The following is a 533756-nucleotide window of genomic DNA, read 5'->3' on the forward strand; positions in this document are numbered from 1 at the left end:
TCCATCCCTTGAACATTGTGTTGCTTCCACTTTTAGGCTATTATGAATAATACTGCTATGGATATTGGTGCACAGGTATCTCCTCAAGACTGCTTTTCATTATTTTGGATGTATACCCAGAAGTGTTACTGCTAAATCACATTGTGATTCTATTTTTAATTTTTCAAGGAACTACCATAATGTTTTCCATAGTGGCTCCACTATTTTACGTTCCCACCAACAGTGCAAGAGGATTTCAATTTTTCCACATCTTCACCAACACTTGTTATTGCTGTATTATTTAAGTTTTTTTCTAAGAGAGAGAGGGTGAGCCCTGGGGGGAAGGGGGGCAGAAGGAGAGAATCCCAAGCAGACTCCCCGCTGAGCCCAGAGCCCAATGGGGCTCCATCTCATGAGCCTCAGATCATGACCTGAGCCAAAATCAAGAGTCTGATGCTTAACTGATTGAAATGCCACCCAGGTGCTCCACTGTTTCTTTTTTTTATTTTTGTTTTTTCATAGTAGTCATCCTAATGGATATGAAATGATATATCTTTGAATTTTTATTTTCATTTCCCCAATGCTGCTATTTGGCTTTTAACACTCAAAATTCACATTATATATATTTTTTCAGCCAGTTTAATATTGGAAAAAATATGTCCCCCCAAACTCGATGTAATGTTTAACAACATGATGTATAGAAAAGTCTTATGACATTCCAAATGCATAGACCATTTAGAATCACATTTTTAGAAGTGCCCCAGGTGTCAAAATAGGATAGGTATCTCGATATCACAGCTAATACTCAATGTGAACCTTTCTCAACTATTGCATGTTTGTCCTAAAGGCTTCTTTTTTTCACATCTATCTTTCATGTGTAGCCCTTAGTTTGTCTAGTACATGTTATGAGTACCATCCCAGATGAGAGCACATTGAAGAAAACTGCAGATAAGAAGATAACTATTATATATAAAGCTACTGTTTACTAAAACCATATTGTTTGGTGATCAGAAATCTATGTTTAAAGCATTTTACACGGAAACATGATAGCCTGTTATTTGTACATGAATAATTTATCATGTTTTTGTTACATTTTAGGAAATTGGAAATTTGGGGTTGACATGTGCATTATAATTTTTCCCATTTAAAAAATTGGAAAATGGGCTCCTATTGATGCAGAATGACCTTGTTTCCAGGTAAGGGTTACTGATTTTACCTCTATTTGGATCTGAACAACAACAACAAAAAAGTGTTTTAAACAGTCACAAACTGGGGCACCTGGGTGGCTCAGTCGTTAAGCGTCTGCCTTCGGCTCAGGTCATGATCCCAGGGTCCTGGGATCGAGCCCTGCATCGGGCTCCCTGCTCCGCGGGAAGCCTGCTTCTCTCTCTTCCGCTCCCCCTGCTTGTGTTTCCTCTCTTGCTGTGTCTCTCCCTGTCAAATAAATAAATAAAATCTTAAAAAAAAATAAAAAATAAACAGTCACAAACTTACAGAAAAGTTGGAAAAACTTTTACTCTTGAACCGTTTAAGGGTAAGTTAGTGAGTTGATGCCTCACCACTCCTGAACACTTCAGTGTGTGTTTCCTACAAAGAAGGAACTTCTCCTACGTAATAGGACAATCATCAAAATCAGGAAATTAACACCAATGTCTTACTACCATCTAATCCTTAGACTCCATGTAATCGTCACCATTTGTCCCACGAGTGGGCCTTATAGCAAAAGGAACCAGATTAGAACCACATGCTGTGGGGCGCCTGGGTGGCTCGGTTGTTAAGCGTCTGCCTTCGGCTCAGGTCATGATCCCGGGGTCCTGGGATCGAGCCCCGCATCGGGCTCCCTGCTCCGCGGGAAGCCTTCTTCTCCCTCTCCCACTCCTGCTTGTGTTCCCTCTCTCGCTGTCTCTCGATGTCAAATAAATAAAAATCTTAAAAAATAAAAAAATGGGGTCAGGGGCTCTTTATTTGGCTTTAAGTTTTACAATTTAAAAGTCCGTTATTCCTTTGCTTTTTATATGAGTTTCTGATAATATTGGTTTCAATAATTACATATTTTTATGAAAACTGGTTAGAATTGTGATGTTTTATAATTGAATTATTTGAAAATGATTTCAAACATTAACAATATAGGGCGCCTGGGTGGCTCAGTCATTAAGCATCTGCCTTGGCTCAGGTCATGATTCCAGGGTCCTGGGATCGAGCCCCGCATCGGGCTCCCTGCTCCGCGGGAAGCCTGCTTCTCCCTCTCCCACTCCCCCTGCTTGTGTTCCCTCTCTCGCTGTGTCTCTCTCTGTCAAATAAATGAATAAAATCTTAAAAAAAAACAAAAACAAAAACACACGTTGTATTTCATGGCCAGCTCTCTTTAGTCTAAAATGTCTCATCAGTCTTTCCTTGATTTTAATACTTTGACACATTTGAAACTTATAAATTAATTTATACAATATCCTTCAGTTTGAGTTTGTGTGGTGTTTCCTCATGATTACATCTTCGTCTGGACCCCTGCTTTTCATAGTGAACAAACCTATACTTAGAGTTAATAAACTAAAATGTAGCCTGAAGAATAGGAAATGATTTAAGACCCAAAAATCACAGAAAGGAAAATAAAATGGACTTGACAGCAACAACAGTTTCTATTCAAAGAACTCCACAGAGAGATGACAGACTGAGAAAAGTTACTTGACGCAAAACTAGGGATTGACATACAGAACTTACTGCTGGAAATCAAACAAAAGAATATTGAGCCTCCTGTGATTTGAATAGGCAAATCCCAGAAGAGGATGCCCACATGGCCAACAAATGTATAATGAGATGTTCAAACTAACTAGTAGAGGAGAAATGCAAATTATAATGAAATACCACTTCATACTCCTCAGAATTAAAAAAAAAAATCATAAAGGTAGATAATATCATTAGGGAAATAGATAAACTATAGTGGATTCATATAGTGGAATACCATACATTAAAAGTTAGAAGCTAAATACTTAATACAATAACAGCCACCATTTAGTCAAGATGGAAATAAATGCATAGCACAATACAAATATATTTATATGCATTTGAGGCATAATACTATATATTTTACATGGTTAATTTAAAGATATATGTCAAATACATTAAAGGATACTTTTCAAGGAGAGAAATGAGATTCTGTATCCAGGATGAAAGAGGAAAGCAAGGATTTTGCACAGACTTGTTGACCATATGCCATTAAATAAGAGGATTAAGTATACCTGTGCATCTGAGAACCAAAAGAAAGTGGGGAGTTAATTTCCATAGCAAAATATGAAAGGATATAAATTATTTCCATGAACTTAAAAAATTATGTAACTATGGCAACTTTATTTCTTAAAGTGTTAAGATGACAATAAGCTAAATATAGTTGTAACCAAGACTGTAAATGTCATAAGTTCACCTGTCAAAAGATGTATTAAGATAAAAACTTAATGTGTTGCACTGTTCTGTCACTAATTCCATGACACTAAATGGGTGTTTTGCAATTCATTTCAGTTCTGACACCACATGGTGTTAGCACAGACCCCTCAAGTGAAGTGCAGAGTCCTTCACAAGACTGTCCCCACTTCAGGCTTTTTTTTGGTTATTTGTACCCAGTACTCTGGTTTTTGATTACTTGAGGCACCTCCAGTTTCCAATTTCCAATCATTCATAGCTTTCAGATCTTGACTCAGAGTTTATCTCAACACTAATTTTTAAATAATTTTATTATTTTTAAAAAAATAACCCATCCAATTCTTTTTTTTAAGACTTTATTTATTTGAGAGAGAGAAACTGAGAGTGAGCACGAGCAGGGAAGAGAGAGAGAATTGGGTTCCCTGTCAAACAGGGAGCCTGACACGGGGCTGGATCCCAGGACCCTGGGATCATGACCTGAGCTGAAGGCAGATGCTTAACCAACTGAGCCACCCAGGTGCACCTAAGCCATCCAACTCGACATTTACTCCCTACCTTGCCTGTCAGCATCAGCACTAATAAATGTACCAGCATGTTTCTTAATTACTCACTGGATTTTTGCATCTTAATTGCTTGAAGGCTCATGTGAGAAAACATGCATAAGTGAAATTTGGGTAGATATACCCTCTGTGTTTGTGACAGACTGTTCTTTGCCTACTCAACAGTCAACTGTTCTTTGCCTACTCAACAGTCATTCTTAGTTAGAAATGCATTTCTTTGTTGTTAATGAAACCCTAATTTTGTTCAGATACTGCATGGAGAGCCCTTGAAATAGGCAGAAGATACATCCCGGCTCCAGACCTAGGGAATTACTCATAATTATGCCAGTCATAGTAACCTAGTTTGGGAGAAAAATGAAAAAAGGACAAATGCAAATTAAAAACACATCGAGATACCATTTCTCACCTATCATACTGGCACAATTTTAGAAGCTTGACCGTGTACTCTGTTGGAGAAGCTCTGTGGAAACAGGCACTCTCATACACTGTGGGAGTGTTAGGTTGCAGAGCAGAAGTCAATATCTCATGAGACTACATACTTTACTCTCTAACCCAGTAGCCCTACTTTCAAGAATTTAAATCCCCCAAGGGGCACCTGGGTGGCTCAGTCGTAAAGCATCTGCCTTCGGCTCAGGTCATGATCCCAGGGTCCTGGGATCGCATCGGGCTCCCTACTCAGTGAGGAGCCTGCTTCTCCCTCTCCCACTCCCCCTGCTTGTGTTCCCTCTCTCGCTGTGTCTCTCTCTCTGTCAAATAAATAAATAAAATCTTAAAAAAAAATCAAGAATGCCTCAATGAACAGAAGACAATTATGGGGACAAGATAAGAGACTCAGATGATAGATTCAGGAAGCAACGTGGAAAATGAATGCCTGCACAGGCTGGGTATTTATTATCAAGGTATAGCAATAGTATTGTAGTTATGGTATGGGTGAGATCAATACTGGCATTCTTAGGAGTGGAATGATAAAATGTCAAGGACTTGCTTTACAATTCCCAAACAACAACAACAACAACAAAACAAAAAAACCATAAACAAGCCCAAGCAGAATGAGAAAAAGTGCCATGAGATGAAATAAGAATGATAATATGTTGATAATTGTTGAAACTGGATAACGGTGCAAGGGAGTTCTTTATAGTGTTTTAAAAGGAGTTAAGTTCAAACAAAGTGACAGAGAAGGGTAGAAAGTTGGGGGGAGCAGCAGAATGGTAGATCAGTCGCTCTGAAGCTCTCACACCCACTGAAATGTAACTAGTTTCTTAATCACTTAAAACAAACAAAAACCATAATGATAATGTATGTAGGACATACTAGAAAGTGAAGGAAACGTTCAAGACCCCAAAAGAAAAGAAAAACAAAAGCAGAGTCCTAAATCTTGAGTTGGGAACACAAGCCATACACGGGTAAGTAGGAAGATTAATAATATATGACAATCCAATGAAGAAGGGGCAATCTTTTGAACAGATAGTTCCAGAACAATTGGACTTTCATATGTAAAAATGTAAATAGATACCTAAGCCTGACCCTTCCCTCACACCATGTACAAAATGAAACTTAAAATGAATCACAGACCATCTTGACATTTTTAAAGGGATCAGGATTGGACTTGATACTCTCTTTTTACCTGGTCTCAGGTTCTTTCTGTCACCACCCCAAATGAATTCCTGATGCCGAACCTAAGTGGAAGCCAACACAATGACTTGAAGCCTTCTTATGCCTAATTATCCCCACTAACCACCAACTGTTCCTCACGACAAAAATCATGTTTATAGAGGCGCCTGGGTGGCTCAGTCGTTAAGCGTCTGCCTTGGCTCAGGTCATGATCCCAGGATCCTGGTATCGGGCTCCCTGCTCAGCAGGAAGCCTGCTTCTCCCTCTCCCACTCCCCTTGCTTGTGTTCCCTCTCTCACTATCTCTCTCTCTCAAATAAATGAATAAAATATTTTTTAAAAATCTTTAAAAAAATAAAAAAAACAGAATTTAAATCCCCCAAAATATAAAATGTAAATATATTATTTGTAATTGCAAAATCTTTGCAATTACCTCAATGCCCAAACATTTAGGCATAGTTGAACAAATTATGTTACATACACCAGTAGAGGACTATGCCGTTATAAACAGAATGAGGACAATCTATATGAACCAACAAAGAGTCTTTTCTATGAAATATTACATTGAAAAAAGGGTACAAGAGAGTATCTATATTACCTTTCACATAAGAAAGAAGGGGAAATATACATGCATATTTTTGCATAGAAAAACACTGGAAAAAGCAGAAAACAACGAAGCTGGTTACTACACAGAGAACTGGGTGAAAGGGATAAGGGAAAGAAGAGCACTTTTCTGAATTCACCTTTTTGGATAAATGTTACTTTTGAAAGTTTATATTATGTTCTACATATGAAAAAGAAAATTAAATCAATAAGGATAGAAGTAACTTAAACTATATGCAAGCAGAAATAAAATTGTTAAATGAATACAATAATCACACTGAAATGAAGAGTGGGGAGAGACCAAACCAAAATAACTTGAACACAGCACTTTGGCTATAAACCCTCATTCTAAAAGGGATTTGACTGATCTAAGATGTCACTGATAGTAAGATGGGACTCAATTTCAGAGATGTTACACTATGGAAAAAAACAACCATAACAACAAGGGGCACCTGGATGGGTCAGGTGGTTAGGTGTCTGCCTTCAGCTCAGGTCATGGTCCCCGGGTCCTGGGATCTAGCCCTGCATCAGGGTCCTTGCTCAGCAGGGAGCCTATTTCTCCCTCTCCTTCTGCCAACTCCCCCTGCTTATGCTTTCTCTCTCTCAAATAAATAATCTTTACAAACACACACACACATAGTATCTTAGAATCAAAGGAAATTAGAGTTAAGTCAATAATCCAGATAACTCAAGAGTATTAGAATAAGCACCAAAGGTTCCTAGGCTGTCAGGAGAAGGGCTCTCCTGAAGCTTATGATAAATAATACATAAAGGTATATGTAGGGGCGCCTGGATGTCTTAGTCTGTTAAGCCGCAGACTCTTGGTTTCGGCTCAGGTCCTGATCTCAGGGTTGTGAGACTGGGGGAAGTCTGCTTCCCCTCTCCCTCTCTCTCTCTCCCTCTGCCCCTCCCCTGCTTGCACACACACTCTCTCTCTAAAATAAATAACTGAATTTTTTTTTTAAAAAAAAGGTATATGTATATTAGGGGGAATGAGATTATTGTTTAATTGGTACAGGGTTTCTGTTTGGGGTGATGAAAAAGCTCTGGAGATGATAGTGGTGAGAGTTGCTTAACGTTGTGAATGTACTTAATGCCATGGGATTGTACGCCTAAAAATGGTTATAATGAGGGTGCCTGGCTGGCTCAGTCAGTGGAGCATGTGACTCTGGGCCTCGGGGTTGTCAGTTCAAGGCCCATGTTGAGTGTAGAGATTACTTTAAATTTTTTTTTAATTAAAATAAATAAATAAAAGGGGCACGTGGGTGCTGCAGTCGGTTTAGTATCCAACTCTTGGTTTCCACTCAGGTCATGACCTCAGGGTTGTGGGATTGAGCCCCGTGTGGGGCTCCGTGCTCAGCTTAGTCTGCTTAAGACTCTCTCTCCCTTTCCCTCCCCCCACCCTGCTGTACTCTCTCTCTCTCTCAAATAAATAAATAAATCTTTCAAAAATAAAATCTTAAAAATAAAATACTTTTTTCTTAAAAATAAAATTAAATGCTTTTGTATCCAAATAACACAATGTGTAAAATATTTGAAACGTGTATATCAGGCAGCCTATAAATCAGTACTAAGGAAGTGACCCCCCCCAAAAAAGGAAGTGAAAAACCCAATAAATAATGAGCACTCAATTCACATACATGATCTAAATGTCAAAAAATATGAAAAATTGCTCAAGCTCACTAATCATCAAAAAAATCATACAATTTTCTACCTATCATTTAGTCAAAGCATAAAATGAATAGTATCTGGATGTATCAGACAGATTTGCGTTTAGAAGTAACAAAACCCCCAAATGAAGCTTAAACAGATATGAGAGGTTTTTTCCCCTGATAATAAGTTTGGAGGTAGGCAGTCCAGACTGGTATTCTGGTTTCACATTGCCATAAGGAACCCAAGTTCTTTTTCTCTTTCTTCTTAGCTCTCCCTAACATGTGGTCTTTAACCTCTTGCTTTTTTCTGGTGGCTTCAAAATGACTGTTCCACCTCCTTCAATGAGTTCCAGGCAAGAGCATTTTAAGTTTACTCCCTTTAATAAGCTTTCTGGTACAGCTCCTCTCAGCTACTTCTATTTACATCTCTTTTGCCAGAATTACACCACATGACCACTCCTATGTAATTTTTTAAGCAGGGCATTTTTTTTTTTTTTTTACTCCAAGCAGAATTGTACAGTGGATATTAGCTAGACTACTAGCAATCTCTGCTATACCAGTATTGACTAGAATGAAAACTATGGTATCAAAATCATAATGATAAGAACTATGATCTTTTTATTAGTAGCTTATTTGTAGTGATTTGTTTTTAAATTCAAATAAAGTGTTTCCAATTTGACTTTCTCTCTCACTCTCTTTCTTCCTCTTCTTTCTTTCCTTTCTTTCTCTCTTTCTCTCTTTCTCTCCATGCCCAGTGTGGAGCCCAACACAGGGCCGGAACTCACAACCCTGGGTTCAAGACTTAAGCTGAGATCAAGAGTCCAATGCTTAACCAACTGAAACACCCAGGCTCCCCTGACTTTGTCTTTTTAATTTCATCATTACTGATGGAGATTCTGACACAGAATTCCCTTTGTCAATTTCTTTTTTTTTTTTTTTTAAAGATTTTATTTATTTATTTGAGAGAGAGAGACACAGCGAGAGAGGGAACACAAGCAGGGGGAGTGGGAGAGGGAGAAGCAGGCTTCCCGCCGAGCAGGGAGCCCGATGCGGGGCTCGATCCCAGGACCCTGGGATCATGACCTGAGCCGAAGGCAGACGCTTAACGACTGAGCCACCCAGGCGCCCCCCCTTTGTCAATTTCAATAGTACTATCTTCAGTTTCCAATTACTAGAAAGTTTTTTAACTAGAAGTAAAGGTATTTATTTAATCTTTTGAGAAGTATGGTGGTATACAAGAATCTTTTTAGAACAATACAATGTATGATTTTAAATGTAGCATATAACTTTCTGGATACATTACAAAATTTAAATGATTCATATTTCATATTATTAAATGGCATAAAACCATTTAAATCAAGAAAAATTATCAATATTTATGTATTTTAAAAGAATCTAGTCAGTTGTGTAAGAACAAAATCCAACATGTAATTTTAAGGCAAAGGATCTGCTGAAGTCAGTGATTTTAAAATTCTTTGACCAGGGTCACCTGGGTGGCTCAGATGGTTAAGCGTCTGCTTTTGGCTCAGGTCATGATCCTAGGGTCCTGGAATCAAGCCCCGCATCCTAGGATCGAGCCCCGCATCTGGCTCCCTGCTCGGCGGGGAGCCTGCTTCTCCCTCTCCCTCTAGTCTTCCCCCCTGCTTGTGCTCTCTCGCTCTGTCAAATAAATAAAATCTTTTAAAAAAAAATTCTTTGACCAAAAGGAAAGAGGTAAACAAATACAAATGAGAACACTTCTGGTAAACAAAGAAATTTAGAACTGGCTTGCATACCTAAGATTAAATGCAGTTTTATATGACAAGTGATGAGCAAGGATTAGAGGTTGATGGTTATGTTCCACAAGATGAAACACAACATGCACATACATACACGCATGACAGAAGCAAAGAGAAAAGAAGGATGTTTAAGAATTATAGGTTTTATTTTTAAGTAAGATGCCTTTACAACCAAAATACCAAAAACCGATACTGTAATCACCAAGTCCCTTGACTGCTCGACCAACCTCAGCTTTCCCGACTTCCATCAGACTGCAGAGGTCATAGAACATAAAGCATAGAACATAAAGCATGGGACAGACTTGGGTGTGCATTCCTACTCCACAGTTACTATCTGTGTGACTTGGGTGTGTTTTAAAACCCCTCTACGTCTGTTTCTTCATCTGTCAAATAGAGGATAATAGTAGTACCTGTGTCATAGGATTACTGAAGGATTAAACAGGAAGATACAAGTAGAACATGTAGCATCTAGGAAGGACTCAAAAAAGCATTCGTTTTTGACAGCATAACTCGACTAAACTTTTCAGAAGCACTATTTTCACAAACTTGTTTCCCTACCTCCAACTCTAAGAATATTGTCACATGAATTCCAGATACATTTGCTTCTAACTCAAGGACCTCCCTCCCCAAACACTATCCACAGTTCCCATTTCTCCAGGCATTTTTTACTGTTCTCAATCCATTTTCTCTAGGAACTTTGAAAATACCATCCTCATTTGCAAATTGAAAATACCATCCTCATTTGCATTCGGAGCTTTCCAGGTTTGGCTGAAATTCAGCCTCCTTTAAACCTTCGCAGACTAACAGCCTCCATGACCGCAACATCTACTGAAATGATATAGGTGCTCCTTCTCTTCAGCACCTTTTCATGGTTTGTCCTTCACTTGGTTTGGTACTATTTACAAGTCACTTGATATCAGGATGTCTTCCAGCCTCATTTCCCGCCACATGACCTATTTCTATTGATAGAAGTAGCTTTCCAGACCATAATATTTCACACATGTGTTCTTTACAAAAAAAAAAAAAAAAAAAAAATCCTTGCAACTTTTTTTCCTGTTCAGGCAGCTTCAAGGTTTTGTCTGGGAAGAAGGTTCAAAATTCAGTTCAAATGCCACCTTCCTAAAGCTTTCTGTAACCGTTGCCCAGAGGCATAAGGCATTTAACTATGTTGTTCTCATACTGTCCTATTGGATAGGCACTTGTAAAATGTTTCTTCATAACCTGAAAAGGTAGGCCTTACTGAGCCCTTTTAATAGATGAGGAATCTGAGGTTGGGGGAGATTTGGTGATTGCCCAAGGACACAGCTATGAAGTCGGCAAAGCCAAGATCAGACGACTTGCCTTCTGACAGAGGATGCTGCCTCTCACCTGTGTCAAGCGGCAGTAGTATGTGCCTTCTACAGAGTCAGTATGGCTGCTTAGCATCTGCTCTACAAGGGACGTGGCAGTTAGCAGTTGCTCAATAAATATTTGTTGAGTGTACAAATCATTAGAACTCAGTAAACACCGGGGAACCCTCCTACACTGTTGGTGGGAATGCAAGCTGGTGCAGCCACTCTGGAAAACAGTATGGAGGTTCCTCAAAAAGTTGAAAATAGAGCTACCATATGATCCAGCAATCGCACTACTGGGTATTTACCCCAAAGATACGAATGTAGGGATCCGAAGGGGTATGTGCACCCTGATGTTTATAGCAGCGATGTCCCCAATAGTGAAACTGTGGAAAGAGCCAAGATGTCCATGGACAGATGAATGGATAAAGAAGAGGTGGTATATATATACAATGGAATATTATGCAGCCATCAAAAGGAAGGAGATCTTGCCATTTGCAACGACGTGGATGGAACTGGAGGGTATTATGCTGAGCGAAATAAGTCAAACAGAGAAAGACATGTATCATATGACCTCACTGATATGAGGAATTCTTAATCTCAGGAAACAAACTGGGGGTTGCTGGAGGGGGGGGGGGGGGGGGGGGGATGGGGTGACTGGGTGATAGACACTGGGGAGGGTATGTGCTCTGGTAAGCTCTGTGAATTGTGCAAGACTGTTGAATCTCAGATCTGTACTTCTGAAACAAATAATGCAATATATGTTAAGAAAAAAAAAAAAAGAAGAAGATAGCAGGAGGGGAAGAATGAAGGAGGGGGGGAATTGGAGGGGGAGACGAACCATGAGAGAGGATGGACTCTGAAAAACAAACAGGGTTCTAGAGGGGAGGGGGGTGGGAGGATGGGTTAGCCTGGTGATGGGTATTGAGGAGGGCACGTTCTGCATGGAGCACTGGGTGTTATGCACAAACAATGAATCATGGAACACTACATCTAAAACTAATGATGTAATGTATGGTGATTAACATAACAATAAAAAATAAATAAATAAATAAATAAAAAAGAACTCAGTAAACACCGCAGAAAATGCAGCAAAGAATGCTGCAGCTGGAAGGGACACAGATTGTTATCATACAGAAAAATCATGAAAGAGGGGCGCCTGGGAGGGCTCAGTCGGCTAAGGGACTTCGGCTGGGGTCATGATCTCTGGGTCCTGGGATCCAGCCGGCTTCAGGCTCCCCCCTGGCGCGGGGTCTGTTTGTCCTTCTCCCTCTGCCCCTCCCCCCACTCGCGCGCGCTCTGTCTCAAATAAATAAAATCTTTTAAAAAAAAAAAGAAAGGGAGGCTTCAAGATGTTAGGGTCCACAGCTAGTTAGTGGCAGAGATAAGCCTAGAAACACTTCATACACCAAATAAACAATACTATTGAAGGCTTGCTACGGAGGAGTGAGTGCTAGACTCTGGGGAGACAACGTTGCCAATTCCTCCCCAGAGCGCTGAAATAGCACTGCAGGAGACCAAGGTGGGTCTAAGTTCCCAGAGAAAAGGATGTGAAGGAAGGACCAGGAGATATTAGTCCGGACCCCAAGTTGGGAAGAAGGATAGAGAAGGGAGGAGGGGGAAAAACGGAGCCACCCCCGGCGCCCTCCCCCGGGGCCGTTTATCCGCCGAGCCACACGGGGACGCTGCATCCTTCCTCGCGTCCGAGCCCCGGCGGCGCCGCCTGCTCGCCTGTTCCCGGCGGAAATGCCCGGGCGATGACGGAAACCCAGAGGGAGGGGAGAGAAAGAGCGAGAGAAGGGGCGAGAGAGCCGGGAGAGGCCGGCGGGCGGGAGGCGGCGGCGGTGGGTGGCTAGCGTCCGGCAGGTGCTGCGCCGAAGACCCGCGCCGCACCGCCGCCAACCTCTCCGCGCCCTTCACCGACTCCCGGGGCGCGCAGCCGGGCGGGCGAGGGTCTCCTCGAGGCCGCGCGCCGGGAGCCGCCCGCTGGCCTTGGGCGGGGCGAGGGGCCCGCAGCCGCGCTCCCGCGCTCCCTCCTCTCCCGCTGGGAGCTGGCGGCCGCGGCGGCGGCGGGAGAGGGCAGCGGCGCCCGGGGCGGGGGTGGGAAGGGGCGGGGAGGGGGGAGGGAGGCGGCGGGCAAGGGGATCGGGCCGCCATGGACGACAAGGCGTTCACCAAGGAGCTGGACCAGTGGGTCGAGCAGCTGAACGAGTGTAAACAGCTTAACGAGAACCAAGTGCGGACGCTGTGCGAAAAGGTAAGAGAAAAGAGGAGAAATGCGGGAGCGCTGGGCCGGGTGGGGGCGTCCGCGGCCGTCCCTCCCCGGCCTGTTCGCGCTGTGCTCGGCGTAGCCGGTCCGGGGCCCCGCGGGGCTGTGTCTCCTTGCTGGGACGCCCACCTGGGCGGCGGGAAGGGCCATTCCAGGACCGGGCTTGAGCTGGCCTCCCCGGGCTCCTCTGCCTCCCCTGGGGACCCACCCTGCGGCTCCCTCCGGAAGCTCACTTCACTGGCGTAAGGGGCCCGTGTAGATGGGAGGGGAAACGTGGCACGGGAATCCACGCCCTAGATTTTATTGGGGTCACCGACGGTCTTCTGGGGATTACTGACCCTAACGTTTCACATGAGGACTGGCGATCTCGGCGCTTTAGAATGCCGGCAAATTAACATAATGCAATCTCTTATACGAAAATGCACCGAAAGTTAACCTGGATGATGTTAGTGTTAATGAACTTGTTAAGAGATGTAGGGTTTTTCTCAAGTGAATCGGGCCCTCAAAAATCACTAACTTGGAATGTGTCAAGCGTTTGTTTTTAGGGAGGTGGGTGTAATGGCAGACTGGTTTTTAAATAGAGGTTGACTTTGGTTTAAATAGACGGTGACTAGTCTTCGCACTGACTCTTGGAAGCGTATGTTGATTGTCAAAAACGAGACAGTGTGTCTTAAGTTTGACAACAGTGATACTGTTTTTGGTGCAGGGTAGCCCGTTTCAGAAAGTTATTTCTATTTCTATTGTATGTAAAGTGTTTGGGGGTTTTGGTGATGGTTGTTTTCCTATACCAAAGAGTAATAAAATATGCAGGTGGTTAACTGCTTACAGTCGTTCTTGATCGGGTGATCTTGGGCCACTTTCTGAATTCTGTATCCATTGTTTTCTTAACCGCTGGAATTATTTCACACTCTTCATCTTTAAAGTCTAGAATTTTTCTCATTCGGTTTTTATAATCTGGACTAAATAATTTTCACACATTTTTATGTGGAAAGGTGCTAAATGAAAGAGTAACAAAGTTATTTATTCTTTTTTTTTTAAAGAATTTTTTTATTTATTTATTCATTTGAGACAGAGAGATACAGAGAGAGAGAGAGTAGGAGCAGTGGGGAGAGGCAGAGGGAGAGGGAGACGCAGACTCCCCGCTGAGCAGGGAGCCTGATGCGGGGCTCGATTCCAGGACCCTGAGATCATGACTTGAGCTGAAGGCAGACGCTTAACGACTGAGCCACCCAGGCGCCCCCAAAGTTATTTATTCTTAATGTTGTTGGGTTTGTTTGTATTTTTAAGGCATAATCTTTAAGATTTTTTTGATAGTTTGTGTTTGGAAATCAGAATGCCTCAGAAATGCATTGGAGAAGGAAATAATAGGGCACTCTTAAAATTATGCAATTTAGGGATGGAGGAGTAATAGCTAATATTAAGTTAGAATAGTGTTGTTAGCAAGTATAATGTTACCTAAGACCTTTATATATTAAATAACTTTTTGTTAACACAGAAGAATTTCTGTAAATAGAACTGCCAAGCTAGTAGTATTTTTTTTATTTCTGGAACAAACATTACTTATAGCTTCAAGTCGACATTCAGTTTTCTTGTTTGATAACCTATAATTTCATGAGTCTTAAAATTTACATTTTAAATTGCTCTCTCAAGGTCTAGTGTCAGCATTAAATTTTGAAATACCTAGTTTTGAAATTGAGTCTGTTAACCTGCTATGAACGTTAGATATAGACTTGAAGTAATGGACAAAGTTCGTGTTGAATCAATTTTTCCCTTTGACTCTCTAATAATTTTAAGATATATTCCTAGAGAAGAATATTGTACTGCTACTCAATCACACTTAAGTCTTTTTGTTTGTTTGTTTTTTGTGTGTTTTTTTTTTTTTAAGTTTTATTCATTTAACTAGTCTCTACCCCTAACGTGGGGCTCGAACTCACAAGCCTGAGATCTAGAGTGAGATGTTCCTCTAGCTGAGCCAGGCAGGCGCCCCTCAGTCACACTTAAATCTTGAGGAAGCTTTCTGTATTTGTCAAGAGAGATTATTTGTACTTCAGCTCTTAAATAAATTGGACTACCAATCCCTAGGATCTTATAGCTCTATATTTAAGCTTATATGTTCCTCACTTAAAAAAAAAATTGTACTTATCCACTAAACATGAACTTTTATTTTTTTAAAGATTTATTTATTTATTTGAGAGAGAGCGAGCCCGCGCAGAGGGAGAGGGACTCAGTGTAGGGCTCCATCCCACCACCCCAAGATCACGAGATCACGACCTGAGCCATAACCAGGAGTCGGACGCTTAACCAGATGACCACCCAGGCACTCCTAAACATGAATTTATAAGTGAAAATCCCCAATCATTTAGCTTTGGCCTCCACCCCTTGTTGCCAGTGGAATGCAGAAGTGTAGTATTCCTTGCTCTGTACCCTTTTGAGCAGACCTTAGTTTTACAACCGTCTTTTAGCCACGGTGGCATTCCTTGGTGGCGTATGTATTCTATCTTCTAACCTTAGTCTTTGGTTCCATTTTATGTCCCTATTCCTAACATTCTTTTTCCTGACAAGTGTAATGTTTACTTACTGTAAACTCTGGTATTCTTTGTATCTGAGTTCAAACCCTGGCTCCACCCAGTCTCTTTCACCTCTGATTCCTTTTTTGTAAGACAAGTGTAATATTATTTGCCTATCTCCTAGGATGCTTGTGAATATTAAAATACTATCTGTGTAAAGTACCATTAAGCAATAGCTATTTTAGGAAAAGCCACATAAAGATAGCTGTTTTATCTTGTTTTAAATCTGTCATCTCATTTTCTTCTGGGAAAAGATGCAAAATAAATAGATGTGTTGACATGACTTCTCTATGGAGAATGTACTTCAAAAGGGGTTTTATATATAGTGGTTGTAGAAACCTGAAAAATACAGTTGCAGTATTTCATGTGGTCCCTGTTATATGAAGCACAAAGTACTAGGACTAGTAGCAATTTTGTCAAGTAACTTTAAACTCCTTGCCTTCTCTCCGTAATGCTTCCTCTACCTTTCCAGGTCAAGAATGGCAGGCTTAAAGAAAAATAAAATGTTAAACCTAGTTACACAAATCCTCTTTTTGTTTAATTCTTTGTGACCGGATTGGTTTTTGTTTTTTTTTTTTTTAAATAACATGAATTTTGTGGAGTCTATTGAAAATATTACTCTATAGGAAGTTGCATTATATGGTGGTGATTTTTCCCCTCAAAATTAAATTCGTGTTCGGGGCGCCTGGGTGGCTCAGTTGTTAAGCGTCTGCCTTCGGCTCAGGTCATGATCCCAGGGTCCTGGGATCGAGCCCCGAGTCAGGCTCCCTGCTCAGCGGGAAGCCTGCTTCTCCCTCTCCCACTCCCCCTGCTTGTGTTCCTTCTCTCTCTTTGTCTCTCTCTGTCAAATAAATAAACAAAATCTTTTTTTTAAAAATTAAATTCCTGTTCTAAATCAGATTGCTTAAAAACCGAAGGAGTCAGCTGAAATTGAGACCAAAGTAGTACTGATAAAAGCCCTATTTTGAGGTAGTGGTAAAAATAAGATCCATCCTAATGCCAAATGGGGAAGAACTACAAAAATATGGGTATGGATGTCCTGTCCTTCGAGGTTAATTTCTGTGCAGAAAAAAATTGTTTACATAAAATAGTAAGGCACATCTTCTGAGAGGACTAGCTCTTAAATTAGCAGTCCAGTTTTTGAAGTTAACTGCAAATTTGATTTATGTATATAGAGAAACTGTTTCTGTGATTCATTTCTGCAACAGCAGTGTGTACAGTAATTTTAACAGATAGTGTGCCTCGAGAGCCAGTCTGGCACTGTTCAGGACACTGTGTGACTAGAACTATATTTAACTCTTGGTAGCATTGCAGAAGAGAAACTTTTTAGGCTCTTTACGTAATAAACTTTATTTTATACTAAAGAACCTCAGTAATGATACTCTAAGTAGATAGGGAAATTTAGCCTGTTTGTGTGCTCGAAGATCTTACTTCTGATGATTATAAAGTGCCTACTTAGAAAAATGTTGAGGCTTTTGTAGTAATATAAATACATAAATATTATATAAGACTAATAGATAGGTTTCTGGGTTGTGGCTTCAGCCTTAAAATAGAAATAACATTAGGATATTACTTACCTCATTAATGTGAAATAGGATGCTTAAATTCCTGAATGCCTGAAACCATCTTAATGAAAACTAGATTCTAGTAAAAATGATTTTTGTGCATAGAGAAAAATCTCTTGGATTACTTTTTTTTTTTTTTTTTTGACAGATTGTAGCTAAAAATTAGTGGTCTTAACACCCAGAAAGCCTAACTGGTACTTCATTTTAATTTCCCTTGAGCTTCGGTGGTTCATTTGACAGAGTCTAAAATGCAGTGATGTAGAAAGTAGCTCTTTCTTTTCTTACTATAACACAGAATGACCTGATTACAGTGGAATATGAGGTTAAAACCCAATTCAGGTGACTGAACCAATTGTCGTTTTCCACACTTACCTAAGCTAGCCTCTCAACAGACAGGTTAAAGAAACAAGCAAACTAGACTAACATGAACTGCTAATGACTATAGCAGACTTAAAAATCAGTTCATTTCTCGACTTTATATATGATGTGTGAAACAATATCTGTAGATAAATGAGTCTACATTATATATACTTTTTCTACATAGAATAGTTTTTTTGTAGCATATGCCTTCTATTCTAATTTGAAGACCTGCAGAAATTTTTTCTTTGCCATCTTTTCTTCAGGATAAATACTGTGAGGGACTTAGTGAATGAAGTCCTTCTTTGGTAAAAGGAAACCAAATACCAGACTTTGAAGATAAAATTAATGCCAAAACAATCACTGTGTTTTAGACTATATAAACTATATTTATTTTCTGAACTTAGTCTTTCTAAGAAGAATGGCATTAAAATCATAAACGTAATCTATTGTGTATGAGAATTTGAGTTTACTTTAGATTAAATAGGAATTTTGAACTGATTTCCTTATAATTCTCCTTCATGTAAATGTAAGTTAAATGTAAACCTGATGTTGGTTCTTTAAAGTAACTTGCATAAAGAAATATTTTCTTTCAGGGGCTCCTGGGTGGCTCAGTCATTAAGCATCTGCCTTCGGCTCAGGTCGTGATCCCAGGGTCCTGGGATCGAGCCCCTCATTGGGCTCCCTGCTCCGTGGGAAGCCTGCTTCTCCCTCTCCCACTCCCCCTGCTTGTGTTCCTGCTCTCGCTGTCTCTTTGTCAAATAAATATCTTTAAAATATATTTTTTTTTTCTTTCACACTATTCCTTTACTAATGATTAAATCTTGTCTATACTTCCTATAACATTACTTTTCAAGTCTAAATTTCTTTAATAATCATATTAAGCTAGGGAATGAGGTCAGCTTATTACAGATTTGGTTACTTTTCTAGGGAATGGGGAAGCTGAAGCTTAGAGTTGGTTTGCTGTCTCTTGTAGTCTGGGACAGTTTATTGTGACTTGCAAACTGCCCTCTGACTGAAATAACTTGCGCAAAAGAATTAAATGATAATCTTGCGGTGCAATCTGAGATAACTGACTTGCACTACATAGCACTATGATATAGTACAATGAAAGTGTGCAAATTCCATTGAAGATCTGCTAAATAATGTTTTATTTTATTTTATTTTTTTTAAGATTTTATTTTATTTGACAGAGATAGCGACAGCAGGAACACAAGTAGGGGGAGTGGGAGAGGGAGAAGCAGGCTTCCTGCTGAGCAGGGAGCCCGATGCGGGGCCTGATACCAGGACCCCGGGATCATGACCTGAGCCGAAGGCAGACGCTTTAACTGACTGAGCCACCCAGGCGCCCCTAATCTTTTATACAAAGACAGTCATTTTATTTTGAGAATGGTTTGGGAAGGTGAGATTGTGTCCTCACCAATTCAGGGTTGTTGTTTTTTAAGATTTTATTTCTTTATTCTTAGCACGAGCAGTGGAAGGGGGTACACGGGGAGAGAGAATCTCAAGCAGACTCCTCACTCGTTGCAGAGCCCCCCATGGGACTTGATCTCACCACCCTAAGATCATGACCCTGAGATCATGACCTGAGCAGAAACCGAGAGTCGGACACTCAACCAGCTGAGCCACCCAGGTGCCCCTCGCCCCTGTAGTCTTCTATGAAACTTTGTTTGAAGTGACTTTTTAGCATGCAGTTTTTTTAATGTGCCAAGGTGGTGTGTAGGCTCTCCTTTAATTTTACTCTTTCCATTTCATAGAGAGGAAAGAAGTTACAAAGTTTCTTCTACCTTTGAAAGATTTCGCATGGAGGTATAAGGAGAATTGGCTCAGAATTGGCTCGGTGCAGTCTTGTCTTTGCTTTAGTAGCAGGAGAGGTACTTGTTCTGTGGAAATGAGAAAGAAAAGAAAAGAGTGGCGAATAAATGCTGTCATTGTGTTTTTACACCATAGATTCAACAAATTTTAGTTGTACTCCTATGTGCCACATGCTGTTCAAAGTGCCGGAAATTCAGCTGTGAACAGAAGAGGGGCAGATGATAAACAGATTTAGTAGAATGCCAGACAGTGATTCTTGGTAGGAAGAAAAAGCAGAGGATAGGGGAGTAATGGGCTTGAGTTTGGGAGGCTCTTTTAATAGAGTGGTCAGAGAAAGCCTTGCATATTATTCATAAGGTGATTTACTTTTGTGATCTGAAAGGGTATTGCAGGAATTAGAGGGCACAGTTCCCAAGACTGCTCTCATGTGTGACTGCATGTTCAGTGGGTTCCAAAACTGCTCTCCCAGGTTCAATAATGCACAGGAAGGGCTCGCAGAACTCACTGAAAGCTGTTATATTCGTGATTACAGGGGAAGAATACAGATTAAAATCAGCCAAGGGGAGAGACATGTAGGGCAGAGTTCAGGAGGGCCTGATATCTTCAATCTCTAGTTCTTTCAGAGGCAGAACAGACACTGGGTCACCAAAAGCCCTCATCATAAATCAACTTGTTAGACTGTCCAGTGGTCAGAGCCCCCAGGCAAAGACACTCACATGAAGCAGGACATTCTGGGGCCTGGCAGTCACCTTCCAGTAGGCAAGAGCAGATGCCAGACCTCTCTGTGGGTAAGGTTCTTAGCTACACAGATTTTTACTCCATAACAAATTTTAGGTGACAAGAACTTTAAAAAAAAAAAAAAAAAATTTTTTTTAAGATTTATTTATTTGAAAGAGAGAGAATGAGAGAGAGAGAGCACATGAGAGGGGGGAGGGTCAGAGGGAGAAGCAGACTCTCTGCTGAGCAAGGAGCCTTATGCGGGACTCGATCCCAGGACTCCAGGATCATGACCTGAGCCGAAGACAGTCGCTTAACCAACTGAGCCACCCAGGCGCCCCTTAGGTGACAAGAACTTTAATAAATAAGTGAAAAATAATGCCAAAATACATGAAGAAAACATGGATAGATTTATCAGAATCATAGTGTGTAGGATATGAGGTTATTTTCCTTCTGAATTGGTATATTCTTTGTTGTAATTTCATAACATTTTCTTGATTCTGTAAACTCTTTGAAAATGCAGAAAGTTAGCCATTTAATGTTTAAAATATTCTTTCCCTTTTTAAAAAATTTCTACTGGACATTTTAGCATTTTTGTATAGTCCAAATGGTCCAGCTTTTCCTTAAGCTTTGGAAAGGAAATAAAAAGTTCAGTTACCTTAATTCCATCCCAGAGACTGATTATGGCTTGGCAGGTCCAAAAATCTGCATTTTTAAAGACATCACAAATCTTGTTATCTAGAAATTCCAGATTGCATTTTGAGAAATGCTAGTTTGAAGAATATGCTAAGATTCTGATTTACCTTTTTCCTTAAGTTTGGATCAGCTTCCAACATTTTCTCCTTTGTGCTTTCAGTGTTGCAAGATGTCTCTGTGAGCTTCTTTACTGAGATTTTTGCCAGCATCACTTCCTCTGGGATATCTGCATTCTTTTCGCCACAACCACTTTCCTCATATATGTCAATAAGTTTCCTTATTTATGTCACTAAGTCTATTTCCTGGCTACATATCTAGAGTCTCTCCAAGGGCAGCAGTATCCACATCCCGCAGTCAGCCATTTCTTCTATATATTTCTTTTTCTTTTCTTTTTTTTAGATTTTATTTATTTATTTATTTATTTATTTGCCAGACACACACACACACACACACACAATGAGAGAGGGAACACAAGCAGGGGGAGTGGGAGAGGGAGAAGCAGGCTTCCCGCTGAGCAGGGAGCCCGATGCGGGGCTCGATCCCAGGACCCCGGGATCATGACCTGAGCTGAAGGCAGACGCTTAATGACTGAGCTACCCAGGTGCCCCTATATATTTATTTGAATTTCATTTCCAGTTTTACCACTTTTCATTTCTTTGCTGTAGTTCATCATTGTTGACCAAATCCTCCTTTTGAGTATCCATTTTTGTAAAATGTCACATGAGTTTATTGCTAAAAGGTAAGGAGGCAACACAACTATACACTTTGTTGTCTGGGTGTAAACCTAGTAACGAATATGCTATGACCCATCCCTACAAGACTTTGAAAGAAGTAATGTGATTGGTTTTTGATTATGATGCTGCACCTTTTGTTTATGTAGTGACTTGTATACTTGTAATTTTTAATTACAGTAAATATACTGTGGTAACTTAAATTTGAACCACGTTGTTGGGGGCCCAATTTAACTAAACCTTGGTGACGAAATTCGTGCATATAGGAACTAATACAAAGTGAGAGCTGTCTATATTAAAGAGAAATGATTGGGAGGATTCAAGTCCACTAAATAATTTTGTTCTAACTGCACTGGGCTACAACAGTATTTCACACATTTCCCTCATCCTGGGAAAGAAACTGCCATTAGCAGTCGCTCCCCATTCTCCCCTCCCCCGTCCTTGGCAACCACTAATCTGCTTTCTTAGACATTTTATATAAATGAAATCATGCAATATGTAGTCCTTTATGTCTGGCTTCTTTCACTTGGCATAAAATTTTCAAGATTCTTCCATGTTGTAGCATATATCAGTACTTCATTCCTTTTTATGGCTGAATAAAAATTCCATTATATGGTTATAGCTCTGTGACTGTTTTTATAATTAAGTTATTGCCATCTGGAATTTTTTTTGAAGTTTAAAATTATTTTTTCAGATTTAAAAAGTAATAAATACTTTAAAAATTTTTTAAACATCTTAGAACTGTAGGGGAAAGAACACCCACCTTCCCTATCCACTGCCCTCCTACCTCAGAGACAAATATGGTTTTCCACACCTTGTTCTTGATGTGCAAAAAACATGTGTTGGGGAGAGGGGTATTTTTGGTATATTGTTTTTGTTAAAATGGGATCATTGGTATAACATCCTAAAACTCTTCCCTGAGCAATATATCTTGACTTATGTACATGGACATACCTCATTATTTTTTTTATTTCAACAGAGTATGTGATTTATTGTTATGTATGTTTCCAGGCTTGAAATTGCTTGGCATACAGACACTTTTAACTGTTGCTAAACTGAAAGGAAAGGTTCACTTCCTTGCATTGAAAAAAAAAAAAAAAAGGTCAGCCTCTCATTTATCATTTGTGGAAGAACCTTGTAACTATATGGCTGAAGTCAAAAACACAAGAAATAGCAAGTGTTGCCAAGGAGGTGGAGAAAAAAGGAACCTTTGTGCACTGTTGGTGGGAATGTAAATTGATGCAACCACTGTGGAAAACTGTGGAGTTTCCTCAAAAAATTAAGAATAGAATCATCATATGATCCAGTAATTCCACTACTGAGTATTTACCCAAAGAAAACAGAAACACTAATTAAACAAGATCTGTGCACCCTTATGTTTATTGCAGCAGTATTAAAATGGAAGTAGCTGCAGTGTCCAGTGATAGATGAATGGTTAAAGAAGATGTGGTATATGTGCACTGGAATATTACTCAGCCATAAAAAAGAATGAAATCTTGCCATTTGCAACAACATGAATGGACCTAGAGGGTATAATGCTAAGTGAAATAAGTCAGAGAAAAATACTGTGTGATTTCACTTACAGGTGGAATTTCAAAAACAAAACAAATGAACAAAGAAGAAATGAGACAAAAAAACAGACTCTTCAATACAGAGAACAAATTGGTGGTTACCAGAGCACTGGGGTGGGGGCATGGGTGAAATAGATAAAAGGAGATTACGAGTACCTTGAACACTGAGATATATAGAATTGCTGAATCATTCTGTTTGTACACGCAAAACTAATACAGTACTGTGTGTTAATTGTACTTGAATTAAAAAAATAGATCAAATGTCATTTATGGAAGAACCTTGTAACTATAGGAGGAAAGGCACCCTACTTATATTAACTTAGCTCTGTAGGATTTTTAACTTCATTTAATCTCACCTGTTTCACAGATCAGTCTGTTCTGTGGCTTTCTTCAGGTGACTTTACCTATAATATTTTAGAGCAGATTATTTGTGTGTAAATAGAAGGGAAAGAAAATTTGCATACTGACTCTGCCAAAACCAAATTCAGTAGCTTTTCATTAATATGGCTCTGGTGATAGGCACCAGCACAAAAATAGAATGTCACCTGTTGGACAGAGGAAATTTAGTTTACATTCTGCATTCCTAAAACATGGGTAGAGGGGGAAATAGTTTGTTCATCCTATTTTATGTGAATGTCATTCCCAAATAAACGTTTGTTTTCTCAGTTCTCGTCCTAAGATAGATTTGGTTCATAGCAGCAAGAAAGAATATGTCTTAAATGGGTGAGAAAGGAAACGAGATTGAATGGATAGGTATACCGCATTGCGTGCAACAGTAACAGCTTCCTGCCACGTGGCATTTACCATCCCCACAGTCGTTCACTTTACATGTTTAAACTTGGTCTTATATCCTAGAGATAAAGTTTGGATGCTAAGTAACATTAAAAATCACTCATGACTGTTCCATATAGAATCACAAGGTGTACAGAAAAGAGTTGACATAGCAGTCCTGAGACAACTATCTGTAGAACAGCCTCATTTCAAGGTCACCCTTGGACAGTGTCTGGGAACTTGAATTTGGGGAGGGTTCCCACCATCCCCTCTTAAGAATGACTCACTGTGCCTAAACTGTTATGCAAATAGTATGATTTATGCTGAGCACATGCTTTCCTCACTTTGGTAAATGCTAGGCAGAGGGTACTTAGGTTACCAGCTCCCAATTACAAATCCTGGGCACTAAGTCTCTAATGAGTTTCCATGGTAGACAGCATTTCATACTTCTTGTCACAACTCATTGCTACAGGCATTCAGTGCACTGTGAGGCTCCCCGGGGAGAGGATTCTTGGAAGCTTGCACCTGATTTACTCAGGACTTTGCTTTCCTGTGCCTTTTCCCTTTTCTGATTTTACTTTGTATCCTTATGTTGAAATAAATCATAACCATGAGTATGACTCTGTATTGAGTTCTGTTGGTCTTATTTGCAAATCACCACCAAACCTGGGGATGTTTTGGGGGGCCCCTGACACACAAAGATTTTTACATTAAGAATTTTAAATATTAGGTGAAGTGTATACTTCTGCCAGTCTGACACATCATTTCCCTGAAGGCAATCCAAAGTGATTTTTTTTTTTTTTAAGATTTTATTTATTTATTTGACAGAGAGAGAGAGAGAGACAGCACAAGCAGGCAGAGTGGCAGGCAGATGGAGAGGGAGAAACAGGCTCTCCGCTGAGCAGGGAGCCGGATGCGGGGCTCGATCCCAAGACCCCAGGATCATGACCTGAGCCAAAGGCAGCCGCTTAACAGACTGAGCCACCCAGGTGCCCCAATCCAAAGTGATCTTAAAATAATATGATCGCTTGGTGAGCCAGGAATCTGAAGAAAGGGTGTGAGTTAAAAACTAAATGTTTAGTACCTCTCCTGCTACTAAAATTACATTTTAAGTCAATTAGTATAAAAATAATTACAAGCCCTCTTCATTTAACAATGGAAACAAAGATGGCTAAATCAGAGCTTTATAATCCCAAATACTCATATAGTTTCTCAAAAATGTGACCTCTTGGGCGCCTGGGTGGCTCAATTGTTAAGCGTCTGCCTTCGGCTCAGGTCATGATGCCGGGGTCCTGGGATTGAGCCCCGCATCAGGCTCCCTGCTCAGGCTTCCTGCTCGGCGGGAAGCCTGCTTCTCCCTCTCCCACTCCCCCTGTTTGTGTTCCCTCTCTCTGCTGTGTCGCTCTGTCAAATAAATAAAATCTTTAAAAAAAAAAAAAAAAAGTGACCTCTTAACACTGCCAATGATTTTTTTAGACATATTATACTTTATTCTACAAATATCTTTAGATGCTAGATGTCAGTATGTTTCTCTTATCTTGTGTGGTATAAATATTTTCCCAGGCTTCTCCTTTATCTCTTTTTGTATACAGAATTTTTTTTTTCTTTAAAGATTTTATTTATTTGAGAGACAGAGATAGTGAGAGAGAGCACTAGCAGGGAGGAGAGGGAGAAGCAGGCTCCCTGCTGAGCAGGGAGCCCAACGTGGGGCTCAAACCCAGGACCCCAGGATCATGACCTGAGCTGAAGGCAGACAGCTTAACCAACTGAGCCAGCCAGGCTCAGAAATTTTTATTTTGTTTGGTTGAGCCCGTCTAAGCCAGCCTACTGATGCTACAGAGTTTACCTGTTCCTCTCTTTATCTCTGGTGCCTGGCCTACAACAGACACTTTACAAATGTTTGTTACATGTACACATGAACATTACATTCAGGAATATTTTGATGTGTCAGGTGATTGCTGTGTATGTATGATGTACATCAAAGTGAGCGGTTTATCAGCCTGATGAATGTTGTCCCATACAGGATACTATATGTTAAATAGTTTTTCCTTTGTTTTTGGTAATGTTTCCTTTAGTGGATTTTTACATGTGATTAGCTTGTTAAATTCTTTTTTTTTTTTTTTTTTAAAGATTTTATTTATTTATTTGACAGAGAGAGACACAGCGAGAGAGGGAACACAAGCAGGGGGAGTGGGAGAGGGAGAAGCAGGCTTCCCGCAGAGCGGGGAGCCCGACATGGGGCTCGATCTCAGGACCCTGGGATCATGACCTGAGCCGAAGGCAGACGCTTAACGACTGAGCCACCCAGGCGCCCCTAGCTTGTTAAATTCTTAATGTTCTATGACTTGAGGATTCTCCTTAACTCTTTCTGCAAAATTTTGGTTACTCCTGTTTAACTTGAAAAACAAATTACTTGTTGCTTGCTCTAAGTAAATGACAATGATTTTCTCATTTTAAGCTTGTTGCCATTGACTTTTTTTCCAGTTGGTAGTTCCATTGCAGGAGGTTATGTTGCTTTTGAAAGACTTCTGCTGATTGTTTTCTCAGTCTTCAGCTATTTTACTAGGATCCTGTTGACTTTGGGATTTGGCTTTTGTAAACTCCTTAAGGACTTTGTTCTTTACCACCCCGATGCGTTAGTGGTTTCACTGGACTTGACTGACTGTGCTATAAGTATTTTGCCCCTGTGATCTAAACCAGCTATTTGGAGAACCTAACATATTTAAAAATTAGTAGAGTAGCTTCTTAGAGTGGAACTCCTAGACAGTTTTCCTTACTTAACAGGTGATCATATAGTAGTTTTAGACTTGCCTTTTTCATTTATATATCAAATGCCCTTTATATCAGATATCAGCATTAGGTTTCATATGTGTAACAGAAAACCCAAAATAAGGGCTTAACCAAAGTAGCAGTTTTTATATTTTTCTTAGGTATAGGCAGATCTGGAGCTAAGCACTCCAGGGGTGATATGGGAGCTCTACAGAGTTGCTAGGAAACCAGACACTTGCTGTGTTATTTTTCTGTGGTTGCTGCAACAAATTACTACAAACTGGCTGGCTTAAAACCACGGATGTATATTGTCTCACAGCTCTGGAGGCCAGAAGTCCAAGATCAAGGTGTCAGCAGGGCCACATACCCTCTGGAAGCTTGGGGACAGTCTGTCCTTTGCTTCTTAGAGCGTCTGGTGACTGCTGGCATTCCTTGGCCGCATCACTTTATTCTGTCTTGTGTGTGTGTGTGTGTGTCCCCCAAAACACCCTCGGCCTCATTTAGGGCCTGTCAGGATAATCTAGATAATCTAGGATAAGCTGCTCCTGTCAAAATCCTTAATCGCATCTTTTTCGTGTGAGGTCACAGTCACAGGTTTTGGTGATTAGGAAGTGAATATATCTTTGTGGGTGTTTTTTCAGCCTGCCACATCTTCCAGCGCTCTGCTCTGGTCCTTGTGGTCCGACGTGGCTTCTGGAGTTCCAGCCGTCGTCACATAAACATTCCAGGAAACAGAATGGAGAGTGTTGAAGGGCATGTCCCCTCCTCAAGGAAACTTTCTGGTTCCCACATAACACTCTTTACGTCTCACTGACCAGAACTTAGTCTCGTGGCCGTTGGTAGCTGCATGAGAGGCTGGTGCCACGGACTGAATATTTGTGTCCTCCCAAAATTTATATATGAAGCCTGATTACCAATGTGGTGGTATTTGGAGGTGGGGCCTTTGAGAGGTAGTTTGTGGTCAGGAGGGTCAAGCTCCCACGAATGGGATTAGTGCCCTTATCAGAAGAGACACTAAAGAGATGATGTCTGTCTCTCACACACTCCCAAGTGAGGTGCAGAAGGCGTGCCTCTGCAGAACAGGGTGAGGGTCCGCACCCGGAATCGAGTCAGCTGGCACCTTGATGTTGGACTTTCCAACCTTCAGAACTGTGAGGAAGCACTTTCTGTTGTTGAAAGCCACCTAGGCTGTGGTATTTGTTATGGCTGCCTTGAGTACAATTAGATTAATTGTGGAGAAGGAAGAGGAGAGTAGATATGGAGGTTCGGCAGTCTTCGCCTCAGATCACTTTACATTTTGTTAGCTGCTGTCAGTTGTTTTCCAAAGAAGATGTATAAATGTGCGTTCTCACCGGTAGGGTATGAGAATAGCCTTGCTTAAAAAAAAATAGAGAATAGCCTTGCTAACAGTGGGTAAATGTCATTTTTGCCAACCTCATGAATGGAAAAGAAGCATATTTTTGTAGTCCCTGCCCCTCTTTATTCACCACCTAATGCATCAGGTTACTCCAGATGTGGTCTGGCCAACACCGAGGAAAATGGGTAATTACCTGTTGTTTTTTCTGTTAATGTTGTTAATGATATGAACAACAAACAGGAAAAAGTTAAAGGACAGGAAATAATCAATAACTGAAAAGAGGCACAGCCCAAGGCTGGGATCACTGAGTGACACAATGAGGTACCACTCCTCACTATACCCTGCCACTCCAAGCCACGTGGGTGAGCCAGCAAAACCCAGAGGGGTTTTTTTTTGATATCCCAGTATCTCTGAAAGGAGACAGCTAAATGGGATCTTGAGCTCATTCCTCTTTTGTTTGAGAAATAGTGGAAATGGCTGTCCAACAGGGACAGAATTAAATGCATCAAGGCTGCCCAAACTAAGACAACACATTGATTGGGGAACATGTCCAAGGTCTGAGAGTATTCCCCTCTAAGAATGGAGTGAGCCTTAAAAATCTTCAGAAGTGAATACAGTTTATAGGTATTCTAGACCCCACACTCTCCCTTGTGAGCCCTCTCACCCCATCTCTTGGCTAAAAAAAGAATTGAAATTAACTACCTTGACTTTAAACCTGTGGTTCTTTGGGGGAAAACAAACCAGTCTCACATGTGGTAGAGTGGGAGTTAATAAATGCCGCACAATATGTTGGCGTAAATAGAAGGTTTCAGCTGATAGCAACAGAGTGAGAACAGCATGGAAAGCAAATAACAGCAAGCAAGGAAGAAACACTGCTTGGGAAATATACAAAGAACACAGAATTTAAAAAGCAAACCTTATCCTAAGGAACAGAAAGAAATTATCCAGATGTGCCCAAGTTATAAAACAGTTCACTATGATGTGGATTAAATAAGATTGAAAACAAAAGCATAGCACGAGCTGAATATGTAGGAAACAAATTGAGGGCAAAACTGGTAGTAGTAACAAGAAAAGCAGACTAGATGTAGCAGAAAAAAAATCTAACTGCCTCCAGAAAGTTAAGACTTAAGATAATTACAAGGAGTGCAGGTGACAACAAAAAAGAAAGGGCACCTGGGTGGCTCAGCCGGTTAGGCATCTGATTTTGGCTCAGGTCATGAGCTCAGGGTTTTAAGATTGCACCCCACATTGGGCGTCATGCTGGGTGTGGAGCCTGCTTAAGATTCTCTTTCCCTCTTCCTCTGCCCCACCTCCCTCCCTCTCAAAAAATTTTTTAAATTTTTTTAAATTTTAAGTTCCAGTTTAATATACAGTGTTATATTAGTTTCAGGTGTACAATATAGTGATTCAACACTTCATACATCACCTGGTGCTCATCACAAGTGTACTCCTTAATCCCCATCACCTTAAAATTTCCCCTACCTTAAGAAATTATGACTTAATAATAGATCGAAGGAGTTTGATCTTACTAAGTTTCAGGAAATCTTGATCTTAGACTTCCAGAATTGTGAGGAATAAATTTCTGTTGTTCCTGAGCTACCCAATCTATGGCATTTTTGTTAGAGCAGGCCAAACAGACTATGACATTAGTAATTGTTAAGATTTATAAAGGGAAAAAAACAGAATTGTCATTATGTAGTATATATGAAAAATCCAAGGACTCTATAGTTTTAAGTATTCCTAAAAATCTGGCGTAAGAGATATTTTTAAAATCCCAGAATAGTATCAAACATAAATTACTTTGGATTACATCTGATAGCAGCAATGAGTAGACATTATTAGACAATTAAGAAATTGAAGAATAAAGGAAATCTAAATGTGTAATACCATATTCATCATTGGAAAGACAGTATTCTAAAGATGACTACAAATACATATAAATTCAATGCAATTTGAGTCAAAAATCTCAACAAAGTTTTAATAGGCTTTGACAAAATTAGTTTTAAAATTCATATGGCAGGCTTAATGAAGGGATCAAAAATAGATAATTTTGAATAAAAGGAATAAAGAAGGGAGCCTCACTTCCCTGTTACCCTGATTTCTCATAGTAATTAACTCACACTTTTATTGACACGGGCAGTAGAGCAGTGAGAAGGGGATCTGAGGCAAGGATTAAGATGCTGACACTTCATTCAGGGACTGTGCAAGCCCAGCTAGATAAGGGGGAGGCAAAAAAATCGGGCGAGAAAGCTGTGAAGCAGGGTGATACATGATGGATTACCTTGGGAGGTGGGGCTTCTGCCGAATCCAGACAAATACCTCGGAGAGGTCATGAAAGGAAGAACCAGGCTGGCGGTTTTTCCCTGTTGCCTTCATTCTCTCTCTGCCACTAGTCAAGGTGCACTCCATGAGGTGACTCCCACCTATTTCCAGATTGCACATCCCTCCTTCAGCCCCTGCTCAAGAAGCCAGACCCCCCCATCCCACCATGTGGCATTCCATCCGCGTCTGGAAATAGAGGAGCAGCAAAGGCATAGTTAGGGCTCAGAGGGAGGGCCAGGCAGGTCCACAAGTTCAGCTTAGATTCTGGCCAGCTCAGGGCACCATCCGTGATGACAGCAGTACAGATCAAAAGACAGGCAGCGTCTTCAGGAAAAGAATTATAAGGGAATCTGAGAGGGTGTACAGGGTTGTTTCCAGTGCAGGTAAGAAAGCAGAAAACAGAATGTGGGTCTTTACAAAAGGATGGCACTATTCTAAATAAATAAATAATGCTAGGCCAGCTACTAGCCATTAGGAAAAATAAAGTAAAAATGAATCACAGGGCACCTGCCTGGCTCAGTCAGAGCGCATGGGACTCTTGATCTCGGACTTGTAAATTCGAGCCCCCATTGGGTGTAGAGATTACTTAAAAATAAAATCTTTTAAAAAAAATGAAACCCTACATTGTATCATATAACAAATTCCAGCTGAATTAAAGACATGTTAAGTGTGAAAAACAAAACTGGAATAAAAATGCAGGAATGCCTTTTTTGACCTCTGTGTGAACAATTTTTTTTTTTTTTTAAGATTTTATTTCTTTATTTGAGACAGAGACAGAGAGAGTGCACACACGGGTGGGGGGAGGGACAGGGAGCAGGAGAAGCAGACTCCCAGCGAAGCAGGGTGCCCCACGCAGGGCTCCTTCCCAGAACCCAGAGATCATGTCCTGAGCCGAAGGCAGACACTTAACGCCTGAGCCACCCAGGCGCCCCAGGAGAACAATTTCTAAAACAAGACCCAAGCAGCACAGACCATAAAGAGCAAAAATCGGTACAATCTATAGGGAAAGTATAAACAACCAAATAGAAAGCCTAATTTTGTGAGTTAGGCATCACACACACACACACACCCACACACCCACCCACCCAAAACTGCAAATTAAAAGATACTGTTTCACACCCATTAGCAAGAATGTTAAAGTCTGTTGACAGAGATGCAAGCAATAGGAACTTATGTATAGAAACTCAAAATTCATGTTTTTAAATGCTCTTTAGATGATCCCATCTGGCAAGGCAGAGAAATGTCCCTAAAATTCTACTCTCCTACCAGTCTCAGCTCTCCTCTACCGGGTCCTACTCTAAGTTTCATCCTTAGTGTTTGACTTCTGTTGCCATGTCATTTTCTCTACCATCACCCTCACTCTCAGGCTGTTTCTTACTCTTGGTCCCAGTTCCTACCTCTTGTTCTTTTGGTTTTCTGTTCCTAATCTGCCATGGATCTGGAAACTATAAGTAGCTTATTAGAATTTTGCACATAACAATAGGGCCAGAAGAAGACCTAAGAGACTTCTGGCAGATTGGTGGGGAGGTACATATATTTTTATCATAATCTGTTTTATTACTCCAGAGGCCTTTTTTAATTTTCTCTGATTCTGGGCTCTTTCTATTAGGCAAAGTTGCTGGGTAGGTGAGGTGTAATGAACTTGAATTTAGTCCATTTGTTTAATTTGCCATTGTTTATATATAAATTCTGTCCTTCAGGGCCTCCAATGGTATATGTTAATTTGACTAATATATAAAATAGTTGGAATAAGGAAATTGAAGGTTAGCCTATGAATTGGTAGGAAGGTGTCTGTTTACCAAAAAATTTGAATAACTGATTTGTAACTTTTATTAACCTTTTTAAAAATGCAAATAAGATTATTTGTTGGGGAAAAACAAGTTTTGTTTTTAAGTAGGCTCCATGCCCAACGTGGAGCCCAGCACAGGGCTTGAACGCACAACCCGGAAATCAGAACCTGAGCTGAGATGAAGTTGGATGCTTAACTGACTGAACCACCCAACTGCCCCCAAAAAACAGCTTTTGAGATAGAATTTCTATTGATATATTGCTAATGAATGCAATGCATTCATGTAGAGTATACGGCTCCCTGGCTTTTAGTATAGTCAGATAATGTACATCCATCACCACAATATTAGAACATTTTCATTACCCACAGAAGGAACCCCTGTACCTCTTAGCTTTTTTTTTTTTTTTAAAGATTTTATTTATTTATTTGAGAGAGAGAATGAGACAGAGAGTTAGGCATGAGAGGGGGGAGGATCAGAGGGAGAAGCAGATCCTTTAGCAAAAGATAAAAGATATCTTTTATCACTTCACATGCGGGACTCGATCCCGGGACTCCAGGATCATGACCTGAGCCGAAGGCAGTCGCTTAACCAACTGAGCCACCGAGGCACCCTGTACCTCTTAGCTTTTATCCCCCAGTCCTCTCAGCCCTAGGCAACCACTAAGCTTTCTGTCTCTGTATATTTGTCTCTCTGGACACTTCACGTAAATGGAGTCATATATGGCCATTTGTGACGGTCTTCTTGCACTTAACAGTGTGTTCAGAGTTGTGGCATGTATCAGTACTTTTTATTGCTGAATAATACTCCGTTGAACGAGTAACACCACATTTTATTTATCCCCTCATCACTTAATTGGACATTTGGGTAGTTTCCACTTTTTAGCTATTATGAATAAAGCTGCCATGAACATGTGTAAACTTGAGTTTTCATTTCTCTTAAACATATATCTAGGAACAGAATTGCTGGATCACATGGTAATTCTATGTTTAATGTTTTGAGGAACTGCCAGACTGTTTTCCACGGCAGCTGTACCACTTTACATTCCCACCAACAGTGTGTGAGAGTTCCAATTTCTTCACATCCTCAGAAACATTTGTTACCTTTTAAATTTAGCTGTCCTAGTAGATGTAAATTGGTATCTCTTGTCGTTTTAGTTTTATGATTTTCTAAGGTTCATTTCGTCTTTTTTTCCCCAATATTTTCTTTTAATATGCAAGAAATGATGCTTTTAATTTCATTTCTTTTTTTAACAGGCTAAGGAAATTTTAACAAAAGAATCAAATGTGCAAGAGGTTCGTTGTCCTGTTACCGTGTGTGGAGATGTGCATGGTCAATTCCATGATCTTATGGAACTCTTTAGAATTGGTGGAAAATCACCAGATACAAACTACCTATTCATGGGCGACTATGTAGACAGAGGCTATTACTCAGTGGAGACTGTGACTCTTCTTGTGGCATTAAAGGTATGATGGATGAAATTCAATTTTTTTTTTTTCAACCTTTAAACCTGCAAAAGGGGAAGATGGCAATATTGCATATCTTCTGTTATATTTTATCCATTCAGTTTATAGCCCCTTAAAATATAATAGTTGGTTTTACATCTTGTAAAAGAGAGAGAAATGAAAATTAAACATTTAGTGTGTCCTGCCTACTTCTGGTAAATCACTCCCTTAGGTAGTCCACAGCTGAAGTCTTGGAACCATTTTTTACTTAAGCAGGTATCCCTCATAAACAGTCAATTTAATTCTTGCCTTCAGAAGTCTGTTATTCCTGTGTCTTTTTTTCTATCACACAATTCATATCTTTTATCACTTCACATGTATTACATTTATGTGGACCTGGCACCTAGCTTTAAACAGTGAGCTTAATTTGGGGCACATAATGGATAGTTAATAAATATGTATAAATTGAAGTATGCATTTGCAGCTTTTAGGTTAGTTTGGTTAACAGAATCTGCTGCTTTTTCATACTTCCTATCAGACACATCCCTAACTAAATAGTATGCTGTAAGGTATGTCTCTGTGTTTTGTTATGAAAAGGAAACTCTAAATACATTTGAAATCTTGCCCAGATTTGGCAAGGGCCTGTTTTTGTTAGCAAATACAGTCTTTCTGTGGGAAATAAAAGTTGAAGGGGGAGAGAGAAGTTAGTATAAAAAGGAGTTTGTCTCTGGTCCAAATCTTTGACCATCAGTATCCATTCAGCAGTAAGACATAGTGTTCTGGAAAGACCTGGAAGACTGGTGATTGAGGATGAAGAGGATATTAAAGACCAAGAATCAGATACAATTTTATTATAATAACATAGATACCAGTTAGTAAGGGTTCCAATAAGGGTGGTATAAATAGTAATGAAGACAAAGGAATATAAATATTTCAAAGGTCAGTCAGCACTGAATGAGAAAATTTTTAATTCTGAATAAGAATTAACATTTAATGTAACAGCACACAAAAGAACCATTTAAAGAAGTGGGTCAGAAGTTAATGTGCTTAACATAACACTAGTAAAAATATGCTTTGTACCATGAATTTCTTTTGCTTTTCCTGCAGGTGCGTTATCCAGAACGCATTACAATATTGAGAGGAAATCACGAAAGCCGACAAATTACCCAAGTATATGGCTTTTATGATGAATGTCTTCGAAAGTATGGAAATGCCAATGTTTGGAAATATTTTACAGATCTATTTGATTATCTTCCACTTACAGCTTTAGTAGATGGACAGGTGTGTATGTGCTTCTATGGTGGGCGGGGGAGGAATAAAAGTAAGAAAAGATTTTCTATTAGCAAGTTAGGGTTTAGATTTACATGACATGATTTCCACATCTCCTTGGCCTTTTCTGCCTCTTTTCCTTATAATTAAAATTTCAGAATAGAGAATTAGGTTAAGTTTTATGCACATTGTGACCAGCAGATTTCCCTGTTGTTCTCAGATATGTGTGTAAATATTTTTGCCAAAGAATTTGCCAATACGCTTTTTCTGTTATAGACAAATATCATAAATAAATGCTTAAGACCCTGAAGTACAATACTAGTAAAGCAAAGCTGTTTTTTTAAAACTAGCTCCATACATATACACAGTGTTTGCTGGTTACCATTAATAACTTTTTATTCCTATTTTCATGGTAGTTACAAGCAGCAATATTGTGTATTACATCTTCATTAAGAAGTGCATGCTTTATTTCCACCTGTAATGAGTATTATAGACACACTGTAAAACATTCAAAATATAAGAAAAATGTGCAAGTTTCTATTATCCTAGTTTCTAAGAGATAATCACTGTGAACATGAACTGATTTAACTTTAAATATGAAACATACAGTACCAAAAAATAAATAGTATGTGGTACAAGTCTACAGTTCCTAAACTGTATAAAAGCCTAGAATTGTCATGGGCATAATAGACCCACTCATAATTTGGTTATAGCCTTTTTTTTGTGGTCCTGACAGTCCACATTTTTCCCAGCCGTGATATTGGACACTGCAGTAATTAATTTCAAAGGACAATATTTTGCCTAGACTTGGCTAAAATGAAAGAAAACAATGTGGACTTAAAGAGTTCACAAATTATTTCTAAATGACAGTGAAAGTATGATGTAAACCAAAATTTTTGGATGTAAACAGGGATAAAATACAAGGAAATTCATAGTCTCACATTCATTTTGTAGAAAAATTAAAGGAAATGTGAAATAAACATTTAACTCAAAGAAACCAGAGTAAAATAAACTTAAAGGATTAAAGATAAAAGCAGACACGGAGGGGTGCCTGGGTGGCTCAGTCGTTTAAGCATCCAATTCTTGATTTTGGCTCAGGTCATGATCTCAGGGTCCTGGGATCAAGTCCCCGAGTTAGGCTCCCAGCTCAGCGGGGAATCTGCTTTAGGATTCTCTCTTTCCCTCTGCACCTCCCCCGCCCCCAAATAAATAAATCTTAAAAAAAAAAACACACACACACACACAAATGGATACCAAAAAATCACTAGGAATGAGAAATACGGCATGACTATCAATATGGACGTGCTTGTGTATCACAATAACATAGGGTACAGCTTTATTCTGGTGCACTTGAAAAGATGAAATTTACTACAGCAAAATAGTTTTTGAAGAAATTAGGCCAATGTAAATAGACTACCAAACTTAGAAGAAATTGGAGAAGTAACCAGGTCTGGATAGTTTTCTAGGCAAATTCTACCAAACCTTTAAGGAAAATACATATAATTTCTGTGTTCTAGAGCTTAGGAAAAGATGAAGAGCTTCAAAATTTATTCTGTGAAGTTAGTATAACCTCGATACCAAACCAGACATGGCAAGCACCAAAAAATAAAACTCAGTTTTTAAGTAGTAAAATAAAATAACATTAATTGAATAAAGAAACTTATACTGGCTATACTTAATCAGCAAAACATCAGAAATCTCTTCAAAATTGGGAGAAAAATGCCCGCTAAAACTTGTATTGCTATTCTCTCTGATACAAAATCCCTAGAGGATGGGTCTGGGAATAGATATTTTACCAAAAACAAACTGAAAAATTTTATTTTCAAGGATTTTTTGGAAATCCTAGCCAGTGCACTGAGTATTAAAAAGAATTAAAGGGTATAAACATGGAGAAGAAATTAAATATTTTTGCTAACAACATGATTCTGTACTCTGAGAACTCTTATGAAAGCTGAAAAACTATTGGAGCCAATAACAGGAATTGGTACTGTCCTCGCTATAAGAGAAACAAAAAAATTGTATATGTTAGCAGAAAATGTAATGGTGAGTCACAAGAATGGAGGTCCCATTTGCTAGAGAAGGGGAAAAAATACTATACAAAATACTTAGGATTGATTATAAGGAAAAAAGAAGAAATATTTTAAAGTATCAGTAGCTCTCTAATTGATTTTTGTTTCCTTTTCCATTGTATTTTATAAATTTTCCACAGTGAATATTATTAAATTTTATTTTGAAAAGAAGAGCTATTAGGATTTACATTTTGTAACCATTATTTATTTACTCTCCATTAACTTTCAGCATTTAATAAAACTTTTTTTTTCTTTCTTTCTTTTTTTTTAATTCACAAACAGATATTCTGCCTCCACGGTGGCCTCTCTCCATCCATAGATACACTGGATCATATAAGAGCTTTGGATCGTTTACAAGAAGTTCCACACGAGGTAAACTTGGTTTTAATTTTAAAAACAAAGAAATATAACCACATTGTGGTAAAGCTAAATTAAATAACATGTACTTAATTTTCTTGGCCAGGGCCCAATGTGTGATCTGTTGTGGTCAGATCCAGATGATCGTGGTGGGTGGGGTATCTCACCACGTGGTGCTGGCTACACATTTGGACAGGACATTTCTGAAACATTTAACCATGCCAATGGTCTCACACTGGTTTCTCGAGCTCACCAACTTGTAATGGAGGTACGTCTTTTTCCCACAGGATGATGTTTTGTTTTGTTTTTTTAATGGAAGAAGTGTTTTCTTTATTGATGATCTTTATTTCTAATAAATATATATCTCTGTAATAAGGCTTCATGAAACATTTCCTCCCTATTACCTAAATGAAAGGAGAAAAAATTGAGCTGGTTTTAGCAAATAGGGGAAAGTACTAGTTGGCCAGAGCAAAATTATAACTCACTTTGGAAATTAATTTAGACATAGAGAAAAGTTTCAAAAATATTATCAAGAAGTTCTCTTGTATCCTACACTGATGCCTCAAATATATTTTCGTATTTTAGTATTCCATCTCTATCTTCCAGCTTCCCTTCCTCCATACACATTTCTTTTAAAATATTTGAATGTCAGTTGCAGACATGGTGCTCCTTTACCTCCAAATTTCCATGTATAGTTTGCAAAAACAAAGATGTTCTCTTACGTTACTACAGTGTAATTACCACAGTCCAGAATTTGCATTGATAGAGTACTATGATCTAAACACTTCATCTGAATTTTTTAGTAACTCACTAATGTTCTGGATAGGAAAATTCAGTCGTGTATGTCCATGTATAATCTCATCCAGGATCATGCTGTATTCAGTCTCCTTTGGTGTGGAAATAATTCCTCAGATTTTGTTCTGCATAATCTTTACATTTTTAAAGACTACATCTTGTAGAAGTATATCCTTCACCTGTGGTGTGATTGATGTTGCCTTAGGACTCGGGGTGTGCATACTTGGCAGGCGTGCCACAGCGCAATGGGACGTGCTTTCCAGTGCGTCATGTTAGGGTCATGGAATCTCTGCTTGAATCACTTAGTTAAGCTGCCGGCTGCCAGATTTCTCTACCATGATGTTACTATTTTATAAATACTAAAGGACTATAAATAGAATTTTATTCTTTTAAATCAGGGAGTGGCTTCAAGATGTTAGAGAAAACTTCAACCCCATTGAGGCAGGAGGAGTGAGAACATGGTTAACAAGGAATATAAATTCATATGGTAAAGATAACCTAATTATATCAGTAATCATAACAAATGTGAATGGATGAAAATTTTTACGTCCCTAAAATCCTGAGACTCTGAATTAGACAATCAAAATTCAGCTGCTACCTGAGAGGAATCTAAAACATAATGAAAAAAATAAAAATTAAAAATAAAACATAATGACACTACAGACTAGAAGTAGAGGGAAAATGGTATATTGGTATATCAATTAGAGAATTACCCAAAATACAGTTAATAATGTGCATCATAATAGCCTTTGAGTTAAAAAGTATATATAGAAATAAAAGGTCATTATTGATGAAAACTGGCCCAGTTCTCTAGGGGAGAAATAATTGAGCTTGTGTTTACCTAGTAATAGATTCAAAATATATAAGGCAATAACTGATAGAAGGAAAAACTAAGAAATCTTCCATCGTTGTGGGAGAAATTTTAATACATATCTGAGCCAAGAGCCAAAGCATAGATGTAAATAGAACGATGCCGTTCTTGAGCTCTGTGGCACAGTACCCTGGGCCCAGCAGTGGAGTATTCTGTGCAGGTGCCCAGAGTTAAGGATGGATACCATATAAGAGAGCAGAGAAAACGACATTTCCACCAAGAATATCTGTAATTTTTGAATGTAGTTTTCTAAACGGACCCATGTCGAGATTATAATTTTATAGTGAAGTGTTATTTTTGGGGTTTTTTTTTTAATGCTGCAGGGATACAATTGGTGTCATGATCGGAATGTGGTTACCATTTTCAGTGCACCCAATTACTGTTACCGTTGTGGAAACCAGGCTGCTATCATGGAATTAGATGACACTTTAAAATACTCCTTGTAAGTAACTGAAAATTTTTTAAATTGTATATAATTGCTTTTAGAAAGAAAATTTTAAATGTAGTTTATTAAAATTAGAGGATTTCTGCTTCTGGAATACTAGAATGAGGAACGTGGCAAACCCTCTTCCCTATAGAAACAGTCATTTAACTGGAAGGTTATTTTAAACAGTTATTGTAGGTTTTTGAATATTGTCCAAAATGCATACAGCCCATGGAGAAACACATTCTAGAAAATGTACTAAATTTCAGTAATAGCCAGAATCTGTGGAATTTGAGCCATAACCTCTTCCCTCCCCATCTTTCCACATCCCTTGTTCAGAAACTACTCCACAGTCATTCTACCTTGGGCCCTGCTCAGATATTTTCCTGGGTTTAATCGTTAAGCTCTTGTTAACCAAACAACAGAGTTATTTAGAGGTTCCCTCTGGGTGGGCACAAGCCACTTATTGGTCAGAGGTTGTGCTCAAGCCTCCTTGGTCATTGAAATTTTAGGGCTCACCCTAATCCAGTAAGATCACTGGGAATGTCTGTGGCTAAGAAGTTGCTATCAAGAGTTGAAAGAATGTATATTTTGGCTCACAGTTCAACCAAGCACACTAGTACCTTGGATTTTCCTTGTTTGATTAGTCCTGAGAGAGTGCAACCTTAAGGATGCACATAGTGTCATTTCCCAGACTGTCAGAGATGTATGTGATTGGGGTTTTAAGCCTGGCTTCCTAGGAGTTGCTCCTGGGTCAAAGAGTAACTTGACCAGCCAGTATTTGATTAGAGATTGTGTTTAAAGCCCTGGTATCATTGAGGGTTATATACGCTTTTGTTGATTAATCCGTGTATTAGTTTCCTAGGGCTGCTGTAACAGATTACCACAAAGTGGGTGCCTTAACGGAATTTATTCTCACGTTTGTGGAGGCTAGAAATTTGAAATCAGGGTGTTGGCAGGATGATGTTTCTTGTAAAAGCTCTAGAGGAGGATCCTTTCTTGCCTCTCCCGAGCTTCTGGTGGCTCCTACAATCCTTGATTTATAGATGCATCACCCCAGTCTCTGTCTTCACATGGCACTCTCCCCTGTGTGTCTGTTTCTTTAATAAAGATACCATCAGATTGATGGGCCACCTGGGTGGCTCGGTTGAGCCTCTGACTCTTGATTTTGGCTCAGGTCATGATCTCAGGGTCGTAAGGTAGAGCCCCCATGTTGGGCTCCATGCTGAGCCTGGAGCCTGCTTGAGATTCTCTCTCTTCTTCTCCCTCTGCCCCTCCCTGCTCATTCTCTCTCTCTCTCAGAAAAAAAAAAAAAAGGAAAGAAAGAAAAGAATACCACCAGATTGAATTTAGGGCTCAGCCTAATCCAGTATGACCTCACCTTAACTAATAACATCTGCAAAGACCAAATAGTGTCACATTCTGAGGTTCTGAACGGACATGAATTTTGGAGGTAAACTATTTGACCCAGCATAGTCTGTGTGTGGCTTGGGAATGTTTTCAAGAATGCCCCAACTGCTACTCTAATTGTTCCTGTGTGGGTATAGCTATGTGCACAGTCGTCTTGTCTCCCCGTGTTGACTGTGATCCCAGGAAGGCTTTTCTTGGCTCTTCTTTTGTCTGTTACATTTCTTAAAAATTCAGCTGTACTACAAATACATCCATATTGTTTTTGCACTGGTTTTTAAATCAGTTAAGAAGATGCAATTATACTGTCATTTACGATTACTGTCGTGTATGTGTGTTTCTTAACTAATAACTTGAATCCAAAAGAAGAATATGAAGAAAATAAAAATGAGAAGGTTAATATAACAAAATCTATACACACTTGCTCTCCTTTCTCAGCTTTAAGGGCATGACATCGTATGAAATAGTAATTATAACAATGCATTTTGGGGATTTTAACATAACATCAGTAGCAAAAAAAGGAAATGGAAAGGCGCTTACTATATAGGAATTAATTTCTCTTAATTGACTAGAATTTATAAATCTGCAGTAGAATTCTGTAAGTTGTGTATTGTAAGTTTTCAGGCAATCAATAATAAAATAATTTAGGGAAAATAACTGAAGTTATTAAAGGAATTAAAAGGCACACTAGAAAATATGCTTTTAATAAAAAACCAGTTAAAGTGGGAACCAAGAAACAAAACAAGTAAATGGCAGGTATAAAGCCAGTCATATCAATATTAAATGTGAGTGGTTTAAGTAATGCAATCAGAAGGCAAAAATTGTCAGATTTTTTGTTTTTAAAGATCCAGCTTTATGGTATCTACAGAAAGCATAATTTAGACTAAAAACCAAAGGGTTGAAAGTAAATTAGGTGAAAAAGATAACCATGCTAACAGCAACCACATGACTTGAACTGGTTATACTAATAGACAAAATAGATTTCAAAATAAAAATTGTTTATTAGACATAAAGACATTTCACAATGATGAAAGAGTCAAAGCATTAGGAGAATATACCAGTTATAAACATAACACACTTAACTGTGGAGCAAAAATGAACAGAATTGAAGGGAGAAATAGACAGTTGAACAGTAGTTGGAGACTTTATTATGCTACTTTCAATAATAGAACTAGGTAGAATATCACCAATGACATAGAAGACTTGAGAAGTACTATAACTTAACATTTATGGAACATTCCACCCAATAGTAGCAGAGTAGTTTTGTCAAATGCACATGGAACATTCTCTAAGATTGACTATATGCTGGGCTATAAACCCAAGCCTCAGTAAACTTAAAACTATTGAGGGGTGTCTGGGTGGCTCAGTCAGTTAAGTGTCCAACTCTTGATTTCAGCTCAGATCATGATCCTCAGGGTCATGAGATCAAGCCCCATGTCAGGCTCTGCATTGGGCATGGAGCCTGCTTAAGATTCTCTATCTCCTTCTGCTCCTCCTTTAAAAAAAAGAATATTGAAGTTATACAAAATATGTTCTCCAAACACAATGAAATGAAATTAGAAATCAAAATAGAAGGAAAACTGGAAAATGTGTAAATATGTGGAAATTAACATAGTCCTAAATGACCTGAATCAAAGAATAAATCATAAGGGAAATTAGAAAATACTTTGAGATGAATAAAAATGAAAACAGAATGTGCCAAAACTTATGTGATACAATGAAAGCAGTGTTTGCAGAGAAATATATAACTGTAAGTGCCTGTATTAAAAATCAGATTTTTAGAAAGATCTCAAGTCAGTAACCTAACATTTTAAGGACGCTAGAAAAAGAAGAGCAACCTAAACCCCAGTGCAAACATACGGAAGGAAATAAAAAGGAAATAAATGAAATAGAAAAATAATCAAAACCAGAAGTTGGTTCTTTTCAACAAAATTGAAAAGTCTTAACTAGACTGGCCCAACAAAAATGAGTGAAGATTCACATTACCAAAATCACTATAGACCTTATTGAAATAAAAAGAATTACAAGGGAATATAATGAATAAGTGTACGGCAACAAACTAGGTAACTTGGATAAAATGGACAAATTCCTAGGAAGACAAACTGCCAAAATTGACTCAGAAAATGTGAATAGACCTGTAACAAGTGAAAAAGTTGAATTAATATTTTAAAACTTCCTACAAAGAAAAGCCCCCAAGCCCGGTGGGCTTCACTGATGAAATGACTAAAAGTTTAAAAAGGAATTAACACCAGTTTTTCACAGAAACTAAGAATAGAATAGGAGGGATCATTTCCCAATGTATTCTTTGAAGTCTATATTACCCTAATACCAAAATCAAAGATAATTTAAGAAAACTACAGAGCAATACTCTTTATGCTTATAGTTGCAAAAATCTGCAACAAAATATTAGCAAACTGAATCTAGTAATATACAAACAGGATTATACACAATGACCAACTGTGATTTATCCCAGGAAGGCAAAGTTGGTTCAAAATATGAAAAATCAAAGCAATAATCCATTGAACAAAAAAGCACTTGATCATCTCAGTTAAGCCAGGAAAAACATTTGTCAAAATCCAGCACACTTTCATAATAAAAATACTCAGCAAACTAGTCAAGAAAACTTCCTCTTCCTGATAAAGGTCATCTGCAGAAACTCCACAGCTAACACCCATTTTTTTTTTTTTTTTTAAGATTTTATTTATTTAAGGGGCGCCTGGGTGGCTCAGTCGGTTGAGCGTCTGCCTTTGGCTCGGGTCATGATCTCAGGGTCCTGGGATCGAGCCCCGCATCGGGCTCCCTGTTCTGTGGGAAGCCTGCTTGTCCCTCTCCCACTCCCCCTGCCTGTGTTCCCTCTTTCGCTGTGTCTCTCTCTGTCAAATAAATAAATAAAATCTTAAAAAAAAAAAAAAAGTTTATTTAAGAGAGAGCATGAGCAGGAGGGGCAGAGGAAGAGGAACAAGAAGATTCCATGCCAAGTGGGGAGCTCGACATGGGCTCCATCCCAGGACCCTGGGATCATGACCTGAGCCAAAGGCACTTTACCGACTGAGCCACCCAGGTGCCCCTAATGTCATTCTTAATCATGAAAGACTAAATGCTTTCCCCTAAAATCTAGAGCAAAACAAACGTCCATTCTTACAACTTTCATTCAGCTGATAATTATATTGCAAATCTTTTATGCCAGGCACCGAACCAGACATTTTGTCTGCTTCAATTTTCACCGTAGCTCTGTGAGATAGTTTTATGGAAGAACACACCTGCAGTGACTTGCCATGAATTATTCCAGTCCTAAACATAGTAAAAGTGGGAAATCAATACTGCTCCTTCTACTACAATGTCTTATTTATTCATTTGCTTGCAAATTCAAATCATTTAACTATTTGCTTTCTTTTTCGCCATTTATAGCCTTCAGTTTGACCCAGCACCTCGTCGTGGAGAGCCTCATGTTACCCGGCGCACCCCAGACTACTTCCTGTAAATTCCTCCTGGGAAAACCCTGCCTTTGTATGTGGAAGTATACCTGGCTTTTTAAAATATATATATTTAAAAACAAAACAAAAAAAGCAACAGTAATGTATGTGTTTCTGTAACAAATTGGGATCTGTCTTGGCATTAAACCATATCATGGACCAAAATGTGCCATATTAATGATGAGCATTTAGCACAATTTGAGACTGAAATTTAGTACAACACTATGTTCTAGATCGGTCAGTCTTAACAGTTTGCCTGCTGTATTTGTAGTAACCATTTTCCTCTGGACTGTTCAAGCAAAAAAGGTAACTAACTCCTTCATCTCCTTTTGCACTTATTTGGAAATTTTAGTTATAGTGTTTAACTGGCATGGATTGATAGAGTTGGGGTTTTATTTTTAAGAAAAATTCACAAGCTAACTTCCACTTAATCCATTACCCTTTATTTTATTGAAATGTATAGTTAAATTAACTGAAGAAAAGATTCTTGGGAGTATGTTGTCATAACATTTAAAAAGGTTTCCCTTCATTTAAACTAAATTACTGTTTTATGTTGATCTGCATATTTCTGTATATTTGTCATGACAGTGCTTGCATCCTATTTGGTGTACTGAGCAAATAAACTTTCCATTTTAAACAAAAATTGATTTACTGCGGTATGCTTTAAATGAAAAGTTCTGCTATTTTGTCACTTGATATAAAACCTCTTAAAAAAATAAAAGCTCTTGGGGCGCCTGGGTGGCTCAGTTGGTTAAGCGACTGCCTTCGGCTCAGGTCATGGTCCTGGAGTCCCGGGATCGAGTCCCGCATCGGGCTCCCTGCTCGGCGGGAAGTCTGCTTCTCCCTCTCCCGCTCCCCCGTCTTGTGCTCTCTCTCTCAAATAAATAAAGAAAATCTTTAAAAAAATTAAAAAAAAAAATAAAAGCTCTTGACCTGTGATAAACAGTTGTGTTGAGATAATTTAAGTGTAATGTTCTTTGTGTAAGGCTTATATTCAGAAGAAAACCTCAGACAGTAGGCTGGTAACATTTAGACCATAAAACCATTTTTATTTCTAAACAACATTTTACTAGGTAGTTCGTATTAATGTATTCAAGTATGGAGTGTATGCTAAAACTGTAGGACATTCTATAGCTAGGAAGAATCTTTTAAAAGCCAAAATATATTTTATCTTTATCCATTGCTCTAGAAATAAGAATCCCCAAAAGAGAGTTTAGTAGAAATAGTATAGTAATAGCACCATTACTAATATGTAACATAAATTCCAAGTAGAGGAGGGAAATACAGAGTCAGTGTTAAGGGTGAGTGTGGGAGGGTGGAAGACACGAGAAAATTAAATTTTTTAAGTCTTTGTAGAAGAAAACAAGATGGTAGAATATCTCAGTAACAACAGACAGAGTTCTCTAGTAAAAGAGGGTCAAATTTGATTTTTTTTTAAATCCAGCTATATCCTGATTACAAGGCACATACCAAAAGCAAAGTCAGATATGTTGAAAATAAGATGGAATAGACCAAGAAGATACTAATCAAAGGAAACCTGAAATAGCTATATCTATATTAATATTAAAATAGACTTTGAGGGGCACCTGGGTGGCTCAGTCAGTTAAGTGTGCCTTTGGCTCAGGTCATGATCCCGGGGTCCTGGGATCGAGCCCTGCATCGGGCTCCCTGCTCAGTGGGAAGCCTGTTTCTCCCTCTCCCACTCCCCCTGCTTGTGTTCCCTCTCTCGCTGTCTCTCTGTTAAAAAAATAAATCTTAAAAAAAAAAAAGATAAAATGGACTTTGAGACAAAATTTAAGAATAGAAGATGAATTCAAATAGTTAACTTACAATTCTAAACTTGTCTGCACATACCAAAATAGCCTATGTTAAAAGCAAAAATCCTGAGAAATCAGGTTGACAAGTTTTCATCTCAATGGCAGAATTCAACTCATTTATTTATTATTAAGTGAAAGATGTATTTAATAACACATTTTAATAAGATTGATACAATAGAGGGGCACCTGGGTGGCTCAGTGAGATCGAGCCCCATGTCAGGCTCCATGCTCTCTCCCTCTCCCTCTGCCGCTCCCCATTCTCATGCACTCAAAAAAAAAAAAAAAGATATAATAGACATAGGTAGATCTCTGTGCCCTAACAGAATACACACACATTCTTGCCCAGTATTTATATGGGACATTTATAAAAATTGGCAATTATTAGGCCCTAAGGCAAGTTTCAAAAATTGATAGGACATCAAATTCTGACTACAATGCAATTTAGAAGACGCCACCAAGAAATTGCTAGAACTGATGCATGAATTCAGTAAAGTTGCAGGATACAAAATCAATGTGCAGAAATCTGTTGCATTTCTATACACCAATAATGAAGCAGCAGAAAGAAATCAATACCATTTTCAATTGCACCAAAAACCATAAGATACGAATAAACCTAACCAAAGAGGTAAAAGATCTGTACTCTGAAAACTAGAACACTTTTGAAAGAAATTGAAGAGGACACAAAGAAATGGAAAAATAATACATGTTCATGGATTGGAAGAAAAATACTGTTAAAATGTCTATACTACCCAAAGCAATCTACACATGTAATTTCATGCAATCCCTATCAAAATACCACCAGCATTTTTCACAGAGCTAGAACAAACAATTCTAAAATATGTATAGAACCACAGAAGACCCTGAATAGCCAAAGGAATGTTGAAAAGGAAAACCAAAGCTGGTGGCATCACAATTCCAGACTTTAAGTTGTATTACAAAGTTGTAGTGATCAAGACAGTATGGTAGTGGCACAAACACACATAGATCAATGAAACAGACTAAAAAACCCAGAAATGGACACACAACTATATGGTCGACTAATCTTTGACAAAGCAGGAAAGAATATCCAATGAGAAAAAGACAGTCTCCAGGAAATGGTGTTGGGAAAACTGGACAACAACATGTAAAAGAATGAAACTGGACCACTTAATACCATATACAAAAATAAATTCAAAATGGATGAAAGACCTAAATGTGAAACCAGAAACCATCAAAATCCTAGAGAACACAGGCAACAACCTCTTTGACATCAGCTGTAGCAACTTACTAGATATATCTCCGGGGGCAAGGGGGGCAAGGGAAACAAAATTAACTATTGGGACTTCATCAAAATAAAAAGCTTCTGCACAGAGAAGGAAACAACAAAATTAAAAGGCAGCATTTGGAAGGGGAGAAGATATTTACAAATGATATATCTGATAAAGGGTTGGTATCCAAAATTTATAAAGAACTTACACAATTTGGGTGCCTGGGTGGCTCAGTCGTTAAGCGTCTGCCTTCGGCTCAGGTCATGATCCCAGGCTCCTGGGATTGAGCCCCGCATCAGGCTCCCTGCTCAGCGGGAAGCCTGCTTCTCCCTCTCCCACTCCCCCTGCTTGTGTTCCCTCTGTCGGTGTCTCTCTCTCTGTCAAATAAATAAAAATCTTAAAAAAAAAACTTACACAACTCAACACCCCAAAAAATAATCCAGTTAAGAAATGGGCAGAAGACATGAACAGACATTTTCCCAAAGAAGATGTACACATGGCCAACAGACACATGAAAAGATGCTCAAAATCAGGGAAATATAAATCAAAACTACAATGAGATATCACCTCACACCAATCAGAATGGCTAATATTAATAACATAGGAAACAACAGATGTTGGCAAGGATGTGGAGAAAGGGAAACCTTACACTGTTGGTGAGAATGCAAAATGATACAGCCACTCTGGAAAACAGTATGGAGGTTCCTCAAAAAGTTAAAACTAGAACTACCCTATGATCCAGCAATTGCACTACTAGATTTTTACCCAAAGGATACGAAAATACTGATCCAAAGGGACCATGCACCCCAATGTTTATAGCAGCACTATCAACAATAGCCAAATTATGGAAAGAGCCCAAGTGTCCACTGACTGATGAATGGATAAAGAAGAGGCAGTATATGGGGCACCTGGATGGCTAAGTTGGTTAAGTATGCAACTCATGATCTCAGCTCAGTTCTTGATCTCAAACCCAGCATGGAGACTTCCTTAAAAAAAAAAAAAAAAAAATGTATATATAAAATCATATCCATGATGTGGAATATACATATATGGAATATATATCATGGAATATTATTCAGCCATAAAAAAGAATGAAATCTTGCCATTTGCAATGACATGGATGGAGTATATGCTAAGCAAAATAAATCAGAGAAAGACAAATACCACGTGATTTCAGTCATGTAATTTAACACACAAAACAGATGAACATGGGGAAAAAAGAGATGCAAACCATAAAACATATTCTTAACTCTAGAGAACAAGCCAAGGGTTACTGGGGAGGTGAGTGGTGGGATGTGGTAAATGGGTGATGGGTATTAAGGAGGGCACTCATGGTGATGAGCGCTGAGTGCTATATGTAGGTGATGAATCTCTCTACTGAAACTAATATTACACTATATGTTAACTAGAATTTAAATAAAAACTTGAAACTATAAAAAAAGGCAAAAATTTTCAGAAGTACCTATTCTTTTTGAAATTTAAAGAATTAAGGTCAAAGATAAAGGAACTTTTAAATTCCATAAAATAGAATTTAGAAAACCGGTTATGAAAAATAAAATTTTAAATGCGTGGACAAAATATCTGCAATAGCCAAAACAATTTGGAAAAACAAGAACAAGTACATTCACTTTCCTATGTCAGAACTTACTATAAAAGTATAATTTTCAAGACAGCGTAGTATAGGTATATGCAGATACATAGATCAGTGAACAAAATTAAGAGTCCAGAAATAAATCCTTTCATTTATAGTTAATTATCTTTTGAAAAAGTGGTAAGGCAATTCATTGACGGAAGGATTGTTCAATAAATGGTGTTAGGACAACTCTATATCCACATGCTACAAAAGGACAAATGTAGATGCATACCTCATACTGTAAACAAAAATTCACTAACAACAGATCAGACCTAAACATAAGAGCTGAAACAAAGTTAAGAAAACACAGAACCCTGGGGTGCCTGGCTGGCTCAAGCAGAAGAGCATGTGACTCTTGATCTCGGGGTCAGGAATTTGAGCCCCATGTTGGGTGCAGAGATTACTTAAAAATAAAATCTTAAGAAAAAAGGAAACACAGAACCCCTTTGAGACCTTGGGTTAGGCAATGATTTCTTAGGTGTGATATCAAAAGAAAGGTTCATAAAATTTTTTAACTGATAAACTAGACCTAGGAAATAAACATTTGTGCTTAAATAGACAGAACTGAATGAAAAGACAATAGACTGCAAGAAAATATTTTCAAAACACATATCTAATAAAGGATTTGTATCTAGAATTCCAAAGAACTGATAAACTCATTAATAATAAGACAACCCAATCAGAACATGGGCAGAAAATATGAATAGACATTTCACCAAAGAAGACATACTATACTATGGCTAATAAATACATAATACATAATACATAATAAATACATAAATGAAAGATCAACATCATTAGTCATTAAGGAAATGTTAACTAAAAGCACAATTGAGGTATTTCACACCCATTAGAAAGGCTGTAACAAATACGCCCTTATTTATGAATAACAAATGTTGCCAAGAAAGCCGGGGAAGATGGCAGAGTAGGAGAATCCTAAGTTCACCTCGTCCCACAGATACACCTAGATAACAGCCACATCAGTGCAACTAACCCAAAAAACAATCCAAAGACTGGCAGAACAGACTCTCCGTAGTTAATCATAGAGAGGAGACCCCCATGGAAAAAAAATGGTAGGAAAGGTGGAGTCCCAGATGGGAATCAAACTAACCAGCAGGGAGGGAAAAAACTAACCAGTGAGATCAACCACAAATGGGAGGGACATCATAAGCACGAAAAAGGGAGAGGAAGGTCCACACCATACACCCCAGACACAGGGCACCTGCGCTGGGAAGATGACTCCCCGTAATATTTGGCTTTGAAAACCAGAGGGGATTAACTTTGTTAGTTCTTACAATTAGTGGGTCTTAACACTGGGAACTTTAAAAATCAGCAGGTTTGGCTCTGGGAAAGCTGGAGGGAATAGGAAACTGAGTGCCTGCCCTTAAAGAGACAGTAAAACAAACAATCCTGCTGAGATATAGCATAGAAGCAGGAGTTTGAAAAATACCTGGAGTAAATGGGAAGACAATTTATTTACTAATCTCAGAATGTGTATTGGAGGGGAAAAGATCTTTAGGAGACTTCTCCAAGAACAAAAGAGCTGATGGGCACCGTTTCCCTCCCCCACACCCAGCCTAGACATACACCTGTAGGAACCAGCATGACCACTCGCCACCTAACTTGCTAACAATGTGCACCCTGTCCCCAAGTTCTCCAGCCCCTGCCCCAACCAACCTACCCCATTTGGCAGGAGTCTCTCCAGAGTAGCTGACATGTCTCTTTCTGCAAACGACCCCCATAGTAGCCAACACAATTCCCAAGTGAGTCTTGCCCTGGAGAGTGGGGAAGATAACCACACATACCAGCTCCAGTGCAGCACCAGCAGTGGATTGGGGACAGACATCTGGCCTGATTGCAGGTCCCACACATCAACGATAACCTCTCAGGGAACAATGCAGGGAGCCCCCCCCCCCCACTTAGGTGCAACTGCAGTCCCAGCAAACAGGCTGAGGGCAGGCATCTGGTCTGTCTGCTGACACCACCCGACTGCAAACCCAAGGTGGTCCCATACTGGCCCCTTAACAATACAGGAAACAAACTCTGCCCACAACAGGCAAGGAGCGCTATTGCAACCATTTGGACTGAAGGCAAATGTGGCTCAACCACAATAGGGTGGGTGCAATACACACAGGAGACACCCATGAAGCACCAGGTTCTGGTGAATGGGACACTGCACTGCAGGGTACTACAAGGCCACTTCTTCATAAGGCCATAACTTTCAAAAGCAGGAGACATAGCTGACTCTCCTAACGCACAGAAACAGACACAGAGTTAGAAAAAATGAAGAGAAAAAGTATATGACCCAAATTTAAAAAACAACAACAACAGGAAAAAAATCACTGCAAAAGAGCTAAATGAAATGGAGATAAGCAATAATGCCTGATAGAGAACTCAAAGTAATGGTCATAAAGATACTTACTGGACTTGAGAAAAGAGTGGAGAATCTCAGTGAGACCCTTAACAAAGAGATAGAAAACATAAAAGAGAACTAATCACAGACAAAGAACTTAATAAATGAAATTAAAAATACACTGGATGTAATAAATAGTAGACTAGAAGTGGAAGAATGGATCAGTGATCTGGAAGGTTGGTTGTTGGAAAGCAGCAGACAACAACTGGGAAAATTAAAAAGGATAATAAGAAATGAGAATAGGTTAAGAGAACTCAGTGATATCCTCAAGTGTAATGACATTCACATTATCGAGATCCCAGAAGAAGATAGAAAAAGGGGGTAGAAAATTTATTTGAAGAAACAATAGCTGAAAATTTCCCTAATTTGAGGAAGGAAACAGATATTCAGATCTAGGATGCACAGAGAGCCCCCAACAAAATCAATCCCAAGAAGGTCCTCACCAAGACACACAATAACTAAAATGACAAAGAGCAGTGATCAAGAGAGATTTTTTAAAGCAACAAGAGGAAACAGTTACATACAAGGGAAACCCCATAAGGCTATCAGCTGATTTTTCAGCAGAAACTTTGCAAACTGGAAGGGAGTGGCATAATATATTCAAAGTGTTGAAAGGAAAAAAACCTGCAAACAGGGACGCCTGGGTGACTCAGTCAGTTAACCGTCTGCCTTCGGCTCAGGTCATGATCTCAGGGTCCTGGGATTGAGTCCCACATCGGGCTCCTTGCTTGGTGGGGAGCCTGCTTTTCCCTCTGCCTGCCGCTCCCCCTGCTGTGCGTTCTCTCTCTCTGACAAATAAATAAAATCTTAAAAAAACAAAAACAAACCTGCAAACAGAAATACTCTATTTGTTAAGGCTATCATTCAGAATAGAAGGGGAGATAAAGTTTCCCAGACAAAAGATAAAGGAATTCATTACCACTAAACCAGACTTACAAGAAATGTTAAAGGGAATTCTTTGAGTTGAAAGAAAAGGCCTTAATCAGGAGTAAGAAAATTAGGAAGGAAAAACATTTCACAAGTAAATACAAACATAATAAAAGTAGTAGATTAATCACTTACAAAACCAGTACAGAGGTTAAAGCACAAAAGCAGTAAAATCAATTATGTCTATAAAAATCAGTCAAGAGACTCAGGAAATAAAAGTATGACATCATATACATAAAACTTTGGGAAAGGGTAAAAATTTAGTCCATTTTTTTTTAAGATTTTATTTATTTATTTGACAGAGAGAGACACAGCAAGAGAGGGAAGACAAGCAAGGGGAGTGGGAGAGGGAGAAGCAGGCTTCCCGTGGAGCACGGAGCCCAACGTGGGACTCAATCCCAGGATGCCGGGATCATGACCCGAGCCGAAGGCAGACGCTTAACAACTGAGCCACCCAGGCGCCCCAAAATTTAGTCCATTTAAAATGGATTCAAACTTAAGCGACCATCAACTTTATATAGACTGCTATATGCATAGGATGTTATGTATAAACCTAATGGTAACCACAAATCAAAAATCTATAATAGATATGCAAAAAACAACAAGAAAGGAATCCAAGCATATCACTAAAGAAAGCCATCAAACCACAAGGGAAGAGAGCAAAAAGGAGAAAGGAACAACCTTAAAACAAGTAACGTTGTGAAAACACAATGGTCCAAAATCTTTGGGATGCAGCAAAGGCAGTTATAAGAGGGAAGTTTATAGTAATATGGGCCTACCTCAAGAAGCAAAAAAAATCTTAAGTAAACAAACTAACCTTAACACCTAAAGCAGCTAGAAAAAGAACAAAGCCTAAAGCCAGTAGAAGGAAAAAAATAATAAAGACTAGAGCAGAAATAAATGAAATAGAGACTAAAAACACAACAAAACAGATCAATGAAATTGGGAGCTGGTTCTTTGAAAAGATCAACAATTTGATAACCTTTAATGAGACCCATAAAAAAATGTGAGCAAACTCAAATAAATCAAATCAGAAATGAAAGAAGAGAAATAGCAATCGACACCACAGAGATACAAAGAATTATAAGAGAAAATTATGAAAAGTTTGTGCCAACAAATTGGACAATCTAGAGGAAATGAATAAATTCCTAGAAAAATAAAACCTTCCAAAACTGAATCAGGAAGAAATAGAAAATTTGGACAGACTGATTACTAGCTATGAAATTGACTCAGTAATCAAAAAACTCCCAACAAACAAAAGTCCAGGACCAGATGGCTTCACAGGTGAATTCTACCAACACTTAAGACTTAATACCTCTTCTCAAACTATTCCAAAAAATACTAGAGGAAAGAAAGCTTCCAAATTCTGAGGCCAGCATTACCCAGATACCAAAAGCAGATAAAGACCTAACCAAAAAAAAAAAAGAGAGAGAGAGAGAACTACGGGCCAATATCTCTCATGAACATAGATGCAAAAATCCTCAAAAAAATGTTAGCAAACTGAATCCAACAATACATTAAAAAAAATCATCCACCACAATCAAGTGGAATTTATTAATATAGGGATGCAAGGGTGGCTCAATATTCACAAATCAATCAACATGATACATTATCAACAAGAGAAAGGATAAAAACCATAGGAGCATTACAATAAATGCAGAAAAAGCATTCAACAAAATACAACATCCATTTATGATAAAAACTCTCAACAAAATAGGTTTAAAGGAAATATACCTTAACATAAAAAGGCCATATATGAAAATCCCACAGCTAACATCATACTCAAGAGGGAAAAACAAGATCCTCTAAGATCAAAAACAAGACAAGGATGTCCACTCTCACCACTTTTATCAACATAGTACTGGAAGTCCTAGTCACAGCAATCAAATAAAAGGCATCCAAATTGGCAAGGAAGAAGTAAAACTTTCACTATATGCAGATGACAGGACACTGTATATAGAAAACCCTAGAGACTCCACCAAAAAACCACAAGGACTGATAAATAAATTCAGTAAGGTCACAGGATACAGCGTTAATATACAGAAATGCACTGCAGGGGCACCTGGGTGGTTCAGTTGGTTAAGCATCTGACTCTTGATCTCACCTCAGGTCTTGAGCTCAGGATTGTGAGTTCAAGCCCTGTGCCAGGCTCTGTGCTGGGTACGGAGCCTACTTAAAAAAAAAAAAAAGAAAGAAAGAAAGAAAAATCTATTGCCTTTCTATACACTAATAATGAAGTAGCAGAAAGAGAAATTAAGAAAATAATCCCATTTACAACTGCATCAAAAGGAACAAAATATACTGACCTCTACCTCTGAAACTAATACTACACTATATGTTAATTAATTGAATTTAAATTTAAAAAAAAATTTTAAATACTTAATAAACTTAACCAAGGAGGTTAAAGGCCTGTATTCCAAAAACTGTGAAACACTGATGAAAGAAATTGAACATGACACAAATGGAAAATTATCTATGCTCATGGATTAGGAGAACCAATATTGTTAAAATGTCCCTACTAACCCAAAGCAATCTACAAATTTAACGTAATCCCTATCAAACTACCAACAGCATTTTTCACAGAACTCAAACAAACTACCATAAAATTTGTATGAAACCACAAAAGACCCACATAGGCAAATCAATCTTTAAAAAGCAGCAAGAGGGCATGTATTGAATGGAGCACTGGGTGCTACACGCAAACAATGAATCATGGAACACTGCATCAAAAACTAATGATGTAGGGCGCCTGGGTGGCTCAGTTGGTTAAGTGACTGCCTTCGGCTCAGGTCATGATCCTGGAGTCCCTGGATCGAGTCCCACATCGGGCTCCCTGCTCGGCAGGGAGTCTGCTTCTCCCTCTGACCCTCCCCCCTCTCATGTGTTCTCTCTCATTCTCTCTCTCTCAAATAAATAAATAAAATCTTAAAAAAAAAAAAACTAATGATGTAATGTATGGTGATTAACATAAAATTTTTTTAGAAAGCAGCACAAAACTGCAAGTATCATAATCCAAGATTTCAAAGATATACTAATCAAAATAGGACGGTACTGGCACAAAAACAGACACACAGATCAATAGAATAGAACAGAGAGCCCAGAAATAAACCCCTGCTTCTATTAACCTATGACAAAAGAGGCAAGAATATACAACAGGAAAAAGGCAGTCTCTTCAACAAATGGTACTGGGAAACCTGGACAGCTACATACAAAAGAATGAAATTGGACCACTTTCTTACAGCGTACACGAAAATAAATTCAAAATGGATTGAAGACCTAATGTGAGACCTGAAACCATAAAATTCCTAGAAGAAAACATAGGCAGTAATAACTTCGACATCAGCCAAAGAAACATTTTTCTAGAAATGTTTTCCTTTGGCAAGGGAAACAAAACCAAAAAAACTATTGGGACTACACCAAAATAAAAATCTTTTGCACAGTGAAGGAAACCATCAACAAAGCAAAAAAGACAACCTACTGAATGGCAGAAGATATTTGCTAATGATATATCTGACAAGGGGTTAATATCCAAAATACATAAAGAACTTAAACAACTCATTACAAAAAAAAAATCAAATTAAAAATAAGCAGAGAATATGAATGGACATTTTTCCAAGAAAGATACACAGATGGCCAACAGACACATGAAAAGATATTCAGTCATCACTTACCATCACAGAAATGCAAATCAAAACTACAATGAGGTACCTGTCTTAAACCTTAAACCTGTCAGAATGGCTAAATTAAAAACACAATAAGTAACAAGTGTTGGCAAGGACGTGAACAGAAAGGAACTGATGGGAATGCAAGCTGGTGCAGTCATTATGGAAAACAGTATGGCAGTTCCTCAAAAAACTAAAAACAGAATTACCATTTGATCTAATAATTCCACGACTGGGTATTTACCCAAAGAAAGTGAAAACACTAATTTGAAAAGATATGTGCACCCCTATATTTACTGCAGCATTATTTATAAAAGCCAAGACATGGAAGCAAACCAAATACCCATTGGTAGATGAATGGATAAAGAAGATGTGGTAATATGCAATGGAATATTACTTGGCCATCAAAAAGAAGGAAATCTTGCCATTTGCAACAATGTGGATGCATCAGAGGGTATAATGCTAAGTGAAATAAGTGGGTCAGAGAAAGACAAATACCATATGATTTCACTCATATGTGGATTTTAAGAAACAAATGAATAAACAAAAAAAAAGAAACAAACAAAAAACCAGACTCTTATTTACAGAGAACAGACTAGTGGTTGCCAGAAGGGAGGTGGAGGGGGGATGGGTGAAACAGGTGTAGGGGATTAAGAGCACACTTATCTTGATGAGCACTGAGTAATGTATGGAACTGTTGAATCACTCTATTGTACACCTGAAATATAACACTGTACATTAATTATACTTGAACAAAAAATAACAAATGTTGGTGAGAATGTAGAGAAACTGGAGCCCTCTTATGTAGCTATAAAAAATTGTAAGCTGATGCAGCCCCTTTAGGAAACTTGGCAGCTTAAGCGTAAAATTACCTTATGACCCAACAATTCCACGCCTACATATGTACCCAAGAGAAACTAAAACACATGTTCACACAAAGACAACTATGCAAATATTTATAGCAACATTAACTGTAATGGACAAAAACTGGAGACAATCTAAATGTCCATCCACTGCTGAACGGATAGACAGAAAAGTTGTATTCATACAATGGTAAAGTACCATTAGTAGGAAACGTATTACAACATTGATGAACTTCACAACATGCTGGTGACATGAGAAACTACATGATTCCATTTATAGGAAATGTCCAGAAAAGATAAATTCAGGGACAGAAGTAGATTAGTCGTTGCCTTGGGCTGGCCAGTGGGGATGTGAAGTAACTACCTAGGCATGAGGGATCTTATCGGAACAATGAAAATGTTCTAAACCTGATTTATGGTCACGGTCGTTTCATTTGGTAAACTTACTAAAAATCTTTTAATTTTTAATTTAATTTTTTACTTTTTCTTAATTTAAATTCAATTAATTAACATAGTGTATGAGTTTCAGAGGTAGAGGTCAGTGATTCAGTCTTTAAAAAAAAAAGTATAATATCTACAACTTTTTTTTTTTTTAAAGATTTTATTTATTTATTTGACAGACAGAGATAGCGAGAGCAGAAACACAAGCAGGGGGAGTGGGAGAGGGAGAAGCAGGCTTCCCACGGAGCAGGGAGCCCGATGTGGGGCTCGATCCCAAGACCCTGGGATCATGACCCAAGCCGAAGGCAGACACCCAACGATTGAGCCACCCAGGCGCCCCCAGTGATTCAGTCTTATATAACACCCAGTGCTCACTACATCACATCACAGTTACCCCTTCCCCACTCCCCTACAGCAACCCTCAGTTTATTTCCTATGATAAGTCTCTGAGTGCCTGGGTGGCTCTGTCAGTTAAGCATCTGCCTTCAGCTGAGGTCATGATCTCAGAGTCCTGGGATCGAGCCCCACATCAGGCTCTCTGCTCAGCAGGAAGCCTGCTTCTCCCTCTCCTCTCCCTCTCAATCTCTCTCAAATAAATAAATAAAATCTTTAAAAAAATGTCTCTTGTGGTTTGTCTCCCTCTCTGATTTCGTCTTGTTTTATTTTCCCCTCCCTTCCCCTATGATCCTGTTTTGTTTCTTAAATTCCACATATGAGTAGGATCATATAATTGTCTTTCTCTGATTGACTTATTTCACTTAGCATAATACCCTCTAGTTCTATCCATGTCGTTGCAAATGGCAAGATTTCAATTTTTGATGGCTGCATAATATTCCTGTGTGTGTGTGTGTGTGTGTGTGTGTGTGTGTGTACCACATCTTCTTTATCCATTCATCTGTGGATGGACATCTTGGCTCTTTCCATAGTTAGGCTATTGTGGACATTGCTGCTATAAACACTGGGGTGCACGTGCCCCTTTGGATCATTATGTTTGTATCTTTGGGGTAAATACCCAGTAGTGCAATTGCTGGGTTGTAGGGTAGCTCTATTTTCACCTTTTTTTTTTTTTAAGATTTTTTATTTATTTCAGAGACTGAGTGAGTGAGAGAGAGAGAGAGAGAGCACAGGAGCTGGGGCAGGGAGAGAGGGAGAAGCAGGATCCCCTGGGATCATGACCTGAGCCAAAGGCAGGCACTTAACCTACTGAACCACCCAGGTGCCCTATTTTCAACTTTTTGAGGAACCTCCATACTATTTTCCAGAATGGCTGCATTCCCTAAAAATCTTTTTTTTTTTTTTAAGATTTCAAGTAATTTCTTACTTAACATGGGGCTCAAACCCAGAACCCTCGAGATCAAGAGTCACATGCTCTACTGACTAAGCCAGCCAAAAATCTTTTATTGTACCCTTGAAATGGGAAAATTTTATATATAAACTATACCTTAGTAAAACTGTTTACAGAACAAAATAAAACTTGTGCAATGCAACCAAACTAGTCTTTATAGGGAAATTTATAACTGAATGCTTGTATTGTAATAAAGGAAAAGCTGGAAATTATGAGCCAAGTGTTTACTACTCCATAAAAGGTAAAAAAAAAAAAAAAAAATTACAGCAATTATCAAAAGAAATAAAAGTTTCCAAAGAAAAGAACAAAAGTTGGTCCCTGAAGACCAATAAAACATAAAGGAGAGGAAGGCACAAATAAAAGCATGGATTTGTAGAATAAAAGATACAGAAGGAGAAAAAAGATACAGAAGGGGAAAAAATTAAGAGGGTCTATGAATAATATTTGCCAATAAATTGAAAACAGAAGCAATGAGCAAATTATTAGAGCATCTTGACCTTATTGAACTGATTCAAAAATAAATGCAGTCTACTTATCTCACATTAAAGTAGTTGAATCACTCATTTAAATGTTATAAAGAATACACTAAGTGCCAATGTTCATAGCAGCATTATTCACAATAGCCAAAAGGTGGAAACAACCAAAATGTCCATCAACAGATGAATGGATAAACAAAATGTGGTATATACATCCAGGGCAGTATTATTCAGCCATAAAAAGGAAATTGATTCATTTTACAACATGGATGAACCTTAAAAACATGCTAAGTGCAATAAACCAGACACAGAAGGACAAATATAACTCCACTTACATGAGATACCTAAAATACGCAAATTCATACAGACACAAAATAGAACAGAGATTACCAGGCCTGGGGGGAAAGGAGGAAGTGGCAATGGGGAATCATTATTTAATGGGTACAGAGTTTTGAGATGATGAAAAAGTTCTGGAAATAGTGGTGATGGTTGCAGAATATTGTGAATATACTTTATGCCACTGAAATGAATACTTTCAAAAGGTTAAAATGGTAAATTTTGTTATATTTTACAATAAGCCAATTTAGAATCATCTTGCTATATTCACACATGGAGAAAAAAACAAAAACAAAAACAAAAACCTAGTGGGATTTTCACCAGGATCGTATTGACTCTCTATTACTTTGGGGAGAAGAGATATTTTTCACATTGTGTCTACCAGTCTATGAAGATGACATACACCTCCTTTAAGTCCTTAATTTCTCTCAACAATGTACTAATATTTGGTGAATTCTTACCATATATTTGGGGTGGTTTTTTTTTTTTTTTTTGAGATTTTTATTTATTGACTTGAGAGAGAGAGAGAGAGAGAGGGCATGAACTGGGTTCCCAGGCAGAGGGACAAGCAGGCTCCCCGCTGAGCAGGGAGCCCAACTCAGGGCTTAGGCCTCGAGGACCCTGAGTTAGGACCCTGAGATCACGACCTGAGCTGAAGGGCAGACACTTAACTGACTGAGCCACACAGGCGCCCCTGCCATATATTTGATTTTAAAATGTTGTTGTCAATGACCGCTTTCTTTCCATTTCACTTTCCAATTGTTTGATAATAAATAGAAATAAGTGATTTTTTAAAAAATATTGTGCCTGTATCCAGTAGACATACCAGCGGCACTTAATTCTTATACTTATCAAAAATTATTTTGGGGGCACCTGGGTGGCTCAGGACTCTTGATTTTGGCTCAGGTCATGATCTCAGGGTCATGGGGCTCTGTGCTCAGTGGGGAGTCGGCTTGAGATTCTCCCTCTGCCTCTGCCCCGCCCCTTCACCTGTTCTCTCTCTCCCTTTCCCCCCTCTCTAAAAAATTACTTTGGGTTTTTTGTTGTTGTTACAAAATCATGTTTCTGTGAATACAAAGCTTTTTATTTCCTTCCTGATCTTTATGACTTTTTAAAAATTAAATTTAATTTTTTTAAGTAAACTCTACCCCCAACAGGGGGCTCAAACCCACAACCCCAAGATCAAGAGTCACACCCTCTAGGGGCGGAGCCAGCCAGGCGCCCCGATGACTTTTCTTATGTGTTTCATATTGCATTAGGTAAGACAACCAGGATTTCATGTTAGCTGTAGGTTTGGGGGGAGGTGGTATTTATCTATCACCGCTATTTCTTTTAGACAGCATCTAGTGGGACATTATTTTTTAATCCAATCAAACACTCTGTCTTTAACTGAGGTATTTAAACCATTTAAATTTAATGAGATTATTGGTATGGTTAGGTTTAAATCTGTCATCTTCCTATTTGTTTTCTATTTGTCCCATACATTCCTTTTCTTTCATAATTCTTTTGGATTAAATATATTTTATTCCACGTATCTCCTTAGTGTCTTACTAGTGATAATTCTTGGGTTTGTTGCTTTAGGACTGGTGGCTTCAAGATTGGTGGTATCCATCTTTAACTTACGTCTCCCTTCAAGTGATGTCACACCACTATAGTATAGAGTAAGAACCTTTTCTAGAATACTTCCCTTTGTCCCCTTGCACTTTGTGCTATTATTGTCATACATCTTTCTTTTACAAGTATTAAAAATCCCATCTAACTTTATTACTTTTGTTTAAACAATAGATATCATTTAAAGGGATTTATACAAGGAAAACCTTTGCTGTATTCACTCATGTAAATGGATACTATTTCCAATGCTCTTTATTCCTTTGTGTAAATTCATGCTTCCATGTGGTATAATTTTTCTTCTGCCTTAAAGACTTACTTGAATATTTCTCTCTCTCTTTTTTTAAGATTTTATTTATTTATTTGGGAAAGAGAGCACAAGTGGGGTGAGGGACAGAGGAGGAAGCAGGCTTCCCGCTGAGCAGGGAGCCCGATGCGGGGCTCGATGCCAGGACCCCGGGATCATGACCGAGCTGAAGGCAGACGCTTAACCGACTGAGCCACCCAGGTGTCCCTGAGTATTTCTTACGGGGCAAGTCTGCTGGTGATGAATTCCTTCAGCGTTTGTATGTCTTACATGTTCCGTTTTGAAACATATTTCCGGTAGGTATAGAATTCTATCACTCCTCAGACTCAGAGCCCATAGCCCCCAGTTCCACTAACGGCGGGGGGGCTGCTATCCCCTTGAGCTCAGGGTCGGGCTTGGAGCGCTAGGGTTTTCTGTGTGCCTGCCGCCCCCTCAGCTTCCCGTTGTCCCCGCATACCTGTGTCAGGGAGGGGGTCTTCCTCCATGCTCTCTCCCTGTGTGTCTAGCTGCAGCCTGCCGTTGCCGGGGGTCGGGGCCAAGCTCACGGCAGGAGCGGAAGAGACGCCCTATTGTCCCAAATCAGCCTCCATCTCAGGCAGGCCCTTTGGGCTTCGGCTGCGGCTGCGGAGGTGAGGTTTTCTTAGTATTCCCGCTCGTCCCACCTGCGGCTGCCAAACTCTGCCTTCTCCCTGGGGTCGGTCCAGGGTGCTTGTTTCCTGCGCCACCCCCGGCAATGGCAAACACCTGTTACCTATCTGCCCCTCCTCCAGGAACAGAACGTTTTTGCTTCTCCTCTTCCCCCAGTAGCAATAAATCTTTCCCTGTGTCTCGAGAGCGGCCGATGGATTTCACTTTTACTGCTCCTCCCCAAACAGTCAATCTTTGCCAGTGTCCTGTGGTCACTGGGCGAACCGCCTGTGGATTAAGACTGGGGAGAAGGCTCCCGGCAACTAGCAGAGCTCTGAGCTTGGTCCTCCGCAGCCCACCAGGCACCTCGTCTGCAGCCGGGTTGGCTTCCCCTGGTCTCCTGCGTCGCTCCTGCTCCTGCCCATGAACACCTGGTGAAGGCTGGTGGGGAAGAGCTTTCGGCTGAGTGCAAACCCCCTTTGTGTCCGAGGCCCCGGGGCAGGACTGGCTTCATGGCGTGTGTCCTGCGCAATCAGCCACAGACCCACACTGAGAAGGTCTTTAGGCTCGGTTTAATGCTCTGCTGTCACCATCTTGAATTCTTCTTTTTTCTGCAAGGTTTCCCACGCTTTCCTTTGGCACTAAGGCCCACAAATTAAATAGCCAGTCCCACTCCAAAATGATAACAGTGGCCCACGCCTGGCCTTTAAAAATGTTTAAAATCTTAGCTGGGTTTTTATCTGTTTGTGGAACACGCACAATGCTGCCATGTTCTGCCAGAGGTAAACGGTCCGTGTGTCCTGGCTCTCCTCGTAGTGGATTACCCCTCTTTGGAATTCAGGTTCCGTGAATTCTTTGCGGCCTCAGCGATCGGAGGCTCAAAAAATGTTACGATTTTGTGTATCATCCAGCTGTTTCTTGTTAGAGTGAGAGAAGCATTCTTTGCAGCTTTCTTTATCCTGAGAAGTCCAAAACTGCTGGATGGTTTAGAACTTATTTTTAGGATCTGTTTCAGCTGGCCGAACAATTAACTGATTAAGACTAGTTCCCCCGCCTCCCCGCCTTTAAAGGAGAATGTCACATTAAAAAAAAAATTTTTCCTTTGGAAAAAAAAATTTTTTCCCTTTAGAAAGGTTTTTTTTTTCCCTTTAGAAAAAGATGGCATTATGTTTTTTTATTTTCTCCCATGACAAAATAGCCCTTAGTATCACAGGCATAATAGTTGGGCAACCTAAAGTGACATTTATGTTGTTTTTTGATAACAGGTAACTATTGTATTATTAAACTCAAATGAGTTATGTGCTGCATGGGTCCATTACAAAGTGAAGCATGGGACACCTGCATGGCTCAGTTGGCTGAGCGTCTGACTTGGTTTCTGCTCCGGGCGTGATCTCAGGGTCAGGAGCTTGAGCCCCCAGTCGGGCTCCACACTCAGGAGGCAGTCTGCTTGAGATTCTCTCCCTCAGCACCCCCCTCCCCACTCTCCCTATCTCTCTCAAATAAATAAATCTTAGAGACGCCTGGGTGGCTCAGTCAGTTAAGCATCTGCCTTTGGCTCAGGTCATGATCGCAGGGTCCGGGGATCGAGTCCCCCATTGGGCTCCCTGCTTGCTGGAGAGCCTGCTTCTCCCTCTGCCTGCAGTTCCCCCTGCTTGTGCGCTCTGCTCTCTCTGACAAAATATTTTTTAAAATTATAAATCTTTAAAAGAGAAAAAAAGTGAAGCATGAACAGATGAAGAATAACAAAATTAGAGGAAATTCTCTAAATAAAGATATGTGGCTTGTGTGCTAGAGAGAAATAGGTTATATAGTGCACTCCTGGTCATTTTGACTGCCTGCTATGTTTAAATAGAATATTCTTTAGTGTATGTAAGATGTAGGTCTTTTAAGTTTTTCAATTTCAGTCCTCCACTGAAGTATATTATTAAAAACAATAATAAGCAGGCCAAGTCGAAATAGGATTCAAGTTAGTTTTCCCTCAGGCTGTTCTTTTTTTTAATCTAAAGCTATTTTAGTCACAGCTTTCTCATATATCACCTGACAAACTTACAGGTCTGTCCTTTTTAAAGATCTGAAGCCTGTTGATATAATGGAAAATTATACAAAATTAGAAAGAAGAGTATAAGGTAACCCAATGTATCTTTTACTTACGTTTAATATTTATTCAGCTATATCCCCACCTACTGTCCTCTCCCCATTTTGAAGCAAAATTTTACCATAAGTCCCATCTATTGTAGCATGTATCTTTAGAGATATTTTTTCTTTCTCACCTAACCGCAATGCCAATATCATACCTAAAAATAATAATTCCTTAATTATGTCTATAGTTTTCCAACTCATTGCAAGAGACTATGGTATAAAAGAATAATATTAACCAAGAATCTAAAGATTTAAGGCATCTGTAATTCCTTTCCCTACACCCAGAAGAATTAGCTTTTGTAACCAAGGAAACAATTAAGCATCTATCATTAGCCCTTTAGCTATCCATGCAACATAGTGTTTTTTCTTTGTTTAAAGAAAAGAAAAATGTATCACCACATAAAGAAATGGCCCTAATGATTTTTGTGTTAGAAATTGGGGGGACACAGGGCGCCTGGGTGGCTCAGTTGGTTAAGCGACTGCCTTCGGCTCGGGTCGTGATCCCGGAGTCCTGGGATCGAGTCCTGCATCGGGCTCCCTGCTTGGCAGGGAGTCTGCTTCTCCCTCTCACCCTACCCCCTCTTGTGTTCTCTCTGTCTCAAATTAAAAAAAAAAAGAAAGAAAGAAATTGGGGGGACAGGAAGAAACTATTCCACAAATTTTAAGGACCATTTGTTAATTACTAAAATTTTGGCTTTTTAAACAAGAACAAAGATTTTTTAAAAGATTTATTTTAGGGGTGCCTTGGGATCGAGCCCCAAGTCGGGTTCCTTGCTCGGCAAGGAGTCTGCTTCTCCCTCTCCCTCTGCCTCTCCCCCTGCTTGTGCTCTCTCACTCTGTCAAAATCTTTAAAAAAAAAATACTTATAAAAGATTTTATTTATTTTAGGGGAGGAGGGGCAGAGGGAGAGGGAGAGAGAATCTAAGCAGATTCCCTGCTGAGCGTGGAGCCCAATGCAGGGCTCAATCTCACAACCCTGAGATCATGACCCAAGCTGAAATCAAGAGCTGGAGGCTTAACTGAGCCACCCAGATGCCCCATATTTTTCTTTAATGATAATCATTTTCCAGTCTGTATCCTTGGACATGGATGTGAACAGACAACTGAAAATAGAGCCTATGAAAGTTTGTGATCAGAACAGGTAAATATGGAAGCATGTGTTCATCTTTTGTATTTCTATCTGCATTTGAGTCTATTTCAAAGAATACTGGACACACACACAAAAATATATATACTGGACGCTTACTGACTCTTCAAAAAGAAGACAAGTTACCAGCCACAGAAACCAAAGAATCTACCCAGAACAGTAAAAGTCATTCATCCTAAGGACATCTTCATACTGTTGGGGAAAATGTACTGTATGTTTCTTGTACTAGTTTCTCTTGCCACGTAACAAATTTCCCTCCCTTGGGGCCAGCTACCACAGTTCCTAAGGAGCAAAATTTCTTGGTAGCTTTCACAATAATCAGTTTTTCCAAGGGGTCTAAAAATTTGGGGTCCTTTTTTTGTTTTTTTAATCAGTTATACATAAGCATAGAAAGTCCAGCAGGACATACAGAAAACTATAATTTTAGTCACACATTTCTGGATATTGAGATTATGGGTGATTTTAGTTTTTATAACTTTGTAAAGTTTTGGGGCACCTGGGTGACTCAGTCGGTTGAGCAGCTGTCTTCAGCTCAGGTCATGATCTCAGAGTCCCGGGATCCAGCCCCGCATTGGGCTCCTTGCTCAGCAGGGAGCCTGCTTCTCCCTCTCCCACTCCCCCTGCTTGTGTTCCCTCTCTCGCTGTCAAATAAATAAAAATCTTAAAAAAAAAAAAAAATCTTTGTAACTTTGTAGTTTTGAAACCCTTTAAAATTTTATTTTATTATGTATGTTATGTTAATCACCATACATTACATCATTAGTTTTTGATGTAGTGTTCCATGATTCATTGTTTGCGTGTAACACCCAGTGCTCCATTCAATACGTGCCCTCTTTAATACCCATCACCAGGCTAACACATCCCCCTACCCCCTCCCCTCTAGAACCTTCCTGTACCTCTGAAACAAATAATACATTATATGTTTAAAAAAAGAAGAAGGTAGTAGGAAGGGAAAAATTGAAACCCTTTTATGATTAATTTAAAATATGAGTCTTTTTCATTTTTTTCAACGTGGGATATTCCAGACCCAATAAACAAAGTTAGACGTTGAGACGACTTATTATTTTCAAACATGTATTAAGCATCTACTATATACTAAGTACTTCTGGAGGGAAAAAAAAAAGATACAATCCTTGCTTTTAAGGAATTATGTATTTGGGAAAACAAAAACACAGCGATAATACAGTGTAATAAATTCTACACAAGAGGTAAAAGGAGCATTAAAGAGAGGCCAATACACAGAGGAGTCAACTTAACTGACAACACACATAGGAAAAGAAAAAGGGAGTGACCACAACAAAGATCTTTTTATATCCCACTTGTGAGTTGAACTTGGTATTAAAGTACATGACTATAACACTGCAGGAAAATGAAATGACCAGAGATATATATATATTTTAAAAATTCACCTATATTTTAATGTTTTCATTGTTTTATTTTTAAAATACTGATCCCAGAACTTGTAAATGTTCCAATTTAATGCAAGGTGAAATCAAATAAATCTTGACATTAATTCAGTAAACAATACATACCTTTCAAAAAGATCTTTATTAAAAAAACTTTATTTTTTTAAGTTTTTATTTTAATCACCTGGTGCTCATGACAAGTGCCCTCCTTAATCCCCATCACCTATTTCAACCATCCCCCACCCACCTCCCCTCTGACAACCATCAGTTTGTTCTCTATAGTTAAGAGTCTGTTTCTTGGTTTGTCTTTTTCCCTGTTTTGTTTCTTAAATTCCACATGAATGAAATCATATGGTATTTGTCTTTCTTTGATTTCGCTTAGCATTATACTCTCTTGCTCCATCCATGTCACTGCAAATGGCAAATTGCGTTCTTTTTATGGCTGAATAATATTCCATTGTGTGTGTGTGTGTGTGTGTGTGTGTGTGTGTACCATCTCTTCTTTATCCATTCATCAACTGATGGGACACTTCAGCTGCTTCCATATCTTGGCTATTGTAAATAATGCTGCTATAAACACAGGGGTGCATGTATCCCTTTGAATTAGTGTTCTTGTATTCTTTGGGTAAATACCTAGTAGTGCAATTACTGAATCATAGGGTGGTTCTATTTTTAACGTTTTGAGGAAACTCCATAGTGGCTTCCATAGTGGCTGTAGCAGTTTGCATTCCCACCAACAGTGCAAGAGAGTTCCTTTTTCTCCACCTTCTTGCCAACACCTGTTGTTTCTTGTGTTGTTGATTCTAGCCATTCTGATAGGTATGAGGTAACAGCTCATTGTAGTTTTGATTTGCACTTCCCTGATGATCAGTGATGTTGAGCATCTTTTCACATGTCTGTTGGCCATCTGTGTCTTCTTTGGAGAAATGTCTGTTCATGTCTTCTGCCCATTTTAAATTGGATTATTTGTTTTTTGGGTGTTGAGTTTTATAAGTTCTTTACACATTTTGGATACTAACCCTTTATCAGATATCAAAAAGAAGTTTAAAGCATTAAAGACCTTTGAAATGTCTTTAAAGTTTAATTTCTAGAAATAGAGCAGAACAAACATTCCTACTTAAAAGATTTTAGAGAGTTTGAACTGTGAAATGTTCAGTGTGGCAAGGTGGACTGCAGAGGCAGAAAATAGAGTTGTATGACTTTGTTTTTCAACATAGTGATAAATGATGTCAGCCAGAAAAATACAAACAATTGAGTGCCTTACTGTATACATTTTTATCTAGTTTTCATTTGGGACATTATAAGACAGCACATTCCAAAAACTATTATATGCAGAGAGCAATCCTTTTCTAATCCTTTATGTCCATATGTTCCCAAGGATATCAACATTCAAGTGTTTACCTCCTTGAGCTCAGTCAAGGAATGGCGTAATTTTCATATGAATCCTTTATTGTCCTGTAAGGTCCTGGCATCACTGATTTTATGGAGAACAGGTAGTTCTCATTTCTTAATTAGTTGCTCTGCTCTTTCTCTTCCACAATGAGTACAGTATCCACAGTTATTCCCGTGTCTTGCAGTGACCAGCCCCCCTCCACTTCCAGAGGCCGTCTGGGAAAGGAAGTAGAAAGGCTGTATCGGGATGTGTGGTACCCGATTTTCATCATCCAGTCAAGTAAGACCTAACAGATAAAAAGTTTAGCTATCAGATACTGGGCACAGTTGTATCCCTCTAGGTCACCATGATATTTTACAATTCTTTCACTGTTAAATCATGCCCCTATGAGTAATGACACAGAACCTTCTAGAGTTTCAAGGAAAACACCATACCAAGAATTGGTGAGATGCAAATAACCTTTAATACCTTTCTGAAATTTCAAAGAAGGCCTAGGGACTGAAGGCACCTACAGACAACAGGGGCATTTAACAAACAGCAAAGCCCCAATCCTAGGAAATGGAAAGGTTATTCAATTAAAAAGTTATGAACAAAAGGTTAGCATATGGGAAAAAAATTATTTAGATCAAAATCGAAGCCACTAGTCAAAATCACTCAGGAACTCTGTCACCAGAGACATGTCCAGGCCCCAGTGACTCTGCCTTATGACAGCCCAATTTCCAATGGGCTACTCCTATAAATTGAGAACATTTCCTGTTATGAAAATTTCCACAGTAATTGTCAAAACTTCCATTTCCTACTGCCTAAAAATGCCTGCCAAAGGACTGTTTGCTGCTTTAGGAAGAAAGCTGGGTACTGGAATGTTCTTGGGGGAAGCTGGAGTATCAATTACAGATAATCTCTGACTTCTCCTGCTAACTACCATCCAAGAACCTACTAATACTCCATGTAATAAACATACATCCAGGTCATAAAGCTTCAGAATTTTCCAATATTTGGATACACCTTAATTCAAGCAATCCCCACATAAACACTTACATCTTTGATCATTTGTCTTATTGCCATAGAATTCTCATCAATGAAATTAATTACCAAAAGATATATTTTATTATTTTATTATGTTCAGTTAGCCACTGTATAGTACATCATTAGTTTTTGATGTCGTGTTCAGTGATTCATTAGTTGAGTAGAACACCCAGTGCTCATCATACATGTGCCCTCCTTAATATCCATCACCCTGTTACCCCGCCCCCCCACCCCCTCACCTCTGAAACCCTCAGTTTGTTTCCCGGGGTCCACAGTCTCTCATGGTTCATCTCCCTCTCTGATTTCTCCCCCTTCAGATTTCCCTCCCTTCCCCTATGGTCCTCCCTGCTATTGCTTATGTTAAAGATTATACGAGGGGCGCCTGGGTGGCTCAGCTGGTTAAGCGTCGGCCTTCGGCTCAGGTCGTGATTCCAGGGTCCTGGGATCGAGCCCCACATGGGGCTCCCTGCTCAGCGGGGAGCCCGCTTCTGCCTCTCCCTCTGCGCTCCCTCCCCCCTCTTTCTCTCTCAAATAAAGTCTTAAAAAAAAGATAATATGAGTAAATTATCCCATAGGAACAGTGGCCCAATTTATATTCACAGGAACAATTAATGAGAATCACTGTTTTCTCCACACACTGATCAAAACTGCGTATTCTTCTTTTTAATCTTTGACAACCTGAGAGGTAGAAAATTCTGTCCCATTTTAATTTGCACTTCTTTGATTCTAGTAAGGCCAAACATCTTTTTTTAAAGATTTTATTTATTTGGGCACCTGGGTGGCTCAGTCGTTAAGCGTCTGCCTTCAGTTCAGGTCATGATCCCAGGGTCCTGGGATCAAGTCCCACATCGGGCTCCCTGCTCGGCAAGAAGCCTGCTTCTCCCTCTCCCACTCCCCCTGCTTGTGTTCCCTCTCTCGCTGTGTGTCTCTCTCTCTGTCAAATAAATAAATAAAATCTTAAAAAAAAAAAAAGATTTTATTTATTTATTTGTGAGAGAGAGAATGAGAGAGAGCAGGAGAGGGGGGGAAGTCAGAGGGAGAAGCAGACTCCCTGCTGAGCAGGGACCCCCCCCCCCCCCGCCCCCAAAGCAGGACTCGATCCTGGGACTCCAGGATTATGACCTGAGCTGAAGGCAGTCAGTTGCTTAACCAACTGAGCCACCCAGGCATCCCTATGTTAGTTTTACTTTCAAACAATTGCAGGACTAGGTCTCTCAATCCCATCCTTTATATAAGAAGCAGGTAAGGTTTTTTGATCTGTGTGAAAAATTTTCTGCAGATTGCTCATCAGCTTTTTGGGACTTTATAAAGAGGGACCACCTAGAGAACACACTGTCTACTTAACCATAAATTGGTAGGTATATATGCTGGTTTCATACTATCACTGTTTCAAGAGGACTGTGCAGATGAAGTCTTAGGATCTGAAACAATGTAAAACAGAACTGTTTTATTGCCTGTTTCCATTCATGCTCATTTCCATTTCCTTGAACAATATGAAACACTTTAGTAAACTGCCTGCATGTCTTCCAAGTACAAATCAAAGAAGTCAAATATCCTCATCTTTGCTGATGATACCATTATTCATTAAACTAAAATACTTGAACTGTTGAAAATGGTCACTCGTATTTTCTGAAACAACTCAATGAACCATACCAAAACTAAATAAAAACCATCAGTAGTTCAATTTGGTCAACTATGTAAGAATACATTTTACAGTTAATGCATCCCGGCCATCAGAATCTGATGCTTTACAGTTATATGGAAGCTTGACTTTCACTGAGTGGTGACCTGCCCTGAAATCTTTTCCTTATAATCTCATGCAGGCTTCTGGGGTCTCTAATAAGATCATCTTTAAAGGCTTAAGAGAGGGCACCTGGGTGGCTCAGTCGTTAAGCGTCTGCCTTCAGCTCAGGTAATGATCCCAGGGTCTTGGGATCGAGCCCCACATTGGGCTCCCTGTTCAGCAGGAAGCCTGCTTCTCCCTCTCCCACTCCCCCTGCTTGTGTTCCCTGTCTCGCTGTCTCTCTCTCTGTTGAAAAATAAATTAAAAAAAAAAAAAAAGATTAAAAAAAGGCTTAAGAGAGTTAGTTTACTTTTTTAGAGAGAGCATGGGCAAGGGGGTGGGAGAGGGAGAGGGTGAGAGAGAATCCCAAGCAGGCTGCATACTCAGTGAGGAGCCCGACTCGGGGCTCGATCTCATGACCCTGAGATCGCATCTTATGACCTGAGCTGCAATCAAGAGTCGGATGCTTAGCCAACTGAGCCACCCACGTGCCCCTCTGTATTTTTATTTTTTTTAAGATTATTTATTTATTTATTTGTCATAGAAAGTGTGTGCACAAGCAGGGGGAGCAGCAGGCAGAGGGACAAGCAGACTCCCCGCTGAGCAGGGAGCCCGATGCGGGACTCGATCTGAAGGACTCTGGGATCATGACCTGAGCCGAAGGCAGACGCTTAACCATCTGAGCCACCCAGGCGCCCTTTTTTTTCTTTTTTTAATAAGATTTTATTTATTTACTTGAGAGAGAAAGAGAGATCACAAGAGGTGGGGAGGGGCGGAGGGAGAGGGAGAAGCAGGCTTCCCGTGGAGCAGGGAGCCCGATGCGGGGCTCGATCCCAGGACCCTGAGATCATGACATGAGCCGAAGGCAGATGCTTAACAGACTGAGTCACCCAGGTGCCCCTGAACTTTTTTATAGAATTTTACATTTCTATGTAGTCAAATCCATCAGTATTTTCCATTATAGTTCATAGCATGCTAGCCATAGAAGGTTAAATGCAAGAAACAGGACAGAAAACTATTTAGATGTATTTCTAGGGGCACCTGGGTGGCTCAGTCGTTAAGCGTCCACCTTCCGCTCAGGTCATGATCCCAGGGTCCTGGGATCGAGCCCCGCATTGGGCTCCCCGCTCTGCGAGGAGCCTGCTTCTCCCTCTCCCTCTCCCTGCTGCTCCCCACTACTTGTGCTTGCTCTCTCTCTGTCAAATAAATAAAATCTTAAAAAAATAGATATATTTCTAATACAATGCATAATTAAGTGTGCTTAAAAGTAGAAATACACCAAAATATTAGCAGTTGGCCTTGGTGTCACACTGCAGATCAAGTCTTTTTTCTTTCTACTTTTCTGTTTTCCAAATTATTGCTAATGAACACAGGACTGTTTTTAAGAGGAAAAAAAAAATCTATTAGAACAAAAGGAAATAAACCCTAAAGAATGATCTGAAAATTACATATAAGCAATAGGGCTTAAGTTAATAACCCATCAAGGATAATGGGAACAAAGTTAATACTGACTGATTCCTAGGGATTTGAGAGCATCGTATCTACCAAGCTGTGAAAATGTAATTAATAAAAAAACAACAAATAAAAAATAGGAAAAAAAGTGGAAAAAAAAAAAAAGCAGAAATCACAGTTTAAAAAGATCCAGCATGCCTAATTATCCAAATTTCTGCAACACCGAGTACATATAAATGCCCTTTCCTACCTCTGAAGGGGGACCCAGACAAGAAAGTGGTAATACCTCTCCCACGGCATGGGAGTAAATTATTGTCAAATTCAACAAAAATTATTTCTCAGAACAGGAATTTCCTCACCCGTGAACTGCAAGACTTAAGAAATCTTCTCCTCAGGACACTCCCACTTGGACATCGGAGAGCAACAGTAACTATCTGAGGAATAAAAATGTTCAAGTAAGAATTCCAATCCGCTGCTCTTCGCAATTCCAAAATTGCTACTCCTGTGAAACTTCTGTAATTCTATACAGCTAGTGTGGGGTTTTGTAGGCGTTTAGCTCTGAGAGTAGTAGGCCGACATAAAGGTCTAGATAAAAGTCACTCTAAATATAAAAATGCCTTCTGAAACGGAAGAACATCTTCCTATTGATCGAGGAGATCAATGACCGAGCCTTCCGGAGAGGACACCAGAAACTCGATGCTTCTGTCTTTCCAAATAATATCAAGGTTGCATGTGGGCTTCAAAATTCATCTACCAAACCAAGAAGATCCAGTGCCACCTCAGAGTCTACGGAGGAGAAAAACACTGGATTGGAAGGAAACAAAGTTTCCCAACTTACTCTGTCCTTGTAGGCTGTGCCCAGAGGAGTTGGTCCTAGCTGCTGGGATAGAGCTCCTGCTCCATCTGCTTTATGTATTGGGTTTCCCCATCATTTCTCCCTGATTAAAGTTACATAGCTCTTTCTAAGCTCTTTCCAAGAGCTTGGAAACTGCTAGTTAACATTAAAAGACATTCAAAAAACAAAGAAGAGGAAGTAATTTTTTTCTGATGTTTATTAAATAATAACTGTCAGGAAACCCTTTTCAAAAATATTTTATTTATTTATTTTTGCGAGAGGGCGAGAGAAAACGAGTACGAGCAGGGGGGAGCGAAGGAAGGAGAAGCAGACTCCCCGCTGAGCAGGGAGCCCAAACTGGTGCTGGATCCCGGACCCTGGGATCATGACCTGAGCCGAAGGCAGACGCTTAACCGACTGAACCACCCAGGCGCCCCTCCTCTCATTTTTAAATTCTTACCGTGTTATTTAGAACTCTATGGATGGTTGTAATACTAAATACATAACAGGCACTAGAAGAATCAAAGTGTACTGCTTAAGTAAGAATTGCATTAATTATGCATGGAGTCCCTCCCTCTCCTATCAGAAATGCACGGAGTCATTAGTTGGCTCATCTATTCGTCCGCTCCGACAGGCAAGCAGGCTTCGGCTGGAACGGGAATTTTCTCATGGCTCCTTATCATAATCACAGCTACCACATACACATACATACAGAGTGAAAGCTCCACCCAGTCTGTCCTGTAGCAATGAGGTCATGTGTTTTGAAGCCAGAGTAAATTCATAAAAGGTGTTCCCTGTCAAACCGGAGCTATATTTAATTACTTCTGTATGATAAACGGTTGTCGTGGATACCAACCCAGCGCTTGATGAGAAGTGAGAATGTGGGGTGTGGGGGTCAGGATGGACATTATCACAGACTTGAATTTGTTGGGTATAACAGAAAGGAATTAGAAGTTGTTTTTCTTTTTTTTGTGTTTCGCCTGGAGGTTCTGTGTCAGGATTGCACCCTTCATTGTCTCTGTGACTTTTGGATTTTCCTCAGACGTCCTACGTCCTCAACTGAAATGTTTGCGAATGTGTTGATACAAATGAGACCCTGCCAGGGGCTATCCTGGCGGCCTCAAAACCGGTTTTCAAGGAGTCTAACAGTTGTTGAGCCCTAGACGGGGAAAAGCATCAGGGCTTTCCTTTGCCTGAAGGACTTCAGGCAAAGGACACGCAGCCGGGCAGAGGGCAGCTCAGCACGGAGTGGAGGTTCTGTCAGACCCCGCACCCCAAAACCCCAAACCATCTTTCAACTCAAACATCTACACAGTAGCTGCATTCTTCAGCTCCTCTATTTTAGGAGGAAAACTACAATTTGAAGTCATCTGCCTATACTGATTCTGTTTTCATAAGTAGTTCCTGGGGCGCCTGGGTGGCTCAGTCGGTTAAGCATCTGCCTTCGGCTCAGGTTGTGATCTCGGGGTGCTGGGATCAAGCCCCACATCGGGCTCCTTGGTCAGCGGGAAGCCTGCTTCTCCCTCTCCCTCTGCCTGCCTACTGTGCTCATGCGCTCTCACTCTCTCTCTCTGTCAAATAAATAAATAAAATCTTTAAAAAAAAAACTAACTCCTTTGCTGACCTCAAGTTTGGAAAAGCCCACGTAATCGTTTCTCTGTCTGATGAAGTGGGAAGGCTCTAGACATCCCCCCCCCCACCTCAGCGGACAGAGAGCCGGCTCCAAAACAGGACTAGAGCTAAGGGGTTTGAGATTACACCACATTCAAAACAGACCTAATTACAGTGCTCTCTTCTCTTTCTAAACCCAAACCAAGAGAAGATGTACTCACTTGATGTTAAAGAAAACAGAAAATACATCTAATTTCCAAAGGAAAAAAATAAGCTTACTTCTTCAGCTGTTTCAGGAGGTTCTTCAGGGAGACTAAGAACCTAAAGATAAATGAGGATTTGTAAGAGGAATGTAAACATTTTGAAGAAGAAAAAAAATAACAATCTCAGCAAGAAGGGTTCCTTTTAATATAGAGTTTAGGCATATCTAAGCTTAATAAAATCTTTTAATAGACATTTATAAAAAATTTATAATATGAAAGAGCTCAATTAATAAACATTTTTGGGGAAGCAACTTTGTGCTAAACAGATGATAATAACAGGAGGTGAGGTGACAGCTACCCATCTATGCTCATGTAAGAATCTTATTTTTATGATATTCCAAGATACTATATAAAATATATTATTTAAAGAAACCGAGGATAAATATTAAGTTCAATAGACCCCAAAATTATTTAGGTTCATATATATATGTATGTACACACACACACACATTTTAAGTGCATATTTTCCTTCATTGGCACTTCTAGGGGACTAGATAACCACCATTCACTTTGGTTGTCTTCATGATTTACTCTGGTTTCCCTATTTCGATTTATCCATTACAAAACCAGGTGTTCAGACCATTTTCTCTCATTAAACACTGTTGCCAACAATTTCACCTTCAGGGATGCTTTTTGTTTTGTAACACCACAGACTCATGTTTTATAGCATTTTATCTAACCAACATTAATTGCATCTTATCAAATAAACCATTTGTTTTCCTTTGGTATCAAAAGCATAGGCGACGGTCAACCAAAATTTACCATCAACTTGAGATGACTCTTGTTATTAACAAAAGGTAAAGAATCCTGAATTTTAAATTAGTCCATATAGTTCATCAGATCTTTTTAAAATGCTAGAAATAGTTCAGTGACCTGATTGCCACCTTCAAGCCCCATTAAGGGACCAAGAAACTTCAGACAGAGAAGCAACACATTAGAAACTATTTTCAGGGAAAATACAGCCTCTCAGCTTTCCCTCAGAGTTAGTACAAAGAGACCTATTTCCAACCTTTGCCACCTCCAAATGAGAGTCAACTTGGGGATTGAAGATTTGAAAGAACAGAAGGAATAATAAATCTGAGCACTGTTCCAAAGTGAATGGTTGCTAACCCATTTCCTAGCAAGGCCACTGAGAAAAACTGACACTCACTAAATATGGGTTATTCATATCTTAGCTACCTGTAGGAATGTTTCCATTAATAAACATTATATTTTTCATTTCTACATAATTGAATTCCTTCCTCAAAAAGAACCGAGTATTTTCAAAACCTATTAGCATTTTTTTCATAGCTTCCTTCTATGTGGCGTTCAGAACATTAATACCAAATACGAGAAGTGATTCTCAATGAAGCTGACCCCTTCGTAAGGCAGTGGGAAGATACCATCTGGATTAAAAGCCAGTCCTAATCTTCACTCAGTATACCACCTGGCCCAGAGAGCAATATTCCTACCGCAAACTGATACAATTACATGAGTAGGCATTTAGAAATGAACCTCCTTCTGCGTGGGCTGCTCAGCAGATGGTGAAATTTTGCTTAAAGGCTTAGGCAAGTTTCGTCTCTTTGCTGCTTCTCTGTTTGATGTTTTAAAAGATGTCTGACTCTCATTTTCAAGCGCCAAATCTTCGTCACCCTGGTCAAAAACAACAGACGATTTCTAAATGCTATTACCAACTTTATTCTATCACAGTGGTTATTTCTTTTACCCTGATGGCATTTCAATAAAAAATAGAATTTAGTTGGGGTGCCTGGCTGGCTCAGTCAGTAGAACATGTGACTCAGTCTCAGGGTCGTGAGTTCAAGCCCCACGTTGGGCGTGGAGCCTACTAAAAAATAAAAAAAATAAAAAATAATAATAATTTAGTCATTATTAGGCCCAGAAATTTAAAGTATTATCTCCTTAGACAAGAAAACACGGAGCTAACATCTTGTAGAAACTACCCTTTATCCAGCTCTGGGGCTCCCTCTGATAGATACAAGGCTGAGAGGGATCGTTCCATTTTAACTAATCCCCAGGATCAGTTAGGATGGAAGAAAGAAGAAAACCTGAATGATATCCTTTTCTCCTTTCTTTAAAGGAAGCAAGACAGGGGCACCTGGGTGGCTCAGTCATTTAGCATCTGCCTTCGGCTCAGGTCATGATCCCAGGGTCCTGGGATCGAGCCCCGCATCGGGCTCCCTGCTCTGCGGGAAGCCTGCTTCTCCCTCTCCCACTCCTCCCTGCTTGTGTTCCCTCTCTCGCTATGCCTCTCTCTGTCAAATACATAAATAAAATCTTTAAAAAAAATAAAGGAAGCAAGACAGTGCAAGGGATTATGCCTCAAAAGGCCATGGAAATAGAAGATGTACGTACAAACATGTCTGTATATGTGACCATGTGATACTTTCATAGCTGAATGCGGCCCTAGAATCCTTTTATATATGAACATGTTTAAGTTCTCAAATTCAAATTCTCACCTTTCTTTGAGTTAATCACTTTAGAAGGCAAAGGATTTTATTCCAGAAATCATAAAGATTACTTTTTATTAATATTACCCATTAAAACCTTTTCCTGTGCAAAATAATTAAGTGTCAGATTCTCAGATACATGCTTATTTAGTTCAATAATGCCTTTTTTCCACATCTACTGACTTGTAAATGTTCTCATCAGATGAAAATGGCCACCATTTTCGTAGGCTGTCTTCCCCCTTCCTTTGTCCTAAGAAAACTTGGAAGGAGCAAGGGCAATGGGAGTCAGGAGACCTTCATGCTCACCAATTAACTGGCCAAACTTAGGCTGTCTGACTGCAAAGTACTGGGCTCCATCAGCTGATGCCTACACTTTCTCTCACCAATTAACATCCCGATTCTCACATTCTTGATAGTCCTATGGGCCTTAAATCATAACAACGCCAACAGTCTGCTCTGTCCCTGACTTATTGTTGTCCCCACCAACTAGGTTAAAATATAAACTAGTATTGCCATGAAGACACAGCCTAAAAGCAAGGGGCAGAATGACTAATTCACATTGTGACCATTTCGGAAAAAGATGTGGCTGGCTAAAACCAGGCTGTCAATGTCCAACACCACCAAACCGAACAGAAGACAAACTCATCTCAGAAGTGAAATGACTCCCCAGAGCAGGTGCATTTCACATTGCACATCTTTCACAGTAATTTCATTACCCAACCTTGATTGCTTTATGGCATATTTACCATTATGAAATGAATAAAAACTGATTCTGCTTCACTATAAGAATCCTATTAATCTTTACGGGATTATTTTCTTTACAAGATGGTATTTTCTTTACAATATAAACAGAAAGCAAAAAAAACAACCCCAAAAATGTTTGAGACAGAAATGATCTTATACATAAAATCTGTGGCCAATTACTCTAAAACTTAATTCCTTTATGAATATCCTTTTTCCTCTGTAACAAAACTTGGAATTGTGAACTTCCAGTAGCAAATGATGAAGTTCAGATTCAATGCCAAAGGAAAAAAGAGCCAAAGGTTAATTTGGCTTTACAGAAACAGAGTCAAACATAATGAGTATAATGTGAGCTTATAGTACCGGAGAGATCTTACTTAAGAAAAGATCTGAATTTCCTCATATAAAATATGGTGATTAGTCAACAGTTTTCTCAAAGACTACCGTATGTTAGAGCTTCTCAATCATCTAAGTTATATGCTCTTTAGGCACCAAAAGCATTTAGCCCTTCAACACACATACATGCTCTACGTACAATCATGATCAGTAAAGACTCCTAAAAAACTGACTGTACTAATGGCTTAACATCATTTGAAAATTTAAAAAATCAATATATGTGATATACTTATACATTATACGTCCTTATCCAATGCGTGTAATATACATCTATTGCATATATGTAATAGCAGAATTCAAAATATAAAGTGAGAATATTTTCTAACCCCAAGTTTATGACCATTGCTCAACTTCCAGGTTTCACCCATCATCTGATAAAAGCGTTCTTCCAGTTTTCTCAACTTCATTTCCTGGTGAGGTTTTAGAACGTTCTCTATGTATCTGCTGGCCTGTTCAAAAAAATAAATGAGGTGGTGTTACTATAACATTCCTAAGATTTTATGTTGTCTATAAAGTTGTTAAATAGGAACCAGGTGAAGAAATTGTGTTTTCACACTCACTCAATTTTGCCAAAAAAGCAGCATCCTCCACTTTAATAGCACTCTCTAAAAATCTTCATTTATACATAATGCCGATAAAAACAAATGTTCTGTATTTATGCTTATCTGGCAGTCTGCCTCTATCACTTTTAGTGTGTTTTCATTTCTTTTTTTTTTTTTTTAAATATGATTTTATTTAAGTAATCTCTACACCCAACGGAGGGCTCAAACTCATGACCCTGAGATCAAGAGTTGTGCGCTCCACCAACTGAGCCAGGCAGGCGCCCCTTTACTGCGTTTTCAGTGCGATGAAAACTTACTAGGAGCTAGGGATGTCAAGATGCCTAGGATGTGATCCTTGACTTCTAGGAGCTTCAAGTCAGAGCCGTTTGTTGAAGGCATGATGCCCAACACATGAAGTCACTTGGAAGAGAGTTCACTGAATAGCTTAATCATAGTAAAGCTGAACATATTTTTGGACTTAAAAGAAATGGAGATTCTGGTTTTAAGATGACAGAGTGAAATTTCTGCCTCCCTCTCCTCTTGAGACTCATCTCTAAATGACCAAGGGAACAAGAAAGAGAAAGCTAAATTCCATTGCTGGTGAAACGGAGAAATACTATAAGCACCAAACCCACTGTATGTAAGGACCTACGGAGAAGGGTGCAACTGATTCAACACAGTGAGAAACCTGCAGCCAAAGTGCGTGCAGAGGAGGAGAGCAGTACAAAGCAAGCCAGGGCGCTCCAGAGACCCGGGAGGGCCAAGGAAGACGACACACATATACCACAGCAGGAACACGGGGTAAGGTGCAGTGTGGAAAATGGGGAGTGGCGGGGGACGCCGAGCCTCAACCAGAGTGTGAACCAGAGAGGCTACAGAGTCCCAGATCCCAGCCTTAGTGACAGCAGGAGTGCACACTCAAACAACTGAGTACATGAAGATGTACACACTGACAAGTGAGACTCCCCAGCCGCCTTCCCCACTTGACTCAGACTGCCGGCAGCCCGGCTTTAACCCCCAAGGCGAGAGAATGGAGGTGCCCTCGCTGGAGAAGGTGAATTGCAAAAGAACAAAAGAACAAAGAGACAGTGACAAAGCTAAACTACTCCTCCATCACATCACCCTACACCAGCAGACAACCCGTCAAACCCTGCCCACATACACAGAAATTCCAAGTAGCTTTATTTTCCTTTTCTGTTTTAAGTAGAACTTATGACCAGTAAAGAACCCAAAGCTTGATGCAATTTTACAAATGCATATTCCATCAATTAACTTTTCAGTGTATCTCTTTTTCTTTTTAAAGATTTCATTTATTTATTTGAAAGACAGTGAGCGAGAGAGAGCACGAGCAAGGGGAGAGGAAAGGGGAGAAGCAGACTGCCCTGCTGAGCAGGGAGCCGGACTCAGGGCTCGATCCCAGGACTCTGGGATGCTGCCTGAGCTGAAGGCAGTTGCTTAACCAACTGAGCCATACAGGCGCCCCTTAGTGCATCTCTCTTAAAGCTGAAAGGACAGAGCCAAGGATTACCACATGATTAAAGTTTCCAACATGAAAAATGGAGACTATAATTAACAGAGAAAAAGGAATTTGAAAAACCACACTGGAATTTTGAGGTTAATGGTGCAATATTTCAAAATTCTAGGGATTTTCAATCTGCAATTCTATGCCAAATCAAACTATCAATCAAGTGTCGGAAGAGAAAAATCACCTTTTTACAATGCCAAGCCTCAAAAATTTTATTTATCAGCAGGTACATATCTGCACAAGTTGGGCACTTCACCATGCACATACATAGACTATACTGAGACACTGATTAGTTTTCTTTTGTCCAAAGAGAGAACTTTAATGGGTTAAAGACTTTTGCCAAACAAAAGAATCCTAACTTTACACACCCTTAGGAATTATAGATGCCAGTTAGCAGATAGTTGGCATCTAGATGTAATTATAATTTACTAATTATCATGCAAAGCTTTACAATTAACAGTTACTTCCACAAGAAATAACTTTAAACTTCAGGAAGTTCAAATATTTACAAGAGAGTTTCTTACAAAAGATCTTGCAAGGACACTTTTATTGTTCTAAATTCGGATCAGGGGGGCGCCTGGGTGGCTCAGTCGTTGGGCATTTGCCTTCGGCTTGGGTCATGATCCTGGGGTCCTGGGATCGAGCCCCGCATTGGGCTCCCTGCTTGGTGGGAGGCCTCTTCTCCCTCTCCCACTCCCCCTGCTTGTGTCCCCTCTCTCAGGTTCTCTCTCTCTGTCAAATAAATAAAATAAAAATCTTTATAAATAAATAAATAAATAAATAAATAAATAAATAAATAAATTCAGATCAGGGTAGTTACAAATGTAGTAATCTCCCATCTCCCAACAAATACACAGGCTTTTACTCTTGTGATTTGTTTTCAGCCTTTGCTTGTTTACTTAAAAAGGAATAATTTGTTCACCAGAAGAACAAGTTGTTTAGATGTTGAAACACGTTGATAGCAAGTTGAAAACAAGTTGATAGCTTTCAAAATATTAATGCCCTTGTATCAAGGCCTTTGTAAAAGGTTTATGTTTTTAATATTGAGGCGAAAGTCCACAGGGGTCTCCTCTTTCACAAAGGTTAATCATCAATCTGGCAACTGCCTGAGTGCTGACAGTTCAAGGTCAAGACGTAAGTGTTGGATAATCATCCACAGGAAATGTAATTCCTAGCTATCAAACAAAATCTTGAATAGGATACAGCAAAAGCAATGCTCAGAGGGAAAGTTAGAGCTGTAAACATCTAATTAAAGAAGAACGATCTTAAATCAATAAGTTAACTTTACAACTTAAAAAACTGTAAAAAGCACAAACTAAACAGAAAATAGAACAGGAAAACAACCAGAACCAAAATTGGTTCTTTGAAAAGATCAACAAAACTGACAAACCTTTAACTTGACGAAGAAAAAGAGAAGACAAATAACTAAAATCAGAAATGTGAGGATATTACCACCAGCCTTACAGAAATAAAAAGGATTAGAAAAAGAATTTTAGAACGATTGTAGACCATCAAATCAGAAAACCAAGATGAAGTAGACAAATTCCTAGAAACACACAAATTGCCTAAACTGATTCAAGAAGAAATAGGAAATCTCAACAGACCTAACAAAATATTGCATCAGTAATTAAAAACCTCCCAATAAAGAAGAGTAGGACCAGATGGGTTCATAGGTGAATTCTATCAAACCTTTAAAGAAGAGTTAACACTGATCCTGTTGAAATTCCAAAAAAATAAAAGAGGCGAGAACAATTCCTAATTAATTCTGCGAGGTCATCATTATCCTGACACCAAAGACAGACAAAGACACTACAAGAAAATATAAATCCCTTATAAATGCAAATATCCTCAACAAATTTTAGCAAACTGAATCCAATAACATTTTAAAAGGATTATATGCCAGCGAAGTGTGATTTACCCCAAGAATGCAAGATGTTTCAACATAAGAAAATCAATCAATATAATACGTATTAATAAAACAAAGGGGGGAAAACCACATGATCATCTCAATTGATAAAGAAAAAGCATCTGACAAAATTCAACACTCTTTATGATAAAAATACTCAGAAACTAGGAATAGGAAGGAACTTGCTCAACATGACGAGTGTCTAGAAAAAAATCCATAGCTAACATTACATTCAATGGTGGAAGACTAAAAGCTTTCTACCAGGAACAAGACAAAGATGCCTGCTTTCACCACTGCTACTCAACACTGTTTAGAAATTTTAGCTAGAGCAACAGGCAAGAAAAGAAGAAATAAACAATACCAATTTTAGAAAGAAATAAGTAAAACTATCCCTGTTCTCAGATGACATGATCTTATGTAGGCATACATCGGAGATATCGCAGGTTCAGTTTGCAATAAAGTAAATAATAAAGCAAGTCAAATTAATTTTCTGGTTTCCCACTGCATTTAAAAGTTATATTTATACTATACTGTACTCTACCAAATGTGCAATAGCATTACATCTACAAAAAAGTACATACTTTAATCTAAAAGTACTTTATTGTTGGGGTGCCTGGGTGGCTCGGTCGGTTAAGCGTCTGCCTTGGGCTCAGGTCATGATCCTAGGGTCCTGGGATCCAGCCCCCCATTGCATTGGGCTCCCTGCTCAGTGGGGAGTCTGCTTCTCCCTCTGTCCCTTTCCCCTGCTTGTGCTCTCTCTCAAATAAATAAATAAAATCTTTAAAAAAAATACTTTATTGTTAAAAAATGCTAACCATTATCTGAGCTTTCAGTGAGTTATAATTACGGATCACAGATTATCACAACAAATATAATAATGAAAAAGTCTGAGGGCGCCTGGGTGGCTCAGTTGGTTAAGCGACTGCCTTCGGCTCAGGCCATGATCCTGGAGTCCCAGGATCCAGTCCCACATCAGGCTCCCTGCTCGGCGGGGAGTCTGCTTCTCCCTCTGACCCTCCCCCCCTCATGCTCTCTCTCTCTCTCTCTCAAATAAATAAATAAAATCTTTAAAAAAAAAAGAAAAAAGAAAAAGTTTGAAATATTGCAAGAATTAGCGAAATGTGACAGAGACACAAACTTAGCAAATGCTGTTGGAAAAAATGGAATCAAGAGACTTGCTCGGGGCGGAACAAGATGGCGGAGGAGTAGGAGACCTGGATTTCGTCTCCTCTCAGGAATTCAGCTGGATAGGGATCAAACCATTCTGAACACCTACAAACGCAACAGGAGATCGAAGAAAAGAATAGCAACAACTCTGAACAGAAAAGCGACCACTTTCTGGAAGGTAGGACGTGCGGAGAAGTGAATCCGAGGCATTATTCGGGAGGATAGACGGCGGGGGAGGGGCCTCCGTCGGCCGCTTCTGGCAAGTGATAGAGCCACGGAGCACAAAATCGGAACTTTTAGAAGTCTACTCCGCTGAGGGACGTCACTCTGGTGGCTAAGCGGGGGGAGGAACCCTCGCGGGACAGTGTGGTCTCAGGACCCTCGGGGTCACAGAAAGACCGGGGGTGCCTGAGTGCAGCAGAGCTCCCAGGTATCGGAGCAGGGAAGCCGGCTGCAGAGACGGAGCCCAGGCGCGGGCTCTCAGCTCGGGGTTGCTATAGACCGTGATCCGCGGCACAGTCGGGCCACTGCTCCTCCAGCAGGGACCCAACAAGCGGCAGATCCGGGGAGACTCACCTTCTTCCCCCGGGAGGAGAGGTGCGGGAGCGCACCGCGGGGATCTGCTGGGTTTGGAGACTCCACCCGGGGTCGGGTGCCAGATAGAAAGGCGCGGTCACAGGCCAGGTGAGCACGGAGTGTGGCCGGAGACCGGGGAGACGGGAGTGACTGACTGCTTTTCTCTGGGGGCTCACTGAGGAGCGGAACCCCGAGTTCTCGGCTCCGCCGGGGCGGAGACTGGGAGGCCGCCATTTTCACTCTCCGCCTCCAAAGCTGGACGGAAAGCTTGCAGGGAACAAAAGCTCCCGAGAGCAAACCCGAGCAGATTACTTAGCCCGGACCGGCAAGGGCGGGGCAAAGACATTTGGGAACCACGGCAACAGGCCCCTCCCCCAGAAGATCAGCGAGAACAGCCAGCCAAGACCAAGTTTACCGATCAATGAGAACGGCAGAACTCCAGCGCTAGGGGAATACTGCACATAGAATTCATGGCTTTTTTACCATGATTCTTTAGTCTTTCAAAGTTAATTATTTTTTTTAACTGTCTTTTTTTCTTTTTTCCTTTTTTCTTTTTTTTTGAATTTTTCTTTTTCCCTTTTTCAACCAACATCTTATCAATCCCTTTTTTAAAAAAAGAAAACATTTTTATTTTTCATTTTTAAAGTCATATTCTATCCCTTCATAGTAGTTACCCGTATTTTTGGCATATATATATAAGTTGTTCTCTCTTTAAAATCTTGAGATAGTTTCTTCTAACAGATCAAAATATACTCTAAATCTCTAGTGTAGGGTTTTTTTCTACTCCCCTGCCTGATCACATTCTCTCCCTTTTTTCTTTCTTTTTTTTTTTTAATCCTCTTCTTTCTTTTTTCAAACAACTTATCAAATCCTTTTTTAAAATTTTTTATAATTTCCATCTTTACAGTCATATTCCATCCCTTCATCATATCAACCCTTATTTTTGTACATATATAAGTTTTTCTTTCTTTAAAATTTTGGGAGGGACTTTCTTTTAACAGACCAAAATACACCCAAAATCTAGTGTGTGGCACTGATCTATAATCCAGCCTGATCATATTTGATCACATTCTGTTTTTGTTTTGTTTTGTTTTGTTCTGCTTTTGTTTGTTTTTATCTTTATCTTTTTCTTTTTTCTTTTTTTCTTTCCTTTTCTTTTTTCTCTCTTTCCCTTTCTTTTCCCACTGCTTCAGGTCTTTTCTGATTTGTTTAGAGTATATTTTCTGGGGACGTTGTTACCCTGCTAGCATTTTGTTCTCTCATTAATCTATTCTCCTCTGCACAAAATGACAAGACGGAAAAAATCACCTCAACAAAAAGAACAAGAGGTAGTACCGACTGCCAGGGACCTACTCAATACGGACATTAGTACGATGTCAGATCTAGAGTTCAGAATCATCACTTTAAAGATACTAGCTGGGCTTGAAAAAAACATGGAAGTTATTAGAGAAACCCTTTCTGGAGAAGTAAAAGAACTAAAATCTAACCAAGTAGAAATCAAAAAGGCTATCAATGAGGTGCAATCAAATATGGGGGCGCTAACTGCTAGGATAAATGAGGCAGAAGAAAGAATCAGTGAGATAGAAGACCAAATGATGGAAAATAAAGAAGCTGAGAAAAAGAGAGATAAACAACTACTGGATCACGAGGGCAGAATTCGAGAGATAAACGATACCATAAGACGAAACAACATTAGAATAATTGGGATCCCAGAAGAAGAAGAAAGAGAGAGAGGGGCAGAAGGTATAATGGAGCAAATTATAGCAGAGAACTTCCCTAATTTGGGGAAGGAAACAGGCATCAAAATCCAGGAAGCACAGAGAACCCCTCTCAAAATCAATAAAAATAGGTCAACACCCCGACATCTAATAGTAAAACTTACGAGTCTCAGAGACAAAAAGAAAATCCTGAAAGCAGCTCGGGAGAAGAGATATGTAACCTACAATGGTAGAAACATTAGATTGGCAACAGACTTATCCACAGAGACCTGGCAGGCCAGAAAGGACTGGCAGGACATATTCAGAGCACTAAATGAGAAAAATATGCAGCCAAGAATACTATATCCAGCTAGGCTGTCATTGAAAATTGAAGGAGAGATAAAAAGCTTCCAGGACAAACAAAAACTAAAGGAATTTGCAAACACGAAATCAGCCCTACAACAAATATTGAAAGGGGTCCTCTAAGCAAAGAGAGAGCCTAAAAGCAACATAGACCAGAAAGGAACACAAACAATATACAGTAACAGTCACTTTACAGGCAATACAATGGCACTGAATTCCTATCTTTCAATAGTTACCCTGAATGTAAATGGGCTAAATGCCCCAATCAAAAGACACAGGCTATCAGATTGGATTAAAAAACAAGACCCATCGATATGCTGTCTGCAAGAGACTCATTTTAGACCCAAAGATACCCCCAGATTGAAGGTGAGGGGGTGGAAAACCATTTACCATGCTAATGGACACCAAAAGAAAGCTGGGGTGGCAATCCTTATATCAGACAAATTAGATTTTAAACCAAAGACTGTAATAAGAGATGAGGAAGGACACTATATCATACTTAAAGGGTCTATCCAACAAGAAGATCTAACAATTGTAAATATCTATGCCCCTAACATGGGAGCAGCCAATTATATAAGGCAATTAATAACAAAAGCAAAGAAACACATTGACAACAATACAATAATAGTGGGGGACTTTAACACCCCCCTCACTGAAATGGACAGATCGTCTAAGCAAAAGATCAACAAGGAAATAAAGACTTTAAATGACACACTGGACCAAATGGACTTCACAGACATATTCAGAACATTCCATCCCAAAGCAACGGAATACACATTCTTCTCTAGTGCCCATGGAACATTCTCCAGAATAGATCACATCCTTGGTCATAAATCAGGTCTCAACCAGTACCAGAAGATTGGGATCATCCCCTGCCTATTTTCAGACCACAATGCTTTGAAACTAGAACTCAATCACAAGAGGAAAGTCAGAAAGAACTCAAATACATGGAGGCTAAAGAGCATCCTACTGAAGAATGAATGGGTCAACCAGGAAATTAAAGAAGAATTAAAAAAATTCATGGAAACCAATGAAAATGAAAACACAACTATTCAAAATCTTTGGGATACAGCAAAGGCAGTCCTAAGAGGAAAGTATATAGGAATACAAGCCTTTCTCAAGAAACAAGAAAGGTCTCAAGTACACAACCTAACCCTACACCTAAAGGAGCTGGAGAAAGAACAGCAAATAAAGCCTAAACCCAGCAGGAGAAGAGAAATCATAAAGATCAGAGCAGAAATCAATGAAATAGAAACCAAAAGAACAGTAGAACAGATCAACGAAACTAGGAGCTGGTTCTTTGAAAGAATTAACAAGATTGATAAGCCCCTGGCCAGACTTATCAAAAAGAAAAGAGAAATGACCCAAATCAACAAAATCATGAATGAAAGAGGAGAAATCACAACCAACACCAAAGAAATACAAACAATTATAAGAACATATTATGAGCAACTCTATGCCAGCAAATTAGATAACCTGGAAGTAATGGATGCATTCCTAGAGATGTATCAACTACCAAAACTGAACCAGGAAGAAATAGAAAACCTGAACAGACCTATAACCACTAAGGAAATAGACGCAGTCATCAAAAATCTCCCAAAACACAAAAGCCCAGGGCCAGATGGCTTCCCAGGGGAATTCTACCAAACATTTCAAGAAGAATTAATACCTATCCTTCTGAAACTGTTCCAAAAAATAGAAATGGAAGGAAAACTTCCAAACTCATTTTATGAGGCCAGCATTACCTTGATCCCCAAACCAGACAAAGACCCCATCAAAAAGGAGAATTACAGACCCATATCCCTGATGAACATGGATGCAAAAATTCTCACCAAAATACTAGCCAATAGGATCCAACAGTACATTAAAAGGATCATTCACCACGACCAAGTCGGATTTATCCCTGGGCTGCAAGGTTGGTTCAACATCCGCAAATCAATCAACGTGATACAATACATTAACAAAAGAAAGAACAAGAATCATATGATCCTCTCAATAGATGCAGAAAAAGCATTTGACAAAGTACAGCATCCTTTCTTGATCAAAACTCTTCAGAGTATAGGGATAGAGGGTACATACCTCAATATCATAAAAGCCATCTATGAAAAACCTACAGCGAATATCATTCTCAATGGGGAAAAACTGAGAGCTTTCCCCCTAAGGTCAGGAACGCGGCAGGGATGTCCACTATCACCACTGCTATTCAACATAGTATTGGAAGTCCTAGCCACAGCAATCAGACAACAAAAAGAAATCAAAGGCATCCAAATTGGCAAAGAAGAAGTCAAACTCTCACTCTTTGCAGATGATATGATACTTTATGTGGAAAATCCCAAAGACTCCACCCCAAAACTGCTAGAACTCATACAGGAATTCAGTAAAGTGGCAGGATATAAAATCAATGCACAGAAGTCAGTGGCATTCCTATACACCAACAACAAGTCAGAAGAAAGAGAAATTAAGGAGTCGATCCCATTTACAATTGCACCCAAAACCATAAGATACCTAGGCATAAATCTAACCAAAGAGGCAAAGGATCTGTACTCAGAAAACTATAAAATACTCATGAAAGAAATTGAGGAAGACACAAAGAAATGGAAAAACGTTCCATGCTCATGGATTGGAAGAACAAATATTGTGAAGATGTCAATCCTACCTAGAGCAATCTACACATTCAATGCAATCCCCATCAAAATACCATCCACTTTCTTCAAAGAAATGGAACAAATAATCCTCAAATTTGTATGGAACCAGAAAAGACCCCGCATAGCCAGAGGAATGTTGAAAAAGAAAAGCAAAGCTGGCGGCATCACAATTCCAGACTTCCAGCTCTACTACAAAGCTGTCATCATCAAGACAGTATGGTACTGGCACAAAAACAGACACATAGATCAATGGAACAGAATAGAGAGCCCAGAAATGGACCCTCAACTATATGGTCAACTAATCTTTGACAAAGCAGGAAAGAATGTCCAATGGAAAAAAGGCAGTCTCTTCAACAAATGGTGTTGGGAAAATTGGACAGCCACATGCAGAAGAATGAAACTGGACCATTTCCTTACACCACACACAAAAATAGACTCCAAATGGTTGAAAGACCTCAATGTGAGACAGGAGTCCATCAAAATCCTAAAGGAGAACACAGGCAGCAACCTCTTCGACCTCAGCCGCAGCAACTTCTTCCTAGAAACATCGCCAAAGGCAAGGGAAGCAAGGGCAAAAATGAACTATTGGGACTTCATCAAGATAAAAAGCTTTTGCAAAGCAAAGGAAACAGTCAACAAAACCAAAAGACAACTGACAGAATGGGAGAAGATATTTGCAAATGACATATCAGATAAAGGGCTAGTATCCAAAATCTATAAAGAACTCATCAAACTCAACACCAAAAGAACAAAGAATCCAATCAAGAAATGGGCAGAAGACATGAACAGACATTTTTCCAAAGAAGACATCCAAATGGCCAACAGACACATGAAAAAGTGTTCAATATCGCTCGGCATCAGGGAAATCCAAATCAAAACCTCAGTGAGATACCACCTCACACCAGTCAGAATGGCTAAAATTAACAAGTCAGGAAATGACAGATGTTGGCGGGGATGCGGAGAAAGGGGAACCCTCCTACACTGTTGGTGGGAATGCAAGCTGGTGCAGCCACTCTGGAAAACAGTATGGAGGTTCCTCAAAAAGTTGAAAATAGAGCTACCATATGATCCAGCAATTGCACTCCTGGGTATTTACCCCAAAGATACAAAAGTAGGGACCCGAAAGGCTACGTGCACCCTGATGTTTATAGCAGCAATGTCCACAATAGCCAAACTGTGGAAAGAGCCAAGATGTCCATCGACAGATGAATGGCTAAAGAAGATGTGGTATATATATACAATGGAATATTATGCAGCCATCAAAAGGAATAAGATCTTGCCATTTGCAACGACGTGGATGGAACTGGAGGGTATTATGCTGAGCGAAATAAGTCAAACAGAGAAAGACATGTATCATATGACCTCACTGATATGAGGAATTCTTAATCTCAGGAAACAAACTGAGGGTTGCTGGAGTGGGGGGTGGGGTGGGAGGGATGGGGTGACTGGGTGATGGACACTGGGGAGGGTATGTGTTCTGGTAAGCGCTGTGAATTGTGCAAGACTGTTGAATCTCAGATCTGTACCTCTGAAACAAATAATGCAATATATGTTAAGAAAGAAAAAAAGAAGAAGAAGAATGTAGCAGCAGGGGAAGAATGAAGGGGGGGAAATCGGAGGGGGAGAAGAACCATGAGAGACAATGGACTCTGAAAAACAAACTGAGGGTTCTAGAGGGGAGGGGGTTGGGAGGATGGGTTAGCCTGGTGATGGGTATTGAGGAGGGCACGTTCTGCATGGAGCACTGGGTGTTATGCACAAACAATAAATCATGGAACACTATATCTAAAACTAATGATGTAATGTATGGGGATTAACATAACAATAAAAAATTAAAAAAAAAAAAGAGACTTGCTCAATGTAGAGTTGTCATAAACCTTCAATTTGTTAAAAAAAAAAAAAAAGTATCCACGAAGCACAATTAAGTACAATAAAACAAGATTTGCCTGTATATAGGAAATCCGAAGAATCCACACACAGCAACCACTAGGGCTAATAAACAATGAACAAAGGACAGGGTACAAGATCAACACACAAAAATCATTTGTATTTGTGTACACTGAGCAATGAAAAATCAAAAAAGGAAATTAAGAAAACAACAATTATATTTAAAACAGCATCCAAAATAAAATATGCAGAAATAAACTTAGCCAAAGGGGTGAAAACGATATGCACTGAAAACTATAAAATACTGCTGGAAGAAATTAAAGATATAAATAAATGGAAAGACATTATAGGTTTATGGATTGAAAGACAATATCATTAAGATGTCAATACTAGGCAAAGCAAGGAAGACTTAATATTATAAACTGTCAATACTACCCAAAGCAATCTATGGATTTCAATGTAATCATTCCCAAAATCCCACAGGCTTTTTTTACAGAAATGGAAAAGCCAACTCAAATTCATATGAAATTGCAAAAAGCCCCAAATAGCCAAAACAATATTGAAAAAAAAGAAACTGAACCCCCACCTCACACCATATACAAAACTTAACTCAAAGTGGGTTAATAACCTAAATATAAAAGCTAAAACTCTACAACTCTTGGAAGAAAATATATAGTAGTAAATCTTCATGACTTTCTATTTGGCAATGGATTCTTAAATAGGACATCGAAAGCAGGAGCAACACAAGAAGTAAATAATTGGATTTCATCAAAACTTTTGTGCATCAAAGGATACTATCAAAAGAGTGAAAAGGCAACCTGCACAATGGGAGAAAATACTTGGAAATTATGTATCTGATAAGAGTCTAGTTTTCAGAATCCATAAAGAACTCCTATAAAAAACAAAAAGACTGGGCGCCTGGGTGGCTCAGTTGGTTAAGCGACTGCCTTCGGCTCGGGTCATGATCCTGGAGTACCGGGATCGAGTCCCGCATCCGGCTCCCTGCTCAGCGGGGAGTCTGCTTCTCCCTCTGACCCTCCCCCCTCTCATGTGCTCTCTCTCTCTCAAATAAATAAATAAAATCTTTAAGAAAAAACAAAAAAAAACCAAAAAGACAAACAACCCAATCCAAAAATGGGCAAAGAACTTGAACAGACATTTCTGCAGAGAAGATGTAAGGGTAGACATTTCTCCAACAAGCATATGAAAAGATTCTCAACATCATTAGTCATTAGGGAAATGCAGATCAAACCACAAGGTGATACCATTTCATATTCATTACAATGGGTATTTAAAAGGATGGGGGGTGGGAATAATAAATATCAGTGAGGATATGGAGAAACTGGGCTGCTCAGATATTGCTGGTGAGAATATAAAATGGTATAGCTGGTGTAGAAAACAGTCTGGTGGTTCCTCAAAAAGTTAAACATAGAATTACTATATGACCCAGCAATTCCACTCCTATGTATATACCCAAAAGAACTGAAAAAAGGTACTCAAAGACTTGTGCCCAAATAGTCATAGTGGCACTATTCATAATAGCTAAAAGGTGGACACTTAAATGTCAATCAGCAAATGAATGGATAAACGAATTTTGATATATCCATATAATGAAATATTATTCCCCCACAAAAAGGAATGAATCAATACATGTATTGATACATGTATATGAATGAACCCCAAGAACATTATGCTAAGTGAAAGAAGCCAAACAGAAAGGTCACATGTTATATGATTCCATTCATATGAAATATCCAGAAGAAATTCATACAAACAGAAAGTAGGGATGCCTGGGTGGCTCAGTTGGTTGGGTGGCTGACTCTTGATTTTGGCTTGGGTCACAGTCTCGGGGTCCTGGGACTGAGCCCTGCATTGGGCTCTGCACTCAGAGGGGAGTCTGCTGAAGGATTTTTTTTTCCTCCCTCTCCCTCCGCCCCTCCCCCTGCTCACTCTCTCTCTCTCAAATAAATAAATCTTTTTTTTTTTAATTTTATTTATTTATTGGAGAGAGAGATCACAAGCAGGGGGGAAAGGCAGAGAGAGAAGCAGACTACCCGCTGAGCAGGGAGCCCAATGCAGGTCTCGATCCCAGGACCCCGGGATCACGGCCTGAGCCAAAGGCAGACACTTAATGACTGAGCCACCCAGGCGCCCTTTGTTTTGTTTTTTCTAAGATTTATTTACTTGATGGGGCGCCCCTTGTTTTGTTTTTTTAAGATTTATTTATTTGATGGGGCGCCTGGGTGGCTCAGTCGTTAAGTGTCTGCCTTTGGCTCAGGTCGTGATCCCGGGGTCCTGGGATCGAGCCCTGCATTGGGCTCCCTGCTCCACAGGAAGCCTGCTTCTCCCTCTCTCACTCCCCCGCTTGTGTTCCCTCTCTCGCTGTCTCTCTCTGTCAAATAAATAAATAAAATCTTAAAAAAACAAACAAACCAGAAAGCAGACTGGTGGTTACCAGAGGACAGAAGGAGCAGGGAATGGGGAAGTGACTATTTAATCGGTATGGGGTTTTCTTTTGGGGTAAAGAAAATGTTTTGGAACCACAGATAGTAGTTGCACAACACTATAAATGTTCTAAATGCCACTGAACTGTACATTTTAAATTGGTTTATTTTTTTTATTTGGTAATCTTATGTCATGTGAATTTGACCTCAATAATTAAAAAATCTGAGCACAAACACAGAAAGCAATAGACCTCAATTTTAGATGCTCCAGATATTCTGTATTCTCTCTATATATACATATACTCTCTAAAAATTATACTTTACCTTTTCACTCTGTGCCTCTTGTTGTTTTTTTCTGACAAGTTTTTGCCTTTTCTCATTCTTCTCTTCTTCTTCTAAGACAGCAAAACATAAAAGTGCTTTTTAATTCCCAACTATGATAAACTGAATGCTCTTTTCTCTGAAAATACTCTGTAGATAAAACATTTTGGGAGAGACAAGCCTTCAAAAAACAGACTATAATTTTTGAAATAATGAAAATGAGATATATGCAGATAGTTCAAACAAAGAAATCTACAAGTAAAATCTATAAAAAAAAGGCCTATCCTGAAACAAAAGTTCTCTGACATGTACTAATATTGTATGTTATAGTTTTGGAGAGGAGGCTTCAAGAATGATTATGGGGGGCAGCTGGGTGGCTCAGTCAGTTAAGCGTCTGCTTTTGGCTCAGGTCATGATTTCAGGGTCCTGGGATCGAGTCCCACATCAGGCTACCCGCTCAGCAGTGAGTCTGCTCCTCCCCCCCCGCCCCTCCCCGCCTTGTGCTCTCTCACTCTGTCAAATAAATAAATGGAATCCTAAAAAAAAAAAGAATGATTATGTTGGGGAGTGCCTGGGAGGCTCAGTTGGTTAAGCATCTGACTCCTGATCTCAGCTCAGGTCTTGATGTCAGGGCTGTGAGTTCAAGCCCTGCACTGGGTTCCACACCTTACTTTAAAAAAAAAAGTTGGGGGGCACCTGGGTAGCTCAGTCGTTAAGCGTCTGCCTTCGGCTCAGGTCATGATCCCAGGGTCCTGGGATCGAGCCCCACATCGGGCTCCCTGCTCTGCGGGAAGCCTGCTTCTCCCTCTCCCACTCCCCCTGCTTGTGTTCCCTCTCTTGCTGTGTCTCTCTCTGTCAAATAAATAAATAAATAAATCTTAAAAAAAAAAAAAGTTGGATAGAGGCCTGGGTAGCTCAGATGGTTGGGCGTCTGCCTCGGCTCGGGTCCTGATCCCAGGGTCCTGGAATCGAGTCCCATGTTCGGCTCCTGGCTCAGCGGGGAGCCTGCTTCTCCCTCTGCCTCTCCCCCTGCTCGTGCTTTCTCTCTCTCTCTCTGTATCTCTGTGTCTCGAATGAATGGATAAAATCTTTAAAAAAAAAAAAGTTAAAAAAATTAAATTTAATTTAATTTAAAAAAAGTTGGATTTTAAGTGTTTTAAGTGTAGGCCCTTGATAGGGCTTCAGCAGCTCCAAGACATGGCATGGAAGCTCATTACTGCACCTGAGTGTGGAACGCTGCACTGCAGACATGAGTAACATTTGGTCACCCTTGGACATGACCATAAATAAAAGCAACATGCCTGGGCGCACCTGGCTGTCTCAGTCAGTGGAGCATGTGACTCTTGATCTCCGGATTGTGAGTTCGAGCCCCATGTTGGATGTAGAGATTGCGTAAAAATAAAAACATAAAATCATAAAATCATTTATTTTATTTTTTTTTAAGATTTTATTTATTTATTTGACAGAGAGAGCACAAGTATGCAGAGAGGGAGAAGCAGGCTTCCCGCTGAGCAGGGAGCCCGACATGGGGCTCGATCCCAGGACCCTGGGATCATGACCTGAGCCAAAGGCAGATGCTTAACTGACTGAGCCACCCAGGTGCCCCCCATAAAATTATTTAAACAAAAAATAAATGCAACCACGCCTAGACCCCAAAGCTGGGGTGTGTTTGGCAACTCCCATGATTGAACCAATATTAGGTTATTAGCCACTGAATGGCAAGAAAAAGGATTTTTGCTGTTGTATGACCTTTTTCATTCCGGATATGCTAAATTAGTTAGTTATTTTAAGTAGGCTCCACACTGGGGGAGCCCAACACGGGCTTGAATTCACAACCCTGAGATTAAGACCTGAGCTGATATCAAGAGTCGACGCTTAACCGACTGAGCCACCCAGGCGCTCCCACTAAGTTTCATTTAAATTAATTTCATTTAACCGTATTCCCTTAAGGAATTATCCATCTTTTTGGAAAATATATCCCTTAACCTGCCTGGCTCCTTAAATAGGAACATTCCTTTCTGTCAACTACTTTCTCTCCTGGCAATAAATATTTCCTCAAATTATATTAAGGAAAGATTAGGGCAGCAGCAAAGCACATAGGAAATCAGAAGGCCCAGTATGGCCACTAATTTGCTATGTGATGACTCAGACTTAGTGATCTTAAGACTCCCTCCTGACTCTGAATCAAAGAGTATAGCTTCTAAATAAATCAATAACAGGTGATTAAGGGGCTTTAATCCTTTTTTTTTTTTTTAAGTAGGCTCCACGCCCAACGTGGGGCTTGAACTCATGACCCTAATATCAAGATTCACATGCTCTACTGACTGAGCCAGTCAGGAGCCCCAGGGGACTTTAATCCTTAGTCACTGAGAACTGACTACTTCTGAGCTTTTGATACATTTGATCATGCAAATCTTTACCAAACATGGAGGATTCAAATTTTAGATGAATCTGAAGTCTTGTATCTCAATATCTGATGACACTAGGGAAGACAAAGTGTATAAACAAGCTGATTTTTTACTCATTTGAAGAAAATCTAACAAGTACTTTATACAGTCTTAATTACTTATTTCTTTAAGATTTTATTTATTTATTTGAGAGAGATAGCAAGAGAGAGAGCACAAGCAGGGGGGAGAGGGAGAAGCTGGCTCCCCACTAAGCAGGGAGCCCACTGGCATGGGACTCGATCCCAGGACCCCGAGATCATGACCTGAGCCGAAGGCAGACACTTAACTGACTGAGCCACCCAGGGGGCCTGGCTTCTAACACTTTTTACATTGTTAAGGGCTTTTAACAATTAAAAGTAAAACTTTTTACTTATCAAAAGTAAGAACAAGCATGGTTTCCTAAAGTTAAGAGTAAGCAGTGTGTAAAGAAAAACTGCCAAGGGCGCCTGGGTGGCTCAGTGGTTAAGCAACTGCCTTCGGCTCAGGTCATGATCCCGGAGTCCCGGGATCGAGTCCCACATTGGGCTCCCTGCTTGGCAGGGAGTCTGCTTCTCCCTCTGACCCTCTCCCCTCTCATGCTTTCTCTCTCTCTCAAATAAATAAATAAAATCTTTAAAAAAAAAAAAAAAACTGCCAAAATGAAATGAAAGATAAATTAGGTTGAAAAGCCTTTACAAAGTAATGGTAGAGACGATTACCATTTGTTGAATAGTTTATAAACTGAAAACACCAAAGAACAATTAATCTGCACGATATAGGGGCGCCTGGCTGGCTCAGTCAGTTAAACATCTGCCTTTGGCTCAGGTCATGACCCCAGCCAGGGTCCTGGAATTGAGCCTCCAGTCTGGACTCCCTGTCTGGTTCTCCCTCTCCTTCTGCCCCTCCCCGCCGACTTGTGCTCTCTCTCTCTCAAATACATAAATAAAAACTTTAAAAAAATAAACTGTGGGACGCCTTGGTGGCTCAGCTGGTTGAGCGTCTGCCTTCGGCTCAGGGTCCTGGGATTGAGTCCGGCATTGGGCTCCTTGCTCAGTGGGGAGCCTGCTTCTCCCTCTGCCTGCCGCTCCCCTTGCTTGTGCTCTCTGTCTCTCTCACAAATAAATAAAATCTTTAAAAAAATAAATAAAAATAAAATAAAAATTAAAAAATAAACTGCACAATTTAAAATTAGATAATTTGCAATGTATCAACATAGAAATGGTATCATTTCACATGCATATATAAGGATAATGTACAATTTCACATAAAAATGTTGGGTTTAGGGGTGCTTGGGTGGTGTGGTGGGTTGAGTGTCAGACTCTTGGTTTCAGTTCAGGTAGTGATCTCGGGGTCGTGGGATCCAGCCCAGTGTAGAGCTCCACGCTCAGGGAGGAGTCTGCTTGAGATTCTCTTTTTCCCTCTGCCCCTCCCACTCATGTGCGCGCATGTGCACATGGGCACGTGCTTTCTCTCTCTCTCTCTAAAAATAAATCAATCTTTAAAAAAAATTGGGGGATTTATAGTCCATTCAAAATCAAGTTAAAAGTTCTAATGATTACCTTGAAATTGCACATCACCAATAACAGGAAATGGTTCTTATTATGCAAAGTTCTAGAATCAATAAAGGAAAGGAATTTGAGTAGAAATTATAAAAGGGTAGCATAAATAATAAACTTACCTTTCAGATACACTTGGGACGATTTAAATGAATTAAGCCATGAGGTAGTCACAGAAATAATTAAAGTAAGAAGAGCAAGCAGTAAGAGAATCCGACCACACAGCAGAATTAGATCTTTAACTCCTTATAAAGGTTAAAAAAAAAAATTACAATTAAAATTCAAAACACTTTTCTTGATACTAATAATAAATAGTAAGGCATTAAGATTATTTAGAGTGGTATAGTAAAAGTTAATTTATGCAACTGTCTTATCATTTTTTTTCATACAGTCTCCTCTGTGAGCTAAAACCATCATGGCTGTCATTACCAGAACAAGTTTTCAGAAAACAATTTTAGAATAGCTTCTGTCTCAGAAATATAGGTATAATTCAAGTGACTGGCTACATTATAAACATTATGACTATCAAAAATGAATAAATTCTGGTTTCCCTCTACCCAGAGAAGGAAATAAAATTATCCCACCGGCAATTAAATTGTGACAGTCTCATCTTGTCAAATTCTCATTCTATTTAAAAACAGTCATTCTGAAACATGAAATTCATATTTCTCATAGTTAAATTAAGGAACTGTGTACTTCTCTATTTCTGAATATTTATTCCGTCATTTGCAAATAAAATTACTATATACATACATATTTAACCTAGAAAAAAGTAAAAATTCAGTATTTCGTCTTATTTTAGGAATAAAGATGAAAATTAAATGAGCAAAAATGTAACAAGTACCTATACTTTGTGTAATACAATTTGCTAAATGGTGAGGGAGCAAATACAAAGTTGGGTTAAAAATGCTTTCTGGGCGCCTGGGTGGCTCAGTTGGTTAAGCGACTGCCTTCAGCTCAGGTCATGATCCTGGAGTCCCGGGATGGAGTCCCGCATCAGGCTCCCTGCTCAGCAGGGAGTCTGCTTCTCCCTCTGACCCTCCCCCCTCTCATGCTCTCTCTATCTCATTCTCTCTCTCAAATAAATAAATAACATCTTTGGAAAAAAAAAAAAAATGCTTTCTACCCTACAGGAGTTTTTAGTTTTGTAGTTCTCAAAAGTTACCAGGCAGAGGTACAGAGGAATCATCACGTTCAGGGCTGGTAATTAGTCAATTAAAAATTAAAGAAAGAGGGCGCCTGGGTGGCTCAGTTGGTTAAGCGACTGCCTTCGGCTCAGGTCATGATCCTGGAGTCCCTGGATCGAGTCCCACATCGGGCTCCCTGCTCGGCAGGGAGTCTGCTTCTCCCTCTGACCCTCCCCCCTCTCATGTGCTCTCTCTCATTCTCTCTCTCTCAAATAAATAAATAAAATCTTTAAAAAAAAAAAAATTAAAGAAAGAATTATAATATATATATATAAATATATAAATATATATAAATATATATACTTAAATCTTTCTTTCTTGAAGTATAGTTGACTATACTTGTGATAAATATTGTATTTATTTTAATTATCTATTTTTTTTTTAATTTTATTTAAGTAATCTCTATACTCAATGTGGGCCTCAAACTCACAACCCCAAGATCAAGAGCCACACGTTCTTCTGACTGAGCCAGCCAGATGCCCCATAAATATTTCATTTTTAACTGAAAACCGATATATATGTTATCCTTTTAAAAAATAGCAATTTAAAGTTGTTTAAAGAAATACTTGTTTTGGGGCACCTGGGTAGCTCAGTCGGTTAAGCATCTGCCTTTGGCTCAGGTCATGATCTCAGGGTCCTAGGACTGAGTCTTGCATCAGGCTCCTTCCTCAGTGGAGAGTCTGCTTCTCCCTCTCCCTCTGCCCCTCCCCTCTGTTGGTGCGCTCTCCACTCTCTCTCAGATAAATAAAATCTTTAAAAAAAAAAAAAGAAAGAAATACTTGTTTTGTTTTGCCTCACAGTCCTCCAACTTTTGCCAGCATTAGCTGTTGATTCTTCAAAACAACACCTAACTAAATCTAGGGTATTACAAAAGTAATTTAATACCTACAGTATTAGTATTTAGAGAAACCAGTGAGTTATGGGATTTATGTTCCATTATACTGCTTTTTGTTCTAACAAGCAAGCAATTTGCAAATGTCATATGGGAATATAAAAGAACTAGATTTGTGTGTACAATCTTTCAAGTAAAAATTTTTTTTATTAAATTGATTTTTTTGGTACTTATTCTCAAGAGCCCATGTGCAAGGCACTTCAAAGAATAATAAATGTGAGGAAGCTGCATTAATATATTTAGCTGTAAGTACAAGTAAAAATGGCAATGAAGGCTTTTACACAGTAGAAAAAGATAGGAATCATTTTTCAGTGTTTGTCCAAAAATACAACCCAGGGGAATGAAAAGGTCTGGGATTTCTAATTTTCCAGCTAGGAATTCAATTAGCAGCTCTGGCTAAGAGTATTAGTATCTGTAAGTACTGTTCCACATGTAACTAGCCCTGCAGCCATTGCACTGGGACATATGATTTGTAAAATAGACTTAACTACTATTACTGGATATTTGGAGAATGAATATCAAGAAAACAAAGTAGGGGCACCTGGCTGGCTCAGTCGGCAGAGCATGAGACTCTGGTAGTTTGAGCAGGACATTGGGTGTAGAGATTAGTTAAAGAAAAAGGAAAAGAAACCAAAGTAAACAACCATCAGTTCACAACTGACAGAGGTTTCTAGGAGAAAGGAGTTAACTAAGTGAAAAAATTCAGCAACTAGGGGCGCCTGGGTGGCTCAGATGGTTGAGCGTCTGCTTTCGGCTCAGGTCATGATCCCGGGGTCCTGGGATCAAGCCCCACATCGGGCTCCTGGCTCGGTGGGGAGTCTGCTTCTCCCTCTCCCTCTGCCTCTTTTCCTGGTCATGCTTTCTCTCTCTCTCTCTCTCTGTATCTCAAATGAATAAACAAAATCTTTAAAAAAATTTAAAAAAAAAAAAAAAAAAAATTCAGCAACTAGACGGGAGATGCTACCAGAAGCCCAGCTGCATTTTCTAGAATTTTTGGCCTGCTTTATTAAATGAGGCACTCTGGGGGCGCCTGGCTGGCTTAGTCAGTAGAGCATTTGACTCTTGATCTCAGGGCCATGAGTTCAAGCCCCATACCGGGCGTGGAGCCTACTTAAAAAAACAATTAAAATAAATGAGTAAATAAATTAGACATTGTGATAAGTGATAGGAACACAAAAACAAAATAGATGTAGGCTCTGCCTTCAAGAACTGTATGTTCCTGATAGAGCTTATTATGTGAGCAGAATTCCCTCTGCAACCCTCTGCAACCACTTTCTCATTCACTAGTGACTCAAACATTAGTGCAAAGTAGAAGAGAATCTAAATTACAGTGGATACTGTAAAGGCAAGGGAACAGGTAAATTCTGGAATAGGTAAGTGTGAATTTAACATTTCCTTATGTCATCTGGATAAAGGTCTTGTTAGATTCCAATACAGCCTGAGTGAGTAGGAGGTTTCTAGAGGCACTTTGCAGATATTTTTTAAAAAGCATTTTATTTTAAGTTCTTATTTCCAGCAACATTTCTGGGTACCTGACTTCTTGGGGGTGGGGAGAGAGAGAGGAAATATACAAAGCTAGGTTTCATCATGGTCTCTAACTTTAAAAGTGAACATAAAGAGGGAGACATGCATGTAAACCCATGACTAACATATCCAAAAATGGACTGATTCTCCGCAAGTCCACCATTTTCCTCTCAGTTTTCCCTTTATCACTGGCACTATCAACTACTTAGGGTTGTTCAACTTCACATGTAGGAGTGATTCTTGAATCCCTCCTTTCCATTAATCCATCCACAAATCCTGTTGATTCTACTTTGTAAATATTCCAAATCTGTGCACATTTCATGTTATCATCCTAGTCCAGGCCATCAACACTAATTGCCTACTTCAAGAGCCTCACTTGCTTCACTGCTTCCACTACAGCCTCCTTCCAAAACATTCTCCACGGAACCCAGTGACTATCTCTCTATCTATCTATCTAGTAATCCCTCCCACCTGAGATCAAGAGTCGCATGCTCCACCGACTGAGCTAGCCAGGCGCTCCTCCGGTGACTCTTAAAACCTTAGGGACGCGCTTAACCTCCGTGTCAGTTTCCTCAAGTGTAAGATAGGGATTATAATAGTACTCACCCCCACAGTTATAATACAGAGTGGATGAGATAACAGCACTTAGAGTTAGGCTTATAACTGGTGCTCCGTGAATGTTATCTCGAGCCACTCTCCCCTTAAGTCACCCTGATCCAGCAACAGTGGTCTTCATCCTCTTCCTCTAACATGTCACAATTCCTTTTGTCTGGAAATGTTTTTGACTCTGGCTCCGTATCATTTCCTTAAGTTCCTCAGAAGGCCTACATCACACCACCCTATTTCCTTGTGAGCGTTCAAAACCATCTGGAAGTAGTGTCTATGTTTATTCCTGTGCTCTCCGCCAGCCTCTCGCCTTGCACGCAAAACTGGAGGGACACCTTCTCCGCCAAAAGCGGTCGGCCTCCCCAAAGCGGCGGGAGACCCGGCGGGGGACCCGACGCCGGAAGAGAGAGGCGGGCGCGATACAGCCTGGGAATTGTAGTCCAAGCCGCCCAGAGGGGAGGCGGCCGCGAGACAGGAATTCGACGCAATATTCATGGGAGAGTTACGCGGATGTGAGTGCCAGAAGGAAAAAGCCAACACTTACCTAGATCGGGGATCCCACGCCGGAGCTCCAGACACAAGAAGGGGAGAGAAGAGAGGAGGAAAAGGCCAACGATCCCACGGGAAGCCATGGTGGCGGAAGCTCCGCGTCCGGGTGGATCCCCGCCCCTTCCGGTTGCGCCTTGCTTTGCAGGGTGGTGTTGAGCCCTTCCTAAGGGAGGGATTTTCGGGGACAGCTAGGCCCAGAAGCCGGGTCGTTGGTTCGACTGATATAGCCCCTGTTTTTGAACTCATAATCTGTAGGTTTATATCAGAAGAAATGCAGGTCACCTCCCCACGTCACGTGATGTCCAGGAGAGATGGCCTGTCTGGCAGCCCGCCTCGCCAAATCCTGTGAAAGCAAAGCTTGGGCGCTAGTGGCAGCTCCCTGGAGGCAAGGCCTGCAGCGCTCGTCCCTTCGGCCGTTGGACTCTGGGAGCTGTGAAAAAGAACTCTCGAGAGTAAAATGTACTGGACGAGAAAGTGTAGGGGCAGTTGACGCTGTCAGCAGGCAGTCTCGTGCCTCGTGATCAGCCTTGTGTCCGTAGTGGGTGATTGTGGGCTTTTGGGTCGGAGCTACTAAGCACTAGTCTGAAACACCTTCCTTATCTCCCTAACGGTTCTTGGCCCCTTCTGCAGCCTCTTGTTATTGCGGGCGGGTTGATGCTTGAAAAGTGGGGCCTGGACCAAATTCCAGGTCCTGGAGACCCTGGAGTCCTGCTACTCCTTGCTCTGCGCCTCAGTTTTGCCAGCAGATGTTAAATGTTAATGACTTACCTTGGCCTCACAGTTCTATGACCTCATTGCCATCCCATGACTCACCCCTATGGCGCTTCTGCCCACCTGCAACGCAGTTAAGCTATGGTGGTCCCCACAATTTACGAAGTTTAATGCTTTGAAATTTTGTTTTCTGACCCATCCATCAATCCTCCCACCTCACCCTTCCATGGATTCCAACACATTTATTGAGACCTCCAGTTTGCCTGGTACTGTAGAACTACGGGAGATTCAAATACTGTAAATTACTAAATCTGTCCTCAAGAAACTCCGTTTACTAGCCCCGTAAACCAGCAACTGAGTGCTGTGATAGGGATACACACAGGGTGCTGGCGAGCCCTACCCTAAGGGCTTGGGGGAAAGCCTTCAAATTGTGTTGTAAATGTCAGGAATTGAGGGGGGCAGTGAGGACCAAAGGAAGAGTGGGATTTCAAATTTAGGAAACTGAATGCAGAGGAACTACCAGTTTAAATATGCAACGGTTTAAATAGTTTAAATATTAAATATTTAATAATTTAAAAGATTGCAATTTAAAGTTTGAATGGAGGTGTGTAGGTAGGTTGGAGCTAGGCCCACAGGAGACTGCTTTTTATATAGGCTAAGAACTTCGTCCTGAAAGTGAAAGTGCAAAATAGGAGGGCACAATCTCAAAATCAATCCAGATGAAGTAATATAAATTATAACATGGCATACCAATTAAATAATTAAATATATTGACTCATTCAGAGATTCTCATTGGTTGTCTGCATGAAGACAGGAAAGAAAGTTCTACAGCTCTTACCATCTTCATTTTGGTATGATTTCCTCCTTTAGGTTTTTTGTTTTTTGGGTTTTTTTTATTCCCTGGCTTTCTATATTCCTAATTTCATCTGTTGATGGCGCCAGTGAATTCCTGTCAAGACAAAGTGGAGGCTTGCAAGTACTCCAGATTTGCTTGGGGTCATACATGTTTCCCAAACTTTGTCAATTGTGAAGTCTCTTCACTGTGATTGTCTACTGCTAACTCCTCGAAAAAAGACCACCAAAATAACCTGTTTGAGTAAAACCAAATTTCTCACTTACTGCATTATGGGAGATTACTATTTTGACAAAAATCTTGTTAGTGTCTCAGAGAGAAGGTCAAGGGTGATTTTTATAGGGTTTTGGAGTTTAGGTTGTAGAGGTTTAAGGTGGCTTTTTCAATTCCTTTGTGGATACCTCCCTGGGAATGGACATAGTGCATGGTATAATTAAGGACTGGTGGGCTGAGCAAAATGAGGGACTTGATAACAGATTATTTTCCTTTTTAGGTAAGGAAGGGGATTTGCCAGTTGAGTGATCAGTTCAACTTCTCAGTACCTGAGAGAGAAGCTTTTTACCCAGATGAGCAACCTATTCTTCAAATAAATGGATTTTCAGGAAAATTTAAAGCTAACAATTAAGCTATGTACTAATTGACAGCCTACCTGTGGGCAAGAATTTCCTGAAACAAACAGTAGAGTCATTATGGTGATTGAGGGCTGCAGATGTCTCAGTTCCCACAATACAATCTTATGAACATACTTTAGTATAGTATAAGAGAAAGGGATTTTAAAATCTAGATAGTTCGGGGGTGCCTGGGTGGCTCAGTCGTTAAGTGTCTGCCTTCGGCTCAGGTCATGATCCCAGGGTCCTGGGATCAAGCCCCACATCAGGCTTCCTGCACAGCCAGGAGCCTGCTTCTCCCTCTCTCACTGTCTCTGTAAAATAAAAAAATAAATTCTAAAAAAAAAAAAAAAAAAAAAAAAATCTAGATAGTTCGTATTAAACCCTTAACATTTTTTTTAATGATTTTATTTATTTGTGAGAGAGACAAAGTGGGAGAGAACACTAGGAGGGGGAGAGGGAGAGGGAGAAGCAGACTCCCCACTGAGCAGGGAGCCCGATGTGGGGCTTGATCCCTGACTCCAGGATCATGACTTGAGCCAAAGGCAGACACTTAACCGACTGAGCCACCCAGGTGCCCCTAAACCATTAACATTCTTAAAACACAAAATTCACATTTCTCTTAACAAGTGATGCAACCTGTTCATGTATAAAAAAGTAGAACTGTCAACATTTAAAAATTATATATAATCATATTTGGTAAGGAGACTAATGTTTATTATAATGTAGCCTGAATTATATACATTAAGTGTATCCAAACTGCTTTTGTGACTTAATGTTGGAAATTTTGCATTTAAAATAATCAACTAGTTGGGGTGCCTGGCTGGCTCAGTTGGTGGAGCATGCAACTCTTGATCTTGGGGTTGTGAGTTTGAGCCCCACATGGGGTATAGAGATTATTAAAAAAAAAAAAACTATAAAAAAATCAACTGGTTAATTTTTTCAATATTTTATTAAGAAATTTTTCAGACAAGGGGTGCCTGGCTGGTTCAGTCAGAAGAGCATGTGACTCGACCCTGGGGTCATAAGTTCGAGCCCCACGTAGGGTGTAGAGATTACTTAATAAAACTTTTTAAAAAAAAGAAATTTTTCAGAAAAAAAGTTGAAAAAAATTTAGTGAGTATAGCTATCAACCTGTCTTTTTTTTTTTAACCTGTCTTTTTTGGTGCTTTTCAAAGTTGCAGACATTAAGGGCTCCTGGTGGCTCAGTCGGTTAAATCTCTGACCATTGATCTCAGCTCAGGTTGATCTCAGGATCGTGAGTTCAAGCCGCACATTGGGCTCCATGCTGGGTGTGGAATCTACTTAAACATTAAAACATAAACAATGGGCACCTGGGTGGCTCGGTTGGTTAAGCGTCCGTCTTTGGCTCATGTCATGATCCTGGGGTCCTGGGTTCGAGCCCTGAGTAGGGCTCCCTACTCAGCGGGGAGTCTGCATCTCCCTCTCCTTCTGCCCTTCCCCCATCTTGTGCTCTCTCTCTCTCTCTCTCTCTAAAATAATAAAATCTAAAAAACAAAAAAAGTTGCAGACATTAGTACACCTCCCCCAAAATACTTCAGTGTGCATATCATTATATCATATGAATATGTATACTTCATGTAGTATGCATACTTTGGCATGCCTATCATTAACTACAAAGAAACGTAAATATCTAAACTGTATCATTCCTTGAGTTCCAATATAAACATTGTTAAAAGATAAACTGAGGCATATTGAAAATTTTAAGTGTTTGAGCAAAAATCTATTTGAATTGGGCAGCATCCAATCCAGCAGATACAAAGGAGCTCTGAGTTGCTATATAAAATGAAAGACTTTTATAGCCAGAGGGAGAGGGAACAAGGAAGTTATTCTAGGCAAAAAAAAAAAAAAAAAATGGGTTGGTTATTGTCAGGTTACTTTCTTTTAGGGGATGACAAAAGTCTATCCAGCAGATTACCTAAGTAGTGCTGAACAGGCAATTCCATTTCTGGGAAAGCCAAACTCAGTTTGGTGATGTGGGGCTTAGCACAAGTGATTCCATATGGTTGGGGCCTGTTGTCTTCTTTATAATAGTATACACCAGTGCCACCAATATCTCTATCAAGACAACTTTGCCCAGAAAATAACCATTGTTTTGCTATTTTTTTCTATCTTGGATTAATTTTGCTTCTTCTAGGACTTCCATAAATGGAATTGTACAAAATGTAGCCTTTAGATTAGGCTTTGTTCACACAGCATAATTGTTTTTAACTTTTTATTTTAAGATAATTATAAGTTCTCATAGAATTATAGGAAATAATACAGAGAGATCACATATATCCTTTACCCAGTTTCCCCCAGTGATAAATTCATGCATAACCATAGTACAATATCATAAACAGGAAATCAATATTGACACAACCCACCAATCTTACTCAGATCTTACTGGTTTTACATACAATCATGTGTGTATTTGGTTCTATGCAATATTATCACTGGTGTTGATTCATGTGACCACCACCAGTCAAGATACAGATCAGTTCCATCACAAGGATCTCTTGTCCTACCCTTTTATAGTCACAGTCACCTCACTTTCTATCCTTCACCACCACCAAACCCCAGGCAATCATTAAAGGATCTCTATCTCTTTAATTTTGTCATTTCAAGAGTATTATGTAAGTGGAATCATACAGCATGTAACCCTTAGAGATTGGCTCTTTTCATCCATTATAATCTTGAGATACAAACAAATCGTTGTGTGTATAGATATTCCTTTTTATTGCTGGATTCTATTCCTTTTTTTTTCTTTTCTCTCCCTTTTAAAAAAGATTTTAGGGGCGCCTGGGTGGCTCAGTTGGTTGAGCGACTGCCTTCGGCTCAGGTCATGATCCTGGAGTCCCTGGATCGAGTCCCGCATCGGGCTCCCTGCTCGGCAGGGAGTCTGCTTCTCCCTCTGACCCTCCCCCTTCTCATGTGCTCTCTCTCATTCTCTCTCTCTCAAATAAATAAATCAAATCTTTAAAAAAAAAAAAGATTTTATTCCATAATGGGGGAGCAGGGGGAGGAACAGAGGGAGAGGGAGAGATAGACTCTGTGCTGAGCACAGAGCCCGACATGGGGCTCAATCCCATGACCATGAGATCATGACCTGAGCCAAAACCAAAACTAACCAACTGAGCCACCCAGGTGCCCCCTTTTTTTTCTTTTTAAGTAAGCTCTATGCCAAATGTGGGGCTCCACCTCATGACCCTGAGATTGAGGGTCACAGAAGGAAGAAAGGGAGGAGGATGTGACTAGAATAGCTATATAGAGCTATCAGTATGGTGGGACTTCATTTCTTCAGCTGAGAGGTATGGATGTTCACTGCATTATTCTTTATATTTTGTTTATTTTAAATATTACAAATACATTTTGAAAGTAAAGTTACAGAAAAAATAACATATTTAGATTCAGAATAGATGTAAAGATTCTAAAGCTTTTTATGATCTCCCCCATCTTCTTTCAAAATACATTGGTAACACAATTAAGTAGAGGTCCAAAGGGTGAAAGAGCTTTGAGTGCATGTGTGATTTCCCCCTAGATATGTCTTCTGAGATAGTGTCCAACTTCCCAACAAAGCTGACTTGCTGTTCTTGTCAGAAAAATTCCTTTTGTGTATCGTAAAATTTGCTTTTTGTTAATCTCACATTCAGTTCTGTCTCTTCAATGTTTATCCTTTCCTCAATATTAAACACTGAAATTGCATAACTGAATAATATTTGTTTTATTCCTTTCCTATTATTTTACACTCATAAATGACTACAATTATCTTTACATATGCATCATGAGAAATACATTTCATTGAGCAACGTGTTTATGCAGGTTCTTTGTATACAACTATTTCTGGTACAGACTTCTCAGATTGTTTATAGAAGTACTATTACCACCTTCCTTCTAGTATAATAGCTCTTGATCTGTAACCTCAACTAACACAAAGTTGTGATATAAATTAGTCTCTGATGAGTCATGAATACAATTCCTACAAATTACACTATAGAAAGAATGCAGAGGGAGAAAGAGGCTACATTTTTTTTTTAAAAGGGTATAATGCTAAATGAAATAAGCCATTCAGAGAAAGAAAAATGCCATATGATTTGTGGAATTTAAGAAACAGAACGAACAAACAAAGGAAAAAAGAGAAAAACAAAAAAACTAGACTCTTAACTATAGAGAACAAACATGGTTAAAAGAGGGGAGGTAGGTGGAGGGATGGGTGAAATAGGTGATGGGTATTAAGATCATGATGAGGGGCGCCTGGGTGGCTCAGTCGTTAAGTGTCTGCCTTCGGCTTAGGTCATGATCCCAGGGTCCTGGGATCGAGCCCCACATCGGGCTCCCTGCTCCGCGGGAAGCCTGCTTCTCCCTCTCCCACTCCCCCTGCTTGTGTTCCCTCTCTCGCTGTCTCTCTCTGTCGAATAAATAAATAAAATCTTAAAAAAAAAAAAAAGATTATGATGAGCATTGAGTAATGTATAGAATTGTTGAATCACTATACATATATATATACCTGAAATATATATATCTGATACATCACTGAAATTAATATAACACTGTATGTTAATCATACTGCAATTAAAATTTAAAAAATCATTCAATTATACATACAGTAGGTAAATTTTATGTATGTAAATTCTCAACAGTTTTTTAAAAATAGATAAATGAAGAGATAAAAAATGATATTTGACATTTTCTCCTACACAAAATATCATTTTAAAAAATCCTGGACTGGGGCGCCTGGGTGGCTCAGTCGGTTGGGCATCTGCCTTCAGCTCAGGTCATGATCCTGGGGTCCTGGGATCGAGCCCCACAGCAGGCTCCCTGCTCAGTGGGGAGCCTGCTTCTCCCTCTCCCTCTGCTGCTCCCCCTACTTGTGCTCTCTCTTTCAAATAAATAAATAAAATCTTTTTTAAAAAGTCTTGGATCTTTTATTTTTACCATAGGACACTATCTATAATGGTTTCTTTCCAGTAATGGTTAAGAGAATAGACTTCAGAGTTAGGACTCTAGGATTTGAATTCCAGCTCTGCCATTCACAGCTGTGTAATCTTGTACAAGTTATTTATCCTCTTTGAACCTCAGTCTTTTCATCTATAAAATGGAGATAATAATGGTATTGATTTCTTGGGTTGGGGCGGGGATAACAAAGTTCTTTTTTTTTTTTTTTTTTAAGATTTTATTTATTTATTTAACAGAGAGAGAGATAGCAAGAGCAGGAACACAAGCAGAGGAGTGGGAGAGGGAGAAGCAGGCTTCCCGCGGAGCAGGGAGCCCGATGCGGGGCTCAGTCCCAGGACCTGGGATCATGACCTGAGCCGAAGGCAGACGCTTAACGACTGAGCCACCCAGGCGCCCCGGGGATAACAAAGTTCTTAGTACTGCACCTAATAAAGCTCTTAAGCACAGTGCTTAGTTCAGTATGTATTAATTATTGGTTTATTATTTTGACAAATATAGTGTCTTTGTAGAAATCACCTAAGTTTGTCTAATGTTCCAAGAAAAATTCAGGGATGCCTGGGTGGCCCAGTTGGTTAAGCGTCTGCCTTCAGCTCAGGTCATGATCCCAGGGTCCTGGGATCGAGTCCTGCATCAGGCTCCTTCCTTAGCAGGGAACCTGCTTCTCCCTCCACCTGCCGCTTCCCCTGCTTGTGTGCTCTCTCTCTCTCTTTCTCTGATAAATAAATAAAAGTCTTTAAAATAAAATTAAAAAAAGAAAAATTCAACAATGAAATTATTAAGAGATGAAATAATGGCTTGGGGCTCTGCTGTTTCACACAAATCATGCTAGTTTATAATGATGTCACAAGACTGTCACACTTGAATAACTCATTGATTTTCATTCTCAGCATTTTTTTAAGTTTATTTATTATATATTATTAGAATTATTTATTATAATCTGTACACCAAACATGGGACTCAAACTCAAGACCTGGAAATCAAGAGTTGCATGCTCTTCTGATTGAGCCAGCGAGTTGCCCCCATTTTCAGCATTTAATACCATCCTGAAACTACCTCTTACTAACTACATTGACTAAATTTTTACTGTAGCCGATAATTTTTTTGCTTGAAGAAAACTTAGAAACAGTCTGAAGTCCTCAAGTGCTTGGGATATGGCTACCTGTTCCCCTTCCCATATATGTCAGAAGCAAAGGTAAAAACACTTATACGAACATAAAATATTTTAGCCCAAACAATACCTTATAAATCTTTAGTTTCAACATACTGCATGGGTTTATGTAATTAGGTGGTAAAAACTTCTTTCCTCCTTTAAAACTAGCAGGGATATATAGATCTATACTTCCTTTCATCTTTATGTTGTTTTATGGCATTTTTCTCCCATATTTCCTGGTTCAAAACTTGTCATCTTTGACTATTGTACCCTCCCTCCATTCTGTCTTCACTTCCTCATGCCTGCACAGACCTTCCCTTCCTATCTGTTCTCCATTCTGCCACCTTTGCCTCCTAATAGAGTCAATTTCACCATCTCTGGTTCATTTCATATAGTTCCAGGGAAAGACACCCCTAAGAAATCTTGAGCAACTCCTCATGGCCTCTGGTGTAATGTCTAATCACCTTAGCCTGGTTACAAGCAAGGCCTTCTAGGACACCACCCATTTCCCATCCCCCCTTTCAAACTGCCTACAGTCCAGCCAATCTGCACTCCTCTATTTACCTATCTACCACCTCATTATCCTACCAACTCATTTCCTCCACTTGAAGATATTCTATTTGACACACCTACCTCCTTTTTGTAAGCCTTCCCATTTCACAGATGAAGAAACTGACAGAGAGGTGAAGTGACCATGACAGTGCCTGTGGTGGGAAATGCATCCAAGTTTCTCAGACTCAGACTCTTTACTCCTCAATATTTCAGTGTGTATCTCTTAAGAACAAAAATATTCTCAGGGCGCCTGGGTGGCTCAGTCAGTTAAGCGTCTGCCTTCGGCTCAGGTCATTATCCCAGAGTCCTGGGATCGAGTCCTGCATCAGGCTCCCAGCTCAGTGGGGAATCTGCTTCTCCCTCTCCTTGTTCTTGCTCTCTCTCAAATAAATAAATAAAAATTAAAAAAAAAAAGAACAAGGATATCCTCTTACATAACCACAGTACAATAATCACGGTCAGGAAATTTTGCATCAATGTAGTAACAACGTATTATATAGGCCACACTTCAAATTTCACCAACTATTCTTTATAGTGAATTTTCCCCAATCCAGAATCCCATCCAGGATCAAGCCTTGTCTTTATTTCTCATATTTCTTCACTATTCTTTAACCTGGAATAGTTCCTTTGCCTGGCTTTAATTTCAAGACATTGATAGCTTTTATTTTACTTTTTTAAACAATTTATTTGTTTGAAAGAGGGCGGGGAGGGGCAGAGGAAGAGAATCTTCAAGCAGACTCCCTGGCTGAGCATGGAGCCAGTGGCCGGGCTCAATCCCATGACCCATGAGAGCATGACCTAAGCAGAAACCAAGAGTTGGACACCCAACCGACTGAGCCACCCAGGCGCCCCAAGACATTGATAGTTTTTAAAAAGTATGGGCTAGTTGTTTGTAAAATTCTCCTCAGAGTGGGTTTTTCTGTGTGTTCCCTCGTGATTAGATTCAGATTACAGATTTCCAGCAGGAATACTACATAAGTGAAATTGTGTACTTCTTACTGCTTCACCTCACAGGGCCCACAGTGACAACTGTCTCATTCCTGGCAATATTCGACTTTGATCACTTGGGGATGGTGGTGTCTGGCCCCCTATAAAGTTACTCTTCTCCCTTTGTAATCAATAGCAATCTGTGGGGACATATTCTAAGACTGTGTAAATAAGCTTTTCCCCATCAAATTTTCACCCATTTCCTGATGTTTAATGACACAACAATTATCACTATGATAGTTGCAAAATGTTGCTTTTCCTAACTCTGTTGTTCCTTCTACGTTTATTACATGGTGTTGTACTGGAAGAACTTTCCCTTCCCCATATTACTTTCTAAATAGGGGGAAAAAAAAGGCTTAAAAAAAAAAAAAAAGAAGTGGAAACCATTTTAACTTGAGTGTAGTTAGTACCAATTCCCCTTCAGTGTGCTGGGTCCAGCTTCTCTGTGACGTGGACCTTCATTCCTTGGGCTACAGTGAGGGCTCTCAGCCTGTGGGTGATGGGCCGGGTCATAGCCCGGCAGAAGGTGGCCTATCACCACACAAATTCAAACCCCACTTACTCCTTTCTTGTGCAGTTGGTAGTTCCAGATATTCTAAAACGACACTCCAGGGACACCTGGGTGGCTCACTCCTAAGCGCCTGCCTTCGGATCAGGTCATGATCCCAGGGTCTTGGTATCCAGCCCCGCACCTGCTCAGTGGGAATCCTGCTTCTCCCTTTCCCACTCCCCCTGCTTGTGTTCTGTCAAATAAATAAAATCTTAAAAATAAAATAAAATAAAAGGACACTCCAGTCTCTATTGCTTGGGAGTAAAATGCTTTCGTTATGCTTAACTTGTGGACCACAGAAATATTTATTCCAATGTTTCCCAGACTAAATGTGCTCTAGATTCACCTGAAACCTAGAGAATTGTTTACAGCATAGATGGCTGGGGTCCGGCCCCCAGAGAATCCGATTTAGTACATCTGGATTAAAGCCCAGGAATCAGCAAATCAGCAATCCAGGCAGTCTGCGGATCAAACTGAGAAACATCACCCTCCAAAATGATGAAGGGCATACCTCCCTTCCTCGAGAAGTTGGCGCCACTGGTAACTCCCAAGGTGCCCGCTCAGGAAAAGGCGGGTGAAACAAAAGAGGGCGCTCATCCCTCCTCGCCCCACGGGCCTTCGGAAAGCTACATCCGGTTGATGCCACCCGGGTGCGGGGTCCCAGGTGCTGGGCTGAAGGCCGAGAGAGCCCTCTAACCCGGTGGGTTTCCGGCTGGCTGGCGCGCTGGGGGGCAGGGCGCCCGCGCGGCCGCGGCCAGGGAGCCCCACCCCTCCTCTGCACCCCCTCCCCCCGCGCCCAGGCCGGGTGCTTAGTCACCGTGAGGCTGCGCTTGCCCGAGGCCCAGACACCCCCCCCCCCCCCTTCCCCGGGACCGCCCGGCCCCCCCCCCTCCCCGCCCTTCGCGCGCACTTCCGCGTGCATGGCCCTGCTGCCCCGGGCACTGAGCGCGAGCGCCGGGCCGAGCTGGCCGCGGGCGGCGCAAGCTTTCCCCAGCTTCCCGCTGCCTCCGCCGCGGCGCATCCGCGCCCTCTCCCGCGCCATGGCGTGTAGGCAGGAGCCGCAGCCGCAGCGCCCGCCGCCCGCCGCCGGCGTCGCGGCCTCTTACGACTACCTGGTGATCGGGGGCGGCTCGGGCGGGCTGGCCAGCGCGCGCAGGGCGGCCGAGCTGGGCGCTAGGGCCGCCGTGGTGGAGAGCCACAAGCTGGGCGGCACATGCGTGAGTACGGGGTCCCCCGCGGCGCGCGTCTCCTGGCGCCTCTGCCTCTGCGGCGCGGCGTCCCGCAGCCCGGCTTTGTCTTCGCTCTGCAGGGGCAGCCTATCCTCTTTCCTAGTGCGGTCGGTCCGTCCGTCCGGGCATGGGTCCCCAGCGCCGCGCTCTCTGCTTTCCCACCCGCGTCTGAAATCAGGGTCCCAGCAGGTTTAGAGGAGACAAGTGTTAAGGGCTTCCCCGCGGCTCCCAAAGCGAAGCCTTCGTCTGTTCCAGCCCAGGGGCAGTGTTAACCGTAGGGGGTTAAACCTAACAGAACTTGACTGCATCCTCCCTCCTCAAGGTGGAAGAGTACTGTATTCCATCCTTGATCTCATTCCCAGATCCGTGAAACAGAACTGCCCGTGGAAAAATTGCAGCTGGCGTGGGGGGTCGGGGAGCCGGATTGGGTACATGCCCTTGAGGAATGCGGATCCTGATCCTCTCCTTTCAGTTCCAGGGGCAGAATGATTTACAGCAGTGGTTCTCACCCCTTGACTGCATATTCGAATCACCTGAGAAGTTGGCAAAATTCTGCTGTGGGTTCCACTCCCATGGCTTCTGATTTCACTGGTCTGAGGTGTAGCCTGGGCTTTGGGAGTTTTTAGAAGCTCAACAGGTGATTCTGATTGCAGCCAAAGTTGACAACCATTGACTGTAGGTTACCTCGATGTAGGATTTACAATTAATTGAATTCTCAGATCTTTTCCTTTTGTTGGTTTTGTCTTTTTTTGGGGGGGGTGGGTTGGATTTTAAAATCGCCTCCAAAAAAGAGGGTCGAAAATCTTACGATTGAGAAGCTTCATTAAAAAAAAAAGTTCCCATGTAATTGCTGTGGCCTTTTCTGTCACAAGACTTGGGTGAGGTACTTGCCATTAATAGTAAAATTCTGTATCCAAGAGTAACCTGGGATTGGAAAGGGTGCTCCACATTCTTTTGGAGACTGAGGTTTAAATTATACCAAATTGGGAACTCCTTAAGGGCAGGGATGGGTTCATGTGTTTTGCACCTCTTAACACCTTTAACAAAAATATCTTGCTCAATAACCATATGTGTAATGAATCAAACTCAAAATTGACGGTTTGTGGAAAGGGCTGACTCCATTGTCCAGTACTCATTTTTCACGTTCAGAATGAAAGTGGGAATGGAGGAAAGGAAAAATCCCTGGTAGTCATCAACTTGCACCTTGACATCTTAGTGCAAACTCCATTAGAAGTCTGTCTCTGCAGAAAACAGAGGGGTGCCACTAGGAGGCCCCCTGGACAGCTGTTGAGAGCACTTGATGATTTCTCATCCTCGTACCTCTTTTCTTTTCTTTCTTTCTTTTTTTTAAGATTTTGTTTTTACGTAATCTCTACACCCAACGTGGGGCTGGAACTCACAACCCGGAGATCAAGAGTCTCACGCTCTACTGACTGAGCCAGCCAGGCACCCTGTACCTCTTTACTTTTCTGTTTTCCTCCTTCCCCGTTATGTCATAATCAGCGTGTGGCATCCATCATTCTTGCCTGGTTCCACTGATATTAATCAAGAAGGGGCATTTTTAGGGGCGCCTGGGTTAAGCATCTGCCTTCAGCTCAGGTCACGATCCCAGGGTCCTGGGATCGAGCCCCGCAACGGGCTCCCTGCTCAGCGGGGAGCCTGCTTCTCCCTCTATCCTTCCCCCTTCTCATGATCTCTCGCTCTCTCACTCTCTCTCTCAAATAAATAAATAAATAAAATCTTTAAAAAAGAAAAAAAGAAGGGGCATTTTTAGGTTCTTGTTAGGAATATGAATACGCTAAGAGGTAAACTACGTCTGGAGCAAGCGAAGAATAGCTCTGTTCAGCCATTTACTGCTTCCTTATAGAATGCCTGGCCTTGCCTGTTATCATTCTGCTACAACAACTTTTCTTTTCCTGTAAGCATTGGTATCTTGGGGAGATCCCCTATTTCATATTTTCATGACATTCCATTTGGGTTCTTCTCAAACTGGCTTTTGGTTGGGTGTAGGTGTGTGTTGAATATCAGAGAATATATAACAATTGATAAGACAAGAGTTTAAGATTCCAGTTATCTAGGCTAGCTATAGTTGCAGTAATAAACTTCTGATGTCCCGTGATTTCCCAGCAGGTGCAGGGAAAAGGGAGGCCCTCTGAAGCACATCATTTCATTTGTTCATGTCTTCATTTCCTGTATTCTAGAATCTTTTTTTTTTTTAAAGATTTAATTTATTTATTTGATACAGAGAGAGAGAGAGAGAGGAATCACAAGTAGGCAGAGTGGCAGGGAACGGCAGAGGGAGAAGCAGGCTCCCCGCTGAGCAAGGAGCCCGATGTGGGACTCGATCCCAGGACCCTGGGATCATGACCTGAGCCGAAGGCAGACGCTTAACGACTGAGCCACCCAGGTGCCCCTTCATTTCCTGTATTCTAAGTACTAAGTACTTGGATTGAGGCTGGCGGAGAGAAAAGGGTAGATACAAATATCTGAAGGGCAAAGGTCCCTTCCCACAGGGAATTTGCAGTATAGTGGGGAAGCAAAATGTCGACAGTCAACTCCAAAGTGAGGTGATCTGTGTTAATTGCTGCCAATAGTAAAAAATTACAGTAGTTGAGAGGAGAGTTGGAATCATCACTTCTGCCTGGGCACCATGGGATGGATGCTTTTGTGAAGGAGAGAGTTTCTTTCTTTCTTTCTTTTTTCTTTCTTTCTTTCTTTCTTTCTTTCTTTCTTTCTTTCTTTCTTTCTTTCTTTCTCTTTCTTTCTTTCTTTCTTTCTTTTCTTTCTTTCTTTCCTTCCTTCCTTCCTTCCTTCCTTCCTTCCTTCCTTCCTTCCTTCCTTCCTTTCCTTCTTATTTTATTATTTGTCAGAGAGAGAGAAAGAGAGCACAAGCAGGGGGAGCGGCAGGCAGAGGGAGAAGCAGACTCCCCGCCGAGCAGGGAGCCCAATGTGAGACTCAATTCCAGGACGGTGGGATCATGACCTGAGCTGAAGGCAGACGCTTAACCGACTGGGCCACCCAGGCGTCCTGGAGAGAGTATCTTTCTGAACTTGAACAGGATGAATACCATTTTTTGATAGGGTAGGATCAGAGGCAAAGGCAGAGAGGCAGGTTAGGTTGTGTAATTGAATTTGGAGCAGAGGGTGTCTCTAATAGAAGTAAGATACGGGAAGCTGATGGGTAGGTTGTGGTAAAAAAAAAAATGAAGTTCCTAGGGGCACGTGGCTGGCTCAGTCCATAGAGCATGTGACTCTCGATGTCGGGGTGGTGAGTTCAAGCCCCACATTGCGTGTAGAGCTTACTTAAAAAGAATGAAGTGAACTGTGTGAAATGGTTTTTGAGTAGGGGAGTGACTCAATAAAAGTGATTTTGTGGTAGTGGTACAATTGAAAGATGTCCCTGGGGACAGTCAAATAGAAGTTTCTTTAATATTGATTTGTTAAGCATTTTTTTCCTAAATAAAATATTTTGATTCTGGAGCATGGTGAATTTTTTAAGTTGCTGCGGATGAATTCACACTGAAGATCCAAATTAAAGTCTTCCTATAGTTAGAGGGATTGTGTTTTTTCTTTTTTAAAGATTTTTTTATTAGAGAGAGAGAAAGAGTGAGCACGAGTGGAGTAGGGCAGAGGGAGAGGGAGAAGCAGACTCCCCTCTGAGCAGGGAGCCTGATGTGGGACTCAATCCCAGGACCTTGGGATCATGACCTGAGCTGAAGTCAGATGTTTAACCGACTGAGCCACCCAGGCACCCCAGTGGGATTGTGTTTGTTTTTTTTCTTAAGATTTTATTTATTTACTTGACAGAGAGAGATACAACGAGAGAGGGAACACAAGCAGGGGGAGTGGGAGAGGGAGACGCAGGCTTCCCGCGGAGCGGGGAGCCTGATGCGGGGCTCGATTCCAGGACCCTGGGATCATGTCCTGAGCCGAAGGCAGACGCCCAATGACTGAGCCACCTAGGCGCCCCGGATTGTGTTTTGTTTTTAATTGTTTTATTTTTGTTTGCTCATTTATTAATTCATATCCCAGGTATACAGGTACTTTTTTAGATGCTGGGGTCATAGCTTCAAACAAAGCAGATAAAAATCCCTGTCCTTGTGGAGCTTACATTGTAGGTGTTATCTGCAGTTTCTAAATTTTCCATGCTATATTTTTGTAATAAATTTTTTTTCAAGATTTTATTTATTGGAGAGAGAGTCAGAGCTAGAGAGAGAGAGCTAAAGAGAGAGAGCACACACAGAGGAAAAGGGCGAGAGAGAAGCATACTCCCCGTTGACCAGGGAGCCCAATGGGGGGTTCAGTCCCAGGACCCCAAGATCATGACCTGAGCCCAAGGCGGAGGCTTCATTGACTGAGCCCCCCAGGTGCCCCAATACTTTTAGCTTTGTGAAACACTACATGGACCTTGTTTTCATTTCATTTAGGATTAGACTCACATAGATCCTTGTAGGAATTTGGGAAGCATTGTTCTGGTTCAGCACCTTTACTTTACTGAGGAGCAGAGTGGTGTCAGCTAAAATATACTAAGCCTTCTAATGGATAAACCAGGTCAAGAGGCATGGGTAGCTCTCATACCATGATTCCACCCTTAAATTGGTCTTTATTTTTCTCCATGGGGAAAAAGTTGTAGGGTATTAGGTTGGACACTAAAAGTGGGAAACTGGAAGAAATCATCTATTTTTCCCTAGAATTCAATTAAAGATAATAAACTCTTGTTGCCTGTTGCAATTAAGTCATTTCTGAGGGCAGAAAAATAAATGAGATGATCTTTGAATTCAGTTTTTGGCATCTCCAAAAAATTAAGCGTAATACTTCCCTCATGATCAACTGTAGACCAAGGAGAAATGCAAAGATTGCCCAGAGCCAAGGTGAATGAGAGCCTTCTGGGAGTTTTGTCTCTGTGGTTTAGTTCTTTTTTTTTTTTTTTTTTTTAAAGATTTTATTTATTTATTTGACAGAGAAAGACACAGCGAGAGAGGGAACACAAGCAGGGGGAGTGGAGGAGGGAGAACCAGGCTTCCCGCGGAGCAGGGAGCCCGACGCGGGGCTCGATCCCAGGACCCTGGGATCATGACCTGAGCCAAAGGCAGACGCTTAACGACTGAGCCACCCAGGCGCCCCGTGGTTTAGTTCTTGGCCTACGCAGACGTGGGAAGAGTCAGCTTGAGGAAAAGTTCTTTCTGATTTACTGCTCCCTTTGCCTCAGGGCCTGTGGGAGCACATGTTCCAGTGTTCTTGCTGAGTGTACGGATTCTGTAACCTGGTTCTTGTGGTATAGGCGTGCAGTTCTTACCAATGGGAGTTCGTACTAAGGGTTGATTACCAGGCCCAAAGCCTTTTCTCTTTTTCTTTGCTTTGCTCTCCTCTTCTCTCCTCTCCTCTCCTCTCCTCTCCTCTCCTCTCCTCTCCTCTCCTCCCCTCCCCTCCCCTCTCCTCTCCCCTCCTCCCCTCTCTTCTCTCCCCTCCTCCCCTCCCCTCTCCCTTTCCTCTCTTCTCTTTTCCTTTCTCTTTTCTTTTTTAATTGAGATGTAATTGACATATAACATTGTATTAGTTTAAGTGTACAGCATAATGATTCCATATTTGTATATCCTGTGGAATGATCACCACAAGAAGTCAAGTTAAGCTTGTTTCCGTACATAGTTAACAAATCTTGTTTTCTTGTGATAAGAATTTTTAAGATCAACTCTCTTAGCAACTTCCAAATATGCAATATAGTATTATTAACCATGCTGTACATCACATCCCCATGACTTACTGATTTTATAGCTGGAAGTTTGTACCTAGTAGAAGTCTTCTTGATTGTTAATGTCACTGTGAACGGTGCTGCACAGCGCCCATTGGAGAGGCCAGCAGGAAAGGTGGGGGTTTTAAAAGATGCCTGAGAAACAGACTGCTCAGTAGACTGTTGTTTGTGTTTATCTAGGCTGAAAACAATGACTTAGCAAAATGTAAATCGACCGACCTTGGAGGTGATATCAGGTACTTTGATATTAAGATGCCTATATCTCCACATAAGGCTGAACATATTTTTTAAAAATTTTAATAGTAAGAACACTTAACATGAAATCTACCCTCTTAACACAGATTTCTAAGCAGTACAGTACTGTTGACTATAGGTACCATGTGGTACAGCAGGATACCTAGAACTTACTCATCCTGCTTAACTGAAATTTTGTGCCTGTTGATTAGTAACTTCCCATTCCTCTCCCACCCCTGTCCAGACCCTGGCGACCACCATTCCATTCTTTGGTTCTATGAATTCGACTATTGTAGATAATCTCATGTAGGTGAAATCCTGCAATATTTGATTTATTTCCCTTATTTTAGTATAACGTCCCAAGGTTGAATATGCATTTTTAAGTGGACATTTACGTAAAGGAGATCATATCTTCGGTATTTTTTAAGACTTTATTTATTTGAGAGAGAGAGAGAGCATGCACAAGCAAGGGGGAGATGCAGAGGGGGAAGCAGACTCCCCGCTGAGCAGGGAGCCCGACCTGGGGCTCAATCCCAGGACCCTGGGATCTGACCTGAGCCGAAGGCAGATGATTAACTGACTGAGCCACTCACGTACCCCAACACACCTTCGGTATTGACAGGTAACCCTCAAAAACAGAAAGTTACCCTAATTTGTTTTGTGGGTTTAGAGTTCTGTAAGGTGTGGCACACTTATATTCATAAGTGCCAAATAAAGGAGTGATCAGAAAGGGTGGGGTTAGTTGAAGTAGGCAAATCCTCATGTTGAAATTGGTCTTTTGATTTACCCTGTTGATTGTTTAATTTTTTTGCACTAGGATTAGTGTAATATTGCTTTGTCATCTTGCCTCAGAACCCATGTAAATCTGCAGGGCCAGAAAAGAAAGGCTGCCTCGGAACCCCTCAGAGGTCCTATTTCTTTGTAAAGCGTACTTTGAACAAGTCGTAACAGAGAGTGTTTCTTGTAGAGTGGGATTGAAGGAATTTTGTGGAAAGACTAATGACCTTATAATTAATAACCATTTATTCACTGGGTGTTACAACATTAGATATGAAATGAGGATATACAGTCCTAGGTCCTTTTGTTTTGGTGAGGGAGCAGGAGATGTAGGGCCAGACATCACTGTTGTGGGCATCAGGGGGTAGAGAACCGACCATCCAGAAGAAGTTCTGTCTTACATAGCTATTTCTGGGTCCTCCTGGATGCCTCAGAGTAACAGTTCTTTTAAATTTGACAGCTGAGGGGCACCTGGGTGGCTCAGTCGGTTAAGAATCCAATTCTTGATTTCGGCTCAGGCCATGATCTCAGGGTTGTGGGATCAAGACCTTTGTTGGGCTCCGTACTCACGGGGGAGTGTGCTTGAGATTTCTCTTTCTTCCTCTCCCTCCACCCCTCCCCCAGCTCGTGCTTTCTCTCTGTCTCTCTCTCAAATAAATCTTAAGAAAATAAAATAAATTTGACACCTGGGACTGAGAGGTCCACATTAATCTCATGTTCTGCTTAGCTAAGTAATGAGCCAAAACGATTTTTTTTTTTTTATTCATGAGAGTCAGAGAGAGAGAGAGAGAGGCAAAGGCAGAGGGAGAAGCAGGCTCCCCACCTAGCAGGGAGCCCGATGCGGGACTCGATCCCAGGACCCTAGGACCATGACCTGAGCCGAAGGCAGATGTTTAACCATCTGAGCCACCCAGGCACCCAAGCCCAAACGATTTTATTAAAAGATTTTATTTATTTATTTGAGAGAGAGCACAGAGGGAGAGTGAGATAGAGAAGCAGGCTCCCCGCTGAGCAGAGATCCCAATGTGGGGCTTGATCTCAGGATTCTGAGATCACGACCTGAGCCGAAGGCAGATGCTTACCCGACTGAGCCACCTAGGTGCCCAGAGCCAAAATGATTTTAATTCCAACCTTTGTTAATATCTCTTGTATCACTTCATTTTCTTGCTTTAGATTCTGTTTTGCAGAGAATACTTTTTTTTCTTTAGCCTCCCAGTACTAATCTTTAATTGAAGTCTGAAATTTGAAGGTAAAGACATGGATATTGGATGTTTAAAATGTGTCAAGGTATAATACTGTGATTTATGATAAAAAATATACCTTTGGTCTTGGTCCCCATCCCTGGCACAGAGCTCCTAAAAACCCTTTGGAATTTTCTAAGTGATAAAAGTAATAAAGGTATCTTGGTATTTATAACAAATGAATATTCCACACCTGAGTTTATGTAATGAGGTGACTTTTGGAAAGAACCTAAGGATGAGATCTGGTTGGCTGGAGAACCAACCTTGTGATTTGAGCGTTGGGATTTCATTCCCATCTCCCTGGCCTCTGGGGAGGAGAGCTGGAGGTTGAATCAATCACCAGTTACTGATGACTTAATCAATCATGCCTATGTAAACAAATCTTTGAAGGGAGAAAAAAACCCAAAAGGTTGGGGTTCAGAGAGCTTCTGGGTTTGGCAAACACATGGAGATTGGAGGAGAGTGGCAGAAGCTCCACACCTTCCCACATACCTTGCCCTATTCTTCCACCTGCCTGTGCTTGGGTTACATCCTTTTATAGTAAACTGGGAATCTAGTAAGTAAAATGTTCCTCTAATTTCCATGAGCCACTCTAGCAATTAATCCAACCCGAGAAGGGCGTTGTTGGAACTTCCGAGAGTTGGTCTGGAGCACAGGTGATAACTGGACTTGTGATTGGCATCTGCAGTAGGGGCGGCCGCAGGCTTGAAGGACCAAACCCCCAATCTGTGGGATCTGATGCTACCTCTAGGTAGATAGTGTCAGAATTGAGCTAATTGCGTGATGGCGTCAGAGTAGAGACACAGGGCCAAGTGGTCTCCTTCAGTCACTGTTGGTGTGAAGCTGATGAAACTTGACAAAGACAGGGATCTTTGTTCTGGTTGCCTACTTACTCCAACCCCTAGGACAGTCAGGCATGCACTAAGTAGGTATTCAGTATAGAGTTGCTGAAAGAATGAGTTGATGAAGTCATAGGGTTTTGCTTAGTGAATGATGACTGGTCCAGCATATTCTAAGTGCTCCTTCCCCATGCCAGTCTTGAACTAGATGGTAGGATGCAAAAAAGGAAAACAGGAAACTGTAGGCAACTCTGTGACGGGAAACAGAAGCAGGGAACCAGAAGAAGTAAGTCTGCTGTTAAGTGCAGGTGGCATTCTTGACAGGTCAGTGGACGAGATCCTCATTTTACCACCGACATGGACAGTGTGAAGTTTTCACCTATCTGGGCAGAACTGAAGGTGAGAGGGGTGCAGCCTGGAAACATGGTGAAGCCCCTGAATTTCGCCGCGTGTATCATCAGACTCTTCACCTGTTCTGTCCCTGTTGGGAGGGGCCCCCGTCTCCACTGTGAGCCAATGCTGGCAGGCCAACTGAACAGGATTCTGAACCCCAGGTCGGGACAGGGAGTTCCCAGAGATGGACTGTCAGATTACAAAGGACGCGAAGCTACAGGAGTGTCTCTGGCGTTGGCCGTACTCAGGAATGCGAGAAACTTGTCTCTAAGGCTTATCATTGGTTAATGCCCCCCTGGGGAATGAGGGCTCTGCAGGGAAATTTGCCAGGTGGAAAGTGTTGTATGTTTCGGGTCTTATCTGCTGTGTGTAACCCTGGGAAGTCAGAGCCCTGAGAACCCATCACCCTGGTGTCCCAGCCTGGGAGGCAAGCTTTCTGCCATCAGTTGATTCATTCCTGAAAGGGAGCCAGCCACCTGGGGAATTGATGTCTTTTTCAAAAAGCCTTTTGTGAGCCTTGGGATCCAGCAGACTGCAGAAATAATTCAGGGGAGTCAATTTCATCATCAGATCTATCATAAATTAGAAAAGAGGTGCTTTATTTGCATTATCTCTCATCTTCTCAAACCCTCTGTATTACCATTCTCATTTTACAGAATAAGAAACTGAGCTCAGAGATTTAGAAACTTACCCACCAACAGCCAGTAAGTAGGAGGGAAGGTTGGGATTCAAACTCCTGTCTGTCTGACTCCGTGCTTGTGTTCTTTCTGACCACCTACTGCGCTTGTCAGCTGCAGAGGAAGAAGGGTGGAGCATGACTATACAGAGCTTTCCACCCTGGCTTCCCCAGCTCTGTTGATAACTAATGGCTGTTTTCTTCCCTTCCCAGTCAGAGAGGCATCTGGTCATCAGTTGTGTTGTGCTGAAGTGTAACTAGGTTTCTAAAACCAGTGGAAAGGCCGGGAGGCCTATTACTAGGAGCTGCCAAAATAGGGCGAGTTGTATTTCTTTTCTTTCTTTCTTTTCTTTTCTTTTCTTTTCTTTTCTTTTCTTTTCTTTTCTTTCATTTATCTATCTGAGAGAGAGACAGAGAGAGCAAGCAGAGGGAGAGGGAGAAAAGCAGACTTCCCGCTGAGCAGGGAGCCCGACGTGGGGCTCCATCCCAGGACCCTGGGATCGAGCCCCACATCGGGCTCTCTGCTCAGCGGGAAGCCTGCTTCTCCCTCTCCCACTCCCCCTGCTTGTGTTCCCTCTCTGGCTGTGTCTCTCTCTGTCAAATAAATAAAATCTTTAAAAAAAAAAAAAAAAAAAATATTTTAGAAGGCAAAAAAGGCGGAAACTTCTAAAAAGCAAACCACAGCTAGTCATAACACTTGGCACGAGTGAAAGGCCATCTTGGCCCTTAGAAGAAGCATGTCCCAAACTTTTTAAAAAATTGCCTTAAATAGCTTTCAGATAGCCTCAAATGTACATGAGGAATAAATTGATGATGTCTGAGAGTGGTTCAGAACATTTAGTGCCTTATGACCATTTAAATTGCTTTTAAAGGTTCCTGGGAAGCTGGAGAAGGTTGACTCTAGGACAAATGGAGTGTATTTATTTAGTGTGTTGAAATCATCTCTACTTTTGGAGAACGTGGTTTTGGATTCTGTCCTCATTGAAGCCTCTTGGTGAACTTAAGCTGCCAACTGCAGGGTATAGAGCTGTGCATAGAAGGGACTTGGAAGCACTCTGCCCTCCAGATGAACCGGGAAGGGCAGGTCTGATGATAAAATCATTGCCACCAAGGGGCTGGGATTCAGCTGCCTTCCTCTCTTCTACCACATAGGAAACACCTGTCTTCCTCCTTCCTTAGAATTGGTTCATTCCATCTATTTCCGTAATTCAAATACTTGGGAATTGAGAAATAGCATATCCTCTGCTTAGACCGATGGCGGGCAGTGTAGGGAGAAAGCCATAAATTATTCTAATTGCTGATATAAAGTACTTTCTTTTTTTTTTTTTTTAAAGATTTTATTTATTTGACAGAGAGAGACACAGCGAGAGAGGGAACACAAGCAGGGGGAGTGGGAGAGGGAGAAGCAGGCTTCCCGCCGAGCAGGGAGCCCGATGCGGGGCTCAATCCCAGGACCCTAGGATCATGACCTGAGCCGAAGGCAGACGCTTAACGACTGAGCCACCCAGGCGCCCCTAAAGTACTTTCTGAATAGCCTGCTTGTAATGCTAGTGTAGGTGTGATTCCTTTATTTTATGAGGCTTGAATTCTGCACCCTTCTCTCAATCCTCTGAGTTCCCAGTTCTGTTGCCTTCTGAATCCTTATTTTAGCAAAATCTCATAAAAGATCCAAGTCCACAACTAAATAGTATATGACCTGTCTCTTTCTAGGAGAAAAACCTCCAAATGACTGATAGCTTGAAACTTATAGAAACATAACTCACTCCTTTATAATTCCTGGGTGCAGAATAATGGGAAATAATAGGATTAAAATGAAACTGCAGAACGTATGCTGCAAGTAGAGCAATATCAGGTGACTGTTCATAAGACCTTCTTTTTCAAATATTTGAGATCTTAATGAGATTTGGGCAGGTTTCTTTTATTCTACCATTTCATATAAAATCCCTTGGCAAGTGCGTACATATGTAGTTCAGATTTCACCGCAGGATGCCCAGAAAATATTCTGTAAGAAGTAGGCTTGTATTCTTTGGGCTTATAGAGAGCCAACCTAGTTCCTTATGGTCATGATCAGCAGAGCTGTAAACACCTGATACAAATTCTTTCCAGAAACCAACAGTATTTAAATATTCAGTCTTTACTCCATGCCAATAGGCATGAGTGAACATACTGATATTTTTGAGGATATACAGTTAAGACCTCATTTAAATCTCATAACTTCGGGGGTGCCTGGACTCTGGATTTCGGCTCAGGTCATGATTTCAAGGTCCTGAGATCAAGCCCCACATCAGGCTCTGTTCTGGGCATGGAGCCTCCTTAAGATTCTCTCTCTCCCTCTGCTCCTTACACCACCACCACCCTGCTCATGCTCTCTCTCTCTCAAAAACATTTTTTAAAAAAATCTCTTAACTTCATTATAATTGCCAAGATGTCACCAACACCTCCCAGTCAGTATTTATAAGATTAAAGGGAGTCAGGAATACACATTACATGACAGGTTTCCAGGGCTGAAGGGGTCTCTAACTTGCCGTTCAAAAGAGTGAGGTCAATGTAGTTTTCCTTCTGCAACCGGCTCCTCTGCTAAGGTACACTGAGTGTTTACCCATTCAGCCAAGTACACATTTCTTCATTTTAATCAGTCTTCCTCTTTTAATTTTCTTACTGAATTCATTTGACATGTAATACTTGTGTAAGTTTAAGGTGTACAGCATGTTACCTTGATACATTCATATAATATGATTGTCCATGTAATGATATTTATCACATACATAATTATAGTACAATATTATGGTCTATATTCTGATTAATCTTACTCTTTTTTTTTTTAAGATTTTATTTATTTATTTGACAGAGAGAGACACAGCCAGAGAGGGAACACAAGCAGGGGGAGTGGGAGAGGGAGAAGCAGGCTTCCCGCTGAGCAGGGAGCCCGATGCGGGGCTCGATCCCAGGACCCTGGGATCATGACCTGAGCCGAAGGCAGACGCTTAACCATCTGAGCCACCCAGGCGCCCCCTGATTAATCTTATTCTTTTTTTTTTTTTTTTTTTAAAGATTTTATTTATTTATTTGACAGAGAGAGACATAGCGAGAGAGGGAACACAAGCAGGAGGAGTAGGAGAGGGAGAAGCAGGCTTCCCCGCGGAGCAGGGAGCCCGATGTGGGGCTCGATCCCAGGGTCCTGGGATCACGACCTGAGCCGAAGGCAGACGCTTAACGACTGAGCCACCCAGGCGCCCCTGATTAATCTTATTCTTAACCCAACTTTTTTTTTTCCATATTACAAATTTTAGCATGTGATCGAAAGGAAATAAACATATGGAAACAAAAATTTGTACGTAAACATATATCACAGCTTGTCGACAGGGACTGTTGGGAAGAATTTCTCTCTAGTCTGAGGGGTATGAATAGTTGCTTTCTTAAACACCTGGTCGGTTTTTATGTGACATCTTACAACCGTTTGTTTTCCTTTGTGTTTTGGCGGCTAGAAGGCTAAGAATCAAATTTGTGGTCTGTCTCTAGCAAGTATATAAGCATGGATATATATAAGCAGGTATGTGTATGTACATATATATGCACTCATACATATATATGTACACATAGAGAATAGTATGGATGAACCTTACTGCTTGATTCTTCATTTTCCTTTGGTCCTGAAAAGTAACATAGATTTCTGCCAGAGAATTTTTCAAAGGGGCATTTTGAGGGTTTTACCCAGCGTATGGCATAATAAGTTTCCCAGAAATCCTCTGGAGCGGCTGCTCAGATGCTTCAACTGCCCTTATTCAGCGGGTGGGTCCTCTTCCCTCCTGCTGCTATCTTCTGCTTCAGACTTCTGGGTTCTGTACAAGTTCAGGCTTGGGCCACCTCCTGACCTATACCACCCCTGCACTGCGTAGCCCTGTGGATATCGAATTATTTTCTGTCTCTTTCTCAGTGACTGTTTTTCTTGAGAAAATGCTGATGAATAAAATTCTCTGCCTCATCGTATAAGAAAAATAACATATCTTTAACAACTCCGTAATAGAAAAAAGGTAGTAACTGTAGAAGGTGACGTAGAACCTAAGGAGGTCTCCTAGGTTGATGCTTGGGGTTCATTTCTTGCAGGTTTGTGGGATGATTTGAGTTTAATATTCTTAAAATCTGTCCTTTTTCCCCCCCTAGGTGAATGTTGGATGTGTACCCAAAAAGGTAGAATTTTTATTTATTCTTCCTTCCACACTCCTTTTACGTATTTGATTAACGAATGCATTGATTTATTAGCTTAGAGTGCATGAGTGAGATTATATCTAGGTCCAGTAATTAGGACTGGGCCATCTGCACAGGATTGCTTTTTCTCAATCTAAATAACTGAATGGAATCTTTTTTTCTTTAAGATTTTATTTATTTATTTGACAGAGAGAGAGATAGCAAGAGCAGGAACACAAGCAGTGGGGGGGAGTGGGAGAGGGAGAAGCAGGCTTCCCGCAGGGCAGGGAGCCCGATGCGGGGCTCGATCCCAGGACCCTGGGATCATGACCTGAGCCGAAGGCAGACGCCCAACGACTGAGCAACCCAGGCGCCCCCTGAATGGAATCTTCTTAAGTATTCCCATTTAATTCTGTAGCCTCATGGATTCTCTTAACAACTGTGGTGGTTTTCGTTCCTAGTGTATGTGGTATCGGGCACACTGAATGAACTTGTCCTTCACCTGTGACGAAAGACGAAGAAATGGCCGCTCTTATTTCCAAAGCTGCCTCTTGGTTTATACCGGCAAATCATTTTACTCCACATTTGAATGTGCTTTCAAAACATATTATACTCCTAAACTTAAAACCTTTTGTTACTGAGATTACCTTCTAAACTGGCATTTTTTTGGTAACAGGTAAGCAAATATGCCTAATCTCTTCAGTGACACATACCTGAGTATAATGCCAGAAGGGTTTTTTATAATCTGTTCCCTGGTATAGGTACGTGGGGTTTGGGTTTTGTTTTTTGGGGGTTTTTTGTGTGTTTGTTTGTTTTTATCATAGGAAGGTTTCTTTTTTACTGTGGGACACTTTTCCTCAATTATTTTCTTTCCTTTTGGTCTTAGATTTTGGACTCTTCTAATTGGAGTCATGCAGTTATGATACATGAATTATGTAAATCAGTTACAAGGTGGTTTATGTAGTTTAAGCCAGTTATGGTAGTAAATCCGTTGATTGGTGCTACCTCATTATTTAAAAATATTATCTGGGCCTAGTAGCCTGAATTTGTAATATTTTGTTCCCATATATTATGTTTCATTTATTCCTTCTATTCTGATCACATGTGCAGGACATTTACCTTATATTTTCATAGGGCTCTACTGACTTCAAAGTGCTTTTGCATTCTTGAAGACCAGTTGGTAATTGCCTCTTGTTTTCTAGAACAGCCTGAAGCCTGGAGTAACTCCTCCAGAAGGGTAGTGGGGCAGCAGTAGAGAAGGAATCAGATGGATGGGCCTGCTACTACCCAAGTTAGGATGAGCCTGGAAGTCCAATGTAGTTCATATAGAGCTTCTCCAGAGGGTGTCTGATGCTATAGCATCATATATAATACGAATCAGAAGTAAATAAATATGGTACCTGATGATGGGAAGATGTATAGTGGTGTTTCTTAAAATAACCTATTTTATTTTGTAGTATTGACAGACCTTTCATATGTATTATTTAGGATAAACAATCTAGCAGATAAAATGGTTAATTCTGTATTATATGAATTTTACCTCAATTTAAAAAAAGCAGAATCCAGCAGGGTCATCAGTTACTCATCTTTAGGCATAAAGGGAGAACAGTACAAAGAAGGAATCTTAAGCCTTGTCAAAAATGGAGTCTCAGGCTTGTCTGACAAAGAAAAATGATAGTTTGTCATCTAGAGTTCTGGATGCCAACTTGAATTTAGTCGTCATGATAATCAGTTGGCATAAAAGGCCTTTATGGATTTTAGGCTGCATTCCACAGAGATGCAACAAATCTCTGAGTTCCAGATGTCTAATTACACACGTCCTTAACAAGGACATGTTCATAGGCACCGACGTTATAAGAGGGATTCATTCTCTTAAGGTTTTCAGTCCTCAACTTGATCTCATAGCTTCTTCTAAATCACGTTACTGTAAGCTACAGATGCAGTTCCATTTCCTAGAACTAATCACAGAAGACAGGGCTTCAACAAATCTGAAACTTAAAACAAGGATGGTAAGCAACAATAAATTTTACCGGAAGGACTGGGAGGCGTATAACATCCTGCTTCTATAGAGTTTATAAAGTAGGGAATTTAATGGAAATAATTTCCTGCAACATTTCAGCAGCTTCCTTACAACATCTGTCTGGTCATATTGCTGAACTTTTAGAATGTTTAGTTTTATTTTTATTTTAAAGTTCATTATTTTTATCTGCTATTATGTAGTTCCCTTTCATGCATGATTTCTTTCTTTCCTCAGGACTCATATACTACTGTTGTGGCTACCTTTTTTTTTTTTTTTTTTTTTTTTTTTACAGGTAATGTGGAACACAGCTGTCCACTCTGAATTCATGCACGATCACGTTGATTACGGCTTTCAAAGTTGTGAGAGTAAATTCAATTGGCGGTAAGTGTTAATGCTCAGAGGGTTCTATTTACAAATATAAGTATTTTTCTTTCATAATTAAATGAGCTGCAAACTTTTTTGGGAGGGTGTTACTGTGGTAAAATATATATAACATAAAGTTTTGGAGGTGATGGATATATCTGTGGCCTTGATTGTGATGCTGGTTTTAAGGTGTATACTTCTCTCTAAACTCATCAGGTTGTATACAGTAAATATGTAAATATGTACAGTTTTTTGTATGTCAGTCTTACCTCAATAAAATGGCTTTCAAAGACACACAAAGTCCATTTTAGGTATTTTTAAGTTGTCAATACAGGGCCATTAAGTATATTCATAGTGCTGTGCAACTGTTACCACCATTCATTTCGAGAACTTTTCTACCATCCAGAACAGAAACAAGGGCTCATTAGACAATAACTCATCTCCCCTCCCCGCCAGCCCCTAGTATCACTATCCTACTTTCTGTCTCTACGAATTTGCCTATTTTAGGTACTTCATATGATATTTGTCCTTTTAAGTCTGGCTTGTTTCACTTAGCATAATGTTTTCAGAATTCATCCATGTCGTGGCATGTCAGAATTTCATTCCTTTTTAAGGCTAAAAAATATTCTCTTGTGTTCATACCACATTTTGTTGATCCATTCAACCTTCATTGGACTTCTAGGTTGTTTCTACCTTTTGTCTGCTGTGAATAATGCTGCTGCGAACATTGATCTACAAGTCCCTGCTTTCAGTTCTTTTGGGTCTATACCTAGAAGTGAAATTGCTGGATCAAATGGCAATTTTATTTATTATTGTTTTTTTAATTTTCCTTTTTTTTTCCCCCTACCCCGCCCCCTCAAATGGCAATTTTATGTTTAATTTTTTAAGGAACTGCCATAAGATTTTAGGGGCCCTCAGATTTTCGGAAATTCATTCATTTATTCAACAACTATTTACTGAATGGCTGCTAAGTACTAGGCACTTGCCAAAGCAGCTCTTCCTGTCTTTTCGGCAGAAAGAAAGTTACGTACCATGGATTCCACCTGAACGTCCTCCCTGGAGTAGAATGAGGGCTCTCCACATATGGCAGAGCAGGTGGACACAGGGGAAGGGACAGCTGCCTTCAGAGATACTCACTCATAGGGATCTTGTTGACGGCTCTCCGTGTGCGTGATTCGCTGCTGATAGGGGTGTTCAGGGACAGATGCCCCAGTCACTAACTGAAAGAAGAGAATCCTGTTTCTCAGTACTGACTCAAGTTTCATTACAGTGTCATAAAGGAAAAGCGTGATGCCTATGTGAGCCGCCTGAATACCATCTATCAAAATAATCTAACCAAGGTGAGTGTGCTGGGTTTGGAGCTTGGAGAGGGAGCTGTTCTCTGCTGGACTGTGCTACCCATCTGGCCAGACAAAAACATAGCCTTTGCACGTATCTCTTGTTGTTTCTTTTATTTCTTTTGCAGTTAATGATTTTGAGGTAGACCTGCCAGAGCGAGTCCCTGACTCAGAAGGCCAGTCTTTTTTTCTACAGAGTGGGCAGCACATGCTACGATTGGTAGACCGGGTCTCTCGTAATGGCCGCCCCTTGAGTAGGTCTGGCCCTCCACTTAGTTCCAGAAATCCAAAACATAAGAGACTGATTTACACAACAATGCTCCAGCTTATTAATTCACATCGGAAGTACTGCCTGGCTGGAGAGCTGCCATTGTTCATTTGCTCACAGGAACCTTGTCCTTGGTGGCTAGATGTACTCAAGAGAGCAAATTATGGTTCAGAAGGTTGTTTTTTGTGAATGAAGTCTGATCAAGAACATTGGGCAAAGGCATGTTTACCTTCAGCAAATATATATTGTCCTTTGCTAGTCTGAGGCTTTTTCTGCCTTGGTGCTTAAATGTTGTACTCCTTCCACTCGGGGCTGCTGGAGACATTGACAAATGGTGCACCATCCATCGGTCCTTTTTCTTTTCTTTTTTTCTCTGAGAGAGAGAGTGAGCAGGGGGAGGGGCAGAGGGAGAAGCAGACTCCCCGCTGAGCAGGGAGCCTGTCTGGCAGCTCCATCCCAGGACCCTGGGATCATGACCTGAGCCAAAGGCAGATACTTAACCGACTGAGCCACCCAGACGTCCCCATCTGTCCTTTTCTTGACAGCATACATCCCACCACCCTTCATTTGCCTTTGTGATTTCACTTTGCAGTTTCTAAGATTTCCGCAGGGCTTAGATTGTATTTAGATCAGTAGATTGTTGGTGATATTTGGGCCAGCATAATCTCATCGGCAGCCTGTTTATAAGCCAACTTTTAGGGTTGAGTTACTTCTATAAATGGCTAACCTCTTATATTTTTATATTGATTCTTATTCATTGGGTTTATTTTTTTGGAAGGTGATATTTTCTGACCTTAATCCCCAATTCAAGAGGGAAGTATTTGGGGGCCTTTTGTCCCCTCTACACTGCTGACAAGAGATTTTAAGACCGTTAGACGTGAGCATAGAGGTACCACTTGCTACACTAAAACACCCACATCAGTTTTTTTTAAAAAATGGAGTGAGCGAAAATACTTCTGCGGAAGAGCTAGAAAATCACTCAGGGAACAGCATTTTTTTTTAAATATTCACAAATCTCGGCGTGTAGTCGAACTTACTGTGTGTGACCTTATGGGAGAGAAATTACTTACAGTCGATCCAGAAATTGTGAATAGGAAGGGAAACTTTCTGTCAAGTATCTTAGGAAATGCAAATAAAAATTATATCGGTTCCTCCCCCACATGATTATTATTGGCAGTTGACCCATACGCCTCTGTGGAAAACCATTCTCTCCTGAGGGAGGTTTTTCTTGTGGCTTCTGGCACTGATCTTGATTCAGCTTGGTTAAGCAGGTCATCTGTAGAGCAGGCCTGGAGAGCTGTTTGGGAAGGAGGAAATAACTTAAATCAGAACCGAACATGTTCCGAAATGTTGAAATACGCTCTTTTGTGATCAAGCTCCCATGATTCCGTTGTCCTGGTAAGTTGCCCACATTTGCTTGCCGATACACGTATCATGGCTTCAGAAGCTTGCTCTGATTCCCCTAAAGGGAGGCCCCGGCATGGAGGGTGCCAGAGTCTGAATTCTCAACATCTCTAGTGCAGAACTTCATTGTCGTGGTATTTGTGGTATTCTTCCGTTCTGTTTGAGAAAACAGAAGCATTGCATTTTCCTCCCTTGGCCAGAGTGTTCCTCTTTCACCTCTACTTCCTTCACCATTATCCTTTTTTCTTTCTGAGCTTTGTGTCCCTCCTGCAGACACACCATTCTTCAGTGTGATTGCATTGCAAGTGAGGAGGACTTTCTCCCTAAACTCCTGGGGACAGGGATGTAGGGTTTCTCCCTGTGGAGGTGACTGGCACATATTTTTTTGGTCTCTGGATTTTGGCCCAAGATAGCATCTTTATTTCTTCTTACGGCCCACCAAATGGCAATCCCCTTACCTGAGTGTCAACAGATGTTTTGCCGAAACTCAGACGTTAGAGAGTTGTCTTGGCATCAGCAAACCTCGAATCCAGATAGCCTCTGTAGAGAAATGGAAAGAGCTGATACATTGCCACTGGTGTTTTTCTTGTATCTTGAGCACAGGCTAATGTCACGGTCCCTTCTCCAGTCCCATATAGAAATCATCCATGGCCACGCAGCGTTCACGTGTGATCCCGAGCCCACAGTAGAGGTCAATGGGAACAAATACACCGCTCCTCACATCCTGATTGCCACAGGTGGTGTGCCCTCCCGTCCTCAGGAGAGCCAGATTCCCGGTGAGTCTTCTCAAGGCAATACCTGTTGTTAATAGTCAGGTGGAGTTTACTGTTGTCTTCAGCCTTGCAAGCCATGCTAGGGGATCTGTTCCAGTTCTTTCTCTTGGACAAGGCCACATGGCCATAGGAGAAAGTCTCTGCAGAGCCTAAATGTAATTGGCTTAACTGGTACCTAGTGATGGGGCAAAGAAAGGTATTTTTTCCAGCTCCAAGCCCATACATCCTACAGGTAACACAGGGAGAAAAATCAGCAAAGAATCTCCTCCTTTCCTTCACAGCATGGCAGAGATGGTCACCTGCCTGGATTTGTCACATGGGTTGTTATTTACAAGACATGTTCTGTAGTTACTGTTTGGTTCAAGGAAGTGAAATCTTGTGTGGATATGACTTAATGACCTATTAAACCTTCTTCGTATGCATAGTTTTCTCTCTCACACAGAGAATTATAAATTTAAAGCAGTAAGGAATCTCAGATAGTCCTATTCGCTCTTGCATTTTATGCACACAGGGATAAGCCATGAACATACTGCCTTATTCTCACACAAGAAACATGGTTCAAATCTTTCTGCTCAACTAGATTATAAGGTCTTTTTGGGCGGTGATCATAGCTTATACAAATTTTGTATTCTCCCTGGATTGACCTCATAAGATCCATGACCAACCTCAATTTATATGGGAAATTTTGAGTGTATATGCATTTATGTATTTTGTTCTCTTTGGGGAGAGGATCCAAAACCTTCACCAGCTTTTAAAGGGGGTTCATGACCCCCAAAAGGTCAAGAGCAACTACCGTAAAAGATAGTAAGATACTGTTCTCAAGTACCTTAAAATTTAGTTGAAAGATTGGACATAAGCATCCTAATATGAAACAGTCTCCAAGATTGAATGTTAAGTGAAAAAAAGCAAGGTGTGCAACAGAGTGTATAGTATGCTACAATTTGTGTCTTTTTCAAAAGGGAGGGGGACTGTCCATATGCACTGGAATATTTCTGGGAAGATACTCAAAGCCCTGTCATGCTGACTTCCTCTAAGGAGAGGACTAAAGGTCAGGGGTGGGAAGACTTCTGCTTTTCACTAGATGCTCTGTTGTGCTTTTTAAGTTTTTAAAATATATACATTTATTAATTTAAAACATAAAAACAAATGCAAAGAAATAAAATAAAAAGTCAATGTTCCAAGGTTATTTCCAGACAGTGAGGCTTGGGGTGCTCACAGGTGGGACAGATTACTATGGGATGGCATCAACCAAAAAGACTTCCCAGGAAAAGGGTTCACAAATTGAGTGATACGTGCTGAGGAAGAGGAAGACCAAAAGAACCAGTGGGTAATAAAGATGTCTTGGAAAGACATTCAGCCAATTTGACCAGTTTTTCCAGCACTGAAGTTCTGGGGGCACATTCATTAAGCGGAGACTAGAAGACGGTTAGGCCCAATTGTGGAGACTTACAAAGTCAAATGAAGGAATCTCTAGAGTTCGCGACAACTGGGTCAAATAACTGTTGGCTTATAAATAGGGTTGTGACAAGATCTAAGTGATAATTTTAGAAAACTAATGCGACAGTGACTCACAGAGGAGGGAGATCAGTATAGAAAGCTGTCACAGTAGAATGTATGGGAGGTGATGATATGGTTCTGAACCCCAGCATCAGCATCTGACCCGTAAAGGAGAAGCTCAGTTCTGCAGACGGTTACTGAGCCACTGCAGCGGGCCAGGCGTTAGAGAGGAGAACAGGCATAACAGCCTCAGAAGGAAGACTCAGCTGCTGGATTTCATGGATTCCAGGACACATTTTTAAAAAAAGTATATTGAGGGCGCCTGGGTGGCTCAGTTGGTTAAGCGACTGCCTTCGGCTCAGGTCATGATCCTGGAGTCCCTGGATCGAGTCCCGCATCGGGCTCCCTGCTCGGCGGGAAGCCTGCTTCTCCCTCTCCCACTCCCCCTGTTTGTGTTCCCTCTCTCGCTGTGTCTTTCTCTGTCAAATAAATAAATAAAAAATCTTAAAAAAAAAAAAAAGTATATTGATCACATCTGGAATCAGGATGTGTCCTTTATTTTTTTTAAAAGATTTATTTATTTATTTTAGAGGGAGAAAGAGAGCGAGCACAAGTGGGAGGGGAAGTGAGAGGGAGAAAGAGAATCTCAAGCAGACGCTGCACTGAGGGTGGAGCCCGAAGTGGGGCTTGATCTCATGACCCTGAGACCATGACCTCAGCCAAAACCAAGAGTCATACGCTTAACCAGCTGCGCCACCCAGGCGTCCCTGGATGTGTCCTTTAATCATGGCACCTCGAATTTGGCAAAGTGCAATGTTTTTATTAATTGATGAAATGTTGTGGGGGGCATTGAGAGAAGGAATCCTCGATTGACAACTCAGGATTTCATTTGGATTATTGGTGGAAGGTGGTCCATTTAACTGAAGTGGCAAACTTGAGAGAGGGATACGGTTGGGACATAAAGTTTAGGTTCAATTCTAAACATACTGAGTTTGAAGCAAAGTAGAATTATATATATAGCAGGGCAGTTAGAAATCTGGGACTGGAACTTGGGGAGGAGGTCAAAACTGGAATATTTGGAAGTCCTCCACAGTGAGGGGAGAGTTGGCTTAAACCTTTGGAGAAAAACACAGAAGAGAGCCAAGGCTGAGCTGAGGGGTTCATGTCTACATTAGGGGGCAGGAGAATGAAGCAGAGCCGGCAGGGTCTCTTCACAAGAGCCAGGAAGGTCTTAGTTCCTTGGAGAAATGTAATAGGTAGTCGTCACTGCTTTTATTTCTAGAGAGAAAACGGAAATGTGCACTCAGGGAAGACTGGGTTGGCAGCTTCCCAAGTGGAGACTTTGACAAAACTTGTCAAAACAGTATGTGATGGCAGAGAAAGCATCTGGGTCCTACACAAAATATTGATACCGTTTTACAAGAGAAAGCTCAGTCTGTGTGATCTGTATGGCATTTTCCTACACAGGTGCCTGCCTAGGAATAACCAGTGATGGATTTTTCCAGCTGGAAGAATTGCCTGGGTAAGCTGGTTTCCTTCCCAACCTCAGTGTTCATTCTTCCTCAGTCTTTCCTGCTAACATTTCTTCTACCTCCCCCTCCCAGCGGTTAAATGCAGGCATTCCTTGAATTTTCTTCACCTGCCTCTCTTTTTATGACCTTGGGTATCTCATCCACTAATATCCTAGGGAACGACATGGATCTTTTTTCTTTTCTTTTCTTTTCTTTCTTTTCTTTCTTTCCCTCTCTCTCTTTCTTTCTTTCTTTCTTTTCTTTCTTCTAGATTTATGTATTTATTTGAAAGAGAGAGAGCGGGGAGGGGCAGAGGGAGAGAAGCAGGCTCCCCGCTAAGCACAAAGCCAACGCGGGGCTCGATCTCAGAACCCGGAGATCACAACCTGAGCTGAAATCAAGAGCCGGATGCTTAGCCAACTGAGCCACCCAGGCGCCCCCGACTCAGATCTTTCATTACAGTTTTTAGGACCAGAATCAAATACATGGTGGTTTTGAAGAATAAATAGTAAAGCCCTAAAACCATCTTCTTTCTTCACCTTAATACAGCATCAGCTGATGATGTGTCTCAGGTAACTGATTCTGGTTTCCAAAGCAGCTAGTGCAGAGAGAATCTCCATAAATGAAGGCTCTGGCACTTTCACAAAAGAGAGCTTTTCTGAATTTGTCCTCTACGTGTGTTTGTCCAAAGGACCTTAGTAAACGTCTGTCACGGATTTAGATATATAGAAAAAGAATCTACTGAGGAAGATCGTTTCTCCAATTTGAAGAAGCTGCCACTTGCGGGCTTTCGAGGTTGCAGGGAGCCTCCTTTCGCTCTTGATAGGCGAGGATACCTAGGAGCTAGAGTAGGGGCCGTTTGGCTCAGGACTGGTCTTTATCTCCCTCTGAGTAGCACTCGCTCTGGAATCAGTATTGCTCAACGCTGCCGCTCCCGTTGGAGGTCTTAATCCTGTGTTTTTATAAAGACCTTCACAGAGGGTGACTAATAATCCATTGTCCGTACCTTTACCTTAATTCACCTGGAGCCACAGACGGTGAAACGGGGGCAAGAGGGCTTCTTTGAGTTTCATAGCTGCGGTGGAAACCTCCCATGAAGATATTCGGAGCAGGCACCCTCCTGATTTCAAGAGAAGCACAGTCTGTTTAGATTTGCTGTCTGCAGGGCACGCAGCCACGTCAGAGAAGCGCTTTTCTTCCCTCATGATCCTCCCTGTCCTGTTTGGTTTTAGGGTTGAATGATGACACATGTGAGAATGTTTCCAGAAATGTGGTCCTTACTTGTCATGTTTGGATGATACAAGTCAATTCTAGACTCACCCTCATAGAAGCTTCTTTATAGATACCTGTATAAAAGTAAAATCATTTATTTTAAAATATTTAAAATGCTAGCAATACAAGTTTAATAAGTGAATTTATGTGTGTTAGGACAAAAGACTCTGGGAACATAGGAAATGAATGAACAATTTTTTTCTTTTTTTAAAAGCTTTTATTTATTTTAGAGAGAGAGTGCATGAGCGTGTGTGAGCGAGGAGGAACAGAAGGGGAGGGAGAGGGAGAAAGAATCTGAAGCAGATGCCTCACTGAGCGGGGCTCGATCTCATGACCTCAAGAAAGGAAAAGAGGTCAAATATAATAGGAAAGAGGGAGGCCGAGATGGAAGAGCTATTTCATACCTTCCAGACTATGTAGACATTTCTCTTTCCAAATCCTGGGTTGTAAGATAAGCTGACTTGCAGCTATTTGGGTTCATACTTCGTCCCCTGTCTAGACCAGACCCCTCTGATGGCAGACTCACCACATGGATACCTTACCTTTGGAAGGTGGTTAAGAAAGGTTTCCTTTGCTCTTTCCAGATTGCTTGCTTCTTATCCTAGCACTGTAGCAATGGTAGAGGACCGTGTTTGAAGCGTTAGAGAACCCCAGCCCTGAACGGGGCAGCTCCAGCTAAGGGGCATTTATGCTCCAGGCTGCAGCATGGAAGTAATCCTCATTTCTCTAGGGCCAGGATCAGCTTCTCCACCACTGACTCAGACCTTCGTCAGCATTCACCTAGTGTTGAAGATGCCTTCTTAGACTGAAGTTTATGCAGGAAGTCTACTTTTAATTAATTCAGATCTATCCTATAACTTAAATGGCTTGCTTTAATTGGCCTATAACCTACTGCAAAGATTGGTAGAATTGAATAGTGATCAAGGAGAAGTTCTGAGCAGGGAAGAATCCTGGTGAGTGTGTTGCCAGTTTTCGTTTTAGGTATGAAGGTCACTCATAAGGAATCCTCTCTGGGGGCAGCCTGGGTGGCTCAGTCGGTTAAGCGTCTGCCTTCGGCTCAGGTCATGATCCCAGGGTCCCGGGATCAAGCCCCGCATTGGGCTCCCTGCTCCGCAGGAAGCCTGCTTCTCCCTCTCCCACTCCCCCTGCTTGTGTTCTCTCTCTCGCTGTCTCTCTCTGTCAAATAAATAAAATCTTCAAAAAAATAAATAAAATTTAAAAATCATCTCTAGTTTCAAAGGTTTTTTTGTTTCCTCTCTAGAGAAATGAGGCTAAAGAACTTTTTTAAGGTTTATTTGAGAGAACGAGTATGAGGGAGAGGGGCAGAAGGAGAAGAAGAGAGAATGTTTTAAGCAGACTCTGTGCTGAGCATGGACCCCAGTGTGGGGCTCGATCTCATGACCCCCAGATCCCCACCCTGACATCACGACCTGAGCCGAAACCAGGCGTCGGACGCTCAACCAACTGCACCACTGAGGCACCCCGAGGCTGAAGAACTTTTAATAACTAAAAGTATATTTCCCTTCTACAAAGGGATAAAATTACAATGTGAGGGGCACCTGGGTAGCTCAGTCGGTTAGGCGTCTGCATTTGGCTCCGGTCATGATCCTAGGGTCCTGGGATCGAGTCCCACACCGGGCTCCCTGCTCAGTGGTGAGTCTGCTTCTCCCTCTCCCTCTGTGGCTTCCCCTACTTGTGCTCTCTCTCTGTGTCAAATAAATAAAAAAAATCTTTAAGAAAATATAAAACAAAATAAAATAAAATAAAATTGCAATCCAGTATCCAAGATTGAATCTTGGAGCAGAAAAAGGAAATGAATGGAAAAACTGGTGAAGTCTGAATAAAGCCTGGAGTTTGGTCAATAGCAATGTACCAACGTCCATTTCTTAGTTTTGACGGGTGTACCGTGGTTAGGCAAGATGTTAACTTGCAGAAAAACTGGGCAGAGTGTATATAGGACACCTCTGTACAATCTTTTCAACTTTTCCATAAATCTAAAATTATTCCCAAAAAAGTTTATTTGAAAATATTAACCCTATCTCTAATTTTAGCCGCAGTGTCATTGTTGGTGCGGGCTACATTGCTGTAGAGATAGCTGGGATTCTTTCCGCTCTGGGCTCAAAGACATCACTAATGATACGGCATGATAAGGTAAATTCTGTCCTTTTTTCCTTTTCCCTTCCCTTTGCTTGACCTTTTAAAAAAATCTACCCTGAGAATATTAAAGACTACGGTGTAAAGCATGTGGAGGTCAGTTGGTTTATTCTGCGTGGAACTGCATAGAAGCTATTTGAATTGGGCCGTATGTCCTTAGAGCTGCCACTGGATAATGATTTTGATTGGATCAGACTGGCTGGTATTTTCATCATGAAGTGGTAGGTATCAAGTGCCTTAAAAGGAAACATGCAGGCTTACATATAAATATTTGTTAAATTAAACAGACTGTCAGGTTAATTTCTTATTCTGGAAATCAATTTCACATGATCAGAAGGTAGTGTTGGATTAATAACACTCAGTCAAAAAAATTTACTACATGGTTTGCATTAAAAGAAAACGTATCAAAGATATTTGCACACCTATGTTCATGGCAGCATTATTCACAAGAGCCCAGGGATGGAAGCAACCCAAGTGTCCGTTGACAGATGAATGAATAAACAACATGTGTATATCTGTACAATGGAATATTATTCAGCCTTAAAAGAAAGGTCATTCTGACCCAGTCTACAACATGGATGAACTTTGAGGACATTATGCCAAATGAAGTAAACCAGTCACAAAAAGACAAATCTTATGATTCCCCTTATATGAGGTATCTAGGGTTGTCAAATTCATAAAAATAGAAAGTAGAATGGTGGTTGCCAGGGGTTGAGGGCAGAAGGAAGTGGGGAGTTGTTTAATGAGTATAGTTTCAGTTTTGCAAGAAGTAAAGTTCTGGAGATGGACGGCACAACAATGTGAAGAGACCTAACACTAAGGAACTGTATCCTTAGAAATGGTTAAGTTGGTAAATTTAATGTTAAGTATTTTTTATCACAAAAAACAATAACAATAATAATAAAGGAAGCTTACAGATCATCTTATTGAATGTCATTTTATAGATGAAGAAATTAAGGCCAAGCAAAGTTTTGTGACTGCAAATTAGCATCATAACTGAGAGTCAGCTAAGGTCTTAGAAAGCCCAGGACAGTACAGTTGACCCTTGAAAACTTGGGGGTTAGGCGTGCTGACCCCCTGCACAGTGGAAAATCCAAGTGCAACTTTTGACTCCCTAAAAGCTACTAATAGCCTACTGTTGACCTTGGCCTGAAGCCTTATCAATAACATAAACAGTGAACATGTATTTCATATATGTGTTATATTTCAAATTCTTAAAGTATGCTGGAGAAAAGAAAATGTTACTAAGAAAATCATAAGAGGGGCGCCTGGGTGGTTCTGTTGGTTAAGCGTCTGACTCTTGATTTCAGCTCAGGTCATGATCTCAGTGTTGCGAGATCAAGCCCTGCATCGGGCTCCATGCTGGGCATGGAGCCTGTTGAAGAGTCTCTCCCTCTCTCAAAAAAAAAAAAAAATCATAAGAGAGGGGCGCCTGGCTGGCTCAGTGAGTAGACCATGCGACTCTTCATCTCAGGGTCATGAGTTCAAGCCCCACATTGGGTGTAGAGCTTACTTAAAGAAAAAGGAAATTATAAGAGAAAACACATTTACTGTATTCTACTGAAAAAAAAAAAAATCTGCGTGTAAGTGGACCCATGCAGTTCAAACGTGTTCAAGGGTCAGCTGTTTCTTTCTGCTCAAATGCAGCCTCCATGTCATTACCTGTTGAAGTGTTACTTTATATGTTTTTTTGATTAGTCATGATAGTACCACTGGGTTTTGGTACAGTATCGGAGCTTTCAGAGACATGGTTCCGGGCAATAATAAGAGTATTGGCCTAAGAATCTGGCTGACCTTAACAAGCGTGTGATTTGGACAAGTCATTCAGTGCTTTAGGGGCAGGATTTATCAGATCCCTAACCATTCAAATGCTATGATTCTAATTCTTGATTATTTGAGCAAATAGAGGGAGACAAGGGAAATTGATAACCCCAGTCAGCATGTACTTGAGGGAACTTTCTCTTTGGCTTTGAGACTTGTCATATAATTCACCTGCAGGAGATTTATATTTTGAGTAATATCTCCTCTAGGTTTAATGTTATGTTATTTTGCATCACAGGAATATATCCAGCAAACTGGAAGGAAGGAGAGAGGCAGAGGGATAGATAGCCTTAATTTAATGTGTAAATAAGTAAATAAACTGCAGCAGTTTATCAACAGAATGGATAATTCCTGCATTTGGAAAATCAGCTCATTTGCACATGTCCTTGGGTTTCCTGCCCTTGCCAACCCCCCTAATTCTCCTCCTCTTTCCTGTCGTGGTGTAAGTCTGTTCTAGAACTTTCTTATGAATAACTCATGACCTCCCATCTTCACCCTGCCTGGGATTTGTTGCATGCAGATTATCACAAAGAACTCTTCAAGGCCATGTCTTGACTTTTTTTGCATAGATAAGGAGATTTTGCTAGCAAGATCTTCCCTTGAATCATACCAGAGTGGAACCTGCCTTGGAAATACTGAAAGGGGAAGGAGAATTTCTGGTCCCAAGACATAATTATGGAGAAAAGCTGCAAGCTTGGGAGGAGAGGGACATGGCAAAGAGAGTAGAAGCCTGAAGGTTGCCTGTCTATTTAACTCTAAAACAGGAGTTGGTGAAATCAGACATAATACAGACATTGGGGGTGATGTAGGAAAATAGATTAAAACTCCACTTACAATATGGCCATGAATGAAAGAGGAGATAGGGAGGATGCTGATATTTGGCTCCCAAGTTTGTAACGTTATCTTTAATCAAGTTTTATTCCTTTCCCACCACCCATCCCTCTGGTGCCTCTGTTTGTATACAGGTACTTAGAAATTTTGATTCAATTATCAGTTCAAACTGCACTGAAGAGCTGGAGAATTCTGGCATAGAGGTCCTGAAGTACTCACAGGTATGGCTGAGCCCCAAGCATGCTTACAGCCCTTCTTCGAAGCTCTGTGTGTCCTGAATCACGTTCTGCTTTTGGTTCCACCCGAGTGTTTAATAAACACAAACTCTATGTCTCCCCCAGTCAATGTATCCTTTCTAGAGTTACCAATTCTTTTCTTTATCCTAAGAAGCTATATTTCTCAATTATGTGAGTAAAGTCAAGGTATAAAGGATTAGAAATCTGGTAGTTGAATTTAGTTAGAACTACAGCTCATTTTTTTTTGTGCCCAAATGCCTTATTGAACATACTTATTTTTGAGGTTTATATTTATTTTTCAGGGAATAATATTATGGAATCTTTTTAAAGTGTACCCTTTTGAGTTCTGCAAATGCACAGAATTACAGAGTACTCTACTTCTTAGGGAATCACTAAATTTCAGTTTTCCTGGAGCATTAGGTTTGCAAAAGCAATTTGGTCCCTAGAGCTGCACCCTCTCAGTGATGGCCCCATCAAGTAAAATAATAAATGTGAAATTGCTTTGTGAATGTCAAAGTGATAACCTGGCAGTGGGGTCAGAACCCCTTGGGATCTGCACTAAACTGTGTGCATCCAGCTCTTCTGACCTGATTCTCACCCCCTCTCTGTTCTGATTAAGAACATCCAGGAGAAACATCGACTATGAGGTGTGAGCAAGGTTCTTAGTGATGCTGCTGCAGCCGGTATCCTCCCCACCCTTCAGTCACCAATCACTGTGCTTAGATTTGTGACTTAAAATTTTATCACGATTTTTAAGAAGCACAGTTTAAAAACCTTGTTTTTAAGCTGAAGCATTAGGGTGTTGACACAAGCAGACATTTCTGGCCGTTGGCTGGATAATTCCGGCCAACCTAGGAAACAGTCTTGGCTCCTAGGAGTTGCGGTGTTGGCGTCATTTGGGCAAAAGTGAATGTGTCAGCATGAAGGATCCACGCGTAGGATTTGGTGGAGATTTTTTAAATGTTAAGAATTCTAATTTCCTTTTTGTTTTCCATTGCCAATAGGTCAAGGAAGTTAAAAAGACTTCCTCAGGCTTGGAAGTGTGCATGATTACTTCAGTTCCTGGTAGGAAACCCACCTTGACCACAATTCCAGATGTTGACTGCCTGCTATGGGCCATTGGGCGGGACCCAAACTCCAGTGGCCTGAATTTAAACAAAGTGGTAAGCTGACTTAGTCTAACCAAAGCATTCTTGAATCTGTTAGCAGTCCTATGTTCCTCACCCCCTGCCCCCCCCAAACTTTGGTGGGTTCTGTTAGATTTTTTTTCCCTTTTTATCCATGCATCCAGTTTGTCATCAAATCCCATTGCTTCTTCGAAATTGAAAAAAAAATTATTTTACCTTTTTAGTGTGATCACCCTAGATCAGGTCTCTGTCCTGAGTAGCCTCTTTCTTACAGATTTCCTTTTTACAGTGATACTTGGCTCCTTAAAGTCCTGTAATTATTTCTTATCATCTGCAAACTAATCTCCATTGCTGGGTGTGTCAATCATCCTGAACATTTTGGGCACTTGGGGTTGGAAGCAGATGTGAAGCCGATCTACCAGTGTTATAATTAACATTCTGAGGTGTTCTTTTAGATTTTGAAGGCAAGTCTACTGTCTACCTAGCTTGGGGTCTAGGTCCCAGAGTTTGACCCGATTTTGAGTCTTAGTTCTGTTACTTACCAGTTGCATGGCCTTAAGCAAGCAGCTTAATTACTCTTTAAGTTTCAATTGCTTCATATTAGTGTAGGAATAAAAATAATCCTTATCTCACTGGGTTATAGAGAAGAGTAGATGATGAGAAAGTGCATGCAAAGTAATTAGTTTATTTATTTAAAGATTTTATTTATTTGAGAGAGAGAAAATGAGAGAGCACAAGCGGTGGGGGAGAGGGAGCAGCATGCTTTGTGGGGTGCCACCCCGGCGCCCCACAAAGTAATTAGTTTAGATGCTGGCTTGTAGTATGAATTCAGTCCATGTTAACCAGCTGCGGTTGTTGATGATTTTGATGATTTTCCTGATACGCTTTACTACTCTACAAGTAATAATAGGATTATTTTATGTTTGTGGTTTATATATTTGATGGAACCTCTTGCGCATCGTGTAACATTTTGATTTATGTTCTAATAGTAATATCCTTTACCATGTGGATTATTTTTTCAGTTCATAAAAGGTATTTTTCAGCATTTTAAAAATAAAATATTGGGGCACCTGGGTGGCTAGTCATTAAGGGTCTGCCTTCGGCTCAGGTCATGATCCCATGGACCTGGGATCGAGCCCCGAGTCGGGCTCCCTGCTCAGCAGGAAGTCTGCTTATCCCTCTCCTCTGCCTTCCCCCTCTACTCATGCTCTCTCTCTCTCAAATAAATAAAAATCTTAAAAATAAAAAAAAAGATGTTTTTCGTCTTGTGGTTGAGTGTTGTGGTTTTTAAAGATTCGGGCTGAAGAGGTGCTTGAAATGAAGATACAGAGATTTGGTTTGCCTTTTTTGGTAGATAGACCAAATAGTGACATGATAGCCTTTCACTTTTTTAGGGGATTCAAACTGATGACAAAGGTCATATCATAGTAGATGAATTCCAGAATACCAGCATAAAAGGCATCTATGCAGTTGGGGACGTGTGTGGAAAAGCTCTTCTTACTCCAGGTACTGTTTTCCTCGTTTCTTGGGTAAGGGAAGCTCTGTGGGTTATATAAAACCATTCAGCTCTTCACAGTCCAATCAGCTTAAGTAAAGTTAAAAGGATGAATGTCTTAATGCTGTCAAAATAATAGTATATTGAAGTAGTTTGGTACCTGATGTTTTCTGAATAATATTCATTTTTCCTTAGAAGACTTTAAAAGGGCTTTAGTGAAGACTAAAATTGTTACAGAGATGATATGGTCACCTTCTGAAGAAGCTGTAAGTTAGAATCTGAGTTGCATGTGGTGACAGTGGAAGGAAGTGGCTTTGGGAAGAAGCAATTTAGAGTGGCATTCTTACATGATTATTTAGTCTTTTTTTTTAAAGGTTTTTTTTATTTGTGTATACGTATTTTTTAAGTTATTTTTTAAGTAGGCTCCATGCCCAACGTGAGGTTTGAACTCATGATCCTGAGACTGAGAGTTGCATGCTCTACCCACTGAGCCAGCCAGGCGCCCTGATTATTTATTATAATGACCAAGATTGACCCAACTCCCATAATCCCATACCTCAACCTACTTTCTGAGTTAACTGGCACCATTTCAAGCTTTTTTCCCCACTTTTTTTTTTTTTTAAAGTATTACTACCTTTTTTTTTTTTTAATATTTTATTTATTTATTTGACAGAGAGACAGCGAGAGAGGGAACACAAGCAGGGGGAGTGGGAGAGGGAGAAGCAGGCTTCCCGCAGAGCAGGGAGCCCGATGTGGGGCTCGATCCCAGGACCCTGAGATCATGACCTGAGCTGAAGGGAGATGCTTAACGACTGAGCCACCCAGGCGCCCCTTTTCCCCACTTTTATTAGCGACATCACTCCATCTGCTTTCACTCTGTGCCCCGGTGGTACCTCACCAGCCTTTCTAGAATGGCGCTGGATCTTTCCTCAGAATGGAAAGTTACTGCAGTCACACACCCAAAGCCTTTTAGCTCCTTCTGCAAGTTCTTTTAACAAAAGCAAAATAACAAGCAAAGTTTCAAAAACTTGATAACTAATCTAATCGTTGAAAATTATATCAAAGAAAATTTCTTATGTATCCTACTGATACCTTATTTTGGGAAAAAGCTGTCAATTTGAAATCAACAAAATTATTAACTGATGCTTTTACTGAATAATAGGCATTTTTTCTAAATAGGAGATAAAAACAGGCTAAGGAGAATAAACTTTAAAAAAAAAAAATAAGAAGTGGGCGCCTGGGTGGCTCAATTGGTTAAGCGACTGCCTTCGGCTCAGGTCATGATCCTGGAGTCCTGGGATCGAGTCCCACATCGGGCTCCCGGCTCAGCAGGGAGCCTGCTTCTCCCTCTGACCCTCCTCCCTCTCATGCTGTTTATCTCTCTCTCAAATAAATAAATAAATAAAATCTTAAAAAATAAAAGAAGTAAAAATCATTTAAAAAATAAAAGGGGCGCCTGGGTGGCTCAGTCGTTAAGCGTCTGCCTTCGGCTCAGGTCATGATCTCAGGGTCCTGGGATCGAGCCCCGCATCGGGCTCCCTGCTCTGCAGGAAGCCTGCTTCTCCCTCTCTCACTCCCCCTGCTTGTGTTCCCTCTCTCACTGTGTCTTTCTCTGTCAAATAAATAAAAATCTTTTAAAAATAAATAAATAAATAAACTTAAAAAATATCTTATGGGGGCACCTGGGTGGCTCAGTTGGTTAAGCGTCTGACTCTTGATCTCAGCTCAGGTCATGATCTCAGGGTTGTGAGTTCAAGCCCTGCGTTGGGCCCTGACTTAAAAAAAAAAACTTACTCTGTCAAGTCAGTAGCAATATGACTAAGTGTGTAACTGGTGATTGTCTGAGACCCTGGTCAGCAGAACCAAATGGGCCCAGAAATCCCCTTGGACAGTAAGGGAGAGTGTGGGGTCATTCACCACCCAGGATCGTGGTCTTTATCCTTGCCAATGAGAGCCCTAATCCTTCAGGACCAGCCAGGGAGGAGGAGCCACAACGTACCTGATAGAGAGGCTGAGGCTGGGGGGCCTTCTAGGGAATCAAAGGAAAAAAAAAAAACCCATACTGTGAAATGCATAATGTTATAAAGTGGAGCTGTAGTTGGTCAAAGCTAATATAGTTTGCTTCATTAATATTGTATCAAAAAGCTAATATCCTAATTAAGTAGGTAACTGCCAGATGATTGGGAACTAGTAAATAAGCCCCCTCACCCTTTCTTTGTCCTAATAGAATGTACAGAATTCATATAAGATGATAGTTTTGAATTGTTAACAAGGCATTGGTATGTCTTCATTATAGTGACCTAGATATTATAATGAGCATTGGCGTAAAACTTTGTCAGAAGTAGTACATTAAGCCAGATGAGGGAATGCTTAGAACAATTCTGCGGTTTTAAAGTGAGCAATAAACTGAGACGCTGATTTACAAATATCTTTGTAGTTGCCATAGCTGCTGGCCGAAAGCTTGCCCATAGACTTTTTGAATGCAAAGAAGATTCCAAATTAGACTATGACAACATCCCCACGGTCGTCTTCAGCCACCCCCCGATTGGGACAGTGGGACTCACGGAAGGTAGGTGTTTAAAAACAAAGGTGATTTATAGTTTCCGTCTTCCCCCTGACTGCAGGGGGAAGGTGCTGACTAAATCTCCCTTCACTCCCTAAATTCCACTCCTTTCTGGTTGGCCTCTTACCACAATCCGTTTCCTCCCTAACTGCCAACACTTGGAGAGTAGAATTCCTTTTCCCCACACCACCCTGTGTGTCTCTTTGCCTTTTTTTAGCTTTTTTTATTTGAACTAATTTCAAATTTAAAGAAAAGTTGCAAAAATATAGTAATTCCCCTTATCTGCGGTTTCGCTTTCTGTGGTTTGTTACCCGCAGCCAACTGTGGTCTGGAAGGATATGATCCTCCTGACTTACTGTGAGGAGGTCGGGAGTATCCTAACACTAGGTCACAGCACCTACATCACTCACCTCACCTCCTCACACAGGCATTTCATCACCTCACATCATCATAAGAAGAAGGGTGAGTGCAGTATGATAAGGCATTTTGAGAGAGACCACTTTCATGGAACTTTTATTATAGTGTATTGTAATTGTTCTGTTTGTAATATCAGTTATTGTTCATCTACTGTGCCCAACTTATAAATTAAGCTTTATCATAGGTATGCATGTGTAGGAAAAAGTAGTATACATAAGCTTTGGTATTATCCACAGTTTCAGGCATCCACTGGGGATCTTAGAATGTTTTCCCTGTGGATAATAGGAGACTACTGGAGTACAAAGGACTATGTATACCCATAACATTTTTGCTTTACCATAATTTTCTCTACACACACGCATAAACACACACACTTCAGTATCTATTTCCTAGGAACGAGTCCATTCCTTTACATAAGCTACGGTTTTCAAAAGACAACATTTAAATTGATAAAATATGGGGTGCAGGGATAGGCAAAAATAGGTAAAGGGGATAAAGAGGTACAGACCTCAAGTTATAAAATAAATAAGTCATGGGAATGAAAAGCACAGCATAGCGAATATAGTTATTAATATTATAATAACTTTGTATACTGACCGATGGTGACTACACTTAATCATGGTGAGCATTTTGCAATGTTTATAATTGTTGAATTGGTATGTTGCACGCCTGAAACTAACATAATGTCAACTATACTTCAGTTTACAAAAAAGGTATTAAAAAAAAAATTCATACAATATTATCAAAACTATTCACATTTTGCTAATTCTCTCAAATAATGTCCTTTTTTTCTTTTTTTTCTTCTTTAGATTTTTTTTTTTTTAAGTAATCTCTATACCCAGTGTGAGGCTCAAACAACCCCCAGATCAAGAGTCACATGCTCCACTGACTGAGCCAGGCAGGTGCCCCTCAAATAATGTCATTTTTAACACTTTTTCCCCCAAGGTCAGGATTCAGTGCAGGATGATGCATTGTATTTAGTTTTCATACCCCTTTGGTCTCCTTTAATCGAGAGACAAAATTCCTTAGCCTTTCCTTTGTCTTTCATGACATTAGCATTTATGTTACAGAGTGTCCCTCATTGTAGTTCTGATATTTTCTCATGATTTGACTCAGGTTATATATTTCTGGCCATCTCTCTCTTTGATAGCTCAGTGGAATTGTTTAGGTTTTTGACAGATGCTTTTTTTCCCTGTGCATTATAGATGAGGCCATTTATAAATACGGAAAAGAAGATGTGAAGACCTATTCAACCACCTTTACCCCGATGTATCACGCCGTTACCAAAAGGAAAACAAAATGTGTGATGAAAATGGTTTGCGCCACCGCAGAGGAAAAGGTATGGGGAAAATGTAGTAAGCCAAAAAATGTTTTCAGACTTGCAGGGATGGGGGTATTTTGGTGGGGTGGGGAGACCAAGGAAAGTTAAGCCTTCTCTGTTTCAACTGGTGCAGTCCCACTTTTATCTGCCTGCGTATACTGGGGTTCTTTGTAATATTTCGTTAAGAAAGAAGGTTCCAGGGCACCTGGGTGGCTCATTCAGTTAAACGTCTGCCTTCGGCTCAGGTCATGATCCTGGGGTCCTGGGATCAAGCCTCACATCGGGCTCCCTGCTCAGTGGGGAGTCTGCTTCTCCCTCCCCCTCTACCTCTCCCCCCCACCCACTCGTGTTCTCTCTCTCACTTCGCTTTCTCTCTCAAATAAATAAAATCTTTTAAAAAAGAAAGAAAGAGGGGCACTTTGGTGGCTCAGATGGTTAAGCGTCTGCCTTTGGCTGGGGTCATGATCTCCAGGTCCTGGGATCAAGCCCCACGTTAGGCTCCCAGCTCAGCAGGGTGTCTGGTTCTCCCTCTCCCTCTTCCTCTCCCCCTACTTGTGCTTTCTCTGTCTCTCTCTCTCAAATGAATAAATAAAAAATCTTTTAAAAAAATAAAAAGAAAGGTTCCATATGTTTGTGCTTTTAAAACATAGGAGGGAGGGGCGCCTGGATGGCTCAGTCGTTAAGCGTCTGCCTTCGGCTCAGGTCATGGTCCCAGGGTCCTGGGATGGAGCCCCACATCGGGCTCCCTGCTCAGCGGGAAGTCTGCTTCTCCCTCTCCCACTCCGCCTGCTTGTGTTCCCTCTCTCCTGTCTCTCTCTCTCTCTGTCAAATAAATAAATAAAATCTTTAAAAAAAAAAAAAAATAGGAGGGAAACGTTGAAAACCACAGAAAAGCTCACTGTCATTGACCCATAGGTTAGCATAGATAGGCCCCTCGGAAATACTGGTAAGTGTAAGACCTTAATGGAAGATAAATTTAGATTTAACATAACCAATCTGAAGAAGAGAGCGCTTATTCAATAAAAAATTTTCTGAGATATCACTTATCTAGTTTTGGTTTAATATTTTGAGGACCTGCCTGGCTGTTTTCCAGAGTAGCTGCATGCTTTTCACGTGCCCCTCAGCACTGCATGAGGGTTCCAGTGCCCCCACCCCCTTGCCAACACTTGTTACTGTCTTTTATTATAATTGTCCCAGTGGATGAGAAGTGGTATCTCATTGTGATTTAAATTTTGGACAGGTTTGAATTTAAACAGGTTTTTAAAAAAATAATTTTTAAATAGGTTTATTTGGGTATTAGGCCAACCTATGGGGCTTTTCTACAAATTGAATTAAATATTACAGTGGGACATAGCAATATGCTCTAGGAACATGGCTCTGGGAAGGGACAGCAGCTTAGTTGAAGATTCAGGTGTAGTTTCCAGTTTCTCTTGTCAAAAAGAGCACAGTCTGTATCTGATTCATGACCCTGTAAACCAAAAGCCACAAGACATGGTCCCTGGATTATAGAAATCAGCGTCACTGAGGATTGACAGAAGCAGAGAATCAGAACAAAGAAAGTAAGTGGGTTGGCAGCAAAACAAGAGTTGCTGTTTTTTGGCCCTGAATGTTCCTGAATAGGATAAGATGTCCAGATATTGAATCAGTGAGGTCTCTACTTCTCTCTTATCAGTTATTTCTTCATGCCCTTTATCATTCATTTGATAAATATTACCTGACAGACTACCAAAGACTAAGAACTGGGATATGGAGAGGAATCCTATAAAGTTCCTGCCATCCCCCAAAACTTAGTAAATTTAGTTTAGATCACAGTATCTAAAAATCTGTATGGTTTGGGACTTTTTTGTTTTAAATTGAGATATACTTTTTTTAATTGTAAAAAAAAAAGAACATAAAATTTACCATCCTAATCATGGTAAGTACAGAGTTCAGTAGTATATTCTTTTTTTTTTTTTAAGATTTTTATTTATTTATTTGACAGAGTGAGAGAGCACAGCAGGGGGAGCACAGAGGGAGAGGGAGAAGCAGGCTTCTTGCCAAGCAGGGAGCCCGATGCGGGGCTCCATCCCAGGACCCTGGGATCATGACCTGAGCCGAAGGCAGACGCCTAACGACTGAGCCACCCAGGTGCCCCTCAGTAGTATATTCTTGCTCTATTTTTAACCAAAGTATTTTTGTGGCTAAATTTTATACTTTCTCACTCTGCTGAGAATATTTGCTGGAGGGCGCCTGGGTGGCTCAGTCGGTTAAGCGTCTGCCTTTAGCTCAGGTCATGATCTCAGGGTCCTGGAATCAAGTCCCGCATCGGGCTCCCTGTTCAGCGGGGAGTCTGCTTCTCCCTCTTCCTCTGCCCTCCCCCCGCCGCTTGTGTGCTCGCTCTTGCTCTCCCGCTCTGTCAAATAAATAAATAAAATACTTAAAAAAAAAAAATTTGCTGGAGGTGGAACATTAATACAGTTTTCAAGTGATTGAGAAACAACTAGAAGATGCGATATGAAACAAATGTCTCTTAATGGTCCTTCGTGCGGTCATCCAGTGTGTATGGACTAAGGGCCTCCTGAGGGCCATCTTTTGCTTGGTCATATGGAGAGAGCAGGAAGCAAATATAGGCAGGTTCCCTCTGTGTAGAGATTAAAATCTGCAGGGAAGATGGGCTGTAATTTTCTAGTCCCCAAATAAATAGAACATTGTAGTTGTAAGAGTCATGAAGGAGAGATACTGGTACCGAGCGATCACGTGATAGACAGTTTCACTTGGGTGGGAAGGCAAGTGTAGCTCTCGGAAGAATGAATGGGCTTTAACTCAAAAGCGGAGGAAAAATTGTCCAGACAGAGGGAACAGCTTGTGCAAAGGAGAGAGCATGGTGAATACTCGGGACAGAAGGAAAGCCAGAGGGGCCTGAGAGGGGAGAGCCTGAGCGGGGAGGGCTGTGTAGGGTGGGCTGGGGAGGGACATGGAGGCAGGACGGCGTAGGACCTTGTAGGCTGTGTTCTGCCATGTCCAGGTGAGAGACTCAGGTGTTTTTGAGGTTTTAAAATACCACGTATCTCACATGACAAATAAAAAACGTATTCGTCTACCTAATAAAAACTTCTACTTTAAGAATTTTTCTTCCCCTCTCCCTAGGTGGTTGGGATCCATATGCAAGGAATCGGGTGTGATGAAATGCTGCAGGGTTTTGCTGTTGCGGTTAAAATGGGAGCAACAAAAGCTGACTTTGACAACACGGTTGCTATTCACCCTACCTCTTCAGAAGAACTGGTCACGCTTCGTTGAAAACCCAGAGACTTTTATGGTGGGCAGCTGGACCAGGAGACCCAAAAAGAACCAAATTACCATGTTTACTTACCACCGTTCCCATTTTATGTATTTCTTTATTGTAATCAGGAAATTCTGATAGTGGAAATTTTCAGTGCGTAGTAGGACTTATGTAATTAGAAAGTTGTTTTGTCATCCAGGGTTAATTTTCATTTGATTGCACCTCACAGTAATCAATATTTTAAAGTTGTTTTTTTTTTTTAATTTTTTATTGGCAGCTCTGTGCTAGCTGGTTTTTTGTTTTGTTCTGTTTTGTTTTTGTTTGAGCCTCCTCCCAGCTAAAAAACTATATGAAGTACAGTTAATTAAGGTGTTTGAATGACTATCGCTTGCTGATTTTTATAGATGAAGATGACAGCAGGTCTGCATATTGCAAAGCTGCTTCAACAATGTGACCTTTCTCCAAAAGCGTGTGACATGAGAGACCGCTTTCCTACTTTATTTCTTTTGCTTTAAATGATTAAAAATCATGTTCCTTTTATGAGGTGAAGTACATCAAACTTGGGAAAGATTTACACGAGTGAGGGACATTTTGGCAGTGATTTCTGCTTTCAGAAGGAGAGGAATTCAAAGTCTCTTCCTCTGCTGAGAGTTCATAGTTCAATGAATGATTTCAAGTTTTTTATGTGCTCTTGTCATTTTTTTTTTCCTGAAAACTATTTCCAAAAATCTGAAAATAAAATCCTAGCCTTGGGGCGCCCGGGTGGCTCAGTCGTTAAGCGTCTGCCTTCGGCTCAGGTCATGATCCCGGGATCCTGGGATCGAGCCCTGCATCGGGCTCCCTGCTCCGTGGGAAGCCTGCTTCTCCCTCTCCCACTCCTCCTGCTTGTGTTCCCTCTCTCGCTGTGTCTCTTTCTGTCAAATAAATAAAATCTTAAAAAAAAATAAAAAATAAAATAAAAAAATAAAATAAAATCCTAGCCTTTTCTTCTTACAGAATTTGTTATTAGGGATTTATAGCTAAGAGGTCATTTTCTAAGATATTTCACATCGGAGATTACATGCTAACAGTGAGCTACCTTAAGTAGGCTTAAGGCCTTATGAGGGGGAAAAAAGAGATTTTTATAGATTAAGAGCAGAGGTATAAAAGAAGCGTTTAGCAAAGTTAATGGTTGAGTTGGAAGAACAGTCTAGAAATCACTTAGGTTTTTAGCATTTTATTTCCATTAGCTTGCACCAAGTAGGTAAATTAGTTAAATTTTTCCATGGTTTTCATTAGTGACATAGTGCTACTGATTTCTTTCTTCAAGCTTTTACTGAATGTCTTTCTGGTTAGCCGTGGCCAGCTTGCTGACTTGGTGAGTAGGTCCAATGTCATCAGAAGAAAAATACATTAGTAACTAGGTTATGTAACTGTTGCAGCAAGAAAATAGGGTCTAAAAACCCAAACATGGACTGACATAACTCCTCCTCCCCATCTCTTTGTCAACCACCTAAAAGGTAGTGGACCACGGTTCTGGGCTCTGCCGGCCTGGTTTTGTCTTACTCTGCGTAGAGCCTAGACTTTGGGTGTGACTTTGTAAGGAACAGGGGAGACGCTTCTAGTTAGATCCACTCTAACACCATGTGTTTTTTATCTTAGGTGTCCTTTGCCCTGCTTTTTTTCTGGGTCCATAGTAAACCAACATGCAAGTAACCTTTTCCAAGTTGCGGTCTTCATTCTCATCAGGTCCCAAATGAGTCTAGCCTGTGAGGTTATCGGGCAGCACGGCTTCTACTACACAAAGCACTGGGCCACGTGAAGATACACAAGGCGGCACGTTGTAGGTCCCCTCATTAGAGTGGATGTTGAAGAAAGGACACAGTACCGTTGACCCTTGAACAACATGGGTTTGAATTGTGTGGGTCTACTTATATGTAGATATTTTGCGGTACTATAAATGTATTTTCCTTCTGATTTTCTTTTTTTAGGATTATTTATTTATTTGAGAGAAAGCACAGGAAGGGGGGGGAGTAGCAGAGGGAGAGGGAGAAGCCGATTTCCCGCTGAGCAGGGAGCCCGACACGGGCTTGATCCCAGGACCCTGAGATCATGATCTGAGCCGAAGGCAAGATGCTTAACCGACTGAGCCACCCAGGCGCCCCCCCTTCTGATTTTCTTAATAACATTTTCTTTTCCCTAGCTTATTTTATTGTTTTTTTTTTTGTTTTTTAGTGAGCTCTGTGCCCAATGTGGGGCTTGAATTCATGACCCCAAGATTCAGAGTCACAGGGTCTCCTGCTCTACCAACTGAGCCAGTCAGGTGCCTCTCTAGCTTATTTTATTGTAATAATGCAGAATATAACACACAAAGTAATGTGTTAATCGACTGTTTATGTTATCGGTAAGGCTTCCAGCCAACATAGGCTATTAGCAGTTAAGTTTTTGGGGAGTCAGAAGTTAATACAGGTGTTTTACTGCATGGGGGGTTGGTGTCCCTAACCCCACATTGTTCAAGGATCAACCATACTTGCTTTCAAGTAATCATGTAGTCTAGAATAAGAGATAAAATTCTACACAAATAACTCACTCAAAGCAGTGTGTTCATCACAGGGTGACCATATGATTTATTGCCTAGAATGGGACACTTGGGAGTGAAAGGGGGCACTATTAATTAATTGGGACAATGGGCACTGATTTGTACTATTGCAGGAAAATGGGACAGTGCCACCCTAAGGAAGCATCATTGAAAGAGGTGGAAGTATGTGAGTTAAGAGAGAGAAAGTGCCATTTTGCTGGGAAAACTGAAGGGCACGAGAAAGGAAGATTATATAAGGTGTGGAATTTGGGATTGTGGAGGAGGTCAGAACATGTGGAAGGTACAGTGAGGCAGAATCGGGCAAAGTACATATGAGAAATGATAGAGTTCAATTTGACTGGAGCATCAGAGAGGACGTTGGTTTTGTGTAGAATATTCTTCCCCACTTGTTTACCTGATGGTCTGGTTATGTGTCGCTGCATTACAAACTTCCTGAAAGCTTAGTGCCTTAAAATGGCAAAAATTTTTTTTTTTTTAATGTATCACGGTTTTGTGGGTCAGGAATTGGAGCAAGACTCAGCTTGCAAGGATGCCTCTTCTACTGATGTTGACAAAGATCATTTTTTGGTATTCAAATGGTAAATGGGCTGGTGTAGAGACTCTGAAACCGTCATTCATATGTCTGGCACTTAGACAAGGATGACTGATTGGAGGGCTGGCCTTCGCTGGGACTCTGAACCCCAGTGCCCCACATGTAGATTTTCCAGCATAGCTGTCTTAGAGTTGATGGACTTACGTGGAAGCTCAGGGCTCTCAGAGATTTTTCCGAGATTCCCAGACAGATGCTGCAAGCTTTATGATCTAACCTCGGAAATTCTAGAACATCGCCTCTGCCAGATGCTATTGGTCAAGCAAATCACTAAGGCCAGCCCAGATTTATGAGGAAGTGAACTGGACTTCACCTCTCCGTGGGAGGAGTGGTAAAGAGTTTGTGTCCATCTTTAATTACACACCTGTCAACCTGGTCAGTTTACAAGGCTTGCCTTAACCCATCTTTGTGAAGACTCCTTTAGTAGTTTTAGGTATTATGTTCCCATAACATCCTGTCTCATAGCAGGTCTGTGGTCACATAGTAGGTCTGCAGTACGTGTTCACCTGGTCATTTTACACTTAACATCAATCAGTTTTATATTCTCTGTATTGAGTTTCACAGTACTGTTCCTGGTAGATCATGTAGCAACTTTCGCTGCAAGAAGACAAAGCCTGTGTTACTGTGTGATTTTTGATGTTAAAGTAGTAGAAAAGGCCAACATTTTAATCCTTTTTTGAAAAATTAGTAGGCAGATTTTTCCCTTTCCATGAATCTGACCTCCTTGATGTAGATGAAGAGCTGTTAGAGGTGGATATGGAAGGTGGTTTCCACTGTGCCTGACTCTGAGAAATACTCTTTTATTGCCATTGCCTTTGGTACAATATTTTAGCATTTTGATTCTTAAATGAAGATCAGAGTCAGTGATTATATCCAGTCATTTCTGTATTCTGTGTAGTATGTTTTAAGAGCTATTTAATGTGTTGGGGCAGTGTCAAAAGGTAAAGTGTTGGATGCTAGGGCTGGGTTATATCTAGACTTTATATATTTTTTAAAGATTTTATTTATTGGGGCGCCTGGGTGGCTCAGTCGTTAAGCGTCTGTCTTCGGCTCAGGTCATGATCCCAGGGTCCTGGGATCGAGCCCCACATCGGGCTCCCTGCTCGGCGGGGAGCCTGCTTCTCCCTCTCCCCTTGCCCCTACCCCTGCTCCTGCTCTCTCTCACTCTTTCTCGTGCGTGCACTCTCTCTCTCTAATAAATAAATAAAAATCTTTAAAAAAAAGATTGTGAAACGAAATGCTATCAAAGTGGGTTTGGAAGATTAAAGTGGAAATAGGAAAAAAATGGAGAGTAGGGTGGGAGATCAGAAGTGAGGCTGAGACTGTGAGGTAACAAAGGGCCTGGATTGGGGTGGTGGCAGTGGGAAAGCGAAAGGACACTTAACAAGAAAATTTGCAACAGAAGAATCAACAGGATTCGTGAACTGACTGAATTTAGGGCTTGAGGGATAGGGAAGAGTCAAAACTAGGCCTGAAGTTTACAGCATGAGGAACTGGGAGAAATATACCATTAATAGATCATTCATAAAATCTCAACAGGTGGAGAAAGTTGTTTAAAGGGGACAGATGCTATGTTTTGGAGAAGTTGAATTTGTGGTCCCAGTATTTATCTGGATATGAAAAAAATGGGAGTTTAGGAGAAAAGTCAGGACTAGGGAGACACATTTGTGAATTACACACCTGGAGGTCATAGTTAAAGCCACCAGTGTGTATGTATAAACCTTAAGGCAAGAAGGTGTGTTAAGAAAGAGAGGAGGCTAGAGTGTCAATAACACCCACACTGAAGGGGATAAGGAGCTAAGACAGAGGAAAGAGATGGAGCAGGAGTAAAGACACGAGGAAAGAGCTCAAAGGGAGAAGGGAATGGTACACAGAAGGCCACTGAGCCCAAGACTTAAGAAAGCTACAGAAATTCACAGGAGTGTCAATGTTCTTCAGCCAAGGACCAAAGGAACCCTTGTTGAACAGGTTGGGTTTGTTACTTGTTGCAGTAACGGTAACATATGGGGATATAGGGTAACATAGTAAGAGTTCTTTCTTTCTTTTTTTTTTTTTTTAAGATTTTATTTGAGAGAGCACATGAGCAAGAGAGCATGAGCGGGGTAAGGGGTAGAGGGACAAGCAGACTCCCCGCTGAGCTGGGAGCCCGATGTGGGGCTCAATCCCAGGACCCTGGGATCATGACCTGAGCCGAAGTCAGATGCTTAACCGACTGAGCCACCCAGGCGCCCTAGTAAGAGTTCTTTCTAACAAAGAACCCATTATAGGATATGGACTTTCACTGGGTAATTTTGGGGAAGGTATAAGGAAGCAGAGGTTGATTCTAGATTGGTATTGTCAGAAAGCAGGAGGCAGCCTTCTGATTTTATATTACAATAAATGTTTGTCTGTGGGGAGGCAGCTCCACACACACACCAATTACTAGTAATTAGCAAAGAATAGCAGTAATTCATTCAGCAAGAGGGGGATGTGTGGTATTCTGTGCCACGTAGTGATCTTGACTAAAGTGAGTATTCTATGAAACTTTATGTCCAACAGGAGAAAGATGATTTAGATTCATTCTCAGACTTCACAGGCTGTTTGTTTCTTTCTTAGGAGGTTATTGGTGACTTTGAGATTCCAAGTTAAGTAGAGATGTAGAATGAAAATAACAACAAAATAAAAACGGCTAAAAGGAGATTCATTCCCTAGTGAGGAAGAAGCAGCAGAGAAACTTTACCTGAGGGGATGGAGCCGGTAAGTAAGGGAAATGGGAGATTGATGATGCTGGCACAAGAGGTAATAATTGAAGAAATGGGTTCTTTCAGAGCAAACAATGAACATTGTTTAATGCTTTTAAAAGTATCTTTTTTGTTTTTCATTTTGCGTGGGCAAAAACATGTTTGCTTCAAGATTAGGGATAATGATATGTTTATCCCCATCAGTGCCAAGCCAATCTCCAAAACAGGTCCATGATGCCTCAGATAAGCAACCCCAAACTTGAACACTGACCTCAACCTACCTTTTCGCCCTTATCTCCCTTCTCAGACTCCACATTCCAGCTAGACTGGAAGGACAACTCTTCCATTCCAGCCAACACCCTCCGTCCAGCCCCATCTCCTCTCACTGCCTCTTCTAGCTCTCTGCCTGTGGCATCCTGCACATCCTATGAATTTGACCTCCCTTTCATAGAGCAGCACTGCTCTCCCCAGTCAAAGCAAGTTCTCTGCCCTCGTCCCACAGCATTCGGTTATATCTCCGAGGACACTTGGCAGAGTCTGACGTGCACTCTGGATCTTTGTTAAATTCTTGAAGACAGGAAGCAGGTATTATCCACTCTAGAATTTGTTTATTCTTCCTCACACTCAGACATAATGATGTTTACTTGTTAAAGTACACTGGGGACAAGTGAGTCAAATTATCCCAAACATTAAACTACTTCTTGTTTGTAAAGTTAACACTTTTTGACAGGTCTACATGTCTGTCTGTCTATCTATCGATCTATCTAGAGATAATCCCAATATAATGGCATTCAGTATAATACATATAATATGTATGTGTATATACAGAGATAGAGATAAACCTACCTAGATACAGATAGACATAGGTAGACATCTCTGTAGATAGATCTCTGTATATATATATCCTATAAATTAACGAGAAACAATTCATTTAAAATTGGCAAAGGATGGGCTGGCTCAGTCAATAGAACATGTGACTCTTGATCTTGGCGTAGTGAGTTAGAGCCCCATGTTGGGAGTAGAGTTTACTTAAAAAATTTTTTTAAATTTAAAAAGGAAATGATGAGGGGTGTCTGGGTGGCTCAGTTAGTTGAGTGTCTGCCTTTGGCTCAGGTCATGATCCCAAGGTCCTGGGATTTAGTCCTGCATTGGGCTCCCTGCTCTGCCGGGAACCTGCTTCTTCCTTTCCCTCTGCCTGCCGCTCCCCCTGCTTGTGCTTGCTCGCTCTCTCTCTCAAATAAATACAATCTTAAAAATAAATAAATAAATAAAAGGAAATGATCAGACCATTCACATAAATGAAAACTTAATGACCAGCATGCGAAAACATTCAACTTCACTAGCAATTAGACAAATAAGAATGGATACAAAGAGATACCCTCTAGATTTAGAATATATAGATATTTGATGATCTATTCTTCTACATACCCGGGGCAGACCATGATGGTTGTTACCCCTCTTCTCCTCCTTTCTGTTTGCGAGGCCTCAATTTTGTTCTGATTTCATTCCATGTGCTCCAAGAAGGCTCCCACCTTTCCACCCACAGAAACGTGAGCCATGGTTGACTGAGGTTATCACAGTGGTTTCTTTCCCTTTAACAGTGATTGATTGGGTTAGGCGATGGCCTGTGGCTTTATCTTGGCCAATAGCTACCTAGGAGGAAGTCTGTGTGTGTAGGGGTGGGGGATTAGAGCTCTGAGAGAGGTTTTCTTTATCCATTAAAAGTGATGCAGAGGACAAGCAACAACATCAAGTATAGACAAATGGGGATACATCAAACTTCAAAACTTCTGTGTGTCAAAGGAAACAAGAGAGTGGAAAGGCAACCTACAGAATGGGAAAAGCTAATTGCAAGTCATATATCTGAGCAGGAGCAAATGTCCAGAATATATAAGAAACTTCTAAAACTCATAATGACAAAAACCAACCTGATTTTAAAATGGGCAAAGGACTTGAATCGACATTTCTCCAAAGAAGATACACAAATGGCCAATAAGCACATGAAAGGATACTCAGCATCACGAATCATCAGGGAAATGCAAATCAAAACCACAATAAGGTATCACCTCATGCCTATCAGGATGACTACTGTCAAAAGAACAGAAAACGTGTTGGTGACAATATGGAGATATGGAACCCTTGTCACTATTGGTAGGAATGTGGCATGCTGCAGCCGCTGTGGAAAACAGCATGGCGGTTCCTCAAAAAATTAAACATAGAATTATATGATCCGTCAATTCCACTTCTCGGTATATATCCAAAATAATTGAATGTAGAACTCAGCTCCTTGTACACCAATGTTCGTGGCAGCATTATTCACAATAGCAAAAGGAGGAGGCAACCTAAGTGTCCATCAGTAGATGAATACAAAAAGAAAATGTGGATCTCCATGGAGTGGAATATTATGCAGCCTTAAAAAAGAAGGACTTCCTGTCACATGCTGTAACAAGGATGAGTCTTGACATGATGCTAAGCCAGTCACAAAAGGACAAATACTGTACGATTCCATTCATATGAAGTATCTAAAGTGGTCAAAATCCTAGAAACAGAAACTAGGACAGTGTTTACCAAGAACAGGAAGGGAAAATTAGTGTTTAGTGGGCATAGAGTTTTAGTATTGAGAGATAAAAAAGTGGTAGAGACCTGTTGCCCAGCAACATATGCCTATAACAATAATATACTTAACACTTTTGAAATGTGAAATTAAAAATGGTTAAGATGGTAAATCTTATGGTTTTTGTTACCAAAAAAAGCGATGAAGGAGAGTTTCCACAACTCAACAATAAAAACAATGGTGAAGTAGGTGAAGTGGTATCTCATAGAGTTCTATACTCACAATGGAATATTGTTCTGCCTCAAAAAAGAAATGTTCTGACATACTGCAACATGGATGAACCTTGAAGACATTATGCTGAGTAAAATAAGTCCATCACAAAAAGGCAAATATTGTATGACTCTACCTACATGAGGTGCCTAGAATAGGCAAATTCATAGACACAAAGTAGAATAGAGATTGTCAGGGGCTAAGGGGTGGAGGCATGGGGAGTTAATGTTTAGTGGGTACTATTTGGGATGATGAAAAAGTTCTGGAAGTGGATAGTGGTGATGGTTGCATAGCATCGTGGATGTACATCATTTCGTGCCACTGAATTATAGACTTGAAGATGGTTACAATGGTACATTTTATGTTATGTATATTTTACCACAATTGAAAAAAATTTTTAAATGATGCCGGTGAGGAAATGCCCTCTCTTCTTGTCTGCCCCTAACAGCTGGAACTGTGGCAGCCATTTTGTGCTGAGGGCAAATCATGCTGAGGTTAGTAGACTAGAAGATGGGTTTGTGATGATGCCATTTTATTGAATTTATGAGACCTAGAAATACCATCTCTGCATTTGTTCTGGGAGGAAAAAAAACAGAAACTACTTATTATTTAAACTGTATTTACCCAGGACTATTCTTTTTGTCAGGCCAGGGAAATCTTCATGCATGGTGCCTCACTGGAACATGTCTTTGAAGAGTGAGTGGGGTTAGGCTAGAGACCAGAGAAAGGGAAATTGAGTTAAGGGAACAATGGGACAGATTTAACATTCTCAAAATATTTGCTATGTTCCTTCTATAAGCCAGGCCCCAAAGCAGGTAGAAGCTTTGTGTCAGGAAAGAAGAAGAGACCTTGTACTCAAAGCCAGAATCTCCAGCTGAGGGGTGGGAAGAAAGGGGAAGGAGGCACAAGGTGCTTTGAAGCTAACAGGTTCTGTGCCTTTGGCCTTTGGTCTCTGGCTCTGTGTCAGGCCATCTGCTGCCAAGGAGGCGCATCTAATATAGGGCAAAGGCCCTACTGTGTTAAGGTAAAGGAGGGTCAGGAAGGGGAAGAGCTTAAAATTTACTCAATGTTAAATTGTGGTTTTTTTTTTTTTAAGATTTTATTTATTTATTTGAGGGAGGGAGAGAGCACAAGTGGGGTGAGGGTCAGAGGGAGAAGCCAACTCCCCACTGAGCAGGGAGCCTAATGCACTGAGCAGGGAGCCCTATGCGGGACTCGATCCTGGGACTCCAGGATCATGACCTGAGATGAAGGCAGATGCCTATTGACTGAGCCATCCAGTCGTCCTCAATTTTAAACTGTTATTTTAAAAGTGCACACATCCTCTTTGTTGTCCTCAGACAAACCTGGGGTTTTCTTCCTAAATGTAGCCGTATCCATTCACCAAATTGCTTTTTATGGGGAGGGAAAGCTGACAAGTGAACAAGTGCAGTGAGAACTGTGTTGGGGACGCACCCAGGAGCTATGGAGCAAACCAGGGACATGAGCAACCCACACTGAGGGGTCCAAGGAGGCTTTGGACTTGAGGACTTTCCTTTTCTCTCTGCATCATAAATTTCTTTTTCTTTATTGGATCAGAACCATTAACATACACAATTCTGTAAGCTCCCATTGAACCCAAATCTTTCCTTGACCTTGTATCCTCTCTTGCTTCATTACTTTGCATCTATTTCTAGCAAAACCCTTAAAAGAATTGTCTAGACATTCTGTCTACTACCTCAATTCTCAGGCATTCATCCCCAACATATTATGCCCTAGTGAAGGTCATTAATGACTACATGATATGAAATGGTTCATTCTCCTAATGGTTAATTCTCAAGCTTTATCTTGCATGACCTCCCACCAGTATTTATCATTTGGTCAACCTTTTCTTTCTTCAAATTTCTTCACCTGCCTTCTGGGATGCTTCCTCCCCTGCCCCACTTGGTCCTTTTGCTCCTTCACTGACACCTTCTTCTCAGTGCCCTCAGTGGTCTTCCTTAAAGGGTCCTAAAGCTCATTCCTTGGCCTTCTTTTCTTCTCTATCTGCATTTGCTTGGTAGATGAGCTGATCCAGTTCTGTGGCTTTAAATACTATCTCTAACTTGACCACCAGCCAGCTGCCTACCCAACAACTCCACCTAGATATCTGATAGGCACTGTGAGCTTAATGTTGCCAAACAGAACAATATCCTCCTCCAAATTTGCTTCTTTCCCAGCACAGCCCGTCTCATTAAATGGATCACCATTCACTGTTACTCAAAGCCAAGATTTGTAGTCATCCTTGACTTCATTCTTTATTTTATTTTTTATTGACTTCACTTTTTAAGTGAAAGTCCTTATAATGGCTTGCAAGACTTTATAAGATTTCCTCTGGGCCACACTGGCCTCTTCTCAGTTCCTCAAAGAAAAAGCATCAGTTCCCTCTACCTAAAAAAGCTCTCCCTACCCCCGCCCTCAGTTCTCTGCTCCGTTCTCACTTTATCAGAGGTACCTTCTCTGATCCTGTCACTCCCTATCCTCTGGTCCTACTATATTCTTCATATTACTATCCAACATTATGTCATGTTTTTCATATATACGAATATATAAAGTAACATAAATATATAGCTTATATATTTATATATATACATTTTATATGTCTACATATAGATACAGGTATATAGATATCTCTGTGTGTGTGTCTATCTTCCCCACTAAAATAGATCCACTAGGATAGGAACTTTGTACTATTCGTCTGTGTGTCCAAACAGCACAAGGGTAGAACCTAGATCATAGCATTTGTTGAGTGGGGAGAACATGGCATGGGGTGATGGGCACTGCATTAAAGGGATTGGAGATGACACTGGAAAGCAGGCCAGGTTGGGATGTAGGCCCTTCAGAGGAGACAGGATTCTATAATAGAGATACATGTCTGGGCAAAGTATGATTTTTGTGTAAGAAAGATACCTGGAGAGAGTGGTGGCTCAACATCCAGCTTTGTGGATGGGTTTCAAGGAGACTAGCCTGAATCTCAGATGAAGAGGAAGGGACTGGATGAAAAGGGGCTGTAAGGGATCTGTGGATGGGACTTATGGGTAGGGCTGAGCCCCCTGGTAGGTCGGAAGCTCCTTCCCAAAGGCAGAGGTAGAAGGGGTTAATCAGGACTCAGAGGTCAGTACCTTAACTCCAAAGGGATTAGATCCAACAGATTGCTCCAGAAGAAGGAGTGAATTCAAAGGATGAGAATGAGTCCAGGAGTCTGCCTTGTCAAAAACAAGGCATTGGATAGATCTGATGGATGCACTATCTGTATATGTTTTTATCAGAAAGACAGTGAGGACACTGTCAGGTAAGGGGTTATTGGCATAGCTGACTTGCATATTAAGAGGCCCTAGGTGAGAAAAGGATGGTGTTGAAAGTAGAGAGAGACTAACTATAGAAGTTGTGTTAGGAGACCAGTTGACCACTTAGGAGGAGTCCTGATGAAGTCAGTAGGACACAGGTTGGTACTTAGCTTTAAAGGAGCAAAAGCTAAAAAGTGTCAGTGCACTCACACTTTATCAGGCTGGGATGAACTCAATGGCTATCAACCACGAAGTTTATTTCTCAATCATGCTACATGGTTATTGTTGATGGGCCACACCTATGCTTCATATCTTCTTCACTCCAGGATCAGGTTGACAAAGTGCCCCAATCTAAAATATGGCAGGGTCTTATGGCAGAGGGAAAAGCAAGACAGTGCTTTTTAAAAAGATAGCTCTTAAGTGAAATCTCCTTGGATGTCACATATGTCATTCTGTTCACATTCCATTAGCCAAAGCAAGTCACGTGCCACTCCTATGTTCAACAGGGTGGGCAGTATAATCCTCGTTCAGGAAGAGGAGGTGAATAACTACGAACAATTATACAATCTACCACAGATGCCATTGGATTTGGCAATTGGGAAAGTACTGACGATCTTTGAAAAGAGTTTAATTGGAGAGTTGGGTAATAATAGTAATAATAATAATAAATAATAATGGCTCTAATTTACTGATTACTTGCAATAGTTTACATACTGTGGTGAGTGCTTTATATTTATTATCTCACTTTAATCCTTGTTAGGGGCTCCTCCGCATATTTGTATGTTGAAATGTAACCCCCAATGGGATGGTATTAGGAGGTGGAGGTTTTGGGAGGTAATTAGGTTAAGAAGGTGGAGCACTTAGGATGGGACTAGTGCTTTAAAGAAAGACAGAAGGGGCGCCTGGGTGGCTCAGCCCAGAGCTTCTGTCAAGACCATATGAGAGAGTGCACATATTCATTTTAACAGAAGTACAACCATAAGGGGCCCCTGGGTGACTAGGATGTTAAGTGTCTGCCTTTTGCTCAGGTCATGATCCCAGGGTCCTGGGATGGAGCGCCACGTCAGGCTCCCTGCTCGGCGGGAAGCCTGCTTCTCCCTCTGCCTGCTGTGCTCTATCTCTCTGTAAATAAATAAATAAAATCTTAAAAAAAAAATTTAGAGAAAGAGACAGAAGGGAGCTTGCTTGCTTGCTTCTTTTCTCTGTCACCCTCTCACCCCCCTCTCTTTGCTCTCTGCCATGTGAGGACGTAGCAAGAAGACAGCCATCAACAAACCAGGAAGCAGGCTCTCACCAGATACCAAATCTGCTGGTACCTTGATCTTGGACTTTCCAGCCTCCAGAACTTTGAGAAATAAATGTTTGTTGCTTAAGCCAAGTCACCCAGTCTATGGTAATTTGTTATAGTGGCCCAAACTGACTAAGACAATCCTTTCCATTACAAATGAGGATTAGAGAGATCAAGTCCTGGCTCAAGGTCATAGGACTAGTAAGTGGTGGAGCAGAGACTCAGGCCAGTTCTTTTTTTTTTTTTTTTTAAAGATTTTATTTATTTATTTGACAGAGAGAGACACAGCGAGAGAAGGAACACAAGCAGGGGAAGTGGGAGAGGGAGAAGCAGGCTTCCCACCTAGCAAGGAGCCCAATGTGGGGCTTGATCCCAGGACCCTGGGATCATGACCTGAGCCGAAGGCAGATGCTTAACGACTGAGCCACCCAGGCGCCCCGATTCAGGCCAGTTCTATCTGGCTCCAAGGCCAGTATTTGAACCCCTGCAGAGTAAAAGTTACTAGATGGAGGCAATAGCAAAAGTTTTCTTTTTGGAGAAAGTTTGTGAGAGCAAGGATTGTAGCGTAGCGGAATATGCCACCACAAAATATGCCACTTTGGCATAAAGATTATTTTGAACTGGAGATAATTGAGAAGCAGATATAAGCAAGCTTTCTGCCCCCCCCCATTTGCCTAAAAGTAGGACATAAATTATAAAGGTGTTCTCCCTACTCTCTCTACCAGGAAGGACAAATTTAGTTATTGGAGACTTATCTATCTATCCATCTAACCTATCTATCTATCTATCTATCTATCTATCTTAAAGATTTTATTTTTAAGTAATCTCTATACCCCATGTGGGGCTCAAACCCTATAACCCCAAGATCAAGGGACATATGCTTTACCGACTGAGCCAGCCAGGCACCCCTTGTTTTTTTATTTTTTGTTTTTGTTAGAATGCTAAATAATGGGGCAACCTGGTTCAGTTCATGGAGCTTGGGACTCTTCATCTCTGGGTTGTGAGTTCAAGGCCCACGTTGGATGTAGCAACTAGTTAAAGTAAAATCTTAAAAAAAAAAAAAAGCTAAATAAGCTCAAGTTCTACCCACCCCTTTGAATTACTCATCTCCAGGTACTCCCCTGTGTATGTGTGATGCTCAATAAACTTCTGTTTGTTTTTCTTTTGTTAACCTCTCTTTTGTTAGTCTAATTACAGGCCCCCTTCCTGAGAACTTAGATGGGTAGAGGGGAAAAAAAAAGACTTTTCCTTCTTTATGGGATTAGTGCTTGAGAAGGAAGCAGGGTCCTGGAAAGATATTTACAGGATTGGGTAGGCTACCCAAGAAGGCTGGGGAAAGGCTCTAAGGGAGCGGAGACTGTCAATGCTAGGGAAATTCAGGGCAGGTGATGAGCAAAATACTTACTTTAACTCTTGATTTGTGTGGATGTAAGCTAATTTGCTTTTTTGAGCTAATTTGCTTATTTGGCTATTTTGAGAATTTAGGTATCTGTTTCATTTGTTGAGATAGATAAACAGGTGAGGGGAGTTGAAAGGCAGTTATTATTCCTAAAAAAAAAAAAAAGGCAGTTATTTGATGGCAGAATGAAGTAAATTAATTTGCCTTACTGTAGTTTTCCTCTTCCAAGCAACTACATAGTATAAAAAAATAAAATGTAAAATTAAACTACTACATAAAAAAGAATGAAGTTCTGATACATGCTACAACATGGATGTGCCTTGAAAACATTGTATCAAGGGGCGCCTAGATGGCTCAGTTGGTGGAGCATCCAGCTCTTGATTTCAGCTCAGGTCATGATCTCAGGGGCTCAGTGGGGAGTCTGCTTGTCTCCCTCTCCCTCTGCCCCCCCATGTGTACTCTCTCCCTCTCTCAAATAAATAAATAAATAAACCTTAAAAAAAAGAAAACATCTTATCAAGTGAAATAGCCAGACACTAAAAGACAAATATTGTATTATTCTACTTAAATAAAATATCTAGAATTAGGGCAAATTCATAGAGATAGAAAGTAGATTAGAAATTACCGAGCTGGGGAGACGAGGATATGGGGAGTTATTGCTTAATGAGTATAGAGTTTCTGTTTGGAGTGATGAAAATTTTTGGAAATAGTGATGATGGTTGTACTATATTGTGAGTGTAATTAATTCTACCAAGTTGTATGCTTTAAAATGGTTGAAATGGCAAATTTTATGTTATATACCACAAATAAAATCATAAAGAAAATTAATCCAATATACCGGAATCCTGTGGTTATATTGAATTGGGGTAGGAGGGTTTGGGTAGGTCAGAACAGAAGAGTGTTTTATAAAATATACAAATTATATTTCCCTGAAGACGTCACCATACTTTCCACCAAAGAGTATGCAGGGTGTTATAATCACTCATGAGATAAGACATACATTGCTATTGTATTAGTGGCTTGGATCATTCTTCATATACTTTGACACTAGCTATACCCTTCTGATCTGGAAGTACTGAGGTTGCCAATATGTAGGTGATTTGAATTATTATAAAGATTTATTTAAGCATCCATTGTGGAGACTTCAAGTATATTACACAAATAGCCATGTCTCTATAAATAGTTGTGTCCTTCATCTCATTATGGGATACTTTTTTTTTTTTAAAGATTTTATTTATTTATCAGAGAGAGAGAGAGAGCACAAGCAGGGGGAGCTGCAGGCAGAGGGAGAAGCAGGATCCCCGCTGAGCAGGGAGCCCAATGCGGGACTTGATCCCAGGACCCTGGGATCATGACCTGAGCTGAAGGCAGACACTTAACCAACTGAGCCACCCAGGTGTCCCTATGGGATACTATTCCTATGTCTTCGCGAAGCCCTGGCTTGAGGCTGCCTCAGAAGCAATCCAGGTGGTGTCTACATTGGGTAATAAGGATGAGAAGGTAGAATAACAATCTATATGTTTATCCCCAAATCTTGAATTCTCTGAACTCAAGCTAATTTGGGTTAGTGCTGTTTGGAAATGGTTAAGTTGGTCGTTATCATAGTCAATATTACCAGCAAGCAAACAGAATCCTTTTTTAGTTCATTTGTAGTGTGGTATCCATATGTAAGTACTTCCAACACAAAAATGGCCTAATTATGGGTCAGATTGGGAGCTGATTTTTGTCTTCACTTGAGGAGTACTATCAGAGTACAGTATATCACAGAAAAGTGCCTTGAATGAATGCAGTCACTGTTTTCCGTGTTATGACCTAGTCACAGGCAATAGGCAGTACAAACAGTGGTAATACCACTGGTTGACCAGATTCAACATTTATATATATTAATCATTTGCTGGGATGTGTATGGGAGGGTTTCAAGTTGGGCAATGATAGTAACAGGTCATATTTGGGTAAAGAAGGGGCAATGAGATTTGAGGGTTTGAATTGTAAATAACATATTCTAATATTGGTGTTAGAAAGCTTACCTGTCCAGTGTCTGTTCCAGTTGGGTGAAATGAGAGAAGACATTGAAATAAAGTAATAGTTGTGGGGATTTTGTTAAAGTAATTAAACAAGGAGGCTGTTAGACTAAGGAGGCTCTAATGCCTTGGTAACCAACATAAGCAAACTGAAACCTAAGCCAAAGTCAATGACCTTGAATCTGAGAAAATGAAACTTAATAACTACTAATCACAAACTAAGTAGGCTTTCCCAAATAGAGTAACTGCTTATACAAATACTTCTTTGGATTTGCTTCTGAACACTCTGAACCATTTTCTGTTTGGGGTCGTCTGACTTGAATCAATGTTTGCTCAAATAAACTCTTCAAAAATTTAATGTACTTCAGTTTATCTTTTAACAGTTCACTGAGTGCTTTCCATGTGGTAAATCTAGTTCTGTAAAAGCATGATTCTCTAATTGTTAAACTCATAATTCTCAAGTGACTAGAAAGTGAGTAGGTGTCAAAGTTTTATTTAACACAAGTGGAAATAAACGAAGGCCACTCCCTTGAGAAAGACTAGAGAGTGTACTATATAGCAAGGGAGTCAGCCATTATCACTTATGTTTGATAGAGATTCAAAGGCAGTTAGGGAGAGGGGAAAACTTTATAATGAAAAAAAGGGGGATGGTTCCGGTAGGCTCTTGTTTTTTAGATTTATTTATTTCTTTGAGAGAGAGCAAGAGAGAGAACGTGCACACATAGGGAGGGCAGAGGGAGAGGGAGAGAGTCTCAAGCAGACTCCCTGCTGAAGGTGGAGCCTGATGTGGGGCTCCATCTCACGATCTCGTGACCCTGAGATCATGACCTGAGCTGAAATCAAGAGTGGGATGCTTAACCAATTGAGCCACCCACGCGCCCCATGGTTCCGATTAAAGGTTGTTGGTAGAGGAAGCTGGAGGTGGAACCACGAGAAGTGGGGCCATCAGTGTGATTGGTTTGGGGAGCATATGTATTTGGTTTTCTCTAGTTGGTCCTGATACGAATGAACAACCATGTGTGAGTATATGTGTGTGTTGGGTGGGGGAAGTTGGCAGCCTTTGAGCAAATCTTGACCATCTTGAGCTAATTGCTGCAGAGGCTGGTTTCTTATGTGGGTCAGAGTTTTATTATTACATATGGTCTAGCCATTGTCCTATTTGTATATTAAATCTCTCACTCATTAATAAAGAGCCAGCAGAATGATGGAACTGGTTCCAAGAGGATATGAGAAACTAGGCTTTATATAATAATTGGGGAATGGAACGATGAAATACAAATTAATAAACTGATACAAAACTGGCTCATGTTTCTCAGGACAAGGTAATTTTAACTTTAGGGATAATTTTTTTCACTTGCTGCCAGCTCCTTCTCTCCATTACACCTCATCGTTTTTTTTTGTTTTGTTTTTTTTTTACCAAACTCTGAGTTTACTGGGTTGTAATATTCCAGCAAAGTTACATTTCCTGAGGGTGTCAGATGAACAAGTGAGTTTATTAGAAAATCCTCTAGAAAGAAAGAAAGAAAAGAAAAGAAAGAAAGAAAGAAAGAAAATCCTCTAGAATGAAACTAATTTCAAAGAGCCACACCTCAACCATCTTTTGGCTTTATTTCCAAGTTTTGGATACAAATTTATGTATTATTTCATTTAGTCTTCACATCAGTCCAATGCAAGTACCCTGTTTTGGTAGTACAATTATTATTCTCATATCTCAGATGCGAAAACTGAGGCACAGGTTAAATAACTTGACTAATCAGTACTAAGTAATTAAACAATAGCTGCAGAATAGCTGAGCACTGGCTTTGCTGCCACCTCAGGTTGTAAGAGTGAGGAAAGGACAGGGAATTGACACACTCCAGTACCTCGAAGGCTGTGGGCAACGCCAGTTATCTTTGTCGTGGCTTTATTGTAGCTCTTTATGTTGCTTCTGAATTCTAAATCCTTGTCCAAGGAAGTTCACAGGTGTGGTGGTTGGGAATTTAAGCCGGGCTCCACGTCCGTATTTGCCTTTGCTAGCCGTGCGGTCTTGAGCCAGTCATTTAGCTTCACCGGGCCTGTTGTTTCCTGACTTGTAAAAGAGAGAGCTGGGACAATGTCCTTTGAAGTTCAGGTGCTGGTGACTAGCATTTGAAGTAAAGTACCAAACACCTGGAGGAGGATCTGGCCGCTTTAAACTTCTGCAAAGTAAAGGTTTTTTCCATTGTAGCAACGGCTACTTTCTTCCTACCTGAGTCTCATTCTCCGCCCTTCCCCCCTCCGCCCCGTTGTCATAGAAATGCGGGACGCCCCAGCTGGCTGATTCCCCTCCTGCTAGACTTTTGGCGGGGCACGTGACGACGCACGCGCGTTCTCGGCGGCGGGGGCGCCGCGGTGCCTGCCGGGACTGAGCTCCTAGTAGCCTGATCAGGAAGTGGCGGGCGGAGCCCCCGGCCGAGTCGCGCCGCCTCAGCCGCCGCCGCCGCCGCCAGTGCCGAGACCCCGACCTGGCGGGGCTGCGCTGGGCGTGCGTGCGGGCAGGCGGGGGCGCTGACGAGGAGCAGGAAGCGGTGGCCACGCGGGCGTGGGCGGCTGGTCGAGGTGGAGGCGCTGGGAGGCGGCGGCCGGTCGCGTGGGGCGGCCCTCCTCGCTCAGGTAGGGGCTGCGGCCGCCGGGTGAGGGGAGCGGAGCCCCGGCCTGTTGTTCCTCGGGACCGCCTCCTCCCGAGGGCCGAGCTCGTCTTCCAGCTCTCGGGAGGCTGGGGCTGCGGTTCCCTGCGCGACACACTGAACACAGTAACAACTTCTTGGGAGCATTGTCTTTTAGGCCGGAGGTCCATTGAGCAAACTTTTGGGTTGGAAAGAGGGGAAATTCGCAGTCAGAGAGCTGATTGTGTCTCTTCCTAGCCCCCGACTTTACATCAGCAGTAGGCGAGCGAAACGTGTGTGCAGTTTAGGGAACCACGGTGTCCAACTAAAGGCTTTGATTTAGATGCACCTTTACGGGCTATTTTTTTAAGCTGTCTTTTGGAGACTGGGTTTGTAATGATCCCTAAACTTTAGTTATTATAGTCGTTTTGGCTGCAAAGTCTAGAGACATGTTCCAGACCCAAACACTACGGTACCTTTTCGTCCACTTCTCCATTCCTGTGATTTAAGAGGTAAGCGGTCTCGTTTCTTACCTTGCTGGTTGTTCTCGGCGGTGTTCTTAGGTGCCAGTGGCAGCTCTGAGGCTTACGCAGGGAAAGAGGCGAAAGAGAGGAAAAGTGGAAAGGTTGAAAAAAGTCGTATGGTAGAGTGGAAAGAACGTGTGCTTTGGAGCCAGGAGATTTTGATTTAATTTTTGGCTTTTCAGTGACCATCCATGGAGGAACACGTTTAACTCCCTGAGTTGTGATGTTTTGTTTTTGTTTTTTTAAGTGGAAAGTGGGCATGGTAATGTATCCTGTCTACTGCATAGGTCAGTATATGTAAAACTCTACGGATTTTTTGAGTAGTCTGAAAAAAAGGAGGAAAAGTTAGGCGGAGCATACGATGGTGGGAGAGAGAGAGACAGACAGACATTAAGCCTTCTGCTCGAGGTGCCGTTGAACGTTACCCAGAGCACACAGGTCGCCTTTGTTTTAGAGGCCTTGACCAGCATTTCAGGTCTGCAGTAAGGAAGCATTTGATTTAGGAGGCAGGGTATTGGTGTCCTGGCCTAGGTACTGACAAATGTGTAACCTTAACTGTACCTCTTCACTTCAGATTTCACATATTAAAATAAGGAATAAAACTAATACCTATTGTCTCATTGAATTGTGAGGCTCAAGTGCTGTAAGCATTTAGGTTTTTGTAAACTAAGGCTTTTGTTTAAGTTTGTGTTAAAATCATGATTAAAGCCTGGTTTAATTACCTCTCTTTACAAGGTGAAATAAACAGCTACACATGTTTCCTGTTTTTGGCTTGTTGCCCCACTTTATCACTTTGATTTCTCCTTTTTCCCCCACACTCCCTCCCCCTCCCCCCAAGACTCTCTCCTATCTTCCTCACCCTAGCATAATCATTCTGTTATTTCTTTTCAGATCCATCTCAAACATACTTGTATAGCTTTATTATTTAAACAAATTGCTTTTCACAAACATTGTCTGATTTTAAAGTTGGGCTAGATATAGACTGCATTGGTAGTACTGTCATTTTGCTTATGATAAAATTGGATTTAGAGAGGTCTAGTGGCTTGCCTAGGGTCATGTTGCAGTTAGAGATTAGTACTGAGGGTTCCAGAAGTCAGATCTTTGATACCAATGCCAGTGACTCTTACTCATTCAAGTAAAGTTTACTCTGATTATTTCTTTTTCTTTTTAAAGATTTTATTTATTTGACAGAGAGAGACACAGCGAGAGAGGGAACACAAGCAGGGGGAGTGGGAGAGGGAGAAGCAGCTTTTCGCTGAGCAGGGAGCCCGATGTGGGGCTCGATCCCAGGACTCTGGGATCATGACCTGAGCCGAAGGCAGATGCTTAACGACTGAGCCACCCAGGCGCCCCTACTCTGATTATTTCTTATCAGTGCTTATATTTTTAACTTTTAGCACTCTAAGTCACATTTTATTCATTGGTTTTTAAGCAGTGCTCAATTCTTTAATATTCTCAAATGTAAGCTGCTTGAAGGAAAGGGTTTATTTTCTAGAACTCTTCAAAGCTCGAAGTACATAAACACAAGACAAGTACACAAAGCTTAGAGTCAGAAACATAAGACATTTAATAAAGGCTTGTGAAACCTGTAACAAGGCTAAAACAATTTAAAGATGTTTTTGTGTTCATTATTCATTTAACAAATATTTATTGAGCTACACTGTGCATGAAGGCTTTCACAGTTAAGATGGGGGCACCTGGGTGGCTTATATGGTTAAGTGTCCAACTCTTGAGCTCAGCTCAGGTCTTGATCTCAGGTTGGTGAGTTCAAGCCCCACGTTGGGCTCCACACTATGCATGGAACCTATTAAAAACAAAGCAAAACAAAATAAAGTAAAAAAAAAAAAGAAAAGTCTTTTTCCTCCCAGACCTTCCTTCCCTACTTGTGAAGAATGCAAAAATCATTTACATGGTCAGCTTGTTGTGCTTCCTAGACTTTCCATGGTATTTAGGAGAGTTCAAACAAGAGAGGAAATTTTCTTTTTTAAAGATTTTACTCATTTGAGAGAGAGGGAGAGAGAGAGCGAGCGAGCGAGTGTGAGCATGAGCAGGGGGGAGAGGCAGAAGGAGAGGGAGAAGCGGACTCCCTGCCAGCCCAACGTGGGGGCTCATAGGGCTTGATCGCAGGACCCGGAGATCATGACCTGAGCCAAAGGCAGATACTTAACCATCTGAACCACCCAGGCACCCCAGGAACTCTTTTTCTTAATTGACACACAGTGTTACTTTAGTTTCAGATATACAAAATAGTGATTTTATTTTATTTATTTATTTTTAAATAGATTTTTTATTTAGTTGTCAGAGAGCAGAGAGACGGGGGGGGGGGGGGGAGAGGAAGGGGGACTCCATCCCAGGACGCTGGGATCATTACTTGAGCCAAAGGCAGCCCTTTAACAACTGAGCCACCCAGGTGCCCCCAAAATAGTGATTTTACAACTCTCTAACTTATGCTATGCTTACCAGAAGTGTAGCTACCATTTGTCACCATACAATGCTATTACAATACCATTGACTATATTCCCTGTGCTAAACCTTTTTTTTTTTTTTTAAAATATTTTATTTATTTATTTGACAGAGAGACACAGTGAGAGAGGGAACACAGGCAGGGGGAGTGGGAGAGGGAGAAGCAGGCTTCCCACCGAGCAAGGAGCCTGATGCAGGGCTTGATCCCAGGACCCTGGGATCTCGACCTGAGCCAAAGGCAGATAGATGCTCAACTGACTGAGCCTCGCAGGTGCCCCAGTGCTAAATCTTTCATCCCCATGACTTATTCATTCCTTAACTGGAGGCCTGTATATCCCACTCCCTTTCACCCATTTCTCCCCTCCCCATATCCCCCTCATCCCCCTCTCCTCTGGCAACCATCAGTTTATTCTGTGCTTATGGGTCTCAAGAGAGGAACTTTTTTTATTTTAAATTTTAATTCCAGTGTAGTTAACATACAGTGCAATATTAGTTTCAGGTGTATAATATAGTGACTTACTAATTCCATATATTACTCATTGCTCATCAAGATAAGTGTACTCTTAACCCCTATCACCTATTTCACCCATCCCTCCCACCCACCTCCCCTCTGGTAACCATCAGTTTGTTCTCTGTAGTTAAGAGTCTATTTTTTGGTTTGTCTTTTTTTTTCTCAGCTTTGTTTTGTTTCTTAAATTCCACATATGAGTGAAATTATATGGCATTTGTTTTTCTCTGACTGGCTTATTTTGCTTAGCATTATACTCTATAGATCCAGCCATGTTACTGCAAATGGTAAGATTTCATTCTTTTTTATGGCTGAATAATATTCCATCATGTGTGTGTGTATGTGTACACATCTTCTTTATCCATTCATCTGTCGATGGACACTTGGGCTGCTTCCGTAATTTGACTATTGTAAATAATGCTGCAATAAACATGGGGGTGAATATATCTTTTTGAATTAAAGTTTTTGTATTCTTTGGGTGAATACCCAGCAGTGTGATTATTAGATTGTAAAAGAAGAGAAGAACATTTTAAAATACTTGTTGAAGGGCACTTGGGTGGCTCAGTAGGTTAAGTGTCTGACTCTTGATCTCAGCTCAGGTCTCAGTGTCATGGTTCTGAGTTTAAGCCCCTACTTAAATAAAATTACTTGTTAAATGATCTGTGGCTTCCCTGGTTGTACTGAAGTTGCTAGAACTGTGGAGTTTTATTTTGTATTTTTTTTTTTTTTAAGATTTTATTTATTGAGAGAGAGAGAATGAGAGAGAGAGCACATGAGAAGGGGTAGGATCAGAGGGAGAAGCAGACTCCCTGCTGAGCAGGGAGCCCGATACGGGACTTGATCCAGGGACTCCAGGATCATGACCTGAGCCGAAGGCAGTTGCTTAACCAACTGAGCCACCCAGGCGCCCTTATTTTGTATTTTTTTTAAAGATTTTATTTATTTGAGAGGGAGAGAGCACAAGTGGGGGGTGGAGCGGCAGAGGAAGAGGGAGAAGCAGACTCGCGGCTGAGCAGGGAGCCCGATGCAGGACTCGATCCCAGGACCCTGGGATCATGACCTGAGCCGAAGGTAGACGCTTAACCAACTGAGCCACCCAGCACCCAGAACTGTGGAGTTTTAGAATTGGGGAAAAAACCAAAAGAGGTCTAGTTCCACCTCCCTCTAAATCAGGAATTTTCTGTAGATACTTTTAACAGTTTTTTTTTTTTTAAAGATTTTATTTATTTATTTGACAGAGAGAGACACAGCGAGAGGGGGCACACAAGCAGGGGGAGTGGGAGAGGGAGAAGCAGGCTTCCTGCTGAGCAGTGAGCCCAATGTGGGGCTCGATCCCGGGGGCCGAAGGCAGACGCTTAACGACTGAACCACCCAGGGGCCCCTATTTCTAAAAATTTTAATCCAGCCTTTTTATCACTTAATGATAGAGTTCACCAGTTTAATTTTTTTTTTAATATTTTATTTATTTGACAGAGATGACAGCAAGAGCAGGAACACAAGCAGGGGAAGTGGGAGAGGGAGAAGCAGGCTTCCCGCCGAGCAGGGATCCCAATGTGGGGCTCAGTTCCAGGAGCTCGGGATCATGACCTGAGCTGAAGGCAGACGCTTAACGACTGAACCACCCAGGCGCCCCTTATTTTTAATTTTTTAAAAAATATTTATTTGAGAGTGAGCAAGAGAACACAAGCAGGGGGAGCGGTAGAGGGAGAGGGAGATCATGACCCAGGCCGAAAGCGGATGCCTTACTGACTGAGCCACCCGGGTGCCCCAAGAGTTCACCAGTTTTAAAACACACCTTTTCATTTATAAGTAATTCTGATGGTTCTCTCTCTCTCTCTCTCTTTTTTTGCAATGAGCCTACATCTGCCTCCTAATTTCTGCCTAGTAGTTCTGATGTTATTTCTAGAGCAGCATTGTCCAATAGAAATACAATGTGAGCTGCAACTGTGAGCCACACATGTAATTCAAAATTTTCTAGTAACCGTATTTTTTTAAAAACTAGAAAAAATTAGGGTGAATTAATTTTTAAAATGTTTTAATTTTTGAAATTGTATTTTTAATTTTTCATTATTGAAATATAATTGACAGGGGTGCCTGGGTGGCTCAGTTGGTTAAGCATCTGACTCTTGATCTCACCTCAGGTCTTGATCTCAGGGCCATGGGTTCCATGCTGGGTGTGGAGCCTACATTGAAAAAAAAGGAGAAAGAGAAAAAAAAAAAAAGGGAGAAAGAGGGCGCCTGGGTGGCTTAGTTGGTTAAGCGACTGCCTTTGGCTCAGGTCATGATCCCGGACTCCCGGGATCGAGTCCCACATCGGGCTCCCTGCTCAGCAGGGAGTCTGCTTCTCCCTCTGACCCTACCCCCTCTTGGGTTCTCTCTCTCACTCTCTCTCAAATAAATAAAAAATAAAAGAAAGAAAAAGTATAATTGACATACAATGTTATATTAGTTTTAGGTGTACAGCATATTGATTCAACGAATATATACATTACTTAGTGCTTCCCATATGTATAGTCCTCATTTGTCACCATGCAACATATAAAAAATAATATAAAATTATTGAGTATATTCTGTAATGCTGTACTTTTCATCTCCATGACTTATGTGTTTTGTAACTGGAAGTTTGTATCTCTTAATCCCCTTTACCTATTTTTCCCATCTCCCCACCAACCTCCCCTTTGGTAACTAACAGTATGTTCTCTATATTTAAGAATCTGTTTGTTCGTTTGTTCTGTTTTTTTAGATTATATATATATAAATCATATCCTATAGTATTTGTCTCTGTCTGCTTATTTCACTTAGCATAATACCCTGTAGGTTTACCAATATTGTCTCAAATGGCAAGATCTCTCTTTTTTTTTTTTTCTATGGCTAATATTCCATTGTGTGTGTGTGTATCACATTTTCTTTATCTGTTGATAGACACTTGGGTTGCTTCCATATCTTGTAAATAATGCTGCAGTAAACGTAGGGCTGCATATATCTCTTTGAGTTAGTGTTTTTGTTTTCTTTGGGTAAATGCCAGTAGTGGAATTATTGGATCATATGGTATTTCTGTTTTAAATTTTTTTGGAACCTGCATACTGTTTTCACAGTGGCTGCACCAGTTTGCATTCCCACCAAGAGTGCATAAGGGTTGCCTTTTCTCCACATCCTTGTCAACACTTGTTATTTCTTGTCTTTTTGACACCAGCCATTCTGACTAATGTGAGGTGATATCTTATTGTGGTTTTGATTTGCATTTCCCTGATGATTAGTAATGTTAAGCATCTTTTCATGTATCTGTTGGCCATTTATATGTCTTTGGAAAAATATCTATTCAGGTCCTCTACCCATTTTTTAATCTGAGTGGTTGTGTTTTTTTGGTGTTAAATTATATAAGTTCTTTATATATTTTGGATATTAACCCCTTATCAGGTATATCATTTACAAATACCTTCTCCCATTCAGTAGGTTATCTTTTTGTTTTGTTGATGGTTTCCTTTGCTGTGCACAAGCTTTTTAGTTTGATGAAGTCCCAATAGTTTATTTTTGCTTTTGTTTCCCTTGCCTAAGGAGACCTATCTAAAAAATGTTTCTAAGGCCAATGTCCAAGAGATTACTGTCTATGTTTTCTTTTAGGAGTTTTAAGGTTTTAGGTCTCATATTTGGTCTTGAATCCATTTTGAGTTTATATTTGTGTGTGGTGTAAGAAAGCGGTCCAGTTTCATTTGTTTTTTGCATGTAGCTGTCCAGTTTTCCCAACACCATTTGTTGAAGAGACTGTCTTTTCCCCCATTGTATGTTCTTGCCTCCTTTGTCGTGGATTCATTGACCAGGTGTGGGTTTATTTCTGGGCTCTGTTCTGTTGATCTGTGTGTCTCTTTTTGTGCCAGAACTATACTGTTTGGTTACTATAGCTTTGTAGTATATCTTGAAATCTGGGATAGTGATACCTCCAGCTTTGTGCTGCTTTTTCAAGATTATTTTGGCTATTCAGGGTCTTTTGTGGTTTCATACAAATTTTAGGATTATTTTTTTAAAGATTTTATTTATTTATTTGACAGAGAGACACAGCCAGAGAGGGAACACAAGCAGGGGGAGTGGGAGAGGGAGAAGCAGGCCTCCCGTGGAGCAGGGAGCCCGATGTGGGGGTCGATCCCAGGACCCTGGGATCATGACCTGAGCCGAAGGCAGACGCTTAATGACTGAGCCACCCAGGTGCCCCACAAATTTTAGGATTATATGTTCTAGTTCTGTGAAAAATGCTATTGTTATTTTGATTGAGATTGCATTGAATCTGAAGATTGCTTCGAGAAGTAAGGACATTTGAATGATATCCTTTTAATCCATGAGCGTGGACTGTCTTTCCATTTGATTGTGTCCTCTTCAATTTCTTTCATCAGTGTCTTACAGTTTTTAGAGTGTAGGTCTTTGACCACCTTGCTTAAATTTATTCCTGGGTATTTTATTCTTTCTGGTGCAGTTGTAAATGGGATTTTTTTTCTTAATTTCTCTTCCTGCTACTTTGTTATTAATGTATAGGAACAGAACAGATTCCTGTATATTAATTTTGTATCCTGCAATTCACTGAATTCATTTATTAATTTTTTTGGTGGAGTCTTTAGGGTTTTCTGTATGTAGTATCATGTCTTCTGCAAATAGTGACAGTTTCACGTGTTCATTACAAGTTTGGATGCTTATTTTTTTTATAATCTTTTTTTTAAAGATTTTAAAAAGATTTTACTTATTTGAGAGAGTGCGTGTGTGCATGAGCGGGGGGGGAGGGGCAGAGAGAGATGGACAAAAAGACTCCCTGCTAACTGGCGAGCCCGATGTGGGGCTCAATCCCATGACCCTGAGATCATGACCTGAGCCAAAGTCAGACACTTAACCACCCAGGCACCCCACAAGTTTGGATGCTTTTTTAATTTTCTTATCTGATTGCTGCATCTAGTACTTCCACTACTGTGTTTAATAAAAGTGGGGAGAGTGGATATCTTTGTCTTATTTCTGATCTTAGAGGAAAAGCTTTCACATTTTAACCATTGGGTATGATGTTAGCTTTGAGTTTTTCATATTTGGTCTTTGTTGTGTTGAGGTATGTTCCCTCTAAACCCACTTTGTTGAGAGTTTTTATTCTGAACGGATTTTTATTTTGTCACATGCTTTTTCTGTATTTATTAAGATGATCATATTGTTGGTGGAAATTAATTTTAATATTTTATTTAACCTAGTATATCTAAAATATTATCAACATGTAATCAATCTAAAATATCTCATCAGTAATTCTAAAAGTTCTTTATACTATGTCTTTTAAATCTGGTGTGTATTTTACACTTCAAGTACATCTCAACTCTAGCCCCATTTCACGTGTTCCATAGGCACATGTGACCAGTGGCTATCATATTGGACAGTGCAGTTCTAGAGCTTTAAAGAATAATTCTGTTTCTCTTTACTAATGCCTAGCACGGTGCCTGGCACACAATAGGTACTAATTAAAGATTTTTAAGTGAATGACTATGTGAATAAATACAAGTGGTGAGAGCTAATGAAGGTAATTTTGTTTGGAAGTAATTCTTGGGACCTAGGGATTTGGCCTATAGGTTTGAATGATTAGAATCTGTATTAAAAATACTTATATCTTTGCAGAATTATGGATCCAAGCCTGTTGAGAGAACGGGAGCTGTTCAAAAAACGAGCTCTCTCCACTCCTGTAGTAGAAAAACGTTCAGTATCTTCTGAATCATCATCATCATCATCAAAGAAGAAGAAAGCAAAGCTAGAACATGGAGGATCATCAGGCTCTAAACAAAATTCTGGTTAGTAAAATTGACTTTAGAACTGTTCAGTTTTATTTTTAAGGAAACCGTTTAGTCATGGCAAGTTCATTTTTTAGTTCAACATTTGTATTTATTGTTAGATACTTTGTTAAGTATAAGGGAACTTAATAAGAATATATCATTCTTAAGATGTTACTAGTCTTGTGTTATAGTTAGAATTTAGGTTATCTTTTCAGAAATAACTTTGTTGAAGTTTAATTTATATACCATATATTTCACTCATTTTAAGTGTACAATTCAAAGATTTTTAGTAAATTTACGAAATTGTGCACCTGTTAATGTAATTGAATTTTAGAACCTTCCCATCATCCCCAAAAGATCTTTTGTGCCCATTTACAGTCACTTCTTGTTCCCACCCCAGCCCCAGATAACCAATAGTCTACTTTCTGTCTCTATTTGCTTTTTCTGGACATTTCATATAAATGGAATTGTACAATATGTAGTCTTTAGTGTGTGGCTTCTTTCACTTAGCATTTATTGAGATGATCTTTTTGTTGTTTATGCTGTTAACATGGTATATTACATTGGTGGATTTTTCAGATGTTAAACCAACCCTTGCAGTCTTGGAATAGATCCTACTTGGTTGTGGTGTATGATTCTTTTTGTTATGGGATTCAGTTTGCTGGTATTTTGTCCAGGATTCATCTGTGTGTAGCATGTGTCAGTACTTCATTCTGCTTTATTGCTGAACAGTAATCCATTGTATGGGTATATTACAACTTGTTTATCCATTCATCAGTTAATGGACCCTGGGATCATGACCTGAGCTGAAAGCAGATGCTTAACCAACTGAGTGACCCAGGTGCCCCAGAAATACGATAGTTTTTGTACGTTGAACTTGTATTCTGCAACCTTGTTGAACTTGTTTATTCTTTCTAGGTTTTTTTTTTTTGGTGTGTGTGTGAATTCCATAGGGTTTTTTTTACATACAAGATTATGTCATATGTGAATAAGGACAGATTTACTTTGTCCTTTCCAATGTGAATGCCCTTTCTTCTTTCCTTCCTTCCCTCCTTTCCGCCCTGGACTGGCTGGCTAATAGAATGTTGAATACAGGTGGTGAGAGTGAACATCTTTGCCTTGTTCCTGATCTTAGGGGAAAGGCATTCAATCTTCCACCTTTATGTATGATCTTAGCTGCATGGATTTTGTTATCAGGGTGAAGTTGCTCTCTACTTCTAGTTTGTTGAGAGTTTTTAATCTTAAATGGCTATTGGATGTTGTCAAATGCTTTTTCTGCATCTTTTGAGAAGATCGTGTTCTTGTTCTTTATTAATATTACATTAATTGATTTTTTTTCAGATGTTAAACCAATATGGCGTTCTTAGAATAAATTCTACTTGGTCATGATGTATAATCTTTTTTTATTTGTTGTGGAATTTCAGATTGCTGGTATTTTGTACAGGAGTTTTGTGTTTGTATTCACGAGGGTATGGTTTGTAGTTTTCTTGTGATGTCTCTCAGGGTATTTCTGGCCTCATAAAATGATTGGTGAAGTGTTCTCTTTTCCACTGTTTTCTGGAAGAGTTTGTGAAGGTTTGATATAATTTTCCCTTTAAATATTTGGTAGAGTTCACTAGTGAAGCCATTTGGGCATGAGCTTTCCTTTGTGGGAAGCACGTGTAGAAATTCTTACAAATCTATTCAGATTATTTGTTATCTTCTTGAGTTAATTTTGGTGCTTTGTATCTTTTTAGGAGTTTGTCCGTTCCATTATCTACACTGTCTAAAGTTTCTCAAAGTATTTCCTTGGAATCCTTTGATTTCTGTAAGGTCCGTAGTGATAACCCTCCCTCTTTCATTTCTGATTTTAGGAATTTGTGTTTTATTTTGTTGATCTTTTCAAAAAATCAACTTTTGGTTTCATTTATTTTTCTCTTGTATTTTTCTTTTATTGATTTCTACTTCACCATTATTTTATTTCTTCTACTTATTTTGGGTTTAGTTTAGTCTTAGACTATTACCTTTTAAACAACAAGGTCAGTCCAGTGTAATTCACAACAAATTATTTACCTACCTAAAAATGTAGCAATAGTAATCTTCATGGACGTCATTTTGTTAGATGTTTTGCAAGCTGTTTTACTAACTGATGTTAAAGCAGAAGTAATGTTTTTATCAAGTAGGCTATCGGTCTTATTAGCACATATATTAAGTTGATTTTGTCTCATTCCAGTGAAAGTTACATTGAATTAATTCATAGTACACTGTTTTAAACATTAGCACAGACCCACTCTTAGACCTAGTCTCTTTGATCTGCTTAAGACTGTCTTTGCTCTTGCTAAATAACAAGGTTCAACCAAGTAATCGAAGATCTGATTGGCTTTATGAAATGATTTATGAATCAGGCAGCATCCCATCTAGCAAGTAGAGAGGCATTCCAAGGAATTGTACAAAATGGAAGATTTTTATAGAAGGAGTGTGGAGGCAGGAAAGTTACTAGCAGAAGAAAAGGACTGTTCTAGGCTAGCCCCTTTCTAGTGGGAAAAGCCAGGGGTCTTATGCAGATGACCTCATTCCTCTTCCTTTGGGGGATGGAGAAGGGTCCATATGGCATACTCATTGGCATTGATTGAAGAATTCCTGACAGACCAGTTAAGACTACATTTCTGAGGGAGTTTGAAACTGTGGTTAGATTATGTATTAAGTGCCGGTTTTGGAACTTGGTCAAAGTGACACTAATTTGGGTCTGTGGGTTTCTTTTCTTTTCTTTTTTTTAAAGATTTTATTTATTTATTTGACAGAGAGAGACACAGTGAGAGAGGGAACACAAGCAGGGGGAGTGGGAGAGGGAGAAGCAGGCTTCCCGCTGGGCAGTGAGACCCGCATGCGGTACTCGATCCCAGGACCCTGGGACCATGACCTGAGCCGAAGGCAGATGCTTAACGACTAAGCCATCCAGGCGCCCCTCTTTTTTTTTTTTTTAAACAGTACAAAATCTCAGTGGCTTAAAAACAACAAAGATTTGTTGTTTCTCTTTCATACCACATGTTTATCATGTGTTGGCAAGGGTCTTAGCTTCTTAGAGTCACTCAAAGGACCCAGGCTGATAGAGTAGCTGATATTTCAGATGTTGTTGGTCTCAGTGCCAGAGGGAGAAAGAACTCTGGAATATCTTGCCTGGCAGTTAAAATCCTCTTGCGTGGCGGTGAGACATCACTTTCTCTCACAACTCATTGTCTAGAGCTAGTCACAGGGCTGTACCCAGACACAAGGGGTTCCAAGCTGGGTGTAAACACTGAAGATAACCATACCCCCCTAGATTGGGTCACTATCAGTGGATTGTCTGATTAAGTGCTTAAAAGGTTTCCTGGCTTAACTTCTTTATGTCTACTCTCTGTATAGCAGTCAGTGATTTTTCTAATGTGTCACTGTTTTTAGGCTGATCATTGTTGCTTTTCAGATGAAGCCCATCTTTTCCTGCTGTCTGCATGCCCTACCTGATCTAGTCTCCATTACCTTTTATACCCATATCTCATTGTTTTTCTTATACTTTGTCCTAGTGATACTGTCCTGTAGCTCGTTTAACATGCTTTACTCCCTTTTGCCTCTTGACCTTTGCCCACATTATGTCCTCTTCCTGGAATGTTCTTTCTTAGCTCCTTCCCTCTTTCCTTTGGCCAACTCCTATTCCTCGTTTAGGTTGCAGCTTAAAAGTCATATTATTTCTACTTTCCTATTTGAATTCAGTGCTTAGCCTTTGATTCCCATAGCACTCATTATTTCTGACAAAGCTATTGTGTGTCATTGTAATTGCATGATTACTTGTTTGCCATTGTAACCTAATCTCTCACACATAGAGGCACCCAATACATGTTTGTTGAATGGTTAAATAAATTACAGCATAAGGTAGGGAAAAGTTAGTTGTGTCCGTTATCAAAAAATTTAGTAATTAAACGATATGTATGCTTCCCATTTATGGCAAGGACTCCAGAGCTTACCGTTTATGAAAATGTGGTTTTAACAGTGCTCAGAATATCTCCTGGTTACCAAAGTATTTTGTATACCAGGTTTCACAAGTCCTTTGAAAGTTGGTTACAAAAAGTGTTTATTTCTAATGTTAGAAAGAAAAAACATTTTCTAATGTTAGAAAGAAAAAACAGTGATTCCAAACTGACAGAGTTCTCTAAATTGAAAATGACAGATATGTATTTTTCTTTTTAAGATTTATTTATCTGAGAGAGAGAGAAAGAGAGGGAGAGCTGGGGGAGGGGCAGAGGGAGAGAATCTTTCAAGCAGACTCCCCACTGAGACCGCGTGGGGTCCATCCCACAACCCATGAGATCATGACCTGGGCAGAAACTGAAGAGTTGGATGCCCCACCGACTGAGCCACCCATGTGCCCCTAGATGTGTATTTTTCATTTCATATATTAAATATTTTCTATTGTGCCTTAATTTTCAGTAGCTTTTTTTTTAAGAGGCAACAAATACATCTTTATTCAAAATACATCTGTCTGTTCTTCAGATAATACCATATTAAACTTTCTGCAATCCATGATTTATTGATAACACAGCTGTGAGTAATGGCAGAGGACCGGTTGAAGCATGGTCTCAGTTTCTCCTCGTATTAAACCAGACAGTGAGAAGACTTTGTACTTGGACTTTTTCTGAACTGTGACTGACATTCCCTCACCTACAGTGAATAAAAAAGAGGCAGAGAGCCATGAGAGACTATGGACTCTGAGGAACAAACTGAGGGTTCTAGAGGGGAAGGGAGTAGGGGGATGGGTTAGCCTGGTGATGGGTATTAAAGAGGGCACGTATTAAGGGGAGCACTGGGTGTTACACGCAAACAATGAATCATGGAACACTACATCAAAAAACTAATGATGTAATGTATGGTGATTAACATAACAAAATAAGACTTAAAAAAAAAGTAGCTTCTTAATAAAGTTGATATATTTAAAGGCTGTTATTTCCATTTTTTGTTGTTATTTTGAGTAATGTTTTTAGAAATCTCTTTGTATCTTGAGTTTTTTTCTTTTGAACTGATTTCTCAGGGTAGATTTCCAGGAATGATATTTCTGGTTAAGGGCAGTTGTGGTGGTTAAGAGCATGCTTAGGTTTGCTCATGGGTGGTAGCAAAATAGCATTAGGGTTATAAAATATAATATCTGTACAACCCTTGTAATTCCAAGAAATAAAACTGCAGTATTTCTTAACAGGTGTTATGTGTTCCTGTCTTCCGCCTTTTTTTTTTTTTTTTTAGGTAGTCTTTTCAGCATTGTGTGTCTTAGCCCTTGACAATATGAATATGAGCAGCAAAATGAAAGAAAAAGCTCAGGAAATACAATTAAGGGGGTATACTAGTAAGTTTTAGTTTGAAAATAGCCTGGCCCTTCTTACACCATGTGTTTCTTATTAAACAGTTTTATGAAAATTTTATGCAAGTATACTTGTGATCTTTCTATTTTGAGACTTTTTTTCCACACTAATCCCTACATAAAACTTAAGTCTTGAAAAAATTTAAGTTGTTCTCAGTAACCTAGAATATACTTCTTTTTAATAAGTAGGGATTTTATGTATGAGTGGAATTATTTACTTTGGATTTAGGTAAGCATTTTAAATAGCATTTTTATTACCAAAACACACGGAGGGTAGTTTATTTGTTAGTCCACATCGTTCGTTTAGGTCAGAGTTATTTGATCTTGCTTATGTTTTCTGGCTTACTTTTTGTTGCTTAATATTGAAATCTAGGAATCTTTTATCCAGTTTTTGAATTGTCATTTTAAGTAGATTGGTAACTTATTCACATTTGTGAAGTTTTACTGTACATTTAATGAAAGGGATACACACACAAAAAGTGCATATTTGACTTGTTTTTCCCTTCTTTTAGAAATCTTTTAATCATTCAGAGTCAATTTTCATAGTAACAGTTGGCCTCAGAAAATTCTCCTTTTTTCTCAGTAGTTGAAGGCTGTTTTCAGAGATTTTGTTCATTTTAGGTAGAGTGCTAGACCACTTCAATTTCACGTTTTCTGATGTTGTCCATCATGCTTCTAAGAGGGTTAGGTTCACTTTTCACGTCTTTCACAGTTTTGTTTTTTACACAGCAGCAACAGTCAAGCACTTCATACAGGAAAGCCAACACCACTAAAGATGCCACTGTAAATATAAATAAAAGCAGAATGACAAAGCAGGCAGTGTTCCAGTTATCATGAAAAGGGTAAATTTTTTGAACTTGAAAACCAAGGTACTGATAAACAGATGTAGTGGTTTCATTCCAGAGGCTGGAGCTCAGGGAGGCCATTCTTAGGGATTCTACTTCTTGTATTGTTCTTTTGAATCTGTAAAAAGGTAAAAAGTGAATATATGTAATCAAATTCTAAAGATTTGTCAATTCAAGTTTTAGTACTAATATTAATAAATTTTTATAGGTAACATGAGTCATCTTATTTTCTGCCAGAATTAATGCCCAAATTATATTTTTGAATTTTTTCTGTATTTTATGGCCGTGTATTCTATAAACTGTACTATATGTTTTTTATGTGTATCATTTCCTAGACAAGTGTATATGTTTAAGATTTCTATACAGAAGTTAACTGCTAGTAGAAGTGGAAAAAGAGAAGCTGAATTGGTTTAAAATTTGACTAAAGCAGTGGTCAGTGATCTGTTAACTACAAAAAATTTTAGTGTTTTAAGATGGTGGTCTTCAGACTGCCTCCCGGAAAGCTTTTCTCATTACCTTTGTGGATCCTTCTCACCTTGTTGGCTCAGTGTATTTCTGTCTATTTCCAGTCCTTTAAACTTCGAGGACAGGTGACCTGAATCAGGAAATAGTGGCTGAGTGAAAAATGTTAAAGAAAATCTAAATAACGACAATTTTCAGAATAAGGATAATAAAATTTTAGGTTCAAGTTGCCTATGAAGATACCTTAATCTTAGGATTTCTTTCTGTTATGTATATGATAGTATTAACTGTTTCATATAGCTGAATGATCTATGGACATGAATATTTTATTTATTTATTTATTTAAAGATTTTATTTATTTGACAGAGAGAGACACAGAGAGAGAAGGAGCACAAGCAGGGGGAGAGGGAGAGGGAGAAGCAGACTTCCTGCGGAGCAGGGAGCCTGATGCGGGGCTTGATCCCAGGACCCTGGGATCATGACCTGAGCCAAAGGCAGACACTTAACGACTGAGCCACCCAGGCGCCCCTGGACATGAATATTTTAAACAATCAGCATCCCAGGTGTATTGATTATTAAATTATTATTCCATTTCACAAAATTAACCAGTGAATTAAAGTTTTAGTATTCTTGCATTAAGTTTTGCTCTTGTTGACCTGATACTTGTTAGACCTTAAATGGGACCATAAGGATTGAAGAATTTATTACCTTGATCTTTCAGAAGTATCCTTTAAACTTATTTTAAGAAATTATAGAATGCTTTTATACTAAGAAAATTTTGGAAATAAGAAAAAATTCTGCTTCATTAATTCAATGACTGTTGTCAGTTTGCTTTATTTTATTCAAGAAATGACTTAGTTTGCATGATTTTTCTTTACTACATAGTTTAAGTAGATTTTCATTCATTCTTGTAAACAAATGTTTATTGATTACCTACTGTGTACCAAATAGTTTTCTAAATGCTGGAGATACTTGTGTGTGTGAGTATGTTTTAATTAAAGGAAACTTCAAGGTAGTTGAAGAGTATGAGTATAATGAGGGGCACCTGAGTGGCTCAGTCAGTTGGGCATCCGACTCTTGGTTTTGAGTGGGGAGACTGAGCCCCATGTGGAGACCCGCACTGGGCGGGGAGTGTGCTTGAGGTTCTTTCCCTCTCTCTCTCCCTCTGATCCTCTGCCTGCTCGCACACGCATACTCTTGCTCTCTCTAGAATAAATCTTTACCAAAAAAAAAAAAAAGTGGGGCGTCTGGGTGGCATAGTTGGTTAAGCGTCTGACTCTTGGTTTTGGCTCAGGCTGTGATCTCAGGGTTGTGAGATCAAGCCCCGCATTGGGCTCGGTGCTCAGCATGCAGAGTCTGCTTAGGATTCTCTCTCCCTCTCCTTCTGCTCCTCTAGCTCGTGCACTCTCCCCCCACCCCCGACTTCTAAAGTAAATAAATAAATCTTTACAGTGTATGTTAATTAAATTCAATTTAAATTAAAAATTAAAAAAACCCCAAAAAACATTGAGATGAGAAGGCCTGAATGGAAGCCAAATCAAACCATTACAAGTAAATAAATAAAAGAAGTAAATACATCTTTTTTTTTTTAAGATTTTATTTATTTATTTGAGAGAGAGCACAAACTGGAGGAGAGGCAGGGGGAGAGAGACAAGCAGGCTCCCCTTGAGCAGGGAGCCCAATGCGGGGCTCGATCCCAGGACCCTGGGACCATGACCCGAGCCAAAGGTAGACGCCTAACTGACTGAGCCACCCAGTCGCCCCGTAAATAAATAAATCTTTAAAAAAGAAGAGTATGATGAACCCCTGTATGCTCACAATATAGCTACAATTATCAATTCGTCTATACCCATTTGCTTCCACCCGTAGATTATTTTGAAGCAAATTGTAGACATCATCACTTCATCTAGACATATTCAGCATATATCTCTTAAAAGGTGAGGATTCTGTTTTTAAACATAACCACATTATCATTTTCACACCAAAAAAGATGAAAAAGTGACTTAAAAAACCCAGAGCCATAACAATATAATTCCTTCAATTTCTTTGTTTTCTTTAGAAATCTAATTTTAAAACTTTGACATTGGGGCGCCTGGGTGGCTCAGTTGGTTAAGTGACTGCCTTCGGCTCAGGTCATGATCCTGGAGTCCCAGGATCAAGTCCCGCATCGGGTTCCCTGCTCAGCAGGGAGTCTCCTTCTCCCTCTGACCCTCCCCCCTCTCATGCTCTCTCTCTATCTCATTCTCTCTCAAATAAATAAATAAAATCTTTAAAAAAAAAAAAAAACTTTGACATTGATAAGTTAATATTTTCTAAGGTTTTTGTTTTCTATGTTTTTATTTATTTTTAAGTAAACTCTATGCCCAACATGGGGCTTGAACTCACAATCCTGAGATCAGCGGTCACATGCTGTACTGACTTAGCCACCCAGGCACTCCAAAGGTTTTTGTTTTCTATCTTAAATCATATTTGCTTGGCAAGTAACTTTACCTCTCTGGATGGACTTGGTTTCTTCTTTTGTGTATTTTGAAGGTTAAATTGATGATCTGAGGCCAGAAGTAAAGGCTTAAATTCATTTGTTCTTTTTGGATTTAAGAATCCTTCAGTTTCATGGTTTGTGGTGATCCTTCATCTTGAAATGAGGGACAAGAGACTAATGGACAGTAATTGAATCAATTGCCTTTATTAGTTCTGGTACTTAACAAAAATATATTGTCTGGAACACTGGTATGTGAGGAACTTCCCAGTGTATTACAGTATTTTCAAACTGTCTGGGGGACCCAGCCTTTTAGTGTTACCGTCTTTTATCCCTTAAGTTTTTTCCTTCTTAGCACATTCTTATAGAAAATGGAGCTGTGGGCGCCCGGGTGGCTCAGTCGTTAAGTGTCTGCCTTCAGGGTCCTGGAATCGAGTCCCACATCGGGCTCCCTGCTCAGCGGGAAGCCTGCTTCTCCCTCTCCCACTCCCCCTGCTTGTGTTCCTGCTCTCGCTATCTCTCTCTCTGTGTCAAATAAATAAGTAAAGTCTTTAAAAAAAAGAAAGAAAATGGAGCTGCTAGGTTGCACACCTCCAGGGAACACCATTCATATTGTATTGTAGGGTGCCATTCACACAGAATACGCTATAAGTGGTGCACCTTGGAGTCTAATGTGAATATCCCGATAGGCCACTCCTCCAACTTCTGCAGTGTCGCTGCTTCTGATTCTAATCACCGTGCACACATATAGTTAAGTAGCCCATAGAAACTGACTCAAATGGGGGCGCCTGGGTGGCTCAGTCGTTAAGCGTCTGCCTTCGGCTCAGGTCATGATCCCAGGGTCCTGGGATCGAGCCCCGCATCGGGCTCCCTCCTCGGCGGGAAGCCTGCTTCTCTCTCTCCCACTTACCCTGCTTGTGTTCTCTCTCTGGCTGTCTCTCCCTGTCAAATAAATAAATAAAATCTTTAAAAAAAAAAAAAAAAAAGAAACTGACTCAAATGGAGAGAACGTTAGTCCTTTTTGACCTAGCCTAGAGTAGTGACAGGTATGTACACACATACAAATGCCTAAAAAATGTTTAGCTTTGGAACTCCTTTAAAATATTTAGTATAACTACAATGTGATATTCCTGGGAGGGGTAGCACACATTGTTAGTTATTTTTACTTCAGTGTGAATGAGTTTCAGGTCCTTTTGAAAAACAGAGCATATAGAAGAGGAGAGGAAGAATAGTTCTTGAGGAAAGAGAGAACAGTACCATTTATTGTATGGGTAGATAAAGAACAGGGGAAGAATCACTGGAGGGTCTACCTAATAATTTTACCTGGGCTAACCTAGGACCTCTCCAGCACTGATGCAAATATTCCTTAGACTTTCTGTTAAGGCCTTTCAGGTTGATTCCTTTGTTTTGTTTTATTAAGTAATCTCTACACCCAATATGGGGCTTGAACTCGCAAGCCTGAGATCAAGAATCACATGCTCTTTTGACTGAGCCAGCCAGGCGCCCCAGGTTGATTCCTTTTTAAAATCTGGGAATTTCTTTACACATTATGTCCCTTAAATTAGTTTAATGTAGCGGTGTCTGGGTGGCTGAGTGGGTTGAGCATCTGACTCTTGGGTTTGGCTCAGGTCATGATTCCTGGTTGTGAGATTGAGCCCTGGGTGGAGCTCTGCGCTCAGTGGGAAGTCTGCTTGGGATTCCCTCTCTCTCTCAAATAAATAAATCTTAAAAAAATTAGTTTAATGTACCTTATTAATTAACTTAATGTTAAGATGTCATTTCATTATTGATTTCAGAAACTTTATAGTAATTTTTTATATTATAATAATTTTTATTTTTATTATTTTTAAAAGATTTTATTTTAATTGACAGAACACGAGAGAGGGAACATAAGCAGGGGGAGTGGGAGAGGGAGAAGCAAGCTTCCCACCAAGCAGGGAGCCCTATGCGGGGCTCGATCCCCAGGACCCTGGGATCATGACCTGAGCCGAAGGCAGACGCTTAATGACTGAGCCACCCAGGTGCCCTAAATTTCTATTTCAAAATGAAATTTTAGAATTACTGGAAAGTTGGTTTAAGGAACTTTATACTCTATTTATTTTTGAGGTACAAGTGAACTGCTTAAAATTTTAACTTTATATTCTATTTCTTTTTTTTTTTAAAGATTTTATTTATTTATTTGAGAGAGAGAGAATGAGAGAGAGCACATGAGAGGGGGGAGGGTCAGAGGGAGAAGCAGACTCCCTGCCGAGCAGGGAGCCCGATGCGGGACTTGATCCAGGGACTCCAGGATCATGACCTGAGCCGAAGGCAGTTGCTTAACCAACTGAGCCACCCAGGCGCCCCTATATTCTATTTCTTAAAGAAGATTTATTTGTGAGAGAGCACGTGCATGCAAGCATCAGATATGGGAGGTAGAGAGGGAGAGGGAGAAAGAATCCCAAGCAGACTCCCCACCGACCACGGAGCCAACTTGGGGCTCGATCCCATGACCCAGAGATCACCACCTGAGCTGAAACCAGGAGTTGATGGTCAACCCACTGAGCCACCTAGGTGTCCCAATATTCTATTTATATTTGAGGTACAAGTGAACTGTTTAAAAGTTTTTCAAGGAGTGCCTGGGTGGCTTGGCAGGGGGGCCTGCTTCTCCCTCTCCCCCTCCCCCTGCTTGTGTTCCCTCTCTGTCTCTCTGTCAAATAAATAAAATCTTTAAAAATAAAAGAAAACAATTTTTTCAAGCCCTCTTGTGCACCACCCCCCCCCCCAAAATGGAGGGAGGGAAGGGAAGGGAGAAGGTGGGGCAGGCAGGCAGACACAAACTAAATTCAGTTATTTGAAGTTAACTTGTACCCATCAATGACCTATTCTTCTGGTTAAAATTAATATATCCATACAATTGATTATTGTGTGTGAATGAGGTAACTGTGGTGATACTGAAGGATTTTTAGGATCTGTTAAGTGAAAAGACCAAGATGCAGGACAGTATGTATAGGAAAGGGGGAAATAATACGCATTTTTATTTGCTTGTATCTGCACAAAAGTTTTGGAAGGAGTTACATAAGAAATTAATAACATGATTACTTGTGTGGTTGGTTGGAGAGTAGAGCTGGGATATAGGGATCTGTGTGAGATTTCTCAAGGTATATATTGTTACATTTTAGTTTTTGAACCATTTGAATATAGTACTTATCTAAAACCCAAACTAATATATTTTATTTATTTTTTTTAAAGATTTTATTTATTTATTTGACAGAGAGAGAGATAGTGGGAGTAGGAACCAGGGGGAGTGGGAGAGGGAGAAGCAGGCCTCCCGCCGGGCAGGGAGCCCGATGCGGGGCTCGATCCCAGGACCCTGAGATCATGACCCGAGCCGAAGGCAGACGCCCAATGACTGAGCCACCCAGGCGCCCCCCAAACTAATATATTTTAAAAGTATTTCTTGCCTTTGGTTTTATATCTATTGTGTTACATTGTGTTATATGTCAATTTGTGTTTTATATCTATTTGATACATTTACTGAGTTTTCTGGGTTACTTCTAAAAAATTAAAACTAGAATCTTTAAACACTGTCATTTTGATTAGAAGTGTCTAAGCAGTTTAAGGAAGAGTACACACATGTCGTAAATGATGACAGTTTATGTTGTAAATGATGACAGTTTGCCTCTTATGTATTGATAACTGATGAGCAACTCAAAACATTCAATCTTTAGTTAGCTGCTGGGCATATCTGAAAAAAGTAAAATATGGAGTCATTTTGTACCTTAAATTTAGTGTGGTTTATTCTTTTTACATACAGCAGAGCTCTAGCAATTTTTTGTGCTAAATTTAGGGTAAAATCTGAAACTTACTTTAATGGAGTAGATATAATTAGACATGCAAAAAGATGGTATTATTAGGATTTTCTCATATTCTAAGACTATTTTTGAAATTAAAATATAAATTTACAAAAAAATATATAAATTTACATCAAATACCTGCTATATACATGCTCTATGAAAAATAAGACTAAATGGTAAAAATCGTTTGTGTACCTTTTTTTTGGATCCCCACCTCTTTAAAATTTCATTACAGAAATGGGGAGCGTTAAAGTAAATACCATATTTTTTTTTAAGTTTATTTTTGGTATATTCTCTTCACCTATTTTTCCTCCCATTTCAGAAGGCCCTAGTGAAATATTTATGGGGATAGGACTTCAAACTGTTCTGGAACCTTGAATTGTCAGATCAGAATAAGATTACGCTTTTGCTCTAATGGTAAAAGCCCTTGAGTTGAATTCTCTAGTGTCTTTAAACATACAACTTTGAAATATGATCAATTAATCATATTGGCTTTTAAACATAGAGCAGCTCACCCAGCCCTGGAACTCTCTGAGATAGGCCATGCGTCTAGTCAGTTTGGTGAAAGAGCAGTAAACCTACATCTGTGTTAACCGTAAATATATCACCAGTAAAATGTAGGCTGATTATAGTGCTAATAATGGGGGTAGTAGGGCTTTTTCTGTTTACAGTTTACCTGAAATTTCAGTTACAAGTTAACTGTTTAATCAGACAAGGTTGTTTTTATTTATCTGAGACTTTTTTTTGGCTCCCATACTTTGTACAGCAAGCAGGAATATTTTCTAGGTAATTAACCCCATTGTTCTGAACCTCGAGAGATCTAATATCTTCTTACAGCAACCTTTAGGCTTTGTAAGAGATGCTTTACTCATGCTGGCTGAATGCTGAATAAGAAAGAGAAGGAATAAAAATTATGAAAATAGTCTTTTAAAATTTAAATAGATTTATTAGCAAAGAAAAGGGCAGAAGTTGGATCTTTAGGTCAGTATGTGTGGATAATATCCTGGAACTCTGGCATCTACTAAATAATGATATTTACATGCTCCACCATTATAAAATTAGAAATTTGGTCAGCAGTTGATACTAATTTTTAGTAGACATGAATAGTTACTCTGAGCCATGAAAGAAATCTTATTACCTACGTTGAAAGGTACCATACCTTCCTCCCTTAACCAGTTCTTCTTAAAACATATTTTTATTTTAAACTGTAGTTTATCACAAAGACTTGCTCTCTGTTTATTTTGAGGCATCAGTTGAAGAATAATTTCAGCATTATATTGAAATATGGTTATGAATATTTTTGTGGCATATAAAAAATGAAAGGGTATTTAAGAAGGTTATCATTTAATAATAGAATGACTTGTGTATTACAGTAATATAGATTTTAAAATTTAACCATAAGGAATTATTTTAGTTAAAATCTTAAGAAAGTTTGAAGCTCTACAAATGATCTCTTTGGCTATAGTATAATGCAGCCTATTTAATGATATCTTTGTGGTCTTCTAATTTTTATGTAAAAATCACATTCGTTACAATTTCTTGGCATTCTCTGCATCTACACTCAAAGTCAAATAAACAGTTTTGAACTATTTTCTCATATTTGTTAAAATATAACAAACTTTCCCGTAAGTAGCTGCTTTTTACCAGCCAATATAATTTGCACATATAATTAGAAAGCTTTAGTCCAGGATTCGCTTTTAGTCTAGATTTTTCTTTAAGAAAAATCCTTTGTTAAGGCAGACCAAACTGCTGAAATGAAATAGCTCAGAAAAAATAAATTAGCAAGTAACCACTTAACATTAAATGCTTATGGTTTACTCTAAGGTCTGGATATAGATCAGGTTCATAGAAAATCTCATGAATTTTCCATAAGGCACAGATGGTAAGGGTGCTTATCAAATAGCACAAGGCAGTCTTCACATTTTCATAATAAAATCCTACCAAGCAGTGAAATGAATACATTGCTTTTTTTGGTCTTTTGTAGGAACAAAGCTTTCTGCTTGGTTTTTATGGTAAAATATTTTTATATTAGATCATAAGGATATGTATTACTAAATGAAAGAGATCATATAAACCTACCTCTTGTCTGAAGGCTGCTGTTGAAGCGATGGTATCGTCTGTTTGTAATGCAGTCCAGTGCACATCCAAGATGGAGCTGTGCTTCTATTGGTTGAACCACAATGCAGCTGACAGTTTCCTCTTCGTTCATTTGCATTAAGTCCTGCCACCCTTAAGTGTAAATCATTCATAAACTTGAATAGAGCTGTTTGGGATATCAACTGTCACCTTTTTCTTGTCTTATTTTTTTGTCCTTAAGCTAAATTTCTGCAAAGGAATTTGAGTTAGTAACAAAGTGATGATTCCTTAGTGTTTAACCATAAAATTTCGGATCCTTCAGTGAGTATTTCACTGCTAGGGCTGAAAGGTAATGTCGAGAGAGGTAGTAACCTAGGAAACAAACAGTCCAGGTTTACCAGCTTGATATTTCCTCCAGGAAGTGGGCATAAAATCTCATAAATGATATTTTCTTTCCATACTTGTGTTATATGTAAATCTTGTCCTCTGGAAGTGATTATTTCCATGTGGTGGTTTGATTTAGGAGAAATTCTAAGGGAAAAGAAAGATTTTCAGCTCTGCTCGTTGGGAGAGGGTTAGTTTCGGTAGTTATACCACCGACATTAAAAAGCAGTCTTTGAAATTTAAATGGTAAAAAAGGAATAAAAGGCACAGCATAGGGAATATAGTTAATGATATTCTGATAGTGTTGTATGGTGACAGCAGCTGTACTTGTGCTGAGCACAGCATAATCTATAGAGAAGTTGAGTGACTATGTTGTACACCTGAAACAATGTAACATTGTCAACTGTACTAAAAATGTTTTTTTAATTTCTTCCAAAATTTATTTATTTATTTTAGAGCACAAGTGGGAGGGACAGAGGGAGAGGGAGAGATGATGTCAGGTAGACTCCACATGGAGCCTGAGGCAGAGCTCGATCCCTGATCCTGAGATCATGACCTGAGCTGAAACCAAGAATCAGCACTCAACCGACTTTGCCACTCAGGCAACCCTCAAAAAAATTGTTAAAAAATGGCAAAAGAATCCTCAACTGAATATTTGAAGATAGAATATTTTTATTTATGGCGTATTATTTAGAGTTGTGTGTGGTCCAAGCATAACAGAATCAAGGTTTTAAATTATGGAGTGGCTATTACAGCAACAGCAGACTGAGTAAATGCTTGCTGTGCAGACTTTATTTTATAGTTTACATTATTTTTTTTTTTTAGATTTTATTTATTAAAGGGAGATAGTGCGGGTGGTGGGGCGGGGGGAAGAATCTGAAACCGACTCCACACTGAGCGCAGAGCCCAGTGCGGGGCTCGATCCCACGACCCCAAGATCATGACTTGAGCCAAAATTAAGAGTCAGACACTCACCTGATTGAGCCATCCAGGTGCCACCACATTATTTTTTAAAATTACAGATAAGTTAGCATATTAGTTTCTAGGACTGTAAAGAGGTACATAGAAATACTCTATCTTCATTCATTCAGCTAATATTTACTATTTACTTTGCCTGGCATTGAGCTAAATGTTCAAGACTACATGATACACAAAACTGCATGTAGTTCATGATTGAGCATTTATCTACATAAATGTGTTATATGTAAATCTTGTCCTCTGGAAGTGATTATTTCCATGTGGTGGTTTGATTTAGGAGAAATTCTAAGGGAAAAGAAAGATTTTCAGCTCTGCTCGTTGGGAGAGGGTTAGTTTCGGTAGTTATACCACCGACATTAAAAAGCAGTCTTTGAAATTTAAATGGTAAAAAAGGAATAAAAGGCACAGCATAGGGAATATAGTTAATGATATTCTGATAGTGTTGTATGGTGACAGCAGCTGTACTTGTGCTGAGCACAGCATAATCTATCCTTAACATAGTGTCGTCTGCTTTTCATAGTGTTCCCAGTTAGTTTATGTAGGATAAACTTAATATTTTACTAAAGTTAAACAAGAAAACATATCTGCATTTATGAATTTTTATACTCTGACAAAATAATAGCCAGTTTCAGATGGAATAGTCTGTATTAAAGACTAGTTAATGATTCTTATACAAGGCAGTATCACAGTGTTTACAACTGAATTTGAATCTGTATTCTTCTGCATAGTGCTCTTACTTTTCTTATGTTTAAAAGGGGACAATGAGGGGCGCCTGGCTCAGTTGGTTAAGCATCTGCCTTGGGCTCGGGTCATGGTCCCAGGATCCTGGGATTGAGTCCCACATGGGGCTCCCTGCTCAGTGGGGAGTCTGCTTCTCCCTCTCCCTCTGTTCCTCTCCCCTGCTTGGGCTCTCTCTCTCTCTGGCAAATAAATAAATCTTAAAAAAAAAAAAATCTCCTTTAAAAAAAAAAAATAAAAGGGGACAATGATACCTCCTAAATAGGATTTTTCGGAGGGATTAAATGAGAAAATCAAATATTTAGCATGGTACGTGGTAAATAATAAGTATTCAGTAAATGTTACTTTTATTGTTAAAGTGTCCTGAACACCTTGGGAAAATGAACCATGTAGGTAGTATTTCATAATTGAAATAATGAATATGAAAGCATACCTGTAAGGCATCCATAATATTACTTTTGGAAACATAGTAGGCTATAATGTGCCAATTAAGTTGTTGTCAAAATTAAAGCAGTGATTTTTAAAGGAAAATTACATATCAAATCTCATTTTAGTCTCAAAAAAGCATATTTAGTAAAGTCTTTTCATAAATTGATCTCAAAGAAGTATTATGTTGCCATCTAAAAGCTATTCTTTTGGATCTCTGACAATTGTTACATTTGACTTGTTCTAATGCATTCTTTTTTTAAAATTATTATTACCAAGCTGGTGCCAGAGATACCCCCCCCTCCCTTTTTATTTAACCTCTTCCTTTGTGGATCAGCAGCCACAAGGGAACTTAATATATCTGAGTTGATGGTTTGTTAATAGAATGTGTACTTACGACTAATGGAATGCACTTGTGATTCCTGGTAGCATTAGGATTTCTGCCTATAAAATGCAACAAAATGATACAAGTTCTGAAACAAATTGTCTTCTATACAGTTTGCTCCTTGTTTCATACTATCATCCTTTTTTAAGCATCCATGTTTATGCAGTTTCAGTGGCTATGAATTTTTTCCTTTTTTTAAATAATTTTTTCCCTAATTAATCTCTAAAGTTTAATTAGTTATGGTATCATTTCTTTTAATTCCCATTAGTTCCCATTTGTTTTAAGTTGAGAGGCCAGAAATTGATGTAATAGGTGATAAATGGAACTTTTTATCCCTTGGAAGTAATTGACTCATTTCTCATGGTTTTGAGTCTGTTAGAAAAGCTCTATGGATCAGTTTGAGATTTGTATTGTCCTCTTGTTTAAAAAGCCATGCTTCTAATCTTGGGGATAAATCTAATCATAATTGAAGGAACAGTGAGACAAAGGTACTTACAGAAGAAATGTATTTCACTTTTTTTTTTTTAAGTGCACTCCAACCTACTCACAACCCTGAGATCGAGTTGGATGCTTCAACGACTGAGACACCCAGGTGCCCCCAGAAGAAATGTATTTTATTTTATTTTATTTTTTTATTTTTATTTTTTTAAAGATTTTATTTATTTGTTTGACAGAGACACAGTGAGAGAGGGAACACAAGCAGGGGGAGTGGGAGAGAGAGAAGCAGGCTTCCCGTGGAGCAGGGAGCCCGATGTGGGGCTCGATCCCAGGACTCTGGGATCATGACCTGAGCCGAAGGCAGACGCTTAACGACTGAGCCACCCAGGCGCCCCAGAAGAAATGTATTTTAATGCTTTTGAATTTATTAATACTTTGTTCCTATCCTTGGTGGGAAAATTGATAAGTTTATTATATACTCAAAGATTTGAATTTTCACCAAAGTTTTACATGGTAGAATTCACTAGATGGAAAAATGCAAAACAACTATTTTACTAGAGTTCAAATTCATCTTAGTTGCTTAAAAGTCGTAATCAAATCTATATGACAATGTTATAGTTGTTTTTTGAACCTCATTTTCAGATCATAGCAATGGATCATTTAACTTGAAAGCTCTATCAGGAAGCTCTGGATACAAGTTTGGTGTTCTTGCCAAGATTGTGAATTACATGAAGGTAAGTACTTTTCTCAAATAACACACATTCTATGTAAGTTTTTGGCAGAGGAAGAGGATTGGGGTTTCAGAAGTAAATTTGTATATATATGTCAAAATTTATCAAATTGTATGTTTCATTATGTGCAATCTGTTGTATCCCTATTACATCTCAATAAAACTAAAAATATATAATGCTTCAGGCCTTTTACATTATATCGAATTAGCACTGCAGTGAGTCACCTAAGTATATTTAATTTACATTAATTCAAGTATACAGTTTAAGCCCACCATTTCACTTAAAATTATGCCCAGGCAATAGGTATATTCACTTCTTAATTACTCAATACTTGCTGGCAAAACCAGTAGAAGGAAGTGAATGATTTGCAGGTTGTTACTTCCACTGATGTGAAAAGTAAAAACTACATAGTTGAGACATATGGTGGTGATGGTTTTTCTGCATCTTTGGAGGAAAAACTAGAGAATTACTGAGGGTCTTAGGAAAATATTGACTCACAAAAGACTTAGAATTTAAGATTTGATGGAAGATTTACTGTTTTTTGAAGTAAGTGTTGAAGTTTTGATTATGGCATTTTGGCTTTACCAAAGACTCTGAATCTTATTAAAGTGAAATTTCATTTATTGCTAAATGGCTAAATGATTTCAGATTTGCCCCCTTCCTCCGCCAAACTCATTCCTGTTTAGTTACTAGTTGTATCTCTTGAAAAAAGAGTGCTGTATTTGTTATTTCAAATTTCAGCTATGGATTGCTTAAAATGTAAATCAAGTTTTTATGTTAGGGCTTTTGTAATTTAAGAGACTTAATGTCTGGCTGTGTCTGAAATCTGTAGTTTGTATTTGATTTGTAGTAGAAATCTGTTAGTTTGTAATTTCCCATTATCAAATAATACATTTTGACACATGTTTCCTATTCATTCATTCCATCCACTCATTCCCCCATGTGGTAAACGATTATTAAAACCTACTGTATGCTATTTATAGCACTATTGGTGGGACTACTCAGAAAAAAAAGTATGCCCTCGTGGCTGTTAGTCTGTTGAGAGAGATTGACATTCAAATGTCATGTTTTTGCTACTCTGCTGGTACAGTCTTCACTAATCTAGATGATCTTTACTTTTACAACTTTCTTTAGGACTATGATCTTCAAGTTTTGTGCTCAGTTATTTCCTGAAACAATTTTGAGAAATTGTGTATCTCTTTGCACGTACTTAAATTGACAATTAGTTTTTCAGCAAAAGTTTAAATAGGATGGAATTTCTGACATATCGTAACATTTCAACAAAATACCTCTTTTACATTTATCTAAGGGGATCTAAATCCCATTATTAATTAAAAATATAAAAACTGCTCCTGGGTGGCACAGTTGGTTGGACAACCAACTCTTGGTTTTGGCTTAGGTCGTGATCTCAGGGGCGTGAGATCGAGCCCCACATTGGGCTTTGTGCTCAGCTCGGAGTCTGCTCAAGACTCTCTCCCTGGGTCACCTGGGTGGCTCATTTGGTTAAGTGTCTGCGTTTGGCTCAGGTTATGATCCCAGGGTCCTGGGATCAAGCCCCATGTCAGGCTCCCTGCTCAGTGGGGAGTCTGCCTCTCGCTCTCCCTCTGCCGCTCCCCCTGCTTGTGTTCTCTCTCTCTCAAATAAATAATCTTAAAAAAAAAAGTCTCTCCCTCTCCCTCTCCCCCCCACGTGTGTGCATTCACTCTCTAGAACAAATAAATATTTTATTTTTATTTTTTAAAGATTTTATTTATTTATTCAACAGAGAGAGCAGGAACACAAGCAGGGGGAGTGGGAGAGGGAGAAGCAGGCTCCCCACTGAGCAGGGAGCCCGATGCGGGGCTCGATCCCAGGACCCTGGGATCGTGACCTGAGCCGAAGGCAGATGCTTAACGACTGAGCCACCCAGGCGCCCCTAAATAAATCTTTAAAAAAATCATAAAAACAAACATATGGTTGGCAATTTTAATTATTTTCCTTTTGAACTTACAAGTCTGTTCTGGTACTCCCACTGCATTTTAGCTTTATGTTATGTAATTTTGTGCTTGAAAATATATATGTTTTTAAAGATTTTATTTATTTGAGAGAGAGAGCATAAGGGGGTGGGAGGGGCAGAGGGAGATCAGGACCCTGAGATCATGACCTAAGCGGAAGGCAGCCACTTAACTGAGCCAGCCAGGCGCCCCTATGCTTGAAAATGTTTTAATCATCATCAAACTTTTTTGCCACACAATATATATATGTTAGAAATGTTTTTCTCGTGACCATAAGGTTCTAAGTACTATCATAATTATTATTTTATTTTTAAAGATTTTTATTTATTTATTTGACAGAGAGAGACATGGTGAGAGAGGGAACACAAGCAGGGGGAGTGGGAGAGGGAGAAGCAGGCTTCCGGCGGAGTAGGGAGCCCGACACAGGGCTCGATCCCAGGACCCTGAGATCATGACCTGAGCCGAAGGCAGAAGCTTAACGACTGAGCCACCCAGGCACCCCTATCACAATTATTATTATTATTAGCACACAGTTCATTAGAATAACTCATGTATATTAAAATTTTGATAAAATTCAGTTTATGTATAATAATTACTCAACAGAGGTCCATTTTTATTCATTTTTTAAAAAAGGTTTATTTATTTTAGAGAAAGAATGCACGAGCCAGGGGGAGGGGCAGAGGTAGAGAATCTTGAAGGAGACTCCCTGCTGAGCACAGAGCCCCACATGGGGCTGATCCCACACCCATGAGATAATGACCTAAGCTGCAACCAGGAGTTGAACACTTAACTGACTGCACCACTGAGGCGCCCCTCTATGATTTTTTTTTTAAAGATTTATTTATTTATTTTAGAGAGAAGAGTGCGTGAGCAGGGGGGAGGGGCAGACAGAGGGAGAGAGAATCTCAAACCAACTCCTGCTGAGTGCAGAGCCTGACGTGGGGCTTGATCTCAACCGGAACTGCAGTCAAGAGTTGGAAGCTTAACTGACTGAGCCACCCAGGCACCTTTCTATGATTTCTTTGTGTCATTTTCCTGTTAGGCTTTTGGGTCATTTTCCTGTTAGGCTTTGGGGGCTGTTAAAATATTAGGAAGATTAGCTCCTTGTGATATGAGGTGAAAATATTTTTTCTCAGTTTATCATTTGATTTTATAGAGCTATGAGTTTGAACCTGGTTCTGATTCTGTAGTCCATTCTCTTCATCACTATAATTGTATTGCCTCAAATAATACATGTTCTACATTCCTGAAAGATTCACTTACTTGTATCTATTATTTAATGCATCTAGCATTTTAAAACTGTCTCTTAATAACAATTTCTTCCCTCAATAGACACGGCATCAGCGGGGAGATACACATCCTCTCACTTTAGAAGAAATTTTGGATGAAACACAACATTTAGATATAGGACTCAAGCAGAAACAATGGCTAATGACTGAGGTAAGAATAGCCTTAAAATGGAGTTAAAAAAAATTAGTTGGTTACCATGAAATATTTGCTATAACTAAGGTTTTTAATATACTGAAATCTGTTATTTTTACTTTTTCTTAAAATAACTGGTATAGGGTCTTTGTTTTTGTTTTTAACATACATATTTTTTGAGGTGGTTTGATTTGTTGGTTTTCTTAACTTACGTATCTATTTAAAATGTTAAAGACTTTTAGCATAAAAATTATAAAGAAATCAGTCATTGTACCAGTTCCATTTAAGTTTTTACAGAATAACTGATACTTTTTTAATTGCTAAATTTAGAATTGTATTGTTTTTACATATGTTTTAGAACATTTAAACCATGAGGTAGTGTAGGGATAGTGAGATATTTGTTATGCTCATATTAGTATTATGACTTGATGGTGATGTTACTGCCTCTGACAGATTACTTGGAAAACGAATCCTTACATTGTGTATGTGTGCACATCATTGTAGGAAAAGAAACCCCACAATAATCACTGACCCTGCTAATTTGGAAATGAACAGCATTTTTTAAAATTCACACATTTCCATCTTTTCTATTTAAGTATGAAATGACAACTAAGAATACTTTCTGGGACCAGTGTTGTAGTCTAAAATCAAATGTAAAATTCCTAAAATGTAATTCAATAATGTATTTTACTGAGCAAAATATTGTTCTTGATTTTTGTAATATAAAATCAACAATTAGTAACATTATAGCTCATCGTATTAGTGATATACAAATAGTTATAATCCACATTTAAATTCTGTTGCTTTACCTAATCTTCAAATTTCATAGACTACCAACATTAATTAAAAATTATTTTTATTACTATTCTGTTCTCCCTCCTTTCTTCTATGTTTCTTCTCTTTCTCCTTTCCAGGGTCAGGCTGGCAGCTGCAGAAGAAAATAAATAGGGTAGCTCTTCCTTGAAGAGCTTTCCTTCTGGTAGTAGCTGTACAGCAGAACTGACTAGGAATATAATTATATTCAGTAATTCCTGCATTCCTACTCAGTTTCATTCTCAAGCTGCCACTATAGGTAAATTTCTTATATGCAGTAGTCTGGTGCTTTTCAGTTCCTTCCACACCTGTAGGTGCCATTTGATACCAGGTGGGGCAGACTGTTGGTATATCATCCCAGGGTTATGTTTCACACATAATGCCAATATATGATAAACTATACTTTGAGGGTGGGATAGGCGATACCTAGTTCACTTTGTCTATTAATGTTAATTGGCATTTATTCTTTTTTATCTTTTATTTTCAAAAGAATATGGGTACAGTTTCTTCAGATCAGTTGTGATAAAATGGTTTTTCTCATCTAAGGAATTAATGTAATAATAAAAAGTTTCTTTTATAAAAAGTGAGCAACATGCTGATCTCTACCTATTGGTTTTTTTTATCCTGGATGTCCAGTATTTTAGATTTGCTAGTTGATATTCACAAGATACTTTTAATTTACAATTGTATTGGGTATCGATATTTTTAAAATAATTACTGTAATTTAAGAATGGGTACATGGGGTTTCCTTTTGTTAATATATCACATTGTGTCACTGTTACAGGCATTAGTCAATAATCCCAAAATTGAAGTAATAGATGGGAAGTATGCCTTCAAGCCCAAATACAACTTGAAAGATAAGAAAGCCCTACTTAGGCTGTTAGATAAGCATGACCAGCGAGGCTTAGGAGGAATTCTTTTAGAAGACATAGAGGAAGGACTCCCCAATTCCCAGAAAGCTGTCAAGGTAACCTCACTTTTCTTTCTATGCCTTAGTATAATTTGAATTAATAATGTCTGGTTTTAAGAAAACAGCAAGTGTTTTTAAATTTTTATTTTTAAAGTTTACATTATATATACTTGGGGTTGCGGTGAGCCAGTTGAAGATTTGAAATTTGGGTCCTGTGCTACAGAGCAGGACAGAGCGCAGCCATTTTTGTGTAACTTTGACAGCTCCCTTTTGTGGTGTTTTTGGGTATGAGTGCGTCTTCAGAATATTTCTGGAAAGTTTTTCTCAAAGACACTTTAGTCTTTTTCTCAGAAGTTACGTTTGTATACAAGAGCTGCTTCAACAATGCTCGTAGACACTGCTAACCTAAGGAACCAGAGGTATTAAACACGAAAGCATTGACTAATAACCTGGCTGTTTTAATTCCTAAAAAGCTATCAGTGAAAGCCATACAGATTACATTTCCAGTTTAAAGTTGGAACTCAGTTGGAAAGGCTGCTAGTCTCTGTTCTTCACAGTTGCTAATGATTGATGCTAATTGTTGATGGTTCATTTGTCTTGCTACCTCTGGAGTAAAACTTGCTCCTTTCTCTCCTGTACTTCTTGGTCATTAAGTGACACGTGTTATCCTATAAGTCATTGAGGCTCTGTTTGTTTTTTTCAGTTTTGTTTTGTCTTGTTTTGATCTATTGTCAAGTTCATGGACTTTTCTTCTTTACCTCTAATTTGTTATAAATTCCCATTGGTGAATTTTTTATTTTAGAGATAGTATTTTTCAGTTCTAGGCTTTTCATTCTTTTTTTATGTTTTCTGTTTCTTTGCTGAGATTTTTTTTTTTTCATCCATTATAAGCCTGTTTTCCAGTACACTCTAGAGTATAATTTCTTGCAACTGCTTTAAAATCCTCTTTTTCTGATTTAACAGTTGGGTCATCTTGGGGCTGGTCTGCACTTTGTTTCTCGATTATGGGTCATGTTTTCCTGTTTCTTTGTATGTCTAATAAATTTCTGTTGAGTCTTAAATTTTGTGAATTATATGTGTAATAAAGACTCAAGATTCTGTTATATTCCTCCAGAGTGTTTTTGTTGGTTTTTGTGTATAAATGGGCAGTTACCTTGGCTAGACTCAGACTCTAAACTTTGTCTTCTTTGCAGCGGGTGGCATATAATACATCTTTTTTATTCTTTGAACTCTTTTGAAAATATCCAGAGTTTATAGTAAGTTTTCTGTAAAAAACAAAACAAAACAAAAAAAACTTACCTTAGGAGGGACGTGTCTATTACCCGAAGCAGAACCCTTTTCAGGTTTGAAATAGGATTTATTTTTAAGGTATGTATTGAATGAGCTACTCCTCAGGGTTGTTTTTTTAGTTAAAAATTTTTTTAAAAATTGTAGTAAAAACTATCACATAAGGTAAAAGTTTGACATACTAAGCATGTCTAAGTACAGTTCATTAGTGTTAAGTATATTCACATTGTTCAAGAGATAATCTGGAACTTTCACATTTTGTAAATCCACTAAACAGCTTTCCTTATCCCACTTCTCCAGTCCCTAGCAAGCAACATTCTACTTCCTGTGATTTTGACTACTCTAAGTAACTCAAATAAGTAGAATTATATACATTCTTGTCTTGTGATTGGCCTATTTCACTTAGCACAGTATCCTCAAGGTTCCTCCATGTTGCAGCATTTATCAGCATTTCCTTCCTTTTTAAGGCTGATAATACTGCATTGACCAGTTTGTTTATTTGTTTGGTTTCTCCCATTTTTTAGCTGTTGGGAATAATGCTGCTATTAACATATTTTTAAAAAAATCTCTCTTCAAGACACTGCTTTCAGTTCTTCTTTTCTTTAATTTTTAAAAAGATTATTTTATTTTATTTAGAGAGAGAGTGCACACAAGTAGGGGAAGGGAGAGGAACAAGTAGAGTTCATGCTGAGTGTGGAGCCTGATGCGGGGCCAGATCTCATGACCCTGAGATCTTGACTGCAGTTGAAATCAAGAGTCAGATGCTTAACTGACTGAGCCACCCAGGTGCCTCTCTGTTTTCCATTCTTTAGGGTATGTAACCAGAAGTAGATTTGCTGGATAATATGGTAATTCTGTTTTTAATATTTTGAGGAACCACCATACTGTTTTCCATAGCAGCTTTACCATATATATATATATATGTGTGTGTGTGTGTGTGTATATGTCTTTTTTTTTTTTAAGATTTTATTTATTTATTTGACAGAGACACAGCCAGAGAGAAGGAACACGGGGAGAGTGGGAAAGGGAGAGGCAGGCCTCCTGCGGAGCAGGGAGCCCAATTGCGGGGCTCGATCCCAGGATCCTGGGATCATGACCTGAGCCGAAGGCAGACGCTTAACGACTGAGCCACCCAGGCGCCCCCCCCTCCTTTTTTTTTTTTTAAGATTTTATTTATTTGACACAGAGGGAACACAAGCAGGGGGCGTGGGAGAGGGAGAAGCAGGCTTCCCGCTGAGCAGGGAGCCCAACATAGGACTCAGTCCAAGGACCCCAGGATCATGATCTGAGCTGAAAGCAGATGCTTAACGACTGAGCCACCCAGGCACCCCTACCATTTTATATTCTTGCCAGTAGTGCACAGATGTTCAGATTTCTTCATGTCCTTGCCAACACTTATTTTCTGGGTTTTTGTTTTCGTTTTTTTTTAATAGTAGCCATTCTAATGGATATGAGGTTTTATCTCATTGTAGTTTTGATTTAATAATTAGTGATATTGAGGCTATTTTTTTCATGTGCTTATTGCCTATTTGTATATATTCTTTGGAGAAATGTCTGTCAGATCTTTTGCCTATTTTTGAATTGAGTTGTTTTACTTGTCCTTGAGTCATAGGAGTTCTCTATGTGTTATGGATATTAATCACTTATTAGATACTTGATTTGCAAGTATTCTCTCCCATTCTGTGAGCTGCCTTTCTACTCTATTGATACTGTCTTTTCATGTACAAAATGCTAATACTTTTGTGTAGTCATATTTGTCTTTTATTTTGTTGCCTTTGGTGGCATTTCCAGGAAATGACTGCTAAATCCAAGATTAGAAGCTTTTTGCCCTAAGTTTTCTTCTAAGAGTTTTGTAGTTTTAGATCTTACATTTAGGTCTCTAATCCATTTCAAGTTAATTTTCACATATGGTGTTCAGTAAGGGTCAAGTTTCATTCTTTTGCATGTGGATATCCAGTTTCCTGGCACTTTTTGTTGAAAAGATTGTCGTTTCTCCATTGAATGTCCTGGCATCCTTGTCAAAAGTCGTTTGACCATACATGTGATGATTTATTTCTGGGCTCTCTCTTTCACAGTCTTTATGCCAGTACTACATTTTCAATTACTGTGGATTTGTAGGAAGTTTTGAAATTAAGAAGTAAATCCTCCAGCTTTGTTCTTCCTTTTCAAGATTGTTTTGGTTATTTGAAGTCCCTTGAGATTCCATATGAATTTTAAGATGGGTTTTTCTATTTCTGCAAAAAACATCATTGGGATTTTGATAGGGATTGCATTGAATCTGTAGATCACTTTGGATAGTTATCTACATATTAATCTGTAAACCTGGGATGTGTTTACATTTATGTTGTCTGGTTTCTTTCAGCAGTATTTTAATTTATTTTTAAAGATTTTATTTACTTGAGAAAGAGCACGAGCAGGGGGAGGGGCAGAGGAAGAGGGAGAAGCAGACTCCCTGCTGAGCAGGGAGCCCAACTTTTGGGGCTCCATCTCAGGACCCCAGCATCATGACCTGAGCTGAAGGGAGGCACTTAACCGACTGAGCCACCCAGGTGCCCCCTCTCAGCAGTGTTTTATAGTTTTCATGGTGCCAGTCCTTCACCTCTTTAAGTTAATTCCTAAGTATTTTATTCTTTTTGATGCTTGTGTGAATGGAATTGTTTTTGTAATTTCCGTTCAGATTGTTCATTGTTAGTATATAGAAATGCAACTGATTTTTGTGTGTTGACTTTGTATCCTGCTATTTTGATGAATTCTTTTATTCTAACAGTTTGTTTTGAAACATATAACATTATATTTTGGGTGTATAACATAATGGTTCAGTATTTGTATATATTGTGAAATGATCACCATAGTAAGTCTGATTAACATCGTCACAATACATAGCACCAAATTTTTTTTAGTGATGAGAACTTTTTAAGATTTATTCTCTCGGGGCACCTGGGTGGCTCAGTTGGTTAAACGACTGCCTTCGGCTCAGGTCATGATCCTGGAATCCCAGGATCGAGTCCCGCATCGGGCTCCCTGCTCGGCAGGGAGTTTGCTTCTCCCTCTGACCCTTCCCCCTCTCGTGTTCTCTCTCTCATTCTCTCTCTCTCTCTCAAATAAATAAATAAAATCTTAAAAAAAAATTTATTCTCTCAACAGCTTTTAAATATGCAATACAGTATTAACTGTAGTTACCATGCTGTACATTACATCCCCATGACTTACTTTATAACTTGATAGTGTGTACCTTTTGACTACTTCATGCATTTTCCCCATCCCACACCTGCTGTGTCTGGCAACCACCAAGGCTTTGTTTTTTCTTTTTCTTAGATTCTGCATAAAGGTGAGATAATACAAATTTGTCTTTCTCTGTCTCACTTATTTCACTTAGCATAATGCCCTCAAGGTCTATCCATTTTATTACACATGGCAAGATTTCTTCTTTTATGGCTAGGTAATATTCCATTTATGTGTGTGTATCATATTTTCTTCACTTGATCTTAGCCAAAAGGCCGAGAAGCGATTCATATTTTCTTTATCCGATTATCCATCAATGGACACTTAGGTTTTTATATCTTGGTTATTGTGAATAATGCTGTGTACAAGGGGGTGCATATATCTTTTTAAGTTAGTGTTTTTTGTTTCTTTGGATAAGTACCAGAACTGGATTACTGGAGCATACAGTTGTTCTATTTTTAATATTTTGAGGAGCCCCTATATTTTCCATTGGTTGCACCAGTTTACATTCCCACCAACAGTACCTGAGATTTCCCTTTTCTCCAACAATTATATCTTATCTTTTTAATAATGGCTATCCTGACACGTGTGAGATGATCCATCATTGTGGTTTTGCATTTCCCCGATCAGGAGGTTGAGCATGTTGGTGGCCATGTGTAGGCCTTCCTCTTTGGAAACATGTCTGTTGAGATCCTCTACCAATTTTTAAATTAGATTGTTTTTTGATATTAAGTTCCATGAGTTCCTTATATATTTGAGATATTAACCCCTAATCAGATATGATTTTTCTTTTTGCTGTTCTGATTGGGTGATTTCTACTACCCTGTCTTATGCATCACTGATCCATTCTTCATCATCTGATCTGCAATTGATTCCCTATACTGTGTTTTTCATTTCAGTTACTATATTCTTTAGTTCTGATTCTTCAGCTCTCTTTTTAAACTTTCTCTTTGTTGAAGTTCTCACTGTATTCCCCTATTTTTCTTCTGAGTTTGGTGAACATCTTTTTGGTCATGACATTGAACTTTTTTTTAAGGTTTTATTTATTTATTTGACAGAGAGCACAAGCAGGGGGAACAGTAGAGGGAGAGGGAGAAGCAGGATGCCTGGGGCTCGATCCCAGGACCCTGGGATCATGACCTGAGCTGAAGGCAGATACTTAACCATCTGAGCCACCCAGGTGCCCCAACATTGAACTTATTTGGTAGATTGCTTACCTCCATTTCATTTAGGGTTTTTGTTTTTTGTTTGTTTGTTTGAAGCTTTGTTTTGTACTTCTGGAATATATTCCTCTGTCTCCTTACTTTGCCTAGCTGTGTATACTAGTTAGATCAGTTATGTTTCCCTGTTTACTAGTTAGCTCAGTTATGTTTCCCTGTTTTGAAGGAGTGGCTTTCTGTAAAAGGTGTCCTGTGGGGCTCAGCCGTGCTAACCCCCTTCATCACCTGAGGCAGGTACCCCAGGGGTATCCCCTTTGTGGGCTGTGTGCACTCTCTTGTGTCTGGGCCACAGTTGGTGGAACTTGTTGATGTGCAGGACTGTCCTCCTCTGTGGCTGTGAGGCCCAGCGGCAGCTGGTAGTGGTACACTGGCGAATGGGGCTGACCCTGACCCATCTGGCTGAGAGGCCCGGCTGCAACCGCTGCAGGCACTCTAGTGTGCATGGCTGGCCTCCCCAGAGTAGGGGCAGCTTGGGGGTGGATTGCTGGTGCCATTGGAAGCTGTCCACTGGGTGGTGGGGGGATGTGTTTTGGAGGGACTCAGATGCTTGCTGAGGCTGCCTGGAATCTCTTTTTTTGATTGCAGAGTTTAACCATCTTTTTAATTACTTACAAGGGGATGTCATTTTGCTATTAGTTTTCTATATGCCTTCTTGCATTTTTGTTCTTCCTTTTACTGCATTACTGTCTTGTGTTTAGTTGATTTTTTTTTTTTTTTTAGAGAGAGAGAGAGAGTGGGGGGAAAGGCAGAAGGAGAGGGAGAAGGAGAATCTTAAAGCAGGCTCCAGTGCCCAGCATGGAGCCCGATGTGGGGCTCCATCTCACCAACCCCAAGATCATGACCTGAGCCGAAATCAGGAGTTGGATGCTTAACTGACTGAGCCACCCAGGTGCCCCTGGTTGATTTTTTAAATATTAAAATGTTTAAATTCCTATCTCATTTCCTTCATGTATGTTCTATAGCTATTTTCCTTGTGGTTACCATGGGGAATATTTAACATCCTAAAGTTACAACATTTGTATTGGTTTGTATTTATATTAGCCTAACTTCAGTAGCATATTACAACTCTACTCCTTTACAGCTCCATTCCCACCTCTTTTTGTTGTAAAGGTCACAAAATTACATCTTCACACATTGCTCCAAAACATAAACTAATAATTCTTTTAAATCTGTTAGTCTCTTAAATTATGTAGAAGATAACATTTGGAGGTACAAAACAGTTACAGTGATACTAGTTATTAGACTGATAATTGCTTCTTAAAAATGTATTAGTCTCTTAAATCTGTAGAGAACAAAAAGTGTAGTTACAAACTTTTGCTGCAGTGATACTAGCTTTTTTTTTTTTTTAATTAATGTATAATGTATTATTTGTTTCAGGGATACAGGTCTGTGATTCATCAGTCATTTTTAAAAATTTTTTAATTTTTTTTTTTAGATTTTATTTATTTGGGAGAGAGAGACAGAGATAGAGAGAGCACAAGTGGGGAGGAGAGGGAGAAGCAGGCTCCCCGCAGAGCAAGGAGCCTGATGCGGGACTCGATCCCAGGACCCCGGGATCATGACCTGAGCCGAAGGCAGACGCTTAACTGACTGAGCCACCCAGGCGCCCTGTGATTCATCAGTCTTAAACAATTCAGTGTTCACCATAGCACATACCCTCCCCAATGTCTATTACCCAGCCACCCCATCCCTCCCACCCCCCTCCACTCCAGCAACCCTCAGTTTGTTTCCTGAGATTAAGAGTCTCTTATGGTTTGTCTCCCTCTCTGGTTTTGTCTTGTTTCATTTTCCCCTCTCTTCCCCTATGATCCTCTGTCTTGTTTCTCAAAAAAAAAAAAAAAAAGCTTGCCATTTGCAACGATGTGGATGGAACTAGAGGGTATTACGCTAAGCGAAATAAGTCAATTAGAGAAAGACAATTATATGATCTCACTGATATGTGGAATTTGAGATACTAGCTTTTATAATTGCCCATGTATTTAGTATTTATCTTCAGTGAGATCTTTATCTCTTCATATTAACTTTGAGTTACTGATTCTTTCATGTTACCTTGCACGACTCCCTTGCACATTTCTTGCCTGGTAGATCCTAGTGGTAATGAAATCCCTCAGCTTTTTAAAAATTATTTTTAAAATATTTAAAGAACACGCAAGTGTAAGTGGGGAAAGAGCAGAGGGGGAGGGTGATGGAGGGGGAAAGAATCTTTTTTAAAAAAATATTTATTTATTTATTTATTTATTTATTTATTTTTTAAGATTTTATTTATTTATTTGATAGAGAGAGACAGCGAGAGAGAGAACACAAGCAGGGGGAGTGGGAGAGGGAGAAGCAGGCTTCCCGCGGAGCAGGGAGCCCGATGTGGGGCTCAATCCCAGGACCCTGGGATCATGACCTGAGCCGAAGGCAGACGCTTAACGGACTGAGCCACCCAGGCGCCCCAAAAAATATTTATTTATATGACAGAGAGATAGCACAAGCAGGCAGAGCATCAGGGAGAGGGAGAAGCAGACTCCCTGCTGAGCAGGGAGCCTAATGCGGGGCTCGATCCCAGGACCCTGGGATCATGACCTGAGCCGAAAGCAGCCGCTTAACCGACTGAGCCACCCAGGTGTGCCCCAAGGGTAAAGAATCTTAAGCAGACTTCGCGCTGAGCATAGAGCCTGACACAGTCATGACCTGAGGCGAAACTAAGGGTTGGATGCTTGACTTACTGAGCCACCAGGTGCTCTTGGCCTCTAAAGTTTCTGATGAGAAATAGAGTTTTTTTGAGGATCCCTTCCTTGTATGCGCTGGTTTGTTTCTCTCTTGCAGCTTTTAAGACTCCCTTTGTCTTTTGAAAGTTTATTTATAATGTGTCTCAGTGTGGGTCTCTTTGAGTTCATATTCTTTGGAGTTCATTGAGCTTCTTGGATGTTTATTATATTCATATCTTTCCTCAACTTAGGGAAGTTTTCAGTCATTATTTTTTGAAATATGCTGTCTGCCCCTTTCTCTCTCTCTTCCTCTGGGACTCCCACAATTCGTACATTGATCGGCTTTTTGGTGTCCCAGAGGTCTCTTAGGATTTGTTCACTGTTCCTTCAATCCTTTTTGTCAGTTTTTTTTTTTTTTTTTTTAAGATTTTATCTATTTATTTGACAGAGCGAGTGAGCGAGAGAGAGCACAAGCAGGGGGGAGAGGGAGAAGCAGGCTCCCTGCAGGAACCTGACTGTGGGGCTCCATCCCAGGACCCTGCAATCATGACCTGAGCCAAGGGCAGATGCTTAACTAACTGAGCCACCGAGGTGGTCCAGTCCTTTTTGTCAGTTCTTTAAACTTGATAATTTCCATTCTTGTATTTTCATGTTCACTGATTCTTCTCCCTACTGAAAAATGCCTTTGAATCCCTATAGTGAAATTTTCCATTCATTTTTTGTACTTTCAGCACCAGAATTTCTTTGTGATTTTATTTAGGTTTCTATCTCATTATCAATATTTCCATTTTGTTAATATATTGTTTTCACTTTCCTCACATCTTCCTTTAGTTCTTTGATCATCTCTAGGACAGTTGTTTTAAAGTCTTTGTGTAGTATATTTACCAAAAGGTCTTTTTTAGGGACTGTTGATTTTTTTCCCTTCAGATGGGCCATGCTTTCCTGTTTCTTTGTATGCTTTGTAATTTTTGTTGTTGAAAACTAGACCTTTGAATCTAATAATACTATAACTCTGGATAACGGATTCTCCTCCTTCCCCAGGTTTTCCTGTTTTTTATATTCTTTTTGTTTTGGATTGTTGTAGGCTGTCTGTGCTAAGGACTAGCCGGAGGTGTAAACTTAAGATTTTTTTAAGGACTTTTCTAAGTCTTTTCCAGGGCATGCATTATCACTCTAATTTTCTTTGTTTATGTAGTTGTTTTTGTATGTCTTTAACATCGTCCAGGTCTTCCCCTAGAAGTTTCAAGGCTATGATCCAGAGTTTCAAAATAGTTACATGAGACTGATGCTGCCAGTGTAATTGTTGTCTAGGTTGGGAGACCAGTTCCTGGTGCTTCCTACTTTGTCTTCTTCCCAGAATCTTCTTTTTTTTTTTTTTTTAAGATTTTATTTACCCATTTGACAGAGAGAGACACAGCGAGAACAGGAACACAAGCAGGGGGAGTGGGAGAGGGAGAGGCAGGCTTCCCGCGGAGCAGGGAGCCTGATGTGGGGCTTGATCCCAGGACCCCGGGATCATGACCTGAGCCGAAGGCAGACGCTTAACGACTGAGCCACCCAGGCGCCCCCCCAGAATCTTCTATAATATGTTTTGAAATCAGGAATTATCAGACTTCCAACTTTATTCTTTTTTTAAGATTGTTTTGGCTAGGGTCTTTTGTGACTCTTCTCAGGACTTTTCCACTTTTTCAAAATGCACCGTTGGAATTTTGATGGGGATTGTGTTGAATCTGCATATTGCTTTTAGTATTGCTATGTTAACAATATTAAGTCTTCTAATTCATGAACATGGATATTTTTTCATTTATTTGTGTCTTCTTTAATTCCTTTCTGCACTCTTTTTGAGTTCTCATAGTTTATTTTACATATATAATGGTTACTATTTACCACTTGGGTACGTTGGAGTCTTATTATTTTTCAAAGTATTTCATGTCATGAGTAATTTATATAAATAAGAATGAAGGGTCGGTGAAGAACAACTTTATTAGAAATTTTTATAAGATTTTAACATAGCAAACTTCTGTATCAAGTATATTTTGGCAAATGCATCAGAAAGATGAAAGAATACTATTATATGTTAGCAAAGTGAAATGGCAAGGGCTCTTATCACACTGTATTCTATGGTGAATTCTTTCCTGTTGAATAACTAACTGAATGAAAATACCTCATTTTTTTATGTTCTTAGAAATATGTCATTCAGTCATTAATTCTTAAGCTTGAGATTATTAATCTGAGCTATTGTCTAAAGACTCATAGTTTTAGACTTTATTTCTGATGAATTTCACCATCATTAGAGTCTAGAGGTGTGCTCAGGCTTTTTGCATTCTTGTTCTCATTTATTAATGAGCATTTTCTTGTCATTGCTCTGAGGAGCAGGAAATAAATTCTGAATTGTCCACTATATTTAATGAAAGCTTGAAAGACAACAGAGACCACTCTGTGGTCTTTTATATCTTCTTGAAAGGTGATGCAACAGTTTGGGCAATGCAGTAAGAAAATTGAAAGATGGCTATTTCACTGTTGCATCACACTTCTAGGTGATTTGATCATTCTTTCATTTTTTTTTCCTTTTTTTTTTTTACTGTTGTAGCTTTTTAAGGCACAATTGGAAATAATTGATGAATAATGATAAATAAGTGGCAGAATATTTTAAGGTAGAGGAAAAGTAAGAACACTAAGATCCCACAGTTTTTCTTAGATTAATAAAAAGACTCCAATGGACCCAAATCATAATTGAAACATAGATTGGGTTTTGTTTTTCAAAAATAAGTAACTTTTCATTTTGTACTTTGGAAGATCTCTAAGAATAAAAGTCTTGAAATACCAATCCATAAAAGTAGTGAGAACTACTCATGAAAGAAACTTAAGAACTAAAATTAGGTGCCTTAGATCCTAATGCTATACCGAAGGTTAAAAGAAATGGGAGTCCTTTGTTGTTTTTAAAAAAAAAAAATCTTTTGGGGTGGGGTAATTCGGAGTTAACTGAAAAAAAAAAATTTTTTTTTTTTTTATTATTTAAGGCTTTAGGGGACCAGATACTATTTGTAAATCGTCCTGATAAGAAGAAAATTCTTTTCTTCAATGATAAGAGCTGTCAGTTTTCTGTGGATGAAGGTGAGCCTTTCTGTTTAATTTTCAAATATGTTAGAAATAGAAGGTGACAAAATTTATATTTGTAATCGAGTTATAACTTAAATTTTATAGTAGTGCTTTTTAGCTTTATCATCTCTTAGAGCACAGCTAATAATCTTACCACTAACATTGTTTCTCAGAATGCAATTTGAAATATGTAATTTGAAAGATTTTAGGTTAATTGTACTTAGTATAGTAGGTTATGATATCTTATGCTTATAGCTCAGCTGTACCAAGTAGTTTATTTCTTTAATTCTGTTATTTTACAAATATTACTTCATATCTTGATATGAAAGCTTGATGCAGGATGAGAAAAACAAACTTTTGTTGGTGACTGATATTCTCTTAAATAACTTGTGAGTCTTTTGATTATCAGATTGGATAGGCAAGATTACTTTTTTCTGACTATTGTAGAGTCAGATGCTAAGCTTCTATTGAATCTTGTACTAAACGTATGATGCCTATGTTTTGAATTTTAGTTTAAAAATGTTTCAGGGGCACCTGGGTGGCTCAGTTGGTTGAGTTTCTGACTCGATTTTGGCTCAGGTCATGGACTCAGGGTTGTGGAATTGAGCCCTGCATTGGGCTCCCCGCTTGGTGCAGAGTTTTCTTGAGATTCTCTCTCTTCCACTCCTTCTGCTCCCCCCACTCCCTGCTTGTGTGCGGGCTTTGCCTCTCAAACAAAATCTTTAAAAAAAAATATTTCATCAATATTTGTCAGGTAAAATAAACAAGGGTTTAGTCATGGAAAATCTTTACTATACAAGTAGAAATTCTCATTTAGACAAATATATTGTACTGTAAATTGTATTAATTTTGAACTAAAAAGGCAAGAAAAGAACTAAACGCCATTTTAATTATAAAATTTGAAAAGTAATACAAACTCATACCAAAAAATTCTAACAATATAGAATTACATAAAGTAACAAAGTAATATTAGATTCCAAATAGTGAAACTATTGCTATGACTGCCTGGGAGTCCTAGTGACTCTTGTTTATTGTATTGAATAAAAGAGATTCTATTGAAGAAATAATTTTGTATAAAAAATGGACATATAATTCTTATCCCTTTAGTAGCCCATACATATCTTGATTATGATTTTGTAATTTGTACTATGTAAGTTTTTCTTTCATATGTTATCTGGCTGTAGATACTCAGGCTTGTGGTGCTTGTAGATAGGAGTTCAGTCAATCTGAAGTTACTTAGATGACCATGATTTATTTTAGGAAATAGAATGTTGTATTTTGGTGGAAAATTGTGATTGATAGTACCTTGTATGCAGTTGGTTCTCAGTAAATGTTTGTTACTTTAAAAAATTGTTTTCAAAGTATTCCAGTTATTCTGTATATTGTACTTTCTAATAAATAAGGTAAGCTTCTGTGTGTAAATAAGGGAGTAGTGAATTTCTTTTTTATATTGTAGTGATAGATGCTCATTTAAGAAAGGTTTGGCTTAGCAATTTTTGTATTGCTTGAGTCTCCTTTACTTACAGTTTTGCTTTTTATGGAAACTTTTATGATTGTCAAATTGACTTGACCCTTCGAAAAAACATAGGGGTGGACTTAATCTTTAAGATACTTACAGGTTTAAAAAAAATAGCTGATTCCTTTATTCTTTGGCATAGTTAATCCATTTGAAAAAATGCAGTATTAAAAAACATCATAAGTATCACATGTTCAAGTAGGAAGATCTTACAGTAAAAAGCAGATATGTTTTTCCTTTCGCTAATTTGAGTCCCTTTCATTTGTGGCACTACTTAACTGGTTTTATTTTAATTCTTTGGTGGTTCCCTTATTGTATTAAATAATATGCTTATATTTTTATTTCTTGATTTTTCAACTTGAAGTATTATGACTTATTCTTATCATGTTACTGATTACACCTGCTGTCTCTCTCCTTCACTTTCTAATACTGTATAGCACTAGTTTTAGTTTCTCTGCCATTTTTCTTGTTACCTTTAACAATCAAAATAATTGAATGTTCTCAGGGAATTTTTAGTATTAAGTCCACTCTGCAGATGGCAGCATAGTGCAGCAGATCTGTAGATGTTCAAATTGGGGCAAATGTTGAGGTTGCAGTAACTCTGTAAGAATAGGGTGGAACTCTAGGATTTCTTGATAATAATTCATTGGAGAAATTTTAAGAGAATACCTTCTGTTCTGCTATAATCCTCACAGTAATCATTATACCAAGTCATTAGTATTTTCTGTCCCCAGTGCAGTTTTTCTGTGGATATCACTGTTGTAACTTTGCTCACCTTTTTCCTGTTTGTGTACCTTTTTCTATATTTCTATTTCTTAATATTACTCCTGTTTTCATTTGCCATTTTATATGGGCTTTGTTGGCTTAAACTCTTCCCATCTCCTTATTACTTGGCTTATAAGGATAAGATGAGGATTTTCCTTTTTTTTTTTTTTTAAGATTTATTTATTTGGAAAAAGATGTATTTGAGAGAGGGGGCAAAAGGAGAGGAAGAGAGAGTCTTTTTTTTTTTTTTAAAGATTTTTATTTGAGAGAGAGAGAGACAGCAAGAGAGGGAACACGAGCAGGGGGAGTGGGAGAGGGAGAAGCAGGCTTCCTTCCCACTGAGCAGGGAGCCTGATGCGGGGCTCGATCCTGAAGGCAGACGCTTAACGACTGAGCCACCCAGGTGCCCCAGGAAGAGTCTTAAGCAGACGCTGGGCCGAGCATGCCCGACGCAGGGCTCAGTCTCAAGACCCTGAGATCATGACCTGAGCCAAAACCAAGAGTCAGACGCTTAATCGACTGAGCCACCCAGGCGCCCTAAGATGAGGATTTTCACTTTCTTCCACTCAGATTATAAAAGTAACCATGTATGCTTGTTAGTAAAATCCCACATATCTGGAAATAAATTGTATAAATTGTTTGATGTTTGGGGCGCCTGGGTGGCTCAGTTGGTTAAACGACTGCCTTCGGCTCAGGTCATGATCCCGGAGTCCCGGGATCGAGTCCCGCATCGGGCTCCCTGCTCAGCGAGGAGCCTGCTTCTCCCTCTGACCCTCCCCCCTCATGTACTCTCTCTCTCATTCTCGCTCTCTCAAATAAATAAATAAATAAATCTTAAAAAAAAAAAAATTGATGTTTATTTTTCTAGTTTACTTTTTCTCTGTTAGAGGTATTCTATAATGCTATATGGCTGTTTAGTATTCCATTATGTAGGTGTACCTGATGAACGGATTTTTTAAGTACTTAATAATGCTGCAGCAAATATTATACATTTTTTTTTAAAGATTTAATTAATTTATTTATTTGAGAGAGAGAGGGAGAGAAACAGCATGAGAGGGGAGAGGGTCAGAGGGAGAAGCAGGCTCCCCGCTGAGCCGGGAGCCCGATGTGGGACTCGATCCCAGGACTCCGGGACCATGACCTGAGCCGAAGGCAGTCGCTCAACCAACTGAGCCACCCAGGCGCCCAAATATTATACATTTTTATGTTAATGAAATAGCCATATAATATCAGAAGGTATTGGGAGGGGAAATTGACAAATCATTTTTGCATCTAGTAAGTCTTTGTTGTTGTGGACTTATTTAATAGGTGTTGAAGTATATTACTAGATTTCCTAATATTAACTGTCCTTGTACTCCTAGAATAACCCTTTTTTAACTATATATTTCTGGACTCTTTTTCTATGTATTTAAGGGTTTTTGCTTTACTATCCAGTTTTCTTTTTTTTTACTTTCTCAGGGTTTGGTTTGTGTGTGTTATGCTGGATACATCAAAAGAGAAGTACAGTTTCCCTCTCTTCCTTCCTACCCTTTTCCTTCCTTTTCCATTCTTTTTTTTTTAATTTTTTTTTTTAAGATTTTATTTATTTGCGAGAGAGACAATGAGAGACAGAGAGCATGAGAGGGAGGAGGGTCAGAGGGAGAAGCAGACTCCCTGCTGAGCAGGGACCCTGATGTGGGACTCGATCCCGGGACTCCAGGATCATGACCTGAGCCGAAGGCAGTCGCTCAACCAACTGAGCCACCCATTCTTTCCTTATGAGAATATTCGATTCCTTGAAGATTTGAACACAAACGCCCATGAGTGTATCTGTCTTGTTGCTTCTTTCACAGTATTCTTACTTCTTTGGTTATGTCTTTCATTAAGTTTCCCACATTATAAATTAATTTTGGTAATTTCTGCTTTCCTAAAATCATCCATTTTTGATTTTCAAATTTAATAGCATATAGTTTTTGCAGAGTATGGCTCCAGAATTTAATTTTTTTCTGTAATTTTCCCTTTTTAAATTGCTAACTTTTTGTATTTGGACTTTCTCCCTTACTTCCTTGTTATGCTAACCGTTGGTTTATCTATTTTACTTTTGTTGTTGTATTTTTATACAACAGAAAAATATCTGTCACATCACCCTTTATACATACTAGTTTTTGACTACTTTATATGAGTGGTAACTGAGCAAACATTAAAATCTGCCATTATTTTTTTTTGTTTTAATTTTGCTGTTACTTCCTGGTTATGTTTTCCTGCAGAATTTTTGGTTTATAAACATTCTTGACAGTCATAGTTTAAGGATTGTATCATAATCATTGTAAAGCATCTCTCTTGGTTGTATTTAATGTTCTTTGAAGTCTGGCTTTATCTCATATTATTCTTTTAATCCCTTCCCTTTTTTTGGACTGATGTATTTTTGCCCATTCTTTTTTTTTTTTAATATCTTTTTTTTTTTTCTAAGATTTTTATTTGACAGAGAGAGACACAGTGAAAGGCGGAACACAAGCAGGGGGAGCAGGAGAGGGAGAAGCAGGCTTCCTGCTGAGCAGGGAGCCCGATGCAGGGCTCGATCCCAGGACCCTGGGATCATGACCTGAGCCGAAGGCAGACACTTAACGACAGAGCCACCCAGGCGCCCCTTTTTGCCCATTCTTTTACTGTATACCCTGTCTTCTTTTGTTTAAATATTTCCTTTGTAATTGGCATATAGTTGGTTTTAACTTTTGAAGTGTCATTTTATATTAATTATCTTTATTACATGATATATTCTCCCATTATTTGTTTGGAAAGTATAATTTTGGGAGGTTCTCATATATAGAGTGATTCTCTGTATCTCTGATTTGCTTAAACTATAGGTATCATTTTATCAACTTTGTTCTTTGTTTTTATTTCCTAATTGACACTTTCTGGGATTTTGGTAACAATCTATTGTGTATTCCTGAATTCACTTACTCAACAAGAGTTCACTTATTCAACAAATATTTACTGATGTCCTACTATATGCCCCAGTTATTTTGCTAAATGCAGGGGATACAGTAATGAACAAGATAGACAAGTCTCTGCCTTTATGGAGTTTGCATTCTAAAGGATAAAGTAAACAATATAAAAAATAAAACATGATGACAGATTGTATCAAATTCTAGGAAAGAGACAAATGAAGTATGTGCAAGCTGGTAAAGCAGTAGGAGGGGTGAACTCCGAGAAGACGGCTGTGGAAGAATGAGATGGAGCTAGCCTTGCAGAGTACCAGAGTGGTGCCCATGTGGGTGCTGTTGTGGGGAAGTGGGGTTCAAGCAGACAGTAGTAAAGGCAAAGGCTGTAGTAAAGACTTTGATTTTTTTCGTAGGCCAGTTGTTTTTAATCCTTAAATCTGATTCAGTGGAGCCTGAGGAACAAATATTTTCTTTGCTCTTGTAAAATAAAATTTCTAGATGAGGGCGCCTGGGTGGCTCAGTTGGTTAAGCGACTGCCTTCGGCTCAGGTCATGATCATGGAGTCCCTGGATCGAGTCCCGCATCGGGCTCCCTGCTCGGCGGGGAGTCTGCTTCTCCCTCTGACCCTCCCCCCTCTCATGTACTCGCTCTCTCTCATTCTCTCTCTCTCAAATAAAAATAAAATCTTTAAAAAAAAAAAAATAAAATAAAATTTCTAGATGATATAACCTACTTTGAGACATAATTTCTTAAAAGTTTGTATAATACAGGGATGCCTGGCTGGCTCAGTCAGTAGAGCATGTGACTCTTGATCCCAGGGTGGTGAGTTCAAGCCCCCACATTGGGCACAGAGCTTACTTAAAAAAAAAAAAAAAAGTAGGAGCACCTGGATGGCTCGGTCGGTTAGGTGTCCAACTCTTGATTTCAGCTCAGGTCATGATCTCAGGGTTTTGAGATCGAGCTCTGAACTGGGGGTGGAGCCTGCTTAAGATTCTTTCTCTCCCTCTCCCTTTGCTGTCCCCCCTTAAAAAAAAAAAAAAAAAAAGGTATAATACCCTAACAGAAAGGAGAAAAAAAAAGGAAATTGGTTTATATTTACAAATATATTTCAATATTTGTAATTATTCAAGCATATTTATATTAGAATATAAAAGGAATATAAATAACACAGTGTCTACATTTATCTGTAGAGTCACCATTGAATGTGATGGCTACAAATGGACCAATACAGGTGTGATGCAGTGGCAACTTATGTACCATAATTAGTGTTTTCCTTAAGTGATAAAGAATGCGTGGCGAAGGTCTGCAAAATACAAAGTGATGTTTTTCTGAGATTTTCAAAGGTTAATCATACTATATTCTCTATTATACATTGTATGTTCCTAGAAAATCGTGTGTAAAAAACATAAAAAGTACTTTATATATGTAAACAGAATTTGATTCTTATTATCAACTGGTGTTTTTCATTAATCTCTATACTTTCTAAGAAAGATGGCTGGGAGGAAGAAAGGTTTTTCGACAACGGCGGTATTGATAATTTGGAGCTGGATAATTTTTTTTGGTGTTGGGGTTGTCACTGTGCATTGTAGATATTTAGCAGAATCCCTGGCTTCTTTAGATGCCAGTAGCATACCTTCCGCCACAGTGTGACAACCAAAAATGTATCCAGACATTACCAAATGTTCCCCAGGAAGCAAAACTGTCTGGGTTGAGAATTATATTAAAGGTACAGTTTGTGTTTATAAAATAGACAACAGTTAATTAAGATATGTTGTCTTCAGACTTCTTTTCTTGAATTCTTTGATTCAGCACATTCAGTGATACAGAGATGTCAAAGTGAGTAAGGTCTCTGTTCTTGAGCTTACCTAAGGCTGAGGGAACATTGACACGGGAACACAGATGGTGGTTCTTGCATACTGTCATTGTGATGTTTGTATAGTGCTGTAGACACTGGGGGAATAAGTCACGATCCACAGGAACTTCAGGGTTCGGACACTGTTCTTGGAGTTGAAATTGTCAGTACGGCATAAATCACTAATTTAAAAAAAGTGAGTTTTTCCAAATGATATAAGTTGTGTGTGTTTCCAGAGAAGATCCACTGAAAATTGATGCATATCTTAACATTTATCTTCTTCTTCCTCTTTGTTCGTATTTTACTCAAAATGCTTTGTCCTATTGTATTGATGGAGATTTTTGTGTTAGTCCAGTAGATGGCAGTCTTAGCTTAAGAGGAAATACTGAGTGATGAAGCTTTCAGTCACGTTGAAGACTCACCCTTCATTTTATCTGTAATAGAAGCAAATGTCCTAAAATGAGATACAGCACAAGTAAGGAGAGAGCTTATATGTAGTAATTCAGAAAGTCAAATAGGTAAGTGAACACAGAGTAGTTGAACTTAGGTATATGTCTTATTTCACAAAGGCATTTATTTCCTTTTATCAGGATCTTACTCATTTAGAGGCAGTATAAATGCAGTGGTCAGGATGATGGTTTGAATAGTTAACCTGTAGGTTTGTATCTTAGCTCTGCTCCTTATTAGCTTAGGCAAGATACTTCTGAGATTTCTCATCTATAAAATAGGAATAAGGGTATCTGTCTCATGGTCCTTAGGAGAATTAAATGAGTTAAAAATAAATGTGTGTAGAGCTTGGAACAGAGCCTGCCACATAGTAAGAGTAATAGTAACAGTAATATTAGCTATTATTGGAAGAATTGGAAATATCAAATAGTACCAAAATACTAGGTGTTTAAATCTTATCTGCTTATTTATTCACGTTTACTTTAGCTATCTGGTTATTGACTAAGTGATCTGTAGACTTGCGTTTTGTCAGATAGCAAAGAACCAGAGCCAATATAGCAGTCCGAGGCCACATTTGCAGTGATCTTTTGCAGTTATAGAATGTTTGTTGGTGTTCCTGGTGAGAAGTCCAATGACAGCCTGACTTTTCTTTCATTTTTTCTAACTCATTCTTTTCTGCCTAGAAACTTAAACAATTTCAACTTTATCCTTAGAATACAGGGCTTCTCCCAGAAGCTCTTTTCCTGGGGCTCTGATGCTGTTTTAGTTCATTATTTTTTTATGGCTTTCCATTCGGATGTACTTTAAAACAATTTTTCTGATGCTCCACAGATAGAAATGAAATGTTTTGGTTTTGCTATATGCTATTATAAATAATACTTAATACTTGCACATAAATATATGTGCACTTGCCTGATTATTTCCTTATTGTAGTTTTCTTTAAGTAGAATTGCGAGATCAGAAAATAAGGCATATTTAAAACATCTTCAACACATTGCCTGTAATGCCTTTTGTAAAGTTCACACCAATTTTTGGGGACCCATTTACCTTCACAGCAGTCTATGAAAAGGTATCCAATTCTTTACCCTTACCAGTACTAGATGTTTTTAGTTAACTTTGCCAGCCTCGTAGAAAATAAGGGTTATCTTGAATTTGTATTTTCTTGCAATGACTTTATAAAATTAGAGAAAAACAGATGATTTTTCTTTGTACCTCTGTCAACTGTACATTTTTTGTCGTTGCATACATTAAAATTAAATTTGGGATTCTGTGAGATCTTGACTTTAAAATTAGGCCCTGTTTGCCTGGGTGGCTCAGTCGGTTAGGCATCTGCCTTCGGCTTGCGTCATGATCCCAGGGTCCTGGGATTGAGCCTAATGTCTGGCAGCAGGGAGCCTGCTTCTTCCTGTCCTGCTCCCTCTGCTTGTGCTCTCTCTCTGTCAAATAAATAAATGCAATCTTTAAAAAAAAAATAAATCAGGCCCTGCTTTCCATTGTTTATCTTAAGTATTTATACAGCTGTGGTACATTTACATAGTACGTGTAATATTTAAATACTGAAACAGCACTCAGCTAAGGAAAGACAGGGATTAATGTAGAAATGTTTTATCGAAAAAAACCCCAAAGACATTTAAAAAAGTTTTTTTAGAGGGGGAGGGGCAGAAGTTAAGAGAGAGAATTTTAAGCAGGTTCCATGCCCAGTGCAGAGCCCTATGTGGGGCTCGGTCTCATGACACTGAGATCATCAACTGAAGTCAAGAGTCTGATGCTTAATCGACTGAGCCACCCAAGTTCCCCCATTGAGGTTTTTTATTCAGGGATTTTCCTCTGAAAATAGCACAAGCAACACTTTTTTAGCAAAGAAAGTAGTTAAATTTTGTTTTAATGTACTTTCAGTTCCATTGTGCCATTAAAATTTATATTGTATTTATTTTTTTGGTGGTATGTTAATATACATATTAGCTTTCTAGACCATTGCTGTCACTATTCTAATAGGTATTATTGCCTCTGTGATTGTGTCATAAGAGGCCTGAAGTCTGTAAACTCTAGACATGTCAAGTAGGAAGTCACAGTAGTTTCAGCCTTCAAGGAACTGAAACTGCAATGCTGCTGAGTGTATTGACTGAAAGTTGAGTAAAAGATGTTTTTATCATATATATACTTTTATTCTCTTTATCTTTTTTCTTATGCAGAAAAAAATATACAGTTTGTTACACAGTTATATCACGTAATATTTATTCTAGATAAAGATAATTTTACATGTTGATAGTTAGAATTTAACATGTCATGGGTTAAAATGCCTGAACTATTCTTTTTTTTGGGATGACATACTTCAACAGCTGTGGTAAATTTGACATAAAATTCTGGTTTGGTATTTTATGTTTAAAGATTTATTTATTTTTTAAAATCCAGATCTGCTTATTTATTTATTTATTTATTTATTTATTTGAGAGAGAAAGAGATAGCAAGAAAGAGCACAAGCAGGGAGGAGAGGGAGAAGCAGGCTCCCTGCTGAGCAGGGAACCCGACATGGGGCTCTATCCCAGGACCCTGGGATCATGACCTGAGCTGAAGGCAGACACTTAACAGACTGAGCCACCCAGGTGCCCCAGATTTATTTATTTTAGAGTGAGTAGGGGGTGCAGAGGAGAAGGAGAGAGAATCTCCAGCAGAATCCCCACTGAGCGAAGCACCTGACATGGCTGGATCTCACGACCTTGAGATCATGACCTGAGCTGAAATCAAGTCGGATGCTTAACCAACTGAGCCACCCAGGCACCTCTCAATATTGTGGGTGCCTGAGTGGCTCAGTCGATTAAGTGTCTGCCTTCAGCTCAGGTCATGATCCCTGGGTCCTGGGATCAAGTCCCACTCTGGGCTCCCTGCTCAGTGGGGAGTCTGCTTCTCCCTCTACCCCTTCTCCCTGCTCGTTATGTCTCTCTCTCTCTCTCTCAAATAAATATTTAAAAAACCCCAATATTTTGTGCTTTCTTGGAATTAGAGTGATGTTTTTATTGCTGACTTAGAAGTTTGACCTGAAGCTATTTTCTCTCACATAAGCCGAGCAGAGCTAGTTGCATTAATCACATTGTTCTTTAGCCAAAAAAGTGGATAGATAGGGACTTCTGGCTTACACTTAAAGTGGAGAAAGCTGATCAGAGCATTGTTGCACTCATACAGCAATAATAATAAACCCTGAACAGCTGCAAATTTATAGTTTTCTTGAATCCATCAGAGAGCTGAGGTTGTAGGACAACCACCTACCCTGAAATCTAAGGAAAGACAGGCACCTCCAAGAAAAGATGGGATGCAAGTACTTGTTTACGTGGGACAGACAAAATGAACACCACTCAGAAGAATTCAGTTAAAACAAATTTTTTTTTTCCCTAAAGATTTTATCCATTCATTTGAGAGAGAGCACAAGCGAGCATGAGTGGGGGAAGGGGCAGAGGGAGAAGCAGGCTCCCCGCTGAGCAGGGAGCCCCACGTGGTGCTTGATCCCAGAACTCTGGGATCATGACCTGAGCCGAAGGCAGACACGTAACTGACTGAGCCACCCAGGTGCCCCTAAAATTTTTAATGAACTGCTAAAGGCTTAAATTGGACTAGCAAGAAGATACAGAATCCTTGGGAGCTGAGAACACATGGGAGGGAATTCATACCTACTTGCAGGCTTTCTTCCACAGACTTCACTGGATGCTTATAAAAAAGAGAGGATAGGACTGGGTACTGTCCTCATTGGGCAGGCCTGCAGGAGGGCAATGGTAGATGCTTCAGGAAAGACCATGAAGCCCTGTCTGAAGCTTCTTCCTGCCTCTCTGCTGTGAGACAGAAGCCCTAACCTGCAGGGGGAATGGAACAGAAAGAAAGCCTTCCACCCCTGGGGAAGGGGCAGGAACATGTGCTGGGCCCAGGACTTCAGCACAGGGGGATGGGCAGGAACATTGAGAAGGCCATATGCCAGATACCAAGAACATAGTACTTGACTGTCACCACGGCTTAGTCAGAATTTCAGAGAACTCCCACTCCATACCAGGCTAACAGATGTAGAGTAATGGGTAACAATGGAGTTCTGTGAGAGTTGCAGGAGCTTGGAGGCAGAGAGACTGTATGAGATGCATGCTAAATGGAAGACCTAAAACTGTAGGTTGAGTAGACACTGAGAAAAACTCTCTGGCAAACAAGCCTCTACGCTAAACACAAGGTGTGGCTAGAGCAGTTTGAAGCCTGTGGTGCATTATAGGTATCCACAGCAGCAGCAGATTCCAAACCAAGCTCCTGTTCTGACAATAGAATGGCTACATCCACACCCTAAAGGCCTAGCATAAGGAAAGATAGGGTCATATCCAGACACAAAGACTGTTTATCTCAGTCTCAGTTGTCCTACAGAGGATATCCTGCGTTCAGTATATATTTGTGTGTGTGTGTGTATCAGGCATAAAAACAAGGAGAAAAGCGATAGAGTATTGAGACAAGGGAATTAACAAAATTCGTGGGACACAGGTACTGGAAATTGTTTGACATGGAATTTAAGATAACTATGATTTATATGTTAAGGCCTCTGGTAGAAAAGGCAGGCAACATGCACGATTGTATAGGATATTTCAGAGGTAGACATTATAAGAAAATCAAATGAAAATTATTTTTAAGATTTTTTTTTTATTTGAGAGAGAGAGAGGAGAGCACAGAGGGAGAGGGAGAAGCAGACTCCCCGCTGAGCAGGGAGCCCAATGTGGGGCTTGATCCCAGAACCCCAAGGCTATGACCTGAACTGAAGGCAGCCTCTTAACTGACTGAGCCACCCAGGTGCCCCCAAATGAAAATTTTAGTAGTGAAAAACACAGTAATAGACAAAGAATGCCTTCAATAAGCTCATCAGTATACTTGGCATAACCAAAGGAAGAACCAGTAAACTTGAACATAGGCCTGTGCAAATTATCTAAACTAAAATGCAGAGAGGAAGTTACAAGATAATATCACATGGTCAGAATGTATAATTTAAATCCCAGAAGGAGAAGAGAAAGAGAATAGGGCAGAAGAAATAATGGCCAAGGATTTTGAAAAACTAATGGTAGACGCTGCACCAAAGATCCTAGAAGCTCAGAGAATGAGGCAAGATAATCCTCCAAAACAAATGACAAGAAAAGCACCCAGGCATTTATATTCAAACTGCTGAAAGTTGATGATGATGAGAAAATACTGAAGGTAGGAGCACCTGGGTAGCTCAGTTGGTTGGGCATCTGCCTTTGGCTCGGGTCATATCCGATGCTTAACCATCTTAGACACCCAGGCACCGCAAAAGGGAAGAACTTTCAACCTAGAATTCTGTACCCAGCAAAACCAATTTTTTTTTTTTAAGGATTTTATTTATTTTAGAGAATGAGAGGGGGGGGGGGAGGGGCAGAGGGAGAGGGACAAGCGACTCCCCACTGAGCAGGGAGTGTGACGTGGGGTTCTATCCCAGGACCCCAAGATTATGACCTGAGCCAAAGGCAGAGGCTTAACCGACTGAGCCACCCAGGCACCCTAAAACCAGTCTTTTAAAAATGAAGGAGAATTTCAGAGTAATATTCTCATGGTACCAGAGAAACTGAGATAAGTCATTATCATAAGACCTGCATTACCAGATTCAATAAGGAAATTCTTTCAGGCAAAAGGGATGTGATACTAGATAGTAACTTGGATCTATACAGATAAGTAGGTGTGTTGTAGCGGGTGAATATAAAATTTGTGTTTTTCTAATTAAAACATTTAAAAGTATACTAAAAATTTTTTCTTATTAATTGCTTTGAGCTCAAGGGGCACCTGGGTGGTTCAGTTGGTTAAGTCTCCGACTCTTGATTTCAGCTCAGATCTTGATCTCAGGGTCATGAGTTCAAGCCTCACATTGGGCTCCATGTATAGAGCCTACTTAAGAAAAAAGAAAAGGGGCACCTGGGTGGCTCAGTTGGTTAAGCATCTGCCTTCGGCTCAGGTCATGATCCCAGGGTCCTGGGATCGAGCCCCACATGGGGCTCCTTGCTCAGCGGGGAGTCTGCTTCTCCCTCTGCACCTCCCCTCCCGCTTGTGCTCTCTCTGAAATAAATAAAATCTTAAAAAAGAAAAAAGAAGGATAACTGATTATAAAGAAGTATTAAAATATATTTTATGTTTACAGCAAATATAAAAGTAAAATTTATGACAGCTCAAAGGTCAGAGAAGGATACTATTATAACATGTTTTTAAAAATTTTTATTTTTATTTTTTTTAAAGATTTTATTTATTTATTTGACAATCAGTGAGAGAGGGAACACAAGAAGGGGGAGTGGGAGAGGGAGAAGCAGGCTTCCAGCTCAGCAGGGAGCCCGATGTGGGGCTCGATCCCAGGACTCTGGGATCAGGACCTGAGCCCAAGGCAGACACTTAACAACTGAGCCACCCAGGTGCCCCTAAAAATTTTTATTTTTAAAGATTTATTTATTTTAGAGAGTGTGTGGGAGTGGGGCGGGGGGCAAAGGAGAGAATCTCATGCAGACTCCCCACCCACCGAACATGGAACCCAACATGGGGCTCAGTCTCATGACCCTGAGATCTTGACCTGAGCCAAAATCAAAAGTCAGATGCTTAACCGAGTCACCGAGGTGCCCCACAATTATAGCATTTTTACATTATATGTGAACTGGTATAATTTACTTGCCAGCTAGGCTCTGATTAATTAAACGTGTATTATAAACCCTAGGACAACTACTAAAACCATTGTTTTCGAAAAAGAAGTAACTATAGTTAAAAATACTGTATTATACATTTGAAAGAGAGTAGATCTTAAAAGTTCTCATCACAGGGAAAAAATTGTAACTGTAGGGGCACCTGGGTGGCTCAGTCGGCTAAGCATCTTAGCCCACATCATGATCTTGGGGTCCTGGGATCGAGCCCCGCATCAGGCTCTCTGCTCATTGGGGAGTCTGCTTCTCCCTTTGTGTGCGTGCGCGAGCGCTCTCTCTCAAATAAGTAAAATCTTAAAAAAAAAATTGTAATTGTGTGGTGATGAGTGTTAAATTACTTTGGTAATTGTTTTTTATATATACATATATCCAATCATTGTGTTCTATAACTAAACCTAATACAGTGTTGTGTCAGTCATATCTCAGTAAAAAAGTATAATGTGCCAATAACAGATAGAAAATCAGAAAAAATACACTCACTTAATTCAAATGAACACCGAACAGAAGGAAAAAAACAAGGAGTACATGGAATAGAAATGGTAAGATGATAGATTTTATTCCAGCCATTCTTAATAATTGTGTTAAATGTAAATCATTTAAACATACTAATTAAGATTTTCATCTGTTTAAACATCCAAAATCATCTAACATACTTTTCACTGTTAAATTGTTCAAACATAATAATTGAGACAGATGTAAATTGTCTAAACATAATAATTAAGACAGAGATTTTCAGATTAGATACAAAAGCAAGACCCTGGTATATACTTTCTATAAGAAACTCACTTTAAATATGAAGACATGGGTTAAAAGTAATGTATAGCCCCTGTGGAAGGCAGTATGGATGTTCATCAGAAAGTTAAAAATAGAACTATGCTCACATCCAGCAGTCGAACTACTGGGTATTTACCCAGAGGATACAAAAACACGAACTCAGAGGGATACATGCACCCCTCTGTTTATAGCAGCATTTTTACAATTGCCAAGATACGGAAGCAGCCCAAGTGTCCATTGACTGATGAATGGATAACGAGGATGTGGTATAGCCTGGGGAGCTCTAGCCCAGGGTGGCCCTTGGAGGGCTGGCCTGACCCCAGCTCTGGTTTCTGGGCCAGTGGGTGGCTGCTCACCATGCTGGGCTAGCACCTGCACTTCCAGGAACCTGAGGTCGGCTGCTGTGGGAAATACTGCCTTTTTGGCTTCAACATTGTCTTCTGGGTGCTGGGAGCCCTGTTCCTGGCCATTGGCCTCTGGGCCTGGGCTGAGAAGGGCGTTCTCTGCAACATCTCAGCACTGACAGATCTGGGAGGCCTTGAGCCCGTGTGGCTGTTGGAAGCGGTTGGAGGTGTTGTGTCAGTGCTGGGCTTTGACAGCGGCATTGGGGCTCTGTGGGAGAACACCTTCCTGCTCAAGCTTTTCTCCGTGTTTCTCAGCCTCATTTTCTTCCTGGAGCTGGCAACAGGGATCCTGGCCTTCATATGCAAGGACTGGATTCAAGACCAGCTCAGTTTCTTCCATCAATAACAATGTCAGGAATCTCTTTGCTCAGGAATAGTGGTTTTGCTGTGGAGCCCGAGGGCCTAATGGTTGGCCCCTCAATCTGTATTTCAACTGCACTGACTTGAACCTGAGCCAGGAGCGCTGCAGGGTCCCCTTCTCCTGCTGCGCCAGGGACCCAGCAGAAGATGTCCTCAACACCCAGTATGGCCACGATAGCTCACACTGGGGCTGGAGCAGCAGGGCTCCATCCGCACTAAAGGCTGCATGGGGTCTTTGTGGGCATCGCCCTCCTCCAGATCTTTGGTATCTGCCTGGCCCAGAACCTTGTGAGTGCCATCAAGGCAGTGAAGGCCAATTGGTGAGGCTGCCACACTGGTGCACAGGGAGCTACCATCTCCACTCCTGTTGGGTGGTGGGCTCCCAAGGGGACCGGGAATGGTACAGCTAAGAGGGCGCAGGCCAGGTGGGGTGGGAGGGGTCTGCCATATCCCCACCCAGGCTGGGACACACTTCTCTGTGCATGACTGTGTGAGGCAGGCCTGGGGCCCGCTGTTGCCTGGGACACAGCTTCACGAAGCGGCTTCAGAGCTGTCTTCTCTACTAGCTGTGACCTTGACCCTGCCTGGAGCCCACTTGAGCCTCACCGCCTTAGACTCTAAAATGGGCCCAAGAATTTTCTCTCCCTTGCTTGCCTCTCCAGATCAAACATGGTGATGGCTAGAAACGACTCAAACAAAACCTTAACCCTGTTCCTCCGCACCCCCCAAAAGATATTATTTATGTATGTGTGTTTGTATCGGGCTCCTTGCTCAGCAGGGACTCTGCTTCTCTCCCTCTTCCTTTCCCTCTGTACCACCCCCCTGCTCATGCTCTTGCATACGTGCTCTCTAAAATAAATCTTAAAAAATCTGTAGAATTTTTGATGTAGTGAAAAGAAGGGCCATATGCACCCCAATGTTCATAGCAACAATGTCCGCAATAGCCAAACTGTGGAAAGAGCCGAGATGCCCTTCAACAGATGAATGGATAAAGAAGATGTGGTCCATATATACAATGGAATATTACTCAGCCATCAGAAAAGATGAATACCCAACTTTTACATCAACATGGATGGGACTGGAGGACATTATGCTAAGTGAAATAAGTCAAGCAGAGAAAGTCAATTATCATATGGTTTCACTTATTTGTGGAACATAAGGAATAACATGGAGGACATTAGGAAAAGGAAGGGAAAAATGGGGAGGGGGAATTGGAGGGAGAGATGAACCATGAGAGACTGTGGACTCTGAGAAACAAACAGGGTTTTAGAGGGGAGGGGGGAGGGGGGATTGGTTAGCCCGGTGATGGGTATTAAGGAGGGCACATACTGCATGGAGCACTGGGTGTTATATGAAAACAACGGATCGTGGATCACCACATCAAAAACCAATGATGTATGGTGACTAACATAACATCATAAAATTAAAAAAATAAATTAAAAAAATAAAGGACACCACAGGGATGGAAGAACAAAAAAAAAAAAATCTGTAGAATTTTAGTTTTTTCTAATTTACATAAATGAGATCACCCCATATCTGTTAGCCAATCCTTTTCTTAGGTGTTTTATACTGCTTTCGTTAGAGGTCTTAGCACCCAAAAGAGATGATAGAGGTCAGATGATGATGATAACTATAACAGGTATAGTTTTTTTCTTTGTGGGAGATACATACATTAACTCTAATGTCTACAGCTCTGTGAGACCGGTGGTATTATCCCTGTTTTGCAGATCAGGAAACTGAGGCAGAGGGGTTAAGTGACTTGCCCCGTGTTACGTAGTAAATGGAGTGCCTGGATTCACACCCAGGCCATCTGGTTCCCAGGCTGTACTGTACGAGTCTGCTAATTTTGCGTTTCACAGGAAAGATCTGGGCATAGCCAAAACGTGAATGAGTTATTTAGGAATTTACATAAAACCTCTTTAATGAGTTTGCTTATTTCCTTTCCTTTGCTGGCATACTTTGTTACACAGTTTTCATTGTTAGCTTAAGTGGGACAGGGATCTCTTCAATTCAGAGGATCCAATCTGAATTTGTAAATTCTAGCTTGTTTTTCTTTTCTGTTAGGAGATTTCTAAATCTGTTCTTACTTTATTTACTATAGTTTAGAGCATGCCTGACTTTCATGATACTTGGAGATCTTCTGCCAAAATAAATCCATCTGCTTTTAAATTTGATATCCCCTAATCATTTGCTATTTTCAGAAAACAGAAAAGCCAAAAACCAAACTGACAGAAAAAGAAAATAGAGCGTTCAGATCTTGGTTTCTAGATAACATTCTCCAATAAATGCAGTCCGGACTCCTTGACGAAATGGTTGATTCCAAGTTTGGGGAAATATAAGATGAGCTTGGAACATCTTTTGGTACTAGAAAGTAAGTGCTCAACAAAACAAAAAGAAAAAGGAAAGCAAGTAAAAAAGATACAGGAACAGTCTGAAGGGTCTCTGAATAACCAGAGCCAGCAAGTTTGAGTAACAGTGATAGCAATCGATTCTAATCCGTAAAATAAGTATCCATGAGTCCATACTACATCAAATAACAACTGAATAAATGGAGAAAGAATAGTCCTTCCTTACAGTAGAATTCTAATTTACACATCTGGAAGGAATGATGGAAATAATTTGCCAATAGGCAGACCCACAAGTAATAATTATAGGCAGGAGCTATCAGTGGATGCTAAAGTTAGCAAAAAGTGTGATGAGAAGTGGAGTATTTGCTTAGTCTCAGTAGATTTCCCCATAAGGTCCTCATTAATTACAAAGGGAAAAATAATAGCTTCATGGTGGGGAAATCTGACAGATACCAGCTTCACCAGCGATCAGTTTATCAGCCTCAGTAATAAGACGTTGACATCATGTACCCTTTGCACTGTGAAGGGCGCGTCATTTCTGTGATATTCTTGCCAAAAATGTATAACTTCAATATAATCATGAGGAAATACTAGACAACCCCAAAGTGAAGGCCATTCTGTAAAATAACTGAGCCAAACTCTTCAAGAGTCTTTATGACCTCTTGGTCCCCCATCTCCAGGTTTTTTGGTTTCAAAAGTCTCTCTTGTTAATGAACTGTTATAGCTTCTTACCCCATATAAAACTTTGATTCCCTATCTCCTTTCATGTTTCTTTTTACTGATAGGGAGAGGAAATGGAGTATCCTGAGCTCAGGGGTTGAACAGGAATTTTTAACTGTTTCATTGGAGAGAACTGCTTTTTGGACTAAAAGGAGAATGTCAGCTTCAGGGAGTTTTCAGGGACACAGCCCTTCATTACCGGCCTCAGAAAAGAACACTACTGTTCCCAGCCTCTTCTGCTACTCACGGTCCAGCATTTGAGTGTTCTTGTCTTCCTTCCTTTGATTTTATAATGAAATCTTAGGTGTGCAATTTTAGACCAGAGGAGATAATAGCGAGGCCTGGATTTTTATCACAAATGCTATAGCTTGTAAACATCTGTTGTAAAATCACTACTATCTTGTTGGCAGAGTTTCAGAAACTCTGGAGGAGCGTCACTGTGGATTCAATGGATGAGGAGAAAATTGAAGAATATCTGAAGCGACAGGGTATTTCTTCCATGCAGGAATCCGGACCAAAGAAAGTGGTATGTGGTCTCTTGAGGAAAAAAAAAAAAGTAATCCTCTGTTCTTTGAACTGTGAGCCTGCTTCCTGTTCTCTCTGAAGAGCGGGTAGTTGGTTCTCTCTTCCAGTTTTTTCTCAGTGTCCTAATCAGTGATCTTGGTCAGATGCAAACCAGATCATGTCTGATTTATGGGGGGCCAGTGGATCTCTGTCCCCGGGTGCTGCGGCCCAGGCATGTGAGAGCTTTCCTCATTACCCCTCCAGCCCCTGTCTTAGCAGGGACTACTCTTAAGGTCGAGTCATACCCAGCATTTTCTAGTGCCCACATGTTGCCCTCCCAGTTTCTAAAAGGAGCTTGCTTCGTCATCTTGGCCTTTAAGACCTTAATTGTGCTCCCCTCCCCCTTGCTCCCTGTGGTCTTGGTCCCTGGCTCCGCCTCAGCCCTGATCACATTGTTGTCCTTGTTGACTTTCAGATTCCTTAGGAACCAGATACTGTATAGTCCCAAAGCCCGATCAAAGGAGGGGTTTGTAATGGAAAGATGACTTGTGAATTGCCTTCTGCCAGCTAATCAGTTGTCTGTAGTCCAAGGACAAACCCAGTTTGGGGGATAATTCACCAACACCCTAACTGTAGCTGCTCTGCTCCTCCCCCTTTCCCATGTCTACCGTCAGTCTTTGTAGCTTGCCTTCTTTGGGATTTTGTGTGTGTGTGTGTTTTATTCAGTGAATTTGTAGGACTCCCTAAAAGGTTGAATTTATTGCCCAGTGATCTCCATGAATTAGTGTAATTGCAGCACTTTTTTATGAGTTATTTTCTCCTATCGTTGCTTAGTTTGTTGACTTTCTTTTAAAAATGTGATTTTAAATTTCAAGGACACAGAAAAGAGTGGAGAATAATATTTAACAAATCTTTGTGTGCGTAGCCACTTCCCAATTTTGCTGTATTTCGGTATTTTGCCTTATTTACTTCAGATCTTTTTTTATTGGTAATGGTGGATGTATTTTTAAACCTAAGTATCGAGAATCATTCTGGGGAGTTTCTTGTGCTAGCCCCGTTATTCCCGGTGGCGGTGTGCATGTCTGTGGTTGGGGGTTGGCGTGGGCAGCTGGGCCACCTAGCAGGAAGAAAGGTTTCTGCACATCGTTAGTAAATCCTTGCTATTCAGCCCTTCTGAGTAGCTGTTTCTGTTTTTACCTTTTCTTGTAGGCCCCTATTCAGAGGAGGAAAAAGCCAGCTTCACAGAAAAAGCGACGGTTTAAGACCCACAACGAACATCTGGCTGGAGTGCTGAAGGACTACTCTGACATTGCTCCTGGCAAATAGCAAACAGTTTTGTTCATGAGCAAAGAGTTAACAAAGTCAAGATCTTTCTTGTTGATGCTGGGCTCTGAAGACTGTCTTCCCATTCTACTTCTTAGGACTGAGGAGAGAAGCAGTTCAGTTTACAGAACAAGAGCAAATTACCAAACTCAAAGCTTACTTTAATTGAATGGGCTAATGAGATATGTGATACTCCCTGTTAACCTGTTACTTCTGGGGGAAAGGCGCTTAGCATGGCATGCAAGTGTCTTTGCTACTTATCTCTATTTCTAAGTGGTTCCTGGTTCCATTTCTCTTCCTTTATTACTTTAGAACAAGTTTGCAGATAAATAGTCTTGAATGCAATATTTGTTTATTCCAGAAGAACATATTTATAATAAAATCATTGTAGAAGGAACTCTAAGATGTTAGTGAATTCAGTTTGTTTCTTTCTGTCCTTGGCAATGGCAGATGGCAGCTCCGGTCTTTAACTCCCACAGGATGCATGTTTGGGATGTTGTTGAAGACTGTGATTTGTGCTGTGGTGCTGAGCATATGGATCTCACAATTGGAACACAAGATGTGCCTCTTGTTAGCAAATGTGACAATAAAGATACACTACATGTGATTTTTAATGTTTTTTTTTTTTTTTTAAAGCCTAAATCAGTACTGAGCTTCTTGGATTTTGCAAGTCCTTTTGGCTCATGCCATCTCCAACAAAGATAGGTAGAGTCTTCTTGCCAACCTGAACGTCATCTTTACCCTGTTCCAACCCTCATGGGATTTGACCCTGATTTTTTTCTAGGGGAGACTCCCTCTGTCTTCCCACTGGCTGAGCTCAGAGCCATTATCAAAGATGTGGGTTCTTAGCAGTCATGGTGATATATAGGAAGGAAGTCTGTGTGGTTATTGCAGCCTTCTGTGGTAAACTACCTGTTTTCCTTACCTCTGCTTGTTACTTGGTATGGTGGTCCTTTGGGTTGGTTCTTAGAGTCCTCATATCGTAAATTGAAATTGCAGTGGATTATAAAAATAAGGTTCAGTGTTCTCAAGAAAGGTGTGATGGTAACCCAGAGCAGTAAGTACTTTGTGCAGATGATGAGCTTTTTTGCTGTTTTAGTTCTCTTTATCCTTCTGATTTGTGTCTCATCCATTTACATAGTCCTGTTTTTGTTTCCTCTTTCTTATATCCCAGCCCCAAAACATGGCCCCAGAAGATGTAAAGCTGAGGGTCCCCACGGTAATTTAGAACACGGGAAACTCAATGTGTCTTTGTTACCAGGTTTTTTTGTTTTTGTTTTTGTTTTTTTGCCAGTAAGGAGGAACTTCTAACGTCTTATGACATAAAACTAGTTTTCTTGTAGAAATTCTGAAGCTAGCTTATCTCCAAGTATGCCTACTTTTGGTGGTCTGTATACATCATTCTGTTTTATTTGCCAGTAATATTGAGGTATAGTTGACATACAGCATGAGTTTAAGGTGTACAGCATAATGATTTGACTTACATATATTAGGAAATGATAACTACAGTAAGTTTAGTTAACATCCATCATCTCCTATAGGTACAAAAAATAGAAAAAAAAATTTTTCCATGTGGTGAGAACTCATAGAATTTACTCTTAATATATGCCACATACACCTTCCATATATGCCACAGAGCAGGATTAGGGTCATCATCCCGCTGTACATTACATCCCAGTCCTGACTTATCTTGGAACTGAAATTTGTACCATTTGACCACCTCCACCCAATTTCCCCTGCCCCACCCCTGCCTCTGGTAACCACAAATATTATTTCTTCTATGAGTTTTTATTTTTTTGGTTTCACATATAAGATCATACAGTATTTTCCTTTGTCATATTTCACTTAGTGTAATGCCCTCAAGGTCCATCCATGTTGTTTCAAATGGCAGATTTCATCCTTATTACAGCTGAAGTATTCCATTATAGAATAATATTCTATTCCATCCACATCTTTATTCACTCGTCTGTCGATAGACGCTTAGGTTGTTTCCATGGGGTGCAGATAGCTCTTACACATACTGTTTTCATTTACTTCGGGTATATTCCCAGAAGTGGGATTGCTAGATCACTTGGTAATTCTGTTTTTAATTTTTTTGAGAAAACTCCACATTTTCTGTAGTGGCAGTACCAGTTTACAAACCCACCATCAGTGCACAAGGGTTCCCTTTTTTCCACATCCTTGCCAGCATTTGTTACTTCTTTTTGATGCTAGCCAGAATTCTAATAGCATCAGAATACCTCATTGTGATTTTAATTTGCATTCCTCTAATGATTAGTGATGTTCAGCATCTTTTCATGTGCCTGTTGGCCATTTGTATATTTTCTTTAGAAAAATGTCTATTTCAGGTCTTTTGTCCAGTTTTTAGTTGGATTTCTTTTCTTTCTTTCATTTTTTTTTTTTTTTGCTATTGTAGGAGTTTTATATTTTTGAATGTTAACCTCTTATTAGATATAGGGTTTGCAAATATTTTTTTCCCAATTGATATGTTGCTTTTTCATTTTGTTGATGATTTCTTTGCTGTGCAGAACTTTTTAATATAGTCCCATTTGCTTATTTTTTATTTGTGGCTTGTGCTTTAGGTGTGATTATCTGAAAAATCATTGCTAAGATCCATGTCAAAGAGCTTTTCTCCTGTGTTTTTTTCTAGGAGTTTAATGGTTTCTACTCTTACATTTAAGTCTTTAATCCATTTTGTATTAAGTTCTGGGAGTGGCGTAAGGTAAAGGTCTAGTTTCATTCTTTTATGTATGAGTACCCAATTTTCCCAGCAACATTTATTGAAGCAACTGTTTATTGAGAGTTCTTGGCTCCCTTATCAAATATTAGTTGACACTATTTGTTAATAATATTTAATACTGTTTCAGTTACTATAGCATTAATACAGCTTGAAGTCAGGAAGTGTGATGCCTCCCACTTTGTTCTTTCTCAAGATTGCTCTGGCTATTTGGGGTCTTTTGTGGTTCCTTATAAATTTTAAGAGTGTTTTTTCTACTTCAGTAGAAAATGCCATTGGAATCTTGATAAGGATTTCATCGAATCTGTATATTGCTTTGGGTAGTATGGACATTTTAACAATATTTGTCCAATTAATTTAGTCCATGAACACAGGATACCTTTACATTTATTTGTCTTGATTTCTTTCATCTGTGTCTTGTAGTTTTCAGTCTAGAGCTCTTTCACCCCCATGGTTAACTTTATTCCTAAGTACTTTATGTTGTTTTTGATGCTTTTGAAAAGGGATTTTCTTTTTTCTTTTTCAGATAATTTGTTGTTAGTTTATAGGAAAGTTGCTGATTTTTACATGTTAATTTTGTTTCCTGCAACTTCACTGAATTTGTTGATGAGATCCAGCAGTTTTTTTGGTGGAGTCTTTAGGATTTTCTTTCTATAAAATCATGTCATTTGCAAATAGGGACAGCAGTTCTGATGCTTATTTTTCTTGCTTGATTGTTCTGGTTAGCACTTCCAGTACTGTGTTGAATAGGATTGGTGAGATTGGGCACCCTTGTCTTGTTCCTGATCTTCAAGGAAAAGCTTTTAACCTTTCACCATTAAATACGATGTTAGCTGAGGGCTTGTCATATATGGCCTTAACTCTGTTGAGGTATGTTCCTTTTGTATCTGATTTGTTGAGTTTTTATCGTAAGTGGATGTTGAATTTTGATAAATGCATTTTCTGTATCTATAGAGATAATTTTTTCTTTCATTTTATTAATGTGATGTATTACACTGATTGATTTGCATATATTAAACCATCCTTGCATCTTAAGGATAAATCTCTGTCTTTCTCAAATAAATAAACTTGATCATTATGAAGGAGCTTAATGTGTTGCCAAATTTGGTTTGCCAGTATTTTACTGAGAATTTTTGCATCTGTGTTCATCACGGATATTGGCCTATAGTTTTTTCTGGTAATGTCCTGTTTTGGCTTTGGTACCATTGTAATGCTTGCCTTGTAAGATGAGTTTGGGAGTGTTCTCTCAGAGTTTTTGGAAAGGTTTGAGAAGGATTGACATTAATTCTTTAAATGTTTGGTAAAATTCATTCTTTGAAGCCATCTGGTCTTGGGCTTTTCTTTGTTGGGGGATTTTTGATTGCTGATTCAGTTTCCTACTAGTAATTGGTCTATTTAGATTTTCCACTTATTCTCGATTCAGACATGGTAGGTTGTATTTTCTAATAAAATTTTCCATTTCGGAGAGCCTGGCTGCCTCAGTCAGTAGAGCATAAAACTCTTGATATTGGGGTCCTGACTTAAGCCCCATGTTGAGCATAGAGCTTACTTAGAAAAACAAAAACAAAACAAAAATTTTTTTCCATTTCTTCTAGGTTGACAAATTTGGTGTACAGTTGTTCATAGTAGCCTCTTAGGATCCTTTGTACTTCTGTGGTATCAGTTGTAATGTTTCCTTTTTCATTTATAATTTTGCTGATTTGCAATCTCTCTTTTTCTTGGTTAGTCTAGCTAAATGTCAATTTTATCTTTTCAAAGAACCATCTCTTTGGTTAATCTTTTCTATAGTTTTTTTGTTCTCTATCATATTAATTTTTTTTTTAATTTTCACATCTAGCTTTTTAATTTTTTTTAAGATTTTATTTATTTGAGAGAGACAGAGAGAGTAAGCATGAGCAGGGGGAGGGGCAGAAGGAGAAGCAGACTCCCCACTGAGCAGGGAGCCTGACATGGGGCTCAATCACAGGACCCTGAGATCATGGCCTGAGCCAAAGGCAGATGCTTAACCAACTGAGCCACCCAGGTGCCCCTATCATATTTACTTTTGCTTTAATCTTTATTATTTCTTCCCTCCTGTTCACTTTTGGCTCACTGTTCTTTTTCTAATTCTTTAATGCTTAGAGTTGGGTTGTTTATTTGAGGTCTTTCTTGTTTCTAACTGTAGGTGTTTACTGCTGTGAATTTCTTTAAGAACTGCTTTTGCTGGTGTTTAGGTGGCTGCCAGTTAAGCATCTGCCTTTGGCTCAGGTCATGCCTGGGATCGAGTCCCACATTGGGCTCTCTGCTCAGCAGGGAGCCTGCTTCTCCCTCTCCTTCTGCCTGCCACTCCCCCTGCTTATGTGTGCACTCTCTCTCAAATTAAAAAAAAACAAAACTGCTTTTGCTGCATCCCATAAGTTTTGGTAGATTGTGTTTCCATTTTTGTCTCAAGATACTTTCTCATTTAATTTCTTTGATCCACTGGTGGTTCAGGAGAGTGTTCAATTTCCATGTATTGGTGAATTTCTCCATTTTCTGCAGCTCCCCCTGCTTGTGCTCTCTTGCACACATACACACTCTCTCTGTGCCAAATAAAAAAAATATATATATTTTTAAAGATTTTATTTATTTATTTGACATTGAGAGAGACAGAGAGGGAACACAAGCAAGGGGAGTGGGGGAGGGAGAAGCAGACTCCCCGCTGAGCAGGGAGCCTGATGCAGGGCTCAATCCCAGGACCCTGGGATCATGACCTGAGCCGAAGGCAGACGCTTAACTACTGAGCCACCCAGGTGCCCCAAATAGAAATCATTAAAAAAAAAATTTACCAAGACTTATTTTTTTGGCCTAGCATATGGTTTATCCTAGAAAATGTTCCCTGTGTGCCTGAGAAGAATATGTAGCTTGCTCTTGTCAGATACAACATTCTATATTTGGTTGTTAGGTCCATTTGGTCTGTAAGTATTGTTCAGATCTGTTTCCTACTGGTTCTCTGTCTGGATGATCCATCCATTGTGGAGAGTGGGGTATTAAAGCCCCCAACTATTAATATATTGCTGTTTATTTTTCCTTTTAGCTCTGTTAGTTTTTGCTTTATATATTTGGGTCCTCTGATATTGGTGCATAAATATTTACAATTGTTTTATCTTCTTGAAAGATTGACCCCTTTATCATTCTATGATGACCTTTGTATCTTTTTACCATTTTTGAGTTTTATTTTGTCTGATATATATATATCTCCTCCTTTTTTTTGTTTTTGATATCATTTCCTTAAAGTATCTTTTACCATCCCTTCAATCTTAGTCTGTGTGTGTCTTTAAGGCTAAAGTGAGTGTCTTGTAGGCAGCATTTCATTAGATCTTGTTTTTTAATACAGTCAAGGTGTTCTGTGTATTTCAATTGCAGAATTTAATCCATTTATGCTTAAAGTAATTATTGACAGGTAGAGACTTATTGTTGCTATTTTGTTAAATTTTTTTTAGATCCATTTTTGTAGTTTTGTAGATCCATTGTTCCTTGTTTCAAATTTTGTCTTTTTTTGTGTTTTGATGTCCTTTGGTATCAGTATGCTTTGACTTCTTTATCATGTTCTTCTGTGTAATCACTGTACATTTTTCCCTTGTGGTTACCATGAAGCTTATGTAAAATATCTTAAAATTATAACACCGTTATTTAACCTGATAACAACTTCAATAGGATTTCTAAACTTTACACTTATACTTATCTTCCTGCTCACACTTTAGGTTATTGATATTGTTTACATATTTTTAATATTGTGTAACTAATAACAGATTATTGTTATGTTTCTTTTTTTCTGTGTTTTTAAACTTTTGAACTAGAGTTGTAAGTGAACTATGCACTGCTATTACTATGTTACAGAATCTAATTTTGACTGTATTTACCATTATCAGTGAGTTTTATGCTTTCTGTGTTTTTTCAGTGTTACTTAGCATCTTTTTTACTTCCCTCCTAAGAACTCCCTTTAGCATTTCTTATTAGGCAGGTCTAGTGATGTTGAACCACCTCAGCTTTTGTTTGGGAAAGTATTTCTCCTCATTTCTAAAGGCCAGCTTTTCCAAGTATAGACTTTTTGGTTGATAGTTCCCCCCCCCCCAACATTTTGAATATGTCATCCTATTCTTCCCTGGCCTAAAACCTTTCTGATTAGAAATCCTCTGATTAGGGGTGCCTGGGTGGCACAGTGGGTTAAGCGTTTGACTCTTGGTTTTGGCTCAGGTTGTGAGATTGAGATTGAGCTCTCTGCGCTCAGTGTGGAGTTGGCTTGGGATTCTCTCTCCCTCTTCCCCCCCCCTGCCCTGCCCCGTGCTTGCTCTCTCTGTCAAATAAATATTGAGGGAGAGAGAACGAGCGGGGGGAGGGCCAGAGGGAGAAGCAGATTCCCTGCTGAGCAGGAAGCCCTTAAGAACCCTGAGATTATGACCTGAGCTGAGGGCAGATGCTTAACCGACTGAGCCACCCAGGCACCCCATAAATAAATAAATCTTAAAAAAAAAATACTCTGATAGTCTTATGTGGGTTCCTTTGTAATTTCCTTTACTCTTGCTGCTTTCAAAATTCTTTGACTTTTGACGATTTTTTAAAAATGTGTCTTGGTGTATCCCTATTTGGGTTCAGCCTAATTGGAGTTCTTTGGGCCTCAGGGATCTGGATGTCCATTTCTCTCCCAGGTTTGGAAAGTCTTTTGCCATTATTGCTTTAAATATACTTACTCTCTTTTTCATCTTCTGGAATTCCCATCACATGAATATTGTTTCTTTTGATTGTGTCCAGTAAATCCCATAGATATTCTTAACTCTTTTTTCATTCTTTTTTCTTTTTGCTCCTCTGGATAATTTCTAGTGCCCTTTCCCCCAGGTTGCTGATTCTTCTACTTTTGAAATTCTTTATTAAATGCCTCAGTGCAGTCATTGTATTTTCAGCTCTGGGATTTCTGTTTCTTTGTTGAACTTCTCGTTTTGTTCATTTATTGTTTTTTGACATTGTTGTCTGTGTAATTCGTTAAACTTTAAGAGGATTATTTTGAAGTCTTGGACAGTTTGTAGATCTCCATTTCTTTTGGACTGTACATGTTTACTTTAGCAGAGACAGTTCCTCATCAGTCAGCTTAGTTTGGGCTTCTGGATGTGTCTGCTAGTAACATCATTGGGCAGGTAGGGTTTGCTATCAGCTCTATTTTTGATGAAGCCACTGCCCAAGCTCTGAGGTCAGGGAGGCCGGGGGTGTTGGATAGGACTGCTGGCTTGGTTCCCTGCCAAAGTGAGTCTAGAGGATGGACTCTGCAGTTGCCTGGGTTCTCTGGTCAGGCTTTCTAGATGGGCAGGACTGGGTCCTATACTCAGGTGGGGCTACGAATTAGCCTCTCCGCCCTGCTCGGGCAGCAGCACAAGGCCCCAGGGCCTGCATGGCTTGGTGTTTGGTGCCCAAGTCAGGCATGACTGTACCCTGAATTCCCTGGCTAGTCGGGGCCCATGGTTTTACCCTGTGGACGGGGAGTGTGCTCTGGGTTCTCCATTCAAGTGCTACGGTAAGCAGGGCTGTTGGGTGGTCCAGGCAGCTCCCTGTGTGCTCTGGTGAGGTTCCCTGGTGGGCGGGCTGAAAGCTATATTCAGCAGTGGGTGGGGCTATGGATTCGTTTCCCTGCCCAGGCTCAGCAGAAGGAGCTTCAAGGTCAGTAAGACTGTTGTCTTGACTCAAGCCAACGCATCCCAAGTTCTCTGGCCAAACAGGCCCATTTGCTCTGCAGACTCCTGAGGCCTGCCTCCCAGACTCAGCGTCATGGGCTGTGCAGCTTTCCACGTATCCTGGCCGGACTTTCCGGTCAGGCAGGGTCAAGAGCTACACTCAGCATTGGGCAGGCTTATGGCTCCACTCCCTCCAGGGCTGGAAAATCGCTTCATTTGAGGACCTAGATCAGGCAGCCCTGCTCCCCACTGAGCCCCCTGGTCAGAGCGCATCACCAACTTCCTTCTGCAGATGAACAGAGCTACTGGTTGGGACTGCTGCTTGGGAGCTGCAGGTAGGAGCTTGGGCTGCCAAGATCTGAGTGCTGGTTGTTGCAAGCCCTTCCTCCCTTCTCTGTCACTGTCAGATTCCCAGTGGTCAAACTCCGCAGATGCCCCTGAAATCCTGGTGCAGCCGGACCCGAGTTGGTGCTCCTAAGAAGTGACCCACAATGTTGGGAAGCTTGCTGGCCACCCTGGCAGTTTTTCCCACCGGAGGAAGTAAGGCCAAGGGGAGGGGAGGCGCAGACAGTGAGTAGCTGCTCCCTTTATTCTTCTGATACGGTCTGTCTTGGTCTCCACGGTGCAGGAGGGTGCTTCAGCCTCCCCCTTGTGTTCCAGAATTCTCTCAGTGGTCTTGTCCTTGTATAGTTGTTGTTCTTGTGCCGGGGAGCAAAGTCAGGAATGACCTAAGTCGCCATTTGGTGATGTCACCTGTCACCATCCTGTTTCATTGGTTAGGTCTGGAAATGCATTTTGGGCATCTCAAACACTTGTTTTGCAAGGAGACATACCTGGCGGCCGCCATCACAGGGTCTAAGGTCAGATGCTTCGCTGCTGGGTGTGTTAGTAGTAGATTCGAGCTAAGCCTGTGCTCCCAGTATTACAAACTGGCATGTTGATTTCTTTTGTCTAAACTCCTTTCAGAAAGGAGGAAATTGAGATATAGAAATGCAGTATTTTGCTAAATTGTCACACCTGCAAATTCTGTAGCTTTACCTCGTTCACTTGCAATTTTTTGTGTTATGCCTTGATCCCCTCTGCCTGCTACGTGGAAGAGAAATTTCTCCATCTACCCCCTTCTGGTGGTCTGGGTGTTGGGGCACCTGGTGACACATGGTGAGAGATGTAGTCTTTGTGGGAAATTGTGAGAGGGCCCCGGTTGTGTCGCATTAAAAAGGACGTCTTTTACCAGTTCTTCTGGGTGTCTAAAAACATACCCACTCGAAATTCAGGTTAGAGTGGAAGTCCCGTTCTTGCTGCTGCCCATCTCTGCCGGACCTGCTGGCCATCTAGAAGCAAGTGGGAGTGGGCGTGGCTGGCTGATTTCAGAGGTGAAGACAATCTGCGGTGCGTTTTGATCTGTAATTGAGGGACAATCATTCGAGGCTTTTAGGAGAGAGCTAAGAGAAATGTAGTTGTGCCTGGACAAAACGTAATCATGAACATCCAGCCGCTGCCGTCACCCCCTAGCAGTGTGGCGAGATGGCGGTGGGACCTGGGGATGGAGGGGCTCGGCAGCCCGGGAGCAGAGTCCCCGCGAGAAGGCCGTGCGGGGGTACCCACTGCTTCCGGGCCGCGCTCGCGGGGAAGGCACTGCGAACACACAGTCCTCGATTTGTTTGGGGAGCTGTTTGAGGTCACAAGCAGACAAACCATGTTCTGAATGGGGGATTATGGCATTTGGATTTATAAATTCCCCAATTCCTACCAGCTAATGACGATTTTCTGCAGCACAGCGGAGACTCAGTGTCCCCTCTTCCCCGTAGCTGCTATTTTTATAGGTTTCATCTGCCAGGAAGATTTTGGGTTTTCTGAGGCTTTTTTGGGTTTTCTTAACAAGCCACGGCCAGCATAGTCCCCGTGCGGCAAGGCTGGAGTGGTGTCGTGTGGACAGCAGTGACGGCCCATCAGCAATGCACTGCCGTCCTCGGGGCTTCACGTAGGACGTGACGTTCCTTCCGGCATGTTTTGTGAGCTTGTCCCGGGCTTGTCCCAGTAGGTGTTCCGTGGGAGGCAGGGGGAGGGCGGGGCCTAGGACTTCTAGGACCCATGTCTACACTGACTGGACCTTGGATCATGTGACCCTGTGCTGTCCCAGGAGTGTTGTGTCGAATGAGTGCACATTTCTTAAAGTGATCCGTATGCCCTACTTGAGGCTCGAACTCACGACCCAAGATCATCAGTGTGTTTGAGCGTAGGCGTCTTGAGGATGGTTTCAGATAATGCCTCTCCAGTAACAAGTGTTCTTGTGCCTTCTAAGGATGTTGGAAGTGTGTGGTATCAAGAGAGGGCGCCGGATCTGGGGTTGAAGGTCAAGAGCAACCACGTGCTGCCACTCTTCCAACCGGGTAGGAATGCCCTTTTTACTCAACATCCGGACACCCCAGTGGTGCGGAACACGGGGAAATCCGAACACACTCCTCACACTAAGCATGCCCTGCCCAGAGCCCTCGGGAGTAGCTAGTGGATTCCTGTCGCCCCGAAACCTGTGTAGAGATACAGAATTCAGGGACATCAGCCACGCCTCCTCCATTCTCAAGAATGTTCCTTCCGTCACAAAAGTCAGGACCCAAAGATGCCATGGGATCCTGGGCTTTGGGCGTACCTCACAGATGAGGGTGGTGATTGCCAGTTGGTCCAACATCTATGCAAGTGCTGGGTCCGGTGAACCTGGATGATTATCTGCAAGTGTAACTTTCATTTTGGAAGTTTTAAGGTTCTTTTCCAAATTAATTAGCAGTTTTGTCCCAGAGGTGGAAGGCATAGTATTTAATTTCAGGTGTCAGTTTTATAGCTTTATATAGCTAGTCTTGTGCTCACAAGAGGTACAAGTGAACAAGAGAACAAGAAGGGTCACTTAGTAACCAGATGGCTTAGTGGCCACGTTCTGGGGATCTGCACACCTGGGACATCATGCACAGAAGCAGAAGGAACGAACAGACCTGCCTTTTACTTATCCCAAGTTCCCAATTCCAAAAGACAAGACAGTATTCCCACTCAACAGAATAACAGAAAAGACCATTTTTCATACGGTCACGAAGCTGGTGTTTCACCGGTCAGTGGGAATCTGCCTGGCGTTCACACTAGACTGGTAAGTACCATCCGGCCTTGGCACTTGCATGTCACCTATGGTCGTCAGCAGAGTGGCCCAAGGCAGGCTGGAGAGGAAGGGAATCTCCTTCGGGGCAAGCTGCCTGTCCCGTCTGCTGCCCCAGCCGGGGCAGGTCCCAGATGGGCTGAGGCAAGCTGCAGATTGGTCTTCTACGGTCGTACGGACGCTCCCGGACACAGGACGGCGTGACTGGGACCTGCTTCCGGTGGATGGTTCCCTTGCAAAAGGGATGTAAACGGCAGTGCCCGCCAAGGCTAGTTAATGGTTACTGTTGGTTGTTGGTGTTACTCTGAATGGAGCACTGTGGATTCTCCCCCCTCCCTTTCGGGGGACGAGGGGTGGGTGATAATCACTATCCTCATGGCTATCAACGCCTGGCTTCTCCCTGACGTTGGCAGAAAACCATAAATGACCCTTCATAGATCGCAGATCATCCTGAGCTGCAGCTCTGCAGGCTGATGTGGGTGTGGAGTCCGGCAGGTGCAGTAAAAGGCATCAAAAGGGCGATCCTCCTGCCAGGTCAGTGAGGGCCAGGGGCCTGAGGCGTCCATGTGCCACCAGGGGCCCCAGCTGAGCACTTGTAGAGGTTTGCTCCTTGGCTGTCCCATCCCTCTCCTGTTCCTTAGTCCCTCGGTCCTCAGCTTTGTCAGCGCTGAGAACGGGAAAGAAACCTGCTGGGCTGGGCTGGGCGGGGGGGGGGGGGGGGGGGGGGGGGGGGAAGTTCCTGCTTGATCTTGCAGAAAGGAATGTGCCAAGCAATGGTGTGGCAGCTGGAAAAAGCACTTTATTTTTAAAAAATGACAATAGAAAAGTATCTTTACACAGTTTATGAAAGTATAGTAGACTGTGCGGCAGTGCAGTTTTCCTTAGAAACGAGAGTCCAGGGGTCTCCGCAGGGGCCGGGGGCGCTGCAGACGGCGGCCGGGTTTGAGCGGAGCAACCCCCCGCCCTGCTGGACGTGCCCCTCCCTCAACACTGGCTCTTCTTGTCCCTTTTTGTAATGATGACCTTTAAAAGCTTCTTGATATCTTTATTTCTAATGGAAAATAATCCGCTCCCACCCCAGAACCACCATATGATCACTAAAACACTGGTCTTCAGCACAAGGTGAGACTAAGCAAGCTAGTATCTGGTCAGCTCTGTCAGCAGCCGAAAATTCTTAGGTCAGTTTATTTTTACACGTGGCTCTTCTACCACAAGGGGGACAGACTGAGCTGCCAGACTCCGGGGAGGGGTCCGCTTCCACCACCCGATCCGCTGCAATCACCCATGGGCCGCGCCCTCTCTCCTCGGGCCAGGGGGATGCCCCAGCGCAGTCCTCCCACTCGGGAGACAAGAGCTGCCTGCAGCAGCCAGCTCCCTTGGGAGGTGGGCCTCAGTGGGTCTCACAGGGTGAGCTGGGAGCAGGAGAAACGCCAGATAAGGGCAGAACCCACCCCGGGCACAGTGTGCTTGGGCCCCTCGGGAGCTGCACCCTGCTCAGGAACGCGGGCCCATGCAAGGCTGCTTCGTCTAGCTGTCAGCGTGCCCCCGCCATAGCAGCTCCTGGGGGCTTCTGACTGTCCCGCGGGAGCGTCCCACTAGAAGGGGGGGGGGGGGGCATGCACCTAGTAGGGCTGCAGCTCGCCGTTCTGTTCCTGCCTTACCCTGCACTCAGGCCAGGCAGGTGGACGGCTATACATTCACAATACGATTCTGGAAATGCTGTAATATTTAAAAACATGCCTCAAACATGCAGCTTGGAGGAAAAACATATCTATTTTTAATTACAAGCATTCAAAAGTCAAGCACAAAAATTGTGATCCAACCCAGTGTAAGATCATCCATTCTCTCATACTTAAAATGTTTGGTATAAAAATACTCACTCTCTTGGTTTTATTGTTGACATCTTTTATGTTTCGTTTGAAAATATCTCCAAACTGTACAGAAATGTCAGACCATGCGTTCACAAATAACACACTATTTCTTAAAATTATACAGTGTAAAAGAGTAAAACATTTTTATTATATTTGTTTCTTCGAGAAAAACAGATGTGTGACAGAGGCTGTGGCAAAGTCTTGAAGGGACCAAAACTGGGCAAGGTGTTCTCAAGCCTGAAACAGAAAGAACGTGGGTGAGGGGAGCGCTCACCTTCCCCCAGGCTGTGGGGGGCTTCCCGACAAGCACGCGTGTGTACGTGCCCAGAACACGACCCCCCACCAGAGTAGCGCCGTTCTCCCCAGAGACACGGGGGCAGGACATACTTCTCTCTCACCAGAAACTTTTCAAGACCTCCTTCCCCTGCACTTGCCTGTGCTTTGCTTTGTGGCAAAAAAGAAAAAAAGCCTTCGAATCATCCCCGAGACTTTGCCACCTGCAGAGTCCCGGCGGGCCCCGCGCTTTTCTTCACCTGTGTAAAGCCTCAACTATTGCTCTGTCCCTGTTCTCTTGCCGTCTTCCCAACACGTCAGACTCAAATCTCGGGTGGTAGGAAAGGTCTAGGCAGAGTAACTCCACAGACACTAGAATTTTGTGCAGGGAACTGCTTATTTGGGTGTGGGAAGAAGCTATAACGAAAACAGCATTATTACTAACACCCCATCGAACCATCCTAAGTTAGACTTCTTTGGGAGGATGTGTCTTTGGCAGCGGCTCCTGGAGAAACCTCCCACGAACACTCGCAAACAGCACGAACTGGACGATTTTGGTAAATCCGATCTATGCCAGGCCCTCACTGAGCTGGGGCACCCACGCTGTGACCCAGAATATCTTGGCACAGCCCGTGTGCAGGTGACGGCAGAAATAAAGGGCAAGTCAGAAGACCCAACCTCATGACCACATAGCTACGGTTCACGGAACGATCTCCCCCGGGAGAGACTGGGGCGCCGCTTTCGAGGGCAGGGATCTGGACGTGCAGAGCCTCACCTGTCATCTTCCAGTACCGCTCAGCCTCTCTCGAGCTCGTGGTGCTAGCTGCCTAGTGCTAGTGCGTCAGTTTATGCTTTGCACGGAGAGGCCCAGCTAGAGAGGCCTGGGGCTGGAGATGCTCCCAGATCAAGCTCCGGGAGCCTGCAGCGCCCCCCCCCCCCCCCCCCTCCCCCAACCGCAGCCTTTCTCAGCAGAGCTCTCTGACAGGCCAGGAATGCAGGAGGAGAGAAACGCCTTCTGGAAATCCCACTTTGTTTTGCCTCCCCCTGGAGCCCAGCACAGGAGGGGCGTCGCCGGTCACACCCCGTCTTGGGCACATGTCACAGGACCCGTGCCGCTCCGTGAGCAGGGCCAGGAGAAGGGCCCGCTCTCGAAAGCATCTTGTTGCCGCCCCTGACTTGTACCCAGCGGGGACACCGGGTGTGTGTGGCCTGGAGCAGCCCTGGGTGGGTGGCAGGGGCCTCGGCGCCAGGCAGTATCTGGGGCCGCAGCAGCTGGCCTTCCCAATGAACCGGGACCTGACGGGCCCTCCGACTGCCGAGGAGCCTCCCCCCCAGACTGGGAAGAGGCAGCGGCCGCAGAGAGGGAACCCCGCTTAGACGGAGTGGATACGAGACGCTGGGACGACAGTCCCACGTCATCCCAAACTTGACCAGGGGCCAGCAGCCCAAGCTGAGGGCTGGTTCCAGGAAACGGTTTCTGAGGAACAGCAGTCCCCCTACGGCTGTTCTACTTTGGAACAATTCACAGGGGACGGCGCTCGGCCGCCCTCGGACTCTGGGAGCCTTAAGGGGCCCGCGCTGCCGAGGCCTCCTACCGAGGCCGCCCCCGGACAGCAGCCCCAGCTCCGCGTGCGGACGCCGCCTCGCACCAGAGGCTGAAAGCACAGCTGCCGCACGGCAGGCCAAGGACACCCGTGGGCGCCCCCGGCCCTGCGCAGGCGCCCGGCTGGGGGGCCTTCTCCTCTGGAGAGCTCAGTGACCGTCTCTGGGCAAGCACACGTTGCTACTCCGGGCCTTTCTGGTTCCACAGCCAGTTCCCGGACAACTGTCCCCATTCCTGTCAGCTTTGCCGTGGACACTTCTGCCATGACCGCAGAGGCACCGCGTCTAAACCCGGACTCCCCACCTTCCCTTCCTCACGAGGCTCCTGCCCCCGCCCCCGCCCCCCTCCGCCTGTGTCTCCGTCCCTCCACCCAGCCCTGCGCTCTCCCCGCGCTCTCGGCTGACTGTCACTTCCCCACACCGCCGTCGCCATCCTGGGCTCGCCTCCCCTGCTACGCGTTTCTGATGGGACCCTTCATTTTGCCGCGGGCAGCCAGGTGACAAAGATTCTGAAAACACCTCCCCCTGCCTCCCCGAGACCCAAACCCCTAACACATCCCCCCAGGCCCTCAAAAGCCCGGTCATAATCCACTGTGGACAAGAACACGCGGCACAGACCCTCCTCCTGGTCTTACAAGCTGTTCGCTCTCAGAACTCCGTGCGAGCGCTTCCCCAGCCCTCGGGCAGCCCCCCGCGCCCCCAGCAGGGCCTTCTCGCCGGCGCTCTCTAACTAGAGTCCTCACTGTCCAGGCCATTTGTTTCGCTTCCTCACGGATTAGCTCGGATTCTTTTCCTCCCTAAGACTACGCCGTCCTCCCTCCACCCCATAGTCACTTGCACACAGAACTTCAGACCCCCATATGCAGGCCAGGAAAGGAAATGGGAACGACGGACAGTTAATGGCACGTGGCACTGAGACTTGGCTCCTGAGTCTGGATAACGCCCCGGCTGAGCACCCGGAGCCTGTGTCTGCGGCAGCTCTGGCCCTGATGGGGGCCTTCCCGAGCGGCCCGTGGGGGGGGGAGGGGGCCTCCAGCTGCCCCTGGGCTCTCAGCAGCCCACCCTGGCCTCCCAGGACTCTGCCCCCTTCTTCTTCCTGGACTCTGGAGCAGGAAGCAGGGTGCACGGGGCTGGCTCATTCCAGCCGATGAGGAAGGCTTTGGAGGGAAAAGAGAAGGGGGGGATGAGAGCTGATAGTTTCCCGAGCTTTTCCCCAACTGTGCTGCGGAGATGTAATTCTCACATGGGAAAAGAATGCGTCCCCATTGCCATAGATGTTCCCAGACTGAAGAGAAGGTCAGAATGTGGCTATTTCAGTCCCTGTAAACAAGGAAGGGGTTTAGCTAAGAACGGAGTTCAAACCTTGGAATGTATTAACAAGGACATTTTAAACAGAATACAGAGACATCCGGGAACACGGAGCACCGTGGCGGGATGGGGGCGGGGTGGGAGAGGGTCAGGCTGTTTGCTGAGCAGCTTCTGCTCACAGCCTTTCCCGAAGGGCGGTCACCGGAGAGACAGGGCAGGAAAAGAGATGGAACAAAGCTCGCCGGAGGCGGGTCGCAACTGTCCCGTATAAGACCATGGAGAATGTCTGCTGCTGTCTGAAAGAATATTCTACAATTCTTAAACATTTCATGTCCGTTGTCCTTGATCAAAAAGATCAGCTGTGGCCCTCCGGACCGGGCACAGCTGCTGCTGGGTTGGGGGCCAAGGTGCTCGCTGGCTGCCACGCCCGACCAGACGGGGCCTGCTCTCCCCCGACTCAGCCCCGAGCTCTTTCTCCCAGCAGTAAAAAAATTCGGTTTCCCCCATCTACTACATACACTTGGCCTACTGACTAATGATTTCTTTCCCAAGAGTTTCTCTAAATGTATTCATTTTTACCGAAAGTCAGATAAGGAATATTCCCCTCTACTCAACCCCCAATAGACATAGAACACAGTTTTCATTTTATAGCTGTAAAAACCAAATACCGGTATGAATTTGTAATAAAAAGCCTAGGTGACACTTTAAAAGGCTCACAGGCTAGTCTCCAGGAGAACAGTCTCCCGTAGTTGGAAACGGCCCCCCCATTCTGAACACACATCCCCGCCTGCGCCTGCACGCGCGCACCCCTCCGCCCCAGGAACCGCGCCGCGCGCCCAGCAGGCCACCTCCAGACCTGCTCTTGTAACCCACGCTGGCCCCGGAACTGGTGAGCCCCACGCGGAACATGGCCAGTGCCAAGGCACCCTCCAGCGCGTCTGGTCCGTGCTGGCCGGCCGCCCCGAGTCCCAGCGCTACCCCCACCCCTTCTCTGCTCCTTCCATTGTCTAAATGAAGTCACCGCGTGCGTGCCCCAGCCGCTGTGCTTCCTGACTAGGCTCATCTGCATTTGCCTGGAATTACGGATGTTTGGGTTCGTTTACTGCATTAAAAAAAAAAAAAAATCATTATTCTAACCTGCTTCCAAAAAATTACATGGGTAGATTTTAATTGGTTTAAAGTGTGCCAGAGTGTGGTGTGGGGGGAAACCAACAAAACCTTGTCCTTTAAGCAGGTTTTACCGGGGGCCCCTGGGTGGCTCAGTCAGTTAAGCCTCGGACTCTTGATTTTGGCTCAGGTCATGATCTCAGGGTTGTGAGATCGAGCCCCGGGCTGGACTCCGTGCTCAGCATGGAGTCTGCTTGAGATTATCTCTCCCTCTGCCCCTCACCCCGACTCACACTCGTGCTTGCTCGCTCGCTCTCTCAAATAAAAGAAATTCTCAAAAAAAAAAAGTTTTATTGGGTGATAATATTGGTAAGAATAGTGTGGGCACTGTTATTAAGAACCATGACAAAAGAACCACCCAATAAATTAGAAGGCTAAGGAATTGGTGGGATTAAACATTAGCTGCCCTACACGATGTGGAAAACGCTTCCCTGTTAAGTTTGGTCAGTGGGAGGAAAGACCCCAAGTGCAGGCCGCTGGGGCCCACACGACGTGCCTGCCTCTGGATGGGCTCTACTCTGAGAGCAAGAAATTACCTAAGTCCCAAGAATGCGGTAATGACCTCCTTGGCTAGATCTGCCTGGTTCTCTGTCCTTAGCAGGAATCTTGCCCTCTTTCTGACTCATCTTTTCTTCATTGGCCCCTTGTAGGGATGAAATTTGCCACCTTATTTGGGCCGAGACATAACCGCTGTGGGCCTGCCCTTGGTACTCCTGTTGTTCTAGGCCAAGTTTTCCAGAGAGCCTGGTAGCCCCTCTGTGTGGCAGCCAGCGGCCGGTCACCTGCGGGAACGCTACGTTACTGTTTTAGACTACGCTTACTACTAGAAGCTGAGGGACCGCTCAAAGAGATGAACAATCACCAAAATCACCGGCCGGCAGGAAGCCCAGAGTCTGGAGGAGTCCAGTGAGAGCCCTGCCTCATTTGCCTGTGCCCAAGGACAACCACTCTTCTTTCCAAAGAGGCTCACGCACACGTCTCGGTGTCACCGAGAGAGGGCTACACTGTATTCAGTACAAGTGGATGAAGTCAGGAGGAATACACATACTATCTCTAAAAGATTCTCACCAAAATGGTGAATTTCCAGAAAAGGTGTATGGGTTTAAAAGGGGAAAGTGTCATTTATCTGTAAATTCCCGATGGCGGAATGGCTCGTTCCATGGCTGCGGCCTGAGCACGTGCACGTGGCCTCACCGTGTGCGCGGAGGGTCTGCAGGACCCCCCCCCCCCCGCCCTCCCAGACGCCCTTCCCTAAGCACGCTGTGGCTGGACGAGATCATGGAGAGCAAACCCCTGACCCCAGTGCTCTGTACCAGAGCGTCTCAACCTAGAGCACCCACCAGGATCACCTGGGGGAGGTGGTAACACCTAGACTGCTGGGCCTCATCCCCGGGGCTGCTGGGGTGACGGTCCCGACCACACTGGTCTCCATCACCGCGCCCTGCCCGGGACACGCTGCCTCCCCAGAGGGCCTGTCCGGCCTCTGACTGTGGGACTCACCAGCATGCTCCAGTCTGGGAGAACGGCTTGAGCACAGCAACCACCAGTGAAGATTGCATTAATACCCACAAGACAGATTGCAGCCACCATCACACACCTGGAACCTGGGATGGAGAAAGAAATCACCCATTAACGGTGTGCTGTCATTTCCAACCCCAGCGCTGGTCTGCCCTTGGGGTTCCCTGGGTTCCGAAGGTCAGCCTGTTCTGTGAGCAAAGAACGGAGAGTCAGTGGCAAAGGGCCCAAGGCCGCCACGGTGGAGCTGAGGACAAGTGCCCGGTGAGAATGACCACACCAGCGGCACGGAGCTCCCCATGGGGACCACGGGCTTCGGGCCTGGTCAGAGGGAAAGCGCCCCGGCGGTGGAGTGTGGCTGCCAGGGCTCCCTGGCACCAAGGCTGGAGGGGAAGGGACCCTGGACCCAAGTGTGCTGTGGGCGACGCGGTCTTCACACGCTCACCCGAGTAGGCGCGTGTCCGTCGTGGGGGACGGGCCAGGGCGAAGCTGTGGCAACAGCAGGCCGCCCGGCCCAGGAGGCAAGGCAGCCATGCCGAGTTCCGAGGGCCGGACCCCCAGGCCTGTTCAAGAGCCCCGTCGAGGAGAGGTGCAGGACCTGAAGCCCCCCAGAGAGAGGAAGCGCCCCAAACCTATCCAGCTCAGCCCCAGGCCACAAAAGCAATTCTCCAGGAGGATCCTGTGCTGTCACGTGCATCAATGAGCTCAACTTTGCTCCAAGCACCTTCTGGAAAACAAAAACTAAGAGGAAACATTTGTGACTACATCCTGTTCCCAGGGGTCTGAGAATTTTGAAATATGAAGGTGCCGAGACCCAGAAGATCATAAATTTTTACTATTCTTCCGCAGGCATGACTGCCTCTGAGCCAGCTGGTTTTCATGAGAATTCCTGGAGCCAAGGAAGGACGCCGGCCTCCCGGCGCGTGGATGCCAAGGGCCCTCTTCCCTGCTAACATCTCTTGCGTGTTCAGCCCTCCTGCCTACAGACAGACAGGCGGACTCGGGCACACGGGGCTTCGTGACCAGGAGCGCGCAGGGTACTGCCGCGAACCCCGAGTTCCCCACAGAGGCCTCCCTGGTCTGCTGGCACGGGAAGATGCCCCCCTGGGGTTCGGCAGGGAGGCTGGGCCTGGGCTGAGACCCTCCCGCTGGGCTTATGGGGGAGCCGGAAGGAAAGACTGCCCTCCTAGGACAACTCTCTTCTCAGAACTAAGGAAAAAGAAAGTTTTGCCCAGATTTCCACTTTAAAAACATTATGAAAGAATTAACAGATGTAATTCCAGTTTCCTAGTGAAAATTGGGTTGAGGACAGGAAAAGAAATATTCACCTTCTTTTTTTTTTTTTTTTAAAGATTTTGTCAGAGAGAGAGCACATGAGCAGGGGGAGCGGCAGGCGGAGGGAGCAGCAGACTCCCCACTGAGCAAGGAGCCCGATGCGGGGCTCGATCCCAGGACCCTGGGACCATGACCTGAGCCGAAGGCAGACTCTTAACGACTAAGCCACCCAGGTGCCCCGAAATATTCATCTCTGTACATAAAACTTATCAGCTCCCCCAGATTCTCCCCACCTCCCGCACCTCTGGGGACGGCCAGACCGGCGCAGCACTCGGGGCACCTGCTGCTTAGGATGTCCCACCCATGGCCACATCCCTCCAGGCGTCTGGGCTGAAGCTCATCGGGGTGACTCCGGACCGGTGGGTGAGGAGCACGGGGCACTGTCACCGGGCTGCTCTTTGCAGTGAGGACAGCAGTAGCACCTGTCCGCACACCAGGGCTGCCCCCGTGGACAGGGAGCACACACGGGCCAGTCTGTCCTACAGGGACCCCCAAGACGACTCCGCAAAGAACAGAGAACACCGCAGGGAAGTCTGAATGTGTGCACTTGTAACCTTACAGCGAGCACGCAGGCCTTCCGAATGTCCCTTTCCAGCCGAGAGTCGGGCGCGTGGGGGGGGGGGTGGGGCAGGGGCTCCTGTAGGTGGCCCTCACCTGCCCCGTGAAGGGGCCGAGACCCCATGGCCGGGTCTTCATACTCGGCCACCCTCTTTTAACTTCCTCCAGGGACCGTCAGGCAGTTCTCCTGGTGCATACGCTCAGGGGACGGGCCAAGGCAGGGAAATCACCGCTCGGACCGCCCGGGGTCGTCCTACCAGGTGCGGCGCGTAGGTGAACTCAGCGCCCGTGTGGCGAGCAGAGGGCTGTGGTGCCTTCCCTTACGGAACGGGGAGGGCACGGCAGTGGCTGGACGGGTCCCCAGTCGCGGACACGGTGCAGGCGTTCGGGCCCATCCCTACAGCTCACACAAGAACCGAACAGACCCCGGGCTCCGGGACTCAGGACCAGGGCGACACCGCGCCGGCTGCGGGGCGTTCTCTGCTCCCCTAACGCCTCGCCCAGCGAAGGCCTGCTGTGCGCAAGCTTGTTCACTTGGACTCAGCAAAGGGGAAGGCAAGAAGACCGGAGAGGTTCAATTATTCTCTAAACTTGAGTCAAGCGAGCCTGTTCTGAACAAGGAAGCCCGTATGAATCTGGGGAAGCCCTGGGTCGCTGCCTGACCGTAAGCGCCAGGCTGACCCCGAGCCCCGTGCTCCCCCGTGGCACATGAAGCCCCTCCCTCGCTCTGCTAGTTTCCCCTGAGCACGTCTCACCGCCTGACCTAGTGTGTGTCTTAGTGATTTATGACCCATCTTCCCCCTGTTAATGGAGGTCAGCTCCATGCAGGCAAGGATTTTGTTTGCTTTTCTTACCCTTGTATCCTTAGCAGCCAAAACAGTCCCTTACTGGCTGCAGATGTTCACTGGATAGTGATTGTGCTAACGAACTTGAGACACAGAGACCGTGGTTAACAGGAGGGGGAGTGGCGATTCAGGGCAAACACCGCCCTGGGTCCTGGGCACGGCGCCTCGGGGTTCCTCCTCTTCTTCTTTTAAAGATTTTATTTATTTGACAGAAAGAGAGGGAACACAAGCAGGGGGAGTGGGAGAGGGAGAAGCAGGCTTCCCGCGGAGCAGGGAGCCCGACGCGGGGCTCGATCCCAGGACCCTGGGACCATGACCTGAGCTGGAGGCAGAGGTGCCTGCAGGACCACAGCGCTGTCTGAGCTCCCAGCGCTGCCTGACATCCGGCTCCTGGGGCTCCCCGGACAATGGCTGCACCCCCCAGGCCCTCGTGCTCACAGCCAGAGACAGACGTTCCTCCCAAAACAAAACATGAGGAATATGCAGCTTTACATTCCGGTCTCATTATCTCTTGCCGTGTCCTTCTCTCATTTGTTGATGCTGTAACTATATGTGCTTATAATTTGGGTGCTACGGTCTTGGTCCTAGGCCAGGGAGATTTTCGGAGTTCTTAAAGAACGCCCTCCCACACCCACCCCCCGGTTCCCAACTCTCTCTCTCTCTGATTTAACTACACTGTTGGATACCCAACAAGGAAGGCTGTGTAACTCATTCCCTCTCAAGAGTTACTAAAAACTTGCTCATGCTCTCCTGTTCTCAACGCATGTGGGAAATGGATCGTTTTCAGTGATTATCATGTAATCTGGGCTTGTCCAGTCCATGGCTGGACCATTAGCAAAACTCCAGTGATGAGCAGACGGAGCTTGTAGCCAGACTAAACCCCGTCAGGATGCTGAACAAATTAAAACACCAATGACACCACCCCTCTGACGGTCTTCAGTTGCCACGGATGACGGTAAACACATGCACACCCCCACCCCCACCCAAGGGGCTTTCCTCACAAGCCCATCCTGGAGCATCCTCAGCAGGAACTCTTTCCCTTTAAAATGTATATCCATGACTCCCACTCACTAGAACTGGAGTTCCTCAGGGGCACAGGCCTGGTCTGCATGCACATTTTTGTATCTAGCACATACTGGACACATAACATATGTTTACTTAAGAATAAAGAGCTTGTTTACTTTTCTAGTCTAGTCCCTGATTTCCCAGTAGGAGGTCAAAGTGAGTAAATGAAAAACCCCTGCAGGGCCTGGGCGGTTCAGGACTTGGAAGGGTGGCCCCCAGAGCTCCACGTGTGGGGAGTGAGCGCCGGTCTGGGTCTATGTATAGGCCGTCATGTCTGATACCAGCCATCACTCCTGCTCTTGTCTTCTATTCGGGTGCCATCTTCCCAGAGAGGAAGGACACCCGCTGCGCCCTGGCAAACAGAGGAAGGCCACGTCACTGGCCGCACCTATCCTACATTTGGCCTTTTTGAAAGACCAGTTTTGCACTAAAATATTTATTGTTTCATCAGAACCACTGTTCTCAAATCTAATTTGCATTTCCCTAAGATTACGCAGCCTGGACTATTAGCTCAAGGACTTGATCCAAGAGACTAGAAGGAGCCTGAGTAACGGATCCACACTGAACTGGTCTAACCTTAGGCAGGGTGGGAGACTAGAGTCCTAACCCCAAGTGCGGTGGTAGTAAGTGCAATTATCCATCCTCCTTGCCTACTGCCCCTCCTCTGCGCCCTCTAGACCCCGAGGAAGGAGTCTGGCCCGTGGCCCACGTCTAGCTCAGAACAAACGGTGCGTCCACAGGAGATGTTGCACCTGCATACGGGTCCGACAGCTTCACAAGCCATACTTCCGAAGGGGGAACCCGCTAGGCCTTCTTTGGTAGCCACTGCTGCCTCTAGGTCTCTGGTGGGAAGGTCTGTGGGGAAGGATGATCTGGAACAACTCAGGTGAGCGGATAGAAACAAAGGGCAGGATCCCATTGGCTGGAACCATGCCGCTGCTTAACGATCATGCCTTCCCTTTGGCCTATATAAATGCTTAAAAAAAAATCCCTCCTCAGGCCCTATGCCACCACCATCCTCGGCCAACTGCAACTGCCGGGTTCGGAGGTATTCTCTCATCTTACTCAAGTTTCCTACACCATCTGCTACTGCCGACCCCAGCAGCTCACCACTGCCCTTCCGCGCTCCAGCCCTCACCGGCTCCTCCGGGCACTCTTCATTCTCCACAGGCTGCTCGTCCTCTGTGGACCCTATGGCCAGGTGAGCCTCAAGGCTGTGTCGCACTGACCGCTCTTCCGGTTTCATCAACTTCCTCAACTACCTGCTTATGCTGAATGCCAGATCGACCCCCAACCCATCAACTCTTCTGTGAGCCTCAGAAATCCCAGTTACGCAGTCCTGGGTACCTGCGGGTGAACACCTAGCAGCCTCTGAGAACGGAGGGATGAGCGCACGGTCATGGGAGGCAGAGCGCATGGTCGCTCAGTGCCTTCTGGAGCCGGACGACAGGGCTGCACCCGCCTCGCCCTGGCAACGGGGGCAGGGTCCCTCGTGACGAAATGACTAAGGCTTTTGTGCACGAAGAAAGAACAGAGAGCTAGGGACATGTCATTTTAAAAACTAATTATGGGCATGCGGGTATGGCACATGGACTTGGGAAGTCCTGGACATAATGGACCCTAGAATATACCTCAAAGCTTACAAATTGTGTTTCCAGGAAGAAAAAGTCCCCCCTAAGCAGCGAACTTTTATATTTCACAAAAGAGTAAAATATTTTAAATACTTCCGGTATCTACCATGGACTACTGACTTTTTTTCTAAGAAACTACATTTAAAGTGCAATTGCCATTCACGGATATTTACCATCTCACGTAAAATGGGTACTTGAACACACATACAACATAATTTCAGAATAAGGGACAAATACAAGCAGCTTAAAAAAAAAATCTAACACTGTCCTAATTTTTCCCTCATCATAAACAGATTAGTGGTAACTCTAACATAATGACCACTGGCCCAAAGATCTCTGTATGTGGGTGTCACTGGTTTGGGTTCCGGATAAGAGATTAGGGCATGGTTTCCCAAAATGTGCTCTATGTAAAACAACATTCTCCTAAGGGTCTGTGAAAGAGAGGGCTCCCTTGTCTCAGATGAGTTTGAGGAATCCTGCATCCCTGAGTTCCCTAATTTTACAGATTCATGATGCTCATGTTATAAGAAAGGTTCCAAGAATCTTTTGGTAAAAAACAAAAAAACCCAAAAAGTGTTTAACTCTGTTTGACCTTTGGCAACATTTATGTAGTCTGCCTCCAATCATCCCCAAGGACTAGTGTTGCTCTGGCCACACTCAGAAATAGGTCTGGTTAGGGGAAGAATAGGCACAATTCTAACTCAATGAGTTGATGTCTTAAAGCAGAGAAATGTGATCCGTCAACTTACTCATTACCCCACCAGCAGAGCAAGAATCCTGAGCAGCTGGGGCGTGGGTCTGCTGCCTACCACCATCCTCTTGTGTGCTGAGGCCCTTCCTCCAGAACAAAGATGCCTGCCTTCCGACCTAGGACTGGAGCGCTAAGTGCTGGCCTCTTATGGTGGTAAAGACTTCAGCAAGTGAAGCCCACGCTCAGCAGTCACCCTGGAAATTGAAATGAAGGTGACAGGACCCACCAAGCGAGACTTGGGGTCAACAGGGCAACTTGCCTGTGGAAAATAAACCCCAGAACTCTTTGAAAAGCCTATTCAGTGCTCTCCTTCCTCCTCACTAGGAGGGCCTTGACCTCTGTGACTCCCCACTGAAGCTGAACCTAAGTCAACCGGAGGCCAGTTTTCCCCACATACGTCCTTCAAAAGATCAGCATCAGGTATAGTTATGTACATAATTCTGCATGATCTCTTTAGCATTTCTAAATGGATGAAGGTCTGGTCCCTCCCTACACTCATTTTTCTTCCTGTCTTGTGAAGGAATGATATAAACCAAGAAAAACCGCAGACTGTAGAATTGTGTCATCTCAGAGATTTCCTTGAGGGCAGACCCCCCAAATTCACACACCCTATCAGAATTCAGAGTAACAGTGTTTTGTATTTAACAGAGATCCAGTCAAGATACCGAATTAAAGGCGGCGCTTGGAATTTTACACAAATTATACATTTATAGAAAAAAAACTGACTTGGTAGTTCCCTGAAGCAAGGTTAGGCGCAAAGATGCCCATTCAGCATATTGTTTCCTTCGAGACAAGACACTGTAAGGCAAGCCTACTAGGGAGAGCTTGGCCCAAGCTCTAACACGCACGCACGCATGGAAGTCAGTTCTGATAAACGGCCGAGGGTCCCACGAGCCCGCCCTGGGGGCAGCGGAGGCCGGTGGCCGAGTGACGCGGGCAGCGGGTGAACTGCCGCTGCGTCATCCGGTGTCCCGGCCCCCGACACGGCCCGGAAGCAGCGCTGGCTGCTGAGTTAGGACAGCGAAGACCGGGATGAGATGCGGACAGGGTAACATCCCTCGGTCTCCCTCAACCCCAGGTGGACGCCCCGGCAGCGCCGCAAGGCCACAGAGGAGCCCCGCCAGGGGTCTGAGGACGACGGGCGACCACAGGTAACAGGCAGTCTGGAAGGTGTGGGTGCCGCGCGCCCCACGTCCCGGACGTCTGCTCCGCACGGGGCTCACAGCGGCCGCGCAAACCAAGTACTTACATAGCATTCAGCAGAACTGACGGGACTTCCAGCCCTGAGAAGTAGCCTCGGAGGGAGGGAGCCAGCGCATCTGGAAAGACACGTGGGGAGAAGGCGGTGAAGCAGGGCTCCCACTGGACGGTCTCCTTCCCCACAGAGCAGCCTGCCAGGCTGCCGCCGCCTTCACCATTCCGAGCCGGAGCCCACTTACACGTGCCGGCGGCGCAGGGGACCAGAACAGCACCCCGAGGGGTCGTCCACGTGCCCTTAGTGAACACAGGGGCCAGGCTCTCAGCAGAGCACCCGCCTCGGGGAGCGGGCCGGGCCCAGCAGCTCCCCTGCTCCCACCCTCCTTGCCACGGTGAACAGCCAGCCGCCGCTGGGCCAGACCTGGCCTGAGGCTGGCCCGGCGAGTCCCTTTGGTTGCACCCGCTCAGCAGAGCCGTGCCGAGGGCACAGGCCGTCTCCTGGTTTGCTAAGCAGGGTGTGGAAACACGTATCTGCTCCGTAAGGGAGGAATGCGTTCATGACCCATCCGTGCCAGTAAGCCGGCCTGGACATCTTTGAGATTCTGCTTCTGTTCTTTTAGAAAAGGGGTTCTGGCTTCCCAGCCCTGTGGGGTATCTGGTACCCCAAGCCCTCCGCTCACTCTGCTGAGGAAGACCCATCTTTTCCATGAAGTTTCCAAAGTGGAAGGCCAGCAACAAAACAACTGGACTGAGTGATGCTTTGTCCACTTGGCAGAATATTCCCGGTCCTGTGCTGAGGAAAGTGTGAAGAAACAAACAAAAGGGCAAGAGCACTTTGGCTTTAACAAATGTCCATCTGTCAGCAACGTCAGTTTTGCCCCGCAGCCTTTGGCCAGAAGCAAGAAATGCCCATTTACCGTTGCTCCCGTTTCCCTGGAGGAGGCATGGCCTCTCTGCAACACAGGCAGCTGGGAGTGGGGGAGGGAGAGCAATTACATCAAAGGGAGGGAGATGCTCAGGAGGGCTGGATGGGTCTGTGGAGAGCGGCATCCTCCCCAGTGTGGCAGGAGGAGAAAGATGGATCTTCGACCTGGGTCTGGCCCAACACGTTTCTAGAGTAAAATGCAATGCTGGAGGGAATTTTACCCGGGCAAATTGACTTCGATGGTTTAATAGAAGAGATTTTGCTTGAGAAGCCCCTTTTCACATGGCATCTTATTCAGATCTCCAAAGCATAAATAGATGAAGCAGCATCCTGGCAGAGGTGGAGGTGCAGGGGGCCTGGAACCTGCAAGGAAACTCCACAGAACCCGGGGGTGCTGGGGGATTGATGAAGACCTCCTGCCTCTTCTAACCTGCTTTTACATGTGGGGAAATCTATTGACAGCTGGGTATTCTGAGTGACATCCCATGGGCACAGAACCCAGCGGGGTCAGGATCCAGGGCACAGGCTCCACTAGCCCTCATTGACTGGTCTAGGAGTGGGCCCCCAGACAAAGCTCACACAGGATGCCCAGCCTTTGGTCTCGGTCCACATGCAGAAGTCCTCAGTATTTCCTTCTACCCCATGGGCCTCCCCTTCCTCTCTGGCTCTCAATGCAGGGTGATGGGCCACATTGGAGGACTTGATCCCAACTTGGGGCCTCACCTACTTGGGAAATGAAGACTTATAAGGACCACAGATACGTTTTGAGCTTCTCCCCATGCCAGGAATCCAGGTCAGGGAACCCCTTGGGCCAGCTGTGCATGAGATCCTTTGGGGTATCACACTGGATATTCTTAGAAATCAGATCACCAGCTCGAGGGGGTCCCCCTCATTGTGAGAGGGCAAAGCTGTATTCCTCGGGAGCCACCAGCAGGTAGTGAAGTTCATTTAAGGCAGGGCCAGAGTCATTTTCAACACTCAATAGCAATTAAGGGGATGAGGGACCAGAAATTCTTTGCAAGCAGGTAGGCTAAAAACATGTCACTTTGTGAATTTAGGAGTATATGCAGGATAAAGAAGAGAGAAATAAAGAAGGGAAGTGTGGGAGGATAGGAAGGAACAGGGAGGGAGGAATACAGGGGTGCAGGAGGAGGAGGCAAAAGGGAGGAGAGGGTGAGTGAAAGACAAAAATTTCATACCTACCCATGGCTTATGGCTTTGTGCATCTGAATCCACTTGCTCACTAAGCAAAGGGCAGAGTTGGAGCTCCCTTCCTGAGACAGGTGGTAAAGGAGGGGACGGGGGCACAGCCCCATGGCAGGTGGGGGGCTGGGAACCTAAACACACAGCGGGAGGGGATGGGTCTGTGTGCACTGGAGTCGGAGGGAGCGTGGTGGTGGCGACTGGTGCTGCCTGGGTGTGGGGCCGGGGCGCTGAGCCCCACGAGGCCAAGACATGTTGGTGTTTCAGAGACACAGGAAGAGGGAGGTCTGACCAGGGGGTGGGGGCGCAGTGGATGGCACGATTTTTGGTGACAGTGACTGCGAGAAGGAAGCCCTTCATCTCCCACACGCCCACCCCAGCCTCAGCCAACCTCGGGTGCATGCTGGCCTCTTCCACCCACACCATCCTCAAACCCGGAGCCCTGTAGTCAGCCTGGTCTAGAACCCCTGAGCACTCCAGGGTGCTAAGTAGACTGACTCTGGGCTGTGGGCTCTAGGAGAAGTCGTACACAGCTCAGCCGAGCTGAAGATGGCCCGCTGGCTGATTCTCGGGGAGGATGTGGTGGTGATGGAGTCAACAGAGGCCCCGAAATTCATCACTCTGTGCCCCATGGCTTGGACACCACAGCCCCTGCCAACAGGGTGGCCCTTCTCACTCCGCTTTCAGCTCGGAGGCGTGCAGTGGCAGGCACTTGCCAGCAGAGGGCAGCGCCCCCACCCGGCCGAGCCTGAGCTGCCTGCCCCGCGCTGGTCCAGGCGAGCGAGCTGTTGGGTGCTAACTAATGCTGTCCTCTGGGACGGGGCTGGGGGGGACGGACCCCCACCTGGGCTGCTTGTTCTGCTGTGGTTTCTGGCTCCGGGTCACTCGTGGCCACTCTGGGCCACTGCCCAGCGGCCGCTGTAGAGCGTCGTCAACACTGGGGAGACCTGTGCTTCCCTGGCGCCCTGCCCGCGGACAATACGGCAGCGCTAAGTCTGTGCCATTGGCCTTCCATGTAAGACAGGATCCTGTCTGTAGAAAACTGCACGTGAGCTCGCGCGCACACACCCCCCCCAACTGCACACTCACAACCCTGCCTACGATCCCAGGAGCTTCTCACGTCCCTAGAACAACCTCTACCGATATATGTGATCCACGGCAACACCGCTGCCCGCTCCGCCAGACCACTAAGCACACCATCGCACACACTGCGGCCTGTGGGCCCAGAAGCACCCGGAAGACGCCGGGACGCTTCTCGGCTCCAACTCAGTACTGCCGAGTCGTTACCGTCCGGTTCACTATCCGGGGGCCAGCTGTATGGGATTCCACCACCACACTTCTTCGGGAATGCTCTTCGAAAACACAGTGGCCCTGCAAAGTAACACTGAGGTCCCCCACACCTTAGCACGGATGGCACCGGCTCCCGCGATGTGTGTGACAGCTCGGACAGGAGAGGAGAACACCCAGAAACAGAAATACCCCAGAGCAAAAATAAACTGGAATGCTAGAGAAAGTAGTAAGTATCCATAAAAGTCGTTTCTATCCTCTTCCACTTACAGATGAGGAAACTAAGGCCCAGCGGAGTGAAGTACATACAGAATTCACAGGTCCGAGCATGTTGCCGAACAGGAAGACCCTGACTGGTCTCGAGAGCGGAGCCCTCAGCCCTGTGGCAGACAGTGCGGAGCAAGCGGCGAGAGACCACGGACCCGCGCTGTACCCCCACCCCCTTCCAGGGGCCGCCTGTCCTCACCACGCCAGCCTTCAGAAATAGCACGGAAAGTGCCTACCAGGTGCTGTTTTCTTCCCCATGAAATAAAGGGATCAGTCTAGACCAGCAGTTCTCAGAGTGTGGTCCCTGGCCCACTGGCGTCACCAGGGAACTTGTCAGAAATGCAGAAAGCCCGGGGAGAGAAACCCAAGTCCCTGCATGTCACAAGCCCTTTGGGAGATGATGATGCACACATCCAAGTTCGAGAGACACTGTTCCTGTGTGAGGTTTCGGAAGTGTGGCTGGAAGCAGGCTGTCTAGAGATGCTCTGTGGTCAAGGAAGTCGGAGAGAAATGCGGTCTCTGCCCCTTCAGCGGAATCGAGAAGTTCCACCATGAAAAATCCCGTTTGACTTGATTTAAACCCTGGGTTTCCCAAGTTTATCTGCCCACAGAATCTTTTTATTATGTTCACCTGAACTTGCTGAGAAATGCTGGTGTGGAAGACCCCTTCCAGGGGGTGACTTTCGGTGGATCTGGGAGGCTGAGGCATGCCAATATGGCATCCAAGTTTCTAGCTCTTAACAGAACTAGTCAGAGCTGGAAGACCACCAGACCAGCTAGGGGCCCTGGATGTCTGATCTCATCTGTCAGAAGCAGGGAAGATTTTCTTACCTTTCCCGAAGCAGGTGCTGTACCTGAACACAGATTTCCCCAGCACCATCTATTCAGAGCCGGGCTCTCCTTTCTAAGGCATGGATATTCAGGTTTCTACACTGGGCCCGAGAGGGAGCGCTGACTACCCTGCTGGGGCTCTCCCAACATGGAAACAACTGCAGCCAGCCACTCACACATTCTTTAGTTATAACCAGCCCTGGCCTGCTCACTCCAGGCCCAAGGATCCATTCTGAGCACCGAATAAAGCACGTCGGGTCCTACAGCAAACTTTGCTGAAGGCTGCCAGGCTAAGGAGAGGTTGCCAAGCCAGGTGCACACTGCGGTCCAAGAAACTCCAAACTCACCAAAGAGACTAGATTGATCTGCAATACAAAAAAGATGATCTTCTTTATGGGACTACTCACAGGGTTCTTTAAAATAGCACCCCTGCCCTAACACAGTGCTCGCCAAAACTGGAAAAACACGTTTACTCCAGCCCTATGCCCCTGCAAGATCTCCCCATGCAGATGGTGGCACGCTGCTGAGGCCTGAGCCCAGGCAGCGACGAGGTCTAGACCCCTGTGAACACCTCCTGCTAAGACCAGTCAAGGCCGGGCTTAATTACCCAAAAGCCTTCAGGGATAATTTTCTCTCCTGGGCTTTTAGACTCTTTCCCTGTCTGTCCTAAGCACAAGCCAGGTTCTTGCCTTCAAAGAGGCATGTGAAATGTGCTCAGACACCCCAGAAGTTCACTCAAGACGCCACTCGGGTCGAGGGCACCCAAGCGTGTAACATCCTGTGTCAGATTAAGTCCACAGTGGCTGCTTGTCATCCATATTTAATTCTGCCAGTCTGTTAATTTTTAACTATGTTTGCTATCAAGGGCCATTAGAGGTCCCCAGGAGCCGAGCCCAGTGAAGCGAGAAGTACTTCATGGCAGAGTGGATGAGGCTTGAAGTTGGGGTGTCCCACTTTCCCATCCTGTCACTGAGCTCTGGCCTTCCCCACCGGCAGCACAAAACCTGAATAAAACATGATCCCATTTGGAGTTGATTTGCCTTTTTTCCCCTGTCAGAATTGGTTTTCTTCAAGGAGAAATTCACTTTCTTTTCATGAAGGCTACATTTTGTATTTCCAAACTTTCTCTGTAGCCTTGGTTTTGTTTCCAGAGCACTTAGAATTCACATACTTTTAGATGGTATCTGGGTGCCCATTCCCAGGAAAAGAAGGCCCAAGCCCGGGTGGAGGGCCACCTGGCCAAACCAGAGCCTCGCCTTGGCATACACCATGGCCGCAGGCTGCCATTCTTGCCCTGGCACCAGCTACTTCTCTTCCGCACCCGGGAACAGAGCCTGGGCCCTTAGGGTTCCCTTGGTGGGGTGCTGGTCTCGAGTCCCTATATCCTAACTGCTTCTAATGCTACAAAGGGAGGGCTGGGAGCCTCTGGGCCATGCCAGATCAAGTTCCGACAGAGAGAAGGAAACAGAAGAGCTAGGTTAATAATTACGACCCCATGCCAAGCATTTTACTCTTTCACTCGAAATGACCCCATCAAGTAGATATTCATTCTTCCTACTTAGAGATGAGGAAACCGAGCTTCAGTGAGGTTAAAATAAACTTGCTTAAAATCCCAAAGGTCGCACAGTGGGTGGAAACGGTCATTAAAACTGGCCTGTTTGATCCCGATTCCGTGCCAGGCCCTCTGCACCGTCCTACTGGGATGTCAGACCACTTACTTGTTGATCATCCCAAGGACGAGGTGGGCTCATGGACTTGGGAGGAGCTCTCATTGCGAAGGAGGCCGGGGAAAAAGTCATAGGCCCTAGGAAGTTTAGCCTTACAAAGGCCAAAACGAAACATGCTTGAGACACCGGAAAGACAGTGCCCCAAAAGGAGGAAACCCTGTGGCCCCCCAGCCAGGAAGAGGCCCACCTGGAGCTGCTCTCTCGGTCACGGCAACGGTAAATTTGAGGAGAGTCTCGCTGGGGTCCCCAACCACGGCTGGGGCCACCACACTAGGGGGCTGCCCAGCGTGGCGAAGTTCGGGGCCCAGCAGCAGCTCTGGCCACAGGAGCCAGCTACCCCTGTGAACTCTGGCTGAAGGCCTCCGGACTGCTTCTGAAGAGGCCAGTGCGGATGCGCCGAGCGCTTCCGTCCCTCACTGCCCTAACTAAGGGCTCCCGAGTTCTCCAGATACTGAGCCGCAGAGGAGGGGGTGAGGACAGAAAAGGTAAACAGGAGGTCATTTGCTTGGCCAGGGTGGGATCCCCTGGGGTTGGGCCACAGGGCTGTGGAGAGAGTGACTTCCCAAGGCACAAGAGGGGACGCTGCCACCTGGAAACGAGACGGGGCAGAATCCTAGCGGACGGACTGTGGGAAGAATGAGCCACAGAGTCCAGGGAGGAACGGGCCGGATGACCCGTGGGTCTTTCTCTTCTCCAGTTTCTCCGATAGCAAGGCAAGATAAGGCAGCAGCTGGAAAGTTCAGGGACAACGGGTTTGAGTAAAGCAACCCACAGGAACCACTTAGTCTCTCTGGGAATTCAGCTGTTTCCCACTCTTGATCTACTTCCTGTCAGGGATGGGTTCTCTCCCGACAGGCGTGTCCGGGCCTGGCCGTGGGGGAGGGCGTCCTGCGGGCACACGTCCTCCGGGCGCTGGCACAGGCTGCAGACACCTCACGGCTGGAGGCAGGGCTGTCACTCTGGCGGCTGTCCCCAGATGCCTCATCCTGCTCGCCTGTCCCTCGTTTATTCTTCCCAACCTCTGGCCTTCCATCTGGCCGCAGCCAGGAGGGCTCTGCAGCCGCCTCAATGTCGTCAAGATGGTGCTGGATGCCGGAAGCGTCTGAACGATCACTGCCTCGTAGGGAGCTAGGCCTAGGTGTTCTCCTTGTTGAAAACCACATGCTCCTTAAAAGGCTAGCATTTATGGCGCACTCTCTCATTCTAAAGATTTTATTTATTTGAGAGAGCACGCGAGAGGAAGCACAAGACAGGGGAGGGTCAGAGGTTTCCCCGCCGAGCGGGGAGCCCAATGTGGGGCTTGATCCCAGGACCCCAGGATCATGACCTGAGCCGAAGGCAGACGCTTAACGACTGAGCCACCCGGGCGCCCCCAGGCCCTCTTGTTCTACATGAGGGATTATTAGGCCCACTTTACTGAAGCCCAGAGTAACGTTACGTAAGGCACTTGTTCAGTCGAGGTCACACAGCTCGTAAATGGCAGAGCCAGTGTCTGCCCAGGTAGCCCCAGAGCCCGCACTTCCAAGCCCGTGCTACCGCCAGGCTCAGCCCTCCTGAAGGACTCGAGTTCCGGCACAGGCCAGGCCTCGTGGGGCAGGCACACAAACAGCCCCGAGGTGGTGCTGGGAAAGGAGAGGGGGCTCTGTGCTCCCTTCTAAGTGGCAGACACACGCCCAGAGCTCAGAGGAGGCCAGCGCTGTGAGCTCAATGCCTGGCCGGCCTGCCCCCCACCTGGCCTCCTATGGGAGTTAAGCCAGGCGCCCCTAGACGAGAAAGCTGAACCGAGTCAGGAACTAGACAAGGCTAGCACATTCAGGAGACAGAGCACCCAGGGGCAGTTTCTCCTCACAGTCTGACCTTCACGGGGCTGTAAGGTTTAAAGGGAAAGGTACATTATCAGAGGATTAACAGTTTCATCGATGTCTAAAAACAATTTAAAGCCTTGGGCTGATCAGCCCCCAAAGGCAACCTCTGCAGTCCCTCAAAGCCATGCTCTCCCAGATAATCACAAGGCCTGGACTGCAGGGAGACAGTGGCCACTGGAGAAAGCCAGGCCTCGAGGACCAGGTCTCGGGCGGGAAGAGCTGATGCCATCTGGGAGGCCCTGAAGCAAACACCCTGAATCTCCCGACTCTTCCCTTCCCTTTGGGAGGGTGGCCAGCTGCTGGGATGCCGAAGCCCCCTGCCCCTCCGGCTTTGTTCACGGCTCCCTCTGCAGGACCAGCCACCCTTACCCACTGTGCGTGAGTCCCGCCCCACTGGGTGCTCACCCAAGTCGATACTCACACCTGCCCTGCTCCCTGCCTCCCTCAAGACACTCCCTCTCTCCTGGGCCGTGCGCTTCCATTACACTCCGTGCCAAACCAGATTGCTTGTGTCTCATCTCAGCATTCTCCATAGGGCATAGTGACAAAGGAGAGGCTTAAAGAAATTTGTTTTTATAAAAAAGTTTAAAGATTCAGTTCGCAGTTGCCTTTCGCTGAGTAAATGCCTGGATCGGGCGGGCGGGCGGGCGGCTCTGCCGTGAGCACCCGCAGAACATTCCTGGCCCTTCTCTCCCCCCGTGATCTCTCTTCCTTCCCTGTGTGCCTGGGTCACTTTTCCCATGGTCCATTTTTATATTGATTTTGGGTTTAACCTTTACAATTTGTCCTGTGTGACACAAGGCACCTCCCAAGGGGCATGTCCTGCCCTGGAAGTCTGTGTTACAATTTTAGAACCTTCTGTTGACATGCAGGTGATGGGTTCCAGCTGTGAGCCGTGGAACAGCCCTGGAAGATCTGCCGTGACTCAGGGCAAATGAGGCCCCTGGAGAAGACACAGGGAACCGGGACTTGCTCTCTCACTCCTACTTACCTGGACAAGTTTCTGGCCCAACAAGGTGGCTCTGGGTCAAGGGTAAATGGTATTCTGTTTCTAGAATGTAATGGGAACAGTGCACTTTATTGGTTTTCTCTCTGCCCCGTCAGCAACAAGACTAAATAAATAACTGGCACCAAGCAAAACTGAATGGGGACCGAAAAGGCTGAGCTGTGTGAGGACGACGTGGCAGGAAGTGCTGTATGTGCACAAGAGAATTTTCCTAAAAGCCATGGATGAAACCTGCCCTCCTGTTCACAGTGACTTTCAGAATATATTTAATAAATTTCAAACACCAATGACCTTGAAAGTAAACAGGATGATCATGTCTAAAAATGTTAATGATCTTCTTAGAACTCCGTTGTTTGCTGCATCAAGTTGTTCCTTCATCTCTACAAACGACATGGCAGGACTGCAGCCTACAGTCCCATTACCTTCTGCAATGAGGCCTCAAAAAATAAGTATCTTCAATTTACAGACGGAAGCTGGAGCAGAACCAGAAGATGTGACTCCTGATCTTCAATGACAATTTCTGCCCCTTGGGTCCTCCTTCCTCGGGAGCAGGGCGGACAGACTGGAAAACACAGCTCTTTCTTCACACAGGCTTCTGATAGCCAGACACACCACCCCTGCTGATGCAAGATCTCCTGGTAGAGGCGACCCACACATGCTAGAAAGAGAATCTTCCAACGTGCAGCTCCTGATGGCGCAGGAGCCCAAGAAGAGAGCAGTAGCAGCAGGGAGGCCTCGGCTCTGGGCCACGCCTCCCCTGGACGCTCTGAGGCCTTCTCCCACGTGGTGTGTGCTCAGCGTCATGGGCCCAATTCTCCCACAATCTCATAGCTCCAAACTCGCATCACCACGAAAACAAAACGCTGCAGTCTACTTGAGATAATTTTTGCTCTGATTAAAATTTTTATTGAAATCTCTCAAATGTTACCAAGAAATAATTTTTGCAAAATGGGGGAAAAATAGCTAACAAGCAAATTCAACATGGGAGCTCCCTCTGCTGGTCTGCAGTAGGTTGGTATGTTACAAACACATTCCCAGAGACAAATCTAATTTGCTGGAGAAGTGGACAAAAGACAGGTGTGTTGGGCTTTGCCTCAGGAGAGAAACACTAGAAGAAAAAAAAAATCCAAGTCTCAAAACAGAGCACAACATTGCTAAGAAAAGCAAAATAATATAAAAGCTTCTCCAAAGACATACAGTAAGATCTCCAAACAAAACCGGAACCATCCACTAAGGGGATGTTCCGTTTTAGTCTTCCCCACTGCTCTACCTCCAGTTAATAAAAATTCTCTCAGGCCCTTTGAGTGAAGGTTAAGTTCTTATTCCCTTGTCTTTGCCTCCAAGTCTCTTCTTACAGGCTTCTCATCTACTTAGAGAAGAAAGTTCCAAGGAGTCAGTGGAGTGAGGCCTTTCCAAAATTCCAACAAAGAGTAAGTCTTTGGTGAGCCAGCACTGAGGCGTGGAAAGAGCAAGGCCTGGGAGTCAGGTGACCTGGCTCCAGTCATGGTAGAGCCACTCGCGACTGTCGAGAACTCTCCATCTTCTCCAGTCTGTCTCCTCAACTGTAAAATGGGCCAGACCTGCTGGATCGGTAAGGCCTCTACCAGTTCATTCTAGGATTCTCATCTTGGACAAAGGAATTTAAATAACCGTATCTGTTCATGAGCCTTGGTTACAGAACCCAAGCTTGCACTGGGAATGACTCCAAACAAGTTTTGGGGTTGAGCACAAGGATCTCACTGATTTCAGATGAAAGTTCCACCAACTCTAGGACCGATGTGGCGGAGCCAAGTGGATTCCAGGTTGGGAAAGTCTCAAGATCAAGACAGGGAAGGGCGCCACCCTGGGCAAAACATCCCACTAAGTCAAATGGTTGAGTCCATCTAATCTTGGCACTGTCTCTAACCTTTCTCACGATGGGCATGGGCTTTCTAATCTCTTAAGACTCTTCAGTTCCTTCTCCCATACACCCCCAGATAGACTTTGGATTTCAATCATTATACGAAGCAAGGCAAGTTACCCGGATGTTATTAAGGCCCCCAAAGCCACCGTTCCCACTCCTTTCTGGCCACTGTCAATTCTTGCTTTTCCAGGACAATGGTGAAAGGCTTTGCTGCTGATTAACAAAGCCACTGATATTCACAATACTCTGCACACCTGGCACCGTTCCATGGTATTCGGAACATTTGCCTCAACTGTCAGTTAATCCTTATTTAGGCGGTCTAGGAAGAGGAGCGAAGACATCTCCACAGATGGTGGGGGCGGGCCCACAAACAGAGGGGGCCTCTTTGACTTGCTCCCCATCACCTACAAAGTTATCCCCAAGGCCACTGCGAACATTTCGATGACTCAGCAGAAGACAGCCACAGGTTTAGGTTTTATCCCTTCTCCCTCCCCTGGCCCCTGCGAGGAGCCCGAGCGCTGATGAGGACTGAGGCCAAGGCAGCAGCGAGGGAAGGGAAAGCAGAAAGCACGGCCGATGTGGACCCCGGGCCATCGGGCTCCGAATCCTGGGGCTGCTCTAAGTCCTGTCCCGAGCCAGCAGCTCTCACCGTCACCCTCTCCTTTTCCCTCACTACCTCCTTCTGCCAACACCGAGGGTCGTCACTTCGGGGGCCTCTCTCTGTAGTCTGCCTGCTCGGTGCCCGGGAGGCTGGGCCGTGCACGCGTGCACAGAGCATGGACGGCTCGGCTGGGACGGAACGGGCGCGTATGCAGACGGCACCCCGCCTGAGCCCCTGGCCGCGAGGACGTCAGCTAGGGGGCTGCTTGTCCGGGCTTTAGTCAACACAGTGAGTTCTGTACAACATGGAAGTTTCCCGTCAGAAGGAAGAGTTTTCTGGGAAGCTGTGTATTTCATCCAGCCTTGTAAATAAACACTAACAAAACAAACAAAAACCCCACCTGTCTGTCCAGGCCAACGGTTTTTCAGAAACCAGGCTTTTAGAGGAGTTACACGTGCGGTAAAACGAATGAAATCTATATTCTCTCCTCTTTGCTGGTGATCCTCGCTGAATCCTAACATTACTTCATTACTACTGCTTGCATTAAGAGCAAAACTAAGAGCAACATCCCCCCCCGCCAAGGGGAGAGGGAGGGTTGGGACGTGGGTAGTAATCTTTGTGACGAAACAAGGGAGTTTTATTTAACTAAGAAGGGAACTGGGTCCAGACAAAGACCTTCACCTTGACCTGTAATTACACTCTCCACACTACACTGTACCTCCTTTTCTAAAGGTGGAAAAAAAGGAATCCTAATCTTTCCTGTAACATCTGTAAGCTAGCACACGGTCTTCCTGGAAGCTTCCAACTTTCCCCTCTGGCCACTAGCTCTCCTAGAACCCGAGAGACGAAATCCCTCCACGCACAGACACACAACTCCGGCAACCAGCGCGCGCCTCCCTCGGCAGCTCCCGCACGACCAGGCGCACGCGACTATGTTCTAGGGACGCCCTCGGGCTGGCTGGGGGCTGGGGGGGAACCTGCACCCCGTCTCTCGTGTGTGGTATGAGGGTGAGATCATTAGGGAAGAGAGAGGTGTCACTGGGGCAAACATCAGGCAGTGGGTGATGTCATTGCTGTCAGACGGTCCTCAAGTCCTGGAGGAGTGTCAGCTTGATTTAGAGGGGATCATTAATCTCTGGAAGGGGGGTCTGTTAGCTGGATAGGTGTTAGTTGTATGGTGTGCTCTGGGGAACCAGGTTTGAAAGGACCGGTGGTGGAGGGAGTGAAGTCGTGGCCGATGGGTATAAATTACCTGGGCATGCAGTGAAGCGGGATAGGTGAAAGCAGGAGGAGGTAGAGCAGGCGCTAACTCCGCTGGGTACAGAGGGTACGGGGCCCACACTTCAGGGCTACTGGGGTAAAGTGCAGGCACTGTGAGCTCATCTGCAAGAAAAGAATAAGGGAAGAGTTAGTGGTTACCAAACAGCTGCTTTCAAATCAGAAACAAAATACCAAATAACCCCGAGCCCCCATCCAGTCAGAAGTCAAATTACTCTCATGCTTTCAATAACCTGTGGGTTTTGGTCCCCAAACTCTAAGCAAGGGAATGGTAAATACAAAGTGGAAAAAAGCAACCGGCATCTGCTGCCTGTCTGGCCTGCTGGGATCTCAGGCCTGGGCTCTGCCCTGGACACTCTGATGTCTTTCCAACCAGAGCTGGGGGGAAACAAGAACAGTGGGGATTTCCTGCCCCAAACTGCACACGTGGCCCTCAGAGGGAGAGAGGAAGAAAGAGAACCGGTAGGAAATATCCCATGAAAACCCACTGCAGAGCCTTTGGGAGAACAATGGTTTACTGGCAGGGTCATGATAGACCAGAACAACTGTAGGCCTTCTCTGTTTATCAGTGTAATTACTACTGACAAATACATCATCATCACCAAGCACTTTCCATTCAGCTCTCCGAAGCACGGGGCCAGCCACTGTACCTGCAGGGTGTTTAAGATGTCAAAAATGCAGAGAACAGAAGTGAAACAGCCTGGAGTATCCTGATTAAAGTTAAACTCCACGAAGATGCAAATTAGAACACTCGTAGTTGCTGCTTACACTGACTGTATTTTCTAGGGGAAAAAAAGTGAGTCGTGTTGCCAACTGACTGGTCTGAATCCGATTCCATTCAGGTCAAGCTGCAGTTTGCCAGACTGAAGGGCAAGTGCCCGGGGCTGAGAATGTATCAGGAAGCAATCCATTAAAGTAACAGCAAACACATGAGGGAGCATCTCAGCAAAGAAAAAAAAAATCACATCAGTCGATAGTTATGAATCTGGACTCTGTGAAGCAGCGATCTCAGTATGTGCTTTTATCACCTGTCAAAATCTGAAATCAAGGAGGCCAAGGATGCTACCCGGGGCTGCCGAAGGAATCAGAAAAAGGCGACTGTCATAAAGCCATTAGTGACTCTGCCATTCAGGACTTTCCAGAAGTCTAGAGTAGAGTGCACGTGACCCAAGGTCGAAAGGGTCATTTCACTCCTTCCCACATATAAGCCACCCCAGGCCTGCTCATTCTGTGTCTCCCTCATCCTCTCCATCCTCCCCCCTTCCCCCAAACTGTGGCTCTGGGAACGCTTTTCAGTATGGGAAGGGGACTAGAGACAGAGAACTTTCCCGAGTGTGATGTGGGGACTACTCTATGGAGCAACGGGGAAAGCAGCTGAGCCTATGGGTGCACGGGGACCTGCTGAGTTTTTCCACAGCCAGCCAGCATGGCAAGAACTACTGAGAAGATGGGGAGTCCAGAGCTGACTGAGGACTATCCATTCAGAGGGCAGCGTGGGGATCCCAGCAAGGCAGAGAACTACGCTGCGGCTGCCCCAACTCCCCGACTCCCTCTCTCAACAAGGCAGTTAAAATGTCCTCTTCAGACTTGGCGAGGGGAGGGCAGACTGTGTAGGTTAGACTGGAGAGCCAAGCCCAAAGTGCGGACTCATCGTTATTATTCGAATAGGAACACAGTAGCATCCTAAGCTTCTTCAAATGATCAGGTCTACACCACCTATTTCCAACTCTAGGGTGTGTAGTTTCTGTCAGAAAATTCCTTACGGAGGGGGTGGGAGAACGCTTCACAGACCCCTGTGTTTCCGGTCACGATGAGACCATATGATTTCCATTAGAGCAACTCTTGTGGGAGCCCCGCTCGTGGAAACGAACTGCTGCCAGAACCCAGGCCTCGGATTTTAAACAAACAACCATTCTCAGGAATGGCAAGCTATTATTGTTGTTGTTGGTACTGTTGTTTCAGCTACCATGCTATTTTAAGACATTGAGTCTTTTTTAAAAAAAAAAGTCAAGAGAGTCTCAGGACCTAGCACACGAATGTCTTCGCCCAGCCTTGCTCAGCCCTACTGTGACAGCGGATGACTGACTAACTGCCATCAGACAGGACTACGCAGGGCCTGCAGCCTGATGGCAGCATGTCCTCATCCTGTGGCCTCACAGGAACTGACCAAGTTGGGGGTGCTCTAATCTGATCCACTTTCCTTTAGAAAGTTTTAAAAATGAAATGAGATGTCTTTTAAGATGCCTGATCCTAAAGAGACAAATACTGGAGACAGGTGGAGTCAGGATTTCAATCTCGGCCTTGACAGATGGGATTTATGATTTCCAGACATTTCCACATTTTTATCCTAAAGCATTACTTCCCATTGGGTCTAGACTCATGCTCAGAGACTATTTACTAACATTTGCCCAAAACCTAGCCCAGCAGGATGGGGCATTTGCTTCCAAATCTCCCACACCCAAAGCCTCTGAGTAACAGAAGTCAGGTAAGTGAAGTGGAGGCCTAGGAGAGACTGGAGTGAACTTGCATTTGATCAGGTCTTTCATACCTCTCATCATCTCTCCCTTCTCCCCTTGAGAAGGAATCTCGAGTTACCATAAATGTCAAGAGACATGCAGCACAGAGTGGGCTGGTCAGGAGGAGGATGAGGACGATGAGCTCAAAATGTGCCAGCGGAGATGTTCTGAGCTGGAGAGTACTGGGGGAAAGGAGGGCAGTGAGGAGGATTTCTCCAAGGGTTGGCTAGTGAGCGCCCAGGAAGGGAGGATCCAGGGCTTCACCAAGTCTGCGCCCCTGGGGCCAACTCTGAGACTAGCATTTAGTGTGTAATACTGTTTGCTGGACTGAACGGTACCTGGTGGAACATTCTAAAAGTTGCTTAAAGATACACCACTGTTTTATTAGAGGAGTTTAGGAAATATCCATAGGACCTAGATCTAAGATTTCCTAATCTGTTCAGTATCTGTCACACTAAAACAAAAATGAAACAAAAAAAACCAGCAAAAGAGCAAACGGGGCTCAAACCAGAACAAATGCTACAGAACAATGATCTTCAAAGTTCAAAATAAAAGCAGTGGAACCGTTTCTTCAAACTAATTTTTCCCAGAATCTCTTTTTAATTTTTTTAAAAAAGATTTTATTTCTTTGACTGAGAGAGCACAAGCAGGGGGAGCAGCAGAGGGAGAAGGAGAGAAGCAGGCCCCCCACTGAGCAGCGAGCCCGATGTGGGACTCGATCCCAGGACTCCGGGACCATGACCTATGCTTAAAGGCAGATGCTTAACCGACTGAGTCACCCAGGTGCCCCCAGAATCCCTTTTAAAATAGAAGTGTAGCAAATTTTGGTTGACTTAGTGGTGGTGGTGGGGTTGAACTGGAGGACCTCAACCCCCATGACAGTCCCCAAGGTCCACTAGGGTTCCAGAGAACAGTCTGAAAACTGCTCTTAGAGCTGCGCTCACCCAGGGACTAGTTTGGAAAGTAAGCTCCTCTTCAAGTCTCTGGAGACTGAACTCATTCCTACCGCTCCTGGAAGCCCACCTGAGAGAGGGCCATGAGCAGCTGGAGCAGGGGAAGAAACCAAGAACACGGCAACAACTGGGCTAGAAGCCAACAGGCTCTCCTAACACAGGCCTCAGTGCCCGAAGTACCTTGGAATGCTGCGGGAGTCCTCCAGGGCGGGTTTAGGGCCTCACAAAGTGCAGAAAAATCTGAGCCAGGAAGTGTAAGAGGGGAAATGACAGGAAGAAAGGTGCCTATTCTGCTAAAAACTTACTAGGATGGCAAGACTGAAGAAAGAGAAAGTTTGCTGCCGTGGGCCCATTAGGATGACTAGAGTTCAGGGAGGGGGTGAGACTCCCCCCTGACAAAAGAGCCTCCTGATCACCCAGAGTGAGCCAGGCCTCAGTTAGCAGAGGGATCAGGAGGCCAGAGCTTTTTGTCTAGGCCTAATCCGACCCTCTCTTGAGAGGGTGGGTCAGGCCTTTCCCACTGCCCCAGATTTCCCTACATCCTTTCTCCTTTAGCACCTCTGAGGATAAAGTTTTTGAGGGCTCCCAATATACATCTGAATAGGCTCTTTTCTTAGCATAAGAATATGCAACCAGAAGAGCTCAAATTGAATTCTGACAAACAAGGACTAGAAATTTCCAACTCCACCTTTTAATCCCTTTGAAAAGAAAAAACTGCAGTGTCTGATGAAGGTTTAAACCGAAAAGAGCTCAGGAAGATCAGCTAGTCTGCCTTTTCATTTTGGATGAGGAAACAAACCTGCAGAAAGGTGAAGCTTCCCGTCTAAAGTCACACTGAACCAAAGATGAACGACTCTCAGAAACAAGAGCAAGAGGAACAAGGACAATCTTTGATGAACTTAACCTGAGTACAGCTGAAAACACAAGTTCCAAGAACTTTAAGTCAGTATTTACTTTGCCTCTTGGATATTTTTATTTGGATACATTCCACAGCAACCTCATACTCAACGTGTCCGAAACTAAACACAGTCCCTCCAACTGCCTGTCCTCTTTGGGTCCAGATTTCAGTAAAAGATGCCCCTCAGTTGCCCAAGCCATGGTGACCTGGTAGTGTTTCCCCAAGGTCCTACCGAATCCACCCCACCATCCGCTTTGATTTTAACTGTCACTGCTGGGTTACTGAAAAGGCCTCCTTACAGTCCTCCTGGTGGCCTCGATGCAGTCAGGACAACTTTTAAAATACACAGTTCTGCAATGTCACTCTCCTGCTTAAAACCCTTCTATGATTTCTCCTTGCTCTCAGGACAGTGTCTGAACTCTGGCTATCATGGCCCAGAAGACCACACATGACCCTGCCCTCATCGACCTTTGAGACCCGCCTCTCATCTGCCTCTGCATCATGGGCTAGGACCAGCCCTTTTCATTGTGTGACCATGCCTGGTTCTCTCCCACTTCTAGGCCAGGGGCATTCTTCTCTCCTTTCAACTGGCTAAACCCTTACTCATTCTTCAAAGGACTCCACTTAGATGTTCTGGACTGAGGTGGGTGGGTGGGGGGGGCGGGGCGGGGAGGACCTTCTCTTTGTTCGGCTGGGTCTTCTATCTCCCCACCAGGCCGCAGCACTTACCTCCAAGACTGCAAGTTCTCACTCTCTGCTCACCCAGTGCCTAGCACAGAGCGTCACAAAGTATCAACAAGTCAACTATACTTGATAAAACCAAGGGAGAAAGAAGAACATAACTTCTATCTTGCCCTTCGGAGGAGGAAATGATCAAATTGTAGGTTAATTCAATTCTATGTGGGAGAGAAATATACACAGAAAGAGGACAGCTGTGAGAGCATGTAAATGTGACTTCTTAAATAAGATTACATTTCAACCCGGTCTTAATAACACATTATATTTGCATATATTTTTATATACAGCTAAGAGCGTGTATATCCATTATCATTCTGGATATCCATTAAAAGCTCTGGAGAAAGGGCAGGAATTTAACAATGAGAAAAAAAACCTATCCAAGGTCTCATAGTTAACTGGTCTCAGCTGGAACCAGAATTCCGGTCTGTTGTCTCATGGCTCAGGGTCCCTTCCATACACCATCCTGCCCCCGACTCCCTACTACTAGTGGTGGTGACCACCCTAGAGTGCAGGTGGTCTTCATTTCTCGTTATAGCATACTCAATTTACTAGAATAAACCCAGGGACAGAGTCCTTCAGGAGAGCTTGCCTGTTAGATGAAGAATTTGACCAGGAAAAAAAAACAAAACAAAAGGCCCAAATATAATGAAAAATTCCATTTTTAATGAAAAAAAAAATCAATTTTGAAGAAAAATAAATCAAAGACTCTTAAACAACCAACTCCCACTCACACATACCTCACAAGTAGCTGATCCATGTCTGTTAAGTAAACCCCTCAAAAATCAGTCTTACGAGGCTGATTCTTTTGAGGACTATCCTATCCGGACACATTCTCTTCTCGTGTTAGGGCTACGAATGCAGCCCATGCCAGCTTCCATGGCCCAGCACACTGACTAGCGCTGGCAGTGGGTGGAATAATGCCCTCCCCAAATTCACATTTGCCCAGAAATGTTTTTGAAAACAGGAATTTTACAGGTGTAATTATTTAAGGATCTTGAGATGAAATCATCCTGGATTTAGGGAGGACACTAAATCCAATGACTGATGTCTTTACGAGAGTAGAGGACACAGAGAAGAAGGTGATGTGAAGATGGAGACAGAGACTGGGATGACTTGTCTACAAGCCAAGGAATGCCAAGGACGGCCAGCAGCTACCAGTGTTAGGAGAGGCACGAGATAGTTTATCCCTTGGAGTCTCTGGAAGGAACCAGCATTGCTGATACCTTGATTTCGGACTTCTGTCCCCCTAAACTGTGAGAGAATATGTTTTCAGCCATATTTATTGTGGTTGCTCTAAGAAATGACAGTTCCCAGAGAAGGTCACATACTTTCACTGGCTCCCCAAGAAGGGAAGTGTCAGGGAAGAATCCGAAGATTTGGTGAAAAGCTCAAAGGATGTCTTCAGCACCACCGAGCACAAATCACAAATGCAGTTTCTGTATTCTGCACATGGAGCTAATCGTCCTAAAGGCTCGAGACACCAAGAGAAATCAAGTCTGTGCTCAGCTCTCTTCCACCTCTACTACTCTTTATGATGGCCCTTGGCCACTTCCATTGTTTCAATTATGAATTCTCTTTAGGGTAACTCATTAATTTACAGCTTTGATTTCCACTCCAAGGTAGGCATTCCCAACTCATCCAGCTCAACTCATCCACAAATGAACTCACTGTCACTCACAACCAATTCCTCTTCTCACCTCCCCACATTTTCCTTTATCCCATTTATTCAGGTTCAAAGTCTCCTTCATTTCCCATATCCAAACAACTGCTAAATCCTATAACAGCAAAGCTGACAAAGACACTGACAGCAATGACAGTAGTAGCTGGTGTTTACCGAGCACATACAATGAACGTGTTACACGCTGTGCTGGTGGCTCCTCGTGGGAAGTATGAACACCTTCCCTTCCACACGGCAAGGAAGCAGAGACACACATATTAAAGAACTAGCACAGGACTCAGCAAGTGGTAGAACCAGGATGTGCATCAGTCATCTCAGCCCAGATTCCAACCCTTCACGCCCCTGCCTCTCCAGACAATTAGGTCTCCTCTAGGCCTTTCTCACTATCTTTTCCTTTCCACGCCTCCTTCTACCCAATTGCAGGTTCTAGTCACCTAGACCGATTTAACAGCCTCTTGACTTTTTAAACTGGCTTCCTGCTAACGCCCACCGTCTCTCCACTCCATTCTTTCTCTCCTAACCATATGCCTGGAGTAACTCTTCAAACCTGCAGGAAGGCCAACCCAGACCCACAAAGTAAGTATGCCAAGGAAATTCCAAAACCAAGCTAGTCTTGATTCAGCTGGCCCAGAATCACTTCCCCTCCGGTTAGTGATTTTTTTGTCATGCCTCTGAGCAGTCACTGCTCTTCACAGTCCTGTTCTTTCGTTACCGTCCAGCTGTCCCAGGCCAAAAAACCATCCAACACAATCCGTGGTTTTAAAAGGATCTGATTCCTGACCTGAGAGTTGAAGGGAACCCAGAGCATATGCCGGAAGAAAACTGTTCCTCTGGGGACTTGATTCAAGTCACTGGTTATGTGTTCCTGCTCCTCACCACTGGACACGTCCATTCCTTTTCTGCCTTGAGACCCGCAACTGCAGGGTTGAGGGTTCCGCAGCCTTTCCCCAGTCAGTTCCCTTCCCAGACATGGGCAACTGAACTTGGAGGGTATTCTGCCAGCTTCTCTGAGACCTTGGCTTCCTTAACAAGTGCAATCAAATCTAGATGTTTAACAGGAGTGGCATTTCCAGAAAGTGTTGGTTTTATATCATATTAACAATACAAAAACCTCTGCCCAGCCCCACTCTGCTAGAGACCTGGCTCAGCTTCCCGAGGCTGGACTACAGCTCAGCGGTACTCACAAGCGTGCCTTTCCAGGTCTGACACGAAGCAGGCACTCAGTAAATACTTGCTGAATGAATACACCCTTACTTCTGCATAACATACCCACTCCCCCTCTTTTTCTGTTCTAGAACTGTATGGTCAGTTAAAGTGAGTCTTCTGCCTCTTTTGTTGCCCAAACGACCTTTTCCATCTGTGGTAGAGAATTTGAACTGTAAAGGGATTTCCGTATTGTACACATGAGTGGTAGTGGCTAGCCTACGGGGCTATTCGCATATCGAATGATAATAATAAGGGTATTTATACAGCACATATTTTGTGCCAAACACTTCACAGACTTTAGCCGATCCATTCTCCACAACAGCCTTCTGAGGTAGGTACTGTTAGTATTATCTCCCTGTCACGAATGGAGGATGTTAAGGGCTTGGAGAGATTAAGTGACAGGCCCAAGGCCATGTAGCTGGGAGCGAAGCCATGATTTCAATACAGACAACGCGGCTCCAGAGCTCATGCTCTTACCCACCAAGTTAGGATGGTGATTTTGTCTAGCCAAGCGCCTTCCCCTCAAACCGTAAGGCTTAACTTCTTAACCAAGTTAGAAAAGATAGGTCACTAACTTCAAAAAAACAAAAAAGAAAATACTACTTCAGGGTGGATGGATAACATAAGAGGTAACATTTTGAAAACATGACAATTCTGATCTGCTTTTCGGGGACATCACGATTTTTAATTAAATGTATAAGAAAAGCATACCCATGAGGTGATCTTCACGTATGTTTTCCAAAAACTAGTTAAGAAGACACATACTATGTGTATATGAACACAGTGAAAGAGAAAGGAGGCATGCGAAACTGCAGGTTTGGATCTGAGAGAGGACAGATGAGAAATGTCAGCAACCTGTGCTGTACTGAAGAGTCCTGGAGGCAGTAGAAAGGGAAGAAAAGAAACCTCTTCCTTCCTCTAAACAACGTTTAGCCTTTTCCTAGAACTTCGAGTTGCCACTCACCTTTTCTTGGTGAGGGAGGAAAGCTAAAAAGGGGAAGGTATTTTCAAGAACACAGGGAGGCACAGGTGCCTTTGTAATGAAACTGCTACTTGAACAGATAGATCTCTGTATGGTCTATAAAAATGGACCATCTACCAAACCGTTTTATTTTTTTTTTATTTTTTATTTTTTTAAAGATTTTTTCTTTATTTATTCATGAGAGACAGAGAGAGAGAGAGAGGCAGAGGGAGAAGCAGGCTCCCAAGGAGCAGGGAGCCCGATGCGGGACTCGATCCCAGGACCCTGGGATCATGACCTGAGCCGAAGGCAGACGCTTAACCATCTGAGCCACCCAGGCGCCCACCAAACCGTTTTATTAAACTCTAAGCTCCTTGAGTGCAGGGCCTGTGTGTTTTGCTGTTTTGTATCCTCGGTGCCCAGCATAGTACATGTTATAGAGCAGACATGCATAATTTTTAATAAGTGCTGTGTTAGGCATAAATCTTTCAGTATATCTTTTTTTTCCTTTGAAATAAATTCTAAGAGTAGGAAAACTATGTCTAAGGTGATGAGGATTTTTAAAAAAAGATTTATTTGAGAGAGAGCACCACTGAGAGAGCGAGGCGGGGGTGGGCAGAGGGAGAGAGAATCTCCAGCAGATTCCCTGCTAAGCGCTGAGCACAGAGCCGGGAGCGGGGCTTGATCCCATGACCCTGAGATCATGACCTGAGCCAAAATCAAGAGTCGGACCTCAACCAATTGATCCACCCATGTGCCCCTAAGGTGATGAGCATTTTTAAGGACCTTGATATATCTTACTGTGTTCAACTGTTTCCATATTACATTCCCAATAGAAATAGATACATTTGTACCAACTTTTAAATATGACCACATTGGGAATCATCATTAAACATGAAACTAAACAAAAACAGTTTGATAAGCAAAACATCTCTCCATTATTTTGATGTGTTTTCTTTGATAGCTGACAAAGCTGAACGGCTTCTTAGTCGGAACAGGTGCTGCCTAGAGAAGGCTTCAGGGAGGCATGACGCTTTCTTGAAAACCCAGGACGGACCCAATGCCCTTCCGATAGCGCCCTTAACGGCACACATGTACCCTGATCGCCGCACTTCTCACTTGTACTGCTAATGAGCTCTTTCAGTCCCTTTCTTACTTCCCAAACTGCAATCTCCTACTCCCAGCACCTAGGTTTAGCACACAAAAGATACTCGATGAAAGTTTGTTAAAGTTAACTGATATTACCGAGTGGCTGCAACTTCTTACACTATCACAATTGAGAAACATATAATCAAGCCAATGATTTCTAGTTTAGCACCTTTTCTTGACTTTTAAGAAAACGTCAGTCTAAATCTGTACAGGTTCCAGTCTGGATAAAAAGGCAGAAACTTCAGTAACTTGTCACAGCTATCAGTTTTGAAGAGATTGAAAGTGACTTACGGAACTGAGGAGTCAGTCAGAACTTCAAAACATACCTGGGAGAACAACAACACAAATCCAGATGCACAGTGGCCTATGGGCTGTGTGAGGAATTCCCAAATGGAGTGTGTGTCTGAACTGAGCTCTTGCTCTCTGAGCTTAGCAACTCTCCCCGTCTTGGTTCCCCCCCATCTATGTTCACTGGCTGCCCTCAGCTATTTGCCCTTGCTTTATGCACAGGGAATGTCAAGAATATTCACAAGCCATTAGCAGAGCATAATATACTTCGCTGTGGAGCCTGCAAAGATGAAAGGTGGGTGGGCCACACGCACAAAACCTGTCACCCCCCTCTTCCCACCTTCTTGGTTTTCTCTCATGTCACTGTTGCAGTGACCCTGGTCTATAGTCTGTTCCTAAAAGAATTCTGAGGTAAGCAGGAGTGGCTATGTCAAAAAGTTCTATGCATACATTATAAAAACCAAGAAAATTTATCCACCTTTATGGAAATAACACGCACAAAAAAGGCACTAGCTTATGCTAACATTCTGTATCCCAAGAGGCCTTTCCAATCACCAAAAAGAAAGAGCCCACAGATTAAAAGGTGTCAGTCAAACACAGAAATAAAGACCTAGTGTAGTAAAATGCCATGGTGTCTAGAGATGAACAACTGAAAAATCTTACTGTTCTTTCTAGCTTCTCAGGTGGTACTATAATTTGGACTCCTAGAAATTCAAACTAAAACTGCAACTATAAAACTGAACAAATCAATTAACACATATCCTTTATCATCTTCCTGACTGAGAGGGTGTGGGCACTTTGCCACAGTAACCACCCCCAACCCTCCTGGCTGGCTGTGCACTGAGGATGAGGCACCCAGAGAATGCACCAGGGCCACAACTGGGGTCCATCAAAGCCAGGAGGAGTATGGTAGCTGAACCGCATGTGGCCCAAGCATAAACATGCTTTCCCCAACTATTCTTGCCCCAGCCTCTACATGGTACTTGGTGAAGACACAATATGATGAGGACTCTATCCCTCATGGTGTTGTAGTGTTATCTGAAATAGGATTTTAAAACTGACCTGAATGCCTGATCATCATCATCACCGTACAGAAAGTCTTCCTTAGTCTATCAGATGCCTCAGCACCACGATGCTGACGGCTATGGTGGAGGCTGCTAAGTGCTGCCCTGTGCTGAGGGGTTCTAAACATCCCTTTCTGGGAGGCTAAAAATCCAACACTTAAAATGGAAGGTCTCACATTGCCAATCACTGTGAATATGCAAAACCTAGAGCAACAGAGCCGTCAGTAGACCTGGAACTTCCTGTCCACAGGTAACAAGGTTGTTAGCACAAAGAAAACTCAGAAACTTCTCCTTTTCCATCTTCTCCAAACTCCTCCTCCCTTCCTTTACTCATTCAATTTCATAATCTGGTGGGTCAGATTCAATCCTGAGTGCAAAGCAAAACCCCACTTGTAGAAACATCTGTTGCTGTCTGTGAGCTGCTTCCCTTTGTCCCTCCAGGTTCTCAGAGGCGACAGGGGTTCCAAATTACCCCTGAAGGACAACTCTACCTGCATACTCTGTGATGGCACCAAACAAAACGTTTTCTCAGGGTACTGAACCATGAGGACACAAGATGGATGAAGAAACTGGGCAGTCACCAACTAGAGTAGCAAAAAGAGACTAAGCTAAGGTTCTTAAAGGCAGCTCAGGGCCAGCATGAATGAATAAACCCACAGTACCAAAACATGTAGTCAGGACTACTTTCTCTCCAATTTTACCACTTCTCTGTCAATGTTTGCAATGAATATTTACTAAGTACCTACCGTGGGCCAGATGCCGGATGAATACCATCATCTTTTATTTCTCCAGCCCAAATGTGGGGCAGTGATGCTAAGCCACAGAAGGACCTCATTCTCTACAAAGTTGAAAGGTAATTCCTATTTAATTGAATGTATCCAGGCGATCCCAGGGTAGGGTGGGGAGAAGAATGTACTTGAGAAAAACTATGTGGAAATGGAACTCCTTATTAATTTCATAGTGGCAGGCTATTAGGAAGATGTGATTTGTCATCCAGAAAGTGCTGGAAGAGCTGTAAACCCTTCAGGGAGCCAGCAAATGGTCACTGAAAAGAAAACGGACAAAAGAACGACTGACCTTCTTGTGTCAGTATTACACATGAGGTAATTCCAGAAATGTGGTCAAAAGTGACCCAGTAAGTTTCACCTGAAAGTCAAACCGGTGCTTCCCATCTTTAAGTCTTTTAGTTGTAGATGTTGCTAGCTGCACAACCTCGGACAACTGACCTAATTTCTCTGAGCCCCGGTTTCCTCAGGTAAAAATACAGACAACTGCAGAGATTCATCATGAAAAGGAAAGGAGAATCTGAGAGGCACAGAGCAAGTACGTGGTATCACACAGCGCCTGTTAGCAAATGGCGACACTAACATACAAAAGGAGGCGAGGACACGATCTGGGAGTGTGAATAAGGTTGTCTATGCAGTAGGCAATCTATCCTTACTACCAGAAAATTCCTTGGTTCATCACACTGACTGGGGCCATACTTGCACAGAGGCGGCAGCAGGGAGTGGAGCTTTGGAATGTGTGCCCTTAGCCACTTCTGTTTAACCCTGTTTCTTCCTCATTCTTTTGTGCCTCATACTTACTGTTCAGCTCTTTTTACTAGGAATGAGTTGGTGACCAATGGAAGATAAAGCTTTGCTAACTACTATGTTAACCACATGGCATTTTTTATTTTTAAAATAATACATTAAATGTTAATTAATTGAATTTAAATAAAAAAATAAAGGACACTGAAATTAAAAACAAACTGCTTTTAAGAGCAGAAGGCTTCCTTTAAAAGTAGTCTCACTGCCCTTCAGCTTCTCTAAGGGAATCTGATCTGCTCAAAAGGCCCATTTAACCTCAGAAATAAAAGCAGCCAAGTACCTTTGCAGACTGATCTACACTGTCCTGGCCACCCAATTCCACAGGCTACCAGACTTCCAAGTTACAACAGCAACTCCAGGTGTTGATCCATCTAGCCCCGACTGGCCAGATTTTCCCGTCTTCTCCCCATCTCTCTGCCTCATAAAAATCAGGTTCAACCACAAAGTTTAAGAACAACCATAACAAAAAGCCTAGATGTTAATTGTGCGGGAGGTTAATAGTCACACTGTTGACTTTCCAGTAAGATAAACAGTGCAAACTTGGCCAGCATTAACGTATACGACCCACCCTGTCATTCCTAAAGATTGTACTCATTCTTGGGATGTGAATGACAGCAAGAGTTCACTGGAGAGAACAGGGCATCCTAACCTGTTAGAAGCACTGAGATACCAAAAGAAAACTGGAGGAGTTTAGGCTGAGCTGCTCTATTTTGGGGAATGGTAAGTAATTCTATCTCATGAGGATCTTGAGTCTGTGATGAACAAATTACTCTCAAACTCTAAAAGAATGCCTGCCAGGGTAAGTCTTCCAGTTCTCCTCTGCCTCCAATACCAGGAAGATCTGTGCGAGAGGGTCAGCAGGAAGGCTGGCTGGCTCTGGTAGGACGTCCGAGCCTTGGTACATGATCCGCACAGGAACCAAGGGGCTGGTGGGAGTGCTTCGCCTCCCCCAAAGCCAGATACCAGAACGTCTTAGAGTAGAAAGGGCATGCCCAAGTCATCCTGGTGTCAGCAAGATCCCTCAAAAATCTAGAACTGGCAGCTGGGTTAAGCATTATGAAGACACTCATAGAAGGTTTTAAAAAAAAGAATCAAGGAGGAGAATCTTACTGTTCAAATCCAGAGGCTGGTTAAGTAACTACAAAATGGCATATTATTGCAGCCACCAAAACGGGTGATGCGAGAGATCTGTATTTATGAATGTGGAAGTTGTTAACGAAACACTAAGTGAAAAGGTGAAGAGGTTACTGAACACTATGTATAGTACAATCCCATTACTACAAAGACACAGACACACAGATGCTTTGCCTGAGGGACTGGCATAATGCTCCGGTGCGTGGCTCTAGGTTTAAGCCAATCATTAGCTATGTGACCTGGGGTAAGTTAGTAACTTAAGGCCAAATTTCCTCATCTGAAAACTATTAAAGAGGAAGAAGGGGAAGAGGAGGAGGAGGAGGGGAGTACACGTTCTCTTAGGCGGTCATGAAAATTAAATGAGAGCTGTAAAAGCAATTTTTAAAACCTCCTTGTGATAGGGATGCCTGGGTGACTCAGTCGGTTAAGTGTCCGACTTTAGCTCAGGTCTTGATCACAGGGTTGTGAATTCAAACCTGGTGTTGGCCTCCATGCTGGGTGTAGAGCCTTACTTAAAAAACAAAACCCAAAAACACACTACCACCACCCCGCCACAAACCGCCCCCCCACTCCTTGTGATATAACACATTTAAAGATTTTACTTTATTTTGAGAGAGAGAACGAGTGGGGAGGGGCAGAGGGAGAGGGAGAGAATACCAAGCAGGCTCCACACTGTGAAGCCTGACATGGGGCTCAATCTCATGACCTGAGCCAAAATCAAGAGTTGGATGCTTAACTGACTGAGCCACCCAGGCTCCCCTGTGATATAACCCATTTAATAATATTACTATGATTTATCTCTAGATGGTGGATTCTATGGATAAATATATCTCTGGATTCTTTTTTGCTCATTATGCCTTCTGAATGCCTACCACAGACATGTATTTTACTAATGTTTTTGTTTTTTAAAGGGGTAAAAATATGGGGCACCTGGGTGGCTCAGTCAGTTAAGCATCTGCCTTTGGCTGAGGTCATGATCCCGGGTCCTGAGACTGAACCCCACATCGGACTCCCTGCTCAGTGGGGAGTCTGCTTCTCCCTCTCCCTTTGCCCCTCCACCCCTCCCCACTTGTGCTCCCTTTCTTCTCTCTCTCAAATAAATAAAATCTTTAAAAAAAAAAAAAAAAATAAAGGGGTAAAAATACAAAGAGACACAAGGACCATTTGGGGCATGAAAAAAAAACACACTGTTCCAATGTTATAAACAACACACACAGGAAATGGAAGTATGAAAACCGAAGATTTTCTTCATTTCATACTTGTTAAATTTCTTGTCAGTAAAAGCACACAGAAGAAAAAATACCTAAACCCCAGCACATGAGCCATTAAAAAGAAGTCCTAACACATGTTACACAATATGGATCAATACTGAAAATATAAAGAGAAAGAAGCCAGATATTAAAGGACACATGTTGTAGGATTCCATTTATATGAAATCCCTAGAACAGACAAGCTCATAGAGATAGAAAGCCAATTAGAGACTACTGGGGAGCGTGGCAGGGAGGGAACAGGGAGTTACTGGCAATGAAAAAGTTGTGCAAATAGATAGTGATAATGGTTGCACAACATTGTAGATATATTTAATGCCATTGAACCGTACACTTGAAATGGTTAAAGTGCCAAAGTTTATATTATATACATTTTACCATAAAAAAAGATAATATACAAAACCACACTGAATTACACATTTTAAATTGGTGAATTGTACGGAAAGGGAATTATTATTATTTTTAAAAACTGTATTTTTTTTTTTTTTAGATTTTTAATTTTATTTGACAGAGAGAGAGAGAGAGAGTGCACGAATGAGCACGTACACACAAGTAGGCAGAGTGGGAGGCAGAGGGAGAGGGAGAAGCAGGCTCTCCACCGAGCAAGGAGCCCGACGCGGGACCTGATCCCAGGATCGTGACCTGAGCTGAAGGCAGACGCTTAACCGACTGAGCCACCCAGGTGCCCCAAAACTGTATCTTAATAAAGTGGTTAAAAACCCAAAACCACCTTGGGCTCTGTGGCCAGACAGACTTACCTGGCTTCTGAACCCCAGATGGGCAACTAAGCAACTGCGACCCTGGACATATTTTTAGAACTCTGAGCCTGATCCCTCGTTTGTGAAATGAGGAGAATAACTGTGCTTACACCATAGAGTGTTTGGAAGAGTGAGGAAATAATAAAAAGAGTTTAACAAAATGCCCTGAATGAGAAACCATTGCTATCATCATTATTTTAAACTTCTCATTCCTGAAGATTCCCAAGGGTCAAACATGCTCTACCCACTGACTCCAGGTTTTACCAGCTCTCACAACTATGTAAAACCTAGTGACCCACCATGGCAGCAAGAACGAACCCGGATATACGTCCTGGGTCCCCATCCCGGGACGGTTAGGCAAACACACCTGTGGGAGCCCTGCCCTCCTCATCCTGCCCGTCCCCACGCGCTGTCAGCTCCCCCTCTTCACAATCAAAATCTCACAGCAAATCATAGGAGGGACAGAAAGCACACGGAGCAGTGCCCTATTGCACAGACTGGGCAACTCAGACCACCCGGCCTAAGCAATGGAACATCCTGCATAAGGATAGTCCATCACTAGCAAGGATTAAAAAAAATTAAAAGTATCTTTATGGGTTATATTAACTGTGAGGAACAGGAAGGAAGCAAAGGGACCTTCTCTCTCAATCTCTCTCTCCCTGTCCATTCCTTCCTAGAGCTAAACCTACCCAGTTCCTTTATCCCTTTCTCATAGCAACGCCTCTTCCCAATCTTTCAATCATTTTCCTTGTGCTGGATCCCGTCCAAGTTTTTCTTTTCTCACACAGTGCTGAGGCCCAGCATGGGATGCGGGGGCTGGGAACAGTCTGGTAAATGGATCATAGAGCCTGCAGTCCACACGGTGTGGGGCTCGGATGGTCAATTCTGAAAAGCTTAGGCCGTGTATGTAGAACCAGTGGCTGTGGGCCAGCTAGTGGGTAACGTGACAGCAGCTGACAAACATCCCACAGAGGGAAAAGAGACTGTTTGGAGAGCTGTCTCTGGACCTTTCATGAGAAGTGATGAAAAAGAGATGAGCATGGAAGTTTAGTTCAGAGACCTGGAGAACTGGTGGCTGGGGGAAAGAAGAACAAACCTCACCCAGAATGAGGCTGGAAGGCCCAGAACAGACCTCTCCAGGCAGCTGGGGCGGGGGTGGGGGGGCGGGCGGGGGCGGCATGCAAGGCTTCCACTGTGTGGAGACTCCACGCTGGCTCCCAGGGCTGTTCCATATGCTAATTCCTCTGTCCCCGCTGCAAATATAGAATGAGAAGCCTGCCTGAGGGTTCAGAGAAACTTATCTCAAGGTTTTATTGGAAAAGTTACTTTTCCCACACTCAAATATCTTTAGAGGAGAACCAGGTCCAAGGGGGCGAATGGTTCTGGAAATAGGGGTGGGGGTAATACTGGGAAAGTTTCTTGGGAGTACATGTCCGAAAAACAGGCTAACGTGCCCTTTTTAGGATGGAGCCACACAGAGCACTATCTGAATCATCACCCTGGCACTTTTGGTGATGCATTTGTAATTTTTCATTTAATTTTTACGGGATGAGAAAATACCTAAAACAAACCCACATCTCTTTTAAAACCCACTGCTAAGTTCTTTCTGATAATGTAATTCGTCTTCTTGCAGATCTCCAAGAGCTCCCAATTCCTTCTGAATTCAAGAGCTAGCCTAACTGTAATGAGGGTTTTCATTTATACCTTCCTTCCTTCTTCCCATACCCACCCCACACGCCATCACCTCACCTCTAGTGATGATTTCGTGAATGAAGTTATCCCTGCCACTAAAGTGTCAGGCCCATTCTTCCTCTAGCCTGGAGTGGAAGTCGTCTCAATCACGGGGTGGCCACAGAGCTCCGAATGGTTTCCCCAAGGCCGTGCGCACTTCAAGAGCCAACTTCAGGGCCTCCCAGCCTTCAAAGCCCCAAAATTTGATCTCAGTGGAATGTCTTCACTTTAAGAACTTCTTACACTCATTTTTCTTAAATGTAGTCAGGATCTATGCTACTACCTTTGTCTTCCTTCTGAAGAACAAACACTCTACCATTCTTTAGAAGGAAAGCTATCCCTTAATCCTCTCCTTCTGAGAGATGTTCCATAAGCAAGTAAGTATGCTCTGCTGAGGTGTAAGAACTCACTCTTTTCCAGAATATTGCATTCTTTCTGGGGAACTATCACCCAGAAGTCTAGATTCTGAAGGGCTACCATATAAAAATGGGGCTAGACTTGTTCCATGAAGTCCAGGAAGTAAAAATAGGTGAGTGGAAGTTTCAGGGTATATAGATTTTTGACTAGTCAGTAGCAGAACTGGAGCAAGAATGAATTAATTTAGCAAGCATTTATTAAACACCTACTATGTGTCTAACATTAGGCAAAGTCTGGTGTTACTACTCAAGAAGCTTAGAAACTACAGAGGGAGACGGAGAAGTAACTGGCAATTTCCGTACAGTGTGGCAAGGAATAAAGACAGTTACCAACCCAGTAGGGCTATTAATCTGCCTTTGGAGAGTCAGACAAGCTTTCTAGAGGATGAGACAGTGAAGGAACTTCTGAAGGACAAGCAGCTAATTTGCAAAAGGACTGAATTTACAACCAGGGAATGGGCACTCTGGCTGGAAAGGTCAGAGGCCAAGAGAGCACATGATGTGCCACAAAGACCCCCTGAAGCGGAGTAGTGCTGGAGGACAGCTTGGAGGAGGCCTCTGGCTGGGGGAGAGGAGCAGAGGTGCAGGCCACAAAGGCCTGTCCACGATGCTAAGGAAGAGAGATCCTATCCAGGGGGCAGGCAGGGGAGCTCTCTGCAGTCAGTACAGTGATTTGCATCTATTAAAAATACCTTTTCATCAAAAGGTCGGTTATAATAACTGCTGCTAATCTGGGATTTAAATGTATCGAGTATTTTAAAATAAATCAGTACCTTTTGCACAAGTGGTAAGAAACTCTTCAACACACTGTGTAATGGTATTCAGGGGAGAATTCAAGAGAGTGAGCCAGAGGCGGGGACGCCTCAGAGAGGTAGGGTTGTGAAGACCAGCTGGAGGGGCTGTCTCCAGTGGCAGAGGTGGGAGCTCCATCTGGGTTGGTCCTGAGACTAGCAATCTATCTGGCTTTAGGGTCTAGGCCTCATCAAACGCCTTCCTCTCTATAACCCAGGATTTAACTACCTATAGTCCCCTCAAGGAGTTTCCATTCTTCTAAACTCTCATTACTCATTCACTTAAAATGAGTAACACAATTCTTTCTAGAAACTGGAAAAAAAAAATGCTCTTGTGGTTCCACTTAATCATTTTAAGGCACCTAATGTTTCTCAAGTATAAAGTCTCACACTTTTATCTGATGGTTTGTATTATGGCTCCAGAATTTTAGATGACTTCAGAGAGGAAGCCAGTGAACTTTGAAAGGACATCATTTACATTTGTTTGCCATATCAGGTAGCACTTAAAATATATAAATGGGGAGATGTGGGGAAGAAAAACAGAAAGATTTCTAAAGTTTCCAGAGGATTACTGTGGATCTTTTTATTTGTGGGGGGTGGGAGGATCAAATGGAAAATGATTACAGGACTTAAAACATTAAAAAAGAATCACATAGTTTCCTGTTTGCACATCTCTTTTGGCATTTGTTAATATCAGAGTCTAGGTCTTGGGAGAAGCCAATATATTTCAGACTTTTAAAAGTTCACTTGGATTTAAACTAGAAGTGGAAGACTGCTAATTGCTAAATTTAGCTTCTACACAAAATTACATTCAAAACTTAGCTCAACCTTTGAGGGATAACAGTTTGCCAAAAGTCAAATTAAATTGCTATTTTAGGAAAAGAACTTAAATGAAACAAGCCTGAGAAACATTTACTATATAATAAAATGGCTTTTGAAATACCTTTTAATGACAAGGTTTATCAAACACATCTAGATTGAGTTTCTTCATAAATATAACCACTGATAAATTAAGAGAGAAGTGCTAGGAAAAATGGTATGTTTAGGTAAACGATGGACTAAGTTTGGAATGTTCCCATAGGATCCCAGCTTTGGTACTTTTTATAGTGTTAATAAATGGTCTTTAAAGGACATGGAATAAGGTGCTACACAAAAGTTAAGTCTTTCTGGCAAAGTTTGAAATTTAAGATGCTAAAGCCACTGATGTTTGGTCAGTATATTTTGAAAAACACATAGGATCAGGCAATGACCTAAAGTAAAGATAATCAATGGCTGGATCATTATAAGCATCAGAGAATCAAAATGAGAGGAGATACCGGGGAATATTCTGGAAATCATTTTTATGTTTTTAACTCTCTTATCTGAACTGTTCAGTTCCTTTCTTTTAATCTCTCACCTCGCCCTCTTCACTTCTTCCCTTCTACCATTTCGAAGTGAAGACGAGCAATTACCTAGGGCTATGGTGAAAGGGAAGGAAGCTTGTGTTATCCTGTTCAAGACTGAGTAAGGAAGGACTCGTAGACTGAACACTCGCTACTGTACTGTGTGACCTTGGGGAACACTATGACCCTCCCTTAAGCCTCAGATACCACATGTATAAGAATACTGGGGTACTCTAGTACATGGCTGTTGGCTCTGTAAATTGGTATAATCTTTACACGAAGCTATTTGGCAAATGTATAGAATTTTTTTTTTAATTTCATGAAATACAATTTTAAAAAGTGAGTAACTAAACATAAAAAGGAACAGGTAATTAACCAGTAGATCTAGGTAGAGACTTTGATGGCTGTTAACATTACACAAGGTGAGATAACTAATCATTATGTGTCCTCTGATGGAAGTACATACTGCCCTCCACCCCTGATTCTAACCTGAATCTGATCAATTCTTTGTAACTACTAACTTACAGAAAATTCAGAAACAGGACCATGCTAAACATCACCACAGAGATGCAGTTGGCAACATCCATACTATAGGAAATTATAGGACAAACAATCTGGGTTCCTCAGCAAATATACTGCAAGGAAAAAAAAAGAATGAAACGGAACACAAAGACTCCTATAAGAGACCTACCAAATGTAAAGATGGTACAGATTTGGACCTTGATTCAACCAACTGTTAAAAACAACAAAACATTATGTTAAGAATCTACTTTTGTTGTTTGAAATTTTCCATAATAAAAAGTTAAAAATAAAAAATTAGGAGATTACTATTAAAAATGGTAATACAGAAAGCAAGATAACAATCAACGTGTAAATGTGATCTCTTTTCTTGTCTATCCTCTTTGTTACTGATTATTCCCCCACTCACCAGAAAGTAACAGATTTCACAATCTGTGTCTATATTAAGGGTAATGCAATATATGGACTTTGTAAGAGCGCAGGAACCAAGAAAAGAAAAAGGTATTTCTAGAGGAATGAGATTCCAAATGACAATCCAAATGATGCTGCGCTTAAGCCCTGAGCTTCATGTTCTCCTGGTGTAGCAATACCATTTGTAATGTGCCATTATGTAGCGCTTAATATATTCCAAAGCACATTATCTCATTTTATTCCCACTACAGCTCAGGGAGGTCAAGGAGAACCGGGAGTTCATCATTATTTTAAAGAGAAACCACCAGCTGTGAGGGATGCTCACATTATTAATTTTGAGGGGGAGGGAAAAAAAAAAAACACGGAACTATCAGCTTCTCCTTCAAACAAATGATGAAGAAATTATCCACTGAAAATAAACCACACTAGTCAAGAAAGCACTGTTCTTACATAGACATATCAATAAAGAAAATAAGAAATAGACAAGTGGGGGGCGCCTGGCTGGCTAAGTTGGTAGAGCATGTGACTCTTGATCTTGAAATTTTAAGTTCGAGCCCCCTGTTGGGTGTAGAGGTTACTTAAAAATAAAAATAAATATTTAAAAAAAGGGAATAGAAAAATGGAAAAATACCTCTCTCAAATTAAATGACCAATGAGTATATGACAAGAAATTAACTTTATTAATAAACCATTAAAACATCATGCCATTTTTACTAGACAGAATGAATCCATTTATATATGATAATATCCCCCAGCCGAGAGGGAGAAACAGGAAAAATAGACATTCTCATTCAAAGTGCCTACCTAGTTTCCATGTCTGTGCTAGGCCCCATACTACTTGATGGAATCAGTCTACTCTTCCTGGACCCAAGATGAAAAAGTCAGTGAACCCAATCAGATCATAATGGAATGATACAACCATACTGTCTTGATTCTAAAAAGCCACCAAATTTTCAATGGTATTAATAAAACTGCAAAGAAACAACTAAAGGGCTTATACAAACAAAGAGAAAATGCCAAACAAAGCCACCCAGATCACTGATTATCTTCCCATCTATACATTCCATTCCAGGGACCAGGGTCAGGTGTTAAAACAAGCAGAGGAGACATGTTCCAGGAATATTCCCACCAATGGCACACTGCCACAGAGTGAACAGTTCACACTAATCTAAACATTTCACTTTCTGTCCCTTGAGCTTATTTTTAAAGTGTCTAGTCAAAATCATTGGTCAGTCTGTTTCATGTTTATTTTATGTGCATAGTTCAAAAACACTCTTTTAATGAAATAAATTTCTTTTTGATGAACATTCTGTTACATGTCCCACCTTTCCATTTTTAGTTTCATTTAATTGGGGGAAATTACTGGGCATGTAGAACTATTTTTCATTACTGTTCTGTTCACATATTCTTAATATTAAGAAGGAAATCACCAATCCTATATAACCACTAATAATCTCAGTGTTCTACTGCAGTTCCTAATTAAGGAATCTGGAAAAAAACAACAACAACAAAAGCCCAAAACACACCAATCTATTTTGTAAAAATCTTAACCTCAACAAGGATGTAAAAGTGGCCATTTCTGTGGATAAAAAAGTTGCTTTGACCAGATAAATAGCCAAAGAAACTCATTATACTCCAAGAATGACAGGTCCTATGCAAGCACTTGGAAAACATCCTAACAAAGGCACAATGCACCAATCCTGAACCGCGAGGCAGGAAGACCCCATCACTCATATGATGGAAACATGGAAACTACAAAGCTCCGCCCACTGAGGCAGTCCTGGAATTTCCTTCCCTCAAAAAGATGCTGCTGATTCCCTGCCCCCACACATCAGGAATAATGACTGAAATCCACTGAAACACCCTAAAAATACAGAAACCCAAGTTCATTATGATATTCAAAAGCAGGGAAAGTGAAAGAAAAAGTGATAACCAGTCACCAATCCCTTATGTTCAAAACCGGCAGTGAAAGGGAAAGAATCAGGCACTTATCTTGCCTTCAACCTTTTTTCTGATAAACAATTTCAGGGTAAACAAAAAGAATTAGGAATGCAGTAAAGACCAGAGGATAAAGCCATGAAAACAAAGCTGACAGGGACCTTTACAGAGGAGGCATCCCACCTCTACTACGTGAACACAGGTCCATTTCCCATCACCAGAGAACAACCCGAACACTGGCTACTTCATAATGTGGTGCCACATAAAGCACAGGCCACCAACGAGGTTTCTTGACAAAACAGGTGACCCTGAATTTAACCAACCTTCCAAATCTAATCAAGCCTTTCAATCTGCAGTAAATAGAGGGGACGCAGGAACGAGCGGACAGACACCTAAAGAAAACAAACCAAAAAACCCAGGAGGGTTTTTTTCTCAGGAAGGCAGATACTTTTTTCAACAAAACAATGGCATAAAAAAGGGACAGGCTGAGGAAAGGGACTGCTCTAGATGAAAAGACACTTAAGACATGTAACTAAATGCAATATATGGGCCTCGTTTGAACAATTCAACTAAAAAGACTGAAGAGGAAGAGAAAAGAAACAAGACACTTAAAAAGCAAATTGTGGTGTAATCTTTTTTTTTTTTAAAGATTTTATTTATTTATTGGAGAAAGAGTGAGAGAGAGCATGAGAGGGAGAAGCAGACCCCCCACCGAGCGGGGAGCCAGATGCGGAACTCGATCCTGGGACTCCAGGATCATGACCTGAGCTGAAGGCAGTCGCCTAACCGACTGAGCCACCCAGGCGCCCTGGTGTAATCTTGATAACGCTTAAATATGAATGATGGGTTTCTGGGGTCGATTATATGATTCTCTCTACATTTTGGTATGTTGAAACAATAGAGAGGGAGACTTACTCCCCCTAAACAGAAATAAAACAAACCTTCAAAACACCAATGTCTTTTGTATTGTGGCCAAAAAACAAGTTCCTTCTGTAAAGTTGCCAAGTAGACTCGGACTCAATGAAGCCTGGGTCCTAAGTGGTAAGTGATTTAAGTTATCAAGGGGATGGTCTCATCAGAGTTTTGTTATGCAAACAAGCCCACCCCCAGCCTTAAAGTCACAGAGTAGTAAGAATTTTTAATAAAAGGTTTTCCTTTCCAAAAAAATTCAGCCTTGTAAAACCAAAACAAAACAGCAATGCACTCTCCCTCTCTGCAGGCTTCTCTCCATCTGTCAAATGGAGACAATGCTGCCTTACAGTTTTTATCAAGGGTTAGCAATAATGTATGTATGTGCCTTTATTTGGCCCGTGGCAGTGGCTCAATTAAATGACAGCTTATAAAAAAATCATACTTCTAGCCAATTAGCTACAACCTCAAGATCCTGAAATCTACCACAACCATGTGGGCATAGAAGAGAAGATGAAACTGCAGACCAGCCAACCCATTTAGTTCAGCTCTGTGAGACCATGACCAGAGGACCGATCCAGTAAACCTGTGCCTGGTATTCTAACCTTCAGAATCTGTGAAACAGTGAGTGTATGTCATTTTAACCCCCACCCCCAATCCAGCCTCCTTTATCAGCTTGCTGATATTAAACATAAATGTTTATCTGGGATGACTAAAGCATCATGCTGGTGAGATGTCTTCTGTGAAGGAATAAATAACCAGCAACGATCTCGTCCTGTTCACCTGGTATCTATGGATTTCCTTGATTTGGCACAAGAGCCCACCCCAGCCCAGTGTGGTCACCCTCTACTTCCTTCTGCGCACCTCTCTGGCTTCACCAGACTGCAAGTGCTTCTTTAACCCCTTCCTTCCTACACTTTCACGTCTGATCTTCACAGAAGCCACTCCTTCAGTCTGTAGATCACTTCTACATCATCTCTCCTTACTGAAATGTTTCTCATCTTTAGATGCTAGGTCAGCAGACCTCCAGGAGATCTTTTCCCTTCCCCCTAGTTACCAGCATTCTCATCTGCACACAGCATTACCTACAACTTCAATTTAGCACTTGCTCTGCCTTCTACTGCAGTCATTTACAGGCTTGTTTCCCCTACTAAAGTGTAAACACCTCGAGAGCAGAACTGTACCTTATTCAGCTTTTTATCGCTCACCTCCCCTCAAATGTTTGCTAAACTCAAGTGAGAAAACTGAAACAGGAACTCACCATAATTTCCTGTAACAGAGCTGTTAATGTTTGACCAGCTTGATCTCCTTGACCTCTGGAGAGATATTTAATTAAAGGACAGAAAGACACTCCTTCACCTCAGACACTAATTAGATTATTTCGTTCAAACCAAGATGCTGCTTCTGGCTGCAACTCCATCGTTTCTCAGGATAGCTAAAACCCTAGTGCTACACACATTGTGGAATGAAAAGGAGGAATGATAAAGGACCTGCATCTGCACCACAAGCTTGAGATTTTCACTTCTCTTTTTCTCCAAACCACCACTTTTGCCAGGCTTTTCCCCAAGGAAAAGAACTTGATTACATGACATTCCTTTGTTACAATTCAGCTGCACATTCATTGATACGCAAAAATGTGGCCTAGAATGGAGAATGAAAGCAGGAATCAGAGCAACATGTAATACAAATATAACCATGTGTATCCTTGTATGACTATTCATCACAAATGTTAAAATGCTTATCTCTGCGGGGAGGTGTGAGGTAATTTTCCGCATTCAACTGAAAAATACACATATTGGGGCGCCTGGGTGGCACAGGTGGTTAAATGCCCGACTCTTGATTTCAGCTCAGGTGTTGATCTCAGGGTCATGAGTTCAAGCCCCCACATTGGGATCCACGCTGGGCGTGGAGCCTACTTAAAACAAGAAATACAGATATTATGTTACATAAAAAGTTCTATTATTAAAGACCCAACGACTGTTAAAGATGCCTTAAACCTCTGTATTTAAAAATTTATCTCATCTATAAAACTGTAGGTTAAAAAATACAATGGAAATATAATAGAATTTAACACCCTGTGTCTCTAGGTTTGGGAACTTAGAAACAATCTGTCCCCTGGTTTTTTTTTTTTTTTTTTAATCTTTTCCAAGTTTCTTGAAGTGAACTTGTATTCCATTTGGCAATGGGGGTGGGGTGGGGGTGATTAAACAGTTTTGAAGGGTACTCAGTCCAGATCCATTCCCCCAAGGAAGTTCTCTGCGAATGAATGGGAGGCATATTATCCAGCTCTTCAAACTACCACGTATGCAGCTACTGGGATGGTCTCCAGAGAGTGAGTGGCATAAACAGGAGCCCGTAGTCAAACCCGAGGCTGGCATGTGAGCCTGCAGGGCCCCAGGTACTGGTGGGGCACGGTTTCCCTCCAGTCTAGCTCTGAATGGCTTTAGCTGCTGCAAACTCAATCACCTGCCCCAAATCTATAGTAGCCATCTGGTGACTGCAGGTTCTCCATGCCCAAAGACTACTAAAGACCCCAAAGAACTTTTATATGGGTTCTATCATATTAAAAATTAAAACTTTAATTTTAAAAACATTTATCAATTCATTTAAAAAAACCATTACCTATTAAGATAAATGTTTTGTGAAAAACAACTACACACACCAAAACAAATAAGGAAACACTTCAGTTCTACATTTTTGCAAACCTCTTTATTCTCTGGCGTAATAGTAGACAACTGGATTCTCATACCTGCTTTTAATTCAACCTATTGCAAGGTATTGTATTGGTTGTAGTATATATATATATATCTTTAAAGATTTTATTTATTTAATTGAGAGAGAGCAGGAGCAGGGGAGGGGCAGAGGGAGAGGGAGAAGTAAACTCCCCACTGAGCAGGGAGCCTGATGTAGGGCTCAATCCCAGGACTCTGGGAACATGACTGAGCCGAAGGCAAACGCTTAACTGCAGATGCTTAACCGACTGAGCACCCAGGCGCCCCTGGTTGTAGTATATTATAAAGAAAGCATTGGGCGCCTGAGTGACTCGGTCATTAAGCCTCTGCCTTGGGCTCAGGTCATGATCCAGGGTTCTGGGATCGAGCCCCACATCAGGCTCCCTGCTCAGCGGGGAGTCTGCTTCTCCCTCTCCCACTCCTCCTCTCGCTTTCTCTGTCTCTGTCAAATAAATAAATAAAATCTTTAAAAAAAAAAAAAAAGCATGGCCTCACAGGTGAGATGAGGGGTGATAACTATTAATGAATAAAATGAGGCAACATTTGAAAGATCAGCATAATTCAGTGAACCAATACTTTCCAAATGACCAATGTGTCATACCATAAAATCATGCATGGGTAAAAGACCCAACTAAAATAGGAAATGGAATTTAATGTAACAATACGAAAAGCTCATGGATAAAGTTTCAGATTTCACAATGCAATAAATCTTGGTGTAATGCAAAAAAGGAATCTCTACAATTACCTGTAAAAGGTACTAAAATACTCCTTCCTTCACAAGTTATCTACTTCCATGAGGCCATATATTTTTTTAAGATTTTACTTATTTATTTGACAGAGAGAGACACAGTCAGAGGGAACACAAGTGGGGGAGTGAGAGAGGGAGAAGCAGGCCTCCTGCTGAGCACAGAGCCCAATGCAGGGCTCCATCCCAGGACCCTGGGATCATGACCTGAGCCAAAGGCAGTGCTTAACGACTGAGCCACCCAGCCACCCCACATGAGGCCATATTTTTAAAATGAATTAGTAAATATTTTTAAAACTTGTTTTAATTTTCAATATGGTAATATGTATCCTTCCCATTCTGGCAAAAAAAAAAATCATAAAAGGACCTGTAATCAACAGCTGAGACTGAATAAAAATATTTACTTCTTCATCAAGGACATTCTCAGGTGAAACTGGTTTCTTGAACACAGCATGGGACCGTGAAGAACACAATGCTCCTGAGTGCAGTTTGGTGCCGCTGTCTGGACATGTACGAAGGTGCCAGTAGTTGAGCCCACTGCTACCCAGTAAGAAAAATAAACTACTCTCATGAAAATAGTTTAGACCTTGGGGACTCCCTGAAAGGGTCTTGGAGACCAACCAGGGGTTGGCAGACAAATACTTTGAGAACTGCTGTCCGAGAAAAGGCACCTCTTTGAGGATTTACAAGTGTGCGAAAAGGACGAAGGGAAGAAACAGAGAGCCTTCATCAAACTTTACGAAATGCCTTCCTTTTAATGAGTGAGTGAGGAGAGCACAAGGCCTTAACAGAATTAAGTCTATGGTAGCTGTTTCTTCTGGAATGTCCCAGTAAACGAACTCCTTTATTCTCTCATTTCTCTGCAGATGTAATGAATAATTTGAGTTTACAAAACATGAAAGTTGGGGCAGTTATTTGCATTACAAAAGAATTCTGTGATTTCCAAGGAGATTTGACTTCCTGAGTTCTTAGGCCTTTGTTTATAGCTAATCAATGATTAAACAAGAAACAAATTCAAATCAAAATGTTAATAGCCATTGCTAATCAAAGATAGGCTAACTCATTAAACTGTAATGTAAATAACTGGATCAGATTCGCTGATCTACACAGTACTGCAGTAACTTACCTCCCACATAAAACCAGATATATCTATATATAGACCAGATAGATATATATATCTATATATCTTACCACATCCATTACCTAATATTATTTTAGTATTATTGTTAAATTTATTTATTTTTAGAAAGATTTTATTTCTTTATGAAAGAGCGTGAGAGAATGAGAGCACATGAGCAGGTGGAGGGGCAGAGGGAGAAGCAGGCTCCCCACTGAGCAGGGAGCCAGATGCGGGGCTCGATCCCAGGACCTGAGATCATTACCTGAGCAGACAACCAACTGAGCCACCCAGGCGCCCTTAAATTTCGTTATTAAAAATTATCCACATTAAGCAAAAACTAGGAACGTGTGCAGGTTTGAAGAGAAGACAGGGGCAGAAGCGGGCTGTAAACACTGATGTGGTACAGTAAATTTTTTTTTTTTTAAAGGAAAATAGTTTTGCTTTGTCAGAGTGGGACATATGGGGAAATAAACCTTATTAAGGTGTCTTGGTTTCTAAGAGTATTTTGCTGTCCTCATCGACTGGAGTTTTGTTTCATGTTTTTTTGATGTAGTGTTCCATGATTCATTGTTTGTGCATAACACCCAGTGCTCCATGCAGAGCATGCCCTCTTTAATACCCATCACCAGGCTAACCCATCCTCCCACCCCCCTCCCCTCTAGAACCTTCAGTTTGTTTTTCAGAGTCCATCGTCTCTCATGGTTCGTCTCCTCCTCCGATTTCCCCCCCTTCATCTGTTTCATGTTTCTATTCCTCAGAATGTCCAGGGGCCTAAGCACCTGGTACCCTTATACATATCCTGAGGGTTAAATTCATGTCCTGATTCTTTTTTTTTTTTTTTTAAGATTTTATTTATTTGACAGAGAGAGACACAGTGAGAGAGGGAACACAAGCAGGGGGAGTGGGAGAGGGAGAAGCAGGCTTCCCGCTGAGCAGGGAGCCTGACGCGGGGCTCGATCCCAGGACCCTGGGATCATGACCTGAGCCGAAGGCAGACACTTAACGACTGAGCCACCCAGGCGCACCTCATGTCCTCATTCTTGACAATGGGCCTTTCTCTGTCATGTGAGAATCAGCCCACAAATGCCCTGTGGTGTTGGGGGTGAGAATATGCTCAGTGGATCACTCAATCGTTATGAAGTCTCAATACCCAGAAGGGAAACCATGACAAGTTTCTGTGAACGGCACTTCTGGTAGCTTCAAACCGCTCTAACAGCAAGGACACAATCCCTCGGCAGTCCCGCCGTGGAGCTGCTTCAGAGGGAATGGGCACGTGATCCAAGTAAGCACAATCCTGCAAAGCTCAGCTTCCACACTTTTGAGGTCCTGGTCTCCTTTCCACTCGGCAGCCAGCTGCCTCCTCTTTCCTCCCCGTGTCCACCTCCTGGCTCCCCCTTCCTGTACCACTTCCCAAGGCCTCTGGCCACCCAAAGACTCCCCATTACTGCTCTACTCCACAACTTCCTTTTCACGCTTGGGCCCCCCCTCCCATCAAAACCCTTACGGGCAAGGACTGGGGTAAGAAAAAGAGGTGAAATAATTTGTGTCTTCACCATCACTGGTTCCTTTCCCTAAAACTTTGTGGAAGTGGGGTGGGAGTCTGGGGAGGAGCGAAGCTTCCTTCCTAGAAGCACCACATCCCCAAGGTACTTCCTAGTGGCATTTCAAGTCATATTAAAAAAAAAAAAAAAAAATTCGGGAAAGTGACTTCCCCACCACCACTCTATTTCCTCCACTACATAAAAGAGATTTTTATGGTGTTCTACTTCCATTCCTGTCTCCCCAGTGCAGCTTCCTAGAGCTTTAAGGAAGGAGAGTCTTCCTTAAAGCACAAGACTGCCATGCTCAACAATCTGCATTCTCTCCCCACCAGTTAATTTAGAAAAAATTCCCTGCCAGGCATCAAAGGCCCTCACCAGCACACCTTCCATGTAAAGAGCCCTTAAAAAATAATGCTTTGGGTGTACAGTCCTGGATGGAAAACTGGTCCTGGGGTAAGTGAGAAGAGAGGACAGTGTGATCACATGTTGTAACCAAACTAAACCAAAGATAACCTGACACACTATTTTTTATACATATACATATAAAAGGATAGAAATGTATGTAGGAAGATATGCAACAGAACATTAACAGTGGTTATTTCTAGATGGTAGGAAAATACGTATTTTTAACCCTTTAAATTTAATTTATGGTTTCCTACTCTAACAATACAGTGAATTAAGCATGGTCATTTTACAAAATGAAATGAAACTATAATTTTGTAAAGAGAAGATTCAAGAAAAAAGGGATATTGGGCCTATTTCTCAAATGCAGATGAGCCCAGATTGTGATCATGTGGTCAACATAACTGTCTGCAAGGATGTTCCTTAAAATGGACTCAAATCTTTTATCTCCCTAAATAACAGACCCAACAGCCAGTTAGACATCCCTCCTATTTCTGTGTTAGTTTTATTTATTTATTTATTTATAAGATTTTTATTTATTTGAGAGAGAGAGAGAGCATGAGAGGGGGGAGGGTCAGAGGGAGAAGCAGACTTCTGCTGAGCAGGGAGCCTGATGCAGGACTTGATCCTGGGACTCCAGGATCATGACCTGAGCCGAAGGCAGTCAGTTGCCAGGCGTCCCTGTGTTAGTTTTTACTTTCAAACAATTGCAGGACTAGGTCTCTCAATCCCATCCTTTATATAAGGAGCAACTAAGGTTTTTGATCTGTGTGAAAAATTTTCTGCAGGTTGCTCATCAGCTTTTGGGGACTTTACAAAGAGGGACCACCTAGAGAACACACTGTCTACTTAACCGTAAATTGGTAGGTATATATGCTGGTTTCATACTATCACTGTTTCAAGAGGACTGTGCAGATGAAGTCTTAGGATCTGAAACAATGTAAGACAGAGCTGTATTATTGCCTGTTTCCATTCATGCTCATTTCCATTTCCTTGAATGATGTGAAACACTTTAGCAAACTGCCTGCATGTCATCCAAGTATAAATCAAAGAAGTCAAATATCCTCATCTTTGCTGATGATACCATTATTCATTAAACTAAAATACCTGAATTGTTGAAAATGGGTCACTTGTATTTTCTGAAACAACTCAATGAACCATACCAAAACTAAATAAAAACCATCAATAGTTCAATTTGGTCAACTATGTAAAAATACATTTTACAGTTAGTGCATCCTGGCCATCAAAATCTGATGCTTTAAAGTTATATGGAAGCTTGACTTTCACTGAGCAGTGACCTGCCCTGAAATCTTTTCCTTATAATCTCATGCAGGCCTCTGGGGTCTCTAATAAGATCATCTTTAAAGGCTTGAGTTAATTTTTTTTAGAGAGAGCATGGGTAAGGGGGAGGGGGAGGGAGAGGGTGAGAGAATCCCAAGCAGGCTCCACACTCAGTGAGGAGCCCGACTCGGGGCTCGAACTCATGACCCTGAGATTATGACCTGAGCTGCAATCAAGAGTCGGATGCTTAGCCGATTGAGCCACCCACGTGCCCCTCTGTATTTTTATTTTATTTTTTTTTAAGATTATTTATTTATTTGTCAGAGAGAGAGAGAGAGAGAGAGCACAAGCAGGGGGAGTGGCAGGCAGAGGGAGAAGCAGGCTCCCTGCTGAGCAGGGAGCCTGATGAGGGACTCGATCCCAGGACCCTGGGATCATGACCTGAGCTGAAGGCAGACGCTTAACCAACTGAGCCACCCAGGTGTCCCTCTCTCTGTATTTTAAAGAAAAACTTCAATTAGTTACTGACATTTGAAAATGACGACACTTCATTCATTCACTCATTTATTTTTCAGTAGGCTCCAGTGTGGAGCCCAATGTGGGGCTTGAACTCATGACCTTGAGCTGAAATCAAGAGTTGGATGCTTAACCCACTGAGCCACCCAGGCGCTCCACGGCTGGAGTTTAAAGCACCTCCTAAAGAATACCTTAAAAGCAACTATAGCCAAAAGCACCTGTCGGCTCTAAGTTAGGAATGTGGTGCAGGGAGATCAGCCATTAGGCCTAAAATAAGCTGTGTGACTTTGGGGAAGTTACTCAAACTTGTTTTAGTCTTCTTGGCTGGAAAATAGGTATTTTACACTGTTCTTAAGGATTAGAATAGCGGCTCAATAGCTGTTTCCTTTCTTCTTATCCATTTAATAAAATTCAACAGATCAATCAACCAACCACCTGAATTGCGGCAGCCCAGGAGCTGGCTGTGCTCACCTGGGCATTAGGTAACCCACCAGTGTCTACCACCCTCCTCCTGCTCTGATTCTAGCAAGGGCTCTGTGTCACTGTGAATTAGTACCTACAGCAAAGGCAACAGAGGCTGTGGCATGGGATTCTCAGAGCCCAGGTATTACTTTTGGCCCTAAAGGCCATTTAATCTCACTGGACATCAGAACTTTATCTTAAGGGCATCTGGGTGGCTCAGTCGGGTAAGCGACTGCTTCGGCTCAGGTCATGATCCCAGGGTCCTGGGATCGAGCCCTGCATCCTGTCCTGCTCGCTCTCTCTGTTGAATAAATAAATAAAATCTTAAAAAACAAAAAAAGGGGGGGAATTTTATCTTAAAGGTAAAGGGATAAGTTAAATGATTCTGAAATTAAAAAACTGGATAGAGATACATTTTTTATTATATGCATACTAAAAGTTGTGGAAGGACAGACCCCAAAATGTTAATGGTGGTTATCTCTGGTATAACTTGGTGACTTTTATTTTCTTCTTTATATTTTTCTGGACTGCTGGAAATTTTTTTTTCCTCGAGAAGTACAATTTTTATCATCCGAGAAAACAAACAATTTGCATTATGTAATATGAAACACAAAAATCCAAGGAAGTTGCTTTTCATAGCAAAAGAGTCTTGCCCTCATCCCCACAGAACACCTGCAACTCTGTCTTTGCCTTGCCTCCCCCTAAGCAGCTTGATTAGGTCTTCTTCAGGGCCAGTCGCTAGCTTTTTGAACAACCCCACTTGCGGAGAGCAGGTGTGGGATACACAGGGCCTGCTACTAGCTGGCATCTGCACATTCCCGAGCAGAGCTGGGGACTGGACGCACACCCTCAGTCTTTCCAATGGCACATGCTGTGTATGCTTCCTTGAAAAATGCAGGTACCCTAACTCTGTTCCATGGGCACATGGAGCTTCAGATCAGGCCCTGAATGGCCCCATCCCACAGAGTTGAAAGTTAACTGATTTCATGTTTCCAGAGTGTTGGCCCTAGGAGAGCCCTTGCTAGGCACCTTAGAAGTTCTCTGAACTTTCAGAGGATCTTTTCAGACATGAGAGAGAAAATTCACTTCCAACATAGTCAGGGTCAATATTGGATAAATGGGAAATTCCAGTGGTATGGCAAGAAAACAAGGAAGTGATCTGATTATTCACCAAGGGGTTATGTGCTTAACAGGTATTTTTAATAAGAGTATTAATTTAAGAGAGCATGCTTTGTTTTTGGACTGGGGTGGGGAATAGGAATGGGTACAAGGCTGGGGAGAAGAGTGTGTCAGCAGTAGGAGAATTTAACTTGCTCTGCTAGGCATTCTCAAACCTGACTGTGCATCAGAAACATCCAAAAAGCTTTTAAAAATACAGAGCATGAGTTCTAGACCAGCCAGAATCCCTAGGGTTGGACTACAGGAATCTGAATTACTGCAAAGTTCTAGAGTCTTCTGATATTTGCTCCATAAAATTCTAGTTGAATGGGTAAAATCTGTTGACTCTGAGTAAAAGCTCTGTAGGTGTTGTCACTAGAATACAGTACGCCACAAGCAGTGTAAACAGATCAAGGGCACTGAGTCAACTCAATTCCCTGTGTATTATGACAAAACTTACCAAAATAGACACTCTTAATACGTGCATTTTATCATTTCCTGATCATACCTCAATAACACTGAAAATTTTTAAACACTGTATATTTTTAAACTTCCAAATGAAAAAGCATAAAATAAAATCTGCAGTATCTTAACTTCACATGTATTTCTAGGTTCCAGATGCTAAGTATACAAAGGCAGAAAAACTACAGGTCTCAACTATGAGAACAGAAGGCATATCAACATATACATTCTTATTTTTTTTTTAAAGGTTTATTTATTTGGGGGGGGGGGGCGTGGAGAGCAAGCACAGGGAGGGGCAGAGAGAGAGGGAGAGAGAAACGTTAGCAGATTCCATGTTGAGCATGGAGCCCAACTCGCGGCTCAATCTCACAACCCTGAAATCATGACCTAAGGCAAAACCAAGAGTTGGATGCTTAACTCACTGCGCCACCCAGATGCCCCAATGTATACATTCTTACACGTACGTGTTAAACAGTCACTGAAATTATTCACTCTTGTGAATGTGGCCCTCTCCTGTCAATTGATTTAATCCTCACAACCTTTTGGGTAAGTTTAATTATTACTGCCATTTAATAGATGAGACAATGGAGACAGAGAGGTTAAGTAACTAGATCAAAGTTATAAAACAAAAGTAACAGGTCAGAATTTAAATCCAGGCTCTATCACTTGATGTATTAGTCTGCTCAGGCTGCCATAACAAAATACCAGACTGGATGGTTTAAACAATAGAAATTAATTTTCTCACAGTTCTAGAGGCTATAAGTTCTAAGATCAAGGTGGGGGCAGGTTTGGCTTCCCCTGGGCCTCTGTAACTTGGCTTGCAGATGGCCACCTTCTTGCTATGTCCTCACCTGGATTTTCCTCTGTGTGAACACATCTCTGCCCATCTTTTTTTCTTAAGGAAGCTAGTCATATTGAATTAGGGCCCACCCTAATGGCCCCACTTAATTTGATGTCTTTAAAGACTTCATATCTCTAAATACACTTAATCTGGAGCCACTGGTGGTTGTTGGGATTTCAACATATGAATTCTGGCAGAACACAATTCAACCCATAACACCTCAAAGTTACTGGATCTTCCTAAGGCCTATTTTTCAACTGTAAAATAGTGCTACTGAGAATCCAGTTCACGTAAAATGCTTAGCAGTGTCTGGCAGACAGTATCATCATTTTACAGACAAGGAAAACAAAACTCAGAGAGACGGTGACTTGCCCTGTTTTCATCTCCAAAGTGGAGTTCTTACACTACAGAACACTACTTTCCTGTACAAGCAAATGCATAATCTAGCAGAATTTTATGTAATTTATAAATTTTCTGTTATCTCTTACTTCCTACTTTCTCACAGTGTTTTTCTTGCTTCATTATATACAAGAGAGTAAGAAGTTAAAACTATAAAAATTTCATTAGGGAAGTATAATACTTTCCTGGGACTGTGTGTTGACACTTTCATTCATCCTTTCTTCTAATTTGCAAAGACAATTGGCTATAGTCACAGTGATGAAAAGCCTCAGAAGATCAATGCCTACTTTTAACAATTAGGAAAGAAAAGTGACTCAATTGTTTTTTTAAGAAATTAAGATTATACTTTGTTTGCCTGGCCCTCTACATCTATTACAGCCACTTAATCCTCAACACCATCTTAGGATCTTGCTTTATTTAGCTCTTATAAGAAGCATGTGAATAAGGTATTATTCCCATTTTGTAGCTGAGAGAACAGGAGCAGAGCAAGGTTCAATGTGTTTAAGGTCCAACTTGACAATGACTTGACAAGCTTGACAATGACTGGCAGAACCAGAACCCTCACGGACATCTTCAAGTCTAAGGCCAAGGTTCTCCATTACAGGCCACCATCTCCTTTGGCAAGTGCAATACCTAGTTTTCTCATTTTTCATGCTCTGCACAAACAGAGCAGGTGCTTGGCAAATAAGTCTGATTCGGAGCAATCTGGACTAAGCTGCAAAAAATCTTTTACATCCTTTATATGGGCCAAGTTTCCTGACAACTTTGACCACCACCAATCCCTTGGACTGATCGCTCTTTTAAGGCAGCAACCAGTCCCCTTCTTTCCCAGTGTATAGCACACTGAGAGCTCATTAAAGTTCAACAAATATCCGAGAAACGAGAGTTCAAGTAAATATTTGTTGTATAATTGAATCTTAGCACATTCTTCCTTTAGTAGATGGCAATGGGTACTTTTCAGCCACAACTATAAAAAAACATTGGCAAAAAGAAACATTAAAAACCTCTCTCATCATCCACAACAGGGAAGTCTATAGGGTTTTTTTTTTTTTTTTTAAAGATTTATTTTAGAGAGAGAGAGCGCATGCGAGAAAGCACAAGCAAGTGGGGGGAGGGGCAGAGGGAGATGGAAAGAATCCTCAAGCAGACACCCCACTGAGTGTGCAGCCTAAGAGGCACTCGAACCCAGAACCCTGAGATCATGACCTCAGCCAAAATCAAGAGCTGGACACTTAACTGACAGAGCTACCCAGGCACCACTATAGGGTTTTTCCCAATCCTACAACTCTTTTTTTTTTTTTTTTTAAGATTTTATTTATTTATTTGACACAGAGAGAACAGCAAGAGAAGGAACACAAGCAGGGGGAGTGGGAGAGGGAGAAGGAGGCTTCCCGCTGAGCAGGGAGCCCGATGCGGGGATCAATCCCAGGACCCCGGGATCATGACCTGAGCCGAAGGCAGACGCTTAACGACTGAGCCACCCAGGTGCTCCAATCCTACAAATTCAAAGATTCCACTGCAGTCTACTCAACAGTGGTTGAACTGACCACCACCTTGAACACCCATTAAAGGCACAGTGCAACTGGAATTGCCAGTAAAGAACCACCAGTGTTCTTAGTCTGCAGTGTGCTTTCAGGAAAACAATTCTACCTATGTGACAGGGAAGTTCATAATTCCCAGAGGGAACTGTAATGGATGATAAAGTCGATCTGAGTCAGAGTGGAATTGCTGTTCATCAAGACCCCTGTGTCGTAGAAAGGAGCTATATTAAGAGAAATCATGCTAACTTTTATTTTCTCAAGAATATGCCAGTGTTTTGGATTTTTTTTAAACGTCAAGTTTGTTTTGCCACAAGCAGCCCGTGCCATGGAAATTATCTGACCACTTCTGAGCTGTTTTGTACACAGGGAAGGGAGGTGGGCAGAGCTGGCCAGAGCGGTGTTCTAAACTTTGCTCTGAGCTCTCCTATAACTTCAGAGACTCATGGATGTCCAGTCTGTTCATCTCTGTTGCTTTTGTGTACCCTGTAGTGAACTGGCTATCACCTTTCTGGCGACCAATTTCACAGAGCTTTCGAAACAGATTAAAAAAAACAACAACAAAAAACTGAGGTCCCAGAACAAAAGCATTCAATAAAGAATTGAAAGGATAAAGTATCACCAGCACTATACTTGCTGTCTGAATTCATCTTTTCAAAGCACTCTCAGATCTGAGGCAGAAAATTCACTAGAAAACTAAAGAGGTACTCTAGGTTACCTTTTCTAAATCAAGGTATCTTACAAATCCTCTTTTCTGACGCCTTAATCAAGACATTTCAGAGGGAAAAGAAGAGGCATACAAATGGAATAATTCTGCAAATAGCCAAATTAAAATATTTATCCACTTACCACTATAATATTAAATATATACAATGTACAAAAGGTAACTGAACTAGATGCTGTACGGATACAGAAATGTGTAAGAAATGTCCACTCATCCTCCCATAGTGCAACTGGACCATAAGATGAAACTTTTGTTTAGAAAGGATTCAAGTTTCTCTAGGACATGGAAGAACAAATTTCTTTTTCTTTATTATGACTTCTGGACTCACAGAAAAATTTTAGAAAACGCTGGAGGAGAAACTCTTATCTGTTAGTTTCCACTGACAAGTGGCAGCTTTCTCAAGAGTTACAGGGCTACAGAATGGCTATAACTTCCAAAATAACCTGATTAAACCTGACACACACATGACATGGGGGGGAGAAAGAAACTCATGTGCCCTTCAATTTCAATAAGAAAAGTTGAAAAGTATTGTCAAGGAAAGCAGGAAGATCATGTGGTTTGGAAAGAAAATCAAGAAAGACAGGGCAAAAATATTCCAAATAACAGCAAGTCACTTGGGATTCCCTGAATGCCCTGCCATATTAAATCACATATAGCTACGCAATGAAAAGAAAAGTTAAGGCCTATCTCACGCCTCACTTATGCTACTGATTGAGCTTAAGAAAGAAAATTAAGACAACCTTTTCAAGTTATTCAATCAAAGGCAAAACTGTAGACTGGCCATTTAAGGGAATAAGCTCATTAGGTGGGGTAAGACACTTGTTTAGCAATTAGTCAGTGTCTTTACCCAATTAATTTAAAACAGGAAGCCCTAGATTTCCTTAAATTTACCAGTATTAGTTTGCTAGAACTGATTGTTCCAACATATAAATTCTTTGTGTGTGTTTACTTTTCCTTCTAGATTTTATGGGCTCAACTGTTCTCAAAAATAGAACTTATCTGCTGCTTTCACTTTTAATATTCTCTTTTCCCAAGCCACAGAACTGATGATCTTCAACAAAGGAAGTAAATGCTGAGAACCGACTCTCCTATCCAGGGATGGGGAAATAAAGAAAGGTTTGTACCCCCAGGCAAACAGAACACCCTCACAATAAGGTCAAGGTGACATTAAGGAAATCTACAGCACATCAAACGAAATTTTGTAGTAGTTACAGTTCTAATCTAGCTGAACCACCATTTAGGACAGCCAATCATCAACAAGATTGCTGTATTTGGAATTCAGATAGGAAGAATCCACAGCCTCTTCACAGAAATGGAAAATGACACTTAGCTCTACGTCCTGTGGTGTAATTTCACATGCAGCACACAATTCTTGGTTATTCTTTTTTTTTTTTTTTTTTAATGAAAAGGAGATCAACTTACATGGCTCTCTGGCAATGAACTGAGGTACAGTGTTGGGCAGAGGAGTACTGGGGTTTGGAGTCCCTACTAGTTTGTTCTTGGCCATCTTCGTGTTTGCCTTAGCAAACTCTAGTCGTAGTGTTTGCGGAATTTCAGGATCGAAGCGGATGCCCTTTGGAAATAAAGAACAAATGGAAGATGTTTTCATTTCCTTAGAGTCAAACCGGAATGGTGACAAAATAAACACACCAGTAAATCCTGGCCTATCAGGAAAAAAAGGTCAGCGAGAACCCTGGTTCTCACTACTTACACAGAATACATGAAAACCTGTAATACCACATGTCCAGAAAGTCAGGGGAGATTTTGTTTACTTAATTAAAACATTTAGTTACTACATGTTTTTTCAATTATTTTTTCTTCCTGAACAGAAACGTTAGGTTTTGAACGTTAGGTTCAAGTTTTAAATATGGACCAGCAAATTCCTAGCATAGTGAAAAACTTCAATTAATGGATACCAATAAGAATAAAATAATTCCTGTAAAGCTCTGTGTAATACTGGAAATCGTAGTGATCTAGGCCCTTCGTAGTGTTCTGACACTGGCCTAAAACAATGTCATTCTTCAATGCCTTAGTTTCATCACCTAGAAATAAAGGGAGAAAAGTCCCCTCCCTAACTAGAGATCTTTCTTCGTGGTGATACATGTATTTGAGTTAGTAAAACAGGAACTAAGATTTAAGATTTCAATGTAACTAGTATCATTTAATTCTAGTTAGCTTATAAGTTTATATAAAATTTTAATGTCTTGTTGTGCTAAAGTCCCAGTTTTGATTACAGCTGGCCTATTAGCTACATGATTAGAGAGAAAACAGATTACACCGGCCAGAGACAGGGTAGTAATTTCAACTACCCTTGACCTTATATTGCAGTTTACCTAAAACAATTCAATACATAACAAACATTATAAAAACACAAGATTTAGGACAAGATAAGTCTATTCTAAAACCCTCCCACCATTCAAGAATGCCTCCATTGGGGTACCTTCATGGCTCAGTCTTATTAAGCGTCTGCCTTCGGCACAGGTCACGATCTCAGGATCCTGAGATCTAGCCCAGAGTCTAGCTCTGCACTCAGCGGGGACTCTGCATCTCCCTCTCCCTCTGCCCTTCCCCCCACCCACTCGGGCTTGCTCTCTCTCAAATAAATAAAATCTTAAAAAAAAAAAAAAAAAAGAATGCCTCCATTACTAAGCATAATGAATAACCTCATGATACCTATTTTCCAATGCTATGTATTCCAGCAACAGTTAACAAAAAGATAGCCCAGTATAGTGCATAAATGTGCATCCATAACAGGCTCAGGTCCCATGTTTGTCTGTATGGTATGTTCTGGAAAGGGGGTGGAGTTCTGAAAAGGAGTATCCTAAGAATACAGGTTTTCCATTTAGTGCACATGTTGGCCTATGGGCCCCAAAGTCCCCTTTCTACTTGATTCGCTTGAAGAAAAGTCAGAGCAATTCCCACCAGAAATCAGTAAGAATCTCTTGACTCCGTGCACCAGGATGAACAACTCTGAACTTCACAGGCTCAGCTCCAAAGATGGGAAGAAGAGCGTGACTGGATGGTAGCAGCAGTAAGAGAAATAAGGGGGAAGGAGGCAAGAGAGGTCCTCAGGGAGGTAGAACAAAAGCCACCAAGCCCTGACCTACAGACATCCTCGAGTGGGTGAAATTTCTTTGTGAGCCTGATTTATCCATTCTCTGAGAAGAAACACACTGAAGGTGGCAAACGGGTTTGGGCAGGAAAAGAAGGAATCCACTTTGTACAGCCCTAACTGACAAGAAGAAGCAAAAAGGGGGGTGCCAGTTATAAGAAATGTAAAAAGAAATTCTTTCCCTAACTGGTCTCAGTTTTTGTTTCAACTTAGGAAACCTCAGTATTATCTTGCCAAAGATGTATATGAGGAAAAGGAACACAGTAGTATTCTGAAGCAGAGTTTACTTCCATCCGCTTCCACTTGAGAGAATTGCACTCTATCAAAGCTAATATCACAACAGAATAAATATTTCCAAATATGGACCTGAAGAGCTGTGGTCTTTGCTGGGAGACAAATGCAGTCAGCCCCTGGCTATCATTTAAAGGTATGCTGTGGAAGGACTCGCGTATTCACATGACACGCCATGAGCTACACATAGTAACGATCTGCCATCAATTTCAGGGTGTCCTCCCTGGCACTGAACTCCACCAACCCTCCTGTGAAGAAGGAACTGAGCCCACATCAACTTGATCACGGTGGTTGGGGCCACTGTAACCAGAGGAGAGCATCCTGGGACCTGTCAGTGGTCCTCTGGACTTTCTAGCCTCAGTAACAAGAAGGCAATGAGGCGGCACATCTGAATTCTATGCCTCAGCTCTTCCACTGGTATTCCAGGGTCAACAGAGGCTCTGCACAACATGCTTGCCTTTTACACCGCCTGGACTGGTGGCTCCCGTCCTAAAACATGATGAACTGAGTCTCCCTCCACTCCCAAGCCCCTCTTCATATCCCTCCTCCCTGTGTGAGCTAAAGTAACAACACCATCGTGTTCCAAATCAGAGTTCCAGCTCCTTATTTAAAAAAAAAAAAAAAAAAAAAAAAAAAAAAGCAAGCTCAGAAGTTAAAATGACCTAATTTGTTTGGCAGCTTATTCAGAGGCCGGAGGCTTAGAATACAAGCCACATTCCTCTAACATCTTTAGCAGCAATACCATATTTGGTAATCAATATCCTGCCTAGCTCAGTTCCTATCCAGAGGGATCAGCCAAGCCAAAAACATTTTAAATGTTAAAGGATGATGGGGGGGGCGGGGAGGGGAGCTGGGCTAAGGAGAACATGGAAGTGGAAGGAAAGAAAAGAGGAAGATAGATAAGAAGACATTTAAAAAAAAAACCCAAAAACCAACCCAACACCTCGTGCTTTTAATTAAAGCCCTAATAAGATTATTCTCTGGCCAGAGTGACTTCACATTAAACCCTGTCAGGATAAGATTACCTCTGTGCCTGTTTCAAAATCAACTTTTTCCGCCTGTAATTCACCAAAACTCCTCTTATAATGAAGAGAAACCCTTCTCTTCAACCTGTAAATGGTATCTTATTTACATGATGATCAGAAAGGACAGTTTCTGGCTATCAGTATGATGTCAATTTGAGAATAGAGTTACTTAGAAGCAATCCGATCTGACTACAGGGACAGCCAACAGTCTCTCTTTAAGGTGGCCTGAAACACTGTGACCAAACCAATACAGGTTCACGATGATCTGCAAAGACTGAAATCCCTACCCAGGGCAAACTCTGGTAGGTATGAAGATAGTGTTGACAAATAATGTACCTTAATAGTCTAGTATTCTTAAGAGTCTACCAGGGCAGTTTCAAATCATATGCTTTGGAGTCATGGACTGAATGTTTATGTTCTCCCCAAATTCATATATTGAAGCCCTAACCCCAACGTGATAGTATTTGGAGAAGGGGTCTTGGGAGGTAATCAGGTTCAGATGAGGTCATGAAGGTGGGCCCCTAAAATGGGATTAGTATACCCTTAGATGAGGAAGAAGAGACACCAAAGATCGCTCTCCAAGAGCACACACCAAGGAAAGGCCACATGAGCAGACAGTGAGGACTGCGAGCAAGAAAGAGGGTTCTCACCAGATACTTAATCTGATGGTAACATGATCTTGGACTTTCTAGCCTCCAGAACTGAGAGTCTTAAATGTCTGCTGTTTAAACCATCCCAATCTATGGTATTTTGTTAGGGCAGCCCAGCTAGTCTTGCTAACATGCTAACACAGTTTTCTTTCCTGGGCAACAGTTTCTAAAATACTTCACAGTACTTTTTCTGAACCTTCTGTGGCCTCACAGAGGGAATTTTCCTCTTTTCCACCAGCCCCATTTCCAACGCCCCCCTCTCCCCTCATCACAGGTGACTGAACGCACAGGAGCAGTCTTACTCAACTGGTGTATGGCCTGGAATTGTAATCACTGGAAGTCCTAATAATTCAATCTTAAAAGCTACTAAGAGCAATTAGCAACTCCTAAGGAAAATTCAGACTCTGCCTTTACATACTATGATTTAAATTCAGTCAGTTACTGCATTCAGGACTCTGCTGAAGGAATTTAAAAAAAAAAAAAAAACGCTCTTTTCCCCTTTCTCTTAAATGTAAATAAAGCCTAAGAACTATTTGTGAATAAAGGCTAAAAGAGATTTTTCTGAATTGTGGGCTTAAACCTCCAAATGCAAATTTGTGTGTCCTACTGATACTGAATTAACATTGTAAGTAAGTTAGCTTAAAAATGTCATTTTATTGTTCAAAAACTCCATCAAAACCCAGAGTCCTAAAAGGATAAGGAAAAAGCTAGTAAAAGAATGAAACACAAGAAAATGGGCAAGGTAAAATTACCAAATTCTGAAGACTCAAGCCTACAGAGATCCAGAGAGTCACTGTGAAATGAATTCTAGCTCTTCCAGTGACTTTCTGAAGACAAGATGGAGAAGCTATTAAGTGAATACACACAAAGCCCAGATCCGAAGTAGCTCTCGTTTCTCTAGAACTTGTGACACTGGCTTCTTGTGCATTCTAGCTGGTGCTGGAATGATTTATTAGCTGCAAATCATGGATTTGGGACCCTATGAGACTGAATCATTCTGAACATAAAGGTACAACATCATTCCAACTCCTTAGTAGTATCACTGGTCTTGAACTAATGTTATCCCACATGAGTAGGGATAAAGATTAGCTAGGAGTTTATTCACTGAATAATAGAAAAAAAAAAAGAGGAAAAGGGCTATTCTAGAATGATTAAAATATCCTTATGGGCCTAACTTTACATGCAGTGTGTGGTCCTTGATAGAACAAACCAGATGTAAAAGACCTTTTGTGGAAAAATGGAGAAAACAAAACACAGAATGGGCATAGGTGATATTTGGGAATTGCCAATTTTATCAGATGTGATATTATGGTGACTTTAGGAAAATGTCTTTAGCTTTTAGTACTAAAATACAAAGACTATAATGACAAAATGTCATGATACATCATCATGTATTTACTTTAAAATACTTAGAAAAAAAAAGATGAAGCAAATGTGGCAAAATGTTAAGTTGGTAAATTCTGGTGATGGGTTAATGGATGTTCATTACTATATTCTCTACTTTTTGGTATGCTTGAAATTGCATGATAGAAAGTAAAAAAAAGGGGGGGCACCTGGGTGGCTCAGTTGGGTTAAGCATCTGCCTTCGGCTCAGGTCATGATCCTGGGGTCCTGGGATCCAGCAGTGCCTGTGTCAGGCTCCCTACTCTGCGGGGAGCCTGCTTCTCCCTCTCCCTCTGCCCCTCCCCCCTCCTCTCTCCCTCTTAAATAAAATCTTTTAAAAGTAAAAAAAAAAAAAAAAAAAAAAAAAATTTAACCAAGCACATAATTCTTGTTATGCATCAGAGACATAAGAACCAATGAAATGAAGTCCCTACCTTGAGGAGCTCAGAGCCCACCTCTAGAGGCAGAGCTATGCGGGTAAAGTAATGGTTAAACAGATAAACACAATGCTTAGGGCCTCGTGAGAAACACAGCCAAGGCAGAGAGTGACTGGGGAAGAGGGGAGGTGGAGGCATCATAGAGGAAGTGATGGAAGAGCAGAAACTGACCAGGTGGCAGTCCAGGAAAGGGCTCAGCAAAGCTGTGTGTGACAGGATGTAGAGAAGGGTGAGTGTGCATATGTACGCACATGCATGCAGGGGAGGTGGGTAAAGGACTGCACAAGCAGGCTGCGGTGAGATCACAGAACCTTTTATACCTGGGGAGGGTCTTTGGAATATGTGCATAGCTATTAAAATTTTTTAAACTGGGTAAATAATATGATCAGATTTAGTAGAGCCGTGATTCTCGAATGTTAGCATGCATCAGAATCATCTGGTTGACTTCCTAAATACAGAGTGCTAAGCACCACACCTCCCGAGTTTCTGACTCAGCAGATCTAGGATGGGACCTGAGAACTGGCTATCCCTATACTGCTTGAATAGGGATATTTGACAATCACTGTAGTGGAGGATAACTCTGGTAGTAAAAGGGCAGCTGGACTGAAAGGAGACACCAAACAGACCAGACATGAAGCAATTAGAGCAGATCTGGAAAGAGAAGGAGTTTGGGATGGCTGCTCTGCTGGACCCTCTTCTCTAGGAGGGCACCCAGAGGCTCACGTCTGCCTTCCGAGCCCTTACCTCCCTAGCAACAGCTCTGACTATATTCAAGGAACGGGTGCTGCACTAAACGACCAAACGTTTTTTGTTCTGAGGATTTCAACCTTGAGTATCAGAGACACAGAAAATGGAGGTGGTCGGCAGTAAGTCACGTGAATGGGCTCCTACTACAGAAAAGGTCTCCCAGTTCCTGTCACTGAGGTCTGTCTTCAGGGCTCTCCTGATGCCTGATGGAGGCTTGTTTATTTGGTACATTTTTCAAACCTGTGAGCGAGCAGCTATCCCAGTGTCTCTACAATTAAAGTAGGTCGGTTTGTCAGCCCTTGACAACTAATTTTAGGGACAATGAAAGCATTCATTTAGAGAAATTACTGGTAAAGAATGAGGCAAAGCTATACCCACCCCCACCCTGATGGCAATGTAAGTTTAAGAAAAAAAGATCAACAATGTTCAGTAGTCTGGCAGGGAGAGGGGACCATATACACTTGTATGTGAACACTACCTGTGCAAGCCCAGGAATGTTCATGGTGTGACCAATTAACCTGTAAATAGTGGTAACTTTGGTGGTGATAGTGGGGGAGGGGGAGAGAACTTGTGTTTTGTATAGTTTTGTATTGAGTGTCTTACAAATATGCTTCATTTGGAAAGTTAGAATTTATAAAATCGGATTAAAAAGGAGAAAGGAGGGGAGGTGGTAGAAGTGGTTTCCTATGGAATGCTAGTAGGCCAGAGCAGCACTAACAGGAGAAGACATCCTAGCACACAGCACTCGACCAGCTCTATTAGAGTTTTCGGTTTCGTTTTTAAAAAAATATTTTGAAGTAACTTCTGATTTATAGAAAAGATGTAGTAAAAAGAATTCCTATATGCCCTTTGCCCAGATTTCGTCCACACGCTTTGTTTTCCTCCCTGAACTGTGTAAGAGTAAGATGAAGCACGATGCCCCTTTACCCTTTACAGTTTGATTTCCCAAAAGCAAAGACCATCTGTCTTCCTGATCCAGGATCTAATCCAAAGTCATACATAGTTTTCAGCTATCATCTCTTTAAGACTCCTGGAGTATCTTCGTCTGTCCTTGTCTTCTGTGACCTTGACATTTTTTAGGAGTACAGGCTATTTTGTAGAATGTCCCTCAATTTGGGTTTATCTGATTTGTTTCTTGATTAGATTCAGGTTATGCATTTTTGGCAGGAATATCACAGAAGAGATGTGTCATTCTCAGTGTACTATATCAGGAGGCACATGATGTCATTTTTGTCCCATTACTAGCGATAACTTTGATCACTTGCCAAGTTTCTCCATTATAAGGTTACTTTTTTTTTTAATTAATAAAGATCTCATAGGGAGATACTTAAAACTATATAAATATCTTGTTTCTCATTAAGCTTTCACCCATTAATTTAACATCTATTGATTCTTACCTGAAGCAATCACTACTATTGCAGCTGTCAAACGGTTATTTGCTAATCCCATCATTTCTTCTATATTTGTTTTCTCTACTCTAAGGAAAAGCTTACCTTTCTGCTCCATTTATTATTTATTCATTCATTTGTTCACTCCTACATCGGTACTGATTCATAGCTTATTTGACTTGATGATTTATATTTACTATTTGTTTTGGTACTCAGATTGTCCCAGGCCTGTATGTACCACGCACACACACTTCCACATCCGTATCTATTTCTCTACATCTATTTAGATACATTAAAAGCACAAGTTTGTACTGATAGCTCCAATTCCAACCTCACACCACTGGGTTAATTCTAGTCTTCCCTTTCCATATTTCTAACTCCTCTGCATCATAGAGAGATTATCCACTATACATTTATTTATTTGCTCAATCCAGGAATGCACACCAAGTAGTTTCAGAACTACTACAGCAGTAACAACATAAAAACAAACTTGTTAACTAAAGTTCAATATTTGCAGTTCTTTTTGACTTTTTAGCTTGAAAGTATACAGCCAGGATGTATATTCAAGAATTATTTGGGTTAGTTCTCCCCCACTTTAGTGTGGCTGTATTACTCACCTGAAATACAGTCAGATTCATTCCTTTTGGTTTGTATTCCACTTGGGTCTCTCCCCATCCTTGTCTTTACTTTATGTATTCGTAACAGGTAAAACTGTTTTACCACTTAAAAAAGTTAAAGTTGATTCAACAACCCATCCAAAAACTGAGAACCTAAAATTTTAACACCCCCCTGCCACCTGTTGTGACTTCCTAAGATACTGAACCTTTAAAAGGAAGCATCTAAATAACCAGATGTTTCTAATCAAATTTATTGTAGTTAATTTTTATTTCATCTTCAACTTCTAATTGAAACATGTTGAAATGTTTACACAAGGGGGAAAGAGAAGGGAAGGGTAAAGATAAATTGGAGCTAAAACTGCTGTAATAAATAACTGCTTTCATAAAGGATCAGTGAAGTTCATGGCTTGAAGCTAGGGGAGGGAGCATTCTCAAGGCTGAGTTGTTCTTGATGCCTGGTTTCTCCCGGTAAGTCCCAATGTTTAAGATTATTCCATTTGGTGAATGATGTGAAACTACTGGCAAGTAAAAGGCTGCCTCTACCACTCATTCCATGGTCAGTGGACTCTGCTCTCCTCAGGGAGACGGTCACAAGCCACCCAGTAAGCTACCCAGTTCTTTTAGAAAAAAGGGTCATTTCCTATCAGAAATCTCCTAGGCATTTCACACACACCCCTTTCCGATCCAATAATCCAGCAGATCTGATCTGTATTGGATATACTGGATCAAATGACACTGCCTTTTTTTTTTTTTGTCAAAGAAAAGTAATAAAGTAGCAGCCATTTCATAAGATTCAACTTCATATGCTGAAAGAGTTTCCTGGTTGATTTAATAAACTTTTTATTGCCCCTTTCTCCATGCCCAACTCCAAATGAAAACCCACTCCTGCTCGAAAGGAATGTGGGGCATCCAGAAAACCCTGCTTAGCCAGGTGTCTACGCTGAAGAGGAGAAATAAATGCCCTTTACGTTATAGGTTTTAACCAATTCATTCAGACTTTCTAATACAGAATAAGAGTAATCTGTCACCAGAAACCATATATACAGTACAATAAAATCTCAGCATATAAAAATCCATTTTCTTTTGTAATAATCTGCTCAGTTCTTCCATAGACTTGAGAATCTTCTAACCTTTACAAATGAAGTCAATGAAACCATCCTGTGTCCAGGAAATAAGAAACCTGAGGAAAGGAGCTCAAGTCAAGGTCAAACTTAGTAGTGACCACTCTCTGACCTCCTAATCTAATCTCAGTACCTGGATCTTGTCTTCTCCCCACTCCACACCTTCCTCCTTATCTTGGTTTCTGGTACTAAACCGCAGACTTTTTGAGAGGTGGAGTTCTGATGTGCCTCTTCAGGTTTACCCAAGCAGAGACCCCCAATAAATCTCTAGAGTTACTTCATAACTTGCTGTTATAAACTCCTAAGACTCAGAGCTCCACCAGGTGGTAGGTGATCTACCTGGTGTCCACTGCTGGACTTTCTTATCACACACTGAGCCCAAGTTGTAAGTTTTAATGCTTTTATTTCTCTCTTTAAAGGTAGAGATGATTATCCCACAAGGCAGAAGAAATCAGTATGGCGGGACTGGAGCATGGGGCCGGGGCGGGGGGGGGGGGGGTGGTGGTGGAAAGGGGGAGCATTGATTTCCTTCTAAATTTTCAAAGATCAAACAGAAAAGTTGAACTAACATTGCTAATTTCTGTAAACAGTGGCACATTAAACAGAATCAATGGGGAAGGAAGAACTCATTCAATTCTTAGGAGTAGCTAAAGAGACTGGAATACTCTGTTGATGGCATCCAGGTTCTGTAAAGCATTTATATACTAATTTATTACGATCACAACTTTGGTTGAGTTTTAGTCAACAACTATCCATTTTCTCAGCAACCTCTTAGCTTCTTCCATAAGAAACTTAGTGTTCCAATACCAGTTTCCTCTGCTACAGTTGACTAGAACAAGCTGATAAACTGGTTCCCTCCCCTTCTGCTGACTAGAACAAGTTAATAAATAAAAGAGAATGATTCTTATTATCTATATATGTTGTACTCCAAAGATTTCCAGTCACAGTGTGTGGGGGGAAGATGTGGCCAAGAGATTCACAAGCTGGAGGTGGCTTAATTGCGCTATACTACATTCAGAAGATTTTTCATCCCACCACAAAAATATATTCAAGTCCTTTCTTGCTAAATGACCGAATATTAAAATCTATTTATGACTTCAGTTTCTATTTAATGTTGATTTACCTAAAAATTAAAATGTTATTCTTAAAGTTGCTAGAATACCAAATGCTATCTTTCATAGCTTTAAGAAATATAGTTTACATATCGTAAAATTCACCCTTTTGGGCACAATTCAATGAGTTTTCATATAGTCACTGAGTTGTACAACCATCACCACTATAGAGCTTAGTACATTTTCACAGCCCTCAAAAGAAACTCTGTACCCATTAGCAGTCTCTCATTCCTCCCTCTCTCCCCTCTTCAACTCACCCCTCCAACCAATAATTTGTTTCCAGGGTCTGTGCCTATTTATTCTGGATACTTTCTATAAATGGAATCATACAATACACGGTGGTCCTTTATAACTGGCTTCTTTCTTATACTACGTGGGAGAACTTCACTGTTTTTTTTATTGCCGAATAATAATCCATTGTACAAATATATTTTGTTTATCCTTTCATCAGCTCACGGACATTGGATTGTTTCCACTTTTTTGGGGGCTGCTATGAACACTTGTGTACAAGTTTTTGTGCAGACACAACTCTATAGGAGTGGAATTGAACTCTATGTTAACTTTTTTGAACTGTAAAACTGTCTTCCTAAGTGGCTATACCATTTCAATCCCACTACCAATGTATGAGTATCCCAATTTTTCATATCCTCATCAACACTTGTTATTGCCTTTATCTTAGCCATCCTAATAGGTATGAAGTGGTATCTCATTGTGGTTTTGACTCACATTTCTCTATGCTGTTGTATTTTAAAACAGTTTATAAAGGCCTCCTATTTTCAAAGAGCATTTTGGCTACAGGAAAGGAAATAACCTGGAGACCACAAATCTTTCAACATATAAAAAATGAGGTTCAAGGAATTAACTTTTACCTTCTAGAAGTTAAAAACAAAAGTTAGAAATACAAACGGTTTTCTGAAAATTGATGGACATGTCATTCCTTTCAGAAACTAGGAGGTAAACCCATACTTTAGAGATATTCTGAAGTCTGAAGGGACCACGATTTATTTACAGCTTTATGAGAATTGTCAGCTTTCTCTTTCACAGGCAGCATAAAATATTCAGATTAGAAACAGACTCTAGGCAAGGTACATGCAAAAGTTTCCCTAGGAGTCTGAAAACAACTGTTACATTCAGTTGGAACCTTAAAATGACTCAAGAGAAGCCAAAACGAAACATGCATCTGGGTAATCCTTTCCGGTGGAGATGAGAATCAGAAACAAGGTGTGGAGGAAAGTTAAAGGAAGAGCTGTGTGTTTAAATATAAACAGAAAAGATGATTGAAAGAAAGGAAATAGGAGCGTGGTGGTGGGGGGGTGTGGAGATCAATACTGCAATTTCAAAAATTTCTTCTAACATACCATTTCTGAAAACAAATGAGTAAAAATTGTCTACCATTTATAAAGTGTAAAAGTTTTCTATTACCATTTACAAAATGTAAAAAAAAAAAAAAAAACCCAGGTTATCTGAGTAAAATCACAGAAGCACACTGCTGGTAGAGGTCTGGGTCAGGTTCTCGGACAGTAAGTCGATAAGGCGTACAGGGCGATCTGTATAAAGCATGAAATTCACAGAAGGCTAGGACTTAATTTTTGGGACCACCTAATCTAATACTTTTTAATCATGGGTAGTATTCCTCACTGGCCCTGTCCCCCACCCCTGCCAACTCCTTAGGGATATTTGGAAATGTGTGAGGGTGCTTTGCGGCTGTTACAAGACTTAAGACCATACTGGCATCCTGAGGATGTTAGAGTCCCGCTACAAGGGCAGTCTGTTACAGTATCAATACAGTCTCGCCCAGAAGGCCAATAACTTCCTCAGTATAGACGGAGAAATTAAGATCCACAAAAGTAATCCACCTAAATTTACAATTGACTGGGAGAATCCAGAATTCAAATTTTTTTTTTTTTTTAAAGATTTTATTTTTGCGAGAAGAGAGCAAGCACAAGGTGGGGGGAGGAAAGAGAGGGACAAGCAGGCTCCCTGGGAGCCTGACTTGGGGCTCAATTCCAGGACCCTGGGATCATGACCCAAGCTGAAAGCAGATGCCCAACCGACTGGGCCACCCAGGCGCCCCAGAATTCAATTTTCTGATTCCCGTGATTGCGTGCACATGTACATTACAGTTCTGTGAAGCTCTTTATCTGACAAAGACTACATTATCTTCTGAAAATAATGGAGGTGTGGTTGTACAGTTTCCACTGTGTTGAAATTTAGGTAGATGTGGGATCCGACAAGGAATGAAGTGAGAAGAACCTGTCACATGTAAACCATATTTCATACTTTCCTTAAATAAGGACATCGCTTGTGGAAACATCAGGATTGTTAACACAACAGCCTGTGTTGTTGGGCCCCTGCCCACTGAGAAACTACCAGAGCAATTATGCCTTGTTCTTTCTCTTAATCCAACTACCTCAAAATCCTTGCTCTGGATTTACCTTAGCATAATCTGATTTACTTACTCATTATCCTCCTTGCCTAAACAGTCATTTGAAAAGAATGTATCCTTCTCTATTGGTAATGTATCTCAATTATACTTGAAGAGACCCCTTTCTAAGGGCTCTCTCTCTGTAGGTATATGTAGCCCTTGGATTGAAGTCAGGCCTTGCATCCAGGTACAATTCCTTGCTCCACTGCCTAATAGAATACTCTTCCAAGTGGATATTAGGTTTTTAAGAGGTCACGTGTCCTTGTTCTTAACCCCTTGAATAAAAAAAATCTGTATAATTTTGTTTCTAAACCACATGTTCCATAAAACACAATGAAACTAACCTGCTTTGAAAATTTTAGTGACAAAGGAACACACATCCACACCCAGCCTGGAAGGTCTCCAGAGGTTTATCCTTCATTTTTCGCCTATGTAAGTTCTCCTCTGATAACATTCTGTGACAAGCTCAGTTCTCAGTGTTCTAATAGAATCAGCTTGGCCACAGTAGAGAAACCCATTATCATCATTCACTAGCCATCCTGGGTCTGGAATAAAAGTGTCTTGATAATATTTCCTAGTGACTGGGCCACTTCCTAGAATACAGTTTTTATCCTTGGCTTCACTTTTATTCATGTCAACAAACTACAGCATTCAAGTTCATACCCTCTCACCACCAAGCCATAGTCCTATGGTGAAACCTATAAACTAGTTAGTTAAAAGAGGATTTATGTACCCCAACAACAAAATGAGCGAAACCTTGTTTCTTCCCAAGTCCAGGACTAGAAATGAAACTTGGAGAAGATGGTCCTAGTGGGTCCCCTTCCTCTTATGGTGAAGGCAACAAACAAAAAACACTGGTTCTCTGGAAGTATCAGCTAGAGTTATAGTGACCGTTACAAGAGACAACCCAATTCAAGGTCACAACCAAGTTTGGATGGAACTTCCTTCCAAATAAGAGGCTTAAACTGTGACAATTAGGAGTGTGTGCTCTGGAATCTGCCTGCATTCAAATCCACCTCCACTGCTGATCTTGGGAATGTTGTTTAACCTTTCTATGCCTCAGTTTCCTCGGCTATAAACTGGAAATGAAAATAGTCCATATCTCACAGAGTTGCTTTTAAGAAAATAGTTCATGTCAATGGTTAATATTTGGCCTAGGATGAACATTCTTGTGGCCTAGTGCTCATCAGCTAAGGAGCTACCGCTCCTAAACATGGACTGCTGAGGATTTCTTCTCTCTTTTGGCTTTTCTGGAAAGGTGCTTCTACCACTTGTAAAAGAGGAGATTCGTAATGCTACTGTGGGATTCCCACAACTGGAGAAAGCAGCAGGATTATCTGAACTCTTGTCCAAACTGGTGCTGTGCAGTTTCAAATTATTCTTTTATTCCACCTGGTTTCATTTCCCTCAGCCACTGACCCCCACTTCAGGAAGGTGATGATGCGTGTCCTCCTCCTCTTGCCCATTTCTGTTAGTTCACAGAGTCTGAGTAGCTCTTGGGGGGACTGACTGCTAACTGCAGAGACTGGATCCACTTTCTGGGAGAATTAGGTAGAAGTACTTCAGAGGTATCTGGAGCTCCATTTGACCTGGCCATCCAGCCCAGCTAAATTTCTTTCTTTTCTACTAAAGCACACTTTCTGTTAGCCAGCCACCCCCTGTGTACCTAGGAGAATCTGCTTTGTACAGGAGGACTATAAAGCACGACAGGGTCTTTGAAGAAGCTATAAACTCAATCTTAAACACGTCAACAGAATCCGAGTCAAACAGAGTTTATTTTCCAAAGGGCTGAGAGGGCATGATTGTTTGAACTTTTGCCACTATGTTCTCAAACTGTCCTAAAAAAGGATGATCGAAAGACCTGGGCCTCACAGTATTAGTAAAAGGAGGTCTCCACCTCAAGCACGGACAGTTACCCATTAAAGCAGTATTTTACTGTGACACTTCGAAATGGGTAATATTACGTGGAAAGAAACATAAGCCAGAGTGCAGATGGTATTCTTTCATTCAGGAATCCTGACGTTAACATTTTTACTCCAAGGATTTTGAAGGTAAACGGAGGTCAACTGTTCTGGTAGGACAAAGGCATTACTTAGAATCCTTAACACACAAACACCAGATGTGGCTGGTGCTGCCAGCAGTCCGTTCACTGTGTAGTCCTAGGGCCGTCTCCTCTCATATTTTCATTGTTGGGACGACTATACCCACAAGCATTCCCCCTCCCCCTTTTCAGGGGTAAAGGTAGTAGCTACATGACCGTCTTTTACCTTTTGGTCCTGCTACCTACTGAATGATGGCACTTAAACAAATGGCATGACCAAAGAAAGCTTGAAAGGAAGCAGATCCTAGCAATATCTTCATTTAGTTACGTTTTTGACCCTAACAAGATCTTGAGGTGGTATCAAAACAAACTTGTGAAGTAAAATTAAAAAAAGGGGGGGGGGAACGCCTGGGTGGCTCAGTTGTTAAGCATCTGCCTTCGGCTCAGGTCATGATCCCAGTGTCCTGGGATTGAGCCCCGCATTGGGCTCCCTGCTCAGCGGGGAGTCTGCTTCTCCCTCCCCCACTCCCCCTGCTTGTGTTCCCGCTCTCGTCTGTCAAATAAATAAATAAAATTAAAACAAAACAAAACAAAACTTGTGATGGTCCACATCCACTTGGAATGGTGGCCAGTGACAATCTAGCCTGATATTTGTTGCTTCCATGGACACCCCAAAACCCTCAGAATTTTAATGGCTACCTTCACTTATTTGGGAAATAAAGAGGTTCTGCCTCAACCTAGTATCTCCCTGTACTTGTCCAGAGCCTTATGGCTGTCCTAGCAGAAATTTTTGAGTGATAAAACGTAATGTGTGTCAGTGTAAGTGATTTCTAGGTTATATGGTTTATCTCTGTAAAGCCCAGATCAACGGGCTTAAATCAGTGTGTTTGGCATGAAGGAAAAAAGAAAACAATAAAACAGAAGAAATCACAACCCTATTCTTAGCCATAGTTTTTATTACTAAACCAGGTCCATTTAGAAAATATACTTCTTTGGTCACATAGTATATCTGATGAGAAACCAAGGGTGTTTATGTGCAAATTTATTATTTTAACTACAAAAAGATTAAATCCCTAATGAGGATTAATTAGGAGCATCACTTTCATAAAGCCACACATGTGCTCCTACAGCTTGTACCAAGTACAAAAACCCAGGTTAAACTGGGAAGGGAGGAGTTTCTAAATATTTACTGATTACATTTCCAATATGTCCTTAATAGATGACCATACAGGTCCTTTAAGATAAAAGGGCTACTGGTTTCAAAGTTGGTATCAGCTATTCAAGGAAAAGACTAATCATACTAATTACAAACTAATCTTCTAATTATTGAAAAGGAGACCAACCTGCTTCTGTATCTAACACATACTAGGCACAAGCCAGGCAAAATAAGACAAGAGGTGTGTGGGTTTGTATGAAAATACCTTATGAATTCTGAGATATGTTAGATGATTAACACTGTGCAAGGTAAGGAGTCTTAGAATGATATAAAACCAAGTATTCTATGTCTATGTAGAAAAGCATATGAAGAGTAAGTCCCACTTGTAAGGTAGGCAGACTAAGAAGATACATTTAACACACTTTTAGGCTCACCTAAAGTGCTTGTTGGATCATTTGAGGTACCATCTTAACTTTCTGTATCTCCTTTAAGGATAATTCTGCAAAGTTTACATTGAGTCTTTATTAGTGGCTGATGTAGAAGAAAAAAAGATGAAGGGAGGAGAGAAAAACAAGTGCTGATATTAACAAACTCTACAACTGAAAAAAGGTGGCTTAACTTTCCAAAACCATTGTGGAAAGACTTCCATTTAAAGATCAGACATGGCAGCCCACAACAGGCCTCCAAGTATATTTTTACAACAGCCGTATTTCTGCTTTCCAGTTTTTGAGCAACGACCACCCCTCCCCTAAACAGGAACCAGGGGAGTCTCCTACAGTGTATGCATAACCTATGCATAACCAAGTTTAGGTCATCTTAAAGCCAAATACCAAGAGGAAGTAGAAAATGTATAAGCTTGTTACTGATTTGTAGACAGCACAACAGGATAATGGCAATTCTTTAAGAAGGAAGGCTGTATTACGTTTAAAAATAAGTATTAAAAATACTTTTGAAGTCAACAACTTTATACCCTCAACTTTACTGAGGACAAAAATGAGTGCCATCTACATCAATAAATTATCTGGTTCTCAAAGTCACTTATTAATGCCACTACAGATAAATCAATCCATGGGTGGGAAAAGTCTGTTCTCTGATGAATACGGTAAAAATACAGAAATAAGGAAAGAGGGTAGCATTTGCTCTGTAAACCTGTTTTTAAAAAACTCTACGAAGCTCCTTCCAAACAAGAGTTTGGGGCTATTGTAAAGAACATGAACAGGTAAGTCCAAACTTTGGAAGCTCACTGCAAAGTACTTCTTGTGCTGTAGAGAGCCGAACTAAAGTGAGAGGATCTCACCTCTGAGCAACTTCAATCAGCGCTCTGCCTCCATTCTGATGCATCACCTCAAGGCTACTTACTGGTGACCTGACAGGGCTGGGGCTAAACTTCTCCGTGCAAAAAAGGCTTGTTCAAATTAACTAAGGAATCTCACTGGCTGCTAAATAAAATGCTTTTATATGGAATGGATGCGGGGTCTTTGGTTTTAAACAGATTCAATTGGAACCTGACATGGACAAAGAAATGTGCACGATTAGTTTGACAGAAAAGGGAGAGGAGGGGCTGTTTGTTGGGCTCACTATATTTTGAAGGCTCACTATAATTGAAAATTAATAAATATTAAGAACACTTCAACTTTGTTTCCCAAAAAAGCTCCAAGAAAGGACTAATGAATCAATTTATCATTAATTACATTATAATATAAATCAATGTTCAGAAGTACTCTGAACCCAGTGGAATATGGAATTCCACAGACATTATTTTAAAATCAGACTGTAGCAAAGTGAGCTTAAGGAATAAAAGCCAGTCCTTTGTGAAGATCATCATCCCAATTACCAGAATTTTTACTATTGAGTGGCCAGTGGCTTTAAAAAAAATCTCATTTTCTTTGATCCTTATGCCCTTTGAGATAGGTATTATCAAAAAAATAGTAATGGGAAGAAAACTGCGGTCCAGAGAAGGGTCTTGAATCAGTTAAGTGGCAGAACCTGGATTTGAACCAGGTCAGCTTGACTGACACCTTTATTATACTGTCTTCGACTAGAAAGCCTCCCAGACATGATAACTCGTTACCAAGAAGAAACTTTCTCTGTTCTCCTCTCTTAGCCTTAATGTAGAGATTTAGTATCTTTTCACAGGTATTAACACAGAAACAATGTTCTGCACAAACACACAGGACTACCCTAATATATCAAATACACAGTACATATTTAATATTTGTGAATTTCATTTTTAAGATTGTTTTAAGGATGTTTTTAGAATTTGGTGAACACGCCCACAGATAAACGAAGAGGACATCGTGAAGTGTTAGAAAAGTCAGCATCTTCCTACCATAGTTACCTAGGACTTTTCTAAACCTAAAAACCTCCATTAGTTTTGTCATTCATTTATTTAGCATTCTAAGATGTGTAAACAGCCTGATTCTCTTTCATAACCTTGTTTGCTTTTTTCATTGAGATGTATCCATAACCTGTAATCCTGAATAGTTTTTTCTGCCTTCGGTTTAATGTCCATTTGCACATTATATTGGCCTTCTATATGAATACTAAAATTCTATGAAAAAAAATTACTGCAATGTAGTGTGAACTCTAATTTTTATTCCTATTTTTGAAAGTATAGAAACTTTCATACCTTGCCTGTTTATGCTCCTTTATTATAAACTAACCTTCTGCTTGAGAACATGAAGTGAATTCCATTCCATTTAAATTTATTTTCATTTCCCATAATATGTTTCCAGATTTACTTTTTAAGTACTGTGTTATTTATTCATCCATTTACTTTTTGAGTGATGTCTTATGTTAGGCAAACAAAGGACAAAATGGATTAAAGCGATTCAAAATAAAATAGAACCACTGGTTACCAGTTTATAGTAGGAATTTTCTACTCAACTATATTCTCTAGGGGAATTACTCAGATCTTTTAATCTTAAAACATTCATCTTTAAAATTAACTTGCCCCAAAATGGCTAGAAAAAAAAACTCAGAACCTTTTATTCAATGTCCAGGTTACTCAAGGTACCACTTAATTTTTCAATAATTCTCTATTGAAACTTACATTTTTAGAAATTTTAGTCCTCAAAATATGCTTCCTGGTTTTTCTATACATATTAGCCTTCTTAGACAGTATTATTTTTAAGATTTTAGTCAGTATAATCACGTTCATTAGAACTGTTTTATTTCTGGGGCACCTGGGTGGCTCAGTGGGTTAAGTGTCTCACTCTTGGTATCAGGCCATGATCTCAGGGTTGTGAGATGGAGCCACCCCTGCCCCCTGCCACCATTGGGCTCTGTGCTGGGCATGGAACCTGCTTAACATTCTCTCCCTCTGACCCCGCTGCTTGTGCGGAAGCATGCGCTCTCTCCCCCTCTCAAAGAAAAAACCACCAAAAACTGTTTTCTTATTCCTAATCCCATATTTACATTGCAGATATATGTATCTTCATATTTCAGAAGGATTTACTCTATTTCTTCTCCCCTACTTATGTATATAAAAATCCTTGACTATTGTGGTTCTGTAACTTCAAAGTTTTTAATGTTTCTATGTAGTAATTATTAAATATCCATTAAAAATGGCATGAAAAATTTACACTATGTATAAAGAAAGAAAACACCTCATGTTGTATGTACTTGTAAGGAAATAAGAACACAATCACTGACAAAGGTCTTGTCAAGACACCTATTCCAGGGGCACCTGGGTGGCTCAGTTGTTAAGCGTCTTACATCATGGTCCCAGGGTCCTGGGATCGAGCCCCGCATTAGGCTCCCCGCTCAGCAGGAAGTCTGCTTCTCCCTCTCCCGCTCCCACTCCCCCTGCTTGTGTTCCCTCTCTCTGTCAAATAAATAAATAAATCTTTAGAAAAACAAAAGAAAAACAAAAAAACCCCACCCTATCCCATTTTAAGGGGGTCAAGTCCCATTCCTACTCCCCAAGTGTATAAAATGTTCTAAAGCATTCCAGTTACAGAATAAGACAAAAGCTTTGTGGACCAAAAGTTACAATCTGTGTAGTATAGATTATTATCAGAAACACAAAGCCAGTGTGGAAGGGGGCTCTGTAACCCCTAGTCATTAGGATGGTATGATCATTCACTAAAAAAAATAAAAGTGATTTTACAATAAAGAGTGATTTAAGGGGCCAAAATGTGCTGCACTGCAGAACAATCAGCAATGTGAATGGCCTAGAGAGTGTTCATTCTAAAACTGCCCTGGCTTCTTAGCAAAAAGAGTCCTAGCAAATAACTCATTCTTTGCACTTCCGTGTTCCACAAACACTAACTATATTTTCTACTTACATTTACAATAGAGGCAAATAGATTCTCAGCATTTCTGAAACACCTGAAGAACCATGGAGAAAGGTCAAGGTCAATACAAGACAGCATTTTTAAAAGGGAGTTTAAGTAAGTTAGATCCTCAACCTCAAAAAAGGCCGCCATGCAGTCTGAGGGCTGTTTCACAAAGCCATGTAATATCCGATGAACTTGAGGTTTCCACATATACTTACTGGAGTAAACCAGTTTATCTGTGAGAATCTGTGGCTCTTCTTGCTTGTTTCCTTGGGGAAAGGATAATGCTAATATTTCTGGCTACTTTTCTTTCTTTAAACTTCCTTAGGATTTCTTTTAGTAGCACTGTGTTTTCCAGTTTCTTATGTGAATGCTTAGTAGATTTAAATAACCTATTTTTTTCATGGTGCCTGGGTGGCTGTTGGGTTAAGCCTCTGCCTTTAGCTCAGGTCATCACTTCAGGGTCCTGGGATCGAGCCCCAGGTCCGGAGCCCGCTTCTCCCTCTCCTCCCTGCTTGTGCTGTCTCTCTCTCAAATAAATAAAATCTTCAAAATTAAATAAACCCACTTTTCTTCAAGCAAAGACTCTAATTAGAAATTTAACAAATTCCTCACATTCATCTTCATTAGCTGTTTTTCAGAACAACTTTTAAATTATGTGCTGTACCGTCCTAGGGAGGTTATAGAACCATCCAAAAATGCAGGACCATCATGAAGAAAAGCACAGAAGAACAATCTGACAGACTCTAGAACTTATTAAACAATCCTACACTGGGCATTTATTATTTTTATTTTTTTTATATTGTATTTGGGTTATGAGTCACTTTTGGTGGTGTAACTTTTGTGGACACCTATTTCAAATTTCGTTGAGGGGGCTAGCTGGACTGAGCTGTTTGTCAAGACCCAAGCATGTAGTCATTGAGAAAAAGAAAAGAGTCCAATAACCCTGCATCATGGCAGCTCTATACTGACTGGCACAGGCACGGTCCCTAGCCCAGTGACGTCAAATGGCTGCTTTAGAACTTTGCAAGTCAAGAGTAAGCAGTTATAAACAGATTTAACAGATAAACATTAGATTGGACTCATGATCTCATCTGGCAGCCTTGCATATTTCCCATCCAAAAGTCCCAGCTGGGATCACACTAATTGGGCCTCTTCAACCACATTGAGCAATAGGCGAAGAGAAATTTAGGGAGAAAATTTTAAAACTGATAAGAAACATATTGACATAGTGCCTGGTGAGGGGGAGCTGAAATAGGCCATCTGGATGCTTGTGTTTATGAAAACTTTTGTTTAGTGGAAATAATTCACCTAACTCACAAGCTGTACAAATATTAAGATCAAAAGTCCTAACTTGCACAACCTGTCAGGAAAACCTGTGATGCAGGAAACCGAGACTGTTGTCCATACTTCTGTCAAACCAAAGCCAAAATGTCTTTGTGTGGTCACTGCCTATCTTGACTGCCCTGGTGTCCCTCTGTACTCAAAGGGTTTGTACCAGTACTATATGGCCACATCTTTTGACTAAGAAAGTATACTCGTGGTAGAGGTTCACATTTAGAACATTTGCAAGTGCTTTTGCTTGGTGATTTCCTTTTAATACCTTTGGAAGTGAATAATAGCCCTACCTGTGATGAGGAACCTGGTACAGAACTAACGAATTAATTATGCCATACTGTTTAGTAATTTGATAGTTGGGAGAGCTCAAGATATTCAACAAAATTGAAATTATGCACAAGGCTGGAATCATTGTGATATAAATAACCATAGTATTTACTTTAATGCCAGAAATTTATGGGGATGGAAAAGCCGAAGTTTCCCTGATTAGATTGGCTATTTTTAACATGTGACACTATGAAGTACCTTTTCAACATGCTTTCTTACAAATTTTACAGTTTTTCTAAAAATTCTTTATCATACATGCTACTGAATGGATAAACTTCCTCAGTAAGAATTTAATACCACATATCCTCAATTTCTCTTTATTTTCCACTTATTAAGGCTTTGCATTCGAAGTCTACATGACTGCCCCTTTTTCCCCTTGAAAACCAAACTGCTCTTCAATCTCTATTCCAGTCTTTTTAGACCTTGAGAAAATACCTTTCCTTCATGTCTTGCATGTCGTACATCAAAGAATATAAAGCCTAAGTCTTACCTTATTAACCCAATGGTTGGCTTTTTCCCACCCTTACTTAATTATCAGGTAAACTATTTAATGGTAACACAGTTCTATTAATTAGAATTGCCACCACAAAAAAGAAGTGTTACTAATCCCTGTTAAAAGAAACATTTTAAGTTATGTGAGATTCCAAAAGAACCCAAATCTACTACTGCAATCAGTCAAAAAGTATTTATCAAGAACCCAATGATCACTTCATACCTACTAGGACGATCATAGTTTAAAAAACAAAACAAGTATTGGTGATGATATGGAGAATTTGGAACCTATATACATTATTAGTGGGAATGTAAAATGGTACAGCTACTACGGAAAGGTTTGGAAGTTCCTCAAAAAGCTAAAGATAAAATTACCATATAACTCAGCAATCCTGCTCCTAGGTATATACCCCAAAGTAACTGAAAACAGGAACTCAGAAACTTGTACACCAATGTTCACTGAAGCATTATTCACAAGAGCAAAAAGGTGGAAATAACCCAAGTGTCCATGAACAGATGAATGGATAAACAAAAGGTGGGAGATCCATATAATGGAATATCAGTCAAGAAAGTGATACGTGCGGGCGCCTGGGTGGCTCAGTTGGTTAAGCAACTGCCTTTGGCTCAGGTCATGATCCTGGAGTCCCTGGATCGAGTCCCGCATCGGGCTCCCTGCTCGGCAGGGAGTCTGCTTCTCCCTCTGACCCTCCTCCCTCTCATGCTCTCTGTCTCTCATTCTCTCTCTCTCAAATAAATAAATAAAATCTATAAAAAAAAAAAAAAAAAAAAAGAAAGTGATACGTGCTACAACATGGATGAATCTTGAAAACATTACACTAAGGAAAGAAGTCAGACACAAAAGGACAAATATTTCAATATCCAAAACAGGTGAATAGACTGAAAATAGATTAGAGGTTACCAGGGGCTAAAAATAAAGGAGAAATTGGGAAGTACTGATTAGTGGTTACAGAGTTTGTTTGGAATGATGAAAAATTTTTGGAAATACAGAGTGGTGATGGTTGCACAACATGGTGAATGTAATTCATGCCAATGAATTGTGCACTTAAAAAGCATTAAAATGGCAAATTTTTTAATAATTTAAAAAACAATATACCAAAAACCATTGCATTGCACACTTTAAATGGGTTATATGGTATGTGAGTTGTAACTCAAACTTTTAAAAAGAATCCAATGGACTAGGGGTTGCAATGATAATTGGAGATCATTTACATCAAATAGTCCAATTTGAGAGTAAAGCAAATTACTGTGCTCATCCAGGCAATGTTTAGTTGTGAAGGCAACTTGTAGTGATGTACACTGTTTGATTACATCAGACTTCTTTAATTCTGATATAATAATTTACAATAGAGTCTATGATAAAACCTAGCCCAATAACAACTATTTAAAATTAGAGGAAGAGGGATAACAAAATGGCACATATACTCCAGAGTCCACACACAACCTTTTAAAGTACAGTTGACGCTTGAACACCATGGGTTTGAACTATGGGGGCCAACTTACATGCAGATTTGTTTTTATAAATACAGCACAGTACTGTAAATGTATTTTCCCTAAGGATTTTAACATTTCTTTTCTCTAGCTTACTTTATTGTAAAAATACAATATACAATATATACATCACATAAAATATGTGTTGACTATATTACCAATAAAGCTTCTGGTCAATAGTAGGCTATTAAGTTTGGGGGAGTCAAAAGTGTGTGTGTCTGTGTGTGTGTTTTGTTGCTACTCAGGAAGTGGTTAGCACCCTTGATCTCTGTGACGTTAAAGGGTCAACTGTACTTTATATGAGTGATTCCCAAACACCAGTGTTAAGACAATGCCTGTTATGGAAACTTACACAAGCAAGGACTACGACAAGCCTGTTGATCTGAAGTATTAACTACAAATCACTCTTATTTATTAAAACAAGGTTTTAAGTAGGCAACAGTGGCAATATTGGGGTCTTCACAGTTGGTAGGAAGCCAGGGATGGCTTATTCTCACTTCTGCTCTGGGTCTTTACCCTTATACTTACTCTATTTCCTGTGTCTTTAAAATCTCCACAAGTTTTTACCAAACCAGCCTAACTCTCAGTATCACTCACCATATTTGATTTACATTCCAAAATTATAAACAAAGCCTAAAACTAATGGATACTTTGGATTATTAACACCCCCTTTCATTAGCATGGAAAACAGAAAACTGCCAGTATGGAAATTACAAATGTGTATGAAGGGTGAAGGATAGGTCAGTTGTTTTGTTGTCAGGTTAAAGAATGGATGGGGTTTCTAATCATATGGATTAATGGGACCATAGATAACCTGAAGGGAAGTCTGGGTTTGGGTTATTTTTAGCTTAATTTGGGAGTTTTTGCTGTAAAAACAAAATATACTGTATTTAGAAGATTTGAGTAACCTCCTGATTAAAGTTCAATGTTACCACTTAATTCAATCTGAGCATGTTTTTCCATAAAATTATCAAATTGACTGACGCATAATCTAAAGATGGAAGAAAACATTTAAAAAATCAGTCATTTGGGAAAAGACTAATTATTAATACTAATAACTGAACCAGACAGTAACCAAGACCGAGAAATAAAAACAAGAGGCATGGAGAAGTGGTTCCATGACACTGTGAAGTATTCTATATAGAGGCACTTACTGGACTGCGGCTTTAGTTTCTCAATAGTGGAATAAAACAAAACATTACAACATGGAACTTTTCCCCAAAGGAATGTGAGGAAAAGTTTTTAAAAGAAGCCTGGACGAATGACATGAGAGGAGAAAATTTTGTAATGGCTATGAGCATCGTATGTTTTTAATTCACCAATTAGAAAGATGACCTGAAAAGAGAGTAATATGTTGGATCATAAGAGAAAATTTGTCAGCTTCATGATTAAGTACGTTATCCCGAATGGGCCCATTTTCTCTGTAGAGAAAAGAAACCCTGCTCCGTTGTCACATACACCAAACTTTATCATGGCCATTTGTCCTGGACAATATGTAGTCTGTCACTGCCACCAGGAAAAATGCAGCAACACTGCATGGACCAAGCAAGCAGCAAGATGTTGTAGACAGGACTAAGATGCAAAAAGGCTTGCTTCTAGTTGCAGCTTTAAATCTATGCTTCCTGATTGAGCGAGCCATCCATCCTTTCAAGGTCTCTATTCCCAGAACAACAGGATGGTTTCTGAGGTACAAAGACCTCTAATACCTTATATATAAAAGTAAACAATGTCAAGAAAGAAATCAACCATGAGCTCAATAAATGCCCTGCATTCACAAGTCAGTCTCTGAGCAGAAGCAAGCTCAGGTTCAATAATTCACAAATATTAAGAGTTACCCTTAGATCCATAGAACAGTATTTAAACAGTTTCGCTTGGAGTTCTTCCCAAGTTATTAATACATGAGCAACAAAAGAACATTAACGAATAAGGGAGAAGATGCTGCTAAAGGAAGGCTCACTGCCAATGAAAAAGAAGGAAGAGCTGAACCTAAAACCAGGTATCAGGACACGAAAGCACAATGATCTGGGGCCAGTTGGCCTAGGGATGGACTTAAACACCTCTACTGTTATGGTACAATAGGGCTCAAAACCTGATTACTGGTAACGATAGAACCCTTGGACACCAAGAAAAATTGAAACTCTTTGCTATACCCCTGCTTACTGAGGCAAGGAAACACGGTTTATGACTATGACCATTTAAGCAGTTTAAAAACAAACCTCTGTAAAACAAAAACACAAATCCTAGCCCATAAGGGAAAGTTGCCTTTGTCAGATGAGAGAAGTCACTATAAAAGCCTAGTGTTCCTCAGACAGTCAAGGCAGGCCGAAGAGAGTCCACTCTGTAAACAAGCTTCAATTGTTGTTACTTCCTTTAGAAGAACAATGAAAAGAGCCTGGTGAAAACTTCACCTAACTTTGAAGGACCCAGAACAGTTCTGCAGTTAGAAACATGCTACCTGGTAAGAATGAAAGAAAACCACTATCTAAATAAAAGCCTAGTTTTATTGAGAAGCTTAAAATTTGGTTATACTAAGAAAATTCTGGCTCTATGTAGTGATAAAATCAAAACAATTTCTATATCAAAATATTCAATCACATACTGTGCTTCAGTGTGTACCACCTGGTACACAATAAATACTTGGTTGATATTTTGTTCTGTGGAAGACAAACAGGGTAAGGAAGCAGTCTTTCTGACCGGAAGGTTATTTACCCAAATCCAGGCAAATCCTGAGCTCTTCGGAGCTCCTGGATTCCAAAGACATTCATGAAAAACCAACAATAAGCAGCAAGCCATTTCTTCTGAGAGAGTATACGTTTTTTTCAAAGCCTAAAAACCTTTCAAGATTGTGTCACAATGACCATTATGCTGAGTAAACAGACCCCTCTGGGGGCCCCTTCCCTTGGGCCTCCAAGTCTCCAGGATACCAGGTCTCTCCTACAGCCCTCTCTCAGCATGGTCTGCCTTAGCATCCAGGGGCTCAAAAGGAGCGGCTGTGAGGGGCACCTGTAGATTCCATAGCAACACAAGGGCCATGACACTCAGATTGCACCAGTCAAGTGGCCACTTGCCTCTTAAAAAGCATCCTAAACTCTTTTGGTCGCTTTCATCAACCCTTATTCATGGCCACTTAGGCCGACTGCCTGGAGCAGGATGGAGTCAGACTTTTCACTATCACTCTTCACCTCAGAATCAGCCCGCAGCCTCTGGAACTCCTATTCTGCTTCCTTTCACCTTCTCTCAGCTTGGTTCCCCTTAAATTGTTTTGTTTTTCAGCACTCTAAAGGGGAAAAATATTTTCTAAAATGAAGCTGGCAAAAGCTTCAAAACATATGGCAGACAAGATGCCTACAAACCAAATACAGGTATCTCCACTCAATTATAGGTGAAAACCATTTATTATAGCACAATGCAGAATGTCTTTGGGGAAAACAATGAGAATAAAGACTGTAACCTTAAGAAAAAAAAAGAAACCACACACAAACCCACATACCTAAAATGGAAGCCTCATGAGATGAGGAAAGCCAAGTTTTCATCTACTCTTGGGTTAGGCTTAATCTTTGAGAGTATAACGATGGCCAAACTAAGCTGCACATTACCATGGGGAGTGACCGGGTTAAATTAGAATAAGACACTGCCAGGTATTTTGAGCATTACAGTAAAAGCTGGAGAAGAGCAAAGCATTATTCAGTAGTTTGCACATCTGACCACAATTCAAGGAAAAATCTCTTTAGATGGCTGATTAAATGGATGAATCCCTCCTATTAGAATGAGCAGTCATATTCCCTCTCGTGATTTCCTGTCCAAAGACGTTCTATTGCCTCCCACCACCTCACAAGGAAACACCAATGATTACATCATTACTACTTACATTCAAAGCATTCTTTGCAGCTTCTGCTTCTGAGCGACTGTCAAAACTGACAAAACCTACGGGCTGAGGAAAGAAAAAAATATGAAGAAAAAACAAATCAGGAGATATCTATTTTTCTGGGTCAAAGGTGATGTCAAACCGAAGAGCTAAGATAAAGAAATGACCACAGCAATGGGTAGAAATAAGAAAGCCAGTTCAAAAGAATCATGACGCAGTGGCTTAGCCAAATTTCTAACATGAATCAAAAGGGATTGTGAGGGTGGTTCTTCAAGGGCACAGCTGGGGATTTAGAGAATCATAAAAAAAAAAAAAAATCTAGAAGGGGTTGGAAGGTGAGCAGCAGTGAACAAGAGAATAGAGGAAAACTTGGGTCGAAAGGCTCTACTTTCCTAAATCAAATTCACTGTACCTCAGTTTCTTCATCTTTTAAAATGGAAAGAGAACCGAATCACCTTTTGGTACACTGTAAGTGCAAGGAATACAATGACACAATGATAAAAGCCCTGTACTCTCACTGCATGATCAAAATTATAAAATGAACATTTCCATCTCAAATCCCAAGGGATACCTTTGAAAAGTCCTGTGTTTAACTAGGTGTAAACCAAATTGTTCCAATTCAACAGAGAGGGGTGCTAATCCCTTTGGACTCAATCTTTTAGTCCAGAAAGATGCTTGCAACATAGTTTATTCCTGATGAATCAAAGAATACCTTACTGAGAGATGAAAAGCGACTGAGAGGTGAGCATGCTGGATATTCAGCATTTTCGGGGGGAAAAAAACATATAGCCAAAAATTTCAAGAAACTTATAGAAACTATCAGGATCGATTACCATTCTCCATTCTGCACCTTCTGTGCTCCACCCTAGACTTGGGACTCTGCCTGTGATTAGAAGTTTCAAACACAGCATGATTCTTCACCAACAGATACTTACACTGAGTATGAAAGTTTGCCTGTTTAACCTTATTTTTTTTTAAAAAAAGGAAGAACTGGGAATAAAAGTGGGTTTGGAGGATTTCTTTTGAATATACAGACCAATCCCAATATAATCATGCTGGATGCATTATGTTTGCCATTTGCCTTCCTCAGGGATATTCTCAGACATCCTAGCTGGACACAATAGAATTGTCAATCATTTTCCTGTGCTAATTCCTAACTAATCTCACACTTAATTTTAAATCAACAACAAAAATTAAATCCTAATGAGAATTATAAAGGAGAATGCTGAGACCCAGTAACATTCTTGAAGAAAGTCAATTCAAATTTATTGTGGAGGTCATCATTTTATATGCAAGTTTGAAATTCTTACCTGCTTAGATGTGAGCTTTATAAGAGAACCCTCGTAGCCCTGAAAATTAAGAACCAAATTTAGACGAAAAAAAATTACCAGGGAAAAAAAAAAAGCAACTGTAATAGCAACTTGCTCAAGTAAAAATGAGTCCGTTATGACTACTGACTAACTCTTCTTACAAATGCCTCAAGGTAACTGAGAAAGATTTTATAGACGTATGCACATATGTGCCGATGCTTCCATCCTTAAGGCCTAAAACAAATCATACCTTGAAATTATGCATGTATGTCTAGGTTTGTTTTCCTTTTTTTCATGAAATCGTACAATGGTAGGAAAACAGGTTCCTCTCTCAACAGATCTTTCTCATTTTACAGAACTAGGAGAATGAAGGGAGTAAATTTAATAAGATAGGAAGATAAGTATGTGAGGACTTGGTCATGTGTTTGCTATAAGATAACATTAAAACATTCAGAATGTCCTACGTAGAACTTATTACTCGAAATTTCAAAACTGCCAGGAAAAGTTACACAGGTAGTGATACTGAATTCTTTTGAGTTATTTTGCTTACTTATTGAAGCAGCTAGTTTTCATGTTGGTACTCTGATTGGGACATACAAAAATTCCCTGTTGGGTTCTTACTCCAGCCCATCCTCAAGGAGGATAGAAACCCCTCCCTTTTCACTCCCTCCCTTCACCCCTCCTGGCTCCTGAGGATAAGGATAACAAAGTGTGTTTATTTCTGAAAATAATCAATGGCTGGTGGCTTGCACTGATGGATGACACAAGGGGAAAAACACCATTTGACATGATTGACCACTGCACAGATCAGTGCCAAGACAGATTTGCAGACTAGGGTCAGCCTCCAGGGACTTTAATTAAAAAAGGGTTGTTAGGAATGTACCAGGGTCCTGACTCTTGCGTTGGGGTTTCTGGGCAGGATGTTGGGATTGATTCATCCTCCTATCTTCCCAGCAGAGAACTATGTTACCAATTAGCTACTGTAAACATTTTACCTCAAAGACCTTGAGCTCTTCTGGCCAGAGAGGTCATGATTCACAGCCCTGCCTCTTCCTTTTTCAAGGTGCTTTCTCTCTGAGAAACCTGGAGGTTTAAACACCCTGAAGGCCTCAGAGGCAAAGGACAAATGGATATTTCACTCAAGTACAACACCACTGGTAGCAATATATTGTGATCTCTAGCTACAAACAGAAAAGTAGTATCACAGACTACTTCAGAACACGGATGGTGGAGTCAGATTGCTTGGGTTTGAATCCTAGCCCTGCCATTTATTATGTGTGAACCTGAGCAAAATTTATTCAGTTGCTCTAAGTTTCATTTTCCTCATTTGAAAAACAGAGGCCAACCTACTTTAAAGGGTTATGATAAAAATTAAATGGAATAATCCATATGAGGGGCCTGCTGGCTAAATCTCCAGTATTTTGTCCATTAGTAAGATCATTAAAAAGCCCCCATCCTATGAAAGGGACAAATAGTAAAAATGGCAACCCTGCAGAAGATACTCAGGAAATTCTATGAAGCTGATACTCCCCCCAACATCTTTCCTTCCCACTTCCTCTCAGCTGACCTCATGTCTAACCCTTCTGTTTCCCTCTGTAGAGTCATCATTGTTACAGTAAGGGGATGGCTATTAGAACAGAGGTAGGTCTACTATTACATGGTGCCTTACTAGCGCATAAGCTAGATTCTTAGCTTTGCTGGCTTTTAACTGGCTGCCCCTGCCCCTTCCACCTTCTTCCTTCCTTTCCTACCCAGTGTTTTCAGCTGTCACACCTTACTCTCCCTCTCCTTGAAAGGCTAGATCCTGTCCCCTAACCTGTCTTGCCTCTGCGGCTAGGGTGCTGCTTCGACAGGATGGATCTTTAATCATTAATCAAGATGGTCTGCCACCTAATCATAAGTGTGCCCCTAGCCAGGCACTGCTGCTACCATGTTCTCAGGGACCAGACACAAGCCCTGAATTTATCACGACTTCCAAGTGTTCTCCTTGAGGGCCTAGGCCTCCAGCCCACAATCCACCCAGTCCCGGCTTTCTCTTACTCCCCACAGGTTAGCCTTCAAGACTTCTCCTTGGCAGCATGGTTTTTTCAGCTTTTGTCCAATTTTCTGGTAAGTTTTCAATTCTAGCAACATTAAATATCTCGAGTGATTTTTATCTCAATAGTCCCAATGGACAGGCAACTGAATTAAGTACTACACTATGTATCAGCATAACAAGTAATTCCTTAAAACTTCGTCTTACTTTGTTTGAAATTTGGGACATTTTTCCACAGAAAAAGTAATGGTGGTTAGGTCCTTAGTCTAGTTCATGAAAGGGTAATTAACTTATGTATCCGAAGAACAGTATTAACAATATTTCAACTAATAAGAAACTTTGTAGGAATAAGCCTTGACTTATGTTATTTCACTGGAAATATAAGTAACAGTAATTGATAGTATTTTTGGTGAGCTGTACTCAGAAGAATACTCCCAATTGGCAAACGATAAACAGGGAGGACACTAAAACTGTTCTAAACAGAGCCAGATGCATGTCCCCATCATTAATAAAGAAAGAGACTTATCTAGATTAGCTATTGGGGAGGACAAAAGGCAACTTCAGTCTTTCCTGAGACCGCACACTGGAACTGAGTTGTTAAATCTCCTTTACTAACTAACTATCCTTTTTTAAAAAAGGTTACTTTATAAGATGCTTTCTCAAACATATTTCTTCCTGCAAAAAGCCCACATGAAGCTTATTTATACACACACTTTTTGTCTCCTCCTATAATTTCTGAAAAAGAAAAGGTACCTTAAATGGTCTGAAAAGCAGATAGAGCTCCCGAGGTTTGATATCCAGAGGGAGACCACTGACAAATAGGGTCCGGACCTGGAAAATAAATATGAGGAGTGATCACAAGACTGTACAATCTAGAGAACAGCTCTCACCTGTAATCTCAAAAATACGTGTCTTCATATATTTCACAAACCCCACCTAATTCGTGTTCTTTCCGTAACCCAATGAACACTCTATGTTTAAAGACGCCATTAGGCCAACTCTTGGATATTTCTATGGGATTACTCAGAATGAATTACCTCTAGCTGATTTAAATTTACAAACTGATTAGTCATTACCTGGTTCTGACACTATGAAGGGAAGAGGTCTACATAGTTAAAATATCAGCTTAAGAAGAAGAAAAAAAGTCACGAGAACAGTAAATCTACAGCTTCTCTGCTCTAAATCAAATGAACACAACATGGTTCAAAATTAAATCAGAACAATTTTTGTTTTTTCCTGCTTGTTTTGTCCTTGCCTCCCTCATCGGCATTAATAATTACAGTCATTTTTAAAAGTATCTTATTTTTAAGTAATCTCTACACTCAATGCGGGGCTTAAACATACAACCCTGAGATCAAGGGTCACATGCTCTGAGCCAGCCAGACACCCTGATAATTTTAATACATGTAAAAAATAATCCAAACACATCTAAATAGTAGCCAAAATGTAGAACTCTTCATCTGCTCAGTTCCAAAACAGCAGGGAAGACCTCACTGACCTATAACCCATAAGGCCTAAGATACAAATTATGTGATTAGTGTCTACTAAAATAGAGAACACAGATGACACACTTCCATTTGGGAGGATCAGAGAAAACATGTTAGCATTTGACTGGGAACTTAAAGGATAGGTAAAATTTCACCACACGGATATAATAGGTGAGGGGAATTGGAAAAGACTCGGAGGCACAGAAAAGCATTAACCAAGGCAGTGAAGGAGGGGATAGCACAGCATATCCTGGGAGAAGGAGAAGCCAAAACCGAACAAGTAGCTGCGGATCCAACTACAGGGGACATCACAAGTCACTGGCTCAGGAATCTGGTCTTCATTCAACAGGCAAGGAGAAATCACCATGTTTTCTTTCTACTTATTTTAGTTTCGTGTGCCTTTAGTCAAGTTTCCTAACACCTTCCCCCCTCCAAACTTTGAAATATAATGGACATGTGACAGTGTGTAAGTTTTAAGATGTACAATGTTGCGACTTTTGAGTATATATAATACAGTACTGTTACCTATAACCACAATGCTGTGCATTAGATCCCCATAACTTACTCAACTTCTAACTGGAAATTTGTAATCTTTGACCAACATATCATTTCCTCCATCCTGATCCCCTGGTAACCACCATTCTACTCTGTTTCTAGGAGTTTGACTTCACCCCCAATTTTCTATTCCTCTTCTCTACTCCAGCTGATACAACATGATTGAGTTCCTCATTAGAAATCATGATGCTACCTAAAGAAAAATTCAATGCTCAATTGTTAACAGTCTATAAATCTAGATTTTTCCTCAGTGTGAAAAGGGAGATCTTCTAGAACCCTAATGCTTTCCATTGATTCTAGTTGTGAAGAAGCACAAATCAGCAAGCAAGGCCCTTGTATTGATGCAGCATACAGTAAAAGATCATGCCATCTGCAGACAGGTGTATAACCAACACTATGATGATGTAAACAGCCTCAGAATCACGAAGGACTTATTTTATTGTTATTCATTCATATTTTAGATTTATTGTGCTATAATTGATATACAGTTGACCCCTGAACACAGGTTTGAACTATGTGGGTCCATTTACAGGCAGATTTTCCCAATAAATACAGTATAGTACTGTAAATGTATTTTCTCTTCCTTACGATTGTCTTAATAACTTTTTCTCTAGCTTATTTTATTATAAGACTATTGTATGTAATATATATATAATATACAAAACCTGTGCTAATCAAGTGTTTGTTATTGGTAAGGCTTCCAGTCAACAGTAGGCTATGAGGAGTTAAGCATTAAGGGAGTCAAAAGTTATATGTGGATTTCTGACTGTGCAGGAGATCAGTGCCTTCTAGCCCCCACATGGATCTAGGGTCAACTGTATAATGAACTGTACTTTTTGTTTACAATTTGGTTAAGTTTTGACATACGTATAACCTGTGAAACCACCACAACAATCAAGATAATAAACATATTTACCACCTCCAAAAGTTTCCTGCCACCCTGGTTCTACCATCCGCATTCCCAGGCAAACACTGATCTGCCTTCTACCACTATTAATTAATTGGTATATATGTTCTAAAGGTTTATACAAATGGAACCATAAAGTATTTATTCTTTTTGTCTGGCTCTTTTACTTTTGTATAACTATTTTGAGATTCATCATCCACTGTTGCATGTATTAATAGGCTACTCCTTTTTATTGATGAATAGTATTCTGTTGCATGGATATACCACAGTTCATTTATCCATTCACTTGATGGGACAACATCTGGGTTATTTCTAGTTTTTGGCTTTTAGGCTAGGAGCAGTCATGTATCAATTTGTACAAATCTTTGTATGGATGTACGTTTTCTATCTTCTTGATTTAATACCTAGGAGTGGAAGGGCTGAATGATATGGTAGGTATATGCTTAACTTTTAAAAAAACCTGCCCTTCAATTCCTTGTTTTAGGGCCCAGAACATGATTTAAATGCTGTGTACTTAAAAACAAAATTGTATTCTGTGGCTCTTGGATGGTATGTTTTACAAACATCCATTAGGTCAAATTTGTTGTTCAATGTATCTTTTGCCTTCTCCCATCTCCCTCAACTTTGCCAGTGATAAAGACTCTTTTTCCAGGAACTTTATCAAAGCTAAAGCCAAATTATGGACAAGTGCCAGAGACACAGCTGATGGAATCCTGCCATCCAGTGTACCCTCCCTGCCATCCACAACTGTCTTCCCACAGTCCAAAAAAGTAAACACCATCTGTCCTTGGCCGCTCTAGCCAGGACAACCTGAGTAGAGAGGGAATCCCAGCTCCCATTCATTCAGATTTTGCTGAGTACCCAATATGTTTGACACTATGCCAGGTGCTGACTGGATTATAGAGATTTCCAAGGAAATAATGCAATAAGCTGATCCTATGGTTTAAGCCCTGGAGTCCCATTTGTCCATCAGGGAAGCTTAGCTATGTTAACAGGTATCAATTAAAATTCAAGGAGTTAACTTATAAAACTACCATTTATAGTATTGTTCTAAAGAAAAAGAACTCCACAAACTTGAAAGTCAAACAATTTACCAACAAAATACAATAGAACTCTGGGGGTTACCAATAAAATATTACTTGATATAAATTAAGGTTCATATACATCAATAAAATGTATTATGCAGCCAATAAAAATTATGTTCAAGAAAAAAATTACATTCAAGGAAAAAGTTTTATTTTATTCTGTAAAACAAACACCAACACACATACGTATGAAGAGAGGGATAACATGCCTTTGTAGGACAGAGACACCAAAATAGTTATATTTATAGGATTTACCGAGTGAAGTGATTTTAATGTTTATTTGCTTATTTGTATTTTTTCTATAATACACATATTAGATACTTTTATTTTGTTAGATTGAGAACTGCCTATTTTTTATTGTTTTCTTTTGGAAACTATAAACAATGTCAACATTTACATCAATAAAAACTTTAAAGCTTATGGAGGAACCTTTTAATGTAAATATTTCAGAATTAGAAGTAATTCTTATATTAGTATCTCCAACTATTATACATGAAAAAAATGGAACTCCCATTAGCCCTAAGTTTGCTACTCGCCCACAGATGACAAGAGGCTCAAAGCAACTGTCTTGTTCATCAATGGGAGGCGACTAAAATGTCTGGCATTTTATTTACATGGACATGAGTTACACTTCCCATAATCTCATGAATCTCACGGTCTCAAAAACCTGCCAGGATCTCTCATCTCTCACTGAAGAGATAGTCTCTCCTCTGACAGAACAAACTGACTAGGAGAAATAATTTTTATTTTATTTATTTATTTATTTTTAAAGATTTTACTTGACAGAGAAAGACACAGCGAGAGAGGGAACACAAGCAGGGGGAGTGGGAGAGGGAGAAGCAGGCTTCCCGCTGAGCAGGGAGCCCGAAGCAGGGCTCGATCCCAGGACCCTGAGATCATGACCTGAGCTGAAGGCAGATGCTTAATGACTGAGCCACCCAGACGCCTCGGAGAAATAATTTTTAAATATTTATTTATGAATACAACTAAAGGTCACCTAAAACCAAGTGCTTGGAATCTATGAACTTTGAATTAAGTTAAAAAAAAAAAAAAATGTATGGGAAAAAACTCTTCCTGAATATCTAATTCATGCTTTTCTATAGTGACCGGGACCAAGATCACGGGGCTATTTGAAAACAGCTTAGCTTCTCCACTCTTCTCACCCCCACACTTTTTATCTTAGCTATTAAATCGAGAAACACTTGCGGGCTTTGTCTTTCCTATGTTTGCGGAAATCTCAAAGGTAAAACAGGGTTCTTCCTTGCAGGGACGTTTCAGTCAGTGCAAGAAACAGTCCGTAAATGACCTTCTATGTTAACAGAAAGCTTAGTTCATTCACAAAGTAACCGACAGTGAGAGAAAAGTCTGAGACAGGTAAATAAATGATCAAATACTCAAGAAAAAAATGTCGCCCCAAACAACAAATGAATGACACCAAATGAACTCTGTGGCAGGTCAATCATTATCCAGGGCAGCCCTTCATGTACCAGCAGTGGCTACGGACACAGACGTGCCTGGCACTACGCCTTCAGCATCACAGATGTTTACTTTATCAGACACACGGGGAAACACACTTCTTAGTCAAGGACACAACATGCCTCATAGAAGATCAAGACATGAAGCTGCTGACAGCTCTATCCCAAAGGGACTCTAATGGATTCTGTGGATGTACCTCCAGCTCCATTTTCACAACAGAACTGAAAGAAGAAATGCTGCGGGAAATCTCCCGTGCTGGACAGTAAGAGCAAGGAGACTTCTCTGCTCAGCCATTTATCTGGCCTTCCCTACAGAGGCCACAGTTCTATTTTGGATAAAACTGACCACGTGTTCTTCAGTGGCACTGCCAGTTCCCACCGAGAAAGTCAAGCCACATTTCAGTGACTTTTTTTTTTTTTAAGATTTTATTTTTGAAGTAATCTCTATACCTAACATGGAGCTTGAACTCATAACCCCGAGATCAAGAGTCACAGGCTCTACTGACTGAGCCAGCCAGGCGCCCCTCAGTGACTGACTTCTAGTTTAATAAACTCCAAGTCATTGTATCAGTCTTGAGTTTTCCTGGACAGAAAGGTCAAAATAGGCCTGGAAATGGAAGGGTCCCTTTTTATTTTTAAAGATTTTAACCATTTTAGAGAGAGAGCACGTGCACGCCCTCACACACGCACATGCAAGCAGGGAGGGGGACAGTGGGAGAGGGGGAGAATCCCAAGCTGACTCTGCCTTGAGCACGGAGCCGGACATGGGGCTCCATCCCACAACCCCAAGACCACAACCTGAGCCCAAACCAAGAGTGATATGCTCAACCGAATAAGCCACCCAGGTGCCCCAGGAACGTCTTACCTTTAACAAAGAACACACAGGTAATCTAGACATGAAAATATAAACCAAATAGACACATGCTTAACTTCAGCAGAGAATAATCACACTTTCCAGCCAATGGCCATATCTGCTAGACACCATAGTGTCCAAAGACTATGGGCCTATGGGCATGTTTTAGTTGTTTATAAAAAGATGTTGGGGATCACTTCTAGCTGCTCTGAGCTAACCTCTTGAGGTTCATCTTAAATTCACAGGATTGGGAAAGGCTATTTCTCATGTTCGAATGACTCATGAATAACTATGTGAGGGACTCATTTAAAACATTCTAATGAATAAAGCCCATGGAGGTGCTTCTCTGATAATCTATTCCCTGCTAGCTTTCTCTCCATCCACCCACATTCTTAAACCTATAAATAAATGTAAACTCCAAAGAAGCTTTCAAACGTGCTATAAATTTCAGTCATTCTTTTGGAGTAATCATTCTTTGAATCACACAAGTATATTTACAGATAAGATCTTCCAAAGAGTGTTTTAGAGTTTGAAGTCTCTTATTTGGTATGGTGTAAGCATAATCCGAGGCACAGAGTATATAGTCTATAAATCTCTTTTGAATTACTTCAGAAATCTAAGTAATACTGTGTGTTCATGGGAGACAGTAAGTGTTTGCATGTTGACACCTCTGTGGACAACACGGCAAACAAAATGAGGCAACCCAGTTTCCCAGGCACCACCATAGCAGCATGGTCACAACACCAAATGATAAACACTCACAGGACAAAAAGGCAGAAAAGGTTCACATTATAGGACCAGAAATTTAGAAGAAAAAGAAATGAGACAAAAAACTATCAGAACCCAGGCAGAAAAATGAAGACTGAAATTCACATAGACTGAAAGACAAAGAGATCACAAAAAAATCAAGGACTGAACACTCATTAACATGGAAAGAATGATCAATATATGGTTACCAGTAAAATCACTCATATTTCAATTCATAATGACTTAAACATACTTGTGTATAAATAAGTCCAAAATCAACAACTATAGATGAGTAATCTACAAAGTTTTTTGAGAAGATACTCAAACTCAATAGTTTGCACATTTAAAATGGCAAGTAGATATCCACGTTTATTGATCGAGAACAAGCCTCCTGACTATTAAGTGAAAAAGCAAACACCAGAATTTACCCATCCCAGTTTAATTTTTTCAAGTGGTTTTATAAGTTAGTACATGCTTAAAAAAAGAGGGGGGGGTTATTGAAAGAATGTTTACTAAATTACTCTTATGTTAATAGCAGGGAGGGAAGGTGGTATTTTATATATTTATACACATAAGCATTTAAATATTCATGAACGTAAACCATCTCTTAAAGAACACAAGTCCAAATAGAGCTCCTTCCTTTGAAAATATGAACCCTGGGCCCAGCCTATGCTTTTGTTCTTAGAGACTCCCAGTTTTTCTACCTGTGCACCTTAGGGACAAGGTTGATCTAGCAGAAGTATATATTCACAGACTCACAGAATTGCAATGTGAAGCAAATTAACGCTTCACACTTCAATTCTGACTATGAGTCCGCGTTTGTTTGTACTTACACCAGAAATAAAACCTAACCAAAAATGGGCATTAATGACTCGATATTAAGGCCCTAGGAGCAGGACCATCCTGGTTTCAGTCAAAGAGGTCTTCTTGCTTTGTGACCACCCTACTCCCCACTAACAAAAGAACAGAGGGATCACGCACTGTCCAACCCCCCAAGGAAATGCCATCTTTCTTCTGCGAGACCACATACTATATAAACTTGGTTTCAGGGACAGAAAAGTTAAAAGAGCTCCACATATCTGTGGCAGCATAAATCCCATAGCGCTGGGTTGTTTTAACACAAATGGCGGCAGGGGTGTGGTGGGGGTGGTTCAGAGCCCTGAAAGTTTTACACCCTGATTATTTTACTCTTTTTAAATAAAGTACTGATGGATTTAAGTTCTTTGCTTATTCTGTAAGCATCACCTGAAACACCAAACTGTAACAATGAACCCTGCTGAGGATGGCACATCAACTCATTTCCAAAGAAGGCTTTGTTGGCCTGCTATGATTCTGCATTCATGTCTTGCCACTATGAAAATGGATTACCACAATTATTAAAATGGTCTGCCAGGAATTTAATCCTGGTTGCTGCTCAACAGAAACTGACCAGCCTTTGGTCAAGCTCCAGTTTCTTGCTGGCATTGATTTCCAGATGGAATAGGTGGTCAAGTTCCACTCTCCTGGCCACCTGCTGGACTTAAAGACGCACACCATTTCCGGCCCAGGAAAGGTATGTTTTGATTCAGGAGGCCAGGTTGCTATAGATACCAAGTACTGACTAACCATAGAATAAAAGGGTCACTATGTTCTTATGAACTCCCAGGTTTTAGTTTTAGAATCTAAAACATAATTATCCACAAGTAGGCTTTCTAGTTCTGAGGGATCTAACTATTGTTTACCCTAAGTGATAATTCAGTTGTAGAATATCACTATCTGTAGGATAACCAAATTTATACTCTTATTTAGGGCCCCTGGAAACCAGGGTGCCTTTGCCAAAGTGATCAGATAGTTTCCAGTAGGATCAGGGGAAGAAGCTATAAGATTCACGGGAGCACATATAGAAGAGGAACCACCATGGTTCCATAAACTCGTATATGCAGGGCTCAGAACATGCATAGGAAATAAGGACAGCAAGTTAGCACTGGGTACACCACACCACTAGGTTCATTTAGATATCCTAGCCCAACCTAATGTCAATTTATAATCAGATGGTCTCAAACTCCCAGTTTCACAGAACTGCTTAAGACCAAAGTTCAACCTAGGCCATACCACATGTCCACTATATATCTAAAAGGTAAGAGACAAATTGAGAATTTCTAGGGTTTGAAACCACCCAAGAATAGGCAGCAAATGTGTCTGTACATGTGAGCCCTCAACTTCATTATTAAGAAATTTCCTTAGTGCTGTCAGACACAAAGGGAGGTGGGTACCAGAAGCAGATCAGGAATTTAGGGTTTGAATTAGCCTACACAGAAAACTAGATGCATGTAAGAATTTAACCTCATTATGAGGAAGTTCACCGAGTACTTTCAAACACAGTAAATGGTTGTCAAGTTCTTAGAGTTCAGTAAGATGCTCCTTATAAAAGCAGGACATTTTACTACCCTTAACTCTAGTCCTATTCTTATGTACCCTGGCTTCCCTTAGTCCCTTCCTTTAAGTCAGCTTTTGATGGCTTACTCTGTTTCAACCCTGGATAGCCCATGGAATCCTACTCTTCAATTACACTGCCTGCATTGCTAAAACATGAAGGTTTTTAAATGTACTCATTAATGCAGTGTATTGTAAACAGAAGTTTGCATTCTAATCCCCTGAAGTGCACTTGCCCTTAGGATTTTAATCCTATAGAGTACCCTGAAGTTGAATGTCCACAAGATTATCTGGGCTATCCACATATACACTTTTCCAAGCACTGATAAAATGAAATACAAGCAGAAAAAGAGCTTATCAAAATCTCAAGCCTTTTCTTTCTCCTTCTGCATAGCTTGGGTGATTGAATAATCTGCTTGACAAAATAAGAAAATAAAGTCATTCCACCTCTCCCAACTACATAGAAAAAACTATCCCCAAGAGCACAATATTTCATAGTCTTATAGAATACCTTAAAAAAATTACTCATTGGCAGATTATGGTCCCAACACTGTCCAGGGCTCTAAAGTATGTTTTTTTATATTAATAGTGGATAAAGTTTATTTGGAAGAACTTGATCCCACTGCAAACTTCGGTTTGCAATGTCTTTATTTTTTTAAGATTTTACTTGAGAGAGAGCACCTGAGCAGGAAAGGGGGTTGGGAAAGAGCAGACTCCCCGCTGAGCAGGGCACTCGACATGGGGCTGGATCTCAGGACCCTCGACATGGGGCTGGATCTCAGGACCCTGGGATCATGACCTGAGCCAAAAGCAGACGTTTAACTGACTGAGCCACCCAGGCGCCCCTGCAATGTATTCTGAATAACCAATGACAATGCACCACAGTTCTAACATAACTAGAAAGCTGTGGTGAAAAGGTTGGCTTCCCAATATTTAGCTGTGGGAGATGACCCAATATACACTTCCAAATTCTTGATGGCAGGTCAGCTCACTTTCAAGCTGAATGTTCTTCCCTAGAATTAGTGGTGAGCATCCTAGTACATAGCAGTAGTACTAAGTATCTGTACAAGGAACTAAATGAGTTAATGTAAAAATTGAGTCACAGTACTAGGATTGAGGCATATGAGAGAGCCATGTAATTTATGAGTATCCAGATATGGATGAGTATGAAGAAATAAAGTCATTGTGATTTTTTATATGCATTCAAGAGGTAAGTACTCAAGACAGTAAAACGGATATGTAGTAAAACTAAACAAATAAGCATTCATGTGGAACCAGGCTGCTAGGATTCACATCCCAGTTCTGTAACTCCCTAGCTATGAACCTTGGACAAGTCCCTTAACCACTCCATGCAGAAGTTTCCTCATCTGGGAAATGGAGACAACAAAGGCAGTTTTTAAATATGTCCACAAAATTTTCTGGGCTCTTCCCTTCAAGAGGTAGAGCTTAATTCCCCTCCCCTTCAGGGTGAGCTTCACTCAGTGACTCACTTCTAATGAATACAGCAGAAGTAATAGTGTGTAACTTCTAACCCTAGGTCGAAAAAGGCACTGTGGCTTCCTCAGCAGAAGCAGGCTCTCTTGGATCATTTGCTCTAGGGGAAGCCAGCTGCTATGTCATACTGATACTCAAGAAACAATATGAAGAGGTCCACATGATAGGAACAGAGAGGTCTCTCGCCAAAAACCATGTGAGGCAACCATCTTGGAAGATCTTCAAGCCCCAGTCAATTTTTCAGATGACTGCAGCCCCCAGCTAAAAATGTCTTGACTGCATCCTCTTAAGACCCTAAGCTAGGGGCGCCTGGGTGGCTCAGTCGTTAAGCGTCTGCCTTCAGCTCAGGTCATGATCCCAGGGTCCTGGGATCGAGCCCCGCATCGGGCTCCCTGTTCAGCGGGAAGCCTGCTTCTCCCTCTCCCACTCCTCCTGCTTGTGTTCCCTCTTTCGCTGTCTCTCTGTCAGATAAATAAATAAAATCTTAAAAAAAAAAAAAAAGACCCTAAGCTAGATTCACCTAGCAAAGCTTCTTCTAAATTCTTGATCCTTACGAACTGTGAAATGCTGTTTAAGCTGCTAAATTCTGGGGTAATTTCTTACAGAGCTGCTGGAGGGATTAAGTAAATTAATAGATGTGAAATGCCTAAAGTTCAGTACCAGGTTCAATAGAGTAAGGGCTCAGAAAATGTTGTATTAAAGTGGCTTACCACATTCAAAAGGTACATTTTCATGCTCCAAAGGCAATCTCAAGAAGCTGTAACTGATAATATTATCATGCAACTGTTATATATATGCTTAAAGTGGGCAAAAGAAAAACGTTTGCATAGTAAAAGAAATACTAACATGCGTTAAGTATTTTCATGGGGCACATTTTCCCAAAAGTGTGCCTCGGAGTCCCTTCATTACCATCTCTCTACCTCGTCAGAAGGCCAGGAGCAAATCTCACTCTAGCCAGCACCCCACCCTCCTGCTGCTCATGCATCTTCCTCAACTCCTTTTTTTCTCATGTGACAAGAGTTGAACAAGAAAGGAGAAATCTCTCTTCATTCTATTTGAGACTTAGAAAAATATCAAGGCTAATGGTTTAAGTATTCCTAATCAAGGAGAAAGTAATAAATGTTGAAGTGGTATTATGAAAGTTTTCAGTCCCTTAAATAGTTAAGTAAACTTGGACATAATAACATCTGCCCTCTTCCTACCTTTTAAAGGGAAAATTAAAAGTATGAATTAACTTCTTAAACATCATCATTCAAGGTACATGATATTTTACTCAATTTGAGAACATTTCTAATTTTTAAATCACTACTTTTTATTGTACATTTTAGCTACATTATACACTGATTGGTACCCATAACTCAGTTAAGTCATCCACTTGATTAATATCCATACTAGACTGTATCGTCTTATATGATACAAAAATAATGAGAATACTAACACTGGAAAGGATGCGAAGAAACCAAATCTCTTATATACACTGCTGGCAGGAATGTAAAAAGGTACAACCACTTTAGAAAACAGTGTGGCAGTTTCTGAGTGAAAAATGCGATTACTACACAACCTAGCAACTGTACTCCTGAGCGCTTACCCCAGAGAAATGAAAGCTTATATTCACACAAAAATCTGTACACAAATATTCAGGAATGTCTGATTCATAATCACCAAACATCAGCAATAAGCCAGATGTCCTGAAGTGGGTGAATGGTTTAATAAACTGTGGTATACTGCTACCATGGAATACCACCCAGCAAAAAAAAAAAAAACTATTAATACAAAAATATGGCTAAATCTCAAGGGAATTATGCTGAGTAAAAAAAACAATTCCGGAAGTTTACATACTGCAGGATTCCTTTTCTAGGACATTCTTGAAATGAAATCATAGAGATGAAAAGCAAATGAGGAGTTTGCAAGAGTTAGGGACAAATGAGGAGGGGTGGAGAATACATGGTTGTACAAAGGCAATAACAGGGATCCTTGTGGTAATGGGACTGTTCTACAGCTTCCCCCACCACCAGGGGGGTGGGGGGAGCCGGATCTGAAGCTAGATCTTACAACCCTGAGATCATGACCTGAGCGGAAATCACGAGTCGGGAGCTTAACCAACTGAGCCACCCAAGAGCTCCAAGGGACTGTTCCAGATCTCAACTGTGGAGGACAGACAAACCTGCACATGGGATAAAATTACACAGAACACCACAGACAGCAAAACTGGGGAAATCTAAATAAAACGAGTGGATTATATCAATGTTAATTTCTTGATTGTGATATTGTGCTAGTTTTGCAAGATGTTACCATTAAGGGAAACTAAGCAAAGGGCACACAGGATTTCTCTGTATTACTTCTTCTACCTGTATATGAACCTACAATTATCTCAAAGTTTAAAGGGTACACTTAAAAAAAACTGACATCATTACATAAACATTAAATCAAGACATTTATATCAGTTGGTAAAACTAGGATGTAAAACTATATAGTTACGGGTTCGTATGCATTTCTATTTTAGAGCCCTACCAGAAGATTGGTCATTTTCCCCATTAATTTTTTAATTGGTAGATTCAGTATTATAAAAGACATTACAAAAAGACAAAAGCAACTCTTTTAAAAGGAAGTATGTTTTACTCAAATTATAATTTTCTTGATTTAGGCAATCACTACACCTTTTGTTGTAGTGTATGGTATCTTAGTTACGTTCCACTTTGATTAATCCTATAGCTCAGGGACGCCTGGGTGGCTCAGTCGGTTAAGCGTTGGCCTTCAGCTCAGGTCAGGTCGTGATCCCAGTGTCCTGGGATCAAGTCCCATATTGAGCTCCTTGCTCAGTGGGGAGCCTGCTTCTCCCTCTGCCTGCCCCTCCCCCTGCTTGTGCACACGCACATGCACTCTCTCTCACTCTGACAAATACATAAAATCTTTAAAAAAAAATCTATAGCTCATTCCAGGATCTCACACGACACAGGAAGTTAAAATATTTTAAGTTGTTATTTGCTATTTTTAACTACCGTCAGGGAAAAGACTAATAGGTTCAAGCGCAGGGAAGTTCACAGGGTACAGGACATATATGCAGGCTACGTTTTGTATTAACACGGCTTTGGTGAGCTCACTACTTAATAACTACCCACTTTTCTAAACCTGTTTCTATGTGAAAATTCATTCAGCCAAAACTTGTTTGCACTTAAAATACCACAAGACTGAAAGATGAGTATTTGGAATACAATCTACTTTAAGTTGGCTACTTCCTGTAATTCATAAACTAGCTACTTTGCTTTCAACACTGCAAAGCCTAGTGCTTATAATGTGTTCTTACAGTAAAAGAGCAAACTTCCATTTTTAAATTTAGATCATTACTTTTCCAATCATAGGAATTTCCAAATCCAGAATACCTTCAATGTGTTTAGGCTAAAACTAATAATCCCCCAGCCTACTACAGGAACTACCTCTCCAGTGAGACACTATTTGTTTGATTTGATAGCCACCTATGTCTGTAAACCATTTATGTGATCATTCAAATCAAGTCAGTATTACGGTTGTAAGTTACTTATGTGTGTACGTACTTATGTAAAGGGATGCAGGTCTCAGAAAACTTGGCAGGACTTACAGGTAAGGACTACACGGGTTGGCCAGGCACAATGAAAGACATAACAAATGTCAGAAAAACAGACATGGGTAAAGTTTGAGAAGCTGAGAAATAACCTATACTAACAAAAGTATATATGCTTTACAAATGAATCTAAAGCATTTAAGAACATGTTAGATATTTAATCTGAATTCCCACAGCACTGTAACTTTTCAACGACTATAATGGAAGGAAAATACCACTACATTGAACCTAGCAATTTAAATTCCATCTCTGCTTCAAAACTAGCTGTTGAGGCCTTGGGCAGGACCTCGAGCTTCAGTTTCCTTATTTATGAAGTGAAGGTGTGGAATAGCTGGGTCTCCAGGTTTCATTCCAACTCCAAAGGTATAGTGAAAGAATGGGTTTTTGGTAAAGGCATACCAGAGTCAAAGGACATCAAGTCAAGATGACCTAGTTCTTACCACTGAAAACCTCCCAATCACGCCACTGAAATATATGTATTTCACTAAATATTTATATAAATATATTTAAATTGTAAGTTTTTATGATTCTTGTAATAAAACATAGTGACGTCTTAAACCACAAATTTAAAGAATTCAGCAGAGCTGTCAGTGCAAAACAAGGTAATGGGATCCAGAGCTACTGATATGCAGTCAGTTCATCACAAACACTGACCTAACAGTCATGATTAAATCTATTAGCATTGGATTTTCTCCCTTGTGAGAAAGAATTACTTCATAGAGCATAGTGCTTAAGCACACAAACTCCAGAGCCAGACTGCCTAGATTTGAATTGTAGCTCCAACATCTATTGCCTGAGTGATCCTGGACAACTTATGAACCAATGGAACCTCAGTTTCCTCATCTACAAAATGGGAGATATAATAAAACCTACTTAATAGGGTTGCTAAGGGGTTTAAATAAGTGACTGTTGGTAAAGCATTTAGAAAAGGGCGCCTGGGTGGCTCATTTGGTTGGGCGACTGCCTTCGGCTCAGGTCATGATCCTGGAGTCCCTGGATCGAGTCCCGCATCGGACTCCCTGCTCGGCAGGGAGTCTGCTTCTCCCTCTGACCCTCCCCCCTCTCATGTGCTTGCTCTCTCTCATTCTCTCTCTCTCAAATAAATAAATAAAAAATCTTTAAAAAAAAAAAAGCATTTAGAAAAGTACCTGGCACATAGCAAGCATTATACAAGTTTTTGTTAAATAAGTAAACAGAGCCCTTCAACTGCTATCTGGTAACACTTCTTGCTGATGGGGCAGAATGAGCACTAAAGAAGGAAATTATTCAAATCCTAAAACTTAGGCCTTCATTTAGCTAGCTGAAGAGACTTTGAAAAGTTACACGTAATAAAATATTGTAGTCCATGGGGCGCCTGGGTGGCTCATTCGTTAAGCGTCTGCCTTTGGCTCAGGTCATGATCCCAAGGTCCTGGGATCGAGCCCCACATCGGGCTCCCTGCTCCGCGGGAAGCCTGCTTCTCCCTCTCCCACTCCCCCTGTTTGTGTTCCCTTTCTCACTGTCTCTCGGTCAAATAAATAAACTAAAAATAAATAAATAAAATATTGTACTCCAAAAATATAAAATAAAAAAACATGACCATTGAACAAACTGCATACCACTTAAGACAAATATTTCATTATTAATCCTGGATTTCCAGAGTGAAATGCTGTTATTCACACTACCTCTACCACTTTCACTCCCTTTCAGGAACTTGAATTCCTCTGCAAGTTTAACATGTGAGTGAGAATATGCATTTGTAACATAACATACTCAAAGAGTACACAACAGTACATTTTACAGAAACCAGCTCATTATTTTCCGTTTTGTGAACTTCAAACAGCTAAGGCAGTTTCCAAAACTGTTCCTCTCCAACTGAGGAAAAATTCTCAAAATGGTCAGAGAACCTGGGGGCATGTGAAGGATCTTTCATAGTGGACATGACTCAACCTGTCAGTGATCTCCCTGGAACCTGGCTGTGCCAGCCCAGCTCTAGCCAGAATACAGGCTAAGATATGCACATCCAAAAACAGTTATCGCAGTGCCAGAGAGTCTGTGTTCTAATATGACCAAATAAAGATACAACCAACATCCCAGATACGCTGCTCTATTGTGCCAAAACTTCTCATTCTTCCAAACGGCCACATCTAAGCTATTTATTAAAATGTAATTTATTTGGAGCCTCATGGAAGAATTTCCAAATGTTCTGACTACAAGAGAATATAAAACCTCATCAGAAATCTAAGACAGGGGCGCCTGGGTGGCTCAGATGGTTAAGCGTCTGCCTTCGGCTCAGGTCATGATCTCAGGGTCCTGGGATCGAGTCCCACATCCAGCTCCTTGCTTAGCAAGGAGCCTGCTTCTACCTCTGCCTGCCACTCCCCCTGCTTGTACTCTCCCTCTCTCTGGCAAATAAATAAATAAAATCTTAAAAAAAAGAAAAAAGAAATGTAAGACAATGTATATATTGAACTACAATACACCCGTGATTTTTTTTTTTTTTTTTTTGAGAAAGAGAGAAGGGAGAGAGAACAAGAAAGAGAGCAAGTGAGCACGTGCGTAAGAGCACGAAGGCAAGTGCAAGCACGGGACGGGGGGGACGGGGTGGGGGGGAAGAGAGAGAGAGGGAGGGCAGGAGAGAGAATCTCAAGCAGGCTCCATGCTTGGTGCAGAGCCTGGGGGCAGAGGGGAAGGAGGGAAAGAGAGAGAGGGAGGGCGGGAGAGAGAATGTCAAGCAGGCTCCATGCTTGGTGCAGAGCCCGACACGGGGCTCGATCTCAGGACCCTGAGATCATAACCTGAGCAGAAATCAGGAGACGGCTTTATATTTATAAAATATAACCGACTGAGCCACCCAGGTGCCCCTAACTATGACTTTTTAAAAAAATCTTTTTAAAGGGTGTGGTTAACACCACATTACCACATTCAATACACTTTTTTGCTAACTGAAATTATAGTACAGGTACTACCAGGGAACGTGAATATGGATCCCCGACCTCATACTTCCTCCCTCTGACACCATCCAGATTTAGGCAGCACTTGAATAATGGGCCCATAACCTTCAGAGGACCCTCTAAAGCTAGCATAGGCATCTTTTTTTTTTTTTTCCTCTAAATGTCTTAATCTTTGCTGGAGAGTATATCATTCATCAAAAATTTTAGATTTTGTGAGGTTACCCTATGGCTCAAAGATTTTTAAAAACAGAATGGATACACCCCCAAAAAACTATTGTTTTTCTAACTTCATAATCAGCATTGCTAACATGCACCAGTTTCTTCCCACCTTATCAAAACAAAATTCCAGAGCCTCTGCCCTTCAAGTGTTCTATAATTATGATTCCCTTCTCTTCTGCCACTTTGCTTCCCTGGGCTCTAATGGGTCAGTCTTAACACCACACCTTGCTTAATTCCAGGCTAAAAGGCTTTTCTTCTATAGTTATTCTTTACTTGTGTAGAAAGCTCATTTCTGGACTTAGAAGCCTAAATCAAGGAAGCAGCTTTCTGCAACTGCTCCAATTCTTTCCTTCCTTCTTTGAATTCCTGTTGCACTGTTGGTACTACGGTCATAGGTCTTATTCTGTTCCCTAACTATTTCACAGGCTGAGTTAAGTTCTTTCCAATTAAGCCATAAATTCCTTGAGAGCATGTAGCGTATCTTACTCACCTATCACTATAATCTTGAATTAGGGATCTAAATTGCCTTAGATTAGAGATCTAACTTTCCTCCCTGCATCTGATATTTAAGAATGGCACACCTGGAAAAAGTCATAATTGGATAGTATTTAAATTATTGCACAAAGGGGCTCCTGGGTGGCTCCTCCGTTAAGCGTCTGCCTTCAGCTCAGGTCATGATCTCTGGGTCCTGGCATCAAGCCCTGCATCAGGCTTCCTGCTCAGCAGGGAGTCAGCTTCCCTCTTCCTCTCTCCCTCCCTCTCTCTCCCTCCTCCTCTGCCCTCCCCACTGTTTGTTTTCTCAAATAAAAGCTTTAAAAATTATTGCACAGAAATGTCAGGTTTTATTTGTAAGAGGACAAGGTTCCCTTTTCTATCTATCCATCAAAAACAATTAAGAATTTAAAACCACAAAAGGATTTATAAAATATAAGAATTTGAGATCCCAAACTAGGTAACACTACCTAATTATGGATTTACACAAATAGATTCTAAGACAGTCCTCGTAGGTATTATCTTTTTGTCTTAATGCATAAGATTCAAGGATGACTCTATTCCTAAATTAGAGGTCAACACAATTTGTTTCTAAAAACCATGTTTCTTCTGTGAAGTTCAGAAAGGATTGCCCATGAACGGTTTATTTACAAGGAAAGGGAAGAGTAATTTATTTTTCTAAATAGTAATTATTTACAAGTTTCACTTCTGAGGTTAAAGCACATTCTAGAGTTAAATGTGAGGAAAAGGAGTTCTGAGATAAGAGATGGCAAATCACACACGTTTAATCCCCTCCCCAACCCCTCCACGCATAGGCATGCGCGCGCACACACACATCCCCCTCAAGTCATGCTTGTCATAGATGGTTGTCACAGATCTTTGTATCCTCCCTTTAACATGCAGAGTGGACATAATACTTGCCATCTTTAAGACATTTTCAAAGGAATATAGAAAGCGTGAAATAACTAATGAAGTATTTTTAAATCCCTGACAAACAATATCAAGCACTACTTAGTTATCCCCATTTCTGGTTTTCAATACTAATCCTGAACTGCCTCTCTACAGCTCTTGGGGCACTGCATGCTCAAGAAAACCAAAAGGGATGACACTATGAGCTCCAATAAATAAAATCAAAAAGTTAATCTTCTGGGGAAAAGGTCACATAATTCAATGTTTCTTAAACATGCCTGATAGCAAGAAAGTCTAGGGTGTCGATCAAAAAATAGATTGCACCCTCCAGAAATTCCGATTCAGGCTTAGGACTCTGCATTTTTAACAAGCAACAGATGATTTTCCTGATCAGACATATTTGGGAAACACTAACATAACACATTACCAAATCCACAGGAAGGTTTTCTAGTTTTAAAAGAACATACAAACAACATTCAATTATACTTACTCCCACTGAGATGAGGTTGTGGCCCCTGAAAACTCCTCACTGCCAAATGCCATAGAGCCTGTTGCGAAGACTTTGCTTGATCTTGGAGCAGAGGCCTTTGAGCCAGACCCAGAGTGAATCTCACACAGGCAGAGAAGAATTAGACCCTTTCGTATGAGAAACAGATTTGCAATTATATTTTATGAGGTACTTCTGCATTTATATTTAGGAGGAAATCACTAAAGCTGTGCTTAAACTGTGACACAGTCAACTTTGACTATGATTCTTTATTGAAAATAAGAATTCTCCTGAGACACTCCCTAAATTTCTAAGACGCTGAAAGTTTGTGGGTGTTTAAAAAAAAAAAAAAAAGTAGAATATCCAAGAAGCAGATCGACGAACCAATAGGCAATGACTGATTAACAGGAACTTACTACTCATAAGTTGTAAAGCCATGTTCAAACTTGAGTGTGCATAAATATCACATAGAAATTTGTTAAAATATAGACTGAGTCAGTAGATCTAGTGTGGGGCCTGAGATTCTGCATTTCAAGCTACTGCCAGGCCCACAGACCACACTAGAAAAATTCTACAGGAACAATCACCCGAACTTTAATGTGCATAAGGATCACAAGGAGATTATGATTATTTAAAATGAAGATTCTTGGTCTCCATTCCTGGATATTCTGATTAAGTAAGGCCAAGACCCTGGAATTTGCAATTTTAGCAAGGGCTTTACAGGATACAGATATAGGAAGCGCATAGAACCCACACTGAGAACTACTACTATAGAGGTCACAAAGATTAGTAAAGCTTGGTATCTCTTTCTGAGGAACTTATAGGGTAGGGGAAAGAAGATATCCAAGCCAAACTGCCATGCTTCAAAGGCAGTATGAGATACTTGTTAAGAACAGTACTCAATTTTCTCTAAAAGTTAGGAGATACTGACATTTTGGAAGAGATTTTGAAGTCTTAATTAACAAACAATAACTATTAAGTATGAAAAGGATAGTTTTTAGCTAAAAAGGATAAGTATCCCTCATATTACATTAACAAATGCCAGGAGTCAGCCTCCCACAGTCTGATTAAATGGTTTAGTGCTAAAAGCTATTTGTCCTGGTATATGTCCACACTAAATACTATGAACGTCTCATTGACTGGCACAAATTTGAGGCAGAACAACCATTTGGCATCTTTGCCCAGGCATCGATACAGAAGTCAAAGATGACAGAATTACAGAAACTATATAGAAAGCAACAAAAGAAAGATCATTCCTATGCACTAACAAAAAACAGAAAATTCTTCTAAGGCAGGTTGGGGGGGGGGGGGGGGGAGAGCTAATAAATTTAGATGCCAACAGTCACGTTCATCTAGGATCTGAACAAAATGCCAGTGATGGATATGTAACTCTAACCTAGTGATTCTCTACCTCTCCTTCCTCTGCATGACAGCTAGCATTTTGTTTATTATGGTTTGGATGCCTTCTTTGTCAATAGTAATGCCCCGTACAATCCTGTCTACACATCAAACATGAATTACTCATTCCTTCCTGCTTTCCCTAGGCTGGACTTGATGGACCTTAGTTTCTTCGTCACCTCTGAATAGAGATAATAGGCTTCTGGAACACCTGTATTTTTCATATCTAAGCACTGCCGACCATAAAATACACTCTGATCATCACCTTCCTCTTAAATTCAACCTATAGTGAGTTAGCAGGAATGCAGCCTTGTTGAGGCAACTCACAAAAGAGGAAGGAAGAGCACTATATTGTACACCTAAAATTAATATAACACTGTATGTTAACTATACTGGAATCAAACTTTAGAAAAAGAGGAAGGTAGAGTGATATGAAGGAAAAAACACTTGAGAAGGAATTGTAAGTCCTGTATTCTAGCACTAATAACCTTTGACCACTACTTCATTCCTAGAACTTGCTGAGCAGAGACAGGACACTGTACCTAAAATGATGATGAAAAAGAAACAAAGAACCAACCACTCTATAGTAGTTCCAGAATAAGGACTATTCCTAAATTAACACGGCATCCAGAAAACTATTCTGCAGTCCCCAGGAGACAGGAGATTTATAAAATTAACGACGTGATTTTAAAAAACAAATGGGCTAAGTATTTCCAGAAATAAAATTGGCCTCCAAACTCTGCAAAAATCCCGTTTCTCCCTTGTTCCTCATTCTCATCAGTATATATCCACCACCAACAGATTGTTTCTTGCTGGGAGACATCAGTAAAATGGCAGTTCTCCCTGAGAAAAGGCACTAGCCTCATTCACACTTCTAGAGAGCCTGACATAATGGGAGTTATCTCCAAAAAGAAAACTGTTTGGGGGAGGGGGAGATAATCATCTACATCTATCAGAATCTCAACTTAGTTCCTGTGCAAAGCATTCCTCTTTTGCTTGACAGCCTTCACACAACCGATAGCCAAAGCACACACTAAATAATGAGACATTTCAGTCTTGCCTAATCAACAAAACCCCAGGAGTACAGATCCTGTGTCAGAGGCTGAAAACCTGATCTACATCATTTTATAAGGGAAATTTATCAGATTATTAGCTCAGGAAAGTATGAAAAAGAAATCTGAGGCTTAGGGGCCTGGGATGGCAGGTGTGAATCTAAAGATCTCAGGAGGCCAGGCCAGTGAAATGTGTTGCCTCCTTCTGCTACAGAGCAGGTTAAGAAAAAGAAAAAATTGCTATGTTGTAGCACCCAGGGCCTGTTCAAGGCCTTAAGACTGGAACCTTTCTTTTGGCATGCAAATGATTACATATTCTACCTTCAGGGCTTTTTTTTTTTTTTTTTAAAGATTTTATTTATTTATTTGAGAGAGAGAATGAGATAGAGAGAGAGAGCATGAGAGGGGGGAGGGTCAGAGGGAGAAGCAGGCTCCCCGCTGAGCAGGGAGCCCGATGTGGGACTCGATCCAGGGACTCCAGGATCATGACCTGAGCCGAAGGCAGTCGCCCAACCAACTGAGCCACCCAGGCGCCCTCTACCTTCAGGGCTTTTAAAGCAGTCTACTTCTAAACAAATATTAAAATGATGGCCAGTCATGCTTATTGATATTTCTCTCCTTATTTTAATATATGTAGTAGGATTTTTGCTAAAGAAATACACTTGCCTTTCATCAGTATCATAAAAGCCTAAGGAAAAATAATTTTACTCTAAAAGGTTTTTTTTTTTTTTTTTAAGATTTTACTTGTCAGAGAGAGAGAGAGAGAGAGAAAGAGCGCACAAGCAGGCGCAACAGGCAGAGGAAGAAGCAGGCTGCCCAATGAGAAGGGAGCCAGATGCGGGACTCGATCCCAGGACCCTGGGATCATGACCTGAGTGGAAGGCAAATGTTTTAACCAACTGAGCCACCCAGGCATCCCTCAGTTTTTCTTTTTTTAAATGAAGGGCTCTCAGTTTAAGAAAACATTTTTTGGCGGGTACCTGGGTGGCTCAGTCAGTTGAGTGGCCGGCTCCTGGTTTCTGCTCAGGTCATCTCAGTCAGGGTCCTGGGATTGAGCCTCCCCCTTCCCCAGTCAAGTTCTGTGCTCAACAGGGAGTCTGCTTGAGGATTCTTTCTCTTTCCCTGTGCTCCCCCTACCCTCACTTGCACACACACACACTCAAATAAATAAATCTTTAAAGCAAATTTTTTTCCCTAAAGAATACATTTTTATTGCTTTTAGGCAATGAGAAACCAAATCAAACCCAAAGTGACAGATTAATAGCTACATTTACCCATGTTTGTTACGGAACACTATGCCAGCCATTTACGACTTCAGTTATTTTTTCAGTCATACAGTTCTGGAAATACTATGCAGCATTTTGTGTGATGACTTCCTATAATCCAAGTATCATGAATCCCAAGGCAGGAACCAGGACTGAATTGGGACTGAAGACCTGAGCCAGCTGGGGGGAAACTACCAAAAGTAGCCCTTCACTGGCCACCTTGGAGTTCCCAGCCAACATCACAGTTACAGGCATGGCGTTCTGCTCACACCCTCTAACCCCTACCTACAGCAGCCACCCACGGTGTCTGTCCTACCTTCCTCCTCAAAGTCTAGTTCTGGGTATAAGGAATAAAAACAAGCAGATCAGGTTGTAACCATCCAGAGGCGCCACCAGACTGAAACTAAGGCTACTTGGAAGAGTATTAAACCCAAAGTTGACCATCTATAAATTCATTTCATGCTGAACTGTTTAATTATTAATTCTCAGGAACCACCATGCAAGTGATTGAATATTCTACCTCCAGGGCTTTTAAAGCAGTCTATTTTACAACAGATTAAAATGCTGGCTAGTCATCGTGCTTGACTGTAAAGTGACTAGATACAGCAATCTAAAATTCTGTAATTTCAATCCATTCTCCCACCCCTCATTTTAAGAGGAAAGTTATTTGGGAGAAGGAAGCCATGCATTAATTTATTTTGATGTGGCAACCTGCCTTCCATCTGTGTCTCTTGTAATACCTCCATCTGTTTAAAAGAAAGATAAACTGTTCTTTAAAAAGGCTTGGAGTCCTGCTTCTAAACAGGACATCCTAGTTGACTTAGAGTGTAACTCAATGTAAATTGTAATTTTTCATGATTTTCTGCTGAAACCAAATTCTGCCCATAAAACCGTATACTATGGTCCTGAACGAGTTCTTTCTAAAACAATGGAAAAGTACTCAGAGAGAAAAATGCTGAAGAGACCATCAGGAGCAGGAACCCCCTAGAATCTGGCCTCCCTGTCCCAACCGAACAGTTATGCTCCTCCCTGGGGCCCGTTTCTCCCTGTGCGGGGTAGACGGGACAATGCTTGCTTCTGTCTCCTGAGAGGAGGTGGTATGTGAGGAGGACAGACCTGATGACCCTTAAGGAGCTGGCGGGAGAAAGGGGACATTATTCAAGTTGCTTCAAGGTATCAGAACATATCCTTAGTCCCATAGGACCAAAGTCAGAAAAGTAAGATCGTGTTAGAGAGTTCCTATTTTAACTAAAAACTCAAGTTTAAAAATGCTATGAAGTTTGTCTTTCACGTTTTCCCTTCTCTTTATTTCTTCTTTTCATTCTTCATTAGGCTCAACAAATTTAAGGAATACATGCCAGAATGGTAAACTATTCAAAAGCCCGATAATGTGGAATTAGAATTGCTCTAATCGCCACCTTCCCCCTTGCAAAAAGTCCCTGTCCTCCTCCAGAATTACTAGCTGAGTGAATATAACATACAGTTGGCCACATACCCCAATTTCGAAGCCTAACTTCAACTCCAGAGAAAGCGCAGGCAGGATGACAGACAAGAGAAACAATGGATAGAAAAGCTATTCCTAGGAGTATGATCTCACAAAATTCTGATAACTTAGACATGCACAAGAAATGGAGCGTACATAGAGTTGTGTATACCTGCCAAACATACCATCAAGCATTTTATTATATGCATTTATCTCATCTGACCTTCAACCAGATAAACAAGGTCTTATTTCTGCCTGTTTTATGGACAAGGAAACAAGCTCAGAAAGCTTAACTTGTAACAAGACTAGAAAATGACAGAGCCAAGACTTGAACCTTGAATGTTCAAGAGCCTAAACCATTACAGCTATTTCTACCCACTGCTCATTCTCTATACTTTTCCAATTTCTACCAGCCACCCTTCTCTTCTTCAATATACTGCTGCTTCCATTTCAAATTATATACTTGATAGATAAGGTGCCTTGACTTGAATTTGAGAAGCAACACAGTAAAGAGGGGGGAAGGAATAGAAAGGGAGCTAATTTTAAGAGTACTGAAAAGAGTGGGAAAGCTGATCCCCATGCCAGTGTTAGGAAGGGCACAGGGGCCGAACACTGAGAATGCATCACCTTGCAAGCATCTTGCAATCTTCCACCAAAAACATTACATGGTACATTATGCTGGTCAAAGGAGGACTTCATACATGCTTAATATTACGGCATTAACACAATTATGTGAGAAACAGGTACAAGTAAGCCTTCTGCTTTACTGACATAGCTAATTGTTAAATCCTAGTATTCTAATTAACAAAAGAATTATGTAAAAATTATAATCTGAAAACAGATTTTTTAAAAAAATGTTTCATTCTGAATTTAGTAGTGGGCACTGTAGTTGTAAACCATTTCAGCTGTTCGTTCCGTTTTCTTGGTAGAGCCCACTTACCTCTACCAGCGTATGTGTTCTCACAGAAAATCTAGGAACACCAGAAGACTATAGATTTCTGAGGCAAGAGGACAAAATGAACTAAGAGGCTTTTGAAATCTCCTGTTTAGATCAAGGAGCTATCTATAATTCATCATCTGGCAAAAAAATGTAATCACAAATGAAGTATGTGACAGTTATATTAACAGCAATGTTTAAAAATTCCCCCAAATAAATGCTACATAACGTTCTTTTTTAAATGAGGTAGATCTATGTGGTAGATCTATAGAGAGGTGTCTAAGACACATTGGCAAGTTACAAACACCAATGCAGGTGCAATTCTGTATACTGACACAACAAACTTCTAAAAGTATCTCAATGAAAGTTGGATGCAGGACTTTTATTTTCTAACCTTTAATTTTTTTTTACCATATGTTTCACTTTTTAAATAGTAATTTCTCCTTACAAAGTCTTCCTTAAACTAAGAATTAGGAAATCTCCATATGTGACAGATTGGAAGGAAATATTTTTTTAGGGCTATCCAAGACTGGTAACTTATGGATCCCAATGTGCTGAATAGAAGGTGAAATCTTTTCTTCTTTTGGTAAATATTGATAATGATGAATATCCACAGTTAACTAAACACTGCATTTAATATACACTTTAGTAACAACTGCCCATTTTCTCCAATATCTATTCTTCCTATTTCACATTTTAGCTGGGCACACTATTTCTCAAATTCCCTTACCAGTTAGGACTATATTGCCAAGGTCTGGCCTATGATGTGGGCAGAATGATGCCTGCAAGTTCTAAGTTGTGTCTATATAAAGAGAGCACATCTTCCCTCTTTCCTGTATCGAGAAGATATGAGGTGGGAAGTGGAGCAGCCATCTTAGACCATAAGATGAAAGCTACCTGTTAAAGATGGCAGAGCAACAAAATAGAGTCCCTGATGAACTGGACCCATAAACCTATCACGAACTTTCCCAGGCTTTCATGTGAGAGAGGAAGGTCTAGTATGTTTAAGCCACATTTTGTTTTTTGTTGCTGCAATGTCCTGCTGCATGCGTGTGCACACACACACACACACACCCAGGAAGTTATTCTCATGCTACAACTAAATATCATCCCCGTTTTAAACCCAGGTTTATTAAACTGACTGAAAAATTAATCTACTTGTACGAAATCTTTAAATAGAAAGCAGAAACAGAAGAACAAGATATCTTACTTTCTTTCTTAACCTCCTTGGCTTCTGAGTAGCAAGTTTGAAACAAAAATGCCTCCCCTTTATCAATTGCTGGTCTTGTTTCTTACTTGTTATAGGAGTAAAAGATTTTATTTTTAGCAGTCTCACGATATTTCCAATGTACTGAATGACCTAAACCTACCTCACAGATTAACCATAATGAAAGAGAAAGTGAACTAGGAGGAGTCACTAAAAACAATAAACTATAAAATCACCTTTAAAATTAATATACCATATTACTATAATGTGAGGCAACAACGGATTAATCTATATGAAAAAAACAAGGCTTACTTCAAGTAGGTGATCTTTGACAATTTTGATCTAACTTTCCAAGTTCTGTTTAGTGCACGTATGTCTTAACTGATTTCATTGCCTCTTTTTTTTTTTTAAGATTTTATTTATTTGTTTGACAGAGAGATAGCAGATAGCGAGAGCAGGAACACAAGCAGGGGGAGTGGGAGAGGGAACAGCAGGCTTCCCGCCGAGCAAGGAGCCCGATGCGGGGCTCGATCCCAGGACCCCAGGATCATGACCCGAGCTGAAGGCAGATGCTGAGTGACTGAGCCACCCAGGCGCCTCTCATTGCCTCTTTAACAGAGTCCTCACACAAATACATTTATGAGCAAACTGAAATTGTAAGTATTAGGAAGAAAGAAAAATATAAAAACTGAAATATCAGCTTTCCTTCTACACAGCATAAGTTTTTAGGAACATATGGATTACTGATTTATGAGTAAAAACAGAATTTATAGTTCTTCAGACAACAGATGTCAACAAAGTAATCTAAAAAACATTACTCTCCTGCTGAAATATCTAAATACCTAGGTCTTTAGTTACTTTTATCAATATATCTATTTCTTTCAGACACAAGTATAAGATTTTCCTTAAAATGTTAACTTTGCCCTTGATAGAGTATATAGTTTCTGCTTCCAGTACCTGGTTTATCTTTTCAAAAGCATACATTATTTTTTTTTTTTTAAAGCATGCAATATTCTTTCAAACATTTCCACATTCTCCTTTTGGTCAGACTTCAACCACATAAATACACGTATAAGGTAGAAAACGAGGATGAAAACCTGAAGGTCTAATTATTTTCTACTCTAAGAGCTTCAACAGATTCTCAATAGATTTTAATAGGATAAGCTGTAGCAGGTTTTCAGGCCAACCATAATATAGCCATGAGTTCATACAAAATACCTAAACCCATGGTTGTATACTCAGGAAGCTGCTGCTCTCTTTGGAAAGGAAAGCTAAAATCTTAAGAGTGCTTAAGTTACTAAAAACTGAAGATTCTTCTACACCAGCAGATGTCCCAGAAATGATCAGCAGCAAAACAGATCAAAAGATTTAGATCCACAGGGTGGCTTTCCGTGTGTGCATAATTTAACGTGTGCATAAGAGAGGCAAGTCAAGGCAAAAGTCACAACAACAACAAAACATTTCAGAAGTTCTATGAAATCTTTGAAGTAGATGTTCTTAAAAAAATGTTCTATGAAGTAGGAAAGGCAAGATGGAGTTAAGAGGAACAGAACTTTGATCTTTCTTGTTCTTTTACAATTGGAAAAAAGAGCAGGCCTGAAACCCAAATGAAATCGTGGTATGTGAAAAACACGTATGGTGACGTGGGGCTTCCACCACGTCCACTTCAAACCTCAAAGATTTAACATTCTTATAAATAATGACAAACTGAAAGTCATAAAGGACAGAAGGAAATCAGTTTTGCACACAACTAGCATTTACATGGTGTTACAAATGTTTTGTATCTACGGATCCACAAACCCTAATCCACAACTCCAGAATCTAAAAGCTCTCAAAGCCTCGTGTGTGTTAAGGCAGAGAGGCTGTATGTGCAAACTCACTAGGTGGCACCGCACAACCTGAGGTGGTACTTATTTACAGTCTTAATTTATCCCACTCAGTGTACCTATATGTTTCACTACAGACAAAATGTGCTTAATTATTAAGGTGCTACCTTAGACCCCACTGTGCTTATTATATTATCTGTGGGTTATGTACTGTGTTACCTTCTAAAGCACATCTGGTCCCAAGGATTTCAGGTAAGAAGCGTAGACCTCTAGTAACTCAATTACCCGCACCATAACCCTATGAAAAAAGAGCTATCTTGCAAATGGGAAAACGGAGGGTTACGCAACCTGCCCAAGGTTAAAAACAAAACAACGATTAAGTATTAAAGCAACTCAAGCAGTTCAAGGCCTGGACTCTTAGCCATTACCTATACAGACTTTCCTTTTTACATCACATAGGTGAATGAGGTGTTTGGTTTTCCAGCCATAATTACCAAAATTAATGTAGGAGTCCTTTTATTTTTTCAACCTTTTAAAAACCACAGTTACGCTTCAGAAAAAGAAAGTACTGCATTTTAAGGAAAAACAGACTTTGGGCAAAGTCACGCTAATATTTTTAAACAACCAATGTCCACGCAGCACATTCTTCCAGATCTGGGTTGTGAGTAAACGGCGGCGCTTGAAGTGGCACTGTCACAATTGTTTGAACAAGGGTGTCCAAGAACATGCTGTTTTCATCGTTCTTACTGTCACAAGTGAAGGTTTCAAGGGACATACGAATACCAGGGTTAAAAGAAAGTTATAGTGGGGGGAAAAAAAGTAATGATTAAAAGGCATCGCACCAGTAGGGTGAACTAATAGCCAAGTCTTTCCCTGGAAGCCCCAGTTCAACCACTAATATCACCCAAAATGCCAACCTCTGCCCTTTCCCTCCTCCCGCTGAACGAAGCTTAAATAAAACCCTTACAGGTATTTGGGCTCTCCCCGCGCTCCGACCTTCTCTCAAGATGGCGGCGGACGCAGGGGAAGCCACCGGAAGTGGGGCTGCGCACCAGGCCCCGCTTCCGCCTCCGCCCCTGCTGTAGGCTCCACACAGGAGACAAAAGCACACAGCAAGATGAAGACCTAAGAACAGGCGTCACGTCAAGACAGGAAGCGATCCAGGAAGACACAGGGTTCGGGGGGAATGTAATTAAAATGGACAAGGCTGTGACTGGCCAAGAAGGTTTAGAGAAACAAAATAAAGCGACACCAAACCCGCATTCTGGAGCTGCCAGAGTCAGAGGAGATGGGGCGAGGGAGGAAAACCTTTCCAGGGACTTGGGAGTGCTACAAAATGAAGGGCAAAGGTGAAAAGCGAATAGGACCTGGAGAGGCGGAGAGTGAGAAAAATGGAGTGTAAAGAATCTGAAATGTTTTTGCATATTTTGGCTTACCTATGCCTAGACCACCAGAGGGAACATTTGGCATAGCAAAGGTCCAAAAAAGTATTTAAAATTGTTAGCCCCTACGTGTTCTTAAGGTCAGAGCTTTCCCGTGTTCCTCTAGACAAGTTTACTTGATTCTCTAATACGTGTTGCAGGACGTAGATTCTGTTATTTCTTATGCAATATTAAGAGGATACAAAAAAAAAAAACAACTATTGATGAGTTTTATCAAACATAAAACATTAGATTTTTCCCTCTCATTTTTTGGAGGGTTCATTGCTCAGATTTAACAGCAAGGAACCATTCTGCTACTACCTAGATTCTGAAACAGAAAAGATGGAAATTAGGCATTATGATGGAAAAAGTGAAATACTAGAGAGAGTTGAAAAGATCCACCACCTTATCCATCTTCCTTGACTGTACAATCTCTGGAGCATTTCCATTAATGGGCAAGAAACATCCCAGTGCATTGACTATGTTCACCTGTTACTTGTAACCTCTTATGACATGAATAATGCTTTTCCCACAATCTGTTCTACTGAACTTTACTTTTTTCTTTCTGTCAGCCTAATAGTTGTGCCAAGTTTGAGATCTGCAACTTTAGCTAATGTTCCAGTTTTTTCTACCTAGGTTAAAAATTCCCATACTGGCTGTGCTGAACATCAAGAAACAATGATACTCTGCAGCAAATATTACAAACAAGGAAACAATTTAAAACTCTAGGTTTTTAGACTGCACACAAATCTCATCTGTGCACCCCTGGACACTACAAAATTGATTATGGTTAGTGTTAAAAACTGACAATTACTATATAATAAAAAAAAACAGAAAACAAGGGTAGCTGAAGATGGAGAAAAACTGGAACCCTTCTGCACTGTTAGTGGGAATGTAAAATGGTGCAGCCCCTCTGGAAAACAGTATGGCAATTCTTCAAAAAATTGAACACAGAATTACCCTATAATCCAGCAATCTCACTTCTGGGTATAAATCCAAAAGAACTGAAAGCAGGATCTCAAGGAAATATTTGCACATTCATGTTTACAGCAGCATAATTCACAATAGCCAGGAGATGGGAGCAACCCAAATGCCCATCAACAAATGAATGGACAAAGAAAATGTGGTACATACATACAATGGAGTATTATTCAGCCTTAAAAAGGGAATTCTGACATATGCTACAACATGGATGAACCTGAGGACATTATGCTGAGATAAGCCAGTCACAAAAGGACACACTGTATGTATTACTCTACTTATAAAAGATACCTACAGTAGACAAATTGATATAAACAGAAAGTAGAATGGGGGTTGTCAGGGGCTGGTGAAGGAAAACGGGGAGTTGTTTAATAGGTATAGAGTTTCAGTTTTGCAAGAAAAACTTCTGGAGATGTTGCACATTGTGAATACACTTAGCACTAACTAAACTGTACACTTAAAAATTGTTAAGATGGCAAATTTTTTAAACCACAATTAAATTTTAAGTTGTATTTTAAAAAAGGAACTGAATTAGCAAGATAGAAGTGAATGGGAGATTAGTAACTCTAAGGAAGAACTTTTTTCTCCTTTTAGAAAAACAGATTGGGGCACCTGGATGGCTCAGTCGATTGGGTGTCTGACTCTTGATTTTGGCTCAGGTCATGATCTCAAGGTCATGAGATTGAGCCCCATGTCAGGAGCACAGCCTGCTTAAGATTCTCTCCTCCCCCCCCAAATAAAAATTAAAAAAAAAAAAAAAAAGAAAGAAAGAAAAACAGATCTTCAGAATGTCAAAAGATTTTACCACCACATTCCTTTTTTTGAGACAATCACTACACAAAGTCAGCCTAAGGTTCTCTCTCTCAGATGCTCCAAGATTGTTTGTAAATAAAAAATCAGTGCCTCCACATCATTACGCTACCCTGAGAAAGCACTCTGAAAGGAAAAGATTTTGCTTTATGATTGAAATTACTTCTTCATTTCTTGGAATTTGCCAATTCATGACTCCGATTCTACTTTAAGATCCGACAGGAAACATGGAAAAAAGAACACATCCTTTCCTTTTGGCTTTGTGATTAAAGAGATTTGCTTTTAAATGATGCACACAAAGTTTATCCTCCAAACATTATTTCCTTGAGGATGGTGACTACAACTCACGTTAACTTCATCTAAAGTAACGAAGGCCAAAATAACCACTAGTACTATAGTATCAGACAATTTTTGATACTTCTAAGTAAATTCAGATATTCCTCCTCTGGAGAAAAGAAAACAAAAACCCAACATTTAAAATAAGACCACATCTTCCTAGCTCTAGTTCTGGATATAACACAAACTTAACCTAAATTGTGGCACATCCAATCTATCTAAGAATACCATTAATGCAAAGGGAATAAAAACATGAAAAGATAAAATAATATAGTATCTGTACATTTTAAAATGCCTCTCCCTTTATCTTCCCATGTGTTAGGATAAAGAACTAAGTAATTCCAATTGCAGAAGTAAATAGTAATTCTCATATTCCTCTGTAAAAGGTAATCAAGTTACACTGTTGCTTGAGCAAGGGTTTCATCAACCAATTCACTTACTTAAAAGTTTCAAGTAAAATGGTATTCTCATTTCAAAAATGGCATTTACCTGAATGTCATTCAGGTAAAATGCCTGCTCTCATTTTCTTTAATCCTTGCTATAATGACCACCATCAGCTTCTGGTTCTACATACTCTATCAGTCTACTTCACTGCACAGGCAAGACAGAAAAGAGATCTATTTAGTTATATTCTGTACCTGATAAAGGTTATAACAACCATCCTAAACTTGAAAAGAAAAATCATGACTAGCATTTGGTTTAAAAATTTTATAGACTGTTAGAGAACTCTGTTAATTAACTATTATTTTACCAAAAGCAATCAGACTATCAGCAAGGGAAGATGGGAATGAAGACTATAATTGTGCTCAAAGACAAACTTGAACAGGTAAGTCATTTCCTCAAAAACAACATAATTGTTTTTTTTTTAAGAGCATTCAAACAAAGTTTACCGCAAAATTTTTCTGAAGTGAATTTGTTTATCCAAATGGCAGGCTTTGAGAAGATCAATTTTAATGTTTGATCTATAATCCTGGCAACTCTAGGTCAAACTGCTACACGTTTAACAAGGATTATAAACATGTAAAGGTTCATTATTATTCAATTACATTCAGGAAACATTTATGAAGTGCCCATGAGCAAGGATCTCTGCTAGTATAAAATCCAATCCTATTATCAATGTAACACAATGGATCCTACCTTTTTTTAAAAACAAAAACACAAGCAAACCATAACTGCATGAAAGAATGCAAGGGCACTAGGCAAAGCTGTAGCAAACCACATATACCCCAGGCCTGGAGAAGCAGGGAAACAGGGTGACATGTGCTAAACTAATGTAGTCCTAAATAACAGTAATGTTCAAGAAACATGATAGTTGCTAACCTGTTCTACATGTGAGAGCTGTGCTCAAGACCACAAACTCCTATCTGAAGACTAGCAGGGACAAGCTGGAGACCCAGACATGAGCAATCAGGTCTGCTAGGAAACTGGAAACTATGGTGTATGTAAATGGTTGAAGAAAGTAGAGATGTTAAGCCTGAAAGGGGGTGGGGGTGGGAAGCAAGGCTCATAAGAAATCTGACAGCACATTTAAAATATTTTTAGAGCTTCCCTGTATAAGGAGTAGGTTTATTATGTAGTTGGCCAACTAGGCAGAAATAGTACCACGCATGGAAGTCAGGGGAAGGTCTTAGGAGTGTATAACCATTAGAACCGTCCATAGTAAAACAGGCTGCCTTGGAGCATAGAAAGCTCCTGGCACCAGGAAATGTTTAGAATTTCAGAAAAGTGAACAGAAGTCCTGACTTGAGGGAGAGACTGAAGTAATTACTTTTTTTGAACCTTGAAACATTTCCTGGTGACAATTACCTTCTTTAAAAGAAAAACGGGGATAAATAATTATTAGAAATTCCAAATAAGGATTCAAGAACATGTCAGAGAAATTGCTGTTCCCTCCCTGTATTTACCCATATTCCAAAAACAACTTTGTGTCTTGGATCAATATAGTGCTGACTTAAACAAGCTCACCAAAGGTTATTTTTCTCTCCATGACCTACCTCTGAAACCTCTTCAAGATTATTCTTGATGTGGCATCTTTCCTGACTCATCATCACCCCCCCGAACACATCCCCATTGGCTGTCTCCCCCCTCTAAGCTCCCACTTATCTGTGCGTATCACCAACACAGTACTCTTGCTTCATAAGGATTATTGATATGAACAGAATTCTAAATTATAGCAAAGGCTTTGAACTTATAAAGTCATAGATCATAAAATACTAGTACTACTGGATTACAAAGGTCTATAATACTTATGAAAGAGAATTAACCAAATCAGAAAGCAACACACCTTCAAAGGCCTCTGGAGAGCATGTATTCTAACTTAGCACCTTCCCAAGGAGTTAGCAACCACTTGGACCATATGGGTATGCGTCTTTGGAAATCTGTCCCTTAGAAAGGTGTTTTAGGACATTTTCCATTTTACAGCATTCAGCCTTGCTTAGACTATAAATTCCTTGAGGAAGGAGAGGTCTTCCTTTCCTTGTCCCAGGACAGCCCTTAGTTGCTGGTTAAATGGAATTTCATAAACTGCTTGCCAGTAGAAAAAAATTATACTTGGAGAACTAAACTGTGTGTGAAAGGATGGATTTGTGATTCCTATTTTTGCAAATATGGTAGAATCAAACACCAACTTCTTTTTCTGTTCTTAGTGGGCACAAAAGACCACTGACAGTAACTCCTTTATCCCCAGTCTTGTAATAATCCCTGATACAACTAACTTCCTAAGAGTTGTGGAAGTTCAAAGATCCCAGTTCTATTACTAGACTTAATACCGATCACAGAATTTCAGAGTTAGAAGGTAACTTGGAGACCATCTGATGTAGCTCCCTCATTTTACTGCTTGACAAGTAGTGACTTACTGATTCAGGACTCTAAGCAATTTTTTCACTTTTCCTTTTTTAAACTACAAACAAAATAGAGGCTTGATCACCTCACAGAAGTCACTGCATTGGTGTAGGACCACCTAACATTCATGACTGCTCAGTCATTTCACTCTTGCAGTAACTCACACTTGGAAGGCATCACTTACAGAATATATGACAGGACTCATGTATACAATGACAAAAATCAGAACATGGGAATTTAGGTCAAGTCAATGCTTATAATGAGCCAATTATAGAAACAACTACCAGGGCGCCTGGTAGAGCATCCAACTCTTGATCTCAGGGTCATGAGTTCAAGCCCCACATTGGGCGTTGAGCCTACTTGAAAACAAAACTACCATTTCATGAACTCCTATGTACTAGACAGTTGATCCAATCCTATGCGTACACTAGCTCATGCAATCAGCCCAGTGATTCTGCCACTGCAAATATAATTATCCCTGGTTTATAAATGGGACACAAGGCTCATTTTACCCAAAGAAAAAGCCTCAAAGCAGAGTGTGGATTTAAACTCAACCCTGTCTGACTTCAGAGCCCGTGCAACACTCTGTTGTGCTACCTTAGGTACTGTCTTATGGTTCCTCGAAACTGTTCCAGTTCTCTAGGATCACATTTCCAAGTGTTTGGAAAGGCATCCACAAGAAGGGAGGTGATATGGTTCAGTGCAACAAGCAAGAGCTTACAAGCCAGGCCCACCAGAGTTAGAGTCCTGGAACCATCATTCAGTGGTTCTGAATTACCAGGGCACACAGAATAAAGAGGTATTATGAGAAACTTAACAAGACAAATTTTAAGAAATGGAATATTATTCCTAAATCATTGCCCTTAAAATTCAGAGTATAATCCTCAGACAAAACCTGATCAATTATTCCAAACTATGTATGACAACCCTAGAAAGAGAAAACTCACCCTCCAAAAAAAAGGGGGGGATATTTTAAAATCCAAACACAGAGAACTCTGTATTTTACCTCCCGTGTAGGTGTTTATTTTGTTTCACAATTAAGTGACCATTGGAAGAATAAATTTTTTCAAAGTTCTGGAAAGTCATCTTCAATTAGGCCCCGGAAAGAAATGGAATCTTTTAGTCACGACTCTTGTTTTCTTTGAAAGTTCATCTTTGGGTCAGCCAAGTTTTAAACGGTAAAATTATATTGCTGTGTTGTTAGTCAAGTTTGGGGGTGGGGTGAGGGTGAAGCTGCTAGCTATTTGGATCACTGTAGGACAGCTTATCTGGTTTCTATACTCAAAGAAGGGTCTGTCTATTCTTAGGCAAAAGACATCATCGTTTTAGAGGAGAAGCTTGCACTGGATCTCAATTGAATGATCCGCATGGGAAGACTCAAGAAAAGTCTAGCTCTCCAAATAAAAGCTGTTTTCAGAGCGTGTGTGATTTTTCTTGGGTCAATGGAATGTCTAAGCTAAAGGGTTTTTCTTTTTGTTTTTTTCCTGTGTTGCAATTTAGCCAAATAGAAAAAATTGTGTAATGATTTGTCCCATTTATTCCTTGCCTTATTATAACAAGAATAAAGCAGTGAATAACAAATAATGAATTTAAACTATTGCTAAGTTACAAATGAGCCAGAAGCTGTACTTGCCTTTATTATAATAGCTATTACCCTGATTGTTGACTATTACTCATACAAACCTGCACACCACATTCTCACACTCTATTAATGAAACCCATCCGACTTTTACATTACCATCTTTTTTACCGTAACTCCCTTCATGGAGATGGCTGTTGCAGTCACAGGAACTAAGGAAGTGGTCTGGTTGATAGGAAGGCAAAACAGACCAATGACACGAGTTAAGGCAATAGTTTCGTGGGATGAAAACATTTCACTCCGGGAAGGAATTAAGTAGCCCCTGCTACCAAGATTCCCAAGGGACACTGAAATAAGTCCTGAGCACCTCTGTGGTCAGTACCAGGATCAGCAGAGGCCCAGGAAAAGGATCCCTTGCTTAAGAATTAAAAAACAAAATGAAACAGAAAAAACAATGCAGAGCAGATGAGATGCGGGCAAAGGGTCTACGGTTTTCCATCTAACCAAAGACTTGGAGCATCTCCTCAGACAGTGGGGATTAAAAGAAAAAAAGGTTACTTTCTTATTGGAGAGAGTTTGAAGACCTACAGGATTTTCTGTGAAATTATGTTAACAAATAAGATTGGTTCTTTAAAAAAAAAAAAAAGTGATCTTTGGGAAGTTAAACAAAAAAATTTTTTTTTAACTCTTGATACAACAGAACTGTATGCTCACTAATAAGTATACTGATAGGCACCATCATTGAAAGAGAGAAGAGATACAAGTTAACGGGAGCAGGCCTTGGTTCATTTTAGAACCACTTTTAAATATTTATATATTAAAAATAAAAATCATACTCACAAATAATTACTTACCTATTGCATTTAATTATCTGCTTCACTTTTCATTGCTTTCACTTAAGTAAAGAGCCTTATTATTTGGTCTTTAAATTTTAGCCATTTACACAGTGCCTAGCACATGGTAAGCGCTTAATATATCTTTTTAGAATAAATGAAGAGACAGGTATTTTTGAAATTCATCGCACTTTCATCCATATCTAAGTCGAGACAATAAAGATGAGACAAAGGCTACAAATCGGGCCTACTAAATATGATGTTACACTATCCACGTATTCTCAAACACACATGAAAGGACTGCTGCACGGATTACCCCACCCTATCCAATTAATAACAGGAGAGCTACTCAAACACGATTCTCTCCATATAGCCTTTAAATGCCAGTAAGTTTAAAAAATGCTGTCACTATTGTATTTCTGTTCTTTGATATATTTTCTGATATACTTTGGGGGAGTGGATCAAAAATTAGTAACTCATTAAAAGATTGGTTTTGGGGGCGCCTGAGTGGCTCAGTGGTTAAGCGCCTGCCTATCGCTCAGGTCATGATCCCAGGGTCCTGGGATGGAGCCCTGCATTGGTCCCCCTGCTCAGCAGGGAGTCTGCTTCTCCCTCTGCCTCTGCCCCTCCTCCACTTGTGCTCTCTCTTGCTCCCTCAAATAAAATCTTTAAAAAAAAAAAGATTCAGGGCGCCTGGGTGGCTCAGTTGGTTAAGCGACTGCCTTCGGCTCAGGTCATGATCCTGGAATCCCTGGATCGAGTCCCGCATCGGGCTCCCTGCTCGGCGGGGAGTCTGCTTCTCCCTCTGACCCTAACCCCTCTCATGTGCTCTCTCATTCTCTCTCTCTCTCAAATAAATAAATAATTAAAAAAAAAAAAAAAAAGATTCATTTTCTAAGATCTGAAAAATGTGCCCCAAAAGTACATTTAGGGATACACATAACGAAGCCTCTTCTTTGCTTTCAGTTCTCAAAACCCTTGGTTCCACATGACAGCAGAATCATGACATGCAACTTGTTCCTTCTCGTACAGAGATACTACAGGCATATAGCAATAAGTAGGATTCTCTCCTACATAGTCAACAGTGGCAAAGGGACATATGTGATTTCACATTTTTTAAATATGCCAAGTTTATCCATAAGTTCTATACAATTAACCTAAAGTGTTGTTTTAGAAATCAAAGTTACTAGGGGTAGGGCATTTAATTTATAAACTACTATGTAATTTCTTCTAAAGTACCCTCCCTCTTTCAATTTAAAAATAATTTAGAAAGGGGCACCTGGGTGGCACAGTCAGTTAAGCGTCCAACTCTTGGTTTTGGCTCAGGTCATGATCTCAGGGTCATGGGATCGAGCCTCATGGGCTCCATGCTCAGCGGGGAGTCTGCATGAGAGTCTCTTCCTCTCCCTTTCCCCCTAACTCGTCCCCACTTGCGCTAAATCTTTAAAAAAAAAAATAAATTTAAAGACACAAATTGACCGACATCTTGAAAAAGGAGACAACAGACAAAAATGTATACCATTTTTTAAAAACATGGAAACCTGGAGAGAATAGTACAATTTATTGGGCTGCTGAGCTTAGAAACTATGTAGACCAAGAAGCCAAAACATGAAAGGAGATGGCTGCAAGAAGTTGATAAAAGGGATCTTGCTGGGTGACTTGAGGACCCGATTGCTTAAGGATGTATGGAGACCTACTGTAACTGGTTAAACTTTGATTACAAAATAAGATTATAGACTGTTTTTGTATTTCGGTACAAAAATTTGGGAACATGTACATCAATCATTGGATGGTATGGTTAAGGCTTCCAACACTGTCATTAACTTAATTGTTTTGCTTTTTTTTAAAAAGGAAAACTAAATACCCTTCCAGGAGGGCTGGATTTCACGGCTTCTAATTTAGGCAAAAGTTAGTTTTGAAAGCACAAAGGAGATACTGCCTGGGGAATCCAGAAAGGCTTTCTAGGAGGCAGCTGTGTGCTTGAAGACAGCCAGGCACTCCTGCACAGAAAGTGGATACAAAGGCACCCCGATATGGCCCCTCCCCCCAGGGCCATCCACGTGAATCCACATGAGGATGATGGCACAGACCGGGTCCACATCCACAACACCATGTTAGATGGCATCTCACTCCATTTTTGGACCTCGGTTCCCTCATTTGTAACTGAAGAGGCTGGGCTAGTGAAATTCCTTCCAGTTCTAACATAGGATTATTGCATTCATGACTTTAGCAGGATGCCTCTATCCTGCCCACAAAATAAAACACCCTTAGGAAAGAACTTTCAATGACCTTTTTCTTACCACCTTTCACTTGTCTTAAAAGCAGAAGCAAATGTGTTTGATTGTTTTTTTATGGATTCCCACAGAACAGAGTACCTGAGGGGCTACACATGGCGGTGACCCCCTACACTTTCCAAAGCTTGCCAGGGCTGTTCCGAAAGTGACTTGAAAAACACAAGGTTTGGGGCGCCTGGGTGGCTCAGTTGGTTAAGCGACTGCCTTCGGCTCAGGTCATGATCCTGGAGTCCCGAGATCGAGTCCCACATCAGGCTCCCTGCTCAGCAGGGAGTCTGCTTCTCCCTCTGACCCTCCTCCCTCTCATGCTCTCTGTCTCTCATTCTCTCTCTCTCAAATAAATAAAATCTTAAAAAAAAAAAAGAAAAACACAAGGTTTGAACTCATTTAAACTGTAACAAAATAGTATGCATTGTATTTCCTTAAAAAAAAAAAAAAGTTATAGTCCCATAGTACCTACTTCCAAATGGCTTAAAGCTCTCAAATAGAGGAGAGTTAACCTTAATACAGAGATGAATAGACTGTAGGGAAGTATACCACACCAAGCCTCTTTGGGGTGCTTTACAAATGTTAGATTCATTTATCTGATCTACACTGGGATTTAAACTTGGAGAACACAGAATCTACTAAACTTCTGTTAAGTCTAGTGTTACTAACCTCCAGTTATGCTGGATTATTTTTAAGAGTTTTTCCATTCACTCGATACTACTTAACATTATGATTAACTATCACAATGATTAGCACTTGAATATTTTGCCATGTGCCAGGCACAACACTATACATTGACTCCACCTTCCTCTACCCCTCCCTCCCCCACAAGACTATACTGAGGAAACAGAGGCACAAGACGACTCAGTAACTTCATCACAAGGTCACAAAGTCTGGGTCTGAATCCGGGCAGCCTAACCCCACGGCCCACCTGTTTAAATGCTGGAAGGCAAGCCTATCTAGCACCTGACAATGCTGGGTGATCAAAGATGATTAAGACAAGCACTTGGTTTACACATGGTAGATTCTGCCAAACATATAAAAAAAAAATAATTACAACATGGTATGTGTGCTGTAACCCAGGCCTTTAAAAAAATCACTGTGGCAACAGAGGGAAGAGAGTGCCAGGGGACAGCAGAAAGGCTTCCATTGAGCTGGGTTTTGAAAGATGAGCAGGCATTCCGAGGGTGCAGGAAGAAGGGCAAGGCATTCTGGGTAGAGGACAGCATGTGCCAAGGTACATAAAGGTGAGTGAGCTCGGGGAATCCAGTGTGGCAGGAGGGGAGGGAAGGCAGGGCAGGAACGGGGAGCTTTTACAGGCTAGCTAACTGGACCCCTTTCAGCATTGGTTCTTGTCTGGCTGACGGTGGCTAGAAAGCAGGGTCCACTTGACAGCTCTCTCCTATAGGGACAGTATCTAGCAGGGCTTGAGGTTTTTTCTTCTCTTCTGAGATTCGCTTCCCCAGGGTCCAGAAGACTAAAAATACAGATAGTCCTGGGGGTGCAAGCAAGAATATTAAGTGCAAGAAACTAACCACTTAGCTGAATTTTGGAGCAAGGCAATCCAGGCAGAAGAGGGCACAGCCAGAAGAGAGGGTAGTAAATTGGCCCCCAGGACGAACTGCCATCAACTGGACAGCCTAGGTGCGCGGCCCTTAAGGGGTCATGAGCACAATAGGGTGAGTGTGTTTTCTGGGGAGAATACCTGTATGTTTCACCAGATTCTCCAAAGGATCAGTGGGCCGAAAAAACAATCACTGCTTTCAAGCAGGCTTAGAGCCAGACCTCCACACAACTTCTAATACCTGGGGCAATCCTAAGGCACTTTAAGAAAAACCAACAAACAAAAACACCACTGCAAGCAAAATGAAAAAGCCCTCCCTCCCTCCTGGGCCTTACTTGAAACTCTGACAAACACGTTACCTTCAGACTCTCTTCAAAAGGCCTTTCAGATCCGAGATCCTTATTGTTTGCCTAACATTGTTCAGGTCCTATTATGCAAGCCTACCACCAAATCAGAACCCCAGATGTTCAGGATTTACTGCTATGACACAAACCCTCCAATATCTAATCTAATCTTCCTAAGGAAAACTTTCCCTCTAAACGGTGAGGACAGCGAAGAAATGCAAGAAGCCGGATCAACAGGCCAGGTACTTAATTAACTTCTCAACTAATATTTAAAAGAAAACTTAAAAATAAACCACACTTCAGTGAAACTCACTTTAATTTTCTACCACAAGATTAAAAGGATGGCTGCCTCCTGAGGAATAATCACCACCCTGGAGTCCGAACACAAGAACCCTTATTTCCAGGTTGGCAATTTGGCCCCCTGGGGGAACACAAACAGCCAACCCAACATCTGTCGTCACCATCACATGACACCACACGTCACCAGCATTTCAACATGTAATTCTCCTGTTGTTAGAATTTACTCTGTTGCTGTTCAACTCCGAGCCGCCATCTGTAAAGCAGTGCACGGTCAAGGCAATCAATATAGGCGACATTATCGTGAAAGAGACAGAAGAAGAGAAGCCTTTGAGTGCCTGGCATGGTAGGGAGCAGGGTGGTGGTGAAGAACACCAGTGCCGGAGTCAACAGCAGCCCAGGTTCAAATGCCGGCCCTACCATGAAGCGGTGTGAGCTCAGGCAAGTTACTCACCCTCTCGACAATGTCCTCAGGTAGACAATGAGAATCCTAGCTGTGCCTCATTTGACAGGATGATCAGGAGAACTCAGTAACTTGATGTTTGTAAAAATGTTTAGAACAGTGTCTGGAACCTAGTTCGTATTTGATAAATACACTTAATCTCACCAAAATTCCTTAGTTAAGGGAACTAGCTATTTCAACAAAACGGGAGAAGGAAGGCATGTTCAGTAAACAGGCACATATCCAGAGTTAATTTAATGTTCAATGTGAAATAAAACACCAAAAGTAGTCACCACAGTGTAAATAACTGTCAATGGAAAGAAAAGTATTTTAAAGTCGGGAAACCAAAACTAAAGAGACATTTATTGATCTCCTAGCACACGTTACATCACCATGCTGGATGTTAGGGATAAAGAAATTAAAGTCATTCCACATATATATATCTTTAGATCACAGGAGCAGAGAATACTGACCCAGTGAGACTCATGCTCACATACACTGCAATACATTGAGGAATGTAGTAGCCTTAACTTCTGGAGGATAGAAATTTCTAAAGTAATAATGGAGTAAAGCATTACTATTTAATAACAGGCTGATGCTACTGTTTTGTTTTCTCTGGGAAAATAATGTAGGAGGGTCAAAGATTTTGGAAGCGGAACAGCCACAGTTCCAAGGACAGGGGGCACAATGTAATCATTATTATAGCATAAATTGCTACTCTTTTTGCCATGCCTTAAAGTTTACTGTAAAGTAAAAATAAGAGCTTCCTTTCTAGATCAAATTCTGTGCCAGACACTGGGCCACATGTTTTGCATACATTACCTTATGATTCCATGAAGTAGGCATTATCTTCATTCTCTTCCAAAGAGATGAAGAAACTAAGGTTTAGAGAGGTTAAAAGTCACCAGCCAGCAAGCATAACAGACTCTGAACCTAGTTATGAATCCAACATAACCATGTACCTTAAGTATCAGATTTATAATTTGACGTTCAAGGTCACAAAATCTGGGCTTCTTGACTGATTTCTCAATAACCTGTCCTCATCCACTTTTCAATGCTATAACCCCTTTCCAGGTAGCTGTGCACGAGTTGAACACATTAAATCCTAATGGGGCGTGCTCTCTCTGTAATTATTGCTACAATCTGCATACAACCCTATGCTTTAGATTGTTATTCCCAATTTACACGGGAAGAACTAGCCTCAGAGAAATTAAGTAGCTTGCCCAAGATAACACAGCTAATAAAGGACAGCCAGAACAGGAACCTCGCCTTCAAAACCTGCACTGGCTGACTCCCAAGCTCAAAGCACTATGAAGCCATGGAAAGGAAGCCCATCTCAATTTTCTAAATGCAGCTCCAGTGGAAACTCTTTACCATCATGCCATTCTTCTCAAATGACCCGTGTCACTCTGCCCCTGAAAACCTAAACTAAGATATTCTCTTTCCGGGAAGTCCCTCACTCCTCGACCAATCTATGCCACCGATTTTGTGGTCCTAATGGGCACCAGTGTGCCAAAGATAGAAGCAAAAATAAAGAAAAAAAAAAAAAAAAGAAGAGGAAAGAAAAAAGGGAGAGAGAGTGTAGAGAGGAAATGGAAGAAGGGGGCCCTTCCTCCAACAGCAGGCTTCCCCTCCCCTCGAAGCCTCGCCCCCACCGGAGAACCCCTCCCAGGCTTCCCCCAGCACACCAGTCCTCACTGGTCCCCTCACGGGTTGCTAGGCAACGAAAGGCGACATACACAAAGGGCAGAGAGGTCCCAAGTGCTGCCCCGCCGGTCTTCAAATTAAAGCAGAACTGGTGACCTACAAATACCCGCAAGGTGACAGAACACATGAACAGATAAGGGACACAGACGGCAGAGGTTTGAGAGTCTGGATCTCCAGGCACAGTGAGGAGAGAGAGAGCCCTGGTGGACAGAGAACTGGAAGGCCGGGAAGCCAGAGAGCAAAGCTCAGGGCAACTCAGTATCCAGGATAAAAAGGCCACAAGGGAGGCTGAACAGCTCTCACTACAGCAGCCCTGGAGGTCGAGGGCATGGGATCGTAATAGACATTTCAACTGCTCACTGCTGGCAGGCCTCTGAGCCAGGTCCTGGTTCTCAGCCCGACTTTCAACAGTTGAACAGATAAGTTACCTCTACAAAATGAACTGTGAATTAGAAAGGGCTCACTGCCCCAAATAGTATTCCCTGCTGTGCTGAGTTCACCCAGCACAGACAGACAGAAACAAATACTGAAAATGTAACTTTGTTTCAGCAAAACACATCCATTGCATACCATTATGAACTTGTGATCTTCCCATTTCTTTTTTAAAGAAGGTGCGTTTTTTATTTCTCCTATGACTTCTGGGGGGTGTGTTTACATAAGAAAAATGAAGACAATGAGCCCAAGTGGAAGGATTTCCAAGATCTACCCTCAGATAGGCCTAATTCATTCAGAAACCTACATTGGGGTTTCTTTTGTACAGTAAGTTCCTCCAAAAGGAAGTGCCAGGGAGCACTCGTGCCTCAACAAAGCCTAGATTTGTGTATAAAACAACAGCGGATAATCCTACACATCCCAAGCCCAAGTGCTACCACTGCTTCTAAGAATTTTTCTTCAATCTCCAACCCAGAGATAACTTTTTTTAATCTGTTATAGCAGTTAGTCTTTTCTCACCATTTAATACTTTCCATTAGCCCATGAGTTGTCCAGACGGCACTGCACATAGTAGGTATGCACAAATTTTCTCAAAAAATTATCTATGTGATGTCGTGCTTTCAAATTTAAGAATACCAAATAAGAGTATATGGAGAGGACATGTGTACTTCAAGGAATCCTTAATGGCTAACACACACACACTCTCTCTCTCTCTCTCTCTCTCTATAGGATTCATGAAAACATCGCCTGAAAGAGGAAGCCAAATAATGCCTACAACTTCTTTAAGAAGCATACTTGGAAAATGACTGCTGCAGATGTGCCTGTCCAGAACTAAAGTTAAATTAGCCTGGTAGCTGCTGTCTGGTGATAACTTTCTTAGGGCCAGGAAGTTGGTGAGTATGTGATTAGACATGTTTCCGCCCTTAGCTCCACCCTAGATGCTATCAGTTCACTAACAGAAGGTTCTGCAGCTGACCAGCTCATACCACCCTCAAAAAAAAAAAAAAAAAAAAAACTACGAAAAACAAAACAAACCGTGCCAAATTTTCACACGAGTAATTTAAACCCTAAATCCCCTCCCGTGTGTATACTTTTTATTCATCTTCACAACACCCACAAATTTAAAGCATAGAAGGAAAATAAGTTAAAATTGGCCATTTTCTTGACTTCAAACACATAAATATTTTAAACTTTTAACTCACAATATCACTAAAATATCAACTAACCTGTCAATTGATTCCAAGTTTCTAACGCATTCCTACCTACTGTTTCTAGATAAGCCCCAGGACTCTCTTCACCTTCCACCGATGAACTATTTGGCTACATTCACAGAGAAGATGCCAGAATATGAAACACACAAGGACTTGGCAGATTTGCACGGGCGTTTTCCTTTTCTAACCTACCTCTATTCAAGCTTGGTCGAAGTCCCTAAGTTGATTCCTTGAGTGCATAATTTCCCCAAAATACACTGTCTTTTTAGAAATCCCCAAATAGTTTTGCTAAAAGTTAGACTCATGATCAGTTCAGAAACTGAGAAATACTTTTAGACTTCATGAAAAATGTCCCTATCTACCTCTATGACCTTAAGCCAATCATTTCATACCTTTCTAGCCTTCAATCTCCTCAATTAATGATTTTATACTATCTTAAAACTAATTTTTAACCTTCTGAGTTGGGCTTTGATATCTGGTGAAGAAAGTCCTCCTTCATAGTTCTTTTTCGAACTTTCCTTGGCTTTATATACATTTATTAAGTCCACCTGAACTTCAGAATTAGTTTGTCAACTTCTTTTAAAAACACTTTGAAAATTTTACTGGACTTGTTATTCTTCAGGTAGTTCTTGCAAATTTTTTACTGCTGTGAAGAATACTATCTTTTTCATTATGTTTTCTAAACTGATTATGCTGGTACACTGCTTTCCTGTGCTGGTGTGTTTAAAAAAAAAAGGCACTGTGATTTTGTGTTTATCTTGTCTGGCCACCTTACTGAAGTTTGTTATTAGTTCTAGTTTTTTTTTTTTCCAATTGATAATCTTGGATTTTTATTTTTATTTTTTTATTTTTTTATTTTTTTTTTTTTATATTTTATTTATTTATTTGAGAGAGAGAGAATGAGAGAGAGCGAGTACATGAGAGGGGGGAGGGTCAGAGGGAGAAGCAGACTCCCTGCCGAGCAGGGAGCCCGATGCGGGACTCGATCCAGGGACTCCAGGATCATGACCTGAGCCGAAGGCAGTCGCTTAACCAACTGAGCCACCCAGGCGCCCGATAATCTTGGATTTTTAACACATAGTCACAATGACAACAACAATGACAATTTGGGCCTATCCTTAAAAGACAAGCAAAAAAAACCTAGGGAAAATATTTCTAAAAATACATATATTAGACAATGTTTTCAATAAAGACCACCTAAGAATGAACAGACAACTTTAACAGAAAAAAGGAATTTCAATAAACCAAATTGTTTAAAAGACTAAAAACTGGTGAACACATTAAAATCATAACCTCACAGGGGCGCCCGGGTGGCTCAGTTGGTTGAATGTCTGCCTTCGGCTCGGGTCATGATCCCAAGGTCCTGGGATCGAGCCCCGCGTCAGGCTCCCTGCTCAGCGGGAGGCCTGTTTTCTCCCTCTCCCTCTGCCTGCCGCTACCCCTGCTTGTGCTCTCTCTCTCACGCTCTCTCTCTCTCTCTTTCTGTGTCAAATAAATAAAATCTTTTTTTTTAAGATTTTATTTATTTGAGAGAGAGAATGAGCTAGAGAGAGCATGAGAGGGGGTAGGGTCAGAGGGAGAAGCAGACTCCCTGCTGAGCAGGGAGCCTGATGCGGGACTCGATCCCAGGACTCCAGGATCATGACCTGAGCCGAAGGCAGTCGCCCAACCAACTGAGCCACCCAGGCGCCCTCAAATAAATAAAATCTTAAAAAAAAATCATAACCTCATTAATAAAAATACAAATTAAAATAACGAAATACCTTCTTTCAGCCAATGACTGCCAAGTAAAATAGATAATATCTAATGTTGGAAAGCATATGGAAAAATGAACACTCCAGATGGGATTACAAATTGGTAAGTCTTTTTACAGGGCAATTCAGCACTATCAAAAAATTAAATGCACATACTTCCTTCCAGAAATTCCACTTCTAGGACTCTTTACATTTATACTCAGGTTCTAGAGTTAAAGGGTAAATTATACAATGCCTTATGGTAAAAAACAAAACAAAAAAACCTTAATGATCCTATAAACTGTTCAAATATATGTAGTTTATGTATTCAAATATGCTTAATATACATGAATATAAATTACATTTACCGATGTACATATATCCTAAAGAACACACAGACAAAATTTTATTTATTTACTTGAAAAAGAGAGAGAGAGAGAAAATCCTCCGCGCCCAGGGCTGAGCCTGAGGCGGGGCTCAGTATCATGACTCTGAGACCATGACCTGAGCTGAAATCAAGAGTTGGATGCTTAAACGACTGAGCCACCCAGGTGCCCCTAAAATTTTACAGTTTTAATTATATAAGAGTATATATGGTTTAATTCTAACAAGTCAAATGCATAAAATGCAACTTTACTGCTTTATCAGAAATACCAGCACACCTGTTTCTATATGCAAAGAAGCTTCTTGCAATATCATTAACAGCAAAAACACTGAAAATAATTCAAATGTCAGTCAGGAGGAAATAAAATATATTATTATACATCTCTACAATGTAATACTATACAGTCCTATACAGCTACTAAAAAGAATAAGCTACTGCTATATATTCTGACATGGAAGATTTAAGATCTATTGTCAAGTTAAAATGGAACAAATCACGTATTGCATGTTGCAAAACATTTTTATCTGTATCTAAGTGCATAGAAAGATGCATATTAAGCCATTAACTCTGATTACACTTCTGGAACAAGATGAGGATGGGAGACTGAGGAGAATATTACATTATTTGCTGCAAGGACTTCTGTATTTTTATACCTCAAAAATTACGAGTACTTATTACTTTGTAATTTTTTTTAACAGAAAAATGAGGGGCCATGGTATTTATGGTTCTTTGCAACTTTCTAAGTTTATGAAAAACAGGTGTTCTGAGGAGTCTCCATGTCGATTTCAGCTACAGATAATCTGTTATCTGGGAGTGAGTAGTGAAGATTCATTGTGCCCTGCGCAGACAGCAAAAAAAAAAAACAGAGCCGCCATCCAACAATTCCAAACATTCTGGTAAACACTTAAATACCCAATGTTTCGTGTCTATATGAAACTAAACATTTTAACAGACTTTTCAGTGATCACAAACACAAAAGATTTTATTGTATTCTTAGAGAAGGTAAAATGATCTATGTGATCCTTTGAAGAGCAAGCTTCCCCCACCAAAAGAACAATAAATGGAAGACATCAAGAGGGCAGAATGAGGGTAAAAGAATGAGAGCGAAGAACATTCTATTTCCTAGGGATTAACATTTACACAAACACTGACTACGGTAATGGAGGGCCTTTTCCATCCTTTATCATTTTGTTTAGTTTATCTGGACGATGATGCAAAACAAACCCAAAATGAAGCAGGGGACATGGCTACTATCTATGCAACTCTTCCAACTCATAAGTCACCAGGATATCCAGACACCACTCTTGTGTCCTGGCTCACAGGGATTTCCCAACTCTGAAAATCCCACATTGCAATGTAACAGGACTTGAAATCTTACAAAAGGGATTCACTGTGTTACTTTAAAGTTGGGCCCTATACACAGTCATCTTAAGCATGAAACACACAACCAAGCTGACAAACCCCAGAAGCACTGATTTTAGGTGAAGAAATCCGATGTTCTTCTCTCTGTGCAATGTGCTTCACCCATCCATGGTTCTCTCAAGGAGCCATCCCTCAAAGTCTGGCGGAAAAACAAGCTGAAATAATGCAGGACTCCCATATGCCAAACACGGAGCAAGGCATGGTGTGTCCACGCACCGCCATCTAATGTACCAAGCAGTTAACCGCATGGTCCTGGCCCAGGTTTTCCCCAAGACAAAGCCATGACATCCTCCTGGCCAAGCCCACGCCCAGGTCTGTCTCTCCCCACCTCCTTCAGCCTGTTCCCAGAACCTGGTGTCCGACATGGTAAATGATACAGATGCTTGGAGAAGTGAACGAAGCTCAGAAGGACGAAAGCAGAATTCTCCAGGAAAAAGTCCTGCAGAGGAGGCTATCTGGCAAGGGGGCCAGCGAAAAGGTTTTAAGTAGGATTACAGAGCACATTTCCATTTTTTGAAAGGTCACCCTGACCGTCCTGAAGAGCAAGGACTAGGGGGAGACAGAGCCGGAATAGCAGTGTGCAAAGTTCCGCTGGTCACCTGAATAAGAGGGTAAGGGACTAGTTACAGAGGGAGATGGAAGAGGTGGGCACCTGGGTGAAGGGGGACAGATGTGGAACACAGGAGGTTTGGGGGTGAGGATAATGACACCAGTTACTGGACGTGTGAAGTTCATTACGGTGTATGGAAGACATCCAACTGGAAGTGATGCAGATGCTAGGATATTTGAATCTGAAGCTCAGGGCAGAACTCTGGGAGGACAAAGGACATCCTCCATGGGCATGCAGGAGAAGAAAAAATGAAGACACAAGACAGAGGTTCTAAGGTATACTTTCATTTTAAGGACCAAATCAACAACAACAACAAAGATGAAAAGGAGAATAAAGGGGTAGGGGGTGGGAAGGGGGAGAAAAGTCTATAGTAAACATGGAAGCCAAGAAAATGTCACGAACAGAAAAATCCAAAAGTAAAACCTGTCAGTAATGGGATAACAAGCAATTTTTGTTTCTTTCTTATATTTTACTGTATTTTCCTAGGATCCTTGGTAGGCACATACTTATTACTCAAAGAAAAAAAAATTTTAAGTAGGCCCCAAGCACAGCATGGAGCCCAATGTGGGGCCTGAATTCATGACCCCAAGATCAAGACCCAAGGTGAGGTCAACAGTTGTACTCTTAACCAACTGAGCCACCCAGGGACCCCTCAAAGAAAATTTTTAGAAGAAAAACTGTGCAAAGCGTCTGCTATACTATCTTATAAATTTTAGAACTATAGTCTATGATCCAGAGGGCATGTGTTTTGAGTTCCTTTACTGGGTCTGGTGATCTATCTGCTCCAGCTTCGTGACCAGTGACACACATCGCCCAGCTTCCTGGCCAAGGTCTGGAATCCCAGCAGAGCAGACGTGGCTGGCCTACACACAAATGGTCCAGTGACCTTGGGTTCATGAGCATACTGTTGGAATCAAATGAGCTAACCAGCAACAGACCCTGCCTACTTTGTCCCACTTCCCACAACTACCAAAGCCAAACCAAAGTTCCCCAACTCTGCACCATTTCCTATAAACAAGAGATTGCCTATACACATTCACAAGGCTCACCAAAATATTTGTTTATTGCCTCTAAAAAGGTCTTATGTTACTTATATGCAGAAGCATATCATTAATGAAAATGAGGGTAGCCCACGGAGCCAACATAGATAGTAACCAATGACCTACTGTTCTGATGACACGAAAAAGGAGGTCTGACCAAAATACTTCTAAGAAATAACAGTCTACTCCTCTCTTGACCCACACCACCATTTTGGCATATTTTACAGCACTTACCTTCTCAGCCTACTCCAAGAAGGGTGCTGTTAATACCTCTCATTCTGTCCACTTTACAAATTAACACAAACTATAGGAGTTATTTACTTGACATCTGGGATCCAGAAAGATATGACAGCTCTTCTTCCAGGGAGAGAAATGGGAATTAGAACAATGCAGTTTTCTTTTTAAAGTTTTTATTCATTTGAGAGAGAGAGAGAGAGAGAGAAAGTGCACGCACAAGTGAGCACACGGGCAGGGAGGGACAAACGGAAAGGGAGAAAATCTGAAGCAGGAATTAGGGCTCGATCCCACGACTTCAAGATCATGACCTGAGCCAAAACCAAGACTCAAACGCTCAACCAACTGAGCCACCCAGGCGCCCCTGCAGCTTACTTTAAAAAGGGAATGGGCTTCAGACTCAGCTGCCACACTGATCAAAGATAGGGTATTGAACAAAAGCAACTCATAGGTCCCTTCCAGCTCAAAAACCGAGGATAACATAAATCTATGTCATTACGATGATAACCAGAAGGAGGAAAAATCTTTAAAATTGGATTTTGAACATGTAAATTTCCATGTTTACATACTACTGTTTGAAAAAAAATGTCTCTTTCATGAAAGGAAACTTTTGTAGTAATCTACATTGAATATTTACACATTTTTATTCGATTTTTAAAAAATGGAGCACGATTTGAATGTTGTACCTGCCATTTCGGTTTTATTTTATTGTTTTATTAAGTAAACTCTACCCCCAAATGCAGGGCTTGAACCCTCCACACTGAGATCAAAAGTCGCATGCTCCACCGACTGAGCCAGCCAGGCACCTGTCATTTTTTGAAAATACAACATTTTAAAAAGAATGCATTTACTTCAAAATAATTCTTAGGATAAGTAGTTTACCTTTCCAGAAAATTTAAGAATTTTGGATTATTCTGTCCAAGTGGATTTTTACTATACTTGGTTCTCCAAGGGCAAGAAGCACAGAGATGGAGTGCTAAAAATAGATGCTATACAGTGGAGGGAAAAGTACTTGTGAGAGCTGGACCAGCAATTAGCAAAAAGTGGTATCACCAGTATTAAAATAGGAAATCTGAGCCCGTTCCGGGAACAAGTCCTGGACTGCCACAGCCATCGAGCCTCCCAGGCTGGCCCAGCTCCCCAACAGAAGTCCCTGGGCCTAGTGGACAGCCTTATAAGGCAACCAAGCTCAGAGAGAAGATAACAACAACACGGAGCACTTAACATTTCCACAGGCCTCTGCAAATATTAACTCGTTAGTTCTCACGGTATGCTGGGAGAGCTCGGCTATGTCATTGCCAAGAGACTAGAGAAGATAGAGACCTGACGTACTACAGTTAATAGTGTGCATGGATAAGGAGCCGGCAGCTCTCCTTGGGTGCTTGGTTTGTGGCCAAGAGCACCTCAAATTGGGTCAGGAAAGGAGTCAACGCTTTCCTATTAACGAACAGGAAGGAGGAGGAGGAAGATTTTTCAACTTTGACAGTGAGGAACAGGCTCCAGCCTCCCTCCTTGCATCTCCCACAGGGTCTCCCCGTAAGATTCCAATCCTTGGAGTAATTAAGACTCCTACTTGAACAGGCTAGGAAAAAGCAGCAAGATACAGGCAAGGGTATGGAGTAAAGACATGGCTTAGTGTGAGGACAAGAGACTTGCTCTCCCCGAGTTGGTTTTCATTCTCCAAGGGGACACTTAATATCCACCTCTTCCCCTTTGTGAATAAATTTGGCCAACTGTAATTATAGTGCCTGCAAAAAAAAGTAAGACAGCCATCTATACAGCTTGGAGAGGGTTACAGGGTCTCGTTAAAATTTTTTTTAATTAAAAAAATTTCAGGGGGCTTGGGTGGCTCAGTCGGTTGAGCGCCTGCCTTAGGCTCAGGTCATGATCCCAGGGTCCTGGGATGGAGTCCCGCATCGGGCTCCCTGCTCATTGGGGAGCCTGCTTCTCCCTCTGCCCCTCCCACCTCCCCCCTGCTAGTGCTCTCACATGCTCTCAAAAAAAAAAAATCAATGTAATAGTTATCAAATAAGGTTTCTTGAGAATCTATACTGTAGGACATCTTGTGGCCAGGTGCTGGAAATATACAAGAGCAGCAGTTAACTGTGTGTGTGTATACATTTCTAAATCTCCTAGAATGCAAGCTCTGCTAGAAATCTAAAGTCTCCACAAGATCAAGACTCTTAGCTTTGTTCACTGATTCTCCGCCAAGGCCTACTATGTGTACAGCATAAAGTCAGTGCTCCGTATGTATATATGTATTTGTTGAATGGTCTTAAAAAAAAAAAAAAAAAAAAGAGCTCAAGGTCCAAACAAACAAACATACATAGATAGATACGTGTGAAAGGACAGAAGTGCATGTACGAGGTAGCATTCAGCTACTAAGTGGGAGGCTGACATAATAGTTCTATGGACGGAAAGCTCCACAGGCAAGTAGGGAAGCCCACAGGGTAAGCCTGGAAGAAAAAAAAATGTAAACGCATGGAGTGAATGGAAGAAAGCACTCTATGCACTAGAACCTCAGGGACCTGGAGGGGGTCCCTGTAAGAAGGGACCTCTGTAAGAACAGAGCATCCAAAAAGTGGCAACAACTTAAATGTTCAATGATGAATGAATAAAGAAAATGTGGTATATATCCACACAAGGGAAACACTATTCAGCCATAAAAAGGAACAAAGTGCTCGGGCGCCTGGCTGGCTCAGCTGGTAGAACATTCGGACTCTTGATCTCAGGGTCCTGAGTTCAAGCCCCATGCTGGGCATGGAGCCTACTTAAAAGAAAGAACACTAGACTAGCTGTTGGGTTGGAGGCTGAAGAGACCGTGCATACAGGAAGATAGTAGACAAGTTCGGAAATGCAGGAAAGGGCCTGGGCGGGGGGGGGGCTTTGTCAGCTAAAGAAATCTGGATCTTGGGGCACCTGGGTGGCACAGTTGGTTAAGCATCTGACTCTTGGTTTAGGCTCAGGTCGTGATCTCTCTGGGCCGCCAGAGTCTGCTTGAGATTCTCTCTAGCCCTCCCTCTGCCCTGCCCCACCCCTGCTCTCTAAAATAAACCTTTAAAAAAAAAAAAAGAAAAAAGAAATCTGGATCTTACCCACTAACAACAATAAACAGTGGCAGCCGCTTCTGTCCCGTTCTTCAGAGCAGCTTCATACGCTTCAGACCCTTTATCAAGGAATTTGCAAATGTTTTCAAATGTCTTCAGGAGCTAGCTGATTTATGGGAGTAACACCTTTGGAAGAGTCATCTGCTAGGAGTAGCGAATGGACCAGGGGTGAGAGAAAGGCAGTGCAGGCTGGGGGTGTCCTTTTGAGTCCAGACCAGGGGGACGGAAAAGATGGAAGAGAGCAGACTATGGCGTGAAATCCAAGGCAACCCAGAGTTTCTGAAACTAGAGATACTGTGTGTAACTGGGTGACTCACCTCCTTGAAAAGAAGTTGCCACATTACTGATTACAGAGGACCTGGGCAAGTCCCATATCTCCCAAGAGGCACGAGGCTCAAGAGACCTCTTGATCTCCTTGGAATATATACTTCTCTGAAGAATACCCCTCCAGATGGGCATGGAGGTTCAGCATAAGAGGACAAATTTAGAACTGCCTACGTTTTCAAATCCAGGCTTTGGTATTTATTAGTGACCTAGACCAAGTTATTCACCTCCTGAGCCTCAGGTCCTCACCTGTACATCAAGAGTAACGGCGGCTGGTACCCACCTGCTATCGGAGGGAGGCCTAAAGGAGTTAACATACAAGAAGCGATGTACGCAATGCCTAGAACCAAGTCAACAAGATCCCCTGGTAACCCATCGATTACAGTTCTCACATCAGCTAGGCTTCTGTATAGCACTTAACCAGTTTGTGAGCCTGTATTTACTTGTGCTTTTATTTGTACAATACACACTTCCCCACCACACTGAAACTTCCAGGAAGGTCAAGTTCAAGGTCTGTCTGCTGCCCATTGTGTCACCAGGGCTTCATACAGCAGGAGGGCAGTATCATTGGAAGGACTCTCTCACCTAGGCATTATACATTTGGTTTCCAAAGCCAAGAGCCACTGTGACTGATAAACCGTCACGCTATCCTGAAGAATCAGAATAGAGATTCAGTCATGGAGTAAATAGCTTCATCAAGGAAGCCAAGGAGGGAACAAAGAGGAAAATGCTTTATTTTTCCAGTATGCTAATCTGAACAGTCTGTGTGGCCTTGCAAGCCTAGTTTAAAAAAGGAAAAAAAAAAAAAAAAAAAAAGTTTAGCATACTGACATTGGGTTCTGAAGGTTGTAGATCTATCCTGTATAGGACAGGCCTGGTTGGGGAAACCAATGACAACGGACCAAAAAAAGGTCTTGAAAATATCCTTATTTTTCATTTACTTATTTATTCATTAAAAGTTAACAGCCAGTTAGGCTTCTCCTTGCCATATAAGTACACCCACATTCATTCCTACTTCCAAACCTTTATGAAGGGGTATGATACCCTCCTACCCCAGTGCCCATTTCTACCTATTTCAATCTTACCAGTTCATTAAGGCTCATCTCTTTCTTCCACCAAGCTTGTTTTACTCTCATCCACACTGCTCTCTCTGAATTTCTGAGCCCTGTCTGTATTACACAACTTGTCAACTTATATAGGAACTTAGTATTATTTTCCCATTGTTTTCTGCGCTGACGAGGTCTTTCCAAGTAGGAAAGGAAGTAGGCAGGAAAAGTGCTTCTTGGTAACCACCTCTACATCCCCACTGAAGAGCCAACAAAACACTGGGTTCAAGGCCTGTCTTCAACCAGGACTAATGACTGTACCCCAGGGGAGCTGAACCTCTTCACCACTAAACAATGTTCCCCTTCACCGACTCCCTCACCAGCTGTCAACTGAAATCAAGGACTCAAGGAAAAGAAGGCACGTTTTTTATTTGCAAAAGTTTCCAGCCCCTTTGGGAAAGGCATTATGTGCATCTAAATTCAGTATTTCATGACCTCCATGGGAATTCACCCTGAAAGACTGTTAGATTAAAGCTAAATGAGATGCAAATTCCATTCATATGTAAGAGTCAGGATGAGTCAAGACTGAGGTTTCCATTACATCTGCTCGTTTCCTCGAGTCACACTCTAAGAACATGTGTGTAGGCTTTGTGGAGGGTGTGTGCTCTGCAGGAATGTTCTGTTAACAATTAAGGAGGCCTCGTGGGCTGGGGTTGCCCTGACTGTACAAGGAGACCTGAGCTTTACTCTTCAGATGGTGTTTGGCTCTGGCCACATGGTGGGCACCCACAGGGAAAACAGCCCCTGTGGGGAAGAGGGCATGCCCTGATGGTCTGTCACTTAGACGGAGGAACACTTGTGCCCATTCAGACACTGGAGCTCCAGGCCCTCCTCCTCAACTTAGAGGGAAGGAAAACGTTTCCACTAACAGATACACTGCACAGTCCACACCTCATAAAAAGCATTGTTTTAACTTTATAAAAGCTCCCTCCACAGATGTCCTTAGTTAGCGGTCCTCCAAAACTTACGTTGAACTGAACGGTGTGTCCAAGAATGTCTCCTGTCTCCAGAGCAAGCCCACCATGTCACCAGAAAAGCAGAGATGGGACGTATCCACCAGTTCTGAGACACAGGGTTCCACAACGGAACATCTTGGAAATCGAGATGCATCTTACAGCTGTTTTTAAAATTGGCAGGGTTATTGGTTCACCTGAAAACTGCTGGAATGGATTCACTGAAATGCTCTACACATGCACACAGAACGCCTCAGGTATTGGCCTCCTCCCCAGTCATTGAGTTTATAGCCAGCAATATATATAAAGGACCTAATACACTAAGATCACAAAATCAACACTGTTCACAGTGTTCCACTGAACCTGAGAAGGACCTCTCCAGAAATTAAGCATTTTCGGGCCTACAGCAGTACAAGAAACAATTGGGAGAGGTCTTGAAATGGGGTGGGGTTTTTTGTTGTTGTTAAAGTCAATACGTAATGTCCAAGCATTGTACAGATCAGACAGGAATATTAATTATGAAGCACAGAACGCAAATGTGGAAAACTCCACAGTTAGAGGAGGAACCTCTGAAAACATTTTAAAACTGCAGTGGCAGGGGATGCAGGAAAAAGGGGCCTGCTGATAGTCTTGGTGGGAGTATAAGTTAGTACAATGTTTCTGAGATTTGGCAATAAACATCAAATGTCTTAAAAAGAATGCATGCCCTTTGACCCAGAAATTCCAGTTCTAAGAGCTTAAGCTTAGGAAATCACGAAGGGTGTACACACAGATTTAGCTGGGAGGATGTTCAGCAGTGTTTATATCACAAAGCTGGAAACAAACTCCACGCTCAATAAAGGATGGAGAAGACATATGAAGGCACATCCTTATGGCATAGTACAAAGAATTGAAAAGGAGGCAGCAGAAATGTATCATCCACTGGCACGGAAAGATGTTCATGACATAATGCTAAGTTTCAAAAAAAAAAAAAAAATTGAACGTAAACACTTTTATAGTATGATCTCATTTTTGTTAAAATAGAAGGGAGTGTGCTTGTACACAGAAAAGGACAGAAGACACATAATGAAGTTTTAACACTGGTTGCTGAGAAAGGATTTGCAGAATTGTTGGGGGTTGGGGGGGGGTTTGTTTTTTGCTTACCTGCATTTGAGGAGGGCAGGGGGAGGGAGAGGAGGGGATAATGTGGGTGAATTTATTCTCCAATAAGAAAAAGTGAAAAGAAACTCGGGACACAATGTGATCCAATTAGGTGAACAAATTGGCTTAGGAATCTTGGAAAGGAATCTCAATCCTAAAAAAAATAAAAGAAATTAAATATCCAATGGATTCATTACCATTATTTTAATCTCTAAAAGAGAAGCAATACATTACTACCCTTCCTTTGAGGAATGTTGGGAGAAATGACTGACAGAATTAAGTGCATAACAGGATTTAAAATATGCAAAAATATCCCAGGAGGAAATCTCTGCAGTACACAGAAGCTACGCCGTGGCCCAGTGCCGTAGAAGTGGGTGCTACAAATGTCCAATACGGCAGCGAAAAATTACATCAATATCCTAGAGCCGCCACAAAGGCACACCACCTCAGGACTTCACAAGGAACAATATGCTTCCTCTACCCCGTCCCTATAGGAGAAATCTCCTCTGAAAATTAATCCACTAAAAATGGGGAGGGAAAAAAAATGGGGAGGGAAGAGGAGGTATTTATGACAGGCTTTCCAAGGAATAGGACTGCAATTTCAGTTTGGAAAATACAATGCACATTAGTTTGGTGGAGAGATTTCAGAGAGCACTGGAATGAGGGGGAGGACCCAGGTCACACGAATGGATTTCTATGCCGGTCTCCTCTGTACTGAGCAGCACCCAAGTTTTCCTTGGGCGGCCTTTATTACTGAGTAAGGAAAAATAACGCTTTTTTTGTTGACTTCAGGATAAGCTCGCACCAACAGGATTTCTCTGCATAATCATGACCCATGACTTACAACAGAAACAAGAGCAATTTTCATGTTGATTAAAGGCCTGTGGGGCTTAAGGAATGGAGAGGAAAGGACAGTTAATAGCTAAAACCTCTCCAACGTGTATTTGCCAAAATCAGAAACTCACAATATTCCAAAGCCCCATAAGCATTTTTGAGGCTTTGTTCCCGCCCCCCCCCCCGCCCCCACAACTGACTTTTGTTTTTGTTTTTTAAGATACAGAGTCCGCAGGCTGGGTGCACTATGACCAAATGGCAACAGATGCTGGTCTTGCAGAGGGCAAGACATTTCCCTTTGATCATCCAAGAACATGGAAAGAATGGACAGACATTCCCGATCAGGACATTTTCACTTGGCTTCAAGGTTTACCAGTAGTTGCATGGAGGTGAAGAGTTACAGAAAAAGCTGCTCCCCCATCCCGTAAAATCAGATCCACTCCATCCCTGAATCCATCGAAACTACAAACTAACCTAGGCGAAGTATACTGGTTTGGAAATGTTTAGTCTTCCTCACCGTTGCTTGCAGCAGAAACCGGTCTCCAGGCAAAGCATTCCAGCACCATGCACTGCTTAGTAATAAGCAGCTTAAATGTCGTGGGTAGATTATCACTGGTATTTTTATCTTTTCTTTGTAAAAATACAAGTGATGTTACCATAGATAATGACTGGAAAATAGTGGGATACTTTAAAAATGCAAAACATATGCCAAGTGTACACTGTATATATACGCCTCCAGAAGAATCTAAGTCAGTACGTATCTCCACATGTGTAAATTAACAACACTACAACAGTAACGTTTCCCCAAAGTTTATGTCTTAAGAAAATGAGAAACCCTATCAACACATCAGACACTGGAATTCTCAATGAGAATCCTTTTTCCATGCAAGCCCTGGAATTTACAATGATTGGGTCTCTTTTAAACAATACTGCACCCCTCAATTCATAAAGATAGTCTTCCAACACATTTAGTACAGGAACAAAGCCTTTTCACACAGGGATCTGAGTAGCAGCTTCAATCCTGTCTCTGCTATTATTAAGACTCTGGTGCTGTGAAGTAAACCAGCTCTCTCCCCTTAGCACACCAGTGCCCACCGAAGACATCACCAGGCCTTTCTAAAAATACAATGACAATATAAAGCCTAAAAATAGTGACGCAACAATGTGCTTTGAAAAGATGTTTGTCGTTTTCAAGTGTTCTGAAAACTAAGTAAACCACAAAACCATTTTCAACAAAATGTTTGTTTCTAATTATTAGTGGGAAGATTTATATTCCTGGGGGGAAAAAAAAATGGTGTGCCCAGAAGAGAAGTAGTTTATTGCAGCAAGTCAGCAAGAATTTGTAAAGGCAAAATAATTTTGATAAGACAGAACTACTCTGCTAGCAATATAAATTCAGGATCCCGCTATACAAGTAGTGGTAATAATGAGCAGTCACTTTAAAGTGCGGGAGCATTCAGCAGGGGCAAGGCCCGACATTTCATTTCTTCGTATGGGCCGGCTATCAACACAGCAATGATTACAAATCCCCTGTTAGTCAAGAGGCAGAGGTCACTAGCTATTATTGGATCATCGTTTAGATTTAGAAGAATGAAAAGCAGTTAACACAGTAATTCAAATCTTTGCTTCATTTATAAATCCACTTTTGGGGCGCCTGGGTGGCTCAGTCGTTGGGCGTCTGCCTTCAGCTCAGGTCATGATCCCAGGGTCCTGGGATCGAGCCCCGCATCGGGCTCCCTGTTCCGGCGGGAAGCCTGCTTCTCCCTCTCCCACTCCCCCTGCTTGTGTTCTCTCTCTCACTGTGTCTCTGTCAAATAAAATCTTTTAAAAATAAATAAATCCACGTTTACTTACAGAGACATGGATCATACAAAATAACTTCTCCCCCCTTCCTCATTCTCTCTCTCTGCATTTTGCTGGTGATGGGTTTTTCCAAGAAGTCCAGATTAAAGACAACGTCACACAGCCTGTAATTCTGCCTAACTTGGTTCCTTCTTGCCTCCTGCGGGAGGGGTGGAAGGAGGGGTAAGAAGCCACACTAGCCCAAAGCCCACCCCAGGCCCTACTCTTAAACTACTCTGGCACTCATAGTGGGTACCACCTGGGACACTCGGGAGGGCAAGCAGGGAAGGCATTTTCTCCTTTCTCCCCTCCCCCATTAGGATGGCTAAACAGAGATTAATTTCGTAGCTCAGGTCTTCTGCATAACCCCTTCTCAAAACACAAAGACTCAGGATGGGCCTTAAAGAGTCCTTTTGTTTAGAGAGGGTCATTTCCTGCCGTTAGCTCACACCCAGAAACTCCCACCCATTTCTCAAGGAGAAGCATTGATTTTCTTAGTAAAAAAACAACAACAAAGCAAAACAAAATTTCAGGCTTAAAACCATGCCCCTCCCCCAACAGCCTCCACCCAAGATGGAACTTGGCTGGTGGGCCACCACAGCAGCATCCTCTACCGGGATTCAGAAAAGGAAGGGGAAGGAGGCAGAAACACGGGAGTGGAGTTAGGATTCTTTTCAAGCACAGCAGGCATTGTCTGTCCAATCCCCATGATTTAGTTAAGGAAATGAGCTTAAATGTCAAAGCAAGCAGCTTAAAGGGCTTGTCCTAGGTCCCTCAGCAAAAAAAAAAGAAAAAATGAAGAGTATCAATGATTTGGTCAAGAACTGACTATAAACCACGGTCTCTAAGACTAATGGACAATGGATGACGGTTAAGTTTAAGAAGTTTGCTCAAGGTCAAGTACTAGGACACAAATGCCATAAATGGGGATAAATCCAATGGCCTGCATGGTCATGAGTGCATTAGTATGCTCAATGAACAGGCAGGCAGTCTGATGACCAAAGTAATGACGACTTACATTTTTTTCTTCCTGAAATGTCATCTGCTCTGCTTTACAAGGAATAAAAACAGTGTGAGTCTGTGAGGCTGACAAGTGGGTAGAAATTGTGGCTGCAAATTGCCTCCTCCATAAAGGTTCACAGAGCCCAGATTAGGCCTTCCCTCATGGCTGCCCATACAGGTGCTTAAAGGCTGGATTCGTCCAGCTAAAGCCTGTCTTATCCTGAGCTATGCCTTTTGTAGGCAAGGGGAGGAAAGCATATTGAGCTTGGGGCTAGACTAAATCAAAGGAGAGTGCTAAATCTATCTCCAAATCAATTCCACCTGGATTATTAACATTAACCCTTTGCAACCCTACAGACACATCTGCAAAACATGGATCCAATTCATCTTGCCCTACTTTTACTTATCACGCCTTGCCGGGCCCACATCACACTCCCGGTTCTGTGGAATTTTGTGCTAGGTTTCTGTTCTAGCTGGACAAAGGCAAGGATTCCATTATGTGTACACCCCCAGACAAAAGACCTAATCACTCACCATCTAATATTTCTGGCCTAGAAACTAACATAACACTGTATGTTAACTAGCTGGAATTAAAAACGTAAAAAGCCAAAAAATAAATAAAATTTCTGGCTTACAAGCGATGCGATGATTTGACTTTCTGATGTAATTAAGTGGGGATGGGCATCCAGAAATGATCATCTTGAAGGCAGCAATAATCAAAATTTAATTCAAAACTGCTGGAAAAGGTTTAGGACAATGTGGTATACTGCACAGGCCCCAAGTTTGACAGGTTGGTTCATATTCCAGTCACTTAACAAATTTATTTGGCAGTTCCAGGCATTGTTCTAGGCACTGAGGGTTACAGCCTTAAACAAGACAGAGGTCCCTGCTGCCAGGGAGTAACATTCCAGGAGTATAAGACAAGTACATTAAGTAATGTCAGTAAGAAAATACATGAGGGATATGGAAAATAAAAGAGGGATAGGATAGTGCTTGGGAATGTGGGGTACTTTAAACCTGGAGATCAAAGATCTCTCTGGGTAACATCTGAACAGAGATATGAATGAATAAGGATGAGGCTGCCTATCTGGGGGTAGGATTTTTCAGGCAGACCCAATAGCACGCACAAAGGCCCTGAGGCAGGAACAAGTTTGGCAAGTAGAAGATATCTAAATAAGGCCCAAGCAGCTGAAGCATAATGAATGAGGTTGCGATTCCTGGTAGATGAGGTCAGAAACCAGCAGGGCCTTGATCACATGAACCTCGTGCACCACTGGAAAAATTTTAAGCTCTTACCCACCAGCACTAAAACTTCAGACAAATTGCTTAATCTCTCAGAGCCTCAGTTTTCTTATACCAAAACCATGGGATGAAACACCTCATTTGGTTGTTAAAGTGCAACGTTTAAAAACAGAGTAGACATTGCTCAGTAAATGCTTAAGGAGTGTGCAAAAAGAAAAAAAAAATCCATAAACACGTTTACAAGTTTGATTACATTTGGATATGCACCTGATCTTCAACTCTCCAATTTTCTTACACAGAAGATGGAAAAGGAGATTTTTGCAACCAAGATGGTCTCAGTGTTTGTTAGCTCTAACAGTCCCTTTGCTCAGTACGGGAAAGAGCTAGGAGATCCTGGAAAAAGAGGAACTGGGGCTTAGAGTGGAGGGAGTGGGGGGAGACGGAATCAGAACACTGGACTCAGGCACTTTGCAGGTTTCCTTCTGCTGATAAAGCCCTGAGGAGAAGCAATTCCCAACGTTTTCAGTCTCCAGTCACCCAGCGTCCCTGGACAGGCACAGGACAGAAGTGTGTGTGTGAGAGAGAGAGAGAGAGAGAGAGAGAGAAAGTCTGCATGTGTCAGAGAGAGACCCTCACCCAGCCCACAAACACATCCTGTTGGCTTAGAGGAATACTGTATTTAAAAACACATGCCTTTTCGGAAACTCACACTTTTTAAATCCTGTAAATCACACATGCTGGGGAGAGTAATTACACTTTTGTGGCACTTCCCTCAGAGCACAAAGGAAATTCTGGTACTTCTGTAATAAGGTAGCACTTTCTGGGCTGTGCCTTCTCTCAGGAGGCCCCAATTGCCCATCCTATAGGTGGGCAGGAGAGAAATTCTCACAAAACAGAATCCTGGGGATTCAAGGAAAAGCAGTTTTTAGTTTTTGTTTTTAATCTCTGGGATTTCTCTTAGGATAATGTTGGCCACCGACCAGCCTATCTACCTGGTGACATTAAATAAGTCAGGAAGAGCAGAGAACATCATTTAAAAACGACTCATGAGAACTAAAGAGGAGTTGAAAGTAGGAACAGGTCTCTAACTTACTTGCATCGGGTTGGTGAGATGCACCTCAATTCTCAACACCCTTTGCAAAATCCTGGGGGCCCCCAGGATTGAGGTAGGCTGTGTCAGCATTCCTTCCGCATTTTAAATTTGTGTGACAATACTGTATTACAGCCTGGAATTTGGAACTATCTTCCCGGTGCGATTGGCATTTATTACTGCCATTTCCCTTTTCCCTCTTGGATTCTACATAACCTGCATCATAATGGGTGCAGCAGGGGGAAAAACCTATGAGGAATACAAATGCAAGTGGTTGTTTTTCTTAAAATTCCCAGACCACCGTTCTTTCTTCAAGGGGTGACATGGAGCTATGAGCAGCAAACTTTTAGGAAAGCACAGATGAGCCAATGGAAAAGAGGACCCACCGAATAAGAGGAGTTTGGGGTCTGGCAAAAGGCTCATTTTACTCCCCACCTAATAAAGTCAGGAAAGAACCAAAAAATGTGAGGGAATGTTTTCTCTGGGTCTTCCCCCTTTACCTTCCAAACCCATCTACAAAAATCTTAGGGTAACTTGATTTTTCCCTTCTAGGCTAGGGTACAGCGTTGGAAAAAGAAAAGTCGGAGGACCAAAAGCCTCGGAATTAACTGCAAATCGTAGAGGAAAAAATTTCCAGAGACCGTTGATGAAAGCAAAAAAAAAAGAAAAGAAGAAGTGTATGGGAAATACTATATATACCTAGATTTTTCTAAGCTCCCCTCCCACACTCAGGCTTTCAAACGGATAAGCACACTGAATACTATTATCTTATAAACTAGGCAGATACAGAACACATTCTCATGTTCCTAAATTAAAAAGTGCTTTAAAAAATTTGCTTCAGTTTTTCCCGAGCATTTCCAGGTCTTCCCCTTCCCTCGAAGTTCTCGGTTTTGTCTTTACATACATTCAAGTGTTAGGTAGATTTTTTGGGGGAGGGGGGGTCTTCTGTGGCCTACCCTCACAAGGTTCCCCAGGAACCAGAGTCCCACGCCTCTCAGTTTTCCAGGCGCTCCTTCACATCACCCACCTTTTCAATTACCGGCTATATAGACTTAAACTCTTCTGAAAATTGCTTTCAAGATCAGACCTCTCCTCTGCATCTCCAACCCCGCTGGCTTCACCTCCTCATGGCCTTCTCCCCCCTTTTCAACCGCTCAATTTGCTATTTCTTGTACAAAGAGGACCACCATGTAGCTGGCCATCCAGAGGAGAAACTCTGAGAGGCTTCCAGAATGAAACTCCTCGTCTCCCCTCGGCGCTGACAGTTACTGAGGCCTCTGAATACCTGTGGCTGAGTCGCTGCCGCCACTTTCCTTGGAGACTAGGATTCCTGCAGTACCAGCCTTACTCTTCTCTCTCAACTCTTCCCAACCCTGCTGCCTCCCCCTTCCCACTGGCAGGTCCCATAGGGCCGGATCCCTGCTGCACAGCAGCGCGATGCCAACCACAGAGTGGAGTCGGCTTCCCTGGCATGAGAGGCAAGCTCCTCTACCTTCTCCCCCAACCAATGCCGCTCCCCAGCCTCATCCTCAACTCCCCTTCCTCTCCTGCCATGCCTTGCTTGCTCTCCCCCGCTCTTAAGCCTGCGTCTCCACACAGGCCCATCTTCCACCCACGGTCTCAACCCTTTCCTCATCTGGCAAGAAGAGGATTGAGAATCTTAGCTCCAATGTCAGCTCTTTGGGGGTACAGCTCAGTGGTAGAGCCTCTGACTGCAATGTCAGCTCTTTGACACAAGGCCTTCACCCTCTCGTCCTTGCAGCACTGTGTTCCCAACTCTAACTCCACTTGAGCCCCATGCTTCATTACACCTGTTTACATGGGGCCGTCACCACTCCAACCCGGAGCAAGTGACCGGCAGAAACCAGCTCGCGCAGCCCCCCGGCACACCAACCTGCACTCCAAGTCATCTTCCCATCACAAAAGGTTCATCACCATCCTAATACCTCCCTCAGCTCACTGGGAGGATAAAATAATGGAGTTTGCGTATAAAGTGCCCAGTACCTGGTAAATATTCAGAAGTAAATACTCAGTAGTTAGCATTTATTATTTGAGTGAATGGATTAAAAAGATTTCTGACAATTGCATAGGATCAAACATTCCAGTCTTTTTTCTATCGAGCAAAAACGACAAACCAGGCAACAACTTTACTGTGATAAGCCCAAACGTGCAACCTTCCTTGAGTTTGCAGTCATGCCCCCCCCCCCAATGATGCACTGAAGTGGTTTCGAATAGTCTCCCAGTACTCTTTCAAGATAGGGATGTGAGTGCGAGGCGTGCCAACCCAAGTCTTCCCCACATATCAAGTAGACTCATCCCCATCACCGGATGACGTCCTCGCATCAACAGCGTCAATTTAAATCCCTGGTCCCTGCTGGCCTCAAGCCCACTGAGCCAGGCGGCCACTTCTGCTCCAGCTATGATTAAGGTTCATTCCCCTCATTCCTTCCTAAGTTTTTTCTTTGACCAAAGCAAGCACTGTTCAAGAGGAACATTTGCATTCCCTTTCCTCCTTCCCCCAGGCAGACACTAAGGTGCCAAATGAAACTGAACACAAACATTCCAAAGTGGCTGTCACACAGAGCAGGCTTGTTTGGGAACACAGGGAGCTCCAGGCTCTTCCACCTCACCAAAGCTCCCAGAAGCCCGCGTCCAAAAGGTCAGAGTTCCATGGCACCCACCACCAAATTCGATTGGTGAAAACCCAATTGCCCCTCCGGAGAAGCAGAGAGGCTGCAGATGGCAGGTGGAGCGAGTTCATTTCCCACCTGATCCATCCACAACTTCCCTAATTTCCCAGTGGGCAAGGACCTCAATAGTAAATAAGTGTCTGCTTTTCAACAGCCTACCTATACTAAGTCATCATCACCAACCCTACCAATAAGGGTATTTCACATTTACAAATTATTTATAAAGAATTATGTGTGTATATATGAGTAAGTGTGTGTGTCTGTGGGGGGGTACTCACCTGGTACTGGAGTACTATCTTTGGGTAGGAGTTGAATATTGGGAATACTGTGATAAGATGGCATCAATCTTTTAAAAAAAAAACAATTACATGAAAGACGGTAATGATCCAGGAGTTAAAGAGAACAAAGCAACTTCTACTGGAATTCGGAGGACAACCATCTCTTTGGGATGGAACCCAAAGGTGACGAGAGTCTGCACAATGTAGGCTGAAACTTGGCTCCTGCCTTGAAAGCAGCTCAAGCTAGATCAAGAGGGAAAAGATGGTTGAAGCAAATGGTTTACAGAGCACAGGGGTACATGAGGGCAATCCTGACTGTCAAGTTTGGACTTTGTTGTACAGAGAACAGATCAGTGCTGAAGGACCCATCAGAGGACCGAGCAGTATGATAGAAGGATGCACTGAGAAAGCATGGTAGAACAAGGTGAGCAGCTAAAGAGCACTAAGATGAGCCAGGAGAAAAGGACTGAGTGAGAGCAACACAGAGAAGGGCTACAAGGAACTGAAGAGGCCGGGTTCCTGCAGCAAGGCTTGTGAGCAAAAGGAAGTGGGACCAACCCAATGGTTTTGTGACATCTACAAGTACAGCAAAGAAATTCCACGGAATACTCAAAGAAAAAGACAGTTGGGTGGGTTTGTTTTTTTTTTTTACAATTTTGTCCACATGTTCATTTTAGAAAATTTAGAAAGCACAGAAAAGCATTAGAAAGTAAAAATCTAATAATTTTTAATATATATATATTTTTTTACCTATTTGGGTTTTTTTTTTTTTTAAGAATTGGCATCACATAGAACTTTTAAATCTGTTTTTGTTTAATGTCCTAACATTGACAATTATGCCCTCAATTAAAATGTTGTCAGAAGCCGGGAAGAAAAAGTCAGATTCTCCAATACAGCCTTCAGAGGGAATGTGGCAACGCGGACACCTTGATTCCAAATTTCTGGCCTCCAGAACAGTGAGAGAATGCATTTCTGCTGCTTTGAACCAACAACAAAAGTAAATATATGCATATACATATACATCCTTTAAAAACATGGCCTTTCATGGCTACTTATTATTCTCTTTCAGAAATTACACCATGATTTACTTTAGCAATGTCCCTGGGTAAGACATCGAAGAGTCTTTATGACTGTTCACTATCAGAAGTAACTAATTCACGAACATATCTTGCCATATAATAGCAAAGTCCTCCAGAAAGCTGCATTAATTTGTGTCACCTTGCAGTACATCAGCGCCCACTGTCTTCTCATCACCAACACTGAATTCATTCTGTCCTTGAAGCACAAATTCATACGAACCCACAAAAACCATATGAAAGCAACCCTGAAAAGAACCTCTACCCTATCAAACGATCCACCCAACAACAACAAAAATGCCATGGGGAAACAAAGACTGCACAAGAACACAAGGGTTTATGAGGGAAATTTTAAAACTACTGGAAAAACAGCTCAAAAGCACATGCCATATTTGCAGGGTTCTTTAGCAGCATTTTACTAGGAGGTCACTGTGCTTTCCTTTTAGAACTATCACCAAAGCCTCTTCAAAGGCTGAGATAGGTTTGTTATATTAGATTTGATTTGGAATAACAGACTCCAGACGTGGTTGAACTGTTTAAGAGTATTCTGAGTCTTTGCCCAAGTCATAATGTAGATTATCTTAATGCCCATTTGAAAGCTTGAGGCTGCCATCCTAAACTGACATGGTAGCCTTTCTGTGGGCCAACTGGAGGAAACAATTTTCTTCATGACCCCAATATTTGAGCAAGATTACTAAGCGCTTTTTTTTTTAAGGCTTTTTGGTTTTTAATCTCTACACCCAACGAGGGGCTCAAACTCATGGCCCTGAGATCAAGAGTCACATGCTCTTCCCACTGAGCTAGCCAGGCGCCCCACTAAGCACTTTAAAAGGAAAGTGAGGTAAAGATTTGTATTAGCTTGTAAAGAACCAACTGTACATGATTCCTGCCCAACATCTGCCAAATATCTTTTCAGTCAATATCGCAACAATGTCAACTTTTTTGCTTTTCTAGTTTTAAGTACAAGGAAGTTCAAATCAATTTAAGGGAAGATTGCTATTTACCACTGGTGCTTCAACATAATAAAACACCTTTAAGAAAGGATTTGTGATCAGCCTGAAAAATGCTCAATGACCTGGCTAAAAGCAAAAGCAAAACCAAATTGCATATGTATCAGATTTCAAAAAAAAAATTATTTTGAAAATTAAGGGACCAAAAATAAATTTCTATCTACTACCAGATAGAGAAAGTCTTGATACATAAAGCTCAACAAGACAAACGGAGTCTGCTCTACATATGTTTACTGATTTTTAATAAAGCCTAGTCCAGTTCAAATCGCCAAAGGTGTTTAAAGAGAATATTGCCTGGTCCAAAGCTAGATGCAAAATTCTAGGATTTTATCAACTGTAAAATGATGTAAGAAATTATCTAATGCCCTATACATAAGCCCTATAAATCTCAGATTCCAGTTAAGATTTTGACAACTGGCTTCTTTAAAGGGACATGTTGTAGAGAAACAAGCACACAGGAAGCCAGAAGGCCAGATGTATTCTTTTACAGCTAGCTAGCAAAATCTTAAAAAGGATTTTTCCTCAAAGCTTTTAATACTATCCAAAGCAGAAGTCTATGTCCTGTCCAAGTTCTCAGACCCCAAAAAGCTACAGAAATTCTCCTCAATCCTGGGTTGTTCGTTCTATATAGTTGGAACCAAACAAGTGTTTCGGTATCAGTTATTTCAGAGTATGCTTTAAAAGCTCTCATACAGGGCTAAAATGTACTGGAAGATAAAAGGAACTCATTTGAAAAAATAGAGGAAAAAAAACCACCTTGGATTCTATGACGTGGTAGAGAAAGCCTAAATTGCTCTGATGTTCTAGGAAATAAACTATTTTCTCTTAATGATGATTGGACTTGCTTTTCCAAGTCAGCTCAATGGCCACCAGAAACGACAAAAAAACACATTTTCCCCCTCTCTTGTCATTATGGGTATATACATTTTATACGTGTGTGTGCTGTTCACTGGAATCCTCAGCCAAGGCTTTTAAATGTGTTTGAGAACAAATTGCTGTTCGCTGGGTGGGCAGGGAAAGGGTCCAGTGTGGTGGTTTTTGCATAACGCTGAGCACATTAATGGGACTCACCAAATACCATATTTATTTTACTTGTGGCTTTCAGGGTTAGGAAAAAAAAAAAAAAGAGGTTAGAGTTTATCAAAAACAAAACAAACTCAAAACAGAGAATTAGCGCAAAATTACCTGCATCACTCAAGGTCTATTTCCTTTCTTCTCCTGAATGTTTAACATTATAAACCCTCTCTCTTCATGGGGTATCTGTCTTTATACTCCACCTCTTGTACAACTTGGGTTCTAAACTCTTCCTAACCGTCCACTTAGTTTTAAAATAACTGTCTCGCCAAAACTGCTGACCCGTCATAGAGCCACATGCTGTTGCCTCCTGAAAAAGGCACATGGTCAGGGCAAAAGAACAGGTAAGAGGCAGTAACTCTGTACTAAGCTCACCTGTGGTTCTACTCATATACAACCTCACACATTAAGGCGCCCCAGGAACGGGGCAGACAACACCTCAGTCCTGGTGGCAGTGAGGCTGAGATGGGTTACGAGATGGGTGAAAAATGCGATTTTTTTTCTCTACTTAATTTTCTCAAGTTAAGTAGGTTATGGTTTTGGAACACTTAAACCTCTTCTGCTACCTACTAAAAGCAAAAAAAAAAAAAAAAAAGCCTTTGGGTCTGCCTGATTAACTTTTCCATTTACAAGAACTCTCAATTGGGTGAGCAGAGAAAGATGGTTTCACACCATACAGTCTTACCCTTAAAAATAAACAGACTGCCCATCTAAGTGAAATAGAAAGGTTTCTGAAGCAATTGGTGTGTTAGGTGAATTAGTTAAATATAGCAACTCCTTAGAGAAGCACACTCGTCATTTTTGAAATTTTATTTCAAGGGTAGGGAAAATAAATAGCAGAGCAGTCAGTAAGATTCAAGAAAAAAAAGTGGAACTTGCAATTCAGGTCTCGGACTCCCTGAAAAGAGGGGAATGTCAGTAGTCCTAAAGAACTAGCATGTAAATAACACTTTTCAAAATAATAGTTTATAATAAAAAGCACAATTATCCTCAGGTGTGAAGGCAATTTTCAGCTTACTGCAATTCAGGTGGGTTGCCCCATACAAATGGGCTTAAGAGTAAAATCTTGTGTTTTGCATTGATTTGCATGGTCTTAAGTCCCTCTATCTTCATTTAAATAGTTCCCTTTTCACAAGTGGACAATGTGCTGAGGACTTAAAAGTACTATTTAAATCCTCCCCAACATTTGGTTTCACTATCAGAATCTTAGTGTGCACGCAACACGTTATGTCCATAATAATCTCAACATCCTAACCGCTTTACAATCAGTTTACCATTCTGTTAACTTTATATATTGGAATACAAGACCTCTAAGAATGCCTTACAGGTCTTATCTAGATGCATACTTTCCTGCATCTCCACACTCAAGTTCTTTTTAGAATGTTTAAGAACTCAGCTATGAGGGATCCTAAAAAGTAGGCGAAAAAAGTATTGTTTCTTGGACTCCAGATAACGTACCTGCAGGAACAAAGCCATTTAAAAGGATACCACAAATATCCTAACTACAAAATTCTGAAACGTCTGTTCAGGGAGTTCCCTCCCACAGTTAAATTTTGTTTCTATCAACGGAACGCACCGCCGCCGCAACATTTTTAACGTTGTTACGGACGCACCACATAAAATTTACGCTCAGAAGTCAAAGTCCCATTAAAAGAGCCTAGATGATCGCTTGGTGAATTGTAAACTTTTAAACTCTTATTCGCGCCGCCCCCCACATCGCCCCTAAATTTACAAAACCTAATCACCCACATTCGGGGTCTTTGACTCATCAGAGAAGAATGCAGCTGATGAGTTATCTATTAATCCAAAATGCCTCAGCTGGAAAGATATTTCACCAAGAACTTTTAACATTGAAAGGGAGGGGGCAGGGAACAGAAGGTGTCTTTTAACGAGAACTTTCCCCGAGTTCTTTCCTTACACCGCACACACAAACACACCCCTCAACTTCCCAGTCCCGGTCGCAGAATTAAGTCCTGACCCTCCGGGTCCCAATAAACTGAGGTCACCCAGGAGTCAGCTCTCGATTCCGCTTTTAAAATCCCACGCAAACAAAGCTGAGCATTATACTTATAAAAGTCTCCGAAAAGTCCTCAAAGTTACGCAGTCTTAAGAACCCACAAAAACACGCTCTCCGAAGAGAACCCCCCCCCCCGGGGCCACAGTTTGGGGCTGTGCCTCGGGGCGAGGGCAATTCCCAAACCCTCGACTGCGGCGCCCCGGGGCCGGCGTCCGAGCCCCGCCGGCCGGCCGCCCACACGCGGGAGAAAGCCCGCGGCCGGCGCCCCAGGTCGTACCCCCGCCGCAGCGAGCCCCTCCGTACCTCTTCCTCCTGAAGGTTGGCCTCGTTCGGGGTGTTCTCCTTCTCGGCTTTGCCGCCGTTGTTCATCTTCCCGGTCCTTCCTCGCCGGGCAGGGCTGGGGCGCGGGGCTGGGCGAGGGCGCGCTCGCCCACTTTTCCCTTCCCCGGGCGCCGGGGCTCCCTCGGGCGGGCGCCGCGGGCTACGGGGGCTGGAGCCGGGGCAGCGGCGGCTCGGGCTCCCGCGGCTAGGCGAGACTGCGGCGGCGGGCGACCCAGGAAGTGCGAGGGAGACACGGGGCAGGGCGAGGCGCGGGCCGACTGGGAAGGGGACGGAGACAATCGGGACCCGGGAGGGAGACCTGGTGAGGGAGGGCGGGCGCGAGGGAAGGAAGGAAGGAAGAAAGGATGGGGCGAGGGCGCGCGTCCCAGGAGGGAGCCCAGAGAGTTGGCGATGTGGCCAAGCAGGGGCTGGGGGCGGCCGCTGCCGGAGCCTAGCGGGGGCCGGAGGGAGGGGGCGAGGGGTGCCCAGACCGAAGGAGGAGGTGGTGCGGGGCGCGGGCCGCGGCTGGGACGCTGGGACCCGGAGAGTGCGCGCTCCAGGCAGGCTCTGGGAAGTACGGGATCCAAGCAGCTCCCTTTCTCTCGCTTTCCTCCCTCCCCTCTCTCCTCCCTCTCCTCCTCCTCCTCCTCCTCCCCCCTCCGCCCTCCCTAGACGTGGGCTGCCGGCTTTAGCCCGGAGGGACGGGACGCGGGACGGAGAAGCCCCCCGCGGGAGGAGGGGCTGCGCCGGGGGCGGCTGCCCCGCGGCCGGATGGCGCGCGCCGGGGAGGGGCCGCGGGCGGCAGGCGGAAGCGGCCGACCCCCGCCCCCCGACTCGGCGGTAGGTCGGAGGGCGAGGGCAGAGGCGCGGGAGGGAGGGAGGGAGGCTGGGTCTTCCCGCTTCCTCGGCCCCTGGGGGCCCCGGCGGCCCGGCCGCGCCGGAGTTGGCGAACTCGCGTGGCGGCGCGCGCCGGCTTGGAGAGGGGCTTCGGGGAGCCAGGCCGGGCCAGCGCGACGCCCGGGAAGCGTGATGGGCTAGTGCTGTTGGCTTGCTGCCCGCGGGGATTCGCACCCCTGTCCCTAAGCCAGCCCCTCCCTTTCAGTACCGGCTCAGACCTATTTCCTCCCTTCCTGGTTGGCAGCTTGAAATGACAGGATGCGAGAGAACGAGCGACGTCCGGGGGCAGCCGGCTCCGGGCCGGCGTTTTCAGGGCACAGCTTCAAACCCACCTCCAGCGCCGGGTCCTCGCAAACCTCCCAGCCTCCGCGCGCCGGCCTTCGCTCTCCGCTAGGCTTCACGGGCCCCCTGCTCAGGCTCCTGTCAGCGGCCCTTAGCAGACCGTTCTGGAATTATTTGTTTACCTGGCTGCCTCCCTCACTCTCCTGGGAGAGCCTTCCCGCCAGACGACAACACCGTGCCCTGTTTCTCTTTATAATCCCACGGCTATTTAAATACGCTACCTGGTATACAGTAGGCACTCAAATCTTTGTTGGCTAAGTGAATATTCCTCACAGCGATCCGAACTGGAGGCCAACACAGATGATCTTCCCAGGGTCAAAGCAGCTTAAAGAAGAGAGAGGGCTCAGTACTGTGGGAGGTCCGCGCACAACGCCTGTTCACGCGCCAACCTCGGAAGGACTGCGAGGTTTCGGTTTCCTCACCTGTGAAATGGGAGTAGAGTTACCTCCCGGGGGGTTGCAATTAAAGGAGATGACAGGTTGGTAGAGCTAGAGCACCCAGCACCCATTCCTGCCCAGTTTAAGGTTACAGAACATGGAAGTTAGCATTATCATTAAGGAAATTTCCATTTTTCCGGGGCCATAGAGAGCTTCTCCATTCCGGTATCATAAACACATAAATTTAAACCTGCATATATCAGTAGGTTCTCCCTCACTTCCCACGCCCAGGAATTCTCTCACACAGCACCCTGTTCCTTTCTTCACAGCACCAATCACAATTTCTATTTATTTGCTTGCCTCACTGTTTATCTCTCTCTGCCCCCTTCCTCCCCCCACCCCGCCCACATTCTTCACGCTATACTGGTTTAAGTGCTGCTGGGAGTGGGGTGGGGGTGGGAATGGAGATAAGGCTCCTGCTTTTAAGGACCTTAAACTGGTGTTGTGGAGACAAGATACCCAAAACAACTCCACGGCACCATGATCAGGGATCCTGGTTCAAATCGCAGAAAGCAATGAAAATACTTGTGTGAAGAGCATTGTGAAGAAAAAAAGAGTGGCGATGCTTCCATTCACCTCTTGGGTTTTTCTTGGGGTGGGAGGGGTCGGGGGGGAGTCTGAAGATTTTGATAAAGATTGAATTGCTGTCATGATGTCATGCCTCTCTACGGGGGTGGGGGGTGGGGGTAGTGTATCCTGGATGAAAATAAGCCAAGAATCTGTTGAACTTGCATTTGAAGTTCGGAAGAGGCAAGGGCCACACAATTGATCTGGAAACTTGGACAGCCCTTTCCACTCCCAGTCCCTCCCTCAGTTACATAAGGAACCACGAGGGGGCAATGTCTTCCTGAGCAATGGCTGAGTGGTGGTCTTGGGCCCCGGCTCCACCAAAGCCGCCAGCACTTTGCCCTCCTTGGCCCTGGCCTGGTACGGAATACGCTCCACAGAAAGATATTGTCTTGCTGGAGCCTGGCAAAGGCCCAAGAAAAATGACAATTGATCTAGTCATTGATGGTTCCAGACTCCTCTTATGAGTAGGTGGAAGATGTTGTGTGATTCCAGGACGCTGCTGCTACCCCCATCCAGGGAAATGTGGCTTAATTCCAAACATAGAACCTGATTCCTTTGTCTTTAAGCCAAGCCAGCACTTTGTCCATTGTTAAAAGTCAAAAACCTCTGGGATAAAAAAACGAAAATAAGGGCTATGAGAGGATCTTTGTCTGATGTGTTCATTGTTGTGTTCCCAACATCTAGAGAGTGTCTAACACATAGTAGGCACTCAGTGGTTATTTTTGAATGAATGAACACATTAAGTCTTATCAGATATTGATTTTCAGCCTTGAATGACGTTATCAGATCCTTCCAAGACGCTTCAGGAGGGACTGAATTAGGAGAGGTGTCTCAGCATGGAGACCCACCACAAGGGCACTAGGCAGATTCGGGTAGTGGTCTGTAGTCAATATTTTACAGGGGGAGACCCTACCTAGATAGAGAGCTTGCTCAGAATGAGACAACTGATGAGATTTCAAAAATAAATAAAATCACACCACTCAACTAGTCACCTAATGCATCAGGCAGTTAACGATACAGCAGGGAGGTCTGGAACATATATCAACGGTAAGCATGAAATTCAAGGTGTTTTCAGAAAAGCATACGGGATGGGGGTAATACGCCACGAAAAGAGGGACTCCTGTTTCCTGTCCTTTCCATGAAGAATGGTGTAGACTTACTTGGAAGAAAGTAGGGTCATACATTACCAACAAACCCCCCTGAAATTCTGTAAATAGACTTTGGCTGTTTATGAAACTTTAGTGAGAGGAAAGAAATTGTTCAGGATATAAGTGATCTTTATGACCTGTTTATTACTTTAAAGCAAGAAAGTTTCAAAAGTGAGAACTCAGGAGCACAATTTCCAGACACATCAGGAGTTACAAGACAACAAAGGGATTTTGTATCCTAAAAATATAGGGCTAATGACCACGAAACATCTGCCTTCTCCCCTGCCCACTGCTTTACCACATTGCTTCTAGCCTACAAGCTTACATGCTACATTGAAAGGGGAATGTTGCATGCACCTGTAGTTTTATACCTTATCTCTGTTTCTTGGGCAGTGTTCATTTTGAGGTTTGCTTTAAGAAATCCAAACCTATAATTACGTCTTCAGTGTTTGTCTCTGGGAATTGCAGACATTAAAGATCTATTTTGAGGTATTTTGCAGGGCAGGGGTCATGTACCTGTTAGCACTCCAGCAGAAAGCTACAGGATCTACCACATGGGTTGTGAATATCTGTTCACACTTTTGCATCCTCTGCTCGACCCAGAAAGTTCTCAAGGCCAGAGGCTATGTTTTATTGGGTTTTTGTCATCCTTGACATCGCTCTCTCTCTCTCTCTCTCTCTCCACCCCCAACCACCTGCAGGCCATCATCATCTTCCCCTGATTTTTTCATTAGGTTTTGTGGCTTTAAAAAACACAGCACTGTATATACCATTCCACAGTGCGCAGTTCAGTAGTGCGAGGTATACTCACATTGTTGTGCCACATCCTCTTGATTTTTACCTCCTAAATAGTTGTGAAATTCAATCACTTCCTTCTAATCATTTGTGGAAACCCATGCAGCCACGTGGAGAGGCCCACGTGGAAGAGAACCAGGTCCCGGGCTCACAGCTCCCGCTGAGCTCTTGGCAGACAGCTGGTACCAATTGCCAGCCTTGTGAGTGAGTTCTCTTGGGAGTGGATCCTCCAGCCCTGGTTGAGCTGCGCCAGCTCACGCCACATGGAAGAGACATGAGCTGTCTTCAGAGTCATGCCCAAACTGCAAAACTGTTAGCAAAAAAGTGAATGCTGTTGTTTTAAAACACTTAAGTTTTAGGGTGTTTTCTTATACAGCAATAGATAACTCAAATGTAATTGCATACCTAGAGGCGAGGTCCCGATGTATAGAAACCTAGAACAGGCGGCAGTGGCTCTGGGACCAGGTAGAGGATGGAAGCTGGAAGAACACTGAGGAGTCTACTAGCGGAGAGCACTACGAAGGGGCAGTGAGTATTGTTATTAGAGGCTGGAGAGAGGGGGTTCCACTTATCTATTGGAAAAACGATTAGCTAAACTAGCTTGCCGTTACATGAAAGACAGAAAAGATACCTAATGAATGTGTGGATCTGGCTAAGGAGTTATTTGGATAGATGGTAAAAAGGTTGAAGAATTTCTTTCAGATGCTTATGATATAGTACAAGAGAAGTGAGATGAGCCAAAAAAAAGGGCGGGGGGGCACTGCTCCGTGTTCCATCTGAATTTAGAGGAAACATAAAGAAGCCGGGACTTGCTGGATTGGAAATAAAACTGTCATTTCTAGCCTCTCCAGAGGACAAAACCATCAAAATAAGAAATGGCCTCGGGGCCGAGGTCAAATCCAGGGTGCTCTCAGGAAAATATGGCCTTAGGTAAAGTTCAAGACAAGGGTACAGCTGTGGCAGGCAGCCTCCACCATGGCCCCCAATGGTCCCTACTTCCTGGTATTCAAGCCCTTGTGTCATCCTCTCCCCTTGAGTGTGAGCTGGACCCAGTGACTTGCTTTTCATGAATAGAGTCTGGCAAAAGTGATGGATATCACTTCCAAGATTAGATTAAGAGAGACAATGACTCCCTTTTTACACACCCTCTCCTTGCTCTCTCACTTGCTGCCCTTGATGGAAGCCAGCTACCATGATGCCAGTAGCCCTATGGAGAGGCCCATGTGACAAGGAGCAATGGACGCTTCCATCCAAGCACCAGCAAGGAAATGGCGCTTTCGATCCAACAACCCACAAGGGACTGAATGTGAGCCAACAACCATGTGAGCAAGCTTGGAAGTGGATCTTCCCTAAGTGCAGCCTTAGATGAGATGAGACCTATTAGGGACTGAATGTTTGTATCCACCCAAATTCATATTATGAAGCCCTAACCCCCCGTGTGATGGTATTAGGGCCTTTGGGAGGTAATTAGGTTTAGATGAGGTCATGAGGGTGGAGCCCCCGGGATGGGATTACGGCCCTTGTAAGAGATAAAAGAGACATCAGAGCTTCTGCTCTCTGGCTTGTGAGGATAGTGAGAAGATGGCCGTTTACGAGCCGGGAAGAAGCCACTCACCAAGAACTAAACTGCCTGGCACCTTGATCTTGGACTTCCCAACCTCCAGAACTGGGATATTTTGTTATGGTAGCCTGAGCTGACTAAAACAAGACCATAGCCCCAGCTGACACCTTGGTTGGTGCCTTTGAGAGACCTTGAGGCAGAGGGACCTAGCTAAGCAGAGCCCTAGATTTCTAACCAACAGAAACTGTGAGATAATAAAAGATTGCTGTTTTAAGCCATTACGTTTGGGTAACTTGTTACACAGCAATAGATAAATTGATAGCTCTGAAAGATTTAAGGTGGTACCTCATAGATCCTTTCAACTAGATAGCAGGGCTTCTAAGAATCTAGATGGTGTTGTCCACAGCAGTCTCACACTGGCCCAATGTAGAGAAGGGCCTCCCTTAGAAAGAAATGGGAGTATGGCTTTTGCCTAAGGGAGATGATAAGAAATCTATGGCTTTTAAGGATCTCCACTAGCTTGCACTGAAGTAGAGACTGCATAATGAAGAGACTTCCAGAGCTTCAACTTCAAAGGCAGGAAGCAGGCTGAGGAAGCTACTCATCTGCAATTACGGGCTGTTTCCAAAAGGGGACATGACTCAAGATGGAGCAAAAAGGGGCGCCTGGATGGCTCAGTCCATAAAGCGTCTGCCTTCAGCTCAGGTCACCATCCTAGGGTCCTGGGATCGAGTCCCGCATCACGCTCCCTGCTCAGTGGGGAGCCTGCTTCTCTCTCTACCTCTGCCTGTGTGCTCTCTTACTCAAATAAATAAATAAAATCTTAAAAAAAACAAAAAAAGATGGCACAAAAAGCCCCTGAGAATCATTTTCAAAGAGAAGGAGTAGGCCAAATTAAGGAACTGATGTTGGGGAGCCCAGGTGGCTCAGTTGGTTAAGCATCCAACTCTTGGTTTCAGCTCAGGTCATGATCTCAGGGTCATGATCTTAAGGTCTTAAGATCGAGTCCCACATCGGGCTCCATGCTCAGTGCAGAGTCTGTTTATCCCTCTCCCTCCTCCTCTACTTTTCTCCCTGCTCACTCTTTTTCTTTATATATAAAATTAATGAATACATAAAATCTTTAAAAAAAAAAGGAACTGATGTCATTTGACCAGTCGGATTTTGGAATTGCTATGGATCACTTTCCATGTCCCTCTTGTTTTGTCCCCTTTTTGAATGGGGGTGTCTATTATAGGTTTTCTGTCCCTACCTTACCATTAGATGTTGGGTGTGTGAAAGAGACAGATACTTTGTCTCTTCGGTTCACTAGTCTTCAGATCAAGAGGATCCATGTCTGAGGAGCCATAGTCAAGGGATGACACCCAAGGAGCCACATCTGCCCTTGAACCCCATTTAGAAGCTGATATCCTAGACCAGGGGTTGGCAAACTTTTTCTGGATAGAGCCAGATAGTAAATATTTGAGGCTTTGCAGGTCACATGTGTGATTGTTCTCACATATTCTTGTGTTGTTGTTTTTTTATAACCCTGTAAAAATACAAAACCATTCTTATCACAGGGGCTGTACAAAAATAGTCCACAGGTTGGGTTTGGCCCTCATGCTGTGGTTTGCTCACCCCTGTCCTAGACGATGAACTGATATATAATGGTATGGATATTTTCATATCTTAGGGGAGGAGATAAGTGTATTTTTCATATGGGAGGGACATGTATTGTTGTGGCCATATGGTAAATGGTGGTAGCTAGTCTTCAAATATGGCCCACCCCAAATTCCACCTTTTTGTACATGCATGTCACTCTTGCCATCAAGAGTTGTAGCTTATGTGTCCTCCTCTTGAATCTGAGCGGGGCCTGTTTCTGCTTTGACGAATAGAGTGTGGAGGAAATGACATTCTAGGAATTCTGAGCCCAAGCATTAAAGATTTCTGGCAGCTTCTGCTTCCTCCCTCTTGGAACCCGGCTTTCATGTAATGAGAGATCCCAAGCAGCCACCTAGACAGGCCCACATGGAAGAAATTCAAGCCCTAGCCATCTCCCCAGACCCCACCACACACAGCTTCATCTGAGCTGCCTACAACAGGCCAGCGCCAGCAACCAGCCTTCTGAGTGAGCCATCTTGGAGGTAGATCCTCTATATTGAGCCATCCCAGCTGACATCACATGGAACAGAGACAAGCTGTTGTGTCAGAATCCTGACCAAACTGTAAACACTCTTGTGAGCAAATTAATGATTATCCTTTTAAGCCGCTAGGTTTGGGGGTGGTTACTTATGTAGCAATATATAATGAAATCACTGGGGTAGGGAACAATGTAAGCAAGGCTCCGGAAACCAGAAAGCCCTGCGCATTCTCAAGGATAAGCAAGGAGAGTAACCCTTGACGCAAGAGTTCTATCTATAAAACAAAAATCACAAATGTCATTTCTAGCATAAGACACTTCCTGCTGGGAGATAGTAAAGTGGAAATATATAGATGGTCCCTTCAGAACTTTATTTTTTTTTTAAATAAAGATTTTATTTATTTTGACAGAGAGAGAGCAGCGAGAGAGTGAACACAAGCAGGGGGAGTGGGAGAGGGAGAAGCAGGCTCCCCGCTGAGCAGAGAGCCCAGATGTGGGGCTCGATCCCAGGACCCTGGGATCACGACCCGAGCCGAAGGCAGACGCTTAATGACTGAGCCACTCAGGCGCCCCCCCTTCAGAACTTTAATAAAACCTGCTGACTATGATGAGGATAAGTAGAAAACAACAAAGCCAGAGTGAGGTGTGGCTCTGGGGCAGTTGGCGGAGCCACTCTTATAATTAAGTGACTTTTCCTATCACCAACTTTGTAGCATATGTAACTTGAATTTGTGCTTCAGGAAAATAATAAATTAGCAATGCCTCTGGCGTTTTGGAGAGTCACTTATAAATAATCAAAGGTCAAATGCTAAATTTAACGTTTTTTTAATGTCTACCACACTCTAACTTGTCTGGAATGTGGAGAAACCGTGAGTGTTAGGAGGTAAGGCTGAGGACGTAGTTCATTTAGTCATTATTAAGAATTGCCGTTCAGAAAGAAATCTTTAATGGCTAGTGAAGGAGATTTGAGTAATGTAGATTTTTTTCCCACTGGACAAGCGGTGAAAAAAGGATATGGAAATGAAAGCCATTTCCAAAGGGGAAGCTACATAATTTGACAAATGATTGGATGTAGAGGTTAAGGGAAAATAAGGCATTTCTACTAATAGCCAGGTTTCAAGGCTTCAAGGATTTGGTGATGCCAATTCCAAAAAGAAAGAAAACAAGAGGTTCAGAGAAGACCTGGTTGTATGGCTATGTAAGGAGGTCAGCATCAGGCATATGAAGTTTGCTAGTGTCAGGATTACACTGATGGTTGGAAAATGAGTCTGTAGGGAAGAAACAGGAGATAATGTATTTATTTGGGTGCCATCTGAATTGAAATCATAGGTGAGCTTCAGCTTCGGAGACTAGAATCTTAGGAGATATCTATGCTTAGACAGGACAAGGAGAAAGACTTGCCAGAAAAGAGACAGACCAAGCAGTCAGATGTAAGAGAACAAGCCTGCTAATAAAAATACTAGAAGCTGGGGCGCCTGGGTGGCTCAGTCATTAAGCGTGTGCCTTTGGCTCAGGTCATGATCCCAGGGTCCTGGGATCGAGCCCCACGTTGGGTTCCCTGCTCCGCAGGAAGCCTGCTTCTCCCTCTCCCACCCCCCCCTTCTTGTATTCCTTCTCTCGCTGTGTCTCTCTCTGTCAAATAAATAAATAAAATCTTTAAAAAAAAAAAATACTAGAAGCTGACAGCATCGGCCAGGGGACCGTGCTCCAAACTTTACATGGATTGTCATATTTTATTGTTTCAAGATGGCAGGTTATGCATTTTTTAAAAAGATTTATTTATTTATTTGAGAGAGAGAGAGTGCACACATGCTGGTGTGAGGGAGAGAATCTCCAGCAGACTCCGTGCTGAGTGTGGAGCCCACCTTGGGGCTGGATCCCAGGACCCTGAGACCATGACCTGAGCCAAAATCATGAGTCTGATGCTTAACTGACTGAGCCACCCAGGTGCCCCTACACGTACACATTTCGATCCACTCTGTTCTGAAACCTCTCATAAACACATGAAAAGGATCTGTTGTTGTCATCGTCATTATTTTAAGGCATAAACTAACAAGGATAAGGAGAATGAAAGAAAACAACAGCAATAGAGTTTGGGCAGCCTCAAAGCATATAGATAAATACTGAGAAGCTCCATCCTAAGTCTGATGGGAGAAAATTGAGAAGCAACCTTATGCTGAGGAATCTCCCCAAAGACCCAAGGCTTGACACCAGCAAGCACCTCACAAGCAAGAGTGAAAATGGGGTTCTCACCTGGAGGCTTGATTGAAGAAAATGGTTTGCACCCAGACTTCTCTTTTTCCCCCCACATTTTATTATTCAATTAACATCTTAAAGTTTCTCCAATAAAGAAAAGCATTTCTTCATTTTTATTAGTTTGTTTCTCTTCATATGAGTCTTATCAAATCAGCTTAAGTATAAAATAAATCCATAAATTTTTAAGAGGCAAAAAATAGGACTAATTATGTGAGATAAGCATCAGTGGCCGAAAACTTGCAAAACCAGATCTTGTGTGTGTGTGTGTGTGTGTGTGTGTGTGTAAATTTCAGGTCACATTAATCCTAAACATTGATATGATTTTACCCTAAGTGACCCACTTTACAACTTGTGCCTTTTTTGAGTATGACTGATTGTTGTGAATGTAAAGTGAATATTCTCTGACTGAAAAGGTTCAAAACTAGTGGCTGGATATATTCCTCTTGATCCAAGATGTTCTTTGAATGGTTTGTTTCAACCGATTTATTAATTGGTTTAATTGTTTTAAATTTGGTATTTAATTTTTAACATGTATTTTAAATGGCATTGTTATTTACTAATACTCTATACTTGCTTTTTCAATTAAACACATTTTATGAACATTTATTCATATCAAGACATCTAGGTTTTTCCTATCTCCTCTTTTTTAAACTTCGTAGGATTCTGCTGTAGGCACAAGTTCTGTATGGGTGTACATTTAAGTTGCTTACAGGTATATAATGTTAAACAATGCTGTGGTGAACATCCACATACAAACATCTTTGTACATTGCCTGATTATTTTCTTAGAATGCATTCTAGGGCGCCTGGGTGGCTCAGTCGTTAAGCGTCTGCCTTCAGCTCAGGTCATGATCCCAGGGTCCTGGGATCGAGCCCCACATCGGGCTCCCTGCTCTGCGGGAAGCCTGCTTCTCCCTCTCCCACTCCCCCTGCTTGTGTTCCTGCTCTCGCTATGTCTCTCTCTGTCAAATAAATAAATAAAATCTTTAAAAAAGAAAAAAAAAAAGAATGCATTCTAAATAAATTACTAGGTTAGATGGTGAGTTTAAGCGTTGATATTTATGGTTAGAAAGTTTATAGAATTTACACTTGCTCCTACAATGTATGAGAGTACCCATTTCACTGCAACATTCCCAACATGGGAGAAACCTTTGTTCATTTTGCCAATCTGTTAGTGAAAAATATTACTCTTTTTTTGGTACATTTATTTGTTTATTTATTTATCTGAGAGAGAGAGAGCGCACACATGTGAGTGGGGGGGACAGAGGGAGAAGGAGAGAGAATCTTAAGCAGGCTCCATGCTCAGCACAGAGCCTGACATAGGGCTCAATCTCACGACCCCGAGATCATGACCTGAGCCGAAATCGATTCCGACGCTCAACCGGCTGAACCACGCAGACACTCCATTATTTATTTATTTTTAAGTAAGTTCTACACCTAACATGGAGCTTGATCTCATGAAGCCAAGATCAAGAACTGCATGCTCCACCAACTAAGTCAGCCAGGTACCCCCAAAATATATTATTCTTTTTAATTTGTGTTTCTTGATTGGTACGGGGGCTGACCGTCTTTTCATCTGTTGATGGCCATTTGGAAATTGCCTATCATGTCTTTGTGCATTTTTCTAATCAGATGTTTGCCTTTTTCTAATTGATATTTGAAATTATTTTGCTTCTAATATCCTTCAACTCCTTCATGTGTTCCACAGATGAGACTGCTAGGTACCATGTAGATTCTTAGGATACAGAAATGAACAAGAGAGACACAAACCTGACTTGCATGGGTCAATTTGTTAAGCAGTTACAATAAGTGGAATATGTGCTATAACTGTGGAAGTTCAGATTATCTAGGAACTTCATAAATGTGGCAAATCCATACTCTGGGTGGTCATTAGAGTCTGTGTGTGACACCTCTTCTTAGGGTCTCATGCTATCTCTTCTTCTAGTCCCCATATAGCTGCAGCAATTCCAAGCATCACATCCTTACAGTTATGTTCAATGGCCTGGAAAAGGTAGGCAGAGTCTGTGCAAACAGAGAAGAAAGTCTTTTCCAGAAGCATCTCTCAGAATTCCCCATTTCTCATTGGCCAGAACCCAGTCACAAGGGAACACCTATCCGCACTGAATGCCGGCAAAGTGTGTATCTGCCATTTTCACCCTTTGTGATTGGAAGTGGCTTCTATCTGCAAGGAAGGGAGGGAAGAGTAAGAGCTGTTGGGTAGGAAACCATCGGTGGTGTCCTTAGCATCTGAAAGATTTTGAGCAAACAAGTGATGGGATTAGGTTTGCAGTTAGCTTTCTATTCCTCTAGGTCTTCTTACTTCTTCCACTTCACTGTCCATTACCTCCATCCTCTACTCTCAACCACCACTTTTCTATCTAGTTCCCCTATTTTTTTTTTCAGGCATAATAAGCTCACTCTCTACAACATCTCTAAATATTAATGACACTGTTTGATTTACTTCTCTTTTTTTTTGGTGCAAAAAGGTGATTTTATTAAAGAACAGGGACAGGACCTGTGGGCAGAAAGAGCTGCTACTGTTTGATTTAATTCTGATAAGATTACCTAAGACAATTCTATCTATTGCATTTGGCATGAATATTTCAGATAGTGCCTTAGTTGATCTAAAAAATGTTCTAAAACAACCAGTATTTGGGGTTCCAAGTATGCTCAGGTATGCCTGGTATTGCCACTGGTATGTTAACCAAAACTTACTTAATTTCCATTATTAACATAAGAAAATGATACATTCACTTAGATTGTGTGCCGGGTACATAGTGGATAAAAATTTATAAAATGAATAGCTTTTAAAGAAATAATAGTCTCTAATTCACTTCTTCACTTCACCACCTTTTTTTAGAAAAAGTAAGAGCAAACATATGAATTTTGCTGGAATATTTATTGACTTTTTTTTAGAGAGAGAGAGAGAGAGCATGAGTGAGGGGTGGGAGGGTGGCAGGGGAGGGGCAGGGAAAGAATCCCAAGCAGGCTCCACACCTAGTGCAGAGCCTGCCACAGGACTCAATCTCATGACCCTGAGATCATGACCAGAGCTAAAATCAAGAGTGGGACACCCAACCAACTGAGCCACCCAGGTGCCCCTGTTTATTGACTTTTAAAGACTAAATAGTGTAATAGCCTCATCTGACACTTCCATTATATCTGCTTATGCCTATTTAAAGCATGTGAGGGGCACCTGGGTGGCTCAGTCGTTAAGCGTCTGCCTTCGGCTCAGGTCATGATCCCAGGGTCCTGGAATCGAGTCCCGCATCGGGCTTCCTGCTCACAGGAAGCCTGCTTCTCCCTCTACTGCTCCCCCTGCTTGTGTTCCCTCTCTTGCTGTGTCTCTCTCTGTCAAATAAATACATAAAATCTTAAAAAAAAAAAAAAAAAAGCATGTGAAAATCATTATAGGCAGACTTGGCTGGATGATTCTTTTCTTAAGCCATGATGCAAATCCACTGAATGGTCTTTCAAGTGTGATGCCACATCAGTTAAGCATTCTAGCAAATGTTTTGTGAAAAGCATTATTTGTTTAGAAACTGTCTGGAACTTATTTTATGAGTGCTGATCTTGATTTCTGACTGACTGGAGATAATCAGACTTGCTGTCACAGATGCTGGGCTACAACCAATAGCCTGGTCTGATTCAACAAATTTTGTCTGCATCTTCAATGTCAATCTGAACTGAACAGTAGCCAGTGAAGAAATATGGAGGAGTGGATATGTGGAGATTGTGCAAGTAGCTTTATGCTCATAATCACTAACAAACACTTTAAGCACTTGTTGATACTTTCAATAACAGAGTTTAGAAATGAATGACAAATGAGTTCTCTATACTAGCTATTACTGAAGAAATGAGCTTTTTGAGCTATATATGATAAAATATGAACCAATGGTTTGAGATCACGGACTTACTCCTTAGTGTTGATTTGTGTTTCTTTGAGTAAGACTGATGACATGGAGATCGTAGCACATTTCAAGATAGGGCATCTATGTTGAGCCCAAGCTCTGCCCCCTTGTTAAGTATCAACTTTGGAAAGGTGCTTCATTTGGCTTAGATGTGGTTTCCTTATTTGTAAAATTGGACTAGTGGTGATGGCTTACCTCCTGCCCAGAGCTTCTGTCAAGACCATATGAGAGAGTGCACATATTCATTTTAACAGAAGTACAACCATAAGGGGCGCCTGGGTGGCTCGGACATTAAGTGTCTGCCTTCGGCTCAGGTCGTGATCCCAGGGTCCTGGGATCGAGCCCTCCGTCGGGCTCCCTGCTCAGCGGGAAGCCTGCTTCTCCCTCTCCCACTCCCCCTGCTTGTGTTCCCTCTCTCGCTGCCTCTCTCTCTGTCAAATAAACAAATAAATAAATCTTAAAAAAAAAAAAGTACAACCATAAGTTAGGATATAAGTTCCCAATCTGTAAGCTCCTCAATTGATAATGCTTGCACATGACCACATAAAATAAATTTGCCATAAGCAATGTTTCCACAACGTGCTATGCAGTGCTAAAATAGAGCCTGCTTCCGTGGAGAGTAACTCAGCTAAGGGCACGGTGTGCTTCTTCCATCTTTATGATGAAATACAGACTTCCTATTAAAAGGTGTCTCTGTTATTTGAAAAGGTTGAATAGAATGACTCTTTAAAAAAAAAGAGAGAGAGAGAGAGTGTTCCAGATGGTTAATTTAGGTCTGAAGGCCATACTGAGAATGTCCTCTGGCCCCAGGCCACAGTACTATATATATATATATATTTTTTTTTTTCAGTACTGTGTTTTTTATTGGATTTTTAACTACATGCAGTTTCTTCGCTTTAAACTCTTGTTTTTTACTATGCAGTTGTTTGTGAAGTAGTAGCAACAATCACATTGACCTGAGTGGGTCTGTCTCCTTTCCTGATTGATCTATTTCTGTTATTTTTTTTTTAAAGATTTTATTTATTTATTTGGTAGAGACAGCGAGAGCAGGAACACAAGCAGGAGTGGGAGAGGGAGAAGCAGGCTTCCCGCCGAGCGGGGAGCCTGATGCGGGGCTTGATCCCAGGACCCTGGGATCATGACCTCAGCTGAAGGCAGACGCTTAACGATTGAGCCACCCAGGCGCCCCTATATTTTTGTTAATACAAATGTTATTCACTGAAATATTTTCACTAACAAACTGTGCAAAAGATATTCATATTTTATAGCCATTTGAACCCTTTCTTTTCTCCTTTCCTTTATGGCTTTCACTCATTTACCACTAAGAAGAGCTTATTTGTGCATTCTGTCCTGTTCTCACATCTGACTATAAATTCAGCACTCTTCTGACTTTACTCTGTTTATGACTTTTTTCTTTTTCCTTTTTCCTTTGAAATAATTTTAAACTTACAGAAAAACTGCAAGAATCGTACAGAGAATTCCCATATACTGTCCATCCAGAGATGTAATAAAGTTTCAGCAACTGTCTCAACACACAATGTCCTTTAAAGCAAAAGGATCCGATCCAGGGTTATATATATATATGTGTGTGTGTTTGTGTGTGTATTGCTATGTGTCTTCAGTTTCCTTCAATCTGGAGTAGTTCCTCAGCTATTGCATAGAATTGGTTTTGTCTGATGTTTCTTTCTTCATGAGTAGATTGGGGTTATGTGTTTTTGGCGGGTATATCACAGAAGTGAAGCGTGCTTGGGGCACCTGGTGGCTCAGTCGGTTCAGCATCTGCCTTCGGCTCAGGTTGTGATCCCAGGGTCCTGGGATCAAGTCCCACATCAGGCTCCCTGCTCTTCAGGGAATCTGCTTCTCCCTCTGCCTCTCCCCCCACTCATTCTCTCAATCTCTCTCTCTCTCTCCAATAAATAAATAAAATCTTAAAAAAAAAAAAAAAGAAGTGAAGCGTGCTTTTCTTACTGCATTCCCATCAGGGAGCACATGATGTCAGTTTGTCCTAAATAATGTTAATAGTGTCTGATGGTAAAGTTACTCTTTTTCCTCTTATAATTAATCACTATTTTCTGGGAAGGAACTTAGAGACTGTGTAAATATCCTGTTCTCATCCAACTTTCACCTGCCTGTTTTAGCATCAACTGATGTTTCCTGCCTGAATTAATTATTACTGTAATGATCGACAAGTGGTAATTTTCTAATTCTATCATGCCTTTTAAACTTGTTAGTTGGCCTTCTACTCTAAAGAAGAGTTTTGTCTTCTCCCCATGTGTTTAGTCCTATGTCTGTTTACATCAGTGTGGACTCATGGATTCCTATTCTTCTCAATGGGATATAATCTGTTCCTATCATTGTTTATTTTGATGCCCATATTGTCCCATATTTGGCCCAGATTTGAACCCCCATTCAAGCTAACTCCTGTGTCCTTTGTCATGTCCCACCGGTCTATGAACACTTCCTTATTTTTTAGTACAAGATGATTTAGCTTGTACTTCCCATGCTCCAGACCTGGAACCACGCATTTCTCTACAAGGACCCCTTTTAGTGGAGAATGGAATTTAGATACCAAGATCTGGGCATTAGGTGTGCTCATTGCTACAGGTCCTCTTAGTGGACAGAGTTGGGAAATATATAAATGTGTATATACACACACACACACTTTTTTGCACATAGATATATACAGTTGACTCTTGAACAATGTGGGGGTTAGGGACACCAACTCCCCTATGCAATGGAAAAATCCACGTATAAACTTTTGACTCCCCCAAAATGTAACTACTAATAGCCTACTGTTGACCAGAATTCTCAGTGATAACATAAATGGCTGACTAACCTGTATTTTGTATGTCATATGTATTATATATTGCAGTCTTACTATAAAGTTAGTGAGAGAAAAGAAAATGTTATTAAGAAAATCATAAGGAAGAGAAAATACATTTATAATACTATACAGTATTTCTTTTTAAAATCTGCATATAAGTGGACCTGTGTAGTTCAAACCTGTGTTGTTCAGGGGTTTACTGGGGTTACATCCCAATAAATTCATCGTAAGTTGAAAATAACATAAGTCGGGATGCCTGGGTGGCTCAGTCAGTTAAGCATCTGCCTTCGGCTCAGGTCATGATCCCAGGATCCTGGGATCGAGTCCCGCTTCAGTAGGGAGCCTGCTTCTCTCTCTGCCTGCCCCTCCCCCCGCCCCGCTTGTGCGTGTGCTCTATCTCTCTCTCTCTCTGACAAATAAATAAATAGATAAATCTTAAAATAAAAAGGAAATAACATAAGTCAAAAATGAATGGAATACACTTAACCTACCAAACATCATAGCTTAGCCTAGCCCCCTTATATGTGCTCAGAACACTTACATTAGCCTACAGTTGGGCAAAATCATTTAACACAAAGCCTATTTTCTAGCAAAGTGTTAAATATCCCATGTAATTGATTGAATACTGTACTGAAAGTGAAAAACAGACTGGTTGTAAGTGTATCAGTTGTTCACCCTCGTGACTGCATGGGCTGACTGGGAGCTACAGCCCACTACCACAGCCTAGCATCGCGGGAGAGGATCATACCACAGATAAAAATTCAAAATTCAAAATATACCTTCTACTGAATATGTATAACTTTCACACCACCATAGAGTCAAAAAATTGTTAAGTCGAACCGTTGTAAGTTGGGGACCAGCTGGATGTACATAAACACACATATATTTGTTTCTACATCCTTATATTCCAGACCATTAGTTCACATCAATCCCTGTAATTCTAATCCAACACTCAGAGTTCATTCTAGTTTTCTCCTTTTCCATATTTGAAATTCCCTTCTGTGAGAATTCTGGCTCTCTTTATCCTCAATATATTTACTTATTGCTCAAATCTCCTGTATTTTTCTAAGACTTGCCAGGCTGTCACCCTGCTTGGCTGCCTTCCTGTGTGAACTCCAACCACCATCCATGCTCAGACCTGCATAATGTTTTTTCACATTAAATTTTAAAGAAAGAAAAGGAGGAAGAAAGGAAAGAAGGTTGCTCATGATTATTAAACATTTTAAATTAATTAATTAAATATATTTAACATCACTTATATTTAAGGTGCTTTTCAATAATTCAATAGAAGAGTGGCCAAAGGGCACAGAGGGACAATTCACTTAAGAAATGTAATATCTAGGGGCGCCTGGGTGACTCAGTTGGTTAAGCATCCAATTTGGTTCCAGCTCAGGTCATGGTCTCAGGATTGTGAGCCCTGCATCAGGCTCTGAGCTCCGCATGGAGTCTGCTTGGGATTCTCTCCCTCTCCCTACCCCTCTGCCTCCCCCCCCACCCCCATTCAAGCATGCACACACATGCTCCCTCACTCTCTAAAATAAATAAAATCTTAAAAAAGAAAGAAATGTAGTATCTAGATGTTGCACATAACCTAAATATTTACAAGTAGGTGATTGAATAAATAAATTACATTCACACGCTATACTGAACAGTCATTAAATAGGATTAATATAAATCATTTATTGATTTGAAAAGACTTCCATGATGTATGAAAATAGTGTTACAAAATATTACCTATTTCATATCCTAGTTTGTGTTTGTGCCTAGAAAAAAGCATGAGAAGTATAAAGGAAAAATATTAACAATATTCCTGAGTCTTACAATAATGGGTATTTGAGAGATTCTTAGGAGGTAATCTGAAATCACCATTTAATGATATTTTTCCCTCCCTTTGCAAACCACATAGATTTAATAAATTTTGACTATTTAGGTAGGTCTGTGTGTCTTTAGCTGAAAGCTTGTATTCTTTTACCAACCTCTCCTTATTTCCTCCCAGACCCCCAGGCCCTGGCAACCACTCTCTGTTCCTATGAATTTTACTTGTTTGTTTTAGATTCCATATATAAGTAATACCATGTAGTATTTGTTTTTCTCTGTCTGGCTTATTTCACTAAGTGTAATGCCCTCAAGATCCAACCACGTTGTCCTAAATGGCAGGATTTCCTTCTTTCTTATGGCTGAATAATATTCCATTGTATGTGTATACCATATCTTTACTCAATCATCCATTATCAGACACTTAGGTTCTTTCCATCCCTTGTCTATTACAAATAATACTACAATGAACACGGGAATGTAGATATCTCTTTGATATTGCTGTTTTCATTTCCTTTGGATATATACCCAATAGTGGGATTGCTGGAACATATGGTAGTTCTATTTTTATTTTTTTTAGTGTGTTTACTCCTTTGAATGCATGATCCACACCTGCTTGGAGGTCCTAGATTTAGGAAGAAATCCCACCCACAACAGAAGACTGAAAGCAGTGGTGGAAACCCTAGAATGTTGCTTAGCATCGTCAGTGCAATGATCTGCCTTTGATGGGTGTCTGTCTCTTGGCATCCTGAAACTTTCATCTCATTGTGATTAAAAGAATTGTGGCAAGGTTCTCTAATTTTTTTTTTTACTTTTAAAAAAACTTATGCATTGTCCGCTTCTTAAAAATGAGTATATGCTACATTTCTAATTAGACAAAATAAAGCTTTCATTTTGAAATTTAAGGAAATAATATCTTAAGAATGCGCAAAACTCAGTAAGAGAGCAACTCAATTAAAAATGGGCTAGGGGCGCCAGGGTGGCTCAGTCGTTAAGCGTCTGCCTTCGGCTCAGGTCATGATCCCAGGGTCCTGGGATCAAGCCCCGCATCGGGCTCCCTGCTCGGCGGGAAGTCTGCTTCTCTCTCTCCCACCCCCTCTGCTTGTGTTCCCTTTCTCGCTGTGTCTCTCTCTATCAAATACATAAATAAAATCTTAAAAAAAAAAAAAAAGGGGGCTAATGGCGCCTGGGTAGCTCAGTCAGTTGGGCATCTGACTCTTGATTTCTGCTTGGGTCATATCTCAGGGTCATGGGATCAGCCCAGCATCGGGCTCTGCATTCAGTGAGGAGTCTGCTTGAGATTCTCTTTCCCTCTCCCTCTGCCCCTCCCCCCTCTCAAATAAATAAATAAATAAAATATTTAAAAATGGGCTAAAGATTTGAACAGATACTTATGCAAAGAAGATATATGAAAGGTGATTAAGTGCCTGATAATTGCTCAACCTAGTCAATGGCAAATGAAAATTAAAATCACAATGAGATAACTTTACATACCTGTCAGAATGGCTAAAATTTTATTTTTTTTTTTTTTAAGATTTATTTATTCATTTGAGACACAAAGATACAGAGAGAGAGAGAGAGAGAGTATGAGCAGGGGGAGAGGCAGAGGGAGAGGGAGAAGCAGGCTCCCCGCTGAGCCAGGAGCCCAATGTGGGGCTCGATCCCAGGACCCTGGGATCATGAGCTGAGCTGAAAGCAGACGTTTAACCATCTGAGCCACCCAGGTGCCCCAGAATGGCTAAAATTTTAAAAACTGATAATACTAAGTACTGATGAGGATGTAGAACAACTGCAACTCTCATGCATTGCTGGTTGTAAAACAATTCAACAGCTTCTTATAAATGTACCATACAACCCAGCAATCCCACTCCTAGGTATTTACCAGGGGAGATAAAAACTTATACTCACTCAAAAGCCTAGCAGCATTATGTATAACGTCCAAAGACTGGAAACAACCCAAATGTTCTCCAACTGCTGGATGGTTAAACACAGTGTGATATATTCATGTAGTTCAATACTACTCCGCAATAAAAGGGAATAAACTACTGATCTGCTCAACAACGTGAATGAATCTCAAATGTATTTTGCTAAGTGCAAGGAGCCAGACTCAAAGAGGCTATATAACGCATGATTCCATTTATATGACCTCCTGGAATAAAGACAGAAAACTGATCAGTGGTTATCAGGAGCTGGGGGTGGAGGGAGTGTTGACCACAAAGGGGTGCCAGGGAATTTTGGGAGGGGGGAGAGTGATAGAAATGTGGTGGGATTTACTCAGTGTGTCTTTCCTTTTTTTTTTAGAATTTTTTTTTTTTAAGTAAGCTCTATGCCCATTGTGGGGCTCAGTCTCATGACCCTGAGATTAAGAGTTGCATGATCTACTGACTGAGCCAGCCGAGTGCTCCCCTTCTTTAGAATTTTTAATTTTAATTTTAAAAATTTATCAGTTTTTAATTGTAATATAATTGACGTGGGGTGCTTGGGTGGCTCAGTTGGCTGAGTCTGACTCCTGATTTCAGCTCAGGTCATGATCTCAGTCAGGGTCGTGAGATCGAGGCTCAAGCCGGGTTCTGTGCTCTGCACTCAGTGAGGAGTCTGCTCAAGATTCTCTCTCTTCCTCTGCCCCTCCCCCTACTCGTTCATGCTCTCTCTCTGTCTAAAATAAATGGGTGAATCTTAAAAAAAAAAAAAAAGGAAATATAGTTGACATATAACACTGTGTAATTTTAAGGTATACAGTATGTTGATCAATTGTGTCTTTCAAAACTTATTGAACAATGCTCCAAAAAGGTGACTTTTACTGCATTTAATCATACCTCCATAATAATAATGTCTTAGTTCCCAAGGATCTGGGTGTAAGTAGTTCATAAGCAAAGAAGTATGGTGAGGGAATGCGGAATTTCTGGAAAGAGAAGAAAGAGTATGCTAATGAGCAGTCTATTGCTCATTCCCACTGGGGTTTCCTTAAGACAACAGAATGCACCTCAGAATTGTGAGAACCCTGGGGTATTTACTCATGAACTCTCATCCCTCATTGATTAAAATTGCTCTTGGGGGTTTTCTCTCCCTGATACTTCCAGCTTGCCTGGCGCGTGGGCTGAGCCCTACTCTGCAACCAGAGAAAGCACTCAAGAAAAGAGACTCAGGCGCTGCAGGTGATCTCAGGGGTGGACTGAGGGGATATTTGGTGAACACCAATAGCATCTGCTACAATATTTCAATTAGTTAATACATTTTAAAGAAAATGCTCTCTTTCCCGTTGAAGCAAGACTTGAGAACTGTATAACCCTTGCTGTCTGAAGATAGTCTCATTAAGCCCATGACCACCACGTAACCAGCCTGTTGTTCAGTTTCCTGCTGCATGGTTAGGCTTGTGCCTTCGGGGTTCCTACTCCTTTCATTTCCCAGCCCTTTCTCCGTGGTTCTGTGGAGCCAAACTACATGTATCTCTTTTTGACAAAAAGGTAGAAGATGTCTGACAAGCTTATACCTGGTTGTGGATCAGAGCATTCTGTGTCCTTAAAGAACATTGCCACTTGGGGGCAAACTCAGAGGCAGCCATTTCTCCAAATTCCTATTATGCTGGTTTGATGATACTTTCACGGGGAAAAGAGTAGAAAGACGTCAGTTGGACTCACAAGGTTGCAGGTGACAGACATGGAGTGACAAACAGTCGAGGGTACCTGCCTCAGATGGAATTTATTGTCTCTTGGAATCCAAAAAAGTTTTGATATATCAAGGTGAGGAAGCATTAAGAAACATGTAGGTCTCAAGAACAACTGGAAGCAGGGTCTTAAATATCTCTGTGTCCCTGTGTCAGCTCAATTCTCTTGCAGACCTGCTTTCTTTGCCCACCACAACATGGCTGCTGGAGGCTCCCAGTTTTATATCCTAGAGCTCCAGTATATAAAACTTTATATCCGGTCACTAGAAAAATCTGAGCTGACTCTTTTGGGTTCCAAGTCAAAACCAATGAGGAGGAGCTCATTGGCTTAGCTTGAATCAGGTGCCCTGGGTGGGTCAACTGGGAACTTGTAAGAACAAACCACCCCCATAGGGATCATCACCCTGGAATAGGGGGTATTGTTCAGAGTCTGGAGTGGTGGTACTTGGCAGGCAAAAATAATGAGTAAGAGAAAGAAAAATAATGTTAGAGTTAAGGGACAGTCCACTTTCATATTGTCCAAAGACACGAGGTCTGCATTAAAAAGGACAGGCTAATCAATGCTACAATAACAAATCAACTCTCGAAGTTTGTGTTTATTTCCCATTCACATAAAGTTCAGTGTAGGTAGGACGGTCCACTCCCATACTGTAGCAACCCGTCTAGAACGTGGGTTACCGCAGTATTGGCATCAAGTGTAGAGGAAAACGATCAGTTCCTAACTGCCATGGGCCCATTGACAGGTGTCACTTCTTCATAGTCTTCTGGCTGGAACTAGTCTCATGGCCCCAACCCACAGCAAAGGGGGCTGAGAAATGTGGGGAGCGCAAGGGTATTTGGTGAGCACTAAGTGTCAAAAGTCATTGGTTCTACTCAATAATCAAATAGTTCACAGAAGACAGGAATGGTCAGGGACACTTCACAGAGAAGGGAGAATTTGTTTTGTATCTCAGGGAAGACTTCTGGCTTGGATAATTGGAGGGAAGAGGGAAGGCGGTAGAACTTTTTGGTGCTCTTAAAGGACAATAACAAGCCCAGTTTAATAGGGTGGAAATTTGCATAAAGGTGAGATCAGAGAACTGGATCAGGACACAATTGCAGAAGGCCTTAAATATCCAGCCAAAACACATGGACATTAATATGTAGGCATCGGGGGACTACTGAAAGCTTTTGAGCCAGAGACTAACATGAAGGAAGTGAAAATTTTAGGAAGCTTAATCTGGCAGCAATGTGTAGCTTGGCTTATATTATTCTATACACAGTCTAATTGCAAGCATTCTGTTGACCTCAAAAACATTCTTTGGAGGACTTCCATTTCTGGTAAAATGGCAGGCGAGATAACCTGAAAAAACATCCCATTACAAAACACCTCAGATATAAGGAGAGACACATCCAGATGGCACTGGAGGCTCATTTCCTCTCCCATTTCTGTAGCTTAGCAAGCAGCTGCCTCAGCAGGTCTATGTGAGCTCAGCAGAAGGACAGCCAGCCTTGCCAGTGGGGCTGAGCTCCAGAGCTTCCTCCTTTAGAAAGAGCTAATTTCCTTGAAGATCCTATTGTCATATTCTAATTTCCCTATAAATTAATTATGCCTTGTCTCAGCACACCTACCCACAGGATAGCGGGAGATGGTGGGGGGAACACATGCATTCTGCTGATTCTTTGCCTGTAAGTTCCCCAGCAAACCTCACATTACAATTACACTACATGTTACTAGTGGCATATATCTATGCCCTTGATGTGGCCAACTGAACATTTAAAAAAAATGCATGTCCAAGCCAGTAACAAAATGAGGGACATCCTCAGAGGCCAAAGTTGAATGTCACAAACTGGGAGGAGATATTTGCAACCAACAAAGGATCAGTAACCAAATATGTGAACAATTCTTAAAAATCAATAAGAAAAAGACATATAATTCAGTGGGGGAAATGTACAAAAGACAAGGACAGGCAAGAAAGATTTTTTTCTTTCACAGAAGAAAAAAAGGAGACATATGAAAATTTCATTAGTAATCAGGGAAATCGAAAATTTAAGCCAAGCATCATTTTATTTTTTATGTTGATAGAAATTTTAAAATCTGGCAATTTTCCATACAAAATGCATCTCAAGGTAACCAAATAATCGGTGAGGGGAAACTTCCCTTTAGAGAAGCATCCTAGCTAATACACGAAAAAGGAAGGATAGCATCTCACAATTTTACACCCTCTAATGAATTAAGGAACAGTGGTTATCAGTGATTGCTGCCTTTCCACACAAAAGAGACAAAACCAAACATTATGTGCCTTCTTATAGAAGAACACGCCACCACTTATAAAGTGTTCTTGTCAGAAACTTGAACCTGAATCTAATCAAGCCTCTGGATTTAACAAACACATTATTGGAAATAGGGAACAGAGGAACATGTGAAACAGCGCCAGGAGAATGCATTCAACTGAACCCAGACTGTGGTAAGCTGGTTTGTTCATCAAATAAACTGCAAGAAGGGGAAAAGGATGGCTTTTATTTGGATCCTGATTTGAGTGGACAATAAGACAAATAAAACAAAACAAAAAACAAATGTATGTTACAACTGAAGAAATTATTGTTAAAGTTTGGGTGTGATAGTGCCATTGTTCTTATGTTTTTATAAGGCCCTATGAAGGAACTTTCTTGGGGGGCGGGCTGTAAATATTCTAGATCCTTTTTTTTTTAAATTTTATTTATTTATTTGAGGGAGAGAGAGAGAGCATGAGCAGGCAGTAGGGGCAGAGGGAGAAGGAGAGAGAGAGGGATAAGCAAACTCCCTGCTGAGTGGGGGGCCTGACACGGGGCTCGATCCCAGGACCCTGAGATCATGACCTGAGCTGAAGGCAGATGCTTAAATGACTGAGCCACCCAGGCGCCCCTGTAAATGTTCTGGATCTTGATCTGGGTAGTAGTTTCACAGCTGTGGACATGTGTAAAAATTCATACACTGAGCTGTACTCTTAAGATTTGTGTACCTAACTATGTAAGTTTTATTACAATTTTTAAAAGGTAGAGTCCATTTTTTTAAGGATATGTTCTGAAGTTTTAAAATATGAAGTGATATCATGTCTAGGATTAGCTTTAAAACAGTCTACCATGGCCCATGGAAGATTGGCCATGACTTGGTAAGTGTTGAAGCTGAAGGATGGGTCATAAGACAATTCTTGCACACGTTTGAAATTTTCCATAATATAAAGGTTTTTTTTTTTTTTTTTTTTTTTTAATGTCTGGCAAGATAACATTGCCAAGGATGTGAAGCAACAGAAACCTTCATACACCACAGGTGAGAATATAAATTGTAAATTGAGCAGCTATTTCATATTATCCAGTAAAACTAAAGATGGGTATATTTTAAAACTCAGGAATTTGTCTCTGAGGCTATAACCTAGAGAAACACTGGCACTCTGCTCATACATGTGTGTACATGTAAAACAATTCATAAACATTGCTTATGATAAACCAAAATAAAAAGAGAAGGAAACAATTCAAATACCAACTGACAGGAAAATGAATAAATGAACTGTGATATACTCACACAATGGAATTCTATATGATGAATGAATGAATCTCACAAAATTAATGAGCAAATACTTTATAAGTTGCAGAACTACAGTGATACCATTAATTAAATGTTCAAGGAATGCACAATGGAAAGATGTATTTTAGGGGCATTTTTATATGTGGTAAAACTATAAAGAAAAGCAGGTGAATGATAAGAACAGGGTGGTGCAATTAGGTAGAGGCCTAGAGTGGCTTCATTGGTTCTGATAATATTCTACTTCTTAGGCTGGGTGATGGGTGTTTATTTCAATATTGTTTTTTACTCCACATATATATTATAAACAACTTAGATGTGTAGAAATATTTGATAATCAAATTATTTTGGAAAGCCATTTCTGTTGGTTTCAGAAAATGGGCTGATCAGCATTTCCCAACTATTCTTCTTCAGGACAGTAGTTCTAAGATACATGAATAGTATTTTGTGGCAACAACAAGAACAAAGCTTTGTAGTGAAATTAGTCTGGAGAACTCTAGATTAAACAACAGTAAGAGGGTTTCCCCATAGCAAGAATTCTCAGAGCAAGAAGGGGAAAAGGCTTTTATTTGGATCCTGATTTGAGTGGACAATAAGACAAATAAAACAAAACAAAAAACAAATGTATGTTACAATTGAAGAAATTATTGTTAAAGTTTGGGTGTGATAGTGCCACTCTCTCTCCAAGAGAGCAATACGGAATTTTCCAAAGTAGTTGACCACCGAATCATGTGTATCTGTGTGTGTACAACAGCTCTTAAAAAGAGCATGGTTTGGGAAATCCTCAAATAGGTGCTTTCTAAGATCTCCTTCAAGCTAACCTCCAGTAAATCTACAATCTCAGATGACCCTTACTGCAGGATGTGCAGCGAACTGTTGGAAAAGACATGGGGGCTGGGATGCCCATGAGGAGATTCTTGCAATGGTCTAGGCATGAGAGCTCAATGACCTTAATAACAGCATGGTAACAGGGATGGAGAGGGAGGGCACTGTTGGGAAACATCATGAAGGAACCATGAGGCAGGGCTGAGCACAAGGCCACCCCTTGCCTGGTTAAACTCTACACCTCAATGCTGGTCAAGCCAAACCGCAGTGGTTGATTGCTGCTGCAGTGACCAGTTAACTACCCAGAACCTAGCTGTGGCTTTGCAACACATGGAACATTTTTAGAATAGGAAAGGCTCTTAGAGCTCATCGGGTCCAATTCTTGCATTTGCATGTGAGCATATTGTGTTCCAGAGTTTAAAGTGACTTCCCCAAGGTCACATAACTCAGTAGAGTCAAGAGCAGAATGGCTCAGACCTCCTGATTCCCAGACTAGCCTCTGCACCATGATACCCTGACATTCGAATATGTGCAGGGAGCATGAGTGCCTCACCAAGGACCCAACCTAGTTTCTATTCGCTTCAATTTCAATAACAATCTTGTGCCATACAACATCTATAAAGTGAGGTGGGTGTTACGAAATCAAGTGTCTCAGAACCAAGCAAGGATAATGGGTGTTTTCACCATTTCTCTAGATAACCAGCTCAGATCTGCCATTAGTAACATTTGAGAATGTGGGTGCATTAAGGAAAATCTGTCATAACCACTGCTCCTACCGAAGGAAAGCACTGATGTCACAGCTACATATAATATTTTGTGTTTTCCAAAATACTTCCACATATTTAATTTCATTTGATTCTTACAGTCCTGGGAGGGAATTATTTTCATTTTAAATAAGAAATGTATTTCTCCAAGGCTGAATAACAAATTAGTGACAGAAATAAAACCTGAATCCAGGTTTCTTTATTTTTACTCCAAGAATCTTTCCATTCAATCGCACTTGAATTTCAATATATTTATTAGTCTACCATCTTGAATCAAAATAATGATTAGTCAAAAATTTCAAATGGTCCTATGTTCTGTAAATAGTAATAAGTTTTGGCTGGCTGAGAGCCATAGATTTTAGAACCCCTGATTATCATTGATGTTAGCCAGATAAAACCATGCAGTTTGGAAATACAGAGACATTCAAGAAGGTACCAGGAAGGATAGTTATCATCTAGCTGTATTATTGGGCAATCCTTGAGTTCCATTTCAGTTAGCCAGATTAACTGGAATGCTTAGTGTATTTTATCAAGCTGAAAGTCATGCAATCTTCCTATCCCAGTCCTTTCATCAATTACAATACCAAGATAACACCCATTTTTAGAAGGTGGTGTAAAAGTTTCTTTCTGGACCAGGTAGTGTAGACCATTTTTCCCTGTTCTTCTCCATTAAGCACAATTTTAAACCCTGGAAATAGCACAAGAGACAAACAAAAGTGATCTCTCGAAGGTGGTAGGGAGAAAGTGAACTAGTTTGGGACTCTGGAGCTGGAAGAACAGATCCTATATGTGCCCACCCTACAGAAGAAGGCAAGCCAGACCTGGCATTCTCTGACCCCTGGGTTGGTAACAGAAGGCAGCCCAGGCAGGCTCATTCCTCTCCTCTGAATGACTGAAATCCTTGTGATATTAGGTGATCCTGACACAGGCAGCAAGGTGGTTCCCCAAGAGGGCACTAATTTGGAGCCTCAGCAAAAATAAGTGGCCAGGAAAAGCATCTTATTCCCTGATGGACCTGAGACTCCCCTTTCCACCAAGAGATACCAAGACAGATGGAACTGGCTAAAGAGGTCCAGCTACAGCAGGTCAATTGGTCCAGGAGCTCTTGTCCCTGTGGGCCCCAAGTCCTTCTCTCCCACCTAGAGTCACCAGGTGGTATGGGGCCAATGTTTGTGTTCCTCACATCCACCCCCACCAAATTCACATATTGAAGCCCTAACCACCAATGTATTTGGAGATGCGGCCTCTAAGGAAGTAATTAAGGTTCAGTGAGGTCACAAGGGTGGGGACCATATCCAGTAGGATTATTATCCTTACAAGAAGAGGCAGAGACCCCAGGGAACAACACCCCCTTCTCTGTGCACTCAGAAGAAAGCCCTGTGAGGACATGGGGAGAAAGGAGCTGGCTATAAGCCAGGAAGAGAGGCATCACCAGATGTGGAATTTGCCAGCACCCTGATCATGGACTCTTAGCATCCCATCTTGGTCTGTTCAGGCTGCTATAACAAAATGCCACAGACTGGGTGCCTTATAAACAACAGACATTCATTTCTCACAGCTCTGGAGGCTGGAAGTCTAAGATTAAGTGGCCAACATGGCCACATTCTTTGAAGACCCTCTTTCTGGTTCATAGCTGGTGCCTTCTACCTGTGTCATCACGTGGTAGAAGAAGCAAGGGAACGCTGAGGGACCTCTTTTATAAGAACTCTAATCCCGGGGCGCCTGGGTGGCTCAGATGGTTAAGCGTCTGCCTTCGGCTCTGGTCATGATCCCAGGGTCCTGGGATTGAGCCCCATGTCGGGCTCCCTGCTTGGCGGGAGGCCTGCTTCTCCCTCTCCCACTTCCCCTGCTTGTGTTCCCTCTCTCGCTGTCTGTCTCTCTGTCAAATAAATAAATAAAAAATCTTTAAAAAAAAAAAAAAGAACTCTAATCCCATTCATGAGGGCTCCACTCTCATGACCCAAGCACTTCCTAAAGGCCCCCCCCACCTCCCGCCTTCTAATGCCATCATCTTTGGGGGTTAGAATTTCAACATATGAATTTTGGGGTGACACAAACATTCAGACCATAGCACCTCCAGACTGAAAAATTAATTTCTGTTGTTCGAGCCACCCAATTTGTGGTATTTTGTTATGGCAGACCAAGCCAACTAATATATGGAGTCAGGACAGAATGGGTAAGAAGAACCCAGCTACAGCAAGTTGTCCCTGTCGAGAAGTTGCCTTTTCCCCTACAGGCCAAGACGCTCTTCCTCTATCTAGAGAGTCTGGAGCGGCTGGGGGATGGTGGGGAACTGATAGGAGGACCCTACCATACCTCTCCCTCAATGAGATGTATCCAGAGGGGAAAATACTTTTGCCCTCTCAGGAGGCACCAGCAGGGACCAGTGGGAGTCCCAATGATACTAGATAAACCACTGAATAATGCTGCCAAGTCTCTGGAAATTAAATTGCCATTGGAACCCCAGTCCAGAAATGTAGGCCAGGACCCATGTGCTAAACATAACAGGGTGACTATTCGTGAAAATAAATTATTTAAATAGGACCTGAATCCCTTACATAGTAGACAAAATGTCCAGAATACAATTGAAAATCACCCGTCATACCAAGAGTCAAAAAAAAAAAAAAAGGAAAAAAGAAAACAAAAGCCAGTCACAGTTGAACGAGAAAAGACAATCAACTAAAGCCACAGCAAGTTTAATAGAGTGTTAAAAACATCTGACAAAGATTCTTTTTAACGATTTATTTATTTATTTTGAGAGAGAACGTGAGCACACAAGTGGGAGAAGCAGAGGGAGAAGGAGAGAGAATCTCAAGCAGACTCGCAATGAGTGTGGAGCCCAACTTGGGGCTCGATCTCATGACCCTGAGATCATGACCTGAGCAGAAACCAAGAGTTGGATGCTTAACCAACTGAGACGCCCAGGTGTCCCCTGACAAAGATTTTAAAACAGCCATCATAAACGTGCTTCAAAAATCAAGTACACATTCTCTTGAAATAAATGGAAAAAAATAAATATCTCAGCAAAGAAATACAAGTTATAAACAAAAAGAACCAAATGTAGATTACAGAACTGAAAAATATAATCACGGGAAGAAAAAACCTTGTTCTATAGGCTTAATAGGGGAGTGGAGAGGACAGAAGATAGAATCAGTGAACTTGAGAACAAAACAATAGAATTCATCCAATCTAAACAACAGAAGTAAAATACACTGAAAAAAAAATGAACAGAGCCTCAAGGACCTCTGGGACAATAACAAAAGATTCAATATTCATATACTGGAGTCCCAGAATGCAAAGGAAAAGCAGGCTAAAAGAGTACTTGAAGAAAGAATGGCTGAAACTTCCCAGTTTTTTTTTTTTTAAGATTTTATTTATTTATTTGACAGAGAGAGACACAGCGAGAGAGGGAACACAAGCAGGGGGAGCGGGAGAGGGAGAAGCAGGCTTCCCGCGGAGCAGGGAGCCCAGTGTAGGGCTCGATCCCAGGACCCTGGGACCATGACCTGAGCCGAAGGCAGACACTTAAAGACTGAGCCACCCAGGCGCCCCTCAAAATTTTTTTAAAGATTTATTTATTTATTTTGAGAGAGAGAGAGTGAGCACACAAGAGGGAGGGGCACAGGGAGAAGGAGAGAGAATTTCAAGCTGACTCTTGCTGAGCATGGAGCCCTACACAAGGCTCCATCTCAAAACCCTGAGATCACAACCTGAGCTGAAAACCAAGAGTTGGAAACTTAACTGGCTGCACCACCCAGGTGCCCCTGAAACTTCCCAAATTTGACCAAAGACACAAGCCTACAGATTTAAGAAGGTAATCAAAACCCAAACAGGATAAATCCAAAGAAATCCATGCCAAGACATGTCAAAATTCAACTTTTAAAAACCAAAAACAAAGAAAAAAAAAAAAAAAACCTTGAAAGGCAGAGAAAAACAATGCATTATCTATAAGGGAATACTGATTCAAATGACAGCAATTTTTCATCTGAAATCATGGAGACCAGAAGGAAATGGCACATTAATTTTCAAATGCTGAAAGAAAAGATCTGTCAACTGAGAATTCTATATCTGGTGAAACTCTCTTTTAGAAACAAAAGGAAATAAAAACATTCTAAGACAGGGGAACACTAAAAGAATTTGCCATTGTTAGTACTACCCATAGAAATTGGCTAGGGGCGCCTGGGTGGCTCAGTGGGTTAAGTGGTTAAGCAGTCGGCTCTTGGTTTCAGTTCAGATCATGATCTGATGGTCACGGGATGCAGCCCTGTGTCAGGCTCTGCGCTCAGCGCAGAGTCGCTTCAGATCCTCTCTCCTCCTCCTTCTCCCTCCAGTTTGCATGTGTTCTCTCTCTCTCAAATAAATAAATAAATAAATAAATAAATTGGCTAGGAGGGTGGGGGGATGGGGTAACCCAGTGATGGGTATTAAGGAGGGCACGTGTTGTGATGAGCGCTGGGTGTTACACACAGCTAATGAATCGCTGAACACTACATCAAAACCTAATAATGGCCACTAACAGTGGCTAACTGAACATAATAAATAGAAAACTAAAAAATAAATGACTTTTTAATTTACAATGAAATTATGATCCCCCCCAAAAAAACTGGCTAAAGGAAGTTCTTTAAACAGAAAGGAAATGATGAAAGAAGAGATTTGGGGGCATCAGGAAGAAGAAAGGAACAAAGAAAACAGAAATCTGGGTACACACAACAGACAATTTTTTTTTCCTCATGAGTTTTATAAATCATATTTGATGATTCAAACAAAAATTAGAAAATCATCTGACCCTCATGCTGACAACGGAGCCTGAGGTGGGGCCCAATCCCATGACCCCGAGATCACGACCTGAGCTGAAATCAAGAGTCCGATGCTCAACCGCCTGAGCCACGCAGGCGCCCCTAAAGCCTTTTTTAAAACATCAGACCTAGGACCTACCTACCCCATGCTTACTAGTAATAATAACTAATTTCATCCCATTAACAACTCTGTGAAGTAGTTCACTGTTAATTATCCTAATTTTGTAGATGAAGAGACAGGGCAGACAAGATAAGTGACTTGCCTGAGGGCACACATAGTGGAGGGAGCTGGAATTTGAATCCAGGCAATCTGACTCCAAAATCTACACTCTTGACCTCCACACCTGTTCAAGTTCCTAAATCAGAGTCTCTGAGAGGCTGGTGTCTGAGTACCTCTTAGTTTATAAAACAAACAAATCTCCACAGTGCAAGGTTTGGGGACCTCTAGGTTAAACACTATTTCTCCGGAGACACTCATGAGTTGAGGGAGGGGCATGTGCTCAGTTGGGAGCTAACAGCTTCTTGCTGAATTACCTGGTTGTCCCGAAATGGGTACCATCCGTTGTGGTTAAATAGTTTACATACATCTTCCCCTTACAACTGCCCTTCCAGGAAAATATTATTATCCTTATTTTATAGATGAAGAAACTGAGGCTCAGGTACATAACCTGCCCAGGTCGCTCTCAGCTAATAAGTGGCAGAGGCAACATTTAAACTCTGAAGTCCAAGCTCTTAGCATTACTGCCTCTTCCAACGAAAGGTCTACCAGTTAATCTCGATTGACTGGTTAGAGTACCCGCTCCGAGGTATCAGCAAAAAAGTGCTCCCAGAGGTGCTTTGCAATTTTCAAAGTAGGACCATAAATGTGATTAGGCTTCAAGACTCCAAGGGAAAATTGTAATGGTAGAGCCTCAAGCCCTGTGATCAATCTACAGGGAAGATACATGGGGGCTAGGAGGGGTACTCAGCACCTTCCAGATGACAGCATCTCTGTGGATTTGCAGCCTGTGGGTATCCACCTACCCATCCCACAAAGCTGTCCTCTGGTGAAACTATCTTGGTCTTTCTGGCTTTCCCAGAGTCAATCCTCACTCTTCCTTTTCCTTCCTCGGATCTACCATGCAACTTTGCCTTGTGCCATAGAGCGTGGAGAAGGTTTGAAAAAAAAAAATGTTCTGGGTATGATTGTTAATGTTTGCCCAATTTAAATAAAACACTGTTCATCGTATTGTATATAATGATGAAACTCATTAACTGCATAATAGCTTCATGCTCCCTGGTCTAAAATACAGAATATGCTCAACATTAAAAATTAAAACCAATCCATCAAAATCTAATGGCTAAGTAGGGATATTAAAAAGTAAGAGGCATTATTTGAATTCATGTAAAACTGTCATGGGATTCATGAAAATAATTGACAAATTCTGACACAGGACAGAGCCTGAGGTAAAAATAAAAATCTCGTGCAGACCAAATCGCAGATTTGTGGTGTCCATTTAGTATAAGGGCTCACCTAATTGCACCCAAGTCTCAGTTTGCTTGAGTCATGAGCCCCCCCACCCCCCCAGCCTGGCGCTCTCCCAAGGTCACCTGCGGCACTTGCACAAATCTGAACAGGGAGCGATCCAGACGGTTACAACAGCCAGGGGCTCCTTGTGTTGACTTTGTTTTTAGCTCTTTGTGAGATTTTAATCACTCCAAAGTCTTCCTGGTTGGGTTTCTGCCTTAGCGAAGCCTCTGTTGCTGTTGGTTATTAAAACTTGTTTCCGTTTCACAGCATTGGTATACTGAGTGTGTCTTTACAGAACGAAACAAAAAATGAAGTACCGAATATTCAGTTTTGGTAGACTTACATGACGAATTTTTTATATTAGTTTAATACTAACTTCAAGGCTGAGGGTTTAAACTCTCCTTATTCTTCAGGGTGTTATATTTGATGACTCATGAATTCTTGGTCCTTTATCAGTCCCTTTAATCACACCCGTGCTCTCAAGACATAAAAAAAAGAACATACCACCTTTGAAAGTGGAAAGAGAAAATCTTTTACTCCCTAGTTTAAAAGAGGAATATGGATCTGGTCCTTTTCCTTTAAAAAGTTTATTTTAGGGGCACCTGGGTGGCTCATGGTCATGGTCAAGGGTCTGCCTTCGGCTCATGTCATGATCTCAGGGTCCCAGGATAGAGCCTAGCGTCCTCTACTTTCAGCAGGGAGTCTGCTTGTCCCTCTTCCTCTCCCTCTGCCCCTTTCCCCACCCCACCCCCCGCCTGCTTGTGCTTTCTCTCTCAAATAAATAAAATCTTTAAAAAAAGTTTATTTTATTTTATAATTATAAAGTAATATATGCTCATTTGAGAAATAGGTAAAAGAGAAAAGAACTACCACATAGAATTCCACTGTTCAATGATAATCTCATTTGAAATTTTTGGTTTATTTATTTGAAGTGACTTTTTCCTTTTGCACATTACTTTTACTCAACTATACTCATGATGGACATCCAATTTTGTATCCAGTGTTTTATTTTTTTAATTTTAATTTTTAACTTTTGTTTTAAGATTTTATTTATTTTTATTTTTTAAAAAGATTTTATTTATTTGAGAGAGAGAGAATGATTGGTGGGGAGGGGCAGAGGGAGAGAGAGAAGCAGACTCCCTGCTGAGCAAAGAGAACGATGCAGGACTCGATCCTAGGACCTGGAGATCATGACCTGAGCCGAAGGCAGATGCTTGACTGACTGAGCCACCCAGGTGACCCTTAAGATTTTATTTTTAAGTAATCTCTACACCCCAACGTGGGGCTCAAACTCACAACCCCAAGATCAAGAGTTGCATGGTCTACCGACTGAGCCAGCCAGGTGCCCCCGTATCCAGCTTTTTAAACTTAACATTATAAAAAGTATTTTCTCATATTCTTTAAGTATTATTTTTTTTTTAAAGATTTTTTTTTTTTTTTTATTTGAGAGAGAGAGAATGAGAGAGAGCAAGCACATGAGAGGGGGGAGGGTCAGAGGGAGAAGCAGACTCCCTGCCGAGCAGGGAGCCCGATGCGGGACTCGATCCAGGGACTCCAGGATCATGACCTGAGCCGAAGGCAGTCGCTCAACCAACTGAGCCACCCAGGCGCCCTATAAGTATTATTTTAAAGAAATAAGATATTCTGTTGAATAATTAGATAATAATTTGCATAAGCATTCAAAAATTGTCAGGTTGGACTACAAACCTTGGAGCCATCTTGAATTCTTCTTGCATGTCACCCATATGTTTGATCTTCCAAGGAAGACCTGCTAATTCTTCCCCATATGTCTATATTTATTCCTTCTTTATCATCCTCACACTGGTTCAGGACCTTGTAATAATCTCCTAACTGATTTCTTTTTTTTTTCCCCAACTGATTTCTATGCTCCAATTTACCCTACACACCACTGGTTGTTTCGCTTATGCCACCTGCTTGAAGACCTTACAGTGACTTTTTTTCGCTTAGAGGATAAAATCCAAAATCTTTAGCATGGCCCTCTGCACCTTCCAAATCTGAAGCCAACCTAATCTTTCCAGCCTGATTTTAGCAACTTCCCCACATAGATCTTCAGCTCTAGCCAGACTGGTTCATTCAGTTTTCCACACTCACACCTTAAAAGTTTTTCTACCATTTTGCTCCTTTCCTTATGCTCTTCCCACACCTATCCTTCCATTTCTATCAAAATCTTACCCACCTACAAGGAATTCCCACATCTTGTCTCTTGGGAGTCTGGAAGGATTCCCTAATAAATAGCATCTCTTTTCTCTGCCCACGTTAAGAAATTTGAGAAATAAAACAGTAAAAATGGAGGCCAAGATATTGAAAACCTTACTGTGGCTTTACTGATCAAGAAGGGTTGAGGGCTTAATTCAATGTGAGGGTCAGATGGAAAGAAGAGAGCAGACCCACTCACCCACCTGGTTTTGAGCAGTGCTTAGCACTCAGTCACTGCCAGGGGAAGATGAAGAGAACTCTTGCTCTCTGTGGCAGCTCACTGCAAAGAAGGAGAAGGGCTGAAACAAAACACGTTTCATAGGTAGGAAACATCGGGATTGAGGAAAAGGCTTCCATAATCTCACGATCTATTGCTAGGAACTGATACCAACTTTTCATCTCCAAGTATCTCCCAAATGCATCAACTTCCATCCTCCAATGCCACCATCATCTATTGCCTGGAACCAGGGCAATTGGCTATAGTTGGTCTTTCACACCCTCTCTAGAGCCCTACCAGCAATCATTCCTCACAGTGAGGCCAGAAGAGTGTTTTTAATAGATGAAACTGATGGTCAACCTTCTTCCTAAATCCCTTTAATAAGATTCTCACGGTTCTTGGGATCAAGATGAAAGTCCTTACTCACAAGACCCTGATAGTCTGGCTCCAGTCTTTTCTTGTTCTTCCTTTTTCCCTATCACGATTTTATTTATTTATTTTAGAGAGGGAGAGAGAGAGCACAAGCAGGGGGAGGAGCAGAGGAAGGGAGGGGGAAAGAATCCCAAGCAAACCCTGCTCTGAGCATGGAGCCCATCCTGGGACTCAATCCCATGACCCTGAGATCACGACCGGAGCCAAAACCAAGAGTCAGTTGCTTAGCTGACTGGGCCACCCAGGCGCCCCTTCCCTATCACTTTCGCTCCACCTACAGAGGCGGTACAATTTTTTTTAAGTTACCATGTTTACTCCTACTTCAGGAACTTTGCTTGTTCTCTTTGGCAGAAATGCTCACTGCCTTCTTTTTTTCTTTTTCCTTTTCTTTTCTCCCAGTTGACTCCTACTCATTTATATATCCGAGACACCACATCCCTTCCACAGAGCAGTCTTCCCTGCCTGCTCCTTTATGCCCTCATAGTTCCCTCTGCTTCCTTCATGCAGCTCACCATGTGTAATTACTAAATAATTGTGTGATCACTTGATTAATGGCTGTTTCCCTCATAGGCTCCCATAGGACCCATGGACTGTGTCTGTAATGCCCACTCGTGTTTCCCCAGCAATTAGCACAGTACCCAGACCTCAGAGACACCCAATAAATATTTATTGAATCAACAGAAGCCCAGATCAACTTGAACTTCCTCTGTGAAGCCAGAAATTTTCTCTCCCTCCTCTGAAATCCTCCGGCTCTTCAGATCCCTACCACTCACTCACATGGCATATATGGCCCCCTGCCCAGGAGCGCCTCATTCTACTCGCCTTATCTCTGCAGTTAGATTTTGAGTGTGTGTGGGCCAGGGCTCACAGCTCCCCTGCAACTCTCCTAGTGGCCAGCCCAGTTCCCAGCAGTTGACATGTGCACAGTAACAATTTACTCAAAGAATTAATAAAGATGTTGGCTTTCCCTTTTCAGTCTGTAGCAGTGTTGGTAGCAGTGGGAGGAAGTTATAATTCCCTGATGTTTGGCAATGCAACAGAGCTGCATTTTATAGGATGGAGCTAGGAAAAGATATTAGGATGTTGTCTTTTTATTGCAAGAACATCTTCTCTGCCAATTTGCTTGGCAAAGCAAAGCCTTTTCTGTGAACACAGCGACTGGTTCTAATTTGGTGCAAAAAAGGAAAAGCTAACCAAAAAGCCACATATCCACATGATGCTGAGCTGTTTTTATTTATTCATTTGAATTCTATTCTATTTGTTTGCTAATTGTCATGTGCTTGCTCATCACAACTGTAGCTCCTTCAACCTTCAACTTTCCCCTCATCCTCATAGAGGAAGATGTGGGCGCAAGACTGTCAGCCATGTGGAATCAACAGGCCAGAGCCCAGGGTGTGGATGAACACTACACTGACCGGACACACTGGGCAGGGCCGAAATTCCTGAGCCAGGTCAAGCATTTATCCTGAGGCATGGTTTTCTGAGAAAGTGCTGAGTCAAGAAGAGATGCACAGAGCCTAGAGAGACCACAGCGGAAGATACTGGAGTGTGTGTAGATAGATGCGCAGGGAGGTGGTTGCCTGGTGGGATGGAGAGGATCGTGTGAGGAGCACCCCTTTAATTGAGAGCCAGGTTGTGGGAGGCCTGGGACAGTTCCTGAAGAGTTCCAGGATAGACCACGACGTGGGGCTTTGGACAGAGCCCCGGCTTTGAGATACTTAACAATTTGGTTCTTTGCAGATGGTCAAATAGGCAATTGACTTTAAGATTTTATTTATTTATTTGAGAGGGAGAGAGAGAGAGAGAGAACATGAGCAGGGGGGAGGGGGAGAGGGAGAGGGAGAAGCAGGGAGCCCGATGCGGGGCTGGATCCCAGGACCCTGGGATCATGACCTGAGCCGAAGGCAGGTGCTTAACCGACTGAGCCCCCCACCCAGGCCCCCTACTTTAACGACTTCAAATTACACACGGGAAAGTGTAGATTCGGACACATACTCTAAAGCCTGCAACCCTGGGTAAAAGAACAGAGTGTGTCCGAGCTTCTGCCAGAACAGGAATGTGTAAGTGGATGGGGAGGTCCTGTCTCTCTCCCCACCCTTAGCTTCATGCTCTGTGTCCTGGAGCCAGGCGCTCCCCTCCCCAAGCTCAGGCTAAACCAACTCATGTCTGGATAAGGAGTGTGCACATTAAGAGCCTACTTGCCAATGACATTGAACTGCACACTGGTCAGAGGGAGTTAGACAGACACACACGTTCTCGATCTTTGGGAGCACACAAGCTAAAACAAGACAGGCACAGAGATTAACAGCTGGCTACATACGGGAGGAAAAGACAACGAGAAAATATATATTGTGAGGGGCACCTGGCTGGCTCAGTTGGAGGTGCATGTGACTCTTAATCTCGGGGTTGTGAGTTTGAGTCCCATGCTGGGTGTGGAGATTACTAAAATAAATAAGTAAATAAACAAATAAACAAACTTGAAAAAAAAGAAAAGGTGTATGTTGTGAAAATCAAAGTGTTGTCGTCATTGATGACACTTCCTATACACATTCTTCCTAACCCACCTGGGACCTCAAACACATGAGGGGGCGCCTGGGTGGCTCAGCCGGGGAAGCGTCTGCCTTCGGCTCAGGTCATGATCCCGGGGTCCTGGGATCGAGCCCCGCATCGGGCTCCCTGCTCAGCGGGGAGCCTGCTTCTCCTTCTGTGCCTCCCCCTCCCCCTACTCATGCTCTCTCTTTCTCTCCCTCTCAAGTGAATAAATAAAATCTTTAAAAAAAGAAAGAAAGAAAGAAAGCTGTGATTGTGCCTGGCACGTCTCTGCTTGAACATCTCACTCTTCAAGACAGGAATTTCCCATACTGCCCTCCTCCCACTTTTCCCAGCCTCCCCTTTCTCAGTTTGTTTTCTGTGCCTAATACCAAGCATGGATATTATTTTAGCATTTACAGACTGTGAAACCTGTCCTCCCACTTGAGCTCATTACTTTCCCAGTTGCCTAGGCTGGAAGCCGGTAGCATCAGCATTAACTCCTGTGCCTTTGCCATCCCTTTCCTCACATTTTCTACCTGAGTCCTTGGTTTGATCTACAAATAGCGGGATTGTCATTATTCTTTTTTACTTTTTTTTTTTTTTGAGAAAAAAGAATGATCTCATTTATGTATGTAGAGAGCCAAAGCGTTTTTGGAAACTGAGATATCTGCCATTGGGCTTTAGGTCGTGCTACAAATTTTTAAAAATTATTTATTTATTTATTTGGCGGGGCAGAGGGTGAGACTCTTTCAAGCAGACTCCACGCTGAGCGCAGAGCTGATACGGGGGCTCGATCTCACAACCCTGAGATCATGACCTGAGTGGAACCAAGAGTCAGACGCTTAACCCACTGAGCCACCCAGGTGCCCCCTGCCGTGCTACAAATTTGAAATGGGGCCTAGTGAAATGCAAGGCTTCCTAATACAATGGAACATAAATGAGTTGTTTAAAGTGGTTCTCCTTTATTGATTTGATATACATACAACATGCATGTCATAAAATCTAATCTGATTTTCAAAATAAACAGTAGCATTAAATTACGCCTCTCATATTTACCCTCATGGCAGTAGGTATATGCGCACTAGACTACCTCCCTGCTCTAACCGCTCCCGCCTGACTTTTTTTGGTGGTGGGATATTTTGCTGCTAGAACCCTTCCAAAGAGCATGGGAAGTCACGTTAAATTCAATATCTACATTTTAAATCAGAGAGCTAACCAGAAGAAGAGAAGGACTAAAGGCAATAGATTTCTGGGCAGAGGAGGGAAGAACCCCAGGTAAACCGAGTTTTGAGAGAAAGGCAAGCCAGTGCCCAGAACATAGATCAGTTCACAGACAATCCCCACGGAAGGAGATGGTTTGAAAAATCCCGTGAAGTGCGGTGAAGACAGCGACCAGTACAAAGGCGAGTGTGGGCAGCACTAAGGTTTAATTCATTCAAGGAGTCTCACATAAAAGGCAACCAAAGAAAGTGTTTCAAATATTTTCTTAACTGTTTCAAAAGTGCTTCGAATATTTTCTCAACTGTTTTGAATATTTTCTTTACTTGGGAGCTCTGCTTAGTGTAAAGCGTGACAAGAAAAGGGCTGAGAGACAAACTTACTGATAACAACTTCTAACAATAGAAAATTGTAATATACTGGGTTTATAGAGGTTGTACTCTTAATACCCCTCAGCACCAGATTCACACGACTATCGCATTCAAAATAATATAAATCGTATAGCGAACCATATGTTTATCCATATATTTCAGGAGCAATTCTGAGCCCATGAGACATGCTGTACTTTGACTTTTGCTAAACTAATCTTTGATATATTTGGACAAAATTCATTCAGGTACCCAGATTGTGTCTTATCTAACATCAGCTCACTTCCCCCTTTCTTTTGCTTTTGGAAAACTCCCTAAAAATCCATTTGGCTGTTTTTGATCACTTTAAAATGGCTAAAATGTTTCCTTTTTTGTGGGTGGGGGAGGAGGGAGAAGCAGATGCATTTACATTCACAACTAAACAACGGCGTTGTTTTAATAACTTTGGCATGTACTAAATTCGGTTGTAGATGAAGAATAGGACCTTATGTAAAGAAAGCGGATTTTGAGTATCTATATTTGTGAATGTTTTTAAAATGTCTTTCTTCAGAGACCCAATGCAGTCTGCTACATTTATTTAAATATGTTGCTGTCCTTTTGCCTATGGCCATTGTATACATGATTCACTGATGACTTGATTCTATAAACAATACAATTTGAAGACGATGGGGGCACCTGGCTGGCTCAGTTAGTAGAGCATACGACTCTTGATCTCTGGGTTGTGAGTTCGAGCCCCATGTTGGGCGTAGAGATTACTTAAAAAAAAAATTAAAAGCTATGTTATCTTAGTCATTATGAAGTTTTAGAAATGATTAGGCTCCAGGAATAACTTAATGGTACTTCCTGATATGAATTTATGGGACTAGGTTATAAATCTTCACAATACTTTTGGCTAAAGGAGAAAGGAAAAGGCTGCTTAAATTGTAAAGTTTGAATTACAGAATACTTCATTATTAAGAGATCATCAGTTTTATCACTTAATAAGTATATAAGTGCTGTGAAATATAGGACTTCTATTTGATCAAAACCGATCACATAATTGTATATTTCATACCACCCAACATGGTTTACAAGTGAGTGGAAGTTGGGGCATGCATACCTTTCTAAAACTGGGACTCTCTGAGTCTGTTTACTTTAATTACTGCCTGAACTTGGTGTGAAACAGAATCATAGTTACGTGGTGATGATGCCCGATCAGGTTTCCCAATATGGGAAGAACTTCCCTCTGCAGGAACCCAGGCCGTTAGGCTGTACTCAGGCCCCGCCAAGGCATACCTCCCTCCTGGAGAACCAGAGCCCAGAGAGAAGCTCAGGACTGGGGCCCCAGGTAATGAGAGAGACCTTGAGTGACCTTGAACACCGAAATACTCCCGCCCCCTAGGGAGCCAGATGAGGTGCCACTATCCCTGTGAATGAAAACAATCTTCATTCACAAACAGCTTTTGCTTCTAGAAACTGTGTCATTTTACTGAGCAAGTTCGGCCTGGGTGCCACATCCAGCCATTACCCCTCTTCCACACCACACCACTAGTACTGTATCTTCAGACCGTGCATGTCTTTTAACAAACAACCTCTTTACTATGAACTTATAGCTCATTACACATTCCCAGAGTTTTTAAAAAATTGTTTAATCAACGTTGATTTTAGGTTAATTCTCCCATGGCCTACCTTTGTATACTTAAACACAATTAGGTGTGTTTTTGCTCTATTATATTTTGTTTTGGGTTTTTAATCAATCAATCTCAGCTGTTGAGACAATATTGAGTCCTGGCACTTTCCTTTTTTTTTTTTACGATTTTATTTATTTATTTGAGAGGGAGAGAGTGAGCGCAAGCAGGGGGAGGGGCAGAGGGAGAGGGAGAGAGAGAATCCCAAGCAGACTCCATCCCCAGTGCAGACCCCCACTGGGACTCTATCCCATGACCCCCAGATCACGACCCCAAACGAAACCAAGAGTCAGACGCCTAACCGACTGAATGCTGGCACTTTCTAAGACTAGGAGGACAACTGTGTTCACAGAAGCTCTCTCCTGGGTATTTGTCTTCTGTGGTGTGGTTCCCTTCTCACACAGTCTCTGTGAGTTTTTCCCACTTTACTAAGACTCAAAGAAGGAAAGGGAAGCTCACAGAAGGTGCCGCAGCTGGTGAGTGGGTGAGTGGCTGCCTGTGTGGCACTTTCCAGGACGTCAGCAGTCCCTTACAACGTGCGGTCAATTATAAACCTGATAAACTGGTCTTCCATGTTTCCATGGGGAGGCTGGCAACACTACTGGAAGTGGACAGGACTAAGGACGGACACCTTGTAGGTCCCTGGGGATCGCTCTATCGGCTCACGCGGGGCCAACAACTGCACTCAAGTTGGTCCGTCACAATGGAGTCTGCTCTCTTCCTATGGTGCGTGTAAATCTCCTTCTGGCCAAGAGGATGCCATGAGAGATTCTGTTAGATGCCCATCGCAAATCATGGCAGGTGGTACACAGCCTTTTCACGTAATTTTAAACTTACCTTTGAAAAATCTATAAAAATAACTGAAGTTAGTTTGGTTGTATCTTTCTTTTGTTCCTTTTTGCAGTGCGTACTTACCATCTGCTATTTATCATTTTTTGGGTTTTGCCGGGAATTAAAATCAAGCAAATTCCAGTCTGCATTTTCTGGAAAACGTTCTTCTCCCGTTGAATTGTGGCACATTTATTTGGTTGCTACCTGGTTTAAGTTTGTGAATGATTATTGAGAATGGCTCAAATTACATTCTGATAGTACCATGGGATGTATTTCATGTTGCTTTGAAGTTAAAGTGACAAGGTTTTTATGTTAGAAGCGTCTCTGCTATTCCTGGTTCTGTTAGAAAGACATCTTTCTCTTGTAATACTATTTTAATGCCCAATTTTTACTGGCTCTGAGATTATCTTTCTATAAACAGAATCAAGGGACTTTCCTCCTCACTCACTTTTATCATAGATACTCAGCACTGAAATGAGTGTTTACTGTACCTCTGAGAGCTATCGTGGTTGTGCTCTGTCTTCCACGAGACCCAAGAACGTGAGACAAGTCTGAGTTCAAGGCCAGACTTACAGTTCTTATTTTTAATCTAAAGTGTGTCTTGGGTGATTTCTCTTCAAGCTTTCTTGTCATGTAACTGCATATAGAAAGCAAGTGAAACGTAACAGCAAAGGGCTGGTGTTTTGAACTCCAAATTTCTGAGGGTTGAGTGTGTAGTCTGCTCAGCCTTGTTGGCCGGTGTGGAGCTGCCCTCAAGGGAACTGCGGGCCCAGCTGGATTCACTTAAGGTGCCGAAACCACTTCTCTGCTCCCTCTCTTCAGCACGCTCTTCCTCACGTTCCTGACGGCACTTAGCTCGACCTAATGGACAGAATGGGATTCCCAGATGACACCCCATCATAAATCCAACCTATCTACCATATCCCAACGTCTTCGGTGCACATGGAACCTGCGACGTGCTCATTCCAGAGTCTTCCATTCTGAACTAGAGCAGGTGCCCTTGCTGGGAGTTGGAACAGGTGTAGAGCAAATCCGCAGTTTTCTTTGTTATTTCCAGGTGTGGGGTGAGGTAGCCCTGCTCAGCTAAGACGGCTCACCATTGGCAGGACAAGTGGGTGGGTTGTCTATGACTGTCAATCTTTGGGCCTTTGGTGTCACCTGTCACAGTTGCCAAGAAACCTTGACCAAGGACAGCAGGGTATATGTGCGGTGGTGAATGGGGATCTCAATTGCCCAGTAATAGCAAAACTTTTCTTTGGGCCAGACGTCTGTTCACTCAGTGTACTGAACGCCTAAAAGGAGCAAAACTCTGCTCCGGCCTCTGCAGAGGGCTTTACATGTGCTGGATGGGTCCCAAGGGCGTCTGAACGACAGTCTAAGTGTGCCCTTCGTTCTGTGTACGGGATTTTGGGGGTGGTGTTCTGTGTTTGGCACCGTGCTTTCCCCTCTGCTATGTAGCAGCCCCTCCTCTGTCTTCAGCTCTTGGGATCGATCACATGTCCCTGAGAGGCCTGCCTGAGCCCCTGATCTAAACCAGCGATCTGCCTCCTCTCAGCTGCCCGCTCACATCACCTTGCTTCTTTTCCTCATGACGTGAATCACAATTTGTAATTAGATATTTGTTTGCTAGCATATGTATTCCCATCTCATACTTGTTTATTATCTCACAAGTTCAGGGACCTTCTGTCTGCCTCCTTTTTTCCTTTCTACTGTATCCCCCATGCCTAAAACCCAGTGCCCAAGTGGTACAGAGTAAGTTCTTAATAAATATTGAATCAATAAACGAGTCCATCATTAAGTGCTAGTTCTACCGAAATCCAATGATGAGAGCCCTTATTTTCTTAAAGCTTCCTTCTTAAAAACCTTGTTATAAAGTTACCTTTGTTTTATTATAAGATTTTATCAGTCAACCACTTTTAAACTGCTTTGGGAAAAGTTGCTCAAACCTCAACTCCAGTGTCTACCAATAGACATAACAGTTTTTCAGAGATGGTGGTATTTATTAGACATCCTCATTCCCTTAGATCCTGAGGTGTTTATTCCTACTGCGGCTTGTCCACTATTATCAGACTTACTCTCGGTTGGTAGGAACCGTGGTCTTTAGGGCGCCTGGGTGGCTCAGTTGGTTAAGTGTCTGCCTTCAGCTCAGGTCATGATCCCAGGGTCCTGGGATCGAGCCCCGGGTCAGGCTCCCTGCTCTGCTGGGAGTCTGCTTCTCCCTCTGCTTTTGCCCTTCCCCCTACTCATGCTCTCACTCTCTCTCTAATAAATAAATAAAATCTTTTTTAAAAAAAAAAAACTATGGTCTCTAGAGTGAGCATTCACACTGAGGGCAGTGGGTGGTGAGGAAGCAAAATAATCTAAGAAGTTGGGGAAGAAAATATTGGAACTTCCGTTTATATACTTTTATCTACAGGTAAGAAATTAAACTTTATGAATATTTAATGTATGTTTTAACGGTAGTTCATGTACAAATTTGTACATTAACGTACATACATAGGGGGTACATGTTAACACGTTCACATTTTTTTACTGATAAGAGTTCTTAATGTAAAAAGTCGGGAAGCCACTAGACAAGAACATCATGTTCATGTGAGTTCCTTGAAGGCAGGGATCATGGCTAATACTTCTTTGCATTCTTCAGACAGCCTAGCATGGTGATTGGAGGACACAAAAAGGTGATGGATAGCTGCTTGCTGGATTTTTTTTTTTTTTTTTTCTGTTTGCTTGATTAATGAAGTCAAAGATCACAGGTGCTGCTCAGTTCAGGACAATTAACTTTTCACTGGAAAAAGTAAAATCAGCAGGTGGTACCTCTGGCCTGTGTGTAGTTCTTCACTGTATCACTTTTAAAAACTTATGATCAGTCCTAGGAAAACAAATGAAAATAGAAGTCACATTGAGAGAGGGTTAGTAGAATTATCTCGGTATATAAAGGGCAGAATATTCCATATTTACTATGGGCTTTCCCCTCAGGGCTTCATGAATCAGAGAAGCTGTGTCTGTCCCCTGATTGAAGCATAAACCTACTTAGGGGACACCTGGGTGGCTCAGTCGGTTAAGCGTCTGCCTTCGGCTCAGGTCATGATCCTGGGGTCCTGGGATCGAGCCCCGCATCGGGCTCCCTGCTCAGCGGGGAGACTGCTTCTCCCTCTACCTGCTGCTCCCCCTGCTTGTGCTCTGACAAATAAATAAATAGAATCTTAAAAAAAAAAAACCAAAATCTACTTAAGTTGGCAAACGTAAACCCAGAGGCTCGTGGAGGCACAGGCTGTTAGTAGTTATGTGTTGGAACCTTACACGCTTTGCTTACATACTTTGGGTGGTGTGCAACTCACTGCCTCTTTTGAACAACTCTCCTCATCATAGGGACTTGAACTCTGCTCTTCCATAACTTCTCTCCCAGCTCCAAAAACCCAACCGTTGTCCACACAAATGTTTTCCAAGGGCTAGAGGCTTCTTTTGTCTCTGATAGGTTTTTCTGCTGCAGGCTAGAAATCCTTTGGCTTTTCAAGCTTCTTCCATAGCCGGGGTCTTTAGTCAGTTCACACCCTAGTTATCCTCCTGGAAATGATGTTTGTCAGTCTCCCTTGGAGTGCGGTGCCTAGAACTATATGTAATTATCAAGACATGGACTAGGGAGTATAGGCCACGCATCCCCCCACCTTGCCCTGAACGCTGCATTTCTATTAAGTAGATGAGCATGGATTTGGGTCTTCTTGAAGACACATTACATAGCAGACACACATTGAGCCTTCGCATGAGGAAATCCCCTCTCTTCTCACCATGAGCAAGATATACACACCCCTATGTTTATTGCAGCATTATTTACAATAAGCAAGCTATTGAAGCAACCCATGTCCATTGATAGATGAATGGATAAAGAAGACACGGTGTGTGTATGTGTGTGCATGTATATATGTGTGTATAAATGTGTACACACATACACACTGGACTATCACTCAGCCATAAAAAAGAATGAGGGGCGCCTGGGTGGCTCAGTCGTTAAGTGTCTGCCTTCAGCTCAGGTCATGATCCCGGGGTCCTGGGATCGAGCCCCGCATCGGGCTCCCTGCTCGGTGGAGAGCCTGCTTCTCCCTCTCCCTCTCCCCCTGCTTGTGTTCTCTCTCTCGCTCTCTCTCTGTCAAAAAAAAAAAAAGAATGAAATCTTGCTGTTTATGACAACATGGATGGACCTAGAGGGTATGATGTTAAGTGAAATTAGTCAGACAGAGAAAGATAAATATCTTATGATTTCACTTATATGTGGAATCTAAAAAAACAAAACAAAGAAACAAAACCAGACACATAAATACAGAGAACAAACTGGTGGTTGTCGGTGTGGGGGGTGGGGCACGTGAAATAGATAAAGGGTATTAAGAAGTACAAACTTCCAGTTATAAAATAAATGTCACAGGGATGAAAAGTACAGCATGGGGAATATAGTCAATCATATTGTAATAATGTTGTATCGTGGCACATGATGACCACACTTATTGTGGTGAGGGTTGCGTAATGTATAGAATTGTCAAATCGCTATTGTGTATGCGTGAAACTCCTACACCATGGTTGCCAACTAAAAAAGCAAGGAAAAAGGGAATGATGGATCTTTTTTCCACTTTCTTCCCCCAAACAAAAATTCAGAATTTTCACAGTAGTGTGGACTATAGAGGCGAAAATGCTGTAATTTAGAGCACCAGCTATTTGCAGCTGGTGTTCACTTTGGATCCTTATCACTGAGCACACAGACTGATTTATGTTTTTAGACAGAGTGGACATTCTCTTTTGCATTCTTCTCTTTTCTCTTTACATTATCTTACATATGCATTTTGGTATATCAACAGAATCTATAAACTTAATTCCTTTAACTAGCAATGTAACATTCCATTGTCTTAATGTACCATAGTTTGCCTAACCTTTTCCCAGTTTTGGGCATTGGGTTGTTTCTCATTTTCCCAGTTATGAATGGTGTTACCATAAACAACTTTGTGCTATTTGCTTTCTTTCTTCTTTTGCATATTTCCTTGGGGTATATTCCAAAAAATGGGACAACTGGGTCAAAGCATAGGAACAGTTTTATATATGCCCAGACTGAGCTTTGGAGGGGATAAGATACTTTTCAAAAGTACCAAATAAGACAATGGGGCCTGGAGAAACTGTAGCTTAACTGGAAATGTTGGTTTGCATGATGCATCGGACCCCCTTCTAAGTCCCCCACCCTTAGCTCCAGTGATCTACATGTGAGGGAGAGAGCATTAAAGACCAGCACCCTCAGTGGGCCTCTCTGTTTTACCCAGAAGTGCATCTTGCTTCTTTCTGAGATAATTTTTATCTCTTGAGAGGAGATTGCACAACCTGATCCAGATTCTAATCCGAGTGTTGGCACCTCCTTGCTGTGTGCCCTTAGATAAATCACCTCACCTCTCTGAGCCTGATTCTTTCCTCATTTGTACATGAGGTTAGATGATAGTCTCTACTCAGGGTTTTGAGAAGATATTTATACAGTGCTGGGCTATTGTTACCCAAGACCCACTTAGTGTGAGGGGACCGCGTGTTTCTTCTTTCTCCTTTGTACTGCCAAGGGTCCAGCTCTGTGCTTGCCCCATGTTTGATAAATAGATGTCTGTTGTGGAATGCATGGATTATCTTCACCCTTGATCTTGATTGATAGTGTTTGGGAACTGGAAAAGCATAAGAGAAAAGTTTGTGAAATAATGTCTTTAACCTGTGAAGAAAGACCTGTACTTGAATGTTTGTAGGATGTGCTAAGTTTGGGGCCTGTGCTTTGATTCATTCACTGAGTCTAAAAGCATCTCCAGTTTTTCAAGACCTCCAAAGGTATAAGACTTTATAGACAAGATGGGCTGGAAGCTTAGCGATAGAGGTCAGAGTAAGCTGTCTGTTTCAGAGAAAGCTGCTTCCTGGTAAGGCCCTGGGTCTCCAAGTCTCCAAGATGTTTACAGTATCCCATGGTCTCTGAGAGGGATTGGGATGATGTGTTCAAGGCCTGCCTTGCATCTCTGCAGTATCCTTCCTGCTACTGAAGAAGGACCCAGAGAAGTGAGATGATGCTTGTGTAGGTGGCCCACTTCCACTGGGGAGCAATTTCTTCCATTCTCTAATGTCCTATGTGAATAATGGCCACAAATTCTTGCTACTTCTCCCACTGAGAGGTAAAGTCTAGTGCCTCTCTGCTGGGAGCTGAGCTGGCCTTTGTGACTTGCTTGATTGGGAAAAATGCTACACAAGTGACATCCTGGAATTTCTGAGGCAAGGCCATGAGAAAAAGTACAGGTTTCACTCAGGGCTCTTGCAACAGTTTCTCCGGGAGCTCTGAGCTGCCATGTAAGTTGTCAAGTACCCCAAGACTCCATTGTAGAGGCCAAATGAACAAGCTGTTCAGCGAAGCCCACCAGGGCTCTAGACATGGGAGTGGAGCCATGTTGGACCCTCCAGATGAGGCCACCGTCATCTGACCACCCTGACTGAACTCAGTTGATGCCACGTGGAACAGAAAAGTTGTCCGCTTGAACTCTCCTGGCTTCTTGGCCCATAAAGTCATGAGATAGAATGTTGTTTTAACCCGCTAAGTTCTGGGGCAGTTCATTATGCAGCAGTAGGTAAGTAAACATCAGGGTTCCCTGGGAGGTGCTGAGGCTTGGCTCTGCTGCATTTCTTTCACTCAGCTCTGCTCAGCAAAACTTGTACTTGGACTCATGATCCCCTTCTCACTCTTTGAACTAAATGTCAGAGGCTGTGCAGAAGTCATTGAGGTCAGTTGTTCCATTTGACAGAATTCCCCAAATGTATTTTTGGACTACAGTCTATTACTTATGATCCCTTGTTGAATTTTACACACAGATATGGCAGTAGGAGTCAGCAGTGTTCCAGAATCCCAGCGAAATGGACTTTAATGTTGCATACAAAATGGAAATGACAAAGCAAAAATCTCCAGAGCTGCTCCTGTTAAACCAGTCTCCCCCAGTTAGAGTGACTCTGTTCTATGGCAGACCCATTCTGAGAGTCTCAAATCCTAAATGAGGACCTGTACAGCACCCAGATATTTAGGACAGTCCATCAGTGCACTTTTTTGACTGCTTTCAACCCTCTTCAGGTGACCCAGGAGATTTTATTTAAATTTATTTTATTTGAATGTGTTTAAATTCTTCAGAAGGTTAAAAATGTACATTCCATTGCTGATGTTTCCATGTACCACACAGTGACCCTTAGTAGGGCCCAGACACATAGGAAGAATCCAAAAGGATGAAAGAACTGACATTTCAGTTTTCAGGCTTCTCTTCCATGCCAAAACAATTATTAACTAAGAAATTAATCATTAAGGGTATTAATGGACTGGGCCCAATTGGCCACATCGATCCTTACCCAATGGAGCTGATTAACTTCTGGCCTTGTCCAATAGCCCTGATGAACATAGATGCAAAAATTCTCAAAAAAACTCCCAAAAAACTCTACCAGACTGAATTCAACAATACATTAAAAAAAAAAATCATTCACTGGGGTGCCTGGGTGGCTCAATCAGTTAACCGTCTGACACTTGATTTTGGCTCAGGTCATGCTCTCAAGGTGGTGAGATCAAATCCTGCGTTGGGCTCCACACAGGGCATGGAGCCTGCTTAATATTCTCTCTCTCTCTGTCTCCCCTGCCCCTCCCCACCTGCTCGGGTGCATGTGTGTGCTCTCTCTAAAAAAAAAAAAAAAAAAAATTCACGAACAATCAAGATTTATTCCTGGGTTGCAAGGGTGGTTGAATATTCATAAATCAATCAGTGTGATACATCACATCAATAAGACAAAGGATAAGAACCATATGATCATTTCACTAGATGCAGAAAAAGATTTTGACAAAGTACAACATCTATTCATGATAAAAACCCTCAACAAATTAGGTTTAAGGGAACATATCTCAACTTAATAAAGGCCATCTATGAAAAATTCACAGCTAACATCAGCCTTAATGAGGAAAAGCTAAGACCTTTTCCCCTAAGGTCAGGAACAAGACAAGGATGTCTACTTTTATAACTTTTATTCAACATAGTACTAGAAGTCCTAGCCACAGCAATCAGACAACAAAGAGAAATAAAAGGCATCTAAATCAGTAAGGAAGAAGTAAAACTTTCACTATTTGCAGATGACATGCCACTATGCATAGAAAACCTGAAAGACTCCACCAAAAAAACTGCTAGAATTGATAAACAAATTCAGTAAAGTTACAGGATACAAAATCAATGTACAGAGGGGTACCTGGCTGGCTCAGTTAGTGAAGCATGTGACTTGATCTTGGGGTCATGAGTTTGAGCCCCATGTTGGGGGTAGAGTTTACTTTTTTTAAAAAAAGATTTTATTTATTTATTTGACAGAGAGAGAGCACAAACAGGGGGAGCGGCAGGCAGAGGGAGAGGGAGAAGCAGGCTGCCCGCAGAGCAGGGAGCCCAATGAGGGGCTCGATCCCAGAATCCTGGGATCATGACCGGAGCTGAAGGCAGTCACTTAACCAACTGAGCCACCCAGGTGCCCCATGGGGGTAGAGTTTACTTAAAAAATTTCCAAGAAAAAAAATCAATGTACAGAAATATGTTGCATTTCTGTACACTCATAATGAAGCAGCTGAAAGAGAAATTAAGAAAACAATTCCATTTACAATTGCATCAAAAGTAATAAAATACCTAGGAATAAACCTAACCAAAGAGGTGAAATGTACTTTGAAAACTATAAAACACTGATTAAAGACATTGAAGACAACATAAAGAGATGGAAAGACATTCCATCTCATGGATTGGAAGAACAAATGTTGTTAAAATGTCTATACTTCCCAAAGCAATCTCCACATTTAATGCAATCTTCATCAAAATACCAAAAGCATTTTTCACAGAACTAGAAGAAACAATCCTAAAATTTGTGTAGAACCACAAAAGACCCTGAATAGCCAAAGCAATCTTGAAAAAGCAAAGCAAAGCTGGAGGCATCACAATTTCAGACCTCAAGTTATATTACAAAGCTGTAGTAATCAAAACAGTATGGCAATGGCACAAAAATAGGTCTGTAGATCAATGGAACAGAATAGAAAACCCAGAAATAAACCCACAATTATATGGTCAATTAATCTTCAACAAAGCAGGAAAGAATATCCAATGGGAAAAAGACAGTCTCTTCAACTATGATGGGAAAACTGGACAGCAACATGAAAAAGAATGAAAACAGGACCACTTTCTTATACCATACACAAAAATAAATTCAAAATGAATTATAGACGTAAATGTGAGACCTGAAATCATAAAAATCCTAGAAAAGAACACAGGCAGTAACTTCTTTGACATTGGCTGTAGCAACATCTTTCTAAATATGTCTCCTGAGGCAAGGGAAAGAAAAGCAAAAATAAACTATTGAGACTTCATCACAATAAAAAGCTTCTGCAAAGAGAAGGAAACAACAAAACTAAAAGGCAACCTACTGAATGGGAGAAGATATTTGTAAATGACATATCCAATAAAGGGTTAGTATCCAAAATATATGAAGAACTTATAAAACTACCCCCAAAACAAATAATCCAGTTTAAAAATGGGCAAAGCACATGAACAGACATTTCTTCAAAGAAGACATACAGATGGCCAACAGACATATGAAAAGATGCTCAACATCACTCATCATCAGGGAAGTGGAAATCAAAACCACAATGAGACATTACCTCACACCTGTCAGAATGGCTAAAATCAACAACACAGGAAACAACAGGTGTTGGCAAGGATGTGGAGAAAAAGGAACACTCATGCAGGTCAGTGGGAATGCAAACTGGTACAGCCACTGTGAAAACCAGTATGGAGTTTCCTCAAAAAGTTAAAAATATAATTATGCTATGATCCAGCAATTGCACTGGGTATTTACCCAAAGAATACAAGAACACTAATTAAAAGGGATACATGTACCCTTATATTTATAGCAGCATTATTTACAATAGCCAAAATATGGAAGCAGTCCAAGTGTCCAGTGACTGATGAATGGATAAAGAAGAAGTGGTATATACATATATATATGTTAAAAAAAAAAAAAAAAAAAATATATATATATATATATATATATATATATATATATATAATGGAATATTATTCAGCCATAAAAAGGGATGAAATCTTGCCATTAGCAATGACATGGATGGAGCTAAAGAGTATAATGCTAAGCAAAACAAGTCAGTCAGAGAAAGACAAATACCATATGTTTTTAGTCATATGTGGAATTTAAGAAACAAGAAAAGCAAAGGGAAAAAATAAGAAAGAGGAGTGCCTGGGTGGCTCAGTTGGTTAAGTGTAGTACTCTTGATTTCAGCTCAGGTCATGATCTAAGGGTCGTGAGATCAAGCCTTGCATCAGGCTCTGCGCTCAGTGGGGAGTCTGCTTGAGATTCTCTCTTCCTCTGTCCTTCCCCCAGCTCTGTCTCTCTCTCTAAATAAATAAATAAATAAAACCTTTAAAATAAAAAAAAAATGAGAGAGTGAGAGACAAGCCAAGAAACAGACTCTTAACTATAGAGAACAAACTGATGGTCATCAGGGGGAAGGTAGGTGGGGGGATGGGTTAAACTGGTGATGGGGATGAAGGCGGGCACTTGTTGTGAGGAGCACCAGGTGTTGTATGGAAGTGCTGAATCACTATATTGTACACCTGAAGCTAATATAACACTGTATGTTAACTAACTGGAATGAAAATAAAAACTTAAAAAAAAATCACAAACTTCTGGCCTTGCCTTATTCACCTAGCCACCTTGTTTCTCTGTGCTGCATATTTTTAAGGGAGTCAACTTTTCTGTGTCCATTTACTTCCATGGATGTGCTAGTGGTTGCTTGAGACATCAAAACTAACACTTCATCTTGACCTTCAAGTTTTCCAAGCAGATTCTCAAAGGTCACTACTTCTCTAGTGATTCATTTCTTCTTCATTAATTTCTTTTTTCCCACCCACGTATTTATTTACTTATTCAATAAGCATCGATTTAATACTTAAAATGTGCCAGATATTGTGCTAAGCATCTGGGATGCAAGGGGAAGAACAGCAGCTCTGCTTTACAGGGGCTCACTGTACTTAGTAGATGCTCAATAAAAGTTGCTGAATAAGTGAGCTTTCTCTGTGAGGCCATGTCAGGAAAATGAAGCTCAGAATAAGTAATGAGCACAAAGCCAGACAATCACAAAGCAAGAAGTAATCAAGTGTCTGACTCTGCATCCCGACCATATCACCGTATTTCTTTTTTCTCCTGCTCTGTTCTTACTGGTCTTTCCACTGTGTTAGTCATGCATTGATTTAAAGTTCGAGACTTCAAGGGCACCTGGGGGGCTCGGTTGGTTGAGCGTCTACCCTCGGCTTCGATCGTGATCTCAGGATCCTGGGATTGAGCTCTACGTTGGGCTCCCTGCTTAGTGGGGAGTCTGCTTCTCCCTCTCCCTCCACCCCTCCCCGCCGCTCGTGCTATCTCTCAAATAAATAAATAAAATCTTAAAAAAAAAACAAAAACAACAACCTTAAGGCTTCAAATGTTCATGCTGAGAAAGTCCTCTTCTGAATTCTACTGTACTATGTCTCCTTGCTTCGAGGCAATGCTTACTAGAGGATCCTCTTGCCCATCACAGAGCATTCTCTATTATTCTGTTCTGGAAAAGCAACAGGTATATTCCAGTAAAAACAAAAGATGGCTCAAGAGAAATTTTAGTTCACAGAAGATGCCAAAGTCCCTCTCAGAGAGCAAGATAAAGCCAGTCTTATCTTTGTAGCTAAGTGAGCTGGTTGGCATTGAGAGCTTGCTCAGGGGCACTGTCATGTAAGGAGCATGGAAGTCTGGAAGCCCAGGGCATAACTGCACTGTGAGCAGACGTTGGAGGCCTCAGAACTGAAGAGCCTGAAACCCAGCTGATTCAGGAGCAATAGGGCATTGCCACTAACTCCACCCCTCACCCAACCTCCTGTCTTAACAATGCCTAGTCCGGCCTGTAGAGCCCTTTCCCCCACTTTTCCATTCTAAGCATAGACATGGCTAATCAAAGCCAAGGTTCCAGAAGACGGGAAAATGCTTGGCCTACACCCAGGCCAACAGAATGGGGCAGTAATTGAAGCAATTCCCAAAGGCAGTCACTAAAGGGTCAAACATTTATCACAGTTCACTTTCAAACTGGTTCAGCTGCCCACGTGGCAGGGAGTCCAAGGTAGCAGATGAGAAAGTTCCCTGAGTTTCAGAATAGAGACTGGAGGCCCCATCTAGCAGACCTGCTAGACACTCAGACTGGGTGAGTGGGGTTGACCCTGGTTTCCAGTTTAAGGGACTCTGAATCTTGGCCTGCCCTTTGCATGTGTCCTTGGCTTCTCTCTCAAGAAACACTCAAACTTCCTTTCACCTTGGATTCCTGATTTTCACTCTGTATTAGTGGCCAGGTGTTAGGACAGAAAGAGCATGGTTGGCCCCATCTATGCTAGTGTTGACCTGCTCTCTCACCCAATTAACTGAACTTCTACTTGTTCTTCTGCCATTTCTCTTGCTGAGGTCTGTCAAGGGCTCTCTCTCAGCCTGTTCTTTATCTGATGTCCTGTACCCCTTCCTATTACTCCCCCGAGCCCTCAAATGGAATCTTGCTGCAGCGGTATTGTGAGTCATCACAGACTGGTCTGAATCAAGTTCATTAAAAAATATTAGACTTACAGAATAAAAAGAGCTTTGCTTAGGAAAAAAATCTTGCTTTTCGTGAGAAAAAAAAGTAGGGCATGAAATTATACAACATAGCATAAACTTAGACTTAAGAAGTTACTTAGAAGAAATAACAATCCTTAATGTGTATGGGCCTAACAACACAGCATCAAAATAATGAAGCAAAACTGATAAAACTGCACAGAGAAACTGCAAGGAGATGAATTCACTGTTATAGTTGGAGACCATAGATCTAGGCAGAATATCAGTAAGAATACAGTTGAACTCAACAGCACCAACAATTAACTGGATATAATTGACATCCATAGATTACTTCACCCAACAGCAGTGGAATATACATTCTTCTCAAGCTCACATGGAACATTTACCAAGATAGATCACATAAAACACACCTTAACAAATGTCAAAGAGTAGAAATCATTCAATGACTGCTCTCGGACCATGATGGAATTCAATTAGAAGTCAAGAACAGAAAGGTAACTAAAAAATCCCCCAACTACTTAATGTTAAGCAGTACACATCTAAATAACAGATGGTTCAAAGAAAAAATCTCAAGAGAACTTTTAAAATATCTTGAACTGAATGAAAATAAAAATGAAACTTATCAAAACATGTGGGATGCAGTGCAAGTAGCGCTTAGAGGGAACTTTATAGCATTGAATGCATATATTAGAAAAAAAAAAGCAAGATCTAAAATCAATAATCTAAGCTTCCACCTTAGAAAACTTGAGAAAGAAGAGCAAATTAAATCCAAAGTTAGCAGAAGAAAAGAAAAGCATATAGTAGAAATCAATATTGAAAACAAGAAATCAATAGAGAAAATCAATGAAATTGAAGGCTTGTTCTTTGAGAAGATCAATAAAACAAATAAATCTTTGACCAGGCTATAAGAAAAATAGAGAAAACACAAATGACTAATATCAGAATTGAAAGAAGGGACATCACTACAGATATCATGGACTTAAAAAGAATAATAAAGGAATACTATGAACAACTCTATGCCTACAAACTTATATGAAATGGGCCAACTTCTTGAAAGATAAAACCTGCCAAAACTCACACAGGAAGAAATAGACAAATAGTAATAAACCTGAATCAACAGTTAATAACTTTCCAAAACAGAAAGCACTAGGCCCATATGGATTCACTGGGGAATTCTACCAATATTTAAGAAAAAAATACCAATTCTCTACAATCTCTTCCAGAAGATAGAAAGAAAGGGTGTATTTCTTAACTCATTCTATGAGCCCAGCATTATTCTAATACCAAAACCAAAGACATTACAAGAGAACTACAAACCAATATCTCTCATCAACATAGATGCAAAAACATAATATTAGCAAATAAAATCAACAATTTATAAAAAGAATTATATACCACAACCAAGGGGGATTTATCTCAGGTAATGTAAGCCTCACTCAATTAATGTAATCTATCACATCAACACGCTAAAGAAGAAAAATCACATGATCTTATCAATAGATGCAGATAAGGCATTTGACAAAATCCAACACCTAGTCATGAAAAAAACTTTTAGCAAACTAGGAATAGAGGGGGAACATTCTCAACTTGATAAAGAACATCTACAGAAAACTTATGGCTAATATCATAATTAATGGTGAGAAACTGCTGCTTTTCACTAAGATTAGAAACAAGGCAAGGATACTTGCTCTTACCAGTCCTTTTCAACGCTGTATTACAGGTCCTAGCTAACATAATAAGACAAGGAAGGGATATACAAGATATAAAGATTGGGAAGAAATAAATAAAACTGTCTTTGTTTGCAGATGACATGATTGTGTGGAAAATCCTAAAGAATCAACAGAAAACCTCCTGGAACTAGTAGATGATTATAGCAAGTTTGCAAGATACAGGTTAATATAATAATTCCCACCTTATCCACAATTCCACTTTCTGTGGTCAACCACAGTCTGGAAGCAGATGATTCTCCTTCTTATGTATGGTCAGAAGGTGTAACCATAGTAGCCTAACACTACATCACAATGCCCTATGTCATTCACCTTACTTACTTACTCGTGTAGGCATTTTATCCTCTCCTGTCTTTACAAGAAGAACAGTGAGTATAGTACAATAAGATGTTTTCAGAGAGAGAGAGACCACATTCACGTAACTTTTATTACAGTATATTGGTATAATTGTTTTTTAAATTATTATTGTTGCTAATCTCTTACTGTGCCTAATTTATAAATTAAATTTTATCATAGATATGTATGTATAAGAAAAAAACATAGGGGCACCTGGGTGGCTCAGTCAGTTACGCATCTGCCTTCAGCTCAGGTCATGATCCCAGGGTCCTGGGATCAAACCCCATATTGGGCTCCCTACTCATTGGGGAGCCTGCTTCTCCCTCTCCCTCTGCTATGCCCCCTGCTTGTGTGTTCTCTCTCTTCTCCATGTCATATAAATAAATAAAATCTTTTAAAAAAATAAATAAATAAAATGGACAAAATATCTGAACAGACACCTCACCAAAGAAGATATACAAATGGAAAATGAGCCTATGAAAAGATGCTCCACATTATGTCATTAGGGAATTGAAAATTAAAACAACAATGAGATATGACTACATACCTATTAGGATGGCAAAAATCCCAAACGCTAACAACACCAAATGCTGGTGGGCATGTGGAGCAACAGGAACTCTCATTCATTGCTGGTGGGATTGCAAAATGGTACAGCCACTTTGGAAGACAGTTTGGCAGTTTCTTACAAAACAAAATATACTCTTACCATATGATCCAGCAATTGTGCTCCTCGGTGTTTACTCAAATGAGTTGAAAACTTATGTCCATGCAAAAACCAGCACACTGATGTTTATAGCAGCTTTGTTCATAATTGCCAAGACTAGAAGCAACCAAGATGTCCTTCAGTGGGTGAATGGATAAATAAACTGTGGTATATCCAGACAATGGAATATTATTCAGGGCTAAAAAGGAAATGAGCTACCAAGTCATGAAAAGACATGGAGGAAACTTAAATGCATATTACTATATGAAAGAAGCCAACCTGAAAAGGCTACACACTGTCTGATTCCAACTATATGACATTCTGGGAAAGGCAAAACTATGCAGACAGTAAGAAGTTCAGAGGTTGGGGGAGAGAGGGTTGAATAGGTGGAGGGCGGTGAAACTCTTCCATATGATACTATAATAATGGATATGTGTTGTTATACATTTGTCAAAACCCACAGAATGTACAACTCATTCACAAGAGTGACCCCTAAAATAAACTGTGGACTTTAAGTGATAATGACACATCAAAATTTGTTCATTGATTGTATCAAATACACCACTATTGTGCAGGTGTATCAATAGCGGGGCGGGCTGTGGGGAAATGGGGGAACCCTCTGTACCTTCCTCTCAATTTTGCTGTGAACCTAAAACTTCTCGAAAAAATAAAACCTATTCAAAAACAAACACACAAACAAAAACCCAAACACCAAAGGAAGCAGGACATAAAATAGTATAGCATCACATAAAACTCAGGCTGGAGGGAAGGACACTGAAATGTTAATAGTGACTCTAGCTGGATGGTGGCATTATGGTTTACTTTTATTTTATATTTCATTTTGTCTTTCCAGATTGTCTATAAAGATTATGTATTACTTAGAGAGAACAAATTGATGGTTGCCAGAGGGAAGGGGGTGGGGCGATGGGCACAATGGGTGAAGGGGAGTGGGAGGTACAGAGTCCCAGTGATGGAATGAATAAGTCATGGGAATAAAATCACAGCATAGGGAATACGGTGAACGGTTTTGTAGTACTGTCGTATGGTACGGACAGCAGCTATGCTTGTGAGCACAGCATAACCCACAGAGAAGTAGAATCACTTTGTACACATCTGAAAGTAATGTGACATCGCCTATCAACTATACTCAGATAAAAAAATTTAAGAAAAGAATGTCATTACCTAGATAATCTGAAAAATAACCATATTTATTTTTAAACAAGAAAAAAAAACGAAAGCACGCAGACTTTGGACTCAGAACTAAATTTGGTCGAGGCTCCACCCCTTACCAGCTATGTGACCCAGCAAAAGGCACTTAGCATTGCAAACTTCAATGTCTGCATCTTGAAATGAGGCTAATAAAAACTACCCCACAGGGGTGTGTGTGTGTGTGTATGAAACTATACGAGGAGTATGAATGCGCAAGGCGCCAATATGGATTAATTTCTGAGCCCTTTAAGGATATTTGGGTATTTATGGGTTCCAAGGAGATTCTGTTGGGCACACACAAGGCCTTTTGTTCATTCTTCACCCTTTGGCATCCCGACATTCCTGCTGAAACAAAGAGGCCTAGGGCAGCGCACCCCACATCCACCAAGCCCCTCCATGTTGGAGGAGAGAAGGAAGAGCCCTAGAAAGGAAGCCATGTAAACATTACTATTTTGAAAACCCCACAAAGTGTGAGGCTCTGGAACTGGCTGATATTTGCTCTTTTTCTCCCTCTGCTATCCTTTAAGCATGTTCTCTTTTCCCGCTCCGGCCTGAGGGAAAGGCCAAGGGTACACGGCACCCCAAAATAGCTACAGGGCCAGAGTCTTACATGAGGATTTGGATCCGGAAAGGCTTTTGACAGACAAGGAGGAGACTGTTGCAGGGATGGGACAGCGAGGAAGGGTGCCCAGAGCCACAAGGAGGACGGGAACAAAGAACTTAGTCTCCTGACAAGTCTGGACCAAATTAGGTGGAATGGTGGGGGGCGGGGGGTCCTGAGCAGAAAACATCCAGCCCCCTCCAGCTAAGAGTGAGGTGTGACGCACGAAAAGAATGGGAGCTGAAGGGAAGGAGACTTAGGTTCTTATTCACACTCAGTTTTGCTCTGAACATTCCAAACATGGTGGGGACCAAGGCTGTCTGGAAAGGATTGTTATCTGAGACCACAGCGGGATGGAAGAGACAGGGGGAGGCCCTCAGGGTCGGGGTGATGGCTGATGGCTCAAGAGACCATTCCAGCCTGGAGATAAGTTGAAGGCGGGAGGTCAGAGATGATTCCATGGAAGTATCAAGACCTGCTTGTTTTACTCCTGACGTGAGTTGACAGGACATAAATCAGACAGAACTTTGAGGCTGCCTGGGTACTTCCCTAATGCAGGAATACATAGTTGCTGTCAGATTTCCATTAAAGACAGGTCCTCTTGCTCTAAATTCTAATTTCAGGAAAATGTGCCCAGTTTTTTTTACTTCGCTAATTTTCACTGGCAGGAGAGCATTTTAAAAGCTAAGAATATCTGAATTAAAACTACCAACGACAGTCCCATACTGAAGCTCATTGTGGAAGGACTGTAGAAAGAGGTGATGATAAAATTCTATAGGCACATTTTAAAATATATTGTTTAGAGATTTTATTTATTTGTTTGAGAGAGAGAGTGCGAGCAGGGAGAGGGGCAGAGGGAGAAGCTGATTCCCCGCTGAGGGGGGGACCTGGGGCGGGACTCGATCCCAGGACCCTGAGATCATGACCTGAGCTGAAGGCAGATGCTTAACCACCCAGGCGCCCCTATAGGCACCTTTTAATGATAAACTTGACTCTCTTGCTTTGTCACCTTACGTGCCTCCACCCAAATTCCCTATGGTCACATGGGCTCTTGCTGTGTTCCTGGGTATAAGCCATTTCCTGGAGTGGGGGTGAAGGAGGGTGTGGCAAATGCACCCTCAGCATCACCCACAAACATTCACTGACCACCCTGAGGGTAGAAAGAGGTAGGGGACTCATTCCCTGCTTTCAGTGACCTTACGGTATGCTCTTGGGAAATGGAAGGGGTTTTGACATTTTGAATGGACTATGAGGTTATGGAGGACATCACTGAGAGGTAGATGGGTCATCTCTGAGCTTGGTGCTTCGCTCTGTTAGACTCTCTCCTTGACCTTCCAGACTCTGTATCAACTTACCAACATGTTGTTTTGGAGGAGCAAGCAGAGCCTTTCTTTGCAGTCGCTGTTCCCTCTGCTGTTAATGCCCTTCCCCCAGATCACAATATGGCTCACCCCCTAAACTCCCACCTTCAGGCTTTTGCTCAAATGTCATCTACACAGCAACACCTTGTTAGGATTTGAATTGTGTCCCCACAAAAGATGTTGAAGTCCTAACCCCCAGTACCTGTGAATATGACCTTATTTGGGAATGCGGTGTTTGCAGGCAATCAAGGTAAGAGTCATTAAAGTGGGCCCCTAATCCAATATGGCTGGGGGTCTTTTTTTTTTTTAATCTTTTATTTATTTGACAGAGAGAGAGAGCACAAGCAGGGGGAGCGGCAGGCAGAGGGAAAGGGAGAAGCAGGCTTCCCACCAAGCAGGGAGCCTGATGTGGGACTCGATCCCAGGATCCCAGGATCATGACCTGAGCCGAAGGCAGACGCTTCACCAACTGAGCCACCCAGGCGCCCCATGACTGGTGTTCTTACAAGAAGGGGACATGTAGACACAGAGACAGACACACACAAAAGGAAGATGCTGTGAAGACTCAGAGAGAAAATAACCCGAGGTTACCAGAAGCCAGGAGACAGACAACCAGGCCTCCCTCGCCACCCTTGGAAGGAACACACCCTGCTGACACAATGTGATTTCACATTTCTGTGAGAAAAGTAATTTCTGTTATTTAAACCACTCAGTTTGTGGTACTTTATTACAGCAGTCCCAGAGAGCTAACACACCTTCCATCACCCACACTGTTTAAAACTGCACTCCCCATACCCTTTTCTCGAGTACTTAGGACTTTCCAGCACGCTATATTTTTAGCTATTTGCTCATTTGCTCATGTATTTGTTTATAGTCTGTCTACCTCAACTGGAACGTAAGCACCACGAAGGTGGAGATTTTTGTGCATAGTCTTCATGTATTCTTAGCACCCAGAGTCAGCCCCACCCCTACCGCTGTAGGGCCCCTACCGGTCCTCTTCTAGCTCCGCCCCAGCCTGTCGGCTGCGGAGTCTGTGAGGCCTAGTGCAGGTGCCTTCTGATGGTGGCGCTCCAACTTGGTTAATACTTACTGAATGCTCACTTCTCATAGTAACAATGGTTTACTTTTCTGGGGGAGTTCTTAAGAGACTCACTGAATGTTAAAAGCTGAAAGGGGTCCTCAGTGATCATAACATCTAAACCCCAACTGTATTAGTTAGGAATCTCCTGGTTGCAGGTGATAGAAAATCCAACCCCAACTGGTCGACACAATGGAGGGATTTACTGGCTCATATAACTTAAAAAGTCCAGCTATCTGGTGTTTTCAGGCAAACCTGGATCCCAGGCTGAGCAATGTCAACAATGGCCCAGTTTATTTTCACATCTTTCTCTGCCTTCCACACCTCCTGTTAGATCTCAAGGCCAGCTTCTCTGTCATCATAAGATGATTGCCAGCAACTCTCATGGGCTTTTCCATTCATGGCCAGGTACAAAAGAGCATCTCTGTACAACACTTCCATAGAAGGTGAAAAAGTTTCTTTCCTCACAATTTCTAGCAAATGTCCCCTCATCTTGCATTTCACTGGCCTAGAGTGGGGTACTTGCCCATCTTTGACCAATCACTGTGACCAACAGTGGTGATTGGTTTAAGCCAAACTGGATTTGTCCCTTGTGATGGTTAACTTGACTGGGACAGGGGGCTCCCAGACATTTGGTTAAACATTATCCTGGGTGTATCTGTGAGGGTGTTTCTGGATGAGATTAACATATGAATCAGTAGGCTGAATAAAGCAGATTGCCCTCCCCAATGTGGGTAGGCCTCATCCAATCTGTTGGAGGCCTGACTAGAATAAAAGGTGGGGTGAGGAAGAATTTCTCTCTACCTGATTTCAAGCTGGGACGTCGGTTTCTTCCTTTACGCAGAATGGAACTTGCACCATCAGCTCCCCGGGTTCCCCAGCTTGCAGACAGCAGACTGTGGGATTTCTCAGCCTCCATAATCACATGAGCTACTTCTTTATTAATCGCTCTTTCTTTCTCTCTCTCTCTGTCAGTTCTGTTTCTCTGGAGAACCCTGACTAATACACTCCTGGAGCCAAGAGTAGGGTCATATTTTCCCAAAGGGCATTGACTGCTTGAGCAAAGAATGGATGCCTGATGAGAACTGGGATTCATTTTTTTTTTATAAAGATTTATTTATTTTAGAGAATGAGAGAGAGAGAGGGAGCATGAGAGGGGAGAGGGTCAGAGGGAGAGAGAAAGAGACAGAATCTCAAGCAGACTCCACCATGAGCACGGAGCCCTACTCGGGGCTCAATCTCACGACACCTAAGATCATCATCTGAGCCAAGACCAAGAGTCAGATGCTCAACCGACTGAGCTACCCAGGTACTCTGAGAACTGGGATTCCTTTTTCTCTTTTTAAAGATGTTATTTATTTGAGAGAGAGAGCACAAGCAGGGGGAGAGGCAGAGGGAGAGGGAGAAGCAGATTCCCCGCTGAGCGGGGAGCCCGACGCGGGGCTCGATCCCAGGACCCTGAGCTCATGACCTGAGCCCAAGTCTGATGCTTAACCCAGGCACCAGAGAACTGGAATTCTTGATTAAAAGGAAGGGTGAGCAAAAACTAGTAGAGAAAAAGAACAAGCCTGTGCTCCCCTTGAGTTTATCCTGTCTTGAATGGCAGACAAGGTCTAGTACTTATATCTTTACATTATATCCTGCCTCTTATTGTTTACTGCTAATAATGGGCAACTCACTGAGCTAGGTGCTGTGATAAACAGCCCAGAAGAAACCAGAGATTTAGCATGAGGCAGAAGGCACGCACAAATAGCTAGAGTGGAACATAGTATGTAATATATGCCATCACAGGGAGGTAAGGAGTGCCCTGTGGCTGGTAGGTAAACGTCCCATATAGACACACGGTGCCTCCTTCCTTAGCAGAGTTGCACACCACTTTTTGCGCTGTGTGCTGAGAATCCTTAACCCGTGGACAGTGGGTTTCACAGAAACAGCACATTGCACAATCTTTCGTTAAAGTTAACATGTGAGATGAACTAATATGGAGAAAATGTAAATCTCTTATGTCCAGGACTCTTACCACATTCTTTAGAAAAACCAAAGGCTTAACTGAGTAGTGTATTATTCAAAATTAAGTTTTAAAATGTGCCCTTGAGCCTCCAGGAAATATTCCCGAAATATTTTTCCCTACATGGGATAATGTCTATTGAGAACCTTTCTTCCTTTCTCAGTCCTAAAATAGTTTACTTTTTTCACATCTCTCTGCTCAGCACCAAAGAAGGGGCATAATTCTTTTGTTCTGAATTTGATGGATTGTGGTTTTAAAAATACCTAGCCTGGTGCCTAGGGCACAGTAGGTCCTCCATAAACGCCTGTTAAATCTGGGTCTATAGCTGTAAACAGTGGTCATCTCTGTCTTCTCTTGAAGCAACACCTGGTTTCAAGGTCTCTCTAGCTAGGTCTATTGTGCTATTTAAATGGAAGTTACTCCTCTCTTCTTTGGGCTCCTTCTCTTGGGCACCTGATATTAATGTCCTTGTCAAGGGTTGCAAACTCAAATAGCAACAGGGGCCAAGCAGGCAAACAGAACAGTAAAGCAGTTATGGTCAGTTTTCCATGGGTAGTCTAATACCAATCTTAATACTGTATTCATTAATTTTTTAGCAACCTCCCCAAACAGAGACAATTCAACACAATAATGAAAAATTATTAACCTGTTGAAAATGTTATGGAGAGACAAGAATGAGCATCTGAATACTAAGAGCAGAAACAACCACATTCTCCATTTCCTCCAAAAGATCTTCTTCTATCCCATCTACCTCACTTCTCTGCCTTCTCTTTCCCACACAGGCTATATACGGATAGCGCGGGTTCTGAAATAACACAAGGACAGAACTTGACTTTGTGGGGCGCACATGCCCATCTTTCCTCAGGCAGACTCCACCCAGGAGGAAGAAAGTGTGGTGAACACTCCGCATATTCACCCGCTGAAAGCCAGAGACCACGGGAAAGGACAACAGCAGGCTGGCCGCCCATCGGATGTTTCCTCTTCCCAAGAATGTGGTTTAGATGTGGAGTGAGCCCTTTGAGTACAGGATGGAAGAAGTATTTAAGAGACTCCAGAATGGAAATTCTGACTATCTCCAAGTCTTTTTAGAATTATTTGCCTCAGACAGTCATAAAGCTAGTTCTCCAAGGATCATTAAACATTTGACTGGCACCGAGCAGATGCCCTGGCCTCACTCTAGAGGATGCTGTGTTAACCTCCCAGAGAGGGACTAAATCGCCTGATGGCCTGAGGAGCATTCACTCCAGGTGGCTAGATACTGTCCTTTACGGTAAGCTGGGTTATTAGGAGATACCCTTTGGCTAAGAGCATCTAAAAATAATGAATAAAAAGGCTTTAAGATCTTCATAAAAGCATCACATCACCGATGAGATAAAAAAGAAGTATCAGGCCAAAGGCTAAGAGAAAGCAAAAACCCAGAGGTAAGCAGAGCATTCGGAACTACTTTTGTCCTGATGGTATTTGCCAACCTGGTCTGAGACCCTGAGCAGTGGTTTTCACAGACTCTTGGTATGAGAGGGACAGACACTAGGTCCACGGTCCTCTAAACATCAAGATTTAATGGAAGCCTTCTCATTACGTGGGACTCTCAACAGTGAAGTCACCTTCCTGCTTTCACCCCTGGGGAGTGTGAGGAGATTTTACTGGACCAGAAGGAGTAAGGGAGAAAACCAAAATCGACAAGAAGTTCTAACTGCAGGTAGTTACTCTTGTGGATTCAAAAGACTTGAGTAGTCTAAGAAATTTTAAATCCTGAATGAAGTTTAAAGTGGTAGCAGACAGAAGGGTACCCACCTATGTAAAAGAAGCAAATTCAAATTCTCCTTGTAGAAGGGCACCTTCATTTTAGACCACAGAACATCTCCACAAATAATTTTCTAAGGGCAGTGAGCAGCATATAATTAAAAATATTCAAGCACACAAGGAAACCAATGGAAGTAACAAAGAGCCACAAAAAGACCCATGTAGATGTTAGATTATGGGATTAGCAGTTATAAATTACAAAGCATCCATGCTTAGTGTTTAAAATAGAGTTTAGAAATGTCTGCATGGTGGGGTGCCTGGGTGGGTCAGTTGGTTAAGCATCTGCCTTCGGCTCAGGTCATGATCCCAGGGTCCTGGGATCGAGTCCAGCATCAGGCTCCCTGCTCAGCGGGGAGCCTGCTTCTCCCTCTCCCTCTGCTCCTCACCCCACTTCTACCCTTTCTCTCTCTCAAATAAATAAATTAATTAAATAAAAAAGAAATATCTGCATGGAATGGTAAACTATAAAAAGTGTCAGTGGACTTAAAAAATAACTAATTTTAAGTTTTAATCAAAATTAAAAACTCAGGGGATCAATGAAACACAATTAGAGAAACAATTAGTGAAGGAGCAAAATAACTTTTTCTAAATGCAACACAGAATCATCAAAAGATGAAAACCAGGAAAGATGGGTTGAGAAACATGCAAGAGAATGTTACATAGGAATTCTAGAAAGAGGGAAAGAAAAAAAAAACATCTAGGCAATATTTAAAGTCATGATAACTAAACATTTTCAGAACTGCCAGACACTTCTGCAGAGATTTGGGAAACGCATCAAATCCCAAGCAGGACAAGTAAAACACATCATAGTGAAGTTGCAGAAAACTAAAGATAAGGAGAAAAATCTTAAAAGCAGCCAGAAAAAGAGAGAGAGAGAGAGAGAGAGAGAGAAAAGATTGCCTTTAAAGGAACAGCAGCTCTGCCGACAGCAGATTTTCAACAGCAAACAATGGAAGCTAGAAAAACAGTGAGAGAGCTTCAGTGCACTGAGAAATAATTTGCCAACCTAGATTTTGTCTTAGCCAGTGGGGGGTGGGGGGGAACTCTTTCAAGAATAAGGACAAAATAAATATTCCAGAGAAATAAACATGGTTAGTTCATCACTAACAAAAGCTCCTAAAGGAAATACTAATGGATGTACTTGAGGCAGAACAAAAAATAAAAACTAAATAAAAGATCCTATATGGAATGTTTGAGATCCAAAAAGAGTGACGAGCAAAGCAAATGGTAGAGGCAAATGAACATTGACAATATAAAGTTGTAATTCATAATTTTTGGTTGTGTTTTAAAGGTTGATTTAAAATATATGAAAAAATCAATGTATAAGTAAGTAAGGAGGAATGGAGTTTAAGCATTCTAAGGTTTTTGTATTGCCTGGGAGGAGAGTAAAGATATTGATTAACTTAGACTTTGATGGGTTACGGGTGCAAGTTGGAAATTTTCTAGGGTAACCACCAAAAGAGTAGAAGCAAAGTGCATATCACTTCCAAATTAGTGTGTGTCAGAGAGATGGAATAATTTAAGACTCTCAGTGAAACCAAAAGAAGGACACACAGTATAAGCATCCAAGATTACACCATTTCCATCTAGTTTTGAGATATGTTAAAGACATGAAAAGAGGAGACTAGAGGAGACTGGCCAACTCAGATGATTCTGCCACAAAGAGTAGAGGCTCTTTTTTTTTTTTTTTAAAGATTTTATTTATTTATTTGAGATAGAAAGAATGAGAGATACAGAGCATGAGAGGGAGGAGGATCTCAGAGGGAGAAGCAGACTCCCCACTGAGCAGGGAGCCTGATGCGGGACTCGATCCTGGGACTCCAGGATCATGACCTGAGCTGAAGGCAGTCGCTTAACCAACTGAGCCACTCAGGCGCCCCAAGAGTAGAGGCTCTTGACTCCAGCTTTACTAATCAGATTCTCTCACAGGAAGTTGAAAACATGAACAGAGATGACAAGTAAATAGGGCTAAAACACATGATAGAAGCAGCCCCCCAAAATATCCATGAGCTCTAGCCGCTGAGGTCCCTGGGGGAGGCCCCTGGTCCCTGTCCCCCTGTCTTTCTCAAGGCTTAGCTGGTCAGCTCTTCCTAGCTGTAAGCTCTCCCACGTGCCTCTGATACATTCTGCCACCAATCCCTTCCCCCACATCCTCCTTTTTTTTCCTTACCTAATTGGTCTTGATTCGCTTAAAACAAAAGAAACCTAACTGATGCCAAGAACCACTGCGGCTCATGCCAGAAGTATCTTCACTCTGTTACACAAAAATCTAAATGTTTTGCATGGATGGTGAGTTGTCTTCTTAGGAACAACAACCTAAGATGCAGCTGGATTCTTTAACTTATATCAAATAGGCAAGATGAAGATCCCTAGGATGTACCCCAGATGGGGTAGGCCTCCCATGGGGAGCCTTGGTTCTTCCTTTACACTCGCTTTGAGGCCCTACTCACCACTATGTCATATCCTCTAAAACACATCTAATACTACAACACATTAATAAGAAAACTGGTGTTCTAGTGAAGATTCTTTGGAGCCTGTGAAAGAGAGGTCACATCCCATACATATCACCAAGCAGAAACTTCATCCGTTACCCCATCAGCCATGTCTCCCCGTCCTACCAAAGACCCTACCTCTGCCTGTTGTTTCTTTTCTCTTCTTTCTTTTCTCCTACCCGACGTTAAAAGTTATCTTTGTCATCTTAAAGAAAGCCAGGCTTTAACCAGTTTGTATACACCATTCAGTGAAACCAAAACCCTGGTAGTTAGCTGAACAGCATATCCCTTGGGGTTGGGGATCTTGGTTCTTTTTACCACCTTATCTGATGTGTTCTTCCTCAGTGACCGGAGTCCCTCAAGAGTGGGAACTCTGTAGCACTCCTAGCACCTTGACTAATGGCCTGGCACAGTAGACTTTGCATAAAGAGTTGTTGAATGAATTTCATATATCTTTGTGCACCTTCTAGAGCCTAGAAAAGTGCAACACATGAAATATGTACTTGACAAGCAGTCCGTGAATGGATGACTGCATCACCTCTATGTAGTTCTTACCATATGTTCTGATGCTGGACTAAGCACTACCGTGTATTCAAAATTAGAGGCAATGAGCTTTTCCAACCAGGGCCAGGCAGAATGGCTCCTGCAAAGAAGGGTGGTGAGAAGAAGGGCCATTTTGCCATCAACGAGGTAGTGACCAGAGAATACACATCGACATTCACAAGCACATCCATGGAGTGGGTTTCAAGAAGCGTGCCTCTTGGGCACTCAAAGAGATCCAGAAATTTGCCATGGAGGACATGGGAATTCCAGATGTGCGCATTGATACCAGGTTCAGCAAAGCTGTCTGGGCCAAAGGAATAAGGAATGTTCCACACCATATCCATGGGCTGTTGTCCAGAAGAACGTAAAGAGGATGAAGATTCACCAAAGAAGCTTTATATGTTGGCTACCTATGTACCTGTCACCACTTTCCAAAATCTACAGATGGTTAATGTGGATGAGAACTAACGGCTGATGGTCAAATAAAGGTATAAAACTGACAAAAAAAAAAAAATTAGAAACAATCGAATTAATAGTGTGCATACTAACAGAATAGAGCATTAACTCAATTTATCTATTGATTAAACTATGATGCTTTAGGGCTCCTCGCTAAGGGTGTGGGCCATTTAGAAGAAAGTTTGAAATTGAGAAGAGCAGTCTAAATTTCCATTTCAAAGATGGTGGAAAGGTAGATGAGCCATGGGAAGGGCTTCATTTCTGTGGATAAATATCTTTAAAAAATAATTATTGGATTAAAAATAAAATTCAGACTGCATCTATACAAGGCCAGAATATTTAATCTAAATAGAATTACCAGGTAAAACATAAGACACCTGGTTAAATTTGAATTTCAGATAAACCACAAATAGTTTTTAGCATAAGTATGTCCTATGTATTACACAGGACATACTTATACTAAAAAAAATTCATTGTTTATCTCAAATTAAATTTAACTGGGCATCTTATATCTTTATTTGCTAAATCTGGTGACTCCAAATCTATGGAAAAAATATTCAGTTTATTGTTTAGATATTTGATCTGCATGTCATCTGGATAAATTAATCTCCTTTTCATATAGATATTCGGCTACTGTGTAAAGCATTAAAGGCACACTTTCTCCTATTCTTACATCTCATCACACCTTTTCTCCCCTAGCCATAGTGTTCAGTTGAAATAAAAGATTTTTTTTTGTGCCGTCCCCCACCCCATCACCACCCCCAGCTCTCAAGGACTTGAGAACCAGAGGTTCTGGGTAATTCATTTATTACTGACTTCCAGTGGAGGTGATATTGATAAAAGGGGTCAACATGACTACTCTGGATAGTAAAGATCTCAAAGTGTGAAAAAGCTCAAAGTGACAAAAATCCCCTCATCCTTGACATACTTTCCAATCTGAGTCACACAGCCCTGGCCATAAGGGACCATGCCAGCAAAGCCAATCTTGAGGAATATGTCCATAATTCTTCATAATGAATAATGACCAACGTAGGCAAAGGAAACAAAGATGCTCTCCATATAGCAAATCCACAAATGCTGGGATTCAAGGCATAGGACGTTGGTGAAGGTGGAGGAGAGGAAATGGATCAATATACAGAAGAATTTGTTCAACAATAAAAAAGTGTAGTTGGGCTTGATGCCATTTTTTTGTTGGGGGCCAGATATATACACTTGGAAACCTCATCAACCCATTTTAGTTGGAGGTGAGGCCTACCTAGATGAAAGTGTGATTCTAAAGGTCCTTTAAGGAAGAATCAATTTCCTGTAAGTATAAATTCTAATTGGAATTAGATTGGCCAAGTGGAACTATTAAAAGTCTTACTTTAAGGGATAGGTAAGAATAAGGTACACGGTTAAAACGACAACCACCCTAAGTGGTGATTGACTCTTTACGGCACTACTGCATAATTCACATCATTAATATAAATATTAACAACACATGTTTGTTACAAAGTTATTGGACACAAGCCTGCTATAATTCTTGGGCTGCCTGCCTGGCTCATGAAGATTCCTCTTTTCTAAAAATGGCTCCAGAACTCAGGAGTGAGCTCCTAATAGACAGAGTTCATTCAATCCCCTGGCCATCGCTGATTGGTCCAGGGGCAGACCCCAGACCCTTGGACCCAGGCGGGACCAATCAGAGTACTTCTCTAAGACTTATTTCATACGGAAACTTGAATCTAAGCTCTCTTTGGAGGCGGAAGCCTGTACGTGAATCTTGAGAGTTCTCAGTGCCCCGCAGAGGCATCTTGACTGCCGTAGGAGAATGGATCCAACATGTAGAGAGAAGTAAAGACATAGAGCTTGTGTGTGGTTGAATTCACATCCTTAGCTCTAGTCGTCCCGGAGGCCCCGCTGTTTCCTTGTACTTCCTACTGCTGTGTGATCTGCCGTGTGTGTTTATCTAATAATTTCTTTTTTACCTCTGTTAGCTGTGTTCCTGCCATTTGTCATAAAAGCATCCGGAATAACCCAACAGGGTGTGTCATGTGCTGTGCTGTTGCTAGGGGGCTTTTACCCTGAAGGAGCTCACAGCTTTGTGTGTCATCCGTAATACAAGGTGGGAAGTTATAAATGTTGCAAGAGTATTTAAGAGCTACAACAAAGCAGAGGTGGGGAGGTATCTCTTCCAGCAGGAGGGTTTAGGGACAACTTCTTGTCTGAGATGGCTTTTGAGCTTGCCTCTAAGGTAAGATAAGATTCGATCATGTGGCAATGAGAGAGAGAAGGCCCTCGAGACAGGGAAAATGACATGAGCAAAGATTTAGTTGTCAGACAAAATGAGGTGTGGGTGGAAAACAGCCACGCCTGGCAGGTCAAATCCTTTAGCAGCAATGGGGGAAACCTGAAGACTTCTAAGCAAGAGAGGAATGTGGTCTTTGGAATAATACCTCCAACACTGGGTTGGAAGGGGAGAAAGGATGGGGGTGTGCAGTTAGGAGCTTATTGCAGTGTTCTGAGCTGAAAACAGTAAATGCTCCATGAGGAGAAGGCTGACAGGGAGTGGAAAGACAATGAAGGAAACTCCCAACGATGGCAGATAATTCCAATATTGTCAGTAAAGAAGGATCTCAGGAGAGCAGGGGGCAGAGTTGGGTGGGAACCCAGGGAGTGAAGTGAAGGCAGCAAGGGGCTCCATGAGGGGTAGGGGAAGGGGTCCAAAGTGAGCAAAGTACTTCCAAGTCCACCAAAGTCTTCCTTGAGGTTAAATAGTAGGAACGAGAACTAAAACCAGCGACCAGCCTCCTCAGTCGGTGGGCTTGCAGGAGAGGAGTGAAAGTGCAGGGTACAGGTTACCCTGAGTGGGGACCTCATGAAGTTTGTGAAAGGAAAACATGGAAGGAATGTTGCAGGGAGAACCTTATAGACATGCTTGAAGCCAGAAAAGGCCCACCCAGGGGACGGTGTGGCTTGAAAGTGGGAAGTCACGCCTGGGTAAGGATGCAAATAAAGCCAGGAAGACACTCAGAAAACAGTGAGAAGGGTAGTAATAGGACCATTGGTTCAGTAGCATCAGGGGAATGTGAGATCCTGTAGAGCTGAAAGGAGAATTTCAGGGTTCTAGAATGGGTGGGGGTGGGGGGCTGCAGCCGTTCTGTATGATGATCTGTTCGTGTCCTGACAACATAAAATCAGTGGAGACAGAGGTCTCTGGACCTGAGAAGGCTGAGGAACTGTAAGAAGAGGATATCTATATATGTTTCTAGAAGAGGGAGGAGCAAGAGACTAGGACATGTGAAGACCATCCTAGACAGCAGTAGACAGGAAGGACTGGGAAAGGTGAGCAGACAGAACGGTGTGGACTTCCACAGAGCTCCCTGAGAGTGGCTGATGGAAGCCAGAGGCAGGAAAGAGAGCTGTGGGAGAGGATCAAGGTCTGTCAGTGCGGAATGGGGGAGGTGGGAGATAGGGGGTATGTGCTGGAATGCTGTGTGGGGAGAGGACAGTGTCGTCCTCCAGATAAAGTCAGGTTTTTAGTAAGGTGAGGTAATGAAGGGAGCATCTGAAGTAAAGATGAAGGATATGGGACGGTTTCTTTCCAAGAGATGACTGGTCTCCCCGGGTGCCCTGAGGAGAGCTCACACGGAGCTGTAGAGGAATAAGAATGCGGAGCAAAGATGAGCACGGTGATAATTGTCCATAGTGAGTTTAACAAAGTGAGAGGTGGCTCAAGACTCAGGTTAATGGCAAGGAAGCAGATCTAGGAAGATGGAGTCTCCCAAAATTCTTTTAAAGATTATTTTCACAAGTGGGTATATATTTCCCCTCCAACCCTTGAGACCTTTATTTGCTTAGCAAATCAAGCGTGTGTGTTCATGGGCATACGTGTGTGTGTGTGTGCGCACGTGCAAGATAAGGGCTTACTGGACCTTCCCTATGTTTGGAGATAGAGGGCCCGTGTCCCCCTTTTTGATCACTGCAGTAGGCGGCTGAGTGTAGAAGATTCTAGAGCAGACAGATGCCTCCCTGACTCTCTTATTTGATCTGCTGGAAAAACAAACAAACAAACAAACAAACAAAAGTAATGTCAGGTCTGACTAAGAGCTCAAAGTGGTAGCAAAGATTATCTGAGGACCACCTTAGGAGATAAGCCCATTTTCCCTTTATGGCTTATTTCCAAAGCCTCATGACCTGAAGATTATTGCTCCTTTTGTCTTCTCCCTGCAGTATGGATATAAGATAACCCTGCTCCTCTGCTTTTCAAATCCACATGGCAGGGCTTTAGGGTGGCCCCAGCTCCGGGGCTCCAGAGGCATGGAGTCCTGTTTGATAAGGGTAGCCTCCTATAATGGGGGAAATTCGGTACAGGTCCCAGAGCTGCGCCAGGAGTCCCCGAAGGCGGCCCAGTCTTCAGAACCCTCACGGCACTTGTGCCCCGCATCACTAATGGGCCAGCAGCACGGACCAAGGATTAGGATCTGCAGCTCGATCGCCCCTTGGCTGTGCAATCTTTCGCAAGTTATTTGACTTCTCAGAGCCTTGATGGTCTCACCTGGATCGCCGGTGTGTGACCGTTAATGGACAGGGAGTACCTAATTAGCATAGCACCTGCCACAGAGTTGAGTGAGATACTAACACTATTATTAGAGATTCAGTAAGCTTCCAGGGGAAAGCAGGAGGCAGGCGGGGTGCATGGCATCACCCAGTCCTTGAGTAGTATGAAATAGGGTTATAGACCAGGATCATCAGGGTGGCTGGGAGAGCCCAAGTCTTTGGAGGGGAAGAGGAGCCTTACAAAGCCGGGTGGGGGGCTGGGGGCAGGGGGGTGGGGAGGGTGGTGTGCCTGGGTTGTTCTGTGTTTCTATAACAAGGTCCCGTGGGGCCTTGCTACTAAAAGTGTTGTCTGGACCACAGCACTGGCGTTCCCCAGAATCTAGTTAGAAATGCTGGCTCTCAGGCACATACACCCCACCCGAGCCACCGGATTCAGAACCTGCATTCTTAACAAGATGTTCAGGCAATTACTGTGCCTGTTGGACTTCGAAAAGCCCTGCTGTTGGGAGCTGAGGAGTTCTACTGACTCGATTTACTTAACCAGCACAACGTCATGTTGCTTCTGGGGAGTGACTGAGAGGAGGTGACGGTCAAAGAAGAAAGCTCAGGGCTGGCTGCCCCTTGCCGGGAAGGCCACCCATATGAAAAAAGAGTAGGCCAGACCCTTCTGAACATTCAGCAGTGCCTTGTGACTTGAGGCCTCAGGAAAGCATTTGAAACGCTTTAGGAGAGCAAATTAACAGAGCGCCCGGAGCAAAGCACCATAACCTAAGTCAGCCCCATCCAGGCTGGGTTTGCAAAGTGCCTGGGGCTGTCCTAGAAAATATGTGTGTGTGTGTGTGTGTGTGTGTGTGTGTGAACAATCCTCTCCCATAAAACGCACGGTCAGGAAAAATGTCTGCTTTCTTTCATAAACAGAACAAATGTGCCTGCGTAAAAGGGAATAGTATGTTATTAAGACCTCTTCGGAGGGTACACAAAGCTCTCTCCAAAGATCGGGAAGGGGTTTTTCCTTTCCTGTGAAATATAACTGGTCTCTGGATCCAGCTCTCCCTTCCCTGTGCCCCGTCCCCAACAGCTTTTCTTTCTGCTGTTCTTTTTTTAAACAGAGAACATGTTTCCAGTTCACAGGGTCCAGGCTCAGCACCCTCACCGAACATTGCACAAGCGGCCCAGGCCTCTGGCTGCCCCTATGAATAAACAGGGCAGGGGACACGGGAGTGTTCCAGGAGCAGCCCCGGCCTAGGTCCGCCCAAGTGCCCCCGCAGGCCGCCTGGCCTAGTCCGGTGGGGGGTGGGGGGAAGCAGAGCCTGGGGCCGCCCCGTGTGCGGTGGGCAGAGACGTCTGTCCACACCAGCACTCCCCCGGAATCTGCCCTGTGTTAGTCAGGAATGTTCTTCAGATAAGGAACTGAGCAGAATGCAGGCCCTCAATCAAAGTTATCGGAGGCCAGCCGGGATCTTTATCCGGCGGCAGGCAAGGGCAGGCCTGCGCCTGGGACCACGCCGCGCGAAACCCGAAAACGGTGAGGCCGCGGCAGTCATGCCCTGAATTGCGGAGGAATGTGGCCGTGGTGCCTTCTCCGGGATACCTCTGACCTGGAACTGCAAGCAACCACTGCTTTCCCTGTGTAGCTCCTCCTCTGAGAATGACCCCAAGGGACCGCAGATTACTTAACAGTTATATTTAGCAAGTCATGGAAGGGACTAGCCTTCCTTTGTCTTCTCCCCGGCGCCTCCCCTCATCTCTTCCTGCCCGCTGACTCTTAACCCCTTCGTAGCGTAAGGATTCCCCTGCCGGCCTCACACTCCCAGAACAGATAGAATGGGAAGGATGCCACCCAAGGGCCCAGCTCCCCAAACTTCTCTCTTGGCAGCCTGCAATTCCGCTTTACAAACTTCTCTTTTGGAGCCGGACTAGTTTTTGTCATCCAGTGCTTCCTAAGGAAATGATGCAAGTACCCCAAGGGGAAGGGAAAGGACTCGAGCTTTTCTTTGATCGGCTCGCAGACTGAAGAATGGGCGCACGTCATGGCTTGGGGGGAGAGATGGCTGGCTGGAGACTGAAGGAGGTGACTTCTGGCGCAAAGCAGAAGACTGACGACTTCCCTAATCGCACTCAAGTGGAGTGGAAGGAATGGAAAGGGGCATAAACCCACAAGGACCGAGTGAACGCGAGGGAGCACAGGGGAGAGAGTGCATGACTTGGCCTCAGCTGTGAATTAGAGGGCACGATCGTGGAAACCCTATTGATTGAATCAAAATCTGCGCGCGTGGGCTCCGGATCTCCATCTTCCATCCTCGAAAGGCAACAGTCAATGACTAAGACTGAAACGTGGAGAAATCACGGAGCAGGCTGCTTTTTTAGGAATGCAGAGTAAATACCAGGGAAAAACAAACAAACAAAGAAACAAAACAAGTGAACAGAGAAGGATTAGAAGCCAAAGGCAGGCAGCAAGGACTCTTGCTTTCCTTTCCAGTGCTAGCGGTGTTTCGTTTTTAGACTATGGGACGCGTGTTTCTTTCTTCAGGAAAAAAGTTAAAATGTAAAAACGCGCGAGGAAAGAGGTGGAGTGAAGGAGAATGCCTGGGGTTTCAGGTGGCTCCCCAGGGCTCGCTCCAGCGGGGTGTTCTAAACCCCGAGCCGAACGGAGACGGACTCCGCCACACCCTTGACAGGAGGGCAGGGAGTCCTGCCAGGGCTCCTCCCGAGAAGTGTGACTGACAAGACAGAATTCTCCTTTGTCCTTGTTTGGCTCGCAAGGGGGGCAAACCTGGGGAGAATCTGTGGGCCTGGAAGCTGCAAGTCAGCGGGGCGCGGGAGGGGGAAAGAGGGCTTGTCAAAGGCCAGTGCCCAGCAGAAGAATTTGCATCTTCTTTGCCTCCCAGGGACTTCTGATTTTCAAGTTCGCTGAAGCCAACCCACCGGGCCTTCCGGGGCCTGCCCCCGTCGCCCCCCCCTGCCGGGACTGCATTTAGGGGCTCAGTGGCCCCTGCAGGGGGCACCGCAGGGCGGGAAGGGCCAACTGGGCTCTGAGCCCCAGCGAGCACGCCACGGGCCCCTTTGTTTGCGTCTGGGGATCTCGGCCTGGGTGGGTGAGCAGGTCGTTGACTCTGCAAAACCAGCTCCCCCCACCTTTGGCCCGGGCACGGCTGCTTGTTAAAGCTAGGAAGCGCAGTAAAACCCAGGACCTGGCCGCTAGGATGCGCAGACGAGAACTCAGAAGCCACCACCCCTCAGCATCATACCCCACTGGCAAGCATAATGGGGGGAAAGCAAGTTGCAACACCGTGTATGGGCAGGCCTGGCAAAATGTATCAAATGAGAAGAAAATGAGATAGTATAAAGTACTTAGCAAAGCCCCCAAATAGCACCGAAGAAAATATTAGTTATGACTATGACAATAATTATTAGCACCTTCTTTGGCTAGGAAACGTGCTAGAAACTGTGAGGCATTTACATTGTATTCTCCTACCACAATACATGCTTTTCATCTTTTAATTAATTTCTAAAAGCTTAATAAATCCATTGTTTGATTATAAACAAATTCTTGGATTCCAGAGCTTTCAGCTTTGTAATGCATGAGAAATGGAACAGCCAATGTTGTTGCCCAGACAAGCTGAAAGAAGAGTGGCTAACCTTCTCCAACTGGCTCTCTTTGCCGACTAGCTAACTAGATGTTCTGGCTGCCGGTCCTTTAAGCTAATATAATATTCTACTAAGCGAACCTGTCACCTTTTTTATAATCATTCCCCAAGTGCTGACTATTTCGATTGTTTCTTACTTTTCAGATTATTTATGATGCTGCGTGAACATTGTTCAAAAGGTTTTTTCCGTATTTAAGATTATTTCCTATGTTAGAGTCACTATGGGGAAATATTAAAAGGGAATGAAGATTGTAAAAGGCTCTTGAATTTATTCCCTAAGAATTGTACTAATTTATAGTCTCACTGAGAGTATTCTATTTTCTTGAACTTTTGCTAACATCAAATATTATCATTTTAAAAATAACTTAATTATTTGAAAAAGGAAGTGGCCTTTTCTTTTAACTTGTATTTCTTAGATTACTAGTGAGATTGAACATTTTTTTTTTAAGATTTTATTTATTTATTTGTCAGAGAGGGGGAGAAAGAGAGTGAGAGAGAGCACGTGAGCACAAGCGGGGGAGCGGCAGGCAGAGGGAGAGGGAGAAGCAGATTCCCTACTGAGCAGGGAGCCCGCCGCGGGGCTCATCCCAGGACCCCGGATCACAACCCAAGCCGAAGGCAGATGCTCAAACGACTGAGCCACCGGGTGCCCCGAACATTTTCTTAAATGCCTGTTAATTCATTGTGAATTTTCTGTTCATATCCTTAAAGCAATTGTGCCTACTTGGGACAAAATATGATAAATATAAATATTGATTAGCCTGGGGCGCCTGGGTGGCTCAGTCGGTTAAGCCTCTGCCTTCGGCTCAGGTCATGATCCCAGGGTCCTGCGATCGAGCCCCGTGCAGGCTCCCTGCTCAGCGGGGAGTCTGCTTCTCCCTCTCCCGCTCCCCCTGCTTGTGCTCTCTCTCTATCAAATAAAAAATAAAGTCTTAAAAAAATATATTGATTATCCTGACCCTAAAACCTCATACTTTTAATTACCTGGAGTTTTTGCCATTTTTTGACTCCTGGGGAAAAGTGGTAGATTGTAGAGTAAAAATCTAACAACATGGATGAAGCTGATGGACATAATGTTGAGTCAATGCAGAAGCCAGATGCAGAAGAACACATACAGTCTGGTTCCACGCAGACTTCAAGAACAGAAAGAACTAACCTCTGGCCAGAGAGTTCCTAGTAGTAAGTCCTAGACAGGCACTTTGGTTGGGAGGGAGTAGGAGGAAGCATTTTAGGAACTGAAAATATTCTATGTCCTCATATGTGCGATGGAGATATATATTATCATATATATATATGAGATATCTATATCTATTTAATTCCTCTAAGATTAATACATTTTACTTTATCTCCATTCTCTATCTCGTGTATATACATACAGGCATACACTTCTTTCCTCATAAACTTGCTCTTAGAACTTCCAGGAACCGTGGCACTTGGGTGGCTCAGTTGGTTAAGCATCTGACTACGGCTCAGGTCATGATCTCAGGGTCCTGGGATCAAACCCTGTGTTGGGCTCCCCACTCAGCAAGGAGTCTGCTTGTCCCCTCCATTCCCCCGCACTTATTCTCTCTCAAATAAATAAATAAAATCTTTTTTAAAAATTCCATGAACGATCCTAGGGTCAGAGCTCTAAGGATCCTGAAGTAGTTCAGGGGATTCTCAGTTCCCCTGGAGAATTTGAGGAAGAGGCAGCAGACAGGCTCTTGGGGTTTCCCCCGTGTGAGAAACTAAGAGCAACAAAAGTCTGCTGTGAACACAGAAGAGAAAAAAGCTAGATTTTTCCCAAGGCTGTGAATCAGTTCTAAAATATAACGAGGTCTACAAGATTCTAGTGCTCACAGAACTCAGACAATGTGGAGCAAGGTTTGGAGAGAATGTGATGTCAGAGAAGACTAGAAATGACTAGGCAGAGAATTGGGAGCCTGGCTGTGCTGACATGTTGGGGCGGGTTTGTGTGTGGGGTGTATGGGGTGGGGGTTTGTTTATGGAAAATCTCAGGTTGGTCTTCAAGGACCCCTCTGGGAAGGAAGGAGGCAAGACGCAGAAACTCCTCCAGGACACAAGAATGAATGTTTAGAATAACAACCTCTCCATCCTGCAAGATCCTCCATTAGAAGAAAAGATTCATTTTGCTGGATTTAGGCAAGGAAAGTAATTTAAATGCTGTAGGGGTTTTCATTGATAACTACTGAAATCAAGGTTAACCTTACATAGATATTCAGAAGATGCCTTCCCGAAAGCATCTGGATCACCGAGATCTGGTTCTGTTTCCTTAACCATCAGCAATGCAGTCTTGAGTGGCTGCTTCTCACGTGGGCCTTGCCATCTTCATGTGGACTACATATGTCTCAGATTTTCTCCATCTTTTGCCATTCTATGATTTTATGCAACACATTCCTGGTGAGTATACAAATACTCAGATGTGATGGGTACTGACTTTTTGTCCCTGGGACGGGAGTGTACTTTATAACCGTAATCCAAGTTGTTCTAAAAGTCCGGTGTGGTGAAGGCAGGGAAAAAACAGTCCTGGCTTCCAATGAGATATTTTCCTGGTGGCCTCCAGTTTAACTTGTTGTTTTAAAAAGAAGGGGAAATTGCAGTTCTTAGATTTGATGAAAACTCTAGACCCACTCCATAGACAAAAGCAACATTCACATACTCCAAATTTTGCCGAAAATTTCAGCAATTCATTGATTCCTACAGGACCGTCCATGGAACCAGGTTAAAAAAAACCTTTGGACCTTGTGATGGGTGTTGGACTTTATTAATCTGAGATTCTATTTACCTCAAATCCTTCTCTGTATATCAATCAGAGGTCAGAAAATGATATTAAGTTTCAAGACACATACTGTCAGATGAGCCTTCAGAGATATTATTTTACATACACAAGTTAAACACTGCTGATTGGAGGATAAATTACTACATTGTTACTTGGCAGTATGAGAATAAGAATAAAAATCCTTAACAATCTTTTAAAATTTTGACATTTGGATGTGGAGAAAAAGGAACCCTCATACACTATTGGTGGGAATGCAAACTGGTGCAGCCACTGTGGAAAACAGTATGGAGGTTCCTCAAAAAATTAAAAATAGAACTACCCAAGGATCCAGTAATTCCACTACTGGGTATTTACCCAAAGAATACAAAAACACTAATTTAAAAAGATATATGCACCCTTATGTTTACTGTAGCATTATTTACAATAGCCAAATTATGGAAGCAGCCAAAGTGTCCACTGATGGATGAAGAAGGTGTGGTGTATATATACACAAAGGAATATTACTCAGCCATTAGAAAGAATGAAATCTTGCCATTTGCAACAACATGGATGGATCAGAGAGTAGAATGCTAAGTGAAATAAGTCAGTTGGAAAAAGACAAATACCATGATTTCACTCATATATGGACCATATAACAGAACAAACAAACAAAGGAAAAAAGAGACAAACAAAAAGCCGAACTGTTAACTATAGAGAACAAACTGATGGTTACCAGAGGGGAGGTAGGTGGGGGATGGGTGAAATAGGTGAAGGGGATTCAGAGCACACTTATCATGAGGAGCACTGAGTAATGTACAGCATTATTGAATCACTATATTGTACACCTGAAATATGACACTGTATGTTAACTCTACAGGTTTAAAATAATTTTTTTTTTTTAATTTTGACATTTGTCCCCATATTCCTTTTCTGGGGAATTTACCCTAAAGGTAAATGATTATGGATGTGGCCAGTGGTTTATCTACAAATTGTTTTATTTCTTCTTTAAAATCTCAAAAAATTGGAAGTAATATATATGTGTAAAAATAATAGAGTAGTTAATGAAATTATGAAGTCTTCACATGAGAGAGTACAATGCAGTGATGAAAAGTCATACCAAAGGTTTTCAAATTGTTCCCTTTGGGGTCCCTTCAGAAGGTGACTGCGGGAGATGGCACAGAAGTGAAAGAACTGGAGAGCATGTAGATAGGCTCTGGCCTTCAGAAACCTGTGTTCATCAGATAAGCTCCACTGTCCTGTACTTTAAATATTGTGAGTTTGTGTAAGATTTTATTAGGAAAAGAGAAAGGATTTTGTAAGCTAAAAAAGATTTTAAAAATACAAAGTAATAGAATATTTCATGATGTGGAAGAAAAATATACTGATAAATGAAAAAGAATGTCTTTAAACAGCATTATGAAATTCTTTTTTTTTTTTTAAAGATTTTATTTATTTATCTGACAGAGAGAGAGACAGCGAGAGAGGGAACACAAGCAGGGGGAGTGGGAGAGGGAGAAGCAGGCTTCCCGCTGAGCAGGGAGCCTGATGTGGGGCTCGATCCCAGGACCCTGGGATCATGACCTGAGCTGAAGGCAGACGCTTAACGACTGAGCCACCCAGGCGCCCCAGCATTATGAAATTCTAGCAAACTGAATTCAGCAGCATATTTAAAGAATTATGCATTATGACCAACTGCAATCTATCCCTGGAATTCAAGGATGGTTCAACATATGAAAATCAACCATCATTATATGACACATTAAGAGAATGAAGGGAAAAAAGACCACATGATCATCTCAATTGATGGAAAAAACTGACAAGATTCAATACTCTTTCATGATAAAGAAAAAACTATAATCAAACTAGGAATAAAAAGGAACTTCCTCAACATACTAAAGGCTATGTATGAAAATTCCCCAGCTAAGATCATACTTAATGGTGAAAGACTGAAAGCTTTTCCCTTGACATCAGGAAGAAGACCACTTTCACCACTTCTATTGAACATATGACTAGAAGTTCTAGCTAGAGCACTTAGGCAAGAAAAAGGGAAAAAAAATGTATTTGAATTGGAAAGTAAGTCAAATTATCTGTGATTACAGATAACATCATCTTACATGTAGGAAACCCAAAAGATTCTACAACAGCAACAAGAACAACAACAAAAACCCCTGTGAGTGCTGATAGACAAATTCAGCAAAATTGCAGGATGTAAGTTCAACATAAAAATCAGCTGCATTTCTATATACTAGCAATGAACAATCTGAAAAGGAAGTTAAGAAAACAATTCCATTTACAATAGTATCAAAAAAAATAAAATACTTAGGAATAAATTTAAGCAAGGAGGGGAAAAAATTGTACACTGAACACTGTAAAACATTTCTGAAAGAAATTAAAGAAGACATAAATAAGTAGAAAGGCATCCAGTAGTCATGGATTGGAAGACTTAATATCATTAAGATGACAATACTACCCAAAGCAATCAACACATTCAATGCAATTCCTATCAAATCGCAATGTTGTTCTTTGTGGAAATAGAAAAATCCATCCTAATATTCACATGGAATCTCAAGGGACCCTGAGTATCCAAAACAATCTTTAAAAAGAAGAACAAAGTTGGAAGACTCACACTCAAACTTACTGCGAAGCTACAGGAGTGAAAACTATCCGGTATTGGCATACGACAGACATATAGACAACGGAATAGAGTAGAGAGTCCAGGAATAGCTCTCATATCTACAGTTAATTTAATTTCCCCAAGACCATTAAATAGGAAAGGACAGTCTTTTCAGCAAATAGTTCTGGAAGACTGGCTATCCACATGCAAAAGAATGAAGTTGGACCCTACCTTATACTGCATACAAAAATTAACTCAAAATGGATCAGACTTAAAAATAAAAGCTAAAACTGTAAAACCCTTAGAAGAAAACATGGGGGGAAAATCTTCATGACATTGTATTTGGCAGAGATTTCTTGAATACAATTCCAAAAACACAGGCAACAAAAGAAAAAATAAATTTGAGTTCATTAAAATTGAAAGCTTTTGTTTATCAAAGAACACTATCAACAGAATGAAAAGACAACCAAAAGAATGGAAGAAAATATTTGCTAATAATATATATGACAAGGGATTAATATCCAGAATATACAAAGAACTCCAACAACAATGAAAAAAACTGATAATTCAAAAGTGGGCAAAGGGCTTGAACAGATATTTCTCCAAAGAAGATCCATGGTCAATTAACACATGAACAGATACTAAACATCGTTAGTCATGAGGGAAATGCAAATCAAAACCACAATAAGATAATATTTTACACCCATTAGGATGGCTATTATCTAAAAAAAGTAGAAAATAACAAGTGTTGATGAGTATGTGGAGAAATTAGAGACCTCGTTTATTGCTGGTGGGAATGTAAAATGGTGCAGCCACCATGGAAAACAGTCTGGTAGTTCCTCAAAATATTAAAAATAGAACTACCATATGATCCATCAATTCTATTCCTAGGCATATACCCAAAGTAATTGAAAACAGGGACTCAAACAGATATCTGGAAATTAGCATTATTCACATTAGCCAAAATGTGGAAGCAACCCAAGAGTCCATTAACAGATGAATAGGTAAACAAAATGTGGTATATACACAAAATGGAGAGTAGTATTCAGCCTTAAAAAGGAATAAAATTCTGACACATGCAACAACAGGGCTGGACCTTGAAAATATTATGCTAAGTGAAATAAGCCATACAGAAAAGAACAAATTTTGTATGATCCCACTTATATGAGGTGCCTAAAATAGGAAAATTCATTGAGATAGCAAGGAAAATACATGTTACTGGGTGTGGGGTGATAGGGGAAGGGGGAGTTAGTGTTTAAGAGTTAGGGTTTCTGGGGGCACCTGGCTGGCTCAGTCAGTGCAGCATGCAACTCTTGATCTTGGGGTTGTGGGTTCGAGCCCTGTGTTGGATGCAGATACTTAAAAATAAAACCTTAAAAAAAAAAAGGGGTGTGGGGCCTGGGTGGCACAGTTGGTTAAGCACTGGACTCTTGGTTTCTGCTCAGGTCACAATCTCAAGGTTGTAAGATCGAGCCCCAAGTAGGGTTCGGCGCTCAGCAAAGAGTCTGCTTGAGACTCTCTTCCCGCCATCTGCCCCTCCTGCTCGTGCACTCTCTAAAATAAATAAATAAATATATTTTTTAAAGAGGGTTTCTGTTTGGGATGATGAAAAAGTTCTGAAAATAGAGAGTGGTAATGGTTGTACAACATTATGAATGGACTTAATGCCACTTAATTATATACTTAAACATGGTTAAAATGGTAAATGTCATATTATATATATTTACCACAACAAAAAAGTTTAAAAAACAGCATTGTGCAAAATAATTCTGAGTTTAAAAATTAATATGCATGGAGAAAAAATTGGGACAATTTAGTGCATCAAATTACGAATAATAATTTTCTCTGGAGGTGAGATTATAATGATTTTTATTTTGTTTTTTGTATTATTTCCCTACTTGACCTCAACAAGCCCTTACAGCTTATGGGTCGCAATATTTAAAATTATGAAACAGTTCATGTATGCAAAATAGTATGTTATATATGTGAAGATATAAAGATAAATTTTAAAATAAGATAATTAAAATATGAAATTAATTGTAAAAACATCATTATACTGTCACTTATTGCTATGACGGAACCAGAGTTCAGAGTTACCATCCTACCTCAACCAATTAAAACCATGGGAGAAAATCTATGGAAAAAAACAAACCAGTTTTTGGGCACTGGAAAACAGTGCCTTGATGGAGATCTCTGAGAGAATGCAAAGGAATGAGATGAGCCCTAAAATTGCCCTCCTTCATATCTGGAGAGAATTTCCAGGCCATAGCACAGGGAGAAGTAACCTAAACACAACCTGAGCGGAGACAGAATTGAGAGCTTGGGAATTCCAAGGCAGCTAGAATTTGCAGGGTGGAGGACTGTAGAGGACAGAGTTGTCTAGAGAGGGCGCTTTATAACCTGCCAAAGGTTCTTTAGATTTCTGCTGCCTGCTGATCATAGGAGAACAATACCTGAAGCTGGGGGAAGTTGATACAGGATTCTTTTCCTTATTCTCGAAACTTCTATGCAAGTTTGAAATTGTTTCAAAATAGAAAGGTGGTTTGGGGCACCTCAGCGGCGGAGTCCGTTAGGCGTCCGATTCTCGGTTTCAGCTCAGGTCGTGATCTCAGGGTCGTGAGATGGAGCCCCAAATCGGGCTCTGCACTCAGTGGGGAGTCTGCTTCAGTTTCTCTGTCCCTCTGCCCCTCTGCAACCTCCCCTCAAAAATTAAGAAATAGATCTTAAAAAAAAAAGGTAAAGGGATGTTAAATGGTATATCATGTTAACATTAACCAAAAGAAAGCTGGAGTGTCTATATTAATATCACACAAAGTAGATTTCAGACGAAAGACTGTTACCAGAGAGAAAGAGTATCTTTTTATAATTGCAATGGAGTCAATTCAACAAGAGCACATAACAGTCCCAACCATTTGTGCACCTATGGATATTTAAGTTATTTCCAATATCTTTATATTATAAATATGGAGGGTACAGACTTTTTCAGATAACAAAATTCACATGTGCAATAAAAGGCAATTTTTTTATAGGTGAATTTTGAGTCTCTCTTCAGTCTCCATTCTCTATGATGTCAAGAGACAGAATACTCAAGTCTAGGTGTTTTCAGTCATTTCAGGTTTGTACTTGGCTATTCTATACTTTCCTTCACTCTCTACCTCTACAGAGATGTTTCAAGTTCTAGGAGTTGATGTGGGGGTGGCACCTGGTCCTTCATCATGGGCCCACCCAGGTCACTGCTGAGGAGTACCATTGCCCATTTGGTCTTGTTATCAGCATCTGTCTTCCTGGCATGCATCCTTGATGTCCATGTCTTATGATGGTCTCTGGTGGTTGGTCCACACGCTGTACACCTCATTATCATGACCACAGGCTATTGGTGCTGGAGAAGAATTGAAAGGTTGCCTCAGGCTGTTTCTGCCTAAGTCTACTCCATTGGCTCCTGGGATTCCAGTAGAAAGTGGGGCATAAAATCCACCTACTCTTGGATTCCCATAATATATATAGAATCCTACTGCCGTGTGAGTGTGAGAGAGGCAACAGGGTGCAAAGACCACGTTAAGAGGTGAGCAGCATCTTAATTCTCTTGGGGCCTTTTTAACTCTCTTCCCCCAGCCTAGGAAATCCTTGTCTGGCCTCCCAGGGGCTATTAATATAGTCCAATGCCCTACCTACTCTCTTTTCAATCAGTTGTTAAAGGCACGAATTTTAGATTTTCATAGTTTGACACTTAAAAGCCAAATTTTTGAAACTAAAAACTCCTTTATGTCTCAAAATGTCCATGAAAAATTTGGGTTTCTATTCTTTCCATGCACTTCAGGGGTAGATCACTGATTTTGTTTTCTTAGTGGCTTAGATCAATACATATTTACTTTCTTACAGTTCTGGAGGTCGGAAGTCCAACACAGGTCTCACTGTGCTAAAGGCAAGGTGTTGGCTGTGGTGTGTGTCTTCTGGAGGCTCTAGGGGATGACCTGTTTCTTGCTTTGGCAGCTTCTAGAGCAGCCCACATCCATTGGCTTGTGGCCCCTTCCTCCTCTCCAAAGCCAGCAGCACAGAGCTGAGTCCTGCTCATGCTGCCATCTCTCTGGTTCTCTCTTCTGGCTTCCTCTTCCACTTCTAAGGATGTTTGTGATTCCATCGGGCGCAGCAGGGCAATGTCATCTCAAGTTCAACTCATTAGCAAACTTAATTCCATCTACAACTTCCTCTTCGCCATGTAACCTAATATGTTCACAGGTTCCAGGAACTAGGGCATGACAACTTTGGGGGTGGGGTGGGGGGGCTTTGTTCTGCTTACTATAGTCAGGCCTAGCTTCAGCCAATTAGCACAATCCATTAGGCTAGAGCCTAATCCTGCTATACGGGCATCAGTATAGTCTTAGAGTGTATAGCCTAGTCCAGTCCAATCAGAGTGAATGTCAACTCTAGCTGGGAATGCTGGGACAGAAGGACTCTCCCTCTACTTCTAGACCTGTCCTGCCCAGTATAGTAGCCAGTAGGGACTTAGGCAATTGAGCACTTGAAATGCAAGCAGTGGGACTGAGATGTTCTGTAAGTATAAAACACACCCTGAGTATCGAAGACTTAGTACAAAAGAAAACATAACGTAAAATATGTTATCAATCATTTTTAAGTGATTTCTTGTTGAGATAATATTTTGTATATATTGGGTTAAATAGAAAAAAATATTGGAATTAATTTCGCTCTTTTCTTCTTGCTTTTTAAATTTTAAAATTTTTTTAAAGATTTTATTTATTTGAGAGAAAGAGACAGTGAGAGAGAGAGTGCGTGTGAGCATGGGAGGAGCAGAGGGTGAGGGGCAAGCAAACTCCACACTGAGCAGAGAGCCCGATGTGGGGCTCGATTCCAGGACCCCGAGATCATGACCTGAGCTGCAATCAAGAGTTGGACGCTTAACCAACTGAGCCACCCAGGCGCCCCTCTTCTTGCTTTTTTTAAGCGTGACTACCAGAAAATTTTAAATCACACATATGGCTTGCATTATATTTCTACTGGACAGTGCTGTTCTAGATGGTGTAGCGAATAGAAGTGAAGCTTGGGGCTACGGTAGCAGTTTTCGTCAGTATGTGAATAGTTAGGTTTGGATGAAGCTGCTACTGAAGAAGGCAGAGCATAATCTTTCCATTCTAATGTCCTCACAGACTTTGTATGCCCTCCTCTTCAGCCCTACACGTCAACACTTCCCCTTCCTCTCAGAGACCGCCTGTGTTAATGTTTATTCTTCCTAATTTAAGCCAACATTCTATTCTGGAATGTGTAACTCAAATTGTGTTTAAGTCAAAAAGTACAACAAGCATTACATCATCCAGTGAGCAGCGTCCAGAATGTGTTCGCTTGCAAGACAGAGCAGCAGGGAGGGGTGACTTCCCACTTCCTTCTTCTGGCACCTTCTTGATTTCACAGTCCCTCTGTTTATCTTCAAGACTTTGGAGGACTTGATGTCTCCTCAAGCTGCCATTGCCAACTTATTCTCACAGCACACGGCTGCCGGCTCCTTGAAGTTGAAGCTCTGAGGCTTCCCTTGTACTGCGTTTCCTGGCCCTTTCGACCCCACCAGCTTTGGTCTGGTCTGCAACTTCCGCTGTGTAGAATTCTTTTCAATGCCATGGGACTGGGCAAGTTCATGGCCAGTTCCAGCAGCTCCAACTGCTCTGTAAGCCTCCTGTTACTGGTGCCTCCTTCCATTCCAGCGGCGTTAAAGCTGGGTCTGCCTGCGCCTAAGCAAAGTTTAGGATGCCTTAGAAAACTGTAGACAATTTTTCAAAATTAGAATAAAGCTTTGCCAATAATAATTCAGAAATGCCAGAGGCATAGGGTGAGAATCTCACAATAACAGACGCAGCTGTAAAGGCTGAGAGCGAAGGCCCACTGGCGCAGCCACGGGCTCTTGCTTACGAAGTTGTCTCTGCCTGGCAAGCTTTGTGTCCCCAAGCACAATGCAAAATTTTCTGTGTCTAATGTTACATTGTGCACCAGACTCACTTTGCCCCAGTTTGCCTTTTTTTCTAGGGTGGCATTTTTATGGGGGTGGGGGCAGGGAGGAATCACCGATCCGAAATAAGGATATTCTAGGATATTTTCTATTGAATTACATGCTATTTTTTTAACTAAAAAATTTAAATCACCTTTTCACAATTCAGGGGTTATCTCATTTGTGAATAAATTTAAGATTAAACTTATTCAAAGACTTTATAAAGGCTCTATATTACTTAAACAGACACTGTATTAGAAGTTAGAAGTGAGATTTTTGCCAGCGTTTGATTGTATTATGGCCAGGGGCACAGGACTTCCTCGACCGTGTGGCCCACACCTCCAACGGGTTTATATGCTGGGAAGAATAGTCAAATGGGAAATAAAGCATGACTTGGTAACAGTTGGCCAAGCTCTCCATACTCCCAAATGTGGGTCGCGTTGGTGGACATGGGTTGGAGAATGTGGCTGAGGCCAGGAAGACACAGTGGGACTTTCTCCTCTCTGCCTTCTTGCATCCAAGATGGCCGTGGGCAGAGCAGCCTCAAGCTAACAGGGAGAGAGGAACAAGAACAGAGAGACTTGGCCAGGCTTGACCGCCCAGGAAAACTGACCTTGATCCTTTCTTCTGCTTATTATCTCAGGATGCACAAGGCAGAAAGGGCCTAAAGCTGCCTGGGAGATGAACCCAGTGCAGAGAGCGCTCACCACAGGGGAGCAGAACGTGTGAGGGGGATGCCATGATGCTGCTGACCTTTAAGGTATAAATGACAACTTCCAAAGCTCTTCACAATGAAATAGCATTTTCCCCTCCCGTTGCGTAAAGCAGAGCTGGGGAGGGGCGCACAGAGGAGCAGAAATGTGAGTTGGGGGGAGTCTCCTCTCTGAAAAGCAATACCTAGCGTAGGATCTCATACCTAGTAGTAAAGTAGCAGCTATTTGCTACTCGTTTCACTGTTGCAATGGAATGAGCATCTTTATTCTTATTTATTATGGACTTACCAACTCGTACCTTCACGTAATGCTTTACTGAGCGTTTATAATTTTTAAGCTATAATATCTAGCTCCTTCCTTCAAAGAGCTTGTAATCTTTTTTTTTTTAATTTTATTTATTTATTTATTTGACAGAGCGAGACACAGCGTGAGAGGGAACACAAGCAGGGGGAGTGGGAGAGGGAGAAGCAGGCTTCCCGCGGACCAGGGAGCCCGATGCGGGACTTGATCCCAGCACCCTGGGATCATGACCCGAGCCGAAGGCAGACGCTTAACGACTGAGCCACCCAGGCGCCCCTAAAGAGCTTGTAATCTAATTAAGATAATACATAAGCACAAAAAATTGTTATCCGTGAAGATTGACTTAAATGCTGAAGATAATAAGAAAAGGCATAAAGCAGCCGATGGGTAATTGTCCTGTAAGTTATAAGGACAGTACTTACTAAAGCCTTTCCAAGGAAGGTGACCACTGTGAGTGAATGGCCAGGGAAAGGCCAGCAGGGATGAGATTTCAGCTGGATCTTTTTTTGAAAAAAAAAAAAAAGATTTTATTTATTTATTTGAGAGAGAGAGAGAGAGAGCAGTGGGGAGGGGCAGAGGGAAAGGGAGAAGCAGACTCCCTGCTAAGCAGGGAGCCTGACGTGGGCCTCGATCCAGGATCCTAGGAGCTGAAGGCAGACACTCCACTGACTGAGCCCCTCAGCTGGATCTTATAAGAGAGTAGTTATAAGTTAGAGAGGAGACGAGAAGACAGCGAGAATGTTCCAAGAAGGTATAGGGAAGACCACGGTAGATTTCAGAGACTGTGAGTAAAATCGTTTGCCCAGAGCAGAGTTCATCAGGGGAACTGTGGAAGGTTGGACTGACGGGTTATGTTGGCACCACATTTTGAAGGAGTTTCCACGCAAGGCTAAGGAATTTGAACTTTATTTATAGGCACTGGGAAGCCATTCAAGGCTTCTAAGCAGAGTAATGACAAAATCAAACTGAAGTTAAAACCAAGTCTTTGGAAACCAATGCTCAGAAGTAATGACATGGTAGTGTTAGGATGGTGGGTATTTTTTCCTTCTCTATTTTTTTTTTAAAGATTTTATTTATTTATTTTGAGAGGGGGAGGTGCAGAGGGCGAGGGAGAGAGAGAGAATGAATCCCAAGCAGACTCCAGGGCCTGATCCCATGAGTCCGAGACCACAACCCGAGCCGAAATCAAGAGTGGAACACCCAACCAAATGTGCCCCCCCCCCCATTTTACAAACATTCTACAGTGATCTAATTTTTCTAATTCAAAATTATAACCAAGTCTTTTCTTACTAAAAAGTAGAAGTAATTTTCTTCTTGGTCTCTCTGTGCTGTGTTTCCTCCTCCAGAGCCTTCTTGGTTTTAGGTATTTGTTTTTGATTTGCAGTAAGTCAAGGTGTCACACTAACTTTCTGTCCCTCTTGTGATTCAGAGTGTGGACAGCCCCATACCATAGGCATAGGATCTCCACCGCGCTTAGCTAGAGATTCCCTTGCCATAAGAGGTCATGAGTTGCTCCTATAAACACCGATATAGAAAAATTTGTTTTTATTCCTCCATAATCTCATCAGAGGAAAAGAGGAGACGTTTTTAATTCAGTCCATTTCCCCCCTGCCCCAAACACATAGAGAGGACTCATGGGCTTCTTACTGGACTCCTTTCCCGGCATGTGGTACAAGGTTCCCTCATAAGATGCTATGCTGGTGCATTACTTTCTACTTAGCTTATCATTCTTTTCTACTTAGCCTCCTTCTTTTCATCCTCATGGGCTAATAGGAAAACATCCTTGCAGACAGATCCCAGAAATAATGTTTTACCCGCTCTCTGCACATACTCAGCCCAGTCGGGCTGACACATTAGATTAACCATCACACACCGAGCCACAGAGGGGCTCAGTGATAGTTATCCCTCTGCCTATCCCTGATCCTGTGGCTGCCTGCTGGTAACCGGGAGGCCCAAATGACTCTAGTCATTTCAGTGAAACCTCGAGCTGCTTCATTCCCTGCTTTACCTCCTTTCAAGTGTACCTACCTTGGACCTCCAGGTTTCTGTTGTTTGCCCACCGCTTTGGAGATGACAGAAAATGGAGGCCTAGTTGGGTTTTACAGTAAACTTGTCTATTCTCCCGTCTATCTCCTTCCCAGCTGACAAGCACATATCTCCAGAAAACCCCAAATTGGTGTTCCTAAATAGTAGGAGTTTTAGGGTCTGGGAGGCTCCGAGGAAAAACTATGAAATGGAATGTTAAGTAGGACTTCTGTCAGACTAGAATTGGAGCTCAAAGGCCGAAAGGTGAGGACAGGATCTTGCCAGCAGCTGGGACCACACACGCCCCCCAGAGCTTACCAAGAGGGGGTAGAACTGGCTCTGCTCCCATCACCGTCCCACCATGGATTCTATCGGAAAACACTGGGGAGGCGTTCAGGATTCATAATAAATGGTGATCCTCTCCCCACCCTCCAAAGGAAGGAGATGCTTCTGTTCTGTGAACCCAAAGGAACAGAGGATGTCTCCCACAGCCTCACTCACAGGCAGTGAAGGTGCCCATGGGAAGCCGCACTTTGGGCTAATTTTTTTAAAGATTTTATTTATTAGAAGGAGCTAGCGAGAGAGAGAGCACGAGCAGAGGGGAGGGCAGAGGGAGAGAGAGAAGCAAACTCCCTGCTGAGCAGGGAGGCCCAACGTGGGGCTCTATCCCAGGACCCTGGGATCATGACCTGATCATGACCAAAGGTAGACGCTTAATCGACTGAGCCACCTGGGCGCCCCTTGCCCTTGGTTCCTTGAGACAACCTATGATTTTATTTTTTCCCTCCTTTCTATTTATGCTAGCTCAGGTGCATCTTTACTACCTGTGCCCAAAGAACTTTAACTGATAAGCCAGTAGGAACATCTATTTTTCTAATAATAACTAATAAAAATTAGTTAAAAACTGCATATTCTTTTTTTTAAGATTTATTTATTTATTTGAAAGAGAGAGAGAGAATGGGCGTGCACATGAGCGGTGGGGAGGGGGGCAGAAGGGGAGAAAGAGAGAGGGAGGGAGAAGCAGACTCCTCACTGAGCACAAGCCCAATGCAGGGCTGGATTTCACGACCCTGAGATCATGACCTGAGCCTGGATTTCATGACCCTGAGACCATGACCCTGAGATCATGACCACACACCAAGAGTGCAACGCCTAACTGACTGAGCCACCCGGGCACCCCACTCATTGATTCTTTATTGTTGTGCTTCTTCATCCAAAGCAGAAACTTTGGTTTTGAGAAATTGCACAGCTCTGTTAGAAAATGGACATTTTTGAACTGCTAACGATATTTGTCCAACGGCAATCGTAAAACTACTTCCTTAGCATCAGTCTTTCTACGGCAACTAAGCATTAACCCTCCAACTGAGCATTCTCATACAAAGACATAACGAATCATTAATTGTCTCATGTTGGAGCACTGGGCTTGGCACATAAAGGTAGGGGTCACATCCCATTTAGGATCTGTGTGCCTTTGGATAGGTGTGTAAGGCCTCTGGCCCTCAAATCCTCCATCTATTACAGAGAAACAATTCCTTCCAAACAATGTTGTTGTGACATTTAAATGAACTGCTACACGCCAAAGCACTTTCTAAATCGTAAAGCTCTTACAAATGTGAATTCTCAATACTGAATATTTGAATGGCTGTGTTGAAATGTAGTAGAAAACACAAGGAAGAGAAGGAAGACAAAGGAAACACCGTCAGACAACGGGCTCGCAAGTGGAGAGCCAAAACCTCGATGGAAAATTCTCTTCTCCACCCAGTTAATCTAAAATCAGAGTGACTATAATAACCGAAGTGAACTCCTTCTTCATGTTTACACTAAGGTAAGAGAAGTAATCTTGTTCTTTCCTACAATCCAGTCACGCAAACATGGGCATAAACAGAAATTCTAGCGTGCAGACTCAAAACCATGTTTCTGTCGTTTGAGCTCAGTGATGTGTGTAGCACATCATCTATATACACAAACACTTCTGTGGATGTGCATAACACCCTATATATGGTAGACACATATTTACATAGACTTTGAGGATTCCAGAGTGCAAGGCTAACTGGGAGATCCCTGGGAGCTCGGGCATATTCGGGCATGTCTGAGGAACCAGGATGGGAGGCCACCCAGGATCTATTGACATGAGGGCCTGAGGTGGTGCACACGAGGGACAATGATGGGACACGCTGGACAGAGAGTAGACCCCCAAGAATAAGATCACCAGCCTTCAGGAATCAGGAATCCGTTAAGCCTTCCCTGCTCCAGACGAGTGTGTCCGAGAGGAAGAGGGGGTATAGGTACAAGCCTGTTGGCCCTGGAACTGCACTTTGGGGTGTAAGAGAGGGCCAGTTCCCTTCAGTGTGCTGCACTGGCCTCACCCCGATGTCCTCAGTATCCCCTCTTGTGACCAAGAACCAAGAAGACAGCTGCATCCCCAGAGTCTGTGTGGGCCAAGTCAGAGTATAAGAGAAAATACTGCTGAAAGTTACTTCCTCCTCACTTCCATATGGTGCCCAGTTATTTATTTGTTTATTTATTTATTTATTTATTTATTTATTATTTTTAAAAGATTCTTATTTATTTATTCGACAGAGAGAAAGCACAAGCAGGGGGAGCGGCAGGCAAAGGGAGAAGGAGAAGCAAGCTCTCCGCTGAGCAAGGAGCCCAACGTGGGACTCGATCCCAAGACCCTGAGATCATGACCTGAGCTGAAGGCAGCCGCTTAACCCACTGAGCCACCCAGGTGCCCCACGGCGCCCATTTATTAAGAGCCAATGAGGTGGGGCACCTGGCTGGCTCAGCCCAAGAGGCTGTGACTTTTGATCTCAGGGTTGTCAGATTGAGCCCCACGTTGGGTGTAGAGATTACTTAAATAAATAAAACTTTAAAAAACAAACAAACAAAAGCCAATAAGGCCCGTGGAAACAGGACAGAACTGGGGCAGTACCTGCCCATTATGATCTGTCCCGCTGACCCCTCCAGCTCTCATCCGCCTATTTCTCCCCAACTCTGTGTGTCTGGCCCGTGCCCACGGCCACTTCCTCCCGGCCCGAGGGTGAGGCTGAGACTCAACTCAAACGCAGAGGTCGGCACTCACTCACTGTGCCATAGCTTCCTGGTGCACCGTGACCCCTCGCCATGGTGATGTGCTCCTAACAGGGCAGGCAGAGCGATCCTTTAATGCATAAGTCATGTCACTTCTCGGCTCAAAACTCTCTAATGGCTTCCTGTCACAGTCAGAGGAGAGTCCCTGTGACCTTCTGCCATCATCTCCTTCGACTTCTCCTACCTTCAGAGGGGATCCAGGTTCTGTGGGGCTGGAAGCTTATACAGCGTGGAGGGCTTTTTAAGAGCTATCATACAAAATTATGTATGAGCACAGATATTTATTTACAACGTGAAAACAAATCACAACAAATTAAAAATCTTCCCAACTCAATTTCCCCTTAGCTGGATTCCCCAAATGCTGAATGTCAAATGTCCAACACTGTCCCACTTGGGGGGCAAGTGTCATGGAGGGGACACTGGGCTGGGCGAGAGCAGTCCTAATCAACCGCAGTTGAAAGAACTTAGATATGTAAATTTTACAAAATGTGTGACCATGTGAACACACTGCTGGGCTTCTCTCAGGGCTTGGGGGTGGGAGTGGGGGACCAGTGCAAGCCAGGGGCCCTGCCTGGGCCCTTTCCTGCTCTGGCCATGTTGGCTTCCTTTGAGCGTAACCACCATCTCAGTCCCTTCTCAAGGCTTCATCCCTGCCATTGGCCCAGCCTGAGCCATCTGGAGGGTTTCCTTGCTCATGTACCTCAGGTCTCTGCTCAAACGCCACGTGTCAGACCTTCTATATGAAAAACAACCTCAAATCCATTTTCTGTCCCTCTTGCCCTGCTTTATTCCTCTCCCTGCACACATCAGCACCAGATTTGATATCTAGTTGTTTGCTGGCTATCTCCCCCCGCCTAGAATGTGAGAGCAGAGACTCTGTTCACTTCACTGCTTTATCCCCGGCACCCATGATGGTGCCTGGCACATAGTAAATGATCAGTAAATCCTTGTTGAATCAGTCCATTTATTTTAAGACTTTATTTTTTTAAGCAATGTCTACGCCCAGTGTGGGGCTCGAACTCACAACCCCGAGATCAAGAGTCACATGCTCTCCTGACTGAGCCAGCCAGGCGCCCCTGAAGCAGTAAATATTTTAATAATTAAGTATTACATTGCAAGTGCTTGTTGACAGGCCTCTTTTTGCTGGTATGATTCTTGAGAGCAGGGGACTTATCATCCTTGCATTTATTTATTCAACAAAGGTTTCTGAGCACTCTATGTGTATTATTAGTCTGCTAGAGCTGCCGTAACAAAATATCACAGACAAGGCAGCCTAAACAACAGAAATCTATTTTCTCACCGTTCTCGAGTCTGGAATTCCAAGATCAAGGTGCCATGAGGGTTGGTTTCTGGTGAGAGCTCTCCTTGCAGCTTGCACGGTGCCTTCCTGTTGTGTGCTCATGTGGCCTCTCCTCTCAGTGCACCCACGGGAGAGATCTCTGTCTCCCCTGAGTCTCTTTCGTTCTCTCTCTCTCTTTTTTTAATTTTTACTTTTAAGTAGGCTCCACGCCCAGCATGGAGCTCAACGAGGGGCTTGAACTCACGACCCTGAAATCAAGACCTAAGCTGAGATCAAGAGTTGGACACTTAACTGACTGAGCCCCTTTCCTTTTTTTTTTTTAAGATTTTATTTATTTATTTGACAGAGAGAGAGACAGCGAGAGAGGGAACACAAGCAGGGGGAGTGGGAGAGGGAGAAGCAGGCTTCCCGCAGAGCAGGGAGCCCGATGCAGGGCTCGATCCCAGGACCCTGGGACTATGACCTGAGCCGAAGGCAGACGCTTAACGACTGAGACACCCAGGTGCCCCAGCTGAGCCCCTTTTCTTATCGGGATACCAAGCCCATCAGATCATTCATGACTCAACCTTAATTACCTCCCTACAGGCCCTATCTCCAAATACAGTCACAGTGGGGGTTAGGGCTTCAACATGAATTTTGAGGGGACATAATTTAGTCCATAACACCATGTCAGGTGCTGGAGATGCAATATGACCGAACCAGTCCTGACTCCAATCCCTAGGGAATCTGTAGCACATACTACAAAAAGTAAAATCTGATTAGAAATGCTCAAGATGGGGATATGCTGAAGACAGAGTCAGAAAGGACTATAGGGGAGCACCTGGGTGGTTCAGTCAGTTGAGCGGCATCTGACTCTTGGTTTCAGCTCAGATCATGATCTCAGGGTCATGAGATTGAGCCCTGCATCAGACTCGAGATTCTCTCTCCCTCCCTCTCTGTCCTCCACCCCCCGCTCAGCTCGCTCACTCTCTTTCTCTAAAATAAATGAATAAATAAAATCTTAAAAAAAAAAAAAAGAGGGGCACCTGGGTGGCTCAGATGGTTAAGTGTCTGCCTTCGGCTCAGGTCATGATCTCCAGGTCTTGGGATCAAGCCCCACGTTGGGCTCCCAGCTCAGTGGGGAGCCTGCTTCTCCTTCTCCCTGTGCCTCTCCCCCTGCTTGTGCTCTCTTCCAAATGAATAAATAAAATGATAAAAAAAAAAAAAGAAAAAAAGGACTATAGGAAGCAGGAGATACCAATAACAGCAACAGTAATAATAGCAACATTCATTTCATTCTTCTGTGTGCCAAGCCTCATTACAACTAAGAAACAACAAGTAGGTACTATCATCCTCACTTTACAGCTGAGTTACAGCTTTGCCAAGTTCACACAACTAGTACATGGCAGAGATAGGATTCGAACCCAGACAGCCTGCTCCCAGAGCCACTGTGCTATAGAAGGTTTGAGAACTGCCCCGTAGCCCTCAACTTACAGAGGAAAACCACAAGACAATAACAACTATGTGGCAAGCTGATGATGTCAGTATTAGTGACAAGGTATGTAAAATTATGGACTGTTACACTGACCACTCCCAGTGAGTCAGGACCACTGGTGATGATGGCATTCATGCCTTTGGATAGTCTCCTTCCGCACTGACTCCGCACTTGGCCTTCTTTGTTTCTTTTTCTTTTTCCTTTTTATGGGCTTGGCCTTCTTCTTTCTTTCTCCTTTCTTTCTTTTTTTATGGGCTTGGCCTTCTTTTTTTCTTCTTCTTTTTATGGGCTTGGACTTCTGACTTGCTTGGCTAATGAGACATTATTGGGACACAAGCAGAAGCTTGATACATTTACACGTTGGGGCTTACCCTATTGGAATCCAGATGCCATGTAAAGAAGTTTACCCCCCTAAAAAGAGGTTGTAGTCTTCCAGCTATCCCTGTAGATTGAGGCTATCTTAGACTCTCCAGCTCCAGCCAACCCACCAGCTAAATGCAGTTTCCTCTTTTTTGTTTTTAAACCAAGTATTTATTATTATTATTTCAAAGTAAGCTCTATGCCCAACATGGGGTTTGAACTCATGATCCCAAGATCAAGAATTGCATGCTCTACTGACTGAGTCAATCAAGTGCCCTTAAATGCAGCTTCTTGAGTGAGCCCAAGCAAGACCAGCAAAAGAACCATCCAGCCAAACCACAAAATCATGAGAAATAATAAATGGTTTTGTTTTAAGCCACTAAGTTTTGGGATGGCTTGTTAAGCAGTAATACATAATGGATACATTAATTCCTATTACTAAGATCTGTTTTTACTTAGAATACTTCTGATACCAAATGTGTGGGCTTTCTTCCCCTACACCAACCACTTCTCCAACTCTCCAGATGCCAAATGGGTTTCCTAAAATTTCATTTAATTCTGATCCTCACTCCTCAGAGTTAGCACAGACCCCACAGGTTAAGGGCTCAGTCCCATAAGACTGCTCTAACTTCAGAGGCACGTTGTAAGTCCAGGACTCCCATAATTAGCTGGTCAGCTACAAAGTCAGGGGTGCGGTGGGGGTCAGTTCCCACAACCTCATTCTCAGGCTTGATAATTTGCTAGAATGACTCAAAGAACTCAGGAAAAATGGTTTACTTACTATTACCAGTTTCTTATAAAGGGTACAACTCAGGAATAGCCAAATGGAAGAAATGCACAGGGTAGGGTATGGGGGTGGGGGTAGCACGGAGCATCTGTGCTGCCTCTAGGCTGGCCACCCTCCCAGCACCTCATTGTGCTCACCAACCCAGAAGCTCTCCTAAGTTTAGGGGTTTTATGGAGGTTCCATCACATAGGTAAGATTGATTAAATCACTGGCTACTGGTGATTAACAGTCTCCCCAGAGGTCACATGGTTGGTCCCTCTGGCAATCACCCCCATCCTAAAGCTATCTAGGGCCCCACCAAGAGTCACCTCGTTAGCATAAACTCAGGCATGGTTGAAAGAGGCTTATTACGAAAAGACAGCTACAAGCCAATATCTCTGATGAATCAAGGGATGCGCAACTCCTCGACAAAATATGAGCAAACCAAATCCAACAATATATTAAAAAAAATCATCCACCATGATCAAGTGGGATTTTTTTTTTTTTAAAGATTTTATTTATTCATTTGACAGAGAGAGAGAGAGACAGTGAGAGAGGGAATACAAGCAGGGGGAGTGGGAGAGGGAGAAACAGGCCTCCTGCTGAGCAGGGAGCCCAATGTGGGGCTTGATCCCAGGACCCTGGGATCATGACCTGAGCCGAAGGCAGACGCTTAACGACTGAGCCACCCAGGCGCCCCAGTCAAGTGGGATTTATTCCTAGGTTGCAAGGGTGTTTCAATATTCATAAGTCAATCAATGTGATACATCACTTCAACAAACGAAAGGATTAAAAACCATATGATCATTTCAATAGATGCAGTAAAAGCATTTGAAAAAGTACAACATCCATTTGTGATAAAAACCCTCAACCCACCTCAACAAAGTACTTTTAGAGGGAACATACCTCAACATAATAAAGGCCATATATGGAAAACCCACAGCGAACATCCTCCTTAATGGGGAAAGACTGAGAGCTTTTCCCCTGAGGTCAGGAACAAGACAGGGATGACCACTCTCAACACTTTTATTCAACATAGTATTGTAAGTCCTAGCCACAGCAATTAGACCAAGAAAAGAAAATGGGGTGGGGGAGAGGAAAAAAGAAAAAGAAAAGGCATCCAAATTGGTAAGGAAGAAATCAAACTTTCACTATTTGCAGATGACATGATACTGTATATAGAAAACCTTAACGACTCCACCAAAAACCTACAAGACTGATACATTAATTCAGTAAGTTCTCAGAATACAAAATCAATGTACAGAAATACATTGCATTTCTATATACTAATAATGTAGTAGCAGAAAGAGGGATTAAGAAAAAAATCCCACTTACAGTTGAACTAAAAATAATAAAATACCTAGGGATAAACTTAACCAAGGAGGTGAAAGACCTGGGAACTATAAAATGTTGATGAAAGAAACTGAACACAACACAGACGAATGGAAAGATATTCCATTCTCATGGACTGGAAGAACAAATATTGTTAAAATGTCTATACTACCCAAAGCAATCTACACATTTAATGCAATCCGTATCAAAATACCACCAGCATTTTTCACAGAGCTAGAACAAACAATCCTAAAATTTGTATGGAACCACAAAAAAACCCAAATAGCCCAAGCAATCTTGAAAAAGAAAAACAAAACTGGAGGTATCACAATTCCAGACTTCAAGTGATAATTTCAAAGCTGCAGTAATCAAAATAGTATGGTACTGGCACAAAAACAGACAAATAGTCAGTGGAACAGAAGAGAGAGCCCAGAAAAAAGCCCCATGATTATATGATTGATTAATCTTCAAGAAAGAAGGCAAGAATATACATGGGAAAAAGACAGTCTCTTCAACAAATGATGTTGGGAAATCTGGATAGCTACATGCAAAAGAATGAAACTGAAGCACTTTCTTATACCATACACAAAAATAAACTTAAAATGGATTAAAGACCTAAACGTGAGACCTAAAACCATAAAAATCCTAGAAGAGAGCACAAGCAGTAATTTCTCTGACATCAGCTCTAGCAACATTTTTCTTTTTTTCTTTTTTTAGTGTTTTTGTTTTGTTTTTCAAGGGAGAGGGTGGGGGGAGGGGCAGAGGGAGAGAGAATCTTAAACAGTCTCCATGCCCAGCACAGAGCCTGACACAGGGCTCCATCCCACACCTCTGAGATCACAACTGGAGCCCAAATCAAGAGTCGACACCAACCAATTGAGCCACCTCGGTGCCCCACCTAGCAACATTTTTCTAGATATGTCTCCTGAGGTGAAAGAAACAAAAGCAAAAATTAAAATAAATTATTGGGACTATAACAAAATAAAAAGCTTCTGTATGTCAAAGGACACAATCAACAAAACTAAAAAACAACTTACTGAGTGGGAAGATATTTGCAAATGACGTATCTGATAAAGAGTTAGTATCCAAAATATATAAAGAACCTATACAGCTCAACACCAAGAGAACAAACAATCCAATTAAAAAATGGACAGAAGACATGAACAGATATTTCTCCAACAAAGATATATAAATGGCCAACAGACCCATCAAAAGCTGCTCAACATCATTAGTCATCAGGGAAATGCAAATCAAAACCACAGTGAGATATAACCTCACACTTGTCAGAATGGCTAAAACCAACAACACAGGAAATAACAAGTGTTGGCGAGGATGTGGAGGAAGGGGAACCCTCCTACACGGTTGGTGGGAATGCAAACTGGTGCAGCCACTGTGGGAAACAGTCTGGAGGTTCCTCAAAAAATTGAAAATAGAACTACCTTAGGATTTACCCCAGTAATTCCACTACAAAAGAATATAAAAACGCTAATTCGGAAAGATATTTGCACTCCTGTGTTTACTGCAGCATTATTTACAATTACCAAATTATGGAAGCAGCCAAAGTGTCCACCAATAGATCAATGGATGAAGAAGAGGTGGTGTGTATATATATATAACATATATACACATAAATATACACATACACACATATATACATAGACACAGGCACACAATGGAATATTACTCGGCCATAAAAAAGAGTGAAATTTTGCCATTTGCAACAACATGGATAGATCCAGAGAGTAGAATGCTAAGTGAAATAAGTGAGTTGGAGAAAGACAAATATCATATGATTTTACTCATATGTGGAATTGAAGTAACAAAACAAACAAACAAAGGAAAAAAGAGACAAAGAAAAAACCAGACTCTTAACTCTAGGGAACAAACTGATGGTTACCAGAGGAGAGGTGGGTTGGGGAATGAGTGAAATAGGTGAAGGAGATTAAGACTACACTTATCTTGATGAGCACTGAGTAATGTAGAGAACTGTTGGATCACTATATTGTATACCTGAAACTAATATGACACTATATGTTAACTATAGTGGAATTAAAATTAAAAAGATTATGGTGAATAAAGAAGTCAGTCACAAAATGCTATATATTGTATGATTCCATTTCTATGAAATGTCCAGAACAGGTAAATCCACTGAATCCAAAGAAGAGTATTGTTCTCCAGAGCCTGGGCTGGCGGGGAGGGGGGTGGACGGGAAGGGGGAAAGGAAAGAATGGAGAGTGACTGCCAGTGAGTACAAGGTTTCTTTTTGGGGTGATGATAATGATCTGAAATTCAACAGTGATGATGGTTACACAGCTCTGTGAATAAAAATCACTGAACTGTACACTTCATAAGGATGAATTTTATGGTATGTAAATTACATCTCAATAAAGCTGTTTTTTAAAAAGGAAAGCAGGAGTAGCTATATTATTATCAGATAAGGAAGACTTCAGAGCACAATTATCACCAGTGACAGAGAAGAATAGAAAGAAGAAAGAAGAAAAGAAAAGAAGAAAGGAAGAAAGGAAGAAAACTTGAAAATACTTCTGAATGGAATTGTTTTTTATATATATTGATGTGGTAAAACTAACTTGTCAATCTATAATCATTTAAAATGTAATTTTAAGGGTTTTTTTTTTCCTCTTTTACATTCTCAAAAGTATTTGGGTTGGTTTCATTAATTTTCTTTATTGTTTATTCTTTATTTCCCTTATTTCTGTTCTAATCTTTATTGTTTCCTTCCTTCTTCCTTTGGGTGTAATTGGCTCTTTTTTTTTTTTTTTGCATTTATTAAGGTGGAAGATTAGGTTTTAGCTCTATTTTTTAATATAGGCACTTAGAGCTATAGACTTCCCTCTCAGAACCGCTTCAGCTTTATCCCATAAATTTTAGTATGTTGCAAATCTTTGTTTTCATTCATTTAAAACTATTTTTTTAACTTTTCTTTTGATTCCTTCTTTGATCCATTGGTTATTTAGGAGTGTGTTAATTTCTATGTATTTGTGAGTGTTCCAAATTTCTTTCTGTTATTGGTTTCCAATTTCATTCCATTGTACTCAGAGAACACAAAGGTACAAAAGTACCTTTATTGGTGTTCTTTCTTTCTTTGTGTGAGTTATTGTCTAGTGTCTTTTCATTTTAACTTGAAGAGCCTTCTTGAGCATCTATTTTAAGGCAGGGTTGCTAACAATGAGTTCACTTACTTATTTTAAAAAAACCTCTGAATATCTTCGTTTCTCCTCCATTTTTTAAAGATTTTTATTTTTTTACATAATCTCCAGACCCAATGTGGACTTGAACCTACAGCCCCAAGATCAAGAGTTGCGCGCTCTACTGACTGAGCCAGCCAGGCACACTCTCCTCCATTTTTAAAGGATAGCTTTGCAGAATATAGAATTCTTTGTTGACAATCTTCCCAGCACTTTGAATATGTCACTGCATCTCTCATCTCATAGATGAGAAATCATCTATTAATCTTACTGAGAATTCCTTGTATGTGATGAGCCAGTTCTCTCATGCCACTTTCAAGGTTCTCTCTTTGGCTTTAGCTTTCAGTAGTTGGATTATGATGTGTCTAGGTGTTGATCTCTTTGCGTTTATCCCACTTGGAGTTTGGTAAGGTTCTTGGATTTATAGATTAATGTTTTCCATCAAATTTGGCAAATTTTTGGTCATTACTTCTTCAAATATTCTTTATGCCCCTTTCTCTCTCACCCCTCATTTGGGATTTCCATTATGTGCATGTTGGTTTACTTGATGGTAGCCCACAGTTCTCTGAGGCTCTGTCTATTTTTCCTCATTTTTTTTTTTCTTTCTGTTCCTCAGATCAGTTATCTCAATTTTCCTGTCTTCAAGGTTGCTGATTCTTCTATCTGTTCAAATCTGCTGCTGTGCCTCTTAGTGAATTTTTTATTTGTTATTGTATTTTTCAACTTCAGAATTTCTATTTGGTTCTTTTTTAATAATTTCTATATCTTAAATTGATATTGCCCATATGGTGAGACATTGTTTTCAAAGTTTTCATTAGTTGTTTAGACATAGTTTCCTTTATTTTTTTGAACATATTTATAATGCCTGATTTAAAATATTTGCCCAGTAAGTCCAACATCTGGACAGGGGCAGTTTTTATTAACTGCTTTTCTCTCTGTTTATGAGCCATATTTTTGTGTTTCTTTCTGTCTCCTAATTTTTTGTTGAAAACTAGGTATTTTAAACACTCTAGATATCACACTCCCCCTCTCTAGCATTTGGTTTTGTTGCAGTTTCGGCATTGCTATTTGTTTGCTTAATGATTTTCCTAAACTAATTTTGCAAAATCTGTATTTTTTGTCATGTGTGGCCACTGAATTCTTTGCTCACTTAGCTTAGTGGTCAGGTGGTGACTGGACAGATATTTCTCTAAATTCTCTAAACCAATATATCTCCCAGCCTTTGCTGTGGGGTTCTGTGTGCATGTTGGGGCTCACTATAAAGGTTCCAGGAGTTTACAACTCTGCCTTAGCCTTCAATATCTGCTTGAAAGAGCCTCAAGATCAGCTAAAGTGAGAGATTAGGGCCTTCTCAGACATCTTCTAGGCATGCTCACAGCCCTGCACATGCTTGTGGCCTTCTAGATTCCTGTGACTATGTCAGAGCTTTTTAAATCTCCCTATGGACGTCTCATTCTACAGCTTTTCCTTCTAAGCTTTTGGTCAGCCTCTTGTTTGCCCCAACTGTTATCACCACCTCAGACATCTGTGATATTAAACAATTGCTGCTGATTGTTTTTGACAAATACTCCAGAAAAAAGGCTGTTCACACTGAGTGAGCTCTGACTTGGAGAGCTCTGAATTCCAGGGAGCTGCCTGACAAGTCAAATACATTTCTCTGGGAATGGAGCTTTTAGGATGTCTCCAAACCCATTCTGCCCCCTCCACTTGTTATTAGGCTGCTTGTTTCAATTAAAACAGTTACCAAACAAAAAACAAAACAAAACAAAAACCCATTTACAGAGCTCTTTCAAGACTACTGCAGAGCTGTAAAGTCTCTCTCTTCTCTCTCTTGCTTATTCTCTCTCAAATAAATAAATGAAATCTTTTAAGAAAAAAGATTCAGATGTTTTTCTTGAATGAATGCTCTTAGGATTGTTGCAAGATTTTGTTTAATTTCCAAACTGTGACAAAGTTGATTTTGACAATTTTTTTCCAGCATTCTTATTGCTTTTATGGAGAAGTGGATTTTCAGAGGTCCTTACTCCACCATTCCAAAAGTTGACTGTCATCATACCACTTTTTATGACCATTGTCACGAATCAAGTAACATCACTTTGTTGAGGCAGTCACTGGAGGCCTGCCCAGTTTCAAGTGAGACACAATAGATTCTATCCCTTGATGGGGCAGTATCAAGGCTCTGGAAGAGCATGTGGGACTCAAAATGAGCCATTTTTGGAAAATATGATCTGCTACATTTACTATTTTGGAAAATCACGTCACCAATGGCAGTTCTGCATCTAGTATTCAAGTCACTGGTTCAACACACTTGAGTCAGTCTATATTTGTACTGTCACATTTATGGAGATGATTTTTCTAAGCGTAAGCCTGCAATTACTTTAGGTCTTCTGGAGTTGTAGTGGCCAAGAGTTTTTATGTCAAACTACTTTTCATAAATTATTTTCCCTTTTGTTTCCCTTTTATATTACAGTTAAGGTATTACATTATTATTCTGCATTAAGTTAATTGTTAAACAAAAAATGTTTTAATTGAGGCATGACTTATATATGGTAAAGTACACAAATATTCAGCATATAACTAGTGAATTTTTTTTAAGCAACAGTACTCATTTAACATATTAGTCAAGAATTCAGGAGCAGCTTGGTTGGGTGGCCCTGGCTCAGGATTCCTCGTGAGGTTATAGTCAGAAGTCATCAAGGACTGCAGTCATTTGCAAGATTGACTGGGGCGAGGGGATTCACTTTCTTTTTTTTTTTCCAGCTTTATTGAGGTGTAATTGGTATACAAAAAACTGGACATACAATTGGGTGATAAGATTCGCTTCTAACAGTCACTTCTAGCTCCTCAGAGCTATGCTTTCCTTAGTGTCTTCAAGAGCATTGAGAACACTGTTTATAATTAGCCAAGTAGTAACCCCCACCATAGAGCTAACTCCAAGCCTCATCTGCTTGCTTCTCTGGAGGTTTTTAAATAGACAGGGATGTGTTAATGGCATAGTACATTATCTATCTGTCACAGTTTGGGCAGGCAACATCGAAATGTGACTTAAAAAAAGATACTTTTATCCCACAATTACTTATTAATGGTATGTGTGTACCTGTTGGGCACTGCACAATTTCTCAAACCATGGAATCAAATTAGACATTTCCATCCACATTTCCTGTTCCCTGTTGACTTTTGCACAGTACTTCCTTTTTATTTTTAAATAAAGGAAAAAACCGATGAACACTTTGCTTTCAATTTTGTCTCATACATATATTCTTGTTCATCTGTAGGATTGTTTCTCAGTACTATATTAGAATTAGAATTGCTGGCTCACAGGGCATTTACATTTACATTCTTCCTAGGTAACACTGAATTGTTCTCTATAGTCATTGTACTAATTTACATTTCTATTAATGTTTAAGAATTTCCCCTTCCCCACCTCCCACCCCCCAAAAAAGAATTTCTCCTTTCTCCACATCTTTGTCAGATTGTTTATTACTGAACTTCTCAATTTTTGCCAATCTGATGGTATGAAACATACTAATTTTTTTTTAAAGGTTTTATTTATTTATTTGACAGAGACACAGAGAGAGAGGGAACACAAGCAGGGGGAGTGGGAGAGGGAGAAGCAGGCTCCCCGCTGAACAGGGAGCCCGATGCGGGGCTCGATCCCAGGACCCTGGGATCATGACCTGAGCTGAAGGCAGACGCCTAACGACTGAGCCACCCAGGCGCCCAACTAATTTTTTTTTTAAGATTTTATTTATTTACGTGAGAGAGAGCATGAGAGGGGAGAGGGTCAGAGGGAGAAGCAGACTCCCCGCTGAGCAGGGAGCCCGATGTGGGACTCGATCCCGGGACTCTGGGATCATGACCTGAGCCGAAGGCAGTTGCTTAACCAACTGAGCCACCCAGGTGCCCGAAACATACGAATTTTTTAAAACAGTGGTAAATACATGTAAAATAAAATTCACCTGAATCTCATTTTTAATTGAAAATTTTATGGAGATAATTGTAGATTTGCATAAAGTTATAAAAAATAACAGAGAGATCCCTTGCTCAATGAATTTTTATGTATGAATATAGCCATGTAACCACCACCCACATGAATATACAGAACATTTCAGCACCCCAGATGGCTCCCTTGTGTTCCCCCTCCCGGTCAATATCCTAGCAGAGGTAAGTTATTTTGATTTAAAATTGTATTTCATGATAATAATAAATACAGGGTATTTAGTGTAAAAGAGGAGTTGGATCTGGTGAGGTTGAGAACCACTGTGTCTAGTAAGACTTCCTATAGCTGGTAGGTTAGAGGTATCAGGAGATGCTTTTCCACCTTTTACTTATTCCCACAGCCTGTCCCTGGCCCTGTGCCTAGATAGGGGCTATATTAAAATGGAATGAATCAGTACTTTTTTATAATAATTGATGATGGTCTTAGAACTGTCCCTTCCTTGCTGGTTCTTATACACACAGCCTGTTGTGTTTTTACTGGGAGAGGCACAAGAGAAGGAGCATGGAGGGGCCAGAGGACGCCATCTTTGAGCACCAAGCTGTAGGCAGACACCTCGAGATCACAGAGTGATGCAAGGCTCACTATGGCCCAGGACCAGGCCACTTCTCTGTATTGTGGCTTATCAGGGTTGGTCAGTCTTGGTTTCAGGGAGAGGAAGGGAGCTAAGAGTTTCTGAGTGCATAAGGCACAGTATCATGCACAGGGAGCTCTGCTGGGCACTTTGCATAGATTTTCTCGTGTAGATTCTCACAACCAGCCCGGAAGGCAGGTGTTGCTGCTCCCTTTCTCTGGATGAAAAAGTAGAGCAGTTACTTTGAAATCGCCAGACACGGATGTGTTTCCTAGCTCAGCCAGTTAACCAACCCCGCATGCGACCTCAGGCAGATCCCTCCCCTGCTCCAAGAGATGGCCCGTTCCCAGCTACAAGTTGTCTCCCATCACAATCCAATAACACATGTGAGGGGTTTATACTTGGTGACATGAACACATGTAATATTACCAATCACTTAAAAATCTCTAAAATACATCTTGCTGGAGGCCTAGCGAGGGGGTTTTGCCTTCCAGACTCAATATGTGAGCAGAATCCTTGGCTCCAGAAGCAAAAGCCTCCACAGACTGAAGCAATGTGGGCTCAACCTCAGTCCTATCCTCTGTCTTGCCCTCCTCCCCACCAACACAGCCTAAACTCCGAAGACAGATACTCTCCGCTACACAGAACCGCCCAGCTGGTGACACCACCTTGATGACCTGTTGCAATCCGGCGGTGGGAAAGGCTGGGAGGAAGCCACTGCTAATCAGCAGAGTAACATTCCAGGTTTGGCAGGGGGGGCCTGGGTGCACCCTGCCTGTGCAGGTTCACTTGTCCAGCTCTGCTTAGCTCTCCACGATGGGGAGAGAGCATATCCGCAGTATAAATGCGTTCAAAGGCAAACCAGAGCAAAATGGTGAAACACACTTCAGAGCTTCCTTTCCTCTGTTAATGACTCTCCCTTCCTCCTCCTGTCTACCCACACTCCCTGTGTGCTCCCTGGTGGCCCCGGGCCTCTTCTGGGTCAGAACACCTGAATCAGGGGAGAATGTCCATGCTCACTCTACCCCAGAGGATTTCAGTCTGATAACTCATTCCCTCAAGGGCCTGCTCAGCTCTCCATTGGTCTGTGTCCCTCTTTCCTCTGTGCCCTCAGAATCGTCTCTTAATTACAGTGTTAACTTCACAGTGCATTCTTCTTCTCTTCCATGATTGGAAGAAACTAGTCCTTAACCAGGGCCTCAAACTTTTTCATATTGCCCCTTTGACTTCCCTGATAAAGCCACTCTCTCCAGGCACATGTAGCTGATTTGCTGCAAGGCTTGCCTGGATTTCAACTTATGCTCCTTTCCTCACTGGCACCTTTATGCAGTGCACAACTTGTACAACTGTACAGAGAAACCCTGTCATCAGCTGCTCTGTTTTATTCACCTCTGCGTTGCCCACTGCTACCATTCTGCCTGATATCAATGAACACTTGGTGACTGAATGCATGTATACATGTATAAATGGACGGATGAACCACATCTTCTGTCACTCTGGTGACTCACAGGCTAATAGGTAGCTACCTGAACTACCTAGATACAGCGTGAGCGAGGAGCACACACACACTAGGTGGTTTCATTAAGGAAAGAGTTGTGTTATTCATATGTAAACCCACATTTTTGTGAAGATAGGCTTAGAATCTACTAACTATTCCAGTCACAGCTAGACAGCAGCAATAGGCTAAGCCCTCTGAAGGAGACGAATGAGTGTAAGAGATGCCCCTGCGTTCACTGGTGGCTCATCTAGCCGGGGAAGAAAAGAACCACACGGGGGATGGAGTTGTCAGTACAGGACATCCATCAACGACCTGCACAAACTGATGGCAGGTGGGACCTGTGAGAGCTGGAATGTGCAGGACACTTACACCTGTGAGTAATCCTGGGCACAGACCCAGCCAGAGTTCGGGGCAGGTCTTCCTGAGGAAGTAACACGTGAACACCCATCAAGGGTTCACCAGGTGTAGTGGGAAGGGAAGCACTTTCCACACAGGGGGTGTGACTCACGCCAGTGTTTTGTCCTGGAGGGCATCATGGCGAGTATGAAGTCAGAAGAAAGGTTGGGGAGTAGGGGAGGAGCGTGGCATGCGAGGATGCTGGGGAAGAAGGGAGCAGCAGAGCATGAAGATCCTGGGCCATTTCCACCCATGGCTGTTCTCAAGCCTAAGAGCAGTGGGACCCTAATGGAGGCTTCTAGGCAGGAAGGCGCAATGCTCAGATCTGTGTTTTGAAACTCACTTTTACTGTCGCATGGTCTTAAAAAACAAGTCAACAGGCACACACGGAGTCGTTTATGCTAAGCCTTGTGTCACCAAATGGAGACCTAACTCAGTTAGAGTTTCAGCTCTCCCAGGAACGGAACCTGAAATCAGTCGGCCAGGAATCAGCGGGTCAGCGTAGGGAGGTAGTCTGTGGATGGGCCCCTGCCACCGCCTAAAGGAAAGTAACCGCAAATACCAACCAGCTCTTCTGCCTGGCATCACTTCCTTGTTCCCGCTCCCCTCTGCCTCTCCCAGACGCTCACTTTATACAGCCCCTCAGAGCTCCCCTCTCTCTGCGAGATTGGATGCTGCTCAATTAGAATCGAGTTTTGCCCAAATAAACTCTCGAAATGTGTAATATGCCTCAGTTTATCTTTAACCGTTCTGGGGCGGGAGAGGGAACTGAAGGAGACCCCGAGAGGCTCCCAGACGCAAGGAGCAACCCCATGTAGGTACCTGCTCAGCCCCTGGTGCTCTCTGCGCCGGCGCTGCCTCTGGAGGTGGTGGGTAAGTCTGCAGGGGGGCGGGGGGCGGCTCTGCAGTCCGCGTGCTGGGCTCGCAGACTTCATTCCAGCAGCTCTTCTCGCCCCCCGACTGGGTCCCGAAACACGCCAGAGTCAAACTGGGGTCCCACTTAGAAACTGGACTTGGGTTCGACTTAGAAACCGGACTGGGTCTGGCAACGGGCTGGTCCGACTTGGAAACTGGACTGGGCTCGACTTAGAAACCGGACTGGGTCTGGCAACGGGCTGGTCCGACTTGGAAACTGGACTGG

The 533756-nt window shown here is 41.7% G+C and overlaps 6 protein-coding genes and 1 pseudogene across 16 annotated transcripts; 4 read left to right on the plus strand and 3 right to left on the minus strand.

The window, feature by feature from the left end:
* Positions 1-13014: 13014 nt before the first annotated feature.
* Positions 13015-44971, plus strand: PPP2CB (protein phosphatase 2 catalytic subunit beta). The gene is made up of 7 exons (XM_032413461.1): positions 13015-13181; positions 33475-33684; positions 34771-34944; positions 37284-37373; positions 37465-37626; positions 39348-39466; positions 44264-44971. Exons 1-7 carry the CDS (start codon positions 13080-13082, stop codon positions 44334-44336), a joined length of 930 nt encoding a protein of 309 aa, XP_032269352.1. The 5' UTR covers positions 13015-13079; the 3' UTR covers positions 44337-44971.
* A 22716-nt stretch (positions 44972-67687) lies between these two features.
* UBXN8 (UBX domain protein 8) lies at positions 67688-102912 on the minus strand. 3 transcript variants are annotated; one of them, XM_032413465.1, is made up of 8 exons: positions 102478-102908; positions 97847-97969; positions 93746-93816; positions 78996-79118; positions 76580-76717; positions 75102-75143; positions 72736-72810; positions 67688-68401 (listed from the first exon to the last, which is right to left on the minus strand). In XM_032413465.1, exons 1-8 carry the CDS (start codon positions 102563-102565, stop codon positions 68234-68236), a joined length of 828 nt encoding a protein of 275 aa, XP_032269356.1. In that variant the 5' UTR covers positions 102566-102908; the 3' UTR covers positions 67688-68233. The 3 variants fall into 3 exon arrangements, with proteins under 3 accessions (XP_032269356.1, XP_032269358.1, XP_032269357.1); XM_032413467.1 differs by lacking the exon at positions 76580-76717 and having other exon boundaries at positions 102478-102912; XM_032413466.1 differs by lacking the exon at positions 72736-72810 and having other exon boundaries at positions 102478-102909.
* Positions 102913-113748: 10836 nt separating this feature from the next.
* On the plus strand, positions 113749-154632 carry GSR (glutathione-disulfide reductase). Of its 3 annotated transcripts, none has more exons than XM_032413462.1 (13): positions 113749-114066; positions 128149-128175; positions 130485-130573; positions 131826-131895; positions 134193-134340; positions 137302-137356; positions 140669-140768; positions 143558-143644; positions 144664-144822; positions 146181-146292; positions 148719-148850; positions 150467-150600; positions 153709-154632. In XM_032413462.1, exons 1-13 carry the CDS (start codon positions 113770-113772, stop codon positions 153856-153858), a joined length of 1560 nt encoding a protein of 519 aa, XP_032269353.1. In that variant the 5' UTR covers positions 113749-113769; the 3' UTR covers positions 153859-154632. The 3 variants fall into 3 exon arrangements, with proteins under 3 accessions (XP_032269353.1, XP_032269354.1, XP_032269355.1); XM_032413464.1 differs by lacking the exon at positions 113749-114066 and adding an exon at positions 127222-127537 and having other exon boundaries at positions 153709-154090; XM_032413463.1 differs by lacking the exon at positions 128149-128175 and having other exon boundaries at positions 153709-154090.
* Positions 154633-172989: 18357 nt separating this feature from the next.
* Positions 172990-239506, plus strand: GTF2E2 (general transcription factor IIE subunit 2). The gene is made up of 8 exons (XM_032413468.1): positions 172990-173196; positions 182316-182485; positions 201516-201607; positions 204931-205038; positions 206618-206800; positions 218186-218279; positions 237483-237598; positions 238786-239506. The coding sequence occupies exons 2-8, from the start codon at positions 182320-182322 to the stop codon at positions 238900-238902; spliced, it is 876 nt and encodes a 291-aa protein (XP_032269359.1). The 5' UTR covers positions 172990-173196; positions 182316-182319; the 3' UTR covers positions 238903-239506.
* SMIM18 (small integral membrane protein 18) lies at positions 187685-198241 on the minus strand. Of its 3 annotated transcripts, none has more exons than XM_032413469.1 (3): positions 197528-198241; positions 189191-189269; positions 187685-188792 (listed from the first exon to the last, which is right to left on the minus strand). In XM_032413469.1, the coding sequence occupies exons 1-3, from the start codon at positions 197661-197663 to the stop codon at positions 188459-188461; spliced, it is 549 nt and encodes a 182-aa protein (XP_032269360.1). In that variant the 5' UTR covers positions 197664-198241; the 3' UTR covers positions 187685-188458. The 3 variants fall into 3 exon arrangements, with proteins under 3 accessions (XP_032269360.1, XP_032269362.1, XP_032269361.1); XM_032413471.1 differs by having other exon boundaries at positions 189210-189269; positions 197528-197558; XM_032413470.1 differs by lacking the exon at positions 189191-189269.
* On the plus strand, positions 233598-234698 carry LOC116637863 (annotated as a pseudogene). The gene has a single exon (XR_004300543.1). The product of XR_004300543.1 is annotated as a tetraspanin-17-like (transcript).
* A 12559-nt stretch (positions 239507-252065) lies between the features above and the next one.
* RBPMS (RNA binding protein, mRNA processing factor) lies at positions 252066-422402 on the minus strand. Of its 4 annotated transcripts, XR_004300545.1 has the most exons (9): positions 421760-422402; positions 350100-350177; positions 347312-347350; positions 346005-346067; positions 318108-318258; positions 278442-278572; positions 265627-265696; positions 258178-258281; positions 252066-252564 (listed from the first exon to the last, which is right to left on the minus strand). XR_004300545.1 is itself a non-coding variant. In XM_032413473.1 (8 exons), exons 1-7 carry the CDS (start codon positions 421823-421825, stop codon positions 265634-265636), a joined length of 591 nt encoding a protein of 196 aa, XP_032269364.1. In that variant the 5' UTR covers positions 421826-422402; the 3' UTR covers positions 252066-252564; positions 265627-265633. The 4 variants fall into 4 exon arrangements, 2 of the variants coding, with proteins under 2 accessions (XP_032269364.1, XP_032269363.1); XM_032413473.1 differs by lacking the exon at positions 258178-258281; XR_004300546.1 differs by lacking the exons at positions 252066-252564; positions 258178-258281; positions 265627-265696; positions 421760-422402 and adding exons at positions 274376-275793; positions 369003-369957.
* Between the last annotated feature and the right edge of the window lie 111354 nt (positions 422403-533756).

Source organism: Phoca vitulina, unplaced genomic scaffold (assembly GCF_004348235.1).
Source record: "Phoca vitulina isolate PV1807 unplaced genomic scaffold, GSC_HSeal_1.0 scaffold15, whole genome shotgun sequence".
Classification (NCBI taxonomy): domain Eukaryota; kingdom Metazoa; phylum Chordata; class Mammalia; order Carnivora; family Phocidae; genus Phoca; species Phoca vitulina.

Excerpts from the sequence above, each read along its gene's own strand:
- PPP2CB (XM_032413461.1), top strand. The coding sequence starts at position 13,080 with ATGGACGACAAGGCGTTCACCAAGGAGCTGGACCAGTGGGTCGAGCAG. Across the intron at positions 33,685-34,770 it reads CTCTTCTTGTGGCATTAAAG|GTGCGTTATCCAGAACGCAT; the intron begins GTATGATGGATG and ends CTTTTCCTGCAG. Across the intron at positions 39,467-44,263 it reads GACACTTTAAAATACTCCTT|CCTTCAGTTTGACCCAGCAC; the intron begins GTAAGTAACTGA and ends CGCCATTTATAG.
- UBXN8 (XM_032413465.1), bottom strand. The coding sequence starts at position 102,565 with ATGGCTTCCCGTGGGATCGTTGGCCTTTTCCTCCTCTCTTCTCTCCCC. Across the intron at positions 93,817-97,846 it reads GTCCCAAGTGTATCTGAAAG|AAGAAGAAGAGAAGAATGAG; the intron begins GTAAGTTTATTA and ends TTGCTGTCTTAG. Across the intron at positions 72,811-75,101 it reads CTCCTGAAACAGCTGAAGAA|ATAGTTACTGTTGCTCTCCG; the intron begins GTAAGCTTATTT and ends TTTATTCCTCAG.
- GSR (XM_032413462.1), top strand. The coding sequence starts at position 113,770 with ATGGCCCTGCTGCCCCGGGCACTGAGCGCGAGCGCCGGGCCGAGCTGG. Across the intron at positions 128,176-130,484 it reads TTGGATGTGTACCCAAAAAG|GTAATGTGGAACACAGCTGT; the intron begins GTAGAATTTTTA and ends TTTTTTTTACAG. Across the intron at positions 131,896-134,192 it reads ATCAAAATAATCTAACCAAG|TCCCATATAGAAATCATCCA; the intron begins GTGAGTGTGCTG and ends TCCCTTCTCCAG.
- GTF2E2 (XM_032413468.1), top strand. The coding sequence starts at position 182,320 with ATGGATCCAAGCCTGTTGAGAGAACGGGAGCTGTTCAAAAAACGAGCT. Across the intron at positions 182,486-201,515 it reads AGGCTCTAAACAAAATTCTG|ATCATAGCAATGGATCATTT; the intron begins GTTAGTAAAATT and ends CCTCATTTTCAG. Across the intron at positions 218,280-237,482 it reads TCAGTTTTCTGTGGATGAAG|AGTTTCAGAAACTCTGGAGG; the intron begins GTGAGCCTTTCT and ends TCTTGTTGGCAG.
- SMIM18 (XM_032413469.1), bottom strand. The coding sequence starts at position 197,663 with ATGCAAATGAACGAAGAGGAAACTGTCAGCTGCATTGTGGTTCAACCA. Across the intron at positions 189,270-197,527 it reads CAGCAGCCTTCAGACAAGAG|GTCACCTGTCCTCGAAGTTT; the intron begins GTAGGTTTATAT and ends TTCCTGATTCAG. Across the intron at positions 188,793-189,190 it reads GGTGAGAAGGATCCACAAAG|ATTCAAAAGAACAATACAAG; the intron begins GTAATGAGAAAA and ends ACCTTTTTACAG.
- RBPMS (XM_032413472.1), bottom strand. The coding sequence starts at position 421,825 with ATGAACAACGGCGGCAAAGCCGAGAAGGAGAACACCCCGAACGAGGCC. Across the intron at positions 346,068-347,311 it reads TAAAGCTCACATCTAAGCAG|CCCGTAGGTTTTGTCAGTTT; the intron begins GTAAGAATTTCA and ends TTCTTTCCTCAG. Across the intron at positions 318,259-346,004 it reads CTGCAAAGAATGCTTTGAAT|GGCATCCGCTTCGATCCTGA; the intron begins GTAAGTAGTAAT and ends TTATTTCCAAAG.